Source organism: Schistocerca americana, chromosome 4 (genome assembly GCF_021461395.2).
Source record: "Schistocerca americana isolate TAMUIC-IGC-003095 chromosome 4, iqSchAmer2.1, whole genome shotgun sequence".
NCBI lineage: Eukaryota > Metazoa > Arthropoda > Insecta > Orthoptera > Acrididae > Schistocerca > Schistocerca americana.
Genome location: NC_060122.1, coordinates 709,946,616 through 710,520,978, shown reverse-complemented (window position 1 = coordinate 710,520,978; position 574,363 = coordinate 709,946,616). Strand labels below are relative to the sequence as shown.

The window sequence follows — 574,363 nt, the reverse complement described above, 5'->3', positions numbered from 1 at the left end:
GAAGGTAGCCATGTATGGAAGCGAAACACGGACGATAAACAGTTTAGACAAAGAGAGAATAGAAGCTTTCAAAATATGGTGCTACAGAAGAATGTGCAAGAATAGATGTGTGTATCACATAACTAATGAGGCACTGAATAGAATCGGAGAGACAAGAAATTTGTGGTACAACTTGATCAAAAGAAGGGATCGGCTGATGGGACACATTCTTAGGTATCGAGGGATCACCAGTTTACTACTGGAGGAAAATATGTGTGTGCAGGGGGGAGTGGGGTTAAATCATAGAGGGAGACCAAGTGATGAGTACAGTGGCAGGCACAGAAGAATGTACGTTGCAGTAGTTTGCAGTAGCTATTTGGATGTGAAGAGACTCGCACATGATAGAGAGTAGCATGGAGAGCTGCATCAAACCAGTCTTAACCCTGGATAGCTGATACCAGTAGGATCCAACCTTACTAATGTTGTGTAGGGCGACAACGCAGTGTGCAGCTCATGGTTTAGTGGCTAGCGTTGCTGTCTCTGGATGACAGGGTCCCGGGTTCGATTCCCAGCTGGGTTGGCGGGGAGGGGGGTGGGGGGGGGGGGGTGGGTTGGTGTTTGTGTTGTTCAAAAAATGGTTCAAATGGCTCTGAGCACTATGGGACTTAACATCTATGGTCATCAGTCCCCTAAACTTATAACTACTTAAACCTAACTAACCTAAAGACATCACACAACACCCTGTCATCTCACGAGGCACAGAAAATGCCTGACCCCGCCGGGAATCGAACCCGGGAACCCGGGCGCGGGAAGCGAGAACGCTACCGCACGACCACGAACTGCGGACCTTTGTGTTGTTCTCCTCATTTCATCATCATCCTCATCATTCGTGACAGTGGCTAGATTGGACTGTGAAACAAATTGGACTGTGAAAAAATTGGGACTTCGTATGGGCGCTGATGACCGCACAGTTGAGCAACCCATAAACCAAACCGTCACATCGTCGACAATGGACCATTTTTAAACTACGGAAACTTGGTGCCACGCACTCTGATTGGCCGCGGGATTGCCCTGTTGCCGTTCGTCTGTTGACGGGCAGCACTGTGGTTGTCGTTTCACACATAACAATCGTCCCTCGCCCCGTTGCTGCTCCAACGAGATACGCACGCGTGTCGAATAGGTGCGTAGTCGAGAGCATTCGGCAACAAGGCAATCCCGCAGCCAATCGGAGCGCTTGGCACCAAATTTCCGTAGCTTAAAAATTGTACGTTGTCGACCTATACAACATCAGTAATTTTGGTTCCTTCTGGCATCACCTATCCGGGATTAAAACTTCGTGACAAATTTTTTTCCATCCTGTATATACACCGGATGTTAGCGGTATGGGTCCAGATATCACTATCACTGGTACCTTAATATGTATATACTTCAGTGTGTTACTTATGTTTTGTCATTGTCTAATATCTTCCCTCAAACACGATATAATTTACTACCTGATGTTTTCTGTGTGGTCATAACTGCATAGTGAAGAGGACTGTACCTGCCGTTACTGATTATCCATTTTGCATCCACATGTCCACACTTCATTAACTGACCTGCTTCACAGGGAAAAATGAACATTAATGGCTTACTTTTGTCACTTGTACTTGAAGGTACTAACCAATTTAAAAATATGCTAACTACAACAGCTATAATTATTAGTCTGCAAATGAAGTAAATAAGATACTGATGTAACGTTTTTCACTACACTGTCCTCAGTCATTAATAGAAATATCTGTGGTTATACCCCTAACACCATACAACCATAGGTTAACTTGTGGAATATACTGTCCATTCTCTCACTAGATTCGAGTATAGATTTTGCTGCTGGAGTGTCACATACATGTTGACCTTTTCTTTCATTTTATAACCGTGGCCCTTTGATGTATGCATCACGTTTTATTGTACTACAATCTGAACTTTGTATATTACTTATTTTGATTCTTTTTAATTCATGGTACTGGTTGAACATTACCACAGAATTCCGTTCACCTTTTAAATCCCCATTAAGAAATTCATTTCGATTTGTACAAGCTCACACTTCTCTATTATTACATAGACTGTCCCGCTGTCCTAGGCAATTTAGGATATTATTAACATTATTAAAGTCTTCCCCTATCATTGTTCTCTCTGCCTGGATGGGCATGCGACTTTTCAACACTGTATTAAGAATTTTTTCACTAACTGGTCTATCCAAGAATTTCATTGATCGAGGCGCCATTTAAAATGTGTTCTGTATCTGCCTCAGCTTGTACTATAGGAGCTCTGGTTAACAGTTTTAAAGTAAATTTGTGCTGTTCACCTTCTGATCAATACTTGTCGAACGGCCAGCCGACGTCTAACCAATTTAGTAATTCTTTAGCTCGTGACACATTCTACTCTGTGGCTTCGTCTTCTAAATATTTTATTGGCTCAAATGGCTCTGAGCACTATGGGACTTAACATCTGAGGTCATCAGTCCCCTAGAACTTAGAACTACTTAAACCTAACTAACCTAAGGACAACACACACATCCATGCCCGAGGCAGGATTCGGACCTGCGACCGTAGCGGTCGCGCGGTTCCAGACTGAAGCGCCTAGAACCGCTCGGCCGCACCGGCCGGCTAAATATCTTATTTTTGTTCTTTTCTTGCAATCCGAAAAGGCAGGTAAAGCACCATTAAACGATGTTAAGAAAAAACTGCGTGTTCCGCACCCTTATGGTTGAATCATGGAAAACAATTGGATACGTGGATACCACTTTGAAGAGCTCGTCTCTTTTCATTTATTTATTATTAATAATCCAGATGGAAGGGAGTTGAGTTAGTTTAATGAATTTAACGAAATTATAGTGATTGTATGCTCTAATTTCATTTCTTATTTTTAAAATTCTGTAATATAACATGGTACTGGCTGTATGCAGCTCGCGGTCATGCGGTAGCGTTCTTGCTTCACGCACACGGGGTTCCGGGTTCGATTCCCGGCGGGGTCAGGGACGTTCCGTGCCTCGAGATAACTGGGTGTTGTTGTGTTATCCTCATCATCATCATTCATCCCCATTACGGTCAGAGGAAGGCAATGGCAAACCACCTCCACTAGGACCTTGCCTAGTCGGCGGTGCGGGTCTCCCCCGTCGTCCCCTACGCTCCTTGGAGTATGGGACCTCATCATCATCACTGGCTGTATAAATTTGCTTTCATGGGCAAGCTTTGGCAGTGAGCAGTGCTGTGGATATGAGACTTGTAGTGAGGCTCAGTGAAACGATCCCCAATGAGCCAAGGGTACACGAACTTTCATACTACTATAACGGAGGTGACCAATAGGTATATCCGCCTTTCCTTGTCGAGGAGGAAGTTGCTTCGTGAGTGGTGTTTTTGTGCTGTTTATTGCACGGGTCTGCTTAGGACGGCTGAGTTAAAAGCATTTGCAACTGAGGCTGACGTGTTACCTGTTCAATTATCACAGTTGCTGACAGGGCGGCACAATATTAAAAATTCTTAAAAGCATTCGTTCGGGAGGAAGGAACTCTGTCAGCGGGAGGTAGGCGCAAAGACCATGTTTAGAGAAATGCTTCAGCAGATAAACACCTCCTGGCTTTCCAAAACACGTGGAAAAGAAGCTCTGACGTACTAAAGTTTCTGAAGTTGCAGCAGTCTGCGACTTGCCTCATGGACAGTTTCTTAGCATTTCTCAGGACCTATAGTGTAAGGCTAGCTGGTGATTGAGAGAGAGCACCAACTGGTGTGCCCGAAATATCGTCAGGAGGCCGTAACACTTACCGGGAAGTTTTTTTTAGAAAAGAGTGGAGGAAATCCAGTTCATTGGCTTGCGGCGTTTTGCCATTTCTTGGCAGAATACTTTGTTAAAGGAACACTTACGCCATTGGTGGCCTGCAGTAACTTCAGAGAGAATTGGTTGTAGAGTTCCGTTGGTGGGAAGAAGAGACTCGAAAAGTGAGACTTCGCCATCGGGCATGGATCTCAACAAATCAGAGCTTTCAGGCTGTTCTCTCGTCTGGAGGAGCCGACGGAGATTCGGTGTTCAAGTCCTCAGCAGACCGATCGTAGCGTCGAACTTCATGGCAACAAGACATGGCGTCTCCACTCTGTTCTTATTGCGTCGAAGATTATTGCTAGCATAATTTTCAGATCTGGCAATTCAGGACAAGCAAAAGTTTGTAGTACAGACTCATGTTAGGTGTCACTGTCTTATGTTTATCAGTGCTTCCTCAGATTTTTTGGGATTCTTCGGTTCTTTATTCAGACAAAAAGTTATGTAATATTTATGTTGTCAGGTTGCAATACATTTGACAGAGTCAGATGTGAGATTATTAAGCAACTCCATCCCATAGAGTACCTTTGCCAACTGACAGTCTTAGTTCCTCAATTCTAATGGGAAAGTGAGTTAAAGTAACTTTGATAATTTCATAATTGTTTATAATTCCAGTGTTTTTTATAATAAAGTGCAGAGTGCACTTAAACCGAGATTTTTACTACATTTAATCCTTTTCAATGATAAATATTATGTCAATTTCCCATCTTAACATTCACTACTAGGGCCAAAATAATTTATAGCTTTAGTAAATTCGTTGCGTATATTGATTTCAGCAGTAGGTGTCAAGGGTTACCTGTTTCACGATTATTTCTGATTCAGTTGAACTCACTTGCAGACAAGGAGCTTTGCAGCTTTCCGTCCTGAATTCCTCCCACCAGTCTTTCGCAGCCGGGATCAGAATTCGTTCAGATTATTTTATACCATATCTAACCACAAGTTTTTTGCCGGTATTATATTTCGAATTTACTAAATTTTCAACTGTAGAATTGTAAGTGACTCCACTTGTACATTTAGATTGGTAGTATCTGTCTGTCTCTACTAACCAACCTTCAACTTTTTCGATTTGACTGGAGAGTTCTCCATTGCGAGTACCTGCCTCTATGACATACTGTGAAATATCGCGATTTCCTTGCTTTAATTCGGCTATAATTTTGGAATCGATTTCTACTTGCTTCTTAAGTGATTCTAGTTCCTCCTTTTCTTATTTCCTGTTGTAAAACATTATTCAAGTTTTTAATATAGGTCTACTTTGACTCTTTCAATAGTTTCGATAAATTCTTTTCTATCCAAATCTGTATTATCGTATATTTCTTTTATAATGTTTCCACTACTATTTTCAAGTTGTCTGAACGAATTTACCTTAAAACTGAATAAATCTTCACTTAGTTTTTTGAGTTCAATCACGAACGTGCGTCCTGAGTGGAGCGCCAGATCCTGTCATTTGGTCAGGTGCCTCTCGTCTTATAGCCTTATTATCGTTTTTTATTTGTTCAGTTTTCTGTAATATTAGTGCCTGATTATCCTTTTACTTTCTACATTTTTTTCAGTTACTTCTAATCTCATGGCCTGGCTATTATATTTTATTTTTATCCTTCCTTATTCATCTCACTTGGTCTTTTAATTCTGTAAGTGTTCTGTACTGTGTCACACACCACTTTTGTCTAACTATACGTCCTGAAAATCGTATTACTATATAATGCACTCTCCTCCACTTATTAAAATTCCCACAGTCAAATCACTGTCATTAATAATGACTCATAATTATTTGTCAACAATATTCCCTGCTACAACGTCCCTGTCGTTCTGAAGACAGTTTATGTTTTAATTTGGTGAGGATGTGATTTCGGTGTTAACGACAGCAACGGCTGCAGTTCCCTCTCGACTCAGCTGCTCCACTGACGTCTGATGGGTGGCGTCCGCCGTTGGTTGGTGATGGTGCAAGTTTGTCCATCGTCTGTTTTGATGTGCCCACAGATGCTGGAATGCCGACCTCGTACGTAGGCGGTAATTCTGCAACTATACAGAACTAAAACTGATGCGGCGTCCACGAACAAAATTTCAGCGTACTCAGCCTTCCTGCTATGTCCAATGCTTCATTCACTTGTGCCCAACTCTCTTCTTTTGGTGTTCTGTCACAATCGCCACTAAGCGGTATTACTATGAATTTTTTGGGCCAGAGGGAACAGATAAGATTATCTTGAATTAAAAACAATTAGATGGTTGACTGTGTGTCGTCACGTAGCGACACCACATTCGTGATAGTTTTCCCTGTTTCTTATCTCTCTTGATGTTTACCAGGGTTTAATTCTTAATCTTCCAATAAAATATAATTCAACAGAAAGCTCTTTTCCCTCAAGTACGAAAAGAATGGACACTAGTTTTTTAACTTCTAAAATGTTCAGCCAAAAATTACTGGTATTTGAGAAACAAACAATTTCATCTTCAATACCGATAACTTCCAAAGATGTTACTGTTCACGAACTTTCTTAATTATTTCTCGCGAAGTTCTCGATGCATTTAGCTTCAGTTATTACTTATAGCAGTCAAAATAGGATACGAAACTCACCCATAACAAACGAATGTATGAAAAAAATTTAAATTCAGAACATTTCCTTAGCCACTGATTAACTTTCCGTTCAGCATTTACTGGCGTTCATAGTTCACACAGACAGACATTCAGTAACCTCCATGGCAGCACCTAATCTTGACACAGGCTTAGTGTATACGTTCGAGCTCTCATAATGAAGTCTTACAATTTCAGCATACATTCACTTCGTTTTTACAGAGTAATATTTCAGAGAATTCCTCATTATGTCTTCCAGCATGTCTTCAGGGCGCTGAATGTTGGCTGGCCTCGTTTAGTGAGTGACCCTCACTGTCAGGTACTCGTGCGTTGCACAGGTGTAACACAGAAAAACACAGGGCTTTAACACAACGTTCGAAATACTACAAAATACTTAAAAATAAATAACATCAGTTTACCTGACATAGCTCAGACGGGAAATATGACGGTGTTTAAGTCAATAAAACTGAAACACTACAACACGCACCACACACACACACACACACACACACACACACACACAGAGAGAGAGAGAGAGAGAGAGAGAGAGAGAGAGAAGGAGATGATATACGTTTTAAATTTCTAGTGTCGACTACATGCAATGAGCACTGACAACTGAACCCCTGATCCTTGAATTTGTAATTTGTAGTTCTTGCACTTTTTTAATCAGCGAGCCACATTAATATAATCCTAAACTATGCAGCAACCAAACGGTAATCAACATTTGGCACACTCAGGATACAATCTTCACCGCAACTCGTTTAACCATTCCTCATTAACGACTACGTTCACTCATGTGCAGCATCCAAATTGAGTGTGAAATGTAGGTATGTGAGTTCACTGAGCAACTAAACATAACAGAAGCATGACGAGTGTGTGTGATCTAGCAAAAACAGATTAATGTGCTCTTAATATAATGCAACTGATGACGCACTTCACTTTACTTTACTGTGCGAATTACAATTGATTAGCATATAGATACACCCCAAACAAGTAAATGAAGGGACTAAGGCTACGAATGTACTCTCTGCTTTATAACGACTACTTCTTATACTGCGGGAGATACTTTTTAAGGCGTAACCTTTACCCAGTGAACTTTTCATAACACTGACATCTACTTTGGGAACCATAGCAGTGTTTTAGAGAAAAGAAACTCTCACAGGAGACACTTTTTTACATTTTGTTCAGTGTTTTCGCCAGAAGTTTTAGAGTCATGGGTTGGATTTGTGGGAGCTATAGCTTATGCATCCAGATCATCTTCACGTGTGGATATTGTGGCCATTTCAAGTATTTCATAATGTTCATGGCTACACAAGTAACTACAACCTAAAAAGAAATGACAAAGTGATTCTACAAAACTGTTAAGTATAGATATTTTACACTATTATGCCCCTTTCGTTAAGAAATAATGACAAATAACTTACTTTGTACGAAACAATAACGGAAACATCAAACAAGGAAAAATGATACAATGTAGGCTTGTAGCATAGTACATATGTCGACGTCCGGAGTTCTGACTTAAAAGCACTAATCAGTCCAAGGTAGCTGCTAACATATGGAAGGAATGTACAAAAAATCTAAATGTTGGAGAATAAGTACCCATCCACATAAAAAAGACGAGAATTATGCGACATAATGTCAAAGTGTTAGGCAGTTCAATACTGCAATTGATATTTTACAGATACTGGAAAAATGTAATTGTTGTTCCTAAAATATGTTCAGAATTATCCCACATAATACTGAACTTGTAGTGTGAACCGCATTCATCCCAGTTTTGTAAATAACTTTCATAGTTTAACAATTTTTTTGCCTACACTATGATCGGGAAATGCCAGATTGGAACATCTTTTTCCTAGAATTATGGATCACAAAACCATATGTTAGAGAGCACGAATAAACTTTCTCTTTAGCTTCAAAGTCTGCGTTTCACTTTAAACTGCATTAATACTAACTTTAAAAATTAGGTAGGGGAACTCGGGACAGAACGGATAGCGGGGCGCAATGAGAAATTGCTCTTTTCTAGACTGGACAGTGTTGCAACCTGTTGTATGGGCATGTAACTGTTTCTCCGAATGGAAGGGAAGTGAGGGCAGCCATTCTGATTTAGTCTGAAGTGCGACATCTAAGTGAATTGTTGTCCGTCACGTTACCGCTTGCGTTGTTCTAACGTTTGGTGAATTTCAACGCCAGGTAAGCTGTAAATTATTAATTGTATACCCTAAAATGACACATTCTCTTAAAGTGCATGGCATTTGTTATACTTTAGTAATTTAATGCGTTTAATACGTCAGTTATTACACTCCATAAAAGTTGTTAAACTCAAAAGTGCTCTTGGGGCGTAACGGGACGGGGCAGAATGGGATAGTGTCCCGTTCTGCCCCGTTATATTTTGATGCAAGTAGAAAGCAAACCCAGCCTGGATGTTCATGGATGCCAGACTCTCCCAACCAGCTATGTTCGCCGAACAACTGAGCTTTCCAGTTATCGCCCGAGGCTTTCATTCCAATCCCACTTATCTGCCAAAATACTCGGCGGACTACAAGACGACAAGGAAAAACCCTCGTATTAACAGATTGTCCTTATAAGAAGGAACTGCAGAATGCTGTCGCACGTAAAGTAGGCCTGCAGAAAGGAGGAGGGTGCACAAATATAAACAATGTCAGGACAGAGACGTCAGGTGCAATGCAACTTAAGGCAAAAATATCAAACTGTACACCCAAAAAAACCAAAAGAGAGGAAATCAAAGACCTTAAGAAAAATAAAAGGAAGAAGATGATGGACAAGAGAGAATCAGAGAGATGATGCTGTGTGTCTCTACTGTGGGGACTTCTACTCCGTTTCTAACGAGGGCTGGGTCGCATGCCAGAGTGGGCACACAATTCATGTGCTGGCATAGACAGTGAAGATGAAGAGGCTAGTAGCTAGTGGTTTGGCGGTTATTAAGCATTGTACATTTATCAGAATGACATTAAAATATTTTCTTATTTTGAAGAATGACTTTTTAATTGTTCAAATTACACATTCCTTAGTCTGAATTGCCTGTTACGCATTTTGTCATAGTTTAATACGATATTCGTAATTCAAATTCAACGTTTATGCAATAATTTAACAAAAAAATCCTTATCCCATTCTGCCCCGTGGGTGGGGCGGAACGGGAAATATACAAGACTTTCTCTGAAAAATTGTAAAAAATGCAAAATGTATTGTTTTAAGTAATTTTAAAATAAGGTACATTAGGTTACACTACAAGGTGTTTTTTATCACTTTACTGTTTCCTTGCGTTCCCTTATTTTATAGACATTGTTAAACATTAAGTATCCCGTCACGCCCCGAGTTCCCCTAAGAAGTTATTAAATTTATTTCTTCTTCAATAAAATTCTTCACTGAAAACATTCAACACATTTATTTCACTAAAATTCTGTATATGTATCGTTTTCATCTCTTTCTAAAAATATTACCACCAAAACAAAAAATTGTTTAATTTATCTTATCCTTTACTCAAAACACTGAAAATTTAGAGCACGAAACACGTACGTTAATAAGATACCCAGGCCCGAAGTTACTAAAATGTTGCCGACCCTTATGGCTGTAGATTTTACCGAGGAAGATACTAACTGATGGGTATTAACACATAACTCATGTAATACACCAGACCTCAGACTTATGACGTTGTTAATGTACAGTATTCAAAAAGGAAAAATTTAAAATGTACTGGACGAGAGATTTCTTCTGGACGACAGATTTGTTCAACGAATGGATGGACGTAAGTATTCCATATTCTAAAGGTGTCGCACTATTTCTTTAAATTTGTGTGTGACTGCCGTATGATAAACAAAGACTGAATAATAAAAATTAAATGTAATTAACGCTTACACGTAAGTTTAAATACCATGGATAAGTTATGTGACGACAATTTGAAATAGGAATTACCAAAGCATTTGGAAGTGCAGTAAATTAACTATACGTTGCTTTACACAATAACTGGGGAATATGCAAATGCAAATCAATAAATCTTGCTAATTTCATTATAAGTTTGGGATAATTTTTTGAACTGCTCCAATGCTCGTAAAAGAATTCATGTAACGATTCTTTTTTGTTTTGTGGTGTCTCAAGTAGATTCCACTCAACGCTTTAATCGGCAGCTGTCAGTAGCTGTTACATGAGTTCCCTCTAGTGCTGCCGAAGAGTATATGTTTCTTGATTAATGAGCTGAAATGCAGTCCCAATTTCACAACGGCGACGTATTTCTTTATTTCTACTTCATAATTGATATCTGAGAAGATTTGCTGCAGTGACAACCATTACATTGATACTTAACAACACGATGTACTATAAAGAGATATAATTTGCCAACAATATCGCATATACCTTTTCTTTAAAGAAAGAAGTTCTTTTTTCCTTCATAATAAGAGCTGCAATGTTGTGACATCTTCAGCACGTTTATGAAAGAAACCCTTTGGAATATAGCGAGATGATCTTAGAATCCATAATTTAACAGCGAAGCATAAATCTCGACAAAGCTGCGAGTTACTTAGCCATTACGGCACCCCCAGCACTTTGTTCCAGCATTCACATCGATAATTTTACCGCACATCTCAAGTAAGAGGCGATCTTCGACATAATAATGCATTACAGCTTTACTAAGCTACTTAACACCTGTAACCGACTGTGACGTGAGAAGAGTGGATTGCTTTTGACTGAAACAAAGTCTCATGCCTCTGCTGTACCTGTTGCTGCAATTAGGAGATGGGGAAATACAAATAACAGCCTGCACCTGAGGAGGTGGTGAAGCACAAATTAGTTGAGCATCTTGCAGAAAGTGTAATGGGGGCCACAAGCACACGAGACAAAATCCCTGTGTTTACTGGAGCCACAGGAGCACATTTTGTAGGTTAGAATCAGGTCACAGAGACACAGCCCTCAAAAAAATTAGAGCAGAACAAGACCATAATATTTGTACTTTCATCATTGCAGTACAGTCAGCAATCGTGATAATCTAATATATAAGAAACTATCAGCCTCGATTGCGGTAATGAAACCAACCTTTACCTAGGTTTCAGCCCAGATAATTGAGCCTTCTTCAGAAGATATAACTGAATCTATAATTTGTCTAAGAGGGCATCGTCTAGAAATAAAACTGAAACAGCCTAAATAGGCAGAGTCACATTTTAAAAATGCGGTAAGTCAACACCAAGACTTAAGCTCTGGCGTGCGCCTCGTCTCCATGGACGCCGTGCACTGGGCCTCGCGAGCTCATGTGACTACGCCTATTCAGGCTGTTTTAGTTTTATTTCTAGACCATGCCCTCTTAGACAAATTATAGATTCAGGTGTATCTTCTGTAGAAGGCTCGATTATTTGGCCTGAAACCTAGGTAAACGTTGGTTTCATTATCGCAGTCGAGGCTGATACTTTCTTATATATAAGGCCATAATAGATGTAAGGGTTTCCTGATGCTTAAAATTAATTTGTTTCCATCAAAGCATTAGGGGACTGGAAAACAAGATAAAATGAGCTTCTTGTATGTCTGGAAGACGTGCATAATTCTGAGGTGATACATGTTCTGTGGCTCTCTGAACACTGTGTAACCAATAGGTATGGAGAAATTAAATATCAGTTGTCATAGACTAGTATCATTTTCGTGTTGAGTTAACATGGAAAAAGGAGTTGCAACATATGTAAACGATCGACAGAAAGTCAATAATATTGAGACAAACGATTTTGGTGTAGATCAGATATTAGAGTCATGTATTTGTGAGCTGTTACTGCACAATTGTAACAGTTTACTGAATCACTCTATGAAATTTTCAGCTGTTTACGAGAAATCTAGCTGCATTATTGAGTTACCTGTCAGACAGAAATAAACACCAATTTGTGGAGATTTCAATGCAGATTTCGTAAAGGATACGGGCAGCAAAAATAAACTCACGTGCAGCGATATAGCAGTGACGACATTTTTAATAATCAGTGCGTAGGTTGAAAGAACTAATCTGTATCCTCATTGTTAATGGAAATTCTGTTAATGATACAAAATTAATGAAAATAACAATATAGCATCTTAAACCCTGAGGCAGGTTCTTACAGGCAGTGACTCTCATTAATGAAAATAGGATTAATAGTTTTAAAAGTGTAAGTGGAAAAAGATAGGTATGGGAAGAGGTATATACAGGAAGAGACTCTTATGTCACATTCAATTTATTCAATAGTAAATTTGTGTCAATATTTGAAAGTAAAAGTAATCCAGAAAAATCCATTAAAAAACAAGGATGCCATGCATAACTAAGAGAATTAATATCTCATGTAAGAGGAAGGGGGATGTTTATATAAAGCCAGAATAAGTGAAGATCTGACATTACATACATATTACAAAAAATACTGTATATTTTAAGGAAAGTCATTAAAATGTCCAGAAATACGCACATCCTGACAGAAATTAATCATGCAGACGATAAGGTTAAAACTATATTGGATATTTCGAAGTGGGAGACAGGACAGCTAGTCAGTGTACAAGATACCACAACAATTAAACTAAAAAAACGTGTGACTGATAATTCTGAAGCTGTACATTTTCTAAATGTAGCAGAAAAAATAGGATTAAATAGATCAGTTGAATAAGGAAGAGAATATACTAAAAATACCATTCCACAAACGTTTAAGCAGCTGGGAGTAGCACCAATACCTTTCTCTGAAAGTAACAGAATTATAAAAATTCTAAGAAACAAAAGCTCACATAGTGTTGATGGAATTTCGAACATAATTCTGAAAAGCTGTTATAGTTAAATAACTAATGTCTTCAGTGCTACCTTCATGTAATGCATCCCTAGCAAAAGGAATTTTTTCAGGCAGATTAAAATACGCAAGTCTTAAAAGTTTTCATAATAAAAGTGACAAGACACTGTCTCACACTTAAGAAGAAATATTTCATTAACATATGACACTTCGGAATCCAGAAGGGTTGCCCGACTGAGAATACTATTTATACATTTTTGACCCACAAAACATTACAAGCCTCAAATAATAGAATATTGCTAGTTGGTATTTTTTGTGTTCTTTCCAATGCGTTTGATAGTGTAGGTCATGCTATCCTCTTAGAAAAACTCAAGTTTTATGGAGTGGGTGGCCATTCACACAACTAGTTTGAAACATACTTAACAAACAGAATACAAAAGTTATGCTGAATACTTCAAACGAAGTTGGAAAGGTAGAAAATTCTAGTGACTGGGGAGAAATCACAAAGGGAGTTTCACAAGTTTTAATTATGGATCCACTCCTATTCCTTGTACATGTGAATATCCTATCGCTTAACATTCAACAAGCAGAATCGGTGCTTTTCGCATACGATATTAGTGTTGTAATGCATCCCATTAGAGCGAAACAGCAGAAGAGACTGTTAGTGATGTTTTTCAAAGAATTATTAAGTTGTTCTCTGAAGATGTGCTCTTCCTTGCGAAAACACACTACATTCAATCCTGTACAAGAAATACCAGCAATTAATGTAGAATATGAGCAGGAATCAATAAATAGGATATAATGTTCCAAATTTTTGGGAGTATGTATTGATGTAAACTTGAAATGCAAGAATAATATTACTGAGGTACTGAAACAGTTAAGTTGAACTACTTTTGCTCTTCATATTTGCGCTAGTCTTGAAAACAAACGAATCAATCTCTTCATATATTATGCATTTTTTTCACTCAATAATGTGTTTTATGGGGTGTATCACAAATAATGGCTTTAACACATACAGTTGAATGTGCTACCTACACGAAGACTACGTATGAACACCACTTATTATCCTTACTCCTCGTTTTGTGCAAACACTTTCTGATAAAATTGTTTACAGGTTGTATCATAAACGCATACAGCTGAAAGTACACGATACTGGAAGAAAAAAGCTTCCAGCAAAAAAAGTCTACTAAACATTGGCTCTAAACTGCATTCATTAAGAACTATGAGCACTTGTTCACCTACGATATTGTGAAACACATCTCTTCTACTGAACAAGTAATCATAGCTCTTAAGGTATGCGTTTTACAGCTCAAGTTTACTAGACATATTTGCTTCTAGTATCGTGTACTTCCAGCTGTATGTATTTATGATACAACCTGTAAATAATTCTCTCAGGATGTGTTTGCGTAAAAGTGAGGAGTAAGGATAATAGGTAGTGTTCATCCGTGGACTTCACGTAGGTACCTCGCCAAGGAGTTTGTATTTTAACTGCACCATCACAATACATATATTCGTTAATGAAATCCTCGTAAGTAATCCATAACAATCTGAGAAGAATAGTGATGTGCGTACCTACAACATTAGAGGAAAAAAATTAGCTTTATTGCCCAGTTATTACCCACCATTACACATTTAATAATGGGTAAAGAATAGAGTTCAAAATGCAGCATCAAAAGTATTTGATCCTTTGCCCAAATAAATAAAATGTCTGACAAATAACAAGCTAACCGAAAATAATTTCTCCTGGACAACTACTATGCCATGAACGAATTTATGTTTAAAAACTGGCAGCCTGTAAAAAAAGTACTGGTCTTTAAGTGTTGTTGCATAAGTACGATTAAAAGTAATGTGTTCACTAACGTTAACACTAATGATGTATACACGTTATGTAACCTCACTCGCTCGATACAAGACTCGTTCAAATGATCTATCGAATATGTAACTAACTAATCTCTAGCATCACAAAATTTCACCCTCTTCACCAGCATGTGCGGCACTGCGTCTGATGTGTGGTGAGTTACTGGGATAAACCAGTGCATTAGATACAATCCGTCCATTTGAACCAATGACAGAAATGCAACGCAACATGATTTCAAAATGGCGACCATGACTTCATAGTCACCTGTCCCCATGGCGCGTAAAGATACTTCAAGGAATAGTACAAATTCTTAACAACAAATATTAAGTCTACGTGACAACCACTGTAAGGGGAAGGGTTTGGGTGGGTAGAAAATACAGTCTCAAATAAAAATCACAAAAGCCCGAAAATATTAAGCTATACTTACCAAGAACAACAGTAAAACACGGTACGACATTTCATATCAAAAACGCAAAAAAAAAAAAAATTCAAAATATCGCGAATCAAATATAAATGTTATCGAAAACATCAATTGACGTGTGTATCTCAGTTGTAGATTTCGATACGAAAATACTTTATATCACTTACGCGTGAGATGGCACTCACTAAGGGGGACAGTGATTTACTTTAATCCACTGCTCTAGACTATGTTGTCCGCCCTCAGGTCAGGTAATTCTTATAAACCTCAGAACATTACTTGTGATTATTAATATTACTTTCCTTACCATTTACATCAAAGGATTCAGCCTTCATTTGCAATTAAATATCTGCAGAACTGCATATTTTGTCATCGTCAAAATTTCAATTTTTCTTATTTCTGTGATATTAATGTTATTACTCAGTGAATAGTATAAATCTCATTACGTTGCAAGTTCGCTCTCGTTTCAGAAAAAATAGGTGTCGAAAGGAAGATGCATTGATAAGAAATTTCAAATCACGCAAATTGTAATCATCGTTTACTCTCCTTACTATGACAACCAAAGATAGTGTTTACGCTCTGGCTAATTAGGAATGTAAGCTCGTTATCTTCTGTTCAGAACAAAGAGTAAATATCTCTGGAGTGAGCATTGCGTTCTGCGCATGTTGTCAACATGTCAGGATTGTCACGTGATCTCGGTACTTCGCTGTGCCTGTGTGCTTTCTGCAGCGTTTGAAGTTTATAATACAAAGAGTTTTTGTTGTGTTTCACCTTTTATTGATAGTGTAATAGCGATGGTTAATTACTTTGTTGCTACGGATGCAAAGAAAAATATGTGAAAGGAGGGATAGTAACTTTTCATGGGTACATTCCATATAGCTCTAATTATAGTTTTCATTTTAGTAAGAGACACTGTATACGTTTAAAAATTTCGACACGCATTATAATTAAGACTTGCTTCTGTAGACCTATTTTTCTACGATTTTATAACTATATAATAGATATTACGGCTCGTACAAAAGCTTACAAACAATCGCTTCCTCTCGTAAATTTGCTAGTGGAACAGGAAAGGGAAAGGTTAGTTGTTTCAGTAAATACTATCCTCCATGCATTTATTAGTGACTTGTCAATTATGTATATAGATTACACCGTCTATTATTTATTTAATGAACTGGGAGCAAGTACTAAAAATGCGTTAAATAAATACCTCAAAGTGCCACCAGTAAGAAAAATTGTGCTTTAGGTCGCAAAAACGAGAAAATAAATACGCAGGAATACAAGAAAAAAAGGACGGATTAGCAGGGATATAATCGCTAATGTGTGGTAAATTCGATGTTTTTCGGAAACTTGCGAAAGTACTAACGTACTGTCAAGTCGTTTTGCAGGACTATCACTGCAAAAATGTACTTAAGGCTCTGTAATACTATAAAGTGCGGTATCATACCTAAAACTACCAAAAATCGAGTGCATCTGAACTATGACACCTATGGCAAAGAAGCTGAATGTAATATTACTTGCCCTTAAAAGTTACGTAGCTGGTTTATTCCCGGTATCAAATGGATACTGTTAAAATGTCTGCGCAACATATATAAATAATCCACGACACGTACGAAAAGAATCCGTCTGTACTAGGGATGTAGTGACATTCTAAATATACAGGGCGCTATACGAACAAACACACGACGTCCCGAGATCACGTGACCAGGCCGGCAATGTATGTTGACAACACAAAATCTGTTCTGCGCATGTGAGTGCTCACTGCAGAGATATTTACTCTATGGTTCAGAATCATAAAAATGAAGTAAGAACTTCCATTTTATCTACATTTCTTAGACTTTGGGAAAGCGTTTGACTAAGTTGTTATAAAGCCTGACTAACACCCACCGGGAAACAAATTATTGATTCAATCTTTTCTTAGTACACTGAAAATGTATATCCCATTAGGGGTCCCACACACAAGTGACAGATTTCAGCTATCCGTCGCCAGACTGTGGGATCTGTCCGCAGATGGCACGTGTGTGGGTAAATCGCAGATCGCAGCGATCGATCGCTGATCGCAGGAAACTCACTCCCATTTAGCTTAATGAATCGCATGCGACGTTTGAGGATATGGCTGCTTGGCTACGACTCGTTTGTCCAATTACGTGGCAAACTGAGCTCGAAACTCTGTGTAAGTTCCTGCGTCTGTCCATGTGCCAACAATTTGTACCAAATAAAAATTACGTTATGTCTTCAGTGGGTCAAAAATAATCAAATAATCCTGAAAATTTGATTTGTTTGTGATACATGATGTTGACAGATGTGAAATACGAAACAAAGTCGTATGCAGAGAGACTGCACTGCCATTTAAATGCGGCACATTCTCAGATTTCCCCTCTTTCCCCCTTCCCAGGCTCAGATAACTGTGTAGACATGAAGAATAAAGATGTAAAATGTTAACGAAGCTTGTTTTATTTAGAAACTTTAAGTGTTTTTGCATAAAATATTGGGAAGCATTACTTTTCTGCAGCGCTCGTGCTGCACTAAGACATACCAGGTGATCACGTAAATATAATTACATTCAAAGATATCAAAGTATATTCCGTTGTCTTTGTCCGCTTTGCTTTGTATCTCGTATGTGGGGCGAAAGTCATCGTAGATTCGAAAACATTACAAACATCAAAGCAGGCGGTAACGTTAAGTTATGACTCCACACTTATATTAATACGAATAAAGAAGAAGACGTTCCAAAAGTAAATTTATTTTAACATGTCAGTCTCGCAGCACTGTCGAAAAAGATTATTCTCACGCTTTTCATTGCACTCTGGTCTTTTCTTATACCTATGGTATACAATCGCTCGTTGAAAATCCTTCAAAGGTGGCTTTAGCTGTAATTTGATTTATTGAGACGTTTTTGTTTTAGGTGATGTGAGAGGTCTAAAACTAGATGTTAACATAACATAATGAAGCGCGAAACACACTCCATCAATGTAATCTGAGATGTTTGCTGTTTTTCTGAAAGTAAATACTTGGTGGCGAATTTCTAGACTGTCTTCTTATTCTTCTACTTTTTCCTAGCGTTTATATTGTCTAGTATGGGGTCCGCTTTTTTCAGGATTTGCAAATTTAATTTTATTTCTAACCTTTTCGCTGTTTCTCCTCCTGTATATGCATTCGACACATTTACTGAACAGATCTCGTCCTCCCTCTGTCTGTCCACCTCGTCCTCTCACTTTATCAAAAATGGTTCAAATGGCTCTGAGCACTATGGGACTTAACATCTGAGGTCATCAGTCTCCTAGAACTTAGGACTACTTAAACCTAACTAACCTAAGGACATCACACACATCCATGCCCGAGGCAGGATTCGAACCTGCGACCGTAGCAGTCGTATGATTCCGGACAAGCGCCTACAACCGCTCGGCCACCGCCGCCGGCTCACTTTTATCTTTCTGTCTCCTTCTCCTCCCGTGATTGTCCATTTCTTCCCCCCCCCCCTCTCTGACGATATCATCCTCCCCCTTCCCAATTACCATATCTTCCTCCCCCTCTTTCATTCCAACTCTGCCTCCCCTTTTTCCTTTTCCAATTGCCCACCACACCTCTAAACCTTCCACCTGCCTCTTGCATCTTCCTCTCCACCCCCTCTCTCCATTCATTTCCTCCTTCCCCTCACTCTGTCCATCCCCCCCCTCTGCACATTTCAACCTGTCCCCAGCCGTGCTCACTGGCACATGTAGCACCTTGCAAAACAGTTCAACAAAACAGCCTGATACTACTCCCACAACATGCCTGTTATGCATGGCAGGCTAAACATAATGGGCTTGCAAATCATTTATTTGTTTATGATGTACAGGCCGTCATGCAAAGAGTCTCGATAAAGCAGGCTGATACTACTTCAGTACAGCTCATCTGTCATGCAAGTCCTTGTCCTTGGCCAGCCGGAGTGGCCGTGCGGTTCTAGGCACTTCAGTCTGGAGCCGAGCGACCGCTACGGTCGCAGGTTCGAGTCCTGCCTCGGGCATGGATGTGTGTGATGTCCTTAGGTTAGTAAGGTTTAATTAGTTCTAAGTTCTAGGCGACTCATGACCTCAGAAGTTAAGTCGCATAGTGCTCAGAGCCATTTCCTTGTCCTTGACATGAAGGCTGCCCTACAAAGCAAGTTCATTTGGCAGATGGATACTGTTGTCAATATATATATATATATATATATATATATATATATATATATATATATATATATATAGACAAAAAACGGAAGAAAAAGGAACACCATAAGCCTTAAGTTGTATGCGGTCCATAGCTGGCCAAATTCAGAAACTTGGTACAAAGCCAGTATTTACCTACATGACCACGGGAAACTGGAACTGGCTAAAAACCAACTGAGGCTGGTCATCTTACAAGGCCCGAGACATTAATTTGCCACGCAGACTCCATCAGGTCTGGCTCACTTACCCCTCTCGCAAGCTAGTCCCTGCTACCAAAACATTTCTCGTTTAATAGAAGAAAACATGGTCCATGGTAGGCTGTAGTATAGACTAGATGTATTTAAATTGTGCAGTTAGCTAATTTCGACAAATTGTTATTTTCAAGCACATGTGACATATTTGATATTACATGGCATAATTGTAAAATTATTTTTCATTTGACATTTATTTGACAAATAAAATAATTTTATAATTACGATATGTAATGTCTAACATTGCACATGTGCTCGAAAAGCTTGAAAGTCGTCGAAGTTGCAGTCTGTTAAAGACCATGTTTTCTTTTATTAAGCATTTAGAGGTTGTGGAGCCCCACAAACAAAAATTTTAATTTCTCGTTTGCCTTGAGTTCAGTGAGGATTCAATGCATCTGTTCCCTTGTGATGCCTTCAGTATGGACAGTCTAATAACACTATAGAATGAATAGTTCATCTGTGCAACGAAGCCCTAGGTGCGAAGCAGGCTGTAGGAAAGGCACAATAGTGGGGCAGACTCGGCCAAAGCACCGCCTTGTGTTTGGTGTACCCCTCCCTGTCTCCTCCTGTTGCAGTCGCGACTACCGACCATATCGGCAGCTGGTGCGATATAATAGCAGCGTGGGTCACCGCTGTGGCTGAGTCACGAGTGGGCCCAGAAGCCACGCCCGACGACGGCAAGTCCTTATGGCTGAAGCCACTGTCCTGTCACGGTCGCCAACTGTCTTGGCGGGCACAGACTGCTCACAAATGCAAGGTGCTTGGAAAATAGATTTCATACTTTTGAAATCTATACATATTATTCAAATAAAATTCCCTAATGTGGTTTCCTTCTCTTTTTTATTTTAATATTTATACAGTTCCTGACAGGGCCGCAAAATGTTGCAAATATTTCCTATCTGTATTTGAAAACTAATCTCAGGAACTACTGTAGCGATTTTGATACAATTTTCATTGGTAGGTATGTGTACATGACGAATTACTACTACGCCATATAAGTTCAAAAAATGGTTCAAATGGCTCTGAGCACTATGGGACTTAACTTCTAAGGTCATCAGTCCCCTAGAACTTAGAACTACTTAAACCTAACTAACCTAAGGACATCACACACATCCATGCCCGAGGCAGGATTCGAACCTGCGACCGTAGCAGTCACGCGGTTCCAGACTGTAGCGCCTTTAACCGCTTGGCCACACCGGCCGGCGCCATATAAGTCACCTGGCTGTAGGTAGGGCTGCCCGCGTGAAGCTTACTGCAGCTGGGGCTATTGTGTAAATTGTGCAACACAATTGAAGGGTCACTTCTTTGAAATCCCTTAATCGTCGAGACGTTGCTGTTTGAAGCGTCGCCGATCCAAAAGTGACCTCACCGGGCGCCAAGCTTTTGCACTATTGCTGAGGAAGGTTATAGGCGCGTTTGAGTCAAATTTCAAAACTTCTGCGTCACAGTGGAAGACAATTAATGGTTTTAAAAAACTGACCCTTTAATTGTGTTGGGCAGTGTAGTCAAACCTAGGTCTTCATGCATTTGACTTAAAAGCAGCCAATGCTGCTCCTGGGAGTGGAAAAAACATTCGTCTTCATGTGACGCAATGGGTGGTTGTGCCTCAGAGCGCGAACCCTGCAGGAAGTTGGGGACGGAGCTGGCAATTACACTGAACAGGCAACCACCGACCTATCGCTGCATGGAGGCGAGCAAGACCGACGAGAATTCTGTTGAATTCGTTCCTAAGTATCATAGTGCGCAGCCATAACGGCCGACTCAGTTGAGCTCTCAAAGACGAAATATTGCCCAAGTATACACATACGGCCAATAGTGATACGCAGTATCCAAACACAACATTCAATCGAAAACTTTGCGCTGCCGGTATGATATTGCAGTGCCTGTGTTTGGAAATGCAACGTTCCTTTGGACATACATGCGTGTCCGAAGGAGTAGGCACTGCGGTGACTACTGCGGTGGATAAATACATGAAATGTATTCGCCATTGCAAATACAGACAACCCTCAGCTGTGCAATGGAATGACGACAATGAAAATTGTAAAAATAATATTGCAACAATCGTTATTTTTATAGCTTTTTATTTAGGCTAGTAGTTTCGACTGTCATGAAACGACAAAAAGCACCCAGTCGTACATGTATATTTGCGCCTGATTTCCGTAGATGACTTCACGAGCAATGTATTCTCTTCACCACTATACGATACATATGCATGCATCTCCGAAGGAAAGTTGCATCGTTCTTCTTGCCAACACAGGCATTATAATATCGCATTTACCGGCCATTAAAAGACCAGCGACTTTCAATTAAAATATCTCCTCTGTGCGGGAATTATAATATGCAGGTTTTAGATACATGGCCGACGACATACGGCAATTTGCTCGGATAGGCGCAGCGGTTAGAGGGACCCCTCGCGTAAAGCGGGATATCCAGATTCGAGTCTCGGTCCGGCATGAAGTTTGTCTTCATTCCATTACACGGCTGAAGTCTGTCTTCATTCGCTACTGCGAGTAAATTTCGTGTAATTCATTACGGCAGTAGTCATTGCAGTGCCTATTCCTTCGGACACGCATGCATTGAAAGTTGGACGTTTATACACTTGAAACATGCCCTTAGAAAATTTAGTGAATTACTGTGCTGGTAAACCCCTTATGTTATTTGATTTTCAAACAGCTGATCAGAACTGAACGTACTCAGACATTTCTCTCTTTACTTATTCTGATCAACACTAAACTGACGCACAATATTTTTAGCGCAACGCAATCTGACTTTCAATAATCCCTACAAAAGAATGGCCCCGACTGACAATACCTATACCTTTCATGAATCACTTACCTCACAAATATCTTCGTTACTCGAACTATTGCAGTACAGCGAGCGCCAATACTGCCAGCTAAATAAAAGATTCTAACTACTGAAGGCTCTAACTACCGATAGGCATAGTTAGCAAATGAAAGATTTTGATAGAGAACAAACAATGTATTTACCTTAATAGTGTTCAAAAGTCATTATATATATATACATATCAGTTCATGATATCCAGTCTTACAAATTTACTCTCTCTGATGGACACACGTCCAGATCATCCGCTCTCAAAACTCTGCCATTTCTCTCCCCAAATCCACCACTGCAAACTTACACACTTTTATGGAAAGTTTGCTACTGATTTTGCTATTGCGTGCATACACGAACTCTGAGTCTGAGATATTATTCTCGCGAGTGGACGCAGAGTGGCACAGACAGAAGCAGCATAGGGGGAGGTCGGAGCCTTCTTTGACGGTGCTAGGAGCGACAGCGGAGATTTTGGTAATAATAGAGGATTTTTGGTAATTTACCTTTTTTGCTGCACGTAGTTGTTACTTGCTTGCGCACAGGAGGGATTTTGTCAGATTAGTGCGTGCATTCATTGAAAGTAATGTTCATATTTTTGTTGTAACCAGAACGTGATTATTGATTTTAGACATTTTGGATAATTAAAGTTTTTGCTAATCACACTGTCCAAGGAAAAGAAAGGTTTGAGTAAAGTTTGTGAGTGTTTGAATCTTCAATTTTCAGAACATAGTAAACTGAAAGTTTTTTTTTTGATTTCTTTCATTTTTTACACAGCTTAACGCTTGTTGACTAACCCACCGACTGATCATTTAATTTCTATATAAAAAATAAGCAAAGGAGTTGTCGCATCAATTGTTGTGACCTTGCATTGCACTCTGTATGGATCGCAGTATTTCTTTTGAATTATTTCTGCACATTGCTGAGAATATTTTTGCAGTTGCAGCGGCAAGACGAAGTAAGTTGTCTGCTGGGTGCAGGAGCATTGCAGTATAGTTGTTAGGAGACGCTAGAGAATATTTTAGAAAATCACAGTCCAATACTAGAGAGTAGATTTTTCGCGATTTTGTTCTCTATCAGAATACTGACATTTCTGATAGTAGGAGGTTTCAGAAAATGTTTGAATACTGACATGTCGGAACAAGGGTTTTTGTAATACATGTTGTACAGCTACATATCAAATTATATGATAACGACAATAAAGTTTCATTAGACTGCCTTGCAATTTTTAGAGAAAAAGTTGTTGTTGTTGTTGTTGTGGTCTTCAGTCCAGAGACTGATTTGATGCAGCTCTCCATGCTACTCTATCCTGTGCAAGCTTCTTCATCTCCCAGTACCTACTGCAACCTACATCCTTCTGAATCTGCTTAGTGCATTCATCTCTTGGTCTCCCTCTACGACTTTTACCCACTGGGCTGCCCTCCAATACTAAACTGGTGATCCCTTGATGCTTCAGAACATGTCCGACCAACTGATCGCTTCTGCTAGTCAAGTTGTGCCACAAATTTCTCTTCTCCCCGATTCTAGTTAATACCTCCTCATTAGTTATGTGATCTACCCATCTAATCGCCAGCATTCTTCTGTAGCACCACATTTCGAAAGCTTCTATTCTCTTCTTGTCTAAATTATTTATCGTCCATGTTTCACTTCCATACATGGCTACACTCCATACAAATACTTTCAGAAACGACTTCCTGACACTTAAATCTGTACTCACTGTTAACAAATTTCTCTTCTTCAGAAACGCTTTCCTTGCCACTGCCAGTCTACATTTTATATCCTCTCTACTTCGACCATCATCAGTTATTTTGGTCCCCAAATAGCAACACTCATTTACTACTTTAAGCGTCTCATTTCCTAATCTAATACCCTCAGCATCACCCGATTTAATTCGTCTACATTCCATTATCCTGGTTTTGCTTTTGTTAATGTTCATCTTATATCCTCCTTCCAAGACACTGTCCATTCCGTTCAGCTGCTCTTCCAGGTCCATTGCAGTCTCTGATAGAATTACAATGTCATCGCGAACCTCAAAGCTTTTACTTCTTCTCCATGGATTTTAATTCCTACTCCGAATTTTTGTTTTTGTTTCCTTTACTGCTTGCTCAATATACAGATTGAATAACATCGGGGAAATGCTACAACCCTGTCTCACTCCCTTCCCAACCACTGCTTCCCTTTCATACCCCTCGACTCTTATAACTGCCATCTGCTTTCTGTACAAATTGTAAATAGCCTTTCGCTCCCTGTATTTTACCCCTGCCACCTACAGAATTTGAAAGAGAGTATTCCAGTCAACATTGTCAAAAGCTTTATCTAAGTCTACAAATGCTAGAAACGTAGGTTTTCCTTTCCTTAATCTATTTTCTAAGATAAGTCGTAGGGTCAGTATTGCTTCACGTGTTCCAATATTTCTATGGAATCCAACCTGATCTTCCCCGAGGTCTGGTTCTACCAGTTTTTCCATTCGTCTGTAAAGAATTCGTGTTAGTATTTTGCAGCCGTGACTTATTAAACTGATAGTTCGGTAATTTTCACATCTGTCAACACCTGCTTTCTTTGGGATTGGAATTATTATATTCTTCTTGAAGTCTGAGGGTATTTCGCCTGCCTCAAACATCTTGCTCACAAGATGGAGGAGTGTGGTCATTGCCGGCTCTCCCAAGGCTATCAGTAGTTCTAATGGAATGTTGTCTACTCCGGGGGCCTTGTTTCGGCTTAGGTCTTTCAGTGCTCTGTCAAACTCTTCACGCAGTATCATACCTCCCATTCCATCTTCATCTACATCCTCTTCCATTTCCATAATATTGTCCTCAAGTACATCACCCTTGTACACACCCTCTATATACTCCTTCTACCTTTCTGCTTTCTCTTCTTTGCTTAGAACTGTGTTTCCATCTGAGGTCTTGATATTCATACAAGTGGTTCTCTTTTCTCCAAAAGTCTTTAATTTTCCTGTAGGCAGTATCTATGTTACCCCTAGTGAGATATGCCTCTACATCCTTACATTTCTCCTCTAGCCATCCCTGCTTAGCCATTTTGCACTTCCTGTCGATCTCATTTTTGAGACATTTATATTCCTTTCTGCCTGCTTCATTTACTGCATTTTTGTATTTTCTCCTTTCATCAATTAAATTCAAAAAATAGCTCTGAGCACTATGGGACTTAACATCTGAGGTCATCAGTCCCCTAGAACTTAGAACTACTTAAACCTAACTAACCTAAGGACAGCACACACATCCATGCTCGAGGCAGGATTCGAACCTGCGACCGTTGCGGTCACGCGGTTCCACACTGAAGCGCCTAGAACCGCTCGGCCACAACGACCTGCAATTAAATTCAATATATCTTCTGTTACCCAAGGATTTCTACTAGCCCTCGTCTTTTTACCTACTTGTCCTCTGCTGCCTTCACTATTTCATCTCTCAAAGCTATCCGTTCTTCTTCTACTGTATTTCTTTTCCCCATTCCTGTCAATTGTTCCCTAATTTTCTCCCTGAAACTCTCTACTACCTCTGGTTTAGTCAGTTTGTCCAGATCCTATCTTCTTAAATTTCCACCTTTTTGCAGTTTATTTAGTTTTAATCTACAATTCATAACCAATAGATTGTGGTCAGAGTCCACATCTGTCCCTGGAAATGTCTTACAATTTAAAACCTGGTTCCTAAATCTCTGTCTTGAGAAAAAGTATAGGTAACGATAATATCGTAAGAGATAGAGCTGTACCTATTTCCGGACATCTTTCACCAGGTTAATAATATTTACAATTTTTTGATAAAAAACCTATCATCATGTCCGAATGGACATTCCATTGTACTTGTCGCCAATACAGGCATTGCAGTATAGTACTAAGGCAATATGCTTCATTGAAATAAGGTCGAAGTATGACCAGAAATGACGTAGAATGACGCGTATTTTGATATACAGGTTGATTACAAATTTTCAGAGATGATGGAGATCCATAAACTTATCAGTTGGAGGTGACGTACCCCGGTACGGAAACAATGGAGTAGAAAGCTAAAAGGAAACTCGTTCTGATACCTCTGACAATGGACCTACACCAATCTCTTTGTTTTACATGTTGTGGGTGTAGGTAGAGTGGAGCAAAACAAGAACAAAAATGACAAATAAACATGGGCTCTAAAAGAGCGTACCTTAAGAGCTATGAGCCTTCTTCATCTTTGCTATTGTGAAACACATCTCTTCTACTGAATGAATGCCCATAGCCCTTAAGGTATGCACTTTGGAGCCCTGTATTTTGTTTTTGTCCATACCACCACCTCTGAAAGTTTTCTACCCTACAATATTAGGAATAACAATGCCGATACACGTACACTGTCGGAAAAAAATTACAACACGAAGAAGGAATTGTGCGACATGAAGTTGGTAGGCGTGCTTCTCCTCAGAAAGATGATGACTATTAAAATTTCGCGCCAGTCGCATAAGGGTGGCGCTAGTAGCGCCAGTAAGAGGATGCAAATCAGGTTTGTTTTAAATAGACGCTGTAGCGGTCGTGAGCATTAGGTACCTTTGAGATTGGTCGTGGTGAGATGATGTCAGTCATTATCAATACCTCACTGAGTTTGAACGAGGTCGTGTAATAGGGCAACGACAAGCTGGATGTTCCTTCTGTGATACTGCAGAATGACTTGGCAGGAACATAGCCACTGGAAGCGGTGGGAAGACCATCGTGCTGTGCGAATGGTTCTGGTGCATTGTACCGCAGCTGCGGCAGCAGTCTGAGTAGCAGTTGGCAACAAAGTGACACAACGAGTCGTTAACAAATCGGTTACTTCACGGACAACTCCGAACCAGACGCCCTGTATCATTCATTCCACTGACCGCCCTTTGAGACTTCAATGGTGCCAAGCGAGAGCTCATTGGAGGGCAGAGTATATGTCTGTTGTGTTTTCTGATGAAAGCTGGTTCTGCCTCGGTGCCACGGATGGCCCTGTGTTGGTTAGAAGGAGGACATTTGAGGGCCTGCCATCAATCCGTCTGCGGGCTAGACACACTGGACCTACACCTGGAGTTATCATCTGGGGTGCGATTTCGTATGACAGCAGGAGCATTCTCGTGCTTGTCCAACGCACCACGACTGCGAATTTGAACGTCAATCTGGTGATTCGCCCTGTCGTACTGTAATTCATGAACAGCATTCGAAGGTGTTTCCCAACAGGATAACGTTATCTTCGACGTAGTGTCATTTACAGAGGTAGTATCTTCAGCTGTGTCTCAGGGAAATGTTGGGACCCTTGCTATTCATGTTAATATATTAATACCTTGGCAGACAATATTAACAGTAATATCAGACGTTTTTCAAGTGATGTTGTCTATAACAAAGCACTGTCTAATAAATTGTTGCACAAAAAGCCAGTCAGATCTTAATAAGATTTTAGAGTGGTGTAAACTTGCTTTAAATGTTCTGATATGTGAAACAGTTTACTTCGCAAACCGCAAAACTATTACCCTATGGTTACAATGTCAGTGAGTCACAGCTAGAATTAGTCATCTCATATGCAACATTTTTTGGGAAAGTGAAACGATATGACCAGACAGCCCTAATCGTAAGTAAATCAAGTGGCAGACTTTGGTTCGCTATAGCATACTTGGAAACTGCGATCAGTATGCAAAGGACATTGCTTACAAAACATATGAGCGACCCATCCTAGAATATTGCTCAAATGTATGGAGCCCATACCAAATAGGCGTAACACGAGACGTTGATCGTATAAAAATAAGACAGCACTATGGTCACAGCGTCACGGAAATCCTGATTAAACGTGAACTGGCAGTCGCTTGAAGTCAGACGTGAACTATTCCTCCAAAGGCTGCTTACAAAGTTTCAAGAGGCATTATTGATTGAGGAATCTAGGAAGATGCTATAAGCCCCTACAATCGCTCCCACAGGAACCTCTAAGACATTATCATTCTGATTATAGCGCGCACAGATGCATTTCAGCAGCCATTTATTTCCCGCCGCATACGCGAATAGAACAATGTGTATACCGGCAAGTACCCTCTGTCATATACCATATACTTTATATGGAGAGTATCGATTAAGATGTGGAAATAGAATGGGAGGTGCTTAAGTTGAAGTCATGTTCGCTGTTGTGTGCTGCAAATCTCTCGGTAGAGATCCATAATTTTCTGCGGCCAGGCTGTAATGAAGTTGTCGCAGTTTGTAGCGTCTAATGATTAATAGAAAACACTACATTTAACTTGCTGTCGGGCTGTTTCGCGTGTACTCCGAACTTTGTGCTTCTCGCTGGTTACTAGGAAAGCTGTTACCTGCTGCAGAAAGCAGTTTCACATATTAATTACACTCTGAGGGAAGAACAGTAAGTCCAGTTCAGCGTATGTGACGAACATCGATAGTAAACTGATCGAAGGTTACAGCTTAAAATCAAGTATTTAGTAATTAGCTTAACGTTTCCACAACTTGAGGTTTCCGTCAAGTTTTCAAAGAGCACACACGTTGAATTCATGGGACTGTTGGTTGCGGTAGGCAAGCATCCTACCTAACTACAGGAGCAAGTACATTTGAAAATTAAAGCAGTATCAGTCTAGTATCACATACATCAGAATTACAAGGATACCATACCGACGAAAGGAAAGGAATTAGAGGAGGACCAATGTGATTTTAGAAGAAGTGCTCGAGAATAATGGTTAATAACAGAGGGCAGATTTAGCAACAAGGAAACAAAAATTTCATTCGTGGAAATTGAGAATAATTTTGATAATTAATGCAGAATAAAACATTTTCCATTGATAGGTTGTGTGGTATTAACTACTAACTGCATAGCATCTCTTGCAGCCGATACGTCCATTCTCGATTGCCCCTAACAGAGAGTGAGTAAAAATCGAGATTCGTTGAAGAGTTACATGTTGATATAGCTGAGTTGAAAAACAGGACGAAACAAAAAAGCTCGAATAGAATTTCACCGCACGTATCATGGCCGACACACGCAAAGTACCATCTTAAAGTAAGTGGTCGAAGAAAAGGTTTAAAATGACATGGACTTTTAGTTATCCGACTAAATTTCTGCCTGATTTTTCAGTTTTAAAGGTATCTTTTAAATAACCTATGCTGTATTGTGATTATGGTGTTTGTTGTCGTGAAACACTGTGTGATACAGTTGACCAACCCATCACCATGTGAAGTGGCCAGACCTATGAAATACTGTACTAACTGCAACTGAATTTAATAGCAAGATATAACGTGAAACCACAGTAAGCCTACATGAATATGATATGTCAAACTGTAGAAAATTGTTGCCATAGATGTGCTTAAGGATTATTTTAATTTTAAGGTTGAATAACAAGTACACTGTTTTTGTTCTGCTGATTTTTGTTTATTTCAGACCAGTTTTCAGCTTATTGGGCCATCTTCAGGAAACAACCGCCTAGCGCCTGAAAGTGACACTACTTCTTAGATAACCAAACAACATAAGCACAGACACAATTCGATTGCATGGAGTGTTGTGCATCAAATTTGTTTCTTGACGTTGAAATTACACTTCACACCATAGGCACCATTAAGCACAATAAATAAATAAACTACAAAAAATTAAAGGTTAAATGCTTATAATGCTAAAATTTGTAAGGTCTTGACATTGGCTGAGAAACTTAAATCGAGCACTCTTCATATATCTTGTGCAACAAACATGCTTTTTAGCACTGTAAATTAAACTTTAGGCAACAGACGATATTATACACAATAATTAAAATACGCAATCTTACAGTACTGTAGGTTATATGGTTATGATGCCATAGTTCGTGTCACGACCTCACAAACTATGGCATATTAACTATATAAGAGGAAACACAGCACTTTATATCAGAATGCACAAGACCAATGATAAAGTGAATATAGTCAATAAATAACACAGAAACTTCAAAATTTTTTCTCTGTATGTATTGATAAAGTGAGTACGTTACCATATTATATTTTTTCATCCAATAACATCCTATGCAGTTATATTCTGAGGAAACGCCTGTTATCAATTGTGGTACTCTCCTTTGTGTTCGTTCAGTATCCCCAACCAGTCGTACTTGGTATGGGTTCCACACACCAGGGCAACATTCTTGGATGCGGCAGACGAATGATTTATAGAGAGTTTACCTTGTAGATTGATTGCATGTTCCAAATATTAATCAACGACCCAAAGCGCTCTATCCGCTCTACGTACGATTGAGCCTACGAGAATGCTATTTACTCCAGTCTGTGTAATTTTTCCTCCTTTCTATATAATTCTACGTAATTCTGTAGCCCTCAATTCCTTCGAGCAATCAATCATTCACGATAGGAAACACAGTCATAGCTCAGTCACTCAAAATGATTCTGAAATTTTACTTGTTAGAATGAAATCAGGCGATGATTCTTCTTCTCTGCAGGCTCGTGCTTTGCGGCAGTCTGCTAATCTGTACATATAAAATGCCTCGTAATTTTGGGAGCGTTGTATAATCAGTCGGGAAACCTCATATCAAGCAGATATTTGGCTTTGATGAAGTTTAACCTTCCGAAGAAGTAATGGAGCTCTTGGATTATTAAATGCAGGTTCGTATCCAGTCTTTCGGAAGTTCCCTTCTGATTAACAACTACGCAATATATCGATAAATATCATTAATTCTCATATTTCCAATACACGCCTTTTATTTGAAGGAGCAATCTATATATATTTCCTCTTAATCGTACAGTTCGTATCAGTTATCTTCTGTGATAAATCTCAATAATCAGATTACAGTTCATCCAAACCAAGCTCAGGCTAATCGGCACGAAGACAATCTCCGAAGCTCCCTTTCTTTTTTTTTTTTTCTAACAACCACCAGAGAGAGTACTACATAGAATACTTATGCGCTCATGGCATAGCTATTGTATGAGCTACTTTTCGCATGGATTCTGCGAGTATGAAGATAGAAAATTAGTAAACGTCATTCAAGGGTAGAATTGTATCAGAATAATTCATCGAATATAAAGAGATATTACAATTGCCCCTCGCAGCGAGCAAAGTTAATGATAATACACTTTGCGAGCTAACAGAAAAAATTTGCTGGGTTGTTTATTCAAAAGAGGAATATTTTAAATTAGCAGAATTTTACTATAGAGAGTATGGGTAACATGTTAAGACAATTAGTTACGAGAATACCTAAGCTGTAGCTTTTACATGTACCGGGGTATACCCGCATCCCGAGTACATAACCAGGGAAGATGTAGATTGGTGTAATTACGAAAAAGGTCTACCCATTTGGGAACTGGCCTTCACAGGGAAACCCTGGAAAACCCGGAAGAATAGACCCCAGCTCAGGTATTAAAGAAGATAGGAGAGCCTAAATCCAGTAATTTTGAAATATATAGAAGCTCTATAGATTAGATCGAAAGAAAAGTGCCTCATAGCCAAAAAAAATTTTACAATATTGCTAAAAAAATTTTCAAAATTCTTCTTTCGACGATGTAGCTGGCGATCTCGTTGTGAAGTCGATGGAACAGGAACACTGGATACGGACACCGGGTAGGCGACGTACAACGTTTGGTGGACGCGGCACGGAGGACAGGCGATGGCTTATGGTACAGGATAGAAGCTGTTAACGTGCCGTAGAAACAGGAAGATGATCTCAGGAACAGATGGTCAGGGACGTGAACATGAAACAGGTTTAAAGTGGAGTAAGAAAAGGTTCTGATTGCATAAATCCCTGGAAGAGAGTGGATTAAGGCAACGAAGTCCATATTTCATCGTTGAACTCAAAATCGGAGTGGATTCTTATATTCTTCCATCTGTACTAGACTGGAATATCCATCAGTTCTGACAATCACGAATTTTTTTTGTAGTCCTCAATACCAAAGTTGTTTTGCATTACAACTGCTGATTGTCCAAAACATTGCCAAATAGACTGTGGGCAATTAAATTTTGTTTTAGCTCATATCGAATGTATTCCTCTCAAAAAAAATTTTTAATCTTATCTTCATTTTGTTACAGTGCAGGTGGAAGTAGAGCATTGAATCTGTCCGAGGTTTGCTTTCAATTACGAAATTATGGATAAAATTTAAGTTTACACCTGATGAAAAATTTTAAACATAGGCATATGACACTGACTCCACAAAAGGAATAATTTGAAAAATTTTCATTATTCTTATAATTAATTGATTTATAGATCCACTTGCAAATAAATATCATTAATGATGACGTATGTTCATTTAACAAATCATCCACTCGCAGAATCTTCTTCATCCTCTCATGAACATTTATGGAAATATATTTCAACAATTATGTCCATAATATGAAACACACAAACTGCTATTCTTAAAAAGTTAATTAAAAATCTTAAATTAATTCTACTGGTAAAGAAGGCATAATGAAAAATCTAAAAATTATAATAATTTTCTCTCGCGCAACCAGAGAGTTTCTTCAATTGTTTGCAACAGTGACATTATCGACTGTTGCTTCATTTCACAGTTCATTTGTTTTCTTGCGCGAACAGCGCACATCATACACACAGCGTATTTAGCTACATATCCCACATTGTTCAAGTTTCACACGCAATTCTCACATAAGTGCCGTGTCTTGAGAAAATGTAGATGTACTTTCATTGTATATCACTGTGGCTTCTGCTCATAGTCCACACTTACAAACACTAGTAATTAACAAATTCTTCTACCTGTCTTAAACTTTTTGTGCTGAAGTATCACAGGAGTAATCTCACTGTCTCTTAACCTATCACAGGAGTAATCTCACTGTCTCTTAACCTATCACAGGAGCAATCTCACTGTCTCTTAACCTCTAAACAACATAAACTTCTTGATATTTATATACACATTCGACTCATAGTCAAATTCCACTCTAAATTCTTCTCCATATTTGGTATCACAGATCTACGATCCTTCAAAAAATTTCTTAATATCATTATGCGGGAATAATCCCTTTATTCTTTTCGATTCGGGATATGCCAACAAGTATGATCCAGGATTTGGTATATTTACAATAACATATGGTCCGGTATAAATAAGATTCCATTTCTTTATGTTCTTCATCAGTTTCGAGGAATGGATGTGTTGCCTCAATAAAACCTTTTCTCCAAGATGAAACGTCTGAATCCGGTGAATCCGTTTATCATATGTCAATTTCCGTTGTATTGCCTTTTTAGTTAAATTGACAAGTGCGAGTCGAATCTTTTCCTCCCATTTAAAATTCTGGTCTTCATACTTTTCTTACATTGCCTCCAGGTTTTGGAACGACTTAGAGTGGAGAACAATATGGACTAGTTGATGGCTCAATCAAGTTCCATTCTAACATTATATTTATCTCCCTTTGAACGGATTGTTTTAAGCGCCAGGGGATCGGATAGTGCGTGTAACAGTAAGTCTGATGTGGCTTCACTTGTAGGTGACAAATATACCCTTTAATAATTCCTGATTTCTCATCAAAAATCTCTTCATATCCCTCTAACAAATAATGAAGCTGCTGCCTTTGTTCTCTGGTAAGCTGATTTGATTCACTAGCTTTTATCATTGTTGTTTGGTTAAAGTCTTCCTGTTGTATCAAATCCTTTGAAAGCTCCTTCCACCGACCGTCTGTAGTGTCAATTAATTGAATTATGGCACCGCGACAATATTTCTCACGCACCGTTTCCTTTCTATTTAAATCCAGTGCTATCTCTTCTCCATTTAATCTAAATTTAACTATTCCTTCCAAGAAATCAATCTGACAATCATACTCCTGCATACTCCCAATACCAAGAATACAGTCCACTAATCACTTCTCCACTACAAGGAACGTGCATTTTATCGCTACATTTCCCATTTTCATCTCTATTTGTGTTTGTATTTTGACATTGGGAGAGCGTGCTCCAACAGCTCCGATGATTTTGCAGTTCTGTACTGGCAAAATTGGTACCTTCTTCTTCCTAATAATTCTCCGAAAAAGAGCGCCTGAGATGACATTGGCGGAAGCGGCGGTGTCCAATATCACATTCGTTGGAACTTCCTCTATTTCAACACATACTTCCGATACCGGAACACTCGATCTGTCATTATGACACGTTATTAAATCCTTTGTTAACTCTTCAGTCAACAGCTCACCATCATTATATCTTAACAATTGTAATTTTACTGTTTCGCCCCTAACAGATCCCCTGACCGCTCCTCTGGGGCACGATGCGGTCACGTTTAGTTTGACTGACTGTTGGTCCGATTGGTATTTGTCTCTTCAGCTACTTCAGTGATTATCGGTTGTTGTGGTGAATTCGTTCTATATTGTCTTGCTCGATTCGTGTAATTATTGTTGTTGTTTTGCTGGTGTTGGTAGAACTGTTCTGTGTTGCCATACATTGGATTATATCGATTAAAATTCCTATTGTTCCTAAAATAGCCCCTCGCTGCACCGTTACTAAAGTTTACATTATGGTAATAATTATTGTTTGCATTTTGTCCATTGCTAAGTTTCCTCGGAGAGCGTAGTTGGTTATGATTATTGTTACTGCTATTCCCACTCGAGTTGCAGCTCGGATTCGCTTCTGTTGCTCTTCTTTGATATGACATTTCTCTTGCCCTTTTATTGTCCTCCTCAATTATATCAATACGATCAAGCGTAGTCATAAATGAGTCTATATCCTTATCATTTATATATAACAGCTGATTTCTTATACTGGTGGGTAGTCTGGACTTGAGTATTCTAAGTATATCCGGCAAAGGAATCGGTACATCCCAATACAAAGATTTATTAATGTATTTCTCAAAATATCTCTTTAGAGATCCTCTAGAAAACGAGAAAGGCTCAGGATATAATACTTCCTGCCTAAGTCTTTCTTGTATTCCAGCAGACCAATATTTTGCTAGAAAAGCCTGCTCAAATTCTTTGTAACATTTACAAGAAGATGTTTGTTCGGATGCCCACAGTGCTCCTGTTCCTTGTATATATCCAGATACAAAACTAATCTTTTGCCATTCTGTCCAAGATCGTGGAAATAGACCACTGAAACTTCGAATAAAGACTACAGGATGAACATTCTTTTTGTCAGGGTTAAAGATTTGAAATTGTCTCTGTTTAATCATCTTCTCCTCAACGCTACTACGATTCCAAAAATCATCCTGTTCGTACTTTTCCCTGTGGCTATCCGTTATATCGAATCTTACTTGTGACGTTCCAGTTCTGTCTACATCGGATCTTGACGTGGACGGAATGTCATGCACAGATTGAGAGTTTTGTTTCCTACTTCTCGGTGTTTCTAAATCCTCCTGCGAGAGATTTAGTGATCTTTCGATATTTTCTTTCCAACGCGAGAAATCTTCGCCAAGTTGTTCTCGAACTTCCTTTAACCCTTTGTTAAAAAAATTATCCTCGGAACTCTCTGAAATGGACTGTAAAGCTACTTTCACAGTTTCTTCTATGGTTTCCGAAGGAGAATTTTGCCGCTCTAATGTCATTTCTGAAAACTTTCCCGCAAGTACATTCATTCTATGTTCCACTGTCTCCTGTTTTTCCTTCACTTCGTCAAATTGCTTCTTTAGATTATCTTGGGATTCTGTTATTTCTGGTATCATAGCTACGGAACACTGTATGTCCTCTTGAGCTTGTATTACTTGAGGAAACAGTTCTACTTGTTTTTGTATCGTGTCAATTTTGACGGATACATATTCGGTTAGTTCCGCTTTTAATTTACTATTGTTTTCTTGGCATTGTTGGCGGACCTGCTCAATTCGAGCAATAAGATTCTGTTCGGTCCTTTCTGCCTGTTCCTTTATTTCCTGTGTCTGGGTATTTAATCTCTGATCTAATTCGGTAAAGGTTGCTCTTAACTGATTTTGTAATTCTGTTTGATTTTCGGCTAGTTGATTTTTGAATTCATTTTGTATAACGGATAAGTCTCGTTTCACCTCCGCTTGGCCTTCGGCTAATAGAGACAACTGTTGCATAGTATCAACTAATGTGTCAACAACAGTCTGATCAGCTGTTGTATGAATGTTTTCTGAACCAGCGGGATTATTTATATTGCTACCGCTAGCCACAACAGTCTCAGAATTACTATCCGTGGCCTCTGCTTCTGTGCAAACAGCTGAAGGCTGTTGCACGTCTCGTTGCTGATTCAATGACATTTTAAATGCCGCTCTAGTCAATACCATTAAATAACTGTCAATATCAGGTTCCAGTCACTAAATACAGTTTCAAATTTACTGTCGTAGACACACTTAACTTTCTAATTACTTCACAGATGGTATAAAGTTCACTGCTCAGATACGAAAATCACACAATATACAGTTCTACAATCTAACTACTATCTGGAAAAAAGTTCTTTCTAAATTGATTTCAAACTATTTTAACTACAGGATGAAAAAAAATTAGATTTCTCTGGCCTTGTTCTGTAGTCTCGGTGTTGTCCAATAGTTGAAATCGTTTCTTGGTATCAGCAATCTTTTACTATGGGCACCGAATCTCTCTTCAGATTAGTTACCTCTCGTTCTCGTTGGTTTTCATGAAACAAAAAAATACATATATTATATAACAATCCAAGAGAGTCCTGTCACACTGGCGCCACTGTAATTTTTCCTCCTTTCTATATAATTCTACGTAATTCTGTAGCCCTCAATTCCTTCGAGCAATCAATCATTCACGATAGGAAACACAGTCATAGCTCAGTCACTCAAAATGATTCTGAAATTTTACTTGTTAGAATGAAATCAGGCGATGATTCTTCTTCTCTGCAGGCTCGTGCTTTGCGGCAGTCTGCTAATCTGTACATATAAAATGCCTCGTAATTTTGGGAGCGTTGTATAATCAGTCGGGAAACCTCATATCAAGCAGGTATTTGGCTTTGATGAAGTTTAACCTTCCGAAGAAGTAATGGAGCTCTTGGATTATTAAATGCAGGTTCGTATCCAGTCTTTCGGAAGTTCCCTTCTGATTAACAACTACGCAATATATCGATAAATATCATTAATTCTCATATTTCCAATACACACCTTTTATTTGAAGGAGCAATCTATATATATTTCCTCTTAATCGTACAGTTCGTATCAGTTATCTTCTGTGATAAATCTCAATAATCAGATTACAGTTCATCCAAACCAAGCTCAGGCTAATCGGCACGAAGACAATCTCCGAAGCTCCCTTTCTTTTTTTTTCTTCTAACAACCACCAGAGAGAGTACTACATAGAATACTTATGCGCTCATGGCATAGCTATTGTATGAGCTACTTTTCGCATGGATTCTGCGAGTATGAAGATAGAAAATTAGTAAACGTCATTCAAGGGTAGAATTGTATCAGAATAATTCATCGAATATAAAGAGATATTACATCTGCTTCGCATAAAGAGAGTAAATTACACTTATATTCCTGTGGTTAATACGACATAAACTAAGAATGAAAAATATTTCATTCAGCATTACATGATCAAAATTATTCTCCAAATCCGCGATTGAAATTTAAGTTTCCTTTTTCCTAAATCCGCCGTCTATTCTTAAGCGTCTCTGTCGAGTATTTCTCCTAAAATCACGCCATTTCTCCACTAATGTACTTTGAGTTTTCCTTTCCCTTCGTCGGTAAGATACTCTTGTATTTATGATGCATGTGATACTAGACTGCTACTGCTGTAAGTTTCAAATGTATTTGCCCTTGTAGTTTTTAGAAACGTCTAAATTACGATCTTTTTCAAAATCTGATAGAACTTCTCCAGTTTCATAAATACCAACCAAGGGCTCGCATAATTCTTGTTCGAGCACTTTGCTTCACGTCCGTACGACATCCACTGGTATTTCGTCGATATTTTCTCTGTTTCCTCCTTGCAAACATTTACAAAACTTTTTAAAATTCAAAATTAAGTATTAAACTTGCAGTTTCTGCCGGTTTCACATCCTACCCCAATAAAAATACTCAGTTAATACTGGGTGGGATTATTTGTGACCGGAAGAATAAGAACTTTTCAGAAAATTTGCTCTGTTTATTGCCTGTTAGCTAATAACTCTCTTTTGTATGACATAAAATTAAATATAGGAAACAAAAAACCAATAAAGACAAGAGACAAGCAAGACAGTACACATTTCTTCAGTGCTTAGGTCCCAGCGTTTTTTCTCTCTAATCTTGCTACAGTTTTACAAGCCGAGCATTTCTTTCTGCGAAAGTGCCTCATCAAAGTTCGACAAATCAAAATGTCGTTGTCTAATACTGAAAGAGCTGTTAATATGAATAGTACCCAAGCCTGGTGTGATCTGATTATGTGTATTTTGTCACTGTCTGCTAGACAGCACGAAGTAAGCCTTTCTAATTTTGCAGCAATTGTAACACACTCCGAACAAGCGAGACTGTTTTGGCACAAATGGTCGTGTTTATCTATCTCATTTACAAAAATAACACGACAGGATACAATTCACGCAGTACCAAAAAAATCCTGTTAGGCCTACTACAAGCAAAAAGTTTTATGTTAGGAAAAAGTTTCACATTTCATTCATATGTTCCAGTTTCTCAAACATGAGATCGAAAAGTGGGAGTATTAGTACGAAATTCTTGCACAAATTTGGAATCGTCATATTCTTCATATAATTTGTGCGACGTCCCCGTTTCTTTTCCTTCCTCATTCTGACAAAGAATCTTGTCATCACTAATTCTGTAACTATACCCGTCATTGTCGAAACTTATTCTCCCGTTAACTTCACTAACCCTGCCAGAATCACCGGTTCAGTTATCCCGTGTTTATTCTTCAGTTAGACGTTATTACGTGTTTGTATAACGCGTTTTCCGCGTTATTCTGAGAATAATCTTAAGCGGTTGCTAACCTGGGACTGTAAAACTGACCTTGGTAGTGTAGCGATCTAGTAAAAATTTTCTGTATAGTTTCATTTTCTTACCTGTTAGTCCTGTTAGTCGTTTTTTTCCACTCTGGTAGTCTGAATCTAAGGATTTCGCTAATGATTATAATAAGGCTTATCATTCGCACACCCAGTCAACCACATAAAGAAACAGCGATTGGCATTCACCCATTCGGGTTTATTCGGCGCAGCTCTTATAGCAAGCAGTCCACGTTTGTCTGCGGGTACGTTCTTTGTTTCTAGATGCGACGAGGATTCCGCTGGCAGAGACATTAGGTGCACATTGCACGCATTCGAAAACCAACTTACGAACCGTTCAGAAATCAACTTAGAATGTGTTCAAAAATGTTCAAAAACCAACAGGGATGCTTTTCAAAATTACGTGAATAATCAACGGACCAACGTTCGCTGGATGCCAGGCGCTTTGCGAAACAAAGTTTTTTCTTCAACTATATGAATTTGGCGCCTCCTGAAATTGCCGTCCGGGCCAAATATCCAGGCTTGCCCCCTCCCCCCCCCTCCCCCCCTCCTAGATCCGGTCCTGGCCGGAGGAAGACAATGGCATACCGAGAGGACCGTGCCTAGTAATGCACTGCGGTGTTCAGATCAACCACCTAGTTATGGACAACTTTACATTCCTTCACTTTCGCTTGGATTGCGGAAACTGGTGTGCGTGTGGGAAAGGCCTGCCGGTGACTCACGCGTTGTCCCGTGGGGCCAAGCCGTGTTGGCTCCGAGAGCAGCAGCTGCCAGCACAGCTGGTGGTGGGCGAACAGGCCACGCTCCCGCCTACCTGCCCAGCTGGCCTTTTGCGACGCGTAAAACGCCAGCTCTTTAAAAGTCCACCCAGCTGCAAGTATTACCTCCGTCAGCGCACAACTCTCTGCAACTGCTGTGCAGAAATCGGACCAAATGAGACGAGAAACGTACCGAAGAGCATGAGCTCTTCGTTGTCATGAGAACGAAGTCTGTCGCTATGAAATTCTTATTTTAAAAAATTTGGATTTCTGGATGGGCAAAATCAGAGTAAAAAATATGAAGCTTTCAACAATAACCTCCATCGTCTTCAGCAGGAGCAACTGACCGTCGTGGATGCAATTTTTGTTTCGCAAAAGCGGTTTGTGACTGGCTGGCGTACGACATCATTACGTCATGCTGCCAGACATTATATCGATGTAGGTACGTGCTGCTGGTGCTACTACTCTCGTAGGTGAACATCTCTGTTTCTTCTCAGTGTGAAGAGCTCATTTTCACGCAGCACTAAAATTATATCCGCTATCCTTGTTGAAGTTGTTCTTGCTCATTCTCAATCCTAGTGCCTGTATTAATACTGTAGCATCGCAGTATGTAGAAGCGTGATATAATATTTCAATTTCTTCAAACATTATTTTGTTTTTATTTGTGAGACTGTGCTCAGCAACTGCTGATTTCTCAGATTCTCTATTTATAATGTGCCTCTGAAATCGGAAACGACAGGGATGGACTGACCGCCGTCGTTGCTCTCACACTCACAAGGAGTCATACATTCCAGGGACCCTGAATCCCAGACTATCCATAACCGGGTGCAGCACCTTCTGTAAATTTGTTAGAAGGTCGGAAAATAGGCTTTTTCCTGTTATTCCCAGGACGAGTTTTTCGATGTCTCCATTCCAATGTTCTGCATTACTCTTCAGTGACATGAGCATTGTGAGGCTTTGTGTTGTAGTACTGCAGTATGACTTGAGGTTGTTAATCGTGAAATGCACGTCACAGCTTCAAAAGTATGTGGATATGGAAGATGGTATATGTGGCCTCTCCAGATTCAAGATTCCCCCGACTGAGGTTCGAATCCTCCCTCGGGCATGGGTGTGTGTATCGTCATTAGCGTAAGTTAATTTAAGTTAGATTAAGTAGTGTGTAAGTTTAGGGACAGATAACTTCAGCTGTTTAGTCCCATAAGACATCACCACAAATTTCCAAATTTTTTTCCAGATTCAAGAAAACAAACGAAAATGCAAACTTCTGCGTCTCAGAAGAAGCTTCACAACTGATGGTATTGTCCTTGCTTTAATTTCTCATAGAGAATCCAAATTGTGTCATTCCATACTTTGTTGTTCACTTTCAGGCTCATAAGGATGGTACTAGCTTTCATATCTCATCGCTACACTCGTCAAAAAGTCGTCTCCTTCGTTTCGATTTTTCAAGAAGACTTCTGAGGTCTTTTCTAATTAATCGTCGGATCCAGTGGGCTCAAAATTTTTGATAACCCAAGTTTCGAAATATTTCTTGCACTACAGAATGCCTTTTTTAGTGTGTTGCACTTACGTACGCTTCGCAATTGCTAACCATGTATGGGAATTGGATGTACGTCCTAATCTCCTTCTTGCCCCTCCCTCTGTCCACCTCGTCCTTCCCCTCTCTCTTTCCACCTCCTGCTCCCCCCTCTCTGTATCCATTTCTCCCCATCTCTCCACCACCGCTTCCGCCGTCTCTTTGACCTTGAGCCTTGTTTATTGATATTTCGAAATAAACGTTACTGGAACTGAAGTCGCTTAAAATTAAAGGGTAAATCAATGGGATCGTTGGTATACGGGCTGTGGATGATACCTCTTCAACTTCTGGATATATGAGGATAGTAGCTTCAACGGCAATACTTCGCATACTTTTAATCTCCGAAAGCGTGAGGTAACTAATGTTGGACCGTTCAGGTTCCATACTACTATTCTGATCATAAACGATAAGCCATAAATATAACTTTCCTGTTTTCAATTAAACGCGACTGCGAGAAAGAAAACAATGCAGCACATTGCTGTGTATACGCTTTTTATTTAAAGTTATATACAGGGTGATCAAAAAGTCAGTATAAATTTGAAAACTTAATAAACCACGGAATAATGTAGATAGAGAGGTAAAAATTGACACACATGCTTGTAATGACATGGCGTTTTATTAGAACAAAAAAAAAAAAGTTCACAAAATGTCCGACAGATGGCGCTGGACAGCAAAACTTCTACCGTGACGGGTGGGAGGTACGGCGATATGTTACAGAATCGCATCATCCCCAGCCTGGCTAATAAACACCTGTTGGAACGTACGATGTTAATGCAGGATGGCGCTCCACCCCATATTACTAGACGCGTGAAAGATCTCTTGCGCGCGTCGTTTGGTGATGATCGTGTGCTCAGACGCCACTTTAGTCATGCTTGGCCTCCCAGGTCCCCAGACCTCAGTCCGTGCGATTATTCGCTTTGGGGTTACCTGAAGTCGCAAGTGTATCGTGATCGACCGACATCTCTAGGGATGCTGAAAGACAACATCCGACACCAATGCCTCACCGTAACTCCGGACATGCTTTACAGTGCTGTTCACAACATTATTCCTCGACTACAGCTATTGGTGACGAAAGATGGTGGACATATTGGGCATTTCCTGTAAAGAACATCATCTTTGCTTTGTCTTACTATGCTATGCTAATTATTGCTATTCTGATCAGATGAAGCGCCATCTGTCGGACATTTTTTGAACGTTTGTATTTTTTCGGTTCTAATAAAACCCCATGTCATTCTAAGCATGTGTGTCAATTTGTACCTCTCTATCTGCATTATTCCGTGATTTATTGCGTTTTCAAATTTATACTGACTTTTTGATCACCCGGTATAAGCAGAAAGGATATATATGGTCCAGTCACAGTAATGTGACCATCGCCTGTGTTCGAAGTCAACGTGCAATAACCACTCACAGACGGCAGGTGGCAGCACTAGCAGTGGAGGGTATATGAAGCGCGTTGCGGGGACGCGGAAACACTGCAGTCGTCTTTACACAGACACGGAGCAATTTATCTGACGCCCAAAAGTTGATGATCATTGCCTTTCGACCCAAGGCTGCAAGCATTTCCGAGCGGTTAAGTTCACGTGCCACTGTCTTTAAAGTATACCGTGCACGGCAAAATGAAGCAATCCAAAACTGGCGCCGAGGCAACGGTGTGCACCATGTGTCATAGACGACAGCGGCGAAGGGCGATTGCGGAGATTTGTACAAGCGAACAGGTGTGCAACTGTTGAACTGACTGCCCAGATGAACCAAGGGGCTACCGACGGCGTCTCCTCAACGAGCGTTCAGCGAACGCTGCTGCGTGTGGGCCTCCGCAGCAGGCACCTGGTCCATGCACCAGTGCTGACTGCTGTTCACCGGCGACGAAGGCTACCATTTACAGGCGGCCTTTTCGGATCAATCACGCTTTATACTCCATCGGACAGATGACCGCTGGCATGTAAGACGTAAAATGTCTGAAGGCAGATATCCTTCAACAGTCGTCGGAGCATTATGGCCTGGGGAATGTTTTCGTGGCGTTCTCAGGCTGGTCTCGTCATTCTGGAAGGCACAATTAATCAATACAAGTATACCTCTATCCTTGGGGACCATGTCCACTTCTGCATGCAGTTTGTATCTTATCGGTGCCATGGCGTCTACCAGCAGGACAGTGAACATGTCACACAGCTCACAGTGCACTTTCGTGATTCGAAGAGCAACACGATGAGTTTACCGCACTCCCCTGGTCACCTAACTCACGGGATTTAAGCCCAATGGAGAAATTGTGGGACCACGCGAGAGAAAATTTTTCGAAAGGTTTAAATGTCTTGATATCTTAGTTAAAACAGACTGTGGGAAAGAAAACGAAACTGCACATATTCACTCCACAACTCAGCGCTGCATTTTTTTCTCGTGGTCAGTTTTAATAGGAACCGTGTACGTTGTTGTTTTAAAAATATATATATCATATGTCCGTCCACATGTTTATTAGAGTATCGAGTAAAACTTTGAAGTAAATCGGCCAATAACTTTTCGAGATTTTTGGTAACAAATTGTTGTTCTTATACCAGATGTAGAAATATGAGACCGAAATTTGGTTGCAATAATTACACGTCTGTTGTTTGAAACTGCTAATATTTTATTCAAAATAATCTCCATTACTATTAATACATTTCACCCACCTCTCCGGCGGGATATGAATACCGCACCAAAAAAAACAGTTCTTCTTTTGAAGCGAACAAGTCACCGATCCATTTTCGTGCATTTTCATACGAATTGAAGCCTTGTTCAGCGACAGCGTGTCCCAGAGGTGCAAATAGATGATAATCTGACGGAGCGAAGTCTGCGGAATAAGCTGCATGCTCTAGTATTTCCCAACTGAACGCCTCGATCGTTTCCCTGACCTGTTTTGCTGTGTGAGAGGGAGCGTTATCATGGAGCAATATGGCTGTATTGCCTTTTTCCATATTCCGATAGTTCTTCACGTAATGCTCGATTTAAATCGATCCTTTGCTGTTGGCAGCGATCAGTGTTAACGGTTTCACCTGGTTTTAGCAGCTCATAATAGAAGATACCCTTCTGATCCCACCGAACACAGAATATGTCTTCCTTCCAAAGCGATTTGGTCTTGCAGTGGATGTCGACGGTTTGCCTGGATTCACCCATGATTTACGACACTTAGGATTCTCAGAATAGATCCATTTCTCATCGCCTGTCACCATTTGATGGAGAAACGACTTTCTTTTGTATCTGGAGAGTAGCATTTCACAAGTGGTCCTTCGATTTTTTTGCTGTCTTTCATTAATTTCATGCAGAATCCATTTTCCCACTTTCTGCACCTTTCCCATAGCTTTCAACCGAAGAGAAGCGGCTTTCTGCGTCAAATTCAATTGTTCCACGAGTTCCTGTTGAGTCTGAGGATCATCGTCATCCAATAAGGACTGCAATTCATTGTCTTCGAGCTTTTTCGGTGGTTTCCCACGCTCGTAGTTTCCCGCCTCAAAATCACCACTTTTGAATTTTTTGAACAACTCCAAACACTGTATTTTCCCAAGAGTATGTTCGCCGAAAGTTTCGACAAGCACTCGATGCAATTCTGCAGCAGTTCTCTTCAAATAATAACGGAAAACCAATGCTGTCGGCAAATCTTACTTCGTAGGCTCAAAACTCGACATATTTAAGGATTTGAGACAGATATCGATATATGGAACTTGGGTTACTGTGTGTTGACATTCGTCGTCAGCTGTCGCAGGAAGCAGCTGGCGCTGCAGACGGGGTCTCAGGGGCCACACACTGACGGCTAGCACCATCTATAGGGAAATTCCAGTTTCATACCTCTACACCTGGTATAGTGGTAAAGATTAAAGGTTAACAGGAAATTTTTTTGAAACCGTATGTTTTCTGTTCTTTCTATTATTCCTCTTGTTAGGAGTCGAAATGTCACTTTAAATACAACTTTTTGATTTCAAAATGACACAGCCTAAAGCCCAAAATGAATGTATTCAAATTGGTTCGAGCTTTGAAATCGTACGAACTTATAAGAGTTTTTCTGTTCTACAAGACCATCTCCGGCGGTACTCTGCAAGGATACCGCCCTTCGATTGTGCCATTCCAGCACTAATCGAAGTGCTAGGTCTTTCAGGTGCCAGCCAGCCAGCCAGCCAGCCAGCCAGCCAGCCGAGCAGCAGCAGCAGCAGCAGCAGCGGTCCCGGTCCCGGCTCCGGTCCCGGCCAGCAGCAGCGGTCCCGGCCAGCAGCAGCAGCCAGCCAGCCCTCCTGCAGCAGCAGCAGCAGCAGCGGCCCCGGCCCCGTCTGCGGCAGCAGCAGCAGCAGCAGCAGCAGCTGCGGCATTCCTGCCACCTGTCGTCGAGTCAGCGCCAGCGCCAGCAGTGTGGGACTCTGGTCTTCGTCCGTCTTCGTCTTCATCCGTCTTCGTCTTCATCCGTCTTCGTCTGTCCCCAGTTTTTGTCCTTTCTTTTTTGTTCTGTGCGTTTTTGTTTCTCCTTGTCGTCATGTCAGCCCCCACCACCACTACCACCTCTACCACCACAGCCATAGTTTATACTTCCCCCTCCGCCGCCACCACCACCATAAAATGGTGTGCCCAGTCACACCCCCCTCTTTCCATCCCGCCTCTTCTCACTCTCCCTTCACCCTCACTCTTTGTCGCCCTCTCTCCAGCTTCTTCCTCCTGCTCCTCTCCCTCTGATCCTTTCCCCCCACTCCCCCAGCCTGTCACTGCAGCTCCAGCTAGGGTGGTGGCCCGTCGGCCCACTGCCCATGCCCAACTCTCCCCATTGCCTTCGCCATCACCGCCGCCACCGTCGCCGTCGCCGTCGCCATCGCCTTCACCATCACCATCTCCGGCGCCGACTGCTGCGTCCACGCTGGGACCTGTCCCTTCCCATCACCTCCCTATAGCTCCCGTCCCTCATATCACCACCTGCCCTTCTACCGCCGTTAAACGCCCTAGTGGCACCACCACCTTCTCCGCTTCCAAAAAGGCCCCGCCCCGTCCTCCTTCCCCCCCCCCCCCCCCCCAGGGTGCCATGGATGTCTCCCCGCCTGGCCCTGCTCCCTCCGCCTCCTCCTCCTCCTCCTCGTCCTCCTCCTCTTCCTCCTCTTCCCCTCTTTATACAAATACCTCCTCTCCCATCCCGATCCTTCCCTTCTCGAGGCTCGGAATCTCTCCCTCCTCCTCCACCAACACTTCCCTGGTGCCCCCATCTCTCTCCTCACTCCCAGACGGGATTCCATTCTCATCTCCTCCCTCAGACCAACCCTCCATACTGACATCCTCTCCTGCCTCCCCATCACCCATTTTGGCCCCCATGCCTCCCTCACCCCGGCTCCTTCTCCATCTCCTACCCGCCAACCCCAACCCCCGCATCGCCCTCCGACCCTCACCGCCGTGATCACTCGGCTCAGTCTGTCGATCACGGAGGAGGAGGTGTTGGCGGAGCTCAAGGCGCATCCCATGCTGGAGGTGTGGGCAGTCCGCCGCATTTTAAACTCGGCCGGCGCACCCGCCTTATGCGGGTTTTCTCCGAGGGTGCCCCCTCCATTGACCGTCTCCTGAAGGAGGGTGCCCTCCTCTTCAACCAGCGCTATAAGGTCGACCCCTCCCGTTCCCCCCTCAATCCCTACGCTGCCAGAGGTGTCTGCACTATAACGCACACCCAACAGCCGAGTGCTGTGAGGCCCCCAGCTGCCCACATTGTAGGCAAGCACACTTCCTCCGGCAGTGCCCTAACCTTCAATCCCCTCCCTCCTGCAATACCTGCAATCTCTCCCATCCCATCTACTCCCAAAAGTGTAAAGCCCGACCCCCTCCAACCACTCCTGAACTCACCGTCCCTGTCCGTCCTCTGGACGCCCCCACCCCTCCCGGCAATTCCCTTCGCCCACCCCCTACCGCTGAGGACATCATCAGATTCCTCACCATCGTCCTTCAGAATGTTCATACTTTTCAGGGCCCCCACACCATCCAACAGATATCCCTCACTGACTGTTCCATTTTCCAACTCAAAATGTACGCTTGACACCCTCGTCTAAATCCCTGTCATGGCGCGACAGCACTGTATCCTTTTCAACAATATCCGCTCCCTTCCCGCCAACAAGAACCTCTTCCTGCACACCCCTGCCACCCACCACATGGATGCCTTCCTCCTCAATGAAACCTTCCTCCAACCCCACCACACCGTCCACACTTCGCCCAATCTCCTCCACCGCTCCGATAATCCCCTCCCAATTGCGCGTGGCGGAGTTGCCATTGGTCACCACTGCCAGATCCCCGTTCGGCTCCAACTTCTCCTTCCCGACCCCACCGAACACCTGATCCTTAGTCTCTTCTTCCTCAGCCTTACCGTTACCTGCGCCACCATCTATGTCCGCCCTAACGCCCCTATTCCCTTCGACTTCCTCTCCCACATTGACTGTACCTTCTCCTCCCGCGTGATTGCCGCCGACCTCAACATCCATAGTCGTTCCGCTGCCCAGTTACGGCGGTGGAATCGGTTCCTCTCCTCCCTTCAAGGCGACCTCATCCCCATCCCCCAGTACACCCGTCCTGAATCCAACTCCACTCCTGATGTTATCCTCTCCTCCCCCAACCTCCTTGGCCGCATAACGGTGGATGTCCTGGAACCTATTGGTAGCGACCATCTCCCTGTCCTCCTCACCATTTCAGACGGTCGTCGCCCCCGCCCCGCCCCGACCCTCGTAATGACTCTCCCCCTAAGTACGTCCATGACTATTCCCATGCCAACTGGAATGCCTACCGGGATACCCTCTCCACCTAGGTAGATAGCCACCCCTTCACCTACCACCACCCTGACGATGTCACCCATGCCGACTCCTTTCTCCAGCAGACCTTGTCTGAGGCCGTGGAGACCCACATCCCTACTGTCGCCATCCACCCCCACCGTCCTACCTTACCCCCACAGACAGTCCTCCTCCTCCGTGAATCCCGCCGTCTCTACCGTGCCTTCCTCCGCATGCGTGACCCCGACACACTACAACGCCACCGGCAACTCCAGCGACACATTCATAATTTGCTTGCAGCTAAGAAACGCCGGGACTGGCGACAGACATGCACCCGTTTAAATGCTACCCTACCTATCAACTCGTCCAAGTTCTGGTCAGCCTTCCGTCGCCTTACTGGAACTAAACCCTCCCCCTACTATCCTCTTCTCCATGATGATCACCCCTTCCCTGACACCCGTAGTAAGGCCAGTCACTTTGCCTCCTGCCTCTCCAATGTATTTTCCATCCCCGATGATCCCCAGATCGATTACTCCCTCTTCCCGGATGTCTGCGCTCGAACTGACACCTCTGTCCCTCCCCTCGCTCCTGGTCTCCAGTACTTGGACAACATTGCACACATGGAACTCAATGCCCCTATCACTACACAGGATCTCATTGCTACACTCCGCACAAAACGCAACACTGCTCCTAGTCATGATCGTGTCACCTACCGTCACATTCGTGAAGCTCCTGTCTCTTTCCTCTCCACCCTGGCCAGGCTCTATAATGTAGTCCTGTCCACCGGTTACTACCCTGACCTGTGGAAAACCTCCCGTATCCTGATGTTCCTTAAACCTGGCAAACCGCCGTCCGCCGTCTCCTCCTACCGTCCCATCAGCCTTACCTCGGTCTTCAGCAAGGTCCTGGAATCTACCCTCACCTGCCGCATCCACCAGCACCTCCGCCAGCACCGCCTCCTTCCCGTTACCCAGTGCAGCTTTCGGCCGTCCTTCTCTTCCGACAATCTTCTCCTTCACCTCACTCATCTCCTTTCCGACCAGCTTAATTCCCGTTGCTCCGCAATCTTCCTCTCCCTGGACCTCGAACGAGCTTATGACCGCGTATGGCATTCCGGTCTCCTCTTCAAGCTCCAAACCTTCCGCCTTCCCATTAACTACGTCCGTCTGATCGGCTCCTTTCTCTCCCACCGTCCATCCTACGTCACCATCCATAACACAGACTCCTACACCTTTTTCCCCTCCGCTGGTGTGCCCCAAGGCTCTGTCCTCTCCCCCCTTCTGTACCTTTTGTATACGGCGGACATGCCACCGCCGTCACCCCCCGTCCACCTTCTCCAGTTTGCCGATGACACCGTCTTCCTTGCCCTTGCCCCCACCCTGCAGCGCTCCCAACAGCTCCTCCAATCCCATGTTGACCGGTTCACCGCTTGGTGCAACCAGTGGTTGCTCAAGGTCAATCCCTCCAAAACCCAGGCGATCATTGTAGGCAAAACCACCCCTTCCTTCCGCCTCCTTGATTTCTATCTCACCGTCTATGGCCGTCCTATCGCCCTCACTCCCACCCTTAAGTACCTTGGCATCACCCTCGACCGTCGCCTCTCCTGGACTCCCCATGTCCAGACAATCCAAGCCAAGGCACGCTCCCAACTCCTTCTCCTCAATCTCCTTTCTGGCCGTACGTGGGGTCTGGACCCCTCCACCATCTTCCACACCTATAAATCCCTCATCCGCCCTATCCTTTGTTACGCCCATCTGGCCTGGATCTCCGCTCCCCCTACCTTTTATAAATCCCTAAAAATCCTTGAACGCCATGCTCTCCGCCTCACCTATTGCATCCGTCTCCCCTCCTTCACGCGTATCCTGTGTGATCTCATCCCCTTCCCCCACCTCCTCCTTTTCCTCCCGCAAACTCGATCCTCCTCATCCGCTTGTCTCACCCATCCTCTCCCACCCCCACCCGCTGCCGCGCCTGTATTCCCACGTCCCACCCGGTCTCCATCTCTCCACCCTCCTTACCCTCTCCCAAGGTGGCTTCCGCGAGGGCCCCCTCCCTGATGATGTCCTCCTCCCCTCCATCTACCCCTCCTATCAACTTTGATCCTCCCCCCCCCACTTCCTGTGTCCTTTCCTTTAGGCACCCTCCCTCCCTTCTCTCTCCTTTGCCCCCCATCCTCCTTCCTCCATCCCTCTTCCCCTGGGCTTCCCATCCCCCTTCCTCCCTTGCCCCTATCTCCTCTGCGCATGGCATCTCTGCTCTCCCCTCTCCCTCTTTCACTCCCCCCCCCTTCCTCCTCTCTTGGCAGGTCCCCGGACTCGCACATGCTACGCGGACTTTCGCGCGCCGGAGATCATCGCCATCAGTGTCTCGTGTGTGTCGTCGTGTTTAGTGTTCAGTGTTCAACGTCGCACTCCATCGTTCACCTGTGCCATCGCCATCATCGGTGTTTGTGCGTCGTATCAACAGTTTGCAGTGTGGATTATCGTCGAGTGTGAACGGCTCCGTGTTTGTCTTTATGTGTCTACTGTTTTATTGCCCACCGTTCTGTAACTTATGTGTATTCTTACTGTTTTTTCTCATTGTGTATTCTATGGCTGAAGAGCAGCCTAGAGTGCTGCTGACAGCCTGCCTGTTGTACAGGTTTTCAACTAACACAATTCTACAAGACAAACAGCTTTGAAGTACTTCACAACTGAGGAATAATGTCTACAAATGTTACTAAAATGTTTTAACCGTGCGAGGGCATGAGGTTGCAACTGCGCTAGCAGCGGTGGTCTGGTGAGTACAACCGGAGTGATAGTGCGTTTGCCGCCCCCTCTCCAGTTACGTCACACCACGTCGCGTCGTGTCGCACTCTGCGACCATCAGACACCGCGACGCGACGACGGCCACGCCCTCCGCCTGTGACATAGGCAGCCAGCAGTACGCGCCGCATCGCCGGGTAGCGGCTTTGCAGCTTCAGGGGAACTCCTGTTTCTACACCGCATTATAATGTTTGGGGAGAAGGTTGAAATTCAACGGGAAAAAGAGAAATGAGTGTGCGCTGAAATGGAATACTGAACATTCAAGAGAGAATAAGTTCAAGCGGAAATTCTCTGAGGCAGAGACAAGGACTGTTCTTCGTAACCCCACCCTTGTAACTGAATATCGCGACGTGCTAAGGAGGACACTCAACTAATTGGGAACAAAAAGAAATTTCCATTCACACGAGAGTCATAAAGGATCGAAAGGTTCAAGTCAGAAAACAGAAAAATAAATTGAAAAAAAAGTTGTCGTCAGTGAGTGTACTGAACCGGGCACCGAGAAACGACGTAGAGGCTTTGTCCTGCCATAGCCCTCAGTGGTTCACAGCCCCCCAACAGGCCACAGCAGTCCACCCACCTCACCGTAGCCCCACACTGAACCCAGGGTTATTGTGCGGTTCGTCCCCCAATAGTCGCCCCCCCCCCCCCCTCCGGGAACGCCTCCTACCAGACGAATATAACCCTAATGTTTGGGTGGGTGTACGCATACGTGGAGACAGTGATTGCGCAGCAATCGCCGCCATAGTCTAACTGAAGCGGAATGAGGGGAATCAATCTGCATTCTCCGAGGCAGATGGAAAACTGCCTTAAAAACCATCCCCAGGCTGGCCGGTACACCGGACCTCGATACTAATCTGCCGTACGAATTCGTTAGACAGCGCGTTAGGCCGAGCGGCTAGCCGGGCGGGCTGCCACCAGTAATAAGAACAGTAATAGGACAATCTAAATGCCACACACCCCTAACGAAATCAAAGTGAATGGTACCTTAATTTTTAAAAAAAGGCAACTGTTTCGGCACACTGAGGTCGTTACCTGATGCACCTAAATTAATAACAACGTTAGTGCTGTACTACGAAAGAGAATAAGCAAAGGCGCTGCTCAGTCAAGACGTGTTTAGATTCAAGAGAAGCAGAAACAAAAGAGAAACAATACTCTGTCATACTATAACCATGAAAAACAGAAACAGAAAAGAACATATGAAGGATTCGTTGTATGGAAGGATCAGTTGATTTTTAGAACAGTATGGTTAATTTCAGAGGCACAAAAACCCTTTGGACTCTGTGTACAGCAGGGGTCTTTTTGAGGTATGGATGGTGTTATTGTAACGTATCATTGACCTAACACTGTATTTTACTATTCAAGTCAAAGTCAGTTAGATAGTTGGGAAACGCTTTTCTCGACGTCAAGATAATGTAAACAGCAGAGTGCATGCTCATGCCATCTTGCGGTCGGTAGTAGGACCAGGAAGATCTAATTGATAACAGCGAAAACGTGAGAACTATTGCCTTCGACACGAGACCTGGAAGCTCAATTGTACTTTTAGTTCTTACCATAAATAAAACGAATCTGTGTGGCTGAAAATACAAGTATGTCAGTCGTAGTTCTGTAAGCGTTTGAACTTCTTAGGAATATGATCAAAATGTGTAAAAATAAATATTAAGCTTTGCGTTAAAAACCTGTAGGCAGAAGCCAAATGAGGAACAGTCATTAATAAAACATGATAATCTGGGACAGATAACTTAACATTGCCAAACCCTTTGCTTTCTGTTTTAACTTTTCCGCATTTTTCCGCCATTTTACACTTTAAGTCACCGTTTTATCGCCTGTTTTTCTTGTTTATTTTCTTCTTCCGTTTTTAAAAAAGTCTGTAGGCTGTAAAGCAGCGTACTAAGCTGTTGCCAGCCCGCCCCCTTCGTGGGGAATTGAAAATCAATAAAGGAAAAAAAAGATAGATAACTACAGACATATTAGTGTGATGGCGTATGATAGTAAGACTGAGGAGACTGAAATTATCAGGAACTTTACTATCCAAGGCACATACGCTCCTGAAGGAAGAAAGTAACATGTAAGTGGTCAATTCTGTGAACAGATACAACGAACGATTGATAAAATCAGCTTATTGTTTGAGGAGATCTTATTGCACAGGTAGGAGGTACTCCAATAAAAGACATGGTCTATAAATAATGCCAATGAACTCAGACAATTTTTCTGTGTGAGCCATTTAATAACAACAAACACCGTATTTAATAAAAGAAAATAACAAATAGACATGGAGTTCAAAAAAAAAAAAAATGGCTCTGAGCACTATGCCCCTTAACTTCTGAGGTCATCAGTCGCATAGGACTTAGAACTAATTGAACCTAACTAACCTAATGACATCACACACATCCATGCCCGAGGCAGGATTCGAACCTGCGACCGTAGCGGTCGCTCGGTTCCAGACAGGAGCGCCTAGAACCGCACGGCCACTCCGGCCGGCAGACATGGAGTGCAAGGTGCTACCGATCAATAATAGATTACTTTTTGCTAAACGAGAAACTAAGTCCTCGAATAACGGTACATTTGCTCAGTCCAGTAGCTGTTGATAATAAAATTGACACTCTGTAGAAAGCACAGAAACCATACACGCCAGAAAACCCGTCAAAAATTGTAGTTGTGATGATCAACATTAGCAAAAACGCTGAGCTAAGCGAGGTCATAAGAATTTTGACACATGTTGATGTAAATATTGCGCGTTTTCTCCTGCTTAATCTATTAAATAGTACATTATTCCGTCCCTGCCAGAAAAAATGCAGTTTCCACTTTGTCAGAATAGCCGCAGTTGTCTCCGCTTGATCTCAGCTAAGTCCTGATAAACATGGGAACCTGCACGATGGTTCCTGTCCTGACATCAAATTTAGTTTCCTACTGGTAGGGTGGAATTAACCCCAGCCTTTTTGCTCAACAACAGCTGACATAGTTAATGTCAGACTTAGAACTATAGCACACGACGATTGGACAATTGAAATCACATGCGAGTAAAAGCTTAGGGTAATGAAGCGAGTGTTGGAGGGATATAGTTAAGTAATGATACAAAACCAGCACAATGTTTGGGGTCGCTCAGTGGCGGCAAGGGTGATCTCGTGGATGGGCGACGGTAGTACATTTGCACTGGCATCATCGAATCAGACAACGAGTTGTCGTGTCTCACAAGGTAGCACTCCCAAAAATCAATAAAAATTCTTGGTGAAACTTGGCGGTTGTGCAGAGGGGCAAAATAGTGCAATACGTATTTTTCTGTTTGTGTTCAGTTTCACTCTGAATGGAAAAATATTCTCCAAAAGGTAATTTGTCATTTTAAAAATGGTTTAAATGGTTCTAAGCACTATGGCCTATGGGACTTAACATCTGAGGTCATCAGTCCCCTAGAACTTAGAACTACTTAAACCTAAACTAACCTAAGGACAGCCGGCAGGAGTGGCCGAGCGGTTCTAGGCGCTACAGTCAGGCACCGCGCTACCGCTACGGTCGCAGGTTCGAATCCTGCCTCGGGCATGGATGTGTGTGATGTCCTTAGGTTAGTTAGGTTTAAGAAGTTCTAAGTTCTAGAGGACTGATGACCTCAGATGTTATCAACTTTTGTAATAATCTGTAATTTTTCAAAATACCCGACTACCATTACATAATTCCGAAAATGAAAACTTTTGTGACAAGAAAAACTAAAGAAGATTTCAAGCCACGTAATTTCCTGTGTAATAAAGCTGGTTTCTGAAGTACCATTTCTGGAAAATAAGCTGTGCGCAGTGTGCCATCGGAATATTTCCAACGTACCTAATTAAAATATCTAAACATTCAACAGCATTCTAATTATTTATTTTACTTATGTCTGTTTTGTTTTAAACTGTTATTTTACGTTTTCAGTGCATGACTGTTCTTTAGTTATCGTTTCATGGACGTGTATTTCCTTAACTGGAAATTATAAGTAACTCACGATTTTGATACAAAATAATTACAGTAATGATAATCTGTAAGGACAACTTTATTTGCACAATCAATATAAAATGAACGAATTTTTTCGCTTAATATACACAACGAAGAACCCAATACAAAACAAAATTCAACAGGATTTCAAACTTTCACGGGTGATCCTCTAAATATCCAGATTTGTAGCGGGCATATTTCAGCACATTGGTAAGTCTTGGCGAAGAGAACTGATTATGTACTAGCGACTGCAGCTTGATTGTATTATTTCTCAAGTGGGGATTGACATCATAATCATTCAACAGAGCTAGAACTGAAAATCTTCTCATAAATTCTTCCAACATCAAAATACGTCGCACAGCTGTACCTGTGCCGTCGAGCCATTTGGGATCATCGGATGAACAAGTTCCTTGTCATCAGGGACGATGCGCTAAAGGGATCTTTCACTTTGACCACTGCAGGAACCTAACAATGATGGAGGTATTTCTCCTTCACTGGGAAAGAAACCATTTTTCAAATATCTTTTGACGTGCTCAGAAATTTATTTACAAAATTTCCATGCTCTCACAAGGACATGTGGGGCTCCAAAAAGATATTGAATTCTCGGTCCAAACTCACCACTAGTTTCTTTTTAGAACTATGAAGAGGCGTGTGGTTAGTGTAAAAAAAGTTTTGAGCGTCGTACCCGAGGACAAGAAACTTCTGGTGACCCCAAAGGGCTCGGTGGCGCAAGTACAGCCTCGGAACGTATATGGATCTCGATGTTGGAAGAACTTTGTGAGAAGGTTGTCAGATCTAGTTCTGCTGAATGACTATGATGTCAACCTCCACTTGAGAAATAATAAAATCAATCTGCAGCCGCTAGTACATAATCAATTCCCTTCGCAAAGATTTACCAAAGTACTGAAATATGCCTGATACAAATCAGAATATTTAAAGGATCATCCATAACAATTTGAAATCCTGCTGAATTTTGTTTGATATTAGCTTCTCCGTCATGTATATTAAGTGGAGAAATTTCGTTAATTGTACATGCATGATGTAAAAAAAGTTATGTCTTAAGCATTTCTTGATAGGTTGGTTATCATTATTGTAATTATTTTCTATCATAATAAGAAGTTAATTACTATTTTAAACTAACGAAATACACGTATAATAAACGGTAAAACAAAACAAAAAATCCATGAATGTAAAACGTAAAATAATAATCTAACATGTAGAACAAATATAAATAAAGTAATTAGAATTTAATCAATATTTCGTTATTTTAACTAGGTATGTTGAAAATACTCCGATAGCTCCTTGGTACATCTTATTTTCCAAAAATGGTATTTCAGAAACCAGCTCTATTACACAGCGATGTACGTGGCTTGCCAGCTTCTTTAATTTATGTTGTAACAAAAGTTTTTATTTTTCAGAATTGTTTAATGGTAGTGGGATATTTTGCAAAATTTCAAATTATTACAGAAGTTGATTATACAGTTTGAAGAACATTAACTACATATCAACATTTATATGAAAAGCATTTTTTTTGTATAGCATTGTTTCGAAGATATTCCCTCTAAACCTAAATGCCTAATTACCTTTCAGGTGTGTTTTTTCCCGTTCAGAATGAAACTGGCACAAATGAAACAAACTATTTCACCATTTTATCCCTTCTGCACACCCACCAAGTTTCATCAATGTTGTTCATTGACACTCGGGAAGTGAGTAGAGAAAGTGTGTGTGCTCAGACATCCAAATTCTTCTACGCGTGATAGTAGCTGTAGCCTCCCAGCATGTAACGTCGGAGATGATACAACGTTTTTTAAAAACTGGGATACATACTTGCTTATGTAATCTGCGGACTGCAGCTTGTTCCAATATAAAGTCGCAATTGCAGTTCTAGAAGCAAAAGGGTATTTCTCGTTAACCACAGATCTTAACTTCACTGCTCACTACATTACTGAACAGCTAATTCACCTTATTTATTTTCGGAGACAATTATTAATGACACAGTATCCTAGCGACTGATCTTTAGAGTATTCAATTTTTAAAGTATTTCGTTTCATTCCAGGTACGAAATGCGACGTACACGGCTTTTGTGCTCACCGTCGCCAAGCACCCACATTTCCCAACGCTCTACTGGACCATTTTGATCCCGGCGGCTACTTTCACAACGCCAAGGAAAATAAAACATTCTGATCTTCGCGAGACGACTGGCAGTCTACTCGCATAGCCGCAACCGCCGCCACTACACAAGACGAGCCAACTGTGCGCCTACGCGGCAGGTACAGGCAGCCTGCAGCGCAGCTAGGTTGTATTGGCAACCGGACCCCGGGGGCGGACTCGACCATTACTCACACACGAACGCGGGCTTATTAGCATGTCTTCCTCTGTAAAACAACATTTCAGATATTGAGATCTTCAATCCATATTTACATCTTTTCCCCAATTTTTCACAATAACATGATAGTGACTGGTCAGAATAGCACTAGCTATTTTCTCTTTAGCCGTCACGGTCTTGAAAACAAAGATCCGTTTGAAGCAATTCTCTGTGCAAAGCTGTCCTGTGCAAACTCCTTTATCTCTGCATAGCTACCTGAATCTGTTTTGTGTTCAAGCTTTCGCCTTTCTGTAAAATTTTTACGCACCACACTCCTCTCCATAACCAAACTAACTGTTCATTGAGGTCTCTTGTAGTATTCTATCAAACGATTCCATCTTGTGCTACAAATTTATTTACTCCCCGATTCGATTCAGTAATTGTTCGTTGATTATTCCAACTACCCATTTAATCTTCAGCATTCTTCTGTAGCACCACATTACAGAAGTTTCTATTCTATTCTTTTCCAGATTGCTTGTCGCCCACTTTTCACTCCCGTAAAAGGCTACATTCCAGATGAATACTTTAAAAAGAGACTTCCTGACAATTCAATTTATATTAGATGTTAAAATACTTCGTTTTCAAATAGTGTTTTTTGCAACTACTAATCTGCTCTCTTCTTCCTTTATTGTTAGCTGTTTTGTTGCTCAAATAGTAAAATTCATCTACTTTTAGAGGTTCATTTCCTAATACAATACTGCAAGCTCTGACTTAATTTTGGTATACTCCATTGCCATTGTTTTATTTTTGTTGTTGTTCTCTTATAATCTCTTTCATGCAGTAATCTAATGCCTTGAATTGATCATTCTGACCCATTGGCGTCTCTCACGGAATTACAATGCCATCGCCCAGCGTTACAGTTTTACTTCCTCTTCCTGAACTTAAGTTCCGTTTTGAAGTTTCTCTTTTCTTTCCCTCACTGCCTGTTCAAGATACAAATTGAATGACATGTGAGTTAGGATACAACCCTTTCTCATTCCCTTCTCATGTCATTCGTTTCTTATAACTGCTGTCAGGTTTCTACGCAAGTTATAGATAAACTTCCCCTTTCTGTATATTATTGCTGCTGCCCTTCAACAGTGACGGAAGCTTTCTCTGGAAACAAAAATGTTGTAAGTGTAGGTTTCTATAATTTTTCATCAAGTTTATATCCTTTGTACATCATTTACTAAAATAAGTCATAGGGTCAGTATCGCCTTATGTGTCCGTATATTTCTCCTGAACCCAAACAGATCTTTCCCAAGGATAGCTTCTACAAGTTTTTTCGTACTTTTGTAAATAATTCGTGTCAGAATTTTGCAATCAAGATTTATTAAACAGGTAGTTTGGTATATTCACATCTGTCAGCGTCTGAATTCTTTGTAACTGACGTTATTTTATTCCTATTCAAGTCTGAGGTATTTCGCCTGCCTCATGTCTCTTGCACACCAACTGGAATAATTTTGTCGTGGTTGACTTTCCCAAGAATCTCAATAATTCTGAGGGACTGTTGCCTAGGTACGGGGCCTTTGTTTCGGCTTAGATCTTTCTGTGCTCGTTCAAATTTTTCTAGCAGTATTATATCTCCCATCTATTTCTCTTCGGTTTCCATAATTTCTCATCAAGTTTACATCCTTTGTACAGCCTTTCTCTACATCCCTTCTAGCTTTCACCCTTCATTATTTGCTTTGTATCGGCTTGCCATCTGATTTCCTTTTATTCATAAAGATACTTCTCATTTCTCTAGAAGTTTATTTCATTTATTTGTATGTGGCATAATCTTGTCCATAGTCGTGCATGCTTCTACATCTTTGTCCTTTAACCATTCCTTGCTTTGCCATTTTGTACTTTATTTTAGTCTTAGTTGTGTGTATTCCATATTGCCTAAATCATTTTCTGCGTTTGATGTTTCCTCCATTCATTAATTAAATTCTACATCTTGTCTGTTTTCAAAGATTTTTACTAGGTCTTTCTTTTTACCTATTTGATCCATGGTTGCCTTCACTATCTCATTTGTCAAATCTATCCATTCATCTTTTATTCTGTCACTTACCCTGTTCCAGTCTAAAGTTGTCTAATGCTCCCTTTGAAACGCACAAGAACCTCTGGTTCTTTCCATTTAATTTGCTGTCATTCTGTAATTTCTTTACTTTTAATCTGCAGTTCATAACTCATAAATTACTGTCAGAGCCCATCTGCTCCTGTGGTTTAAATTAGAGTTTCTAAATCTTTGTCATAACATTATTTGAAATCTTCCAGAATCTCCGGTCTCTTCCACGTTTACTACCTTCTATCACGGTTCTTAAACCAATTGTTACCAATGATTAAAATGTTCTCTGAGCAAAATTTTACTGGCCGGCTTCACCTCTGACTCCTTTCCCACAGTCTGTTTTAGTTTTCCTGCTATCGAATTCCAGTCGCACGTCGCAATTAAAAGTGTATCTCTCTTAATCATCTGAATAATTTGTTTTATATTATCATACATTCTTTCAATCTCTTCTTCATCTGCGAAGCTAGTAGATAAACATGTAGTACAGTTGGCCGGCTGGTGTGGCCGAGCGGTTCTAGGCGCTACAGTATCCTGCCTCGGGCATGGATGTGTGTGATGTCCTTAGGTTAGTTAGGTTTAAGTAATTCTAAGTTCTAGGGGATTGATGACCTCAGAAGTTAAGTCCCATAGTGCTCAGAGCCATTTGACCCATTTGTAGTACAGTTGTGGGCCTTGACTTTGTGTTTGTATTGGCTACGATAATGCGTTCACTACGCTCTTCTTAGTGTTTACTCATATTCGTATGTTCCTATAAATCATTAGTCCTACTCCTGCATTACAGATATCAGATATGGTATTGACATTCCTGTACTCAGCTGACCAGAAATCCTATTTTTCCTGCCAGTGCACTTCACTAATTCCCCCCATACCTAACTTCAGCCTATCCATTTCCTTTTTAAATTCTCTAACGTATCTGCCCGATTAAGGGATCTATCGTAACATTGCAAGCTCCGACCCACAGAAAGGAAATTTTATTTCTACTGATGGTAACATCCTCCTGGGTAATCCCCGATCAGAATATCCGTTTTGGAGACTACTTTACTACCGGAATATTTGATCCAAGAGGAAACCTCACAATACAGCTGCATGTCCTAGGGGACTGTAACGCCTGTAGTTTCCCGTTGCTTTCAGACATTCGCAGTACCAACGTAGTAGGGTCATACTGGTTAATGTTACAAGGTCAGACCAGTCAGTCATATGAACTATTGCGTCTACAACAACTGATGAGATTGCTGCCCCTTTAAGCCGCCAATCAGTAGTAATTATTTATTTGTTTTTGATTATCATTTGCTATAGCCTGTCTGATTGGAAAATTAGGCATCGAACATTCATAAGTAGCCAGTTTTGGAGGGCGAACTTACTCCCAAGGTACATGCGCTAATAACTAAAGTTCTGGCCGTGAGCTTACGACGCATACGCTGTACATTCTCCCACACTGTTCTATAATTCGTTCCCTTTCAAAATATTCTACTAATAATGAAAAGGTTGTAATATAGGAACACTTTTGTATGACACAGTTAATTTAGTGAACTTTACATTCAAGTGTCACGTCCCTGCTTGTTCTGATCGTACTCTTACTATAATTACAGAATTGCAGTCACTCATCTTCACGAGCTTATATGAGTTTACCAGTGCTGATTCCTTACCGTACGATAGCCTTTTAATTATATAAAAGTTTCCACCTTATGAAATTAATCTGTGCTTCAAAATGATTATTTTAACCACGATCGCTTTTCTCACAGGCATACACGTCCTACTCAATTGATTTCTCTGGCGTGACAGACACAGTCCTTTGCGTCAAACGATCTCCAGGCACCAATGTGTCCCTTATACAACTAAGAGGCATGCAAGCCATGCCGCTGGGATGTAACAACGAAGCGTGGGGGTATATTCGATCCGTCAAGTACAAAATCGATATCAGTAGCCTTACACCTTCCTCAGGAACCACATTTCGGATGCTGTCTGGTTTTTAAACAGATACCTCGCCACGGTTGAATCTATGGTACGACTATATGCATTTTATTACGGACAAGTAGTTACAATGTCCAAATCGGTATAAACAGACTGCAAAAGCCGTAGCTATCCTGTATTACCATATTAAGAAAGTTGTGAAGTCTTGATATTTACAGTGGTGACACTAAAATTGCAACACCACGAGTGCGACGTGCAACGAATGTCAAACTGGGTTGAAGTGTACTGGGGTGTTGGATATTCAGACGATTAGCACTTCAGAACAACCCCAAAATAGGTACCAGGAACGCCAACTACATTTTGTCAAAGCGTTAAGTCAAGAAATCACCTTGGTTACAGTAGGGCAAGTATCCACTCGGAAAGTGCAACCACGTCTGGAGCACGACTCACTGCCAGCACGGAGACCACTGTTGCTTCTTCACTTGATCAACAGAGCGAGGTGTGGGGGCAGTGGTGCTCCCAATGGATTGGGTAGGCAGTAAGATCATGTCTGTTTCGCATAACCGGTAATTTACAGAGCAGCTGTCTCATTTCTGACGTCATAAGCCAGGTGGCTACGTCCTATCTTTAAGTTTCCGACGAAGATATTTTCAACACAAAAACGAAAGACCACATTATTGTCTGTGCTGTCCTGATCTAGGTGGATGCAGAAGGATTTCGACTGATTTCCTGGTCAGCACGTTCTTCGGGTCTCTCATCCGCTGAAAATGCTGTATCCTCGGCTGACGCCTACGCCACAGCCGCCGACCGCTTCGAGATGGCTCTGCCATCTGATCCTGCTGTACCTTTGGCTGTCGCCTACGGCCCAGCCACCAGCCACACTGTGGTGTAACGCGGGTTGCAGCACTTCCAGTATGCCAGAAACACAACAGTGGGTGATCACACGCTCAGCACCCGCCACAGTACAAGGTGGTACTACGTTCGCCATACGCAGCATTGATATTATTGGTATTTTCTCCCTTCCGTGAGTCATGTGCCATCACAAAGCCTTACCGGTATACTTCCGTTAGACAATTTTATAGGACGCCGCCCAGTCACATTCTGGACAGTCGACATCGACAGTCCACAGTTCACGGTTTCTGTGCCTGATGTCGACCACGCCAAGTGGTCGCTCAGTCAGTGTTCCATTCGCCGAACGCACTGTACCCTGTAGGGCTTAGACCGGCCATGCCATGACCCACAAGACATTGCCTGCCGCTTCGCACGCCGCGTCCAAACTGCCGAGCCATCGCAAGTGCGTCATCCACAGACTATGTCGACGCACCAACATTTGTCTGTGCTGTCCTGATCTAGGTGGATTCAGAAGGATTTCGACTGATTTCCTGGTCAGCACGTTCTTCGGGTCTCTCATCCGCTGAAAATGCTGTATCCTCGGCTGACGCCTACGCCACAGCCGCCGACCGCTTCGAGATGGCTCTGCGATCTGATCCTGCTGTACCTTTGGCGCTCGCCTACGACCCAGCCACCAGCCACACTGTGGTGTAGCGCGGGTTGCAGCACTTCCAGTATCCCAGCAACACAACAGTGGCGATATACTACAAGGACAGACCAGGCAACCTCAGATACTATGCCAGCATTAATTATACGGCTTTTACTTTATAAGGAACTGTTACTGTATGTGTTCAGAAGATTAATAATGTTCCACTGTTCATTAGTTGCGTGCATCACACGCTAAGGATACACCAGAAAACATCTGGTCATGGGAGACGAAAGACTAGCAAGCCACCACTGTCCATGTCCTACAGTTTGTGAACTCCGCATGGAGTTGAACCAGCGTGGATGCCATGCCGGCTTAGAGCCGTTGTTGCTGCCAGGTAGGGAGCTCTTTGCACAAAATCTCACACCCTGTATAGCCCCAAATCAGAAATGTAATCGTGTATTCTTCCTACTGCACTGCACATGCAAAATTTCGTTATTTGGCCTCCTTCTGATATTGCAATTTTAATTGTTAAAAGTGTAAATTATTAATAAATTGCGTTAATTAGTCTGTCTAATAAGATTACTGAGCTGATAACGGAATTTGTTTCCGATAATGTATTAGACTGGAGCCTTGTCTGACCGGTGTTTCTTGTGAACCCCGGCAGCAACTCAGGAAACAGCACTTCTTCAGCTCCTTTATCGCGTTTTTCGTAACTTTATTTTGTAACTTAAGTATTATTTTTTTTATTTTGCTATTCAGCATTATTTTCCTGCTAATATCATGCAACTTAAGCAAGTTCAAGAAGTTCTCTATGCTTTGCAACGCAACCATACTACCGATGGTACTGGTAAAACTCGACCTGGTAAGAAGATTACCGTCGCTTATCATGTCCTACAGCTCCTGCTAGTTACCGCTGGGATATTAATAATTTCTAGCGAGTGGGTTTAAGCAACCGGTAAAAATTTGGAGGCAACGGATAACGCAATCTTTAGAACCACTACAGAAGGCACCTATACAGGGTTTAATAGGCAGCATAGAGCTTTTATTTACTTTTCATTTGTCGACCCAGCATGCGACTGAGCTAGTGACCAACTATAGGTTTCACCTTTTCTTTATGATGAAGGGAGAAAATAATCAATCTAGGAAATAGATTAATTGACATTTATTTAATACCTGTAGCATTTCAACAACTAGCCATGTATCTGTTGGAATAGTTACTGCCAATTCTTAGGCAACAGCAGGGGCTCTCATATTATGCATTATCACAACTAGTCTCTCTAGTTAACATGATTTTCTTTCGCCACGTAATTATTGAAAGGGAGAGGGGAGCGCAGACATGGCTTCAGTGGAATTTTATGCAGGTACACAATTATACTTAAACCCATGCCTTCTATTGATATTACGTTTAATTAGCATAGGCCACGCAGAACAAGTTCAGCAAAGACGCTAACAAGCGAACTCGGTCAGGGCGGAAGAGTATCTTTCTAAATATTTCAATTTTACGAGTAACTACAACGTACGCTGAAGAGGGCGTAGCAAGTGGTGCACTTGACTATGACTGCCAATTTTGGTTTAATCCTGCGTTCTGAAACAACACCACGTTACTGAGTTGGGGGGGGGGGGGGGGGGCGAACATTTACTATCATATGGCGGAAAAATTTCGCAAGTCTTTATCGCATCAACGGGCATTAAAATCTGAACTTTTCCTAGATACAAGAGTTTAAACCGTATATTTTACGTAACGCACTTCATTGTAAGCAAATTAAATAGTTAAGGGGAGCACAAGTAACATTTACTAATTATCACCTTGATACTATTCCACATATGTGGCCAAGTTGTAGTAGCTAACAGAAATGCAAAAATAACGACACACAAGATTATTCCTTCCCTATCTTACACTCAAGCACTACCGTAGAGTTATTGACTAGTCTACTGTACATTCTCAGACCGAAACTGCACTTTACCAATGTGGCGGTTGCGCCAACCGACCACGTGACGGGAAACCAAGTACACAAAGAAAACATATGAGAAATAAAAAAATCCCCCAAAATATTACTGCGAAAGAAACACCACACTAAAATACATTAAATGAGTTAACTTCTGTTACACACAGAGCAGTGATACGACTGTGAGCTTAAGGCGTGGCCTGACCAAGGCACAAACGCAAAGTTCTCACTGAATTTTGACCAAATTACCAATATAAATACCTTTGTTAATATTACCATAAGTCGAGAGCTACGTCTCCATGTCTGTCCAGTGCGGCTACCCAGGAACAAGTGGACCAGCGGTCACATCGCCTAACCGTTGCTCGTTCAAAAAGGTTGTGGCGGGGGAGGTTCGCCAACCTAACAGAGGCAATACTCGTGCCTTCGCGACCTCTCTGACCTGGCTTGCACACTTTCTTTGCCAAGCCTGCTTGCGTTTAGGGGTTGGTACTATCCTACCACAGAACCACTCTACTCATGCAATGCTACAACCTCTGACTGAAGCTTTCTGCTACTTCACATAATTTCTCATTCATACAGCCCAGGTCGCACAAGGGGAATGATGCAGGGAAACGTGACACACACGAAACAAAAATCAATAAATAAATAATCACACTTTGGTCCATTCTCTCCTGCTTGTTACCCACTGAGTCATTTCTGCAGAGTAAAAACACTCTTGCTATTAATTCTTCTGTACCGGAATTTATTGAGAAAAATCATGAAACGATACAACAAATTCAGTTTCAGCTTAAGTAGCCCTGAAATCTGGTTTACCAGAAAACTATTACTATGGTAACAGTTTTTCACTGATATCTTTCGTCACCTGTTCCAACTACACTCATGCTCATAAATTAAGGATAACGCTGATACATGGTGAAACAACGCTCTGGTGGGCGGTCTGCGGGTTTAAATCACCTCGGGGTATGACCATGCGGTGCATTTGACCTGCGGTCGTCGCACGATGGTGCTGGCAGCAGTGCATATACGCAGAGGTATATTGGTGCATGTCAGAGTACGGTGCAGCGAGTAAGTGTGCAGACGTTTTCAGACGTGCTAATGGTGACTGTGTGTTGAAAATGACTCAGAGAACACATATTGATGACGTTATGAGGGGTATAATACTAGGGAGACTGGAGGCTGGTCAAACACAGCAGGTTGTAGCACGGGCCCTCCGTATGCCACAAAGTGTGATCTCAAGATTATGGCAACGATTCTATCAGACAGGAAACGTGTCCAGACGCTACAATATGGTACGTCCACAGCGTACAACACCACAAGAAGACCGATATCTCACCATCAGTGCCCGCAGACGGCCACGGGGTACTGCAGGTAGCCTTGCTCGGGACCTTACCGCAGCCACTGGAACAGTCGTCTCCAGACACACAGTCTACAGACGACTGAACAGACGCGCTTTATTTGCCTGGAGACCTTCAAGGTGCATTCTACTGAGCTCTGGTCTCAGGAGAGCCCGAAAAGCCTGGTGTCAAGAACACAGTACATGGTCATTGGAACAGTGATCCCAGGTTATGTTCACGGACGAGCCCAGGTGTAGTCTGAACAGTGATTCTCGCCGGGTTTTCATCTGGCATGAACCAGGAACCAGATACCACCCCCTTAATGTCCTTGAAAGGAACCTGTATGGAGGTCGTGGTTTGATGGTGTGGGGTGGGATTATGATTGGTGCACGTACACCCCTGATGTCTTTGACAGAGGAACTGTAACAGGTCAAGTGATCGGGACGTCATTTTTCACCAGTATGTCCGCCTTTACAGGGGTGCAGTGGGTCCCACGTTCCTCCTGATGGATGATAACGCACGGCCCCACCGAGATGCCATTGTGGAAGAGTACCTTGAAACAGAAGATATCAGGCGAATGGAGTGGCCTGCCTGTTCCCAGACTTAAACCCCATCGAGCACATGTGGAATGCTCTCGGTCGACGTATCGCTGCACGTCTTTAAACCCCTACGACAGCTCAGGAACTCCGACAGGCACTGGTGCAAGAATGGGAGGCTATACCCCGCTGCTAGACCACCTGATCCAGAGTATGCCAACCCGTTGTACGGCCTGTGTACGTGTGCATGGTGATCATATCCCATATTGATGCCGGGGTACATGCGCAGGAAACAGTGGCTTTTTGTAGCACATGTATTTCGGGACAGTTTTCTCAACTTATCATCAATACCGTGGACTTACAGATTTGTGTCGTGTGTGTTCCCTGTGTGCCTATGCTATTAGCGTCAGTTTTGTGTAGTGCTACGTTGTGTGACACCACATTCTGCAATTATCCTTAATTTATGAGCATGAGTGTAGATTTTTTTCATTTCTTGCTTTATCCTGTCACTTCTGTTTTAACACCCAGAATTAACCATATGGAATGTGTTGAGATGTGAATTCAACTGTCTAAGCCATTACGCTAATCACATAGAGTCAGGGCGGTTGTGGTGGTGGTGGGCGGGGGGGGGGGGGGGGGGAGGTTATTTATGCCTATGGAGGAGACTGACCCCTGACCCAAAACCAACCCAAAACCAATCGTGCAGAATGATGCGAGATCACAAACCAAAATGAAAGAAAGATGTACACATAGATGAGGCCAAATATGAATGAGGGAAGAATGTCATTGCTTTCATACACATCGGAATGCATCACAAATTTCCTAAAAGTATTTGGAAAGGAGAAATTCTTGTACAGAAAGAAAAATGAAAAACAAAAATTGGCCAGGCGCGAGTAGGACTGCACTCTGAGGGTTCCATACAAACTTAATTATGTATATAGACAGTTCATTCATCACAGGTATCGAGAAATTCGGCGATTTTTGCCTTTTATTGATGTTGATATTGATACTGACAAGATATCGGACGAGGAATTTGAAGACTTTCGACTTTATTTTAATTTTAAGTTTGAAGTCGGATAAAAAATATCAGAAGAAATATTTTATTCATTTGATGCAATAACAAATTAACAATTTTCTGATTTTTTCCTTTACTTGTTCTGTGAAAACTTGCTTCTTGCCAAATTTCATGTTTCTAGGTCAACGGGAAGTGCTGCGAGTATCAAAATATCTGACATAAATGGCTGTACCTTTTGTTTGCTTTGATCTATAACCCTAACGCTTTTACAACACCAGCGGACTGTAGACCTTAGTATGTGACATAATTTTGAACTTGACACGTCTCCCATTCCTGAGAAAAAAGGCTTCTTAACAGACGGCGGGACAGACATCCAGATAACAAACAGCAAAAAAATTCTTTTCGTGTAATATAATTACAAATCATTTAATTTCGGATTTTTCCCTTTATTTGTACTTATAAACATTGTTTCTTGCCAAATTTCATGATTCTCGGTCAGCGGGAAGCACTCTATAGGTTTGATGAGTGAGTTTGCGAGTATCAAAATACGAGGTGCGACAATAAAGTAACGAGACTGATTTTCTTTGCAAGATGTGGCAACCCTGCAGGCTTGCGTAGGCACAATATTTTTGACATGGGTCTATAAGCTGCTTTTAATCCAAGCGGCACATCCATGTAGCTGCTCTGTCGTGAGTTGCGCTGTAATAAGTTAACACATGTTTGTGTCTCTCGTCACGGAAATGGAACCGCATATTGCGCAACGGTATGCCATTTCTTTTTGCGTTAAATTGGGTGAAAACTTACAGTAAGCTTCAGAAGGCTTTTGGAGAGGAGGTTATGTCAAGAGCTCAAGTTTTTCGTTGGCATAAAATGTTTAGTGAATGTAGAACGAATGTTGAAGATGAAGACCGCAGTGGACGACCATCAACCTCACGGACGGATGTAACTTGGCGAGGATGTGTGAACTCGTACGATCTGATCGAAGATTATCCGTGAAAATGATTGCAGAAGAACCGAACATCAATCGAGAAGCGGTTCGTCTAATAATAACTGCAGATCTTGGTATGAGAAAGATTTGTGCAGAAATGGTCCCCAAAAATGTCACACGACAATAGTGAGAAACACGGGAAAATATGGCACCCGATCTGTTAGAGCAAACGAAAATCAGTCCGGAATTGTTGACCCGTGTTATCACTGGTGATGAAAGTCGTTTTTTTCAGTACGATCCAGAGACAGAACGCCAAAGTTCGCAATGGTGCTCAAAGGGATTACCCAGACCAAAAAAAGCTCTCATGTCAAAGTCAAAAGTGAAATGCATACTTGTGTGCTTATTTGATTCCAAGAGTATTGTTCATAAAGAGTGGGTGCCTCCTGGACAAACAGTTAACCAATATTACTACAAAGGAATTTTAGAAATACTTCGTAAAAGAGTTCTTCGTGTCCGTGCCAACATTGCTGATAATTGGATTCTGCATCAGGATAATGTGCCATCCCACACTGCTCTGTCAGTACAGCAATTTTTAACCTCAAAACAAATTTCAGTACTACCACAGCCACCTTATTCACCAGATATCGCTCCGTACGACTTTTTTCTATTTGCAAGAGTCAAATCGGCGGTCAAGGGACACCATTTTCAATCAACACAAGATGTCCAAAAAGCTGTGACGAGGGTCTTGGAGGATGTTACAGAAGATGAGTTCCAGAAATGTTACCATCAACGGCATAAGCGCCTAAAATAGTGTGTGCCATCAGAAGGGAACTACTTTGAAGGAGACAACACTAAACTTGACTAAAACGGTAAGCAACTTTATTTTCACATCACTCTCATTACTTTATTGTCGCATCTCGTATACGACATAAATGGCTGTACCTTTTGATTACACTGACTTAGAAGCTTTAATTTTTTACACCACCCAGGAATCATAGACCTTAATATGTGACATAAATTTCAACTTGGTACGACTATCCCCTCTTAAGGAAAGAGAGACAGACAGACAGACGGACGGACAGCTGAATGAGCCCTAGAAGGGTTCCGTTTTTATCAATTGAAGAGCGGACCCTAAAAAAAGGGAAGAATACACAAGATCTACAGCCGATGAATCCACGAGGAAAAGAAGTGCGAGCTAAAAGGAGGAATTGTGGGAGAAGCTTTAGTAAATTACTTCAAATAGATGATGATGATGAAGTCCCATACTCCGAGGAGCGTAGGGGACGGTGCAGGAGACCCGCACCGCCGAATAGGCAAGCTCCTGACGGAGGTGGTTTGCCATTGCCTTCATCTGACCGTAATGGGGATGAATGATGATGATGATGGTGAAGACGACAGAAAAACACCCAGTCATCTCTAGGCAGGGAAAATCCCTGTCCCCACCGGGAATCGAACCCAGGACTCCGTGTGTGGGAAGCGAGGCCACGATCTGCGGGCACTTCAAGGAGAAGTTTGGACCAAATAACCTGTCTGTTTGATTTGATAGAATATCCATCCCTGTCTTACTGTCAGTCAGGAGTTCCATGTCTTCGATATCCTTTCGTCTTAGTCACCGCTCTTCTGAACTATCTTTTTGCCTCCATTGTTCCTTCAAGCGCAGTAGTAGGGACGTTACGTGGCACCCTCGCTCGATGTCCACACATCACCGCGTCAGGTGAAGTTTCATCAAGCATCCTCCTTTCCTCGGAGTAGTGATGGTGTCGCAAGATAGTAAAAAAAGATAGGGCGTTCTGGATGACACACTTTTTTTGATATCAGTCTTGTGGTTCGTTTAAAGCGGCTTCCTACCCTGTGACACTCTCTTATCCTCAGACTTGCACTTACACCCAGCATTCCTTCCTACACTTGCTACGTTACATAGCGCTCCTGCTGGCTGGCAGGAAAGTCGCAGCCAGCTCGCGGCCTCGCCGCCTCGCCGCCTCGCCGCCGCCAGACACAGTTGGAGTTGCGCTCTGCGGAGCTGGGACTGGTTTTCCCACGCCGTCTGTCGCTGAGCGCCGACCACGCCGCGCCTGCCCACGGGTTCCGCCACAGGGCAGCTCCAAACAGCCGCGTAGCTCTTCGACATTGTCGCAGCGCGTCCTAAGCCACTAGCAAGGGACAGATTGTAATACCAACAAGTACAGTATACAAGGCAAAGAAAATGACACACCACGAAGGCATTATCCAGATGGGACGGAAGTCGGTAAATGTGATGTACACGTACAGACAAACAAATGATTACAATTTCAGAAAAAAATTGGATCATTAGCATTGATTGATAGATTGAGTTGTTGGATGTCCTTCTGAGGGATAGCGTGCAAAATTCCGTCTAACCGGAGCGGACTTTTTGGAGGGCCCTGCCCATAATTCTCCAAATGTTCTCAACTGGGGAGAGATCCGGCAACCTTGCTGGCCAAGGTAGGGTTTGGTAAGCACGAAGACAAACAGCAGAAATTCTCACCCTGAGCTGGCGGTCATTATCTTGCTGAAATTTAAGCCCAGGATGATTGCAATGAACGGCAACAAAACGGAGCGCAGAATATCTACGATGTACCACAATGCTGTGAGGGTACTGCTGGTCATCTGAGCTCACTTCGAAGCAGGACTCATCGCTGAAGACAATTCTGCTCCAGTCAGTGAGATTCCGGGCCGAAGACGCGTCTCGAGACGGCCTGGATAGCGCTGGGATACCAACCTCACTGTTGTCTGCCATACGCCCCGACAACATGGAATGATGGTCTGTAGTGCCATCTCATTTCATAGCATGCCCTTTGGTTGTCACCAGCGGCATCCCTACACCACAGCGGTATGTCGATGGTATCGACGGTATTCTACGTCCCGTTTTGATGCTCTTCAAGGCAAGCCATCCTGCGCTTACATTTCAGCAAGATAATGCCCGTCCGCATACGGCGGCACTTCTTGCCTTTGTGCCTATCAAACCCTACCTTGGCCGGGAAAGTCGCCTGATGTTGAGAGCGTTTGCAGTATTATGGGCGTGGCCCTCCAGCCAGCTCGGTGTTTTGATGATTTTGATGATCTAACGTCGTAATTGGATGGAATTTGGAACGACATCCCTCAGAAAGACATCCGACAGCTCTATCAATCAGGGCTAAGCCGAACAGCTGCTTGTGTTAGGCCCAGAGGCCGACCGGCGCTTTATGGATTTGCTCAATTTGTGAAGCTCTTTCTCTTGGATAAATCATCCAATTTTCCTGAAACTGTAATCATTTGTCTGTCTGTACCTGTACATCACACCTAACGATTTCCGTCCCGATGAGAATTCCTTACTGATGCGTTGTTATTTTTATTTATTTTTTGGCTACAAAAAATGGCTCTGAGCACTATGGGACTTAACATCTGTGGTCATCAGTCCCCTAGAACTTAGAACTACTTAAACCTAACTAACCTAAGGACATCACACACATCCATGCCCGAGGCAGGATTCGAACCTGCGACCGTAACAGTCGCGCGTTTCCGGACTGAGCACCTAGAACCGCTAGACTTTATTTATTTTTTGTCTTAGAGTATATTCGTCACCCCAGGAGGCGTCACGCTAATATCGTATAACTCAACTTGTTTTAAATGATCACAAATGTAAAACTCTGCACTTTACTAAACAGAAAAATCTAGCATCCTATGATTATAGTATCAACGAGTCACAGCTGGAATCGGTCAACTCTTACGAATATTTGGAAGTAACACGAAACGGATAGGTCACACAGGGTCAGTCGTAGGTAAACAGATGGCACACTTCGACTTACTAGGGAAATGCAATCAGTCAATGGTTCAAATGGCTCTGAGCACTATGGGACTCAACTGCTGAGGTCATAAGTCCCCTAGAACTTAGAACTACTTAAACCTAACTAACCTAAGGACAACACACACATCCATGCCCGAGGCAGGATTCGAACCTGCGACCGTAGCGGTCGCGCGGTTCCAGACTGTAGCGCCAGAACCGCTCGGCCACCAGCGGCCGGCTGCAATCAGTCCACAGAGGACATTGCTTTCATATCAAGCCCCTCCTCCCACATACCAAATTCATATTTTACCAGCAGAAGCTTTTATATTTTAAAGAACATCAGTTTTCAAGTTCCTCAGCTAACTTTCGAAGACTAAAGTAGCATGGAAACTGAGAGTCTCAAAAACAGCCGGCAACTGTAAAAAATTAAGAGCCATGTTTAACACAGGATACTTTTCAGTTGCTTGCTTGAGTATTAAACCATGTGGGTTGCTTTATGCCACCTGACCGCGGCCAGGAAACATTCCGATGAGGTGCCCATTCGCTTGCCGAGTGCACAAGCTGCCAGCGACAAATTGTTGTGAGTCAACATGCAGAACCGGGAAGCCAACAGAAGTTGAATAGCGCAACACAGATAGGGAAAGACCCTTCATTTGAGGAAAAAACTTGCAGAAAGTCTGACTTTCCCGAACACAAGCGGCAAATACTGAAAGAAATAGCATTATCCCATTTACAAGCTCTGATAGGCGTCCTCTTCAGACCTGTGTTGACAATCTTAGTGCCAAGTGAAATACTCGTAATTACGAGCACATACTTAGATTTTACATTGTGTAAATTATGCAGTTAAGAAAGATGTATGAGTCTGTTGCTAGCACTGATTTTAAACCAATTGCATGAGTACTTCTTCAGACGAATGTTGAAAATTAGTTGCACTGATAAGGTAAAAAAATAAGGAAGTTGTCCGCATAATCGGCGAGGAAAGGATTAAATGGAAAACACTGACAAGAAGGAAAGACAAGGGCTGGGTGATAGGACATCTGCTAAAATTTCAGGGAGTAACTTCCATGGTACCAGGGGGAGTTATAGAGGATACTAGAGGGTAAAAACCGTAGAGAAAGAAACTCGAATACCCCTATCAAGTAATTGAGGATGTAGGTTGCAAGTGCTACGCTGAGATGAAAAGGTTGCCGCAGGAGAGGAATTCGTGGCGGCCCGCACCAAACCAGTCAGAAGACTATATATTAAATCTTAGGCATCTGCGGCACTCTGAGAGTGGGAATGATCCAAATCATTAAGTAGTGGAAAGGAGAAGACAGTAACAAATTTTGCCCTCCCCCCTCCCCATAACCAGAACCCGGGCTCCTCCTGCATTCACGCCTGTTTGTCGTTTTGCTGTGCTACCTAAGCTCCCATTTATCGACAACTGCAGAAGATAACTGTGGCCACTAAGAAAACTGCTGTGATTTTTTTCCGTGTCTACTTTGTTTCACTGTACTTCTCTTTCTTTATTGTTGTTTTAGTCGACAAAATGTCTGAAGGTACCAGTGGACGAGACGTGACCAGAAAAGTGATTAATCAATTAAAACCCTGTAAAGCGAACTCCATACTGTTCGTTAGAGGGAAAGGTGTGAGCGGATTCAGTTCCGAATCGCACAAGTGTTGCTGCCGCAGCCATGTTGCAATCACGGGCAATGCTGAACGCTGAACCGACAACATCTTCCATGCTTAACTGTCAATTACTTTGTTACTTCGATCCTAATCCAATAATCTTCGAGGTTTGGAACGCTGTAGTAAGAGGACGAATAGAAGACAGCGTTAAAAAAGAGAGAGAGAGAGAGAGAGAGAGAGAGAGAGAGAGAGACAGTCCATTTGGTACGAATGAGAGAGTGGAAGGACTCCGTGAGATCTGCAATAAATTTCAGCTGATAATAGCAAAAACACTGTTGAAGAATAGAAAGAGAAGGAAATATACTTGCAAGAGATCTGTAGATAGAAAGATATCGGCAGGATTACGTCATCATGGTGCGACTGAAATTTTGAAATCAACTATCGGTTTGTACGGCGTACCAGGACTCACATTACAATTTAGTAATGATGAAGAATATGCTGAAGTGTAAGAGAACCATCAGGAAGAAAGTGTACAGAATTGGATACTGTAGTATTGATGAAGGGTAAGAAACTTTTGTAGTTCTCTAAGGCTATAGTAGGCATTTCAGGTGAAGACGAATTGACACTCCTAAAAAAAGGCAAGCATAGAAGCTGGAAGGACATATGTAGCTATAACGAAGAAAACTGCGAAGAAATTTTAGGTAACAGAAGAAAAACTTCAACACATCGACGAAAGCCGGATATACAAAAATATACAGGAAAAAGAAGGAATACAGCAAAATAAGTCATTTCGGAATAAAATTGATAGTAAGAGCAGAAAATCGAATGTAAAATGGCTCCAGGAAAAATGTAAATTGTTGTTTGGTCAAATTAAAAGCACAGGCGTCAGCAATAGGAGTGGAGAGGAATCTGACTTTTAAATGCGTAGGGAAGAGCGAAACAGCACATTGAAGGCTTCTACAGGGGCGGACGGCATGGTGGGGGTGGGAGGGGGGGAGTGGAGAGGGAAGACGAGGGAGGTACTGTCTGCTGACGGAAGAAGAAATGGATGTCGCTTTCGAATGCATAGGAGTTGCAATATTGGTGTCAGATTTTTAACAAAGCTTTGTAGACACTCTAGCAAAGAAGACAGAAGGCATAGGTAACACATATTCAGAGTTTAATAAAGTCTTAGAGGAAATGTGACAACCAAACGATTATTCAAGTTAGCATGTAAAATGTATGAGACTGGAAATATACCATCGGATTTTCAGAAGAATATGGTCCACACAATCAAGAAAATTTCAAAAGCGGATAAATGAGAGAACTATCGCACAATCAGCTTAACATCTGATGCATCCAAGTTACTGACGAGGATAATATACAGCAGAAGGAAAACTGATGGTCCGTTAGTTGATTAGTTTGGCTTTAAGAAAGGTCAGGGCACCGGAGTTGCAGTTCTAGCGTTCCACTTAATTACAAAGGCAAGACTTAAGAAAAATCAAGAAACGTGCATCTAATGCGTCGACCTATAAAAATCGTTCGACGACGTAAAATGGGTGAAGATGTTCGTAAATCTTAAGGAAATAGTTATAAGCTACGGGGAAAGACTGCTGATATGCAATATGTACAAGAACCAAGAGGAAACAATAATAATGGGAAGACAAGAGGAAAGTGCCCGGATTAGAAAGGGAGTGAGGTAAGAAAGCAGTCTTTCTACATCTACATCTAGTTCAGTACTCCGCAAGTCAGCTGGCGGTGTGTGGTGTTGGGAACGTCCGGTACCACTAACTGATCCCCCATTCGCTGTTTCACTCGCGAATAGTGCGTGGAAGAATGATTGTCCGTAAGCCTCTGTATTAGCTCTAGTTTCTCATTGCTCAGCCGTCACATAATTGAAATAATACAGCAAAAGGGAAGATCCAGGAGCGGGATAAAGATTTAGGGTGGAAAGATCTCAAAGCCAACATTCGCTGTTGACACTGGTATCGAACAGTGAAAGTGAGGAAGAATTACAAGACCCGTTACTCGGCGTCGTAACCTAGGTCGCTGACGCAAGCCTGTGCTCTGGTGCTAGACTCGGAACTAAGCTGATTCGAATCCTGGTGTTGGACGAAATTTTCATGTCCAGTATTTGACTGGTGAGAGGAGGAGAGGTGGTCGCGAAAAGCTCCTGATCCCCAGTCTTCCCTTCAAATTCCCGTATTAAACCTTTGAGCAGTACATCATGAAGTGAGAGCATGGGACACTGTTGATGGAGGTCTGTCCGTCGGATGGATACGTTAAGCATAAGAAACAACTGTCACATATCCGCAGTGAAACGGACTCATGCGCGGAGGAAGAACACACTATCGGACAAGGTTCTGAACCCAACTCATGGGAGAGAAACGGGCTCATATGTGCGGAGGAAGAACACACTATTGGACAAGGGTCTGAACCCAACCCGTGGGATAGAAACGGACTCATATGCGCGGAGGAAGAACACACTATCGGACAAGGATGTGAACCAAACCTGTGGGATAGAAACGGACTCATGTGCGAGGAGGAAGAACACACTTTCGGACAAGGGTCTGAACCAAACCTGTGGGATAGAAACGGACTCATATGCGCGGGGGAAGAACACACTATCGGACAAGGGTCTGAACCCAACCAGTGGAATATTCCAGTCAACAATGCCATACGACACTTACACAGCCGGCCACGGTGGCCGAGCGGTTCTAGGCGCTTCAGTACGGAACCGCGCGGCTGCTACGGTCGCAGGTTCGAATCCTGCCTCGGGCATGGATGTGTGTGATGTCCTTAGGTTAGTTAGGTTTAAGTAGTTTTAAGTTCTAGAGGACTGATGACCTCAGATGTTAAGTCCCATAGTGAAGAGAGCCATTTGAACCATTGGACACTTACACTTTACAAGGCCTGTTGAATGGAATAAACAGTCTAATAAGATATAATAGCGCCTGACAGTAAACTAAAGAAACCCAAAAGTAGTGAAGAGCAACAGAAATAAGATTATCGGGGCATGGTAGACTACGAGAACGCATTCTCATAACTTGAAAGTAAAATAACGCATGATAGACGAAGTCAGAACGATATAAGAAGCAGAATAGCACAGGAAAATAGAAATCTAGTAGTATCAACATAAACCTTAACTTGAAGAGGAGAACGTACGTCTGGAGCATAGAACTGTATGGAAGAAAATAACGAAATGTGGGAAAAATGGAGGAGAAAGTTGAGTTACTGCAGACAAATGCTGAAAATTGTGTAGACCTATTCGCCATAGAATGGACGAGGAAAGAAATATGTTCAAAACACTAACAAGCAGGGAAGTCAAGGCGGTAGAACACGAGACATCAAGGAATAACTTCCATGGTACTAAAGAAAGCGATAGAGAGCAAAAACTGTTTAGAAAGACATAGACTGGAATATGTCCTCAAATCTTCGAGGACATTGGGTGTAGATGCTACTCTGAGATGAATGCGTTGGCGTAGGAAAGGAAGCAGTGGCTGGTCGCTTCAAATCAGTATGAAGACTGAAAAAAATGACAGCTATAGCGTGCCTGCTTTCATACTTTGGGATATCGTATCGTTTGCTGCACCTTCAAAGAAAATTGTCTTACGTTAATGAAGCAGAGCTATATGATATATTTTTGGCTGTGCCGTGTTTCAGATGCGATTTTAAAGATATTGTTTCGTAAAAAAAAGAAGCGTCTTTCTCACATTATAGAGCAACATTCAGAACTTGTAACGCCGGAAATGCATATACTCCTATTTCCATCTATTGTACTATTATTTTTTTTCCTTGTTTTGTTACCTCAAGATATGACATTTCTGTCTCTTTATATATTGTAATTGTTTTACTGTTTGTATATATATATTTATGCACTTATGTCGATGTATAATTGGTTTGTTTCGTAAATATTATTTGTATTTTTACGCTGGGTCTTGCCTAGGGAAAACTGCTATCGAACGATTACATCGATAGGTCGTGTGAAGAATCAAAGTGTGTAGGATCTTTGGTAGTGTTAACTCTGCCGCGTGGAGCGCGGGCAGAAGAGTGGGAGTCTGGCGGGAGTAGCGAGTGGAGCAGGTGTTGTGTGACGCTCCCGCGAGTTGCCGCGCTTTCGGGGTTTGGCAGCATGTAATTGCGCTCGACTCGCGATGATAGTTTCTGACATGGTGTCGCGGACGGGAAGCATTAGCTGGCGCACATCAAGAGCCCATTTCGCCTGGTGACCGTGTCGAGAAGAAGGCGCGCCAACATCCAGCTTCTGCAACAGCGACGGCCGACTATGAGTGACTGTCGCCACCTCCTCGATCGACGGCTTCAAACCTTCAATCAACCAACAAGGAAGACTAAAAGCACGTAAAGTTTCAGAACTGTATGGCAGACCTCAGCTTTTCAAATTGTTCCATTTGCCTCGCAAAATTACAGCAACTTAGCATGAACCTTTGTTGCTCATTGTCCCAATTGCATTGCCAAGCAGGGTCCCTTCCTTTTCCGAAATGAACCCGAGTGTCGTTGAAATTCAAACGCCAGCATTAAAATAATATAATTAGATTTCACTGCTTTAATTTCAAAGCTCACTTAAAGTATTCATAACTGGCTACAATACTTAGATTACACAAGCACAAATTAAGAGTGCTAGTTTTGTTACCATATTTTAGCTTACCTGTGACTGCAGCTCAGCTTGGTATGTACTAAATTTTACTATTGTTAATTGTTCAGAATCATTTAATTCAAGTTCAAAGTTAAATCTCTTGTTTCTAAATTGCGTAGATTCAATTAGCTTTAGAAATGATTGTTGAGGTAGTCCAAGACTAACTGTATTTCGATGTGCTTCAGAAAGAAAGCTCACTATTAACTTCAGTCACTAAATTAACTTTCGATTTTCCGGTTTCATTAATTCTTTTGCTAAATTAAGTGTAGCGAAATTTATTACTTCTGACAAACTTTCAGTTTTCACACTACACGTGTCAACCTTCAGTTGCCACGCTTCTAGTGCTAATTATATGTGTAATAACCTTTCTTTTTCAGTTATTATAGTAATTGTCCATAGGACTGGCGACCGTAATTTCCCCCAAATCTCAAATATCTAATTACCGCTAGTTGATTGTTAACGTAACGGCCGCACATTTACTTTCTTTATTAACTTTATCCCTATTTCAAAATTAATTTCCACCAGTTTCACTTGCATTTTTCCTTTCATTAAGATGTAACCCTCTCCTCCCTCTTTACCGATAGATTAACTTCGGTGACGATTGCTTTTCCCAAATTTCCATTAGGTACACGCGGTTTAATTTTTCACTGTCTTTAAGGTCGATAAGTGAGGGGGGAGGTTACACGTGGCGACCTGGTGACAGGACAATCTTCAAATTTGAGGTTGTTCTGGACACGAATTTTGCATTGTGCAAATCTCGTAACAAAGTACTGGTTACGAAATGGTCGATACGTCAGCGAGAATATTCGTGTGAGGAATCCTAATTAGAGTTGAGATTTGGCAGTTATATTGAAAATTATTAAAATGAGTGAAGGCAACAATTGCCAAAATTTGGTAGACTTGGATACGGAACAATCGGTCGAACAGTGGGAAACGCGCACCGCGGTACCCATTGTTCAGGGGCAGGCGGCTAGCATGAAAGACGCGACCGGCGAAACGCAACAAAGAGCAGAAATGGAATTCCAAACTTTAGAAAATGTTTCGGAATCAGAAGTGAAAATCAAATCTGAATCCCTTGATGACGAATACGGGGGGACAATTAAAGAGGAAGCCGCTACGGAAGTAAAATCGGTAGTTTCCGGGAATTTGACTGATTTATTGAACGTTTTGATTAACGAAATCAAGAGTCAATCGGTCAAGCAAGAAGCTCAGTCTGAAAAATTTGAACGGATGCTAGACAATCAGAACAAAGCTATTAACGTTGTTAACAACAATGTTGGAGTTGTTAACACAAAAGTTGATAAAATCAAAGAAGATATTGTTGTAATAAATACCGAAATCGGTAATCTTAAACAGGAAATGATAGGCGTTCAGGCGGAAATTGCGAGCATAAATACTCGTTTTAATTCTGAAATTAGCAGAATCGAGAAAAGTGTAGGAGAATCAGTTGCTCCGATCATCGAGAATAAGGTGACGGAACAAATTCAATTAGTGAAAAAAGAGGATCAAAAGAAGGTGGAAACTTTAAAGGCTTTAGTATCCGAAGTAGATACCAAAGTGACGAAGCAGGCTAATACCTGCGAAGAGAAAAAGAGGGAAGTGGAAACGCTTGCGACAACCACTTGCCAAGTGATTACGAGGGTGTCGGAATTAGAAAGGAAACTTGACGAAAAACAGAGCTATGTGCCAATCTGTGCACATAGTTCGGAGTTGTTGACGAAAGAGGAGCGGTTCGACCCCTTGAAAAAAGGCGGTATACACCCGACGGATTTCATTAAAAATTGTGAAAGAGTTTTACCCAGATCATGGACTGATGAGAGAAAAATTAATGCGATTATTGATGTGTTGGCTGGTGATGCCAAGCGTTGGGGCTTAAACCTCAACATAACGAACCTGACTTTTGACGAATTTAAAAATTTATTTCTGGCTGAATACTGGTCAGAGCAAAAACAGCAAAGTGTCTGGCGCGAATTTGTCGTATCGAGGCCTTTCGATGCGAATTCGCGCGGTTCGATGAAGGAGTTTTGTGAGGGCTGGATCCGCAAGTTGGAATATTTGCGTGACCGCCGCTCGGAATCCGAAATAGTCTGGGAACTCTACAAGAAGCTTCCAGATGATACAAAACGATACGTAGGAAGCAATTACAGGACAATCAATGATTTCCTGGAAAGAGTGGAGGACGAGGACAATTGGCGCAATAATCGCGACAGTGGCAGAGGCCGTGGTAACAACAACGGGTACCACAGCAACCACAACAACGATAACCACGGGAATAATGCATACCGCATCCATGGCAGCAATAACAATAATGGTTCGGACCGTAATAACAATCGGTACAATGCAAATAATAACAGGAATGACGGAAACCAGTATCATACTAACGTGATACGGGCTTCACAGAATAGTAATAACGCCAGAGGGTGTGATCAGCCGCCTCAGCAGCATCCGGGGACTGTATCTGCTGGGACGAGACAGGGAAACCATTAGCCGCGCCGGTGAGGGGCCGACCGGGCGTGGAGAAATTTTGGCGGCCCAATAACAGTAGAAAACTCAGGTGTCGTCGTTATGAAAATTCCGTATGGAATAATCAACGGCGGGAGAGTGTGCCAGTGTTAAGAGAAAGGAGTGCGCCCACAAGTAGTAGATCAGCTGTATACACGGCAGTAGAAGGTACATTCACTGTCTGTGAGAACAATTTAAGTAGTGTTCCGGAAATCGATTATAAAGGGGCAGCTGTAATACCCACAGCGGAACTGGAGATTGAGTTTAAGAATGATTCGCAATTGTTGAGAGAAGTTCAGATGTCGGATACCACGTCCGTCGTTGAGCGAGGGGATGCAGAGAGGGATGAGGTCTGGTTAAGGCAGTTCGGTCGCTTATACGACGAACTAAGAGATTATAGGGGCCTGTACGGGAGAAGCATTTATGGAGAGCGCGGGCAGAATTTGCCGCGTCTCGTCCCACAGGAAGATAGTATTTGTGAAGTGATGGAAAGTTCTGGCCCTAACCGGCAGACTTTACCAGAAATAGTTGATGTTAATGGGGAGCACGAGCAAGATTCGTCGTGTTTCGTCCCGCAGGAGTTAGATGTTGAGTAGTAACGGAAAGTTCTGGCCCTAACCGGCAGACTTTACCGAAAGTTATAGTGATAGAAGTAGCCGACCCATCCGACGCAAACCTCCAGTTTAAACGTTGCGAGAGTATTAAGGAGAAAGATTACGAAAATTTTAGTGATAGCCGGACACGATTGGTAGAAAACCACGTAGATTACAGTGTGTATGAGGTTAGAGCTGACGTTATACGGTCAGACGATAGCAGTGTGGGTTGCGCAGATCCAGAGGAAGTAATTTCAGATGCTACTGGGCACATTTCTCCAGGTAGATTGGCAGATGAGATCAATCTGACTAAAGAGGAATCAACGAAGGTGACAATTAGTGAATTGATAGCAATGCAACACTCACTAGTTGACGAGTTACAGGAAAAGGTTTCGGTATTGGAGGCGAAGCTACAGACTAAGCCTCAGGACAGACGTGTTGAAATTAAAACTGTATGTGAACAGAGGCTGAAAAAGCCGCCAGATAAACCGGATTTTGGATCAAAGCCGAATGGTTTTTTCTGGAATGACCTGGATATAGACGAGGATTTACTGTGGGAAAATAAAGATACAGTCGAGGACAAGTGTAGACAGATAGTAGTGTCTTTTAATATGCACGACCTACAACTAAACGTGTTGATTGACACCGGTGCAGAATTGAGTGCTGTATCTGGGAAAATATTTGAGTTACTGAAAGACAGACCTGGCATCGTAGTTATGCCAGTAACAGGAGTGAAAATTATCGGTGCTACTGGGAAGGCCAGTAAACCGGTCACAAAACAGATTTTTGTCAACTTCGAGATATGTGGGGCACGATTTGAACAAGAGTTTGTCGTCGTGCCAGACTTAACTACGGAAGTTATTATTGGGTTAGATTGGCTATTAAAGTACCGTGCAGTGATTAATTGCGAAAGCAAAACTTTGACATGTACGTCACAAGATAAAACAATAGTAGTTAGTTTTGACGAGGCAGGAGACGGTGTGCATAGGCAATACCAGCCTATACACATTGTTAACTGGCCGGATGGTATTGATGTAGGTATGAATTTGAACTGCCGTAAAGTGAGGAATCTCGGCATTGACAAAAGTGTAGAAAATTTAGTGGAAGAGATAATCAAATTCCCTCCACGGATTAACATTAGTATTTGTGTGAAAAAAGATCGTTTGCGAGAAGTAATGAAGTTAAAAGCCGATGCTCGCATACGTCGTCATGACGCTAAAGCGCGTTTTGCTAAGTTTGCAATCGGAGACTTAGTACCTGTAAAAGCTCATGAGAAATCGAGCGAGTTAGACCATGAAATCTCTAAATTTAAGTTTGTTTATAATGGACCATATAAAGTCATTGGTATACCTCACACAAATGCTTATTGCTTAGAGTATCCAAGCTCTGGAAAACTATTAGGTATACGGAACATTGTGGACCTGAAATTGTACCAACCTAGGATTGATTAATACCACAGAATGGGTAATTTGTACAGTATGTAAAATAGAGTGTAAGATTTAACGATTTGCTAGATTGCCGTGCTTTTGACTGACCAAGGTCATTAAAGAAGTTGTAATTAATAAGTAATTAATTTTGATTAATCAATTTAATTTTAATCAATTTAATCATGATCTAATCAACTGAAAAATCCAAGCTGCTAGTTTAAGTTTTCAGCTGAGTCACAGTAGATTAAGGAATGTAAATATGATTTTGTAACTTGCTGTAAGATTTAATGAATGTGTGTTTTACTAGTCATGCCGATGTACTTAGACGCTGCTTTAAGTTTCAGGCTAGTACATGCGTGTGATGATGGACAGTGTTGAGTTATCCACTGTGATGGTGTTTATGGACTCCTTGAGATTACTCGGGAGTGAGTTTTACCGAAAGAATTCAGTGAAACGGACGTTCTGGAAATGCCGTTACAAGGGCGAGAGAGATCAAGCGTGCCGCACAGGCGGGCGCAACAATACTGGCGGGGCGGAACCGCTGTCGGCTCTTGTGCCGCTGTCGGCTCTTGTGCCGCTGTCGGCATTCTTTGTACTTGCGAGTACGGAAGGCGGAGTTGTTTTTCTTCCCTGACAGCTGATATGAAAGAATTCTGTTGTCAATATTTATGTTTTTGTCGATCTGCTGTATATTATTTTCTTGTTTAGCGTTAAGTGCACACTCATGACGAGAATATTAATTATGAAAAGTTTATATAAAATACGTATTCTATGTAATTAATTATTAATTTGTGTATTTTGATATACCTGTTTTCTATGACCATGTAATCTGATTAATTTTGTAAATAGTATTCCATTTCTTGATACTGCTAGGAATTTAGATTTTTAGAATAGCTAAACCATTTTCTATGTTTTCTACGAATTTTAATATGTTGTCAACCTGTTTTATTTTGATCAAGATGACAGAGTGGAATAAGATTAGGAGTGTCTCCACTCAATTATTATCGTCTAAAAATTTGTTTATGGTTAATTAGGCGAATGCTAAATTTTGTTGATGTTTTGAGCATATGCATTTCCGCTGTTTCTTTTTTTTGGACATTTTCTGAGTCTGTTTACGTTACACGAACATCCTCAGACAATGTGGGGCACGTGTAACGCCGGAAATGCATATACTCCTATTTCCATCTATTGTACTATTATTTTTTTCCTTGTTTTGTTACCTCAAGATATGACATTTCTGTCTCTTTATATATTGTAATTGTTTTACTGTTTGTATACATATATTTATGCACTTATGTCGATGTATAATTGGTTTGTTTCGTAAATATTATTTGTATTTTTACGCTGGGTCTTGCCTAGGGAAAACTGCTATCGAACGATTACATCGATAGGTCGTGTGAAGAATCAAAGTGTGTAGGATCTTTGGTAGTGTTAACTCTGCCGCGTGGAGCGCGGGCAGAAGAGTGGGAGTCTGGCGGGAGTAGCGAGTGGAGCAGGTGTTGTGTGACGCTCCCGCGAGTTGCCGCGCTTTCGGGGTTTGGCAGCATGTAATTGCGCTCGACTCGCGATGATAGTTTCTGACATGGTGTCGCGGACGGGAAGCATTAGCTGGCGCACATCAAGAGCCCATTTCGCCTGGTGACCGTGTCGAGAAGAAGGCGCGCCAACATCCAGCTTCTGCAACAGCGACGGCCGACTATGAGTGACTGTCGCCACCTCCTCGATCGACGGCTTCAAACCTTCAATCAACCAACAAGGAAGACTAAAAGCACGTAAAGTTTCAGAACTGTATGGCAGACCTCAGCTTTTCAAATTGTTCCATTTGCCTCGCAAAATTACAGCAACTTAGCATGAACCTTTGTTGCTCATTGTCCCAATTGCATTGCCAAGCAGGGTCCCTTCCTTTTCCGAAATGAACCCGAGTGTCGTTGAAATTCAAACGCCAGCATTAAAATAATATAATTAGATTTCACTGCTTTAATTTCAAAGCTCACTTAAAGTATTCATAACTGGCTACAATACTTAGATTACACAAGCACAAATTAAGAGTGCTAGTTTTGTTACCATATTTTAGCTTACCTGTGACTGCAGCTCAGCTTGGTATGTACTAAATTTTACTATTGTTAATTGTTCAGAATCATTTAATTCAAGTTCAAAGTTAAATCTCTTGTTTCTAAATTGCGTAGATTCAATTAGCTTTAGAAATGATTGTTGAGGTAGTCCAAGACTAACTGTATTTCGATGTGCTTCAGAAAGAAAGCTCACTATTAACTTCAGTCACTAAATTAACTTTCGATTTTCCGGTTTCATTAATTCTTTTGCTAAATTAAGTGTAGCGAAATTTATTACTTCTGACAAACTTTCAGTTTTCACACTACACGTGTCAACCTTCAGTTGCCACGCTTCTAGTGCTAATTATATGTGTAATAACCTTTCTTTTTCAGTTATTATAGTAATTGTCCATAGGACTGGCGACCGTAATTTCCCCCAAATCTCAAATATCTAATTACCGCTAGTTGATTGTTAACGTAACGGCCGCACATTTACTTTCTTTATTAACTTTATCCCTATTTCAAAATTAATTTCCACCAGTTTCACTTGCATTTTTCCTTTCATTAAGATGTAACCCTCTCCTCCCTCTTTACCGATAGATTAACTTCGGTGACGATTGCTTTTCCCAAATTTCCATTAGGTACACGCGGTTTAATTTTTCACTGTCTTTAAGGTCGATAAGTGAGGGGGGAGGTTACAAACTGACAATTTAACTCTACACTTAAATTCAAACTTAAGCAATGCCAATATATTGTACAGCACTTGTTCTCAAATTATTTTACTCTCTATTGAAATGAAATGGCTCTGAGCACTATGGGACTTAACATCTATGGTCATCAGTCACCTAGAACTTAGAACTACTGAACCCTAACTATCCTAAGGACATCACACAACACCCAGTCATCACGAGGCAGAGAAAACCCTGACCCCGCCGGGAATCGAACCCGGGAACCCGGGTGTGGGAAGCGAGAACGCTACCGCACGACCACGAGCTGCGAACTTACTCTCTATTGCTTACACAATCGTTTTTGAAAATTACTGTAACAACTCTTAGTGAAATTATACTGGGTCATCTAAATGCTAATATAAAGTACGGATGTTATAGCGGTGCTATTGCTTTTTTAATTACAACTGTCAACGTAAAGTTTCCTTCGTATAAGAAGAGAACAAGACGTGAAACCTATTGTCCGAAACACCATAGTATTTGTATTATAAGGAACCGGGGACCTAGAAACGACGGAGACGCTTCGCCCTCGCCGTAGCCCTCAGTGGTTCACAACCCCACAACAGGCTACAGCAGTCCACTCACCCCACCACCGCCCCACACCGAACCCAGGGTTTTTGTGCGGTTCGGACCACAGTGTACATCCCTGGGAACATCTCACACCAGACAAGTGTAACCCCTATGTTTGCTTGGTGGCGTAATTATGGAGTAAGCGTACGTGGAGAAAGTGTTTGCCAGCAATCGCCGACATAGTGTAACTGAGGCGGAATAAGGGGAACCAGCCCGCATTCGCCGAGGCAGATGGAAAACCGTCTTAAAAACCATCCACAGATTGGCCGGCACACCGGACCTCGACAATAACCCGTCGGGCGGATTCGTGCCGGGGACCGTCACGCCTTCCCGCCCGGATAGCAGTGCGTTAGAGCGCACGGATACTCGGGCGGGCAACACCGTAGTAGCAGGCAGCTGGAAACAAACGGACACAAATTCACGTCAGAGAGTCGAGAATTTTCACGAGAACTACCAACAGTGATTGTTCCTGTCTCGAACGACACCGACACAACCCGATCCACGACGTGAAACGGTAGGTTCAGCTCTCGGATTAGTTGTTCGAAAACTAATGCCCCTACAAACGCACCAGTTTATCTGCCAACCGACCGACCGATCAATTTCGTGGCGGCCTACAAACGTCTCGTACGACTGCACTCAGCGATTACAGCGCCACCATGTTGTCATGATATGTTTTCTTAAGTTCATTGAGCTTATGTTCTACGACGTAGCGCTTGGTTTCACAAAGAAACAAAAACGGGTGTTTGCCTTGGCTGTTTTGCAGGTGAGAAAGCAAAAAAAAAAAAAAAAAAAAAAAAAAAAAAAAAGTCGAGAGAAAGCTCTGGAAAAAGAAGTGCTTAATGCAAGGAAAGAAATTCACCCACGTTCTGTTACTTAAGCAGCTGGGATCTCAGTTTTTGAAGAATGGACGAAACATGCACTCCGGAGCTGCTGAACGTTGTCAAATCATTCTTAACGAAAAGACTGCAGTCATGAGGGGGGCTGTCGTCTGGGAGGAGAGGCTGTTGGTTTAGATTTCTAGCATCTGGTGGTGGTGGTTAGTGTTTAACGTCCCGTCGACAACGAGGTCATTAGAGACGGAGCGCAAGCTCGGGTTAGGGAAGGATTGGGAAGGAAAGCGGCCGTGCCCTTTCAAAGGAACCACCCCGGCATTTGCCTGAAACGATTTAGGGAAATCACGGAAAACCTAAATCAGGATGGCCGGAGACGGGATTGAACCGTCGTCCTCCCGAATGCGAGTCCAGTGTGTTAACCACTGCGCCACCTCGCTCGGTTCCTAGCATCTGACAGAAGTTAAGTCGACCTCAAATTCGGTGCTGTTGTAGACCCACAACTATTAACTAAAATGATCCCTGAAACCTGCAACGTTATTTATAGTTGACTGAGGCAATACAGCATGCTAAAGCAAAATAAATAAAACCAAATACATTAACGTAAACGTTATTAATTTATTTATATACATAGCATAAAAGATGACCTGCAAGTTTAAGAAACTCATTTCAAATTCGAACAAGAAAGCCTATGTACGGCGGCGGAGCACATCATCCAATATATACAACAAAAGATACATAAGAAATGAAGCACTTAGCAGCGGTTAGACCTGTGAAAAAAATCCCACACTTTGCTCTTATAGTGGAGGGCTTGGATGAAGTATGGACTTCTTTTAGCACGTATAGCAATGAAGCAAGTATATTTTAAGAATTAACATCCATTGAATCTCGATATATTGATTTTTACATTTCATTTCCGATAAGAATGTGAAATAAAACACAAAAACAGAAATATAGAAGATCTACAGACTTTTATTCTCTCCAAGTTCCACCGAAACCATTATCGATTCGTTTGAAAAATGAAAAAAGTGCTTCATTTCGTGCATTTATGTTGCTCTACTCCTCGTATGACGTGTCCCACAAACATCTGCAGCCTTTAAATTTCTCCAGAAACTCTTTACTTACAGTTGCTTCGGCCTCGCACCCTGTCTTTTATATTAGAACGACATTTAATCCCGCACGCAGTGACAAAAGACGTACTTTTGTCGGGAGCTTCGCTCGACAGCGCTACACACCGCACAGTTTGTTGGGTTTAGTGGGGAAGGGGGCTCGGCTGTCGGATGGTCCTACCCGCCCATCATCCCGACAAGGGTTGTTCGTCGGTCGCTCGCTCAAAACGCCTATACACACACCCAGTTTGTCGGTCGGTCGGTCGGTCGGTGCGTATGTAGGACCCTACCTCAGATCTCGAGGACTTATTGGATTAGAGAAGTTCTCACTTCTCAGACTGCCCGACTCTACGACAGTCGTAGCCATAAAGCCCTCTGGTGACAGTACCCGGTAGAATGAGGACAGGTGTAAATAGACATGTACGGGGTCAGTTTACTGGTTGCCCACGCGCAGACTCACACCTCCCAACTACCTATTTCCACGCTACCGCGGCCGGCAGTTGACACTATGAGTTCACAGTACTTATGGATCCTACACACCCACCAACCGACCGATCGACGGACCAACAAATTGGACGTACAAGGGTCACTCCAAAAGAAATGCACACTATTTTTGTAAAAATACTGTTTACATTCTGCATGTGTGAAAGTTTTACAGTGTGTAGATACATCCTTCCCGCTTGTTTTCAAACTTAGTTCAACCTGTTCCCGTGAGTGGCGCCGTCACAGCATGCCTTCAAGATGACTGCTACACTTGACTTTCGTCAGAAGCAACGTGCTGTCATAGAATTCCTGTGCTGTGAAAACGAGGCAGTGGGAAACATCCACAATAGGTTCAAAAAGGTGTATGGAGATGTTGCTGTCGATCTCAGTACAGTTAGTCGGTAGGCAAGCGGGTTAAAAAATGGTTCAAGTGGCTCTGAGCACTATGGGACTTAACATCTGAGGTCATCAGTCCCCTAGAACTTAGTACTACTTAAACCCAACTAACCTAAAGACATCACACACATCCATGCCCGAGGCAGGATTCGAACCTGCGGCCGTAGCGGTCGCGCGGTTCCAGACTGTAGCGCCTAGAACCGCTCGGCCACACCGGCCGGCTGCAAGCAGGTTACGTGATGATGAAAGTGGGCACGGCAATATTGAGGATTGTCCTCGCAGCGGCAGGCCACATACTGCACACACTCCAGACAATGTGCAGAGAGTTAACGAATTGGTGGCTGCTGACAGACGCAACACAGTGAACGAATTGTCACGCTACGTTGAGATAGGGGAAGGAAGTGTTTGCAGAATACTGGAAGTGTCGGCGCTACAAAAGATTTGTGCCAGGTGGGTTCCCAGGATGTTGACAGTGGCTCACAAAGAAACAAGAAAAACGGTATGCAGCGAACTTTTGGAACAGTACGAGAATGGTGGAGATGAGTTTCTTGGAAGAATTATGACAGGTGATGAAACATGGCTCCATCATTTTTCACCAGAGACGAAGAGGCAATCAATGGAGTGGCATCATGCAAATTCACCCAAGAAAAAAAAAATTCAAAACCACACCTTCTGCTGGAAAAATTATGGCTACGGTGTTTTTCGATTCTGAAGGACCCTTGCTTGTGGACATCATGCCAAGTGGAATCACCATAAATTCTGATGCATTGTGACGACACTGAAGAAACTTCAAGCTCGACTGAGTCGTGTTCGACCACATCGGCAAAAGCAGGATGTTTTGCTGTTGCACGACAATGCACGGCCACATGTCAGTCAAAAAACCATGGAAGCGATCACAAAACTCGGATGGACAACTCTGAAACACCCGCCTTACAGTCCTGATCTGGCTCCATTTGACTATCATCTCTCTGGGAAACTGAAAGGCTCTCTTCGCAGAACAAGGTTTGAAGATGATGACTCCCTTGTGCATGCTGCCAAACAGTGGCTCCAAGAGGTTGGTCCAGAATTTTACCGTGCAGATATACAGGTGCTGGTTCCATGATGGCGTAAGGCAGTTGAGAGGGATGGAAATTACGTGGAGAAATGAAAATATTGTTCCTAAAGGATGTATCTATACACTGAAAAACTTTAAAACTTGTAGAATAAAAATGGATTTAAAAAAATAGTGTGCATTTCTTTTGGAGTGACCCTCGTATATAGGCGTTTTGAACGACCGACGAATTTCGTTGTCAAGGTATCGGGCTGGTAGGACCACCCGACAGCCAATCCGCAACCCATCCATCCCATCCAACAACTTGTACCGTGTATAGCGCCGTCGCGCCAACCGCCCAACAAAAGTTCGTCCTTTGTCACTCAGCGCTGGATCAAATGTTGTTCTACAGAGCGCGAAGACGAAATTTTGACGGAGTTTCTGAAGAAATTTAAAGCTTGTAGACGTTTTCGTTGGAGGGTATAGTGATAGAGATGCAAGAAATGAAGCACTCGTTTCATTCTTTTAAACTTTCCGTAATGGTTTATGTGGCACATAGAATATTTTTTTTTTTTAGTAAATGTTCTTCGCCCTTCTGTATTTCGATTTTTAAGTTCAATTTCTGGTACCTATCGGAAATAAAATCTAAAAACCGAAATACTGAAAGATTAGATCTTAGATTTAATTTCATATACGTGTCGGAAGTAAAGCCTAAAAACCGAAATGTAGACAGTCAGTTGATGTTTATTCACAAAACATACTTGCTTCATTGTTTTAAGTATTATAAAAGTCCAGTGCATATCCAAGCCTTCTGTTACGAAGAGCAAAGTGTGGGACAGTAAGTTTGTCTGCGTGGCCATCATCCATGGCAAGTACTGAAATATTCGTTTTGTAAATAAAAACCTCCTTTTCTCGCTGCAATGTATTTTATTTCTTCCAGACGCGTTTCGCATTTTATTTTAAGGTATCTTCAGTGGAATATAGAGTGATATAGTTTTGTTTTGATATACTTGAGAAGACATGAACTGTTTTATAATCTACGAATATCGCATATCAAAACAAAACTGTATAATTCTAAAGTCCACTGAAGATGCCTTAAAGCAAAAGACGAAACGCACCGCGAAAAAGTAAAGTATATTGCAGCAATAAAAGGTTGTTTTGCTTACAAAACGAATGTTCAGATGGTTCAAATGGCTCTGAGCACTATGGGACTTAACAGCTATGGTCATCAGTCCCCTAGAACTTAGAACTACTTAAACCTAACTAACCTAAGGACATCACACACATCCATGTCCGATGCAGGATTCGAACCTGCGACCGTAGCAGTCGCGCGGTTCCGGACTGAGCGCCTAGAACCGCGAGACCACCGCGGCCGGCAAAACGAATGTTTTTACAGGCCAGTTACAGTTGCTAAATACTTCACTTCGTTTATGTCTGTTGTATTTATTAGATAATGTACGCCACCACCACCTCTAGGATTTCTTCTCCTCATTTGAAATGAGTTTACATGGACATGTTTTGTTTTATTTATTTTGCTTTACTAGGATGTATTTTCTCAAGCAACTATAAATCACACTGCAGGTTTCAGGAATGATTTTAGATAATAACAGTGGGGATGTAACAGCGAGGTCCACTTAACTGCCGGCCGGAGTGGCCGAGCGGTTCTAGGCGCTACAGTCTGGAACCGCGCGACCGCTACGGTCGCAGGCTCGAATCCTGCCTCGGGCATGGATGTGTGTGATGTCCTTAGGTTAGTTAGGTTTAAGTAGTTCTAAGTTCTAGGGGACTGATGACCTCAGAAGTTAAGTCCCATAGTTCTCAGAGCCATTTGAACCATTTTCCACTTAACTTCTGCTAGTGGCTAGCAGTTGTAATGTGGCTAGCAGCCTCTCCTTGCAGCTTACAGCCTCCCTCATTTCTGTATTCTTTCTCGTTAAGAATGTTTTGACGATTTTCAGAAGCTAAGAAATGCATGTTTCATCAATTCTTAGATAATTACGGATATAATCGGCTCCCGCCGGCCGCGGTGGCCGAGCGGTTCTAGGCGCTTCAGTCCGGAACCGCGCTGCTGCTGCGGTCGCAGGTTCGAATACTGCCTCGGGCATGGCTGTGTGTATGATGTCCTTAGGTTAGTTAGGTTTAAGTAGTTCTAAGTTATAGGGGACTGATGACTTCATATGTTAAGTCTCATAGTGCTCAGAGCCATTTGAACCATCAGCTCCCAGATCCTTAAGTAACAGAACGTGCGTAAATTTCTTTCCTTGCTTAGGCCATTGTTTGCTCACAGCTTTCTCTCGTCTCTGTTTGCTCTTGTTACCTCTAAAAACAGGCAAGGCAAACCCCGCGTTATTGTTTCTGTGTAAAACCAAACGGGATCTTTCTTTATTTCGCTGGTGCCATGTCCCGCACCGATGGAGGGCCGGCATTGTTAGGAACGGATTTGGCAAGGTGAGGATGAAGGGATGGCCGGATGCCCTTCCTGTCGCCATCCCAGCTGTCTGCGTCTAGTGTAATTCATGGAAGAGTGCGAACGTGTTCAGATGTCGGCGAGTCGTGTAACTGAGGCGGAACGTGGGGACCAGCCCGATACTCACCTAGCGGGGTGTGGAAAACCGCCTAAAAACCACATCCAGGCTGGTCGTTAATCCGCCGGGCGGATTCGAGCCGGGGCCGGCGCGCCTACCCGAGTCCAGGAAGCAGCGCGTTAGCGCTCTCGGCTATCCTGGCGGGTCTAAACCAAGCGGGATCTCGTAGAACATAAAACAGTGAAATTGAACACAGCAATCGCCGAGTGCAGTCGATCGGGACGTCTGAAGGCTTGCCACGAAATTGGTCGGTCAGTCGGCCAATAAGTTGGTGCGGTCAAGTACGCTTGCAGTGTAGAGAGCCTGTATATAGACTACAGAGCGGTGCAGCCGGCCGCGGTGCAGGTGGCTGCAGCGCGTGTGTGGAGTGTCGTGGTGGGGGAGCCGGCCCCCTCTGCCGCCCGCTGCCCGGCAACGCCAGTAGCCGCCCGCCTCCCGCGCAGCGCGCATCGACCACTCCGTATTGCAAGCCGCAGCTCCGCGCTCGTCCCGTCCACACAGCACCGCAAAGCTCGCAGCCCGCCCGGGCCCGGCATGCGCTTCTGAGACGCCCACGCAGCGCAGCGCTACACCCTACCGCACACCAGACAGGTAAGCGGTGCCTCCCCAAACAAACTTTGTTCGCCAAGGTTTGCTTTCAGGGATGCGAGTTTGTTTACGTTTATCCGTCATCAAACGGTAACGAGTATGGTAGAGAGCGCTCCGTCACTCACTAAATTTACTGAAGAGCAAAAATAAGCAGTTCAGCCACAAATTAAAATTGATATAAATAGTCGAGTCTGAACTGCACTGGGGGTACCGGCTCCTTAGTGTTCTGACTACATAGTAAATTAAGCAGCGCTTACTTTTGAATTCATGAGGAGCAATACAAAAAAGCAACAAGATTTGCAAATTAAATTGTTAATTACAGGTGCATGTTTAAACTTCATTCTAGCAGATTGTTGATAGGGGGCTGGAAGCTGTCTCCATTGAGTAAATACTGCCTTGTAAAGTGCATTGTACTAAGCGCATTACGCTGCTGGATTTTGCCAAAATATCGCCAAATCTATACATAAAGCCACCTGTCAGCATGTAAATACGTGGGCGGCATAAGAACTAAGCGCAGTGTTTATTCTGATGTGACCACTGTTCACCTCAAATGTGGCGTGTTTTTATCAGTACAAATTCGTGATTACAGCAGTTACTTTTAGTATCTATGCGGTGTAAGCTATTCCTGAAGAGTTATTTCGATAAAAATTAGCGACTTATTAGGTAGCTTGACATTTAGTGGCTGAGGCAGCTCATACTTTAGTAATGTGACATTGAACTTTTACTTGGAAATTGAAAATGTGGCTATCTGTTATTGATATCAGTCTACGGCAAGTGACACATAATAAAACCGTCTTAAAATGTGTCCGAAGGGACATTGCAGCGTACTTCTTCAAAACGCAGGCACTGCAACTTCGTATTTAACGGCCGATACCGGGTTTGTGACTTGCAAATAAAATATCTCCCCTGTACGGGAGTGACATTAACGGGATTTACGAGTACAGGTATGACACTTGGAAGACGACATCTGGAAATTTGGTTTTGATCGTGGGTCGTGCTTGGATAGCCAAAGCCGTTACGGCGACTGCTCTCCTAAAGAGGGAATTATGGGTTCTAGTCCCGGTCGGGCACAAATCTTCATTGTCGTCATTCCATTGTACAGCTGTAGGTGGTTCCTATTTGCAACTGCGAATACATTCCATATTTTAAAATAGAATTCTGCAACTTCCTGGCAGATTAAAACTGTGTGCCGGACCGAGACTCGAACTCGGGCAAGTGCTCTACCATCTGAGCTACCCAAGCACGACTCACGCCCCGTCCTCACAGCTTTAATTCCGCCAGTACCTCGTCTCCTACCTTCCAAACTTCACAGAAGCTCTCCTCCGAACCTTGTAGAACTAGCACTCCTGGAAGAAAGGATATTACGGGGTCGTGGCTTTGCCACAGCCTGTAGTTCACAGTATCTAAAACGGGCTTAGAAAAATATGTTGGAACAGATTACCTTTCATTTTAAGTACAGCACGCACCACAGTTAAAACTGTGACAATGGGAGAAAATATAGAGTTAGTTGGAGGTTGGCGCTCCATCGTAACCACCGTCACACATCGCATTGGAATCTACCTCTGCTTTTCACTTTGGCTATAAGTTGCCTATTATCTGATCTATGCCAAATATACAATTACTCAAACAGACATGACTCCAGTACGGAGATTATCACGCATCAGTTGTGCAAAATGTGTAACTCATTTAACGTAATGTGTTTCGGAACTACAGAGACATGGCTGTCTCCGAAACAATAGTTTTAATTCCCTAGAAGGGCCAGCTCCTTAGTCTTCCGACCAGATAACTAACGAGTACCTACTTTTGAGCTGAAGAGTATATTCGTTTAACTTTACGTTTATTGTCCACTAGAAATATGTAGACTTGAGCTTGAAAATGCCACTTTCTTTAATAAAGAAGTTGTAAGACAATTTCATAGAAATTGAGCGCTCTCGGGCTTGGCTACCACTCGGATGATTGACTTTCCGGCTCTGACGAGTGCTGTTGGCAAGCGAGGCGCACTCAGCCCTTGTGAGGTTGATAAGTTGCGGTTCCGGTCACGAAAACTGACAACAGCCGGGCGAGCTGATGCTCCGTATCCGCATCCAGTAACGTTCATCCGCTGATGACACGGCGGTCGGTCGATGGCACTAGGTCTCCCGAGGCCTGTTAGGAGTGGTGACGGCGTGTGTTGTGTACTTTGTATCGAGGACTGTTGGAGAACGATGAGACTCACACATGGTCCACATCGCTGGACTGCCCAGATGAGCAACAATGTGTCACATGCCTTCACCCATGGAGGCTTCCCAGAGAGGCCTGGAATTTAATCCGGGAAACTCGGGCACATTCTGATCAGGAAACGATACCACATCCTTTTCCTTCTTCACGGACCAAACGCTGACCGTGTTTCATTCTTCTAGATGACGTGCCATCTTTAAAATATTTTATTAAAAATAAGTAATCTACCAACATAATATACGTTCACATCAAGCAGCACAGTTTGTGAGGCGACGTATCTCTCAGCAATCTCTTCTGGTTTTTATCTGTTCACTGTGTAATGTTGAAGAACATGGGCCCTTGTCCTCATCCCAGATTCAATGGATAGCTGCTCTTAGTTATCGGTGGCACTGGGTTACGGAGAAGATACCTTAACTTAGGAAAGTGACCAGGCACCTCAGACGCTTCATTTGTTTTCCCGGGCAGCACATCGTTGTAGACACTGTATCCATTAGCTGGGGCAAGAACATCAAATTCGTTCGAGGAAACCACCACAGCAGCCAACCGGACAAAAACTGCAATAGCAGCATTCTGATTTCTATGTCTTCATCTTGTTCTTTTCTTCCACTTCACATTTACATTATTTCCAGCGCTGAGATATAGTTTTGCGTATATTTAGCATCTTTCTTTAGTACAAGTAACTGTGCCTGGGTTCAGTGTATACTTTATTGCCCGGATACGATCGCTCTATCTGTTCACTGGTTAAGTAATGCAGAGTATGTCCTGCCAGTCACCGCTAGGTATTTTTCTTGGTTGTGAGATGGTAGTTTTCGTCCTACTGTAGCAGCAATGTAAGTTTGAGCGGCTGTCCTGCACTTCAGCATATGAAAAGGAAAAGGTTTTCCGCAGTTTCTCTAAATAGTTCAAAGCAAATTTTGTAAATGTTTTAAGTGAAGCCAGCATACTACTTGCGGAAACTGATAGTGTTTTTCAGCTCTGATGAACCCGTAATCGAAGAGACATGAATTCTTAAGTCTCATGAATTCAGCACGCGAATGAGATCCATTGCTCATTCTCTAATGAATAATGGCATGATGATATCGCCCGAAACATAAAGAACATTTCGCAAAAATTAGACTGCCTTAGTTTAAAGCGGAAAGTATCTATGATATTTTTTATAAACATCTTATAAAGCCAGTAAACTTAAAAAAACAAGCAACATAAAGCAAAGTTACCAATAGTCTACAGTTATTTTATGTAACAGTAACATGGTCAGCTGATGTTTACTCGTGCATACACGTAGACTCGTTAACATTTCAACTTCCCCGTGTGGGTTACAGTTTGAGCTACACTCCTTCCCACTACAGGTACCTGCCTAGCCGCTGGAGCCAACCAAATGCTGATCGATTATTGAAGATAATTTCGGCGCTATACTGTGGCTCTTTCATCCTACCCTGTCGTGGCCTTATTCCTGTTATACTTCAGTATACACATTATTTTCTGAGCTTAGAGTAACAAAAATCAGTTCAAATGTTAATTTACTTCTTCATTATTCTGAAATCAGAAAAGTGACTGTCAGAAACCGACGCTTAATCCCTAAACAGTGCCGTCAAATCACGTACACAGAAAGGAGCCGTGATACCCATCAAATGAGCAGGGTGCAGTGAGTCAAAGGCAATGTCCGTATCCTGTTTCTGCAGCAAGAAGTGTAAAGAAGGACATTCTGCTACCATGTTGGTCCTCCTCCTGTGCGCAATACAGTCTCAGTTCACCGTGACATGCATTACAATATCCTTGGCGCATGGCCGGCAGTACGACACCAGATGTTCACGCACAGGTCGTGCAAATTTGTAGGCTACCATCAGCTGGATAGTGAACTCTGAGTTTTGCACCATGACGTGTCTGTTCCATGATGGTGACACCGGTGTCTATGAGATGTAATGAGCCGGCCAGCTTACATATGGGTTTTAGGCGGTTTCCCCGCATCTCACTGGCTAAATGCTGAACTAGTGTCTGTCCCACCTGAGAAACACTCTACGCAGACAGTCGGAGAACATTCTCAAACTTATACATGGTATTTATTCTAGACTCAGACACTGAAAATACAGATCCTGTCCTGGGGATGAATAAGAGGCTGATTACCATCGATTTTTTTCTCTTTTTAAACTCGTCGTAGTCATTATATCGTTATCATATAAAATAGCCTCGTATGGTCGTCGGCGCAACATCTGCCTTTAGGTACAACAGCAGGTACGTGTTGTGACAAAGCAGACAGTTCATATAGTCCAGTTGTCACTGTTTCTTCAGCCGGCCGCGGTGGTCTAGCGGTTCTGGCGCTGCAGTCCGGAACCGCGGGACTGCTACGGTCGCAGGTTCGAATCCTGCCTCGGGCATGGGTGTGTGTGATGTCCTTAGGTTAGTTAGGTTTAAGTAGTTCTAAGTTCTAGGGGACTTATGACCTAAGATGTTGAGTCCCATAGTGCTCAGAGCCATTTGAACCATTTTTTTTCACTGTTTCTTCTGTAACTGTCACTAGCCTTCCTCCCGACACCTTTAGACACAGTGTAATACTGGTTCCGGTGTTGCATGCTTTGGGGCATGTCCTCTACAGAGAGGGAGTATTCTGAGTCTGGAACCAATGTGACAAAACAACAAGCTTAATTTATTTACCAACAATTCATCTGCAGTTTTGTGCGATCCAGTCAAGATGTTTCCATGCCATTATCGATGTAACTGATATCCATGAGAAGCGACGGTGTATGGTGGCCCTGTTTGCTGTGGGGCGATATCGAAGCGATTTATGACGAACATTTCGCTTTGGAAGAAATATGCCTTCACCGGCGCAGTATCGTATTTCACTGATTTCGACTACAACGCAAACTTTGTATACAATAGTGGTAGGCTAATTATCGCGCAGCCTTCTTCAAATACAGGCTCCCTAAAGTTACCCGACAAAATTTCGCGAAAACTACGTCGTACATCTTCCAAGGATTGCCATTTAAGTTCCCCGAGTATGTATATTACACTTTCGTATCGGCTATACCTACGTGCTATGATACTAGCTGCCTACTCCACAAGGACTTCAAACATTGTAACAGCACTGCAGAAATGTTAGCACCAGATATTTGTACGCAATTTGCTTTACATGGGGTGTTCCGATATTATTCGTTCAAATACAGGAGGTAAAGAACATAAAGACAAATATATTCAATTATGGTACATATGGTTCCTGGTGGCAATTTCTGATGGTAGGGACAATTTACACAGAAGGAAGTTTAGCATGACAATTACAGCAGTGGCATTCACAGGAACTCCTCGAATGCGCGACCATTGTCTTCATGCACACGGTACATCGTCGGACCATTGATCGTCGTATCCGTTGGAAGATTCCTAACATGTCCACAGTGGTACGAGTACCGACGGCAGTTCTAGCGACGAGGTCTTCGTGCACCAGCTGCTTCATATGCCTCCAGAGGATGAAGTCCAGACGCGTGAGGTTAGGTGACCTGGGTGGCCAGACCACAGGGCCAGCTCGGCCGATCCATCGCTTCTCGAAGGTGGCTCTTCAGATGCGCTGGCACCCCATCGTGCTGGAAGTGCGTCCCTTGTCTAACATTTAGAAGTACAACCTCCTGCAGTTCTGACAACCCATTTTTTACGAAGTTGCGATGCCTCCGTCCGTTGGACGGAATAGATGAATGTATGGTCCAACTAACATATCAACGGTGTTGTCGCAAGGCCGTGGTGCTGTGAAGGAATCGGTTTATTTGTAAGCAGATCTCAGAGCCAACCATTTGTACAGAGAGCAGTCTTGAATTTCAGTAAACATTGCCAGTCAGTGACACTGACCCAACTCACGTTAGCACTGCTAACAATATGTTCGCTGTGATTGCAAGTCGACGTCAGACCATACGTTCCTTATCGAAATATTTGTTTTTGATGTTCTCTACCTCATGTACGGATCTGAGCGAACAGTTTAAAACCATGTAGATGGAGTGCACTGTCCCATAGACCTTCAAATTAATCCAGTAATCCACAAAGTGGATAGATGTCCGTAGACTGACGCACTCAGAGTTTCTAGAAAATTCTTACGGTTTGTAGGCAGTCCCATACTTTAAAATTGTGAACCAACGTTATGATCTTCATCATAATATGTAACTTTGAGGATCAAATTAAGAAAGTTTTCTGTTCCGTATGTCACAAACTGTCCATTTCTTCGTTATCATTCCATTGTTTCTTCAAAGAACTGCTAGATATACAGGATATTGCTTCTTAAGTGATGAGGTTTGATCGTTGAGATTGACTAAAAAAATTATTTACACTTTTATCTCCTTGTTTTCATATTCCGACTGAATTTCTCATGACAGCAATACTTTTTCAGAAAGTCGACTAACTCAAACGAAAGGGAAATAATGCAAATAAACTAGCCTACATCTGGTGATAGGTCCGAAATGACTCATGAAATGAAACACGAATTTTTTAAACCTAATGCAGTGGTTGGGTGGTGAGCCACTAGAATTGCTTTCGTGAAGACTTTTGTTAAATTCCTTGTCTGGCCATACAGTTTAATGTCTTATCACTTAAGGGGAACGCCAGGATGGCTCCTTCCTCAATCAGAGCTTGTGATAAATCTCCAATGACATCATTGCCGATGGGATGGTAAACCCTAATCTTTCATTTTTTCTTTACTAGCATTTGAAGGAAGATTTTTGTTGATTTCTTATTTAATTTTGTTTATATGTGCAGACATTACGGTTTAAAATATGTGTTCAGTGAGCAGAAGAAAACTGGACTGGAAAGTGTTTGCAGCATTTCGTCACAATAGTGGGTGTAAAGGGTATAAGTGCCGAAATTTTTGTATGTGGTACTTTAATATGTGCACACATCAGTGCGTTGGCTGTTTTTTCTATGTTGAACAGTCTCCTCAGAAGCACATCAGAAACCTTACGACCTGATGTTTCCTGCGCCACTATGTATACTTCTCCTGTCAGTATGGACTAACTGTATTGTGTCCACGCATCCACACTTCAACATCTGACCTGCTACACAGGGGAAAATAAGCATTAAGGACTTGCGATTTTCACCTACATCTGGAGATAATAACCAATCTAAAACATATGACTTGCAATAGCTATAATTATTAGTCTGTAAATGACTTAAATACTGTTGTAATGTGTTCTGATGCGGGTCGGCAACCGCTATGTTCCGAGCAGCCAAATGTTATGTCCTCGTTGGTAATGATGAATGGATGGAAGATAACCAAAGGGAACTATCGCTGTATGAGGCTGGACAGACAAGCAAAAGATTAGTTGACTTAAGTGCACTATAAATAAATGTAATTTACTGATATTGTGTGAAAGGACTGCTACACTGTTCACAACTTGCGGCAGTTGAGGCCAGCTATGAGCAGAGGCCTAACAAGGGCGTGTAAATACAGTGAATGTTTGCCCGTAAAGCTAACTATCAACGATGTGGTGTAAAGTTCGGTACGAACTAGCGACACGAAAGTAAGCTTGTACTAAAAGACTGGTGCCTAGGTGTCCGCCACTTGTAATGCAGTCCCACCAGTCTTCATTGGTCGGCGGCCTGGAAGTTCATCGGTGGCGATGTTCAAAGCCCTGCTCGCAGCGCCACAGGAAACTCCAAGGCACTGGCTCCAGCACTATCAATAATTTACAATACTACATAAGGTTATTCAGAACACCGTCCTCATCCAACAATATAAATATCTGCACTTAGATCCATTACAACCTTTGTAATGTAGATAACAAAGATCATCGAAAAATTACTGAAAATGTGTCCATACACCATGAAACACTGTTTAACTGAAAGATAGTGTTGTGGATTGGCAAGACAGCCAACCCACTATGAGAGGAAGCCGAAAGGCACGCCTTTTAGCTCACGCAGGCTGGCGTGAGGCCTGGAACAGGTCAAGGAAATGAGACTAACAAAAAACGTACGTAGCTGCTGGAATACTTAACTTTAATCCATAATTGGTGAACATCGCTCTTGACGGTACATGTTTTACAGCATCAATAGTAACTGGTAATGGCACCTTGCTAGGTCGTAGCAAATGACGTAGCTGAAGGCTATGCTAACTATCGTCTCGGCAAACGAGAGCGTATTTTATCAGTGAACCATCGCTAGCAAAGTCGGCTGTACAACTGGGGCGAGTGCTACGAAGTCTCTCTAGACCTGCCGTGTGCGGCGCTCGGTCTGCAATCACTGATAGTGGCGGCACGCGGGTCCGACGTATACTAACGGACCGCGGCCGATTTAAAGGCTACCACCTAGCAAGTGTGGTGTCTGGCGGTGACACCACAGATAGCATGCAGGAGAATTCTACCATCGCAACTTTGGTTAGCCGTGAAAGTAGAAATTAAAAGTTCGTCATGTCAGAACAATATTAACGAAAATCCTCGTACACCGAGGATTCCGTGCATCCTGGGAACCGAGAATTTCTACGATTTTTGCCTTTTATTGATATAGATACTGGAAAGATATTGCTCTTGGGTATTCAAAGACTTCTGAGAATGACAAAATAATATTTTTGTGTTATATAAATGCAAAGCAAACATTTTCGGAATTTTTAGTTTACTTGTACCGTGGAACCTTGCTTGCTGCCAGATTTCATGATTCTAGGTCAACAGGCAGTACCCTATACGTTTTGTTGAATGAGTTTGCGAGTGTCGAAATATTCGACATTTCGATTGCATTGACTTAGCTTACAAAAAAATGGTTCAAATGGCTCTGAGCTTAGAACTAATTAAACCTAACTAACCTAAGGACATCACACACATCCATGCCCGAGGCAGGATTCGAACCAGCGACCGTAGAGGTCGCTCGGTTCCAGACTGTAGCGCCTAGAACCGCACGGCCACTCAGGCCGGCTTTAGCTTACATTTACTGCAACGCCAAGGGACGGTAGACCTTACTATACATCCACCCGTTCCTGAGAAAAAGGCTTTTTAAAAGTCGGACGGGCGGACAGACAGACAGACAGACGGACGGACAGACAAAGTGATCCGGTTTTACCAGTTCAGGTTCTGCACCCTAAACAGAGCCTACAGTTTTACGTATACAGATTTTCTCTTGCTCGTGAGTGGAATCTTCCAGAGGAGTAACGTCGGAACATTCGGATGCTCACGGTGCCGTCTCTCAGAAGCCTGGTTCAGCCGGACCGGGCGCGTGTGAACTTAGACAACACACAGCCTTACTCGTCAGGAAATCCTCACCAGTACGTTGAATAGCCGTTGCATGACGTTAAGATTGTTTTGGTGCACAATTTAGCCGCCCAACAGGTATACTCAGAACTGTCACCTCTTTACTAAATCTCCAACCAACATCTTCATGTAAATAGGGAAAAATACTATGGTTTCGAACGTAGACAATACGATCCAGAAAGCTGGTTTTGCATCAGTGCAGTGCAGGAAACGGCCGGCAGTTTGCAGATCAGACGGGGCAGGCAGCGCCCCGAGCTAAACGTCTCTCTCTCTCTCTCTCTCTCTCTTTCTCCGTCTCTTGCCAGCGAGACCCTGGGTCCAGGCGCGAAGCAGACCAGTCGCGTCGCGTCGCCAGGTGAGAGCGCAGTTCGCTTCCTTTTTTGTGCCGTCCTCAACTCTGCCAAGGTCAGGGCGCGCACAGAGCAAGTGTTTCGTCACTTCTCACCCGTTCCCGTCCCTGCACTCGACTTAAGCGCCTGTCTATCGAAGAAAGAAAGCCAATTGTTGCACGAACCGCCGGGGGCAACGCGGACGCAGAAGATACAATGCAGGACTGTCTGAAACAATACTGCCATCTGTATCAAGTTACGGAAATTACGTAATGACAAAACAAGGTGACTGGATAGGGATTAAGAATTGCACTCATCACGAATAGGAATCTGGAGTCTTAACCATTGCACTGTCCAATATCTGAACAGGTTCTCCTGCTCACTTCGGACATGTCTGAAAGAACAGACACCACGTACCTATAATTAAGGCGAGGACGGACAATTATCTCTTCAGTGCGGATGCATACTGGACTCGAACTCTTACAGGAATCGGAGAAATGCCGCGAGTAATCAGAATAATGGGCAAGTGGCACAAAATTAGCAGTATGGAGATAAGTTGAGAATTCGGGTCTGACGGAAGGCGTGCTAGTGTAGTCTGTGCAGTTTCGATGACCACTGTGTCGGATGGCGCAGTGGTCAGCGCATCTGCCTAGTAAGCAGGATATCCGGGTTCGAATCCTCGTCCGGCACAAATTTTCGACTTTCCCCATTGATTTAAATCCATGCTCACGTTGCTCTTTCGATACTATTGCGTGAGCCGCGAGATCTTGACAAATGGAAGAATATAACGCAATTTTTGAGGGCTCTCGTTTGATAATGCTGAACTGGGAGCAATTTAAAATAATAAAATAGAAGCTTCAGCCAGGAAAATTACTTCTTTAAGAAGCCTCCGTTAAAAAAAATAAAACTCCGTCCGAGCAGGCCTTGGAAGACCCAACGTACCGACCGGCCGCCGTGTCATCCCCACCCACAGGCGGCACTAGATGCGGATATGGAGGGGCATGTGGTCAGTACACCGCTCTCCCGGCCGTATATCAGTTTCCGAGACCGGAGCCGCTACTTCTCAATCAACTAGCTCCTCAGTTTGCCTCACAAGGGCTGAGTGCACCTCGCTTGCTAATAGCGAAGACCGGATGGTCACCCATCCAAGTGCTAGCCCAGCCCGACAGTGCTTAACTACGGTGATCTGACGGGAACCGGTGTTACCACTGCGGCAAGGCCGTTGGCTTTGTCCACTCCACTGGTTTCAAGTAAATCTGGATGTTTACTTCCACGTGACCATAATACAAGACTGGTTTTTGTGAAACCAGTGGAGTTAAAGGCTGCAGTAAGACCGAGCTTCTGTCGATATCGCTAACAGTAGTGTAAAGAAGACTGGCACTGTGATTGATCAATAAAGTTTGATTGAAAATCAGCTCTGGCCTATCAATTCTATTTCTATTCATTAAAGATTTTCATACATTTCGCCATTACTGTAGAAATGCAACCTAGGATCTCCTCCCAGCTGTGCACTAATGCACTGTGCAGTAAATTGCAGTGGTTGTGCATTGTATATTGAGAAGCAGTTTGGATGATTAGACAAGACTAAAGTAAGAAACTCTGGTGCTCCTGAATGCGCCCTCTATAAAAAGTAATGTGTCGTGATCCGAATCGTCACGGTTTGGAAGTACCGCATCGAGCTCTCAATAACGTAACCCGAGACAAGCGGTGTCGTGTTCGGTATCGGTTGCGCAGTATCGTCGTCCATTGATCAGTCTGTCCGCATTTCACTTCTCAAGTTAACAGGCAAAACAGCTGCAGCAAATTGTGGAGGACAGAAGTCCTCTAAGTGACAGTTCAACAGGCAGGGGAACCAAGAGACGAAGTAAACTTCAGAATAACATTGCGTGAGGCTCTGAAGCTATTTCCCACTCTGTGTGAACTATGTTCAGCTTTTCTATGTTCAGACACAAAGGTTGCAAAGTAATGTGTCCCGTAATAACCAGTACATTTTTAAAGAAGACAAAGACGCACAGTCCAAGCGGAACTAGATTAGGAGGAATGTTAATGAAGTTAACCTATCGTCTACAATTAAATCCATATTTTATATGACCGCCGATCGAGGAAATATAGAAAACTTTAAAGATTGTCAGTAAATACTACGCTTCCGTCACGTCCATTAACATCAGGATTGCAAACCACACATATGAAAATGACGCTCTGATGTATTTATTAAACTCGTTCTTTTGCTTCCATTGCATTTGACAAAAATGTACGAGATACTCACTGGTTGGCTGCCGCAGGTGTGTCGAGCGCAGACTTATATTTCGCGCTGCTCGGACTCGTAACAAAACATGTGATCTAGACGTGCGGTACCTCCTAACTAGTCTAAGATGCATGTAGTTTCACGAAGGTTAGTACTCAGATGTCATCTTTTATATTAGTTACTTTTTCTATCACCGGCAGTGGTGTTCCGGGAAGTTCTTCGTAGTGAACTGAGAAGATTTTCAATGAGTTCTAAAGAAATCCAGTACCGGAACCCACACTTCACCGAAATTAAAAAACTCGCTATTTATTCATCAAATTTTAACTCATTTGTCTCGCAAGCTCGGAGCTGTTGCCACGCACTCCGCTTCGGCGTCATCTATAAATATATTCCGCAATCCAGTGAACAGAGAATGGCGGAGGGTATTATGTACAGACGCTAGTAGTTTCCTTTCCTTCCGCACTAGCAGTCTCTCTTATTTCGTCCTTACGGCCCTTAAGCGAGGTGAACGGTGCAGCAGCAGGATCGTTCTGCATTCTGTCGCAAATTATAGTTCTTTAAACGTGCCCAACAGCGCTTCGCGGAAATGTTATCCTCTAAGCATTTCCATCCAACATCACGGACAATTTCAGTAACTGTCATAGTGATCGAACAGGTCGGTAAAAAAATCTAGCAGCGCACCTCCGTACTGCTTCGAATCTTCCTTCAATTCGGCGTGACAGGGATCCCAAACACTCAAAAAGAACTCAAGAAAAGGTCGCACCAACGTCACGTATACGATTTCCTTTATACACACACCATAAAAAGTTTTGCGTCACCTCGGTTCCGAGAGTTCCGGAACCTGTACAGAAAATTGGAATACGGATCAACATAAACATTATTTCCACCCTTTTTATTGCTCATGAAAACCACACATTGCATGTTGTACCACCATACAGCGAGACCTTCAGAGGTGGAGCTCCAGATTTCTATACACACCAGTACCTCTAATACCCAGTAGCACTTCCTCTTGCATTGATGCATGCCTGTGTTCGTCGTGGCATACTATCCAAAAGTTCATCAAGGAACTGTTGGACCAGATTGTCCCACTCCTCAACTGTGGATTGGGCGTCGATCCCTCAGAGTGGTTGGTGGGTCACGTCGTCCATAAACAGCCCTTTTCAGTCTATCCCAGGCATGTTCGATGGGGTTCATGTCTGGAGAACATGCTGGCCACTCTAGTTGAGCGATGTCGTTATCCTGAAGCAAGTCATTCACAAGATGTGCACGATGAGAGCGGGAATTGTCGTTCGTGAAGACGAATGCCTCGCCAATATGCTGCCAATATGGTTGCACTATCGTTCAGAGGATGGCATTCACGTAGCGTACAGCCGTTACGGCGCCTTCCATGACCACCAGCGGCGTACGTCGGCCCCACATAATTCCATCCCAGAACAGCAGGGAACCTCCACCTTGCTGCACCCGCTGGACGGTGTGTCTAAGGCGTTCAGCCTACCCGGGTTGCCTCCAAACACGTCTCCGACGATTGGTTGGTTGTAGGAATATTCGACACTCATCGGTGAAGAGACCGTGATGCCAGTCCTGAGCAGTCCATTCGGCATGTTGTTGGGCCCATCTGTACCGCGCTGCATGTTGTCGTGGTTGCAAAGATGGACCTCTCGATGGACTTCAGGAGTGAAGTTGTGCACCATTCAGCCTATTGCGCACAGTTTGAGTCGTAACACGACGTCCTGTGGCTCCACGAAAAGCATTATTCAACATGGTGGCGTTGCTGTCAGGGTTCCTCCGAGCCATAATCCGTAGGCAGCAGTCATCCACTGCAGTAGTAGCCCTTGGGCGGCCTGAGCGAGGCATGTCATCAACAGTTCCTGTCTCTCTGTATCTCCTCCATGTACGAGAAACATCTGTTTGGTTCACTCCGAGATGCCTGGACACTTTCCTTGTTGAGAGCCCTTCCTGGCAGATAGTAACAACGCGGACGCGATCGAACCAGAGTATTGACCATCTAGGAAAGGTTGAACTACAGACAACACGAGCCGTGTACCTCCTTCCTGACGGAATGACTGGAACTGATCGGCTGTCGGACCCCCTCCGTCTAATAGGCGCTGCTCATGCATGGTTGTTTACATCTTTGGGCGAGTTTAGTGACATCTATGGACAGTCAAATGGACTGTCTGTGATACAATATCCACGGTCAACGTCTATCGTCAGCAGTTCTGGGAACCGGGGTAATGAAAAACTTTTTTTGATGCGCGTAGGTCCGCTACACTTTCGTAGAACTTTCCCAACATACCGTAGTCTGCCATTCGCCCTCCCAATGGCTAAGCTCTGTGCTCCTTCTATTTCATGTCGTTACGCCCATATATTTAATGGCAGCATACTATTAACACTGCATTCAAATTTAGAACGTTTCTCCTATCCATCCCAAATAAGTAACATTTTCGCACATTTAAAGCAAGCTGCCACTAATTGCACCAGAACTGAAGTCCGCATTCCCCACACAGTGTCAACAGATGAGGCAGAGCGTGGCGATAACTGATTTCTTAGGGTACCTGCATCGGGTGTATATTTTTGAACTATGCGCCCTTTTCTTAACATCAGCAGTGCTTGCTGTACGTTGGCTCGCCAACTGCTAAGGCTACAATATGGGCTCTTCTGTAAATTAAAAAAAAGTTATTGTATGCAGTAAAACTGAAGATATTTGTTGGAAGTGATTATCACAGTACATGTTACACCTCATAGAAAATGTTGTGCTATTTTGATACGGGTCTTAATGGTTCGAATAATTTGCGCTGAAAATGGTCACCCAAGGACCGAAATCGATCTGTAAATTAAACGATTCCAGTACTTACGACCGAGACTGCCATTTATCTAAAAATAAATATTGACAATAATACGGTCATGGTGCACACGGTTCCTTTTGGAATTACACATAGAGAAAATATTCTAGTTTCATTCCAGAGAAAAATCTACATTTGAAGCCTAATTTTTCGAGTATTCTGTGAAACGTCCCCTTTGAAAAATTATACATGCCTGTGTTTAAACTGACACACAATATTTTTAGCGCAACGCAATCTGACTTTCAAAAATCCCTACAAAAGAATGGCCCTGACTAACATTAACCTATACCTTTCACAAATCACTTACCTCACAAAAATCTTCGTTACTCGAACTACTGCAGTACAGCGAGCGCCACTACTGTCAGCTAAATAAAAGATTCAAACTACGGAAGGCACTAACTACTGATAGGCATAGTTGGCAAATGAAAGATTTTAATAGAGAACAAACAATGTATTTACCTTAATAGTGTTGAAAAATCATAATATACATAGCAGTTCATGACATCCAGTCTTACAAATTTCAAAACTCCGCCATTTCTCTCCCCGCATCCACCACTGCTGGCTGCTCACCTCCAATGCGCAACGCTACGCGCTGTTAACATCCAGCTGCCCAACACTACAATGGCAGACAACAACGCAAACTAGCCACAGACTGCACACAGCACAGCTAGTGATTTTCATACAGAGCGCTACGTGGCGTTAGCAATAAGAAAACCTAAACAGCCTACTTACATCTGGGAAAGCATCTTGAAAAAGTATTTGGAAATTAATAACTCCGCTGCAGTCTTCAAAATCTGGAGTCTGTCAGTGTCACCCAAACAGGATAGTGTGTTAATGTGGGGGCCAAGCTGAAATTATTTATCTACTATCCCTTTGTCTGGAGTCAGGGAGGCGACAAATTTTAGACTTAGGGACTGCCCTGGGTGAACTTTCGTGAAACGAGACAGCTTCCAATGACTCTCAGGAAACTAGCGCAAGGTCTAAATCGATTCTGATAGTGAATTAGTGTGATTTTCTTTAAAAAGATTAATGCGAAGATGGCGTCACAACAAACACGTTTGTATGAGTCCATACCTGATGGGTACTGAATATTATTGTGAAACCCATTAAAGTCACAAGACTCATGTTCGCTACAGACAGACAGTAAGTCATGTGCCACTAACACAATCTGTGATAACCAGAGAGTTACATATCACCTAGGTCACAGACACACATTACTAGACTGGCAATACCGTATACAATATCATTGGTGACACTGAAGCTAGCAGTTTAGAATAGCAATGTGGCGGCGAGCGTAAAGGACATGTAAACAGCTGTTTATTTTCTGATTAAATCCTCGTAAGAAATGGGAATAAACTGATATAACTACGTTACCTTTAGAGTTTTGACATAATGGGCAGTAAATACGTCGTGTTTGGCTGTAATTTTTAGTACAGCAGACGGATGATGCAAGGAAAGGAACATGTCTCAATACAAGCATAACTACAAACATCTTACATATTTTTACTTTTGTGCTTTATGTAAGCCCAAATAATCATATTAGTTTGTCTTACCCGAAATATTGGCACTACTTAAATAGTTTATGTATATTTTAGGGCGTTTAATAATCTAGTGTGCTTGTAACCAGTTCTGATCAACTTCGGGTTTTCTTTGAACGGTATACGCGTTATGAAAGTGCTCCTATAAGTAGGACGTTCTATTTGTCGTTGATAAAAAGTGTCTTTACTCATTTGAGTGTTCTCACGAAAACTATAGTCTGCTTTAAGTGTGTATGTACTTCATGCACTTCCCTTAACACGATTCTACATTGTATGTGTTAAACACACCTAGTACGCAAATATTTGCACAATTGCAGAAATTCTTCAAACCACGTCATAAAGCTTACCATTCATTTCTTTTTTGAAAATAGTATTAGTACTGCACACGAACTTCCTGACGCCGCCATCTTACCTCATCAAATGTCTGGCTTCAGGAAAAGCTTCGTCTTTGCCATTCTAGTAATGTATATCTGTGACCTAGGTGTTTAGATATCGAAAGACGCTCTATTTGGCAAATGTAACAAATAAAACTGCCGATTCTCATTATTTAGAAATCTTTCAGAATCATACTTTTATTCACGTTGAAAAAGAAAAAAATTTTAAAAGAAAGTGACGATACTACTCATACGTACGGTTTTGTTTAATTTTGGTATTTCGTGTTGAAATCACATTAATGAATAACTTAGCTGTAGATGGCCATCATGATGGAAAGATGCTCTTATCAGCTATTTCATCAGATCAACATGGAATGTGACTGTGATGTCATAAGACCTCGACTGACCTAGAAACTTAGACCAGGTTTAGAACACTTTACCTTCCAATGACAACATCCTACTAATGGAGCTATATGAGCATTCGCCGCTGGTAGCCTCAAAATTGGCGGCACCATCCCTGTGATAATCGAGAAAACTGCACGGAAGTTCTTCTGCATAAATTTCAATTCGAAAATGTCGAGGAGAAACCCATGAAGTAAAATGCAGTTCTAAAGAAGGTATCTTCCCTTACATTTTTAATATCTACTGCTTTATACACCCGGATTTAAAAGAAATCCATAACTGCGGAAACTGTGTTACTGGTCATTCTTTATTACCTAGCTGCAGAATGTGAGCCAAATACAGGATTTCTTATTTTTGTAGGGTAGATTACAGGCCCCAGGAGCTACCCTAGGCTTCCTTTGCAGGTTTCTTATTATCACTTTACGACAAAACATTCTACTTCGACAGCGCAGCTTTATTGTGGACTGAACGATAGATTCTCGAGTTACCCACGTAAAATGTCTCGAAGTGCACAATGCTCACTAGTGAGGCAGGCCCTGCGCTAGTCACCTTAGCAACCAGGGCTAACCCTTTTTTGTCACCGCCACCAACGTGTCACTCTTCTGGCAACACTGGTGAAATTGCCACTCTCTGCTTGCCGGCACGAGCGGTGTTCACGCTGCCAGGGACCTGTGCTTGGAGTATTTGGCGAGACAGTCCATAACCAGCTGGCAGCCACATGTGTACCTTAGTTTATGGCTTTTCGGCGAACGTACAAACGTCGTCCACTAGGAAGCAAAATAAGATGGAAAGCCTACTCAGCCTTCGCGTTGACTGTTTTGTACGTATTTTTCCCAAGGTCTGTTCTCTTGTAAGGAAACTTGCGACCCGGAACCACAGAGCCATTGTGATGTATGTTACGTAGTGAGAGGTTGGGCAATATTGTCAGCGTTCACCTTTTGACACACTTCGCCAACTAGAATCACGCTCGGCTGCAATAACAATGGTCATCAGAACACCAACTTAATACACAAGTGAGTCCATTAGATAGAAATAGCGAATGCGCTTCCCCAGAATTCCACAGGGATTATAGCTACAACGAAAGGCCTTGCAAGTGTGATTGAAACAGTACCTGTAATGCAGCCACACCTTGCAGGTCAGCTCATCTCCCTTTAGAAACTGTTATTCTGATTTTTAGTATCATCACATGAATTTAGATAAGGAAGAATGACTGGAAAAACTGCGGTAATATGAGTGTGAGGTGATTCAGTTTCGCCGGCCGGAGTGGCCGAGCGGTTCTAGGTGCTCCAGTTTGGAACCGCGTGACCGCTACGGTCGCAGGTTCGATTCCTGCCTTGGGCATGGATGTGTGTGATGTCCTTAGGTTAATTAGGTTTAAGTAGTTCTAAGTTCTAGGGGACTGATGACCTCAGAAGTTAAGTCCCGTAGTGCTCAGAGCCAGTTTTGTGATTCAGTTTTAATTTGAAGCAGCGCACGTTCACACGATGCGACGAGACAAAGGAATCCCAATAGAAGACGGAGTCATTCATCAGTTGGAAGCGGATGGCAAAGTGTTCTGAAGGCACTCGTCCGCACAAGGCAGAGCAGCTACATCGGATAGTTATCAGAAATATCTGAAGTGAATAAAATTTATTTTTTAATTTTATGTTCGTCTGTTGTTGTGGTCTTCAGTCCTGAGACTGGTTTGATGCAACTCTCCATGCTACTCTATCCTGTGCAAGCTTCTTCATCTCCCAGTACGTTCTGCAACCTACATCCTTCTGTATCTGTTTAGTGTATTTGATCTCTTGGTCTCCCTCTACGATTTTTACCCTCCACGCTACCCTCCAATACTAAATTTGTGATCCCTTGATGCCTCAGAACATGTCCTACCAGCCAATCCCTTCTTCTAGTCAAATTGTGCTACAAACTTCTCTTCTCCCCACTCCTATTCAATACCTCCTCATTAGTTATATGATCTACCCATCTAATCTTCAGCATTCTTCTGTAGCACCACATTTTGAAAGCTTCTATTCTCTTCGTGTCCAAACTAGTTATCGTCCATGTTTCACTTCCATACATGGCTACACTCCATACAAATACTTTCAGAAATGACTTCCTGACACTTAAATCTATACTCGATGTTTACAAATTTCTCTTCTTCAGAAACGCTTTCCTTACCATTGCCAGTCTACATTTTATATCCTCTCTACTTTGACCATCATCAGTTTTTTTGCTCCCCAAGTAGCAAAATCCTTTACTACTTTAATTGTCTCATTTCCTAATCTAATTCCCTCAGCATTACCCGACTTAATTCGACTACATTCCATTAACCTCGTTTTGCTTTTGTTGATGTTCATCTTATATCCTCCTTTCAAGACACTGTCCATTCCGTTCAACTCCTCTTCCAAGTCCTTTGCTGTCTCTGACAGGATTACAATGTCATCGGCGAACCTCAAAGTTTTTATTTCTTCTCCATGGATTTTAATACCTACTCCGAACTTTTCTTTTGTTTCCTTCACTGCTTGCTCAATATACAGATTGAATAACATCGGGGAGAGGCTACAACCCTGTCTTACTCCCTTCGCAACCACTGCTTCCCTTTCATGTCCCTCGACTCTTATAACTGCCACCTGGTTTCTGTACAAATTGTAAGTAGCCTTTCGCTCCCTGTATTTCACCCCTGCCACCTTCAGAATTTGAAAGAGAGTATTCCAGTCAACATTGTCAAAAGCTTTCTCTAAGTCTACAAATGCTAGAAACGTAGGTTTGCGTTTCCTTAATCTAGCTTCTAAGATAAGCCGTAGGGTCAGTATTGCCTCCCGTGTTCCAATATTTCTACGGAATCCAAACTGATCTTCCCCGAGGTCGGCTTCTACCAGTTTTTCCATTCGTCTGTAAAGAATTCGCGTTAGTATTTTGCATCCGTGACTTATTAAACTGATAGTTCGGTAATTTTCACATCTGTCAGCACCTGCTTTCTTTGGGATTGGAATTATTCGTCTAAAATATCGAAAACTATAGCATCTCACATGTAATCGTGATCCATTGCTGAACACATGCTCATGCTGGCAAGTGGTAAAGTGGTATGCGTTAGCGATACTGCTATGTCTACAATGTGGAAATCACTGAAACCCATGACAATGAGTACATAGCATTGCACCACATGTTATGGATTTTTCCCTTTTCATGCACGTTTGGAACGCGGGAAGAATGACTGCTTAAACGTATCTGTAGGCACTGTATCAATCTAATCTTGTCTATAGCTCTCTACGCGACCGATACGTATGGGGGCTGAAGTATATTCCTAGAGTCTTCACTTAATACTTTTTTTTTTCAAACTATGCGCGTAGGCTTTTTCTCGGGATAGTTGACGTCTATCTTAAGGCGTCTGCCAGTTCACAAACCAGGCATTTCCGTAACACACTTCCCTGCTTCAAGGAAACCTGCGACCACTAATACTTCTCTCCTTTGCTTACATTTAATATCCGCTGTTAGGTATAAGTCCCGTACACTTATAGGATAGGTGTCACGAGCGTTTTGGAAGCTGCCTCCTTTGTAGATTGACTGCATCTTCCCAGTTTCCTACCAATTAACCGAACTCTGCCATCTACTTTACCTATTACTGAGCCTACGATTTTACTCTGTTCAAAATCCACAAAATATATGTACGACTTGACTGAATCCCGTTGTCACGCATTGACACCTTACTCATATCACACTTTTGAATATTTAAAGCACGTTGAGAGTTTTTGCACCACTTCGAAATGTTATCAAGAATTGACTTGAACTTTGAGAAAATTTTTCAGGTGGTACATTACAGATAATTGCAGCATCTGCAGGAAATCTGAGTTTACTGCTAATATTGTCTGCTAGGTTATTTTGTATACAACGTGCACAACAAAGATTCGAACACAATGGGATACTCCTGCTTTTGTCAGTGACTCGCCAGCCAAGATAAAACACTTATAAGAAAACCATAATACAGACACAAATTTTGTTTGATATCTCGTATGATCGTACTTTTGTTAATAATCACTGGTTTGGTACGGAGTCATATGTTGTATGGAATCGCAGCTTGAATACTCGAGACTTCGTCTATGAACAGGCTGAAGGCATTTGAAAATTAGATGTAAATTCGGCTTGGATTTATTGTAAGATAACGCCGATAACTTGTTACAAACAAAAGAAATCTGTATCGAAATAACACAGTAGGAAGCAACTGCAAGATGATTTAATAATTTTCGTCACACATCCTTACAGCTGCAAATGCTAGAAAAATTGGCATGACACAATTTGTAGCTTAAAGAGAATACAAAGAAAAGACTGAACGTGTTTTGAGGAATAAAATCGAAAGACAACTTCATGAAATAGAATTCCTGGTGAATTTGTTTATAGGGGACACCTACATTTGTACAAGACTTCTAAATAACTTTTCAGCATTCCTTCGATTTCGAAAAGTTGCTGATGAAGAGCAAGTGGTATGTATATCTTTCATTCCTCTAACATCCACAGAGAGATTAAAGATGTGTGAATTTCATGGCTGGACAATCTTAGTAGCAGGGCAATGCAGGTTCTGGGCAGAGAAGTGTTGACATCAGTATCAGCAGTTTTTTTTGCCCAGTGTCATATTACCGCTGAGACAATTGTGCATATTATATTCTGCTGACAGTAGCATCAGCACTTCTTTATCGTTTTGGGAATCGTGCCAAGGAAAGGAGGGAAAGGAGGGGACACAGAATAATATCAGCATTCGTTTTATCTTATCTCCAAGGTCACTCCAGGAAACATGGAATCAAATGGTTCTGAGCACTATGGGACTCAACTGCTGTGGTCATCAGTCCCCTAGAACTTAGAACTACTTAAACCTTACTAACCTAAGGACATCACACACACCCATGCCCGAGGCAGGATTCGAACCTGCGACCGTAGCAGCAGCGCGGTTCCGGACTGGAGCGCCTAGAACCGCACGGCCACCGTGGCCGGCCCCCCACAATCCACACCACTCCATGTGCCTGCTCAGCAGCCAACTACAATAGAGCACCTGAACTGATAAAAATGTTACCAGCTATTTCTGCAATACCGACTTCAGTCTCTTTCCAGAATGTTGTTGGTAGAGCACTTGCCCATGAAAGGCAAAGGTCCTGCGTTCGATTCTCGGTCTGGCACACAGTTTTGATCTGCCAGGAAGTTTTATTTCAGTCTATTTGCTTGTGCGCTTGCCTGCTTAGAGTAATTATTAGCTAACGCACATTATAACCTTCGTCAGGCTAGTTTTATGAAAGTGAATTCTTAGACCAACTACTGAAATATCAACTGTTATTAGATGTGGAAAACTAGTGTTTGAGTTCATACTTCAAGTTTTGGGCAGAAACTGACGAATATACACCTTTGTGGAAATTAACTTGCAGATGAATTTGCAATATTGTGACATCACATCAATTGATTTGAGTAGTAAACCGTCTTTTTCATGTATTAACTTCAACTAGGTCCTGGATATTTGGTGTAACCAAAGCACTTACTGCATTGCCTATGTATTTTGCAGACATTTTAGAATTTTTCAGCCTTTTAGATGGTGAAAATAATTTGACTCTGTTGCGTTTTTTTAACAGTGGAGCCATCTGGGTTGACAGTGGGAACTACTATTCATACTTCAAATAACGAACCGTCCACGTTTCTAGTGTGTAGCTGCCTATTGGTGGCAGTAATAAACTCAAAGAAATCGTGGTACAAAGAGCGAACATTGCTCATTTTCTACATTGCAGCCATCTGCTGGTGATGGGAGCACTCATTTTCTTCAGTAGAGCATCTGCTGGTAACAGGAGCAATTGGGATGTGAAAAAAGACCTCATTTTATTTCGTATTTTTAGGGTTTGTCAACAGTATTGAAGGCAAAACTCATTTTCAACAATTAAGAATTCCTAATTCATTATTTCTATTTTACATGAAAATGTTGGTTTTTGATTATTGATAGAGAAATATGCTATCTACTTGTTCCAACATTTTCTCATGAATGATATATAGCTTTAAATGAAGTTTACAAATGTGACTGTTGAGCCAGTCCTTGAACGAATTTCTGGAAGTCAGTATGCAAACTTAACTGACAAAACTTTTGGCAATTCTGATACTTTGGTTACCCAGAAGGGACACTGGAGGGACATGGGGGCCTCCCCCTCCCCCTGGTATGTGGCTGTCTGTGCTGCAGCCAGTGTCATGGCTCCTGGAATGGCTCTGGAGATAAGACAGTGCTGATGCCGATATGACATGAGTCCAGATTCCAGATCCCATCCCCTCCCTCCTTCTCCTCCTCCTCCTCCTCCTCCTCCTTCTCTCCACCTCCCCCCCCCCCCCCCCCCCCCCCCACCAACTGGCCCTGGCAAGTTGTTCCTGGAACTGCTGATGCCGCTGTCAGCAGAATATAATATGTATAATTGTCTCATCTATACTAGAAAAAGACAGAAAGAAGTGCTGATGTCAGCACTTTTCTGCCGAGAACACAGAGTACCCTTCCACAAACCTTTCCATTCCTGAACAAATTCGCTGTGCTAGTAAAACTGTTTAAGCTGTAACTACCAGAGAAAACCTGTTTTGGTCTCATCTTTTGGAGAGAGAAAGTGCGGCTTCATGTAGCTATTATTGACGGAAAAGCAGAAGAGAAACATAAAAATGGCTGAGTAAGAGTTCCATGGTAGCAGAGTTTCCAATATTATTGGATTAATTAGAAAGGCTGACAATTTGGAAAAATATTCCACTATACTCACTAACTTTCTTGCAGGACACGGTACCCAGAGAAATAGAGCAATTTAGTTACGTATAAAGCCCACTGTACTTCCAAAAACATCAGTCTAGAAACGAAATAAAGCCTGTCGATTGCCTTAGCAAATGTGTGTGGAATCTGTTCATGGAATACGTTTCGTAGCAATGTGTCAAAACCCATACTATACGTTTTGATAAAGAGGGTCAATATGTTTATAGACAAGACCACGAGCACTTGTTGACAGTATCCTAGGCATCTCACCTGCCTGTTTTATTTGAACTGCAGACGAGGCATATCGCGGTGACCTCACGCAAAGATAAGTTGGAGCAAGGGAACCTTGGACGAGAAAGGCATGTTTTGCACTGTCTTATGTAGGTCGCGTATTGGCGACGGAGCAGGACATCGACAAGTGAATCATGTATGTGTGTTGCCAGTTCACCATGTCTCAGGGTGTAAAATATTGGCCCTCCTGAAGGCAAGTTAACTTCTAAACTGGTGGTATACTGCTGATAATGGCTGACTGTTGCAATAACAGTGGAATAATTATTAACTATAAAAATAACATACTAATATTTTAATAGTGGCAGTTTGTATCCAGTTAGGTCCTGCCAGGCATACACGAAGAGCTCGAATGTCACAGTTTTAATTATTAAACAACGAATTTCATTGACACAGTTAACAGATCTTGGCTGTATTGGAGCCTACACCGGACTTCCAACTCAAGCCCCTATTCAAACAGCAGGCTCGTCTCTGAAGGCTGCAGAAAGTGATACACAAAATAAAAGAGAAATTTACTTTACCCTCCTCAGTTGTTCCGGCCTCTCAGTTATACTTTAAGGATCTTTCCAACTTTACCAGTTCATCATTCTCCTGGAATATCCCGAACTTGCTCACCTATGTCTAAATTAACTTCTGTTTAGTTTGCTGTCTTTTATATTCTTAACTCAGGGAGATAAATTCTCTCTTTCTGAAACCATTTTGTCTCCCTTAAACTTTCGGAAAAGAGCTTGAATATCTCTTCGTTATTCTAGCGTAATCCATTCTTACCTAATGTTACAAAACTAATTTTCAATGTTCCACCAGTTCAGCCGCTCCTTTTGTCCTATTGGTGAAGTTCTCAGAAGTCTAAAGCTGCTGTTTTCACATTTCATGTTTGAAAGTAATGTCCTCTTTCTTGCCTAACGTCTTTACACCTCTCATTCCAGACACTTCTCTGTTTCAAATGTGTACACGCGCTCAGGTAACGCACACTGTTTGTTACACCCTTACAGAATCTATTTGCTACAGATGTCCTTAGGTAGCACCCTAAGAGCTTATAGTTACTTAATCTCTTTACTTTCCCCTCTCCTAACTCCATCTCTGGTGTTGATCATAAACCCTTATCGTACGAAATTTGTATACTGTGATTTTTCTATCGTTTGGCGCTGTTAAGATCTTTCCTTTGCTGTTTCAAAATCACTGGCGAACAACGTCACATTGTCTTCTTATACTATACTATCTGTCCTTGTAACATCCTTTCCTCCTCCAATCCGGGAAGATTCTTTATCCAGGATTCGCTCCCTCATTCTCTCATCAGCTCTTCCAGGCACCCAACTCGCATTTGGGAGGAATGAGGTTCGAATCTCCATCCGGCCGTGCAGATTTAAGACTTTCGTCGATTTCTGAAGTCACTTACGGTAAGTGCCATGATGATTTTTTTGGACAGAACGCGAACGATGTCTTCTGCTATCATTTTCCATTCTGAAGATGTGCTCCGTCTCTAGTGATCTCGCCGTGGACGGAAGTCCTAAAATGTACTTACCTTTTCCGGGACACAGGTGAACGGTATTGATGAGCCCACCTGCATGTCTCATCCTGGTTTTAATCTTAAAGGCAGCAGAGATCTCTTCCAAGAACATAACATTCGGCTAAATGTTTGTAAGAAACTAGTTGAGAAGATTTTTTTTAATCCGCTCCGGTCCATGTATTACTCCACTCAGAACCCTGGTATATACAAATAAAGTAAATATGAGACGAAATCTGATGATGAGGTGTATTAGTGTGACAAGTCTAAAACTGTATTGCATTCTTCCCCGGTAAGTTGACTACCGTGAGAATATACTGCGGAGATCAAAGCGGATTAAATCTCACATAACAGTTCGGTAGGACCATTTAAGCCACCAACTGATTGACAACATTCAAATAAATTTACTGGAAGAAGGTGCCATAACTAGTCCTCCAAGCAATGAAAAGATTCTTAAGGCTCTTTTGAGATTCATAAACGAGAGTTACATAAATTCATGCCTAGTAAGATGGCTGTAAGTAAGCAGAGTATGATGATTAGAGGTATTTAAGAACTAATCATCTGCGTGTTAACGGAAATTCATACTTATTTGAGCACCAGTAGCCACTGTCGTATGGAATGCAAACCAAAATTAGCTCTATTTGGCACTCAGGGTTTTCAAAATGCATAACGTTTCTGAAGTCATCGTATGGAACTCCGAAAACTCTTACGATTTTCGCCAAGGAAATTGCATCGCACGTTCTCTTCATGTGTTGTGCACTGATCGCAGGTGACCACTGCAGAGCGCCAATTGCAGTGGCGAAACCTGAGGGATCATACAAGTTCGGTGGTTCTCAGCTCTGTAGCCTGAGACCGGCGTGCTGTTAGCTAGTTACATTTTTCATGGATCATTTTGCACGATAGATCATAATGATGCGGCCATTTTACATTCACATCGCAAGTTAATTAGTACATACTGTTACATTCTGGACATTTATAAGGTGCTTTTTTCTTTACCAAATACATATACTGAAGCGCCAAAGAAACTGGTATAGGTATGCGTATTCAAATAAGCAGATACGTAAACAGGCAGAATGCGGCACTGTGGTTGGCAACGCCTATATAAGACAAGTGTCTGGTGGATTAGTTAGATCGGTAACTGCTGCTACAATGGCAGTTATCAAGATTAAAGTGAGTTTGAACGTGGTGCTACAGTCGGCGCACGAGCGAAGGGACACAGAATCTCAGAGGTAGCGATAGAGTCGAGATTTTCCTGTACGATCATCCCACGAGTGTACCGTGAATCTCAGGAATCCGATAAAACTTCAAATTTCCGACATCGCTGCGGTCAGGGCCAACGACGACTGAAGAGAATCGTTCTACTCGACGGAAGTGCAACCCTTCCGCAAATTGCTGCAGATTTAAATGGTGGACCATCATCAAGTGTCACCCTGCGAACCATTCAACGAAACATCATCGATTGGGCTTTCGGAGCCGAAGACCCACTCGTATACCCTCGATGACTGCACGACACAATGCTTTACGCCTCGCCTGGGCCGGTCAATACCGACGTTGGACTGTTGATGACTGGAAACATGTTACCTGGACGGAGGAGTCTCGTTTCAAATTGTATCGAGCGGATGGACGTGTACAGGTATGGAGACAACCTCATGAATCCGCCGACCCTGCATGTCAGCAGGGGACTGTTCAAGCTGGTGGAGGCTCTATAATGGTGTCGGACGTGCATCCCTGATACTTTTAAATACGAGTCTGACAGGTGACACGTACGTAAGCAACCTGCCTGATCACGTGCATCCATTCATGTCCATTGTACATTCCGATGGACTTGGTCATTTACAGTATGATAATGCGACACGCCACACGTCCAGAATTGCTACAGAGTGGCTCCAGGAACACTCTGCTGAATTTAAACACTTCTACTGGCACCCAAACTCCCCAGACATGAACATTATTGGGCATATCTAGGATGCCGTCAGTAATTCTTACCCCCCACCTTTACACATTACAGTAATAGAAATTCTACGGAATAGGAGTTTTCAGGGAGAAACTTTCTTACTTTATCAAATTTTACGTTGCTGTCTGCTAGACATTTGATATCACTAGGTAAATTATTAAAAATTTTTGTTGCAGCACTGTGCACTTCATGTGTGCTAAAGGGAACCTTAATATGGAGTAATGAATGTCATTTTCACCCTCGTTTAGTAATTATTTACCTCATTGTTTCTTTTGAACTGTAGAGGTTTATTAACTTCATGAGCAAATAAATATATTGTGAAACAGTAGTCAGAATGTCCAACTCCTTAAACAGATGCCTACAAGATGATCTTGGGTGAGCACCCCATATTATTCTTACAGCAACATTTCGCGCAATGAAGATTTTCTTTCTTAAAGATGATTCCATATTCCACAAGACTATATTGAATGAAAATATGCAAAATCTATTAACTGACATATTTATTTCTCCCCAAGATTTGCAAGTGTGGCTGAACTACATTGTTTTATTAGTTGAAAATGTGTTTTTTCCTATTTAAATTCTCGTCAATATGAACCCCTAAGAATTTGGAAGTTTCCACCATATTTATTTTTTCCTCACCTTCTGTTATACTTATCATTGGTGTAGCACCTCCAGATGTGCAGAACTGACTATGTTCTCTCTTTAAAATCGAGGTGAGACCATTCGCAGAAAACCAGTCAATGATACATTTAAGAACTTTGTTTACCATTTCTTCTGTTTCTGTATGTATGCTTCGATTGATTACAAAACTGCTGTCACCTGTAAAAAGAATAATTCTGCTTGTTTTATACTAGACGGAAGATCGTTTACGTATGTGAGGAGCAGCAGTGGACTTAAGATTGAACCTTGGAAACCTCATACTTGATTTCTCCCCAGTCAGAATTATTACCCTGGATTCTTTTGGTTACATATGGCGTCCATTGGTTGACTACGACCATCAATCCAGTTAAACGCCAATTTATCTGGGAGAATACTGTGATTCACACAGTCAAAATGCCTTAGGGAAGTTGCAGAAAATACCAGCTGCTGCTATTTTATTATTAAATGCTTGTAAAATCTGGTGAGTGAACGCGCAAATGGCATTCTCAGTAGAGCAACCTTTCTGAAGCCCGATCTGTGATTTGCTAAGGATGCTTTTGTTGCCAAAATGAGATACAATTTTAGAATACATCATCTTCTCAAAAACTTTGGAGAATTATTAGCAGTGAAACAGGTCCGTAGTTAAAGACATCTATATCGCCTTTCTTAAAGATGGGTTTAAAAATAACATATTTCAGTCTCTCTGGAAAAATGCCTCGATTTATTGATGCACTGTATATTTCAGATAAGACAGGGCTTATTACATTGCAACAAATGTTTAGTACTCCACCGGAAATACAATCAAAACCAGAAAAGCTTTTATTTTTGAGAGAATGTATAATTTTCTTAATTTCAGTATGAGAAGTTTGTGATACAGTCGTATGATTGAATTTTGTGAAAGTTACATTTTAAACATACTGCTGTGAGTTTGCTCTTGAATTGCTTGTCCCAATGCTATCTACTATAATTAATAAATGATTATTAAATGCATTTTCTACAGATGACTTTTAGTCCGTCCATTGAGTTCAATGATGACGTTGTCTTGTTCTATGGTTGGTTGTCCTGTCTCTCAATAATATGGAGGTTTCTTGGTCCTCTTTGTGCATCATCTCTATGGAGGGGCGTCGTTTCAGCATGGCCAGTTCAGAGCCCACATCTTGGTCAGGTTGTATTCAGTGTCTCTTTTATTCAGTAACCTCATTACCTGGTCTGGACAACAAAGTTACTGGTGCTTAAGTAGATAATACCACATAGTTGAAAGTTCACAGTCCTTTTAAAACTGCCCTCGAGTGTTTATAAATACGAATTATACCCTGCAATCCACCACCAGACAATGACTATGGCAGACTGATAACATGATCTAAATTTTGAACAACAATAGAAGATGACAGAGTTTACGCAAAGCGCAGCTAGAGGGAGGGATATGGAGGGGAGAGTTACTCAGAAGTAACAGATGTGAACATTGAACATATAAAGCACATAATACACACCTCAAAAATATCAGGAATAGTACCTTAGAGATCCAATTCGTGCATTTGTCAATAAAGTATTTTTGTCATCTGTTATTTACACTGCCTAGCAACTTGAAAACGTAAAGCTTGTATGGCGAATGTAATGATTTGCAATTTCGTCACCTTCGCCGCAGGATATCTCGGAGAACTGAATTGCTGAAAATTTCTTTCGAAAAATGTATAAAATAGGGACACGGGTGTGCTTCCTACTCAAAATGAACGTAAGAATATGGAACACGTTTACCATGAAACCAAACTTAAAGAGTCAATTATAGAAGCAATATACACGTGGTGAAAATGGTAGTTTAAGGAAAAAGTTATAATGGAATGAATATGTAAAGTCGAAATGTATAAGAAACTCAATGTAACAGACAAGCAGATTAGGTGTACAGGTTAGATATAGTGGCTATGAATGAACAAAGTCAGCGTACCTAACATCCCTTCGAAACATCATAGAAACAGATTTATAAAAAAAGGTGTACAAGTGGTTTAGAATCATAAAGCGAGTGAGAAAAACTGTTGGTAAGTCATTTCAGTTTACAGATCCCTAGCAGAGAGGTGAGTTCCGATAGGCACATGTTCTGACCAATTGAAAAAAAGGAACGAAGACCAGCATTCTGTATATGAAGTCCTCATGTAAAAGACAATGCGAAAAAGACACGATTTTATCTATCTTGAATATCATCATGGATCTTAATGATGAGGATAGGTGAAATGCTCGCTGCTTGCTTCAATCTCACCATCACACCAAAGGTTGCTGGTCCATATCAAACACAAGACAAACGTCTGAATACTGCTTGCTACTGCCAACTGACCATGACGAAGGGTGAACGAGAGTGGCTTTGTATTTCAAACGTAAGACGGAATTTAAAAAACACTGTGCTCCTAGCGATCTGATTGGCCAGTTCAGGTCCAAGCTTTGTTTTTGCAAGGATACGTCTCGCTCGCGGACAGGGGGGCCTCTTGACTGAATCAGCAAGCGACTTTCGCTGATCACAGTTCCGCGATTTATGACACGCGCTCGCCGCGAAAATGCTGCCTTTCACTGTCTCTCCAGACGATTCCCAGGAACTACTCCTCTCTCCTCCCCCTCGTCTTCCTCCGTATTACGAACTGCATTCTTATTGTAACAATTGTAATTATTTCATTTCATTTAGCTTTAGCTGTCTGTATCAAATGTACCAACGTATGGTTCAAATGGCTCTGAGCACAATGGGACTTAATATCTGAGGTCATCAGTCCCCTAGACTTAGAACTACTTAGACCTAACTAACATAACGACATCACACACACCCACGCCCGAGGCAGGATTCGATCCTGAGACCGTAGCAGCAGCGTGGTTCCGGACTGGAACGCCTAGAACCTCTCGGCCACAACGGCCGGCACCAACGTATGGTGAAATGTTGATCTACACTGTACGTCGACTATTTCGGATTGTCAGTGTGATGGATTTTCGGTGAATCCAGTCTTGAAAATTACAGTGCTTCATCAGAAGATATGTGTGTACATTACTGTTACGATCGTGACTGAATAACCAACAGTGTATTATTATAATGTACCAACAGTGTATACACTGCTGGTGCAACCAACACTGTACTGAAGCCTGGCTCATTAGTGAGCATAGTATGTTGTCATTATTTCTATTTGTATATTTCCGTAATACCTCAGTACTGTATATTTGTTCACATTGACGTGATAGGCATTTTCCATTTATTTACATAGATCCAAGATATACTATCGGACGATGACATTCTAGCGTTGTGTCTGCATTCTAGCCTGCTGTGTACGTAGACACAGTCTTTATCGTGAAATTATTCATGACTTTGAGATAGTGTTGAAGTCTACATAACCTAAGTCATGTTTCTGTTTCTTTTTACTTCTACAGATCTGAAGTAGGTTGTTTTGCAACTGCAGCTAGTATTTAGTTTTAATGTAACATTTTTACGATCAAGATAATTAAAAGCTTTTATAATATATTTTAAAAGTTAGACATACGATACTTAGATGTCTTATCGCCATCACCTGATAATACCAAATCTAATTATAGTTTCGACTCTCTCATTCACCTTCCGCACAATAAACTAAATTTTATTGGAGAGATTGTTTGCGTAGGAGGATATGAGGCGGGCAGTCGGCGTGGCTTGAGTAGACGCAGCCTGTTCCGCTTGCCGTTGGTCTCGTGCAGTGTAGCTGCTAGCTAGCCAGCAGCTCCTTCACACGCGGCTGCTGCAGGCCGCAGCGGCACTCCTCGCCTCGCCTTTTGAAGTTCACGCCTCGTTAATTGCAGCGAGGAAGCCAGAACTAATTCTGAGAGTTCAAATAACGGACACTTCCCGGCTCTGCTACAGCATGCTGGTGGTCACCATGGCGGAAGGTGCCTCGGACGCACTGATGTAACTGCCGCCGCGGGTGTGGGCCTCCTAGTGTACTTCCCACCTTCGTTGATTATCTCGTAAATCCCACGTAACGCTTTGCCATAGTCCTTTTCACAGGGAATCGGCACTTCGTGTAGGATCAGACAATTGACTGAACATAAACAATCCATCTTATTTTATTGCAAAAAATGGTTCAAATGGCTCTGAGCACTATGGGACTCAACTGCTGAGGTCATTAGTCCCCTAGAACTTAGAACTAGTTAAACCTAACTAACCTAAGGACATCACAAACATCCATGCCCGAGGCAGGATTCGAACCTGCGACCGTAGCGGTCTTGCGGTTCCAGACTGCAGCGCCTTTAACCGCACGGCCACTTCGGCCGGCTTATTGTATTGCACTATTACTCAGCAATCACTGGGAACAGTACCAATCGTTATATGTCTGTTACATTCAATTAGGTGTAAGAAAGGTGGATGCCAGAAGAATATTACTGAAGAGATGAAATCGAACCACGATGGAGGTCGCTTGCAAAACCTTCGTCTGGCCGTTCCTTGGACATTATTTTTCAATTAAGGATCGTTATCCGATCGGATTAACCGAGAAGGTGTAGGCAAGATACAAACAAGGACAATGTGAGTGGACAGGTGATAGTTTTGTAACCCCGAGAGCCTTGTAGAGAAGTTCATCACACACCACTGTTGGACGCTGGAAGCCAGGCACAGAACATCGTCGAGTTGTTTACTGTAAAAATTCTGAGACAGCACGTTTGAAGAAGAGTTCGCAAATGCATTGCCGAAAAAAAATTGTACACCTCTTGAGACGCAGATTTTGTTCCGATGACTGCATATACCACCTGGGGATAATAGATGTAATGATGATCGTTTCACCGTCGTCCAACAGATGGCGTAGTGGTATAGCTACCAGAGCGCCATCTGTGTCTACCCTGTTAACAGGGAATTCTCACAGCCAGAAACCTCAGCATAATGCAAACGTGTGAAGTAAACAGGAAACCGTGCCACAGAGCCACACTTGAGCTTCCTACTGCCGACTGAGAGAGTTTGAAAGAGGTCAGGTTGTGGTCTTCAGAGTGGAGGGATGGTCCTTTCGGAAAATTTTCCCAAAGTTGGACGTGCTGTGTCAGTTGTGCAACGATGATGGTATCAGTTGTTATGTGAACATTCTCACACATTCGTAGGCGAGGGTGTGGACGTCCACGCAACAGGGACGCCCGCCAGGATCTTCGTATTGTAGGGGCACGAGTGGCAGATCGTACAGCTGTCACAGGACAGTTCAGAGGGTTTGTGAGTCAAGACGTGTCAACACGAACTGTTGCGAACCGGTTATTAGTAATGGGACTACATCACGCACACCACTAACCCGTCTTTGACTCACCCCTCAGCATCGACGTGCACGGCTCGACTAGTGCCGTCAGAGGATTACTTGGAAGATGGAATGGCGCGCCGTCTTCAGCAATGAAAGCAGATTTTGTCTGCACGTAAGTGATGGTCTTTTGCATGCACGATGTAGTCCTGGTGAGCGCTGTCTCGCAGAGTGCTTTCGTCAAAGACGCACTGGCCGCACCTCAGGCAACGACTCTCGTTCACCTTGGGTGTTTCTAGAGAGGACGTTAACCAGCGCTCGGTACCTGCAGAATGTTGCTAAACGCTTTAGTTTGCCGTTCTCGGTGATGTGTTGTTCCAACTCGATAATGCTTGCCCGCAAACTGCCCGTGAAACTCAAGCTGCTCTGCAAGACGTAACAACTTTTCTGGACAACACGATCTCCAGACTTGGCTCCAATCGTGGCACATGTGGGATATTATGAGACGGGAAATGACTCGTGCGACCCATCAATCAGCAACTCTTACAGAACCACGTGAACAGTTCGAGAAGGCATTGAATAACGTATCCCGGGGCAGTATTCGCCATCTGTATGATCGAGTGGATGGCAGCAGAGTCGGCGCCTGCATTGCCGCCCGTGGAGGTTACACTACGTACCAATATGCGTGTTTCAGCATGGGTTGATACCTGGTACTTCAGAAGAGCTTGTGCTACTGACCTGTAAATGTAATCATTTCGTGAACTCCATATGCACTGTAGCAACAATAAATCTTCAGTGATCTGTGTGCTGAGCTACAGTCATGCAATACTTTCGGCAAGAATAAATCGTCATTTGACTGTCTATTAATGTATTTATCTTCTGTACTACAAAGATCATGGCTTTTATGCCATTATCGAGTGCAGTGCAAGAAGTTCTTAGAACATTGACACGTCTTGTTTATATGCTTTGGACTGTCTTAACAGATATGACGTGTTCATGGTATAAGAAATTTGAGCATTGCACTGGATAATGGCATAAAAGCCGAACTCTAGCTAGTGCAGAAGATAAATACAGTAATACACAGTCGAATGCCGGTTTATTCTTTAAAAAATCCCGAGTGAAATGGAAACTTCTAAAAGGGTGTACTTTTTTTACGGCAGTGTATATTACTTCCTTTAACATGTCTCACGAACTGATGTCGACGATAGAATCAAGGAAATGAGAGCTCATACGGGGTTTATCAATCGCCTCCCTCATGGCGTACCATTCGCGATTGAGACAGAAAAAGGGGGAAAGGAGAGTGACACGAGAAGTACGCTCCGCCGCACACCATAAAGGTGCTCGCTGACTACAGATGCGTCGCTGTGAGAAAAATAATGTTATGTTTATGATAAGGCTAGAGTAATGGAAAACTATCTCCCCTTATTTAGTTTTTTCACGTTCTTACTTGCAATCGTTTCGATTGAGATGACGTTGCGTTTACGGCGGTAAGTTTTTTCTCTTACGCACTATTAGTACATTTCACCTTAGACAAGCAGTGAAATAAATCCTACATCAGAAAACATTTCGCATATAGACTTTGTGCCTAATGTACTAAATTCAATAAAACATTTTGTAACTACACATTATGAACAGCATTTACACCTTGTTCTCAAACATTACCGAAACAAAATACTGAAGATTCAGAAACAATTTAGTGTCGATGTTCATAGAAGGAGCAGTGCAGCATTGTTTCGTGTTTGTAATCTAGAAACGTCGAGAACGCCAAGAGAGTCGTACATTTTCCTGCGTTATCTTTTTGAGTTTGAGTAACACTATCATCCACCTCGGCACTCGTCAGTATGTCAGCGAGTAAACTAACAGGTTACTGCCTAAATCCTAGTGGTGAAACTAAATTTCGTTCCCAGACAATGTCCCGAGATCTTCTAATAATTATTTGAAATGCAAGTAAACTTTTCTGAGTTTTGGATAGAAACTTTTTGAGGGGCTGGTAAACGTCATAAAAGTTCACCCTATAGGGGCCTGAACAATAATTTGCATATTTTAAATCTGAACCACATTTAATACTTTAGTATTATTATTGTGACATGTTTTCTACAATAGGCTTGTAGAAATTCTCCTTAACAACAACAAAATATTAGCATTAAATATGGTCACCACATCTGACCATCACTCCATTACAGTATAAAAGTTCGTAAGTTGGTGGTTCAGCTTTGGTATAATTTTCTTTTAATTTTCGTGGTATCTCTTGAAGCAGTTCTTGTTCGCTCTGGGATAGAAAGATACTTCGCAATTTCAACACGTTCACTCAGTTTGTACAAAGGTTTTTCTTGAACTGTAAATTGCACGTCTTCTAGATGATGAGTATAGGCTGATTTTTACTACTTTCGTGGCGAATACTTTCGTCTACGTAAGTTTTGTGTGCCTTGATCTGAGATGATAAATTATTTTTGTATACAGAGGATGAAGCAGCAGCCATTAAAACTATTTTTGGAGCCAACAAACTTTTTTACACCTCTCGATGAAAGTGAATGTTTGGTCATTTTTATCACTTTCATTACTGTAAACATTGTCACCAGCTGCAACTTCATCAAATAATACTTGGTAACATTCTTCCTCTATTCTCATTTTTTTAATTTTTTGCGATATATACTAGACAGGGAAGAAGGGCGGTGGTTAGTGCTACTAACCACACAGAAAATCGTCTCTGAAGTATAGATAATTTTATACGTATAAAAAGTTATATTACATGTAGATTTATGGAAGGTTAACACATAAATATGAACAATTACTATAAAAAAATAGCCGTATAAGAAAGAGCTGCAGAGAGAAATGCACAACACCTCCAGGAATAACACCGACGCATCAAATATCAGTTCATGTCGTAAGTAAAAGTACTGCACTATGATTCTCGTGCCATATAGTGAAACTTCAGTCAACGGTTAATTGATTAGTTGAGAGAACTACCGCCTGTGGTCGGTAAACTGAGGAAAATATGTGGTTAGCCACAGTCACCACCACACTTTCAAAGCATATATATATATGGTCGGTTACAATGATGCTCGCCCTTCAAAGAGTTAACAGACCTCACTCAATACCACATGCACAGCGTGTATAAAACTGACTATGACGGTCGTGTTAAGGAACAATTACGAGGGCGTGGTGAATAGTAAAGTATCCGAATTTTTTATTCTGTTCTCACTATCGGTTGAGGTACTACATGTCACGCATATTACTCGATCGGCTTTCCTGCAACGTTGACGCAATCTGCAGCTAGAGGGCTCCGAAATGTAGCATGTAACATGGCGATGTGTAACGCATCTATGTCAGTGCAAGGGAAACAGAGTGCTGTAATCGAGTTTCTAACCGCAGAAAACTTGCCTCCATTTGAAACCCATAGACGAATGAAAGCTGTGTACTGTGATGATTGATCGACATCAGTGGTCTGAGACGTTGGGTTTCTCGAGCTCGTAATTGAACGAAACGTTGATGCTAAACTCAACGTGTGTGACAGAGCTCGGAGTGTTTCCAAAGCTTAAAGAACACCTCCAAGGACTTCTTCTTGATAGTGATGAAGCCGTGCGGGCAGGGGTGTGGTTGTGACTCCGTCAACAGAGTCAAACATTCTACACTGACGGTATCAGCAAACTGGTTTCTCGTTGGGAGAAACGTGTTCGTCGACCGGGTAACTGTTAAGATATAAATATGTAAACATGAAGAATAAAGATGTAGAATATTAATAAGGTATGTTTCATTGAAAAAGCTTTTAAGAGTTTTGACATAAATTCGGAGGCATTATTTTTTAGCACGCCCTCGTAACTTAGATTAACTTCGACTGCGACGACCAATGCATGAAGATAACAATTTCAAATTGTAACAGAACCTGCCATTAGTATGCGTTGTATCCACACTCTGGTCAAAATTTCGACGTCGTCACGAAAGTATTATATAATAAACTTTGCTAACAATTGGAAACTTTCTCTTAGGTTGGGATTCGAGACACAGTGAAAGTATGTGTATGAGTCCCGGTATGGCAAGCAGTGAAGTCATAGGAAGGTTCATAGTTGGCTAATCTAAACGCTCAACGCAGGTTGATGATAAAAACGTGAGTAAATCGAGTTAGATACCATTGAAGCTTCTTTTAGCGGAACCTCATGGTGGTGGAAATGTGAAAGAAAAATTTTTTTATGAATCTGACTAAATTCCTTACAAAGATAAAAAAAATTGAATGTATGAAAATGTAGAACTGAGCCATATAGTGGCCTCGTTGAGTATTAAATTATGACAGGAGAAGTGCGACGCAAGCGGTTTACACCTAAGGATCGTTCAGGTATGACCAATGTTCGATTGGGCAACAGCTTTTCCGATGTTTGCGCTTGAGCTCGCCGCTAAGCGCAGAAAAGGCAATTTGTCCCACCAAGTTTGTGGCTTTCCCCTGCTGCCTGTAAGCGTCTCATTACTTCCACGGACATGGTCTTTCTCTTATTTCTTTCTATAGACTCTTCATTGCTTGCTGAAGTCTCTTCCCACTACTTCTAGCGCATCTCACTTTTAACACACACTGGCATATGCGCATGGCATCGTAATCTTAGGAGAAAATAAACAAGAAAGTAATTCACTCAGCACAGAAGAGTATTATGTAACAGCTTACGTGGAACAGATCTATAAACTAATACCAGCAAAACCACTGTATCACGGCGAACTAGAGCAGATCATACCTTCAGTATGGGCACAGAGAAAATCTAAACAGTAACTCGGTTCACTTATCTTGGAACATTGCTAACTAGAGACAGCAATATTAAAAAAAGAAATAAATATCAGAATACGAAACTCAAATAGATATTTTTCGCACTACTGGACACGTTAAAAAGACAACTAATTCTAAGAAATCAAAGATTCTGATACACAAAACCCCTGCCATATCTGTTCTAAAATATGCTTCTGGGACAATCACATTAACAAAATCAGAAGAAGAAAATCTTTGAAGGAAAATTTTAAGGAATAGAACAGCGGAATGGAGAATATTGACAAAGAAGTATATTATCTACATGAAGAACATCTTATCCAAAAATAAAGCTAGCAGACTTCTTTGGATTAAACACGCACTTAGAGCGCCAGAAGAAGGAAAAATATGTAAAGCATGTACAGAACATCAAGTAAGAAGACCTCGCTACTTCGATAACGTCAGAGAAAATACGAAAATTTTACATGTGGTGAACTGGGAAATTAAATGGCAAGATAGAATTGCCCTCTAAATATGGTGACGCCTGCAGCGAAGAGCTATCATAGCTTGTGAAGCTTGCTAATAATAATAATACATTTATAATATTTTGTTGATCGTGAAATTTGAATTACGAACGTTATGCTGCAGCCAAATGAGTAACATTAAAAAGTTCTACACGTAGGTATAACAGTCACACGGCTGTCTGTTCAGACGGTGACCTACGACTAATTCCTCTTTCGTCTGGAGTGCGAATCGAGCCTCTGTCACACGCCTTCCACTTTACGGTGACATGACTGTAAACAGAAGCCGCATCGAGAGGAGCTCAATGAAACGAAAACAAGACCGATGGAGAAAAAGGTATGTACTTGTTGTTTCAAAAGTAATCGCCGTAATTTTTAACACATTTATCCCACTGTGAGACAAGACGGTCAGTGCCTCCATGGAGAAATGTTCACGGTTAGCTAAGGAATCATGTTTGTACCCAGGCGTGCATCTTTTCGTCCGAAGCAAAGTGATAGCAACGAATGTTTTTCCTCAGGGCTCCAAAAAATAAGGGAGTCGCATGGGGAGAGACAGGGACTGTATGGAGGATGCGTAATAGCTTTCCAGAGAAATTCTGCAGCGTAGTCGAAACAACAGGCACGCCAGCTCCGACAAAGACATGACGACGTTTTTCTTTGACTTCGAGGCCCCCTGCTCTCGCACTTTCTGGAACACGGCGCCACAATTAACGTACAGCTGTACGCGGATGCTTAGCAAAGACTGAAGCACGCTATAAAGTCGAAACGCGCAGGAATGTTGATGGACTGCATTCTGTAGCAGGATAATGCCGGCCCACATGTTGCCAAGGTTTATTAGACTACACTGCAAAATTTTTGCTGGGAAAACTTTGCCCATACAGCCGTGATCTCTCCCCATGCGATTCCCATATATTTGGAGCCCTGAAGAGAGACATTTGTGACTGTCACTTGGCTTCGGACGAAAAGGTGCACACCTGGGTAAATCATGTTTCCGCAGGCAACGGAGGACATTTTTCCATGGAGGCATTGACCGTCTTGTCTCACAGTGGGATAAATGCATTAAAAGTTCTTGTGATTACTTTTAAAATAAGTGTACATAGTTTTTCCATCTGTCTCGTTTCCATTTGATTCCCTCTTATAGAATATGGACGACATAGCAACATATCAGCAAAAATATCGCAAAGGCGACGTAACAAACCGTATCTCTTTGTCGAGAAACGTGTTAGAAAAGTCTTGAAGATGTCAGCACCTCAAAAGAGAGGAACATAACTACAAAGCTCTTTGCGACGGAATTTGTTGTGGTAATTGTCTGGGTGCACTTGTCGAATCACTAAGAAGCCAGAGTTTTGGAAAAACATGATACACACAGAACAGTTTAGAATGACAGAAAATGGATTTAAATATTAATGAAACCTGAAATTTGTATTACATTTTATGTTTCCGGTTATAAAGACGTTTTCACACACAGTACGCATAAAACTGCGCTTCCCTTCCCTATACTTCCAAAAACTGAATCCTTATAGTTATTTAAATTGTTTGAACGTCCAACAGCAAATGGCGTGACGAATGGTGTGGAGATCGTCTTATTGCTACCGCCAATATACTAGAATAAGTCATTTATTGTCCTCATACTTCAATAAATGCCTGAAAGAACGTGCAACATGCTCAGTTCATTCTGCTGTTTCTCCATTTTACTGGTCCTGACAGCGGAGCACTGGAAGACTAACAGAAGGCCAGCACAGAACTGACAATACGTGAACGTGGACTGTTACCTCGTTGGTCAGAGCGCTGCAGCATCCATTAGGCTGATGCTTTCATGGCATTTCCAGCGGAGGCGGGCGTGGGTTCGCTGCCAGAGCGCATCGCTTCCTTTTCCCGAGCCAACCGTATTCTGCGCAGCCCTCCATTTGGGCTGAGTGGTAGCGTCTGTTCGCTTTCGACGTCCATACGTCCATACGTGGATCCCACAACCGGTTTCGTCTTCCAGCAGACGTATTCTGCAGTGCGCCTCGGAGCTAAGGGTATCCTGCTTATTTTACATCGAAGGCACGGAAGTAGGCGCGTCTCGCTCTAACCTTACAGGAATACTGCGCCTCAATCTCACTTGACACAGTATTAGTTTCCTCAATAGTTCTTAGAAAGTCGTCTTTTGCTGTCGGTGGGATACAGGGGACGGAAAAACAACGAACATGGTTAGAATAAGTTACACCAGTTTGACTTATTATCTTAGCTATTTTCTGTGTTTTAAAACATACGAGGTCTGTATTTTTTTTCCAACCTCTGATCGGCTGCGAAATGGAAAACAGCATGAAATCAAAAATGTTTTCTTTGGAATATTAGTTACGCCTTCCAGCTAATTCTCTACATAGTAGCTACTCCGATGTACACATTTGTCGTAGTGCGATATCAATTTTCTAAATATCCTCATGAAAGAAGATAATCGCCTTTGCTTACCGCCAATATCCTGTTCTGGTCTGCAGCTCTTTTTCTGCGCCAAACTGCCGTCTTCATACTCAGCGGTTCATCTGAACAAAGAGATTAAAATCAAACAGCCAAGTCCAGGGCGCATGGCGGGTATCAAACATTTCCTACTGACAACTCTAAAACAGCGTCTTCGTCGCACCTGCAGTGTGCGGCAGAGCCGAGCACTGTCGTAAAGAAAGGAACACATGACATTTACGTAATGTGGGCTGCATGAAAATAGCCTTAGGAGGCATTTCATACTTCGCGAGAGACACTATTGTTCTAAACATCTTTATGTGTTCTCTGTGCACAGAGAGCTGAAAAATGTGACATGACGCAATTGACGGTCGTACTACAGATGCTGCGCAATACGTCTGCGCAAAGCTTCAAGGGATTTCCACTGTTGTTTTAGTTTCGCGAACGATCGGAGATCGGAAAAGAAAAAGCCCTCGCGTGTATGACGTGTGTACATAAATGGTTGTCGAACTAGTACGAGCTAGACGGAAGTGTTACGTTATTCATGCGCAATTGCGCACACATACATCCCCCGAGAAAAGACCACTTTTAAGAATTTGCTCTACAGTTATCCGTTTAGCACTGTTGGCTGGAAGACTACACCGAGAATATTGTTTTCCTGTGGGGTTACCTTCGCGATGTGTGAGTGTTTAAAATCCACCTGTTGAGTGTAGGTGGCGGAGTTGAATGCTTTTACGAGTTGTTGTTTCATCTTTGAGACGACGACATTGTCTATCCATGAAAATTACTTTCAAAACCAGGATTTGAAGCATCTCCCTCCAGGGAGAGCACCGCGGTATAAGTGTGCGTTGTGTCTGCTGCAGAGGAGGATGCAGTAAGCACTTAAATGGGGTGACTGATGACCTTTGCTGTTTAGTCCCCCTTAAACATCCCAACAACCACCACCACCACCACTTAAATGAAAGAACTTCATATAACAGCTGCAGCTGAACTCGTACTTTACACTAGGTGGGATCGATGAAAGTACGTAAATCCTAAGAAACAAGGGTCGATAATTTCACAATATCAGATATATATTACGCAGATACATAAAACTGCAACCAGTTACTTTTTTGAATAGTTATTTATTATTCCATAAACCTGTTTTCGAACCTTTTCAGGATTGTCTTCAGATGGTTTTCTGGAAGTTACATCGCTATTTCTAGCACAATGCTGGGTGATGGGTTGCGACAGTATGAGCGGCTTTTTTCTGTTAGTGCCCATCTGTCTGCTTCCATTTTGAAGGCCAGTTGGTACATCACTTCACTCACTTTCACACAATCTGTGTGCATTGACACTGTCGTAGCATGTGCTACACAACTACTATTTATTACAAAGATTTTTGCTTCTTTTTTCCAAGGTTTTCGTAACAAACAAGTCATGCTGGATGCTGGCAAAGTTTCGCTATCACAGTGCCAATGCATACATATTGTGTAAAAGTGTGTGAAGTGATGTACCAGCTGGTCATCAAAATGGAAGCAGACAGATGGACACTAACAGAAAAAAGCCGCCCATATTGTCGCAAGCCAACACCCAGTATTGTGCAAGAAATAGTGATGTAACTTCCAGAAAACCATCTGTAGATCAACCTGAAAAGGTTCGAAAACCGGTTCATGGAATAATAAGTAACTATTCAAAAAAGTGACTGGTTACAGTTTCATGTAGGTCTATTCAATTAAGTTACGGGTTCTGAAATAACCGTAATGGATAAGCTTAATGAGATATATACTAGCTCTGGTCTGCATGCCAAAGAAACATCTACATTCATGCATCTACATTCATGTAACAGCAATATCCAGTGTTAATGCGTCAAACAAATCCTTTTTCCATGTAATGCTATAAAGCTCCCTATCTGTTTACACCTAAGGACCACGTCTTGGCTCACGGGAAAAGTACTTGAATGATACCACGGGAAGAATAACATGGTATGGAAGCACCGACATTAGATTTGCAATTTACCTCCTTATGAGTACAGTTTTCGACCGCTGCATCGTTTCACTCATTCGTATCATTAACCTAAAATGACCTCATAGGACCAGCTTCTTGCTTACTTCCTGTTAATGTAGTATCACATCATTCCAGGAATGATCACTAGTCCTGGCATAATTTGTCATTATAAGGGTATTTTTCACGACATTCCTCTCAAATGCTTGAAAATTTTCAATTATCAAGTAAGTTAAAATCTGTTTGGGAAAGGTAGAATATAATTTAGAATGAGTCGTATGGCTCGAAGGTCATTCAATAAGTAATGCCCCACTTTTTTTCTCAGAACGTATTTATTGTTAAGTCAGAATTTTGTGACAATATACATAAACATGTCTTGTCCATGTCCTATTTTTCTACGTGGTCTCCATCACGTTCTATAGCCGTGCGCCAACGTTGTGGAAGAGTATGTATTCCCTGTTGGTAAAAGCTCTTGTGCTGTAGGCGTAACTATGTTTTCACTGCATGACTGACTCTCTCTTCACCTTCAAAGTGTGTTCCCCGTAGAGGATCTGTAAGCGGCCCAAAGAGATGGAAGTCAAAGGGTGCCAGGTCTGGACTGTAGGGTGGGTGAGGCAATGATGTCCAGCCCAATTTGGCGATGTTTTCCCGGGTTCTCAGACTCGTGTGGGGGCAAGATTTCTGCTGGATTCTTGTCCGATCGAACATGTCTGAAATGTTCTTGAGTTTATCCAGAGTCTTCAGGTACACCTCTAAATTGATGGTTGACCCTCTTGGCATCACGAGACTGACGCCATCACAATCCCAGAAGACTGTCACCATGACTATTTCCGGCAGAAGGGGTTGTCTTGAATTTCTTCTTTTGTGGTGAATGAGGGTGATGTCACTCCATGGACAGCCCTTTTGTTTTCGTCGCAAAATGGTGCACCCAGCTTTCGTCCTCCATAACGATCCGTGACAGAAAGGCCTCTCCATCGATCTCAAAACGCTCCAACAATTCAGAAGAAATGGCCTTTCTCTGAATCTTGTGATCCGCTGTGAACATTCATGGAAGCTATCGTAAGCGCCTCTTTGAATATCTGAGAGTCTCGATCATTGGAGACGCACTTCCAATGCTGACCGACAACTGTAGAGCCAGTTGTTGAGTTATGATGCGCCGGCCGGCACGAATAATAGCATCCACACGATTCAGCTTGTTTGAAGCAGTGGTTGTGGTAAGACGCCGCGTGGCCGATCGTGGAGCTCTCTTTCTGCATTTCCTGAGGCTGTAACTTTCTTTACCCACCCCCCAAGTGTACTCCTATCAATTGCAGCATCGCCAAACACTGCATACAAACGTTTATGGATCTTCACCACGGTTCCTTTATCTGCGAACAAGAATTCCGTAACAGCACGCTGCTTGTAACTTAAGTTGTATGTAGACGCCATTATGACGCTGTACTACGGCTCTGCCATCTGCCAGAACGGTTCGAAACTTCACCGGCGCACAGAACAAACGTCAGATGTGAAGCACCAACAAGGACGTTTGTCTATGTATATTAATGACTTTTTTTTAAAAAAAAATGGGGTTATTACTTATTGAACGACCCTCGTACATTGCCGTCGTGCACAAAGAAAGACCACTCGCTAGTTAGTGCATCGTCGCTTCTCTCGTGACCACAGCGGCAGATGTTAGCTCATCGCGTGCTGGTAACGCCAACACGAGACCTGGGCTGTGAAAGTCGAGTCTCCATTTGCGTTTACGTGCCATCGAGGGCAAGGTCCTCACAGATAGATAATCTCTCTGATACCGTCGTTACGCAGGAAACAAGTTCCAGTACCATCTGTAAATGAAATGCATAATCTTTGTTGTCGCACTAGCTGTGTCAAGGGCGCCTTTAAAGCCGAGTTACCGCCGTAGACACGCTCACTGCGGTGAGTGGACCCACACGTATATTTCTTTCTGTTTCATAAATCACTGAACGAAGTGGCCTTTAGGTTTCCTTCAAGAAACGAACGTGAGAAGAGGTACGTGAAGTGCACCTTACGCAGAAACTGAATCAGGTTTCATGTTCGCTATCCACATCACAACTGCATTTGTGTGTTGTGCGCTGTAGCGTATACTTGCTCTACAAACGCATAGAGAAATACATAGATATAAGTAGTTGGCTACATAGTCCTCTTTCTCACGATTAGTGTGGATTTCTTCCGAAATTTTCCGCGAATGATCTGCTACACCTAGTCAACCCCCTACGCAAATAACAAAACAAAACAAAACCTATGGCATTCTGTCCTCCCTTTTCAAACTCTACTGGAATGCGCTTTCAGTCAATTACATCCACCTAACTGCCTACATCCACTTCCGTATTTCCCATCCATCTGCTGGCGTTCGCCAAGGATTCGTCTTGTCACCGCTCCTTTTTTTCCCTGTACACAGCTGATAACTCCTGTGCACCTACTCCAAGAAACTGACGATACGGACTTCCTTGCCATCCACCATGTCTTAGATTCATCCCAACGATCCCTCTAACACCATCTCAACAATTTGAACTGCTGGTGTAACCGTTGGTACCTCTCCATCAAGCCTGATAAGTCAGTCAATAGTTATAGGATAAACCACGGTTGCTTTTTTCCCAAACTTGCACCTAAAAATCTATAACCGTGCAATTCATCTAACCAAAACACCTAAATACCCAAGAAACACAATCGATAGAAAATTAGCTGGTACTTCCCACCTACTTACCATAAATAAAACCCATAAAATAATCTGTATTACTAAATGGGTAAATGGCCATCCGGCCCAGTTGCGGGTTGCCTATCTTGCAGCTCCCAGGGGCATGGAATTTGATTTTCAGTGTTCCATATAATTATTGATCGAATTTAAAGTGTGTCATAATATAATATTTAAGTGGTATAACTTAACAGAGCAAGTCACGCATTAAAGTAAGAAACTGTATATCGTGAGGCAACGTAATCACGTATCCAGTCTATATTCATCGATTTTCATCCGTTTAGAAAACAGACCTCTGGAGATCTTTTATTCATAAGAACTAGACTCTTCAAAGAAATTTTTTTTTGGGGGGGGGGGGGGGGGCCGTCGCATGAACATAATCCATAGATAAAAGACCTTTACAAATATAGCATGGACCTACACTTCTGCAAATTTCCGCTATCCCCAAAGCTTTGAACTTTGCCACGCTATCCGTTCAGACTACCTCGTCTCATCCGCACACTTCACAAACTTACAACATACGCTCATCTCCGCAAACACAAACGTCTTTGCATTTTCTCTGTTTCCCTTTGAGTCCTAATACCAAGGAAATTTTTTATTGTATTTTCCACCCTCAGGACACACAGAAAGTTTCACACTGGTCCTGACTTCTTAGCAAGTCGTCATATATTCTGTTTCAAAACGAATTAAAAGGGGGTATTGAAGTACTAGGAAAATAAATTATAAAATCCAATCTATACATAATTACCTACACTTGCAAAAATCGCGAAGTCAGAAATAGTTTGACTTCGTAATTTAGTCTCGTGGTTTTTTGCTATCTCTTTTCTGTTTTTAAAAAGAGATCTGATAACTTGCTTGAAAGGCGAGACCGACTAGGAAACCGTTCGTGTGGACTGAAGCCAAAATTTGTAATTAAAGTTTCCGTTGTATGTATGTTTCCACGAGATAATTGCGATAGTTGTCCTAAGATCTGCAACACTGATGTTACCCTTTACACAGCTCTACATAAACTGCTAGTTTCTTTTATTATAGCTCGATACGGATATCACAAAACATCGTATTTCGAGACTGATTGTACGTGAGTTTTATAACAAAATTTCTTCCGAATATGAGATGCCGCTTGCCATTAACCTACCTCATAAAATACGTTTACACATTTCTGAACCCAGATGGATGCTACACTTCATATCCCTACACATTGTTAATACCAGACTTTCATCTGAAGTGGCAGATACCAGTTTACAGTAATCCATTACTCAAATCTGCTACATTTCTACATTTGAATCTTTCGTTGAGTAGGATTCAGTTCAGCAGATTGCAGCTACGTGTCTCCTATATCCTTATATTAGGGCAGCCCTCAGTCTCGCTGGAGATCTGCCCACCATTCTCGCAGATACCGATTCCAGTGTTACATGGGTGGTGAAATTATATGAACTGTCAGGCCTCATCCCTAAATTGATAGGGAAGAGCGGCAGACTTTAATACATTATAAACTGCTGTGCATGTGGCGACAGCCTTCGTCCCCACATATGAGATCTGCATGCTGACTTTTCGTCAGGGCGCTGATGACCATGATGTCGAGCGCCCTCTCAACCCACCGACGTCCTCATCCCACTTAAGTCACACATTCCTGATACTTGCAAACTCGCGCATCAACAATTACAGGGTCCTTCCCGTAGACCTAGAATCATGGGGTTTGGCAAGAAGCAAGGTTTCGTAGTATAATCAAAGCAAAAATTCCGAAAATTGTTAATTTGTAATTATAGCACACGAAAAAATGTTTGTTATTGGACTCTCTGTCCGTCCCTTAAGACCCCTTTTTCTCAAGAACGTCTAGACGTATAAAGTTGAAATTAAAGTCACATACTAAGGTCCATGGTTCCTTGGCGGTATAATAAACGTTAACTTCTAACTCAGTGCCCTCGAAAGATACAGCCATTTATATGACATATGTGATACTCGCAAACTCACTCGTCCAAACCTATAGGGAAGGTACTTCCCTTTGGTCTAGAATAATGAAATTTGGAAAGAAGCATGGTTTCACAGTACAGGTAAAGGCAAAAAATCAAAAAATTCCAAATCTGCAATTAAATCACACTATGAAAATATTTCTTTTGCCATTTGTTATCTGACTTCAAATTTGAAATTAAAATATTCTCGAAAGATTTGGAATCCCTGGGACTGATATCTTGCGACTGTCAATGTAGATATCACGCAAATATCGCCGAGATTCTCGTTTTCCACAATGGACGATCAGTCTATATACGTAATTAATCTGTATGGATCCCTCAGTGCGCCAGTCCTACTCGTACCCGTCCTAATTTTATCACCACTCTTTGTCCGCAGATGTGGAGTTATCGTTAAAATAAAACTTCATTCATGCTCTCCCAGTTTTCGCAGTAATTAAAACTCGTGGCAGTCTTCTGTAGTGCAGTTTACTAATTTAACAGATTAATGGTGTTGCAGTTCTTCCAGCTTAGTTGGTTTAATTGATAATTCTCTGTAATCTCGTTTGTCACAGTGAAAAAGCAACGAGCACTTCTCTAACTTTGCTAATCTTTTGTATATCGCACATCGCTACAGAAAAATTGCCTCTAAGGATGGGTTGACTACTGACTTTAAATAATTCCTTTGAGTAACTGAACTATCAATTGCGATCTTCAACATGACATGCATTAGCAGAGGAGGCTGTGTTAAATGCACATATTATCAACCGCTCACCGCTTATTATGAACCATTTTGTGCCCATCGTACCACAAGGTGCATTTCCCTATCTTGATCAGTTGACGTCACTTCCCATCCTCTGATCTCATCAGTTTTTTGTGACACCTGACATCGTAGGGTGTGGGAGACAAAGCTGTCTTTATTATTTATTATAAATTTTAGTGATCTTGATCGCAGTAAAATGTAGTTACAATTTGTTGTTTACTGGTGTAGGTAGCCTATCGTATATCCTCAGGTTTTGCTTGGACCAGAATTGATATCTAAGTTCAATGTTGACCACTATAATATCGTTACTAAGTGTAGCTTGTTAGTATTAAAAGGTTGGTCAAAGAATGAGTGTTGGTGTATAAAACTAGCAGAAGATTACACTTCATCAGAATAAAATGCAATGAAGTCTCCTGCTTGCTTGCCTGCCATGTAGCAGTTGTCTGAATGACTGGTTTCGCCCACGCTAGTACACTGTTCATTCTACTCACATCCGTCCTTGTATGGCAGTCACACATCATACGATAAGTCTAATAAAAGATTTACATCTTTCGAAAGTTAATTTAGTTTTTCACAGAGCATATGGAAGGAGCGCTTTCTTACCTTTGTTAATGGTTTGTACATAGAACAGAAGTTCTTGTGGTTCAGACAATGCCTCGCAATGCGTTACGACGCTTACTCAGTTTCATACATCGCGTCCGATAGCGGGCCTTACTCTGCGCTCTTTCTCGAGTCTCGGTCCTGATGCAGCGGGCGCGTCCACACAGTCCTGTGGGACCTCGAAGCCAGAACCCTGGAGGCACTGAACATCGTAAAGTTCATTAGCCACTGGTGTTGGGGAGCAGACAGGGCACATTTGCTCCAATTTTGAAGGTTTTCGTGCCTTCGCGGCTAGACTACGGTTTACGGATCAGCGAGGCCTTCATATCTGAAGATCATTCACACTGCCCACCATGAAGGGATTAGGCTGCCCATGGATGTTAATAGCACCAGCCGCATACACATTTTCTGTGCGGAGGCTAGTGAACCTCCACTTCCGTTCCGACGGCAAGTACTCATAGTGCGTCAGCTCCGAATTCACCTGCATACCATATTGTTGCTCGTCCGCCTCTGAGACGCCTTTTTTACAATCGTCCATGAGCAACAAGGCCATTTGGGATCCGTGTGTAGCATGTGCTGGAGGAGCAGCCACCCCAAATCTGTAGTCCGGAACCGTGCGAGTGCTACGGTCGCAGGTTCGAATCCTGCCTCGGGCATGGATGTGTGTGATGTCCTTAGGTTAGTTAGGTATAAGTAGATCTAAGTTCTAGGGGACTGATGACCTCAGATGGTAAGTTCCATAGTGCTCAGAGCCATTTGAACCATTTGAACCACCCCAAATCCAGTGTCTTTACCGTCTGCCGCCCTGGTTACTGCAGAGGCCCAGGATAATTTTATATTTGATGCATTACAGGATAGATTGCACTCCAGCATATGTCTTTAACACATTATTTTATATTTTAAATGAGTACCACGACTCGACAGCTGTCTTTGCGGATGGGTCGAATCATGGGAACTGTTGGTTGCTCCATTGTTTTCCCAGATCGTGTCATCAAGGTAATGTTGCCTCCAGAATTCATTGTATTTGATGCCGAATTATCTGCAATCTTGAGAGAGCTGGAGCAGATGCGATGTGCCATGTATGCTGAATTCCTAGTCTGTTTAGACTCCCTGAGTGCCCTTGAATCTCTGCAAACCTTGCAACCAACTGATACAGAAGGTCAGGATATTCAGGATGCCCTCCTCCGGCTACAACAGCTGGGCTAGGTGGTATGCTGCTGGGTGTCGGGACACATGGGCATTGCAGGAAACGAAAGGACAGATGTAGTAGCCAAGGAGGCTTATCTTGATCCTCGGTTAGCTCAATGTGCCATTCCCGTGCATGCTCTCGTGTCGCTGTTGACGTACAGAATCATGCGTCAATAGGAAGACGAGTGGCTGGAAGTGACTGACGATAAGTTGTGTCTAGTAAAACCCACAACGCGGCCGTGGCTTACCTCCTTTCGGGCATGAACACTGGATGAGGTCCTGCTTACTCGTCTTCGCATAGGCCACAGCCCTAGGTCGCGTGGGTTCTTATTCCGGCGATAGGATTTTCAAATGCGTGGTGCCTGTGGCGTACAAATCAGTATGCACCACATTTTATTAGACTGTGTTTTATTTTCGGACCGGAGGGCAGCAGCAGATTTTCCGGCAGATCTGCCATCTCTTTTAAGCGACAGTGAAACGAGTGTGGTAAGAGTTTTAAGATTTTGTGATGTGTCCAACTTGTCTCCAAAAACTTTAGTGGGATACTCTTAATGTGTTAAGTAACTGGCTAACCCATGCTTTTTGTTAAGTGATCAGCCAGTCACATATCCCTGTCCTTTTCTTTTAGCTCTTCTGTGGTTTTACTTCTGTTTTAACCCCCAGACACAGAACCCTTCACCCTTCTGCGTTGTATTAAGGCCCGTGAGACAGTGATTGTGAGGATCAAAGTGAGTGGGATGGAAGTGAATGAATGTCCGTTCTTGTATATGTTTCATTTTCATTGTGTGACAGAAAATTTAGACGTTTTATCCACATTCATTTCTTGTAATATATGTAAGGGCTCCCTGATAACCTCGGCGTTGAGTGCCCGTACGCTCAAACAAAAACAGAAAACACACGCCTTCAAGAGCTTATTTTATATGATAGTGGGAAATAAATACGGGTTGTTAGATAGGACTGCGTATGATATACTTCTAAAGATGTCATTGACAAGAAGACACATCATAAAGCAAGAACCAGAAAGTGAAACTTTTAAGGGAAGTGACGTAATTATGAGTACTGGGAGAGAGAACTGACACGAAATTTACGAGATGAGACCGGACCGTTGCGATTATTTACTGATACGAAGAGAATACGCAGCTAGGCTACTTTAAAAAATCAAAATGCGTGGGAAGATGGATACGGGCCCATGCAATCTGAATCAGATATTGGATTTTTTTTAGACAAAATCCACAGCGCGTCCGCTGCAGGCATGCTCCACCCTCCGGCATTGGAATCACCAACGAGAATACTGGAAAGGCGCCCGGTCACACACGGCTCCCGCAGCCGTTAATTCAGGTTTTGGAACTGCATACGCTACTTGGCGTTAAAGAAGCTAAACTATTGCCACAAGGATAAGCGAGCTGCGTTTCCATCTTCCCACTGAAGCCAAAACTTGGCCCGAAGCGCGCACAGAGCATCGAACAGTGAGACACGGTACCCGCTCATGTACACTGCCTTTCACCGGTGACACCGAAGTCCAGCGTCAACAGCTGGCTTGGCTGGTGTTTCGGAGTATCGTATACACTACATAAGAGACCGCTTTTCGGCCACCCGCTGTCTGCCGTTAACGACATACCGCATGCGGGTGGCAGGCGGTTGTCAACTGTTGGCTGCTCCACGTCACCACAGCGTGACTCACTGACACGCCTCGTAATTAACTCACGCTTGCTGCATCTCTTTCGAATCACACTGCATGTTGTAGCTTTGCCAGGTGGTTTTGTCCGACCTGTATGGCAGGTGGATAATACGGGAGCGCAGCACACCAACAGATATTATCAGATCCCTTACAACGGGATGACTATTCAAGTTTTGGCAAACGTACTGTAGCTGGCACTGTTGAGATGTGACATTACTAATTTACAATTTGACATGTCTTACTCTTAAAGATAGCTCAAAATTTCGAGCGTTTTGGTTGCAGTGAGAGTTTTAAAGAATTTGCGAGTTTAAAAATGGAAATTTCATGAAGCATAACAAAAATAGTAACATAATTTCGCTCAGCTTTTAGTAATCAGTCACATACGAAAAACACTGTTTAATATTGATTTGCAGTATTTCTTCGTGGTTCTGTTCCTGTCAACTGTAAGTTTCTGAAAATGACCAAAATTGACGGTTATTCCAAAAAGCGTATATAGACTGCGCAACATAATTGAAGTGCATCCGCATGTAGTTTTCCGTCAGACTGGCTGCGTAAGGCGGACAGAACACTGCAGTACATTTAGATGTTCCGTGGACATTTAGCTATGGAAAAGATTTGGACCTGTCGGATTTCGCATAATTTGAAGGAAACTCAAAAACAGGATCTTACCGTTTGGTATGAGGAAATGCTCAAAGTTCTCCAGACAAAACACAATCCGTATACAACAGCATATTTGTACGAGCCAGAACTAAGCAAAAATCAAAACCAAAATAGTAGTTTTTTCGTGAAGAACATCCAAGAAAATAACTTGTTTCTATGACTATACTTGGTTTTTCAGTGTATAGCTTTAGAAGAGCGAAGTACATTTGATGCTGAATGATATCTAACACTTTATTTGTCAAAATTCATCTGTGAAATTAGGAAAAACATCCGAAAATGTAGCATAATTCCTGGTCAAAACAATGGTAGCTGTTACGCAGTAAAGCGGTCACCAGTACGAAGATTGATTTTAACACCACAGTGCATTACATACAAGGCATGATACTGTTGCAGGTGGTATGCTGTCGCCTTCCTCCGACCTTTGAACTGACTTACCCAAATAGTTATAGGGAGCAGCTAGACATTTTTCATATTAACGAACATTGTCACAGGTTAAAGAAGTGATAAGTGACAGATAAAAATCCTGGGACAGACCGGTAATCGCACCTGAGATCTTTGGATCTGTAGTTGGCGCTTTACCACTAACCAGCAGAGCCACACTCATTCCCCGTGTCCCGCCTTACTTACTGGCTAACGACATCTTTGTTTCCGTATGTCAAAAAAATAAAGAAATATGCGTGCACAACGATGGACAACGATTTTATGTAATGGAAAATGTTTCCAGAATTGGTTCGAACACATTCTAAAGTATATGAATTTTGCAGGTGTATGCTTGAGAAAAAGAAGTAAAGGATTTGTACCAAAGAAGTGTTTTTATTTTGTTGTATGCTTAACGAAGTGAAGATGGCCTCATAGACGCAGCGGTCAGCATGAGTAACAGTCTTACACCACTCTCTCTAAACACCATCTCGACAGAAGTGTAGTGATCAATGAAGCGCTCTAACGAAATTAGAGATGACTGACGGGTGATGAGGGATATGAGAGATACTCAATCTTACAAGAGTTGGACAAAATAACATGAACACTCTAGTGCAAATATGCAGCGTTTAATTGCTCCATTGTACTCTAAAATTTGAAATCCTGGCGACCATAGTAGTCAATGTACGAAGACTATCCAGAAAGTAACAGACGTTTTGAAATAAAAAATTGACAATATGGCAAAACCAAATTTTATTGCACAAATCTTAAAGGTACACTCCTAAGCTATTTTTCTTCATAACAGCCCTTCAAATTGAGGCACTTGTCATATTGTGGCACAAGTTTTTCAATACCGTCTCTGTAGAAATCTTTCGCTAAGATTGCAATCACTGGTTTATGCTGGTATGCAGTTGGGCGTCAGTAGCAAAGCATTGTGTAGTGAGCTATGTTTTGCTTTATTGGTAGATTTTGTATGTTCCCATTAAACCGACGGCCTTTTGTTTCACATCTGTCATGCTTCACCCAAGTCTCATCCCCAGTTAAGATACCATCTATAATTTTGTTACCGTTTTTCTTCTAATCTTCGAGGAAGGTCAGTGCTGCAGCCAGTCTGCTTTATATGGTCTTCCATTAGGATTTTGAGAAACCACCTGGCACGAAATTTGTGGTAACCGAGCTTCTTCGCCACAGTTTCATGCACTAAACTACATGAAATTTGGGAAAAATGTTGCAAAAGTTCCGTAATCGTGAAACGGCGATTTTCACGAATTTTGTCGCTGATTTTCGTCACCAGTTCGTCAGTCACTAGGACAGGCTGTCCTCATCGTGATTAGTACGACCATTCTTAAAATAAGTGTACCATTGCCTCATTCGGCTTTCACTCATTATTCCTTTCTCGTATTCCTATCAAAACCCGCTAAAAATTTCAACTGGTTTGCCATTTTTTTGCCAACAGAAACCTAATCACAAAATGCAACTCACAAATGGCAGGATTTTCTATGCAACGCAAATTTTAACACGGCACAGAATGCAAAGTAGCACAAAAATACCACACGCTACCACCGCTGGATGCGTACTGAGTGTAGGAACGTTATGACACCAAGATGACAGCTGTAGCCCCACCCACGGCCGCGATAGACCAAAACGTCTGTTACTTTCTGGATACCCCTTGTACTGAGGTTAGTGTCATGACCACATACTCGTACTGTGATAATGGGAGAATTATGTTTACTGTACATTATAGCAGCAAGAACACTAAACTTGGCGACAGAAGCCGGTGTAAGAGATTATCTCCATGGCTCGGTGATTTGCGTTGTTGACTATCGATTGTTGCGACGGCCCTGGGTGGTCATCCCCGAACCCCTTATTTTATCGGTGAAGTTCCGGAGTGTGATCTGCTCAACTTCATGAGAGCAAATGGGAAGTGACTCAAATAAATAACTCAGTGACAATGACGGGCTAGTCGCCAGAATTGGTTGATTAGAAAGACTGGCATCATTGTGGTAACTAAACGACAAGTAAACAGCTAACACCAACTAAGAAGAGCGCTTCCACAAATGATAAGTTTAAAACACATAAGCAGAAAACGGGAAAGTCGGGGCTGCGTGAATAAAACATAGTGAAACTGTTATAATCAAATGTCTTTTAATTCGCGCGAATTGAATAATTAAAATTGTGCTCTAGCTTCGTATAAGAAACAAAGAATCTGGAATACAGTCTTATGGAATCGTAATATCAGCCAGCAAGTCTTTGTTTTCTGTCGGACTTCAAACAATAAAACGTGGTGCAGTTTATGGAATGGTTCGGAAGGTCATACATCCAGATTACCAGTTACCTATATGGTCGTATTGAAAGAACGACTACTTTAAACTGTATAGGAAAAGAATTTAAGTGCCTATGTCCATTCAGTAGGAACTTAATTATTCCCAGCAGGAAGTCACATCTTCCAATGGGACATGTGCCGTAGGAAGTGCGAAGGCAAGGAGAGTCGAATTAAAGGCAAGACAAGCGGCAGATTTCCATTCGTTGGAACGATTAGGGATCTGCAGCAACTCCGCAAAAATGGTCTCATAAAATACACTGCTACCAGTTATTGCGTGCAGTTACAGCGCCATGGAACCTCGCCAAACCAATATTCTGTAGGCCAATCGAGGAAATTGAGATACTTGGCACGAATATCCTCGCTCTAACGCAGCTAATTATGTCAACTAGATATACAAATATCGCAAATATTAATCTCGCCGACAGAGACGGTAGTTTGTTAGATAAGTGCGGATGACCAGCATAGAGATAAAATGTCGAATTTTCCTTCTATATACACTTTTTCATTTATATATACTTCTTAGCTCTTTTTTGAATAAAATTCATGTGTAGTTTCGATGTTAACATATAACCTTATTTTCTGGAGGTGGTGCCCCACATATAATATATATTTGAAAAAAAAAAAGTCATGTTACCGCCTTGAGCTGTTGGTAAACTACTTTTTGTACAACCACTTTCAGTGGTTTATCTTTAGGTTCCTATACGCCAAATAAAATAACCAATATTACATTATAAAACTAAATGTACAATGTGCGTGCTGCTAAAATTCAGAAACGAGTCCCAGTACCATAAAGAGAGTTACATGGTGTGGTAGCCCTCTATCTCCCATCCATGAAGCAGGTTCCCCGTTTTTAACTGAAAGGCATGCATTGAAGATAAAAGGACTGGGAAGTTTCACCCACTAGAAATTTCTAGAACGTTCCAGAATCTTAGAGACTATTCGAGAATATTCCAGAACATTCGAGAGCATTCGACAGCATTCCAGAATGTTCCTAGATGTTCTGGAATGCTCGAGAATAGTCTGGAACGTTCGGGAAGATTCCAGAATGTTCGGCAACATCCCAGCACATCCCATGTCATTTTGGAACATTCCAGAACACTACTGAGTGGTCTGGAGTTCTGGAACATTGTGGACTATTCGAAGCCTTTTTGGTATGTTCTGGAATTCGCCAATGGTCTTGATTTTTGTATGCGAGCAAAACCAGGGGGAAGAAACTCATCCTAAATTTCTGGAACGATTTCAAATTTGGTACACACATCAATTTCAGTCCGGGAGAAAATAGTGTAAGGGTAAGAAATGCCAGCGGTCTTACTCGGGAGAGTGTGATAACTTGTAGAAAGAAGGGAGGACGAGGATTAATAATAAAGCAAGGGGGACGAAGGAGAAAGGTACAGATAGGAAGAGGAGGAGAGGAGGAGATAGACACAAATAAGGGAGGGGGAAAGAACAGAGAAAGGAAAGAGGAAGGCACAAAGAGAGAGAGAGAGAGAGAGAGAGAGAGAGAGAGAGGGAGAGAGAAAGGTGGGGGAGAGAGGGAGGGAGGAGATAACAAAGATGTAGGAGGAGAAGATGGACAGAGAGAGGGGCAGCAGGAGATGGGCAGACATTGGGGACTTATTAGGCAGACAAAGAAAGGAGGTGGTAGTGGTGGTGGTGGTGCAGATGGATAGAGAGGGGGCGGGGTGGAGGTGATAGACAGGGACAGGGGGGATGGATACAGAGAGGAGAGTTGAGAGGTGGGTAGAGAGAGGGGGGATTAGTAGAGAAGGGGCAGGAGAAGGTGGACAGAGGTTGGTTGGTTTGTGGGATTGAAGGGACCAGACTACAAGGGCCATCGGTCCCTAGGAGGTGGACAGAGAAACGGGATAGGAGGAGATGGATAGAGAGAGAGGAGGGAGGAAGAGATGGACTAATAGAAGACTGGAATAAATAAATACCCGGGGCACGCCGGGCTTCTCAGCTAGTACACAAATAACATTACAGGCTCAGACTGTCTCGAATCTGCTAACTGATGTACATGTTAACACCAAGACATACGCAATGGAATGTTACATACATAAAAGTATTCACAGCATCATGTTAGGCGAAATATAAAATACCTATCGTCAGGTGATAAAACCATGATCAAAACACTAAAAATTAAAGTACACCATTATACATTTATGTCATCTGATTCAGTTCGAAAACTACGTAATACACTGACGTAAATGGTTCACATTTGTACAGAGTTACCTGTCATCATATCGTGATATAAATTAAGTCGTCACTCTCAAAAACCTGCGTGCAGTTATAGTACCATGGAACCTCCCAAGCAACATTTATGTTAAAACTGTAATCTGTGGATGGATTCATAGTACGCAGAAACGACTCAACAGATGACCACTATTTACTGGTAGGCCGACCAGAGTGGCCGAGCGGTTCTGGGCGCTACAGTCTGGAACCGCGCGACCGCTACGGTCGCAGGTTTGAATCCTGCCACGGGCATGGATGTGTGTGATGTCCTTAGGTTAGTTAGGTTTAAGTCGTTCTATGTTCTAGGGGACTGATGACCTCAGAAGTTAAGTCCCATAGTGCTCAGCGCCATTTGAACCATTTTTTTACTGGTAGAGCCAAAGATGGTCATAGAGAGCTACATACGCTATGTGATCAAAAGTATCCGGACACCCCCAAAAACATACGTTTTTCATATTAGGTGCATTGTGATGATACTCCATATCAGCGACCTCAGTAGTCATTAGACATCGTGAGAGAGCAGAATGGGGCGCTCCGAGCAACTCACTGACTTCGAACGTGGTCAGGAGATTGGGTGTCACTTGTGTCATACGTTTGTACGCGAGATTTCCACACTCCCAGACATCACTAGGCCCACTGTTTCCGAAGTGATAGTGAAGTGGAAACGTGAAGGGACACGTACAGCACAAAAGCGTACAGGCCGACCACGTCTGTTGACTGACGGAGACCGCCGACAGTTGAAGAGGGTCGTAATGTGTAATAGGCAGACAACTATCCAGACCAGCACACATGAATTCCAAACTGCATCAGGATCCTCTGCAAGTACTATGACAGTTAGGCGGGAGGTGTGGGAACTTGACTTTGTGGTCGAGCGGCTGCTCATAAGCCATACATCACGCCAGTAAATGCCAAACGACGCCTAGCTTGGTCTAAGGAGCGTAAGCATTGGACGATTGAACAGTGGAGAAACGTGTGGAATGACGAATCACTGCACACAATGTGGCGATCCGATGGCGGGGTGTGGGTATGGCGAATGACGGATGAACGTCATCTTCCAGAGTGTATAGTGCCAATAGTAAAATTCGGTGGCGGTGGTGTTATGGTGTGGTCGTGCTTTTCATGGAGGGGCTTGCACCCCTTGTTGTTTTGTGTGGCACTATCACAGCACAGGCCTTCATTGATGTTTTAAGCACCTTCTTGCTTCCCACTGTTCAAAATCAATTCGGGGAGGGCGATTGCTTTGTTCAACACGATCGAGCACCTGTTCATAATGCACGGCCTGTGGCGGAGTAGTTACACGACAATTACATCCCTGTAATGGACTGACCTGCACAAAGTCCTGACCTGAATCCTATAGAATACCTTTGGGATCTTCTGGAACGCCGACTTCGTGCCAGGCGTCACCGACCGACATTAATACCTCTTCTCAATGCAGCACTCCGTGAAGAATGGGCTGCCAAGAAACCTTCCAGCACCTGATTGAACTTATGCCTCCGAGAGTGGAGTCTGTCATCAAGACTAAGGGTGGGCCAACACTATATTGAACTCCAGCATTACAGATGGAGGGCGCCACGAACTTGTAAGTCATTTTCAGCCATGTGCCCGGATACTTTTGATCACGTAGTTACTAGAATCTTAAGGTACTGTGTGTCGTCTGCGACGATAAGTACATATGACAGTTCTAACAGGTGTTCTATATGCTGGATCTAATAGTAACCTGCACTTGTTACAATCACAGTTGCAGTGGCAGAAAACAGTCCATAGAAGTAATGGGATGCACGTATCACAGCCACTATTGTGGAACGAGTTATAGTCACATTCATACGTTCACTGCTGCCACTGTACAATACTACTAGAAGAACGGGAAATTTGCACATATTTTTTTAGAAAGCCCTTGTACTATTTTAATTAAAAAGACTGGCCCAATAAATAGGAATTTCATCAAAATTTTACAGACCATGTTATTGTTCCAATAGAGATATCAATATGCTTGACCTTATTTATACAGGGTTATTACAAATGATTGAAGCGATTTCACAGCTCTACAATAACTTTATTATTTGAGATATTTTCACAATGCTTTGCACACACATACAAAAACTCAAAAAGTTTTTTTAGGCATTCACAAATGTTCGATATGTGCCCCTTTAGTGATTCGGCAGACATCAAGCCGATAATCAAGTTCCTCCCACACTCGGCGCAGCATGTCCCCATCAATGAGTTCGAAAGCATCGTTGATGCGAGCTCGCAGTTCTGGCACGCTTCTTGGTAGAGGAGGTTTAAACACTGAATCTTTCACACAACCCCACAGAAATAAATCGCATGGGGTTAAGTCGGGAGAGCGTGGAGGCCATTACATGAATTGCTGATCATGATCTCCACCACGTCCGATCCATCGGCTTTCCAATCTCCTGTTTAAGAAATGCCGAACATTATGATGGAAGTGCGGTGGAGCACCATCCTGTTGAAAGATGAAGTCGGCGCTGTCGGTCTCCAGTTGTGGCATGAGCCAATTTTCCAGCATGTCCAGATACACGTGTCCTGTAACTTTTTTTTCGCAGAAGAAAATGGGGCTGTAAACTTTAAACCGTGAGATTGCACAAAACACGTTAACTTTTGGTGAATTGCGAATTTGTTGCACGAATGCGTGAGGATTCTCTACCGCCCAGATTCGCACATTGTGTCTGTTCACTTCACCATTAAGAAAAAATGTTGCTTCATCACTGAAAACAAGTTTCGCACTGAACGCATCCTCTTCCATGAGCTGTTGCAACCGCGCCGAAAATTCAAAGCGTTTGACTTTGTCATCGGGTGTCAGGGCTTGTAGCAATTGTAAACGGTAAGGCTTCTGCTTTAGCCTTTTCCGTAAGATTTTCCAAACCGTCGGCTGTGGTACGTTTAGCTCCCTGCTTGCTTTAATCGTCGACTTCCGCGGGCTACGCGTGAAACTTGCCCGCACGCTTTCAACCTTTTCTTCGCTCACTGCAGGCCGACCCGTTGATTTCCCCTTACAGAGGCATCCAGAAGCTTTAAACTGCGCATACCATAGCCGAATGGAGTTAGCAGTTGGTGGATCTTTGTTGAACTTCGTCCTGAAGTGTCGTAGCACTGTTATGACTGACTGATGTGAGTGCATTTCAAGCACGACATATGCTTTCTCGGCTCCTGTCGCCATTTTGTCTCACTGCGCTCTCGAGCGCTCTGGCGGCAGAAACCTGAAGTGCGGCTTCACCCGAACAAAACTTTATGAGTTTTTCTACGTATCTGTAGTGTGTCGTGACCATATGTCAATGAATGGAGCTACAGTGAATTTATAAAATCGCTTCAATCATTTGTAATAGCCCTGTATATTAGTACCAAATTACTCAACTACACTCCTGGAAATGGAAAAAAGAACACATTGACACCGGTGTGTCAGAACCACCATACTTGCTCCGGACACTGCGAGAGGGCTGTACAAGCAATGATCACACGCACGGCACAGCGGACACACCAGGAACCGCGGTGTTGGCCGTCGAATGGCGCTAGCTGCGCAGCATTTGTGCACCGCCGCCGTCAGTGTCAGCCAGTTTGCCGTGGCATACGGAGCTCCATCGCAGTCTTTAACACTGGTAGCATGCCGCGACAGCGTGGACGCGAACCGTATGTGCAGTTGACGGAGTTTGAGCGAGGGCGTATAGTGGGCATGCGGGAGGCCGGGTGGACGTACCGCCGAATTGCTCAACACGTGGGGTGTGAGGTCTCCACAGTACATCGATGTTGTCGCCAGTGGTCGGCGGAAGGTGCACGTGCCCGTCGACCTGGGACCGGACCACAGCGACGCACGGATGCACGCCAAGACCGTAGGATCCTACGCAGTGCCGTAGGGGACCGCACCACCACTTCCCAGCAAATTAGGGACACTGTTGCTCCTGGGGTATCGGCGAGGACCATTCGCAACCGTCTCCATGAAGCTGGGCTACGGTCCCGCACACCGTTAGGCCGTCTTCCGCTCACGCCCCAACATCGTGCAGCCCGCCTCCAGTGGTGTCGCGACAGGCGTGAATGGAGGGACGAATGGAGACGTGTCGTCTTCAGCGATGAGAGTCGCTTCTGCCTTGGTGCCAATGATGGTCGTATGCGTGTTTGGCGCCGTGCAGGTGAGCGCCACAATCAGGACTGCATACGACCGAGGCACACAGGGCCAACACCCGGCATCATGGTGTGGGGAGCGATCTCCTACACTGGCCGTACACCACTGGTGATCGTCGAGGGGACACTGAATAGTGCACGGTCCATCCAAACCGTCATCGAACCCATCGTTCTACCATTCCTAGACCGGCAAGGGAGCTTGCTGTTCCAACAGGACAATGCACGTCCGCATGTATCCCGTGCCACCCAACGTGCTCTAGAAGGTGTAAGTCAACTACCTTGGCCAGCAAGATCTCCGGATCTGTCCCCCATTGAGCATGTTTGGGACTGGATGAAGCGTCGTCTCACGCGGTCTGCACGTCCAGCACGAACGCTGGTCCAACTGAGGCGCCAGGTGGAAATGGCATGGCAAGCCGTTCCACAGGACTACATCCAGCATCTCTACGATCGTCTCCATGGGAGAATAGCAGCCTGCATTGCTGCGAAAGGTGGATATACACTGTACTAGTGCCGACATTGTGCATGCTCTGTTGCCTGTGTCTATGTGCCTGTGGTTCTGTCAGTGTGATCATGTGATGTATCTGACCCCAGGAATGTGTCAATAAAGTTTCCCCTTCCTGGGACAATGAATTCATGGTGTTCTTATTTCAATTTCCAGGAGTGTATTTTTCCACGCGGTATGCTCAATGACCTGTTGTAAGAACAATAAGCAATATATCTTTGTTTTTACCTATGTTATAACGTTTGTAAAAAGCTGATGTCTGTTAAATAGCGGCAGTACTGTTATTTATTCTTTTTATACGTCTGTAAACGAAGCTGCTATATGTGTAACACTACGTTACCTCACTGCATACAAGTTAAACGTAGTTAGGCTTATATGCTTGTGTCTAACGTCCTGCTGACATTTCTGTCTACATAAGAGCTTACAAACTGAAGTGCCATAGAAACTGGTATGGGCATGTGTATTCAAATTCAGAGATATGTAAGCAGGCAGAACTCGGCACTGCGGTCAGCAATGCCTATATAAGAAACAAGTGTCTGGCGCAGTTGTTACATCAGTTACTGCTGCTACAATGGCAGGTTATCAAGATTTAAGTGAGTTATAGACGACGCATGAGCAGTGGCACACAGCATATCCGAGGTAGCGATGAAGTGGGGATTTTCCCGTACGATCATATTATGAGTGTACCGTGAAGACTGAAGAGAATAGTTCGACGTGACAGAAGTGCAACCCTCCCGCAGATTGCCGCAGATTTCAATGCTGGACCATCAAGTGTCAGCATGCAAACCATTCAACGAAACATTATCGATATGGGCTTTCGGAGCGGAATGCCCATTCGTGTACCATTGCTGACTGCACTACACAAAGCTTTACGCCTCGCCTGGGTCCATCAACACCGACATTAGACTCTTGATGATTGGAAAAATATCGCCTGGTCGGACGAGTCTCGTTTCAAATCCTATCGAGCTTATGGACGTGTACGGGTGTGAAAACAAACTCATGAATCCATGGACTCTGCATGTCAGCAGCGGACTGTTAAGGCTGGTGGAGGCTCTGTAATGGTGTGGAGAGTGTGCATTTGGAGTGATATGAGACTCCTGATACGCCTACATACGATTCTGACACGTGACGCGTACGTAAGCATCCAGTCTGATCACCTGCATCCATTCATGTCCATTGTGCATTCCGACGGACTTGGGCAATTCCAGCAGGACATGCGACACCCCACACGTCCAGAATTGCTACATAGTGGCTCCAGGAACACTCTCCTCCATTTAAACACTTCTGCTGGCCACCAAACTCCCCAGAAATGAACATTATTGATCATATCTGGGATGCCTTGCAACTTGCTATTCAGAAGAGTTCTCAACCCCCTCGTACTCTTACGGGCTTATGGGCAGCCCTACAGGTTTCATGGTGCCAGTTCCCTTCAGCACTACTTCGTACATTAGTCGAATCCATGCCACGTCGTGTTGCGGCACTTCAGCCCCTTCGCGGGGGCCCCATACGATGTCAGTCAGGTGTACCATTTTCTTTGGCTCTTCAGTGTATATGTTGTAATATGAAATATTACAATTAGTGAACTTATATCAGCTGAACACTTCATACAACAGATTTCAGTCCACATATGTCTCTGTAAAAATCTTCGATTGGCCATGCATTACACGCAACTGCCGCTTTAGTGTGTTATGTGAGATGCTGACATAACTATTTGTCCATGAAATCGAGCTTGTTACAATGTTATAATATATACATTTAGATAAGTCGGCTACGCGTAAGTTGTATGTATCTGTACGGCCTGGTCCATAAAAATTTCTGTACGATGAAAGTAACGCGCGTACGAATGTTTCACATTAGCGCCTATGAGTGCGTGCAAGCTATTACGTCTATGCATTTTGTTTTCTGTCACCGTAATTGTGATTGTAACAAGTGCAAGCTGCTATTAGATGCAACATATAGAACATCTGTTAGGACTATCGCATCTACTTATCGTAGCAGACGACACGCAGCTTAGTAATCGTAAAATTCCAGTCACTAAGGATGTGTGTAGAGCTCTCGTACCAAATTCGATCCAGTGATAAGCTGCTGAGTCGCCTCTGCGTAGTATGAATCTGTTCAGAGTTAACGCCGATTACAGTTCCAGTATAAATGTGTACACCCCATAACACAGTTTTTATAAATTGATGACTTAATTTGTATTACGATGTGACGATAGGTGACTGTGTACAAATGTGAATTATTTACGTCTTGATGATGTGTGGTTTTCGTAATGAATGTTATGGTATATTTCTATTTTCCGTGTATTGTTCATGGTTTTATCGCCTGACGATAACGATTTTATATTACGCTTTAAATATTTTTATGGACGAATGTGGAAGCCCATTACGTGTGTTGGTATTAAAATTTACATCAGTTATCAGATTCGTGACAGTCAGAGTCTGTAATGTTATTTATGTATTATATCATTTGGTATATGTGAACCTAATGATATCAGACGACTGAAAGTGGTTGTATAAATAAAGCATTTTGCCAGCAGCTCAAGGCGTTAAGACGATATTTCATCAATTCTTATGTATACGTCTCTTGAAAGATTTGTGATGACAAACGCGTCTCTACAACTTTAAACGCAGTCTTCAACATATTACTGAAACTATAACTGAAATCACATTTTGTTAGGTCACAAAATTATCTGTGGGTACTACTTCTTATTGTGTGATTTGCAGGCAAGGATCTACAATTTGTCTTTCATCAAATGACTGCTGCTGTTACGTTAGTTTCATGTTCATTCCGTAATTCCCACAGCGGACGCACAGCTTATAAAAGGAAGGGAGAAACAGTAGAATTTAACGTCTCGTTAACAGTGTCATTACAGATTAAACACAGGTTGCGATCGGGTGAAGGAAGAGAAAACGTCGGCAGCGATTCATCCCGGAACTAGGCTGAAGCCATTTAGGAAGACCTCAGAAAATCGGTATCTGGGTAGCCGGACGGGAAGTTGAACAGGAGTTCTTCCGAATGAGATTCCAATGTGCTAACCGCTGCGCCACCTCTCTGAGTCTTTTTTCTCTGCTGCTCTGCATCTGTGCTCCATGAAACTAAGCTGTTTCTATACCATAACTTCACAAGTATTAATCTTTCATTCCGCGTTAAATTAGAGACAAGCACTGACTCTCTAAAATAATTGCAGCCGAAGAAACCTGCAACAGATGAGTGCCATTTTTCGAAAAACCTTTTTCGCATCAAAAGAAGTACAATACGAGGGAATGGATCATAAGATCTTCGTCATTTTAAATAGTTCTCCAGTCAAAAACTGAACACACTGGGGTTCTGTCGCAGTGAGCTGGACGGTCGAAAAGAACTAAAAGAGCCGGACTTTCATCCACCTTACAGAAATCTAGTCTCTCATATTCGGTGTTCCTCAGTTTTTATATGACGGCCGCAGTGGCCGTGCGGTTCTAGGCGCTTCAGTCTGGAACCGCGTGACCGCTACGGTCGCAAGTTCGAATCCTGCCTCGGGCATGGATGTGTGTGATGTCCTTAGGTTAGTTAGGTTTAAGTAGTTCTAAGCTCTAGGGTACTGATGACCACAGATGTTAAGTCCCATAGTGCTGAGAGGCATTTGGACAATTTTTTTTTTTAGTTTTTACAGCACTATGAACTGGGGTCAACGCATACCTGTAGATATTGTATACCTGATAACATATAACGAAGTGGGTCGAAAACAAATGACACAGATCTTTATCAAGTACATTTTCAGTATTACTAATCTCGACTAACAATATCGATAATGTGCAGATCTTTATTGAAGACTATAACTCCGAATAAAGCCCTTCATGAAAAAACACAAATACAATTTTATGACGTCAACAAATATATTCGTCAAATAGACGATGTTTCTCTTTACTATGAAATATTAGTTTGGGATTTGACTCATTTATACTTTCTAGGTTGCAGTTTTTGTGAGGGATGCTGTCGAAATAACTTCAGTACACCCGTCCAGCAGTGTGAACATCCCACAGTAACAGGACCGCCCGTGAGAATCTTGGAAGTCCTGACGTCATCTGGGACAGCGTACAGTGGCACCTTGGCTGTCAGTGGTAGGCAGCTGTGCTGCGTCATATCCGTTACCGGTCCGGCAGCGAAAACTGAATTCCCTTGCTGCGTTCACGACGCCGTCGGGCTGTCGCTCTTGCTGACTACTATACTAGAGCGAAAGCAGCTACAGACTTTTATTTTGCGGTGACAGCTACAAAAATGGTTCAAATGGCTCTGAGCACTATGGGACTCAACATCTGTGGTCATCAGTCCCCTAGGACTTAGAACTACTTAAGCCTAACTAACCCTAAGGACATCACACACATCCATGCCCGAGGCAGGATTCGAACCTGCGACCGTAGCAGTCCCGCGGTTCCGGACTGAGCGCCTAGAACCGCTAGACCACCGCGGCCGGCAGGTGACAGCTACAAAGGAAGGTAGGTTAATGTCTGTCACTCCCTTAGACTGAGAGGTAGCTGGGGAGGGACCAAAACCTCTGATAGGACAAACTGGTTGAAAAAAAACTAGGCGAGGTGGAATGAGTTTCCAACAGCATTAGTTTCTGCTTCTCGTAGTATTTTGTGGTTTTGATGGTCTGTCGGGTAGAACCATAGACTGTGGCAGTTGAGGTCGTGGGTTCAATCCGGGTGGGGCCACGATTTTCCCTGTTTCTAGTTCCTCCAGGATGGCCACAGGTGAACTCAGCACGCTATAAAACTGAGTACCGGCGATCCTTATCGGGGGTAAATGGCGACAGGGGTATTGGTCTTGCCACCCTCCCCTCCTACCGCCGCGGTGAACCGAAGGCTGCACTCAACATGCAGGCAAGCCGGAAGCCCGTTCACGGGTTGAGCGTCGCAGACCTTACTCTCCGTCTCGTGGTATTTTGTTGTCTCATGTGTTTTCTGACAATATTTAAGTTTAATGCTTTGTGAATTACATTCGTGAGAATTTTCTGTCGCCGGCCGCGGTGGTCTCGCGGTTCTAGGCGCGCAGTCCGGAACCGTGCGACTGCTACGGTCGCAGGTTCGAATCCTGCCTCGGGCATGGATGTGTGTGATGTCCTTAGGTTAGTTAGGTTTAAGTAGTTCCAAGTTCTAGGGGACTGATGACCACAGCAGTTGAGTCGCATAGTGCTCAGAGCCATTTGAATTTTCTGTCTTCTCGCGTTGTGCTTTAATGGGATACTTCAAAGATAGGAGACTAACGGATGTTCAAATCGTGCGTCATTTTCGAAAGTCGTCATTATTGCTTTGGATTTGCTGTTTCATTTAAGCTTTGAATGTATTGTTGCAAATGTCAAGCGAGTCTTGTAATTTTTCTGGCTCTCTCATACTATGGTTTTTCAGCCATTAACAGATTTTTTATATATTTTCTTTAATGCATTCAGTAGCTGTTGTGAACGAAAGCGCTATCTTTGATTATTCTGATCGATAATTTTCTGTTTGAAAACAACTGTAGGATTCCTTTCATAGCATCTTAATTTCTGTCGATCACGTCTTGTGGTACGTATTGTCCTCTCTTAATTCTGAAATAATGCTTTTATTTGTTAGAGAATACTATTTCTAGATTGTTTTGATGATCTCAGTTTTCAGCTTTCTTTCTTTTTATGAATATAGCATAGTCGGTACACGATCCCTGCTAAAGCCATTATGTTCCTCTTCTTTTTGGGATAGAACTGTTTTCCTCAATCTCCTCTTTAAAACCATTTCCACCCAAAGGAAGTGATTTCCAAACTTCTGTCTACCCTCCCCCCATTTTTGAGAGAGAGAGAGAGAGAGAGAGAGAGAGAGAGAGAGAGATAGAGATAGAGATAGAGATAGAGAGAGAGATAGAGATAGAGATAGAGATAGAGATAGAGATAGAGATAGAGATAGAGATAGAGATAGAGATAGAGATAGAGATAGAGATAGAGATAGAGATAGAGATAGAGATAGAGATAGAGATAGAGATAGAGATAGAGATAGAGATAGAGATAGAGATAGAGATAGAGATAGAGATAGAGATAGAGATAGAGATAGAGATAGAGATAGAGATAGAGATAGAGATAGAGATAGGTTGGGGCTAAAACTATTTTTCTGATCATAAGATACCTAGCATCCATTTTGAATAACAGAAAGTACTCTGTGTAGCACGGTAATCTTAAATTTTCGTATAATCCCTTAACAGAGCTCGAGAACCAGTCTAAAAAAACACACACTTGCTACCTTAGTGTTATTGGCTCAGAAAGATGTTTTCAGTTCCTCACTCTTAAGGAACGACGATTCAGAAAAGTTTTTGGCAGCCAATCTTCTTAAATTTCATTGGGTTTCAGCTGCCAGAGAATGTCCACAGAGTAGTACTAATTTGCTGCTATGTGCGCTAAAATGTGTGTGTACATTGGTAAGGCACCAAAAGAGGTGGAGCTTAAAAGTGAAGAGAATTATATAGCTGGGTTAGACGACAGCAGTGCTAGACTCAGAGAGGCACGCTAGTAGCCGATCAGTCGTTGCTTCTCTGCAGCAGATATCAGGGGAGGACCTCTGAGTATGCTGGAGACGCAACCCGTCCGCCAGCGGCGCGTCGAAGGCTTGTCGCACTCCCCCTCGGCTACACTCCAGATTTCGGTGCGCCCGCACCCCACGGCTCTACCTATCTTCCCGCGGGTTCGGTAATCGTTAGGCTCAAGGAAACACTTCACACCTCGCGAACGCACGGCGGTCGATGCAGCTGACCTACATAAGCATACCACCACAAGCTGCGCCGATGGTTGCGCACTTGAACGATTAGGTCGTAACATACCGAGAATGTTCCAAGCTATTACTTTCGCAGCTGGCGTCCAAAGATGACCTTACACGATTATACTATTAAAATCTTAGCGTGATTTTAATATGTGTCTATTAATTTTACGTTTATAACGGGTACACTGGTGTTGCTGATATTGCCAAATCGCAATATCGCTTTCGTGCGCACAGAATACCGGTAATTTACCGGCTTAAACAGAAGTGATAAATGTGCGACTTGATTGCTCAATAATACAGCGAATACAAATAAATGAGATGTATTTTAGGTGGATGGCGTGTAGAGGAGCGGTACTGATTTTTGTGGTGTCCATTTTAGCATTTGTTGAGTTTGAGTCCAGTCGTTCACTACGGGAATAAAGACGTACTTTGTAGCAAAAGTGGTCATATTATCCACGGAAAACAAACCAGAAGAGCAGCTGTACACTTAAATCATCCTCAGCCCACTACTTTCCGATAAATATGTTTTAAGCGTCTCTGTCTTCATCCACATCGAATACTATATTCTCTCAATGACTAAAAAATTGGCCAGGTGCGAGTCCTACTCACTGAGGGCTCCGTGCAAACTTAATTGTTTATATGTGTAGTTCATACATCCTGGGAATCGAGGATCCGACCGATTTCTGCTCGTTTTCGATATAGATGCTGGCACGATATCGGTACGGGATGTTCCAAGACTGTATCAAAATCTCTGCAGTAGTTCCTCAGACTGGCCTGGACATAGAAAAAGAAGTCAGCAGAGGCATTCAGTTTGTATACGTAGATGTAGAAGATTTAATAAAATATTTTTATTTTTACTTACATTTTATGTTTGCAAGCAATTATGCTTTTGACGGGGGAAGAATTCAATGTACATTCTAATGACAAAGAAGATACTTTTATGTGGTATAACAATTGAGTTTTGTTTACTTTGCTTGTTCTGTGAAACGATGGTTTCTACCAAATTTCATCATTCTACTCAACGGGAAGTACCCTATGCGTTTTAATGAGCGAGTTTGCAAGTTTCAAAATATGTGACATAAACTTAACGTTCGGACGTACGGACAACAAAGGGATTCTGGCGAAAATTACTTTTCTCTACATCATATGTTATAATTTCAGACCCTTATATTCATGGGACCTGAAACAAAAAATAGTATCCCATCACTAAAATATCAGTGAGTCCCAGTTGCAGTCGGCCAGTTCAAAAATGTGAGTGTAAAATTCTGATCAAGTATGAAATGGAATTATCACGCAAGTTCAGTCGTAAGTAAAGCAGGCGACAGACTTCGGTTCTTTGTCAGAATACTAGTAAAAATGCAGTCAGTCTACAAAGGATTTGCTTATAAAATTCTCTACTTCAAGTTTTTGCTACCAGTGACTGGTAGCAGAAACTTTAAATAAATAACCATTCCACACAGTCACGGTTCACAAACATAGCCATTATGGCTGAAAATAATTATAAAATTCTCGTTCGACCCATCCTAGAACATTACTAAAGTGTGAGAAAGATCCGTACTAGATAAGACTGAGTGGATACTGAACGAATACAGAGAAGGGTAGCACAAACGGTGGTCACAGGTTTGTTTCACCAATGCAGAATATCACGATGATGATGACGAAGCTGAACTGGAAGATGCTTGAAGATGACGCAAACTGTCCTCAGAAAGCCGACTTACAAAGTTTCGACAACCAGTTCTAAATGATGAATCGAGGAATATACTACAACCCCTTACATATCACTGTGGGAGGGATCGCAAAAACAGTATTAGGCTAATTACAACGCGCACAGTCATTTAGCAGTCATCTTCTTGGTTACGTACACGAATACAACGGGAAGAAGCCCAAACACGCTGTTCAGTGGATGGTGTTCTGTCATGACGTTCTGTTGTTTGCAGAGGTTAGATACGCATGTAGGTTGAGCGTGGGAATTAATTTCCTATTATTATTTTTGTTATTATGACTGTTATTACTTGATACGCCTCTGGTATTAATCTATACGCAAGGGACTGCAGAATAATCATTTCTTCACTGAAAAGATTTTTAGAAGTTTCTAAGTGGACGTTATAATTAGAATACGATCGCGGAAGTCTACGGTAGTTGTTTTATATAAGTTCGACACAGTATTAAAACGGCGTTTGATATATTTTTAGACTGAGGCTTTTCTTTGTTTTACCTTTTTGTTGAAGAAATTATATTTTTACAACAACATCCCTCATGTTATAAATCAACAAATTCGAAGAAAATTGAATTAAACATTGACATTTTCAGTCTTGCTATAAATACTGTTTATTCTTAAGTAACAGAAAGGAAGCCCGCCCAACTAGCCGCGCGGTCTAAAGCGCTGCTTCCCGAGCGGGAAGGCGTGCCGGTCCCCGGCACGAATCCTCCCGGCGGATTAGTGTCGGGGTCCGGTGTGCCGGCCAGTCTGTGGATGGTTTTTAAGGCGGTTTTCCATCTGTCTCGGCGAATGGGGGCTGGTTCCCCTTATTCCACTTCAGTTACACTATGCCGGCGATGGTTGCGCAAACACTGTCTCCACGTACGGGTACACCATAATTACTCTACCACGCAAACGTCTGGGGTTACACTAGGCTGGTATGAGACGTTCTCGGGGAGGGGGGATACACTATGGTCCGTCAGAACCGCTGTGGGGTGGGTGGACTGCTGTGGCTTGTTGTGGGGTTGTGAACCACTGAGGGCTACGGCGGGATGAAGCCTCTCCGTAGTTCCTAGGTCCGCAGTTCAATACACACACAATACACGACAGGAAGATAACTATGTAGAAGAAAATGTTCCACAGGTTATCCAGCCGTTTACATAACCTCGCTCAGGTTCTAGACGGTTCACTGCTCCTGGAATCTAGTAATAGACTGATCACACACATAAGAAAGCGATAGTTAAGAGGTAACGCCCAATAGGCATGCAGCACACTCAATGTACAGGTAGCTCAGGTACAACCTTAACTGACCAAAGCTACTAGGAAAACTGCATGGTCTATATTTACTTACGGTAGTGTACGGTAGCCTACGGTAGTTTACAACTCCACTCAGTTCTAACCATCGACTTAAGATACTGCTACGCAGGTTTTCAACCTGGACCACAAGGTCAAAGACCCTTGAACTGATCGTTCTTCTCTTCGCGTTACAACACATTTTCCGTGAATTTCCAGTGGAACGAGGGACTAATAGCCAACATGCTTAGTCCCTAATATGCCATCATCCAGTCTCTTAGGACGTTCCGCTGGGCAAGAGATTCGCGGGAAATGCGACCTACGTATGGGACCAGTGTCGAAAAATGGAGTTCCGTCTGGACCTGGCGTCTTCTTTGTTTCCAGCTCTTTCAGCTGCTTTTCATAGCCAGGGATGCCTATTTCTATGTCCTCCATATGGGATTTTGTACGAAGGCTTCGACTCTACTAGCGATTTCACTAACGAGGAAAGCACAGAAAGTGCAATAGCCCGATTTCCCAGAAACTTCGTTCAGTGGACAAGCGGCCAGAATAGGCGAACGCATGTTCCGGCTTATCCCCACATGTTTGACCATTTTTGAGAAAACGACGGTCAACCTTTTCGGGTAATGTGTGCTTTTTAGTGAGCAGCTAGTTCAGCTGAAGCGGTCGCCCAGTGGCTAGCGTCGCAGCTTCACACTTTCGCGCCCCGTGTTCGAAACCCTATTACTATTATTATTATTTCTTTCCTTTCTCAGACGTTATGTCTGGCTAAAAATAGAAAGTGACGTGGACCTTGATCAAGCGTGACTTCCTTTTAACTGTACGGTATATGTTACATTGCATTTAGAAACTTTCGGGTACTTGAACATGTATCAATAATTACAGATTTGTGTAGTTGTATATATACGTTTGGATGTAACTGTATTGCGTTGATGTACTGCTGGATATTGTGTGGTATGACTCCTGTAGTTGATAGTATAATTGGTATAATGTCAACTTTATCCTGATGCCACATGTCCTTGACTTCCTCGACCATTATCATTATTATTATTATTATTATTATTATTATTATTATTATTATTCATTTATCTACCTATTTCCGTAGATTATTAAACAGATGTTTTCAAATGTATATTGAAATAACGTTTTCCTTATTCTTCTACTATCTGAGTGTCTTCTGAATGAATTAAAGAGAAGAAACAATAAATGAATGGAAAAATTATTTGAAGTTGTTTTTGGTGAAATTCCTTTAGTGTATCTTGAGTCATAATCAGTTGCAAACATCATCAGTTTTGGGAAAAGTGATCAGTTATGTGTGGTTTACATCGAAAATATTGCCAACACATGAAATCTTCAGCAGTGTTAACGACACTCTTTGCCGGGTGAGATTCATACGAAGAAATGCCACTGTGGCAAACATACCTTCGTGCGATGTTCGTAGTGTTCTGAATTTCTACGTTTCGAATGTTTCTATGGTTGGTATCATTGAAGGAGTTGCATCAAATCTTCATGAAGAATAAACATAAGAATAAAATATAAGAACTGATATGAGACTGAAACACAGGAATATGAGAATTTAAAAAGGATTGTAACCCCTGAAAATACCATACACACATATATCATATAACAAATGTATGACACTTATTGTGAAACCCAGCTGTAATTTTACAGTTAATATAACGGTCTTGTATCCCCTAACGATAAAAACATTCGTGTAGTAACCTTATAACGACATTGGAAGATAAATGAAAAACTTAAAAACAGTAGTACAGTTTCGCCACCATTTCAGCTGAGCAGGTGGCACGATAAAAGGCATCTAAATTACTTCTAAAACTTTGACGGTCGATCTCTCAGAAAGGGCCGAGTGTCTACGGATAAGCAGAAACACGTGTACGCTTATTATGGCTCCCCTTCCACTGAGGAAAGTTTCTGGAAAATCGGGTTATGGCACTTGCCGTGTTTTCCCCGTTAGTTGGAAACCATTTTGAGATTAAATTCTTTTATTATATTTTTCAATCCTTGGAACACAAACAACATTAAACGGTTTTGTACCTTTTTACTAGTCGTCGTCAGATGCTTTGAACAGATTGCAATGCTGTTTGTGATTCTCAAGATCGAAAAATACAATAAAATATTTTTTTACGTGACGGCGAGTGTTACCTTTACACATTATGTCTAGAGTGGGTATTTTTAAACGGTTTACTATAACACGATATTGCTGCATTTAGTCTGGTGAGCTGATGGCTGGCGAGGGGGTATAAATGGCCGAATAACAACGAACTGACGTGATGTGAACTGATCAGAATGCACGATGGGTGAACTCGATCTAGAAACTTGCCTACTAACTATTTTGAACAGAATGGCTTAACGACATGACTACAACAGCTACACTGGATAAACACATTGTTTATAACGGTCGGTGACACTGGTTAATGAGGCGGTACCGTATTTATGTGAAATGCTGTTACGAAGTAATTTACGTCGATAAACACTCTTAAATTTAACAAACTTCATTACGTTAGACTCCATAGACGCCACGAACGTTTTAAACCTTGAAACCACGGTTCCTCCGACTCTGCAAGCTTTTTGTTGAAAACCTGATATTTAGCGCCTTAGGGGCAATTTCAAACCGATACTAAGAAGCTAAAAGACACCTTGGAGAGAAAGGATAAAGAATGTGTCGGCATTCGTATCAGTACATACGAGGGTAAGTCAATTACTATTCGCAATTTAGTTATATTTTTGTTTATTTTGGTAGTACTGTCGTTTTACGTTGATGGCGCACGTTTTGTTTATTTGTTGTTACATCTTTGCAATTTTCAAGCTGTTAGGTTAGTTTCGTTATCGCTGCCGTGCTGTTAACGATGGCTGCTCCGCTGTCTATTTGCAGCAAAGAAGAGCAACGTTCAGTGATCCGTTTTTTGTGGTCAGAAGTTGTATCAGGGGCCGAAATTCTTCGAAGATTTTCGGTACAGTACGGGAACAGTGTTTTGCCACAACGCAGTCTCTACGAATGGATTAAAAAATTCGGAAATGGTCGCACAAGTGTTGTTAAGGAGCCAGACGACCGTTTACCGCCACAAATGAAGACACCATTGAGCGTTCAGGTGAAATGATTCTCTCAGACAGACGATTAACTGTTGACGAAGTGGCACATCGTCTGCAAATTAGTCACGGTTCTGCCTACGAAATCATCCACAACAGACTTGGGATTCATGAAGTTTGCGCAACATGGGTCGCAAAACAACCCACACAGTTGCATAAACAAACGCGCTTGGACATCTGCAAAAAACATTTGGATCGCTATGGTAACGAAGGGGACAACTTCTTAGACAGGATCATTACTGGTTACGAAACATGGATTCATCATTACGAGCCGGAGAGTAAACGGCAGAGTATGGAATGTTTGGATGTTTATCCAAATTCGCCGTGCAAGAAAAAGTTCGAGACTCAACCGCCCGCAAGAAAACTGATGCTTATGGTTTTTTGGGACGCACAAGATCCAGTACTGGAAGGTTATGGGGAAAGGGGCACAACAATAAACAGTGTATGTTACAGTAATAGGCTTGCTGCAATTCGAAGCAAACGCCGAGGATTGCTGTCAAAAAGTGTTGTGTTGTTGCACAACAATGCCCGTCCGCATACTGCTGCCCACACTGCTGAAACGCTTCAGAAACTCAAATTTGAAGTACTGGATCATCCTCCATATAGTCCCTACTTGCTCCTTCTGACTATCACTTGTTTGGTCCACTCAAACAGGGATAAAGAGGCCGTCGATTTGCCTCGGTCAAAGCAGTGAAAGAAGCGGTGCATTCCTCGCTCGCAGCTCAACAGGCAATCTTCTTTTATGGGGGCTTCAGGAAGCTTGTACAACGATGGGCCAAGTGCGTTGAAATACAAGGAGACTACGTCGAAAAATGATGTTCTTGTAAGTTTCCTATTTGATTACCATAAAATTTTATAACTACTTTGCGGATAATAGTTGACTTACCCTCGTATGTTGTAAAGAGGAGTTAAAATCTTTAGGAATGCAGCGAGTCCCAACAAAACTAAATTCAGGTATAAATAATGGAATCTGTTTTGAGCATTACGTTCAGCAGAGAGGACAGCAACAACAGAGGAGGGGAAAGGCAGCGCGGAACGTGACGCCGGTGTGCTGTTTGCGTCCAGCCGAGGTGCGGTCAGAGGAACGACCGAGGAGGCGGCAGCGAAAATGTCACCGCGACCTCATCTAACGCAATTAGAGCCGGCTACGCACCGCAGATTTTAATAACGATGCAGCTTCTGCGGGTGAAACCTCGCAGAACGGCTACTGGATGTCGTCAGCTTCGAGTGGGGCGTGAGTGATGCAGGGCTTACATACAACAGTCGTCGTAAACAGGGTTATTGTCGATGTCCAGCTGTCACGGATACTGTCGTAAATGCTTTCTCTCTGTGACTACTCTACGCAGTGGGACGACAAGCGCGTCTAACAGAAACAGAAAAAAATGTCTGCACGCGCTGCAAATTAGAGAAACTTGAGCGCAGCAAGAAACGTAACGGAAAATCGTTCTACCTGCCGCCGGAGGCGAGCGTGGGCTGAAAATGGTGTCAGTCCATAACCGCTTATTAATGCGACATTTTCCTGTCTCGTTCAACGTAGGTGTGACGTGGGCCGAGAACCTGCCCAAGGACTATCAGCTTGAGCTCTCACGGCCAACGGGGCAGCCACAGCGTTCTTCCCAAACGATGCTGTCTCTCTGTCCTGCTTCGTGCAGGCTTTGAAGTATTGTCATATTTTCTCCTGTTTAGTATTCAACTTCAGATATGCTCGGAGGAAACTGTGACAGTGAAAGCACTAAGACTTATTGCCCACATAACACTTGCGGCGCAGTAAATAGTTAAAAACAATAATGCTGTTTTCGTCTAAGACTAACAGTTGCTAAAGATTTTAAGTAAATACTGCGTTATAAATCGCAGATCCTTCTTTACGTTTCTTACTTCTGGTTCATTTACATACTTATGAACTCCTTATCTCACCTGACGATATTAATATAGACAAGATACGACACAGCTTACTAACTGAAAAAAAAAATGCTGTTAGAATAATACATTCCTAGCACCCTTTAGGGGCGTAGCACGTGAGTGATTAGAAGGTAAGTAAGAATAATCGAAAACTAGTAATATTAGCATCAAATCCATAGTGTTGAGGGGTGCTGTCCCGGTAAGTGACATTCCTGACGGCGTTTAAGCTTTAGGAGTAGGGTACCATTGGGCAGAGTTGATATAAAAAAGTTTAGAATATGTGTTTAACAGGTTCCAATAGGCTGTCTTTATTTTTGCTGTTCACATGTACTATATGTTCTCGGTTTTAGAATTATATTGAGAATGGCGTACCTCACGTTGTAAAGAAGACATATACCATCGCATAGTTAGCTGATATAGAGTTCATAGAAATTAAATGCGAAAAAAATTTTGTTTGTAGGATGCATGACACAATTAACACACAGTTAAACGGACCTGAAAGAGACAGAAATAAGGGTCAATACCTTTTGCACCAACTACTTCCGTTACAAAAATAAGAGTGTTCGACATTCGTTGGTCTCTCTTATATCTTTAAAAAGAGTGCTTGGCGACTGTACACAGCGGAAACTCGTCACACTGACGCAGATATTCTAGAAATATAGCTGATTATATTTATCATTTAAGGGTCTCCTAACCATAGGGAAGTTGTAGGACATTAGGGATCACAAAATGTAACTTATATCGAGAATGCAAAACTTTTATTTAATCTAATCTTGTGAACAACTGACAATGAATAATACAGAGAGATCTTCTAAAAACAGAAGCAAACAGAGATAAAATAACTCTAAACATCTTTGGACTCGTGTTTAACTGGAAGACTGCAAAATAAAAATAAGACTTCCACGTGTGAGCTGCTCGCAAAAACAAGATAAATGAAACAAATATTTATCTAGATAATTTAGTGTTAAAGATGTACAACCAAATGAATTAAATGTGAGCTGCACACAAAATGGTTTACGCTCTGCCGGAGCTGAACATACGTTAAACTACAGAGAGAAGACGCCAGTCTGTACTAGATTTTAGCTGGGAAGCGAATCCTCTCCACTCTTAAGTTCTCATTTCAATTCTCATAATCCCCAAGCTCCACTTGGAGGGGAGATTGATAGCTGCTGCCAGTCTGATGGACGAAAATGTTCCCTATTTTACGTAAAAACCAGGGAAAGCACCAGAAACTTCCCATTCAACCTTGCAAAAAGCTTCAAAGTGGTTCAATATGGTTGGTACTTGTTTCGAACAGTTTCTCTGCATTGGTTATCACTGCTCTCGCCGCGCCTAGTGGCAGGAGCGTTACTTCAGATCCAACAGTCTGCAATTTTGGAGGGAAGCAACGAGCTTCTTCACGTCAGGGAGGCACTGGTAGGCGACCTCGTCTTTGATATTCGGTGAGAGAAGCAAATTTCACCCTCAAGTGCCTTCAGGGGAAAACTGTGGCCACCGGCCGCGCCTTGACTGTGGCAAGCGAATTAGCGCCAGGGACTATTTACAATTAGCATTGCGGGAAACAGCACCAGTTTCCGGGAAAATTAGCTGTCTTCGAGGAGAAGCTGTTCCCTACTTTTAAGAGCTGTGAAAAGCCGTCTGCCGACGGTACAGGACTGCCGAGGCCTCAGGACCCGCTACCTTCAGACGAGAAATCTAATACTTTCCGCTCCCAGCAAAGTGTATGGAGCTCACACAATTAATTATCGCGTAATCGTAACATAGCTGAAACAAAACCTATAGCCCGCTTAAAATAGTTCTAAGCTTAATACTAAATATCTCTAAACATTCAGCACTAACCGTTAATATTTTTACGCATGTTATTGGGCACTAACCCGTTTATTCTAAGGCGGCACTAGTGTGCGATACTAATTTTACTTTCGTTAACGGTGGGGATTAGCTTCTCTCTTCCCACACCGACCTTAGTATGAGTAGAATAATTCTTGAAGTATAACCTTCATTGGAACTAGACACTAGTCAGCATACTAACGCAATTCGCTACTGGCAAACCATTTGTGCTGCAGTACCTGCTTCATAACATACAGTAGGAACTAACCACGGCAACTATTATATGCCATATGTAACACACCGTCGAGTACAGTTCGAAAAATTTTTTACTGAGAACGGACTAACTGCAGCAAACTAAGCAATCACATCCAGACAATAATAATTTTTTCCAGCCACAGGTGTATAGTTTCTTATGACAAATTAGATAAAACAAGTCGAAACAAGAAACCAAGCTACTTAAAACAGAATCTAACCCACCTCACGTTCCTCTCTCAGACAACAGGCAGGGACCACTTGCGCTGAAGAGCAACGGTTGTGTGACAACACCCGGAACGTTGTTAGTTTCTCAAAATAATAACAACCAACAGATCATGACGTTCCCCTTGCACAGCATGCAGGAGACCTCTTCACCGATAGACAGCCTCCACAGAACTCACAACTACCACAATAAAATATCATCGTTCTCTGACGCCAATGTCAATGATACATCATTATCAATTAATAGCGGAGGGTTCACACTGACAAATGCAACTAACGGACAACGCAACTAGCAACTGAGCTATCAGGCTGATTGCATGCGACACTAAATGTACAGCACCAAAACACAGCTCACGTAGTTGTGGAAATAACACACTCAAACAACTGGATTTCCGAAGACTTGATATCACTGTGCTCTGGAAAACGCATTCACACAGACATTGACCTGCATGCGGCCGTAAAGTACATACCCGAAACACCAAACCCACATAATAGTGTAAATCTCACTATGTAACCAATTCTATTTCGTAACACACGATAGCACCGTGCTCTCGGAAAACGTGCTCACGCTCATATTATGGTTAAGAGACGTGCACGTGTGTCCTATCAAAAACACTCATTTCTCCCACTGGTGCTGATCCTGCCCATCCTCAGGCATTCCACGATTTTAGGCACTGTGAAAGGGTGTGTTGTTCGACCTTTATCTGTATTGCCTGGCTAATGTAAAGGTATGTGTTAAAACTGCATTTTACTTGGTTGCAGCTACTTTTTTACCTACCATGATGTCGTGTTGCAGGACGAAAGGACGTGAGATGGCGCTGGTGCAGCCCGGTCTGCCAGGTGCCGCCACCACCACCGCCCCCGCCGCCCCCGTGTCGAGGCTGGCGCAGATGCAGGTGAGCAGCAACTCAAGCTTTAACGCTCTAGCCTTACCGCGCCCTACCAGCAGGGCAGAGAATGCAAGCTATCTTTATGCTTGCAACGTATGAACGTTAATGGCGTGCATTTCATAATTGTGAAAACTTGTTGTCCCGAACACATTCGACCATTATTGTAATAATTATGGTTAATTTTAGCAAAAAATGAAACACTCTTTGCATTCACATGGCTTCATAAATGAAACGAACTGTTTCGTAACGCTTCATCCACAATTGCGGAAGAAATCAACCGTTTTCAGCAGCTTCTGAACGATAATAACGAAGATCGAAGTCCAGTTCCTTGCTACGCCAGTGTATTCAAATATGTCTAAGAAGCTGTTGCCTAAAATATTATAAAAATCTCTACAACCTTAAGCCGTAGGTAAGTACTCCGCAAGTCACGATGTGGTGTTTGGCGGAGGTTTCATAGCGTACCTGACTCATCTCATTCCACTCAGATCATCTATACAGCTATTATCCTTCCACATAGGCCATAATTATGCTCATATCGTTATGGTAACTACGAGAGTTGTATTATGGAGGAGGTAGATGTTTCCTGAGTCATTCTGGAAAGTGGATTCTTGGGAGTATCTGAGTAAGCCTTCCTGCAATGCAAAATCCCTCTTATGTCGTCCTTCACTGCAGTTTGTCGAGCTTATCAATATAACAAACGGAAGTAAATATTCTAATTTTAATTTCTTATGGTTAAAAGCATCCAGGAAGCTTTCAAAGTACCAAATAAAAAATCTGGTTGCTGCTGTCTTGAGCAGAATAATTATCTCCACTCTCTCACACTGAGTGAAGCCTCTATACTTTGCTTATTTTTTCATGTCATTAATTCCTATGGTTGGAGGAAAAATACAACACAGGAAAAGCTTGCACGACTAGAGGGGCGGAGAAAATTAGGTGCCTTCGAAGCAAAGAGAATGTATATGAACATCACGAGCTTAGATGGCGAGCCAATAACAGCAAACGAGGCAACTCTGAAAAAGTATCTCGGGATTCCAGCTTAGTTATTGCTGTGTATATACTTCGTAATGGGATCTGTCTCTTATAACATAGGCTGATTAAAGTGGAACTGAAGAACTCTTGACGCTAAAACAGAATTTGGGAATTTGTGGTAAGGACTATGGGACCAAACTGCTGAAGTCATCGGTCCCTAGGCCTACAACCTACTTAATCTAGCTTAAACTAACTTACGCTACGACAACACACACACACTTATGCCCGAGGGAGGAATCGAACCTCCGAAGGGTGGAAGCCGCGCGGAGCGTGACAAGGCCCCCCAGACCGCGTGGCTACCGCGCGCGGCACTAAAAGAGAGAGAAAACATTTGCATGTGGATGATTTTCAATCGACTTCTGGAAGTTAGAAATTACTGGGAAAACCGGGATTTTTATATAGAAGTTGAGAAACACTCGGAGTGTGGAATGAGATTTTCACTCTGCAGCGGAGTGTGCGCTGATATGAAACTTCCTGGCAGATTAAAACTATGTGCCGGACCAAAACTCGAACTCGGGACTTTTGCCTTTCGCGAGCAAGTGCTCTACCAACTGAACTACCCAAGCACGACTCTCGCCCCGTCCTCACAGCTTTACTTCTGCCAGTACCTCGTCTCCTACCTTCCAAACTTTACAGAAGCTCTCCTGCAGTGTGTTCTTCACCATGGGTGTAGACTGAGGTGACAAAAGTCGTCGGATACTTCCTAATATCATGTCGACGTCCTTTTGCTCGGCGTTGTGCAGCAACTCGATGTAACGTGCACTCAACAATTTTTTGGAAATATTGAGCCATGCTGCCTCTATAACTATCCATAATTGCGGAAGTGTGACCGTTGCAGGATATTGTGCACGAACTGACCTCTCGATTATGTCCGATAGATGTTCGAAGGGATTCATGGCGGGCTATCTGGGTGACCAAATTATTCGCTCGAACTGTCCAGAATCTTCGGACATGGCATATTGTCATCCACAAAAATGTCGTAATTCTTCGGGAACAGCCGACCGCGGTGGCCGAGCGGTTCTAGGCGCTTCAGTCCAGAACCGCGCGACTGCTACGGTCGCAGATTCGCATCCTGCCTCGGGCACGGATGTGTGTGATGTCCTTAGGGTAGTTCGGTTTAAGTAGTTCTAAGTCTAGTGAGGGACTGATGACCGAAGATGTTAAGTTCCATAGTGCTCAGAGCCATTTTTTGTTCGGGAACATGAAGTCCATGAATGGCTGCTGATGGCCTCCAAGTAGACAAACAGCCATTTCCAGTCAATAACCAGTCCAGCGCCGCGCGGGATTAGCCGAGCGTTCTATGGCGCTGCAGTCATGGACTGTGCGGCTGGTCGCGGCGGAGGTTCGAGTCCTCCCTCGGGCATGGGTGTGTGTTTATTTGTCCTTAGGATAATTTAGGTTAAGTAGTGTGTAAGCTTAGGGACTGAAGACCTGAGCAGTTAAGTCTCATAAGATTTCACACACACTAACCAGTCCAGCTGGACGAGAGGACCCAGTCCTATCCATGTAAACATGGCCCACACCATTATGGAGTCACCACCAGCTTGCACAGTGCCTTGTTGACAACTTGGATTAATGGCGTCATGGTGTCTGCGTCACACTCGAACCCTAGTCAGCTCTTACCAAATGGAAACGGGATTCATTTGACCAGTTCCTGTTACCAAAGGCACTCCAGTGAATCGTCTGTTGCCATAGACTGTTAACGCCAAATTTCGTCGCATTATCCTTACGGATACGATCGCTGCACGATCCGTATTGATTTTTGCGGTTATGTCATGCAGTGTTGTTTGTCTGTTAGTACTGACGACACTATGCAAACGCTGCTGCTGTCGGTCTTTAAGTGAAGGTGTCCTTGGTGAGAGGTAATGTCAGTAATGCGATATTCTCGTCACACTCTTGACACTGTAGGTATCTGAATATTGAATTCCCTAACGATTTACGAAACGGAATGTCCCATGCGTCTAGCTCCGACTACCATTCCACTTTTAAAATCTCTTAGCTCTCGTCGTGCGGCCATAATCACGTAGGAAACCTTTCCACATGAATCACCTGAGTACAGCTGACAGTCCCACTAATACACTACCCTTTTATATGTTGTATACACGATACTGCCGCCATCTGTATACACTGAGCCAAATCATTACGACCACCTGCTTAACAGCTTGTTTGTCCGTCTTTGGGACGAAATACTGTACATCACTGATTCTGTGTATCAGCAATCCGACAGTTTGAAAATGAAATGGCTCTGAGCACTATGGGACTTAACTGTTGAGGTCGTCAGTCCCCTAGAACTTACAACTACTTAAACCTAACTAACCTAAGGACATCACACACATCCATGCCCGAGGCAGGATTCGAACCTGCGACCGTAGTGGTTGCGGGGTTCCAGACTGTAGCACCTAGAACCGCTAGGCCACTCCGGCCGGCTCCGACAGTTTGTTGATACGTTTGTGGTCGCATGTGGCATTAGATGTCTACCCACTGGTCATGTAATTCGGTAAACAACGGGCCGCTGATTTGCGTACGCGGTAATGGCACCCGATAGCGACCCAGATGGATTCCATAACATTCACATCAGGCGACTTTGGTCGCCGACATATCAACGTGAGTTCACTTTAGCGTGGTTCTGGCTGAGACTCATGGACAATTCTACTGCTGAAAGACATAAAGCATGAACGGATGCAAGTGTTTCGCAGCTGTCAGCGTGTCTTCGATTACTACCACAGGTCGCTTTCAAGTGCAGGAGAATGTCTCCCATAGCATAATACTGCTCTCATCAGCTGCTCGTTTCGAGTCGCCGTTCACTTCGATGGCGGCGTTTGTGGGGACGACCAGCGACCTCTTGTAACAAAAATGCCATTCACCCGAAGAGCCGGCACGTTTCCGTTGATCGACGGTCGAATCCTCGTGGTCCCGTGCCCATTATAATCGTATTGATGATGTCATTGGGCCAACATGTGAACATGTAGGGGTGGCCGGCTGCGGAGCTCCATGTTCAGAAATGTGCGATGAATGGTGTGCTCCGAAACACTTATGCGTGCACCAGCAATGCGCTCTTTGGGCAGAGATGCTACAGATCACTAACTATCCTATTTTACGGAGCAGACATGCCTCCGAACGCCATGTTCTGTGAAGAGTCGTAGACGTCCAACCATTTAGCGCCTAGTCGTCGTTTCACTGTTCGTCTGTCTTTCTGTAGCTGTTCTCGACAGTAGCGCGTGAAGATTCGAACAGCTGCTCCGTTTTTGACATACTTGTTTCAAACGTTCTGCCTTACAATAATCTGCCCTTTGTTAAAGTCGCTAATCGCGTTGGATTTCCCCATTTGCAGCTCATATCTTCCCCCGTCCGTGTGTGCAACGCTTACATACTTTTGTAGTGCGCGTCACGTGCCCACAACGCCACCAGGCAGCATGCAACGTCGCGATGGCCAGTGGTCATAATACTTCGACTGATCAGAGTGTGTGCGTGCATATCTCTATCCTATGACTTTCGTCACCTCAGTGTGTAACATCCGGTCGCTGGCTCCACTCAATACTGCAATAGATGTGAATCTCTGACAGTGTTACCCACTCTTGCTGGCGAGGCGTCAGAATATAGTACTGAAAAACCGATGGCTATAAGACAACACGTAAAGTGTTCTCCGATTTATACTTTTTTTGCATGTGTAGACTTCAGGCTTTAACTACACTTTAATCGTCAGTCGATTACAGCAAGGACCGAAATGGCAAACAAGTCCTTTTCGGCAGCTGTCTGTCTGCAGCCTTTGACACAAGAGCTTATATTTACACTACTGGCCATTAAAATTGCTACACCAAGAAGAAATGCAGATGATAAACGGGTATTCATTGGACAAATATATTATACTAGAACTGACATGTGATTACATTTTCATGCAATTTGGGTGCATAGATGCTGAGAAATCAGTACCCAGAACAACCACCTCTGGCCGTAATAACGGCCTTGATACGCCTGGACATCAGGTCAAACAGAGCTTGGATGGCGTGTACAGGTACAGCTGCCCATGCAGCTTCAACACGATACCACAGTTCATCAAGAGTAGTGACTGGCCTATTGTGACGAGCCAGTTGCTCGGTCGCCATTGACCAGACATTTTCAGTTGGTGACAGATCGGGAGAATGTGTTGACCAGGACAGTAGTCGAACATTTTCTGTATCCAGAAAGGCCCGTACAGGACCTGCAACATGCTGTCGTGCATTATCCTGCTGAAATGTAGGGTTTCGCAGGTATCGAATGAAGGGTAGAGCCACGGGTCGTAACACATCTGAAATGTAACGTCCACTGTTCAAAGTGCCGTCAATGTGAACAAGAGGTGACCGAGACGTGTAACCAGTGGCACCCCATACCATCACGCCGGGTGATTCGCCAGTATGGTGACGACGAATACACGCTTCCAATGTGCCTTCACCGCGATGTCGCCAAACACGGATGCGACCATCATGATGCTGTAAACAGAACCTGGATTCATCCGAAAAAATGACGTTTTGCCAGGCGTGCACCCAGGTTCGTCGTTGAGTACACCATGCAGGCGCTCCTGTCTGTGATGCAGCGTCAAGGGTAACCGCAGCCATGGTCTCCGAGCTGACAGTCCGTGCTGCTGCAAACGTCGTCGAACTGTTCGTGCAGATGGTTATTGTCTTGCAAATGTCCCCATCTGTTGACTCAGGGATCGAGACGTGGCTGCACAATCAGTTACAGCCATGCGGATAAGATGCCTGTCATCTCGACTGCTTGTGATACGAGGCCGTTGGGATCCAGCACGACGTTCCATATTACCCTCCTGAACCCACCGATTCCATATTCTGCTAACAATCATTGGATGTCGACTAATGCGAGCAGCAGTGTGGCGATACGATAAACCGCAATCGCGATAGGCTACAATCCGACCTTTATCAAAGTCGGAAACGTGATGGTACGCATTTCTCCTCCTTACACGAGGCACCACAACAACGTTTCGCCAGGCAACGCCGGTCAACTGCTGTTTGTGTATGTGAAATCGGTTGAAAACTTTCCTCATGTCAGCACGTTGTAGGTGTCGCATCGGCGCCAACCTTGTGTGAATGCTCTGAAAAGCTAATTATTTGCATATCACAGCATCTTCTTCCTGTCGGTTAAATTTCGCGTCTTTAGCACATTATCTTCGTGGTGTAGTAAATTTTAATGGCCAGCAGTGTATTTCTATTGTGAATTACCTTCATAATTATTCAGATCAACGAGTGCCCCTAAGATATCCCTATTTTCTTGCAAATACACGCTGCATATGAAGAGTGCTAGATCTGAATCTATTGTTCATCCGAGGGATGTTTATACCTTGAGAAAGGCTTCTTTCTGCTGAGTGGAGTGCACTTAAAGTGGTGGAGATGGTTGGCCGTGATAGCCGCTGACCGTCTGTCTGCCTCGTAACGGCCGACGCACATGTTGCCGGTTACACAGCGACCGGAAACAACTAGTAACAGATAAGAGAAAAGCTGTCTTACCTCAAATTGCATGTTTCCTTTCAGCTGTCAGGGAATTAAGAGACTGGTGTGTTTAGCACAACAAATCTTCTTCATTAAATATCGTAGTAACATTAAATGCAGTATTAAGACTGTCGTTGAAATTAACTTTAACTGCATTTACTTCAGGAGAAAAATAAACAATATTGGCTATCTCTGGTGGGTTTAAACTGTTTCACTCCGCGACCACAACCCGGATTCCTTCGTTTGAGGATCAGTGCTGTTTTAATCAGGACCCCGACAATCTGCCTTACATCTTATAATGTTTAGCTGGTTCGGCACTATTTTTCTTCTACAGCTTCTTCCAGTATCAAGTTTATCATTTCTGGCGTCACTGGCACATCTCCAACTATTGTGTCTGCGCCTAGTGTTTTCCAAGGGCTAGTTATCTATTCCTTCTAGTACGTCATTCCTATCTACTACACCGGTTCATCTGATGTCTCTCATTCTTAAAAATTGTACTGAAATATTTCAGACGCTATGCCCGCTTTAAATGGTCTGCTATATCGTTTAGCGTAGCAAGTATCACATTTAAGGTGCCGAACTGTGAAAATATGTGTAATTTTCCGATACTTGTCATGTGTTGAATAGATGAAAATCGTTATTGAGAGAAACATGGATTTTGTGCTACAGTGAAATCTTTGGCTTTTCAGAAAATTAGTTTTATAATGGATTAAGGCAAAACATTATCTGTAGTATTTTGTGTTTGCGTAAGTGATATTGTAATTCAATATACGAATTCACACAGGTGGACCTGGAAGGAATTTTGCTTGCACTAGCGTTAATATATCTCCTGTAATTTATTGGATTAGTATCTCGGATAGAAGTGAATACTGTAGACTACTGTCGAAATTGATATAGTATTCGATTTACTGTGGTTCGCATTAACGCTATAATTATTCACTGAAAATTATTCAGCCAAACCGAGGAGTTGTGCCTCTCTTCATACGTTAAGAATTTTCCAGTAGACAGCCATTCCTTCTTTCGAAGGCTGAAGTTCTTTCGTTCTCGCAAGCATTCGTTGGACGTATTAAAATGATGGGGCCCTTCCTACTTAGTCAGAGTCAGGTGTGACGATGTGTGGAGTGAGTAACTGTGATGAATAACTGAGCTGCGTAATGTTAAGATTGTGTGATCATTTTAGAATTGACATACAGCAGTCCTCGCTAGAATGTTTTCCTCGGGGTTCAGTAACCTACATCACGAATACTTTCTTTATTTGCAACCATCTGACTCTCATTTATTTCGAAGTGCGTGAGAAGAATCTTAAATTTAACTCGTCCAAATACGTCATGAGTGCATTTGGAGAGTAGTGCAGTGTAAAGAATAAGAAAGAGGCGGAGAGTGACGGAGAGTGTAATCGGGCGCTACTGCGCAGCCAACGGCATCGAGGGAATCTCCGAACTTGCCCCCTCCCCTAAAATTTCTTGTGACCCTCCACTACCCCCTTCCTGTTCCCTGAAAATGTTACTTGCGATCATCCACACTTTTTACTTGCCACAGATACTTCATTTTTTAATAGTAATAACAATAAAATATACGAACTATATTTTAATATGACAATAATAATCTGTTTATATCAGTACTCAATATTTCGGTTTGGCGCAACTTCCAAGAAACTGGAATTTAGAGAAATACTTGAAAAGCGTTCGTCCAAAAATGTGAAAACATGTCATGCAGTTAACTTAAAAACTGTATTGGTAACAAACTACTTGTTCACACTGCCTAACACACAGCACGCTAGCTTGCGGGTGACGAAGGGAACTCAGACCAAGATCGAATCAGTGCTACGGATTAACGACTGTGGCTGGTGCACCGCTCAATATGAATTTGGGATCTTAGCCGACTTCCCTCGCTCATTTAGACCAATGCTGCGCTGATCCACAATTTCTGGCTCAAAAAAGACGATATGCAAACAGTTAAAGTACTACCATACACTGAACAAAGTTTCCACGATTCACACAGGTGGCTTGCATAGATGGGCGTCTGCTTCCTTACGCTCGTTCCCTGAGCGTGGGACTACTTTGATTTTGAGAAACAGGTGGTGCGCACGACTTCGCTCCCTGTAGGTAACTGACGACTTGTCGACGGGAAGAGCATCCGGCCTCAACGGTCAATGAAATTTACCAAAACTCGAGTACAGCGGACCCCGTACTAAAAGCAGAATTAATACTCAATAAAAGAAGAAAATGATACTAACGAACTTTCAAAACTTCGACGTCATAATTTACACAGCACAAAAGAGAATTTTTGGCCCATTACTATCAGTATTTCACTTAGCACTACGAGTATAAACACACATTCTGCTTATTTGAACGTGTAATTGAAAGAAATACTGTTTCTTTCAGTCGTCTGGGAAGCCAGTATTTCCGTTACTTTTTTCCTTAGTAGAGGGTTTTCCCCTTCGTCTTTTCTTCCTCAACTTTCCGTCGTTTGCCCGTTCCACTTGTGGACCTACGAAAAGCCGGATTTGTTGTTGATAGCAGATGCGGTCAGCCTGTGAATATTCGCCTTTACCTGACTACAATGTTACGGATCACGCCGCAAGCCCATCCGTGTGAACAGGAGCTCACACAGCCAACTGAAGAGTGTACCGTGTTACGGGTAGCTTGTAGTTAATATAACTCTTTACCATTTTGATCCGATGACAGCATATGCCACCTGGGGTATGGTAGAAGTACTGATAATAGTTTCAATCTCGTTCGCCAACAGATAGCATTGTGACATAACTACCAGACCGCCATCCATGTCTAACCTTTAATAGGGAAAGCTCAGTGTGGTGCAAACGTGCGAAGCAAGCAGGCAACCATGCCACGGGGACGCACTCGTGCTTCCTTCAGCCAACTGAGCGAATTTGAAAGAGGTTTAACTGTGGCCTTCCCAGTGGCGGGATGGTCCTTTCGGAGGAATTGCCACGAAGTTGGACGTGCGGCGTCAGTTACACAACGATGCTGTTGTCGGTGGTCACATGAACATCCACACATCCGTAGACGGGTTCCGAACATACACGCAGCACAGAAGTTCTCCAGCATCGTCGTATTGTAAAGGCAGCAGTGGCAAATCGTACAGTTAGCATAGCACAGATAAGAGGATTTGTGAGTCCAGACTTGCCAACACGAACCGTTGCGAATCGGTTATTAGCAGTGGGACTACGGCCACGCACCCCTCTAGCCCGTCCTCCACTCACGCGACAGCATCGACATGCACGCATCGACTGGTCCCGCCAGAGAATCACTTGGAAGATGGAATGGCGTGCTGTGGTTTCCAGCAGTGAAAGCTGACTGCAAGCAAGTGATGGTCATTTTCGCGTCCAACTTAGGCCTAGTGAGCACTGTCTCTTAGTCCATTCATTCAAGACACAATGGCGCCACCCCAGATCTTATGGTCTGGTGTGCGACAAGCTGCAACACTCACTCACGTTCGGTGATTTTGGAAGGGACACTAACCAGCTCTCGGTACGCGCATAATGTTGTTAGACCCGTTCTTTTTCCGCTCTTGCAACGGGAAGGTGATGTGTTGTTCCAACAGGATAATGCTCGCCCACACACTGCCCGTGAAACTGAACGTGCTCTTGGAGACGTGCAGCAACTTCACTGGCCAGCACGATCTCCAGACCTGGCTCCAATCCAACACGTGTGGGATACGATGGGACGAAAAGTGACTCGTGCGACTCGTCAACCACCAAGTCCTAGAGAATTACTTGAACAGATCGCATAAGCATGGCAAACGTATCCCGGGACAGTACTCGCCATCCGCACGATCGACTGGGTGTCAGTGTCAGCTCCTGTATTGTCGGACATGGAGGCTACACCACGTACTAATATGGATATTTCAGCACGAGTCGACACCTGGTACTTCAGAATCGCTTGTGTTATTGATCTGTAAATGTGATGATTTCATGTACTGCATATGCACTGTTGCAGTAATAAGTCTTGTGTGAATTGGAAACCTCTAAAGGATATACTAATTTTTTCCGGTAGTGTATAGTCTATATATTACACTACTGGCCATTAAAACTGCTACACCAAGAAGAAATGCAGATGATAAACGGGTATCCATTGGACAAATATATTATACTAGAACTGATATGTGATTACATTTTTACGCAATTTGGGTGCATAGATCCTGAGACATCAGTACGCAGAACAACCTCCTCTGGCCATAATAACGGCCTTGATACGCCTGGTCATTGAGTCAAACAGAGCTTGGATGGCGTGTACAGGTACAGCTGCCCATGCAGCTTCAACACGATAGCAGAGTTTATCAAGAGTAGTGACTGGCCTATTGTGACGAGCCAGTTGCTCGGCCACCATTGACCAGACGTTTTCAGTTGGTGAGAGATCTGGAGAATGTGCTGGCCAGGACAGTAGTCGAACATTTTCTGTATCCAGAAAGGCCCGTAAAGGACCTGCAACATGCGGTCGTGCATTATCCTGATGAAATGTAGGGTTTCGCAGGGATCGAATGAACGGTAGATCCACGGGTCGTAACGCATATGAAATACGTTCACTGTTCAAAGTGCCGTCAGTGCGAACAAGAGGTGACCGAGACGTGTAACCAATGGCACCCCATACCATCACGCCGGGTGATACGCCAGTATGGCAATGACAAATACACGCTTCCAATGAGCGTTCACCGCGATGTCGCCAAACACGGATGCGACCATCATGATGCTGTTAACAGAACCTGGATTCATTCGTGCACCCAGGTTCGTCGTTGAGTACACCATCGCAGGCGCTCCTGTCTGTGATGCAGCGTCAAGGGTAACCGCAGCCATGGTCTCCGAGCTTATAATCCATGCTGCTGGAGACGTAGTCGAACTGTTCGTGCAGATGGTTGTTGTCTTGCAAACGTCCCCATCTGTTGACTCAGGGATCGAGACGTGGCTCCACGATCCGTTACAGCCATGCGGATAAGATGCCTTTCATCTCGACTGCTAGTGATACGAGGCCGTTGGGATCCAGCACGGAGTTCCGTATTACCCTCCTGAACCCACCAATTTCATATTCTGCTAACAGTCATTGGATCTCGACCAACGTGAGCAGCAATGTCGCGATACGATAAACCGCAATCGCGATAGGCTACAATCCGACCTTTAACAAAGTCGGAAACGTGATGGTACGCATTTCTCCTCCTTACACGAGGCATCACAACAACGTTTCACCAGGCAACGCCGGTCAACTGCTGTTTGTGTATGAGAAATTGGTTGGAAACTTTCCTCATGTCAGCACGTTGTAGGTGTCGCCACCGGCGCCAACCTGGTGTGAATGCTCTGAAAAGCCAGTCATTTGCATTTCACAGCATCTTCTTCGTGTCGGTTAAATTTCGCGTCTGTAGCACGTCATCTTCGTGGTGTAGCAATTTTAATGGCCAGCAGTGTATATGTTTGGTGGGAGGGATGGGGAGTAGGTATGGTACCACCACCTCTACCCCACCACCACAACTACGCGCGCGTGACACCAGACCGAATCCAGTCGGCAGGAACAGCGGTGTGTGAGAGCTTGGGCAACAGGCGCGGCTGCGGCCTGCGGATGCTTGCGGTCTCCGCTTGCGGCGGCGCTGTTCCCGGAAGCGATGCCGACACTGCAGCAGCTGCGTGGGGACGTGCCTCTGCGGCGGCGTGGCAGCCGGGCGTCGCCTCCGTGCCACACCAGAGGCGTGTCCGCCCACCGCTGGCCTGACCGCGCTGACGCGTCGATGGCGAGGCACGGGGCAGTGACACGGCGGGGGATCCCGGGCTCTGCTGTTGACCCCAGAGGGGCGTCAGAGTCTCTTAAATCAAACGGATGGCTGGGGGTTGAATCAAAAAGACACAATCACAAGAAATGACATAAGCGAAAGGAGGTCACAAGTGCTGAAACTGGAGTGAGATATACGTTACGACTGTTGAAAATTTGTGCCAGGCTGCGGCTCGAACCTGAAAACAATGACGAAGTTTGAGTCAACCCTGGAGACGTACTCAGCTCAATAGGAAACCGCTCGCGAAAAGCAGCTATTCTGGGTTCGCCCGTGGTCTGGCGCAACTTGTTATTATTCAGGACATATTCACTTATAAGGATACTAACACATCGAAATTTCTGTATCAGATTGTATACACATTTTTTTGAAATAGTACCACGTAATATTTGTCACAGTTTTGTCCACCGATATATGAGCAACAAACAGAAAACAATACGAGGTGTTAAAATAGTGTATCTATATTTTGAGGGGTGGTAGTATGGTCAGCGCCATTTTTTCCATTAGGCAGTACTAGGCAGACGACTAGGGTGGCAAAAAATTAGGGGCAGCATAGGGCAGAAAAAATTTATTTCAAATCGAACAGCAAAAAAAAAAAAAAAAAAAAAAAAAAAAAAAAAAAAAAAAAATCAAATGAGAAGTAAAAATGGCCGGCCGGTGTGGCCGAGCGGTTCTAGGCGCTTCAGTGTGGAACCGTGCGACCGCTACGGTCGCAGGTTCGGATCCTGCCTCGGGCATGGGTGTGTGTGATGTCCTTAGGTTAGTTAGGTTTTAGTAGTTCTAAGTTCTAGGGGACTGATGACCTCAGATGTTAACTCCCATAGTGCTCAGAGCCATTTAAACCATTTGAAGTAAAAATGAAAAAAAGAGGAAAAATTAAAACACCGAATTGTTTCCAAAAGCGTATCGAACAGTTACTTAACTGGCTTTGACGAAAGTGAACACATTGCCTCAGCCAACCTCAAAAATAAAGCAGGCGCTTCTAATTGTGAGTAGAAAATGGAAATAAACCAAATATGACTTTCATCCATCTGTACTAAGCTTTGGTGCGGTAGTGCTGCGCTGGCTTCTGGTCATGTTATGCATTGATACCATACCTCCCTCAGTCCCTCTTTTTTGTTTTTGTCTGTGCAGATCATTTGTCGTGTAATAGTTGAAATGAGGACTGTCCCCAGAAAATGAGGACGGTTGGTCACTTCAGTTTAATGATTAAAAGTGTAATAGATCTGTATTGCTCTGCCATTGGATGGTGGTGCTGGTGGTGGTGGTGGTGGTGGTGGTGGTGGAGGTCGACGTCATTTTTTCAATTTTCTCCTAGGGAATCAAAACACCTAGCAACGGCCCTGAGTATGATCCACAACAAGACGAAAACTCCCGTAAACAGGGTCTCTAAAATGTATTCCTTCAGAGCTGTGAGTTCTTCGATACTGTGGAACATTTCTTCTACTGCAAGCTGTTTCCGATTAAAAGCGAACTACAGAATGCGGTAAACAAATGAGTGTGCATTTCTCTGTTGCCCGTGGATAAAGCATGCAGTTACTGTAAACCGTGTTAACAAGTCTGAGTATATACAGCGTATACGTTGCTTCTAATGGAATCAGTCTGTGTTTTGATTACTTTTTCAAATACACTCCTGGAAATTGAAATAAGAACACCGTGAATTCATTGTCCCAGGAAGGGGAAACTTTATTGACACATTCCTGGGGTCAGATACATCACATGATCACACTGACAGAACCACAGGCACATAGACACAGGCAACAGAGCATGCACAATGTCGGCACTAGTACAGTGTATATCCGCCTTTCGCAGCAATGCAGGCTGCTATTCTCCCATGGAGACGATCGTAGAGATGCTGGATGTAGTCCTGTGGAATGGCTTGCCATGCCATTTCCACCTGGCGCCTCAGTTGGACCAGCGTTCGTGCTGGACGTGCAGACCGCGTGAGACGACGCTTCATCCAGTCCCAAACATGCTCAATGGGGGACAGATCCGGAGATCTTGCTGGCCAGGGTAGTTGACTTACACCTTCTAGAGCACGTTGGGTGGCACGGGATACATGCGGACGTGCATTGTCCTGTTGGAACAGCAATTTCCCTTGCCGGTCTAGGAATGGTAGAACGATGGGTTCGATGACGGTTTGGATGTACCGTGCACTATTCAGTGTCCCCTCGACGATCATCAGTGGTGTACGGCCAGTGTAGGAGATCGCTCCCCACACCATGATGCCGGGTGTTGGCCCTGTGTGCCTCGGTCGTATGCAGTCCTGATTGTGGCGCTCACCTGCACAGCGCCAAACACGCATACGACCATCATTGGCACCAAGGCAGAAGCGACTCTCATCGCTGAAGACGACACGTCTCCATTCGTCCCTCCATTCACGCCTGTCGCGACACCACTGGAGGCGGGCTGCACGATGTTGGGGCGTGAGCGGAAGACGGCCTAACGGTGTGTGGGACCGTAGCCCAGCTTCATGGAGACGGTTGCGAATGGTCCTCGCCGATACCCCAGGAGCAACAGTGTCCCTAATTTGCTGGGAAGTGACGGTGCGGTCCCCTACGGCACTGCGTAGGATCCTACGGTCTTGGCGTGCATCCGTGCGTCGCTGCGGTCCGGTCCCAGGTCGACGGGCACGTGCACCTTCCGCCGACCACTGGCGACAACATCGATGTACTGTGGAGACCTCACGCCCCACGTGTTGAGCAATTCGGCGGTACGTCCACCCGGCCTCCCGCATGCCCACTATACGCCCTCGACGGTTCACGTCCACGCTGTCGCGGCATGCTACCAGTGTTAAAGACTGCGATGGAGCTCCGTATGCCACGGCAAACTGGCTGACACTGACGGCGGCGGTGCACAAATGCTGCGCAGCTAGCGCCATTCGACGGCCAACACCGCGGTTCCTGGTGTGTCCGCTGTGCCGTGCGTGTGATCATTGCTTGTACAGCCCTCTCGCAGTGTCCGGAGCAAGTATGGTGGGTCTGACACACCGGTGTCAATGTGTTCTTTTTTCCATTTCCAGGAGTGTAGTTTCGCATTGTGGTCCTCTCTTTGTATTTCCCACCATAATGAATGCGTATTATTCCACACTGGAAATTGCAGTCATGATATTATACAAACACCGTCTGAACAGGCCATGAAGTCCCAATGGAACCTACCGGCCGCCATGTCATCCGCAGCCCTTACGCCTCTCCGGATGAGGATACGGCGGGGCATGTGGTCAGCACACGGCTTTCCCGGCAGCTGTCAGTTTTCGAGACCGGTGTCGCTACTTCTTAGTCAAGTAGCTCCTCAACTGACCTCACAAGAGCTGAGTACACCCCGCTTGCCAATAGCTTCCGGCAGACCCGGCCGGTGATTTATCCAAGTGTTATCTAAGCTCCACAGCACTTAACTTCGGTCACTTGACGGGAATCGGTGCTACCACTGCAGCGAGACCTTTGCCGATCTTATTTTGTAGTATGACAAACTGAAGCAGCTATCAATCCTATGTCCTGCATGCTGGAAAATAATAATACGTTTCCACTATGGTGGTAAGTGCATTTACCATATAATGCGCGACTCTGATGCGGGTATATAAGCAATGACATATAGGCAGGGGATCAGTGTGGCATTCGTGTCTTTCCGACATGCGTGCGGTAAATGCGGAAACGTGAACTAGGACGTCATTATTTCCAAATGTCCCCAAACAAGACCAATGTGCTGTTATTCTTTTCTTCGCTGCCGAAGGACGAACACCGGTAGACATATCTCGGACAATGAAGAATGTGTATGGGACGGAATGTCTATCAAAAACTTCATCAAGGGGTGCTGCTGCTTCATGATAACCCACGTCCCCAAATCGCAAATGTCATAACGCAAAAGTCACGCCAATTCAAGTGAGAGACAATCGAGCACCCGCCCTATAGCCCTGATCTCTCCCCACGCGACTATCACGCCTTCGGTCCCTTAAAAAAAGGCGTTGAAGGGTCGACCATTCCTGTGGGACGAGAATGAGCAGCAGGCAGTTACGGACCTCTTCCCGCGGTGTTCTATCGAACGGGTATCATCAGCCTGGTGCGTCGGTAGGATGACTGCCTCAATGCTCATGGCGATTTTGCGTGACTGGCATACAGATTCTGGACTGTACGGCTTTCGAACGGAAACTTTTTGATCGCCTCTTACAAGACTACGATGTAAAGTTATTTGACAAACCTATTATAGTACGGCCTGGTTCGATTAAAACTAACATATGCGCTGCACTTACGCGGATCTCCGAATATGGTTTAAAGTAACAACACTAACAGATGTTTACTGCATGCTGTATCCATGGACAGTAACAAAGGAATGTGTCCACATTTGTCTACTGCGTTCTGTAGATCGTTCGTAATAGCAAAGAGCTTGTGGTAGAAAAAAATGTTTCATAATAGTGAAGATGAGCAAGTGCTCATAGCTGTTAAGATACACGTTTTACAGCTCATTTGTACAGAAAATTTTTGTCTTGTTTTGGTCCACACTAACGCCTATCAAAATATGGAACACTTCTTTTAACACGCTGTCTAATACTGAGCTGACTTGACATTTGTGAATATTTATCATTTAATCCTTAGTATATCTGGGTGAAAGGACCCTTTTCAGAAACATGGAAGACCGTAAACAAGTGATGTGTTTGCAAAAACAGACATAATGTCTTATGGGATAACAGCAATCAGTGATTTTATAATGTTACTTTAAATCCGTCTTGATTGCAAATTTTTTATTTTTTTTATTATTCATATGACCGGTTTCGGTTCATTCAGAACCATCTTCAGATCTGATATTTAAGTTACAGGAGTAACCCGTCCAATTCAGCAACTTTCACATGCTACGTCACATCTCCAATTCAGCAACTTTCACATGCTACGTCACAGATGGTTCCGAATGAACCGAAACCGGTCATATGAATAATAAAAAAAAAAATTTGCAATCAAGTGATGTGTGTTAAATAATACAAGAGTGCAGCTGAGCTTGTGGCATTACTGGTTAGCGATTGTACCTGCCGCCACAGTAGAGGTCGAAAAAGTTAGTGTCTTTTAGAGTGAAGTCTTGTGACGGTGTCATGCTTGGGTTGAGATGAGAGTCGTGGACCATGTGGGACATTTTTTTTGTGTTTTGAAGCGGTTATCATTTGGGAAGTGTGGAATTGGTGATCCTTAGCTATCAGTTAGCTTGCTTTTTCGGTAAGGAAAGTCTACAGTGTGTTCCAATGCTTAGGAGTCGAATTCTGCTCAGGAACTACACTTTTTTGCTCGCCGAATGTCGCGGATTGCTGAACGTGTACTTGTTCGATAGAAATATGTCTCCGAGCAGAGCGTGGGGGTGTTAACTAGCTCGAGATGGTGTTGGAAAAAAAGCGACGAACTGGACTAAATTTAACAGAAACAAATAAAATTGTTTTCTTGCAAATTGGAGTGCGGTGTTTCGTGTGACCTTTGGCTACTGACTTTGGACGTATTCCTGGTTTGTAGTTGTGGTGATCGGCTGGAGTTGCTAGTGTATAGTTGGGGGCAGTGTTCTGAACTGTTCACTAGAACATCTTTCACTAGAGTGTTCGGATCTCCGAATCCCTCCTGAAAGTAGTTAGAAAACTACTGGGCCATTAAATGTCGACTTTGGAGTATTGAGACGTTAAACCCGGTCACGCCGGTCAAAACGGAGCTGAAGACCCTTATTTTGATTGGTTGGGCGTGTGTAGCAGTGCAGAGAATTAATTCAGGTCCACCAATAAACATTTCCCATTACATCTGCGGAGCAGGACGCTGCGTAATTTGTCTCGCGTGCGCCTGGCACCGTTAAGGCTCAATGCACACAAGCGATTTGTTGTCGCGAGCTTGCAGAGACTTTGTCGCGCGTTTTAGCATAGGGTGTGAACCAATGCAGCCGCGCACACTACAGCGGCGATGCTGAGCTACGAGAAGGCGGCGGAAGGATAGTGTTCGCCAGCCGACGCTGCATGGCAACGGTCTCGGCGATCGCTGTAAAGCAGCAGTCGTAGTAGGCTAAATGAATGGGTGAATACACACACGTTCGCAGCCCCAGCTGCAGCTGCCACCGTCAGCCTGCAATGGATTCAGCCGCTTTGGATGTGGAATTTTTCATTGAAGCGATGAAAAATACCATGAAATATAGGACACACCTTGAGAGCAGTATCAAGATAGGATTAAGAAGAGACCCGCATTTAAGCATCACTGTTGAACTATTTTCTTCTGTGTTCAAGAGATGGCATTGTTACTCGAGTTTGGCCATTTAAAACATGAAATAGCTGTAAGCAGCAAAAGCTTTGCTCCCTGGCGAGAGCCCTTTCGTCTCCAATTAACAATAACAATTTAAAGTAAATTCTGTTACTTCAGCCGCTTCCATGAAATCAATCCTTTATTGTATTGCAGCCACAAAATGAGTAGTTGTCCACATTTAAGCAGTGATATAAAATGAATAGTCTTTGAGTTTCGTGGTTAAATTAATTCAGTGTTCACGAAAAATATTACGGATTTGATTTAGATACATTTCTATTGCCGTGGTGCATTTCCAGCATTGTCTATAAAGAAATCAGGGATAACTTTTCCTCTACTGTTGCGTGAACTGTGTCTGTGGGTTATGGGATTTCATTGTCCAGATCACGTAGCATGCTTTTCAAATACCGTTGCAGTTTCAGCCACATTCCTTTTGTGAATTTTGTTATATGCAAGACCTCCCACACAGATTTACAAACACTACTATTTTACAGTGTTAAGTAGCCTATTCTGTATTGATGATACAGATTAGAGTGCAGCCACTTTCCAGATATCTGGAAAAGATGAAAACTTGAGGAAACAGCTGTCACTTTACTGTTAATTCATCAAACGACTGTACGTGCATTCGGAAAAAAGGAATTTATTTTCATCTCCTCTTAAACCTATAAACAGTGTCGCAAACGCTCCTTTCAGCAGCCATGAACTAACTACAGTTTGAATCGAAAACCTTCTGTTTCGTTTCTTAATATATTCATAAATGAAATAACCAAACACTGCGTGATTTCTTCCGCCCACGTGCCTACTCGTTGGCTTCCGACCCAGTGAAACGTCCCCTTAGAAAAATTATAAATGACTGTGCTTACACACAATATTTTTAGCGCAACGCAATCTGACTTTCAAAAATCCCTACAAAAGAATGGCCCTGACTAACAATAACCTATACCTTTCATGAATCACTCACCTCACAAAAATCTTCGTTACTCAAACTACTGCAATACAGCGAGAGCCAATACTGCCAGCTAAATAAAAGATTCTAACTTCTGAAGTCACTGATGGGCATGGTTAGCAAATGAAAGATTTTGATAAAGAACAAACAATGTATTTACCTTAATAGTGTTCAAAAGTCATAATATATATATCAGTTCATGACATCCAGTCTTACAAATTTACTGTCTCTGATGGACACACGTCCAGATCATCCGCTCTCAAAACTCGGCCATCTCTCGCCCCACATCCATCACTACTGGCGGCTCACCTCCAACTGCGCAACGCTACGCGCTGTTAACAGCCATCTGCCCAACACTACAATAGCGAACATTACAACAATGCCAACCAGCCACAGACTGCACACAGCACAGTCAGTGATTTTCATATAGAGCGCTACATGGCGTTACTAACATAAAAACCTAAACAGCCTACTTACACCACTACTGCTGCTCGCGATTGCCTTTGCGATGCCGCCGCTATCTCGCTGCGGCACGCGCGGCTGTTACTCGTTCTTGTGCATAGAGCCTAGAGCACCGTCGTTGCTCGATGCGATCCTCGCCAGGCGATGATATCAAGCTGAAACTTTCTGGCGGATTAAAACTGTGTGCCGGACCGAGACTCGAACTCGGGATCTCTGCAAAGGTCCCGAGTTCGAGTCTCGGTCCGGCACACAGTTTTAATCTGCCAGAAAGTTTCATATCAGCGCACACTCCGCTGCAGAGTGAAAATCTCATTCTGGATATCAAGCTGGTTTGCATTTCGCGCTTTAGTATTATTGCAGCGGCGCCGCGTTGGACTCTGCTAGCACTCTACTCGATACGTGAACGACTGCGGTGTAACTTCTCCCGGTAGGCAGCGTAAATGAACGAGGCACCCGGCAAACCGCAAGGTGCCATGTGCGAGCAGCGTGCATCGAGGTGTAGCATAAACGTTCACTAAAGTGGGTGTGGGTTCTAGCCGAGGCCGCGACTGTCATATCGCGCGACGCTACGGTAGCTTCCAGGTAGGGACGAAAGGAATGTTCCAGTACCATAGCGTAACCATATGCTCAGGCTAGAAACTCAACAAATTCAGTTCTCTGCATAAAGCACAAACGTTATCTTCACATTTCATCAGCCACAGATAATTGGACAAACAGCGTCCCATTTTTGTTTTTCCCAACATTGCCTCCGTTTCATAACAACTGAAATTTTGAGAAAACCGTCGTCGTTCCACCATTATTGTACACAATTACGTTATAATTCAGGGAGCACAAAGTAAGGAGTCTCAAAATGGAAAAAGAATGCGCTACGTTAGACAGGTTTTCCGTGGTTTCTTAAATCACTTAAGCTAAATGCTAAGTTGTTTCCTACGAAAGCGATGCGGGTAATTTTAATCTCCAATTCAGAGATCGATCGTATTCACTTATGACCTCGTCGTCGATGGCATGTTCAAAGGCATCCGGGTTAGACCAGCCAATGTCTGCATCATGTTCCCGAGATAAATCAAATATGGCCCAGCTGGAAGTACGGGGCACTGGATGTTGCTGGAACAGAGACAGCACTGCAGCAGTAGACGAGCGAGGAATGCTGAATGCGCGCTCAACGGCCCGCCTCGTGACGTCACAGGCGGACGGCGACTGCTGTGTGACTCACAATCAGTAACGGCCGGCCGCTCGTGGCGATTAAACAAAGCAGGCACGACGCGGCTGCTCTGGCGACCGTTTGAAAGTGAAACTCGCCTCCGACACTTTCTGTTGCCGGCCCCTCCGTGAGTAACCACATCATGGCGGGTTCTTCCATTAGCGCATCAACTTTACAAGTAGGTTATGGTTCACAAAGGTAAGAAAAGTCACAAATTGTCAGCGACTGACAAACTACATTATCTACAATCAGATATTTCGACAAGTATTCTACTTGTCATCTTCAGTTTCGAAAGGTCGCTTAAAGATAACACTGTACTCCACTGATACCTAGGAAATTTCAAGAGTGACGTTTACCGAAAAAAGAAAAAATTCTCATATACACAGATGTGACAAAACTTATGGGATACCTCATAATATCGTGTCGGAGCTCGACTCAACAAGTCTTCAGAAGACCCCTGCAGAAATACTGAATCGTGCTGCGTCTATAGCTGTCCATAATTTCGAAAGTGTTGCTAGCGCAGAATTTAGTGCACGAACTGACCTCTCGATTATGTGCCATAAATGTTCTATGGGATTCATGTGGGGCCAAATCATTCGCTTGAATTGTCCAGAATGTCCTGACATGGCGCATGTTTGGGAACATGAAGTCCGTGAAAGGCTGCAGGTCTGCAAGTAGCCGAACGTAACCATTTCCAGTCAGTGATCGGTTCAGTTGAAAAAGAGGACTTAATCCAGTCCATGTAAACACAGCACACACCATTATGGAGCCATCACCAGCTTGCACGGTGCCTTATTGACAATTAGGGCCCAGGGCTTCATGGGGGTCTGCGCCACACTCGATCCCTACCATCAGCTCTTATCAACTGAAATTGTAACTCGTCTGACCGGGCCATTGTTTTCCAGTCCTCTAGCGTCCAACCGATATGATCAGCAGCCCAGGAAAAGCACTGCAGTTGACGTCGTGCTGTTAGCAAAGGCATTCGCGTCGGTCATTTGTTGCCATAGGCAACGCCAGATTTCGCACAGTCCTAACGGATACGTCCCACATTGACTTCTGCGCTTATTTCGCGCAGTGTTGCTTATCTGTTAGCACTGACAACTCTATGCAAACGCCGCTGCTCTCGGTCGTTAAGTGAAGGCCGTCGGCCACTGCGTTGTCCGTTGTGAGAGGAAATGCCTGAAATTTGGTATTCCCGGCACGCTCTTAATACTGTGGATGTCGGAATATTGAATTCGGTAACGACTTCAGAAATGGAATGTCCAGTGCATTTAGCTCCAACTACCAATCCGCGGTCAAAGGCTGTTAAATCTCGTTTTGCGGTCGTAACCACGTCTGAAACATTTTCGCATGAATCACCTGAGTACTAATAACAGCTCCGCCAATGCACTGTCCTTTTATACCCTGAGTAGGCGATACTACCACCATCTGTAAATGGGCATAACGCTATTCCATGACTTTTGTCACTTGCATGCAATGGTACTCGTAGTATGAAAATTTGGAAATTTGTGGTAAGGTCTTACGGGACCAAACTGCTGACGTCATCGGTCCCTAAGCTTACGCTCTACTTAGTCTAACTTAAACTAACTTACGCTAAGGACAACACACACACACCCATGCCCGAGGGAGGACTCGAACCTCCGACGGAGACGGCCGCGCTGCTGCTACGGTCACAGGTTCGAATCCTGCCTCGGGCACGGATATGTGTGATGTCCTTAGCTTAGTCAGGTTTAAGTAGTTCTAAGTTCTAGGGCACTGATGTTAAGTCCCATAGTGCTTAGAGCCATTTGAACCAGTTTGGAGCCGCGTGGATCGTAGTATGAACCTGGCTATATCCTCTCGTTGCCACTAAGTGATAACTGTTTTACGTTACCACCAGCAAGCAGACTGGACTTGCGCTCCACTTCAGAAACAGGTAATAGTATTGTAACTTTTCCTGGGCCACCGCTGGAAGGCAAAGGAAAACTTAGTACTAGTTATTGACATTTCTTGAAAGAATTGCTCGCACCAAACCACCACGGATTAAGTGATAGAAACAACGCCCACTAGCCAACGCGTTCATTTTAGATGTAAAAATCTACTCAAGCTTTCATCAGTATTCTGATCATTGGTCCATAATCAGCGACTCCAGGCACATCCTCAATAATAAGTGAATGGACATGTAATTTGATACGATTTTTTTAAACTTCATTTCAAGAAATAGTAAGAAATAACGATCACAGATTGAAATAAAACTGTTTTATCGATGGACGTAGGTTTGTGTGGATTCACACTCACTGTGCTGTGTTTGACTGATACAAGCAAACCGAACAGGCGAGCCTGGGCTTACATTTCGGCGAGATAATGTCCACTCGCAAACGGCGACAGTTTCTTCCGCTTGTCTTCGTGCTTGCCATACCCTACCTTGGCCAACAAGGTCACCGGATTTCTAGCCAAATGAGATCGTTTGGGGCATAATGGGCAGTGCCCTCGACTCAGCTTGGGATTTTGACGATCTATCGCCCCAATTGGTTAGAATTTGGCACGCTATCCCTCAGGAGGACATCCAAGAACTATCAGGCAATGCGAAGCCGAATAACTGCTTGCACAAGGGCCAGATGCGGGCCAACATTTTATGGACTTGCTCAATTTGTGAATCTCTTTCTGTTGAATGAAACATACAATTTTGTTGAAATTGTAATTATTTATTTGTTTATGTACATCACATCTACTGATTCCCGTTACATTTGCACAATTCCTTGGTGGTGCGTTGTTTTTTTTTAATTTTTGCCTTAGAGTGTATAGCAAGTTTTATACATTCAAAAGAAGACTACAGATGCAGATGTCTTGGGTTCAGCCGCCTGTAGCACCTAGGATTTTTATACATTACTTATCATTTTCTCACACATGGAAATGTTTGTCAATGTGACGAATCGCACAAAGGTTCAATGTCAATCTTCAACCTCATCGGTTGCGTAAGTCACTTCAGAGGTCCGGAGGAGGCAACGGCGCACAACCTCCACGAGTACAATGCCTAGTAAATATTACTGACAGCGTTACCTATGATAGTACTGGGATATTTTTTCAAACACATTTCCTTCTCTGTCCAATGTACAGCTCAGTTCCTTTCAGGCAAATTCCTGGCTAGCCGGAAGTGGGTCACAGGGTTTCCTAAATGGCTCTGAGCACTATGGGACTCAACTTCTGAGGTCATTAGTCCCCTAGAACTTAGAACTACTTAAACCTAACTAACCTAAGGACATCACACACATCCATGCCCGAGGCAGGATTCGAACCTGCGACCGTAGCGGTCTAGCGGTTCCAGACTGCAGCGCCTAGAACCGCTCGGCCACTTCGGCCGGCCACGGTTTCCTAGTTGGGAATATTTAGGAAGGGATTTGCCTCACCACCAAGAGAAACTTCCGTGGCACATTGGTTGGAACCGGGCGACTAGAAACGTTTTTATTTCTGGGACAATGTGATCCAGACAAAAATATTAAGGCCCAGTACATATTTGGGTATGACTTTGTGGGTGTAAGACAACAAAGTCGTTTACTTCTTTCTGATTTGCTGCGTGCCTTTCCGCTCGTGGCTTTTGTATCTTCCTTAAGCCCGGATCTCGGTATCTAATTGCGGGTTACAGTTTCCGTATGGTCGACGCGAACGCCTAGGATGTTCGGAGGAACACTGCGCTCTGCCAGCCCCTGTCTTCCTCATGTCGACATTTGACAATCACGACCTACTCCCGCAGTTCACTGCACAAAGTGTGCGGTCGCGGGCCCTTTCGGTAGCGTACAGCTGCTGGACTCTGGTTGGCCTTTATTGGATTCGCTAGGCAACACTACGCTAGAGAGAGACTGCAGACGTGTTGGCGCTGTGCCCGCGAACCACTGTGGGCTGGGACAGGCTCTGTTATTTGAATTGAATGAGCGACGAAACTGTACAAGGAACCTCATGAATCTGACAGCATTCCTCCGCAGGGCTGCAATGAATATTAAATGAGCGCAGGTACATTTGCGGCGGTGGCGGCGGCAGCAACAATACCACTGCGTCGTTGGATTATGGTGTGTGGTATATTAATAACACTCCTCTTACAGGGCAGAAGACATCTAGTCCTGCTAGCTGAGTTCCCTTAATTGCAAATGATGAATACGTGTAGAGAAGTGGGTAGGCCGCTTCCAGTTTGTACATTCTCCGCCTACAATATGACTTGTCGGGAAAATTTAGTACCGCATGAATTCATAGAGCGGTCTTCCTGGTGCTTGTGCAACGATGCCGTATCTTGATTCAGAATTAATGGTACCTGTGAAACGTTCCTGTCTTCTCTATATCTCTTTTGTTACGCAACCTTCCCTTCTACAATAACCCATGAAACCTTCCCTTAGGATTTCTACCTCTTGCTTAACAATAACAAATGAAATCTTCCCTTTGAAATTAATTCTCTTTCTCAATAATGATAAGTGCAATCTTCGCATACAAATGTAAATGTTGCTTATTAAAAGTGATTTGCTGATTATTTCGACGAAACATAGAATGTGTCGTCGTCGTGGCCCTCAGTCGTTACCTGCAATAACCCAAAACCGTTCCTTACCTTTTTTACTGTTACTGGATCGTCATCTGACTGCTACATCGAACTGCGACATGAATATACTTACTCTGTTTTACTATACTCTATTAGCTGCTGGTGGACTGTCATAAGTGGCTGTATTTATTACCAAAGCTGACGTTATTCTTTAATTAATTTGACTGAAGTTACGTAATTCATGGTTAAACTTTTTCTTGACAACAATAAAATTTTGCAAAGTTTTACGTTGATGGTTTTTGGGATGGATTATAATCAGTAATGCAACATTGCTGGCAAAAATTAATTATATTCTGAAAACATTTCTTCAAATATTTAATGAAATGCTTTTACAAACGTTAAAATGGGACTTACTTTTTACAATAATCTTACAACTAGCATTGCGCAAACATACCTTCAGTAGTCTTGAGTTTCTCAACAAAAAAAATATAATTCAATAATATTAGTTCCTCTTATGATAATAGTTAGCTGATGTCTCTGTACATACTTTTATAATCTCTTGTAAATCATAGCTGGTGGCTGGCAGGCACACCACTCCTCTCAACCTCTCGCTTCAAATCTGCTACCGACTCGCTTCACATCTCGCTTACTATTGACTTCCTACGAACTCTAAAGTGCGGTCTCTCTCGCCAACAATGCTTTCTGGAGTAGACATCCCTGCTACCATTACAAAATGTATCAATGCGCAGTCTTTCCCGCTCGTTTCTTAAAATGTATCCATACGCGGTCTCTCCCGCCCTTTTTAAAATATCAATTTGTGCGGTCTCTCCCACCAACAATACTTTGGTGCAGACATTCCCTGCTACCACAATTATTTCCAAAATGACAAATATTAATTATTCCTGCTTAATCCTATTAATAAAATGTAAACATCTTTCATAAATTGTGGTTTGACAATAGAAATATACACGTCTTACACCTGGACAGACTCAGGGCACAGGAGAAATATGTCGTTATGGCTGTAGATAATTAAAATAGCTATAAATCAGTTATATACTGAGAAGCTGCGAGAGAAAGAACGGTCATCATTAATCACTTTTGTATAGGGCCTATATGTAATTGCGCGCACGAACGTTTGATGACGTACTAGGTACTCTAACATTACATAGTGAAGCCTTTTGCCAGGACGTATGGTTTCAGTCGTATTTTTGCGTGTATTTGAAGCTGGAATTGCAGGCTTTTCATACCAAACACTAGCCAAATCTCGACAACGATGTATCGATGGTTTATGTAGAGACAATTCTGGAGTAAAAAGGTAGCTTCCGAATTTCTGATCTAAAAAGTGAAACATCAACAGTTAACGGTTTGCACCATAAACGACATCCGTATTCTGACTAGCGTTAGAAATTAGTTATATTTACGCTATATCGATTAAACGATTAAAGTTATTAGAATAGTTAGCCACACGACATTTCAATCCATTTCAGTTAGTAAATCGAATAGACACACTAGTTCTAATGGGAAGATGCATCCTGAAATTGGGAAAAGAGTGGCAGCGGGAGTCTGCTTGATTGACGGAAATTGGTGAAACATAGTAACACTACATAGTAACGAGAGAAATTGAAAATATTATGTATATCTGCCTGTATCTCAAATCTGAGCCGTAGATGAGACTCCTATGAAGTAAGAAAAGAAAAAACCAAATTTAAGTATCAGAGATGACAAACCTCTCGGAATTAAATACATGGAGAGGACGGTCAACGGAACTGTCATTTGTGAACAAGAAGCGCAAAGTCTCTACAGAAGACGAAAGACCAGCAGCTGAAAGGACATGTCTGAAGTTCTCTTGCTGGGTTAAAGTGAGAAGGAAGTGACAAAGCTGAGGAAGTCGTGAGAAGATCGAAATGAAGTAACAGTAGCCGGAACTGTAAACAGGAATAGGTTGAAATACTTCACTCGCTCTGCACCATGAGGGATGTGTCCAGATTAAAGTGAAGTTCTGAAATGGATAGCTCTCACTACACTTACAATTAGTAATGTAGCCACTATAAAAACGGCTGATTTTCCGATACCATTATTTAGTTGCTGTTCACGTAGTAGTTTCAAGTTTCTGTATATATATATATGTGCCTGTTGCTACGTTTATGTGAGGTACATTAGCAGCTTATTTTACGGAGTACGTTTCTACATTGATTTCTAACGGACGCAATTCATATGTAGAACGCCATTTAACCTACAGAAGGAATGGTAGCAGAGGTTGTACTAGCCTATGATTAACGTACGACACATGTTTCTTACAAGTTCACGACCCAACAACCGTTGGCGGCTTGTTAATGACTTCTGCACAAAAATAAAGAATTCTGTTTGATCATTGTAGCAGTAGCAGATCATCTGGAAATGTCACAGCTGCACCCCCCACCCCCAATCCCTGAAACTGATATCATGGAAAGAAGATACACTGGTGAGCAAGCGTGAACAACAAATGAATATTGCTATTTAGCTGTCGAGTTGACCAAAGATTCTTGTTATTAATTTAGATATCGTAACTTTTCTATGCCTTTTTGGTTACCTTACGCTAGAGCGACTTCTCTTCCTCTGACATTTTCGTGCCAAAGAATACGCGTCTTTTGATTATATTTATGATGCATCTGCACCAAAACGGAATATTTACTTGCTATACACGATTACATACAAAAACTACCAATTACGGGACTTTTGTCCCACAAACATGTAAATCAATCGCGTAAAATATTTGTTATTGGATACAGCCAGTTTCAACAGTCTATGCTGTCACCTTCAGGTCTGTCAGAAAATGCATGTACGTGGGATATGTCTCGTAAGTTAAGATGCAACATTTGATACAAAGGTTTTATATTGACATTGTAAAAACCGAAAGTGGATCAGTACAGTTACATACCTTAAAATCTTTTGCTGTAAAACAAGTTTATTTTAGATCTTAAGTTATGTAAATGTACAGGTTCACTTCCGGTTTTTATAATGCCAATATAAAATGTTTGTATCAAACGTTGCATCTTAACTTACGAGATATATCCCACGTACATACACTTTCTTACAGACCTGATGGTGACAGCAAGGTTTGTTGAAACCGGTTGTCTTCAATAAAAAAAATATTTCATGCGATCTTGGCTTTTAAATGCTTTTTAACAATTAACCAGATCGCCCTTCGGTTCTATCAAAATGTGATTATAAAGCTAATTGGTTATAACGTGTAGTGTGCAAACGGTGTTTACATGTAAATTGCTTAATTTAATACATATGTGTATTTTGTGGAAGGAAGGTAAAGAAAAACAGGCAGAAATTAGTTATACAAGAGAAGAATAATACCTCCTATCTTGTAATTTCTTTGTTTGTGTTGTTACCTATTTATGAAGAATTTCATTTAGTTTTTACATTTGTATCAGTTACGACATACTTTTATTATAGTTAAATGTTATTCTGACTCCCTCATTGTCGTTATTGGCTTGAAATTTTGACAGAAGCTTCTTATACCAGTTGTAGTCAAGTAGGCTAGACTTGGCTTTATAATCAAACAAACTAGTTCCGAAGTACAATCATGAGGCATCTCTCCTACACACGGTACGTCATCTTACCTATCGTAGGAGGAGAGTTGGTAAAATAGTCTAGTTTAGCTACTGTTCACATTGTTTTTAAAGAAGCGATATTTTTTCCAAAGAGGAGAAATCTGTGGCAAATACTTATACTTTTACATATGCGCTTTTACCGGATTTAGATAGTGTTTTCGAAAAATGAGTCATCTCCCTTCTATTTACCCTATGAAGCCAAGGCGTTCCGGTAATGTTGATGTCTTAGTAGCGGCTAAAGGCATTTGAGGATACCGGGAGCCTTCTGTCGTAGTTACGGGACATGTGGTCATCACGTTAATAGTTTGTCCAACAAGACGCAGAGGTAAGCGCAGTATTGCTTTAGTTTGCATGGACGGGTTGTAGTCAGTCGGGATGCTCCGACGGGTGATAGTACCCTGGCTTTTGTCTCCGTTACAAACCAAGCGTCACTTCAGTGTCCAGGTGTTTACGCGATCGCTCGCGTCTTGAAGAGATCGGTGAACGAGCCAGTGAAAACAATAAAGAAGGTAGGCCCCAGCAGCGACCGTTGCGACACACAAACACCGAAGCTGCGGACTCAGGAGATCCCATGCTGGTCGCAAAAGTCGAATTTTGTGCGTGGATGAGTTATGACTGCTCCACGGTATCGAAATTGGTTTTTGGATATTGGTGACCATGTAGAAAAATGATAAAGAAGTAATCATTACAATTTTTTCCTGAAAGCGCTAATCTATGTTAGACCGCAGCTCGTTGCTTTCTGACGTGACCTGCAGAAACCGAGAGAACTTTCATAGATACGTACGTTTCTCGTCGAGATGTCTCATAAATCGCGCTCTGGCGAGTGTAAATAGAACGGGGAGAACCTTGCGCACGTCGACAACACGCCTTTCTCGGCAGCCAATGACGTCCGGTGTGCAGACGGCAGCCGGACCCTCGCCCTGAGCCACGGCCTTGCCTTATTGGGAGGCGGTCGGCCACTCGAGTCGCGGGCCGCTTGGCGACGCCCCAGCCACAGGGAGCCGCGTAGCGCTTCTTTGCAGCTGAAATACATTTCGTGATTCGACTCTGAACATTTACGTTACGTTAAGTTCGTGCAAAATCCTCGCGAGCCTGCGATCGGCAATAAGTCCCTCATGTATTCACAACTCTATCACACATTGTTTTCTGAAGCGCATTGCACTTCATTCCGCACGACTGACTCGATTACATTCTAATTTGGATTACTCAAGCAAAAACTACTAAAATAAGTCCAGATTATATATTTCGTATGCGGGGTGACAATTATTGAACCACATGAAATAAAATCGTTAAAACATCTGAACGGTTTGGGTTAGATGAATTTTATCCATAGTGGATGCTGTCGAAATCCGTCACTGTTCCTTTATGGCGTGTAGAAAAATATCCGCTACGTCACAATAAAAGGTTATTTATTTTCACACGACCAGTTTCGGGCTTGCGCCCATCTTCAGGTGTTTATACATTCATGTACATGTTTGCACTTATTGGAGATCACTGTATAAATACAAAAAATTATTTGCTGGTGACTATACAGATGCAAGTGGGACAATTGTAAGTGGCAAGGCAGCATTTGACGAAAATATGTCTGTACTTACATAAAGATGAAGCACCATTATTACATTTATGCTGTGGTGATAGTTTTGCCACTTAGTTAGGTTTGGGTTAGGACGCTCAAACTACAAGTTTGGCCGCAGGGCGTGATGGGAATTAGTATGGGCATGGTTTAGCGATGAAGCCCACTGTTATTCGGATGGGTTCGTAAATAAGCAAAATTAGCGCGTTGGGGGGACTGAGAATCCTCATTTCGCAATCGAGAAGTCTCTTCACCCTCAACAGGTGACTTTGTGGGGTGCAATGTCCAGTCACGGAATAATCGGTGCGATATTCCTTGGTGGCACGGTGACTACCGAACGCTACGCGAAGGTTTTGGAAGATGATTTCATCCCCATTATCCAAAGTGACCTTGATATCGACGAGGTGTGGTTCATGCAAGACGAAGCAGGAGAGTGTTTGATGTCCTGGAGGAGCACTCTGGGGACCGCATTCTGGCTCTGGGGTATCCAGAGGCCACTGGCATCGGCCTAGATTGGCCGCCATATTCCCCGGATCTGAACACATGCGACTAGTTTTGTGGGGTTATATTAAAGACAAGGTGTACAGCAATAACTCCAAAACCATTGAGAGCGAAAAACAGCGATTCAGGACATCGACAGCATCGATATTCCGGCACTTCAGCGGGGCAAGCAGAATTTCGCTATTCGTCTGAGCCATGTCATTGCCGATGATGGTAGGCATATCGAATATTTCATAACCTAAATCCGAATATCTATAACGACGTTTGCCGGCCGTTGTGGCCGTGCGGTTCTAGGGGCAGCAGTCCGGAACCGCGGGATGCTACGGTCGCAGGTTCGAATCCTCCATCGGGCATGGATGTGTGTGCTGTCCTTAGGTTAGTTAGGTTTAAGTAGTTCTAAGTTCTAAGAGACTGATGACCTAAGATGTTAAGTCCCATAGTGCTCAGAGCCATTTGAACCATTTTGTAGTGACGTTTACATGATGAATAAAGAGTGTGTACCCCATAATTTGTAACTAATTTACGTTTTTTTTCGTATAGCTCAATAATTGTCACCCCCATGATGAAAGAGAGGAATTTGATTTTAGAGCACTCGTCTACAGGGTCATTAATGCCCTTTCCTCCAACTTTCGCACTTTTGAGAGCAACCACTGAAACAAAAATAAATAAATAAATAAATAAAACAAAAAATAATAATAAATGTAGCATCACAATGGGGTGCAGGTCTCGATTGGAAACATTTAGGCAGTAGGCCAGTGGAGTATTACATGGCGCTTGCTGTTCATGATTTTCTTCTCCTCCTCCTCCCACCGTTTCTTACATGTGGCCAGCGTCATGTCAGAGGAGGCAATGTTAGTGTTGGTGGCCGGATGCTTTTTCTGACGCCACCATTCGCCGCGAAATATGATATCGTTTATCCCAAATGTCTGTGTCTAGAGTAAATCTGTGTGCAAGAGGGAGAACGTTTTCTGGACGTTAGCGTAGCGTGTGTCAGAGATGGGACGTGGGCGCCAGCCTGGTATCCACCTAGTCGGATGCCAGAAACCACCTCTAAGCCACATCCAAGCTGACCGGCTCACCAGCTCGCGTCGTCGATCCGCGGATTGGATTTGATCCTGGGCAGGCTCGTCTCCCTGTATCCCGGAAGCGGTGACTTAACGCACTCAGCTATCCTGATGGATTCCTTTCTGTTCAAGATATAGGCGTATATAAACTAACGGGTGGGCAACGTCGAAAACTTCACGAGGCTGTTCGCGGATGATACTGTTACATACGAGAAAGCGGAATCCAGGAAGAACGAGGTCTGATCGACATATAGTCCCGGAACTGGCAGTTGATCCTCAGTGTAAGTAAATGTGTAGTGATTTACGCATAAATAGGGAGAAAGACCCCCTTATTATTAAGTTCACATGAAACAGTAACAGTTGTAAAACATCTGGAAGTAACTGGCCGAAGCGACGTAAAGTGGAACGATCGCGCAAAAGAGGAAGAAATGTTTCAAATGGCTCTGCACACTATGGGACCTAACATTTGAGGCCATCAGTCCCCTAGAACTACTTAAACCTAACTAACCTAAAGACATCACACACACCCATACCTGAGGCAGGATTCGAACCTGCGACCGTAGCAGCAGCGCGGATCTGGACTGGAGCGCCTAGAACCGCTCGGCCACAACGACCGGCCAAAAAAGGAAGAGAAGATGCTGAGATTAGAAAGGAAATTCATTGGAAGAGTACTAAGAAAATACGTGTTCCAGTCACATTAACCTCATTACCGCCTATGTTCAACATCAACGTGAAGTAATCACTCACAGACGGCGGATGGTAACACTATCAGCGGAAGATATATAAGGCGTGTCGCGGAGGCGCGGAAAACAGTGCAGTCGTTGTCGCAAAGCGGAAATAGGGCGATTTATCTGACATCCATAAGAGCATGATCATTTGTTTTCGGGCCCAAGGGCGGGAGCATTTCCGAAACGGATAAGTCTATAAACCGTTAGTGTGCTGTCCAAACCCGGCGTCAAGGTAAAAGTATAGCAACACGGGCCATTGATAACAGGAGTGAAAGACGGCTGTGGAGATCTGAATGGGCGAACAAACGTGCAGCGGTGAGCAGCAGACTGTCCAGATGAACCAAGGGGCTACCAACAGTGTCCCTTCAATCAATGGCAGTTCAGCAGGCGCCTCGTTAATGCACCAGTGCTGACTCTCGTTCATCGGTGACGACGGGTGGAATTTGCAGGCCAGTACCGTAACTAGACGTCCACTGAGGGGCGACAGGTGGCCTTTTCAGATGAATTACGTTTTATCCTCTTTCGGAAAGATGGTCGTTTCCGAATACTACGTAAAAGGCCTTAAAACAAACACCTTACAACAATCGTCGGAAGGATCCAGACCGGAGGAGGAAGCCTTATGGCGTGGGGATCACTTTCGTCTTTCTAGAAGGCACAATGGATCTAAAGATGATGATGATGAAGTCCCATATTCCGTGACAGAGCGTAGGGGAACGATGCGAGAGACTCGCACCGCCGTACTAGGCAAGGTCCTAGTGGAGGTGGTTTGTCATTGCCTCCCTCCGACGGTAATGGGGGGGTGAATAATAGTGATGATGAAGACGACACAACACCACCCGGTCATTTCGAGGCAGGTGAAAATCCCTGACACCGCCGGGAATCGAACCCGGGACCCCGTGCGCGGGAAGCGAGAACGCTACGGCGGGATCTACAGAAGTAAGACTCTATCCTGGGGGACGCTGTACAACCCTACATGGATTTCGCCACAATGGCATCTAACATCAGGGCAATGAAACGTGTCGCACAGTTCGAAGTGTACGTGTGTGGTTCGAAGAGCAGCAGGATTTTACCTTACTCCCGCAGTCAAACTCTCCGGATTTACACCCAGTAGAGAATCTGTAGGACCACCTCGATCAGGATGTACGCGCCATGAATCCTCGACCGAGAAACTTAGAGCACTGGCTTCGGCATGGCTCCACATCCATGTGTGTACCTTCCAGAACCTCAATGGTTCTCTTCCCGCATATCACGCAGTGGCCCGCGGTGCAAAATATGTTTATTCAGGCTTTTGGCAGGTGATCACATTAATGTGACTGGACGAAAGAGGTAGCATACAAAATCCTTAGTCGGCAGATTGTTGAGTATTGCCCGTCAACCTACGACCCTCACCAAGTAAGATTACTAGAAAACGTCCAATGAAGGGCGGCGCGTTTCGTCGCTGATACATTTACTAGTCCAGTGACTGGTTGGTTGACCATCACAGAGAGGTTAACCGTTAAAATTTAGAGTGCGTACAATCCAAGAAGAGACATACTAAAATATTTCCTTCCACACACATCTCGAGAAAGGATCACAACGGGAAAATAAAAGATTAGAGTCCGTATCTACTTACTTTACTTTCTGTGTCCGGGCGAGAACGTCTAACCTTTCTTCTTCCATAACTCTGCAGCTTTAATGGTCTTGTCATTCTATAAAAGTACGAGTATACCTCCAGTGTGCAAACAAACTCCATCATTGGGCATAAAAGCATGTTCAATCGTTTTTCTCCGAATTCACGCTGGTCATTTTCAGAGTAACCCCACTTAACCACGTTCACTCTGCATTTTGTGACTCCTGTTCTTAATCTTCCTTGACTTAAGACGAGTTGAAACAGTTCGGCGATTATACGAGGGTTGGAACTTAAATAGTGGCAACTATTTATTCACATCCGATACAAAAGAGTTACATATTTGCACCTGTTACTGTCCTTCAAAGTAGTCGCCAGCGTTGGGTAGAACCCGTTGTCAGCAATGTGGAATGCGTATATCGTTAACAGAGCCTGTTCTGTTGATGGCGCGAGTGGAGAGGTCTACTGCCTGTGGAACAATTCTGAGGCGAATGCCACGAAGTGGTTCCTTCATCTTCGGAATCAAATCAAAGTAAGGGCTTAAGTCCGGGGAGTATGGTGGATGGTACAGTACTTCCCAGTCCCATCGACCGAACAGAGCAGCCACAGGTTGCGCTCTATGCGCCCGCGCATTGTCGTGCAAAATGATGGGTGGGTTGTGCAGAAAGTGTCGCCGCTTCTTTCGCTAAGCTGGTCGTACGTGATGCTCCAAATACGAGCAGTAATACTGTGCATTGACGGTCTGCTGTGGAGGAACGTAATGCGTTAGGATAACACCATCACAGTCATACACGATAATCACCATAACTTTCACCAAACTCGGGCTATGAAGCCAATCAGGCCGTCGCCCGCGCAAATTCAAGCAGCTTGCCAGAGACGGTGTCGCCAAACTTGTTCTCCGTTTGGTTTCCTCAGACAGAAAAAACGAAGCTTTTGCTAACCTAGCTTAAACCTATCACTTCCGAAAAAGGCACATTTTAACTGGTAACGAGCATTTCGACAAATGCTAACTCACAGACTCAGGTATGTCTGTGAATTACCGCAATTTAAAGCGTGCAAATACTTGAATTTTCGTGCACAACGATCTGATTGACTAACGCCATTGCTAAATAAGTCAGAAATGGCACAACGTATAGAATTTTTTCTTAGCGATTATTTCTCTGCACAGCCTCTCCTCCCACACCCTGAAAGCTTTTCAGACTGTTTCTGACCATCCTGTATAGGAGAGGAGAATATACGGTCAATTTTGCCAATCCGCAGAAACAAGCGCGACCTACAGATGCAGCTGGAGGCTGTGTTGACTTTCTGAGGTCATGAATTCGTGTGGTCAAGTCGAAGCCACTGCTGTTGCTGAACCCGAGCGAGGTTGCACAGTGTTCATACACAATGGACTCGCATTCCGGAGGACGACGGTTCAGATCCCTGCCTGGACATCCAGATTAAGGTTTTCCACCATTTTTCCAAACTATTTAACACAAATGCCAGGATAGTTCCTCTGAAAGGGCACCACCGATTTTCTTTACATTTCTTATCGAATCGGATTTTGTGCTCCGTCTCTGATGACCACATTGTTGATGGCACGTTAAAACCTAATCTTCCTTCCTTCCTTTCGTTTCTTTGGTGTTGCTAGATTTATTGTAAGGTAGGTGCGCCAAATAAGGCCACCTTATTTCTCAACGCCAAACTTCACAGCTAGTTAACTTGAAACTTCGCATGCCTTTTGAATAGCTCTCGAGCTAATAAGGAAAAAAAGTCTGGTTACTCAAGTCATTTGAGTATGTTCTAAACTGAAATTTCAAAAACGTTGTAAATGACCTATTTGGGGTATAAATTGGATGCCCAATAAGCCACCCCATGAACCGCAATAAGGCATGTTTAGGAAATGATTTATAGGAGACAGTAAAATTCTGAATAAACAGTCAAGAGAAAAGCGGTAAGAAAACTTCAGATTTTCGCATTGATACTTGAACAATACTATTTCACAGTAGGGGACACATATAATTCTTAACACTGTCTCTTTCGTCGACCCTTGTACAGAGCTCGTGAACGTATAGTTCACAGAGTGGACAAAGAATCGTATTCTCTGACAAATTCTCAGTGCCGATGAAACAATACCAAGTCGTAGATTCATCCGGTTTTGAGGTACTGGGCCATGCTTAAGAACTTTTCCTGGAAGTGGTCTTATTGGTCTGCACACAACGTTTCGTCCTTCCCGCGCAATTTGCCACTTCTAAAACTCATCTTAAAATAACTCGTCGGTTTTAAATCTACTACGAAAGTGCATCAAAAGAATCAGCAGTTCGTAAAGCAGCCACAAAAATTAATTGCTCCAGAGTTTAGGAAAAACCTACTTAGTAGCTTAGCTAAAACCATCCAAAACCAAAGACTCACGTCTGCAACTGAAAAACGTAGAACTTGGTGCCTCGACTTGTCTTTTGTAGCCAGGACGCCATTTCCGGTCGTGTAGGTGCTGCTACCTGACGGATTTGACAGGTCGTTTGTAAAGTAAAGGGGGCATGCCTTACTGGGGACTATGTCCTTGTTTGGCGCACATACCTAAATCTGCTGCTAAATCGCTAAGCAGATAAGTTGAGCAAATAATGTCGGTCGTCCCGAAAAAAGTAGGGTCCCACTGGACATTTTAATAATTGAACAGGCAGGACGGGGCAGCAGTTCATCAACGGCTTCTCGGTTTAGAAACTATCCACAGAAAATACGTTACGTAGCAGTTTTCGATCATAGCCAATCTTCTCATCCTGTTATTGTAACCGGATATGATGCCCCTTGCTCTGGCCGCAACAGGCTGTTCGCGACCAGCGGCCTCTCGTTCACACACTGCCATCCTTGTTTCGCGCCTCCCAATCACGGCTCTTCTCGCTCTCACTGTGCACCACCCCGCAGACTGTGTCTTCCGGTTCTTTCTGGCAGATAAGTTTGTTCTACGTATGAAAGGACGAAGGCTCAAAATTTTGTGCGCTGCCCACTGTTGAGATCATTTGTGTGTGGCATCTGGCAGCAGGGATGTTTCACTCGCTAGTATAGCCACGTGCGCGCGGTTTGTTTTCAGAGTCGACGATACTCAATCTGTTCGATGAACCGGAACAAACTATTTACTCGTGTGGAATGTTTGAACAAATGGCGCCTTATTGCCGCTCCGTAATCAACATCCTGTTTCTCGAAACTACAAGAACTTATCAGCAACAAATGTCAAACCGCTTTACTTCCTTATGAAAACTAATGTGCACACAGTCAGGCAAGGGGTGGCGTTGGTTGAACTGTCTGTATTCTCTTCATACATGTGGACAGTCTAATGAATACACATTAAGGGCCGAGAGAGAACCAAAGAAAGACTAAGGTAATTTCTAGCAGCAGAAAGCAGGTTAGCAAGAAATTTTACATGAAAATAAGGGACCAGGAAGCAGAGGAAGAGAATGAATTCTGCTGCTTTGAAAGCAAAATTACACATGGCCGAAGCAGCAGGCAAATAGGGCATTCCTGGCCAAAAGAAGTCTTGTCGTATCGAACATAGACTTTCATTGGAGGAAGATGTATTTGAGAGTCTAGGTTTGCAGAACAACACCGCACTGAAATGACTTGAGGGCTGTGGGAAAGCCGAAAAAGAAGAGGAGGAGATCAGTGTTTAACGCCGCGTCGACAACGAGGTCATAAAAGACGGAGCACAAGCTCGGAATAGGAAAGGACGGAGAAGGAAAGCGGCCGTGCTTTTTTCGAAAGAACCATCCCAGCATTTGCATCAAGCGACTTACGGAAATCACGGGAAACCTAAATCAGGATGGCTGAACGCGGGTTTGAACCGACGTCCTCCCGAATGCGAGCCCAGTGTGCCAATCACTGCGCTATCCGGCTCGGTGAAAAAGAAGAGAATATAACCGTTTGATATGGGGAGCTAAGAAAGAATCGGCGAAGAAAGGAACATATGGGAAACACTGACAAGAAGCGGCAGCGTGACAGGAAGTTTGTTCAAACATCAGGGAATAATTTCTATGGTATCTGAGGTAGCTGTAGAGGGTAAAACTTGTAAGGGAAGGCATTGGAATATAACAAGTAACTGAAGTAATTGAAGTGCAAATGCTACTGTGAGATAGAGAGATTGACACAGGAGAGGAATTCGCGGTGGGCGGCATCAAACAAGTCAGTGGACTGAGGACCGAAAAGAAAAGTATGCTCTGCATTTATTTCTGCAGTATTATAGTTTCTTAAACTTCTGACAAAGACTTGTAACTGTGAAAAGTGCAAAGTCGCTCCGCGGTTTGAAGTCATATAAGTATACATCTCTGTGTACTTGTAGGGCTTAAACCATTACTTGAAGAAGGCCCTCTCTTTTTATGTATAAAGTATTTCAAAGTAATGTGATTTCTTTTATTCAAGTAATATTTGATGTTGTCTGTAAAAACAGTATAAAAGGTACATGCACTGTAAATTTATCGGCCGGCGTCTGTGGCCGAGCGGTTCTAGGCGCTTCAGTCAGGAACCGCGCTGCTGCTACGGTCGCAGGTTCGAACCTCCTCGGGCATGGATGTGTGTGATGTCCTTAGGTTAGTTAGGTTTAAGTAGTTCTAAGTTCTAGGCAACTGATGACCACAGATGTTAAGTCCCATAGTGCTCAGAGCCATTTGAACCATTTGAAGATACAATATGCCGAATGCAGTTCGAGTCCAATCATTGTTTTCATTCTGCTACAAGTAAAGCGCCTCCCTGGGATTACTTGCAGATCATTTAACAGTGACATTTGAGCAAGCGCAAATTACATCTGTTCTGGCCATTCAAAAAATGGTTCAAATGGCTCTGAGCACTATGGGGCTTAACTTCTGATGTCATCAGTCCCCTAGAACTTAGACCTGCTTACACCTAACTAACCTAAGGACATCACACACACCCATGCCCGAGGCAGGATTCGAACCTGCAACCGTGGCGGTCGTTCTGGCCATTGTTTCCGAACTTTTAAACTGCTGCTCTCACTTCTGTCAGGAACAGGCACCATACAAGTGGTGGTGGTATTAAATTACCACGGCTCGTAAATAGTAAAAACTTCAGAAGTCAGTTTTATTCTGAAATCGTTGTACTTTCTTTAGATGCGAATGAGATGCAATACGAAGATTGCCCACACTATCAACAACGACCGTTGCTCCGTTGGTCAACGAGAAAGAAATTAAACTCATTTGACAAGTTGAGTTTTTACAAGTTTTGCTACTTTGTTCAAGTACCGGAACAAAACTAGCCAGGCCGTATTTCCCACGTCGTTACTCAGAACGGAGAGTGTGAGTAGATAAAGACGAACCACAATGTTGACAGCGTGTTTGCTGTTCCCCACTTGGGGAGTTGGATGCACTGTGAAGAAGACACGGCAAATGAGTCACAGCCCAAGCTCCGGCTGCTCTGACGTCACGCTCTAACTAACTGCTTTAGCGGGTGCCCGCCACATTCCCCAGCTGCTTAATGTTCCTCGCTTATCGCTGCCCGCGTCACCCTGAATATTCCCCAGCCTGGCGCTAAACAGCTGCAAGGACAGGTCCTGTATTAGCTTAATATCCACAAGTAACACCTCACACAACAACAGCAACTATTCATTCTCACCTCTCGTTTTGTAGACTACAGCGCGAAGTGGAACCATCTTGGATGAAGAGCGACAAAAGCGAACGTTACTATAGAGAAAGAATTGTTATAAATTGTTTCCGAACGCTACGCCGCTTAATTTTCACTTTTTTATCTAGCAGTCATGGCCCAAGAATCAAAACAAAAATTGTTCAAACTCTGATTCTAAGATTTTTCGAAGGTCTCCTTTCGTTGTAAGGCAAGTACCGGAACTGGTAACCTCTCCAAATTATTTCCAATTGGGGCCCTCTGCCACTATGCTCAGCGAGCTGACTGAAAATAGAAAAGCCATACAATGGCCCAGATATCTAAGAGCCTGGGTCTACATTTCAAAGTAGAGAATGAAAAAATAAAACAATAAAATAAATGAATAATTAAAGTGCTAGTCTCAAAGCTTGCTGCGAGGGTTTTCGTGCAATTTGAATGGAAAGACAACGAGCGACGCGGATGTTCACTCTTCGAAGTGAAATTAAAGCGATGGCCTCCACTGTTGAGCTCTCCAAGCCAAGTGTCCAGGTTCTAGAGATGTTACAGTAAACGATATTAATAATACAGACACAAAGGCGAACCCGCATATTTCAGACGAATAGTGGATCTTTCGTTATAGGTTGAGCATCTACAAGAAACCTGCGAGGCTAACAGAGTTCGCTGATGCACATCTCTGCGATAGCGCTTGATTCGGGCGCAGCAAACTCTACTCCTCATAATGGAAAATTTTTTTTCGCTACTCTACTCTCAATCATGATAGTTTAATGCAGGCGCGCGCTATTTATAAAGGAAAAGGTGACGTTTTACCCGAAGAAGAGCCTTTTCGATTAGGTGGCTTGACGATTTCTTTGTCAAGCGTCTCCCAACCATTATCGCTTTTTCTCACCAGAAAGTGCTACACCAAATTTCATTTCCTCTGTCTGTCTGCCCTCACGCCTCCAATATTTCTGCCACACCCTTCAGTAGTTGACGAGATAGGACTCCGTTTGTCCCAATATACAGTTAGGTAAACTGAAATGAAATGATTACGAGAGGAACTCCAATAGTGATTAGAATTTCTTTCCTGTGGGTAGACCGGTGTTATTGAGGCGTCTTTCTTGTAGTTGCCTTTCCAACTCGGTCTTGAAACAATTGGTCCCCTTACATTCATACCGTAGTGTTTGTTTTCGTGAAATGTGTTTCGCGGTTTCGACAGAGGTCCTGTATCATAAAACTGTTGTATTGTAGGTCTGGTCTCATTCAGCGCAACAGGCCTAATTCATACAAGGACCAGACAGAATGTATAGGGTGTTTGCAAAACCGTTGTTTTTTTTCCCAGAACCTTCTAAACACAACGTCGTGTAATCTGGTAGTGTTATCGTCGTGGAGTAGCCACTTTTTCGATCGCCACAGTACAAAATGTTTTTTTTTTTTTTTTTTTCACTGGCCCTTCCAAAATGATTTCAACTTTACAAGATAGCAATGTTGGATAACTGTGGTGCATTATGGAACAAATTCATAGCAATCGATCCACTTTATGTCAAATAAAATATTGTTTTAACGTCAGTTATAACCTGTTATGCTGTCTTCGGTAGGAACAACAGTTGGTAGCAGTTATTTGAGAAAAGCTTGAAGTTATCACATTATTGTATTATGCCAGCAACTGCAATATCGCCGAACAAGTAAAACAACGTTTACGAAAAAAGCATTTAGATCTATTTGACGCTTTGACGCGGATGATGATTGGTCAGTTCATTCAACAGTGTGAAGCAGTCACACCTGCCCACTACCCCCCCTTCACCACTCTCAGGCGAAGAATTCTATTTAAATTTCAGTTCCTGTGGTATTTTTTACGCCAACCTTACAGAAGAATATTTAATCATGCAACTTCCCCTGTTAAAGTCGACCCAAACAAGAAATTCGTTTACACTTACTTTGAACGCATAAGCTACGCAATACACCAATCACTGAAACGCGCGTGCTTTTCGTAACTGGCTAATTTTCATTGAACAACAGTTTCCTAAAAATTTGTCACGAATGAAAGTAAAACTACATATAAAATAGAGTGCTGATGAATTTCATTAATATTGCTCCACTCGTCACTGTGGACAGTGGAGAGAAACGCGTACGTAAGTGCGGGGATTTCGCCAACCGCTGCTGCATACGTCACCCGAGACCTTGACTCCACATGGAACCGCCCTCCACCTTGCAGACATTTATGGAACGGAAATCGATAGTGTGCGAGGTAGTTCCATACTTACCTCGTCCGTGAAAAGTCCAAAACAGATAAACGCAAGTTATCCCAAAGCTCTTAAGAAAATTACATCCCCACCAAATGCAAGTAGCTGACTATTTCTGTATGAGATAACCGAAATGTATGACATTACATAATAATAGCTTGTTGAAGCTACGAAACCTCCATCAGCATAATGGCATGCTTCTATTCTTAACGATGTTTTCGTGAGTGTACAGACGTTGTAATCGTATTGGTCACTATGCAGAATGAGATGCAGGAAACTTACGTCAGTGTGATACTGTAAGTTTTATTATTTGACAGACCACATGCACTGCCTGTCACGGCAAAAAACATCGCTTAAACTTGGTGAATCGGTTTATCATTCACAGTAGTCAAGTAAACCTGGAGTAAGACCTCAAAGCAAGCCTACACCAAACACACACACACACACACACACACACACACACACACACACACACACACTACTTTTGACTGAAGCTGTAAGCAGAGCAGCGAAATAAATATAAGCTGTTCCTCTTATGGGGCCATCTCTTCCACGAAATTTATATGTTGCTAACAAAAGTGGCCTTGCAGCTGATTGCATTGTCCTCCACGTAAAATTCAAATGTGAAGATAGAAACAATTTTACGGAAACAGTGTTCAGATTACTGCCACAGATGTTGAACATTTAATGGTTGATAGGGCACATGTCCTGCTAACGGTATACGCAATTTTGAGCGTTGGAACGTCTGTATCCCATATCTGCCTAACGTTACCATCCAATTGTCGGAACTTGAGAAAAACAGTACGGACCAAGGGGTGGACATACAGAAGGCTACGAGCGATCAAAATGGTATGTTTACAACTGGAACAGTGGACTCTTTCACGAAAATTGGATCATATCACCATCTTCTCCGTCCCAAGCATAACTGAAGTAAGTAACTATATTTTTCCATAAACATGTTTTTGAAACATTATTACACTCCTCCGTAATTCTGGTTGTATGTACATAATCTGTAAGTTCCCCATCAAACTCCATAGAATGTAGAAAATATAGGTATATGATACGTCGAAACTATTTTCAAATTTTATGTTGGAAATTTGTGAAATTTCATGTTTTTGCTGTCACAAAAATAAAAGTTTAGTACTGGCCTGTTAAAGTTTTTCGTACTTGCCGTCCTGATAAAATCACTCTAGGAACAAAGATCTAACGTTGAAAATCTAGATTCACATCATTATATGGAAACTGTTACAGTCATGGGACGCATGTGTCCCACCTCCCCGATTTTAAAAACCAGAAACTAAAAAAAATTTTCATTGCAGAACTGTATTGTTGGCCATAACGGAAGATAGTTTTCGACATTTTGTTTCCAAATGTATGTAAAATAAATTTTAACCACTAAAGCTTAATTCAAAGGATTACACGATTGCACAGTTTCATCATTTGAGTCGCTTCGTCCATTGAGTCTCCTTCTCAATTAAATTCGCCACATTTCTGACAGCACTTTCCCACTAGCTTATGCTTATATGTTACTGTCGGAAAGTATGTTTCATCAACTCCGTACACCAGCTACTAGTTTTCAAGGTTCTGGATTAAAAAAATAATTATTTCAGATCAGCGTAAGGGACGCCGGATGAAGAACAACTTGACACATAACAACGGGCCGGAAATAAGCCGTCAGGTAACGACAGATGAGTGCGCGGACGTCAATACTCGTGATAAGCTGTTCGCAAGCTTTTGCAGGATGCGACAGTCATCCGCCAAAAACCATGAACTTCCGAGAAAGTGAAGAACTTCCGAGAAAGTGAACTAATCATTTATTTGGGTATGTCAACTTCGTAGAGATCTTGTAGGCAGAAATTACGACCATTTACTGTAGAAAAATGGATACTTTACCTAAAAACAGTATTTAATCTAAATATTAGAATAAACAAACGATCGTTCACGCTCTCCATAAATCAGCAAAAATTAAACCACATTTTATTGTTAGGAATATTGCACTTAATGTAGAGCATGTCGATTGTCTTTCTGCAGCACTGTCTCTGTATTTCAGTTTATTAACTTAACGTATTAACGGGATTATGAAACTTCTAGCGCAACTGATTTAACAGGTAAGTTTAGTTTCTCGAAAGTTTCGGAGACTTCCAGGTTTAACAGCTTCTCTGTTACTTTCGGCGAATAAACCAGCGACCTTCCGCGGATCTCTTGTTTCTATACTGTCATTGCCCACTGCTATAACGACCTGATGTAGGTTCCAGACATCAGTATAATCTTGGTAAACATTTTTGGAAAGCAGTGATCAATTAATCGTTATATTTTGACTAAAGTTCAGTCTTGATCACATCATGTATGTTTTAATGATATAGGTAACCGGTTTCGGTTCTTTCTACAAAACCATCATCAGACCCATGGCTCCCTTAGGATGGTAGGCGGAGCTCTCCTCGCTGTTACGCAGTCATTAAAACATACATGATGTGATCAAGACTGAACTTTAGTCAAAATATATCAGTATAATCGTAGTTCCAGAAATCAGAAATATAATCGTCTTCAATATACAAATGTTTTGTGGACATGTTTTGTCTGCAGAATACTTTACCAATAAATAAAAAATTCGTTACACAACCGCGGCAATGTTGTCGTGGTCTTCTGTCCGACGACTGGTTTGATGTAGATTCCCCACGCAGTTCTGTCCTGCGCAAACCTTTTCGTCTCCGAATAACTACTGCAACTCATATCCATTTGAACCTGCTTACTGTACTCGTGTCTTGACCTGCCTCTGCAATTTTTACCTCCACTCTTCCCCCAATACTAAACTGACTATTCTCTGACATTCCAGAATGGGTGTTATCAATTGATCCCTTCTTTTAGTTAAGTTATGCCACAAATTTCTTCCCTCCCAAATTCTATTCAATACCTCCTCATTAGTTAAGTGATCTATCCGACTAATCTTTTCTGTTGCAACACATTTTAAAAGCTTCTGTTCTCGTCTTGTCTGAACTGTTGAACATCCATGTTTCACTTCCGTAAAAATCTCCACTCAAATTCATATTCAGTGTTAACAAATTTATCTTCTTCAGAAACGCTATTCTTGCCATTGCCATATTACATTTTATAACCTCTCTGCTTCTATAGTCCTCAGTTATTTTAATGCCCAATTAGTAAAACTCATTTAATACTTCGTGTGTCTCGTTTCCTGATCTAATTCTCTCAGCAACACCTGATTTAATGTGACAACATTCCATTATCCTTGTATCGCCTTTTTTGATGTTCATCTCATATCCTCCTTTCAAGACATCCATTCCATTAAACTCCTCTTCCATGTCATTTGCCGTCTCTTTCAGAATTACAATGTCTCGGCAAACCTCAAAGCTTTTGTTTTTTCTCCCTAAACTTGAAATAGTTCTTCGGCTTCCTTTACTTCTTGCTCATTGTACAGATTGAATAACATCGGGGGTAGGCAAATAACATTTCGGCTCCTGTACTTTACCCCTGCTACCTTTAGAAATGTAAAGAGTCTTTTCCAGGCAACATTGTCAAAACTATTCGCTGTATCCACAAATGCTGCCAGGGAAAAGGGCTGACATCTTCTGACACCAAGAAGGCACGTGTTCATGCAGCAACAGTTGGTCGTGCATTGTCTTGCTGAAAAATGGCATCTGAATTATTGTGCAGAAAAGGTATGGCTACGCGTCGCAGAATGTCGTCCACATAAGCCACGGTTGTCTCAGTGCCCTGGACATGCACCAACTGTGATTTGCGGTTGTACCAAATAACACCCTAAACCATACGGCATTGAGTTGAATGAAGTCACTGTGAAACCAGTCTCCCTGTCTGTGGCGAACCAAAGAGCGGCCGTCATTTTCTAACAGAATCTGGATTCATCTGAAAACACTATCTGATGCGATTCCTGTCCCCAGTGACGTCGTTCTATACACCATTGCCGTCTAGCATGTTTCTCCACATTCGTCAAAAGTAGACAAGTGGACGACGCGTACGTAGCCATTACGTAATAAACTGCGACGGACTGCCACTCCTGATACTACACTGCTGGCCATTAAAATTGCTACACCAAGAAGAAATGCAGATGATAACCGGGTATTCATTGGACAAATATATTATACTAGAACTGACATGTGATTACATTTTCACGCAATTTGGGTGCGTAGATCCTGAGAAATCAGTACCCAGAACAACCACCTCTGGCCGTAATAACGGCCTTGATACGCTCGGGCATTGAGTCAAACAGAGCTTGGATGGCGTGTACAGGTACAGCTGCCCATGCAGCTTCAACACGATACCACAGTTCATCAAGAGTAGTGACTGGCGTATTGTGACGAGCCAGTTGCTCGGCCACCATTGACCAGACGTTTTCAATTGGTGACAGATCTGGAGAATGTGCTGGCCATGGCAGCAGTCGAACATTTTCTGTACCCAGAAAGGCCCGTACAGGACCTGCAACAGGCGGTCGTGCATTATCCTGCTGAAATGTAATGTTTCGCAGGTTCAAAATGGCTCTGAGCACTATGAGACTCAACTGCTGTGGTCATAAGTCCCCTAGAACTTAGAACTACTTAAACCTAACTAACCTAAGGACATCACACACATCCATGCCCGAGGCAGGATTCGAACCTGCGACCGTAGCAGTCGCACGGTGTTTCGCAGGGATCGAATGAAGGGTAGAGCCAGGGTTCGCAACACATCTGAAATGTAACGTCCACTGTTCAAAGTGCCGTCAATGCGAACAAGAGGTGACCGAGACGTGTAACCAATGGCACCCCATACCATCACGCCGGGTGATACGCCAGTATGGCGATGACGAATACACGCTTCAAATGTGCGTTCACCGCGATGTCCCCAAACGCGGATGCGACCATCATGATGCTGTAAACAGAACCTGGATTCATCAGAAAAAATGCCGTTTTGCCATTCGTGCACCCAGGTTCGTCGTTGAGTACACCATCGCAGGCGTTCCTGTCTGTGATGCAGCGTCAAGGGTAACCGCAGCCATGGTCTCCGAGCTGATAGTCCATGCTGCTGCAAACGTCGTCGAACTGTTCGTGCATATGGTTGTTCTCTTGCAAAGGTCCTCATTTGTTGACTCAGGGATCGAGACGTGGCTGCACGATCCGTTACAGCCATGCAAGAGCTAGTGATACGAGGCTGTTGGGATCCAGCACGGGGTTCCGTATTACCCTCCTGAACCCACCGATTCCATATTCTGCTAACAGTCATTGGATCTCGACCAACACGAGCAGCAATGTCGCGATACTATAAAAAAAAAACCACCAGGCAACGCCCGTCAACTGCCGTTTGTGTACAAGAAATCGGTTGGAAGCTTTCCTCATGTCAGCACTTTGTAGGTGTCGCCACCGGCGCCAACCTTGTGTGGATGCTCTGAAAAGCTAATCATTTGCGTATAACAGCATCTTCTTCCTGTCGGTTAAATTTCGCGTCTGTAGCACGTCATCTTCGTAATCTTTAATGGCCAGTAGTGTATAAGATGTGTTACAGTGTTCCACTGTTGCGCCAGAGTCGAGGACGCAGATCTGTCCTGCAGTGCCATTCGGATGAGGTGTCGATCTCCTCGGTGCGGCCTCTTTCAAAGTTACGGATTTTATGACACGGTTCGCGCATACGTCTGCGAGGCATCCTGTACGTCTGCTCAAGTCACACTCATCCATTACGTTCGGTTTATAGCGACGACGAAAGCCGCAGGCACATTTTACTGATAGACGTTGTTGCGCCGCGATATCTATGTTGACCTTGAACCTGCGGACCGACATGGTTCAAATGCTAACAATTTCTGGAGTTTATAGTACTGTACATGTCCTGTGAATATGAAAGTCTTATTTCCAGTCGTTCTAGGTGTTCAGTTTTTTCTGAACATGAGTGCAGTTCAATTAAAAAGAATTACATCAGAGACGTTTCGCTTTGATTTATAAAGCATCTTCCGTGTTTATTCTGTAAATGACATACATAAATTTGTACATTTTTGTTTGTTTTGGGTTAAAAACAGCATTCTGCACACCGACTTTATAAACAAAACGCTGGTGGTATAGGTTTGTTGACTCATCCTGAGACATTAAGGAATAGTCGGGTTGGTAATGGGAGGAACTGTGTGTATAAAATTGTAGAGGGACACTGTAAGCAGATTAAAAAGGATGCAGGTTGCAGTTGTCATGCAGAGCTGGAGACTTGTACCGGAGAGAGTAGCGTGAAGAGTTCTATCAGACCAGTCTTCGGTCTGAACAGCACAAGGAGGAGGAATGTCAGACCTCAGAACTCGCCTGACGAGATGAGTGAGGGAGCTGCCTTTTTGCCTGAGGTTCCTTTCGTTTCCACGAGAGTTATCTAGGTTGCCCGCGATATAGCTGATAAAATGTTCTCATAGTCTTAGCGATCTCACTAACCCCTCTTGATGACTCAGTAACGTATGCTGCTGTTACACCCTTACTAGATAACACTCTACCAGAATCTACACACAAAACGTTGTCACACAGAAGGGTGAAATTATAAATATATTTAAGTAGTGGAAAAGACCTATGACTTGTGCAAAACAAAAAAAAAAAAACAAAAAAAATTGCCACGCTGCAGAGTTAGTTTGGGTTTCGTATATTTTCAAAAAAGCTTTGCGCGACTTTCCTAAGGGGTATGCCAGAATATCAAGTGGTCATCAGATATCGGGCATTGACTAATTTCACTAGATCGATATAGACGTGATAAGTCACATAGATACAGCTGATGGAATGTACGAGAGAACTTTCGAAAGTAAATTTCATCATCGTTTTTGAAAGAGAAGATGGTACACTAGATGTCGCAAAAAATGCCATGTGAATCCACACATGTTGCTGGTTCTACGACGAAAGGGACGTCAGCAGAGAAGGAATGACGGATGTGTCGAAGACGAGAGAGAGAGTAGCAACAGACCGGCGTGTCAGAGATTATTAGAGTACAAATAACGATGACGGACGGACGTGAACAGGCAACGTGGTCTCCAATGGAAGTGCGCGCTGTAATCTGATAAGAATGGGCGCTTGGGACTTGTGCGTCTGTCATCCATGAACGCCTACAGACCGTGTACGGTGAAGAGGTCATGTCTCGTCAAATGGTTGGTCGCTGGCTTTGCATATTTAGAGAAGGAAGGCAGAGTGCAGAGGATAAAGGTCGAAGTGGGCGTCTTTCCACATCCACGAATAAAAACATTGCTAGAGGACAGGACATTGTGTTAGTGGACAGGCGTAGCATATTGACTGTACTCAGGCCATGATGTGTTGGGCTACCGACAAGTGTCTGCAAGAGGAGTGCCGAGAAACCTGACCCCGGATCGCAAGAATGTAAGAAAGGAAATCAGCCTCGATCACTTGCTGTGGTACGCGTACGAAGGAAACAAATTCCTACAAGTTCATAACCATTACAGGCGATGAGATATAGGTGCATCCCAGATCAGCAGTGAGGAAAAAATTCAAGTATCACCTTCTGTAGGAAAGAGTATGGCCACACACGAAATGTGATTCTCTTTGATTTCCTCCAGCAAGGGACCATCAAAGCGGGGCGATACTGAGGCAGCCTCACCAAACTCAGGTCCACCAGGGCTCCTGAGTGAAGGTGGTGCTGCTAGACGACAGCGCAAAACCACACACAGCAAGGCTCTCACAGGATCAGATTCGTCGCTTCGGATGAGAGATTGGATCACGCGGCCTGCAGCCCGTATCCTGCCCCCATCGGGCTTTCAGCTGCATTGAAAGCCGCAGTCTCTGGATGTCACTTCCGAACGAATGTTGATGTGGAGCAGGATACGAGACAGCTCTTTGTGTCACAGTGCACAGTTTTACCAAAGAGGTTTCTTCAAACTCGTTGCACGCAACGACAAATGTCTGTGTCGGTGGTGACTACGCCGAAAAAGTAGTGCACGATGTATAGTTCCAGATGACATGGTGTATTTGTTTTTGGCTGTAAAGTTTATGTGTGAAAAACAATGACGGAACTTGCTTTCGCAAGTGTCTCATATACTCTGAAATCGATCACGTATGTGGCCTGAAAAACTAACATCAATAAATTACATCCACATCCACATCTACATCGATGCTGGCTTGTGTGGCCGAGCGGTTCTAGGCGCTTCAGTCTGAAAACGCGCGACCGCTACGGTCGCAGGCTCGAATCCTGCAGCGAGAATGGATGTATGTGATGTCCTAGGTTAGTTAGGTTTAAGTAGTTCTAAGTTCTAGGGGACTGATGACATCAGATGTTAAGTTCCATAGTGCTCAGAGCCATTTGAACCATTTTGTGTACATCGATACTTTGCAAGCCACCGTACGGTACGTGGCACACTGTACCACTAATTGTCATTTCCTTTCACGTTCCACTCGCAAATAGAGCGAGGTAAGAACGACTGTCTGTATGCCTCCGTATAAATCCAAATTTCTTATGTCGTATCTTCGTGGTACTCAAGCGCAGTGAATGTCGGTGGCAGTAGGATCATTCGGCAGCCAGATTCAAATGCCGGTTCTCTACATTTTCTCAAGTTCCCAAAGCATCTTCGTAACGCTTACGTGTTGATCTGACCTGCCGGCAACAAATCTGGCAGCGCGCCTCTGAATTGCCTCGATGTCCTCCTCCAATCCGGTCTAGTACGAATCCCAAACACTCGAGCAGTATCCAAGAATAGGTCACACTAGCGTCCTACAAGTGGTCTCCTTCACATGTGAACCACACTTTCGCAAAATTCTACCAATCAACCGAAGTCGACTATTCACCCTTCCCTACCACAGTCCTTACATGTTCGTTCCATTTCATATCGCTCTACAACGTTACCCCAGATATTTAAACTACGTGAATGTGTCAACCAGTGCACTACTGATGTATACGAACAATACAGGTTTGTTTCTCCTACTCATCCGCATTAAACTGAATTTTCCCACGTTGAGAGGTAGCTATCATTCATCGCATCAACTAGATATTTGTCTAAGTCATCTTGTATCTTTACAGTCACTGAACTTCGACACCTTTCCGTACACCAAAGCATGATCAGCAAACAACCGCAGATTTCTGCCCATCCTGTCCGCCAAGTCATTTACGTTTATAGAGAACAACAGCGGTCCCATCACACTTCCCTGGGGCACACCTGACGATACCCTTCTCTCTAATGAACACTCGCCGTCGAGGACAAGGTGCTAGATTCTGTTAGTTAAGAAGTCTTCGAGCCACTCACATATCTGCGAATGTATTCCATACGGTCGTACTTTCGTTGAAGTCTGCAGCTGGGCGTCGTGTCAGTTTCCGGCAATCTAGAAATATGGACTTTGCCTGTTGCCCTTAATCCATAGTTGGCAGTATATCATGTGAGAAAAGGGCAAGCTGAGTTTCGCACGAGCAATACTTTCTAAAACCATGCTGATTCGTGGACATAAGTTTCTCAGTCTCCAGCCTGAAGAAGTCTTTAACATCAACAAAAGTACGTGGGGGAGTTGGAAAATAGTTTCCCCTGTCGACTGTGGTCAGAGTTGTGTTTGAAAGGAAAAAAAGAAGAGAATGAGACATTAAAGATAAGACATACCTTCATTTTTCTACATAATTTGCAAGTACATTGAGACATTTGTCATACCGCTTTATAAGCTTCAAAAAGCCTTCCAGGAAAAAATCAGGGCGTTGCATACGGAAGAAGCGTTGAACGGCTTGTTTGACGTCAGCATAGCTGCCAAAGCGCCTTTCGCCGAGAGTCTTCTTCAAAGCAGGAAACAGATGGAAGTCGCTTGGTGCGAGATCCGGACTGTACGGCAGATCGTGTAGGCGCTCCCAACGTAGAGTTGAAATATGGTTTTGCGTTGCTGTCGCCGTGTGTGGTCTCGCATTGCCATTCAACAGCAGAACTCCAGATCTGTGAAGGCCAGGCCGCTTTTTCCGAATCACATCTTTCAATTTCGACAGAGTGGTACAGTACCGCGCAGCATTGCTGGTTGCATCCTCCAGAAAGTCCAGCAGCAAAACTCTTTTGGCGTCCCAGAAAACGGTGAGTAGCACTTTACCCGCAGACGGAGTGCTTTCAAACCTGTTTCGGGCAGGTGATGACGGTTGTTTCCACTCCAAGGATGAGGCCTTCGATTCGGGCATGTAACGGTGGACCCACGTTTCATCCCCCGTCACAATCCGAAACAGAAGGTCATTGCCAGATTCACGGTAACGCACGAGCTGTTCCAGGCAGAACGCCATGCGTAGTTCCACGTGTGTCTGGGTCAGTTGGCGGGGCACCCATCGTGCTGACACCTTCCTGTATCGAAGAATGTCGTGGATGATCTTGAGAGCTCGCTCATGTCCGATTCCAAGTTCTGCCGCTACTCCATCGACAGTGATACGCTTGTTCGCTTTAATCATGCCATCCACCTTCCTGACATTTGCATCTGTAGTGTCCGTGATCGTCCGTCCAGGTCTCGGTATGTCCTGCACTTGCTGACGTCCATCACTGAATTGCTGGCACCCATCTCCGCACCATGTGCCTCGACGTCACACCAGATCCATACACCTCAACAAGACGGTTATGATTTCTGTGCCTGATACTCCACGTGCCCATTCATAGGGGATAACAGCTCTCACTTCCGCCTTTGACCACGACTTCAAAATGCACCTTTTCTCCACAGCTCCGGGAAAAGACTGAGCGGCTGGCCTCCGCTTTGCTCAGGCACTGCGACAGCGCCCTCTGCTTGATCGCGGTCGACCTCTACCCAATGATGTATCGGTGTCTTGCACGTGCGCGTTCACCTGCCTTGTCGTCTTTCGCCCATATCACACTACTCTCCACACAACCGACAGGGGAAACTTATTTTCTAACTCCCCCTCGTAAAATACACTGCAGCTGCATGCCGCAGAGGAGCCAAAGGTAACAACAATGGCGAGATCAACATCTAAGAGGGTGGAGGGTGGCTAAAAGGCGACGTGTTGGCTGCGTTGAGGTGGTGGAACGGAGAGACTGCGCGCAGTACGTGAGTCAGTCAGTTTCCAGCACTGGCTGCGCGAGTTGCGGAATACTGACGCGGGCGTGGGCAGCGTTCTGGGCGCTGGGCGGCGGCCGGTTCTCGCTATCTGTCAAAACAAGCCTGGCTGGGCCGTGGGCCGCGGAGCACGTGGGCTGCGGCAGCCGCGGCCGCAGCAGCGAGTGGCTGGGCGGCGGCGCCCACGTGGCAGCGAGCCGGCCTTCCGCAACGCCACGCCGCGCACCTGGCGGGCCGTGCCGCCACCGCTGCTGCTGCTGCTCCTAGCAACAACGTCAGCCAGTGTTTTGGTCACTTGCTACTGAACCGAGGCATTTTTATACACTACCTTAGCGAAACAGTAACCACCTTGTAATTTTTTAATTTCATACTTCGGACGCAGGTCAGACAACGCTTTCGACTTATTGCCAAATCGTCATCAGATGATTTGTTTAAACAGGAACTAAAAAGAGATAATAAAATGTTGGGAAAGTACACTAGTGGCCATTAAAATTGCTACACCACGAAGATGACGTGCTACAGACGCGAAATTTAACCGACAGGAAGAAGATGCTGTGATACGCAAATGATTAGCTTTTCAGATCATTCACACAAGGTTGGCGCCGGTGGCGGCACCTACAACGTGCTGACACGAGGAAAGTTTCCAACCGATTTCTCATACACAAACCGCAGCTGACCGGCGGTGCCTGGTGAAAAGTTGTTGTGATGCCTCGTGTACGGAGGAGAAATATGTACCATCACGTTTCCGACTTTGATAAAGGTCGGATTGTAGCTTATCGCGATTGCGATTTATCGTGTCACGACATTGCTGCTCGCGTTGGTCGAGATCCAATGACTGTTAGCAGAATATGGAATCGGTGGGTTCAGGAGGGTAACACGGAACGTCGTGCTGGATCCCAACGGCCTCGTATCACTAGCAGTCGAGATGACAGGCATCTTATCCGCATGGTTGTAACGGATCGTGTAGCCACGTCTCGATCCCCGAGTCAACAGATAGGGACGTTTGCAAGACAACAACTATCTGCACGAACAGTTCGACGACGTTTGCAGCAGCATGGACTATCAGCTCGGAGACCATAGCTGCGGTTACCCTTGACGCTGCATCACAGACATGAACGCCTGCGATGGTGTACTCAACGACGAACCTGGGTGCACGAATGGCAAAACCTCATTTTTTCGGATGAATCCAGGTTCTGTTTACAGCATCATGGTGTTTGGCGACATTGCGGTGAACGCACATTGGAAGTGTGTATTCGTCATCGCCATACTGGCGTATCACCTGGAGTGATGGTATGGGGTGCCATTCGTTACATGTCTCGGTCACCTCTTGTTCGCATTGACGGCACTTTGAACAGTGGACGTTATATTGCAGATGTGTTACGACCCCTGGCTCTACCCTTCATTTGATCCCTGCGAAACCCTACATTTCTACAGGATAATGCACGACCGCATGTTGCTGGTCCTGTACGGGCGTTTCTGGATACAGAAAACGTTCGACTGCTGTCCTGGCCAGCACATTCTCCAGATCTCTCACCAATTGAAAACGTCTGGTCAATGGTGGCCGAGCAACTGGCTCGTCACAATACGCCAGTCACTACTCTTGATGAACTGTGGTATCGTGTTGAAGGTGCATGGGCAGCTGTACCTGTACACGCCATCCAAGTTCTGTTTGTCTCAATGCCCAGGCGTATCAAGGCCGTTATTACGGCCAGAGGTGGTTGTTCTGGGTACTGATTTCTCAGGATCTATGCACCGAAATTGCGTGAAAATGTGATCACATGTCAGTTCTAGTATAATATATTTGTCCAATGAATACCCGTTTATTATCTGCATTTCTTCTTTGTGTAGCAATTTTAATGGCCACTAGTGTAAATCAACAATATAATTGTGTTCCTATGAAATATCGTCTGACTTGTGTGACTGGATTAGTGATTCCCTGTCAGAAACGTCATAGTTCGTAGTAACTGATGGAATGTTATCTAGAAGAACTGAAGTTATAATTCGGTTTCCTCGAGGAAACATTAGAGCCCTTATCTGCTCTCAGTCTTCATAAATTAGTTAGGAGAGGATCTGAGCATTCCTCTGACATTATTTGCAGCTGGCGCGTTCTAGTGATAAAAAAAGGAAAACAGAAGATTAAAACGAAATGCAAAGTAAGACAAGATATTCATAAGGTGCGGAAGGTGGCAATTGACCCTATACAATGAAATGAGCGGGATACTCAATAAAAGTAAAACAAATTTCTTTAAATTTCGTTTGCACAATAAACGGCACAAATTTAAGGGTTGTAGATTCAACTAAATATCTAGGTATTACAATAACGAACGACTTCAACTGGAACCATCACTTAGGAGATCTCGAAGAAAGGTAACCAAAGGTAGCCATTTATTGCCGGAACACTTACAAGATGCAACAGGTCTAGTAAAGAGACTGTCTGCACTATGCTTGTCCGTCTTCTTTGAGTACTGCTGCGTGTTGTAGGATCCTTACTACATAGTAATGACGGAGAACATCAAGAGAGTTCAAAGAAAGGCAGCTCGTTGTGTATTGTCGCGAAATAGGGGAGAGTGTGTAGGTAGTGCGTGAGGCAGTAATCATTAAAAATGGGCGTTTTTCATATCGGCAAGATCTTTTCATGAAATTTCAGTTGCCACCTTTCTCCTCCGAATGCCGATATATTTTATTGGCTCCCACGTACATAGGGAGAAATGACCATGCTAATAAAATAAGATAAATAGGAACTCGCATGGAAAGATTTAAGTGTTCATTATTCCCAAGCGCTAATCCAGAGCGAAACTGTAGGGAAATAGTTTGTAAAGTGTTCTGTGACCATTGGCCAAAAACTTAAGAGTGAATTGCAGAGTAATCATGTGAATACAGATGTAGACACTAACTTCTGTCCGCAGCAATACGCACTTGAACAGAAGAGATCTGTGTAGGTGTCCACAACGTAAAAGCATCTGCGTTCTGATTGCCGGAACTGAATGCTACAGTAATCTGCGAGATAGCATAATTTTCCAACCCTTTAAATCTAAAATATAAGGTTAAGTATAGTTGCGACGTAAAACTTATACTGAGAGAAGCCTTTCTCAAAGTAAAAATTAGTTTTAAAAATGACTGTACCACTGGTGTAGTTCAACTAGACGTACATTATTATAGCGGGATAGATGATTCCCACCTGCAGACGCGACCGTCGAGCACAAAAAACCAATACATCTACATCTACATCTACATCTATACTCCGCGAGCCACCTTACGGTGTGTGGCGGAGGGTACTTATTGTACCACTATCTGATCCCCCCTTCCCTGTTCCATTCACGAATTGTGCGTGGGAAGACCGACTGCTTGTAAGTCTCCGTATTTGCTCTAATTTCTCGGATCTTTTCGTTGTGATCATTACGCGAGATATATGTGGGCGGTAGTAATATGTTGCCCATCTCTTCCCGGAATGTGCTCTCTCGTAATTTCGATAATAAACCTCTCCGTATTGCGTAACGCCTTTCTTGAAGTGTCCGCCACTGGAGCTTGTTCAGCATCTCCGTAACGCTCTCGCGCTGACTAAATGTCCCCATGACGAATCGCGCTGCTTTTCGCTGGATCATGTCTATCTCTTCTATTAATCCAACCTGGTAAGGGTCCCATATTGATGAGCAATACTCAAGAATCGGACGAACAAGCGTTTTGTAAGCTACTTCTTTCGTCGATGAGTCACATTTTCTTAGAATTCTTCCTATGAATCTCAACCTGGCGCCTGCTTTTCCCACTATTTGTTTTATGTGATCATTCCACTTCAGATCGCTCCGGATAGTAACTCCTAAGTATTTTACGGTCGTTACCGCTTCCAATGATTTACCACCTATGGCATAATCGTGCTGGAATGGATTTCTGCCCCTATGTATGCGCATTATATTACATTTATCTACGTTTAGGGAAAGCTGCCAGCTGTCGCACCATGCATTAATCCTCTGCAGGTCCTCCTGGAGTACGTACGAGTCTTCTGATGTTGCTACTTTCTTGTAGACAACCGTGTCATCTGCAAATAGCCTCACGGAGCTACCGATGTTGTCAACTAAGTCATTTATGTGTATTGTAAACAATAAAGGTCCTATCACGCTTCCCTGCGGTACTCCCGAAATTACCTCTACATCTGCAGATTTTGAACCGTTAAGAATGACATGTTGTGTTCTTTCTTCTAGGAAATCCTGAATCCAATCACAAACCTGGTCCGATATTCCGTAAGCTCGTATTTTTTTCACTAAACGTAAGTGCGGAACCGTATCAAATGCCTTCCTGAAGTCCAGGAATACGGCATCAATCTGCTCGCCAGTGTCTACGGCACTGTGAATAGCTGCTTGTCGAAAGTGCACAGAAAAAAAATCAAAATGAGAGAATTGATACGTGCGTGCCGACAAGTAAAAGGAACCCACACAAAGGGAAAGGACAAAAAATAGGGAAAAGAGACATCAATGATCAGAAAACACTACGAAAAAGGTGATTACGGACATCCTTCATTCATTTAACGTTTTTTAATCTGTAAAAATTTCAGGCTCTTAAAGTGTGTCCAAATGGCATTCTTTAGGTATATAATGACGGAAATCAAAGTGTTGATCGATGCTTATATCTGGTTTTTAAAGGGAACCAAAAGCTGTGTTTTTACAACCAAAGCTAGAATGTTCTGGTAAACGTACAACAAAATGTGGCACCTGCCTGAAATTTTACATAGACCACAGGAGCAGATGTTTTGATGCTCGCTCTAGGGAACATTCTATTTAAACAGATTTGATGAAGACTTGGTGAAAACCTGAAACCGATGATGATACCACTTGCGTAACTTCATGCCGAATTTGTAACTGATAAGTTTAATTCTTACTACCTTGTTTCCTTTGTCTTGTGAAACAGCTATGGTTTCCTTCAATTAATTAAAATTTGTTTCGTTACACGAGCTAAACCAATTCTTGCATACGAGTTTGTAAGCTGACGCATCTCAGTCGTTGCTAGATCACATACTTGTGTAGCTGCGAATTATCATACTGCTCGAATGTACTGAGTGATCTCGCATGTTTCTGGCATGCGGATACTTTATCTCCCGAGCCAAGCTGAAACTTCCGCTGCAGGGTACACTTCAGTATTTTACATTCGCCATAATGCGGCGGTAACAGTCTTCGAAACTGACAGGAAGATACGCAGCCGTCATATCAGTGCAAAAAATTGGCGAAATTAATTCTGGATACCTAAAGTTTCTATAATTTCCTTTATGCGAAACTTGGGGAAAAAAGTTCTAGTCATGGTGTTCCTATACGTGGTTAGCCTAGGCACCACCTAAAATATCATTCTGCTTATGTAGGATTATCTGATTAGCTGATGGGCACGTATATTCTGTTCAACATTCTGAACTGCTGGTTTCTAGAATCATTATGCACTGAACAGAAGTGAAAAATCTGTTATGGTGAGTTACTCAGATTGTTTCATCATTTTCATTCTGGTTATACATTTCCGAATATTTGCGTCGTTAAATTGGTTATACCCAGTGTACATATACCAGAAGCGTATCTTAGAGACTTAGCGCACTTGAGTTGAGTATTTACTCGTTTCATTAAAAACTGCCCCTGTACTCTGAAAACAGAACTGGATTGCATACATTTTTTTGGCAAATTCTAAACAATCCTCAAAAAGTCTGAATAATTCTGCATTAAAAATTCACAAATTAAAAATATCAGAACATGCGAAAAATCAGCAGTATTTCATATTTCCAAAACAGTCTCATATAAGTAAGAAAAATCACATTGCTGCCTTTGAAACTACTGTAGTTTAAACTAATTTCTAATTTTCGCTATTTCCCTGTATTTTACTCTTATTTTAACCATTTTAATGTTTTTCATTTCTACTACTTATTTCGTTATTCCACTAAATTTTTTGTTAAATAAGTGGAAGTTGCAGAAACAAGGAAACTGACAACTTTTAAGTATTCTGTAACAGAATTACTTGGAAATAAAATTAAACCAACAAAGGAAACATTTGGCTTGTCATTACCTACAAAAATTTAGAGTATATAATATTTTAACAAATCTTGAAAATATTTTGTTCCAAAAAATTCCAGTAGATTTTAGTTTGTTTTCAACAAACTCATTATTAGAAGACATTGCTTTTTGCTTATGACCTTTTAGATTATAGTTTGAAATTACGACCAAGTGAGATGAACATGACGTAGAAATTATGGACGATTTATTTTTTATCGGTTACATCGATGACTGTCTCCTTTGGACATGAGATATTCACGGCCGTCACTGTAAGCTGTGTCTCGATTGTTGGCCAGTAAAGCAGTACAGTGAAATTACTCCATAACTTGCTTCATGCGATATAGGGCCTGGAAGAGTTCTTGATATAGACGTTGGATCCTGACGCTCCGCTCTCTGTCTCGTGGAAGAGCGAAGCACTGGTGCTGTTTCTAGAATAGTTTGACAAGAATGCCGAAGTGTAATGCCGGAAAGCTTGTGATGGTAATGGTTACACTGCACGCCATTGCTGTCCATAATGTCGCTTAAGCTTCTGTGTGTTCAGAAGTGACACTCATAAATTCAGTAGCGAAGGTCAAAATTTAGCCTCGCTATATTAAAATCGCAGCAAAAACTGTCCCTGAAAGAGACTGCTAATAAAACTCGCGTGCTAACTGGCCATTAGTATTCTTTTGGCACAATCGATTTCAGCAAGACTGAATGGGCGGAGATTTGAGACTAGATTGTCCTGTCGGATGTAAAATGGTTTTTACAAGGCTAATCATCTACAAGGAATACCTTATAAGGGAAATATTATTTTCCATTCGGTGAAGGTCTAAATACTCCAGTGTCCACTGATATACAAATTAATTTTACGAATAATGTACTACAGCTTCAGAGTTTTCCCCGTAAGAGTGTTTATTCGGACTATCGTAGGGAAGTGGAGATAGCTTCTGTTTCACTGTATCCCATGAAGAAATGATGGGCGCGTGTTTAGGCGTTTTCATAGCGCTCATAAAGGCCTGTTGTTGTCTGTTATTAATGTTATGCCTTCTCTTCTTGGATCACATACACCCCTAAAACGAAATACTGTAAACGAAAAGTCTGCTTCATTGTAATGTTCTCTCTCTCTCTCTCTCTCTCTCTCTCTCTCTCTCTCTCTCTCTCTCTCTCTACCCCTGCCCTGATTCCAAAAACTGTGATGGAACGTGGCTTGAACAAATCACATTGTTGGCTATTCCGATTTAAAAAAAGCGAAGATGGAGACAGAAGCTACTAACTGAGCGTTGAGGCTTGCGCTGGCCGTGTTCGCTCCCATGAATGAAGTGGTGCTGCTGCAACCACGCCCTGTGTTCTATTTACGTCAGTCACTCAGTTTCATCTCGCACGAGAGATTCTTATCTGCGTATATTCTGCCTTGAGTCACGTACTTCATTCATGTGGCACGCATAGTCTCCCCTTAAAGCGGATGGCATGGTATTCTCTTACGGTAGCTTCGGTGTAATCGGACGTTTTACAGATGGTTAAGGATAAACAGCATACTTGACAAGGGGCGCTATTCAAAGGAACAAGTGAGTTTCTCCATAGGTAACTCGTAACTATTTCCTTTGCAGAGTTAGTGAGATTATTACATTGCAACCGAGGAAAATAATGTTCCGTAGCTGACAGCAGTCGAAAGCTGTTGAGAAGAGGAGCTTGTTAATCCTTGAAGCGTAAAGTTTTAAGAGAGAAGCCCTCCGAATCGTTAAGAGTGGAAACTGTATCTGCTATTCAGCAGTTACAGCCTTGTCGTCTGTTTACGTGCCAACGATAGAGAATCTGCGTTGCACATATGACCTTCAGCTTGACTATTCTCTCTGGAAGGCTTCGCGAGAATTGTCTCTAAAATTATCACAAGTGTCATCTCTATATTCGTATCTTAAAGCGTTATAGAACAGAGTGACAAATGGCGCCGGCCGAAGTGGCCGAGCGGTTCTAGGCGCTACAGTCTGGAACCGCGCGACCGCTACGGTGGCAGGTTCGAATCCTGCCTCGGGCATGGATGTATGAGATGTCCTTAGGTTAGTTGGGTTTAAGTAGTTGTAAGTTCTGAGCACTATGGGACTTAACTTCTAAGGTCATCAGACCCCTAGAACGTACAACTACTTAAACCCAACTAACCTAAGGGCGTCACACACATCCATGCCCGAGGCAGGATTCGAACCTGCGACCGTAGCGGTCGCGCGGTTCCAGACTGTAGCGCCCAGAACCGCTCGGCCACCCCGGCCGGCCTCACCTTTCTGTTCCCACGTCTCACAACCATTAGTCAAAACTGGCAATTATAAACTGTTTAGCTCACCAAAAGCTCTCTGGGTCAATTTTGCTCTTTTCTGTATTTCATTCCCTGCCTTCAGCTGCCTTAAATACAAAATAGCAACAGCTGATTCGGTGACGACATTTTATAGGTACAGTTTTTTAATTTGATGTGTTGACTATAAATTTTTAGTCTGACTGCAGTTGTTTTCAATCCTACTTTCAAACTTCCCCAATTAAGTTCTTCCATCAGTTGACGATACTACAAAAAAAGATTATGGTTTTGATCTTCCATTAATTAGTACTCCTTTTTTTTTAGTTTATAAATCTGAAATCTACTTCTGAGGCACCTGAGCATAGTTTGAGTGATAACTCATTACCTGATTTCTCTTTCAAATCTGAATTTCCCACTACCCTGTTGAAGGGTAATGGAACCTGCAGCAGCAATTTACGTATTATTTAGCATATTGATACAGAATTAATCAGTTTGCCTCTGAACGACTCTCTGCACTGATTTTGTTAAGATTGTGTCTAAAGCTTTCTGGAAATCGGAATTGTGGAACTTAATTCCAGCTCCGTTCTAAAATTTTGTTCAGGACTTAATAATTGTCAGTTGTGTTATACCAACTCCCAAAACCAGGTTAATCCTTTGTGTGATCTTTGCCGTATCCTGTGTTTTGAAACATCCTGGTAGCTAAAAGCAGTGTGCCGGACCACGCGAATCCACACCCTGACCCTTCGCAGACGGTGATCTCACCGACTGAGCTACATTTGCAGTGCACCTATTATACGTTCGTGAAACCAAAAATAGTTTTGTTCTCCTCAAAGTGAAAAATTTAATATACTCATGAAGGCAAAGTGAAAAATAGTTTTGGTAAGTACTCGTGCTTAAGAAGCAGTGCGGCTTTGGGAAAAAAATCATAAACTGAAATATCATTCTGTATTTAAAAGGATAATTAAATATCTCCGGAAACTTTGCTCATGTTTAGGACGCTTCTCTGAATAAAAATGCTCTTCATTGACATAGTCTAGGTAACCTTATATATTTGGATTTGGATTCGTAACTGCATAACAAAAACATTGTCCAATGAGCCAATTATATATACTACTATATAAATACAAGACGTTGTTCAACGCTGTTACCAAATATCACGAAAAGTTATTGACCGATTAACTTCAAATTGTTTGCACGGTGCTGTAATAAACATTGAGAAAGGCATCGAATGTATACTTTAATATATGTAATATATAAATTTACATATCAGTACAGCTCGGAACCGTTGTAACAAATATATATGAAAAGGCCGCTCGCAGAACTGCGGTTGGACGGAGGCCTCTTGGTGCTAGCTCCTATTTGAGCTAGGGTAAAAAGCTTTTCGTTTAGCCCGGATCAGTGGCCATTTGCATAGCATTCGATCATCTGTCTTACTGTGTGTTAAGCAAGATTTGAACGACATACCGGAGCTGGTTCACAGGCAAACTGTGCGCATCGATTAATACCTTTTGCAAAAGAGTTTAAGTGGGGTGAATTTAATGCACAGCTAACGGCACCAATTGCATGTGTACCTTTCGAATTTTACATGCAAAAATAGTTGCCCGTAAGTAACTCGGGAATGAAGCGAGGCTGATGCTTGAAATTTTGTCCACCGGCGGCGTATCGGACCTTGGTCAAAGATAAGTTTTAACGGTTTGAAAAAATCTTGCTTCCTCTAAATTTTAATTGCAAAATGCGTTTTCCTGGGAGGGTTCGAAGCGCTCCATTTCTATACTTTAAACTTGTACGAATCGGTTCAAACTTTGCACGAACGTGTAGGTAATGGATAAAGTCAAAACGAAATTTTTATCCAATAATCTTTATTCGTTGTCGAGGTACGATGGTTTAAAGTCGAACTAAATGTAACACGTAAAATTCGTTCTTATGTGAACTGAATGCGCGGAAACTGTTTAAACTGAATCAAATAAAAAATGCATTCTTACAAAAAAAACTGAAATCTCACTTTCAAAACTCAAGGGCACGAACCATCATGGGTTTAGTCGATACGAGCGGGTGACTGAAATGCTAAATTGCAGTGGACGGCGGTAGAACAGCGACGATTTGCATAGCGGAGAGCATTACTCAAAAGAGGCAAAAGTCGCACGTACTGCTTCCCTCCAGTATTGATCTCGCGTAAAGACCGCGATGTGGAAATTAGACAAATACAGAGGCGTACGACAGTCTTATCCGCAACTCCAACGGGAAAGGGCAAAGCAATAGTGGTACAGAATGAGTTTTCATTCTGCAGTGGAGAGTCCACTGAAATGAAACTTCCTGTCAGATTAAGTGTGTGTGTCATACAGGGACTCGAACCTGGGACCTTTGCCTTCCGCTGGCAAGTGCTCTAACCGAACGAGACTCATCACCCATCTTCACAGCTTTGCTTCTGTCAGTACCTGATCTCCTACCTTCCAAATCTTAGAAATTCTCATGTGCACCTTGCAGGACTAGGACTCCTGGAAGAAGGTATATTGCATTCTGGAAAAAATGCTCCGAGCTGTGACTAAGCGATGCCTCCACAATATACTTTCTTCCAAGAGCGCAAGGTATGCAGAATAACATCTGTGTAGTTTGGAAGGTGGGAGATGAGGTAGCGGAAGAAATAAAGCTGTGAGGGAGGGTCGTGACTCGTCGTTGGATAGCGTGGTCGGTGGAACACTTGCCCGCGGAACACTTGCCCGCGGAAGGTAAAGGTCCAGGGTTCCAGTCGCGATCCGGCACACAGTTTTAATCTGTCATGAGATATGTATACGGCACAGATTGCATCCTCCACCTCTAGAGCATATTCACACTTACGTATAAATGCGCCAATATAGGTACTGACACAAAATACGTTCATGAATACACAGGGTGGGACAAATAAAAGTGGACTGGTGAACAGAGTTCCAGGGTACAAAGAAACAAAGCTGAGGAAAGGAAATACAGTACTAACCTGAGTATACCAGATGTTGAAGGTAACCACCAATCATCACTCGGCACTTTTAGGCCTGATCAGTAAGTTGCTGAAGAAGAATGGAAGCTTAACTGCTGGAACTGCTGCAGACTCATCCGAAATATTCTGCTGCTGTTTTTGAAGACTGACCGTTGTTGCGATACACCTAGACTGTCAGACCAGGTGACCTGGGTGGCCAGCTGAGACCGCGACCAGACTGACCTCTGCTAACGGCTCTGTCAGGCGTAAAGATTGTGTAAATGTGCTCCAAGGTTCAGCCGGCTGTATGGGCAGTTGCTCCACCCTCTTGGAAATAACAGTAGGTGTTTCTCTCCCCCGTAAATGCTGCCACAAATGGTTTCAAAATGTCAATGTAATGCGCCGAAGTCAGCGTCTGATGAAAGAAGATTAGACCAATAATGCAACGTGCAGACACTGCATATAAAACCCCAACGTTATGATCATGCAATGGTTTTTCGTGGAAGTTACGCGGATTCTCCGCTGCCCAGAATCTGTGATTCTGTGAGTAGACGTAACCACTCAAGTGAAACCGAGCTTCATCAGACATAAAGAACAGATCCATGTCCAAGCCATTCATTGTTATCTTAGTCAACAGTGACGCTCAAAACTGGAGGCGATGAGGAGCGTCTGCTGGTTTTAACGCATGAGCAACAGACACTCGGTAGGGATGCATGTACAGGTCCAGGTGTGGTATTGGTCCGCATGGTCGACGCGATATGCCGGTCTCTTGCGACAGGCGTCGGGTTGCTCTGGCAGAGCTCTGAAGCTTTTTCTGGTGAACTGCAGCCGCATTTACTCGTATGCGGGCACGTTTCGGAAATTGACTTGCTAAAAACAGATCATGTCTGACGCTATTATCGGACTAAGTGTTGCATGACGCTCTCTGCTGGCACTTTGACACCATTAAACTTCTCAGCAAACAACTGACCACACTGTTTCCATGAGTTTGCTGGCACGTAACTTCCCACAACGAACACTCGCTGCTCCACTGTGAGTGCCATCCACCCCTTTACACTGCTGCACTCACACTCTCACTTACCCGGGTATACACAACTTCTTTATCCGCGATTTCGCGCATAAACGATTTAAGTTTTAAGTCCTGTCCTGCCGTCTGTTAATAGCAGGAGAAGCAGTAAAGCGTTAACGTATCACGACGTGCATCTTCTGTCATGTTTTCATGAATCGTCAGTTCACGTCAGTAGATTTGTGAACCTGCGCTTGACAGGGTTTGTGCTAAAATTGTCGGATAAAAGAAAAGAAACCAACGAAATTTTGGGATCACTATGAGAAAGCACTGTTAACATTCAGAGTGCTCTGAGACTTTGTGAATCCACCGTGAGAACTGCTCCTGACAATGCGGAAACACCATACTTAATTATATATCAATGCGGAATTAGTTCGAAAAACTGCTCAACCTTTAACAGTCTGAAGCAAGAATAGAGTGACTAAACGTCGCATGGATGCGATGGAAAGAATGGAATAAATTCTAAACCATAGGATTGAGTACCACAACCAACAGCACATGACTCTTTCTGGAGCTTCTATTCAACCTAAAGCCAAGAGCCTGCATGCAGATTTAAGGGAGGAAACCACATTAGGAGGCTGTTTGACATCGATTTTTTGAGATTTTTTTGAGTGGGAAGAATTAATGAGAATTTAATCAAATGTTGACATTTTGTTCATATTTCGAATAGTTTTTCTGGATTTTTTGAATAATTTCAACCAAAAATAACAAAGTTACACTATGATGTCCGTTGAAGGATGTGAATGTAGTTCTCCAATTGCGTGCAGTGTAGCCATTCAGATTTTCATCTGAAATCAAAAAGGTTTTGATTTTACGTTAACAACTTATTTTCTAAGAATATGAACGTCAATACAGGTGAAAATAATGAAAATAAAAAATTTTCAGGCGTTGGGACAATTTACTTCGATTTTCACGATTTTTTTTCTCTAATTACGCAAATAAAAATACTCTTAAAATCATATCATCTCACAAGTTGGTTCATACAATTCGCAACTTTATAAAGAATCATACTATCAATTTTCATAATGATCGGTTCTGTACATTTTGAATTAGACTGCACCCAAATGTGAAGAAAGTCATTTCGATATAAACGGGTCTGAAAAATAAATGCTCTGAAGAAATACATTGAAGGTAACAATAATGTAAAATGCTTACCGATTAATCTGCGATTCGAGCACCGTATAGTAATCCTCCTTCCTCATAGTCTTCATTTTGCGCTTGCAGCAGTGCCTTCCGACCTTTCTTCGATTCCAATGAACTACGTCGATTCTGCTTGCTCATGCACTGGTTATCCATTTGTTCGGCATAATTGAAGCTTTGCGTCTCTACTAAAATTCCTGCCTCGTTCATGACCATCAGAAGGGATGAATTTCCTTCATTGAATAAACCCGCTGCTAGATACGATGCTAATTCAACGACTTTTAGTCTGGAGGGCAAGGGTTTAGGAGCTAATCGCCAAATAGTGGAATTAAAACTTTCATTCGCATTTTGTGTGCGGCCACGTAAACATCTCTCCAGTAATTCATCCAATGATAAATCTTCATATATTGGAAGAATTTCCTTCTGTTCGTCGGGGTACAAGGGAGTAGGGTGCGGTTCATGTTCCATTCCTAGGGCTGTTCGTTGTTGCCACTCTCACCAGCTGTCTTCTCCCTCGGTAATATTCGTGTCGAGGGTTTTCATCCGTGGAAATCATATGATAGTATGTCACCATAATTGCTTTTTTCATATCTCTCACTAATGACTCTGTGAGTTTGCCTTTTCCACCAAGCTTTTTAGTTTTTCGAATGTTTCCCAGTCGAGTCACCCTTCTCTTCTGGACGTGACCTATGCATTCGCTTTTTAAAACTTGATGATCATCAACATAAGGATTCAAATCTATGCTCATAAGATCTAAACGAATGCGAATTTCGCTTTGAAATTTGGCAGGTTATTCTTGGATAGTTAAGCTAACGATTTATACAATTAAAAAATTGGATTTTTTGAACCTCCTAATGTGGTTTCCCCTCTTAACAGAAGATGACGACGAACCAACATGTTTCTCTGCCAGTTCAGATTGGTTTAATCGCTTCAAGCATCGTTGTGGCTTCGCAACATTAAAATGACAAGAGGAACAGCTGCGGTAGTTGAATTTGGAGCCGAGGAATTTAAGACGACGTTTAAAGAAATTGTGACAGAAAAAGGCTACACTGCAAACGGTATGGCTCTTCAACATGGTTCAAATAGCTCTGAACACTATGGGAATTAACATCTGTGGTCATCAGTCCCCTAGAACTTAGAACTACTTAAACCTAACTAACCTAAGGACGTCACACACATCCATGCCCGAGGCAGGATTCGAACCTGCGACCGCAGCGGTCACGCGGTTCCAGACTGAAGCGCCTAGAACCGCACGGCCACACCGGCCGGCTATGGCATTTCAAATTAATATCAAGCGCCTAACGAGAACACTTCACCTATAAAGGATTTTCTTGTAAGGAAATCAGTCACGGAAACTGAACTTACTATAACACCATCAGATTCTTCCGATTTAGATGATTGAGAGGCTATTTAGAATGTAGATGGACATACTGAAAATGATTTTGCTGTGTTATTGTGAGGTTGTTTTAAATTGCGTTTCAGAAAGAAAATAATGTCTATTTTTGATAAGGGCGCTAAGAAAGTCTGATATTTTAAACTTGATATGTAAATACTATTTATTGTTATTATTCGTATTTTTATGCTGAGACATCTTTCTAATCAATCAAAACGTGTAACAACTTTTTTAAAAAAATTGCGGCCAGTTACATATACACAGAGAGAGAGTAGGTCTGAAAGAGGCAATAAATAAATAAATAAATAAATAGTTCCACCAGACACCAATTGATGACTTGTGGAGTAAGAATGTCCATGTAGAGGCAGAGGAGCCTGATAGGCCTTGTAGAGCGTATTTCTCTTCGTGTGAAATAAACCAATAACAGCGTTGTTCCAGTTTTGAAGAACTGTTTTACTCATTAGACTTCCATTAAATAATTTAGCAACCTCCTTTTGTATTACTTTTCTGTGCTCACTTCCAGTGAAACAGCATCTCCAGAAAATTTTTCTCTCTTTACCTATTTGTTTGACTACTTACAGCACCAATTTCTAAAAAAGGGTGCTAAGTTCGAACATTGCGGATAAAAATGTGTTGCTAATGATATCCTGTGTCGTGAAACGCGTTGATCCAAGCTGATTTATTGCTTTTGGACTGGTTTCAGCAGTTTCCTTTGGTACCCCAGTCGTGTGTTACTACAGATTCTAAACAGTTCCGGTACCAGGAACCCGCCGCAGTCGTTCTGTACCGCTAGCGACGCAGAGGGCAGCATGTGCCGGAATTGTTCCTCCATCCCTCAGGTCTCTGTTGCACGATCACTTTTTACGAGGAGTTTCTCCAGAAAATTCTGTGTTTCAGAGAACGGTGGTTGCCGGCCGGTGCTTTGTATGGCGGCGGAGACTTGCATTGCGAGTGCGCTCGCTTTGTTTAGTTTATGGCCACTCTGTCAGAGCCGAAGCTTAAAGAAGTCCGCTTTTATTGCCGGCTTCTCCCTGGACTGCTGTGGAAGCCGGCCCCAACAGCGCGCACACCTGCGGCGGCGGACCAGCGTCGCCTGCGGGCGTGGCTTTTATTTCAAAAAGTTGGAGGCTCCGCCACACAGCAGCTGGCGGCGGACTGGAAAGCTTCAGGCCGTATGACAAGCAGATAGCGACGTTTTGGAACGCGCCTGTCGCTACTTTCACGTCACACGCGCGAAGTTTCAATTACATCAAAGTCAAAACGGAGCGAAAGCAATGTGCCACCACTAAATACCAACAAAAGTTTAAAGATATCCTCGTTAGCTTCTTGTACACTATACGGTCAAATCCTGACAGGGTTGCCAGGTGGAAAGTTACTGTCGTCCGTCCTCGGAGTTTACGTGGCATTGTGCGAAGTCCCAATAGCGCCCACTCTCAGTATTCACATACAGATTTTCTATGTCCTGAACGCTAGACAAATTATGTGACGTTTTGCTTCTCCGATTTATTCGGAAGCGGTTACTGGTGGACCCAGATTAATTCTGCGCACTTCTACACTCTTATATCACTCCAAATAAGCGTCATCAGCCTCGCTTTGACCCCTGTGACAGAATTAACCCTCTCCCGGTTATAAAATCAGTCGTTAAAAGTCTGTAGCAATCTAACTACTTTCGGAAAGATTCTAAGACCCAACTGGCCAGTGGCCTGAAAACGCACAACGTTATAGTTCGTACGTTACCACCATGAAGCTCCTAACAACATATGCCAGTAATCTCCATAACAACAAAAATAGAAATACGCAACGGTACCCAACGCTTACTGCTGAGTAGTTGCACTCCCCAAAGAGCATCCCGTATGAGCAAACCATTTGCGACTTTGTCTGATATTGCTCGTGCTTTAGGTACTTGGGCTATTCATGGCTCTCTTTGAAAAGAATAGTTTGGTGTAGTCGTAGGGTCAGTTTGCTTTCATGCCCTGCAGCTAATTCGCTGCAAATATTAACTTGTACCTGTGATCCAGCAGTCACATCATCTATACAGTGGCTAGAATTGTGAGTTAATAAAATACACAGAAATTTGAAATGGAACTTAAATGAATAATTTAGTAACAAGAGCTCTATTCTAATGCCTTTAATTGATGCAGACGACAGAGAATTATGGTGAATAATGTTTATTCAAGAAAGGACAGCTCAAATAAACGAAAAGTGGTACTAAGACATCCAGTTAAAATACAGACAGAAAATACCCATATCAAATGCAGTGAAGTTACGTCGAGAGCGTTAAGAGAATAGTAGCAAAATCCCCAAACTAAATAGTCATCGAAGATGCGCGAAAATTAAGTCTATTTCGTAATCACAGTACACACAATAATCACCAGCTCAAAAAAGTTCAGAGTTTAACATGATGATTCACAAATTAACACACGCAATGCACAGAATAGTAACTCATACTATACTCTCAGTTCTTTAATACAAGCGAAAATAGTTAGCCCTGTTCTGAAACACATTCGGACCTCTCGAAATGTAAAGTCCCTTCAAAAGTTAAAGTATGGTAGAAGCCATTAACAGCCTAGAATCAACCACTTAGACGGCGGATTCGCGCCTTTTACTCTAGACAGGTCTGCCTTTTACAAGGAACACACATAAAAGTGTCCGAAAGTTTCTCTCATAGCGACCGTTCATCACCCAGAATTTATTAGCTAAACGACCGAATAAAGCACTGTACCACAGCCAGGTCTGCCTTCTTCAAGTACTAACGTAAAAGTCCAAAATGAGGCCTTGAGCTCGTCACTCGTAAAGTCCCAGTCTCCACTTGACTCTCGTAGTGTTCTACTAATGTCTGCTTCTCCAATGGTTGCAGGCCCCCCACCAAAAATACATCATCCTTACGCTCTACAGACATGATTTGATTCAAGTTGACCACTTTCCGGACTAAACTAATATATTACAACAATATTCAAATAAAAAAAGGCCGTAAATATTCAGTCGCTCTCAGATCACACACAATAAAATTACAAGTAAATTATTATTCATAAATAAATATGTTAGTGTTTTGCGCATGTGCGCTCGCGTTAAATGACGACGATTTGTCGTTAAATATCATTGAAACAATTATTTACGCCTTCTTGACATAAGCTTCTTTTGGTTCTCTTTTTAGTAGTGGTGACCGCTAACACATGCGACTGACCACTTAGCATAGTTTTTAACAGCACTTGCAAGCAACACTTCAATAAAGTTGCTAGCAAAATAATAAATTGTTCATTCAACAAATACACAAGTATGACAAAATACGAGATATTGATGTTGTGTTCATTTACTGTTTAAATGTGGATAATATGATGTTCTGACAACCATTTGCGTAAAAAAAATCATAAGACATCATAAATCAAGAAATAAAATAGATACAGATACGTAGCTTTCAGAGATGATAGCTATAGTGCAATGCTATCGTCTGAGATTCCGTTTGTTGAAATCGCACGAGTTGTTAAAAGCTTTTCATTCAGAGGTTCATTGAGTAAATGTTTATTCATTGTGAAATATTAACTTCTGTAGTTTTAAAGTTACTGAGATATTGTTTAAATGTGGATAATTTTTCCTTGAGAGACCGGTTTCACAGAAGAGAGAAAGCAGTGAACTGTTAATGAACTTGCAAATATTCTGCCGTGAGCAAAACACTGTTTTCTTCTTGCCCAAGCATGTTTCTGTGAAGTTTCGCTTTCATCAGCAGGTTCCCTTTATTTTTTCTGTCGAAGAAGAAGGAAAAATTACTCGAGAATACATACAGTTTTGAAGCGCTATTCTATTCAAAGCGTTTTAACAAAAAAGTACTTTAATAGAACATTGTACTGTTAATCTCATTTTTTGACAATAAAAGTAAGGACAACCTGTTTATGATGGCGAAGCTTCGCACAAATATGTATAAGTGAAAAAATATGAAACTGTGTTTCGATAAAAGCAGAATCTTTCTGAGTTCACGAACAGTTCCTGTTTTTATTATCGACTATGAAACTGGTCTTACCCCCATCAACCATGGACCTTGCCGTTGGTGGGGAGGCTTGCGTGCCTCAGCGATACAGATGGCCGTACAGTAGGTGCAACCACAACGGGGGGGTATCTATTTAGAGGCCAGACAAACGTGTGGTTCCTGAAGAGGGGCAGCAGCCTTTTCAGTAGTTGCAGGGGCAACAGTCTGGATGATTGACTGATCTGGCCTTGCAACACTAACCAAAACGGACTTGCTGTGCTGGTACTGCGAACGGCTGAAAGCAAGGGGAAACTACAGCCGTAATTTTTCCCGAGGGCATGCAGATTTACTGTATGGTTAAATGATAATGGCGTCCTCTTGGGTAAAATATTCCGGAGGTAAAATAGTCCCCCATTCGGATCTCCGGGCGGGGACTACTCAAAAGGACGTCGTTATCAGGAGAAAGAAAACTGGCATTCTACGAATCGGAGCGTGGAATGTCAGATCTCTTAATCGGGCAGGTAGGTTAGAAAATTTAAAAAGGGAAATGGATAGGTTGAAGTTAGATATAGTGGGAATTAGTGAAGTTCGGTGGCAGGAGGAACAAGACTTCTGGTCAGGTGAATACAGGGTTATAAATACAAAATCAAATAGGGGCAATGCAGGAGTAGGTTTAATAATGAATAAAAAAATAGGAGTGCGGGTAAGCTACTACCAACAGCATAGTGAACGCATTATTGTGGCCAAGATAGACACGAAGCCCATGCGTACTACAGTAGTACAAGTTTATATACCAACTAGCTCTGCAGATGATGAAGAAATTGATGAAATGTATGACGAGATAAAAGAAATTATTCAGGTAGTGAAGGGAGACGAAAATTTAATAGTCATGGGTGACTGGAATTCGAGAGTAGGAAAAGGGGGAGAAGGAAACATGGTGGGTGAATATGGATTGGGGGAGAGAAATGAAAGAGGAAGCCGTCTGGTAGAATTTTGCACAGAGCATAACTTAATCATAGCTAACACTTGGTTCAAGAATCATAAAAGAAGGTTGTATACATGGAAGAACCCTGGAGATTCTAGAAGGTATCAGATAGATTATATAATGGTAAGACAGAGATTTAGGAACCAGGTTTTAAATTGTAACACAGTTCCAGGGGCAGATGTGGACTCTGACCACAATCTATTGGTTACGAACTGTAGATTAAAACTGAAGAAACTGCAAAAATGTGGGAATTTAAGGAAATGGGACCTGGATAAACTAATAGAACCAGAGGTTGTACAGAGTTTCAGGGAGAGCATAAGGGAACAATTGACAGGAATGGGGGAAAGAAATACAGTAGAAGAAGAATGGGTAGCTCTGAGGGATGAAGTAGTGAAGGCAGCAGAGGATCAAGTAGGTAAAAAGACGAGGGCTAGTAGAAATCCTTGGGTAACAGAAGAAATATTGAATTTAATTGATGAAAGGAGAAAATATAAAAACACAGTAAATGAAGCAGGCAAAAAGGAATACAAACGTCGCAAAAATGAGATCGACAGGAAGTGTAAAATGGCTAAGCAGGGATGGCTAGAGGATAAATGTAAGGATGTAGAGGCTTATCTCACTAGAGGTAAGATAGATACTGCCTACAGGAAAATCAAAGAGACCTTTGGAGAAAAGAGAACCACATGTATGAATATCAAGAGCTCAGATGGAAACCCAGTTATAAGCAAAGAAGGGAAAGCAGAAAGGTGGAAGGAGTATATAGAGGGTCTATACAAGGGCGATGTACTTGAGGACAATATTATGGAAATGGAAGAGGATGTAGATGAAGATGAAATGGGAGATACGATACTGCTTGAAGACTTTGGCAGAGCACTGAAAGACCTGAGTCGAAACAAGGCCTCCGGAGTACACAACATTCCATTAGAACTACTGACTGCCTTGGGAGAGCCAGTCCTGACAAAAGTGTACCATCTGGTGAGCAAGATGTATGAGACAGGCGAAATACCCTCAGACTTCAAGCAGAATATAATTATTCCAATCCCAAAGAAAGCAGGTGTTGACGGATGTGAAAATTACCGAACTGTCAGTTTAATAAGTCACAGCTGCAAAATACTAACGCGAATACTTGACAGACGAATGGAAAAACTGGTAGAAGCCGACCTCGGGGAAGATCAGTTTGGATTCCGTAGAAATGTTGGAACACGTGAGGCAATACTGACCCTACGACTTATCTTAGAAGCTAGATTAAGGAAAGGCAAACCTACATTTCTGGCATTTGTAGACTTAGAGAAAGCTTTTGACAATGTTCAATGGAATACTCTCTTTCAAATTCTAAAGGTGGCAGGGGTAAAATACAAGGAGCGAAAAGCTATTTACAATTTGTACAGAAACCAGATGGCAGTTATAAGAGTCGAGGGGCATGAAAGGGAAGCAGTGGTTGGGAAGGGAGTGAGACAGGGTTGTAGCCTCTCCCCGATGTTATTCAATCTGTATATTGAGCAAGCAGTAAAGGAAACAACGGAAAAATTCGGAGTAGGTATTAAAGTCCACGGAGAAGAAATAAAAACGTTGAGGTTCGCCGATGACAATGTAATTCTGTCAGAGACAGCAAAGGACTTGGAAGAGCAGTTGAACGGAATGGACAGTGTCTTGAAAGGAGGATATAAGATGAACATCAACAAAAGCAAAACGAGGATAATTGAATGTAGTCGAATTAAGTCGGGTGATGCTGAGACAATTAGATTAGGAAATGAGACACTTAAAGTAGTAAAGGAGTTTTGCTATTTGGGGAGCAAAATAACTGATGATGGTCGAAGTAGAGAGGATATAAAATGCAGACTGGCAATGGCAAGGAAAGCGTTTCTGAAGAACAGAAATTTGTTAATATCGGGTATAGTTTTAAGTGTGAGGAAGTCGTTTCTGAAAGTATTTGTATGGAGTGTAGCCATGTATGGAAGTGAAACATGGACGATAAATAGTTTGGACAAGAAGAGAATAGAAGCTTTCGAAATGTGGTGCTACAGAAGAATGCTGAAAATTAGATGGGTAGATCACATAACTAATGAGCAGGTACTGAATGGATTTGGGGAGAAGAGGAGTTTGTGGCACAACTTGACAAGAAGAAGGGACCGGTTGGTAGGAAATGTTCTGAGGCATCAAGGGATCACAAATTTAGCATTGGAGGGCAGCGTGGAGGGTAAAAATCGTAGAGGGAGACCAAGAGATGAATACACTATGCAGATTCAGAAGGATGTAGGTTGCAGTAAGTACTGGGAGATGAAGAAGCTTGCACAGGATATAGTAGCATGGAGAGCTGCATCATACCAGTCTCAAGACTGAAGACAACAACAACAACAACAACAACAACAACAACGAGATATTGTTGTCATTGGATGCGCCTTATTTTTCTGAGATCGCAGATGTACTCAAATTTGCATTGATATTGATGTGAGTTATTGTCGAATGTCAAAGAGCTGTAACTTCACGATCTTTAAGATTGTCTGACATCTCCCCATTTCTTGGAGCATTGTCTCCTCCACAAAGGCCATGCGAGCGACAGCCGTCGAAATTCCCAGCGTCGGGGCGGTCTTTTCAGACGGACCTGCCGCGGCCTGCCCTGAGCCGCTGGACACACTCGTGTTCAGGTGTACAACAAATTCATCTTATCACGTACCATTACTCGGCGGCCAGTTAGCTCGCCTATATATGAGTAACGTATCAAATACTGTTCAGCCTATTGGAGAAAAGACAAACAAAAACACAACACACGAATTTTCACGGAAACAAATGGGGTTTGCAATATTACTTACATTCCGCCTTGATTGCAAAAATGTTTATTCACATGACAGGTTTCGGTTCCTCTAGAACCATCTTCAGATCTGTAACGATAATGATACTAATTTACTATTTCACAAATGTAAACCTTTTTCATCCTATCCAATCAACACCAAATGTACCAGAACATACCTGCAATTTCGGTTACAGGAGTAACCCGTCCACAAACAGCAACCTTCACAACAGCGTCACATAAAAATGGTTGGCAGAATGCACGTCATTCATATTAAGTATAAAACTATTACCGACAGGTGGCGTCTGGTACATTCGTTAATGACATATCCACATACTGTATTAAGTAGATTTTTGTAATTTACTTTTATCTCTAAAAATACTTAAATAAAGACTGCAGATGTCAAGGTTAAAATCTGTACTTGTCAAAATTAAAATACACAGTAAAATTATCATTTTTATATGTTCTAAAAACAAAGGGCAATTTCTGTATCCATGGCGCTGGTGTGCACTTGTTTTCCTCCGAAATGGCGGGAACCACGGAAGCAGACCTTGGAGGAACTTTATAAAGAACTAGCAATCCGGTCCAGCTTCGCACGGATATCTACCCCAGACGACTTGTGTCGCGTAGCGTATTTTGTTTGTGGGCCACTATTTCCGATTCCGAATAAATTCCAGAGAACGACGTTAAGCAAGTAAATATAATCATTTTCGTATAACGTAAGAGATGTCGGTGCGCACGGCAGGAAAGTCGCCCGGAGACATGAATGTTGTTGCTGACTCACGTGGCAATGATTGGAGCGCATCGTGACGTAAGTAACATGTTTACTATCGATGTAAATACCGTATGCGAATCGTAGGTGTTTGTATGTGTGAGTGATTCAGTGTGTATCAGAGACCGGCCGAGGGGGCATAAATAAAACAAAAATAAGGAAAAAACACGCATGACGTACATGTTTAGGTCGTGTTACTGCACGCTTCTTGTGAAGCTCAGTACGCCTTGTGATGCGTTGTTGGGACTCAACGCCGCAATTCTTTGTCGCGTGGTCTCTTTATGGCAGACTTCGCGATGACACGCAAAGAAGCGTGTCCACATCTAGGTTTCATTTAAAGAAGGCAAAAAGCTGAGAGTTGAGTCATCTGCCGTACCACTGAAAGAACATATTGTATGTAAACGAAACAAAGCAGTTTTTCGGAAAACGTGGGGAAACAATTGGCTGAAAATATTTGATTGTGAGGCTCACATCATAGCCTGATGATGTGGTTATCTTTTCGTTAGCGGATAAATTTATTACTATAATTCAAAGTTGTATAACTCAGTGCTTGTTGTTTAAAAGATTTCTAGTGAATTAACACTGCGATTTGTGATCGATAATTTGACGGAAGCAGACATTGTCAGTCTGAAATCATCGTCATATATCCAAATCATTGATGGGTGCATGCTAGGTAAATAGGCAGTGTGAAATAAAGTGTCCCAGCGACGAATCGGTCCCACAGTCTTCCAGTTTACAGCCACACCTCTATCGCTAGGTTGGTATATTAGATGCGAATCAGGTCCTGCTTACTACATTCTCCGGCCACTGCTGCTCTCTCGTGTCACGGCAGTTGTTCGCTTGGTGACAGTGGCATCGTTTTCACAACTTAACTTTAATTCTTCATAATTCAGACAGTCTAAGAAATATTTATAAAGTAGCTCATCGCCCGCTGCTTCGGTCGCGTAGATTGTACGGCCTGCAAAGATTTTTGTTTTATTTTTATTTAATCGAATTTTTATGTTCTTCAGAAATTGAAACACCTTCAAGTATTTAACGCTAATTAGAGCCTTATAGGCGTGGTCTTTTCCGAATGTACTTCTGACCATAAAGCGATTCTGATAGCTGGACTCAAAACTTTTTATTATACATGCCTTTTGCGATCTTGTGGAGATATTTCCATAGCAACTTTCACCCCTAACAAATATTTCTTTATACACTATGTGATCAAAAGTATCCGGACACCTGGCTGAAAATGACTTAAAAGTTCATGGCGCCCTCCATCGCTAATGCTGGAATTAAATGTGGTGCTGGCCCACTCTTAGCCTTGATGACGGCTTCCACTCTTGCAGGCATACGTTCAATGAGGTGCTGGAACGTTTCTTGGGGAAAGGCAGTCCATTCTTCAAGAGTGCTGCACTGAAGAGAGGTATCGATGTCGGTCGGTGAGGCCTGGCAAGAAGTAGGAGTTACAAAACATCCCAAAGGTATTCTGTAGGATTCAGGTAAGGACTCTGTGCAGGTCAGACCATTACAGGGATGTTATTGTCGTGTAATCACTCCACCACAGGCCGTGCATTACGAATAGGTGCTCGATCATGTTGAAAGATGCAATCGTTATCCCCGAAATTATCTTCAACAATGGGAACCAAAAAAGTGCTTAAAAAATCATTGTAGGCCTGTACTGTGATAGTGCCACGCAAAACAACAAGGGATGCACACCATAACACCACCGCCTCCGACTTTTACTGTTGGCACTACACACGCTGCCATGTGACGTTCACCGGGCATTCGCCATACCCACACCCTGCTGCCATTGGATCGCCACATTGTGTACCGTGATTCGTCACTCCACACAACGTTTTTCCACTGTTCAATCGTCCAATGTTTACACTCCTTACACCAAGCGAGGCGTCGTTTGGCAGTTACCGGCGTGATATGTGGCTTATGAGCAGCCGCTCGACCATGAAATCCAAGTTTTCTCACCTCTCGCCTATCTGTCATAGTACTTGCAGAGGATCCTGATGCAGTTTGGAATTCATGTGTGATGGTCTGGATAGATGTCTGCCTATTACACATTATGACCCTCTTCAACTGTGGACGGTCTCTGTCAGTCAACAGACGCTTTTGTGCTGTACGTGTACCTTCATGTTTCCACTTCACTATCAAATCGGAAACAGTGGACCTGGGGATGTTTAGGCACGTGGAAATCTCGCGTACAGACGCATAACACAAGTGACACCCAATCACCTGACCACGTTCCAAGTCCGTGAGTTCCGCAGAGCGCCCCATTCTGCTCTCTCACAATGTCTAATGACTACTGAGGTCGCTGATATGGAGTACCTGGCAGTAGGTGGCTGCACAATACACCTACTATAAAAAACGTATGTTTTTGGTGGTGTCTGGATACTTTTGATCACATAGTGTGTCTAACAGAGGAGTGAAATACCAATTTTCATAAATTTAGCTTTAACTTTCTTAAATGTCACCCCTATTGCATTCCCTTAGGGGTCGAATTTCCAGAAACACGTTTTTTTCTTTTTTTTATTTCTAACCGAGAAGCCGAATGCCAGTTGTCATAGATGTAGCCTTAAAAATCCTTTAGTAGTTTTTCAGTAATTATTTATTTTCAAAAAACTTTCACGCTTTTTTTTGCCCCCTTAGTAGCTGAATTTCCGAAAATTATGAAACATGTATTTTTTAATTTTCTGGCTGAGAAACCAAATACCAGTTTTCATAGTTCTAGCTTCAAAATTCCCTTAGTAGCGACATACCTTCAAAAAGCCTTTCATCCCCTATTTCACCTCCCTTCTTAAACGATGTTTGTAGCATAAGATCCACACCGTCTCCAAATTTCAATTTCTACCCTTAGCGTTTTGAGCTAGGCGAAGATGAGTCAGTCAGTCAGAGCACTGACTTTCAGATACAGATATTAAGATTATTACATACGAATAACTTCCTTATCAATCAGTGTGTATTGCTGTGTAATTACTGCCTAGATTTATATCAGTCTCTAACGTGTGGTAGATATCACTTACGTTGCATGTCTAGAATCTCGTGGAAGCTTGCCTGTCTGCTTGATCTGAAGTGCGGTATAACCCTATGAATATCACAGTTGTGCTGTCGTAACTCAGGGTCGAACGCGCCCAAATATTTGAAGAGACGCTTGCTGTTGTCAGCTGACGATGACCTCGAGAATTTCGTGCTCCCGTCGTCGAAGCCATAACTTCTCCGGAGGCCGTCGCCGGGTTAAACTTTTACCCACGTACTCTGTACGGACGGCCTCCAGCAGCGACGATGGGCGTGTCCCCATAATGTCACGGTCGTCGATCAATACTTGCACGACTCTGTTGCACAAAGAACGGCCGCTGATTAGATGGCTCCTGACTCACTCAGACGCCCCTCTGTCCACACACAGTCCTGCCGCTGTCATCATTGGGCAGCCCATGTATAGGGGCTCCAAAAGAGAACGACTACCTCTTCAGTAGAAAGCTGAGGAATATGCAGGGTTTTGGTGTCGGACATCATTAAATTGATATCGGTACCATGTTGTTACCCATGAGCGGTGTCATTGCCACTGACAATCTGCTAATGTTTTCTACAAGTAAATCGGAATATGACTTAAATTTAGCTAAACTTATATTTTCGTATCAGTCCAGTCTGCGATCAGAGAAATGAATAGTTGGACAGCACCAACACAAAGACATGGTTTCGCACGTTTAAGGGAAATCTGTACTGTCGAGAATACGTAATCGGTCTGAACCAAGAGGATGTCATGCATTTAGAATCCAAATGAATCCACTACCCTCAGTTTCCAGCGTGAAATCAACAGCTTTAATGTTATGCGAAAGAGACTGTAATTACGCGAAATCAATTTCGGCTGTGTGACGGAATCAGAGAAACTGACCGCATCAATCGAACCGAATTTGAGAATTATGTTATGGAAGATGGATGATCCGTTTTCAAAGAGTTAATAGCTTTAATGTTATTATATGAGTAAATCGCTACATTTGGAGTTTAGACCAAACAAATGAGGTATCTCAGTTCCCCCGTAATTGCCGGCCGGAGTGGCCGAGCGGTTCTAGGCGCTACAGTCTGGAACCGCGCGACCGCTGCGCTCGCAGGTTCGAATCCTGCCTCGGGCATGGATGTGTGTGATGTCCTTAGGTTAGTTAGGTTTAAGTAGTTCTAAGTTCTAGGGGACTGATGACCTCAGAAGTTAAGTTCCATAGTACTCAGAGCCATTTTGAACCACCGTAATTCCCTTAAAAGATAAAGTATTTTTCAAAAATCTTAGTTATTTTTACCTGTAGAAAACATAATTGTAACTACTTGCACACAGAACAGTTGGCTTTTCCAAAAATGCGAGAGGTAATTGTTAACAGAATCCCTCGTTCCTCTCTTCCAGTTTCTATTTCGTTAACAAATTCTTTATATTCGTGGAGAAGCGCCTATACTGCGCCAATGGTCCCAGTTGTTAGTGGCTTACTTTTTCTGTGAACCTATAAAGAACAGTGTTCTTCCTGAAGGTTCTGTATTGTGCGGTATAAGCGAAAAGGTAATGGAAGTTGTCGATTATGTCCGAAATTGTCCGAATAAGGAAAATGAATGTCTCTCGCTAGTAGAGTTCAAATCTCCATTTGGCCACCTTGAACGGTGGTCCCGGCAGTTTTTGGAAACCACTTCATGGAAACTCCGGTTTGGGTTTTCTACAAACCACAGCGATTCCTTCAGACTCCAAATGAGATAGCGCACCGTCTTTAATGACTGGACTGTTAACGAGGCGAAAAACTCTGTCTTCCCTTTTTTTTCATGCTACCAACGTTGCTCACGTTTTCAAGTCGACCATGTTTTACTCTCTCCTTCATGTTTTCCTATTTTGTGGTAATCTTCTCATCTGTAAGCAACTACCACATCCAACATCCTCTATAATCTGTTTAGCATATTTTAATCCTCGTTTGACGTGCCCCCCCCCCTCCCCTTCCTCCTCTCCCTTCAGTGTACAGTAGGCCTACTACTCTTTCCAATGTCAGGTTAACTCTTTATTACTGGATGTCACAGCAGTTGGCCCACTAACCTTTACGTTCTTCTGGCAAGGGTGTCCCATGGGCTTCGCTCAACTGTTCTTTTCAGGAGTTCTTAATTTCGCGATTTATGTGCTAGATTCTTTCAGTTTCTACTTCCCAGGATTTCTTTCACTCAGTATTGTGCTAGTGACGTATATTTCCAGCAACTTCATCATTTCCATATCAATATCCGGTAACTGTGAAGTTCATTTACTGAAGAAAGCTTTGTTGCAACTCTCCCAGTCTATTTTTGATAATTTCCTTGCTTCGCGCATTCTGCGTAAACTTGATTCCTAAACATATTTCTTCCACTACTCTGCCATTACCATACCTGACATTAAGTAACTTCTTATTATCCCTTCTACTACTATTCACCACTGTCGTCTTTGCTTTGATTATTTTTAAGCCATATTCTTTGCAAACCATGTTGCCCATTCCCTTCAACAAATCGTTTAAATCTTGATTGCGTCCGATCATACCGACGTTTATTTGCAATTATGCAAAACATACTTGCATTATATCAATACTTGCACAATAATAAACATCACCAAATGACTAGTAATAAAATTATTAATGCACCAGTTGCGCCGGTCGCGCAGGATTTTTTGATCTGTACAGTCTGTACAGAGTGGGAGATTCGCTCTGGATTTGCCTTTAATGCTGTGAGGATCACACTGTCAATTATAGATGAGGTTGGTCTGTATATGTTTGAGCAGACTGTTATGTTCCTTCAAAGAAAGTGTGCTATTTAGTTTTCGGCTTCAAGAATAAGCTGGCTTCATTGCTGATTTTTTTTTTCTTTTTTTCGTACAGAGCAGCACATTTTCGCTTCATCGCGAAGCCTACACAACTATTTCGCCATCGAGTGCGTATAAACCTGGGAGAAAAACCTGAGGAAAAATGCTTCTCTTTTTACAGAGGCGTTGACGCAGAGTGACCGAAAGTGTGACTATTATAAAAGACGTTAGTAGCGACGAGGTGACAGACTGAGTTAACTGGTAAAAAAGTATAGTTTTGCAAAAGTGGATATATTGTTGAACTTCTAAATGTGTAGTGCTATCGAACAGCGAAAGTATGAGTGCCAGTGACAAAAGCAGTGCAAAAACTTAAGCTGAGACAACTATACAGGGAGTTCATTTTAAGTGAAGACATGGAAATATCTCGAAAACTACACGTCGGGTCAAATGAAGTTGTAATTCCGATTTGTTTGTCTCGGAGGGGGACATCCAATAATACTAATCCCCGACCCGCCATCCCACTCCATCCGTTTGTAGGGGGGGGGGGGGGGGGGGGGGAGTAACATTGAAGTCTTCAAGGTGAACCCCAGTTTTTTATTGCTGATTACGATTCTACGGTAAAACCTACAAACGTTTTGTCTGAAGCGTTTTCTTCGTTTCGCTACAGAAGACGCTGTAATCGGAGGAATAGGATGAGTACACAATCGTAATTTGACATGATACTCAATGGCTCTTGAATATCCAATGGTACAGGGCAGTATTTCAAAACTTCTGACTGGAAACTCCATTCGCAACACTGTATTCCTCCGACATATCGAACAGGAGACCGTGGCGAACTACGACGTACCATAACAGGCAGTACACTGCGAACGGAGCTCGCGTATCGTGCAGACGTAAAACAGACAGCAGCTCTAAACATTATAATATTTGCACACTGCTTATTGTCTGCACATCTACCTATCAGTTGGAGAACAGACGTGCAACTGGACTATCAGTGATGCAACCATAAAAGAAACAATTTAAACGATCCTGATTTTACGGAGAATGTAGGAGAAACATTGAGGCTGCTGTTACCTTGTAGGCCTAGCGTTTTCCAGAGAAAACTAGTTCTTGTTCGTTCTCTTACAAGGTTGTGAACGCCTTTGTGTCTAATGGCAGCCTACAATCGCTAAAAGGAAACAAAGCAAACAAGCTACAGGAGAAGCTAAAGCAACAGCTGTGGTACTGACAGTGCACTACAGCCCAAAGATAAGCGCCCGGCAATTACACCGTGATTCCAATATGTTCGTAGGTTCTATTGATACAATACCGCATCGTCGTAAGTATCGTTCATACCACGTGGGACACTGGATGAAGAACTTCATGGTGCCGATTTCCATAACCGGGTAGTGTTTTGTGAATGGGCATGTCAACAAGTGCAAACGATATCCACATTCTTTGCCGAGGTACTGTTTCCCAATGAGTCTTCATCCACAAACCATGATAGTGTTAACCGGCATAACATACATTATTGGAGTGTAGACAACCTCCTCCCATGGTTACGGCAGTTACTCCATCAACGCCCTTGGTAGCCGGCCGAAGTGGCCGTGCGGTTAAAGGCACTGCAGTCTGGAACCGCAAGACCGCTACGGTCGCAGGTTCGAATCCTGCCTCGGGCATGGATGTTTGTGATGTCCTTAGGTTAGTTAGGTTTAACTAGTTCTAAGTTCTAGGGGACTAATGACATCAGCAGTTGAGTCCCATAGTGATCAGAGCCATTTGAACCATTTTTGAACGCCCTTGGTCGATTAACGTATGGTGTGGCATCATAGAGAACAAACCCATTGGTCCGTATTTTATCGACGGCACGTTAAATGGACGCAATTAGCAAACGTATTTGGAACAGGAACTGCCGGCACTACTGCAGGATGTTGCCCTGCACGTTCGATAACGTATATGGTTTCAGCGTGACTGTTACCCAGCGCCTTAAGCAACTGAAACATGGGAGGTATTAGACCGTTTCTACACCGGTCGGTGGATCGGCAGGGGTCCCCCTGTTAACTGGCCCGCTAGGTTACCGGATTTGATATCGCTGGGTTTATTTATGTGGGATTTTTAAAAGATAAGGTGTACCAACAAGTGCGAACAGGTCGTGAAGACATGGTCGTCCGCATGATAAACACCTTTGCTGACATTCCCGCAGATATGCTTCTGTCCTGTGTACGGTCGTTTGAAATGCGTCTCATTGTTTATAGAAATTGGCGGTACTGCGTTTGAACACGTACTTTAATTAGAAAAGTAGGGTTCGCTTCGAGCCACGGCCACAGTGGCGCTTAAAGTAGTCCCATATTCGACGTGTCGGAGGAATACAACGTTGCGAATGGGGTTTCCAGTTAGATGTTATTAAACACTGGCCTGCCCTATCCTCGCAGCATGGAGGTTGGGTTCCACGGCCATTGAGTAGCATGTCGTCAACGAAGATTGTGTACCCGCTTCTATTCCTCAGATTATAGCGCCATCTATGGCGAAACAAAGGAAACGCTTCAGACAAAACGTATGTAAAACTTGCGTAGAATCGTAATTTGCAATAAAAAATGGGGATTCCCATTGAAGATTTCAAAATTGCCCCCGCCATCCACGCATGGGATGGAGTGGGGGTCGAGTGTGGTATCATTGCAAGTACCCCTTCGAGACAAACAAATTGGAATCGTAACTTTTTTTGATCTGATGTGCAGTTTAGAGCTATTTCAATGTCTTTAGTTAAAATGAACACCCTGTATAGATGTTTCCTTGTGAGAGAACTACACTGCCCAACAGAAGGCAAAAGTTTTCGAATTCCTGATATTTCCACCCAATTTGGCTCAAAGGGGCGTAAAACCTTCCCCTGTAATGGGCAAAAGCGTGGCTCCCTGAGACGTACCCCCTCAGGGTCGGTGACGCTTCAATCAGCAAGTTATCGACACATGCGAGAGAAAGGCCACACCTCAGAAGTTCATGTGACTCGTAAAGTGTGTTAATGAAGTCATACCGGCACCAAATTGCACCAAAGTTCTTCACAATACAGGCTCGGACGTGTCACAGGATCGGAAGTCGTCACGCTTCCTCTTAACCCCATTTCACCCCTTCTTTTGAGGCCTCTGCGATGTAGGTCAGAATCGCTACGCTCATTGTTGGACTCACGCAGTTTTCTTATGAGTGACAAAGGGAAACATTCCAGATCCACCGCCGCTCACAATCGGCACAAAAAGACGACAGGAGGTGGCGTAAAGGGCGTCAATGAAACCACCCCTTTCCCAGCGGCGTTGATTCCCACACATTTCGCAGTCGAAAACGATAGTTTCTTCACAACAGCTGACACTGCTGACACCCTCGGCCGTTTCAACTCTTCTCTAAGGACATTGTGGGGCTGCAGCCCCACTGAACGTGATCGCACACGTTTGGAGCGCGGAATGACCGCCGCTTTTGCAGTCGTGTACAGGTTGGAACCACTAGGGACCATTCAAAACCATTCGACGAAGTTTGAACGTGTTCCTAAGCAGCTAAGGGTACTTACGCTTTGGCGGCGCCCCCATTGTCTGACTTCCTGTGGCGTGGTCACAGGGGGAGGGGGTGGTGATGTGACATTCGGCTAAACCGTCGGTGCCACCCATCTGCATTTGTTGAGCACCTTAAGATTATACTTGTAAGAGCATGATGATGATGAGGTCACATACTCCGAGGAGCGTAGGGAACGATGCAGGAGACCCGCACCGCTATACTAGGCAGGGTCCTAGTGGAGGTGGTTTGCCATTGCCTTCCTCCGACCGTAATGGGGATGAATGATGATGACGAAGAAGAAGACGACACAACAACACCCAGTCATCACGAGGCAGGAAAAATCCCTGACCCCGCCGGGAATCGAACCCGGGACCCCATGCGCGGGAAGCGAGAGCGCTACCGCAAGACCACGAGCTGCCGACTTTACAAGCATAACTGTAGCGAAAGTACCAGGCACGTGCAGGTAGGCTAAACTGCTATTCTTGCGTCTGATAGTAGTCCATCCGCAATCGGAGTACGTCGAAAGGGTTGCCGCCCTGCAGGCGCCCCGCCCTTCAAAATTCTCAATAAAGGTGGACGAGTGGCAACGAGGGTTTTGCCAGACTGGGCGATCTTAGAGAGTTGCCTTTTCATGGATGTATCAATGTCTCATACCCCCCCCCCCCTCTCACCCCCTCCCGTGATCATGCAACATGACGACAAAAAATAGGAGCGCTGAAGAAGCGTAAGTACCCTTAGCTGCTTCGGATCACGTTCAAATTTCGTCGAATGGTCTTGTACGGTCTGTAGTGGTTGCTCCCTGTACACAAGAGCAAAAGTTGCCGTCGCACTTGCTACAAACAGATACGATGACGTTCGACGGGGATGCAGACCCACTATGTTTTTACAAAAAAGGTTGAAACGTCAGAGGGTGTTAGCAGCGTCAAAGACTGTCAAGAACGTCTTCCTGCTGCTCTTATCGCATTGTGAACTGTCGTTTTCGACCGCAAAATGTGCGAGAATCAACGTCCCAGGAAAAGGGATGGCTTCATTGAGGTCCTGGTGGCTTTTTCGAGTCAATTTGAGCGGCGGTGTGTCTGGAATGTTTTCTTCAGCCATTTATAAGAAAGCTGCGTGATTTCAACACTGGGCGTCGGTGCTCTGATCTCCATCACTGAGGTGACAAAGGATGTGTGACACATCTACGGTGGCGTTGAGCTCAACAGTGGTGAAGTTCATTGCCAACGTGACATCATTAACCCACCCTTACACATCATATGAATTTCCGAGCTCTGTGTGTGTGTGTGTGTGTGTGTGTGTGTGTGTGTGTGTGTGTGTGTTTTATTTTTTCCCCTTCCATATGTCGACGCCTGGTTGTTTGAAGCTCCGTCGAGCCCGACGGTGAAGTCGCAGGACGCCACGCTTTTGCTCTGTTACAGAGGAAAGATGTACGCGCCTTTGATCCAAATTTCAAACTTAAGCGTCGCAACATGTGTAAATTACCGAATTTCGAAAAGTGATCCTCTGTGTTGCACGTTGTTAAGTATTGAAAATAAGGTCCCTAACGAGTTCTAGTAACTTGGACGGTTTCAGACAGATGAATTAATGAACAAAGATGGTGGATTTATTATTCGTCTCGGAGCAAATTAGAATACTGAACGTTGTTTACCGCGAGTCTGTTAGATGGATCTACTGGTGAATGCAGGTGAGATTTGAAGCCCTACTGGCCAAGTGCCGGTATTTGCCATCGGACAGCCCAGCACAGAGTTCTGGCATTTCGTAAATAAGTGGGTTCCTGGAAACGGGGAAGAGGGATAATGGTGTCCTGCGGAAGACGTATTGGCTTTGCCTCGCAGCGAGGTGAGTGAGTGGCGTCGCGTGACGGGCCGAGGCCAGTCTGCACGCCAAGTTCAAGGACGCTGCACAGCCACGGCCGTGCGCCGGCTCGGCGTCGCCAGGCGATGCACACGCGCTGCGTTGCTGGGTGAGCGCCACCAGCAAGTGGTCCGCTTTCGCTGGTGCTAAGGGCGTGCTCCTGTGGCCTCGTCGTATACGACACCATTAGTTCACGCAGCCTCCAGCAAAGGTTTTGTACAACGCACCCCGGCCCTGATACGCACTTTTCATAGCTTAAGGAAGTAGGTAGCTCCCTTTGAAATCATGAAAAATATCTGATTTTCGTGTTTTTTTTTTTCGAGTAAAATAGAAAGTAATGCTACATCTGATGATAAGTTTTATTCCTTTAACTTCTGTCTTCAATAAATACTTTGTCCAGATCGGACTACCTCTGCAACTGAAACATTGGTCATTGGTGAAAATTCCCGATGCCCTCCTATCGGACGTGTAACAAAATAATTTTGTAAAAGCCTTTTCCAATATATGTTCTATCAGCATACATACTGTATTTGAAAAATATTAAGTTCTAACAAAATGGTAACGTTTTGAAACAAAAGTAATTTTCTTCGCTCTCAGAATCGAGGCAAAAGCGTGCACCAAAAAGAAACTTTTGCAGATATCTCAAAATAGCTACGTACGCGCAAAGAGTATTCAATTTAGTATTCAGATCAAAAGCTTATGTACCGTTGGCAAGTTATGTTTCCCACCAATTTTAAAAATATGGTTTCGAGAAAAACGCTTTTAAACTTTTGGGTTTTATTATCTTTAGTTGAGTTAAACATACCTCTAGTCAGCGATCCCTGAACCATACGGCAATCCTTGCAGATCCCAAAGGAGGTCCTTCTCCATCTTCTTCGTGGTCATGTTTGTCCTGTGGGCCTCTGTGGCAGCTTCTGTCATCTGCTGCTCTGTTAGCTCGATAGGCTTTTCGTTCGCTTTTGTGCAGAAGTTTAACAGGCTGGCCTGATCTCAAACTCGAGCACATTCATAATTTTCGCAATGCCTGTTACGTTGTCGCCGAAATTATGCGCTTCAACATTGGCCGCGATGTCGAGTTTTTTTTCTTTTTGCGCTGTGAATTGTTTACGGAGACACTTTTTCACAAATAGCCTTGTAACTCGGTAAGTGAATTTCTCGCGAACTTGGGATGAACTGTACAATAGATTAGATTTTAAGCCAAAAAAGTTTTCAAAAATGACTACGCGTTAATCGTCTTTATGGCAGTGGAATTTGATAGCCCCCAGGTGGGCACCATTTATTGTAGCGATGGATTTCATTAGCCTCACATTGTTAAGATAACTAATGTTGATTCCAGCTATCGATTATTACACGACAGCAGTTGAATCTCCATTTTTGTAGTACGCTTGATTATTGTTACGTACACACAACCATCCGAAACTACCAGATCGGTCCTCCTTTGGTATGTTGTTCAACTTGTCCGACACATTGTCACTTGTTCGGTCTAGGCGGTAAAACAGAGACCCATTCTGCACTGCGACGTTTTGTGGCAGGTTCGTATTGATAACACACCGTCTCATCACCTGTTCTCGTTCGACAGTCAAGGTATGAGGGAAAAACTTGGCACAACACGTTTCTCTTCTTCAAAAATTTCTAAAGAATTTCTTGAACCCTTGCTTTAGAGATGTTGCTTCGTTGTAATTTGTGACACAACGGTCTTACACTACTGTCACACGTACACTGCCTGTTCACAAGAGTCTGGTCAAGTGCACATGTTTGTTAGTTCAAGCTATCGCCATAGTTACTGCGCTGACGTCACTTGTATACCAGAAAAAAAATAATTTACGGAACTTTTTGGACATATAGTATATCAATACTCTAAACACACAGGTATCCCAGAGGAGGGGCCCGTTTTCAGAGATGTGACAGGACCGATAGGTCGAATCAAAAAGTCTAGTAAACTCGGGCCCTAAACTGCATGCCTTGGGAGCTATGAGCAATTGTTCATCTTCGCTACTGTGAAGCATATAGTCAACTAAAAGAGTGCTCATAACTCTTAAGGTATGCATTTTATGTCCCAAGTTTCCAGATTTTTTTCTTTTTTTAGTCCATACTACCTCCTCCCAAAACATCGAAAGCAAAGACCTCGTAACGAAATAGATTTGTTTCGCAGTGTCGAAGATAATTACACGATGCAATTTCCTTTTTCATTACCAATAGCGGAAACATGGATATAACACTAGGATCAAAAACGACCTCTACAATGACTTCAAGGAATTAACGTTCGTACAAAAAGGAGACAGATACAGTACTTCGGTACACATGTATTCAGCAACTTACCAGAGCACACTAAATGCCACGTAAATAACGTACTAGAGTTTAAGACTGAGTTAATGCACTTTATTATGCTCAATTTCTGTTACTCCACTGAGAGGAGTATCTTCACACAAACTCTGAAACTTAATTTTTCCGTTTATGACGTTTACTTTTTAATTATAATTATCACTGGAATAGAACAAGGTAAAATCATTACACTTAAATTAAGTGAAATTTACGTGTTTAAGTTGTTTCCCATTCCAGAGATCATTCTCTGTGGTACCCGTGGAATAAGACTAATGTAAGGTAAAGAGTGCGGCATTTGTAATTATTTTAATAAACAGCTTGCAGCAACGTAAATATATTACTATTGTTTCATTTTCATAAAACATCCTAGTCAGACCATGGCTAACTACTTCCAGTTATCCAACTCAAACGCCGGCCGGTGTGGCCGTGTGATTCTAGGCGCTTCAGTCTGGAATCGCGTGACCGCTACGGTCGCAGGCTCGAATACTGCCTCGCAATGTCTCCCATGAGAGCTCGCACTGAAGTCTCGTCTTAGTGTTGTGTAAAGTTTTCTGTGAATGTTTCCATACATCTGATTGACCATCTCGGGTTCTTTGTTTCGCCACCAGAATTATTTGAAAAAAGCTTTGTTCTATAACACCTTCTACCCGAAGACTAAATAGCATGCACATGGACAGGCCTCCATTCCATGAAATTTCATTTCTGAAATCATTTTTCAGCATCGCGATTTAGGTTCTATTTCTCCTGTAGCTACAAACTTCGTGCTGCGTGTCCGTTTGTCAGCCCTGTTCGACCAGCAAGTATTCTTCAGATGTGTGCACCCATGTAGACAGCTGAAATACGTGCTGAATGCGCAGCTTCCTCATCCATTCCGACAGTAGCACTTGAAGCCACTCCTGTGGCGGCTTCCTCATTCACCAGGTGCACCATGTCCCGGCAGCTATGGGCTTGACCGGCATTTTACAATCTTAGAGTAAGATAAACGCATCGGCTCAACAGAATACAAGGCTTCTACAGGTAATGCGTTAATCTGCTTTTGAGACACTGGAGCTCTGATGCGTGTGACAAGGCACCTCAACGTGCCTTGTCGCACGTGTCAAAGTTACAGTGTCTCAACACTCCCTCTCTTCTAAACTCTACAAAGTGGCTCTCCACGTCTACATTGTAGCTTTGGAACCTTACAGATAGTTCCTCATATCTTGGTGGAATGCGACCTCCTCCTGCCCCGCCATTCTAAGCATGACCTTCTGAATTCTTAGCCTCAAACGTTGGCAGGCGATTCATGGACGTTTGAACTGGTTCTTCATTTTCTCCATGGAGGTCCTGCCTCGGGCATGGATGTGTGTGATGTCCTTAGATTAGTTAGGTTTAAGTAGTTCTACGTTCTAGGGGACTGATGGCCTCTGATGTTAAGTCCCATAGTGCTCAGAGCCATTTCAACCATTTTTCTCCATGAAGGGTTTTTTTTTATTTTCAGATATAAGGTGTTATCTTTGTGGCAGTGGTGAGATGTTCTCTCGCCAATGAACGAGCCCTGCGAGACCCCTTGTCTGCTCTGACCTACGTACCAGCCTGATAGAGACTCCTCTCCGTAAATGTTTTCTCAGTTCTGGCATCAGTATTGCCTTCAGTGGCTAGGTGTTACCACTCCTAAGTACTTCCATCATCAGACAATGTACTTTGCGGACATCACTTACTTTGGACGAACTACCCCTAAATCGAGGGACTGATAATCTTGTGCTTTATTCCCTTAAGCCCCAATCAGCAAACCTATTTACAGTGGTTGTCTTGGTTAGCTTGCATCCCTGAGAGCAAATATATGGCTGAGCATGGTTTATTTATGGAGCATATGTTGATTACAGATTAATTTTCTGCTCTGCTATGATGTGTACATTGCACTAAGACTTCGACAGATTAAGACCTTTTTTGGACTGGATCACTGTCTTGGACTGTTACCTATCGGTTGCAGCAGCTCATATCGACTGACCTATCCAGGCACATCTTAAGGTCTTCCATATAACTGGTGCGCCATTCCCTCTCCTGCTTTCCCAACTAAAGGCTCTGCAGGAATCCATGTTCGCTCTAAACCTCGTGGAAGACACTATTATGCAGAGAAGAACTAAGCAGAATCATCAGATGTTTCCAGGCAATGGTGCACAAGGGTTTGGTTTATAGTTCAAATCTGGCTAGCTGTCAGGAAATCTCATCTCATGTAGAACTTAACTTACTAGTGGAAGATGCACTCCAGAGATCAAAAATGTTCAAATGTGTGTGAAATCTTATGGGACTTCACTGCTAAGGTCATCAGTACCTAAGCTTACACACTACGTAACCTAAATTATCCTAAGGACAAACACAGACACCCATGCCCGAGGGAGGACTCGAACCTCCGCCGGGATCAGCAGCACAGTCCATGACTGCAGCGCCTCAGACCGCTCGGCTAATCCCACGCGGCTCTCCAGAGATCAGTCGGCTTCGATTTTAAATAGCTGATAACGAAAGCGCACTGTCAGAAAGTCAACAAAGCAGAGTCACGGAGCTTTGCCTTCCCATTTTTGGAGAGAGGGAGGCGGAGAGGTTAACAGCGGACGGTACGATGGCGACGCAGTGGGAGGGGAGGCGCGCTGTGGGCAAGCGCGTGTCAGTTGGCGAGGGTCCTGGGCTGGACTGGACTGGAGCTGGAGGTGGAACTGGAGGCGGCTGGTGAGTCAGCGCGGAGGAGGCTGCGGCCCCGCCGTGAGTCAGCCTGCAGCGCAGCGCGGCGCCCGGCGCCCAACAAGGCCGGCGGTGGCGGCGGCGCGGCCCACCTGGCCAGGCTGGCTGCTCGCTGCTGGCTGGCCTTCAGCCGACCTCTGCGCGCTCACTCACCTAGCCGCAGACACTCTCCTGTTATAAAAAGATCTCTCTCCGTGCTGTGAAAGTTCTCCCGATCACCAATGCTGTTTTCTTCCAAAGACGGCCTACCCGTTCCAGTGACGGCTAATCGATGAAGGTGAATGTCTAAGACCGATTTCCCTCTCCCATATTGTCTGTCTGAACTTGAACTCCATCTCCATTGACCTCTCCATCGATGGGACATTGGTGCCAGCTGTTGTGACCGAGCGGTTCTAGGCGCTTCAGTCTGGAACAGCGCGGCTGCTACGGTCGCAGGATCGAATCCTGCCTCGGGCATGGATGTGTGTGATGTCCCTGGTTAGTTAGGTTTAAGTACAGATGGCGGTAGTGTCGCGTACGCAAGTTGCAAAAGGGCAATGCATTGGCGGAGCTGTCATTTCTATTCGGGTGATTCATGTGAAAAGGTTTTCGACTTATTTCTGACCTCACGGCGGGAATTAACAGGCTTTAAAGACGGAATGGGAGTTAGACACATGGGACATTCCATTTCGGAAATCGTTAGGGAATTCAGTATTCCGAGACGCACGGTGTCAAGAGTGTGACGAGAATACTAAAATTCAGTCATTACGTCTCACCACGGACAACGCAGTGGCCGACGGCCTTCACTTAACGACCGAGAGCAGCGGCGTTTGCGTGCAGCTGTGAGTGCTAACAGACAAGCAGTACTGTGCGAAACAACCGCAGAAATCTATATGGGACGTACGATGGAACGTCTCCTTCAGGACAGTTCAGAGAAATTATGCGTTAATGGGCGACGGCCGAAAACGACCGACGCGACTGCCTTTGCTGACACTATGGCATTTCCCGCACCGCCTCTCTTGTGCTCGTGAATATAACTGTTCGATCCTAGACGACTGGAATACCGTGGCCTGGTCAGATAAGTCCCGATTTCCTTAGTAGGAGCTGATGGTAGAGCTAGTGTAGTGCAGACCCTACGAAGCCATGGACCCAGATTGTCAACAAGACACTGTGCAAGCTGGTGGTCAATCCATAATGGTGTGGGCTGTGTCCTCTGGTTGAACTAAACCAATCATTGACTGGAAGTGGTCATGTTCTGTTGCTTGGAGATCGTTTGCAGCCATTCATGTACTTCATATTCCCGAACAACGATGGAATTTTTATGGATGACAATGCGTCATGACACCGTACAACAATTGTTAGCGATTGGTTCGAAGGACATTGTAGACAAATGGAGTGAATTATTTGGCTGTTCAGATCGCCTGACATGAATCCCATCGAACGTTTATGGGACATAATCGAGAGGCCAGTTCGTCCGCAAAATCCTGCACTGGCAACACTTAGGCAGTTATGGGCGGCTATAGCAGCAGCATAGCTCCATATTTCTGCAGGGGACTTTGAACAACTTGTTAAGTCCATGCCACACCGAACTGCTGCACTACGCCGGGCAAAAGGTGTTCTGACACAATATTAGGAGGCATCCCATGACCATTGTCACCTCAGTGTAAACCGTTCGCACTGTTTCTGTCACAATCCTGGCATATGAAGCCAAATAAGACGTTTGCGTTTTATCGCTCCTGGCATGGGAAGCCAGACGTCATGTCAGGTACTTCATTAAACTGTTCGTGGACTTTTTCTTTAAATGCTTATTTGTGCAACAGATTTTTACATTTGTTCGTATGATGTAATCCGTTGCGCAGTATTACGAAAATAATCTCCTGCTTGCATACTTTTAATTCTTTCCACTGAAATTCCCGAGTCAGTATCTTTGAAGGGCTACTCAGCTACAAGCACGTATAAACTTTGTATTACCTTTAAGATGATGGTGAGCTCAGATTGTGTCGATTTTGTCTTGAAGGTGGTTTGTAGGCGGGTGATTACGTAAAATATAGACCTACATTTATACCTTTCGAGCTATGACATTTTATTTCCAGTTTGTTTCTTGGTATCAGTTTTTTTCGTACATCCTTACCATTGGTTGCACCATATTATTTCATTCTGTTCCTCACTTCGTAAAAACAAAATTTGCCCTACAATTTTCTTACTCAATACTCCTCCGATCTTATGCGCTGAGTATTATCTCTAAAACCGTCAGATGTGTCAGTACAGCTACAGCAACCCCGTATGTTTCACTGTCGTCACTCTTTCGCTCGCCGTGCTTCGCCCCTCTGTTCCTCGCCTGCTACCGACGTTGCCCTGGCGTCCCCTGCCCAGCGATTTATCTTCCTTATGTCCGTCGTTCTGCTTTCCGTCGATTGCACCACCGGGCTTCGTATGATGTACCGATGAGTACAAAAAATATGGTTCAAATGGCTCTGAGCACTATGGGACTTAACATCTGAGGTCATCAGTCCCCTAGAACTTAGAACTACTTAAACCTAACTACATCACACACATTCATGCCCGAGGCAGGTTTCGAACCTGCGACCGTAGCGGTCGCGCGATTCCAGACTGAAGCGTCTAGAACCGCTCGGCCACACCGGCCAGCGTACCGATGAGTACAACATACTTCTAAACAATTTCCTTTTCTTACAGTGCTTTATCTTATCAAACTGCTACAGAAAATGGCGTTGAGTGTGTGCTTTTGACGTATACAGCAGTTTATTTTGCGATTAATAAAAATGTGAATGAAATGGTGACTTCCGAATATGTGGTCATCTCACAATGCGCTGTAAGAACCATGCTATTGCATTAAACAGGCACAAGGCTCTCGTTTAAAAATAAATCCGTAAATATACCCTAAGTACAGGGACTATGTACACTAGCTGATTGCAAGTCAACATGAGATATAAAGTCGGTTAATTGGGCTCACACACAAGCCCAAACTCTCAAATTCAAATAATCAGTGGGTCGTAGGTTAGTTTTCTTTTTTCTGGTGTTTCAGAGATATCACTCTTGCGCTTCTGTCTTTCACTAAGTAATGACTCCTATCGACATGGAATGTCAAATAGATTCCAAATTTTTATGTTTCCAGAAGGCTTTTGACACCGTTCCTTACAAGCTTCTTCTAATTAAATTGCGTACCTATGGAGTATCGCTTCAGCTGTATGGCTGGATTCGTGAGTTTCTGCCAGAAAAGACACAGTTTGTAGTAATTCACGGAAAGTCATCGAGTAAAACAGAAGTAACACCTGTCGTTCCCCAAGGAAGTTTTGTTCGCCCTCTGTTGTTCCTGTTCCACATAAGCGACATAGGAAACAATCTGAGAAGCTCTCATTTACTGCTTTGTAATCGGTTTTGATCATCTGATAACTTTACTAAATGATTTATACACGATATCTATATGGCGCGAAAAGTGGCAGTTCACTCTAAAACAATGAAAAGTGCGAAGTCATTCACATGAGTACTAAAAAAAGTCCACTAATTTCTGTTACCCGATAAATCACACAAATCTAAAGTTACAAACAACTTAAACGGCAATGATGACGTTGATAATGTTGTAGGGAAAGCAAACCAAAGACTGCCATTTATTGGCAAAACACACAGACAGTGCAATAGTTCTACTGGGGAGACTGTTTTCACTACGCTTATCGCCCTCTTCTGGAGTATTGCTGTGCGATGTGGGATCGGCATTGGATGGAACTGACAGAGGACATCGAGAAAGTTCAAAGAAGACCAGCTCTTTTTGTATTATCGCGAAATGGGGGGAAGAGTGCCACGGACATGCTGCGTGAATTGGTGTGGCAATCATGAAAACAAAGGCGTTCTTCGTTGCCGCAGGATCTTCTCGTGAAATTTCAATCACCTACTTCCTCCTCTGAGTAAGAATAGTTCTATTCGCGCCCACCTACATAGGCAGAAATGACCAGCACGATAAAATAAGAGAAAGCGGAGCTTGCACAGTAAGATTTAAGCGCTGGTTTTTCCCACGCTACGTTAGAGAGTGGAACAGTGTAGAAATAGCTTGAAGGAAGTACCGTGAACCCTCTGCGAGGAACTTAATTCTGAATTACAGAGTAATCGTGTAGATGTAGGTGTAAGTCTGAAAAATTCCGAGAAGCGCTGTGGGTTAGATCACATGTCAAATAGCAACCCAACTTACTAAATGCCTTACTTGCTTCTAAGCGCAAAGGAAGACAAAAGCATATCTCCTCTAGTATGATAACGCGGGGCGTAAGGGATTCGACTGGTGTTGTGGAGGGCTGGGATTCAAATAAATGACTGCAATAGAATCCCAGGATGGGTGGTTAAATTTCGTCAAACAAGTTAACGGCCGAGTTTCTTTCTATCGTTATCCGAATGAGCCAGTGCTGCAGCTCTGATGACCTGATGTAACTGAAACATTATACAGGATCATTTCTTCCATGTTTTCTTCAGAGTAATCCTCCAGCTCTTCTCCTGCATTTTGGGAAAATATTTTTATCACTCCGTTCTTTGCTTTCAAATCCCCTTCTGTACATCCAGCTTTAAGTTTTACGTGGTTTCCATAAATCTCGTAAATCAAATAATGGAATGGTTTCCTGAAAGAAGCACCGGCCGATTTTTTTTTTACACGTCTGTTGGTCAGAAGGCACAACCTAGCTTGCATTGAAATGTGCATGGAGAAAGCTTATGACACCCATCTTGTCAACATTTAAGGCGAGGGTGCATCAGGTTAACACACACTTTCATGAAAATTTTATCAAAGTAAATAAAGAACATAGCCCTGTTCTGAAATTGTCAGTTCTTAAGCAGCTTGTCGAAGTAATAAAACTCAGATCCTCTGCTTCGTTACATCGACTGCTTCTTTGCTGGACGCTGGTGGTGGTCGCCGCGTGATTACTTGTGGCGACCAAACTTACCATGATGGAAATATGTGGAACCTGCTACACTCGACGTTCAGAGCAAAACGGAGAATTTATGTGAATAACAAGCAGCTGGTTGGCACAGCTCCGCGTTTTCCTCGCTTGCTTGCTTGTTTTGCTACTACGATTCTCGTTGCATTAAGTGACAGCAAGACGCAGGTGACACTGTCTGTGTCCTAGCGTGTCTGTATAATCCTGTGACCTAGACGATTTTGTTCCTGAGTAATGAAGCGTGTAAAGTTACCTCGTTTGCATTTAGCTGCAGTCGAAATCGTCGTAGATAGTGGCTTATGCTGTCATGCGCACACAGTTAATAACTAGCGAGTTTGTTGAAGGGACTGTTAGCTATAGTTCGGCACGGCGTACTACAGCGCAGATTTTCTCGGAAACGTTTGGTGGTGGGCCCGGCTTAATCTCCCGCTCTGCTACACCTGCAAAATAAGCCTAAACAACGGTCGCCAGTCTCGCTTTGACCGGCTAGGCAGGGTTAATACTGTCACTAACCCCGTACCACTAAAACGCCCTGCAGCATCCTACTTTCAAAAAGATACCGAGTTCCAAACACTGCACTGGAAAATGCAGGAAAACATACACCGTGTAGTGTTAAATATTGTCTCTCTGTACGTTTGTCTTGTGTGGTATGCAAGTCGACCGGGATTCAGCAATCGATCGCGCAAGCTGCATGCCACAGTTGCGAACTCAACACACAAATGACTAAACAAGCAACTATATGCTTTGGTAGTATACAAAACAATCGTATATTCCCCCTCGCGTGGTCTGTTGGATTGGTTCATTTTTTATCTCTCTGTGCCTTTCTTGCTAGTCCTCTCTCGTCAATTTCTGAGTGAGGTACCTCTGATAAGTGGAGGAGGCTGTGGGATGTACTGGAATGTCCTCTCGTTGTACTCTGCTTTTGGGGGCTCCGGCTGCTCCCTAGATAGGGCACCTTGCCTGCCTCTCTCTCTCTCTCTCTCTCTCTCTCTCTCTCTCTCTCCTTTTCGTCCATTATCTCGCCTTCGTTGACCTTTCGTAGACCTTGGGGTTTTCTTCCCTTGGGTTTTGCGCGGTAGGCTCTCTCTTATCCACAGTCATGTAGACCTGTCTGTTCGAGGAAAAAGAGACTATTGACCTAGTAGTTCGGTCCTTTTTAATCCTCCATCCAACCAACCAATAGTCGTACACCTCTTGCAATGATAATTATTCACGCTGCTAAGTGCTGATGCAGCTCAAGTTTCATAATCAACAAAACAAATTTAATTAAATTTTTGTAATAGAAAAGAAAACAGCTAATTTTCTAGATTAAAAGCAAAGAACGTTTCTCATAATGGCACCTGTATTCCATTGGCAACACCGTCACAGTGAGACAACAATTCAGTGTGGTAGAAGCCTCTGTAACTTTTTTTGGAATAAGTGTGGCGTATGGAACTTACGTTGCCTTTGCAGTGCATACCTCACAATTTGCAAGTCTACTTGGCAACTTGTGACCGCTTTTTCTCAATAGTCCTCTATCAAACTGGGAGCAAGAGTCGATGCTATCCAGTGTATGCGCCTTTTGCGCGTTTTCAGACTTTGGAACGGGGCTTTCATCTCAGTTTACAGTCTTCCAGAGAGTATTCAGGTGCCTTCTGCACAGATACAGTGTTTCTCAATTCGAGCAGTATCACGCTGGCGATTCAAAAGAAATCTTGTTGCGCATACTAATATTTACCTTTTCGATGAAAGTAATTATAAATTAGTCAAACCTCAACTTGAACAGTAATGACTGAGGGCAAATAAATTAGTATTTTGAAGATAAATTTTTCTTACTCCGTCATTTCCTCACAAAACATCCTGATGAGGCGACCCTTTCTATAATAATAATTACCGTCAGAGGCTTCGGGACCGCTGCACCAACCGCTGCCTGGAAACTACGATAATATAAATAGATCGTGCCTTGTCCGACCGGGGCCAAAAATATTATTTTTATTTTTCTAAGCGCTTCGCCATCTGGAGATCCCACTTGCCACTTTCACTTCTGGCCAAACCCTCATATACCATAAACTTGTACGTAATGGGTGGCGAATAGTAGGCGCGGTCCCCTTGAAGGAATAGAAGGCCGTTTTGCGGTTAGCGAAATGTATGTGAGATGCCACGCAAAAAGCTCCCTTACTACTTGATCCGCACGCGCACTCTGCTATATAAGCGAGGAAGGTTGCTGCAGCTGGTGACTCACGGAGCACACGGCTCGAGTCCCGAGGAGGGAGTGGAGTGTATGTAGGCACTGGGCAGAGGCAGCTTCCGCGCCGCCAGGGAAAGCCAGAAAGCCAGCCTAGCTTGTCCTCGCCTCGGCTCTTGGCACACATGCCCATACGCGGAGCGGTCACGGGCAGACCGCTGCGATGCCGCCCCACAGTTGTGTGCGGGATCTCTAACCTGTGTACTAGCCGCTGTGTTCGTCACTGCCATCCCCACCGACACTATCGCATACGAGACAGTGAGCAGCAGGTTCAACGCTCCACTGATGTGGGCAGTGTCCTACTCTTTTCTTTTATCTTATTTTGTCGGACTTCGTCAGTGACAGATCACTACCCGGAGGCCATCAAGTGTCAGCGTGCAAACCACTCAACGAAACATCATCGATATGGGCTTTCGGAGCCGAAGGACCAAGGACCACTCGTGTACCCTTGATGACTGCACGACACTGTTTTACGCCACGCCTGGGCCTGTCAACACCGACATTGGACTGTCGATGACTTGAAACATGATGCCTCGTTTCAAATTGTATCGAGTGGATGAACATATACGGGTATGGAGACAACCTCATGAATCCATGGACCCTTCATGTCAGCAGGGGACTGTCCAAGCTGGTGGAGGCTCTGTAATGGTGTGTGGCGTATGCAGTTGCAGTGATGTGGACCCCCGAGACGTCTAGATAAGACTCTGGCAGGTGACACATATGTAAGCATCTTCTCTGATCACCTGCATCCATTCATGCCCATTGTGCTTTCCGACGGTCTTGGGCAATTCCAGCAGGACAATGCGATACCACATACGTCCAGAATTGCTACAGAATGGCTGCAGGAACACTCTTCTGAGTTTAAGCACTTCCACTGGCCACCAGACTCTCCAGATATGATCATTGAGCATATCTGGTATGCCTTGCAACGTGCTGTTCAGAAGAGATCTCCACCCCCTCGTACTCTTACGGCTTTATGGACAGTCCATCAGGATTCATAGTATAAATTCCCTCCAGCACTACTTCAGACGTTAGTCGAGTCCGTCACGTCGTGTTGCAGCACTTTCGCATGCTCACGGGGGCCCTACACGATATTAGGCAGGTGTACCAGTTTCTTTGGCTCTTCAGTGTAGAAGTGCTTTACTAACACGGCTCTATTGGAGGCGATATGTCCTTCGCTTTCTGTAGCCCTTATATTGACTTACCCAGCTAGTTACAAGAGTGAGTGCAGTTTAACATAGACTCCAAATCAATTTGTACCATCTCATTTCTTACATTCCCAAATCACTGTCCGCTGTTACGAAACTTTGTATGTGAGTTGTTTGTGCCTCTGTCCCACATACTCCTCCTAGAGCCGTCACCCATCCCTGTAACGCAACGGATTGAGACAGAAACCAGTCCTTGAAAATTAAACGCGATAGCACTCGGCAACTGTAAAGTGTCGCCACCATACTCTGTGTGGACACATTATTATCCGATGTCAACCAGATGATAATCCCTATCAAAGAAGTAGACGGAAAAGTAAGATTTCAAAATTGCGGCTTTCTCCCGTCGGTCTGATGGGTCGACCTCCGTTACTCAAAAAATGGTTCAAATGGCTCTGAGCACTATGCGCCTTAACTTCTGAGGTCATCAGTCGCCTAGAACTTAGAACTAATTAAACCTAACTATCCTAAGGACATCACACACATCCATGCCCGAGGTAGGATTCGAACCTGCGACCGTAGCGGTCGCTCGGCTCCAGACTGTAGCGCCTAGAACCGCACGGCCACTCCGGACGGCTCCGTTACTCAAGCATATAGGGCTATAACCAAGCGTAACTAGTGTAAGTCTACAGAGCATTAACGAAATAATAAACTGCTGCTCTAGTAAACTAGAGCAGCATTGAGCTAGTAACCAGTTTATATTCTACAACAATCCTGACCCACATATTGCCAGAAGCTATGACTACTACTTCCTATGAGGTTGTTCCCTCGGCCAGTTCTTCACGAAGTGAACGAGCTTCAGACGAAATGATCTTTCCTCGTTCTTATACAAAGTAAAGCTGCTCTGGTCACCGGCCAACTTAGTTCTGTGGCTCCCAGTCGATCTCCGACAACAGTGGAAGCCGATTCGCACCGAAATCAAGCGCAGCGCAGAACATGCCTGAAGTCCTGTTACGCAATACTTCCTTGTGTTGGCAACGCATTGAAATGGTTAAATACTTTGCACTTTTTCATACAGTAATGAGGAGTCTTACTCCTACAGTGCAATTAACTAAGTATTTGGACACTCAACACCCTCTTGCTTGTAGTGGACTGTTGGCGCGTTTTACGACTCATCCACGCTCCACGGGTCCACACTCCACTCTTTAGTTGTGAGAATTGATTTGACCCAGTAGACGTTCTCAAATGGCTGGCTCTGAGCACTATGGGACTTAACAGCTATGGTCATCAGTCCTCTAGAACTTAGAACTACTTAAACCTAACTAACCGAAGGACAGCACACAACACCCAGTCATCACGAGGGAATCGAACCCGGGAACCCAGGCCTGTGAAGCGAGAACGCTACCGCACGACCACGAGCTGCGGACAGTAGACGTTCTCTCTAAACTGGCAGAAGCGAATGAATCAGTAACTGACACAAAAAAGAGCTTGAAAATGGCTGAGGATTGAACACCAGACATAGGTATTTATAGTCTCAGATGTAGACACTAAGCTGTACATCTAGAAATTCCGGAACTATAAAGAAAGAAGGGAAGTAATGTCGACGACGATAATGGTTACGATGTAAGCCTTTGCTTCATTTTACAAGGCCTAATAACGGGCCACAAAAAGTCTGTCTCGTCACATCAGTTTTTATTTTCATTTATAACATTTCCTTTTTGGCATCTTCATTCATACCATTCTAATTTTTCAGTTTAATCTAACCTGCACTCATATTTACAAATTACCAGAAAGAGCTGTCACATAACAAGAAACCTTGAGTATTATTATGGAAAAAAGATCGTTGACTCTGGCAAATTATCTTGGTCTAGACCAGTAATCAACCGCCCGCGATTCTCTAAAGACTCTGTGTAAAACAACTTCAAACATCTGATTACTTTACAGATGAGTTAGTGTGTTAAATATACCGGGTGATCAAAAAGTCAGTATAAATTTGAAAACTGAATAAATCACAGAATAATGTAGATAGAGAGGTACAAATTGACACACATGCTTGGAATGACATGGGGTTTTATTAGAACCAAGAAATACAAACGTTCAAAAAATGTCCGACAGATGGCGCTTCATCTGATGAGAACAGCAATAATTAGCATAACAAAGTAAGACAAAGCAAAGATGATGTTCTTTACAGGAAATGCTCAATATATCCACCATCGTTCCTCAACAATAGCTGTAGTCGAGGAATAACGTTGTGAACAGCACTGTAAAGCATGTCCGGAGTTATAGTGAGGCATTGGCGTCGGATGTTGTCTTTCAGCATCCCTAGAGATGTCGGTCGATCGCGATACGCTTGCTACTTCAGGTACCCCCAAAGCCAATAATCGCACGGACTGAGGTCTGGGGCCCTGGAAGGCCAAACATGACGAAAGTGGCGGCTGAGCACACGATCATCACCAAACGACGCGCGCAAGAGATCTTTCACGCGTCTAGCAATTTTTTTTTGTTCTAATAAAACCCCAAGTCATTCCAAGCATGTGTGTCAATTTTTACCTCTCTATCTACATTATTCTCTGGTTTATTAAGCTTTTCAAATTTATACTGACTTTTTGATCACCGGTATAATAATGTCGTGTGGCGATGGCCTCCCGTCGGGTAGACCGCTCGCCTGGTGCAAGTCTTTCGATTTGACGCCACTTCGGCGACTTGCTCGTCGATGGGGATGAAATTATGATGATTAGGACAACACAACACCCAGTCCCTGACGGGGAAAAATCTCCGACCCAGCGGGGAATCGAACCCGGGCCTGAGGATTGACAGTCTGTGGCGCTGACCACTTTTTTTTTTTTTTCATTAAGAAAATTTTATTTACAGTGGTTCAAATGCATGTTGTTACAAATCTTCCAATCTAAACAATGCCTCAAAAGCAGTATCACAGACAACAGTAGCTTTACGTAAACTTTGGTTTGCATCTGTGACTTCGAAATGTAGAATGGCACAATAAGAATGCTATATAGACGGTAGACGTAATTTATTATTAAGTTTTCGTTTCAGTATGCTTAGAATAACCGCTATGGCTACCATGTTGCGTGATTCAGGGGCGTTTACAACCGGGCTTACTCTCTTGATTAAGCTGAATCGAACCAAATCGTTATTATTATGAAGATAAGTGGAAAACGTCTCTTCAAATATCCGGACACACCGAGGAACATCTGATGACGTTGCTGTCTACAATATGGTCAGATACTAGTAAGTAGACATGCAACCAGTAAACCCCGATTCTGTAAAGAATCTGACTCCAATGTATAAAACATCTTCAGACATCTGATTACTTTAAAGAACAATGTCTTAAATATTAGCCGTTAATTTTGTTTGAAAACGCTAAGTGCTCTCATTATCAAACACTGTGTAAGTAAAGTCCGGACAATTCGCACTCCGTTTTAAGCAAAAGCTAGCTTTTAACGCTTCATAATGTTTATGACGTCATATTTCCAGAACTATATGTTGTAGAATCTTGCAGGTACATTCAGTGATGTGTGTGGATAGTGTCTGCAAAATATAATGCTAATAGATTTAATGCTAAAGAAGGAAAAAATTATAAAGTCGTGCCTGATGGCAAAGTTTTACTGCATGAACATCGAAAAGGTAGTGAACGGACCACTCAGCTACTGGGGCGGACTGTTAAATATATGATGTTACATTATTTACATATTTTCAGGGTGAAGACATATCCAATTTACATTGGTTTTATTAGATTAGGATTACCCCTAATGAAAAAGTGGAAACCAAAACTTTCATTTTTTGTGGGACTGTAATCGAGAAGAAATTTCGTAAAGATTTGAAAATGTATGTAAAGTTTGTTGGTAGTAGCTAAGTGCTCTGATTGTCAAATACTGAATGAATATAGTCTGGATAATTTGCGCAGCGTGAGTCACGCTGCTTCATGACACATCCGGAGTTTCTTGCACCTGTTAAGAGTAGATTATGGCAGAATATTAAACTTTTAAATTCGTGAAATAATGATATGAAATACTGAAAATCAAATTATTGTAGCTCTTGGAAGCAATTAGATAGGCAGCCTGCAACTAGTCCCCTTATGAAGGGCTACTCTTTTCATCTCTTTAGTAATATAGATACACGGGTCAGATAAAAATATGGAAACAACGCGAGAAATGCAAGCTCGAACATAAACGCAGATGCTGCCTAAGCTTGCAGGTGGTTTTACTGCTAACGATTATGTGACCATTTTGGCAAATCAGGTCCATATAGCGTACAATGTTTCTTTACCAATGCTGATGATGTATTCCTAGGTGAGAGGACGCCTTTCGCACAGCTCGCATTTTCCAGGAGTGGTTTTGAGAACATGAGGATTAATTTCCACATCTCCCCTGGCTACCTTACTCACCAGATCTCTATATTACTGAGCCTTTGTGGTCTGCTTTGGAGGGAATGGTGCGTGGTCGCTACCCATCTCCGTCATCGTTACCTGAACGTTCCACTACTTTTGAGGAAGAATGGAATAAGAAACCCATTAAATCCATACAGAACTTGCATTTAGCCATTTCTAGGCGACTTGATGCCAACGTTTTATACACTATTGGCCATTAAAATTGCTACACCTACAAGAAATGCAGATGATAAACGGGTATACATTGGACAAATATATTATACTAGAACTGACATGTGATTACATTTTCACGCAATTGGGTACATAGATCCTGAGAAATCAGTACCCAGAACAACCACCTCTGGCCGTAATAACGACCTTGATACGCCTGGGTATTGAGTCAAACAGAGCTTGGATGACGTGTAAAGGTACAGCTGCCCATGCAGCTTCAACACGATACCACAGTTCATCAAGAGTAGTGACTGGCGTATTGTGACGAGCCAGTTGCTCGGCCACCATTGACCAGACGTTTTCGATTGGTGAGAGATCTAGAGAATGTGCTGGCCAGGGCAGCAGTCGAACATTTTCTGTATCCAGAAAGGCCCGTACAGGACCTGCAACATGCCGTCGTGAATTATGCTGCTGAAAGTAGGGTTTCGCAGTAGGGTTTCACAGGGATCGAATGAAGGGTAGAGTCACGGGTCGTAACACATCTGAAATGTAACGATCACTGTTCAAAGTGCCATCAATGTGAACAAGAGGTGACCGAAACGTGTAACCAATGGCACCCCATACCATCACGCCGGGTGATACGCCAGTACGGCGATGACGAATACACGCTTCCAATGTGCGTTCACCGCGATGTCGCCAAACAAGGAAGCGACCATTATCATGCTGTAAACAGAACCTGGATTCATCCGAAAATATGACGTTTTGCCATTCGTGCACCCAGGTTCGTCGTTGAGTACACCATCGCAGGCGCTCCTGTCTGTGATGCAGCGTCAATGGTAAGCGCAGCCGTGGTCTCCGAGCTGATAGTCCATGCTGCTGCAAACGTCGTCGAACTGTTGGTGCAGATTGTTGTTGTCTTACAAACGTCCCCATCTGTTGACTCGGGGATCGAGACGTGGCTGCACGATCCGTTACATCCATGCGGATAAGATGCCTGTCATCTCGACTGCTAGTGATACGAGGCCGTTGGGATCCAGAACGGCGTTCCGTGTTACCCTCCTGAACCCACCGATTCCATATTCTGCTAACAGTCATTGGATCTCGACCAACGTGAGCAGAAATGTCGCGATACTATAAAAAAAAACACCAGGCAAAGCCCGTCAACTGCCGTTTGTGTACGAGAAATCGGTTGGAAGCTTTCCTCATGTCAGCACTTTGTAGGTGTCGCCACCGGCGCCAACCTTGTGTGGATGCTCTGAAAAGCTAATCATTTGCGTATCACGGTATCTTCTTCCGGTCGGTTAAATTTCGCGTCTGTAGCACGTCATCTTCGTGGTGTAGCAATTTTAATGGCCAGTAGTGTATGTACGGCATTAGGCATGGTAATGCATTATGTATTTCGTGTTACCATATTTTTGTCCACTCCATGTAGATAGGGATGTTACATGTTGAACATGTCGAGACATGTCACGCGTACATTTCAGATGTTACCTCTCCTGTAGTAGTATACTTATTTATTGAAGTTGAGTTGTATGACACTTTCCTACCACTCTTCCAGTTGTGTTAGCTGCAGTGGCGTTGGGGCGCAGCTTTTTCTGTTCTTGGCGGCAGTCATCTAGTTCTCGTTATGTCTCATGTGTTTTGGAGAACCGTTCTTGAGGCATAACCCTGTTCACATCGTCTTCTGGCCGTAACGCTTGGCTTCAGGTTACTACGTAAGACAATCCTTGGAAGAAAGGCGACAGATCTCGCAAAAACTGTTTCGTAAATTTACAAAAACAGTTTCGGTGCTGACTGCGTGTCCTTTACTCTGTCAACAATTCGCGTTGGGATCATAAGGAAAGTATGAGTGAGATTAGGGCATGTATGGAGGAATTCAGAGAGTCGTTCTTCAGTTTCTCAATAAGCCAATAGAATAGGAAATAAAACTGATAAATTGGCGCCAGGTGCCCTCCGCCATGCGCTACACAGTATCTTGTACAATATTTACGTAGATGCAGACACGTCTCGATCGATGTCTTGCTGTACCAGTAGGGGTTACTGGATGTGCCACAGACATTTACCTAGCGTTTCATTTGTTTCCTTTTTACGTTAGATCTGTATGATACAAATTGTATTTTTCTTCTTGGATTGTTTGGATTTTCATCAGTGAAACCATGTCTGGTATTCGGCTAGAATACAGGCAAGGAAGGAACATTAGGAGTTTAAGTATCAACTTACTGCTTTACTGTTGGCACTCTTGAATCGGCTCTTTGTTCCCTTGTAGGATAAAGTGAGGGATAGAGCAAAGACTTGGTTTTGAAATACGCCTGGCTTTGTTTATTCAAAAGATATAACTTACACAGTCTGGAGCCGCGCGGCCGCATCGGTCGCAGGTTCGAATCCTGCCCCGGGCATGGATGTGTGTGATGTCCTTAGGTTAGTTAGGTTTAAGTAGTTCTAAGTTCTAGGGGACTGATAACCTCAGAAGTTAAGTCCCGTAGTGCTCAGAGCCATATAACTTACATATGTACAATGAATGAAATAAAACCGATACGAGTCGGCGAACATTTTTCTGGTCGATTTCCTTCTAGAGTATCCCCTTTAACTTAATACCCGCCACATGACATATTTATCAAATACGTATTGAAAGAGTGCTCATTACATTCTCTCAAGTGAAGACGTTGCTATAATTGTCACAAATGAGTCTCAAGCTAAACTAGAGCACTGTCTTCAGTTTGTATCTCATTATGAATATGGATCGAAACGTGATAGTCGCTAATTAAAATAGAGTACGTACGTACAGAAACAGAAGGTAAGTGTCAGCAATTAAACACAGGAAGGAAAAAAAAGAAAGAAAGGTCCGTATGACGTGACTGTATACGGCTTGGGAAGACCATTGCTCCGTCCGACCTATTTTACTTCTGAAAAACTTGGATTCCAGACGCCATATTTGTTTACAAATATGACAGTACACATGTGATGTGCTACGACAGCGAAAGGAACCTGTGACCACTGGAGACAGTGCCACAAGTTCCTCCAAAAAACTCGTAACACAACACACACACAAATGTCATACTAACTAATTTAAATCCACCCGATGATGGAGGTTTAAACCTTTGAAACGCGTCGTGGAAATAAATAAAACGGTGACTGGTAACAGTAAACTACTTTTTTCATTTAACACGACACTTCAATGAAATTTCTGTTTCAAGTAAACAGTTATGCGCGTCAAAAGGGGAAGGCGTTGCGAAGTGATAGAATAAATCAGATCCACCTATTAAAATATCAGCGAGAAGTTACGGTGTACCTGGGCTGTGCTCACACATATTCGTTCAAGATTCCGAATTCCAGTCCCCGGAGCACTAGCAGACTGAAACGAAAATCGACTTTTTCCCCTATCTGATACAGACAGGAGAGCTACAGCGGTTCGCCTTCCATCTCGTTTGAAATAGGAGGGGGGATCGTTTAACCCGCCGCAGCGAAATGAAGCGCTAACAGGCGAGGGCAGCGGCAGTAAAGCGGAGATTGCGACGGTGGGGAAGTACTTGCCGGTTCTCGAGTGGCGGTCGCGAGGGGTCACTAATTACTGCTGACGAGGGCCGCGCCTCTGCTCCTCTCTGCTTTCTGGCTTTGCTTTGGTGAAGGGGGTGGGGAATGCGGGGTGGGTGCAGGTGGCAAGGGGGCGGGGATGCTGCAGGCCGGTCGATGCTGCAGCCTGCAGCCTGCAGCTGCCGCTTCTCATGGAAATGCAGCAGCCACGGAGGGATCGCCTATGTGACTTAACGTACCCTGATCAACCAGCAAATAAATTTTATACAATAAATAATACCTGAGACCACACTACCACTCTGAAGGTGATATGATGCCCATAACTAACTACCCAAAAAGGCGGAAGTTGCTATGAAGAGAATTTTAAAATACATTATATACTGAATCGTTACGCTCAACTGAGGGATGTTGTTGTTACCTTCAGTCCGGAGAAATTCAATGCGGTTCTTTCCTACAGTCCATTTGCTGCAAGGCTGTTCATCTTTGCTTAACAATTGCCTCCTACACCTATTCGAAGATGCTAGCTATTTTCAAGCCTTGTTGTTTCCCTCTACACTTTGTACCCCAACTCCCCCCCCCCCCCCTTCCCCTCCAAACTGACGACTCCCTGATGCCTCAGGACGTGGCCAGTTAACAAATCCGTTACTTCCGTGTCAAAAATTTCTCATTTCTCCCAATTCGATTCAGTACCATCACATTAGCTACTCGATCTACCTATCTAATTTTCAACATTCTTCTGTAGCACCTAATTTGAAAGTTGCTATTTCCTTCTGGTGTCTGCTGTATATCGTCTACTTTTTCACTTTCGTACAAGGATACCCCACAGACAAATACTTTCACAAAAAAGACTTCCTAGCGGTTAAATTTCTAATAGACCTTAACAAGTTTCTATTTCATAAATGTTTTCCTTGTTGTTGCCACTATGCATTTTATATCCTCATTAATACAGTCATCTACAGTTATTTTGCTACTCAAATAACAACTCATTGATTACTTCTACCTTCTCAATTCCTAATTGTCCGCCGCCGGTAACTGAGTGGTCAGCGCGACAGAATGTCAATCTTAAGGGCCCGGGTTCGATTACCGGTAGAAGATTTTCTCCGCTCAGGGACTTGGTGTTGTGTTGCCCTAATCATTATCATTTCATCCCCATCGACGCGCAAGTCGCCGAAGTGGGGTCAAATCGAAAGACTTGCACCCGGCGAACGGTCTACCCGACGGGAGGCCCTAGTCACAAGACATTTAATTCCTAATCTAATTCCTGCAGCATTGACCGATTTAATTCTAAAATATTGCCTTACCCTTGTTTTACTTTTGTTGGCACGGCTATCGAACTCGTTTACCTGTCAAGTTAGTTTTCTCCATCTATGAAAATCCCATGCTATTGCCGAAGTTTCTCTTCCGTTCTTCCGTCGAAATCCTGTTGGTTCCAGTTCTCGGATTGTCTGCAAATTTATAATTCTCAAGAAATGCTTTGAATGTAAGTCCATCCTGCACCGTGTCGTTTGTGATCCCAATTTCCTTAAGATGTTTCATTTCAAGCATCCAGTTATTCTTAATTTTTATGAAATGAGATAAATGTTGTTTGGTCAACCCCCTCTCGTACGTTCTGACACTATAAAAATAAAAGTTTAATCTTCCGAAAGTGTAAGATTTTCTTAATATGCCAATACAGCTCCTGAAATTTCCTTTTCATTCAAATTCAAGTATGCGAATTGAGGCATCAGCTTTTCCCTAGAATTTTTATTTCGTGTCTCTCTAACTCTTAAATTAGACCTACGACCAATTACAAAGGGTTACGATGCACAATATGTTTGCAGTTTAAATACCGAGTTTGTGTGTCCCTGGACCCTGATTTTTTGTTATCTGTTCGCGGTCACTCTATAATCTTTTTTTAATTAAGAGATTATCTCTGTTTTTTTCACAATTTAATACTGAGGACTGGATGATTTCTCCTGTTTATCTGAATTAGGTACTTGAGATTTTGCCGAACTGAGTTGCAATAAATTGTTCCTTACATGTATTGAGTTTTTACTATATATTATTTGATAAAATCTAAATAAAGTTAACCTCTCCAAGAACTAACATCACTTATTATAGTTCGGCTTGGACGAGAGATGCTGGCCTTACTGAATTTAAGAACTGCTTCAAACCCGGATGCAGATTTTTTAACTGGTGCATTTTCCACATTTAAAAAATTTGTAAAATATATAAACAATAGTTACTTTATAAAGCATTTATGCAGTCAAATAAAATATGATGCCATATTATAACGCAGCTGTCTAGTTACCTGATAATCCCCTATTATAATTTGCAAATAATTCTAAACCCCAGTTTTTCATAAAACCTACTAATATATCACATAGATTTTTTACTTTTCCAAAACTTGTTAGTAGCACATCTAGAAATAACCTTTGAGGCAGAAAATAAGTAATTTTCAATCGATATAGAAAATTATTGTCAAAAATAAAGCAAGAGGTTGTAATAAATGGCTGTGAAGCTAATGTTATCGAGAACGTGGTTTCATCGATAAAATTACAGCGTAATTACAATGTTAAGTTTTGTACATAGTGATAAGATTAATTTGATCGGAAATCATAACTTCAAAGGATATATACTTTAATCTACGTATACATAGATAACTACACTTCTTATTGTCAACAAAGTACGTTAGCAACATATAACTGGGTTTAGCCTACTGTATGAAATGAACTTTCTAATCAAGCCAGTTATATCACACTAGTCTGTGGCAAAGATAGGTAGCTCTGATAAATGTAGACTGGTTACCGGTCACTGTGTGATCTTTTTAGTCTATTTTTTCTGCAGCAGTGGTTATTAAGACAACATATCGTTGCCATCTCCATGAAAGAAAGAAAACTGGACATATTAATATGGTGCTATTAGTAATAGCAAACCACTATTGCACATTCTGTCGCCTCTTTCTTTTAGTGAGATTTAAATATTTACTCTTATATCAGTATTCTCATATCGATTAAAATACTAACATTCAACAAAAGCTAGGAGTGGATCAATGACAGTGGGATAGAAAGAAACTGAAAACAAGTTAATTCAAATTTTCATTTTTATACTCAGTAGGGTACGGAAAAGCTGATTTGATTCACCAGGTTTATGAGCAGTTAAGTGTTAAATTCTTTTGCGGCTATCACGTCTCCACTGCAACATAATTTGGCTGCCCTTCCGTTGCGCTTCAAAATGCAGCTCTCAGCAGACTGGTACAGCGTCGAGAGCATGGGTAGACACGTACATTGCGGCTGTGATGCCGTGAAATGAACAATTTCCATTGGACAGATATACACATTCTGTGAAATTCTCTTTTGAAAAGAAATGCGTGTCATACTCACTTATTGGTTTTTCAGTAAATTAAACGTGTAACTATAGCACATAATTATTTCTCGCAAACCTTAATTTAATTTGCATTAAATTATCACATATTTCATTTTTCAAAATCATTAACCTCACACCGTTAACGTTACTGCCACGACTGCTTTATAACGAAGTAGACACAGGTGTACGAGATTTCTCACTGGCGTAAATGGTAGACGAGCATGAGCAAGCTGCATTCGCCGGAGTCCGGCAAGCGTTCCACTGGTTGTCGATCTATTAGGCAAGCGAGCCACCCACGCTTCAGTGCTAGCACTACAGAATGCTTTGGTTTGCTGTCTGTCTTGAATGTGTGGAAGTCTTCATTCCGAGCCTCTCGTAGGGAATCAGTTGTCCTCTGCCGTCTCCGCATTGGCCACGCTTGGGCGATCCACGGTTACCTCGTGCGCCGTGAAGACCCACCTCTCAGTGTCGGTGGGGCGCCCGGTTGACAGTGGCCCATATTCTGGCGCACTGTCCCACTCTGACTGCCCAGCGACGAAATCTTGGGTTACCGGACTCGTTGCCGCTCATTTTATCTGACACACCTCATTGGCCCACTTACTTTTACGTTTTATTCGTGAGGGAGGGTTTTATCATTTGTTCTAAGTTTTAGCGCATGTCCTTTGTCCCTCTGTGTCCTCCACCCTAGTGCTTTTAGGGTGGAGGTTTTTAATGTGTTGCACAGTGGCTGGATCTTCCTTTTTATTCTCGTGGTCGGCCAGCCACTGTAACCTGCTTTCTTGTGTTACTCTCTTTTGTTTCTAGCGTCTCTCTGTAGTTTTTTTGTCATCTTTTGTTCCTCTTAGTGTTCGTTGCCTTTCCTTCGTTCTTGTGGTTTTTCCTTTCTTTCCGTTTTGTGTTATTGCTCTCGTCTGTTTTATTCTCACACCTTCGGCCTTGTTTTATTAGGAGAAGGAGCGGTGACCTCGTAATTTGGTCCCTTCCCCCCTCTTGTCAACCAACCAGCCAATCTGCTGTCTTGTCTACTTTGTTATTGACATGAAATGTGTAGGCAATAAAGTGGTATGAAGAGAGTTGAGAGTGGTAGACTGCTGACAGAAGAATGTAGGTGCTTCTGGGATCCAAGAGATTCACTGCACAAATTCCAAAGGAAAAGATATATGACTGGTAGAAATTCGCTGAAGCATTCAAAGGTCCAACTGGGAACGTGAGAAAGATGATAAATTCATTAGTTGCTTGCATCAGACAGGTAACATGGTAGATAAGCACAAGCCTTGTATTTCTTTTTGCCACAAAGTAAAAACTCGTTAAAATATCTTGAATGTAAACAAGTGCAATTATGTATGTACTCTGCTGACTGAAATTAAAAATAGTGTGTAAAAAACTTGATAATTCTCGTAGCTTACGTTCATGGTAGCTGTATAACATGGCTGATGTATCACTGTTGTGTTAAAGATTTTTGATGAAATTTAAAAGTGTTTTGCTGACGATCGCGATATCTGACCTCTAACAAACTACATGGCAGATTTTATCAAATAGCATTCAGCTGGTTGCTAATAACCAGAGTATAAATGTCAGCCTTTTTTCAGTTATGCTATCATCGGTAATCAGTGTTCTGACTTTACTCGTAATTTTTTCCTCAATTGTAATGAAAATCCAGCCAAAATCATCATCTGACATAGGTTCAAAATTTTGGAATAATGTTAAGAAAAGCTGGAGTTGCAATTTAGTGTTAAGTGCAACACTTCCATACACTTCAGGCTTGCTTACAAATTCTGGCACCTATATTCTTGTTTTCCTACACTATTTTGCCTACTTGTCAAAAATAGTGTGTGCTCTATGTAAAATAATCCTTTCTGAATATATATGAAAGTTTTGCGTTGTGGCTGTTTAGTACTGTACCCTGTATGCCGATTAGTAGCGCTAAAAATCAGTAACGTAGTAATCACAGGCTATACTCGTTATCTCGTGTCTTGTGTTCTTCCCTTTCCTCTGCAGTAAACACGTTCATAGATAGAAGCAAAATGTAGTGAATCTCATGAAATTGTCAGATTGTATTTGCTTCCATTCGCATTGGATAAACTAGATTTCACAAGGTTTTCTGCAATAAAAAGAAAAGCGCACTTGTCCACTGTATCTTCAGCTGTTCGTAGATTACCAACTCTCCCTGTTTCTTAATGACTGATATAGCATGCTGTGTTCCCCAACGTAGATGAATAATTTTCTCATGAGCTATTATTACTAGATATTTCTTAACTCACCTTTTTATTTCTTCTTGACCGTAAATACTAAAAAGCTCGGACATCACCTCCAGATTCCCCAGTAGTCGCTGGAAGTATACAGTTTAGCATAATACGCAATATCGTAAATACGACACTTCTTCAGTTAATGTGACACGTATTCTTGCTCTCAAATATAGTAAACTTCATATTAATATTTCCTCAGAAGGAAGATTGCAGTAGTCGCTTAACTCTAGATTTTTGTCGGCAGTGACGTAATCATAATGATCATTGTCACAGCGCACCCTTTATTCGGTGATGCATTCTGCTTCTCAAAGCCGAGACGTCAAAGCGTGGAACAAACGCCATGCGCAAAAGCAAAAGCACTCGTGGTAAATCGTAATCACGCTGCCCCCCCCCCCCCCCCACCCCCCTGAAGACGCACTTCATTCAGCAGTATCCGTTCACATGCGCAATCTGTCACAAAAATCTATAAACTGTTAGCAGTTCTAAACTATTTAACTAATAAAAGTGTGTCGCACAGGTGGGATCATCATTCGTCGGTTAAGTAGACGTTGGGTAACGCATCACTTTAACGAAGTTATGTGCTACACCACAAGCGCCACCCTCAAACTTATTCATACCGCCTTCGAACTTGCGTCACAGGATATACAAACTGATAAAAGTTTTCTACATATCCCTCGAACCGGAACAACATTGTCTCTGTGGGTATTCGAGCTCTCACGAGTTACAATTGTTGAGGAAAGTCGCCATATTCTTACGAAACTATCTGCTATTTTCCCACTAAATGATACCCATTCACATGCAAACTTCGACCCTTCGAACTGTACACTTTGATGCAGTGGTAACATCCATACATTGAAGTGGAACTTTGTGTTATGGTAGAGGAATGCTTTGTTGTAACAGAATGTGGCAAGTTAAAGTTGTGCGCTGAACCAGGAATGGAATCTTAAATATTGCGGTCCAGTAAGGTACATACCATTTCATAAATATCGAAGATGTTGCGCATCAAGCGAACTTCATAATGTACATCTGCTGGTTTCGTTTGAAGCATAGCAATCAAATACAGATGCTTTCTCTGTCATATTGTTACAGAATCGCTCTTGCCGATAAAAAACTGGGTATTTTGGACCAGAGACGTTTCTCTGAATGTCCTACATTAATTTCAAGAAGACCATTCTTAGACGGTACTTGCTCCTTATTGCCTATCCCAGGAAAATGTAGGCCAGCTCGGGAGAAGAATAATGTAGTCTCGCCGCTCCCCGACCAGGAGAGGTTGTAGACAAGGAGCTCCTTTCGTTGTGGAGTGTGAATGGGCCTTCTTGCACACAATGAGCCCCTGTGTAGGCGGTGTTAAGCTGAGAGCACACAGTACGGAAATCTCCCAGTCTTCTTCTGGCCGTCCTGCACGGTGATTACAGTCTCTACAACATCCTACGTCTTCCTTGAAACCGTCGCCATAATCTTTTAGCATATACACTACTGGCCATTAAAATTGCTACACCAAGAAGAAATGCAGATGATAAACGGGTATACATTGGACAAATATATTACACTAGAACTGAAATGTGATTACATTTTCACGCAATTTGGGTGCATAGATCCTGAGAAATCAGTACCCAGAACAACTACCTCTGGCCGTAGTAACGGCCTTGATACGCCTGGGCATTGAGTCAAACAGAGCTTGGATGGCGTGTACAGGTACAGCTCCCCATGCAGCTCCAACACGATACCACAGTTCACCAAGAGTAGTGACTGGCGTATTGTGACGAGCCAGTTGCTCGGCCACCATTGACAAGACGTTTCCAATTGGTGAGAGATCTGGAGAATGTGCCGGCCAGGGCAGCAGTCTAACATTTTCCGTATCCAGAAAGGACAGTACAGGACCTGCAACATGCGGTAGTGCATTATCCTGCAGAAAAAAGGGTTTCTGCCATTCGTGCACCCAGGTTCGTCGTTGAGTACACCATCGCAGGCGCTCCTGTCAGTGATGCAGCGTCAATGGTAACCGCAGCCATGGTCTCCGAGCTGATAGTCCACGCTGCTGCAAACGTCGTCGAACTGTTCGTGCAGATGGTCGTTGTCTTGCAAACGTCTCCATCTGTTGACTCAGGGATCGAGACGTGGCTGCACGATCCGTTACATCCATGCGGATAAGATGCCTGTCATCTCGACTGCTAGTGATACGAGACCGTTGGGATCTAGCACGGCGTTCCGTATTACCCTCCTGAACCCACCGATTTCATATTCTGCTAACAGTCATTGTATCTCGACCAACGCGAGCAGCAATGTCGCGATACGATAAACCGCAATAGCGATAGGCTACAATCCGACCTTTATCAATGTCGAAAACGTGGTGGTACGCATTTCTTCTCCTTACACGAGGCATCACAACAAGGTTTCACCAGGCAACGCCGGTCAACTGCTGTTTGTGTATGAGCAATCAGTTGGAAACTTTCCTCATGTCAGCACGTAGTAGGTGTTGCCACCGGCGCCAACCTTGTGTGAATACTCTGAAAAGCTAATCATTTGCATATCACAGCATCTTCTTCCTGTCTGTTAAATTTCGCGTCTGTAGCACGTCATCTTCGTGGTGTAGCAATTTTAATGGCCAGTAGTGTACTTCTCGTCGTTCTATTTAAGTAACTGAACTGTAGTAGCTACAAATAGTCTACACCACTGAACTCTAGTTTCTATGTTTGTCTTACCAATTGGCTCGAGGAACACGGCGACAGTGATTAAAATGTTGTCTGAGTTGTATGGAAATCGCAACAAGTGGCAACTTGTACCTCCCAGCGCCTGGCTGCACCAGGTACAAAATACACATTGAAGTGAGACAGGTTACGCGATAGCGATACGCACATATACAGATGGCGGTAGCATAAAAGGGCAGTGTATTGTCGGAGCTGTCAGTTGTACTCAGGTGATTCATATGAAAAGGTTTCCGACATGATTATGGCCGCACGTCGGGAATTAAGAATTGTAGTCGGAGCTAGACGCATGCCACATTCCATCTCTGAAATCGTTAGAGAATTCAATACTCCGGGACCCACAGTGTCGAGAGCGTGCCGGGAATACCAGATTTTAGGCATTGCCGCTCCCCACGGCAACGCAGTGGCCGATGGCCTTCACTTAAAGACCTAGAGTAGTGGCGTTTGTGTAGAGTTGTCAGTGCTAAGAGACAAGCAACACCGCGTGAAATAACCACAGATATCGATGTGGGATGTACGACGAACGTATCAGTTAGGAGAGTGCTTCGAAATTTGGCTTTAACGAGATGTGGCAGCAGACGAGCGACGCGAGTGTCCTTGCTAACAGCATGACATCCCCTGCAGCGTCTCTTCTGCGCCCGTTGATCATACCCGTTGGACCCCAGACGTCTGGAAAACAGTGGCCTGGTCAGACGAGTCCCGATTTAATATCTGATGGAGGGTTAGTACGTGGTGCAGATCCAACAAAGCCATGAACCTGTACAGGATGGCAGCCAGTCAAGGAATATTTTAGGGAATTAGTTTAAAAAATTGGTTTCAGAGGCCCAGTGTAATCTCTACAAGTTTTCTCCAAGTGTAATTCACACCGTGTCTACGTGACATAAGTAGCTTTTCTTTCAAAACCGAGGCGGTTCTGTCCAGTTAAAGCTGCTGACAGGAGACGCCCTGAGCCCTGCTAGCGAATTCACGCCATTGGTTTTAGCCAATAGCGTGCGCGGGATACCGATCACGTATGTGGACGCTGGAGTGTTCCGCGGTGCAGAACACACTTGCTTCTCTCTCTTGGAATCCAGACTTCGAGGAGCACAGACGTCTTCTTGGAAGGCAGAGCCTCTGGCTTTGCTCTTCGCGACCAGCCACCAATGTAAGTCAACATGAACCGCTTGCCCTTCCGTTGCCCATCTCATTTAATTGTTCGACCTCCTAGACTGGCCTAAACCTGCTAACTTCCGACCCTAGGTACGCCCTTTGTACTCCGTATATTGAAATATATCCTCTTTATTGTACTTAATTTCTTTTTTTTTGTCATTTAACGGCAGCCCTGGATGCCCACTCTCTTATCCTGACCGCTCGACCTCCTGCACCCTGTCGTCGCGAGGCACATGTAACAACCGCCCTTTGTACTCCGTATATTGAAATACATCCTCTTTATTGTACTTAATTTCTTGTTTTGTCATTTAACGGCAGCCCTGGATGCCCACTCTCCCATCCTGACCGCTCGACCTCCTGCACCCTGTCGTCGCGAGGCACATGTAACAACCGCCTCCCCCCTTTCCCAAACCTTGTATACATTTACAATTGGTGTCAGAAGCGCCCGTATATTTTACAAACCGAAGTTGTTAACAAGGCACTGTACAAGCTGGTCGTGGCTCCATAATGGTGTGGACTGTGTTTACATGGAATGAACTGGGTCCTCTAGTACAACAGAACGGATCATCGATTGGAAATGGTTATGTTCGGCTATCTGGAGAACAGTTGCAGCCATTCATGGACTTCATGTTCCGAAACAACGATGAAATTCTTACGGATGAAAGTATCTGTAAATACTCATCAACTGGTATGATGAGCCTGCGGTGACTCGAAAGTTGGTCAGCAGGCAAGTAAATGTTTTAAAACCTAAACTAATGTTACTTTTTTTGTTTATTTACGCCAGAGAACAATTACAGTATAAAACGTCGGGTCGCAATATCCATATAAATTATGTATCATTGCTATAAGGTCGAAGCGTCTACGAGGATAGTATTTTACATTTTCATTGCAAATCAATCGACGGGTATTACGACGTGCGCAAAGAGTGAGTAGTACTTTTTAACTATCAGCAAACTGTCTTTTCTTCCAGCAGAATTCTATAAATACACAACATTCATTGATTTCATCTCATGAGACACCCTAATGAGGTAGCCTCATGCAGTTTTGAGTACAGAATAACTTTTAGCCACCAGTAGATATCGAATCAGCAGTGATACTTCCTTGTTTGTCAACATTTATGCTCGTAACGTAGCACTACAAGTGAGAATCAAGACAGCCAGGAAAACCTGAATGATGTTAAAGTGGTGACACATCGCGAAGTGACATCTGAACAGTCGGCCGCTGTGGCCGAGCGGTTGTAGGAGCTTCAGTCCGGAACTGCGGTGCTGCCGCGGTCGCAAATTCGAATCCTGCCTCGGGCACGAATGTGTGTGATTCCTTAGGTTAGTTAGATTTAAGTAGTTCTAAGTCTAGGAAACTGATGACTTCAGATGTTAAGTCCCATAGTGCTTACAGCCATTTGAACCATTTTTGACATCTGAACATTAGGTTAGTGCAGAACCTGGCAAAACAAATCTGTTCTGAATGAGAAAAGGATAGCATTGTGGTCTGACTTTCGTAAGAAGATAATTCGCCACCGCTGGCGTAACACTGAAGACAAGAAGCCTTTCCTACTAATAGCTCTAACCTAGTATCAACATTTTGGTTTAGGTTTCTTATATTTTCCCCTAAACAACGTCAGATGCCCAAGTGTGAATAAATAGAGATGGAGCACTAGCTCGGACTGGAGAACTGTCTCGGCATTCGCCTTAAGCATTTTCTCTAAATTACGGAATTTCTGAATCTGGGTGGACGGACAAGTGCCGCGCGGGATTAGCCGAGCGGTCTAAGGCGCTGCAGTCACGGGCTGTGCGGCTGGTCCCGGCGGAGGTTCGAATCCTCCCTCGGGCATGGGTGTGTGTGTGTTTGTCCTTAGGATAATTTGAACATTTTTGACGGAAAAGTATTTAAAGCGCCGTCATTTCGAATAACAGTCCAGTACTGTACCACTGCTATACCTCGCACAACTTTATGTACGCTATATGATCAAAAGTAGCAGGGCACCCCTATGCAATGCTGAATTGACTACTAGATGTCACGAGAGGCGGACCTGCAGCTAGAAATGGAGGCGGGGAGTAGTGTGTTAGCGGAGAGGCAGCAACAGCGGTCAGCAGAGCTTAGTGATTTCGAACGTGGACTAGTCATTAAACGTCAATTGAGTAACAAGTCAATCAGGGACATATAAACACGTTTAAAGTAGTCAGATTTACTGTTGATGGTGTGACTGTGAAATGGGAGGACGCGAAATCGCGTGATATCAGCGTAAGGAATCACTCGTGAGTTCCAAAGTGCTACCAGCTGCCCAGCTAGCACAGTGATGGAGCGTAGCAAGTTAAAAATACTGAGGTATGTTGCTCGAGCAGCTCCTCATAAGCCACGCATTTTTGTAGTCAGTGCTAAGCGACGCTTATGGCGATGTAAACAGTGACGCCACTGGTCAGTGGATGACTGGAAACGAGTGATCTGGAGTGGAATCACACTACACCCTGTCAGAATTAGATGGAAGGGTTTGGCTTTGGCGAATGCCTCGAGAGCGTTACCTGCCGTCATACGAAGTGTCAAAAGCGAAGTATGGAGGAGGTGATGTTATATTATAGGGATGGTTCAAATGGGTCTGAGCACTATGGGACTTAACATCTGTGGTCATCAGTCCCCTAGAACTTAGAACTACTTAAACCTAACCAACCTAAGGACATCACACACATCCATGCCCGAGGCAGGATTCGAACCTGCGACCGTAGCAGTCGCGCGGTTCCGGACTGAGAACCTAGGGATGTTCTTCGTGGTTAGGATGTAGCCCACTTATTTCACTTAAAAAGACACTAAATGCGCAAGGATATAAATACATTTTACAGCTCTGTGTACTACGTGCATAGAGGAACAGATCGGAGATAATGTTCGTATCAGCACGAAGCATTTTGTCATAAAGAAGCGTGTTTGAGGCAATGGTCTGTGGACAATAACATTCCTGAAATGTACTGCTCTGCCCAGAGTCCCGCCGTAAAACCAATAGAACACCTCTGGAATGGCTTAAATCGTCGACTTCATTCCAGGCCGCAGTGTCCAACATTATTACTTGCCTGGTTTCAGCACGCGAGGAGGAACGAACTGCCGTTCCTCCAGCCGTTCGGACACACAAATGAAAGCGTCTGCAGCAGAGTTAAAGCTGTCATAAAGGCGAAGTGTGAACCACTAATTGGTGTCCTGATACTTTCGATCAGATAGCGTGTGTGTTTCGAAACGGATTTACATGATGGTGTACAGTGTTTTATTGACCACAATAACAGCACGAGACGAGTGCCTAAAAGGTCGCCTTCTACTACCCAGCTATCAGCAAAAAGTGTAGGTGGAACATCATTCACGAGAGTTTAGAAGTGTCACTTCCAAAACACGGCTGCCTCGAACTCCACGTGCGGCACCTGTTTATATTCTACTCTAAAAAGACATTAGCCAAATTTCGTTTTTCAGTAACAAAATTGGCTAATAATTTGCAAGTACTCATTGTGGCAACTGTTAAACAAATTTTGTTAATTTTAGAAGAATTTAGTTAAGATTGCGCCCAGCTGTCTAAATATGCATAAATTAAATAAACCATATTTAATTTATTCTTGTAATTTTAATATTGTTAGTCAAGCGAATCTGTGACAGTTTTAAAACTGCCTTTCTTGAACATTGTGACCAAGCGTATTCAAAATGCAGCCTCAGTAAACTGAATTATTATGTATTAAATGTATAAAATTGTAAATTTTTGATTTATGTGTTGTGAATCAATTTAATCTCAGTGTTAATTACATTTTAGCATTGTCTGTTTCAGCTGCAGGGCATACATGATTGTAAACCATTGCTTTAAGTTGTATTCAGTACAATTAGAAATACTTTTCAGTGTATTCCAGTTCCCAGTTAAGAGGGCTATCTTTTGTTAGGTAGGCCTACATACGATCAATCAGCTCAAAGAAAAAAATAAACCCCTGCAGTTTACGCTTAAAGGAAATATGTTAAAAGAAGTAATAAAAAATAAAGTACTGCGTGTTCCTTGGTATGGTATTATTTACAGATCTGGTTCAAATGTGTGTGAAATCTTATGGGACTTAACTGCTAAGGTCATCAGTCCCTAAGCTTACACACTACTTAACCTAAATTATCCTAAGGATAAACACACACACCCATGCCCGAGGGAGGACTCGAACCTCCGCCGGGACCAGCCGCACAGTCCGTGACTGCAGCGCCTCAGACCGCTCGGCTAATCGCGCGCGGCAGATCTGGTTTGAATGTTTCTTTTCAAGTTTTTCTTTACATGAAACTCTACTGCATGGTTCATTTGTTGTTGGAAACACCAATATCAGTAATGCTTAACGTGCCCCACTCCAGTAACAATAAGCCCTGACAAAAGTAATGTTTTTGTAGGAGGTAGTGCGTGTCCCTGCCACCTATCCTATTTTTAATGTCTCTTTCCTATTGTTTCAGGTAAGCCGCCGTTGACGCTAACTGCAGTGATCTATTTCCTCTATAAATCCGTGGGTAATACGGTAAAGTAAACAGTTCATTTTAAAAACTTCCATTATGCTAAAAACAGATTAGGGTGCTTTGTCAGTTTTGAGTTACGGTAATGAGACATGGACATTCAATGAAAAGGCTTTTAAGAATCGCTCGTCTAGCAATTGGGAAATAACAGGAATTACTAAGGAAAAAATAAAACAAATTAATGGCTCAGGTAGCAAACTGGATTGGTTTAATGATCGTGAAAAGGAGGTGAACGAGACACGTAGCCAGGCGAATAGACTGAACAAATCAGGGCTCAGGAATAGAAATAGAGCGGCATGACGACTTAACAGAAGTAGATGACAGGAAAACGCAGGAGAACTGATGAAAGCATTTCGGTTCTAGGCGCGCAGTCCGGAACCGCGCGGCTGCTACGGTCGCAGGTTCGAATCCTGCCTCGGGCATGGATATGTGTGATGTCCTTGGGTTAGTTAGGTTTAAGTAGTTCTAAGTTCTAGGGGACTGATGACCACAGATGTTAAGTCCCATAGTGCTCAGAGCCATTTGAACCATTTTTGAAAGCATTTCTGTAACTAATGAACTGACCAAAATAACACATCATGGCGCACACAGGTCTGTCAAATACATTTGTATCAACACTAATAATTTAATTACAACGATTTTGAAACATTAGTTCTCTCTTGATCCAACGGTTCTAGTTAAATTTTTGTGGCGATGATCTAAAAAGTTTCTGTGGGGATTATCTGCAATGTTTCCATTAATTAGCTAAGTAAACTGACGAAAAAACTCGCAGTACCAAAAAAGAATTAATGTAGGTTAATGGAATTTTTGGGATACATTTGTCTAAGTAACATATTTAAGTGATTAACATTGGAAGATGACAGGTTAAAGTAAGCGCGAGATAAGCCAATGCAAATGTGAAATGCTGGTGCACTAACAACCGGTGTAACCGCCAGAGTGTTGAATGCAAACATCCAAACGGGCATGCATTGTTTTATACAGGTGACGGATGTTAGTTTGCTGGATGGAGTTCCATGCTTGTTCCACTTGGTCTGCAAATACAGAGACAGTTAATGCTGGTTGTGGATGACTCCGAAATTGTCGTCCGATGATATCTCATATGTGCTCGACTGGAGACAGATCTGGTGATCGAGGAGGCGAAGACAACATGTCGACACTCTGTAGAGCTTGTTGGGTTACAACAGCGGTATGTGAGCGAACGTAATCTTGTTGGAAAACACCACCTTGAATGATGCTCATGAATGGCAGCACAACAGATGGTATTACCAGATTGACGTACACATTGGCAGTCAGCAAGTGTAGGATAATCGCGAGGGTGCTCCTGTTATATGAAATCGCACAGCAGTCTCTAACTCCAAGTGTAGGTCCAGATGTCTAGCACGGAGACAGGTTGGTTGTAGGCGCTCACCTGATCTCCTCCTAAGAAACACAGGGCCATCAGTGGCACCGAGGCAGAACTGGTTTCCATCAGGAAAAAAAATGTTCAAATGTGTGTGAAATCTTATGGGACTTAACTGCTAAGGTCATCAGTCCCGAAGCTTACGCACTACTTAACCTAAATTATCCTAAGGACAAACACACACACCCAAGCCTGAGGGAGGACTCGAACCTCCGCCGAGAAGAGCCGCACAGTCCATGACTGCAGCGCCTAAGACCGCTCGGCTAATCCCGCGCGGCTTCATCAGGAAACACAACAGACCTCCATTTCGCCTTCCATAGAGATCTCTCTTGACACCGCTGCTGTAGCAAACGGCGGTGGTTTGAGGTCAGTGAAATGCACTCTACAGGGTGTCTGTGGCTTGGAGCTATCCTTGGAGTGATAAATTTGTAACAGTTCGTTGTATCACAGTGTTGGCAACTGCTGTTCAGATTACTGTTGCAAATTCAGTACTATGCGACAGAGATGGAGGCGGAATGTAAATTGTCTTCCCGCTTGGTATTGCCGCGTGACCGTCCGGAGCCCGGTCTTCTTGCAATCATCCATTCTGGTGATCATCGCTGTCAGCAGTCACGTACAGTGGCTATACGTCTGCCAAGTCTCTCTGCAATATTGCAGAAGAAACATGCAGTTTCTTGTTGCCCTATTACACGACCTCATTCAAATTCGCTGACCAGGCCTCATTGTTGCCTTAAAGACGTTGACTAACATCGACTCACTACGTCCAGTCGGAAAGACAACTAACTCACGACCGTTACAGCGTGTATTTAAATCCAACTTGATTGCATCCTCTACTAGCACCATCCTCATGCGAATGGCGCGAAATCTGAGTATACATCATCTTTCAGATGTAGAAACACGAGTACCAACTTTTGTTTACGTCGCACAATTCCTTCTTGGCTTTGCAATTTTTTTCTGTCGCTGTATTGCGAAACCCAACTGTTTCATTTCGAACTGGGACCAATGCGCAGTCGCTTGAGAGGAAAAATTAGAGATCTTACCCGGTGTGTCAATAGTATTACGGGTTGTCATGAAACAAAGGTAGATCAGTTGAATCAAATGGGTATCAAATTACGTGAATTTCCGTATTCCGCCATTGTAGATCATCGGAACTATAAAAGAAGAAAGAACATTTATTTCACTTTGACAACTTAACTCATATGGTACAACATAAAGTGAAAGGCATGCGCATAATAAGAGTAGTATTGGAGCATATGTACTTCTTGCAACCCTAGATTTATACAGTCTGACAAAACGTTACTTGGCAACTATCTGATGGTGCTTTGAATCGGTATGAAAAGTAATTTCCGTCCTACTTTTTCATGTTGTCCCGTATTCGTAAGTTTGACAAAGTAAAATAGTTATTCTTTTCATTTTAAAGTTCTGATGGTTGTCCATACTGATGAACAATATAAAATATTTTCTGTGATGGAGCTAAACAAAGTTTTACGTGTACAATATAAATGTCAGTTACTATCTCGACTACAAAATGGCATTTTTCCAGATTTTATTTCGCTAGTGCTTGCCCTTTCGGAGCTACAGCATATAGTACATTAGCTTTTGGCTGACCTTTGTAAAATCAGATTAAGTTTGAGTCCACTAGCTTGCCACTTGTAAATGAGCGGAAGAATCGATACACAGCTCAATTCTATTGCTCTCTAAATCACTAACATAATAATATCCCGTATGTGGAGAAATAATTCTTAGGAACTGAGGAATATGCATAAAACTTGGGCATTGCGGCGGAGCTATGCGATGGACAAATTAGTTTCACGAAAGACAAACTAAAAACTGGACTGTGGAGTTGAGGTGTGAAGACCAGGGAGCGTGAAGAGCAGGCGTAGACTACAGCCAGCGGCCTTCCACTGTGGAACTTCCGAAGCGCGCTGCAGACCGGAAAGGCAGAGGCTATCCAGCCAGCCTAGTGGCAATGGACGCTGCCTGGCGGCAGAAGAGCGAACTACGGCTGCTAGGAGCTGATTATCGAGAAATTCCTCGGCTCTGGAGAGTCGAGTGTGGCGCTAGGTCGCAGAAGAGTCTCGCAAAGAACATCAAGGAAACTGTCAAGGTTATTTAAGCATGATACGTCATTTGTCGGTTGCTCGATGACTACACAACTTTCGATGTTTAGGAATCACTTTCCTGTCGGTCTGAGGATTTGTTTCAGACTGTCAATTTAACTCAGTCATGCTTTTGTGTATTTGAAAAATGCAGATCTAGTTACACACTGCCTGAAAAAAGATTTTAAACTGTAGGCTATCCTTTTAAGTGGCAGAAAGGCATCCTCCATAGGACCATGACTAGTAATGCACTGCAGTGTTCAGAATGCCTTTGGGGCTGAAACTGCAATTCCAACTGACAACGTCATTGTTCTCTGCAATCTTCCGCACAAATTGTTGAAGACTGTCTGCAATTTGTTAGAGATATCCGATATTCCTTTGAACATACAACTTTCCAACTTAAGTTACTTTCTTATATTTTTTGTGCAAAATTTGCCTTCACGACATGTTTCGGTTCCATGCTGCCTTCTTCAGCAACAAAGAAATAACTGCACTATATTACCATATTTTGTACACGTTCTTTCCAGAAGCAATATTTTTTCTGGTTATGTCAGTTAGGCTAGGTGGCGAAATGTCATCTATGATCGGGTAATTTAACAGAAATGAAATTACATCAATTTTTTGGCTTACATAATTTATAAACTATATGACAAAAACTGAAAAGTACATATCGTATATTTGGTGTATCTCTGGCGGACTGGGCATAGCATATTTTCCAAAATAGTTTAAATAATTGGTTCTAATGTGACATTTGATGTTCAGATGTGTGTGAAATCTTATGGGACTTAACTGCTAAGGTCATCATTCCCTAAGCTTAACACTACTTAACCTAAATTACCCTAAGGACAAACATGCACACCCATGCCCGAGGGAGGACTCGAACCTCCGCTGGGATCAGCCGCACAGTCCATGACTGCAGCGCCGTAGACCGCTCGGCTAATCACACGCGGCGTGACATTTGAAAGTTCATGTGTAACACCTATACTCATAGTAACTTTATCAGCATTATAACACCAGAGCAGCTTTAGTCACGCCAGCGTAAGCGTCAGTGTACATATTTCGAAGTCAATTTCTATCAAATTTTCCAATCACAGGTGGTCGGAAACCTAACTGTAATACCCAGTAAGAATATTACATCTGGAAGGAATATTTACGACACGAGATAAGAGCGCCGAGCTTGATACCGAGTTCTTTCACTTCCGGAAGACATTCGCTACAATTTTGCTCTGTCGCTAGGTCAGCATAATAACAGCCTAGCATGTAACAGCCCAGATATGTGGCTGGACGACACGTTCTTATTGGGATGAAATCGACAGATGTAAACGTAATTTCTGGAGTTCAAATGGCTCTAAGCACTATGGGACTTAACAGCTGAGGTCATCAGTCCCCTAGAACTTAGAGCTACTTAAACCTAACTAGCCTAAGGACATCACACACATCCATGCCCGAGGCAGGATTCGATCCTGTGACCGTAGCAGCTGCGTATAGCCTGGGCCCTTAACTGTGTAATTTTCACATGTTTAGTGACCAGAAGAAAGACGACGATGGACTTAGGTTTCCGTCGGACGAGGCAGAGCAAGAATGGTGTGGTTGTGGATCCGTCAGCGGCCGACTGCGCTCTACAAAACAGGAACTGACCGTCTCGTCTGTCCCAGTGGGCTGAATGTCTTAACGCGTGTAGTGATTACTTTTGAATGGAAAAATTCTATGCTCCTGTTATGTTGGGTATCCGGTTTTCATTTGACTGCCTCTTCTATAATCGTAAGTGTATTGAACTCCGTTGCGCGAAAAATTAATGCTATAGTAACTAATAGTGTTTATATTGAGAGTGATGCCGTGATGATGATAAAAACTTTCAGGGATGATGGAGAAACGTAAATGTACCAATTTGAGAGAAGGGGCCCTGGCCCACAAACGACAGATTCGAAAGTTATCGTTCTGATACCTCTTACAGTACTGGTACTGTTCTCACTAATATAGTAAGGTAGGCAACTTTGAGAGATGTTACGATGAATCAAAATAAGAAAAAAAATGTTGCTCATAGCTCTCAAGTTATGCATGTTACAGCCAGTATTCACCAGACTTTTTTTCTTGTTTTGGTCCATAGTACCACATTTCGAACTTACCTACTCTACAAAGTTAGCAACAACAGCACTAGCACCATCAAAGGTACCAGAACGATTTTCGCTTATAACTTTCCACTTAGTCGTTTTAGGACCAGGGTCCCTTACCGTAAATTAATACATTTTCCCTTCTCTAACATCCCTGAAAGTTTGTAATATCATCACAGAACCACTCTGTATAAGTAGTTTACATTGAGTTAGCCGGCCGGTGTGGCCGAGCGGTTCTAGGCGCTTCAGTCTGGAACCGCGCGACCGCTATAGTCCCAGGTTCGGAACCTGCCTCGGGCATGGATGTATGTGATGTCCTTCGGTTAGTTAGGTTTGAGTAGTTCTAAGTTCTAGAGGACTGATGACCTCAGATGTTAAGTCCCATAGTGCTCAGAGTCATTTGAACCACCGAGCGAGGTGGCGCAGTGGTTAGACACTGGACTCGCATTCGGGAGGACGACGGTTCAATCCCACGTCCGGCCATCCTGATTTAGATTTTCCGTGATTTCCCTAAATCGCTCCAGGCAAATGCCGGGATGGTTCCTTTCAAAGGGCACAACCGACTTCCTTCCCCGTCCTTCCCTAATCCGATGAGACCGATGACCTCGCTGTCTGGTCTCCTTCCCCCAAAGCCAACCAACCAACCAACTATTTGAACCATTTTACATTGAGTTGATTGGGTTACAGCGATTTACTAAAATGAGCTGTTGTGTAGGAAAAGTAGTTCTTGTAACGACGATTCGGGTATGATTACGTTATCCAGTCATTACGATGTGGAGCTTCAGAAATCATTTGATGTGAATGGCAGGATTGGTCGCGCTTAGTTTTGCCTTTCCTTGGCCATTATTAAGCCTTACAGAAGAAGAGAAATTTTAATGTTGTCTACATAGGGATATGATGGTACTACTCGGAGTAAAGATATTGGCAGGTGAGAAGACATCATGGTGGATTGCATTAGACCAGCCAAAAGGCTCGTGATGACACTGGTTTGTGTCATGTCACTAAGAGACAAAATATATAACCATTGTATGTTACAATCTCGCAAACTTTCTGAATGTAACGTTCCTCCCAATATTGGAATGGCGAGACGCACCACCTGCAAGTTCTTGGCCGTGGGTAAACAATGGCAGCAACTCAGGTGGTTTTCCACCAGGAGCTCCCAATGGCAGTTGTGCGAGTAAGCCGCTTTGGGTGCATCTTAACTACAGTACTTCAGAAGCGCTCTTCAGAGCAGTGCGAATCATGTGAACTACCAAGGGATGTCAAAAAAAGCCCACAGGTTGTCGAAACAGCAGAAGCAGAGAACACAGCCACTGCTACGTTTCTGTAAACAGCACGGGAAGGAAGCCGCATTCACACGCCCAGGCATCGTTCTAACAACATAGGCGAGGGCCAGTACACTGCCAGATTTCTGTCTGACAGAGCAAACTCTGGAAGTTTTCCCTACGTGCAGAAAGAGAGAGGGAAATTTTCAGTTGTCTCTGTGGCAGACCTTTTGATTTCGTCTCCTCCTACGGTAATTGTAGTGTGTCAGGATAGGCAGCCAGCAGTCGATTTTGAGATGGGCACACGGTGGCGGTTCATGTCATATTTTTGGAGAGTCTCTCTTCGGTACCCTGCAATGCATAACACACAGTTTCCGAGTCTGTTTCACAACTTGGGACTGCTTTTTATCATTAGCTCTCTACTATACTGGGATCAACAGTCGATGCTACCAAGTATATGTCCCTTTTGTAAGTTTCCAGACTTTGGAAAGTGATTTGCATCTAAATTTACGGTCCTTTAGAGAGCATTTTGATGCCTTCTGCACAGATACATTGTTTATAAGTCTGGATATTATCACGTTGGTAATTCAGAAAAATCTTAACATTGTGCATATATTGCTATTTACACTTTTTGATGAAACTAATTGTAAATCAATGCAACTTTAACAATGTTGACTGAGAGCAAACAAATTAGTATTTTTGAGATCATTTTTTCTCATTCCGTCATTTCCTCCCACAACGTTCTGATGAGGTGGCCCTTTCCACGAAAAATAAGTATCATCAGAGAATTCTTGCCCACTGAACTGCAGACTCCCTGTGACAGTGTTTCCATTGTAATATGGGCGCCCTTACGAGAAACATATTCTTTTATTTTAATCTGGAAAGTTAGCTGCATTCTTTTTAATTACGTGGATTGAATGAACAATTCTGTAGATAAGGAAACCCCTGCTGCATTAGCACTTAGCAGCGTGAATACTTATCAGTTTCGGTCTCAGGCGCTGCAGTCATGGACTGTGCGGCTGGTCCCGGCGGAGGTTCGAGTCCTCCCTCGGGCATGGGTGTGTGTGTTTATCCTTAGGATAATTTAGGTTAAGTAGTGTGTAAGCTTAGGGACTGATGACCTTAGCAGTTAAGTCCCATAAGATTTCACACACATTTTGAACTTATCAATTTAACATTTGTACGATTGTGTTAGATTCTATCTGACGAGCATTAAATCGCCTGTTTAGTTATTTGCGTGCTGAGTTCGTGAGTGTGGCAGGCAGCTTGCACAACTGACCGCTGAACGCCAGTCAGCTCACGCTCAGTACAACGAGAACCACAAGAGACGTAAAAACTTCAGGCTGTTGACGAAAAAATAATTTTGTTTTACTTTGTTGTTTCATAATATAGCAGAGATATTTATTATTATGGTATAACAGCATGCAGTTTTCTACAATAGTGTCAAGTTAACAAAAGCTTGATAAAACAAACATAAAAAAGGGTAAAAATTTTGTGTGGTTAGAGTTATATGAACTCTTCTATTTGAAGTGACTCTCACACACGTACGAAACGATCGCCGATAAGCGCCGTAGTTGTTCTTAGGTACTGCTTACAACCGGAACCTTTTCGGTAACCACCACATTGGTGACTGTTCCGTTGTGGCCGCGAGAGCGCAGCCCTATCTCCCAGGCCGCTGAGGGTGGGGTTAAGATGTCGTTCCCGTGAGTCAGTCCCCTGCTACGCAAAAACCGATGCCCAACGACTGTGCTTTTTGTGCACCACTCGACTGTTTCATCAGCAGCAGCGGCAGCGGTGCCCACGGTAATTAAAACTCTGCTGCGGCTTCACTGCAGCGGAACGACGAACGCACTCAGCTTCCATGTGCCATCTCCATCTCTCGTACAAAGTAGCGCGCAGAGTTCTAAACAGTGAATACTCTCACGAAGGAGAGAGAGCGATCTGTTAAGGAACACATTTTCCTTTGCGTTTAGCAAGTTCTCTAAAGTTGAAATGAACGTCATGCTTTCATGCATTCGCTGTAACGTCCGCAACATTTATTGGGTCTTCGCATTTTTCCTTTTTTATAATATATCGTGAATACAAAACTGGCCGTTTCACCTATTTCCCTGTTTCGTGTCTCTCATTCATGTTCGGCCCGACAGAAAATGAACAATTGTGTGGAGCTACTTGCCTAGCTTCCAGACAAGCACCCCTAAGTGACGCTAGAACAAGATCTAGATATCCAAATCCCACTTACTTATCACTGCATTAATCGCTAATGTCAGAAGTTAAATCCCGATCGTGGCCACAGAATTTTGTGAAAGAGCAGGAGATACTTTCTCTAGGGTCTGCACCTGTTAAGCAATTTACTTTTTTTTTTTTTTAGAGAGAGAGAGAGAGAGATGTAGGACACGTCGTTCCTTTGTTTACTACAATCGTACACGAAAGCAAAGTCGTAACACTATACATTACCTAGTTACCGACATTGCAAAGTTATAAATGGTATAAACTGAGAAAACTAAATCTCGTAAAAGTGCCATGCTCATGGGGCAAAAAAATGTTGTCGAGGAAGAACTGTTAGCTCTCTATGCTGGTCCATCCTGTACAAGCCTCTTCATCTCTGAATAATTATTGCAGTCTACACCCATATGAACATCCTTTTATGTTTTCATTCCTAAGTCTCCCTCAGTAGTGGGACAGAGAGGGTTCTGGTCCAATGATTTATGCCCTGTCCATTGGTATGACGTGCAACACTTTCGTGTCCTTTTAGCTTTTATTTGATTTGTGAGACCACTATATTGGGCCTTCTTGTTACTGTAGGTAGTTCGAAAATTTTGTTGGATATGGCGATGCCTATATGAAGGTGATTTGTTCAGATTTCTTGCCCATTTTTATTTCACATTTACAGCCACGGATCCATTTGTCAATCACTTTCTTGCAGTTTCAGTAAGTTATACATTTGTGATTTTCTGTTATATACATACCAAGAAGGGAAAACGTTTGCCCTAACTCCCAGTCATTATAATTTTTACTGTATACTATTATTGTATATTATATTGTCCTTAATATCGTTGTATAACTTTGTTTATCAGGAAACATTAGTTTTGAATATGCAGCAAAAAGAGCTAAGAATGATAAGTTTCAGAATTCTCAGTGCAACTGTCTTCAGTGAATGACCTCTATGGTAGGTGGTTGAACTGGTCTGCTAGTTGTCAGGACAGCCTGCAACTCATCATGCTAGGTGCTGTGGCACTGGTGTGGCAGGTGGTTACTGGGTGGCTGTCCAGAATTTCATCATGGAAACAGCAATTTCATTGACTCAAAAATGATTCAAAAGGCTCTAAGCACTATGGGACTTAACATCTGAGGTCATCAGTCCCCTAGACTTAGAACTACTTAAACCTGACTAACCTAAGGACATCACACACATCCATGCCCGAGGCAGAATTTGAACCTGTGTCCGTGGCATAATAAACTCATTTTATTAGGCTGTTGGGTAAGTGAGCTGTAGCGGCAGCGTCTCCCGTCAGCAAAGAGGACGACGATTTGGTGGTCTCCTTCCTCAAGGCGTGTAGAGTCGAAATGCGGACCTCGGCATGGACGGCGCCGTCAGCGTCTTGTGGCGTTGAAGTGTGCCCATATAGGCGTTGATGGAAGGCAGCGACGTTAGCCCTCACAGGAGAAGGCAAGCAGCAGCAATATAGCCTAGGTGTGAACCGTGTACCTCCGGAATCAGTCTCCAACATAAATGAAAGTTAACCAGCGGGTGGCCCATCGGTTTTCATCTGCCAAGTGGGCAGTATTTAGGCTTAGCGCAGACAGCTGCCCTGCTGCCAACGGAGGTAGGGTCCGACTGTGGCAGCTTACTGACACATTTCGAATCATAGACCAGCCTGGAACTCACCTCGTAGCTGGATGTAGTGACTGTATGATGCTTGTCTGGAACTGACAGTATATATGCGAGACTGGCCTGCTGTTGTTTTTGAAAGGATAGCGGTTTCGCCCTCTAATTCACAAAAAAAAAAAATCGATGCCCAAAGTGCGACTGCTGAGCATCCGTGACACCATTGGCCCCAGCTTTCCCGTCCTGTCAGCAACGTTACAGCCTTGGCAGTACTGTGAAAGTTGGACGTAAATACTTTTTTGCAGAGTTGACCAAAGATTCTGCTGTGGTGTGCATACACAAACTCAGACTGTGAGGTATTATTATCGCGAGTAGTACGAGCGAACGGTTGTTGAGGGAAGTTGGAAGTGGGCGGACGCAGACTGCGGTGGAAAGAAGCCGCACGACATGAGAGGTCACAGCCTGTCGCGATCTTGCTGGTAGCGCCGGAGGAGACTTGGGTATTATTTGAGGATTTTTGGTAATTTGCCATCTTGTTGCACGTAGTTGTTGCTTGCTTGCTTGCTTGCACAATGGGGGGATTTTGTCAGATTTGTGTGTGCATACATTGAGAGTAATATTCGTATCTTTGTCGTGACCAGAGACTTGTTTATTGAGTATAGATACTGTGGAATAATTAAGGTCTGCGTGAGGTTTGCCAGTTTTTAAATCTATTTTGTAAATATAGTTAATTAAAGTCTTTATTTGTTTCTTTCATTTTCTTTACGCCGTTTAAGGGTAGCTGAGCGAGCCCCTCCTGATCATTCAATTTCTGTTAAAAATATATATGTGGCAGTAGTTATTGCAATTATTATGACCATGCATTGCACTCTCTGTGGATCGCGGTATTGCTTTTGAAATATTTTTAGCGTGTTGCTGATCATGCAGTTGTAGCGGCAAGACAAGGTAATTGTCCATTGCGTACAGGGGCATTGCAGAACAGTTGTTAGGAATTGTAAGAGAATATTTTAAAATTCGCAGTCAGATACTTGAGAACTGATTTCTTTATAATTTGTAGGAAGAGTAATTAATTTGTTTCTTTTTGATCTCAATCTGTATTCCATTATTCTCAGAGATGCAAAGTCACAAGTTTCCATGCGGATTTTAAATAATTACGGATGGTTTCAACGGTAATGGTATCGCACCTTCTTTCAGTAGCTTCGGCCAGAGACTTTCGTAATGTCAGTGTGCTGAATACGTCTCCTTGTGAAAGGACACCTAAATGTTAAGGCGTCCAGTCTCACTCGTTCTACGACCTCTTCTCGCTCAGCCAGTAGAGTCTGCTGTTTCGCCAAACGAGAACATAGCACAACAGTGGGTATTTCAGCAGACAGACACCTGAACAGTACAGCCGTATTTTTCTGACTTTCGCAAATTCAAGTAACTGACAAACAAAAACTCTCTCATCTAAGCCTTTTGTACGACACGCAGCCTAACCTAACTCTTGCAGAAGGAATAACTTCTCATCAGATTTACAGTCCACTCTTTTACATCAAACTGCAACCAGTGACTGTTTCCTTTCTAGGTTTTAGGTATACAGCGTGCTTCTTCCGATTTCACGAGACAAAATCTTCCATTTGAAAGAAGATTGGAAGTGTTGTCTAGACAAGACAGCCTAGACACAATGAGAGGAAGCCGAAAGGCACGCGCTTAAACTCACGCAGGCTGGCGTGAGGTCTGAAACAGGATACGTAATGAATGCTATAAAGAAAAGTACGTAGCTGCTGGAATACTTAACTTTAATCCACAGTTGGTGAACATTGGTCTTGTTGATACAGTATTATCATCTCAATATAACTTGGTGATGGCGCCTTGCTAGGTCGTAGCAATTGACTTAGCTGAAGGCTATGCTATCATCTCGGCAAATGAGAGCGTATTTGTCAGTGTGGCGTCGCTAGCAAAGTTGGCTGTACAACTGGGGCGAGTGCTAGTACGTCTCTCTAGACCTGCCGTGTGGTGGCGCTCCGTCTATCACTGACAGTGGCGACACGCGGGTCCGACGTATACTAATGGACCGCGGCCGATTTAAAGGCTACCACCTAGCAAGTGTGGTGTCTGGCGGTGACACCACAGGAACTATGGTAAATTTTAACCAAAATTATTGTTGTCATAACAATAATTCCAGTTTACAAGGATATATCTTTCAGATGTATGCACATATAACGTAGGGGTACTTATTACAATTACATTTAAGATCGAAGTTTTATCATTCAGAAATGTTCACTGTCCTCACGTATCTCATATCCTCCGTGTCGTGAGTCATGTGCGGATAGCTCAGTCGGTAGAGCACTTGCCCACAAGAAGCAAAGTTCCCGAGTTCGAGTCTAGGTCCGGCACGGAGTTTTAATCTGAGGAAGTTTCATCCAGTCAATAGTCCAAACTCGCCCCACATATTTACGAGCATGTTGCGACGTCATAGTTAACGGAGCAGGAAACACATTTACGGAGTCTTTCACAGACCAACACAAAAAAAGTTACGTACCATGAGATCAGGTGATCTTGGAGTTGAGTGGTCCAGTGCGAGATTCATGCGCCCTTTCGCTGTGGGACACACAGTTCCGTATTCTCGGAGAAAACCACGACGCAGAGTTGCAACTGAATTGCAGTTGTTGAAACGGAGAACGCGAAACGCACTTTTTTGCTGTGTTGTTACCATGTCGATTCGCTGCGCATTTGGTAATGAGAGAGCGAGCAACCACTCGAACCTTCACCTTAAAACTGAGGCCAAGGTAAACCTTTAGTCTCCATACGTTAAAATTCATCCCAAGTTTTTATTTTCATTTATTTAGAAGACAAACTTTTGTGATATCATTTTCATGTTCTTGAAATACTCAGAATATTAATTCACCAGACGGCAGTTATGATAGTTGAAGGACATGAAAGGGAAGCAATGATTCATAAGGGAGTGAGACAGAGTTGCAGCCAATTCCCGATTTTCTTCAATCCATACATTGAGAAAGCATTAAAGGAAACCAAAGAAATATCTGGAGAAAGAACTAAAGTTCAGGGAGAAGAAATAAAAACTTTAAGGTTTGACGATGTCATTGTAATTCTGTCAGAGACAGCAAAGGACTTGGAAGAGCAACTGAACTGAATCGACAGTGTCTTGAATGGAGTATATAAGGTGAACATCAACAAAAGCAAAACAAGGATAATGAAATGTAGTCAAATCAGGCAATGGCTAGGGAATTAGATTAGGAAACGAGACACTTTAAGTAGTAAATGAGTTTTGCTATTTGGGCAGCAAAATAACTAATGATGGCCGAAGTAGAGAGGATATAAAACATAGACTGGCAATGAGAAGAGAGGTGTTTCTAAAGGAGAGACAGTTGTTAACTTCGATTATAGATTTGTCAGGATGTCTTCTAAAATATGTATAGCAGTGTAGCCATGTATACAGGGTGTTACAAAACGGTACGGCCAAACTTTCAGGAAACATTCCTCACACACAAATAAAGAAAAGATGTTGTGTGGACATGTGTCCGGAAACGCTTAATTTCCATGTTAGAGCTCATTTTAGTTTCGTCAGTATGTACTGTACTTCCTCGATTCACCACCAGTTGGCCCAATTGAAGGAAGGTAATGTTGACTTCGGTGCTTGTGTTGACATGCGACTCATTGCTCTACAGTACTAGCATCAAGCACATCATTACGTAGCATCAACAGGTTAGTGTTCATCACGAACGTGGTTTTGCATTCAGTGCAATGTTTACAAATGCGGAGTTGGCAGATGCCCATTTGATGTATGGATTTGCACGGGGCAATAGCCGTGGCGCGGTACGTTTGTATCGAGACAGATTTCCAGAACGAAGGTGTCCCGACAGAAAGACGTTCGAAGCAATTGATCGGCGTCTTAGGGAGCACGGAACATTCCAGCCTATGACTCGCGACTGGGGAAGACCTAGAACGACGAGGACACCTGCAATGGACGAGGCAATTCTTCGTGCAGTTGACGATAACCCTAATGTCAGCGTCAGAGAAGTTGCTGCTGTACAAGGTAACGTTGACCACGTCACTGTATGGAGAGTGCTACGGGAGAACCAGTTGTTTCCGTACCATGTACAGCGTGTGCAGGCACCATCAGCAGCTGATTGGCCTCCACGGGTACACTTCTGCGAATGGTTCATCCAACAATGTGTCAATCCTCATTTCAGCGCAAATGTTCTCTTTACGGATGTGGCTTCATTCCAACGTGATCAAATTGTAAATGTTCACAGTCAACATGTGTGGGCTGACGAGAATCCGCACGCAATTGTGCAATCACGTCATCAACACAGATTTTCTGTGAACGTTTGGGCACGCATTGTTGGTGATGTCTTGATTGGGCCCCATGTTCTTCCACCTACGCTCAATGGAGCACGTTATCATGATTTCGTACGGGGTACTCTACCTGTGCTGCTAGAACATGTGCCTTTACACGTACGACACAATATGTGGTTCATGCACGATGGAGCTCCTGCACATTTCAGTCGAAGTGTTCATACGCTTCTCAGCAACAGATTCGGTGACTGATGGATTGGTGGAGGCGGACCAATTCCATGGCCTCCACGCTCTCCTGACTTCAACCCTCTTGACTTTCATTTATTGGGGCATTTGAAAGCTCTTGTCTACGCAACCCCGTTACCAAATGTAGAGACTCTTCGTGCTCGTATTGTGGACGGCTGTGATACAATACGCCATTCTCCAGGGCTGCATCAGCGCATCAGGGATTCCATGCGACGGAGGGTGGATGCATGTATCCTCACTAACGGAGGACATTTTGAACATTTCCTGTAACAAAGTGTTTGAAGTCACGCTGGTACGTTCTGTTGCTGTGTGTTTCCATTCCATGATTAATGTGATTTGAAGAGAAGTAATAAAATGAGCTCTAACATGGAAAGTAAGCGTTTTCGGACACATGTACACATAACATATTTTCTTTCTTTGTGTGTGAGGAATGTTTCCTGAAAGTTTGGCCGTACCTTTTTGTAACACCCTGTAGAAGTGAAACATGGACGATAAAGAGATTAGACAAGAAGAGAATAGGAGCTTTTTAAATGTGGTGCTACAGAAGAATGCTGAAGATTAGATAGGTAGATCACATAACAAATGGGGAGGTACTGAATAGAATTGGGGAGAGAAGAATTTGTGACACACCCCGACTGGAAGAAGAATTCGTTGATAAGACACATTCAAAGAAATCAAGTATGGAGTCAAGTATGGGGGGGGGGGGGGGGTAAAAGTCGTAGGAGGAGACCCAGAGATGAACAGAGTAAACAGATTCAGAAGTGTGTAAGTTGGAGTATTTACACGGAGATGAAGAGGGCTTGCACAGCATAGACTGGCATGGAGAGCTGCATCAAATCAGTCTTTGGACTGAAAACGACAGCAAGAACATTAATTCGCTGGTGTGTAAAACTTAAGGACGAAAGTATTCGTAACTTTCGCATGACGTGTCACTACCGATAACATCGCTCGATGGAACTTGCACCATATATAGGAAGAGACGCTACAGTATGGTACAGAAAGTAACCGAAAGAAATACGCAATGAGGTGAACAGAAATGACACTTTTATTCAAAGATGGTGCTTACGCTGAAGTCAGCATGATTCATATGGTCCGATTCATGAGAGCCCCCTGCTTATAACAGACGGACATACTTTTTAATAGGATGTGTGATCACCACAGACAGCAATGCATGCTCTGCCACGTGCTCTGCTGCTGGACACAAGCTTGGCAAAGAATTCTTGTGGTAGTACTTCCCATTCCTTCACCAGCGCGGCTGAGAACTGCCGGATGGTCGTTAGTGCATGAGGACGTGCTGCAACACACCCCTTCCCCCCCCCCCCCCTCCCCAACACATCCCACACGTTCTCGAACAACGAGTATACTCTCGTTCCTAGCGTTCCTCCACCTGCGCTTTAAGGACGGTCGCGCACTGTAATCCATAAAAAAGAAGTCGGGGTCGAATGCATCCCTGAAAAGATGTACATGGAGATGACCACAGTGCCACAATAACGTTGACTGCTGAGCGTACTGTATTCAAAGATCTAGGATTCAGTACGCCCTTGCAACATGATGCCTCGTAACACATGAACCCCAAAAACAATCACATTTGAAGATCTTCCTAAATGCATTACTTGTTGCCACCTCTCGCCATTTGAGAGTATGTGTGCCTGCCGGTGTGGACGAGTGGTTCTAGGCGCTTCAGTCTGTCCCATAGAGTTCAGAGCCATTTGAGAGTACGTGTAGCATTGTCGAGCATAATCATTTAGGTGATTTAGGTGTTACGGTGTGTGGAGGAGTGCGGTGTGTGGAGGCATAATGTTGCATGGGCGCAGTAACCTCCAAATCTTTGAATACGGACACTCACTCGTCAAAATCGTGACGTTGTGTTCCTTGTCCATGTACGTGTTTTCACGGGCGCATTCAGTCCTCACTTAATTTTTGTGGATGACAGTGTCCGACCACATGGAACAGTCCAGGTGGAGCAGCACTTGCAACTGGAGGATATACGGCAAATGGACTGGCCTGCCCATTCCCCGTGACTTAAATGCCACCGAGCGCGAGTGGGATTCGTTGGGGAGACGTACTGCAGCATGACCACATGCACCAGCGACAATTCAGCAGTTGTCAACCTCACTGCTGGAGGAATGCAACACTTTAGCACGAGAACTACTTAGCAAACTTGAGCTAGCATGAGAGTATGTGCAGAGCATGAACTACTGCCCGTGACTATAGCTGTGAGGTAATGGGCGAATTGTGGCGCCCTGAAAATATGCTAAGTTCGGAGTTGGCGTGGCCACGCGGGCCGCTGGGCGGGGGCGGGCCTCTCGGCAGGCAGACCACGTGGTGCCAGACATTGGCCGAAGCAAGAAGGGTCCAGCCCGATCGCATGGCTGGTAGTTCCATGTTGACGCTGAGATAAGGACGGTGTTTAGTGTCGATGAAGGAGACATCTATGCCGGGAGTGCCAAAGATGGCGGACTTTGTGAAACCATAATAGCAGTGATTTCACAGTTCGTATAGACATTAATAGTAGCCAGATGAATGATACCTCAAAAAGAAACGTGTACATTACCATTATTTGCACGACGATTCTGATGGTGTAATCAGCTTTTCAATATCTTTATTAGTTTAAAGTTTAGTATCTGGCTGTAAATTATGCAAGTAACACCCAGCAACGAATTTCCAAAATCTAAACGCTTCATCCGATTTTCTCGATCGTCGTGTCTTTAGAAAGCTATTAGTGTAAAACTAAATTGGTATAAATTACAGGCATTTAACTTGAATAGTACATGAATTATTGGAGGTCAAAGTGGCCGATTACTATCGATCGCGTCAGGCCGTAAGTACTCCACAATTACACGAAAAAACTGTAGCAGCATGATTATAAATATATTTATTCGTCTATGTCTTTGTTTATATCCGATTTATACTATTCATGAAGAAATTGGTCAAATATTTACTGTGTTTTAGAAAGCACAGAGACATTAGGCTACTGGCCTACTTTTGCTTGCTATTCCTTTGATACGTTTATTTAGTTTGTTTATGTATTTAATAATATATGTTAGAGCGTGTTTATGGTCCAGCAGTAGGAATATTTATTCGTATTTCGAAAGTGTTTTATGTTTGTAAGTGTGCATTGGCTTGAAGACATGGCGGAAGCGCTCTAGCCAATCACAGCGCTCGTGAATGGGGAGACTCGATGGAAGTTCGGAACGGAGCGGCGCGAGGGACAGTCGCTCAGGACACGGGGAAGCTGGACGTGCCGGCGCGACGGACGTTCAGTCGCTGGAAAGACTTGCACAGTGGAGCAATTTGCACGTGTTCGCGGAAGATAGAAATATTTCGCAGTGCCGACTTGTGCTCTTGTGTGATTTCCGTGGCTTCTGCAGTAAAGACGTAGTGTGCGTTTAGAAGTGAGTATCTCGCGAATTATATTGTTGTTCATAACTAATTACGTGCAGTAGGAATCTATTGTTTCCCTGTTATTCAACTTATATTTTATTTAACTGCTGGACCATCGACACCAATAAGTGTTTTGCAGAAATATACGGCATTCTCAAAAGTACTTCTGCTATCGTACTCATCATTTAAAGTCGTTAAAATAGTACCAGCAGATTTTATTTAATTGCAACCTTTCGTTTATAAATTTCTATATTAACTCGCAATTGCCGAGTGATAGGAACCTGCGACTATTCGATTCATATGTGTATTCATATTGTATACTGTAGACTGGGTTTGTAATGCGGCAACTACGTATCCCAGCTCCTAGACAACGAAACCAGCCAAAACTTTTACTATTTCAACTCTGAGTCAGAGGGTACGTAGTTGAGGCCCACCACACCAACACCTCATTTCATCATTTATTAGAAAGCCTGCAAAATACACCCTAGTAACAACCGTCTCCCCCTTTTGTAATGTCCTGCAGAATATCACGAATGGCGGTAGCTTCAGTTTAATTATTGTCGTTGAATGAACGTGTAATTTCTGTTGGTCTCACTGCGTATATCTTTTTTACTTTCTTCACTACGAGGGTTACTCAATTATTATCCGCAAAGTAGTTATAAAATTTTATTGTAACCAAATAGGAAACTTACAAGAACATCATTTTTCGACGTAGTCTCCTTGTATTTCAACGCACTTGGCCCATCGTTGTACAAGCTTCCTGATGCCCTCATAAAAGAAGATTCCCTGCTGAGCTGCGAGCCAGGAATGCACCGCTTCTTTCCCTGCTTTGTCCGAGGCAAATCGACGGTTCCTTAATGCCTGTTCGAGTGGACCAAACAAGTGATAGTCACAAGGGGGAAAGATCGGGACTATATGAAGGATGATCCAGTACTTCAAATTTGGGTTTCCGGAGCGTTTCAGCAACGTGGGCAGCAACAACACGACACCTTTCGACAACAATCCTCGGCTTTTGTTTCGAATTGCAGGCTTTAGCCTGGCAGTAAGTATCTCACTGCAACGTACACTGTTTATTGTTGTACCCTATACCCCATGATGTTCCAGTGCTGGACCTTGTGCGTCCCAAAAAACCGTAAGCATCAGTTTTCCTGCAGACGGTTGGGTCTTGAACTTTTTATTGCACGGCGAATTTGGATGTTTCCATTCCATTCTCTGCCGTTTTCTCTCCGGCTCGTAATGATTGATCCACGTTTCGTCACCAGTAATGATCCTGTCTAAGAAGTTGTCCCCTTTGTTACCATAGCGATCCAAATGTTTTTTGCAGATGTCCAAACGCGTTTGTTTATGCAACTGTTTATGAGTTGTTTCGGGACCCACCTTGCACAAACTTTATGAAACCCAAGTCTGTTGTGGATGATTTCGTAGGCAGATCCGTGACTAATATGCAGACGATATGCCACTTCGTCAATAGTTAATCGTCTGTCTAAGAGAATCATTTCACCTGAACGCTCAATTGTTTCTTCATTTGTGGCGGTAAACGGTCGTCCGGCTCCTTAACCGTGCGTAACACTTGTGCGACCATTTCGGCATTTTTCAATCCACTCGTAGACACTCCGTTGTGGCAAACCACTGTTCCCGTACTGTACCGAAAGTCTTCGATGAATTTCAGCCCTTGATACGCCTTCCGACCACAAAAAATGGATCTCTGAACGTTGCTCGTCTATGGTGCAAATAGACAGCCGAGCAGCCATGATTAACAGAACGGCAGCGATAACGAAACTAACCTAGCAGCTTGAAAATTGCAATGATACAATAACAAAGCATGTGTCGTCAACGTAAAACGACAGTACTACCAAAATAAACAAAAATATAACTAAATCGCTGATAATAATTGTCTTACCCTCGTATATACTGCAGCAGTTCTTTCTGTGTATGGTCTTTCGTCGAGCTACGTTACTTGGAAATGACACAGCATGCAAAAGTTACTTCCGCTCTTAAATTTTGCACATCAGTTCATATGATCGCACAACTTTCTACTTACTGGTCGTTATCACAGAGAAGACCATTTACAGATGTTAAAAACACGGATAATGATCCATGAAGATAAGTAAGTGCAATTTTAAATTTTTTCAGTTATGAATGTACACGTCTAGTGGCGAAAATGAGCTAGAGATTTCGTTGAGTATGTCTGATATGATTTTGTCCTACATGATAGATGAGTTGACAAATCAAAAAAAGTGAGATTACACTCAGAGACGTTCTTAAATATGGGTCGCAGACACAAAGGAGAGGCCTCTGGAGAAGACAAAGGAGCCACCTCCAACCTGTGTCAGGCTGTGAGAAACTCTTTCCGGGGCCAGCCACAGTCATGACACGCACCTGTCGGACCATTATCCGCTCCAGCGGCCACGTAAACAGCAGTCTGTCCGTCTCTGGTGTCTGCCTGCGAGGGCGTTGAGGGGGCGTGGCTGACGGAGGCACAGGTAGGCGCACCCACCGTATTCCCCGGGACCCGAGTCGCCGCCATTGTCTGTCGCACTCCCTTTAAATTAAACGCCGCAGTCCGAGCGCGTTTCTGTAATTACTTGCTACCGTAACAGTCGCTTCGCTGCCTTCTCGCTATGGCCTTCCGCCGATTGTGTACCGTAGACGGACACCAGGCTGGAGGGCGACTGGAGGGGCAGGTTTCGCTCATTCGTAGCAGTTTTTCAGGCGCCTATATCATCTGTAAACTTCAGTGGCACACACGAACGTAAATAGCATTCTTTTAATTTTTCGTCTTACCTTCGTACTCACTAATGGGGTTCACGTAGAGATTTCAGTTCGTATTTTGTTTTTTCACTTTTTTCGGTAATCCCTTCAACTTCTCACCGCTCAATCCTTTTCTTCGTCTGCCCTTGTCGTTATGTCTTTCCTTTGCGTTTTTCCCGTATTGGCAGCTTCCGACATTGAGGATCTTAGTTGTAAAAGCGAACGAAGGAGAGCGATCTTTCTAGGAAAACGCTCGCCATACCAGACAACAGCAACCTCAACATTTCTCCTACATTCTCCGTAAATCAGGATCATTTAAAATTTTTCTTCTGTGGTTGCAACATCCATCGTCCACTTGCACGTCTAGTCCCAAAATGATATATAGGGGTGCAGTCAATAAACACTGCGCAAATATTGTAGTGTTTAGAGCCGCTGTCTGTTCTACGTCTGCATGATACGTGAACTCCGGTCGCAGTGTAGTGCCGGTTACGGTAGTTCGTAGTTCGCTACATGGCCACGGTGGCGCGTCGAGAAGTCCCCTGTTCGACATGTCGGGGGAATACAATTCCAATCAAAAGTTATGAAATGCTGGCGTTTCCTATCCTCGCAACGTATAGGTGGGGTCCCACGTGCCATTGGATATTAAAGGGCCATTGAGTAGATGCCGTAAATTACGATTGTGTACCCATTTCTGTTCCTCCGATTACAGCGCCGTCTGTGGCGAAACGAAAAAAATGCTTGAGACAAAACGTATGTTTGTAGATTTTTTCGTGGAATCGCTACCTGCAGTCAAAAACGGGGATTCTCATTGAAAATTTCAATGTTGCCCCCAGCCACCCCACCCGCTTACCAAAGATGGGGTGTTGGGTCAAGTATGGTATCGTTGGATGTCTCCCTCCGAGACAAACAAACTGGAATTATAACGTTTTAGATCCTATGTGTAGTTTTCGAGATATTTTTATGTTCTCAGTGCAAATGAACACCGTGTATTAAAAAACCGTTACTGGCCAGTTCCGTTACAGGCTGCAAAGCGAAAAATCAGTATCATTGACAGCACCCCCCCCCCCCCCTTGCCACACACACCCTCCCCAACTGCACATATGGGGCTACTGGTTTGAAACAACAACAACAACAACAACAACAACAACGAAATCTACCTGTCCACGTCTGTAATTCGGTCATTTCTGGCTCAGTCTTCGGAACACTGGAACGAATGCCGTAGTTTCGCTTTTCGTGGATGTCCGCTGTCGGTAAGTGGGCTGTGAGGCTGCTCCCAGCCTTGCTCCTCTTTCGTGGGCCAGTTACCGCGCCCAGCCAATTACGAGACAGCCGCCACAGATTCCGGGTCTCCAGGCACCGCTAAACTGCCTTTCAGCGTTCACTCGTCACCTGACCCATCCTGGTGTTATTAAAAAGGCCAAAGAAACTTTTAACAAGGAGTTTGTAGTGGAACAAATGGACGCCTGTCTTTTGTTTAGTACATAACGCAAACAAACAGATACTTTTTTCCGATTTCTTGGAGGCAGACAAAAATGAATTAAGTCTTCCTTGTGTGCCTATTCTGAGATCTGACAAATCTCAATCATGTTGGTTTACTGGAAGACAGTTGTGTCAGCCAGTCAATGAGGTACACGATAATTTTGTACATCACAGTATTAAATTACCTGAGTGACACATTGCGTCGTGATCACGCTCTAGGTGTGTGTTCGCTCATGTGAAAAGACTGGAAATAAGTTTTCTCGTTTTGCATTGACTGTTCAAAGCACGTACTTGGAAAGAAGCGTTGCCTTTTCTGACGTCGGATTTGCTAGTTTTTGAAATCAGAGACTCCAGAACAAAGGGGTGGCGTTAGTCAGAGGGAGCATACGCATGGAGAAAGACATACGTAGTGCAAGTGTGTGTTTTATTCTGTGCGTGTCATTATTTTCAAAGTGCTTGAGATTACGAGTGGTCCACATTCCGCAAGGATAATTCTTAGGACAAGTAAAAAGTATCGTGGCATCCCTAAATAATCATTTAAACACAAATTGTCTGTAGCCGAGCATTCCTTGAAACTTCTAGCGATCCTCTTTACTGTCAAGGTGAGTGCCGTCATCGCACTTAAGACCTTGCGATATCTTCTGCCTAAGGGATACAACTTATGAAGATACAAGGTGAGCTGAAAGAACACACATACATGAAGCACACTTGTTCACGTGTAACACCCATGTGAAATATTTGACTGTGACGACCAGCCCACGGCATCACCTTTCAGGTAGTAATGACGCATGGAGTTGTACTAAGTTCTCACTTAAAGCTTCGTCCTCGACCTCCTCTAGTCGCCACGAGCTATAAGTTGTCAGTTAAATATGTAACTGGAACGTCAAAGTCTCCTATGTAAAACTTTTGCTCACTCTTCTGAATTCTCGTATATAGTTCAATGCGAAAGCACCAATGCCTTCTTCGTTTCCCTCGTTACTATAACGTCAAGGATTCCCGTAAAATTATCTCCAAATTGTGCAATAAAGAAAAGTTTACCGCTGCCTTCATGTTTAGAATTATTTGCTACATGCAAGGAAAAGTAACGTGAACTTATTTCATCAGAATGTTAGAGGAGTGAATAACAAGGTAGAACAGCTTGTTGTCTGTTTAGAAAATTTAGAGTTCTATGAAAAGATAGTCATCCTGTGCTTTCCTGATCACCAAATAACTACATGATTAGAGAAGTAAAGTATAAAAAGTTACCCTCTAGCACTTACTCGTGTATAACTAACCTGGGAAAAGGAGTTATTACATATACAGGGTTATTCAAAATGATAGAGATACTTTCAAAAGACTGTAAAAATGTTTGTATTCGGGTAAGATATTACATAAGATTACGTGTATAGAAACAGCAATTCAAGAAAATTTTTGTGTCGCGTTCACAAATATTCAATGTATGAATCTTTAGTCGCACTGTACACGTCCAGTATATCGTTCAGGTCGGCTCATTGTTGCCCCAAGCTATCGGCATCGATGTTAGTCACAGCTGCCCTGACGTCCGCCTTTACAAAAACTTCCTGTGCCCTTAAGCTTCTGTACTCATTCGCAAATGGAATGTCTGGTATGTGGAATCTTGTTAGATGTGGTCCTGAATTTCCAATGCAGTGGACTTACGGACTCGCCTTTTCCGTTGGTCTGTAACCAAAAAACTTCTTGAGTTCATACATATAATACCTTACCTCATACAAACATTTTTTACAATCACCTGAATGCTCCTCGATCATTTTCAATAATCCTAAATTAAGATAGAACATAGGTTCTAAAATGTTGAGACAAGTGGATTTTGTAGCAATCACCACACAAAAGTGTGTGCTTGTGAATTAATACTCAAAAATAATTCGTTTTTAATTGTAACGACATATAAATCCCCACTGGGACATTTTGAACAGTTTATGAGAAATTTGGATTCCTGACTACGCTATCTGTCAGACAGCAGCTACCAGTTAATAGTATGATGTGATTTCAATGTAGATTTACAGTAACTTTCCAACACGGGCCGATAAAGACAGTAGGACCGTAACAGATAATATTTTGTTTGATGAATCTAAGCAAGCAAATAACCATATATTCAGTAACAAATGCTCTTTGACCATGATACACAATTAGGATAAATGAGATAGTGGAAATCAGTTGGAATAATTGACTGCAGAATAAATGTTTTTAAGAATAATTTAGAAGAGACGGCCTGCAATTAAATTTATAATGTACCACACACTGACATAAAATTTAATCTGTACCATAATAAATTCATATCATTATTTGAAAATAGCATTCCTCTTAAACTAATCGGAAAGGACGTCAAATGGCCATGTAAAAAACTGTGGATCAGTAGAGGGATTAAAGTATCTTGTGAATGGAAAAGGGGATTGTATCTGTTGGCAATAACAAGTAAGGATTCTGCAGTAGGTACATACCACAAAAACTAATCAGAATTACTAGGAAAAGTTGTTAAACAAAAGGATACGCACATTATGTCACTATTCGGTAATTCCGACAAAAGACTTAAGGCTGTATGGAACGCAGTGAAATAAGACAGAGCAAGCAGCCAAAGAACAGAATAACATCACTATTGCCTTTAATGGAAGGTTTATAAATGATGACTCACAGGTAGCAAATGCGTTTACTATTATTTGTTGAATATAGTAGAAAACATAGCAGCAAAGCAGAGCAGTTTGCTGAAAAAGCAATTTTCATAAAATCCTGTCATATGAAAATATCACCAACTTCTCCCTCGGAAATTAAGAAAAAAAATAAATAAAAGCTCACGTGGGATTGATTGTGTTTCTAACAAAGTACTAAGGATTTGTTCCGGTATAATAATCCATGTCTTATCTGAAGTACGTAGTGCACCACTTACTCAAGGCATTTTTTCAGAGAGACCGAAATACGCCACTGTTACACCACTCTATAAGAAAGGTGATAAGGGAGATGTCAGTAACTATCGACCTGTTCCACTACTGACATTTTCAAAAGTTTTTGAGAAGCTGATGTATCCGAATAGGATCCCAACTCAGCAACATCATCATCTTTCGTAAATATCCCTATATATCTGACGTTTTGTGACATTGATGGTATAGCCAACCGAAGGATGTCATAGCTAACCAGAAGAATACTGTTTAGTCATCCAACCACTGTAATCAGGGGAGTTGTGCCGAGTCGGTTAGTACAGCACACACGGGTTGTTCAGGCCATCGAGCATTATCCGCGCTGGCTAAGAACCAGGTTTGAGAAACAGTGTTAATCTGCTAGGAAGATTCAATTCAGCTCTTTAACTGCTGTAAATTTCGAACTTGCAGTTCTTTTCTAGGGCTTTACAATAAACTCAAATTTTTTCACATTAACTCCAAAATTTGTAATCCAAAAATCTGGCACGTTTCAGATTTATTTCCAAATGAACTCAGTCTTGTTTAGTTTTAGTCGTTGTCATCGCTACCTTCTTCAGCCTGCTGTTCCCTGTTTCGTGCACATGGTGACAACAGATAGCGCTGAGCTTAGGTACAGAGCTGCTCACATGCAATGTCTTTCTTTTTCATCGGCGGTCTGGCTCCTGAACGCATCATAAAGCAGCAGAGATGGTGCCTCTAGGCGGCCGAGGTTTCGTGCGGTTTCCTGACGCTCACATAATTGCCGGTTTGCCTGTCCCTCCGGCAGGGAGCGGAGACACGACAGCAGCAGTTGGCGGCTGTTATCCTCATTCCAGTAACTGCTGGCCTGCTAATAGTCCATCTGACACGGAAGAAAGAGCTCTCTAACAATGCGCGGACAATCCCGAGGCTCATTTCCCCAAGGTATCGGGTGGATTGATTTCCTTTGTCACCGGCTGGCCTTTGGTGGTCTTCCGGCTGACAACGTAAAGACGCCTATATACTGGGTCCTGCAATAATTATACCTACTGAATTTGTTTGACGGTGGTCATCGAAGAACTGCCTGTCCAAGATTGTAATGACTAGGAAAAAGAAAAAAAATTACAGTTAGTCGCAATTTCGTTGAATGAACTATTTATTTAAAAACTTTGAATGCATGATGATCTGTAGGTTGTAAATATTTGTTGAAGGACGGCTTCTGAACAGCATGAGGTGCACTTACATATGTCAAATACTGTATACGGACAGTCTGTATCTAAACGTAGAATATACCAAAGAAACTGGTATAGACAAGCGTATTCATATTTAGCGATATGTAAACAGGCAGAACAGGACACTGCGGACGGAAACGCCTATATAAGACAAGTGTCGCGCAGTTGTTTGATCGGTTACTGCTGCTACAATGGCAGGTTATCAAGATTTAAGTGAGTTTGAACGTGGTGTTATAGTCGGTGCACTAGCGATGGGACACAGCATCTCCGAGGTAGCGATGAAGTGGGGATTTTTCCATACGACCATTTCACGAGTGTACTATGAATATTGGGAATCCGATAAAACATCAAATCTATGAAATCGCTGCGGCCGGAAAAAGATCCTGCAAGAGCAGGACCAACGACGACTGCACAGAATCGTTCAACGTGACAGAAGTGCAACCCTTCCGAAAATTGCTGCAGATTTCAATGCTAGGCCATCAACAAGTGTCAGCGTGCGAACCATTCAACGAAACATCATCTATATGGGCTTTCGGACCCGAAGGCCTTCTCGTGTACCCTTGATGACGGCACGACGCAAAGCTTTACGCCTCCCCGGGCCTGTCAACAGCAACACTGGACAGTTGATGACTGGAAACATGTTGCCTGGTCGGACGAGTTCCATTTCAAATTGTATCAAGTAGTTGGACGTGTACGGGTATGGAGATAACCTTATGAATCCATGGACCCTGCATGTCAGCAGAGTACGAGGTGCATTCAAGTTCTAAGGCCTCTGATTTTTTTTCTAATTAACTACTCACCCGAAATCGATGAAACTGGCGTTACTTCTCGACGTAATCACCCTGCAGATGTACACATTTTTCACAACGCTGACGCCATGATTCCATGGGAGCGGCGAAGGCTTCTTTAGTAGTCTGTTTTGACCACTGGAAAATCGCTGAGGCAATAGCAGCACGGCTGGTGAATGTGCGGCCACGGAGAGTGTCTTTCATTGTTGGAAAAAGCCAAAAGTCAGTAGGAGCCACGTCAGGTGAGTAGGGAGCATGAGGAATCACTTCAAAGTTGTTATCACGAAGAAACTGTTGCATAACGTTAGCTCGATGTGCGGGTGCATTGTCTTGGTGAAACAGCACACGCACAGCCCTTCCTGGACGTTTCTGTTGCAGTGCAGGAAGGAATTTGTTCTTCAAAACATTTTCGTAGGATGCACCTGTTACCGTAGTGCCCTTTGGAACGCAATGGGTAAGGATTACACCCTCGCCGTCCCAGAACATGGACACCATCATTTTTTCAGCACTGGCGGTTACCCGAAATTTTTTTGGTGGCGGTGAATCTGTGTGCTTCCATTGAGCTGACTGGTGCTTTGTTTCTGGATTGAAAAATGGCATCCACGTCTCATCCATTGTCACAACCGACGAAAAGAAAGTCCCATTCATGCTGTTGTTGCGCGTCAACATTGCTTGGCAACATGCCACACGGGCAGCCATGTGGTCGTCAGTCAGCATTCGTGGCACCGACCTGGATGACACTTTTCGCATTTTCAGGTCGTCATGCAGGATTGCGTGCGTACAGAACCCACAGAAATGCCAACTCTGGAGGCGATCTGTTCAACAGTCATTCGGCGATCCCCCAAAACAATTCTCTCCACTTTCTCGATCATGTCGCCAGACCGGCTTGTGTGAGCCCGAGGTTGTTACGGTTTGTTGTCACACGATGTTCTGCCTTCATTAAACTGTCGCACCCACGAACGCACTTTCGACACATCCATAACTCCATCACCACATGTCTCCTTCAACTTTCGATGAATTTCAATTGGTTTCACACCACGCAAATTCAGAAAACGAATGATTGCACGCTGTTCAAGTAAGGAAAACGTCGCCATTTTAAGTATTTAAAACAGTTCTCATTCTCGCCGCTGGCGGTAAAATTCCATCTGCCATACGGTGCTGCCATCTCTGGGAAGTATTGACAATGAAAGCGGCCTCATTTTAAAACAATGCGCATGTTTCTATCTCTTTCCAGTCCGGAGAAAAAAAATCGGAGGCCTTACAACTTGAATGCACCTCGTACTATTCAAGCTGGTGGAGGCTCTGTGCAGTTGGAGCGATCCTGGACCCCTGATACCTCTAGATACCACTCCGACAGGTGACACATACGTAAACATCCTGTCTGATCACCTGCAACCATTCATGTCCACCGTGCATTCCGACGGACTTGGCAATTTCAGTAGGACAATACGACACCCCACTCGTCCAGAACTGATACAGAGCGGCTCCAGAAACAATCTCCTGAGCTTAAACACTTCCACTGGCTACCAGACTCTCCAGATATGAACATTGAGCATATCTGCGATGCCTTGCAACGTGCTTTTCAGAAGAGATCTCCACCCCCTTGAACTCTTACGGATTTATGGACAGATCTGCAGGATTCATAGCGTTAATTCCCTCCAGCACTACTTCAGACATTAGTCGAGTCCATGCCACTTCGTGTTGCGACACTTCTGCATGCTAGCGAGGGCCCTACACGACATATGGCAAGTGTACCAGTTTCTCTGGCTCTTGAGTGAACATATAAAAACAGAACTGATGTTAATTGTCACGAACTACACGTTGAGTAAGCTGCCCTTAATGGAAAATCTGTGTCTGGCGTATAACATGGGTTGCCAGTTCGGACTTGGATTCAATGATGATCCAACATATCATGTTAAAATAGACAATTTTTCATTCACGAGATGGAGACACTCCAAACCGAACTTATTCTTTTGAAACAATGTTAAAGTTCCCAGAATGAGATTTTTACTCTGCAGCGCAGTGTGCGATGTTATGAAACTTCCTGGCAGATTAAAACTGTGTGCCGGACCGAGACTCGAAATCGGGACCTTTGCCTTACGCGGGCAAGTGCTCTACCAACTGAGCTACCCGAGCACGATTCACTCCCCCTCAAAACAGCTTTGCTTCTACCAGTACCTCGTCTCCTACCTTCCAAACTTCACAGAAGCTCTCCTACGAACCTTGTAGAACTAACACGCCTGGAAGAAAGAATATTGTGGAGACATGGCTTAACCACAGCCTGGGGAATGTTTCCAGAATGCAACAGGTTCTGTGAAGTCTGGAAGGTAGGAGATGAGGAATTGGCAGAAGTAAAGCTGTGATGGCGGGGCGAGAGTCGTGCTTGGGTAGCTCAGATGGTAGATTACTTGCCCGCGAAAGGCAAAGATCCCGAGTTAGAGTCTCGGTCCAGTACACAGTTTTAATCTGCCAAGAAGTTTCAATGTTGAAGTTAGTATAGGCATCTCACTTCGTAATTATTTTCGTTCACTAAGTCTGTTGTCATGGTGTTCCGTCAAATTACAGTGCGTCGCAATTTCTTGTAGAACTTTTAATAATTTTCCCTTCTGTGCTTTATGAAGAATGGCGATTTGTTTATTAATGCCATTATCAGAATGGTTATATTGTCTTGTAAGGGGTCCCCGATCTCTTACCCTACAATAAATACATTTTTGCCTCACACAGGTCGACGGTAGGCAAAATAGATTGTCAAACGCCGCTATCTCTACGTGAATGAATTGGTTAGTCAGTCCATAGCGTCTGGAATCAGTCGAGTGCGGGGAGAGCCGTGGCCCACGTGCCGTGTCATACCGACTGAGTGACCGACTCTCAGCAAAACGTTGCAAATTCGTGGCAAATTATATTGTGACAAGTTTCTTAAATGCTTACAGTGGGCCGAATATCCGTATTAGCGTCAGCCGCAAATTGAATTGCAGCGAGGATTGTGTGTATTCTCCATTGTTGTAACGTGTGACGCAGTACCAAAAATATTGAGCTGTGATAAGATTAAACGTAATTAGAAATGTCAGATGAAAGTAGTTTCTGCCTCATGTTTTGTTTAATCAGACTGTCTCACTCAAAGAGTGTAAAAACATTTTGGTATTGCACACCCTTTATCATTGTGAGAACATTATTGAGCAGCCGCACCCTGATTGTAAAAGACGCCCGAAGCAGCTGAATCCGACTAACATTTGTCTATTAGGCCATGCTCACATCAAAACTGAAGCTAGTCTGCTGCTTCGATTAATAACAGTCGACAGCATATTAATTGGGAGTGTTTCACACTGAATGCTGAGGGATTGGCTTCACTAACTTTAATATGTTCTCTAAATCTCCTTCCGAAGTTTCTCCCTGTTTATCCAACATTAAAATTATCACATTCACCGTGTTATTTTATATACCCGGAAATGTTATATGCTTGGCTCTTATCTGTGTTGCGTTTATGTTACAATGTTTTCTGTTCCGAAGCCAATTTTCAGCCTAGTTTTTCGAAACGGACGTCTTATTTTATCGGAAATGTGATCCCAATATGGTATACTTTTATAATTTTGTATGTTCTGCACTTAGATACCCGCATGGATAGCCGTGCGCGAAAAAACAGTTTCCGGGACGGGGAGGTGCGCCGGCACCGGATCGAATGTGCCCAGAGGATTAACGACGACGATGCCAGACAGTCTGGATGTGGTTTCTAGGCAGTTTCCCACATTCCACAAGGTGAATACCGCGTTGAAATTTGATTCCCACACCGTTATGCAATTCCCCAACGTTTAGAAAATTTTCGTTCACTTTCACACGAATAACATTGAACACAGACAGTGTGTGTGTGTGTGTGTGTGTGTGTGTGTGTGTGTGTGTGTGAAATCTTGTGGGACTTAATTGCTAAGGTCATCAGTCTCTAAGCTTACACACTACTTAACCTAAATTATCGTAAGGACAAACACACACCCATGCCCAAGGGAGGACTCGAACCTCCGCCGGGATCAGCCGCACAGTCCATGACTGCAGCGCCTCAGACCGCTCGGTTAAGAATGCAGGCGGTTGGGATATACATCCATCCCAGGGGTAATAGGACGACCACAGGAAGGTCATCTGTCACCCTTTAAGTTAACCATACCAAATCTCTCAATAACCATGCCGACCCTGTTGAATCTTGCCAAGTCATCAACTATTGGGAGTCTAGGAAACCTGCTTTCTCGGATTGCTAGACAACATTCAAACAAATCGTAATAATGAGTTTTTATTACAATAAGATAAATGGCAGTACTTAACTGTGAGAAGTACATAGATGTGTTGCAAACAAAGTGCGACAGGCAAAATAAGAAATCTCTTCAGTATATACAACTCTTAATATAAGTGAAATAATATGGTTGCCACTTCAATTCAGGTCGCTAATCTTGAGGCTTCTGCTGAACTGGGCCACGACCATTCAGCGCGGCGCTTATGTACTCTTCACATAGAGACCACTACCATTGCGTTGTCGTCCTGGAGAGTGATTGGTCAGCATGCAATTGGCTGACCTGTTCTTCACAGCCCTCTCTGCTCCCTCGCTTCCGCCCGGTGTGCCGGCACTTGACTTTACGCCATAACAGACCCTACACCAATGCAGGACAAATGAACAAGAAGAAGAAGAAGAAATTCTACAATTACATACTAATTGTCCAAATATTGTACTTGAAACATATGTATTTTGGAGATGCATATCAATTTGATCTCAGAAATAGCAATGGACACATACCCTTCGGCCTTTCTGTCAGCTCTGTGTTTACACACTTTGACAGTTACGTCAAATTTGGCCAAGAAATGTTGCTCCTTAAGAACTGACAGCAGTAGCATAAACGACAACCTGTGTAGTTTGAGGTAGGACAGATTTCATATCCTAACATATTAACATAGACGTGGTTGTAATTGGGTTCTAGTTGTCCACATGGTTGTTTGCTTTCTAAATGAACCTGAAGTTGAACATCGCAAAAAATTTATAAGTTACATGCATGTTATTGACATGGAGGTACATAATGTAAGCAGATTTACGTTCCTCCTGTTCTGTACAAAACTATTATGTTGTAGATATCGACGTTCATTAAATTGTTTGTTGCCCTCTACATCAGTTGCTACTGACGATGGGTTATACACCCAAATACCGCTTTGGCTATGAATCATTTTATGTGCAGCTCATGGTGTTTGGGTGATATAGTTTAAGAAACAATTCATTAACCCAGTTATGGGACAAAGACTATCTTCAAATGGCGCCAAAGATTTCTCGAATAAATTATATATTTTTCTCGTCGTGACGAAGCTAGCTTTTAAAAAGAAGCTTCACAACTCTTCTTGCACACCACATCTGTCTGAAAAGTAAAAAGATATTCTTAACTTCATCTCTATTACAATAGTGGAAAATGAAAAATCAGCCTTAGATGTCAGTTATTTCACATGAAGGGTCTCAGACAGGACGTAGGTTGAACAAGTTACTTGCCACAGGATCATATACCTACAGACAGTAGTTGAAAGGGCTACAGTCTGGATGATTGACAGATCTGGCTTTGCCGTGTTGGTTCTGCGAAGGACTGAAAGTCAAAGGAAACTACAGCTGTTACAAATCTAAAACGCAGTAGTTACGGGCTCGGCTTAGCTTTTTCATGCTAAGGATGCCTTCCCTGTCCACAACACGGCGCGTAAAAATCCCACACCTTCACCGCCCGTTTATCAGATCCCCATTCAAGTATGTTGTCTGTCTGTCTTTAGGGGCTGACACTTTGCGTTCCTCCAGCATACATTATATGACGAACTTGCCCACATGTAGGTTTCGCTAAGTGTCGGTATAGAGGCGAGCAGACACCAGACAGACAGATTTCTGGGCCGCTGCGTGGTGTCCGCAATCTGCCCTTTACGAGAAACCTGTTGCTGTCTGATGGGATGAAGAGCTAGCGTTCTCTCTCTCTCTCTCTCTCTCTCTCTCTCTACCCCCCCCCCCCCCCTCTCTCTCTCTCTCTCTCTCTCTCTCTCTCTCTCTCGGTCACGAATGAATTCCAGCGTGACACTTTTATTGTGACAGCAGTTTGAGCAGCAGTTGGTACCATAGTGACACAACGAACTATTACAAACCGGTTACTCCGAGCCAGACACCCTGTAGCGTGCATACCACTGACCCCAAACCACCACCATTTGCAACTTCAGTTGTGTCAAGTGAGAGCTCATTGTAGGACATGGTGGCGGTCTGTAGGTGTTTTCTATGAGAGCTGTTTCTGCCTCGATGCCAGTGATGGACGTGTGTTGGGTAGGAGGGGGCCAGTTAAGGCCTGCAGCCAACCTGTCTGCGTGTTAGACGCACTGGTCCTAGAACTGAAGCTTATGGTCTGGGATGAGATTTCGTAGGACGGCAGGGGCAGTTTCGTGGTTATCCCACGTACCGTGACTGCAAATTTATACGTGAATCTAGTGATGCGACCTATGTGAAACTCAGCTCGCCCTATTTGCCCAAGAAATTCACAGTGCCGTAGACACTGGCGAGCAGATTGATGCCGTATTCCTGGACTTCAGGAAGGCATTTGATACGGTTCCGCACTTACGTTTAGTGAAAAAAATACGAGCTTACGGAATATCGGACCAGGTTTGTGATTGGATTCAGGATTTCCTAGAAGAAAGAACACAACATGTCATTCTTAACGGTTCAAAATCTGCAGATGTAGAGGTAATTTCGGGAGTACCGCAGGGAAGCGTGATAGGACCTTTATTGTTTACAATATACATAAATGACTTAGTTGACAACATCGGTAGCTCCGTGAGGCTATTTGCAGATGACACGGTTGTCTACAAGAAAGTAGCAACATCAGAAGACTCGTACGTACTCCAGGAGGACCTGCAGAGGATTAATGCATGGTGCGACAGCTGGCAGCTTTCCCTAAACGTAGATAAATGTAATATAATGCGCATACATAGGGGCAGAAATCCATTCCAGTACGATTATGCCATAGGTGGTAAATCATTGGAAGCGGTAACGACCGTAAAATACTTAGGAGTTACTATCCGGAGCGATCTGAAGTGGAATGATCACATAAAACAAATAGTGGGAAAAGCAGGCGCCAGGTTGAGATTCATAGGAAGAATTCTAAGAAAATGTGACTCATCGACGAAAGAAGTAGCTTACAAAACGCTTGTTCGTCCGATTCTTGAGTATTGCTCATCAGTATGGGACCCTTACCAGGTTGGATTAATAGAAGAGATAGACATGATCCAGCGAAAAGCAGCGCGATTCGTCATGGGGACATTTAGTCAGCGCGAGAGCGTTACGGAGATGCTGAACAAGCTCCAGTGGCGGACACTTCAAGAAAGGCGTTACGCAATACGGAGAGGTTTATTATCGAAATTACGAGAGAGCACATTCCGGGAAGAGATGGGCAACATATTACTACCGCCCACATATATCTCGCGTAATGATCACAACGAAAAGATCCGAGAAATTAGAGCAAATACGGAGACTTACAAGCAGTCGTTCTTTCCACGCACAATTCGTGAATGGAACAGGGAAGGGGGGATCAGATAGTGGTACAATAAGTACCCTCCGCCACACACCGTAAGGTGGCTCGCGGAGTATAGATGTAGATGTAGATCTAGATTGCCCTGTGATTCATGAACAGCCCCCCAAGGGGGTTTTCCAACAGGATAAGCTCGCCCACACACCGCTGTTGTATTCCAACATACTCTACCGAGTGTCGACATGTTGCCTTGGCCTGCTCGATCGCCAGATGTGTTTCCAATCGAGCTCACATGGAACATCATCGGACGAGAACTCCAGCGTCATCCACAAACAGCATTAGCTATCCCTGTACTGGCCGATCAAATGCAACAGGCATGGAACTCCATATCATACGAACTGACATCCGGTACCTTACAACACAATGCATGCACGTTTGCGGGCTCATTCGACATTCTGGCGGCTACACAGGTTACTAATGTACCAGCATGCTCCATTTGCTATAGCTTATCTCGCGCTTACATGAACCTGTGATCTTGCAATGTTAATCACTTAAATATGTTTCCTAGACAAATGTACTTCCCAAATTTTATTACTCTACATTGTTTTTTAGTGTTGCGATTTTTTTCATCAGTGTAGTAGACGAATAAGGAGAACGTTATTCCAATATACACTCGAAAACGTTCGTGTAGCAATCTTCTCGGACATGGGTAGATAAATGAAAATCAAAAATAAAAATAATGATCGGGTTTCGAACATGAGGCACATGAAATTACTCTAAAAGTTTGAGCGTCGTTTTCTCAGAAACGGTGGAGTATCGACGGGTAAGCCGAGGCACTTGTTCGCTTGAAACTTGTTCGCTTATTTTGACCCCTCTTGCTCTGAGTGTAGTTGCTCGGAAGTCAGGTTATGGCACTTGTCATGTTCTCCTCGTAAGTCAAAATTTATGCATATACTTGTCTTTTAAAATCCGCTGTTGAAATATTATCACTATAACAAACGAAGCCAAAGTAATAAATGGAAAAAAAATGTGGCTGCCTGATGACTCACGAGACATAAGCTTTCCCGAAGTAATCCGTCATTATACACGTGTCAGACTGGCGCTGCATGTGTACGTGGCTAGATTACACTAGGGGTAATCTACGCGTCTGGAGAGAGCCTGTAGACGAGGGCCGACTCTGCCGTGACATCTCCGTCTCGTTTACAAGTTATGCGAGCCCTTCCCCCTGAGTATCTCAGTACATCGTGTACATACCGAGAACTCAACAACCATCCTGTATATTTCTCCATAGTTATCAATCCAGACACACTGTCCAGGCGATAAGAATACACCGCACCGACCTTATATCCACACACCTCCCATGTCCTCTTCCAAAGTAACTTCAACAACCTTCCACTCCAAAACCATGAAATCCGCCCTGGCATGTACCATCCCTATCAAGTCTCACACATTCCTTCCTATACTTCACCAAATCAGGGTTTCTCTCGTCCTTCGCATATTGTCTTTCCTTACCACTCATTATCCTGAATTTCATCGTAATTACGCCTCTCCCACACACCTTCCGCCACCCAATATTCTACGCCAGATATTCTCACGTGCCAAGCCAACAACTCCGTTATCACCCCACTTTTCACAGCACCACTCAACCGTCTTATTCCTGACTTATCGCCGGCCGTTGTGGCCGAGCGGTTCTACAGTCTGGAACCGCGCTGCTGCTACGGTCGCAGGTTCGAATCCTGCCTCGGGCATGGATGTGTGTGATGTCCTTAGGTTAGTTAGGTTTAAGTAGCTCTAAGTCTAGGGGACTGATGACCTCAGATGTTAAGTCCCATAGGCCATAGTGCTTAGAGCCATTTGAACCATTTGAACCTGACTTATCGTCTCTCGGTGCATATCCTACAGCTTTTAGTGCGGTACAGTGCCTCATACTGAGCATAAGGACTTCCATCAGAATTTTACTATCAATGTCTAATCATCCCTTTTTAATAAAAGACAACGTGTAAATATTTAATCATTACAAACAATCTGACGCCTAGTGTGAGCACCAATGTGCCGCTGTTTGCTGATGACACTCTGGAGTGCCGGAAAGTGTCGTGACTGTAGGATGATGCAAGATGACTGGGACAGAATTTCTATTTGGTGTGATTAATGGCAGCTAGCACTAAAAAGGGATGGAGATAAGCAGGAAAAATCTTGTAGTGTTTGAATACAGCACTCGTGGCGTGGTAATTGACACAGCCACGTATTTGAATATCTAGGTCCAACGTTACAAAGAGAGAGCGCGGGATCAGCCGAGCGGTCTGAAGCGCTGCAGTCATGGACTGTGCGGCTGGTCCCGGCGGAGGTTCGAGTCCTCCCTCGGGCATGGGTGTGCGTGTTTGTCCTTAGGATTATTTGGGTTAGGTAGTGTGTAAGTTTAGGGACTGATGACTTTAGCAGTTAAGTCCCATAAGATTTAACACACATTTGAACAAAGAGAGACGAAATGAAACGAACATGTACCCTCGTGTAAGGCTGAATTGCAGACAACGGTTTACTGAGAGAATTTTAGGAAAGCGCAGCTGATCTGTAAAGGAGACCGGATAGAAAATTATTGTCGGACCTATTATTGAGTGCTGCCAGAATGTTTGGTATTCCCAAAAGTCCGGATTAAAGGAAGACATCGAAGCAATTCAGAGGTGTGTTGCTAGATTTGTTACAGGTAGGTTCGATCAAAACGTGAGTTTACGAAGTTGATTCGTGAACTCAAATGGTAATGTCTAGAGAAATGAAGACTTTTTTTACGCGAAATTGAGAAAACTCAGAGTACCGGCATTTGCGACAGACTGCAGAACTACCCTCCTTCCAACATCATACAGCTCGCTAAGGACCGCAATTACAAGGTAAGCGAAATCAGGGCGCGTATGGAAGCAAGTGGACTGTCGTGTTTCCTTCGCTACATTCGTGTGTTGAACAAGAGAGGGAATAATTAGAAGTGGTAGAAGGTACTCTCCGCCCTATGCCGTATGGTGTCTTGCAGAATATGTTGTTGTAAATGCAGAGGTAAAAAGTTAGGAGTGAGTATTTTAATATGTTCTTCGTGCCAGCCTACCTTCGCCCACTGGAACGAGCAAACGCCGCGCGGTTTGAGGCGCCATGTCACGGATTGCGCGGCCGTTCCCGCCGGAGGTTCGAGTCGTCCGTCGGGCATGGATGTGTGTGTGTGTGTGTGTGTGTGTGTGTGTGTGTGTGTGTGTGTTGTTCTTAGTATAAGTTAGTTTAAGTAGTGTGTACGTCTATGGACCGATGACCTCAGCAGTTTGGTCTCATAGGAGTTCACACACATTTGAACATTTGAACGAGGAAATGAAATTATGATTGGGAAAACAACTGTGTGGCATTAGTTCACTGCCACAAAGCGTAATGTAGAGGGTGTTTATAAATTAGTTATAGAAAAGTAACCCTAAATTGTTAAAAAGGGATATAATTCAGAGAAATATTTCATACAGCACTGAATGCAGCACATCTCCAAGTATTATTTACAAATATTCACTGCGGGTACCTTTCGTAACACGACAAATGTCCCATCTGTAATCAGTTTCCTTCCAAATTCTATCAAGTAAATCTTGATGTATGGCGGCAACTGCTTGTGTTATCCGTTGTCACAGCTCTTCTACGTTTCCCGAAAGCGGCTGGAGAAACACTGCGCGTATAGGACGATTGTACGACCTATTTGTTGAACACTTCTCGAGTGTTTGGGATGCGTACAGGTCAAATTAAAGGAAGAAATCGAAGAAGCTCGGAGGCGACCTCCTAGATTTGTTAATAGTAGGTTCGAACAAGACGCAAGTGTTACGGACATGCTTTGGGAACGCGAATGGGAATCCCTGGTCGGAAGGCGACATTCTTTTCGAGGAACACTATTGAGAAAATTTAGAGAACCGGCATCTGAAACTGACTGCAAAACGACTCTGTTGCCTCCAACATATATTGCACGTAAGGACTACGAAGATAACATACGAGAAATTAGGGCTCATACGGAGGCATACAGACTGTCGTTTTACCCTTGCTCAGTTTGCAAGTGGACAGGAAAGGATATGACTAGTAGTGGTACGGGGTAGCCTCCGCGACTCGCCGTACACTGGATTGCGGAGTATCACTGTAGATGTCCTTGAAGTAACCGCATACACAGAAGTCCACTGGGGTTAAAACAGGTGATTATGATGGCCAGGACATTGTTCCACAACATCCAATCCAGGACGGCACATTCCCAAGGAGAACTTCATGATGATAATGTGGTTGCGCGCCATCTTGCTTGAAAATAAATTCTTTCACCATATCCTATTATAACTGAAGCATTAGATAATGTTCAGGCATGTCCAGGTGTAACATGCCAGGTATAATATGACTCGGTAAAAAAGAAAGGACTGTAAATCTTGTTAAAAAAAAACATTCACCTTACGCAAGTGTTGTACATGTTCGATTACGTTACGTGGTTTCTGCTCACTCCGTATCCGAGCATTATGCCGATTCACTTTACTGAAGGTATGGAAGGTGGATTCGTCACTGAACACAATTTTACTAAGAAAATCATCTTCATTCTGCAGTTTGTTAAACATTTCTACACAACACAGCTCGTTTTTCATTATCACTTTATCTTAAAGCTTCCTACAGTTACAGTTTGTAGGGTCTGAACGATCCGCGTTTCTGTAAAACCTCCCACTTTGCAACACTAAGCATGTCAATTCTGGGCTGGCACGTCTCGTTGATTTACCCGGACTACGAATATAAGACTGCCGAACTTGTTCAATTGCTGCGCGAGGGACGGCTGGTCGTCCATATGTGGTACACAGCCAGTTTCGGTGAAACGGTTGTAGCAATTACAACAGTTTGTCTTTGAGGTGATGGCTTAATACACCGGGTGATCAAAAAGTCCGTATAAATTTGAAAAACATAATAAACCACGGAATAATGTACATAGAGAGGTAAAAATTGACACACATGCTTGGAATGACATGGGGTTTAATTAGAACAAATGAAAACACCCCATATTGCTAGACGCGTGAAAGATCTCTTGCGCGCGTCGTTTGGTGAGATCGTGTGCTTAGCCGCCACTTTCGTCATGCTTGGCCTCCCAGGTCCCCAGACCTCAAAAAATGGCTCTGAGCACTATGGGACTCAACATCTGTGGTCATCAGTCCCCTAGAACTTAGAACTACTTAAACCTAACTAACCTAAGGACATCACACACATCCATGTCCGAGGCAGGATTCGAACCTGCGACCTTAGCCCCAGACCTCAGTCCGTGCGATTATTTGCTTTGGGGTTATCTGAAGTCGCAAGTGTATCGTGATCGACCGACATCTCTAGGGATGCTGAAAGACAATATCTGACGCCAATGCCTCACCATAACTTCGGACATGCTTTACAGTGCTGTTCACGACATTATTCCTCGACTACAGCTATTGCTGAGGAATGATGGTGGGCATATTGAGCATTTCCTGTAAATAACATCATCTTTGCTTTGTCTTACTTTGTTATGCTAATTATTGCTATTCTGATCAGATGAAGCGCCATCTGTCGGACATTTTTTGAACTTTTGTCTTTTTTTTTGTTCTAATAAAACCCCATATCATTCCAAGCATGTGTGTCAATTTGTACCTCTCTATCTACATTATTCCGTGATTTATTCAGTTTTCAAATTTATACTGACTTTTTGATCACCCGGTAGTTCTAAGTTCTAGGGGACTGATGACCTCAGATGTTAAGTCCCATAGCGCTCAGAGTCATTTGAACCATTTGAATAACTCATTCGTGACGCCACCTAGAAGGAGCGTCGGAAACTACAAAAGTGGGAATAAGACATGAAGATACACTGTATTCAGTGCTGTATGAAACATTTCTGTAAGTTATTTTCCATTTATTTTCCAGTTATTTTCCATTTTCACAATTAAAGATTGCTTTTGTATAATCAGTTTACAATAAAAACTTATTTGAGAGAGACGACCAAGCAGACCGCTGAAATATAATGTTTAGCCGGATGCAGCAAGCAGCCAGACTACGCGCTGTTAACGCAGTCCCCCTCTTCGAGCCTCGGACCAACCGTCCCTCCCGCTGCGGCTCGGTGCTGTGCCGACGTCCGTTGGGACAAGACGGTGGTGAAAGATGGCTCCGGGCGGTGTCTGTGTCTGTGGCTGTGGCGGATGTAGGCAAGGCGGACACGGGCGGCGTCTGCTGCGACGCGTCGCCAAGGCCGCAGGAAGCCGTAATTACTTTCTTTTGTGTCCTGGCCGCTCTGGCACCTGCCAGCCAGCGAAGCGACGCCGTCTGCGGCTGTACACACATTACTGGCACGCCAGCTGCCGTGAAGAAGGGAAGAACGCATCACTACCTACGATTTCCAGCTGCCGATCGATCGGAAAGAATCTCAGCAAGTAGTTTTCGTAACGCTGCCAGCAGTTACTACGCTAATGGAAACGTACAAGGCTTCCAATTAATTTCTTAATGTGTTTGCAGGTACATATCTGCTGTCCTTGTACATGCTGAAATCTCCTAACCACAATAGCGCGCCGTTACTGGGCAAAAACAAATTTGTGCAGCCCATCGACAGAGTGGAGATGGGCTGCTCCATTTTATTATGTCTCACCTAAGGGAAGCGAAAATTTCAAAAACACTCCATGCATCCTGGGTGGTTATAGTTAGAGTGCAATTACTCACGGAGGTCCAGTGTGCGCTGTAATTATCGTATGGCAGCGAAACTTGCTAATGAGCTAAAGCGGAACTTATATACGCTCGATAAAAAAAAGTTCCAATTTTGGCCACCAGGTGCAAATCTGGCGCTGTATAGCAACTCCTCGACGTCTCTGGTGCTCATATTGATTTGAACAAACTGTGTAAGCTCAGTTACTAATAAAATAGTTACGCATTTCTCGTTTGACTTTTTGTGCCCACTTTCAGTTCCTAAATCATTACATGTGGAAAATTTGGCCGGCCGGTGTGGCCGAGGGGTTCAAGGCGCTACAGTCTGGAGCCGCGCGACCCCTACGTCGCAGATTCGAATCCTACCTCGGGCATGGATGTGTGTGATATCCTTAGGTTAGTTAGGTTTAAGTAGTTCTAAGTTCTAGGGGACTCATGGCCTCAGATGTTAAGTCCCATAGTGCTCAGAGCCATTTGAACCATTTGGAAACATTTCCATACATCTATCTTGCACCTGGTGGCCAAATTGGCTATAATTTTTTCCAGTGTAAATTGGTTCCTCAGTAATGTAAGTTTCACTGCCGTACGATAACAATAGCCCACACTGGACTTCTGTTGAATACCTGCACTTTAATTATAACCAGCCGGTGTAAGTAAACTAAAATTTCATTATGTACGTTTAGCTTTTCGTGGTGATAATTTACTCCTCGTTTGTTGCAGCAGTTGTTTTACAGCATCATTGGCCCTCTACCAAAACACGCAAAACTAGTCTCCATACCTCTTTATGTGTGCAAGTATCTTCTACCAGCTGTATGACCGCTGCAATTCCTGCCCTCCAGTCCTTGCTAGATCTTTTTATTCCGCCGTCTTGAAGGTTTCCACGCCCTTACTTCCTGGGGTATCCTTATTACTAACATAAGTCTCTTGTGGCCACACCGTAGTGCTTCCTTTCCAACCACTTTACTAATGTTGATCCGTGATTCGCCTGATGTCTTCATTTTTTACCCTATCCATTAGTATGGTTTTCGAGCAGCTTCTCCGTCGCATCATTTTCGTCAAGTCGAGCCAATTCTTTCATTTTCTTAATCAGTGTCCTTACTTCTGCCCCATATGATACTGTCTTGTACGGTCGCTTTTTTGTTAAAGAAGAAATAAATGGAAACAATGAACGTGTTTAATGTCGCATTCAGCAGTGTTATGGATGGTCTGCAACTCCTGAATTGGTTTCGAAGGAAGTACGAGTATTTACTTTTTTGTTTTTGTTTTTTACACCACTCAGTAGTTCATTCCGTTTGCCAGTGTCCATATCATCATACACTGAATACGTTATTATAAAATCATAAAGTATCTCATAATGAGTCGAATTTATTTGTGTGTCGCAGTTTTTCCGTTTTATTTTGTTGGTATCTGACGTACATACCACGCGGCCAGCTCTACATATAGTACATTAGAAGTAGTGATTGAAGAAAAAAACGGTTAATACGTGCAGATTATGCAGTAGCTCATAATTACATGCGTGATTACAGTCACTTAAATATTCCGTGGTTGTTCGTATTTTCTGGACCTAGGAAATGGTTAATATTAGCGGTTAACCAGTGTTTCAGTTCGTTTAGTCTCGTACATAAAACTACTTGCTGATTGCTATACCACTCGCATGGACAGAATATTATTTATATCACTTTCTGATTCTGAATCGTTAGGAAAAGTTTGCGAATCTCTGTTGCGCATCATGCGCCATTGACGAAGGAAATTATTATTAATGGCGGTCGAGTTCGCCTGTTGCATGTCCACCCCGTAAGCCAACATCTTCTGTAAAGGGAAGTGCAAGAGGGACAGGAGATTGCGCGTTATAGTACTGACGTCGAAACACAGTCGTCAGAAATACGGCATTGTTTACTGGAAAATAATAATCTGTTCAGGAATAACATTAGTGAGCTTGGACGACTCATCAGAACCATCGTATTTTCGTGTCATATTTTACCAGCAGCATCTACATCCCTTCTTACTGAGCGATGTAACAAGGTCGTTGAAGCACTGGAATTGTATTTGGAAACCATTTGTTTAAATCCTATCCTACCGTCGTGATTTAGGTTTTCTTGGTTTCCCCTATATCACGTCAGGTAAATGTTGCTTTGGCCGATATTACGCTATCATATTTACTTCGACAAAGTTTATCAAAGAAATTGTTCGTCTTCAGTTTACTTCATGGAGAAATGTCACCGCTTGGAGCGCTAGCATCGCTACAGCTATCTGATAATTACTGTTATCAACATGGCTTCGAAATTTATATGGTGTGTCGCATCTACAACGAAATTGGTAGAAATGTACGTACCAGATGAAGCACTGTATAACTTGTGGCATCTCGAATACAAAAATAGACTAAGAAGCAGCGAGAGCTATTTAAAGAAAATGCAGAAGCCATTAGCCATGAAGTAGGGCCAGGACGTACCCCAGAGCATGTAAAGGAGAATATCTACAACTCTTGTAGAAATAAAAAAAATTCTTAATGACTATGGTATGTACTAGACAGTTATTTGCTGCAGATTTTCCTCTTTCTGTGCTTTATAAAGAGCTTCAAACGTTTCTGGTATTATTTTCGCCAATGTGTAGTGCGGTATTTGGGTGCTCCACAGTAAACTAGAGCAGCGGTAGCTTTCCCCTATTGCAAGAAATTGCATTGTTATGGCAAGTCTGTCTTTTGCGGATATACACTGCTGGCCACCGTAAATGCAACACCAAGAAAGACAAGAGGTAGCACAACAAAATTTATTTTGTAGATTACATGTTGACCAAGTATCAAATAATTACGTTTACAGACGTCTGTGACATGTGGTTCCTGCCAGAATCAGTAGCCAGAGTAGCCGCCATTGTTGGAGATCACCGCTGCCACACGTCTCGGCATTGAGTCAAAGAGACGTTGGATGTGTTCCTGGGGTACAGCAGCCCAAGCAGCTTCCACACGTTGCCAAAGATCATCTGGTGTGGCAGCTGGGGATGTAATCTGGGTCACTCGTTGAGCAACCATGGACCACATGTTTTCTATCGGCGAAAGATCCGGAGAGCGAGCCGGCCAGGGAAGCAATTCAATCTGGTTATTGACGAAGAACCTTTGGACAATGCGTGACACGTGTGGTCGCGCATTATCCTGTTGAAATATGGCTGTGGCCGAGCCCTGAAGGTAAGGGAGGACAACTGGCTCCAGCACCTCGGATATGTAGCGCCAGCTATTTAAAGTACCGGCAATGCGTACTAGAGGCGTGCGAGAGTAATATCCAATACCGCCCCATACCATAATACCCGGTGCAAGACCAGTGTGGCGGTGCATAATGCAGCTGTCCAGCATCCTCTCTCCACGGTGTCTCCACACTCGAATCCGACCATCGTGGTGCTGCAGACAGAAGCGTGCCCCGTCAGTAAAGACAACGTCATTCCATTCTGCCGTCCACATCCGTCTGTCATCACACCATTGGCGACGGAGACGTCTGTGGTTCTGCGTCAATGGTAGACGAAGCAATGGACGTCTTGCGGACAGACCACTCTGCTGTAAACGGCGTCGAATGGTACGCGCAGACACTGGATGATGCGTTACAGACGCAATGTGCTGTGCTATGGTTCGGGATGTCACTGAGCGATCCGTCACTGCCATTCGCACAATTTGCCTATCAGCACGTGCAGTGGTGCACCGAGGTGAATGCGATTGACCACGTCGGTCCGTCGTACCCTCCTGCATCCAACGGTCACATATCCGCATTACAGTTGTTTGGTTTCGTCCAACACGACTAGCGATTTCTCTGTATGATAATCCACAATCTCGGTAAGCCACTATCCTTCCTCTGTCGAACTCGGATACTTGATCAAAAGATGTTCGCTGTTGTCTACGAGGCATAACTGATCGTCTTGTGAAACAACCACAAGGTAAACACACGTGCCGAACGTACACTCGTCGAAATCGCCAAGCCTTAAATGGCGCTATGAGGTGGCGCCACAGGCGCGCGTGATGTGCGCCTGCGCTGAAATTCTAATCAGTTGCATATCTCATCGCTGCAAACTCATGGTGTAAATTTCACTTGATTCGGATGCTTCCATCAGGGTGTTGCATTTACGGTGGCCAGCAGTGTAATATTTCTGAGGTGAGTGTTAAGATTCGTAAGATGAGCAGCCACTTTACAGAGCACATATCTCGTCCATTCGCAAGTAATTTTGTACAACTCTACGTCCGCGACTTTGCAGCTACCATAACAGGTTTTGTTGGATCCTTTCAGCATCTCGCCGTGGAAGCCACGGCTTCAACCAAGTAATTTTTTTCTTCTGCTGCTCTTTCAAATTTAAACGCAATGCAATTGTGGTACACACAACTGCAGAGTGCAGTAATAAGTCTTCGTCGGGCACTCTGAAGAAACTGTGACGGCAAAGATCTTTATCAAAGAAAATGTGATGACAATGTAATAACCAGACTTAACATGCGGGGAAATTAATTTTACACTCGACGCAATGGCTGATGGGGGCGACTATGAATGGGAAATGCCTTTATGGTCGCACCCACCAACCACCGTGCCGAATGTCAACCTAAGTCTTCGCGTATAGTAAATTACTAAACTGGCAAAGTAGCCAGACGTTTGGAGAAGCAAGACGGAGTCGTTAGAAAATTTGTGTGTGGTATATTACGATTTTCTCAAACTAAATAACGCTGTAAGCTTCACGAGGTGGTTCAACCAAGTCCTTGTTGAGTAAATATTTGCATACTAGTTGATGTTTAACACATACATTGTAGAACAGTGTTATGCCATCATTAAGCTACGTCTGTTAACACTCTATTTATTAAACCACTTTAAATGTACATAAACTAGTTAAACACTGCCGGTATTTCAGATAAGACAATCTGCAATGTAATTATTTGGGTAAACATACAGTACGAAAGCAAAAATACGTTTCTAGGCATGCTTGCGTTGAGGCTTGTTCCTTTCCTTGCTGTACGGAAAATTGTAGAAAACGACACATTATGACAAAACTTGAAACGTAACGTAGTTACATCAGTTTATTTCCGTTTATTATGACTGGTTTATAAGTAAGTAAACAGCTGTTTATAATACGTCATTTGCGCTCGCCGCCGTATTGCTACTCTAAAGTGCCACCAATGATATTGTATATGGCATTACCAGTTTAGGAATGTATGTCTGTGGTAATACCCCTATTTGCGCCACGTCAAATATCTTTGCTAAGGAAAATATGATGAATAAACTCTAACCTTCCTAACGCGTTTCTGGTAACGATAAGAGTTTTGGATATCCCATCAATCGATTCGTGTTTGGTCATTTGAACTGGAGTCTGATAGTAACTGAGTAAGCAAGTTCTCATACATTACTGCTGAGGAACGTTCTATATTTTAATGTTAGGACATGCAGTCATTGCAAGTACTTTGCATGCTGTCACCTTCCTGTTTACACCTCACACTGATAAATATTTTTTTGTTTCAGTTCATATTTCAGCTGTGATGCAAAGCAAACATAGTTAAGTCGTGCAAGTATGGAGTACACAGACACTAACGGCGTATTTGAAGTTGGCATACATGACAGAAACGAGTTTAACCCCGAGTTGGGTTCAGATTGAGACTCCTAAAGATCCAAATAGTAGTAGTAGTAGTAGTAGTAGTAGTTGTTGTTGTTGTTGTTGTTTTTATTTACCTGTGGATGACTCTCAAGAGGCCACTGGCCACTGGACATGTCATCGTATTAGAGTTTAAGAACAAAAAGCATGACATGTCCATTCTCCAGATTTCAAGGCCAGGCTGCGCAAATCAGCATAACTACATTCGGTTTATCCCTAGTATAAATTACTGTTTTGCGATGAAATAGTTTAATAATGTGAAGAGCTAAGGCTATTCTGTTCATTAATTTCTAGGTTCAGATCACAACACACACTGTACATACATTATTTCATAATACAACACTACACACACCATTAGCTGGAATCAGGACCACGGCGACGATATCAGGCTTCAGGACTTTGGAATGCAATTTTCCAGTTGCTAGCCTGAAACAAAAGTTCAGCATCCCGCCACAATGAGTAAGATTTTGATCTCAGAAAGAGGATTAGATGTTATTATCTATCGCAGAACTTCGAAGAAAGATTTTTCGGGAAAGAAAAAGAAACTTTATAGTACGAATATCTGCTGTAAAATGACGGACGTTTTATTATTACTGTTTTTTATTTGTTACATTTTTTACCAAACCGCTGCTCTTTGATACCTAAGTAATACTTCACCTATAGACTGTATTAGTTAACAGATACTATTAACTGTTTATTTAAATAGATTCGTTTTATTAATCTTTTATGTCCTTAGGGAATTTATCCTAAAACTATCATACAAGCCAATCTGACTAACTTCATTCATTACAATAATAAACGACAGCTGCAGAATATGGCGGATCGGCGTTGGCAGCTCACCAACGTTCTGTCTTAAGTGTACCACTTGAAATGCACTCTTTACCAGCTGTTTGAATACAGAAAGTTTAAATCGATGTTCATCATGCACTTCCTCAGTATAGCAACTAAGATCTTGTGCCATCTATTGACATGGCCAAGTGTACCATTCCAACGCAGAAAATAAAATATTCATCTCATTACAATATTTTTGTGACAGTCGTTGTTCATCGTGATTCACGAGGTCCTCAAGTGATACTGGCAGCAAATAACAAAACTATCATGTGATTATTTTCAGAATTATTCAGACGTGCAAATGAAAACGTCGTCACAACAGTATTACTCCCGCCATTTTCCATAACACCTTTTCCAAAGCACTTCCTCAGCTTTCCAAGAGCGTATAGAAGGTAACAAAACAGTTTAACAGACCCTTTCATTCGGATGAATACATAGTACAACAGAGATCTGCATAACGACTGTCAAAGATTAGGACTGACTCTTTGGAGCCAAGTGCGAGTCTATATAATAAATTGCTTTGTTGTAGAATATTCTCGAATAATGTTATCAAATTAATTTACGTATTTAATATCCATTAATTACAAACAGTGAAAATAAAGGAACAAAATACACTATTTGTTCTTAAAAAGTCTGTAAATCATATTTGTGATAGTAAAAAGTTTACATAACACCAGAATACCAATGAATGTTCACGATATTTGACTCAAATTTTGGTTAAATTTTGAAATAGTACATTTTTTGTATGACAAAATTTTTAGTGAAGTTACGGACGTTTTTACAATCAGGTGATCTCATCTGAACTATCGAATTACTGGAAACATTACGGAACAGATTTTGAAATCCATAAGCACACGTGTTTTCTTTGAACCTAAATATTATTATCTTAAAAGTAAATTAGTTGTTTTGTCATGCTAATGTTCCATAGACTGTTTCAGTGTACAATTAATAGGATGGATATTATCTGTTGACTTTACGTTTGGTTGTCAAATATCATACACAAACCTGAAATTTACGTAGTTTGACATTTTAGCTTCGTGGATCGGGTTCGTTATTAGAAATATAAGATCGGTATAATACGCTTCATTATCTCAGATCCCCTGGCCATGGTCTGTTACACATTAATATGCTAATCGTCTCTGCATCGGTTAGGGGGATGTATATAAAGACGATATAGAAAACCGAAGATATCTTAAGCCAAGAACAACAGGAGCGGGTGCCGTGAAGATGAAGTAAATGTATAAAAAAATGAGTGAAATGCGAACATTACATTAGTGGTCTATATTTTCAATTGCGAAATGATACAAGTTTTCTGAAAGAAAGCATTTTTTGACTGACTGGCACTACAGGACGCGTTCCTGATTATTTAGTGCGTTGCCTTCGTCCCAAGTCTGTTCCGTTGCTACGGTTTGTATACGTCGCGGAGAGTGCGCGTTATCTGTCACCGGCGCCACGAATGCGTTGTGCGGTCTACGAGGCATGCTGGACACGTCCAAGCGAGGAAAGGGCTGATATTCCTTATACGGTGCACGAGACTTGGCAGCACAAGTCGATGGGTTCGCGGAACGCACAGTCGCCGCAGTAGGTGAGTCACAACCTCCGCTACAGGCGTGGGCGTACGTCTGCACACCAGGGACAAGCGAAGCGTTCACACACTGCTGGGTGGAATGTGGACAGATGCAGTACACGAACTTGGCAGCTGCACGGAGCTAGACCGAAAGACACAAAGATGTCTACAAACATGATCTCATCAGACTGTTCTGCCCCTAAAGTCCTGTGGATTACTGAAGAATGGGATTCAACCCTTCGGCGTTGACCAATGATGTCAGAAGATACCACAGATGATGTATTGCACAGATTTAAGAGCAAAGACGAAATGTTGAGAAACAAAGGAATGCAGGATAGAGAAAACAGATGGTAGACATAAATCACGTACATTCATATTTCGAACTTAACGCTAAGTGTATCGCTTCTCTAAGTCCAAAAATAAAGGACTGAAGTAGTAATATTAGCATGGAATACCTCAGTTAACATATGAGCTGTATCCCGATCTTTAGCTGATCTGTATAGATTGACTGCAATATGGGATACAAATTTAACGTAGTCGACTTTTTCGCCTTCGTCAGCACTAGTATCCTATTCTTCAGTTGATCTATGTCGATCAACTGAAGTACGAGATACAAATTTTACAGGTGTTACTTTTTTCACCTTCGCTACTACTAGCATCCTATTCTTGAACTGATACTGGTATTGGTGAAGACGAAAAGACCTACGTACGTAAAATTTGTATCCCATACTTCAGTTGACCTAAATAGGTCAACTGAAGAATAGAATACATGCGCTAGCGAAGTCGAAAAATAGCGACAACTGTAAAATTTGTATTCCGTACTGCAGTTGACGAACTCTGCTTCAACTCTTCCATATTCATAGGAATGAATAAATCCATACCTACAAATGAAAATCAAAAAGTAAAAATTGTCCAGAATGAAAACCAGTTCTTCCAAAATACCTCAAAGTCACAAAGAACGAAAATAAGTACCGAATGAATTGGAACGAACTAATGATTTAAATTACTACAAGCGACAAAAATCGTACGCAATGCCTAGCCCTGTCCTTTAAAAAAACATTTATTTGCTCCAATTTACAATGATGACTTCTCGCCACAGAAGACAACCGATGTATTACCTAAGGCTCGAAAATAAAGACATTAATATCTCTGAATAAACGATGATGTCATTGGTCAAAGGCGATGGGTTGTGTCCCACTCTTCAGTTGACCCAAGTTCTTAGCTATGGCATTCTTTTCTGGGGAACAAGTGGAAAAAATACGAACATAGTTTTCACACTGCAGAAAATGCCTTAAGAATAATAACAAAAAATAGTAGTCGATCTGATTGTAAAGATCCGTTCCAAACGATGGGAATTTTAACTGTACCATGTGAATACTTGTGCATTTATCGGTCAGTTGTACACATTAAAAAAAGCATTGATAATTACTGCACAAACAGCGCTGTACAGATCATGGAATAGACTCTATATTGAACTTATATCTACCAAGAACGAATAAACATAACTCGTTTTCTATCAAGGAATAAACTTCACGATATATCGTACAACGAGATGAAAGAAATTGTCAGAACTCACTCACTTAAAAAGGCAGTTAAAAAATACCTTTTAAGCAATATATTCTGTAAAGTGTAACATTACTTAGATAATACAGAATAGCGATTTGGTAAAAAATGTAATACAAATAACAGTAACGATAATGAAACATCTAATATTCCACGTAACACTTCAACAGTATATTTTTTCCTTCTTTTTTTTTTCTTTTCTGGAAAAACTTACTCCAAAAGCTATGCGGTGTATAACACCAACAACTCACTCTCTAAGTTCTAACATTTCACTCAGTATAGACGGATGAAGACTCACTTTTCAGGCTAGCTAATGGAAAGTTTCGGTGCGGTGCACAAAATGTTCCTGACATCAACTGATAGTGTGTATAGTGTGGCGAAACAATGTGTGTATGGGGTGCGTTGTGACTGGGAGTGAGGAATGGATAGTCAGTGTAGCATTAGGAAATAACTTATCTGTAAACCAAATACACTAAGATAACACGGTTTTAAACAGAGTGGCTTTGTTTTCGGGAGGGTGGAGGCTCTAGTCTTCGTCAGGCCATTCTGATTTACGTTTTCCGTGGTTTCCCTAAATTACGTCAGGTAAATGCCCGGATGGCTCATATTACGAGTATAGGGCCACGGTCGACTACCTGTCCCACTTTTGTCATATTAGACCTCTAAGTATGTAAATGTATATTTGAATTATTTTATTTTTCTTGTTCTTAAATTGTGATATCATGACATGTCCAATATCCTTGTAAAAGATATGGTATGTAGAGTCGTTTAGCAGATCGGGAACTTCTACGTAATCTTTCGTTGGTGTGTTTAGTGTCGAAAGAGACCAATGAGCCGGCCGGGGTGGCCGTGCGGTTCTAGGCGCTACAGTCTGGAGCCGAGCGACCACTACGGTCGCAGGTTCGAATCCTGCCTCGGGCATGGATGTGTGTGATGTCCTTAGGTTAGTTAGGTTTAATTAGTTCTAAGTTCTAGGCGACTGATGACCTCAGAAGTTAAGTCGCATAGTGGTCAGAGCCATTTGAACCATCTGAGACCAAAGAGAAAATCGAAACCTTAGATTCTGTATTCAAAACATGCAAGCTGAAAGATTGAATTGTACAACCTCATTTTGACCCATATCTCACACAAATACCGAACTGAATCGTGGATATTTTGACAGGTTTTCCACTGGACGCGCTGCAGAATCAAGCCTTTTCGTAGTTGAAATTTATATCTAGTTTCTCGCACAGCTATTCTCTGTCCATTTTCATGCTGGGTCTCTACCTCAATTCGGTCAAGGTCTCGATCTGCCATTGCTAATCTTATTTTCTGTTTTAAAAGCAATTCACGCGCCCTACTTCGAGTCAACATGCGCTCATACGGTCTCACGCGTTTCATAAACTTTTTGCACACACGACTTGACAATCAGTTCACTTACTTGTTGGGTCAGAACCAACTTGTCAACGATGTATCCGCCACCTGTGCGTTTACATTGGAGAGAAAACTTAATTCTAACAATATTAAAATTCGTAACTTAATTATGCTATTATCTCTGCCAGAATGTCTCACTTTTATTGAATACTTTCTTACTATCTATCGCTGCAGCTACTGTTTTCGACTATTTATAATGTTCAAAAAAAATTTTTTTTTTATTACGAAAATTTTTCAACAGGATATTTTTCTGACCTAGTTAGGCATGTGGTCGACCTTCAATCATGGTATTTTACCATCCTGGCAGGGTCGCCATTTTCTAACATTCTGCATGGTGTCTGTTTGTTCTGCATCGTGTCTCCCTACCACTTTCGCGCAACGACGCTCTGAGCGTGTTTTTTAGGGAATTGACTAGTTTGAACCTGGGACCTGTTGCTGGTAAGAAGACGCCAGACCACACGACATGTAGAATTCAGAAGAGTTCAGTGAGACTAGCGATGATATAACCAAATACGTAATGATTTCAGCGTCAGCTCCACTGCACTCCCTGTAAAAGAATCTTAATACTAACTAAATTTTTAGTTAGCTGGTAAAATAATGTCGAAAAAGCAGTTAAGTTTACCATTGGAAATTTTATTCTACTCACAAGACATTGTTTATAAATTGCACTATTGATAAAAAGGAAATGTTTTAATACAGGATGGTAAAAACCAACTGCGTTCAACAAAAAATGTGAACGAATATTCCCTGAATGGGTTTCCAAGTTCTACAATGGATCGAAGAATGACCTATGCCATATCACATCTATAATCTAGGTTTAAATTAAGTTTCACAAAAGAGAAAACTATCAAAATGGTCTACAGTGACCCTCAATTATCTTTAATTACTTATCTAACTTGTCGTAAATTGCAGTGGCTGAAGTGGCCTCTCATTAACTATATAACAGAAAAATCATCGCGTTTCAGATTTTTACTTCAAGTGGCAAATGTGAACACCATGAGGTTTAATTGACGATCGACACAAGTATTACGCAAAAAGGGAGTGTAACAGATGAGACTTCTGCAGTTCTGAGTGAAGCTTTATGCGCTGTTATGCGCCATCGCGCGCGTTCATTACCTTGTCAGTGTTCGTCAGGGGGCGGCGGACAGCACAGCCCCGCTCACCTCGCCGTCTCGGAAGCAACTCTCTCCTCACTTCTCCTTACTACAATTTACCGAAGTTGGTTTAAAAAAAATTATCTGGCTGTTTTTCATCCGACCAATCATGGTCTCAAGGTTAACCTTGAGCTCCGCCTACAAAAATTCTGTCTATACAATGAGAAACGTTATACTTTTCGTGGTGGGGCAATGTTTTTAAAGTTTGCAATGTAACAGAGACGCGAAAAAGTGTCACGCTAAAACTTGCAGCTGGTGTGGTCCTTTAGTGTTATCGTAAGATCTATACTGTTCTTCTGGTGGGCTCTAGCTTTTAACATGGGCTGGGGGGTGGTCCTAATATAACAGAGACGCGAAAAAGTCTCACGCTAAAACTTGCGGCTGGGGGTTGGCCCTTTTTGTGTTATCGTAAGATCTATACTGTTCTTCTGGAGGGCTCTAGCTTTTGACATGGGCTGGGGGGTGGTCCTGACGTAACAGAGACGCGAAAAAGTCTCACGCTAAGGCTCTAGCTTTTAACATGGGCTGGGGGTGGTCCTAACGGTTAGCTGGCGACGTGGGTGTCCGTCCCTTATCGTAGGGCCTTCTAACTTAACACGGTTCTGGTCTCGGCTTCTGTTCTCGTTTCTCCCCTCGGAACTGCGTCTGTGTCACGGTGGGAAGGTATGACATGCATTTAGGCATTCTTGTGCTAGTCTGTGGTATTCCATTTGCTCACCCGTTACTCGTATTACTTTGGTTAATTTAATGTCACGATTTATTCGGAGCTATGTGACATACTACTGGATTTGCGTATCATGTCAGGGTCTTCATGGAAAGTGTTGGATTTGCCTGACACCTTACACAATGAAGACCAGGTGGGGGCATATCTTGCATGCTACACGTACACGCGTATCTTAAGTCAAGACTCATGGCCACGGAGACGTTACTGTCTCAGCAATGCTATAACAATTCTAATGCCATGTGTTTGTTGCTCATTTCTGTTGACATCGTTGCTGAACTGACATTTGATGGTTTGAGAGACGACATCACAGTTACAGGTAGTCTGCGTAAACCAGTTATGTTGGCCGCTGATGCATCGTATATATGGATCGTGATAATCCCTTTAGCATCAACTAGTGCCTCAAGATAGTGCACTAAAGCGCCGAAGCTGGTAGCTACACAATAAATGACATCGTAAGAATGGCTGTAGGTGTTTCATTTTCTTATAGTAATTTTGTCGATATTTATAGTAGCTTCATAACATGCATGTAATTAAGCAAACGAGCTCATTATTTTAAAGTATAAGGAATGGAGATGGCGGAATTTCTTCCTGTCGGCAATGAGGTCACAACCGACAGAACAAAAGTTAGTATTGGATGAGGATGTAGTGGGTAACCGGTAGTACACTCCTAAAACGAACAGTCCCAGCATTCATCTAAATGGATATAAGAATCAAAGATCTGTTGACTGGGAGGAGTTTTGAATACAGTTAAGCGGTCATGACCCCCAAGTACAGTTCCCGAGCCTTAACTTATGCAGTACGCTGCTCAGTAATCTGTCACAAATTGCCACGGAGTTATTGCAGCTGTCCCTGTGTGTCCTGTCTACATTTCTTAAAAGTTTTGCTATTTCGTACTGAGACGCCAGACGTAGAGCCAAATGGGACACACACAAGATGATGATTCCAATCACAATTTTATTTCAGCGCTCTGCTCTCACTGCACGTACAGTATCACTAACGAGTGAAGATTGTAGTAAAATGAGGAACCTACTGTCCAAGGAGGAGAGGTCCAGAGCCGTAGGTCATTCTAATTGATATTTTCTGTAGCTCCCGTAAATATTAAAACGAATGAAGGCTTAAGTTCGTCAGCAATCTCGTGCTTCTTTCAACACGCATCATTTCGAAATGTTGTACGTCTGGCTCGGGTAATCACACTGTTAGTGGTACCTTGAAACCAAAAATAGTCAATCTGATACTAAAATTAAACCCTTAAAAACGTAATTTAAAAGATGTTTAGGGCACAGGACCTGAGAAAATAAATTTGCTATCAAAGAAAGGTTTAAGAATCTATTAGTAATATATCGTTACAAAATTGGCTCGTATATCAATTAAGTGCCTACTTGAATCTGTAAAACAGCTGCTTTGAGGTGTCGCTGTGCCGACAAGATTATCTTTTCCTGTAAGTGTTGCGATAGCGTAATGGGAAGTATCGATTGACACTGCGTAGGTAACGTTCGTTGCTGTTCAAACGCTGTCGCCAAGTTCCATTATCAGTAAGGTGGCCATTGTGATTTGAGCAAGCCTAGAGTACTTAAGCTGTCAGACTGGCAGCGAGATATCTAACTGGTTCTTCACAGCAATTAGTCCTATCCCTGCAGCGCTGCGCTTCTTATGGATCGTCCTACTGATTGTTATCCTCGCCCGAGGTATTCCGTGCCTGCGTCGCCTTTCTTACTCTCACGACACGCAAGTTGTACCGCGATAATAAATAAATACGAAAATTCTTTGGCCAATATGGCGTTTGCCATCGTTTTATAACAAATCGTACCAGTAACACTTCGTTCTCGAGGTATTCAAACAAACACGTTATGGTGCTTGCTTTTTGTGGGCCTCAACTTTTCTGCTTGTGACGTAGACAACTTTCTTGCCTCTTATTGTTTCTACTAACTGTGACACGTCGCCGAGATATAGCAGAACTTGTCTCGCGTGACGAAATGGCTCCTCAAAGTGAAACTCGTAGAAGGCCATGTTACGGTTAGCAGACTTGTCCCGTGTGCCGACGATTTAAGGCAGAGAAAGGATAGAATAGGAAATCCGCCAGGATCCATCCTGGTATTTGCCTTAAGCGGTTTTTGGGAAATCGTGGAAAACCCAAATCTGGGTCCGCAGGTCATGGTCGTGCGGTATCGTTCTCGCTTCCCGCGCCCGGGTTCGATTCCCGGCGGGGTCAGGGATTTTCTCTGCCTCGTGATGACTGGGTGTTGTGTGCTGTCCTTAGGTTAGTTAGGTTTAAGTAGTTCTAAGTTCTAGGGGACTGATGACCATAGATGTTAAGTCCCATAGTGCTCAGAACAATTTTTTAATTTTTTGAACCAAATCCGGATAGTCAGTCGGGGACTTGAAACGCCACACTCCCGAATGAGAGTCCAGTGTTTTGCCACTGTGCTCTGTAGCTACTGGGAGGTCCCGCATTCAGAGATACCAGGGTGGATAAGACTGCAATGGCTTATACGCAGGACATCCTTCAATCTCACCGATCGGACTGCGCAGACCTAATTGTACTAGCCGAACTGCATTTTCGTAGTATGAAATACTTTATTTTGTCAATGTAGACAACGTAAGCATTAGTAGTGGCTGCACCTTTCGTGATGCAGACCCAAAGATACTTCTCTGTATGTTTGATGAGTCTCCTTTTAGAACAACGCCCTGCTGTGCCTCTTAATGGTTTCTGAGAACAGGAGTGTCTGCTTAGAAGAGGTGTATAATTTCGGCAGCGCTAGCTCGCCGCTTGGATGTTCTAGCGCTGGAGGTGCGTGTTTTCGCAGGCCCCCCCCACTCGGTGCGTGCTGACACTTCCAGGTTTCCGGGAAAGGCGCTGTCGTCGGCGCGCCGAGAATGGAAACGCAGTGGCGACAGCCGCGTGAAGCGGTGCCTTACAAAACTGCTGGAAGCTCTGACCGACTTCCGAAGACAAGCGCGAGGTAAACAGTCGAACGCCTCGGTCAATCAGTATGTAACGTCCCCTTTGGGAAATTTTATGAATCACTGTGCTGGAAAACCTCTTACGATATTTGATTTTCAAACAGCTGAGCAACACTCAACGTACTCAAACAGTTTTCTCTTTACTTATTCTGATCATCACTAAACTAACACACAATATTTTTAGCGCAACGTAATCTGACTTTCAATAATCCCTACAAAAGAATGGCCCTGAATAACAATAACCTATACCTTTCACGAATCACTTACCTCACAAAAATCTTCGTTACTCGAACTACTGCAATACAGCGAGCGCCAATGCTGCTAGCTAAATAAAAGGCACGAACTACTGATAGGCATAGTTAGCAAATGAAAGATTTTGATAGAGAACAAACAATGTATTTACCTTAATAGTGTTCAAAAGTCATTATATATTGAAGTTAGTTATGGATGTCTACAAAAGAAGGCAAAAACAACTAGTCATAACCTTTGTAGATTTCAAAAAGGCGTATGATTGCATCCATAGATCTTCAATGATGAAAATATTAAGGAATTTTGGACTTCATCCTAAATTAATAAAAATGATACAGTTAACCTTAACAAACACCAAATCCAAAGTAAAATTTAGAGGAGAAATATCTGAACCATTTACGATTAAAACAGGGTTGAGACAGGGAGATTGTTTATTACCATTGCTATTCAATTGTGCTCTTGAATATGTAATGAGAGAATGGTACAACGAAAATCCTATGAATATTAAAATTGGAACTAAGAAAGATAAAATAAAACTAAATTGCTTGGGATTTGCTGATGACCTAGCATTACAAGCTAATAATATTCAGGAAGCCACGAAACAAATAACAAGCTTACAAAATATAGCACAAAAATTAGGACTCCAGATATCATTTGAAAAGACTGAAATAATGGTAACGGATCCACTTGTAATAGATCACATCACAGTGAACAATAGGGAAATTAAAATAGTGAAACAATTTAAATACCTGGGTGAAATTATAACACGTAAATTGGACGAGAAACCTGCATGGCGAGCAAGAACTAATAAAATGATAAAAGCTCAAAAACTAACATGGTCTACGTACAATAAAAAATGTCTATCAATTAAAACAAAATTAAAACATTACAAGACGGTGGTTCAACCAGAGGTTACATACGGAAGTGAAACTCTTTTTAAAGTCACCCAGAAAAACAGAATTGACAAAATTTTAGAAGTAGAGAGAAGAATTGCTAGAACATGCATAAATAAGAAATATCAAAAAGCTGGGCAATGGCGGATAGTTCCAAATGAAGTGGTATACAGAGAACTGGAGCCCATCACTGATACTATACGAAAGAAAAGGATCTCTCTTTGTGGTCACATTCTGAGGACACCAGAAACCAGATTATCAAGGAAAATTATTGAGAAACTCTGGAATTTGAAACAACAAGGAGGATGGTTTAAGGAAATAAGAGAGGATATGGAAGAACTGGAAATAACTCTGGATGATTTGCAGAACAAAACGCCAAATTTAAAGAAGTTGAGGGACACAGAAATAAGATTTAAACCAAAAATTGACAAACGACATACAATGAAAAGGGTATTTACAGATAAGGAACGACGAAAAGCATCGGAACGAATGAAGAGATACTGGGCCACTCGGAAGGGGAAAATACCAAAGAAGAGGACCAGAAATGATTGACTGAAGTGGTCCAATGAGGCCGCAAAAGCAGAAGAAGAAGAAGAAGAATATATACCACTGCTGGCGCCTCACCTCCAACTGCGCAACGCTACGCGCTGTTCACATCCAACCGGCCAACACTACAATAGCGAATATTCCAACAATGCCAACCAGCCACAGACTGCACACAGCACAGCCAGTGATTTTCATACAGAGCGCTACGTGGCGTTACCAACATAAAAACCTAAACAGCCTACTTACAAGTATCTTGATCCTTGCAGCTCGAGAACTGTTTTGTAGCAAGTATTAAACATGAAATATGTGCCTTCGGATGCCTAGTGGCTGCAAAATGTTTCAACAAACACAACTAAATGCCAGCCTGAGTGGCCGAGCGGTTCTAGGCGCTACAGTCTGGAGCCGCGCGACCGCTACGGTCGCAGGTTCGAATCCTGCCGCGGGCATGGATGTGTGTGATGTCCTTAGGTTAGTTAGGTTTAAGTAGTTCTAAGTCTAGGGGACTGATGACTTCAGAAGTTAAGTCTCATAGCGCTCAGAGCCATTTGAACCATTTGCAACTAAATTTTTATCGAAAGCTTGTATTTTTCTGCCCTGAATTGCTATTAGGTCCTTAAGTGACGTTTTCATGTCATTAATTGCTCAGAAAAATGTTTTGCACCATCTTCGTGAGTCGCATGGCTATAGGTAGACTTTGTTATATGCGGATTCGTTATTTGCGTTTTCGTATATACGCGATTTTAGCTTTAAGCCTATTGCTACCATCTCTTAGCAGCAAGCGGAAGCAGTAATGCTTCTTTAACGCATCGCAAAGCACATCTTCTGTCGTGTTTGTTGAGACGTGATTTGTCAGTTCTGTTTAGTAGGGCTGTGAAGTCGCGCTTGACAGGATGTAGGGTAGAAGGAAAGTAAGTGTGCACGTCGAGGAAGAGAAGCATGTTCGATGGTCGTATTTATTAGAAACAGGATAGAGAACTTTCCATTTCAATGCAGTATTGACATTTAGCGTTGTGTGGGTGTTAGTGAAAGCACTGTGACAACTGCACGTGTAAATGCGGAATCATTTCGAAAAATTGCTCATTGTTCAGCTAACTTAGGTTTGAGTTAGTGGCCAGATGAAATGTATGAACAAAATGCTAAGCCACTGGACTGAGCACCACAGCCAACAGAACATACCTCCCTCTAAAACTGCTACTCTAGTTTAAGCCAAAATCACGCCTGGATCCTGATGCAGTTTAGAATTTCTGTGTGATGGTCTCGATAGATGTCTGCCTATTACACAATCGACCCTTTTCAACTGTCGGCGGTCTCTATCAGTCAACAGACGAGGTCGGCCTTTACGGTATTGTGCTGTACGTGTCCCTTCACGTCTCCACTATCACATCTGAAACAATGGACCTACGGATGTTTAGGAGTGTGGAAATCTCACGTACAGACGTATGACACAAGTGACACCCAATCACCTGATCACGCTGAAAGTCCGTGAGGTTCTGCGGAGCACCTCACTGTGCTCTCTCCCAATGTCTAATCACTGTTCAGCTCGCTGATATGGAGTACCTGGCAGTAGGTGGCAGCACAATGCATGTAATACGAAAAACGTATGTTTTTGGACGTGTCCGGATAGTTTTGATCACTCAGTGTATATGTTCCCCTAGTACTGAAGTATACACTGTTTTGACCGGATTGCCTATTACCTTTAAAAATCTACATCGCGCCCACCTATTACACTACCGGACATTAAAATTGCTACACCACGACAATGACATGCTACAGACGCGAAATTTAACCGACAGGAAGAAGATGGTGTGATTTGCAAATGATTAGCTTTTCAGAGCATTCACACAAGGTTGGCGCCGGTGACGACACCTACAACGTGCTGACATGAGGAAGGTTTCCAACCGATTTCTCATACATAAACAGCAGTTGACCGGCATTGCCCGGTTAAACGTTGTTGTGATGCCTCGTGTAAGGAGGAGAAATGCGTACCATCACGTTTCCGACTTTGATAAAGGTCGGATTGTAGCCTATCGCGATTGCGGTTTATCGTATTGCGACATTGCTGCTCGCGTTGGTAGAGATCCAATGACTGTTAGCAGAATATGGAATCGGTGGGTTCAGGAGGGTAATACGGAACGCCGTGCTGGATCCCAACGGACTCGTATCACTAGCAGTCGAGATGACAGGCATCTTATCCGCACGGCTGTAACGGATCGTGTAGCCACGTCTCGATCCCCGAGTCAACAGATGGGGACGTTTGCAAGACAACAACTGTCTGCACGTACAGTTCGACGACGTTTGCAGCAGCATGGACTAACAGCTCGGAGACCATGGCTGCGGTTACCCTTGACGCTGCATCACAGACAGGAGCGCCTGCGATGGTGTACTCAACGACGAACCTGTGTGCACGAATGGCAAAACGTCATTTTTTTCGGATAAATCCATGTTCTGTTTACAGCATGATGATGGTCGCATCCGTGTTTGGCGACATCGCGGTGAACGCACATTGAAAGCGTGTATTCGTCATCGCCACACTGGCGTATCACCCGGCGTGATGGTATGGGGTGCCATTGGTTACACGTCTCGGTCACCTCTTGTTCGCATTGACGGCACTTTGAACAGTGGACGTTACATTTCAGATGTGTTACAAGCCGTGGCTCTACCCTTCATTCGATCCCTGCAAAAGCCGGCCGCGGTGGCCGTGCGGTTCTGGCGCTGCAGTCCGGAACCGCGAGGCTGCTACGGTCGCAGGTTCGAATCCTGCCTCGGGCATGGGTGTGTGTGATGACCTTAGGTTAGTTAGGTTTAAGTAGTTCTAAGTTCTAGGGGACTTATGACCTAAGATGTTGAGTCCCATAGTGCTCAGAGCCATTTGAACCATTTGATCCCTGCAAAACCCTACATTTTAGCAGGATAATGCACGACCGCATGTTGCAGGTCCTGTACGGGCCTTTCTGGATACAGAAAATGTTCGACTGCTGCCCTGTCAGCATATTCTGCAGATCTCTCACCAATTGAAAACGTCTGGTCAATGGTGGCCGAGCAACTGGCTCGTCACAATACGCCAGTCACTACTGTTGATGAACTGTGGTATCGCGTTGAAGCTACATGGGCAGCTGTACCTGTACACGCCATCCAAGCTCTGTTTGACTCAGTGCCCAGGCGTATCAAGGCAGTTATTACGGCCAGAGGTGGTTGTTCTGGGTACTGATTTCTCAGGATCTATGCACGCAAATTGCATGAAAATGTAATCACATGCCAGTTCTAGTATAATACATTTGTCCAATGAATACCCGTTTATCATCTGCATTTCTTCTTGGTTGCAATTTTAATGGCCAGTAGTGTAAGTCCTGACCCCTCGACCTCCAGCATGGTTGTTCAAACTTCAGTCCTGTTTTGTTTATTTTCCCACTTCTCAAACATCAGCCAAGCTGTGCAACATGCTCTTCTCCTTCTGTAACAACATGCAAAGGTGGAGGTATTTTGCTGGGTACCTTGGTGTTTATGAATAACTGGAAACGAGCTGGCTGCTGGAGAGACCAAGGAGGCCTGTATGGGTGTCAGAGCTGAACAATGCGCCACTTCCCTTAACGTTATTGGGCTACGAATTCATGTGTCAATGGGTGGAGTGGACGGACGCCTCAACTGCGGGCTGTGGAACAGGGACCTGGTATGTTTCATTCATGTCAAAGATTTTATGGGTTTCTTTTAAATAGACTAGTCCCTGAAATATTTTCGTAAGGGCGCTAAAGACAGATTTCATGCAGCCGACAACATTCATCGTCATCATCATCATCATCATCCACAACAACAACATATAAATAGATGAAGGCAAATTCCGGAATTTTTTTTAGAAAGGCACGTTTTCCGTTTTCGACCAATCATTTTTTACTCAGTCACTTACGACCTCATTTTCGTTCCTTTCTTCCTCTGACTAGAGGTCGCTTATCCATTCACTAGCCAACGGCTACAATGGAGGACAGTCATGACGGTGCGCCGACTCCTGCAAACTCGGCGGAAAAATCTCCTTACCCACTAGTCGCTGTCTTCCGGGCGGTAAATACCCATTTCCCGGTTACGGAGGCCTCAAGGCACCATATGTAATGCAGCGGGTGGTTACAATTAAAGTGCAGCTATTCGCAGAGGTCCAGTGTGACCTGTAATTATCGTATGGCGGCAAAACTTGGTAGATATTCTAATGCTTTAATTCCGAACCGATTTACGCTGGGAAAAACCAGTTCCAATTTGGCCACCAGGTGGAAATATGGCGCTGTGATTGCAAGATACACGTATAGAAATGTTTCCACATTTAATGGATTAGGAACCGTACGTGGGCAGAATAGGCCAAACAAGGGAGGAAGGCGTAGAGTTCATTTTATTATTAACTGCCACTTACACAGTTTGTTCAATATGAGCACCGGAGACGTCGACGAGATGCTGCATCTGTAAAACTACGTAAACATCAACTGCTAGCAGCATTTCAGTTGGAATCTGAGCAACGTGTCCTGATACGAGTCTTCTGATCACGTGGATACCGAATGTATCCCTGGGAAACGCTTTCTACATCTACACCTACATCTACATGGATACTCTGCAAATCACATTTAAGTGCCTGGGAGAGGGTTCATCGAACCACCTTCACAATTCTCTATTATTCCAATCTCGTATAGCGCGCGGAAAGAATGAACACCTATATCTTTCCGTACGAGCTCTTATTTCCCTTATTTTTTCGTGGTGATCGTTCCTCCCTATGTAGGCCGGTGTCAACAAAATATTTTCGCATTCGGAGAAGAAAGTTGGTGATTGGAATTTCGTGAGAAGATTCCGTCGCAAAAAAAGGCCTTTCTTTTAACCATTTCCAGCCCAAATGCTGTATCCCTTCTGTGACATTCTCTCCCATATTTCGCGATAATACAAAACGTACTGCCTTTCTTTGAACTTTTTCGATGTACTCCGTCAGTCCTATCTGGTAAGGTTCCCACACCGCACAGCAGTATTCTAAAAGAGGACCGACAAGCATAATGTAGGCAATCTCCTTAGTAGGTCTGTTACATTTTCTAAGTGTCCTGCCAATAAAACGCAGTCTTTGGTTAGCCTTCCCCACAACATTTTCTACGTGTTCCTTCCAATTTAAGTTGTTCGTAATTGTAATACCTAGGTATTTAGTTGAATTTACGGCTTTTAGATTAGACTGATTTATCATGTAACCGAAGTTTAATGAGTTCCTTTTAGCACTCATGTGGATGAGCTCACACTTTTCGTTATTCAGGGTCAACTGCCACTTTTCGCACCATTCAGATATTTTTTCTAAATCTTTTTGCAGTTTGTTTTGATCTTCTGATGACTTTATTAGTCGATAAACGACAGCGTCATCTACAAACAACCGAAGACGGCTGCTCAGATTGTCTCTCAAATCGTTTATATAGATAAGGAACAGCAAAGGGCCTATAACACTACCTTGGGGAACGCCAGAAATCACATCTGTTTTACAAGATGACTTTCCGTCAATTACTACGAACTGTGAACTCTCTGACAGGAAATCACAAAATCAGTCACATAACTGAGACGATATTCCATAAGCACACAATTTCAATACGAGCCGCTTGTGTGGTACAGTGTCAAAAGGCTTCCGGAAACCCAGAAATACGAAATCGATCTGAGATCCCTTGGCCGGCCGGGGTGGCCGAGAGGTCCTAGGCGCTACAGTGTGGCACCGCGCGACCGCTACGGTCGCAGGTTCGAATCCTGCCTCGGGCATGGATGTGTGTGATGTCCTTAGGTTAGTTAGGTTTAAGTAGTTCTAAGTCCTAGGGGACTGATGACCTCAGATGTTAAGTCCCATAGTGCTGAGAGCCATTTGAACCATTTTTTTGAAATCCCTTGTCAATAACACTCAACACTTCATGTGGATAAAGAGTTAGTTGTGTTTCACAGGAACGATGTTTTCTAAACCCATGTTGACTGTGTGTCAATAGACCGTTTCCTTCGAGGTAATTCACAATGTTCGAACATAATATATGTTCCAAAATCCTGCTACATATCGACGTTTACGATATGGGTCTGTAATTTAGTGGATTACTCATACTACCTTTCTTGAATATTTGTGTGACCAGTGCGTTTTAACTATCCCCAAAGCCAAAAGTCGAATGGCTTCAGATCAGGTGATCTTGCATCTGGAAAACCTCTAGAGACAACACCTTCGTGGAAGGTTACATTAAGCATATATCTCACTGGGCGAGCGACATGAAATGTTGCCCCATCTTCTAAGAACACAGTTTCCACACAGTTGCGCTCTTCCAAAGCAGGAATCCTGCACAAAGAGATCTCGATAGCGCGACAACGTCACGGTACACATGACAGGCCCTCTGGGTGTATTCTTCAAAGAGGAACGTACCGAGAATAAAGGTACTTGTGAATTCACACCACAGTCTCTCATGCGGCGAGTGCAATAGCTCTTCGTGCACAATACACGGTTTGACAGTGCCATGAATTCGGCGGTTCTGTTTATTCACTGGACTCTGTAGTATAAAATGTGCCTCGTCACTCCATAGAATGTTGTCCAGCCACATGTCATCAACTTCAGCCTGTGACAGAAACCAAAAAGCAAATTCATAACATTGCTGCAGATCACGAGGTTTCAGTTGCTGCACCGTCTGGGTCTTGAATCGGTAACATTGTGAAATAGACTGCAAAACTTTCCATACTGTTCACCATAGGATGGAAAATTCTCGTGACATTCCACGAGCACTAGCTGTAGCCGGGGCACGTGCTGCATGGTCAGTTACAGCAACAGCAACGTCGCCAGTAACTTCCACTGGGACAGGACGTCTTCCTCCCCTAGGTCCCACACCAAGCATACCTGTTTTCAAATTTCACTATCATCTTCTTTAAACCATTCAGTGACATCAGGCCTCTTCTCAGACATTTCCCGCAGATCGTGGTCTCACGGTCGCGTTCTCGCTTCCCGAGCTCGGGGTCCGGGTTCGATTTCCGGCGGGGTCAGGAATTTTCACCTGCCTCGAGATGACTGGGTGTTTGTGTTGTCCTCACCATTTCATCCTCATTCATGAAAGTGGCGACATTGGGCTGAGAAAAGGTTGGGAATTTCTACGGGCGCTGATAACCGCGCAGTTGAACGCCCCCCAAACCAATCATCATCATCATCATCATCATCAGACCCTTCAGTCGGCGGTACTCAGTTAATGCAGCACTGTAATTGCTGCCGTTCACATAAAAGTTTCACCAACAGAGCATGGTTTCTGCCCACTAGCAATACAGTTCACTTGTAAGTAGGCTGTTTAGGTTTTTTATTGGTAACGCCACCTCTGTATGAAAATCACTGGCTGTGCTGTGTGCAGTCTGTGGCTGCTTTGCATTGTTGTAATACTCGCCATTGTAGTGTTAGGCAGCTGGCTGTGAACAGCGCGTAGCGTTGCGCAGTTGGAGGTGGGCCGCCAGCAGTGGTGGATGTGGGGAGAGAGATGGCGGAGTTTTGAAATTTGTCATGAACTGCTATATTTATATATGATGATATCAAGGTAAATACATTGTTTGTTCTCTATTAATATCTTTCATTTGCTAACTATCCCTATCAGTAGTTAGTGCCTTCAGTAGTTTGAATCTTTTATTTAGCTGGCAGTAGTGGCGCTCGCTGTATTGCAGTAGTTCGAGTAACCAAGATTTTTGGTGAGGTGAGCGATTTGTGAAAGGTACAGGTTAATGTTAGTCAGGGCCATTCTTTTGTAGGGTTATTGAAAGTCAGATTGCGTTGCGCTAAAAATATTGTGTGTCAGGTTAAGCACAGTCCTGTATAATTTTTCTAAGGGGACGTTACACACTCACTTTATAGCTTGTCAAATGACAGCGTGGATGTCATACCATCATACAAACATGGTATAGCACCAGAGTTGCACCTGGTGGTCAAAATTTGAACTAATTTTTTCCCGGCATAAATGGGTTCCACATTAACGCATTAGCATACTTACCAAATTTCGCTGCCTCGCGATAATTACATCCCACACTGAACCAACATCAGTAGCTGCACTTTAATTTTAATCAACTGGTATGTAAAAATCACTGCTTAGTTTAAAAGAAGCAACTCGATAATTTATTACTGTGAAGTCTGTGTCCACAGTAGTCTGCACAGAATACCATGGCCGGTAGATGGGCAGATGGCAGGGCATGCGTGGTGGGGATTGCAGGAAGGCTTTTCAGGGGAAATGCCGACCACTAGAGGGGAAGTGCAGTTCTAAACTAAAGCCTACACTTACTTTTTTTGTAAATATTAAGTTGGGCTCTTCAACGCACAGGTTTGCACGGTGACCACTCAAAAAAGATTTGTCACCTCTGCTTTGGTTAGTATCCAAAAAGAATTCCGTCGAAAATGCAGCGATTTATTTTCGCCTGATTTGTTAACGATTTTTAACTTTCAGAGAATCATCATGAATGACCGATTTTGAGTGACGTCTACACATTTCTGTTATGTTACAATCTGCTCCTTTTGCCAAAATGCAGCGGAGTTTACACAATCTCACATCACTAAAAGGTTGTGCAGATGCAGTTGCGAGAGAATTCTAAGACAGTGGTTTATTAAGTGAGGAACCGAGGAAAAGTAAGGTCAGTATTTTATTAAAAAGCACATCCTCGGTACTGAATAAGTGATGCGGTGTCATCACTTACGTTGTTCCAAAACTTACAGTATTTCTCGTTTCACAAGCTATCGATGACCCTTAAACATTACATTCTTTCATCAAAAAAGTCTGTAGTTAGTGGGTGACATGTTAGATAATGAAGTTTTTCATAATAACCATGCGGAAAAACACTCTCCTCTTTGCTTGCTATCATTTGCCAAAATCTTGTTTTGATATCTCAATCTGTTTGTGAAACATGAGGAATGTTGTGGTGTATCATTCTGGCTTTCTCGATGGAGTGACGCAATCGCAGATAAGTGTGCTATGTCAGATCAATTTTCTCGAGGTTGGTGACAGATAGAGACTTCGACCCAAGCCTAAAGAAAACTTCAATATATTGGCTAAATTTCATACACAGCAACATATTGTGTGATATGCACCAAACGCAAAATCGTAGCGACCCCCTATTTTTCATTGAAAACTTTTTCGAATTTCTCACAGTGTTTTACATCCACGTAAATATGACAATAACTATGATCATTAACGAAATGAAGGACACAACATCATGAACATGGCATATAAAATTACAAATAAAGCGAAAACGAAATTTTTTACTGCATAGTTGTTGTAAAACCGTTTGAGAAAGATCGCAGGGCTTGCGCCTCGATTCTGTCACCGCCGACCGGCCGAATGGTGGCAGATGGTCGATCTTTTCTTCCGAACAAACGAATAAACTCGCCCAGCGCTTTGGACGAACATTGGTCACTGCGCATCGGCTCTAACTCCAAAATACACAAACAGAAAAAAGAACGCAATACCAAAAAATAATTACAGTAATGAAGTTTCGTGTGGGTAACATATTTAAATGATTAACGTTGCAAGATCGCAGGTTAATGTAAGCGCGAGATAAGCCTTTACAAATTTGAACTGCTGCTAAATTAATAACCTTTGTAACCGCCAGAATGTTACATGCAAGCACGCAAACGTGCATGCATTGTGTCGTACAGTCGCTGGATGTCAGTTTGTGGGTTGAAGTTCTACGCCTGTAGCACTTGGTCGGTCAATACAGGCACGGTTAATGCTGCTTGTGGATGAAGCTGGGGTTGTCGTCCGATGATGTCCCATAAGTGCTCGATTGGAGATAGGCTTGGCAACCGAGTAGGCCAAGGGAACATCTTAGTAGAGCATGTTGGGCTACAACAGCGCTATGTGGGTTAGGATTGTCCTGTTGGAAGAAAAACTCTCTTCATGAATGGCAGCACAAGAGGTTGAATGACCAGACTGACAAATTTGCAGTCAGGGTGTGTGGGGTAACCACGAGAGTGCTCCTGCTGTCACATGAAATCGCACCCCAGACCATAACTCCAGGTGTAGATCCAGCGTGTCTAGCACGCAGACAAGCTGGTTGCAGGCGCTCACCTGGCCTCCTATCCCAACACATGGCCATCGCTGGCACCGACATATAACCAGCTTTCGTCAGAAAACGCAAGGCTCCACCCTGCCCTCCAATGAGCTCTCGCTTGACACCGCTGAAATTGCAAACGACTCTGGTTTTCGACCAGTGTAATGTACACTACACGACGTCTGACTCTCAGCTGTGCTTGAAGTAACCGATTTGTAACAGTTTGTTGTGTCACTATGGTACCAACAGCTCAAATTGCTGCTGCAGGCGCGGTACGATGCACCAGAGCCATACTCCGAACACGATGGTCTTTCCTCTCGATAGTGGGTCCTGAGTCCGGTCTTCTTGGGACCACACATACTCGTGGCCACCGCTGTCAGCCATCGTATACAGTAACTACATTCCTGCCAAGTCTTTCTGCAATATCACAGAAGGAACACCCAGCTTGTCATAGCCCTATTACACCACCTTAACTCAGTGACGTCTGCTAATGGCTTCTTCGTCGACTTTCAGACCATTTGACTAACGTCAGTTCACCACGTCCAGACGGATGCCATATTCCTTGACTTCCGGAAAGCGTTTGACTCGGTGCCCCACTGCAGACTCCTAACTAAGGTACGAGCATATGGGATTGGTTCCCAAGTATGTGAGTGGCTCGAAGACTTCGTAAGTAATAGAACCCAGTACGTCGTCCTCGATGGTGAGTGTTCATCGGAGGTGAGGGTATCATCTGGAGTGCCCCAAGGAAGTGCGGTAGGTCCACTGTTGTTTTCTATCTACATAAATAATCTTTTGGATAGGGTGGATAGCAATGTGCGGCTGTTTGCTGATGATGCTGTGGTGTAAGGGAAGGTGTCGTCGTTGAGTGACTGTAGGAGGATACAAGATGACTTGGACAGGATTTGGGATTGGTGTAAAGAATGGCAGCTAACTCTAAATATTGATAAATTTAATTTAATGTAGATGAGTAGGAAAAAGAATCCTTTAATGTTTGAATACTCCATTAGTGTAGCGCTTGACACAGTCACGTCGATTAAATATTTGGGCGTAACATTGCAGAGCGATATGAAGTGGGACAAGCTAGTAACGGCAGTTGTGGGGAAGGCGGATAGCCGTCTTCGGTTCATTGGTAGAATTTTGAGAAGATGTGGTTCATCTGTAAAGGAGACCGCTTATCAAACACTAATACGACATATTCTTGAGTACTGCTCGAGCGTTTGGGATCCCTATCAGGTCGGATTGAGGGAGGACATAGAAGCAATTCAAAGGCGGGCTGCTAGATTTGATCATCACGCGATTGTTACGGAAATGCTTCAGGAACTCGGGTGGGAGTCTCTAGAGGAAAGGAGGCGTTGTTTTCGTGAATCGCTACTGAGAAAATTTAGAGAACCAGCATTTGAGGCTGACTGCAGTACAATTTTACTGCCACCAAGTTACATTTCGCGGAAAGACCACAAAGATAAGAGAGATTAGGGCTCGTACAGAGGCATATAGGCAGTCATTTTTCACTCGTTCTGTTTGGGAGTGGAACAGGGAGAGAAGATGCTAGTTGTGGTACGAGGTACCCTCCGCCACGCACCGTATGGTGGATTGCGGAGTATGTATGTGTACGCAGATGTAGATGTAGTGTGACTTCCAATTTCAAGGGTAACTAACGCTCACGAGCATTATAGCGTTTATTTAAAGCAAAGCTACTAGCGGCACTCTTATGCGACTGGTGCGAAATTTAAACAGACATCACCTTCCAGATGTAGAAATACGCCTACCAACTTTCGTTTACGTCGCACGACTCCTCCTTGGTGTTACGGTTTTTTTCTGTCAGTGTAAGTCACACGGAATATATGGTAGACTTTCATAAGATGTAGAGTTCAGTCAGAATTACGGCTCCTCCACAGCGTCCCAAAGGGACTCGCCGAGATACTGTTCCCCCGTGACCTCTGATTTCCCGAGCGTGACTCGTGTGTTCCCGGGGAGTCTGGGTCTGACCCGGAGGCTGCCTGCAGTTCCCGCTGATCGGCGGATGCACCGCGAGACCGCGCGCTGAATCACCGGCCCAACCTGTTTGCTCCTCACGGAAACGGCGGCCGGGTCGTTCAACCCGGCGTACTCCGCACTCACTTGGCTCTCCATTGTGCCGCTCAGCCGTGACGACACCTCGTGCAGAAAAGCTGACCAACGGAGAAGCCGGACACACCACCAGCGACTGTCTGGGTACAACTAGATGGTCTCCCTCAAGTGATAACGGCTCTGTCTCAAAGCATTGTCTCCCAGACTAACATTGAAAACCTTCGTTCGCTGGGAGTCTGTTCGCCATAACAGGCAGCCGAGGAGAAAATTTCACGTCGTGTTGGCAACTGTTGGCTGAGAGAGAACGAGGTGTTATTCAGACGCTTGATTGGAAAACTGTTGATATTTCTTGCGCATTAGCACCTTTTTCCCGCGAGCAGTGAGGGTCATGTTCTAACTGTAGCTGCTTAATGTAACAACTTAATGTAGTGTCGGACGTCCTTTCAAAAATGGTTCAAATGGCTCTGAGCACCATGGGACTTAACATCTGAGGTCATCAGTCCCCTAGAACTTAGAACTACTTAAACCTAAATAACCTAAGGACATCACACACATCCATGCCCGAGGCAGGATTCGAACCTGCGACCGTAGCGTTTGCGTGGTCCAAGATTGAAGCGCCTAGAACCGATCGGCCACACCGGCCGGCGGACGTCCTTTCACCAGCCATAGTGCAGCAGCTCGACGCCCCATGCACACAAGTCTTTGGAAGTCCTCTGCAGAGATACTGAATCACGTTGCCTCTCTGGCTGTCCACAATTGCGAAAGTGTTGGCAGTGCAGGATGTTGCGCACGAACTGACACCTCGCTCTATTGGACTCAAGTCGGGCTGTTTGAGTGGCCAAATCATTTGCTCGAATTGTCCAAAATTTTCTTCAAACCAGTCACGAAGAACTGTGGCCCGGTGACATGATGCATTGTCATCCAAAAAATTCCATCATTGTTTGGGAATAAGTAGCCAAATATAACCATTTCCAGTCAATTATCGGTTCAGTTTAACCAGAGGACACAGTCCATTCCATGTAAACAGCCCACACCATTATGGAGCCACCACCAGCTTGTTGATAAGTTCGGTTCATTGCTTCATGGGTCTGCGTCACATTCGAACCCTACCATTAGCTCTTATCAATTGAAATCGGTACTGATCTGACCAGCCACGGTTTTCCAGTGTATCGTCCAACCGATATCGTCACGAACCCAGGAGAGGCGTTACAGGCGATGTCGTGCTGTTAGCAAAGGCACTCGAGTCGGTCTCTGCTGTCGCTGTCCATTAACGCCGTATTTCATCGTACTGTCTTAACGGATGCATTCTTCCTACGTCCTACACAGATTTCTGCGGTTATTTCACTCAGTGCTGCTTGTCTGTTAGCACCGATAATTCTAGGCAAACATTGCTGCTCACAATCGTTAAGTGAACGCCGTAGGCAGTTACATTGGCCATGACGAGAGGTAATGCCTGAAATTCGGTACTCTCGGCACGCTCTTGACGCTGTGCATCGGGAATATTGAATTCCCTAACAATTTCCGAAATGGAATGCCTCATGGGTCTAGCTCCAACTACCATTCCGCATTCAAAGTCTGTTAATTCCCTTCGTGCGGCCATAATGGCGTAGGAAACGTTTTCAGGTGGATTACCTGAGCACAAGTGACAGCTGTATATGTCTGTTTCTCTTTCGCGCAACTTTTGTCACCTCAATGTACTATCATTGCCACAACGCGTTTTATATGTGGCCTTCTTTGCGTTGATGGTGAGTTAGTGAAAGGTAGTTGAAAGTCTGTTCTGTCATATAGCCCCTCCTCGAACAACAAAAATAGGGCCGCGGAAACTGCAGTCCTAAGGCAAACGTATCACCATCAGTAATCATTTATAATAAACTCATGGCTCGAACAACAAAGACACTGTTTAGAAATTCTGAAAGCACCTATGATGCTGGAACAAAATCAGAAGACGTAAAACTGTACTCCCCTCCAGCCTTTGATGGTGGTGATTCGCTCCGCGTCCAGGGCTCGAACCGGTTACCTCCGGTTCGGCCGAGCAACGGTGGCCTCGGCTACGGCGGGGGTGGTTGTTTTTGTTGTCGTGGGCTTCGATCCGAAGACTGGTTTGATGCAACTCCCGACGCGCGCCTGTGCTGTGCAAGCCTCTTCATCCCCGAGTAACTGCTGCCGCCTACATCTGTTAGTTTCATCTTCCATGGATCGTTTTGCACGGTAAATCATAATGATGTGGAACGATTCATTTTGTATTCACATTGCGAATTAATTCGTAAATATGACTACATTCTTTTTAGGATTCCGTACCTCAGTTGGTAAAAACGGAACCCTTAAAGGATCACTTTGTTGGCTGGCTGCCTATCAGTCCGACTCTTAGAAACCGTTTTTATCAGGAACGAGTGGACATATCAAGTTGAAATTTATGTCACGCACTAAGGCCTACAGTCCCTTGGCAGCGTAAGAAATTGAAGCTCTATGTATGTGCAATGAAACGATACGGCCCTTTGTGTAACACATTTTCAGACTCGCTAGCTCACTCCTCAAAACATACAGGATACTTGTCCTTGTTCCACAATCATGAAAATTTGCAATAACAAGCTTTTACATTACAACCAAAGGAAAAAATGCCAAAATTTTTAATTTGCAATTATATCACACGAACAAATATCTTTTGTCATTTGCTATCAGACGTCAAATTTGAAATTAAAACGTTCTCGTAAATCGTGGAATCCATGGGAACGGTATCCTGTCAGCATGAATGCCGATAACAGACAAAAATGGCCGAGACTCTCTGTTCCTGTAACAGATGAATAGCCTATGTATACAATTAAGTTTGTACGGAACCTTAATGCTCAAGTTCTGTTCGCAGCTTGCCGATTTTATTTTAATACACAGATGAGAGTTAGTAATTTTATACCCACCACTTTTTATACATTATTTCTTCTGCGGAAGAGAATGACTTATCAGGGAGAGGTTTTTTCAGTTTTTTTTTTCAAATTATGCTTTGCTGTCAGTGACTAAAAATTTTTGTTGCAACATTGTGCACCCCTTTTTGTGTTTAAGACAACCTTAATGTGCTGTAATGAATGTCATTTTTCCTTTTGATATTGTAATTATGTACATCCTTGTTCCTCTTGCGCTTCAGTGGGCTATTAACAACAAACTTGATGAGAGAAAAAAATATATTGTGAAGCAGAAATCACACTGTCCAATTCGTTAAACAGGTGTCTACAAGTGATCGTGGGTGAGCACCACACATTATTCTTACAGCTCGTAAAACGTGAAAACTTTGTTCCTACAAGATGAGTTACCCAGAACATTATTCCATATCACATTATTGAATAAAAATATACTAAATACACATTAACACAAAAAAGACGCACCACGAATGAATTATCAGAGTGGTACGAAATCGGTAAATGTGATATACGTGTACAAACACACAAATCATTACAATTTCAGAGGAATTGGCTGATTTACTTAGAAGAAAGAGCTTCACAAATTTAGCAAGTGAACAACGCGTTGGTCCACCTCTGGCCCTTATACAAGCATTTATTCGGCTTGGAATTGATAGTTGTGGGCTGTCCTCCTGGCGGATATAGTGCCAAATTCTGTCCAATTGGCGCATTAGATCGTTAAAATCCCGCGCTGGTTGGAGGGCCTTGCCCGTAATGCTCCAGAAATTCTCATTTCGAAGAGATACGGCGACTTCGCTGGCCAAAGTACGGTTTGGCGAGAACGGAGACAAGCAGTGCGGGCGGGCATTATCTTGCTGAAAGGTAAGCCCAGGATGGCTTCCCGTGAAGGGCAACAAATCGGGGTGTTGAATACCGTCGACGTATCACTTTGCTGTAAGGATGCCGCAGATGACAACCGGAGGAGTCCTCCTATGAGAAGAAATGCCATCCCAGACCATCACTCGTTGTCAGGTCGTATGGTGGGCCACACTTAGGTTGGTATCCCACCGCTGTCTGGGGCGTCTCTAGACGCTCTTCGCTGATCATAGTGGCGCATTCGAAGCGGGATTCATCACTGAAAACAGTTCTATTCCTGTCAATGAGATTCCAGGCCGAATGTGGCCGACACCACTGCAAACGGAATTAGTGACGTACAGAGGGCAATGGCCATGGGCTCCGTGCACTCGGCCTCCTTTCTGTGAGACGCCTATTAATGGCCCTTGCACTCACTGAAGCAACAGTTGCACGTCGGATCGATGACGATGCCGATGACGACGATGATGCAGATGACAACGAAGACGACGACGATGCTGAATGCAGGGCTCTGAGAGCTGTCCTCTCTGCAGGCCGACCGCTTCCTTCCTGATGCTGTGTTTGGCCGTGGTTCATCCACTGCTGCCAACATCGTCCAATAGTGGCATCACTCCTATTCAAATGTCGAGTGATTCGAAGATTACTTGAACAGGCTTCTATGAGCCCAACTACACGTCCCCTCTCGAATGCGGACATCTGCTTATACTGTTCACCCGCCTATTTTCGACGCATAGTTACTGTCCAACTGAGTATACAGAACGAAATACCCAAAGACTTCATGTCCCGGTATTGACATACCCCTATACATACTATTCTTGCCAGCTGCGCGATGAAATTGCGTTGCAGCGTTCATCGGCCACAAAGTTTACAGTTTTGCATTTTCCATCGATACCTGTATGAATATCAATTTGTGACCAATTTGCATAACTCAGTGGTGCGTCGTTTATTTTGTTTTAGAGCGTATGTCAACTTACTGATTCGTCTCTCCCCAAGCCCTGCAATGATTCCAAGAGAAAATGTCACTGAACTAAGTTGTTTTAGTCCCAACATGTGCTGCTTCCACTTTAAATTCTCATCAGTATGGAACTTCAAGAATTTTGAGGTTTCCATCCATTTATTATATCCCCGCCATATGTTACACTTATCCGTTTGAACCTGATTACTGTATTCATCCTTCGGTCTCCATCGACTACTCTACACCCACATAACCTTCCCATCTATACCAGATTGACAATTCCTTGATGCCTTAGAGTGGGTCATACCTATCAATTCCTTCATTTAGTTAAGTTGTGCCATGAATTTCTTTTTTCACAATCCGCTTCAGTATCTCCTGATTTGTTATTCGATATACTCATTTAATCCTCCGTATTTTTCTATAGCCCACATTTCAGAAGCTTTTATTATTTTCTGGGCGCAACTGCTTGTCATCCACTTTTCACTAGCGTATAACATAATACTTGAGACAAATACCTTCAGAAAAGACTTTCTAACATTTAAAAGTCCTCTTTTTCAAAAATTCTTTTCTCGTTATTGCCAGTCTACATTTTGTATCGTCTTTACGTCGCCCATCATAAGTTTTTTGCTACGTGAATAGCAAAACTCGTCTACTTTTAGCATATCATTTCGTAATCTAATTGCCACAGTGTCTCCTGATTTAATCTGATTAAAACTTTTTTTTTTTTTTTTTTTTTTTTTTTTTGCTGTTACTCGTTGTATCCTCCTTTCAAGACACTGACCGTTCTGTTCAGCTGCTCTTCAAAGTCCTTTGCTGTCTCTGGCAGAATTAAGATGTCAGTGGCAAATCTCCAAGTTTTTATTTCTTATTCCTCAACTGTAATTCCTTCTCTATATTTTTCTTTGATTTCCTTTACTGCTTGCTCAACGTAGAGATGGAATAACGTAGGAGATAGGCTACAACTCTGTCTCACTCCCTTCCCAACTACTTCAACTCCTTCTTCTCTTTTGTGGCCTTAGCGCCTTGTAACTGCGGTCTGATTTCTGTACAAGCTATTATAACCCTTCGCTCACTGTATTTTACCCCTACAACGTTCGGAATTTCGAACAGTAACAGGGGTAACAAAGACAAAATGCGGATCCGCGCTCTTCACTTCTGGTCTTCAGTAGTGGCTTCCCACTAAAGCCAGTGTAGTATATTTATTTGATGAAATGAATTCCTCTTCAGGCACACGAGTATTTATAATATAGCGTATCATTCCTGTCCATGCAGTAGCGTCATACACTTGACAGTTGAGATCCCCAGAGCCAAATATCGGCATCCAGTAATGGAGCGGCAGGTGGGAGGGGGGGGGGGGCTTTGACCAGGTTGGAAATGAAGATCTGGACTTCTAGAGTGGTTTGTGCTCGGAACCCGCTTCGCTGGCTTAAGAGCTGGTGCGTTTGCCCTGAAGGTAGGTGCTTTCCAACTCCTGTTCAGAATAATATAGGCATTAAACAACACAATGCAGAGGACAGCTTTTATTGGCGGCAGGAAATGGCCAGTGAAAAGTCTCCATCCTGCTGCTGATTTACTGGAAGGGCTGAATGATAGACAAGTTAATGCGGCGGCTGGGAGCTCGCTAGGTTGAGTCAGCTGGCAGCCCTCGCTAGTGTAGGAGGCGAGTCCTGTACGTCCAGGGCAGAGCGGATTTTTTGAAGGCTCTGACGTCCCACGAATAGGGAATTAGTGACCGTTACTAACAGGCAACGTAGAATTGTGCAAATCAGGTTCCCGTTTTCCACATGAGTGTCGGTGAGATTTGGTGAACGTGCACACGCTGGGTGGCAAGGAGCCTCATATCAGAGCGAGCAATCTATACCTAGCAGGTCGGTGGAGTTTAAAGAACGAGACGACTTTTTTTGGTCCGAATGAAGCCAATAAGTCACATTTGTTTCCGTGGATACTAGCAATAATTGGGAAAATTCACCTGGCCGCCTTACGAGGGCTTTGCAAGTATAGTTCGAGAGTGGGGCTGTCACTTAGCGGCCTTCCAACCTGCTTCATTTTCTTTTAAGGGTGTACTCCCCTAGGGAGGCTCGCCTCCCTCCGTGTATGAGTCCTCCCTACACACTACTCGTAAATGGAGACGATACCAAAAGAGACATGGGAAAGAGAGGCTTATCATAGAAGAAAAGGGCTAGTAGGCCGTTGTGGGACACACTTAGTACGTTTCCTCCCCTTCGGCCTTTCCGGCTTGGGTGACCCTTCTGGCAGCGAAGATACCGTCAGCATAGCCCTCCAGATCCAGAGCACGCAAAAGCTCGTCCCCCATAGGGACAGCGCTCCGTAACGGCGGTGTCCACTTTGTGGGGACGATGACTTACAATGGGGACGATGACTTACAATGGGGACGATGACTTACAATGGGGACGATGACTTACAATGGGGACGATGACTTACAATGGGGACGAAGACTTACAATGGGGACGATGACTTACAATGGGGACGATGACTTACAATGGGGACGATGACTTACAATGGGGACGATGACTTACAATGGGGACGATGACTTACAATGGGAACGATGACTTACAATGGGAACGATGACTTAGAAATGGTGAAGAGTACCATTTGTAGATTTCAGAAAAGAAGACAAAATCATTGTCTTTCAAAGGGAAATATCCCGTACAGACAAAAATTGTTCAACAATAGAACAGGTTTGAAAACAGTTGCGACGTTACAAACGAGTATGACGCAGACAGAAGGAAGAAATCAGCAAATTTTAGGAATATATGTGGAACAATTAAGATGTCTAAAAAATAAAACGAGGAAAGAAACAAGGCTGGGATTTTACAACACACTGGCATTTCAACTAAACGATAAGAACCTCGCATGTAAGCAATGCAGGTGAGATTTCTAAGAGCAGTAAAGAGACGCACAAGGGCCGAAAGATCTAGAAATTCGAATATTAGGGAAGAGCTCAATATATGTAACATCCTCAATAAGCTTCAAGAAAAAAGAAGAAACTGGAGTGAACATCTTCAAAGAATGAGTGGAGAAAGATTACCTCTCCAGGTAAGATTTAAGCCAGTTGGGAGAAGTAGTCAGGCAAGACTGAGGAAGCAATAGGTACCGTAACAGGCAAAACAAAAAATGGCCTCATGGCCTGAAGTGGTGGTGGTGTTGGTCGCTTCCGTTGAAACTTGGAGTGCAGTATTTTTGTGTTTCTCTTTTTTAATCTGTTGACTTCGATCCGGTTTTTTAAATTGTTGGCCGAATCTGCTAGAAGCCAGCTGGAGACAATGTATGAACTGGTAGTTCATGCACTCGAGTGGTCTCGGAATCTTTCTTAAATAACTGAAGGGCTTCAGTTATTGACTTCGGAGTAGTGAGAAGCTCAATACAGTCTCGCAAGTCAAGGCGAGACCGGCGACCCTTATTTAGAGTGGCTTTAATAGTATGGCAGTGTAGATAATTAACCTGGGTCAGGCAACAAATGTTCCCGGTAAATCACAAACCAGTAAGTCGATTAATTTTCCTCGCCAATAGTGCATGGCTTCCCCCGCTGCCCAAGCCCCTAGTATCACGGTTTCATTTATTATTTATTTACACGTCAAGTCCCGTAGGACCAAATTGAGGAGCAAATCTTCAAGGTCATGGAACATGTCAGTACGTGAAATTACAACATAAAAGTAATAACAGATAAAAATAAAATGTTTATGAACCCAAAAAGTCAATCCATAAGTTCAAGAAAACTCAATCAACAATACAACAAGAATCAGCTTAATTCTTCAAGGAACTCCTCGACACAATAGGAGTGACCCCATGAGGAAACTATTCAGTTTCGATTTGAAAGCGCGTGGATTACTGCTAAGATATTTGAATTCGAGTGGTAGCTTATTGAAAATGGATGCAGCAGTATACTGCACACCTTTCTGCACAAGAGTCAAGGAAGTGCGATGCAAATGCAGATTAGATTACTGCCTAGTATTAACTGAGTGAAAAATGCTTGTTCTTGGGAATAAGCTAATATTGTTAACAAGAAATGACAGTAAGGATTATATACAGGGTGGTCCATTGATCGTGACCATGCCAAATATCTCACGAAATAAGCGTCAAACGAAAAAACTACAAAGAACGAAACCTGTCTAGCTTGAAGGGGGAAACCAGATGGCGCTATAGTTGGTCCGCTAGATGGCGCTGCCATAGGTCAAACGAATATCAATTGCGTTTTTTTAAATAGGAACCCCCATTTTTTATTACATACTCGTGTAGTACGTAAAGAAATACGAATGTTTTAGTTGAACCACTTTCTTCGCTTTGTGATAGACGGCGCTGTAATAGTCACAAGCATATGACTCACAATTTTAGACGAACGGTTGATAACAGGTAGGTTTTTTAAATTAAAATACAGAACGTAGGTACGTTTGAACCTTTTTATTTCGGTTGTTTCAATGTGATACATGTACCTTTGTGAACTTATTTCTGAGAACGCATGCTGTTACAGCGTGATTACCTGTAAATACCACATTAATGCAATAAATTCTCAAAATGATGTCCGTCAACCTCAGTGCATTTGGCAATACGTGTAACGACATTCCTCTCAACAGCGAGTAGTTCGCCTTCCGTAATCTTCGCACATGCATTGACAATGCGCTGACGCATGTTGTCAGGCGTTGTCGGTGGATCACGACAGCAAATATCCTTCAACTTTCCCCACAGAAAGAAATCCGGGGACGTCAGATCCGGTGAACGTGCGGGCCATTGTATGGTGCTTCGACGAACAATCCACCTCTCATGAAATATGCTATTCAATACCGCTTCAACCGCACGCGAGCTATGTGCCGGACATCCATCATGTTGGTAGTACATCGCCATTCTGTCATGCAGTGAAACATCTTGTAGTAACATCGGTAGAACATTGCGTAGGAGATCAGCACACATTACACCATTTAGATTGCCATCGATAAAATGGGGGTCAATTATCCTTCCTCCCATAATGCCGCACCATACATTAACCCGTCAAGGTCGCTGATGTTCCTCTTGTCGCAGCCATCGTGGATTTTCCGTTGCCCAATAGTGCATATTAGTTCGGTTTACGTTACCGCTGTTGGTGAATGACGCTTCGTCGCTAAATATAACGCGCGCAAAAAAATCTGTCATCGTCCCGTAATTTCTCTTGTGCCCAGTGGCACAACTGTACACGACATTCAAAGTCGTCGCCATGCAATTCCTGGTGCATAGAAATATGTACGGGTGCAATCGATATTGATGTAGCATTCTCAACACCGACGTTTTTGAGATTCCCGATTGTCGCGCAATTTTTCTGCTACTGATGTGCCGATTAGCCGCGACAGCAGCTAAAAAACCTACTTGGGCATCATAATTTGTTGCAGGTCGTGGTTGACGTTTCACATGTGGCTGAACACATCCTGTTTCCTTAAATAACGTACCTATCCGGCGAACGGTCCCGACACTTGTATGATGTCGTCCAGGATACCGAGCAGCATACATAGCACACGCCCGTTGGGCATTTTGATCACAATAGCCATACATCAATACTTTATCGACCTTTTCCGCAATTGGTAAATGGTCCATTTTAACGCGGGTAATGTATCACGAAGCAAATACCGTCCGCACTGGAGGAATGTTGCGTGATACCACGTACTTACATGTTTGTGACTATTACAGTGCCTTCTATCACAAAGCGAAAAAAGTGGTCCAACTAAAACATTCATATTTCTTTACGTACTACACGAATATGTAATAAAAAATAGGGGTTCCTATTTTTTTAAAAACGCAGTTGATATCCGTTTGACCTATGGCACAGCCATCTAGCGGGCCAACCATAGCGCCATCTGATTTCCCCCTTCAAGCTAAACGAGTTTCGTTCTTTTTTCGTTTGATGCTTATTTCGTGAGATATTTGGCCTGGTCACTGTCAATGGACCACCCTGCGTATTGAGAGGCCACTCTCAAAATACCAAGACTCGTGAACAGGGGTCGACAAGAGGTTCGTTAACTAACACTACTTATTGCCCGAACCGCCTGTTTCTGGGCCAAAGATATCCTTTTATAATGGGAAGAGTTACCCCAAAATATAATACCGTACGACATAAGCGAATGAAAATAAGCTAAGTAGAATAATTTTCGTGTCGAATGATCGCTCACTTCAGATACCGTTCGAATAGTAAAAATGGCAGAATTAAGTCTTTGAACAAGATCCTGAACGTGGGCTTTTCACGACAGTGTACTATCTATCTGAACACCTAGACATTTGAACTGTTCAGTTTCACTAATCATAAGCCCATTCTGTGAAATTAAACCGTCAGCTTTTGTTGAATTGTGTGTTAGAAACTGTAAAAACTAGTCTTACTGCGATTTAGCGTCAGTTTATTTTGTACAATCCAAGCCAATGTTGCACACAACATCCCTTACTACATCATCAGCAAACAGAAATATTTTAGAGTCACCCGTAATACTAGAAGGCATATCATTTATATAAATAAGGAACAAGAGTGGCCCCAACACTGATCCCTGGGGCACCCCCTACTTGACTGTACCCCACTCAGACACTACATCACAGACATTCTCAACATTGTGAATAATGACCTTTTGCTGTCTGTTGCTAAAGTAAGAGGTGAATCAATTGTGAGCTAGTCCCCATATTCCGTAATGGTCCAACTTCTAGAGCAGTATTTTGTGATCAACACAACCAAATGCCTTAGTTAAATCAAAAAATATGCCTATCATTCAAAACTTTTTGTTTAACCCATCCAGTACCTCACAGAGAAATGAGAATATACCATTTTCAATTGTTAAATGATTTCTAGAACCGAACTGTGTATTTGACAGCAAATCGCGTGATATAAAATGATCAATTATCATTACATACACAGCCTTTTCAGTAACTTCTGAAAACACTGATGGCATAGAAATAGGTCTAAAATTGTCTACATTACCCTTTTATCCCTTTTTATAAAGCGGCTTTACTACTGAGTGCTTTAATTGTTCGGGAAACTGACCAATCCTAAAGGAAAAATTACAAATATGGCTAAATACAAGGCTAACATGTGGAGCACAGTACTTTAATATTCTGCTAGGCACTCCATCATATCCATGAGAGTCCTTAGTCCTCAGTGATTTAGCTACTGACTCAATCTCCCCTCATATCTACCCTCCTGGAAATGGAAAAAAGAACACATTGACACCGGTGTGTCAGACCCACTATACTTGCTCCGGACACTGCGAGAGGGCTGTACAAGCAATGATCACAAGCACGGCACAGCGGACACACCAGAAACCGCGGTGTTGGCCGTCGAATGGCGCTAGCTGCGCAGCATTTGTGCACCGCCGCCGTCAGTGTCAGCCAGTTTGCCGTGGCATACGGAGCTCCATCGCAGTCTTTAACACTGGTAGCATGCCGCGACAGCGTGGACGCGAACCGTATGTGCAGTTGACGGACTTTGAGCGAGGGCGTATAGTCGGCATGCGGGAGGCCGGGTGGACGTACCGCCGAATTGCTCAACACGTGGGGCGTGAGGTCTCCACAGTACATCGATGTTGTCGCCAGTGGTCGGCGGAAGGTGCACGTGCCCGTCGACCTGGGACCGGACCGCACCGACGCACGGATGCACGCCAAGACCGTAGGATCCCACGCAGTGCCTTAGGGGACCGCACCGCCACTTCCCAGCAAATTAGGGACACTGTTGCTCCTGGTGTATCGGCGAGGACCATTCGCAACCGTCTCCATGAAGCTGGGCTACGGTCCCGCACACAGTTAGGCCGTCTTCCGCTCACGCCCCAACATCGTGCAGCCCGCCTCCAGTGGTGTCGCGACAGGCGTGAATGGAGGGACGAATGGAGACGTGTCGTCTTCAGCGATGAGAGTCGCTTCTGCCTTGGTGCCAATGATGGTCGTATGCGTGTTTGGCGCCGTGCAGGTGAGCGCCACAATCAGGACTGCAAACGACCGAGGCACACAGGGCCAACACCCGGCATCATGGTGTGGGGAGCGATCTCCTACACTGGCCGTACACCACTGGTGATCGTCGAGGGGACACTGAATAGTGCACGGTACATCCAAACCGTCATCGAACCCATCGTTCTACCATTCCTAGACCGGCAAGGGAACTTGCTGTTCCAACAGGACAATGCACGTCCGCATGTATCCCGTGCCACCCAACGTGCTCTAGAAGGTGTAAGTCAACTACCCTGGCCAGCAAGATCTCCGGATCTGTCCCCCATTGAGCATGTTTGGGACTGGATGAAGCGTCGCCTCACGCGGTTTGCACGTCCAGCACGAACGCTGGTCCAACTGAGGCGCCAGGTGGAAATGGCATGGCAAGCCGTTCCACAGGACTACATCCAGCATCTCTACGATCGTCTCCATGGGAGAATAGCAGCCTGCATTGCTGCGAAAGGTGGATATACACTGTACTAGTGCCGACATTGTGCATGCTCTGTTGCCTGTGTCTTTGTGCCTGTGGTTCTGTCAGTGTGATCATGTGATGTATCTGACCCCAGGAATGTGTCAATAAAGTTTCCCCTTCCTGGGACAATGAATTCACGGTGTTCTTATTTCAATTTCCAGGAGTGTATATCACAGAGGAGTATTTCAGACATCAATCTTGGAAAGGCATTTGCCAAGAAAGTTATGATTTCCTGTAGAAGCTAAATTTTTATTTAATTCATCAGCAATGCTCAGAAAATGATTGTTGAATACTGTACATATATCTGATTTATCAGTAACAGAATTATTTTTACTACGAACTGACTTTATATCGTCGACCTTGTGCTGCTTACCAAACAATTCCTTCACAACTGAGCATATGGTTTTAATTTTATCGTGTTGATTAGCTATTCTATTTGCATACCACATACTCTTTGCCTTCCTAATAACATTTTTAAGCACTGTTTGTATTGGGCTACTGTAGCCTGATTGTGACTACTTCTAACATAGTCCATTAAATTTCGGGCATGTAGCGGCGCAAATAAAATTTCCTCCACTGATATTTCGGCCGCGTATTGTCCGGCCATCCTCAGAGTGAGTCACAAGACTGACAAGATGCCAAGCGCGGCCTTATATGCCTCACCGCGGCGGTACTGCGCATACGGGTGACAGATGCTGCAAAAAAATGCGCTTACACATGCGCTGCCTGTGGCGAAGGCGTACAGACATTAGATTCGCTTATCGATGTGAGATCGGCGGCGGCGGCGGTGACACCATGACGACTTCTCTGCAGTTTAATTACACTAAGAGCCGGATTCCATGCTTTGTCGAAATTAAAACCATTATCTCTATTTATTAAGTTATTAGCTAATCTAATCTCTATAGCTTCCTTGAAGACAGATTCCCAAAAGGAAGATGTGGATGTTAAAATCTTCACATCACGGTAATTCATGGAATGCCCTGTATCAATACAATGTTCGGCCACAGCTGACTTGGCTGGCTGTAAAAGCGTGTGTAACTTCGATGCTCTACACATCTCTCATGAACGGTGCGTGTGGTTTGACATAGGTCAATCCTTTTTCTTGCACCATCATATACAAAATTTATATTGAAGTCACCACATACAATTAATTTCTGGTGCGTCCTACAAAGTGAATCAGGAACCCTCTCCAGCTCGAGCAGAAATGCTCTGAAGTCAGAGTTAGGGGACCTATAAACAACAACAATTAGAAATTCAGTTTCACTAAATTCAACTGCCCCTGCACAACATCCAAATGTCAGTGCAGTCTCGTGATATGTCTATGGACTCAAATGGAAAACTGTTTTCTAGTACATAGCCACTCCCCCACCCTGCAAGGCACTCCTTGAGAAACAGCCACCTAATCTGTATCCTGTTAAAGGAAGTCTCTGAATTGTCAAATTATTTAACCGGTGGTCCGATATACCAATAATTTCAGAGTCAACATCTATAAGCATGTTCCGGTATCTGATGCCACCTTAGATGCACAAATTGAAAGAGCACGATCTGCTGAAACGAAGTATCCTAGTGCGCTCCAGAACTTTAAAATATCGTGAAAGATCTTCGTAGCGATCACTCTGCAAAAGCTGCGCCAATCGTCTCAATGGCGTACTGGAAAATGCTTGACAGTGTACCTCGCATTACGGACTGCACTCGTCCCATTCACTGGTTGATAATTCGAAGACTGACTGCTTAGGAGAATTGCAAACAGACTGAGGCCGTATATCGATGCTTTTAATAAAGAAGACCGCTGCGACTGTTAAATTCTCTATTGGAGAACACGACCGGTTTCGCAAATAAAATTTGTATCTTCAGGTGCTTCAAGTCAGAAGATTAAAGATTCTACCTAAACCGGATAAAGCCATTCACAACATTTATATCCAGGTATTTAAAACTTATGACTCACGAATGTGGGAGCGCCCATGACAAAAGGTATTGGTCGCTAAGGCCATCCTCAACCTCTATTGTTGACAGCCTGGTGAGGAAGCCCTGCTGTTACCGGCGCCAACTAATCGCTGATAGCGGTTTTACCATAGAAGCTCGCACATTCGTGAGTCATAAATTTTATATACCTGGATATAAATGTTGGGTATGGTTTTGTCCGGTTTAAACAGAATCTTTAATCTTTCTATTGAAGAACCCCAAGATGCAAATTTAATATGCGAAACCGGTCGTGTTTACTAATAAAGAATTCTAACAGTCGCAGCGGCCTTGTTTATTCAAATCGTGGAACATTCCGGCTGTGGTTGCCCTACATATAAAGTGGTGTGTATATCGGACCCTACTCGACTCCAGCCCCTGGCCATTACAGCCTGAGCTGTGCAGCCATGACTAACCACCGCCGTACAGCTTCAGTTCCGTCACTGCTGCCCCTACTTTCCCGATTGCACGTAAGAAACCTTGCAGGGCTGCCACTCGCGGAAGAAAGGAACCGTGCAGAATAGTTTAGCCACAGTCTACAGGTACATTTGTCCCAGACTCCTAGTCCAGAGAGGTACGCAGGAGAGTTCCTGTGAAGATGGAAAGCAGGAAACAGGCACTGTGCAGAATCGAAGCTGTGACGGTGGCTTATTTCTCGACGGCTCATGCGACAAGAGCGCCCCCCTCGAAATGAAATGGTCCGGATTCGATCCCACAGTTGTGTCTCAGGAAGATTTCACATACTCTTCTGCAGAGTAGAAATGCAACCTGGAAAAGATTGCCGATACAAATCTTTAAACGTGTTTTTACCTTCCTGATCTCCACCGGAGAAATACGCGAGAAGCTGAAGAATTTTTGTGGTCCTCTCCGAAATTTGTAATTCACTCAGTTAAAGGCGGAGGTTAGAGTCCTCCTTCGGGCATGGATAGTTTAGGTTAAGTACGAGTAGTTTGTAAGCTTAGGGACTGATGACCTTAGCAGTTAAGTCTCATAAGATTTCACACACATTTGAATTTTTTTTTATTTTTTTTAAAGTTAATGGCGTCTATCGTCACCTGGCGTCAGAAATTCTGCTTTTACCGAATGTCTACGTTCCTCCCACTTCCCCCTTCCCGCGAGTTACATTACACTCTCGCGTTGACAGTGCTGTTTGTAGACGCAAGCCAGACATCGTTGCAATGTAAAAGAACTTCCAGTACTGGCCGAACAAGTGTGTTATGGGCCGTATCTTTGTTCGGGGTACTGCAGCTTTCTAGATTCGAACGAATTAATAAACACTTCCCATTTCTTTACTTAGAACGAAGTGTATGTGGTTGTTCTCAATACTATGCCATGGCTGCCTCTGTTTGTGGCTGATTAACTGTAGAGTCAAAGCCTATAACACTTTCGCGTTTCATCAAGTACACAGCTTTACACGCGTCTCCATTAAGATTTAGTAATTGCTAGTCCTTGCACTGGGCTCACGTAAAGGTCGGTCAAAAAATAACACACAGTCCATTGCAACACTGTAATGGCAAGCTCTAGGGAAAGGAAATTTTATTTGTAGACACATTGGTTTTGTGTCTCCGAGCTACATCTAATTTTTGTTTCCTGTTGTTTCAGGTAAACCACCGTGGATGATCATCCCGACGTCCTCCTACGCCAACATGCAGTGCTGGAATTCCACCGAAATATCAATTTATAGTAAAGTGCTTCAAGTCTGTAGGTACAGCAAAGTGAATCAAATAATTTTTCGTTGGGTTCAGATACTCACAAGGGAACCTCCCCATCGCACCCCCCTCAGATTTAGTTGTAAGTTGGCACAGTGGATAGGCCTTGAAAAACTGAACACAGATCAATTGAGAAAACAGGAAGAAGTTGTGTGGGACTATGAAAAAATAAGCAAAATATACAAACTGAGTAGTTCATGGGAAGATAGACAACGTAAAGTACACAGGGAACGCCGGAGCGCCGTGGTCTCGTGGTAACGTGAGCAGCTGCGGAACGAAAGGTCCTTGGTTCAAATCTTCCATCGAGTCAAAAATTTAATTTTTTATTTTCAGTTTATGTGACAAACTCTTATGTTTTCATCACTTTTTTGGGAGTGATTATCACATCCACAAGAAAACCTAAATCGGGCAAGGTAGAAGAATCTTTTTACCCATTCGCCAAGTGTACAAGTTAGGTGGGTCGACAACATATTCCTGTCATGTGACGCACATGCCGTCACCAGTGTCGTATAGAATATATCAGATGTGTTTTCCTGTGGAGGAATCGGTTGACCTATGACCTTGCGATCAAATGTTTTCGGATCCCATTGGAGGGCACGTCCTTTCGTCTACAAATCGCACGGTTTTGCGATGCGGTCGCAAAACACAGACACTAAACTTATTACAGTGAACAGAGACGTCAATGAACGAACGGACAGATAATAATATGCAAAAATAAAGAAAGTAAAATTTTCACTCGAGGGAAGACTTGAACCAAAGACCGCTCATTCTGCAGCTGCTCACGCTACCACGGGACCACGGCGCTCCTCACCTTATTTTGTCTATGATGTTACCTATATGGCCCATGGACTACTCAGTTTGTATATTTTGCTTATTTTTTCACAGTTCCACACAACTTCTTCCTGTTTTCTCAATTGATCTGTGTTCAGTTTGTCAACGCCTATCCACTGTGCCAACTTATAACTAAATCTGAGGGGGGTGCGATGGGGAGGTTCCCTTGTCAGGCATGGCGACCACAGCTTCTAGGTCTAGTCACGAACAGTGAAAAAGCATCAGGCGCTCATTGAGTCGTCAAAAATGACACTTAAATCACTGAGACCAATCGTTCAGCACCCAAGTAAGATAAAATGAGCCGTGTTGACGTTACTCGAACGGCTGGGTCACGCAATGTTTTGTGTTCGCTGAGTTCCGTGCGTTTTTACAAAGCATAGGGTACAAATTGGAAAGAGTAGTTTGGGATAATATCCTGCGAAATTTATCAAGTTGTTATCCACAATGCTACACTGGTTATCGAATATGATGAAAACTGGCTGTTTCGTTTCAATCCTGAAAGCAAAAGGCAGTCAATGAAAGTAAATAAAAACATACGGAATCTCAGCTTCCTAAGATGCTTCGACTTTCTGTGCCACACGAGAAATTGATGGCAGCATTCTTTTGCAGTCACAGGTAGGTGTGGTCCTTGTGGACTTTCTAGAACATGGAACGATCATTATAAAAGGAGGATTTTGTCAGCTCTCGAAAAAAGCCGAACAAACCTAGAAACCAGAGCTAGAAGAGGCAGACATAAAGTTGTACAAGCTACTGCAAGAACACATACTACATACTTGAGTTACCACAAACAGCACAGTTTCCCGACGTATAATCTGTTTGGACGATTGATGAATCATTTGCAGTGGAAAGTATAAACTGAGTTGGTAACAAGGGTGTTGCATACGAGGAAAAATTGTATGATAACCAAATGATCAGTATTTAGTTCATGGGAACAAACGTGGCTGCAGTGCATAAATCGTATGCGTCATGCATTGACTTTTCCAAAGGATCGAAGCGAGTGAGCTGACGTAGCTATAAGAAAAATGGTTCAAATGACTCTAAGCTCTATGGGACTCAACATCTGAGGTCATCAGTCCCTTAGAATTAGCCCTACTTAAACCTAACTAACCTAAGGATATCACACACATCCATGCCCGGGGCAGGATTCGAACCTGCGACCGTAACAGGCGCGCGGTTCTGGACTGAAGCGCCTACAACCGCTCGTTCACAGCGACCGGCGTAGCGATAAGACACTGCACTCGCATTCAGGACGACAGCTCTCAAATTCCCATCAACCCAATCAGCTACAGATTTTCCGTGGTTTCCACAAATTGTTGAATGTGAATACCGGGATGATTCCTTTGAAAAGGAGGTGGCTGGCCGACTTCCTTCCTCATCCGCTCCCATCCTTCCCGGGAGCTTGCACGACTTCTCCAACGATGTCGTCGGCGGAATATTAAACCCTAGCCTTTTTTCGAAGGGACCAGTGTTTCTACCTTGAAAATTTCACCTCCCTAATTCTACGGAACTGCAATGGAGTGATAGTTACCATTTAATCGTTTGAGCTACCTCTCTATTCCGTCGAGAGATGGCTGGATATTAGAGCAATCTTTATCGAGTAACGCAACACAGGCAACTGCAGAATCCGCGAAAAATGTGAGAGTCGTGGCTGTACCACAGGTTTATGGAAAGATGTGAAAGTCATTTATGTGTTGGTCGACAGTTGTCTGCCTTTTAGAAACTTATCAATTCATATTTCCTTTACATTCTGACATACGCGTATGTTCTCTATCGAATGGCTGCTAATGTCGTCCACAACGGGTGGCGCAAATAAAAGTATCCCGTGTACATATATAGGAAATGCTGCGAAATTACAGAAATGGAGCTGAAAGGGACTTACCTTTTGTTTACAATGAAAAATACAGTGAAAAATACATCTACAGATGATGTTGAAAATGGCTCCCCTGCTACATCAATACACGGCAGTGTACGTCTAAGGACCTTCAGAGGCGCCCGCCGTAAAGGTCGGGCATCGATGGTAGTAGCTTCACGGCTGATGTTGTCTCTCAGTTCCTGTATTTTGTGTGGATGTGTTTTATAGGCCTCGTTCTTCCAGTGTTCCGACAGGGAAAAAATCACATGCTGTTAGATCCGGCGAACTTGGTGGCCAAAAATGTTTGCTCACAGTTCATTCCTCAGTGAAGACATCATGGACTCGTTCCAGGGATACCTCAGACGTGTGATACGTTGCCCATCTTGCTGGAAGAAGCAGTACTGTCTTCCATATTCAGTAGGCTGAACACAAAAAATAGCAAAAATTTCCATTTATGCAACAGTGTTGAGGGTAGCGTCAAAAAATATCGGTCCAATGGCGCGCATCACTGTTACATCGCATCAAAAGCTTATTTTTTCATCATGGAGTGGTTCTTGACACACAATGTTAGGAATCCACGTTGCCCAGTACCTCGTATTCTGTGAATTCACTTGACCGGAAAGATGAAACCATGCTTAATCGCTCATGACGTCATGAAAGGATCTAACAAATTATCGTTGATGTTGTTCAAAAGCCACGTGCAGTAATCCACATACTTCTGAATGTCATCCTCCCGTAACTACTGCACAACCGTCAAACTATATGGCTTCACATTAAGACTTTCCAGTATCTGCTGGCAGCTCCTCCTACTTACATGCGCCTGTAGGGTCAATTTATTTGTAGACTTCTTTGGGCTCGGAATAATCCTTCGGCGAATGTCTGCAATAGCTTCTGGTGTGCGAACTGAAGGACTTTTTTTGTCGTTTTACATTTTGCACAGATCCGTAGGTGCGCCAGTTTTTATACAGAATCTGTATTGCTCTCTTCGCTGGTAGCCCTCTCTCCGGATATTTGACTCCGAAAATTTCGCGAATTTCCTAAATGGAATCTATTTTCACATATCCTTCCACAATTTCAATTCCTCTATCGAAAAAAATCTTTTATAGACCACAAAAATAAACATCTAACGTCACTGATGAAATTCTGAAATTCTGACAGAATAATGCTAACAATCGATTACTGCATAAAACTGCCCATTGCTGTAGCTGTTTACTCGGTTTCGGAAGACGAAATATTATTTTCGCATTCAAAGGGGAGGCGGGCTACTTTTAACTGCGGCAACAAAATTCAAATTCAAATTTGTGTGAAATCTTATGGGACTTTACTGCTAAGGTCATCAGTCCCTAAGCGTACACATTACTTAACCTAAATTATCCTAAGAACAAACACACACACCCCTGTCCGAGGGAGAACTCGAACCTTCGCCGGGATTAGCTGCGACAACCTGTAGACACCATTCCACAGTTATAGGCTAATAATCAACATCAGTAAAATAGGCAGTTTGATCGCCTACTGGCTTTAGTTGAACTTCGTAACAGAACTGATGCTACTTCTTCCTCAGTTTCCGTACCTCACACGTATCACAATGATGTGCTCCATATTTTTGTACGATAGTCATTGCTTCATTTGCAAAAACTAGTATTAATACATTGCTGCTTCTACTACTATTACTACTACTACTGCGGGAACTCGGGGCAGAACAGGATACTTGATGTTTAACAATTTTTGTAAAGTAAAGGGAAACAAGAAAACGTTTCTTGTATTAAAAAATCATCTTGTAGTATAAGTACGTTACTTGAAAATCACTTAAAATTGTACGTTACGTATATTTTTACTTTTTTCAAAAAAAAAATGCTTGTATATTTCCCGCTGGGATAAGGCTATTTTTCCTAAAATTATTGCATAAACGTCGAAAGTATTGGGAATTTCATCTGAAAACTAAGACATAAAGTTGTTTAATGAACAGTTTAGACTAAAGAATATGGTATCTTCAAAAAATCACTAACGATAAGAAAATACTGTAATGTCATTTTGAAAAATACTATTACTTTTAATGCTTAATACCAAGTTACTGCTACTTCATTGAATCTCATCGCTCGTGCAGCAAATGTATTTTCTGCCTTTCGAATAGACAACGTAGGATCGTAGTATTAAATCCTATAACACAGTCATGCCCAGCTATACAAGTTTCTTTGTCAAATCTGAGTGATAAACACTTTCCTCCTGCTAGTTGACAGGTTAATGATCTGACAATAAGATGTTTCACCGTTGTACTAAAGAGTCTGCTCTTCACTGACTACAGGTATACTGCCAGCCTGTTTTCTTGTTCTGCAGCACACTTTTAAACTAGCCATCCGATTTGTGAGCCCTGTCTTTGGGATTATTCTTATCTTTACAAACATTTCTTTCCAGCGTTGACTTGTTAATTTGAACTCCTTAGATGCTTCTAAAAATCCTATTTCAGAAGATAAAACGACTGAAACTCCCATTCCCATACGATCTGATATCCGATTGCTGTCTGTCTTTCTAGCGTGAGTTCACACCATCCGGAAAAGCAAGGGAAAAAAAGAAATATATAGCCTGAAATCTAGTCGCATCAAAAACTGACTGGGCTACCTCATTCTGCCCCGGCCCGTTCTGCACGAAGATCACGTTTCAGCTTCATAACTTTTACGGAGCAAAAGAACTGTCGCATTCAAACATATTATATAACTAGCATACAGTCAGTGGCATTCATTTAAGATTACATGTCACTTAAGGACGTAGAATTAATAGTTAACGGCTTATCTTTAGTTAAAATTCACCAAAAATTATAAAAACTCCAACAGTAAACGTGAAAGACAACCGCTCCTTACAAGTCGTACTCCAAACGACGTCATAACGGCTGTCGCACCTTTCCTTCTATTCAGAGGCATCGTTACGCGTCACTACAGTAGGTTGCAGCCCTCTCCAGTTTAGAAAACAGGACAATCCCCCTGTCCTTCGCTATCTCGTTCTGCCCTGAGTTCCTTCACTACCACCACCACTACCACCACCACCGTTTTATCTATTACGTAACAGATTTTCGTACACTACTGGCCATTAAAATTGCTACACCACGAAGATGACGTGCTACAGACGCGAAATTTAACCGACAGGAAGAAGATGCTGTGATATACAAATGATTAGCTTTTCAGAGCATTCACACAAGGTTGGCGCCGGTGGCGACACCTACAACGTGGTGACATGAGGAAAGTTTCCAACCGATTTCTCATTCTCAAACAGCAGTTGACCGGCGTTGCCTGGTGAAACGTTGTTGTGATGCCTCGTGTAAGGAGGATAAATGCGTACCATCGCGTTTCCGACTTTGATAAAGGTCGGATTGTAGCCTATCGCGATTGCGGTTTATCGTATTGCGACATTATTGCTCGCGTTGATCGAGATCCAATGACTGTTAGCAGAATATGGAATCGGTGGGTTCAGGAGGGTAATACGGAACGCCGTGCTGAATCCCGACGGTCTCGTATCACTAGCAGTCGAGATGGCAGGCATCTTATCCGCATGGCTATAACGGATCGTGCAGCCACGTCTCGATCCCTGAGTCAACACATGGGGACGTTTGCAAGACAACATAACCATCTGCACGAACAGTTCGACGATGTTTACAGCAGCATGGACTAACAGCTCGGAGACTATAGCTGCGGTTACCCTCGATGCTGCATCATAGACAGGAGCGCCTGCGATGGTGTACTCAACGACGAACCTGGGTGCACGAATGGCAAAACGTCATTTTTTCGGATGAATCCAGATTCTGTTTACAGCATCATGATGGTCGCATACGTGTTTGGCGACATCGCGGTGAACGCACATCGGAAGCGTTTATTCGTCATCGCCATACTGGCGTATCACTCGGCGTGATGGTATGGGGTGCCACTGGTTACACGTCTCGGCCACCTCTTGTTCGCATTGATGGCACTTTGAACAGTGGACGTCACATTTCAGATGTGTTACGACCCGTGGGTCTCCCCCCCCCCCATTCGATCCCTGTGAAACCCTACAGTTCAGGAGGATAATGCACGACTGCATGTTGCAGGTCCTGTACGGGTCTTTCTGGACACAGGAAATGTTCGATTGCTGCCCTGGCCAGCACATTCTCCAGATCTCTCACCAACTGAAAACGTCTGGTCAATGGTGGCCGAGCAACTGGCTCGTCACAATACGCCAGTCACTACTCTTGATGAACTGTGGTATCATGTTGAAGCTGCATGGGCAGCTGTACCTGTACACGCTATCCAAGCTCTGTTTGACTCAATGCCCAGGCGTATCAAGGCCGTTATTACGGCCAGAGGTGATTGTTCTGGGTACTGATTTTTCAGGATCTATGCACCCAAATTGCGTGAAGATGTAATCACATGTCAGTTGTAGTATAGTATATTTGTCCAATGAATACCCGTTTATCATCTGCATTTCTTCTTGGTGTAGCAATTTTAATGGCCAGTAGTGTATTACTACCACTTCTGTTACTACCACAATTTAGAGATCTAAGACAATCTTCCATTAATTCTGCACTTTGACGAGACTGCTGCCCCTATAAACAATTTAATAGCGTGCTGCTTTTATCGATACTCGAAGCGTTCTGAAATCACCACAATCAGCAACTATCGTCCCCTGGCTCTCTCGACTTTTAGCAGTGTTCTTATTGGTGAGTTCGGTATTACGGTCAAGTATACTATCACCGGTCCACGTCGCTGGAAACGCCAGCATCAAGTGCGGCATTTCTTGTAGTTCCCTTTAATGACGCGTCAAGCAGAAACGGCAGTGCTGGTGGCAGGCTGGTACCGCGGAGTCGGCAACGCCGCGCGGTCCGCCACGCGGAACCCAGCAGACACCAGAGGGTCTGCACGCCAAAGCCCGCCGCCTCCACTTCTACCGCGAGCACTTCTCGCAGTCTCGCTCTATTAATCGGGGGCACGTCGCACACAACCTGCGCCCCAGTGTTGCATAGCGTGGCGCCCTCGGGACCCGCGTACACTGCAACACTCCACAGCTCTAGACGCCTGTCCCTCCACCAATCATCCTCTCCCCCCGCGCCGTCAACCACAACCAAACTTCTTACTCCCAAGACGACAACAAAGTGCATCAGACAGTGAAAGCTCGTATCGCACAGCGTATGAACTAGTGAGATAGTATGCGTGCATTCACTCGTAGCGTAATACACTGTGGGTTCGTACAGTTCACCAATTACTTACTACGCTGTGTTTGGAGATTCGCCTAGCTGTATCATCTACACCTACATCTACGTACATACTCCGCAAGCCACTGTACGGTGCGTGGCGGAGGATACTCTGTACCACTACCAGTCATTACCTTTTCAGTTCTACGCTCCAATGTAGTTGTTGTTATGGTCTTCAGTCCAGAGACTGGTTTGATGCAGCTCTCCATGCTACTCTATCCTGTGCAAACGTCATCTCCCAGTACCTACTGCAACCTACATCCTTCTGAATCTGTTTAGCGTATCCATCTCTTGGTCTCCTTCTACGATTTTTACCCTCCGCGCTGCCCTCCAATACTAAATTGGGGATCCCTTGATGCCTCAGAACATGTCCTACCAACCGATCCCTTCTTCTAGCCAAGTTGTGCCACAAACTCCTCTTCTCGCCAATTATATTCAATACCTCATAATTAATTATGTGATCTACCCATCTAATCTTCAGAATTCTTCTGTAGCACCACATTTCGAAAGCTTCTATTCTCTTCTTGTCCAAACTATTTATCGTCCTCGTTTCACTTCCATACCTGGCTACACTCCATACAAATACTTTCAGAAACGACTTCCTCACACTTAAATCTATACTCGAAGTTAACAAATTTCTCTTCTTCAGAAACGCTTTCCTTGCCATTGCCAGTCTACATTGTATATCCTCTCTACTTCGAACATCATCAGTTATTTTGCTCCCCAAATAGCAAAACTCCTTTACTACTTTAAGTGTCTCATTTGCTAATCTAATTCTCACATCGTCACCCGACGTAATTCCACTACATTCCATTATCCTCGTTTTGCTTTTGTTGATGTTCAGTAGAGAGAGGGAAAAGCGACTATCTCTATGCCTCCGTATGATCTCTAATTTCTCGTATCTTATCTTCATCGTCCTTACATGGAATGTATGTTGGCGGCAGCAGAATCATGTGGCAGTCAGCTTCAAATGCCGATTCTCTGAATTTTTCAATAGTGTTTCTCGGAAAGAATGTCGCCTTCCCTCCAGGGATCCCCACTGGAATTCCGGAAGCATCCCCATAACACTTACGTATTGTTCGAACCTATCGGTAACAATTCTAGCAGCCCACCTCTGAATTGCTTCGATGTCTTCCTTCAATCTGACCTAGTACGGCTCCCAAACACTTGAGCAGAATTCAAGAAAAGATCGTACCAGCGTCCTATATGCGGTCTCCTGTACCGGTGAACCTCTCCTTCCCAAAATTCTGCCGGCCGGCGTGGCCGAGCGGTTCTAGGCGCTACAGTCTGGAACCGCGCGACCGCTACGGTCGCAGGTTCGAATCCTGCGTCGGGCATGGATGTGTGTGATGTCCTTGGGTTAGTTAGGTTTAAGTAGTTCTGAGTTCTAGGGGACTGATGACCTCAGAAGTTAAGTCCCTTAGTGCTCAGAGCCATTTGAACAAAAAATTCTCCCAATGAACCGAAGTCGACAATTCGTCTTCCCTACCACAGTTCTGACATGCTCGTTCCATTTCATATCGCTTTGCAACGTTACCCTCAGATACTTAAATGACTTGACTGTGTCAAGCAGGGCACTAGTAATACTGTATCCGAACATTACAGGTTCGTTCCACCTACTCATCCTCGTTAACTTAAGTTTTTCCACATTTAAAGCTATCTGCCATTCATTATAGCAACTAGAAATTTTGTCTACGTCGTCTTGTATCTTCCTACAGTCACTCAACTTCAGCACGTTACCGTACATCTCAGCATCATCAGCAAACACACGCAGATAGCTACCCACCCTGTCCACCAAATCATTTATATATACAGAGAACAACAGCGGTCCTATCACACTTACCTGGGGCACTCCTGACAATACCCCTGTCTCTGAAGATATCCCTGTCTCTGACGATACACCTGCCGTCGAGGAAAACCTACTGAGTTCTATTACTTAAGTAGTCTTCGAGCCACTCACGTATCTGGGACCTTATTCCATATGCTCGTATCTTCATTAACAGCCTGCAATGGGGCACAGTGTCAAATTCTTTCCGGAAATCTAGAAATGTGGAATCTGCCTGTTACCCCTAATCCACAGTTCGCAGTATATCATGTGAGAAAAGGGTAAGCTGAGTTTAGCACGAGCAATGCTTTCTAAAATCATGCTGCTTTGTGGACGAACACTTCTCTGTCTCAAGAAAGTTTAATATATTCGAACAGAGATTATGTTCAAGGATTCTGCAGCAAACCGAAGTTAGGGATATTGGTTTGTAATTTTGCAAGTCCGCTCTTTTACCCTTCTCCTTTACTGGGGTCACCTCCGCTTTTTTGCAGTCATTGGGCCTCTGTGCTGAGCGAGAGATTCAAGTAAATGCAGGCTAGAGAAGGGGCCAATGTACTCTTTGTAAAACCAAATTTGGATTTCATCCGGACATGGTGATTTATTTTCTTTCAAATCATGGGAAAGTATGGAAGTCTAAGGAATAAGTTTGGCCTCAGAGTACCCCTTGTCAGAGCTACTGGCTAATACAGCCCTGAACGATGGAATAATTTAGATTTTCGTGGGCATCAGTGAAAAGTAAAAACACATGATCGTTTCACAAAAATTACAACGCAAGTAACTTCTACCATTAATGTATATATGTGTATTTATAGGCAAGATGCCACTTGCTACGTAGAGATCGCTTAAGTTTCCTAAAAGACCTATGGTACTGAAACGGTTTTCGACAGCTAATAGCACACCAATAGCCTGCTGTTCTACTGTACCTTCAACACTTAAAATCTCTTCAGCTATTGAGAAATTGAGGAAACTGCGAATTCTGCTCTTGTAATGGCTTTCTAAAGTTTTTGCAAATTGTGATACTGTGATCTAACACTTCATAATGTTTTCGGTAATACCTTTCCGGAAAAAAGACACCGTATATGCTAATGTCAACTTTTTGTCATGATAACATGGTTTAATGGAACGGAAGCTTAATCGTTAGCCTTGGTCTCATTATTTCCTGCTTCCTTAGTGATGAGTTTTATTGCAGAAATTATGAAGCATTAACGCATTATAGTCCTTTTAAGAGCTCTCAAATGACATGAGAGAAGAGGGCAACATTCCGTTTCTAAAGTAGCTTTAATGTCCATGGAGATAAAAAGAAGTTAAGAGTAGTAATCAAATAACCCTTTGATTATAACCATTTATCGAAAACTTTTGGACATCTTGAACCATTGGTGCGTTATTAGTAGCGTCGAAGCGCTATTCCTGTGAAGAGGTATAGTCTTGCTAAAACTCTCTCTCCTGATATTCGACGAGACGAAGGGAAGACCGAATCATTAACATTTTAGGTCCATCATCTGTTTGGCTATCAGCTAGCATGCCCTTGATCGAAATCGAGATGGAGCAGTCATCTGCACGAAGATTAATATACACTCAGCGATTTTTATTAAATTCTGAGGAACTGAAAGACGAGAGAGCCCTTACAGTAAAACAAATCTGAAACACGTCTATCAGCTAGAAGTAGATTTAACATTTAGTTTGAAACAAACAAAGGCAATTCTCTCCACAGGACTTAAAACCTGCTGGAACGAAGGAAAGTAGTGAAAATCGAAAAAACCGATGTAGCTCAATGTTTTTCACAACGTTCATACAACAAAATAGACTTTCAAAATGGAGTTACAGTGCACTGTCACTTTCGATTTTTATTACCTAACTTGTTGTTCCTCGCAGGGTATCAAGGCTTACGAAATACTACTTCCAGCGATGTCATGCGATGATGCTCAACCACGTGATCATGTGACGAAGTGGGTAACACACTGGACCCGCTTTCACGCCACTGACAATAAGTTTCCTGCGTTTAGCTAGAAGCAGTAGGAAAAATTCCAAAATGGTTCCAGTGAAAAGAACACGGTTAATTTTCTTCCGGGTCCTTGCTCTATAGGAGCTTGTGCTCCCTGTGCAGTGGGCTCGTCGTCCACCAAACTGAGAACCTAAAAACTAAACGAAACTCCGCGATCAGGCCCTGAAGACCGCGTGGTGACGACCGGCAGCCGTGTCGTCCTCTGCTATGCAGCGTTATGCAGATGCGGTATGGACGGGCACAGGTACAGTGCACCGCTCTCCCGGCCGTTCATCGAGAAGGTTCTGTCGCATATCGTCTAGTAAAGTCATCAGGAGACCAAAACAAATAGCAAAACGATTTAGAAAAGGTATCTGAATGGTGCGAAAATTGACAGTTTACCTCCAAATAATAAATAGTGTGAGATCATCCACGTGAATGCTAAAAGGAATCCGTTAAGCTTCGATTACACGATAAATCAGTCAACACTAAAGGTCGTAAATTCAACTAAATACCTAGGAATTACGAATACGAATAACTTAAATTGGAAAGAACGCATCAAAAATATTCTGGGGAAAGCGTTTTATTGGCAGAATTCTTAGAAGATTCAACAGATGTACTCAAGTGACTGGCCTACATTACCCAAGTCCGTCCTCTTATGGAGTACTGCTGCGCGGTGTGGAATCCTTATCAAATAGGATTAACGGAGTATATCTAGCAAGTTTAAAGAAGAGCAGCACGTTTTGTATTATCGAGAAATAGGGAAGGGAGTGTCGCAGACATGATACAGGACTTGGGGTGAAGATTATTAGAACAAAGGCATTTTTCGTTGCAGCGGAATCTTCTCACGTAATTTCAGTCACTAGCTTTCTCTTTCGAATGCGGAAATATGTTGACGCCGACCTACGCAGGGAGAAACGATCATCATTATAAAATAAGAGAAATCAGACCTGGCACGAAAAGATACAGGTTTCCGTTTTTTTCCGTGCGCTGTTCGTGATAGGAATAAAAGTGCTATTGTGAAGGTGATTCAGTGAGTCCTCTGCCAGGCACTTAAGTATGATTTGCAAAGTAGCCATTTAGATGTAGAGCCCTCTACTTTCAGACGTTGTAGCCACTACTTCTCATACAAGTAACTCCCCAACTGACATCTCGAGTTTGGATGCATCCCGTTCCAATCCTCACGCCAAGAAAAAATCCATGGCAGTGCCAGGGATTCAACTCGGGGCGCGCAATGAGTCGGACGCGCTGACCATTCTGCAGCAGAGATGAAAGACTCTGAACCTAGTCTTCCGTTAAACAGTCTGGGCTTTCGAAAGCTGAGAACCATTTAAGCGCCAAATCTATTTAGCGTCTACACAACAGGTACTCTGCAAGCCACCTAATTCCCGGCCACTGCCTTTTTAGCCATCGTCATTAGTTAAGTGGTGCCCCCCCACCATTTTGTGCAAATTGCGACCAGCTTTTAACTATCCGCCATTTCCAGATGAAATGCTCCTTTTTTAACCGTTCGCGTTCCCGTTTGTGTTTGTCGTCTGAGTTATCGGCCTTTTTGGCGAACGACGCGCGGGCTGTCAACTGCATTTCACTTTTATTCGTCGTAGCAGTATGGTGAAGGCCATTTAATTTTTAGTTCTGGACCTCCGTTCCTCTACGGCGTATTTTATAGACCTTTCTCCTTTTTTAGCTGTCTTATCTTCCGTCGTTTGGGACTGGTGTATAGTCGTTTTTAACTCCTCTTTGTCTTCGTGTTCACAATTTTGCCGAGGGCGCGTATGGCCCTAGTTGTTTTAGCGCCCTAAAAGAAAAGAAACCTAATTCTCGTAAACTCTGGGGATGGGGGCGATGAGCTCTGATGTCACGTTCACTCACATCCCAGATGTGTTCGATCGGGTTCAGATCTGGTGAGTTGAGAGGCCAGCACATCAACTGCATGCCACTGTCCTCCTCGAACCACTCTATCACAGTCTTGCTCCTGTGACATGGCGCATTATCTTGTTGAGAAATGCCACTGCTGTCGGGAAACATGAACGTCATGAAGGGGTGTGTGTGGGCTGCAACCAGTGTCAGATACTCCTCGGCCGTCGTGGTGCCTTGCACGAGCGCCACTGGACCAATGGATGCCCACGTGAATCTTCCCCAGAGCATAATGGAGTCGCTGCCACCCTGTCTCCGTATCGCAGTACAGGTGTCAAGGAGCCGTTCCTCCTGGATGACGACGGATTCGCGCCCTCCCATCGGGATGATGAAGGTATCAGGATTGGTCAGACCATACAACGCTCAGCCATTGCGCCAGCGTTCAGTGCTGATGATCATGTGCCCATTTCATTCGTAGTTGCCGATGTCGTGGTGTTAACGTTGGCACATGCATGAATCGTCGGTTGTGGAGGCCCGTTGTTAGGAGTGTTCGGTGCACCGTGTGTTCAGATACACTTGCACTCTGCCCAGCATTAAAGTTTGATGTTAGTTACGCCACAATCTAGTTTTACCAGTCCGCCCAACTCCACGACGTCTGGACGTGGGTTCACTTGGTTTTCGCCACGTGTTGAAGACGCTCACCACAGCTTTCCTCGAACAGCCGACAAGTCGTGCAGTTTCCGAAATGCTCGTGCCGAGCCTCCGGGCCATCAGAGTCTGCCCTTGGTCAAACTCGCTTAGACTGCGCAACTTCCTCATTCTACACACGGACAGCACACTCACTGTTTCTACATGCACCGTGCTTGTGTCTGACTAGCAGTCATTCATCGCCAGGTGACGCAGCTATCTCCTGCACGGGTTTATTTCGATATTAGGTCGGGGGCCATATGTTATGGCTGATAAGTGTATACCCACCGAATAATGTTATGATGAATTCACACGACGCGCTGTGTTTCAGTAGCGATGTTAGAAAGTCGCAACGAAAACAAAAAGTATTTCATCATAGATTTAAGAAAGCTCAAAGCTTGTTGGCTAACAAATGCAGAACGAAGCCAAAATGAGCGTAATGAGCAATGCGAGAAGCGTTCTATGAATACCTCCGGAACACTTCTTGGAAGTACCACACTCGAGTTACATGTCATGAACTTAGTTTAAAAGACTGTAATGCAACCACGATTTCTCAGGCTGGCGACTGCTTTTCTTTAGTATCTGGAAAATGTGTTCAGTATCGCATCAATAACAATACTGAACTGTACACAACACAGTTCCGAAGCAACTTGTGACTTGGCAAGACAGCCAAGCCACTAGGAGAGGAAGCCGAAAGGCACGCGTTTAAGCTCACGCAGGCTGGCGTGAGCTCTGGAACTGGACAAGGTAATTAATATAGCCAATAACTTACGTAGCAGTTGGAATACTTAACTTTAATCCATAATTGGTGAACATCGGTCTGACGGTACATGCGTCACAAGATAAATAGCAAATGATAATGGCGCCTTGCTAGGTCGTAGCAAATGACGTAGCTGAAGGCTATGCTAACTATCGTCTCGGCAAATGAGAGCGCAATTTGTCAGTGAACCATCGCTAGCAAAGTCGGCTGTACAACTGGGGCGAGTGCTAGGAAGTCTCTCTAGACCTGCCGTGTGGCGGCGCTCGGTCTGCAATCACTGACAGTGGCGACACGCGGGTCCGACATACACCAACGGACCGCGGACGATTTAAAGGCTATCACCTAGCAAGTGTGGTGTCTGGCGGTGACACCACACAACTGTTATTGGCGGGAGCACGCAGACCAAAGTAAGGGACGTTAACTACGATTCTTTGTCTGTTGCTAAAGTAGGGATGGAAAATGTCTTCTCATGTCATCAGTGCCATTGACAAGAAATACTTGTAATATTTGAAACGTCCCCTTTGAACAATTTATACATGACTGTGCTTAAACTGACACACAATATTTTGTTAGCGCAACGCAATCTGACTTTCAAAAATCCCTACAAAAGAATGGCCCTGACTAACATTAAGCTATACCTTTCACAAATCACTTACCTCACAAAAATCTTCGCTGCTCAAGCTACTGCAATACAGCGAGCGCCACTACTGCCAGCTAAATAAAAGATTCAAACTATGGAAGGCACTAACTACTGATAGGGATAGTTAGCAAATGAAAGATATTAGTAGAGAACAAACAATGTATTTACCTTGATATCATCATATATAAATATAGCAGTTCATGACAAATTTCAAAACTCCGCCATCTCTCTCCCCACATCCACCACTGCTGGCGGCTCACCTCCAACTGCGCAACGCTACGCGCTGTTCACATCCAGCTGCCGCTGCCCAACACTACAATGGCGAGTATTACAACAATGCAAAGCAGCCACAGACTGCACACAGCACAGCCAGTGATTTTCATACAGAGGTGGCGTTACCAATAAAAAAACCTAAACAGCCTACTTACATAGCCCCCATGCTCCCCACAAAAAATTTTACAAATTTTTTTGGGCATTGGCCAATACATATTTGTTAAAAATTTTTTTCACAATTACAATAACAAAGATATCAAATGCACACACTCATTGATACAATGTTGGTCAAAAGCTAAAAATTTCTCACAGTCCATAAAGACAGTCCAGATTGTTCATCACAGTAAAAATGCAGAGTTTTTCTCAAAGTCTGCGCAGTAAAAGAAAATGCACACAGAAGTAGTGGATTTCCATGCTGTCTTGAAGAAGTAGTGTTGTCCTTCCAACGGAAAGATATTTATATATGATGATATCAAGCTGGCAGTAGTGGCGCTCGCTGTATTGCAGTAGCTTGAGCAGCGAAGATTTTTGTGAGGTAAGTGATTTGTGAAAGGTAATAGTTTAATGTTAGTCAGGGCCATTCTTTTGTAGGGAATTTAGAAAGTCAGATTGCGCTGCGCTAACTAAATATTGTGTGTCAGTTTAAGCACAGTCATGTATAATTGTTGAAAGGGGACGTTTCATATGTCGACCCAGCTAAATAAAAGATTCAAACTATGGAAGGCACTAACTACTGATAGGGATAGTTAGCAAATGAAAGATATTAGTAGAGAACAAACAATGTATTTACCTTGATATCATCATATATAAATATAGCAGTTCATGACAAATTTCAAAACTCCGCCATCTCTCTCCCCACATCCACCACTGCTGGCGGCTCACCTCCAACTGCGCAACGCTACGCGCTGTTCACATCCAGCTGCCGCTGCCCAACACTACAATGGCGAGTATTACAACAATGCAAAGCAGCCACAGACTGCACACAGCACAGCCAGTGATTTTCATACAGAGGTGGCGTTACCAAAAAAAAAAAACCTAAACAGCCTACTTACATATTATTGCAGTATGCGTTGATGGTCTAAAACACTGACATTGCCCATAACGAAATTGAGTGGTCCATACTGCCTCCGCAGGCATACAACGCGATAAGGAAAATAAAGGGGCGTTTAGCAAGTTTTTTTCTCTGCCAGTTTCGCTTGAAAAAAAAAAAGCAGAATTTGTTGTGGAGCACCGTGGATAATTTCCGTTTTAGCCCCTCTAGTTTCATGAAGATCCGATAGATGGCTGCACTATACGTAGCCTTCAGGATATCATCTATTACGGAGATGCGTTCCAAGCAGAGAGCTGTCATTCAGTTTCTTTTGCCGGAAAACAAGAGAATCACAGCTGTGGGCGCTAGAAAGTGGAGTGCCAAGTGAAGAAATCGGAACATTTCTGACATATTCTATTGTTTGAGGTTAGTAGAGAGGTGACAGCATCGGAGGGAGCCAGTAACATTTGCGGCTTGCATGAAGATAATGCCACTGGACAGAGCACGACAGCAAAATGGTTTCCTCATTTAAGGATGATCGTTTTGACGGTAGTGACTCTACACGTTAAGGAAGACCTACAGGTTTTGATGAAGGTGATCTAAACGCATTGATTCACAACATTCCACGTCAGTGTAGTCGAGAACAGGCAATGTGATCACTCCATCATCTTGTGACATTTTCATGCAATTGGGGAAGGCCCAAAAATCGGGTGTTTGGCTGCCGCATGCTCTAGCCAAAATCAAAAAAATCTGCGGGTGGTATCTCTGCTTGCTCTTCATCGGCTGACTCGTGAACAACACCGTCCATTCCAACCTCGTGTCGTTAATGGTGTCGTTGATGGTGTCGATAAATGGTGTCATCAAGTTAACATAAGGAAAAAGAAAGGAATGGTTGAATCCAAATAAAGCAGCAACAGCCCGTTCAAGACCTGCGCACATCCACAAAAAATATTATACATCTGGTGGAATAGCGACGGTTTAGTGTACTATGAATTACTTCCTAGAGCTGTAACCATCATTCCTGATATTTATTGACAACAACTGAGACGTCCTACAGACTCAATCCGAGAACTCCGAGCAGGAAAGGTGCGTCAAGTTATGATACTCCACGGTAACGACCGTTCGCATTCTGCTAGACTGACAAAAACATTATACAGGAATTAGGTTGAAATCGTTCCGCATCCACCTTATTTAACTCATCTTGCGCCTTCAAATTTTCACCTTCAAGATACTTCCATTCTGGATTAAAATGCATTCCGAACATGGTTGGAAGAGTTCTTCGCCTGAAAACCACCTAATTTCTATTCTCGCTGAATCGAAAAGTTAGCCTAGCATTGGCAGACTGTTATAAACAGCGGAGGAGAATATATTATTGGTGACTAAAGTGTTTGTTATGTGTATCTGCTGTCTTTATTAAACTTTTGGAGAAACGCTAGAACTTATGCACCAATCCAATTCAATTAACGTGAACAGCAGACGAAGAAACGAAGTGGATATTACCTCGTGTTAGATTTTCCTTATCTTCGTCTGCAGTATGACCATAGCACATGGTAAAAAATACAGCTTCAGCGTCTATGTATGATTTAGCAAAATGTTTTTGTATTTCCATTTTAGTCTGGAGATTATTTATTTATCTAATCGTGTCCAAGCCATAGACAACCCACATATTACATATACACACAAATACAAATACAATACACATATGTATAAATAAAACTAACCCAAAATGGGGAGTCACATTACAATATAAAGACAAACATAGTATATATATATCACGTCCCGCCAAAATTCAGCGCATTTAACTGCCACTGCCGTAGCGCTTGCCAGATCTTCTTTCCTGCACACTTCCACCATGTTGCTGCATTCCAGGAGGTGGTCCATTGTTTGGGTCTGTCCGCACTGGCACGTGTCCGTCCCGTCTCGGTATCCCCATTTACACATGTTTACGTTGCATCTGTCCACCCCAGTTCGTAGGCGGTTGAGGGTTCTCCATAATGGCCACTTTAGTTCATTTCCAGAGGCCAAATGTTCGTTGGGTGAGATTAGATGTGCCTGGTCTCCCGTAGGCAGTGTTGCTTGCCATATTGACAATATGGCCTTTTGTTTTGAGGTTTCGAGCGGTTGAACTGAGGTGAGGAAACTCCGTCTTGATTTTAGACGTGTGTGTGGAGGGTTTTGTCCGAAGAGAGGATGGCGCTGGTCGCGCAGCTGCTTGGGGCGCTCTGCTTCGCTTGCTATAGCTCGTCTGATGTTGGGTGGAGCTATGCCACTAAGCAAATAAAGTTGGCTAACTGGGGTGGGTCTTAGGCATCCCGTGATTACGCGACAGGCATCGTTCAGCAGAGGATCCACTCGTTTCGCATACGCTGATCTTTCCCAAACTGGGGCAGCGTATTCAGCAACCGAGTAGCAGAGCGCAAGTGCCGACGTACGTAAAGTATGTGGGTCGGCACCCCATTTTGTGGAGGTGAGCTTACTCAGGAGGTTGTTTCTTGTTGATAGTTTGCCCCTGACCTTGTCTACATGATGTCTGTAAGTAAGTGTGCGATGAAGGGTGACGCCTAAATAACAAGGAGTGCTGCTGAACGCGATCCGTTGGTTGTTCCACTTGATGTTTAGGGTATGTTTGGCGTCTCGGTTTCGAAGATGGAATAGGCAGGATAATGTTTATGCTGCGTTTGGGCGTAGGCAGTTGGCTTCGTAGTATGGCGCTAGATCGTTGAGGGCATTCGTAAGGCTAATTTCTATGTCGTTAAAGTTCCGACCCTGCACGGCTATTGCAAGATCGTCCGCGTAAGCAAAGCTCCTAGTCCCTGGTGCAACTGGTTGATCATTCACATGTATGTTGAAAAGAGTGGGTGCGAGGACACTGCCTTGGGGTAGTCCATTTTTCTGGATACGCCATCGGATTCGCTTCCCTCCTAGGTTTACTATGAACCGTCCGTTGCTGAGAAGAGTTGATATAATTTGTATCACCCCGAAATCATTAGTCATAGCGTATATTTTAGTGAGCAGCAGTTTGTGATTTACAGTGTCGAATGCGGATGAGAGGTCGACAAGTACGGCTCCAGTAATTAGACGGTTCGCGTACCCATGCTCTATGAATTGGGTAAGATTCAAGACCTGTCCAGTGCAAGTTTTCCCAGGGCGAAACCCCGCCTGTTCCGGAATTATCTGATGATCAATATTAGGCACAAGTCGATTCAGCAGCATGCGCTCGAACACCTTGTACAAGCAGCAAAGTAATGTTACCGGTCTGAAATTTTTTGGCTCGTCCAATGGTTTGCCGGGTTTTGGAATGGCTATGACCTTGCCCTTCCTCCAGGTTTTCGGGATGTTGTTTAGCCGGATACAGGTATTGAAAAGTAGGAGCAGCCAGTTTTTCGTGTACTCGCCAAATTTAAGGATCTGTTCATTCCTAAGGTCGTCTAGCCCTGCTGCTTTGCCAGGTTTCAGAGATTTAAGTGCTGACTCTAGCTCTTCGATGGTAAATGGACGGCTGTAATAGTTCGTGTCACTTTCGCCACTTCTTATTGGGATGGTTTTTGCTGGAGTCTTCGTTTTCCCAATGAACGAGTTGGTACGCTATTTGGTTGGCTGTTACTCTTGGTGCTTCCGTTTGCTGCTTAGGGTCATTATTTAGTTCGTTATTGTCTTCCAGGCAATCCGGCTAGAATGTTTCATGTCTTCACTTTCAATTAGATGGTGCCATTCTTCTCGGCGCTTCTCGATTAGCTGGTCGGTAAGTGCATTTGCAAGTTCAAGAGTTTCTTCAGAGAATGGGTTCTCCTCATACTTTTCCTTATATGCATCGTATAGTTGCCGGCTGTCTTTCGTTGGGCCCGGTACAAACTCCGTTCTGCAGCCGCTAGGGATAGACTTTCTTGATACATTCTGGACGATTTCTATGAACTTATCGTAGCTGCTGGGTGTTGGTTCTAGAGTTTGCAGCTTTTCGTCGATTCCAATTGCGAAACCTTCCCAGTTTGCCATCTTGAAATTAAATCTTCGTCGAAATGGAATCCGCACTGGCACCACTGCTGAAGTAACTGTGAGTTTCATGGGTCTATGTTGGGAGAGTGGAATAGGACCCAGGACATCTTTCACGCACTCAGTTACTAAGTTCTGGCTGACGAACACGAGGTCAGGGTTGTATCCCCTTTGCCACCTGCCGCTGTTAAAAGATGGGGGGAGTTCGGCGTCGTGTATGAGACAGAGTGATTCAGCATCTGCCCATGTCTCCACCTTCAGTCCGTCTTCATTAGATTCATTGTATCCCCAGCGTGTATGCTGACAATTGAAGTCACCCATTACAATACTGCCCGTGGGAAGGGGATTATTGCGCGGCAGGTCATATTCGAATGGCGTATTTGGAGGCTTATATATTGATGTTATTGTCATATGATTAGTCTCAACTCTGAGAAGTTCAATGTTGTTTATGTCTGAAAGTTGAAACCCGTCGTAGGCTATTCCCTCTCGTATGAAAACTGCACTTCCGTATTGATCGTCAGGCCGTTCGATTGCCAGTTTCATGCCCGCAATTTTAGGTCTATTGCTGTTTGGCCCTCGGTGCGTTTCCTGTAGGCGTAGGACGTGACATTCGTTCGATCTGCACAAATCAGCCAGTATATCCTGTTCGGCAGGTGATAATCCCTCCACATTTATGGAGATGATAGTCAAACGTGGTCTTAAGAAGGACCGATTATGAGAGTCGTCATGCATTTTGTTCTTTCTTGTAATGGCTTGGTGGTAGCAGAATCAGCAGGACTACAAGTAGTCCTCCCAGGGGCGCGACGTGGACGCTTCTGCTGTGGCCCCATTTTAGTCTGGAGATGAGGCTTGTATCTCAAAACGTGTTGCTTCGTTAAATAATTTAAATAAGTCAACAAATTTTGTGACTAGAAACAGTCTCTGGAAAACCCTTCTACACTAGCATTAGTTCCTTCATACTATGCAAAAACCGAACTGTTGAGAGTCCTGCCTACTGCCTCCTTAGGGAAGTCCAATGAGCGCAACTAATAAATGTCAGGATAAAAAGGATGCTTTCCGTCCCTCGTCAGCGGCGTTCTGAACCAGCGTGCGCAGTGTTCGCTTTCAGGAGGTACAGCAGTTGCAGCCGGCCTCCAGCACGGAGTTATCTGGCCTCCGCGTCCCCCACCACGGCGCCTGTTCCGCCAGCGCTTAGCTCTGCTCCTTCATTTTTATCGGTCACTGACCTGGCGCCAGCACCGGCTGGACCTTCTCTCCGTAGCGGAGCCGATGCGGCGGAAGCCATCCGTCTTTCCAACGGGATAGCGGCGCCCGCGTTGCGGATCGCCGTTTCCAGTTCCCTGCAGGCTCTCCTGAAATATACCAATGCGCGAAGAGGGACTTCAGAAGAAATTTCGTTTCTGCTCTCTACTGGGACCTTAGGAGGAACGATCTCTCTTGATACCCTGTAGCCTACTTTATTATTTACAACTCAAGTTCTTCCTTCTTCGTTTTACCGGAGCGATGAACGTGCCAGGTGATCTGATGGTTTATACCTACATCTACATTCATACTCCGCAAACCACTGTACGGTGCATGGCAGAGGGTACCCTGTACCACTACTAGTCATTTCTTTTGCTGTTCCATTCGCAAATAGAGTGAGGGAAAAGCGGCGCTCTATATGCCTCCGTACGTGCCCCAATCTCTCCCACCTTATCTTCATTGTTCTTACGTGAAATGTTCGTTGGTGGCGGTGGAATTGTTCTGCAGTCGGCCTCAGATGCCAGTTCTCTAAATTTATACAATAGTGCCTTGCGGAAAGAGCATTGTCTTGCCCCTATGGATTCCCATCTTAGTTCACGGAGCATCTGCGTAATACTTGCGTGCTGATCGAACCTACCGGTACCAGATCTAGAGCCTGCCTCTTAACAGGGTCGTTGTCTTCCCGTACTCCGATCTGGTGTGGATCCCAAACACTCGAACAGCACTCGAGATTGCGTCATACTAGCGTTCTATACGCCCTCTTCTTTATCGATGAGCTTCATCTTCTCTAAATTCTCCCAATAAAATTGAAGTCGAAAGCTGTTACCAATGTGACGTGCTCATTCTGTTTCATGTCGCTGTGCAACGCTACGCCTACATATTTAATCGAAGTGACTGTGTCAAACTGCACCCTACTAAGGCCGTACTCCAACGTTCCAGGACCGTGTTTCCTACTCATCCGTACTAACTTAGTTTTCTACATTTAGAAAAGAACTTTTGTCTAAGTCACCCATCGAAGACACCTGCCTGTACATCACAGCGTCATCAGCAAACAGCATATCCTTCTAAAATCTTTGTAAACTCACTTATTTCTTATCCTCTTGCAAATGTTCCTTGTAAGTATTCTTCCTATGTCGTTCTGTGAATATGGTATTGATGATAATTTTCCAAAGGTCGTATTATCTCTTACAAACTCTTCTGTGATGTTCATTGCTTGTAAATCCTCATTAGTTTTTTGTAAGTAATTGCTTTTATTATTTTTTTGAAACTCATTACCTTAAACGGCCTTTTCGTGAGCGTCTCATCCATTGCGTAGATAAGCACATAGAAATTAATTTTATCCACGACAACTAAAATCTTTGCAGTAAACTACGGCATTATGCTGTTCTCGTACTGAACCGAATTCCTTTTTTTTTCAGAAAGTCTTCACTGTGCCGCAGAAGATAAATCGTCTGTTTTACAGCTTTGTCAACATTACACAGTCTATATCACATTTTTTTAAAACTGTAGTAACTGGTTTCGGTCAAGTTTATACCAACTTCAGATCTAATATACGGTTGTTACGGCAGCAGTTAGCTGATGCGCGTCATTAGAACTCACATTTTGAATATGGCTTAACTAGACCAAAACCGGTGATTGCAATTAATAAAGTGACCTGTACTGTGTTTCGCTCATAGTCCATTTTTTCGGTCAGGGTATGTATTTTCCTGCGAAATTTCAGTTCTTAATTCCCAGTTTCTAGAAATTTCCACTGATTTCGAAGGGATATAGTTTCTCACACTATAAAGCTTCAGGTACAATAACTGCTTCATTAAAATAGCTGATAAACCTCATTTTGGTAGTAATTCCATGCTACTCTGCATACTTTTCTATGAATTGGGGGGGGGGGCTTTCTATGTAGAGCCCCTTGTGCAATCCAGATAACAGAATGACCGCTCCAAAGTGTGTTTGGAGGAGGATCCTTGTGAAGTTACCCTGTATTACATCTTTAGCTGAGCTTAATAACTATACTGTCGTAAGTTTCCCATATATTTTCGTCTACGACGTGTGCAAGCCAGCCTTAGGCACTATTTGTTGGAGGTTTTCTTTTATCTTCAGAGAGTAAAAATAAAATGGCACTGCAACCCGTGATGCGCGCACACATTTAACGGCGCCGAGTGACATGGGACAGTGGTATCACACTTGACTCCTATTCTGAAGGACAGCGGTTTAAATCTCTGTTCGGTCATCCAGATACCGACTTTCTAAAATTGCTTGAGGTGAATATCAGATTGGTTCTTGTAAAATGACATGACCGATTTCTTACCACACCTTTCGTCAATCCGATCTTGTGCTCCACCTCTTAAACTCGTCGTCAACGGGACGTTAAACCCCAATCTTGATTTTTCAGCATCAATGTCGACTCGTCATTGAACAAACCGCCATTCCGTACTAAGTAGACAGTTTCACGGTGTTCCTACTCACGAATACAAAGACAGTAGATCACATATTGCGTCATTCCAGAGGCAATTTTGAAACCATAAGTTTAAAATTTGGATAACCATACCCTATCGGTTTTAGGGCCGTTCTTTGTCACTACTCACATTGCACTCTCACGGACTGAATATGTCAGTTTATAAAGCGAGGGAGAGAAAGTACATACCCTCCAATAGGATCACGCCTAAAAGCAAGGCAGTGTAAAGGGGCTCCGGACAGGTTTGAGAATCCACATATTAAACAATGTAAAACTTAGTCATATAAAACCTACCTTTTGTCAAAAACTATTTGGAATAAAAATTAGAACAAATATATGACTTGTAGGTTGCCCATTCCTAACCACTTTTAACGGAAGGATGTTGATTAGTTTAAAGATAATAATTATTTTTGTAAAAAAATTGCCATAAAAATAAAGTGTCTACTCTTTTCTTTAAGATTTACAAAATAAGAAAAATCCTGTGTTAAAATATGCACAATACTCCAAAGAGTATACCCTATAAGTTTGAGCTAATTCCGGCACGTAGATGCTGAGAAAAAGTAAACTCTATTCTTAAAATATACAGCTTGCGAAAAACAGCCTTTTAATTTATCAGTGCTAGCTCCATATGATGTGTTGTCTGCATCCATCTCATCTTGCAATTTCCTTTTTCCTGCTCATCTGCACTGTCTTGCCCTTGTTTTAAGGTCTTTAAGCACTCTATCTGATGCCCTAAATCTTACTTTATCTAAATTTAACTTTTTTTTCTGTGAGACGACCAACAGTTTGTAGCAGCCTTTTCAGGATTTCACATCTTGCAAAATTTCCTGCATTGAAAGTTGCCACCGTTTTGGGAACTCTGGCCGAGATTCCGCTGTTGATGGACTCGTTAGGATTCTGGGTGCGGCCGTGAAGATATTTCTTCAATAGTCTTACATCCGACAAATATTTGAAAGTTTCTTTTAAGACCTCCACAATGGCAAACGGTATAGCTGATTTGTGAAAATATTCCTCGCCGTTTTGCTGTGCTTTGTTGTATTTGCACCATGAATCTCTTTCTGGAGGCCATAGGTTAACAATGGGTTTATCGTCTGTTTAAGAGAAACGAAACAAAACTGCCCATACAGTTTCCCTCATATCTTCTACGCTGTCAACATTATGCCTGATAGCCATGCGCAGAGAGGAGCACATGTTCGACAAATCGAGACAAGCTTACAGAACACAGATATCATATATAAAATTTTGTGTTGATCGCAAATATGTACAAAGGTGACCGATTTTGATTGATCAGACAACTATTTAGATATTATGAACTTCTGTGTACCTCTTCAACAATGATTTGAAGGCGAGAACTTTCACTGTTATGCATGTTTTCATTTATTCTTATCTAAGTCTTAGTGACAGAGGTGTCGTGGTTGATAGATATTGATTTCGTACTTGGTAAGAATGGCGGTTCAGTTCACCGTCCAATCACCCTAATCTAGGTTTATCTTGGTTTCGTTAAACTGTTTAACACTGGGATCATTTTAATTCCTTTGTCAAAAGGTACTCATCTTCACTATCTCTAACGAAAACGTCGTCGACGGGACGCTATATCCTTATCTTCCTCATTTTTTCCCTTGTAGCTAGGGAGTAGGAAATGCGTTGAGGTTTGGATGCACAGGGAATGGTGAATAGTCGTGGATATGACAGGAAAGATCATTCGAAGCAAAAAAAGTCTAGTAAACACGATCTCTAAAACGCATACCTTAACAGCTGTGAGCACTTGGTCATCTTCGCTCTTGTAAAACTCATCTCTTCTACTCAACAAGTGCTCTCAGCTCATGTGATATGCATTTTAAGGCCCATGTTTACTAGATTTCTTTGCTTTGAATGATCGTTCCTGTCACATTCCTGAATATTGACCATTCCTCCTGGGACACCCTGTATACCGAAGTACCTAAGGTCTTGGCTGACGATAATTCTTCACCCGATGTGTATCCACCTTGAAGTGCTAAATGGTGGTAAGAAAGTTGGGATGTATTCATGTTATGCACAAAGTCTTTTATTTCTGATGGAAGGCCCCAACAAGATCTACACTGCTGTTTTTCCGCTCAAGCACTTCACAGCTCAGGCTATAATAGTGCCAGCGTACAGCAATACTTAATAAGGCACGCCCCAGACACTGTTGTTGGATGGAGCAGCAGTTTCTTTATTCTGACAGACGCAGAAAATGCATTCACATTAATTGCAACCTTCACCATGTTGGTAAGTATTCTCTAAGGGTTTCGAATGGTCTCAAGTTATTCGACAGAAAACCCTTAATTCTGTCTTTCGGTTTAGGTGATATAATGGAACATCCGTAGGTCAGAGAAAAGGCAGCTACTGCACAAATTGCAGGATTTTTACCGTTGCAGCAGATGAACCCTTGAAGACGTCATGAAAACCCATCTTACCTAGTACCACTTAACGAGACTTCGATATCTGTGATCTACGAACAGTTTTATACCGTGTGAAGCACTGAAGGAATATATTTGCCAGCATTGGCATTGCCTGACGAACTCTACGCATGTACGAACGTGTTTGTCACAAACAAGGTCCATAGATATTCACACGTCTCGCTTATCAGTGTCTATCTGGCTGGTTCTGAGCACTATGGGACTTAACATCTTAGGTCATCAGTCCCCTAGAACTTAGAACTACTTAAACCTAACTAACCTAAGGACATCACACACATCCATGCCCGAGGCAGGATTCGAACCTGCGACCGTAGCAGCAGAGCGGTTCCGGACTGTAGCGCCTAGAAGCGCACGGCCACCGCGGCCGGCCAGTGTCTATCTCTTCTGCGATCGAATAACTACTTTCTGAAATTGTTCCTATGTCTAATACCATACCACGTTTTTTAGAACAAAATTAGTAACAAAGCTCACCAGTAACGAAGAACTGTCGCCTGCAGATATGTACGCTCAAGCGGTAACGAGAGAGAGCCATGCAAACTACGTTTACATGAGACTTTACATGCGGAGCATCAACATCGCATCTCGAAAGCCCGTTTTCACTGTGTTTAGATGTTCTAACTGAATCGATTTTGCTAGCAACATCAAATATCTGTTGTAATACTGTAGGTTCTTCGTTCGAATGATGTCTGTAAATCAGCTTTCATTTCTTTGCCGTGAGGAAGTGATGTTCCCAGGTTTTCATAACATTTGTAGTAAAGAGAGAAAGATTTCCTTGTAGATGTCTGTAAACTGATAGAATGATATTTTTCAAGAAGAGACGTTTAAAAATTTTGTCCAAGCCAATTAATGCGTGCGAAACTGTTTTATTACAACCATCTAGATCACTTGCGTTGCGGAAAAAAGGTGCAAGTGATCGCTGATCAATATTGTACTCAAACATTCTCAGAAGTGGAATGGCGAAATACCTTGTGGATGAGTGAAGACGTCCATATGGACCCCAGCTCATGTAGGACAGGTCTGCAATGACAAGGCAGATCAGTTGGCGATGTAGGCCAGCATTTCTGGTCGTGTGATGAACGTCCGTCTGTCATCCTCCGGTTTCAAGTTCTGAATGCGGCAAATGGCACAGGAAGAATGGGCAAGGTATAGGCGCCTTTGTCTCCTGTAAAGATCAGTACTACGCTGCGATCCAACCAGTAACCACAGTCACTCTCTGGTTTCAAATTTCAGGTGAACAGGAAGCTGATAACCACTTTTGTACGAGAGCGTACAAAGCACGGTTCAATTTCTTTCCACTTGTATCGCATCGATATTAAGGATATTTCCTTCTATCTCTATAAGAAGAAAGACGAACGTTATGTCACCCTCTTGCTGTTTTCCTACAGTTTCTTCGAAGTAGAGCAAAATAGTTCACCGCAAAACATTGTGAAATTGAAAGTGTCCGTTACAGCAAGTGCTCCTGTTTTGTTATGTCGTGAAGATCCTCAAATATACAAACCCCACTTTTGTGTTCTACGAGACTGTAATGTGTGTGCCCGAAATTTGGGGTTCTATCCATGGTGGCATTAATATTATAAGCTCTAGGTGTACGCTTCCACAGCGCTGTCAGATTCTTTTTAATTTCGATTTTGTCTCTGTTAGTAAGTTGAGTTTCCTTAGCTATAAGTATTCTCCCTATGTAGAGTTAAATAAGTTGAAATCTTTGTTTGAACTTTTTATGTTGTGATTTCCCTGTACAAATGTTCTGTGTTTGTATCGAGTTACTGGCTCTATGATTCAATAATAAACTCGGTAATAACTAAATAATAGCAAAACTAAAAAAGATATTCATACCACTGAGTACAGAATTAGCGAATGTTTTCCCATCAGCCGCTCATAGTGCCGTGCGTGAGTGTAGCATTTTATACATCAGGCAGCTACGCAGGGTATGGGGGGTTATTGTCCAGCAGAGTTTCCTCAAACAGGAAATAAGTACGACTACAGAATACTGGAAACCCCTTTATGAGTTCTGTCGCTTCGAGGTGCTATAGAGGGTGACCCAGGAGGAATGGTTCTTGTGAAACATAACTAGCTCTTTACTCACACGAAGGGTTGAATGCTATTGACAAGGGATTTCAAATTGATTCCGTATTTATAGATTTCCAGAAGGCTTTCCGCACTGAACCTCAAAAGCGGCTCGTAATCAAATTTCGTGCTTATGGAATATCGTCCCAGTTACGACTGGATTCGAATTTCTTGTCTGAGACGTCACAGTTCGTAGTAATTAACGAAAAGTAATTGAGTAAAATAGAAGTGATTTCTGGCGTACACCAAGATAGTGTTATAGGCTCTCTGCTGTTCCTTATCTATATAAAGGATTCAGGAGACAATCTGAGCAGCCGTCTTAGGTTGTATGCAGATGATGCTGCCGTTTATCGTGTAATTAAGTCATCCGAAGACAAAAAAATGCAGAGAGATTCAGAAAAGATATCAGTATCGTGCAAAAATTGGCAATTGACCCTAAATAATGAAAAGTGTGAAGTCATCCACAAGAGTGCTAAAAGGAATCAGTTTAAACTTCGATTACATGATAAATTAATCAAATCCGAAGGCCGTAAATTCAATAAATATCTAGGAATTAAAATTGCGAATAACATAAATTGGAAAGAACACATAGAAAATGCTGTGGGGAAGGCGAACCAAAGATTGGGTTTTATTGGCAGAACACTTAGAAGATGCAACAGATCTGGTAAAGAGACTGCTTACACTACGTCCGTCCGTCCTCTTTTGGAGTATTGCTGCGCGGTGTGGAATCCTTACCAGGTACGATTAATGGAGTACATCGAGAAAGTTCAGAGAAGAGCAGCATGTTTTTTATTATCGAGAAATAGGGGAGAGAGTGTCACTGACATGATAAAGGACTTGGAAACAAAGGCTTATCTCGTTGCGGCGGGATCTTGTCACGAAATTTCAATCACCAGATTTTTCCTTAAGTGCGAAAATATTTTGTTGACGCCGACCTACATAATCAAAACGACCATCATAATAAAGTAAGGGAAATTGGAGCTCGGAAGGAAAGATATAGGTGTTAGTTTTTTCCACGCGCTGTTCGAGAGCGCAATAATAGAGGATTATCGTGGAGGAAGGCGGTTCGATGAACCCTCTGGCAGACACTTAAGTGTGATTTTGCAGAGTAGCCATGTAGATTTAGGTGGTCAATATTCAGGGACATGATAGGAGCAACCATTCGCAGCAGAAAGTGTAGTAATTATGGGCTTTGAAATGCCTACCTCTTAAGGTAAGGCCACGAGCGTATCATCTTCGACACTGTGAAACAAATCTCTTCTCGTCCATGCTCTTTGCTTTCCGTATTTTGATATATGGTAGTACGGACCAAAACAAGAAAAAAAGTCAGGTAAACATGGGCTCTGTAGTGCATACCTCAAGAGTTATGAGCACTGGTACATCTTCGCTTATGTGAAACACATCTCTTCCACTGAACAAGAGTTCATACCTCTTGTGGTATTCATTTTAGAGATCATCTTTACTAGACTTCAGCTTCGAATGATTGTTCCTACCATACACCTGAATATAGAGCATTCCTCCTGCGACGCCCTGTATATAACACACTATGGCCTCACACCGCCGATGTACGTCATGGCAGTGAAGCAGTGTGTATGTGGCAGTCTGTTGTGGGGAATCACTGCATTAAGATTGATAGACGGAAGATGTGACATTATGGCTGTCGATTTTGAATATGCCCATGACAACACTGTTGAATGAAATTGCTCCATTTGAGAGTGTATCAACGCGGACACTCTAATCAACGCGGAGTCTCTAATCAACGCGGACAGCCTAACGTGTCAACAAGAAGTGGTGCGCCATTCGCAACCATTTAACAAAGCGTAATATGAGTAGTCGCAGCAATGACGTAAGCGACTGGGACCAGAGACGAGTTCCATACCCTGTCAGTGATGATCAGTTTCAAATCCCACGTAAATTGTCGGTGGCAGTGAATGGAGATCTATCGCAGTAGTTTCCAAGCAAACATGGGGACGGAAACAGTACAGAATGAACATTTGTAATTTAGCTCACAGAAGACTATTGCTCACAGCGGCATGTGAAGTGCCGCTTCCTGAACAGATCAAAATACAGAAACTTGTTAGTAGAAGGTTGGAGGCGTGTAGTGTGCCCTGATGAGATGTAATTTCGCGTTTTTTCAAGTGACGAAAGACGATGAGTACACAGACGGCCCAATGAGAAGCTAAGCTCGCAAAGTGCGGAGGATTTAGTTCAGGCTGGAGGTGTTTCTGTAATGTTTTGGAGTGTTTTAATCGTAACATTACTTAGGCGCGCACATTCAGGTTACTGTTAGCACCTGTGACGATGTTTATTTCGACATTTTCGGCGTCCAAATGCTCTTCATCTTCTTGACGAATATGTGGTGGGCACACTTGTTGCGCCGGCCGGTGTGGCCGAGCGGTTCTAGGCGCTTCAGTCTGGAACCGCGCGACCGCTACAGTCGCAGGTTCGACTCCTGCCTCGGGCATGGATGTGTGTGATATCCTTAGGTTAGATAGGTTTAAGTAGTTCTAAATTTTATGGGACTGATGACCTCAGATGTTAAGTCTCATAGTGCTCAGAACCATTTGAACACTTGTTGCAAGATAATTATCTTCACAGTGCTGCATTAAAACGCTGCTACTTTGACAAACACCCAGACACCCTGTCGAACCTCGACTGGTCAGCTAAATCACCTATTTTCAATGCTATTTGGGACTGCTGAGGAAACGTAGCCATCAACATCTGCTCAGTCTACGGGATAGCAGTTTATCCGCTTTCGTAGCCGAGGTCGCCTGCACGGTTGCATTCTACTTAGAAGTTTGCCGTTTCGAATCCCGGTGATGGATGTATTTATAACTGTTAGTTCTGTCCGGCAAAGGGACGAGAGATGGTAACGTAAGGACATCACCAGCCTTTGCCCCGATGTTCCGGAGTACATTCGAAGCCCCTCCGCAGTATCTCATGAACTGGTTGCACGTGACGCTATTTATGGTGATCTGCCCGTGGTGGGGACATTAAGCTTGGAGGCCCACTTGGTGCTGTTCGGGAGTAATAGACTATACGCCGGCATCGGACTTACAGTGTACACGCATCCTTTACACTCAACTGCTCTCTACAAATACAGGTACGATACAACGCTCTCATATTCACAAGGAGATGAGTCAATGTGCGCGGACGAAGAACACACTTCCTGCTAGGCGACTGAACCCACGCTGTGAAATCTCTTAGCCAACAATGCCATACGATATTTCCATTTACACTTCTTGCCGATAGCATGGCTCCACGTGGACATCGCATACCTAGAAAACTGTCATCCAACTGGTCCCGAACTGAGAATATTATCAATGTTAAATGCGGTGTGACACGCTGTTACCTTCATGTCTTCTGAGGATGACTAATTTTTTTTATTACGTGTGGGCATCCCGCTGCCGATCCCAGGCGATGTGACGGACGGCGACCCGAGGTAAGAGTCAAATGCGCCGGGCACTGTGAAGCCGAGCAATTCACGAGCAGTCTTTGTCAATGGGAGTCGTTCGGCACCTCTGCAGAGTTCCGATCGAACGTACGGGTGGCAGTGAACTTGTAGCGGGCGCGGCGCGGCGCGACGCGTGCGCAGAGCGGCCACAACAAGGTGGACGTGCGACGTGCGAGTGGCGCGCAGTGCGGACACAGTGGCCGGTGGCTGGTGCGGGCGGTGCGTCGCGTCAGCGCGTCTTGTCGGCGTGGCGCTGCGCAGGGGGCATGCGGAGGAACCGCGGGCCGCCGCTCACCTCGAGCATGAGCGTCAGCGTGCCCATAGCAGTGCCCCCCGTCCACGTGCCTGCCCACGGCCTGGCCTCCACGTGGGCCGCCGGCTGCTACGGGCAGCGCGACCGCGACTACCTCAACGAGTCGCTGCAGGAGCGACACGCCTGGGTGCGTACCGGGGGTGGCCTGCCCTAAACTACAGGGTGGCGCACGAAATGTGTATCCATTTTGTTTTTGAATATAAACTTTATTGTCAACACAATCTGAGAGGAACATATACTACAATGAACAGCCGTCCATCGAGATTTGTTCTAACTCAGCACATGCTCAATACGTCCACCATTTCGTTTCCTAACTTCCTTCAAACGAACACTGAAGTTAGTGATTACCCTACGGCACATGTTTTCCGTAATTTCACTGCGAGCTCGAATAATAAGTCTTCTGAGCTCCATTAAATGACGTGGACGTTTCGGGAAAATTTTTTCCTTTAGGTGCCCCCAAAGAAAAAAGTCACACGGATTGAGGTCTGGACTATTGGGGGGCTAATTTTGTCCGTCATTGAAGCGATCTAGTAACCTGAGTGAAATGATCCGCATGTCGAAATGCTCGTGTGGAAACTCCAACACAGTGTTAGCAGTATGTGGCCTTGCTCCATCTTTTTTCTTTTTTTAAAAAAAAAATTCTTTATTAACAAACCATTATAATTATACAAAGTTAACCCACTTCCTTATTTCATTAGTGGGTCATAATACTTGTGGTGGTGGTGGTGGTTAGTGTTTAACGTCCCGTAGACAACGAGGTCATTAGAGACGGAGCGCAAGCTCGGGTTAGGGAAGGATTGGGAAGGAAATCGGCCGTGCCCTTTCAAAGGAACCATCCCGGCATTTGCCTGAAACGATTTAGGGAAATCACGGAAAACCTAAATCAGGATGGCTGGAGACGGGATTGAACCGTCGTCCTCCCGAATGCGAGTCCAGTGTGCTAACCACTGCGCCACCTCGCTCGGTATAATACTTGTACATTTATACTTAGTTCGCAGCTATTTCAGTTTTTGAGTGAGCTACAGTTGATTTTAACATACAATGGGCATCTAATTTCTGATATCTGCAGTTTATATCTAATTCCTATAACTAATTTCTATATTCTGCAGCGTTACTTGTGTGCCAGTGAAAGATATAAACCTACTTTTAAACTTCCTTGCTCTTCGAGCTAATCCCGAAGAGCGTGCCCCTGGCACTGGGCAGGTCTCGATGTTAATTCACTGCAGTTCCCAACGTAGTTACCTAAAAACCAAGTCCTACAAACTAACTTATCCTACGTCATTTCAGGTGCGTGTCATTATCGGTGGTGTTGACCCCTACTCCCCCTAATCCTGCGCGTGCCGGATTCCAACTAAGACGAAAAGTCGGCCAGTCCACACACAGGCAGCATGGGAATAGGGATCTGGACGCAGTCAGTGGTTGTTGTCGTGGTTATTTAGTTTATCTCTCTTAAGTATTCAGTCAAAACTTTTCGCGATACCTCGTTAGCCAATGTGTTTAAGGTCTGAAAAGTTTCCTCTCGTCTAAGTAGTTGATATGTGTCATAGTTTGGTAGTCTGTTTCGTAGTGTGTTCGCAACATCATTGAAGTGGGGGCATTCGTAAACTACATGTTCGGGTGTACCCTCCGGATCGCCACAGTCACACGCTGGTGTAGCCCAATTCCCAAATCGACATAAGTGTGTCGGATAGGGTCCATGGCCAGTGAGAAAATGGGTCAGTCCTCGTGTGGGCTCAAAGTATTTCAATTCCAAGTGTTCCCTTACATTAGATATGAACTGGAAAGTTCTGCGTCCAGCCTCTTCTACCTCCCAAGACTCCTTGCTCCATCTTGCATGAACCACTACATGTTGAAGGGCAAGGCAGTAGCAAGAAGCTGTGGAATGAAGCTATTGCGAACCATGCTCAAATAACGCTCTCTGTTCACAGTTTCTTCAAAGAAAAAGGGTCCAATAAGTCCGTGACTGGAAATTGCTGCCCACGCTGTAATCCTCGGAGCATAATGTTGTCGTTCATGAAGCACTTGTGGGTTTTCAGTGACCCAAAAGCGTAAATTTTGTTTGTTAACCACACCGTCTAAGTGAAAATGTGCCTCGTCTGAAAACCAAACGTTGTTGAGAGTTTCTTCCCTATCCTCCGCCCACTGAACAAACAGTAGTCTGTGCTGCTTGTGTTCTTCAGTGAGCTTCTGTGCACAGGTCATCTTGTATGGGTACATATGCAGGTCGCTTTTAAGAATGCGTTGAACGGAGCGTCTGGATATTCCCAGTTGCACTGCTGCCTTTCTACACGATTTCCCGGGGCTTCTCTGTACAGCAATTCGTACCGCTTCAATATTTTCCGGCGAACAAACAGGCTTAGGCCGAGGTCGCTTCGCTTCCAATACTGTTCCTTCCTGTACAAATTTATCGTACAACCTGTGAATGGTCTTCTTGCAAGGGACCCATCGTGTGTTAAACTCTTGTCGAAAATGCCTCTGAGTCACAACAAGGCTTTTCGTTTCATGAAAAAGTAACACAATTGCCGATCGTTGCTGTGTCGTCAGTCTTCCATTGTCAACCATTGCTGCTTACTTGTCTCCTAGTGGTATTATCGTGATTTACACGTCATTTTGAAACGTCCCCTTAGAACAATTATATACGTGACTGGGCTTAAACTGACACACAATGTTTTTTAGCGCAACGCAATCTGACTTTCAAAAATCCCTACAAAAGAATGGCCCTGACTAACATTAACCTATACCTTTCACAAATCACTTACCTCACCAAAAATCTTCGTTACTCGAACTACTGCAATACAGCGAGCGCCACTACTGCCAGCTAAATAAAAGATTCAAACTACTGAAGGCACTAACTACTAATAGGCATAGTTAGCAAATGAAAGATTTTGATAGAGAACAAACAATGTATTTACCTCAATAGTGTTCAAAAGTCATAATGTATATAGCAGTTCATGACATCCAGTCTTACAAATTTCAACATTCCGACATCTCTCTCCCCATATCCACCGCTGCTGGCGGCTCACCTCCAACTGCGCAACGCTACGCGCTGTTCACATCCAGCTGCCCAACACTACAATGGCAGACAACAATGCAAACTGGCCACAGACTGCACACAGCACAGCCAGTGATTTTCATACAGAGCTCTACATAACGTTGCCAATAAGAAAACATAAACAGCCTACTTACAATTTCGTAACTCATTTGTTTTTCCAAGCTCTGCTGGTACTGTTGTAGAGATCCCAGCGGGATATCTATTGTGCGTCGTACATTCTGAAAGAAAAAATTGGTAACACATTTCGTGCGCCACCCTGTATTAAATACCAGTATTCAGTTGACGAAGTTCCAGTACCAAAGTTCCATGTCGGCCGTGACAACACTGGAATAAACGAAACTCTCTGGGAATTCATAAACTAGTCGTTGAATACCGTCATTTCATATTCAGGGTATTCGGAAATTCCAGTTACAGACTTCTAGGATTTATAGAGGAGAGTGTGTAAATATTATTTTGAATAGGAACCCACGTCTGGAAGCTTAACGTTCCCGTGCTACAACATGTTTGCTAGGTAGGTACGCAACAGGGTAGTCATGATGGGGGATAGCTACGTCGGATCAGCTGATGTCATTTGACGTCTGCCCTACCTCTCTGACCTGGTCCGAACCTCATTCAAGCCGGCCGGGGTGGCCGAGCGGTTCTAGGCGCTACAGTCTAGAACCGCGCGACTGATATGGTCGCAGGTTCGAATCCTGCCTCTGGCATGGATGTGTGTGATCTCCTTAGGTTAATTAGGTTTAATTAGGTCTAAGTTCTAGGGGACTGATGACCTCAGAAGTTAAGTCCCATAGTGCTCAGAGCCATTTGAACCTTTTTTTTTTTAACCTCATTCAAATGCCTGTGAGTGTGAAACGTCCCATTTGCAAAATTATTAAATTACTGTGCTGGTAAACCTCTCACGTTATTTGATTTTCAAACAGCTGAGCAAAACTCAGCGTACTCAGACAGTTCTCTCTTTACTTATTCTGATCATCACTAAACTGACACACAATATTTTTTTAGCACAATGTAGTCTGACTTTGAATAATCCCTACAAAAGAATGGCCCTGACTAACAATGACCTATACCTTCAAGAATCACGTACCTCACAAAAATCTTCGTTACTCGAACTACTGCAATACAGCGAGCGCCAATACTGCCAGCTAAATAAAAGGCTCTAATTACTGAAGGCACTAACTACTGATAGGCATAGTTAGCAAATGAAAAATTTTGTTAAAGAACAAACAATGTGTTTACCTTAATAATATTCAAAAGTCGTCCTATATATATCAATTCATGACATCCATCTTTACAAATTTCCTTTTTCTGGCGGACACACGTCCAGATCGTCCGCTTATAGTAACCTCTCAAAACCCTGGCATCTCTCTCTCTCTCCACATCCACCACTGCTGGCGGCTCACCTCCAACTGCCCAACGCTACGCGCTGTTCATATCCAACTGCCCAACGCTACACCAGCGAATATACCAATAATGAGTCCAACCAGCCACAGACTGCACACAGTGCTGTCAGTGATTTTCATACAGAGCGCTACGTGGCGTTACCAACATAAAAACCTAAACAGCCTACTTACAAGTGTTACTGCGACATGGTGTCGTGTCCTGAAGTAGGATAGAGGGAAGACAGGCGATTTAAGGTCAGTCTGCAATTTGCACAGCTCTAGTGTTACTTTTTATCTCTGATAACCTAAATGCTACCACTTTTTCCTCCTGTCGGCATTGTGTCTCTGGAGCGCCCTTGATGGCCCCAAACAGCCTGAAGCGCAACAACGCACAAATTCTTATGTCGTCAGTATATGACAATGATTAAATAAACGTTTGCAGAATACACAGACACGATCTTTCTGTCTGACGAAGTTCACGGTAACGGAAGAGCTACTCGTCGCCTTTGCAAAGATCATTCCCCACACCGTCCGACGCCATCATTTGCCCTTTTCGTCACAATTACGCAACGACTTCGAGAAACGGTATCTTCACCGTCAGCAGTCGTGACTGTGGTGCCACAAGAAGACGCCAAACTCCAGTATTGCAAGAGGCCGCACTGCAACACGTTGAAGAGAGCCCGTCAACGAGAAAAAGAGCAATATCCTTGGCTATTAATGAGTGGAATTGTACTGGGTCACGCCTAACTTGAGAAAGTGGCTGCGTTACCAACATGTTTTCAAATGGTTGTAGCACGGGAAAGGAACGTTTCCAGATATGAACTCCAGTTCAAAGTATAATCTACTCACTCCGCTCTACAAGTCTTAGAAGTCTGTAACGAGAATTTCTGAACACTCCGTATTTTCTCAGGTTACCCACAATCGTTTTGGAACTTAATATTCGATCAAAAATATCGCACGTTGTTATTATGTTACTTGTGTCTCTAACCCAAAAATATCCCCACAGATAACTACATTTTTATTCATTGTTGACAACTACATGCAGCTACGCACAGGAATGAAAAATGTTGATACGTAACTTTCACACAGCGTGTCATACTTGGATAATGCAAATAGGGGACTGCGATCAAGACACAAGGAGCTGTAAACCTGATTCAGTTTCCGCGACGGAATGCTGGCACTGCTTGTGTAATGTGACGAGTCGGCGTTCGGCAGTCCACTGTTACATAACAGCTATCAAACAAATGAATACGCCCCAGCCGCACGTAACACACTGATCGCACGGTGCTATCTGTCTGATCGAAAGTATCTGAACGCCTATTAGTGGACATTAATGTGCGGTGTCTCCACCCATCTCCTTAATGTCGGTTTGAAATCTGCTGTGAACACTTTCAGTAGGTGTCTGAATGTCTGTGGAGGAGTGGCAAACTATTCTTCCTCAAGGCCCAAAACCAGAGCAATTAGTAATGTTGGACTCGGGGTCAGGAGCGAAGTCAAAGTTCCAACTCGTCCCATCGAATCACAAAAACATCCATGCCTCGGGCATGGATGTTTGTGTGATGTCCTTAAGTTAGTTAGGTTTAAGTAGTTCTTATGACCTCAGAACTTAAGTCCCATAGTGCTCAGAGCCATTTGAACCATTTCTTCTTAGTCAATTAGCGCAGCAGATGCAGAATACTTGTACATATGATTCCACGGGCATTGTCATTGTTTCAGACCCTTATATAGCTAACAGCACCAAATTCGTAACGACATTCAACGAATGGACAGGAACGTTGTGTGGGTTTACCGGAAACCATGCAGTGAAAGTATTCCCCAATGCCACATGTAACCTCATATTTGGGAAATATCTTCCCGTCGCCGGAGTCTGATGACCTCGCCGTTTAGCCCCTAAACAACTGATCATCATTGTCCTAAGGCTGCCGACAAAGTATTTCTGCTTTCTTGCGTTTCGGAACGATTTTCTCAAATGCCGCCGAGATACGATCACGTATCAACTACAGCGGTTGACGCACCGCAGTTAAAGCACGTAAAATTATTCCCGGGGCTGAAATCTGGATCGAATAATTAATTACCTTTCCAACAACCCATTCCCATGATGACGCAAAATTTCCGTCACGAAGTATTCACCCTTGAATTTCATAAGCGCTTGTATATGTGAAAAAGGTATTTTGGTTTTCGATAGGAAGCGAAGAGATGAATATTTCATTTGTGGTTAATATTCGTAACTTCTCTAGTAACCGTTTTCATGAACCAAAATGTTGACGGAGATGAGATGCCAGAAGGAATTAAAACTAGAAGAGCGGCAGCACAAGTCTGTTGTCTTTCACCTAATCTGTTTGTAATTCTTTGCGTAATTTATATAAAAATTCTTCCAACAAAAGAGTGGTGTAATAGACGGAAAGACTATCTCATGTATGAGATACGCTGATGATATGTAATTAAAATGTGAAAATGAAAAGATAATTAATAAAATGTTAAAGAAACTGAACACCAACTGAGTGAAGATAAGTTTGAGAAAGACTAAGGCGATGGTTCTTGCAAGGCAGTCAAGGCAGATAAAAGCGAAACTTTGTGATAAATCAGTGGATCAAGTTCTAAACTCTAGATACCCCGGCTGCAAAATAACCAGTAACATCAAATGTAATCAAGAAATAATAACTATGAGAGCTGCTGCAAAATAAATGTTACAAAAGGAAGACTATGTCCTGTGGTCCATTAAATAAAAAATAAACTGAAAAGACTAGTGAAGTGTTTTTATATGGTGTGTTGCCCTGTATGGTGCCGAAACAGGGACACTGAGGCAGAGAGACGGATAACGCTTAGAGGTTTTTCAGATGTGACTTCGAGAAGAGTCGAAGATGTGAAATGGACTGAGAAATTTTGGAATGAGGTTGTGTTACAGAGGGCGAATGACAAAAGAAAAATACTTCAAACAACTGAAAACAGGAAAAGAAGTTGGCTAGAACAATGGGTGAGAAGAGACTCCATGACAAAGGATGTACTAAAAGGGATGGTGACTGGGAAGAGGGTCAGAGGTAGGAGTAACACCAGTTAACCGACGACATAAAAATGAAAGCATCACACTGTACTACGAAAAGTATGGCGGGAAAACAGCAAGGCTGGGAATGGTGAACTTGCAGTGACGGACCCAGCTTATGAACAGAAGATACGATCAAGAGCGTCAAGTTAATCCAATTTTAAGGTTTATAATGGAAAAAATGTAGTTAATTTAAAGGCCTTCCACAGCTTCCGAAGCGAGAAATGTAGTGATCTGTCTATTTTAATGCTTGCAGTTAAACATATCGCAGATACAGCAGGGATCAATGCAAATTATCACGCTAAAGTCTGTAGGTACGACGTGTACATCGACAAACAAATATTGCGTAACGGGCAGAACCTGTCTTTTTCCCCTGAGGCTTCGTTCCACATTTAGCTAGCTTCCTGCCTGTTTTTTGCGAAATGTTTAACAGATTTCGCTGACAATCAGTATACTACATACTGTTTATAGGGTCTGTCTAATTCTGTTGTTGTTGTTGTTGTTGTTGTTGTTATGGTCTTCAGTCCTGAGACTGGTTTGATGCAGTTCTCCATGCTACTCTATCCTGTGCAAGCCTCTTCATCTCCTAGTACCTACTGCAGCCTACATCCTTCTGAATCTGTTTAGTGTATTCATCTCTTGGTCTCCCTCTACGATTTTTACCCTCCACGCTGCCCTCCAGTACTAAATTGGTGATCCCTTGATGCCTCAGAACATGTCCTATCGACTGATCCTTTCTTCTAGTCAAGTTATGCCACAAACACCTCCCCAATTCTATTCAATACCCCCTCATTAGTTATGTGATCTACCCATCTAATCTTCGGCATTCTTCTGTAGCACCACATTTCGAAAGCTTCTATTCTCTTCTTGTCTAAACTATTTATCGTCCATGTTTTACTTCCATAATTCTGTTAAAAAGACAAATCGTTCAATAAGAAATGAAAAACGCTGTTTCCAGAATTAGTCTTTTACTCTGTGGTGGAGACTGCGCTGCTTTCAAACTTCCTGGCGGATTAAAAGTGCGTGCCGGGCTGGGACTCGAACCTCAAACCTGCCATTTGTGGGCAATTTTCTTTCCGTCTGAGCTATCCAGACACGTTTCTTGGTTCGTTTTCAGCTCTAGTATTGTCTCCCCCCCTCTCTCTCTCCCTCTCCCTCTCCCTCCCCCCTCTCTCTCCCTCTCTCTCTGCCTGCCTCTCTCTCTCTCTCTCTCTCTCTCTCTCTCTCTCTTCAAGTTCGAAAGTTACTGTGCTAGCAGTGTTGAAATGAAGGACGTCGTAGAGAAATAGTTCAGCTATAGCCTAGTGATTGTTTCCTATGTGTCTCGTTCACTTGGAAAGTAGGTAAAAAAAATACGCCGACAGAACTGGAGCTATGACGACAGGCCGTGAGTCACGGTTGGGTATCTTAATCGGTAAGGGCATCGCCCGCGAAATGCGAAGTGCATCATCTTGGAGTTCCTGGTTCAGCACTCAATTCTATCTTGCAGAAAGTTTGAAATATTCAGTTATACAATTTATTTCGTTATTTCGAGGCGTTTTTATTGTATTACTTATGCAACATGGTACACCTACTGTTAAACGTATTTCTCTTGATCCGTAGATCACCATACAGTAACAATGTGTGTAATTTCTGTACAAGGAAAAACACATTAAAAATCATTGTACGGAAATTGACATTAGTGCTGATATTTGACTCTGCAGTAAGAGATATTTATGCAAAGTTGCTGGCGATAGCTGCCACTCCATCAGATAAGAGTGGCTACTAGCATGCTCTTTACACAACGCCCACAATACCCAATGGAAGTTTCTAATTGAGGCATATGACCTTGTCTTGTTAGCCAACAATATAGAGGAAGCCACTCACCAAGTACAGAGCCTCTGCAGCACAGCATTTAAGATCGTTTTGAGGACCAGTATACAAAACACTGAGTTTGTTATGGACATATAGTGAAGCCCATCTGCATTTCCACTAGAAGGCAAAATCATTCGTTACGTTGCAGTCAAGTATTTAAGAGAGTGGATTTCAGCAAATGAGAGTGAGAACTTGACAGTAGACACCATGTACATAAAAGTTGGTGAGGGTCTACCATTCCTGCAAGAACATTTACATCTCCAATTCCCTTTCCAAGAACCTTAAACATTCAGTGATAAGGGATTCCGTATTCTGCGGCTGTCGAGTAACAGGAGGGGACCACTCAGGAGTCAAGGGCTCAAGGAATGGAAAATCCTAAGGAAAATACTAGGACCAAACAGAAGACGAAGGCGCCAACAGGATCAGACACAACAGTGAGCCGCACCATCTCCAAGAAGGCATAATCGCATCTACGACGTAAAGCTGAGTGGTTCTATGTACACTTGCAGACTCACGAACAGGATCATCCCCACGACATGCGGAAGGAAAGACTTCAAGAACAAAAGGATCACCACAGTGAAATCAGACCCGGCGTAACTTGAAACTGTACTAGAAGCCCTGCAAAACCGGTTCAAATACCTACAGATCACTATGGAATTCCCACTGTCCCTTACCAGCAAAAAAGACAGAAGAACCAACAGACCGAAGTGGACAGAAAAAAGGAAGCTTCCCCATGTTAGAAAATAAAAGCTTTCTTGCCTAAGAAGAAATAGGCAGGAGACCCGTGTGAAGCGTCAAAACGAGCCCCGTGGTCTTCTGTAGGCCCAAATGAGGAGGAGGAGGAGGAGGAGAATGATCTTGCTCATCATTGCACTGATTCCACTGTCAACCGTCTTACAGAAAAGGAATGTGGGCAGTCAAACAGAGAGAAATTCTCAGAAAATATCCTACCTGCCGTACATGGATTACCGGAAGCTCTACGGAAAATCTGAAATTGAAATCCAGATTCTTACGAATAGTCAAAATCTTCAGCAATGACATGATCGTGGAATTCGACTTAGACAAATGCGCTCTATGCACTAAAGAAGGGCAAAACCTCAGAAAGTGAAGGTATCAAAACGCCAAATAGACAAACCAGAAGTGTCATCAGCCCGAAACCTACAAATACCTAGGGCTTTTACAGTTGAACAGGGTGGACATGTAAAAAATTTGGCTAGCAAAGAGTACACCCAGAGGACCAGAAAAATTTTGAAAAGCAAACTGAAATGTGGCAATAACTGAAAAGGCACTCAATGCAAGGGCCATACTCGTCAATATCTACACTGTAGGCATTGTGAACTGGACGCAAATAAATTGAATAATGTGGACATGAAAACAAGAAAACTCGCGACAATTCACCAAACAGTCCACCTGTGCAGTGACGTCGACAGTCTGTACTTGCCCACAAGAACAAACGGTAAAGGACTCTTAAAAGTGAGGCAGATACTGGAAGAACAGAAATATGCATAGGCAGGATGTGTGAAAAGTAGCCAAGAATCTGTCATTTAAATTAAAAATCTTTTCAGAGTACAGTAAACCAAGAATCAATATCAAAAAGCTATGAAAAGTAGCCAAGAATCTGTCATTTAAGTTAAAAAAATTTTCAGAGTACAGTAAACCAAGAATCAATATCAAAAAGCTATACCTTAATGCCAAACTGGCATAATAATAATAATAAGAAGAAGGAGAACAATAGTAAATTAGAATCGTACTTTGAAGATGAGACAACTAATGTGGTACTTACTAATTAGAATTCTCTCTTGCAATTTTAAATTGCCGTCTCATTCAACCAAACACTCGTCGGGTTTTAAAGCATATGCCGTTTGAGGTTGAAACCAGTCGAAATCGATGCATAGCGCAACACGTTTTACCCGCAATGCAGTTTACCCGAGCAGATGTGCCAGTAGACGCAAATATAATATTTGTTGCGTTTGTTGTGAGTATTTGTCAACTAGGGCCGTGAAAAATGCCGCTCTTCAACAAAAAACACTATCCATTTCTAGCTACAGCCTGCTCTTGGGCTAAAGAAAAATCTTTAACCAAATGTTCTATCAGGAACTGACATAATCTAAAACCTGAACTACGTGTCAAAACAAATATCAGACACTCTGGTCTAATCGCACGAAATTAGTTAACACGACATTAAGTACAATGCATAATAAAGTAAGTTGAACAGAAGCTAGATAAGAAAATTTTACTGGATATCTAAATAGGGGCTCCAAACAAGGCTTAAATTCGTTCATTCTTCCTCTGACAGATCAAAATAATCTTTTACAAGAAAACAAAGGAAAACAACCAAAATACAACATGGATATCTGGAACTTACGACTCCTGTTAACCGATTTTCGCGGCGGAGTTGGGACTCTTGGACCGCTTTCCTTGTCACGTAAGTATTGTTACAGCCAAAGAGATACGTAATTTCATCAGTCGCCATAAGGGGATGCTACTGTTATATGATGAATATCGCCTCGAAAGACTCCTAGGTCATTGTATCCTTCATTGTTCCCAGTCAGTGGATGGCCGCGTTGTTGTAATCCTTGCTGGTGCCTTACTTCCATCTCCCTTGTTTACAGCTATCAAGTTTAAGTCTTTTTTGGGAAATTCTACTATTATTACAGTGCCTTGATTTGTGCTTTTCGCTCTGGGTGTGCTTCAATAAGTATCCTCTCTCTTGCTTGTCCCTTCTCACTTCGTCGATTCGGGTTCCCTCAGTTTTCATAACCAGAAAGGAACTAAAAGTTCTGTTGCAGTTCTTCATCCTTAGTTTCTAATTCAGTGATGTTTAACTGGCAGATAAGAAATACTGTACTGAGTTTATAGTGCTTGACAAAAAGTTGATACTTGCGAGCAACTCCGTCGCCATATATTTATACCATGTTACGATTTAACGAAAACGAATACTGGGAATTGTTTGTGCATATTACGAACAACTTAAATTGGAAGGAACACATAGAAAATGTTGTGGGGAAGGCTAACCAAAGACTGCGTTTTGTGGGCAGGACACTTAGAAAATGTAACAGACCTACTAAGGAGACTGCCCACACTACACTTGTCCTCCTCTTTAGGATACTGCTGCGCGGTGTGGGATCCTTACCAGATAGGACTGATGGAGTACGACGAAAAAGTTCAAAGAAAAGCATCACGTTTCGTATTGTTGCGAAATATGGGAAAGAGTGTCACAGAAATGATACAGGATTTGGGCTGGAAATCATTAAAAGAAAGGCGTTTTTCGTTCCGAAGGAATCTTCTCACGAAATTCCAATCACCAACTTTCTCCTCCGAATGCGAAAATATTTTGTTGACACCGACCTACTTAGGGCAGAACGATCACCACGATAAAATAAGGGAGATCAGAGCTCGTACGGAAAGAAATAGGTGTTCATTCTTTCCGCGCGCTATACGAGATTGGAATAATAGAGAAGTGTGAAGGTGGTTCGATGAACCCTCTGCCAGCATTTAAATGTTATTTTCAGAGTATCCACGTAGATGTAGATATATGTGAATTTTTGCGTGACGGGGAGGCACAACTCCTGTAAGCAGAAAACAAAAAAATACTATCCAAAAATATCAGCATCTAAACGCAAAGATCTGTTATTCGAATGCAGTAAAAACATAAAAAAAGTCGCTGCATGATAAGAGAGGTTGAACAAAACACACGCAGACATTACATCCAACACTATTGTTTCCTATCACAGAATTTTAACTGGGAACATTTCTTGAAAATTCGTAGGTGGTGAAATACTTTATTACATAAATCGTTAATAGTAGTTGCGTTTAGAGCAACTGCTATCTGCAGAATCGCATAGAAGTCCATTGTTCATGAGAAATCGTTGTCAGAACCACATAATAAATACTGGGACAGGAAATAAATCTTTACTATGCGAACCATGTAGGACAAGCTGTTGATAGGCAGTTCTCCGCAGCGTTATTCATCACGTTCACAGCGCCCTCGATTTGCTGTACGTGAAAGGCACATAAGAAACAAAGGAGCGATGCCGCTACAAAGAAATGTTAGCAGAAGGCTTCCACAATTGAAGCAAGCGTGGTGGGGTCGATACACTCCAGTGAATTTCAAGGCCAGCCGTAAACTTGGCCGTAACTCCGTTCCGTGTTCCGTGATCGCGAACTTCGACACGTGATACTTTCAAAAACTTTTGAACATGTCATTCCCTAGCCGTTATCCACCATAAAACAAGGAGAGAGGAGGAGAGGACGGGGGGGGGGGGGGGATATATTTTGAGGAATTAAATGTGAAAGAACACGGGTGAAGTAAAGGAGGATTAGCACCTAACGTCACATTAACGATGACGTCATTAGAGACTGGGCACATACTTGGGTTGGAGAAAGGTGGAGAAGGAAATGGATAGTGTCCTTCACAAAAGAATCATATCTTAATCAATGTAGGGTAACAATTGGAGATCTAAAGCTGGGTGGCAAGATGTGGTTTTTTGAAACCTGCTCCAAATGCAAATCAGGATTCTTGACCACTGCACCACAACACTGGTTTAGAACAAAGAGCTCTTGTGCAGTTTCAAAATGGAAGAAGACTAGAATGTCATTTTAATAGCTATGCCTACAGCAGGTATCGATAGCGATGCAGAGATGCTACTATTCACTACGACAATCCCTGCCTGTGGCTACAGGGGGCGGTGCCGGAGTGTCACTTGGCCCGCGCATCTCGCCCAGGGCTAGGGCAACCTGTCGGCCAACATTCTGCTGTTTTGCTGTACTGTCTGAAGTACTCGGTCTATCCTAATATTGCTGCGACTACAACAACCCTTCTTAGTTACTGGACTGTCTTGCTTTTGCTATTGGTATACTTATGGTGACTATTTCTCTGTTTGTGGCTTCCGCCTTCGCATCGGACTTGGACAGAAAAGTCGTCAGATTGTAATCACTTCAGAATGATCATTTCTAACATTATAGGGCGTGGAGAAGTGCTGTCTTTTCAATAGAGTATTTCATTCGCCGGAGTTTCATTTTGAAGCGCAGGTTCATTTTCAGGCCCTTTGTAGACTATCAGATTTCTTCGTTGTAGTGTCAACACCATAGAAACTGGGTTGCTTTCAGCACCAAAATTCTAAGATGAAAGTTCCTGTAGCATTGACATTACAAAGTAGGTCTTTCACTATTGAAAAGACAGCAGACGGGCTTTATTAATAAGGTTTAAATTCTTTTCAGTATCTGTTATGCCTAAATTAGTCACTAAAGCTAATAACATTAACTTGTAAAGGAGGATTAAAAGGAAGAGCAGATTTCATTTTTTTATTGTTTTAAAAAATATTGTAGTACCACACGCAACACTTGTTTGTGACTGACAATTCGCAATTTTTCACAAACAGAACTTTTATTGATGTAAGTTCACAAGGTTGATGACTGAACATACAAACGAGAAAGGTAACAATAACGAAAAAGTCTCCTAATTGAGGCAAACAAACGTTCACTTCTAATTTCCCACAAAGGTTCGTGGTAACACTCTCACACACTAGTAACTGTCCAGTTCCGAGAAGAAGACGTAATATTCCACAGTCGCAGTACACAAGGCCGGCATCCGGCGTGAACTGAACTTTGGGCCTGATTCTAGCCCCTAAATAGCTGTCTCCAGCCAATCAGGTTTTGGCGTAGTGAGACTTCCCGCAGGCTGTGGCTCGAGCTCCCCCTGCAGGAAGTAGTGCTCGCAACGTCTGTTTCCATTACCTTAAATGTAAATAGCCGGTGTTTACCATGGTGCTTTTGGGTACGCCCTGGGGCTTAGACAACCTCGTCCTCTGTGGTGTTATATGGGTTGCCGGTCCTCAAGGGCTACCTTGGCTCCGGTATGACAACTTGTTTAGTGTACCTTCAAAAGCTGCATCATACTTTGTAAATGTTCGGATAGTTGCCGCTTAACTCCAGTGTGTGTTCGGTTTACAGCACTGGTCCATTTGGGACGGTGACGGGAAAAGGAATGATCGCATATTACGTCACAATTGCTTTCCATCTATCAGTTAAGATTAGTCAACATGATGTAATGGAGCGAGGCACGTATAACTGTGGTTAAGACCCTGGACTTTCATTCGGGAGGAGTTGGGTTCAAATCCCTGTTTGACGCTCCGGATTAAGGTTTCCTGTGGTTTCCCTAAATCGATTAAGGTCATTATCGGGATGGATTCTTGGCAAGGGACACGTCTATATTCTTCCCAATACTTGTTTCTTCCTGTTTGTTCCCCGTCTCCAATCGTCATCGATGAAAGTTAAACTGTAATCTTCCTCTCTTGCAACATAACATAAAAGCGTGGAAGAGCGAACATCGTGGCGTAGTCAAAAAAAAACATTACTTTTTTCTCTTTTTTGCCATTTATTTCCGCAGATTTCATGGCTTTTGGCTTTCGTGCATCAAATAAATACACAATAGGCTCAAATTTCTTCTGCAGATGTTGAGTGTTTAACTTTGTTCACAATAAAATTTTAAAATCTCCAAATTATTTTTTAAAATGACGTTATATCAGGTGCGACATGACCGGTGTGTTCGGTGACCTTCTGGACCGTCGTTCTGGCTATGGTATATGGTGTCTGCGTTTTGGCTGGAAAATAAACTTGACGAGATAGGAGCGGCTCTGGAAAGAACTCCTGAGATACTCGTTTCGCCATTTAGCGCTCCAGTCTAGTGTATCAGGAGTATCTATTCACGGATCTGTGTACAAACATTACAAAGTAACCGTGGTGCACTGACCGAGTGCACTGATTGACCAATTCAGACACTGTTGGCTACTGCATCTGTACATGATTGAGATTGACCCCAATTTTTTTCCTTGTGAAGCATGGCTTCATCTATCAGAATACGTGGAGTCGAAGATAAGTTAGCGCTGAAGGTTTGAAAATCCTCGTCAATTGCATCAAGAGCCTCTGTACCACGTGAAAACAGGAGTGTGATGTGCAGTTAGTGCAACAGGAATTATTGTTCCTAGCTTTTCCCACCAAAGCAAGACTCTAGCCAAATGACTTACAGGATATTGCAAGAACACACACTGCCGATGCATCTATTATAGTACTAACGAGGGAAACTCCGTATGGGACCCCTCTCAGATTTAGTGGTAAGATGGCCTAGTGGATAGCCCATCAAAATTCAAAACAGACCAAGCATTAAAACAGGAAGAAAGTGCATCGAACCGTGAAAAAAGAAGCAAAACAGATCGGTGAACGGTCCAATCTCAAAATGTGCCACAGAGAGCGTTTGTCAATAGCGGCGTCGTGGTTATGTTGTCCCGGTGTTGGACTGCGAAGGGGGAGATCCATGTTCAACTCTCCCTCGTGCCCTAATTTTTTCCCCACACAATTAAGAACTGTCCGTCTGGTCATTGATGCGTCTGTTTGCTGTATTCAAATTTGTGTCCGTGTCGTGGTATAATGTCCTTTTGCAACAGCGAAGTAAGGAAGGGAAATCCAGACGTGCGTACCTCATATTTATTGTAAGCTCCACATGTTATGATTTATTTATTTAATCGTATGGCTAGGGCCCCCCGTCGGGCAGGCCGTTCGCCAGGTACCGGTCTTTCAATTTGACGCCACTTCGGCGACCTGCAGTCGATGAGGATGATGATGATGATGATGATGATGATGATGATGATGACAGCACAACACCCAGTCCCTGGATGGAGAAAATTGCCCGACCCAGCCGGGAATCGAACCCGGACCCAGAGGATTGACAATCCATCACGCTGACCATTCAGCTACCGAGGGCGGACGCCACATGTTATGATACCACATGTTATGACTCTTGAGTTCCGTTTCGGAAGTTTTGAGTCTTGAATTCTTTTGTTTCAACAAAGTTCACACCTGTATATTTGTTTTCATTTCTGTGAGAGGTCTATGCGTCATCTCGCCTGTTCTCAGTACTGATCACATTTACTTGCGACGGTAATATATTCTTACCACTTGATTCATATTCCATAATCAATGTATAGTATCACAATTGCTATGCCTACAGGGGGAGATCAGACACGTCAATGAACAGATAGAAAGTTAATAATTTTATGAAAAAATGGGGCACGAGGGAGATTTGAACAGGAATCTCCTGCTTTGCAGTCCAACACCGTGGTCACATAACCACGACGCCGCCGTTCTTTCCTTTCGCTCGATGTTGCACATCTAGAGCTTGGACCGTTCACTGTTTCTAGTTTGCTTCTTTTTTCACAGCTTGAGCTTTTTCCTGTTCCCATGCCTGAGCTGTGTTCAGTTTTTGATGGGCTGTCCAATGGACCATTTTACCACTAAATCTGATGGAGGTACGATGGGGAGCTCCCCCTTGTAAGAGGTGTAGGGGGTTACGGTAGATCCTCTTTCCAAGGCTGCTCCTAACTCGTATACTTCGTCTTCTGACGAAATTGGTAACCCACCTGGTACAGTCCGAATAATGAGCAGGAGAGTCACGCGATCGGAGCTTTGCTACGGCAGATCTGGTTCATGCGCTGCCGTACGGGAAACACTATACGCCGTACGCTAATCATGGTCCAGAGCTTCACACTGGTGACTTAGAATGTAGAATGTGTTCGAATAGTGTAGTTCTGCTGTATGCTGTGCACTGAAGCACGCCGCCATTTCCCATTGCGGCTGATGCTGGTCCGCAGTACACCTCCGCGTAGCGTGGCGCAGCCGAGCAGTATGCGAGGTCACGGCGGGGAGGAGAGGGCGCCTCTGACCTCGGCTGCAGGGCACGGCTTGAGCCTCTACTGAGCAGGGCAACGCAGGCAGTCTCCGGAAAGGCGGGCAGGCCTGCAACGACAACGGCGAGCAATTACGGCGGGCCTCTGCCGAGATAATGAGCGAGGGACCTGGCGACTTGCGCCAAGGGTGCAGTTTATAGCCAGCGCGGGATTTTCCTTTGCGCTTCTTAAGAACGGTGAGGGCACGCTAACGATACCAGTCGAACTTCAGAGACCAGTTTTATGGCTCTGTCGAAGGAGTTGATAATACCCCCCCTTTTTAGTCCTTAACAAAATAGGGTAATATTTTTTGCCTCTTAAAGTACGAGGGTGAGTCAAATGAAATTTCGCACCGTTATCCTGTAAGTTGGCATGCGTGCTACAAACAGCTTGTAGAATGATCAAAATATCCACGGGTATGCTGCCGGTCTATAGTGTCCAACGGGCACAATATTTCGACGATCATACATGTCGCCATCATCAGGTGAACTGACGGACTGAGCTCCTGTGAACGTGCCGGCACGGAGATCCGTACGCTATGGCTGCTCAGAGGGAACTGGGTTCGGTCGCGGCGGCGGCCGATTTAAACACCCTCCGCCCGCGGCGCGCTCCCTCCGCCGTCCGCGCCCCGCGCCACGGTCGCGCGGTGGAACAGATTGCGACGGCGTCTGAGATGACGTCGGTGTGATGGCTCTGTCCGCCGTGGTCGTCACAACTATACGTTTGCTCGATTTACTCTTGATTAACCGGATCGCTGGTTCCCAAGCCTTGCTAAGATTATAGCCACAGTCACGGTTTATGAGGTCGCCATTGGTGCGAATTTCGATGGCCTCTCTAACAACGCCGTCCCAGTATCTCGACGTCTGTACCAGAATCCTCGTGCGGTCATACTCCATGGCGTGATTTTCCGACAAACAATGTTCAGCGACCGCCGACTTGCTCGGATACTTCAATCGAGTGTGTCTCTGGTGTTCACGGCATCGATCCTCGACGGTACGCATCGTCTGACCAATATACGACTTGCCACATTGACACGGAATCTGGTACACGCCGGCCTTCCTCAAACCGAGGTCATATTTGGCGCTCCCCACCAGTGCACGAGTTTTATTTGGAGTACAAAACACAGTTCCGACCCGGTGTTTCTTCAGAATGCGGGCGATTTTCCCCGAGAGTGCGCCTGTGTATGGAATAAATGCAGTGCCTACCTCCTCCCTCGTGACTTCATCCATCTCAACAGGTTGTGCTGCAGTGGTTGGGCGGAGAGCACGTTGAATCTGCCACTCTGAGTACCCATTTTTTCGAAATACAGTTCTCAGACTTTTTAGGCATGTCTTGACTTCCACGTATTTTCTTTTTAATGGAGAATACTACGAACAAACGGCCGGCGCAGTATCAGTATAAAGATGGCCGCCCCACTTGCGACTTGCACCAGGGAAGAACAGCGTTCTGTTATTCGGTTTTTGCGTAGTGAAGGTGTCAAACCTATTGAAATCATCGTTTAGTATGGTGATGCATGTTTGCCACAGCAGGAAGTCTACGAATGGAGTTGGAAGTTGGCAAATGGTGTGACTTCAGTGGAAGATGCTCCTCGTCCAGGTCAGGTAAAACGAGTTGTGACTCTACAGAACATTGCAGCAGTTGAAGCCATAATGAAGGAAAACCGCCGAGTGACACTGAATTACATTGCAGCATGTTTACAGATTACTCACGGGTCAGCACACCACAATGTGCATGATGTACTCTAGTTTCACAAAGCGTCTGCAAGATGGGTGCCACGGCAGCTGACTCCTGAAATGAGAGAACGACGTTTTGATGCTTGTGAAGAACTTCATCGGCGCTTTGAACGAGAAGGTGATGGCTTCCTTGCAAGAATCTTTACTGGAGACGAAACCTCGGTTCACTTCCACCAACCGGAAACGAAGAGAGCGAGCAAGGAATGTCACCATTCCTCATAGCCAAAACCAAAGAAGTTTCGAACAGAACCGTCAGCGGGGAAGGTTATGCTGACTCTCTTTTGGGATGAAAAACGCGTCATTTTGGAGCGTTACATGCTACAGAGACCACTGTCACCAGTGCATCATATACAGATTTCCTAAAAAATCGTCTGCGGCCTGCAATCAAATCAAAGCGACGTGGATTGCTGTCAGCAGGTGTCCTTTTGCAACATGACAATGCAAGGCCCCACACTGCCCGTACAACAGTTGCAACAATCACAGACCTGCATTTTGAGTGTCTTCCTCATCCACCATACTCACCAGACCTTGCCCCAAGTGATTTCCATATGTTTGGACCATTCAAAGACGCAATGGGAGGAAAGAAGTTCCGTTCTGATGAAGAGGTACGCCACGTGGTGCATGAGTGGTTGCGCGGACTACCAAAAGAACTTTTTCCTAAACAAACGTATACATTTTGTAAGAGCTGGAGGACTTGCATTGAGCGTGGGGAAGATTATGTTGAAAAATGATACAGCTTCGTACCACTTCTGCAAAATAAATAATACTTAAAAAAAATATTAAAGGTTTTCATTTGACTCACCCTCGTAGCAACATTACCCACGATCTTCTCACCTGAGAAACAGCCTTTTCAACCCCCCCCCCCCCTTTTTCTACATGTACATGCATACTCCGCCAACCAGCGCACAGTGTATGGGTGAGCGTATCCTATACCGCTACTAGTCATTTTCTTCCCCGTTCCACCCGCAAACAGAGCGAGGGAAAATTACTGCTTACACTGATCAGCCACAGCATAATGACCTCCGACCCACTATCGATATAAACCCGTTCAGGCGATAGCAGCGTCACCTGGCGAGGAATGACAGTCAGGTATACACGCGGTGCGTGTAGTGTCAGTGAGCGTCCTGTACGTGTGTAGAATGGGAAAGGCGCACGATCTATCTAAGTTTGACCAAGAGCAGACTGTGATGGCTCAGAGGTTCGGCGCGAGCATTTTGGAAACTGCACGACTTGCGTGCGAGGAGTGCTGTGGTGAGTCTCTGCAACATGTGGCGGAACAGAGATGAAACCACGTCCAGACATCATTGGGTTGGGCGGTCACCGCTCACTACAGATGTCTGACGACGTAGGCTGGGCAGACTGGTAACACAGAACAGTCGGCAAACTTTGGCGGAACTAACATCAGATTTTAATGCTGGGCAGAGTAAAAGTGTGTCTGAACACACAGTGCACCGAACACTCCTAACGATGGGCCTCAGCAGCCGAAAACCCATGTATGTGTCATTGTTGACAACACGACATCGGCAACTACGACTGTAATGGGCACGTGACCATCGGCACTGAACGTTGGCGCAGTGTCAGAGCTTTGCATGGTCTAATGAATCCCGACATCATCTTCATCATGCCGATGGGAGGGCTGGAATACGTATACATCAAGGGGGACATTTCGTTGACACCTGTAATGCGGGATGGAGACAAGCTGGCGGTGGTTCCATTATGCTCTGAAGAACATATACGTCGGCGTCCATGGGTCCAAAACAAATTGCTCTGAGCACTATGGGACTCAACTGCTGAGGTCGTTAGTCCCCTAGAACTTAGAACTAGTTAAACCTAACTAACCTAAGGACATCACACACATCCATGCCCGAGGCAGGATTCGAACCTGCGACCGTAGCGGTCTCGCGGTTCCAGACTGCAGCGCCAGAACCGCGCGGCCACTTCGGCCGGCTCCATGGGTCCAGTGGAGCTCGTGCAAGGCATCGTAACGGCCATGGAGTATCGTATACTGGTTGCAGACCACCTACATCACTTCATGACGGTCATGTTCACCGATGGCAGTGGCTTCATACGCTTCATCAACAAGATAGTGCGCCATGTCTCAAGGTGGGAGTGTGATTGAGTGGTTCGAGGAACAGAGAACTGTACATTCTTTCATACGCTGCGGTAAGATGTGACTCATGATCCTTATTTCTACGAAAGAAAGCGTTTTTTCAGCCAGCTGACCGCTGTTTATTATTTCAAGGAGTACATGTATGTCTGCAAACCAGTCTTCAGTGATCTCACGGGCCTAGGTGAAAACGACTCTGCTCTATCCATTACGGACCAGAGTGGTGCGTCAGGTGCCGTCTTATATCAGCAGTAAAATGCGCCTCTGTCGTGTCATATACGAAGTATATTCCCCAACCCTGCGCAATGGGAATATCAGACCGTCCTGGAAGATCCTGCTGCAGAATGCGAAGATACCTACGTCCATGTGATTTACTTGGAAAAATATATGGCCCAATGAGACGAGCACCCGTGTAGCCACTCAGTCAATAAGAAACTTTGTTCGTGTGATAACTCATGAACAGCATGAGCGTTTACATTAGATTTTATACGGTTTCAAATACATTTGTACTAACTAGTACAGTATTTGATGACATCTCGCAATCACAAAATCACAATTACGTCGAAAACGGTACATTTGCGGACCCTAACTTACTGGAACGTTTTTGCTTCTGTTACCATGTACTTTCACCTGTTTCAGTTCTCTCTCTAAACTGATAAAACTTTTTATATAAAAATTGAAACAGCTGGTGTTTCTGTAGGACACGTTACTGTAACTACGAATCCGAAGATGGCCGACAGTGCTGGAAGCCAGTGAGTGTGAAATCATAGTGTGATCGGCAAACTGAACAAAGTGTTTTTTTTCATAAATTTTGATAACTAGACGACCCGTTGTTCTGTTTGTTTGAATACAGTAAAGTGAAATTTGCAGATTGAATCACAAAACAAAAGCGCAAAGTACACTCCTGGAAATGGAAAAAAGAACACATTGACACCGGTGTGTCACACCCACCATACTTGCTCCGGACACTGCGAGAGGGCTGTACAAGCAATGATGACACGCACCGCACAGCGGACACACCAGGAACCGCGGTGTTGGCCGTCGAATGGCGCTAGCTGCGCAGCATTTGTGCACCGCCGCCGTCAGTGTCAGCCAGTTTGCCGTGGCATACGGAGCTCCATCGCAGTCTTTAACACTGGTAGCATGCCGCGACAGCGTGGACGTGAACCGTATGTGCAGTTGACGGACTTTGAGCGAGGGCGTATGGTGGGCATGCGGGAGGCCGGGTGGACGTACCGCCGAATTGCTCAACACGTGGGGCGTGAGGTCTCCACAGTACATCGATGTTGTCGCCAGTGGTCGGCGGAAGGTGCACGTGCCCGTCGACCTGGGACCGGACCGCAGCGACGCACGGATGCACGCCAAGACCGTAGGATCCTACGCAGTGCCGTAGGGGACCGCACCGCCACCTTCCCAGCAAATTAGGGACACTGTTGCTCCTGGGGTATCGGCGAGGACCACTCGCAACCGTCTCCATGAAGCTGGGCTACGGTCCCGCACACCGTTAGGCCGTCACCCGCTCACGCCCCAACATGGTGCAGCCCGCCTCCAGTGGTGTCGCGACAGGCGTGAATGGAGGGACGAATGGAGACGTGTCGTCTTCAGCGATGAGAGTCGCTTCTGCCTTGGTGCCAATGATGGTCGTATGCGTGTTTGGCGCCGTGCAGGTGAGCGCCACAATCAGGACTGCATACGACCGAGGCACACAGGGCCAACACCCGGCATCATGGTGTGGGGAGCGATCTCCTACACTAGCCGTACACCACTGGTGATCGTCGAGGGGACACTGAATAGTGCACGGTATATCCAAACCGTCATCGAACCCATCGTTCTACCACTCCTAGACCGGCAAGGGAACTTGCTGTTCCAACAGGACAATGCACGTCCGCATGTATCCCGTGCCACCCAACGTGCTCTAGAAGGTGTAAGTCAACTACCCTGGCCAGCAAGACCTCCGGATCTGTCCCCCATTGAGCATGTTTGGGACTGGAAGAAGCGTCGTCTTACGCGGTCTGCACGTCCAGCACGAACGCTGGTCCAACTGAGGCGCCAGGTGGAAATGGCATGGCAAGCCGTTCCACAGGACTACATCCAGCATCTCTACGATCGTCTCCATGGGAGAATAGCAGCCTGCATTGCTGCGAAAGGTGGATATACACTGTACTAGTGCCAACATTGTGCATGCTCTGTTGCCTGTGTCTATGTGCCTGTGGTTCTGTCAGTGTGATCATGTGATGTATCTGACCCCAGGAATGTGTCAATAAAGTTTCCCCTTCCTGGGACAATGAATTCACGGTGTTCTTATTTCAATTTCCAGGAGTGTATATCAAATATTTTGGAATCGCTGCATTTTCGTTGTTGTTGTTGTGGTCTTCAGTCCTGATACTGGTTTGATGCAGCTCTCCATGGCACTCTATCCTGTGCAAGCTTCTTCATCTCCCAGCCTACATCCTTCAGAATCTGCTTAGTGTATTCATCCCTTGGTCTCCCTCTACGATTTTTTCCCTCCACGCTGCCCTCCAGTACTAAATTGGTGATCACTTGACGCCTCAGAACATGTCCTACCAACCGATCCCTTCTGGTAGTCAAGTTGCGCCACAAACTCCTCTTCTCCCCAATTCTATTCAATACCTCCTCATTAGTTATGCGATCTATCCATCTAATCTTCAGCATTCTTCTATAACTCAACATTTCGAAAGCTTCTATTGTCTTCTTGTCTAAACTGTTTATCGTCCATGTTTCACTTCCATACATTGCTACACTTCATACAAATACTTTCAGAAACGACTTCCTGACACTTAAATCTATACTCGATGTTAACAAATTTCTCTTCTTCAGAAACGCCTTCCTTGCCATTGCTAGTCTACATTTTATATCCTCTCTACTTCGACCATCATCAGTTATTTTGCTCCCCAAATAGCAAAACTCCTTTACTACTTTAAGTGTCTCATTTCCTAATCTAATTCCCTCAGCATCACCCGACTTAATTCGTCTACATTCCATTCTCCCCATTTAGCTTTTGTTGACGTTCATCTTATACCCTCCTTTCAAGACACTGTCCATTCCGTTCAATTGCTCTTCCAAGTCCTTTGCTATCTCTGACAGAATTACAATGTCATCGGCGAACCTCAAAGTTTTTATTTCTTCTCCATGGATTTTAATACCTACTCCGAACTTTTCTTTTGTTTCCTTTACTGCTTGCTCAATATACAGATTGAATAGCAACGGGGATAGGCTACAACCCTGTCTCACTCCCTTCCCAACCACTGCCTCTCTTTCATGTCCCTCGACTCTTATAACTGCCATCTGCTTTCTGTAAAAACTGTAAATAGCCTTTCGCTCCCTGTATTTTACCCCTGCCACCTTCAGAATTTGAAAGAGAGTATTCCAGTCAACATTGTCAAAAGCTTTCTCTAAGTCTACAAATGCTAGAAACGTAGGTTTGCCTTTCCTTAATCTTTCTTCTAAGATAAGTCGTAGGGTCAGTATTGCCTCACGTGTTCCAACATTTTTGCGGAATCCAAACTGACCTTCCCCGAGGTCGGCTTCTGCCAGTTTTTGCATTCGTCTGTAAAGAATTCGTGTTAGTATTTTGTAGCTGTGACTTATTAAACTGATAGTTCGGTTGCATTTTCCAATTAACTTCATTTAGTCTGAGGAAATCCTGTTAGTTATCTTTTTCACATAAACATCGCCGCTTTGGTAGAAACTTTTTTAGTCCGACGTCACAGAAGTCTTCTGGCTAGTGTATCAACAGCCTAGAGTGAGGCATGCTTTGCAAGATGCCTGTTTTGAAGGGTACGGGTCGGCGGCTTGAGCACTCCAATCTAACGGACAGCGGTGACGACTCGGAGATACGGGAATGGTGCCGGTTGTAGCCATAGTGATGCGGGCAGCAGACACACACAAAGCGCTATCGACGACCCACTTAGGTCCTGGCTGGGCTGGCACGCAACGCGTGGTGCAGTTCGCGACAGCGGGCTCCGATATCCGGACGTGTGTCCCCGCTGCACGTTGCTGCTGTATCGAACCGGCGACAGTGTGTTTTAGCGGCAGTGCTGGAGGATGACGTCATGCGGTCGCCAGTGGCGTGATTACCAACTCTTCGTTTGACCACCTACTCTGTCGCTAATTACCTTTTCAGAAATTCTTCTTTGTGAAGTCCGTCCTCTCCGACTTCACAGTCGATCTGGTGTCCCTGAGCTACGGAGATGTGTTGGCTATCGTCCTAAAGCCACACGATACTACGGATCGTATACTCCGTGATTCGTATCTCGAATGTAGCGTCTCCATCACGCAGCTACATATCGATATTAAACTTCACCTTTCACTACTTATTTATTTATTTATTTATCGCATGGCTTTATGACATACTGAAAAATATATAGATTATAGAGGCCAATAAAATAACTTTACAAACATCTAGGTTATTTATGTAATCGATCGACTTTATAGTCGAGAAATTAAATACCTGCTATGCTGGATTCTAATTCTGTTTAGCATTGACACGTCCAGTCATTCTCGTTGTGTTATTTAGCTTGACGTCTATTTTTTGTGCTTATGGCCTGCCAAGCCAAAAGGGGACGAAATATTCAGCGGTTGAGAAGGCAAGTCCCTGAGCAAAAGAGCGCAGGGTACGTCCCGATGCTCCCCAGGCTGTACGACACAGCTATTGGAAGATCTTTTACAGTAAGGGTTGTGTTTTCAAAATGTGTGTTTACTCATCTTCCAGTGAGTCTATTGCTTAGGGTGAACCGGGAAATATTTGTTTTGCTGGTGTTTGGTTGAAGTTTCCACTTGTGAACGTACTTCCGCACTGCATACGCGTCTAGCGTTAGCATTTCTTCTGATAGTTCAGTTGAGCTACACCTTGTTGCTAATCCCCAGTCGTCGGCATAACAAAAGTTCATAAATTTTGCTTTTAGCGTCTGCAATGTACAAGCTGAAGAGAAGTGGAGAAACAACTGATCCCTGTGGTAGACCGCTCTTTAATGTTCTTGAGAAACGATTTAGGATCCCATGACAACTTGGAACAGTCGGACGCAAATAATTATGCGAAGAAGCTTGTCTGTTACGCCTTTTTCCAGACACTATCGAAGGCCGCTGATAGCTCAATGAATGTGGCTGCGGTTTTAAGTTTTCTTTGAAATCCTGCCTTGATATTCGTGGTGAATGACAGAAGCTGATCTGTGCAACTTCATTTTGGCCGGAAGCCAACTTGCTCGACCAGGACTGCTTCAAACTACTAAAACTTTCGTTGACAGCATCAAAGGAAGCCTCACACGCTATATACAAGTATTCATTCCTGCTATCTATCCCGAACATTTACGTTCTCTCTTCGTCAACTTGCCACGGAAATCGACAAAGTTAAGGCGCCATTTCGTTTCGGAGCTCAATGCCTCGAGCTGCAGCCAGACAGGGACAGCAAACATCAGACAACCGTCTTACCCGCCAGTATAATGTGGGAACCATAAAACGCTATCACTGACAAGGTCCTGATGGAGGGCATTTGCATTTGCCTTACCCAGAGCTGTTTTGAAGTGTCAAGTGTGCATCCCAACTCTTTGTCACCACTAAGGCTTTTCCTGTGCGGCCGGACGGTGTGGCCGAGCGGTTCTAGGCGCTTCAGTCCGGAACCGCGCGACCGCTACGGTCGCAGGTTCGAATCCTGCCTCGGGCATGGATGTGTGTGATGTCCTTAGGTTAGTTAGGTTTAAGTAGTTCTAAGTTCTAGGGGACTGATGACCTCAGAAGTTAAGTCCCATAGTGTTGAGAGCCATTTCACCCATTTTTCCCTGTGCAGCACATAACCGGAGGGAACTATCGAGTTCGTCACCAACCTATGGACTGATAACATTGCAGCCTCACATGTTATTACTCAATGAGAAGCAATGGGTAGGTATGTAATCTAATCGAAGGCGTTAGAGCACCGTCTGGCGAAGCTGTCTTTTTCTCTTGCCGTCAAATAATTGTAACAAGAGTTTCTTCCATTACCGGATTCGTACTGGGTACCTCTGCACCAGACGCCACTTCAGTTGTAAAACAAGACGACTGACTTCAACCCCAAACCACGTAATACCAGCACTCCAATTCATGCCGTCCTCGGCGCACGTTTCTTTCAAATTTGAATGTTTTTCACAACTACTACATAGATTTGAGTAATTAATTACTTCGACGTATGGCACAACAAAATTTGTAACCATTCAGGTTATCAAGAGTATCACAGCGAGATTCGTTACAGTTAAATTGGACGGTGCACGTGTTACAGTGGAAAAAAGAATCGGTAATGGATAGTCACAATCTCAATATACTAACATATTTAGTTACTTGTCTTACATCTTAATAAGCACAACACAAAGTAAAAATAGGACAACACCGTTCAGCCGGCCGCGGTGGTCTCGCGGTTAAGGCGCTCAGTCCGGAACCGCGCGACTGCTACGGTCGCAGGTTCGAATCCTGCCTCGGGCATGGATGTGTGTGATGTCCTTAGGTTAGTTAGGTTTAAGTAGTTCTAAGTTCTAGGGGACTGATGACCACAGAAGTTAAGTCCCATAGTGCTCAGAGCCATTTGAACCATTTGAACCAACACCGTTCATAGCACCGCTCATTAAATATCAACTAGAATATACATGAAAACAATAAACTGAAACGAAGTGACAATCACATTGGCAGTCGTATCAGCACATACATTCGATCGTTCATATGATGTACAACACGAGAGTGAAAACAAGCCTACATTTCTTCCACTCCTGTTCCTAGTAGCCACTGATTTGCAATGTGACGATCTTTTCAGCGACAAACCTAACTGCAGTAAAATAAACCAGTACCAAAATCACTAACACAGTTGTTAGCATCTGCAGTATGAGCAATTATCGTAAATATCTTCACAGTAAAAAATTCACGTTGCGACTAATATGTTGTTCTCGTATTACAAATTCGCAGTGCATTGTTGTTGTTAATTCCTTATAAAAATCAGATTTCGACCATGTTCACCACTGTCATCGTCAGCTGCCACAGAAGTAATGGAATTTCACAGGTGTAAATGATGTAGCAGTGCAGGTTATCTATAGATTTGCGACTGGATTCAAGACTTCTTTGCAGACAGATCTCAACATGGTGCTCTTAACGGAATAGAATCGACAACTATAAACGTAATTTCCGGAGTACTCCAAGGGAGTTTAATAGGACCGGTACTGTTTACAATGTATATGAATGATGTAGTAGAAAAGGTCGGAAGCTGTTGAAGACTGTTCGCAGATGATTGGATTGTCTGTAAGAAATTAACAACACCAGAAGACAGAGAATGACTTGCGGAGGTTTGATGAACGGTGCAGGTTCTAGCAGTTGACTCTGTACGTCAATAAACGTATCATATTGCGCACACATAGGAAAAGAAATCCACTACTGCACAGTTACACTATCGATTACAAATTGTTGGACACCCTATCTACTGTTAAATATCTAAGAGTAGCTATCCAGAGCGACCTCAAGTGCCGGCCGGAGTGGCCGAGCGGTTAAAGGCGCTACAGTCTGGAACCGCACGACCGCTACGGTCGCAGGTTCGAATCCTGCCTCGGGCATGGATGTGTGTGATGTCCTTAGGTTAGTTAAGTTAAGTAGTTCTAAGTTCTAGGGGACTTATGACCACAGCAGTTGAGTCCCATAGTGCTCAGAGCCATTTGAACCATTTTCGACCTCAAGTGGTATGACCATATAAAACAAATGGTAGGAAAAGCAGAAGTCAGACTGAGATTCATAGGAAGAGTCTTAAAGAAATGTAACTCATCCACGAAGGAACTGGCATACAAGGCGCATGTTCCACTGATACTTGAGTATTAATCATTTATCTGGGATCCTTACCAAGTGGGATTGATAGAGAAGATATGGAGATCATACGAAGGGTGGCACATTTCATCATGGGATCGTTTAATTGGCGCGAAAGGCTTATGGATATGCTTAACAAACTCCAACGGCAGACTTTACAAGAGAGGTGTTGTGCATCACGCAATGTATTGAAATTTCGAGAGATCTTTCTGGGAAAAGTCAGACAACACATTACTTCCTCCCACATACCTCTCACTAAAAGACCACGACGAGAAAATATGAGAATTAGAGCTAATACAGAGGCTTATCGACAACCTTCTCCCCATGCGTCATTCGCGATTGGTATAGGGAAAGGGAGGGGAGTCAGTAAGTAGTACCAAAAGCACCCTCCGCCACACACCATTAAGTATTCAGGTATTGATGAAAATGTCTACTCAAACAAGTCAGTATTCGGATGATGTTCGGAACAGCGCTGGGAAACTGTTCAAATAGTGTCCACGGCCTTCGGTCAGCTAAGAAAATTAGTGATATTGCATCCTCTGAAGAATAGTTGCGGTCTCAGTTCCAGGTATTTCGAAAATACCACGTAATGTGGCAACAGCTACGTGGAACAATCTGTTCCAACCATAGTTGCGAGGAACGTCGTCGTCGTTGTCGTAAATTGATTCCTAGGCGATTTGCTGCGATAGCATTTATTTATTTATTGAAGATTAGGACCATCAGTATCTCCCTTACATCTAACCAGCCATTCCAAATACACTGACGGAAAAAAAATCGCAAATCGGAACACAAAGAAGGAGTTTTGCGAGAGAAACGAAAGTTGTTGCGCTTGTTTCTACATTTGAAAAGCGTCTATTAAAATTTCTCGCCAGTCGCAAAAGAGTGGTGCTAATAGCGCTTGCCTTAAGTACACGATGTAACGGTCATGATCGTTAGTTACCTAAGACTGGTGAGTTGATGTTAGTCAATAATGCCTTTAAGGTGACAAAAACGGCATTATCAACACCTCACTGTGTTTGAAGAAGGTCGTGTAATAGGGCTTTGAGAAGCTGGATGTTCTTTTTGCGATAATGCAAGAGACTTGGCCACTGTACATCATGCTGGCAGCGGTGGTCACGCGAACGTACGGCCATGTGGCACCACCGAGAGGGAAGACCATCGCATTTTGTGTGTTTTCTGAAGAAAGCTGCTACTAGCTTGGTGCCAGTGATGGCCGCAGTTTGGTTAGCAGTTGAGGGCCTGCAGAAAACCTGTCTGCGTGCTGGACACACTGGACCTACACCTGGAGTTATAGTCTGGAGTGCGATTTCGTATGTCAGCAGGAGCACTCTCGTGGTTATCCCACGCACCATGACTGCAAATTTGTTCGTCAGACCGGTGATTCGACCTGCTGTGCCGCCATTCATGAACAGCATTCTAGGATCGCGCTCTCCCACATAGCGCTGTCGTAATGGAAAATGCTATACAGAGTGTCGACATACTGCACTTGGCCTGCTCGATCACCAGATCTGTCTCCATTCAACCATATATGGAACAATGTCGGACTAAAACCCCAGCATTATCCTCATACAGCATTAACCATCCCTGTGTTAACCGACCAAGTGCAACAGTCATGGAACTCCACACCACAAACTGATATCCGGCACCTGTGCAACAGAATTCATGCGCGTTTGCATTCTTGCATTCAGCACCGGTTATTAATGCACCAGTATTTCACATTTGGGATGGCTTATCTCTCGCTTACATTAACCTGTGATCTTGCAAAGTTAATTACTTTCATATAAAAAAATGGTTCAAATGGCTCTGAGCACTATGGGACTTAACAGCTGAGGTCATCAGTCCCCTAGAACTTAGAACCACTTAAACCTAACTAACCTAAGGTCATCACACACATCCATGCCCGAAGCAGGATTCGAACCTGCGACTGTAGCAGTCGCGCGGTTCCGGACTGAAGCGCCTAGAACCGCTCGGCCACCGTGGCCGGAACTTACATATATTTTCTAGAGAAATGTATTCATGCAACTTCATCACTCTACATTAATTACTTTCTGGTGTTTCGATTTTCTTTCGTCATTGAATTTTACATCGTATACATTGCGATAAGCATGTTATAAGTTATATCTAAAGTACAATACAACATTTAGAAATTACTATAGTACGGGAAGAGACACAGCTTACATTCATTTATGAGTGGTAAAGCAATAAACATAAATCACAGGAAGACAGATTTAAACTATGAGAGCTAGCAGCAGTGGATATGTGAGAAATGGTAAAGAGCGAGAGAATGCGGAAGTGATAAAGCACAATTAATGAGGAAAGAAGAAAAGAAAGGGACGTGAGTGATTGAGAAATGAAGAGAGAAGGTGACGTAACTAGAGAGCATTTGTTTTACTGTTCGGAAGAGGGGATAGCGTGTTATAGAAGGTAGTTTTTGATGTAACTTTACGAGAGTGACAGAAGGAGGTGCTTCAGTTTCTTGTAGCTGGGATACTAGGTAGCTGAGACCTTGTATTTGATTTATGGTGAAATGATGGGTACATAACTCGCATGCGAGGGACTGGGTGCATGCGCACTAAGGAGCCGCTGAAGTACACGTGGCGCGTGTTACTCACGTAACGTGTCTGGCCACAACCAACCTAACTAGGCGCGTGAAGCTCTGACATGGACAAATAAACGGATGTTCCAGAAGTAATACACACAAGTATTCATGGTTCTACTCACGTAGAAAGTTGTATTAGCATGTCTGCCATATCGTCGTAGCTTCTGCAGACCGTGTAACATGTGTGCATAAAAGTTGCTTGTCATATCAACATTTCCTGAAAACACAGCGACTGAATGCCCCGCCAGGATCTTCTATTGCTTGCCAGAAACTAAACTGCGATCTTTTATCGCGTCCTCTAAAGGTTTCCTTAACCATAGTTTGGAAATATTTTATTGGATGCTGCCTTTGATACAAGCGATGAAATGTCCTTTGCCGTAACCTCAGAAATCCGAACAAAGCTTTGCGCTGTTCTGCATAAACCATCTACAGCACTACGATGGTGACGTAGAGGAAGTACGAAAATTTAATGTACACCGCGATATATGTTCAAAGCAGTTCAAAGATTACACTTAAAGGAAATTTTTATCAATTCGTTGAATCCAAAGACTTTAATTGTAGACGTCTTATATACTTCGTATATGTATTGGATGTCCACATCAGTGACAGCTTATGCCTATCACAAAAGTGACAGAAATCATGCCATGTTCATACCACCTCTGTGTAAACGTGTGAGCATTAAGTCACGGTATTCGTTAACTTTTGTGTCGGAGGTGTGCTGAATATATCAAGGATCCGACGATGATTATTTTCCGCTACCTTTCTTGGTCCGTAACACATGTTTAATATTTCGTGTCGTAAAAATTAATCTCACTTGGAACCCAATACACAGTCAACTTATTTTGCACGTAACTGAAACTTTTCCTTTATTTCATGATTGTATCACTGATTTTCAGATAAAACAGTCCCTGTTGCACAACCGCTTATGTAATGAAGATTATTTCGTCTGAACACTGTAATATCGCGTATGTTTCCCGCCGTTTATCGTCGGTAGAAAATCAGTGAGTAACAACTACCTGATATTAAGTAAAGCTACGGGTAAAGATCAAATGTCCATCTCTGGTTACCTTAAGTTTCCCTTTTCTAGGTAATGACGATGTGGATTTATTTTTTGACAGGGAGTTAGATTCCGCCGCTAAAGAGAAGCACATTCAAATGGTCTATAGTCGCCACTGCATCGAACTGCCGAATTAAACTGGTTAAATTTATGATAAGAGATTAGACGTTGCTTACTCAAAACTTTGTGGTGCTAGTCTTGGAAATAATAAAAATATAGTACTTTTCTGTTATTATTACTTTGTAAATCACACTAGCCCGTTTAAAGTTGTTCCAAGATCCCGTTTCAACTCCGCAAGTCTAAATCGTTTTTTAAAATCTGCCCCACACTTAATTGCTTTTTTCTGGAGCGCACAGAATGTAAATTGTAGTTCAGAAAAAGGAGGGGCGGATCTTACAACAACTGAATGATACAACCATGAAATTAAAAAAATTAGCAACTGCTAAACGCCGACCACAAAAATTATTAAAATTATAAAAATACATTATCGCAACTCGAATTATTTCCTAAAATATCAGCATCCAGCAGGTTTCATCAATGTGATTTCGTGGTTGTTTGCAAACCTCAGTAGGCGCTGTCATTGGTTCGTGAAGAACAAAACCGTAAAGCTACGCATTAAACGTAAGCTATCAAAATTCAAAACAGACCTCCGATGTAAAGCACAGTCTGATTTTCATTTTCTTGTATGGCCACCCCTAAGTGCCTCGCCCGCATCTCGTGGTCGTGCGGTAGCGTTCTCGCTTCCCACGCCCGGGTTCCCGGGTTCGATTCCCGGCGGGGTCAGGGATTTTCTCTGCCTCGTGATGGCTGGGTGTTGTGTGATGTCCTTAGGTTAGTTAGGTTTAAGTAGTTCTAAGTTCTAGGGGATTGATGACCATAGATGTTACGTCCCATAGTGCTCAGAGCCATTTGAACCATTTTGAACCTAAGTGCCTCGACTGTTACGTGATGGCCTCTTAACGTTCGGACATAAAGCTGCGGTTGCTAACCAATATATTGTCGTCTTCAGTCCGAATACTGGCTCATACAACTCGCCAAGCTAGACCGTAAAAGTCTCTTCATTTCTACGTATCTACTGGAGCCCACACCCACTGAATCCTCCTTATGGTAGTCAAGCCTTCGCCTTCATCTGTTTTTATCCCCTACAGCTAGCTATCCCTTCTTTCAGTCAAATTGTGACATTTTTTTCGCAGTTTCGATGCAGTATTTCTTTATAAGCTTTCTGATCAATCCGTCCATCTAAAATTCACCATTCTTCTGTAGCACCATATTGCAACAGCTTCAATTTTCTTCTAATCTTTACTGTTTATCGTCCACATTTCACTTACATATAAGACTACAATCCAGACAAGTACTTTCAGAAAAAAATTCTTAATACTAATATTGTATTTCGATGTTAGAACAGTTCTCTTTTTCAGAAAGGCTTTTCTTGGTTTTGCCAGTCAGCATTTTATATCCTGTTTATTTTTGTCACTAGTTGTTTTCCTGTCCAAATAACAGCAGTTGTCTGCAACTTTCTGTATATCATACCAACTCTAGACAACTTTCCCTTACCATTGTTTTATTCTTATCAAATGAAACTGTATGGTTCCTGAAGTCTTTCCAAGTCTCAAACGTCAGTGTTGTATGCATGAAGACTGAACCAACTAATGGAAAATTTGTACCAAGGCTGGGACTCGAACACGGTCTCCTGGTCACTAGGCGGATTCACTAAACACTGCACCTCTCTGGCACAGGGGCTTTGCACAACTGCAGTACAAACCCCGTTCACGCCTCAGACCACTCGATATTCACCCTAAAATCCAAAAGTGGGCATAGGTGTGAATGGGAATTTGGACTGCGGAGGGAGGCATTCTAGAATAGTCCGTGCAGTTGTGCAAATCCACTGTGCCACGGTGGCGTAGTAGTTAGCGCATCTCTGCCTAGTGAGCAGGAGACCTGAGTTCGAATTCTGCCCTTTGTACAAAATTTCAGATTATATATATGGCCATAAAAATTGGTACACCAAGAAGAAATATTGATGATAAACCGGTATTCATTGGACAAATATATTATACTAGAACTGACATTTGATTACATTTTCACGCAATCTGGGTGCATAGATCCTGAGAAATCAGTATCCAGAACAACTACCTCTGGCCGTAATAACGGCCTTGATACGCCTGGGCATTGAGTCAAACAGAACTCGGATGGCGTGTACAGGTACAGCTGCCCATGCAGCTTCAACACGACACCACAGTTCATCAAGAGTAGTGACTGGCGTGTTGTGACGAGCCAGTTGCTCGGCCACCATTGACCAGACGTTTTCAGTTGGTGAGAAACATGGAGAATGTGCTGGCCAGGGCAGCAGTCGAACATTTTCTGTATCCAGATAGGCCCGTACAGGACCTGCAACATGCGGTCGTGCATTATCCTGCTGAAATGTAGGGTTTCACAGGGATCAAATGAAGGGTAGAGACACGGGTCGTAACACATCTGAAATGTGACGTCCACTGTTCGAAGTGCCGTCAATGCGAACAAGAGGTGACCGAGACGTGTAACCAATGGCACCCCATACCATCACGCCGGGTGATACGCCAGTATGGCGATGACGAATACACGTTTCCAAAGTGCGTTCACCGCGATGCCGCCAAACACGGATGCGACCATCATGATGCTGTAAACAGAACCTGGATTCATCCGAAAAAATGACGTTTTGCCATTCGTGCACCCAGGTTCGTCGTTGAGTACACCATCGCAGGTGCTCCTGTCTGTGATGCAGCGTCAAGGGTAACCGCAGCCGTGGTCTCCGAGCTGATAGTCCATGCTGCTGCAAACGTCGTCGAACTGTTCGCACAGATTGTTGTTGTCTTGCAAACGTCCCCATCTGTTCACTCAGGGATCGAGACGTGGCTACACGATCCGATACAACCATGCGGATAAGACGCCTGTCATCTCGACTGCTAGTGATACGAGGCCGTTGGGATCCAACACGGCGTTCCGTATTAACCTTCTGAACCCTCCGATGCCATATTCTGCTAACAGTCATTGGATCTCGAACAACGCGAGCAGCAGTGTCGCGATACGATAAACCGCAATCGCGATAGGCTACAATCCGACCTTTATCAAAGTCGGAAACGTGATGGTACGCATTTTTCCTCCTTGCACGAGGCATCACAACAACGTTTCACCAGGAAACGCCGGTCAACTGCTGTTTGTGTATGAGAAATCGTTTGGAAAATTTCCTCATGTCAGCTTCTTGTTGGTGTCGCCCTTGTATAAACGCTCTGAAAAGCGAATCGTTTGCATATCACAGCATCTTCTTCCTGTCGGTTAAATTTCGCGTCTGTAGCACGTCATCTTCGTGGTGTAGCAGTTTTAATGGCCAGTAGTATAAAAAAATGGCTCTGAGCACTATGGGACTTAACTTCTAAGGTCATCAGTCCCCTAGAACTTAGAACTACTTAAACCTAACTAACCTAAGGACATCACACACATCCATGCCCGGGGCAGGATTCGAACCTGCGACCGTAGCGGTCGCGCGGTTCCAGACTGTAGCGCCTTTAACCGCTTGGTCACCCCGGCCGGCGCCAGTAGTATACACGTTGTACACAAAGAGGTAGAAAGTACAGCAATATGTTATCTTTACCTACTTCATATTTCGTAAGTGAGTAAAACGTTTCGTTTCATTAACAGTCTTTCAGAACTTTCAATAAACCACGGTAAATTTCCAAATTAAACTGCTCAGGCTGCGTAGTTTATTTTTACTCTTCACCAGTAAAATTTTAGTTGCACACCTACAGCAATACAGCGTAACAATCGATAAAATTGTTGCTATCGTGATCAATGTTAAATAGTCTTCCGTATGTTACCAGAGACAAAATCTGTCAGTACCAAATACAACCTAAAGACTGAACCTTACAAGTTTAAATAATTCCGTTTAAATGGAATGTTGCCTCGTCACTAAACACTAAACGTGGGAGAAAACTGTCATCCTGCATCTTGCCAAGAATGAAATTGGAGAACTCAACGCGTTGTTGTTTGTCACTTTCACGAAGAGGTTGCAGTTACTGAATTTTGTATGTTTCACGTGTAAACGGCGACGCAACACACGCCAGACGGATATCGGGAGCATGTTAACTGTAGAGCCGCACTGCGAACGGATTTCTGCGGACTCCTTGTGAAACTATAGCGGAAGCGTTCGACGTCTGTGTCAGACACTGGGGGACCGACCGGCAATTTGCCTTTATACGAAAAACCTGTTTCTCCGATTTGTTCATGCCGTCGTCTAATGCTCTGTGCTGTAGGAGGATCCACACCATACCTAGTCACGCTGAACGGTTATTACTGACCCGCACTGCGCAAAACGTAGGACACAAAACGCTTTCTGTTGTCCTGACATCATTTTCACCAGATATGTATATACAGGGTGTTTCAAAAATGACCGGTATATTTGAAACGGCAATAAAAACTAAACGAGCAGCGATAGAAATACACCGTTTGTTGCAATATGCTTGGGACAACAGTACATTTTCAGGCAGACAAACTTTCGAAATTACAGTAGTTACAATTTTCAACAACAGATGGCGCTGCGGTCTGGGAAAATCTATAGTACGATATTTTCCACATATCCACCATGCGTAGAATAATATGGCGTAGTCTCTGAATGAAATTACCCGAAACCTTTGACAACGTGTCTGGCGGAATGGCTTCACATGCAGATGAGATGTACTGCTTCAGCTGTTCAATTGTTTCTGGATTCTGGCGGTACACCTGGTCTTTCAAGTGTCCCCACAGAAAGAAGTCACAGGGGTTCATGTCTGGCGAATAGGGAGGCCAATCCACGCCGCCTCCTGTATGTTTCGGATAGCCCAAAGCAATCACACGATCATCGAAACATTCATTCAGGAAATTAAAGACGTCGGCCGTGCGATGTGGCCGGGCACCATCTTGCATAAACCACGAGGTGTTCGCAGTGTCGTCTAAGGCAGTTTGTACCGCCACAAATTCACGAAGAATGTCCAGATAGCGTGATGCAGTAATCGTTTCGGATCTGAAAAATGGGCCAATGATTCCTTTGGAAGAAATGGCGGCCCAGACCAGTACTTTTTGAGGATGCAGGGACGATGGGACTGCAACATGGGGCTTTTCGGTTCCCCACATGCGCCAGTTCTGTTTATTGACGAAGCCGTCCAGGTAAAAATAAGCTTCGTCAGTAAACCAAATGCTGCCCACATGCATATCGCCGTCATCAATCCTGTGCACTATATCGTTAGCGAATGTCTCTCGTGCAGCAATGGTAGCGGCGCTGAGGGGTTGCCGCGTTTGAATTTTGTATGGATAGAGGTGTAAACTCTGGCGCATGAGACGATACGTGGACGTTGGCGTCATTTGGACCGCAGCTGCAACACGGCAAACGCCACCCGAGGCCGCTGTTGGATCACCTCCTGCACTAGCTGCGCGTTGCCCTCTGTGGTTGCCGTACGCGGTCGCCCTACCTTTCCAGCACGTTCATCCATCACGTTCCCAGTCCGTTGAAATTTTTCAAACAGATCCTTTATTGTATTGATTTTCGGTCCTTTTGTTGCATTAAACCTCCTTTGAAAACTTCGTCTTGTTGCAACAACACTGTGTTCTAGGCGGTGGAATTCCAACACCAGAAAAATCCTCTGTTCTAAGGAATAAACCATGTTGTCTACAGCACACTTGCACGTTGTGAACAGCACACGCTTACAGCAGAAAGACGACGTACAGAATGGCGCACCCACAGACTGCGTTGTCTTCTATATCTTTCACATCACTTGCAGCGCCATCTGTTGTTGAAAATTGTAACTACTGTAATTTCGAATGTTTGTCTGCCTGAAAATGTACTGTTGTCCCAAGCATATTGCAACAAACGGTGTATTTCTATCGCTGCTCGTTTAGTTTTTATTGCCGTTTCAAATATACCGGTCATTTTTGAAACACCCTGTATATATATAGTGAGGTGAAGTGGATGCACACTGCTGCTACCTAGCGGGAAAACTGTAAAACTCGATAGTTTGCTGTTTCCAACACTACGTTGTTCACGCACATGTGTCAAATAACACAATAGTTGTGATTTTCTTTTTTAATCGGATGGGTCTTTTTCATATAAGATGTATATATTCCGAGGCGGAGGGCAGAAAACTGCAGCGTCCAGTACTCACCTCGGGCGCTGGGAAGCTATCCGCAGGATACGCTGATATATTCTGCAGCACACAGCATACCACAGGCCTTGTCACGGCAGCTGTTCATTATCGAAGGAAATTCAGCGAACCCTGGCGTATAATATCACGCGCCGTTCCCACAAAATTAGAGGCTCGATAACTGGCACTTGATAGAGAGAACCTGCTTTGACAGCGCGGAATCAAATGAAATGTTTCCTTCGCGCCCTCTTTAACTCATTGGGGCGTTAACCTCTACATAATTTATCATCCTGGCGAATAAGCTCAAAATGAGGTCGACTCTCCGCAGACGCGGTTTCTACCTGAATCGAAGCCAGTTCTACGCCATGACATTTTTCCAGGGGAAATACTTTCGACTAATTAAAAATAGATGTAGTGATGAGAATTATAGACGTAATGCAGGGTGTAAATAAAGTCCGGGTACACTTTCAATTATTTACTACACAAGAGCCAAACATTGTACAGATATACATATGCCATTTTGAAGAGAAATCCTGAAAGTTTTTTTTTTTTTTCATTTATGCCACTCAGCGTACTTTGGTAATTTTTCGATAGTTAACGCTAGTCGCAATCAAGGCGAGTTCAGGTGCGGAGCGAGCTTTCTGAGTTCGACAAAAACAAGTGTGCTACAGCTGTTCAACGGAGCCGGCAGGAGTGGCCGAGCGGTTCTAGGCGCTACAGTCTGGAACCGCGCGACCACTACGGTCGCAAGTTCGAATCCTGCCTCGGGCATGGATGTGTGTGATGTCCTTAGGTTACTTAGGTTTAAGTAGTTCTAAGTTCTAGGGGACTGATGACCTCAGGAGTTAAGTCCCATAGTGCTCAGAGCCATTTGAACCATTTTGTTCAACGGATGTTTAGAACCAAGTATGGTAAGAAGCCACCAACAAGGAAGGCCATTCACCACTGGCACCACAAATTTGTTGCGGCGGGTTGCTTGTGCGCAACAAAGAGAAGCGGACGTCCCAGTGTGAGTGAAGTGAATCTGGAGCGCGTACGAGACACATTCATAAGAAGTCAAAAGAAATCTATGCATCGTGCATCTCGTGAACTCGAAAAGGCTCCAATGACTGTGTAGAAAGTCCTGCTACGGAAGCTGTCTATGAAACCATTCAAATTGGAGCTAGTGCAGAAGCTCAATGACGACGACAAAGAGAAGCGTTTTGAGTTTTGTTCGCAGTTACAACATCTGAATGAGGACGGGGATGTCATTGTTGATCGCTTAATTTTTAGCGACGAAGCCACTTTTCACACTAATGGGAAAGTGAACAGGCATAATTGTCGAGTCTTGGGCACAAAGCATCCACACGAATGCACTGAATTTGAGCGTGATTCCTCAAAGGTAAATGTTTTTTGTACCTTGTCACGTCGAAAACTGTTCGGGCCAATCTTCGTCGCCGAGAGAACTGTCAATGGATATTCCTACTTGGACATGTTGCAGCTATGGCTTATACCTGAAATGCAATCGGACTCTCCGTTCATCTCTCAGCAGGATGGGGCTCTACCCCATTTTCATCGCGAAGTTCGTGGGTACCTGAACACGGAGCTGCCGCATCGATGGATCGGCCATGCTACAGAGGTGGACAGTTGTTTCATGAAATGGCTTCTCCGATCACCAGATCTCACTCCATGTGACTTTTTTCTGTGGGGACACCTTAAAGATCTGGTGTATGTACCGCCTCTATCACGTGATGTAGCAGAGCTCCGTGAGAGAATACGGGAAGCGACTGCCACAGTCGACGATGCCATACTGGGACGTGTATGGCAAGAATTCGATTACCGTATTGACGTCTGCCGGGTCACTCCTGGGTCGCGTATCGAATTTTTTTTTTAAAGAGTTTCTCTTCAAAATGCTATATGTATGACATCTGTACAAGGTTTAGTTATTGTGCAATAAATAATTAAAAGTGTTTACGGACTTTATGTACACCCTGTATCATTATATGTGTATTTGCAAGACTAAAGATGTGTCTGAAAAAACTTCGCTTGTAATAAGGCAACAATGTAATCTTAATCCCCCTTTGATATCTTGTTAGGATCACGCACCAACGTCGGTTCTTCACATTCTGTTAACTCGCATTCTTTCACGTCCATTATTCTTTCATCGTTTAATATTTTCCCTTCTCACCCCGGTCCACATTGAATCTGATGGTTCTTTTCCTTTTTTCCTTTCTTCCTTGAGAGGAGCTAGTTGCCATTCATTACACCAACTAGAAATTTTGTCTAAGCCAAACTGTATCCCACTACCGTCACTCAGCGACATTGCGTTGCAGTTCTTTATTTTAAGGTGACAGATACTTGTGTGGTAAGTATTACTCCGTGATATCAGACTTTTTCCATCTTGCTTGTCCTTTCCCCCGCAGTATAGTTTTCTTTAAATTTGCTTCAGTTATTTATCTCAAATATTTGAGGTTTTCCACTTTTTTCCGTTTGACCAATATCTATTATTAAAGGTGTTGGAGATTTTATGTTCACATTTTTTTTCTGTAGAATTTGTTAAACCTGTTCTTTAGGTACTTCCTTCATGGTCTACATTTACGTCGCTCCCATGTTAGACTTGCAGACTGTAGAGCAAAATCATCAGCAAATTCCAGGCAAAAGTGTTATTATTATTGGTGACGAAAAGTTTGCTCTGTGTTTGTAACTTAATTTCTACTCATCATAATGAATAGAGATGTATAACTTTGTTATTAATTGGTCTTCCGTCGCCTTCGCTTCATATCTGTCATCTTCATTCGATTGACATCGATCTGAGCATATTGTGTGATCAACACATTGTTGAACGTCCGAAAGAAAAACACAAAAAAATCACCGATCTGTGTCATGCTTCTGTCATAAGCAGCTGAAATTTAAGACATTCCTAGTTATAGTTTAGAAAAAGGAATGTTATGATGTTTTCCCCCCATGAACCATGGACCTTGCCGTTGGTGGGGAGGCTTGCGTGCCTCAGCGATACAGATAGCCGTACCGTAGGTGCAACCACAACGGAGGGGTATCTGTTGAGAGGCCAGACAAACGTGTGGTTCCTGAAGAGGGGCAGCAGCCTTTTCAGTAGTTGCAAGGGCAACAGTCTGGATGATTGACTGATCTGGCCTTGTAACAATAACCAAAACGGCCTTGCTGTGCTGGTACTGCGAACGGCTGAAAGCAAGGGGAAACTACAGCCGTAATTTTTCCCGAGGGCATGCAGCTTTACTGTATGATTACATGATGATGGCGTCCTCTTGGGTAAAATATTCCGGAGGTAAAATAGTCCCCCATTCGGATCTCCGGGCGGGGGCTACTCAAGAGGATGTCGTTATCAGTTTAAAGAGCAGTAGGTACTGGGAGATGAAAAAGCTTGCACAGGATAGAGTAGCATGGAGAGCTGCATCAAACCAGTCTCAGGACTGAAGACCACAACAACATGATGTTTTATGTGTCATAATGTTATTATATTTTATTATATCATTATATAATATATACAGTACATAATATGCAATATTATGTTGTTATAATAACTTCTATACAGGACTAGTTTGTTCCTTTAAGGTTTTAAAACACCGCATGTACACTCAGTGCGTTTTAGAACCTGTACGCATCTGTATTCTGCAGATAACTGTAAGATGTATGATGGGGGGGGGGGGGGGGGGGTACTGTTTTGTACAGTTTATTACAGTTACTTTAAGTTCCTTTCATGGATGAAAAGTTCGAAGAATTACTGTTTACATATCTCCAATCGAAAAAGAGCAAACATTAAATCCAGGAAAGGAGGAAAATTCTTACGTAAAATCGTCTTTACTGATACAGCACTGAATATTTTCCCTTTAAAGTAGTGTGTGTGTGTGTGTGTGTGTGTGTGTGTGTGTGTGTGTGTGTGTGAATTACGCTTCCAAAATTTTTGAATTACGTGTTCTTGAAGATTTGTTGAAAGGAAACCAAAGAAATCTGTCCAGTGAGTGATTATTTTCTCATTTTTAGTTACTATACAGAAATATAATTTGTATTTACACTTGTGCATGTGAAGTAACGCAACAAATAATGCATGCAACTGTTAAAATAATATCAGTTATGAAAACTAAAAACATGTTAGCGACATGACTCAAAAGCTTTATTTCTTTGCAATTATTTTTCTTTTTGTACATCTTGGTTTCTCGGATGGAACAATTGATTAGAGCAATGCACATGATGAAAAAAAAAGCCAGATACAAAGTTTTAGAGTGTTAAGAGGAGGTAAAAGGAAACACCTTTTTCCTGTGACAAGCGTTATAGGTGCACCATTTCTCCACCGTTTGTCTGTGAAGGTTTTGACGCCGGTGAGGTTCAGAGACGGTGTTCAAACTGTCTTGCGATTAATATAGTTTTAAATATGTTGCTTAAAATTCGTCTATTTACATTAATGCACACCCTGCATCTGCATGCTAATGGTGTCTAATATGGCCGAAACAATCAGGTGTTCCACGAATAATGATTTAGGTGTTCCACGAATAATAACTTCAGAGTCAGTCAAAGGGGCAAGCAGATTTTCTGGAATGTCTATCGATGTTTCGTACACCAAACACTTCATTTACGCCTACCCTTCCCCTTCTCCTTCTCCTTCCCCAGTAAAAAGAAATTCTTGGGAGTATGGTCGGAAGAATGTGGTGGTCGCGGTATTGGCCCACCTCTCCCATTCGAGCAGTTGGGGAACACATTGTCTATATGTTTTGACATCAAGTATTGCAGAGCCCCGTCAGGCTGCAACCACGATCGTTGTCCAACTGCTAGAGGAACATCCTTGAACGTTTCCGTTAATACTTCACGGAGAAACATACGGTTATTTCCTCCAATGAGCTTGTTTAGCGGAAGATACGATCAGGTCGTCGTGAACAATGCGAGCTGACACAAAATTTACCCTTCCTAGCAGTAAGATGTAATTGTGTTATATATCACACTCTAATGTGAACCTGTTGTGTACGAAGCAGCGAAACCAACTGCGAAAGTTGGCCCAAGGGAAGTGCAGAATAAAATTCTTCAAGGAGCCCTATTAGGGAAGCGATGCACCTGTGACATTCGTATCAGATAAAATATTTTTTTATCTCCTCTAAACAATCTAAAATTTAATACACGTAGTTGTTGGTTACACCCTGTACATATATACTCCATAAGCCACCTCATGGGGAGGACGAGCACTGCTGTACATGGCATTGGATATCCTATTGTGCGATTATACCTTACGGTTATAATTAAACAGACGGTGTTCTGAGTGTTGCAGTGCGGGCTGTATACTAACACGCTGCTGAAACATCATAGGTGTGTTCATTAACTGGTGCGCTCGCGGAGTGTGCTGAAGAAAGCAGTGGTTCCACATTCTGCTACCAGGCGAAAATATGGTGCTTGTATAAGTACATGATGAAAGGCCCCCCGGATGCCGTAAAATTAAGTGTTATTAAAAAACAAAAAATTGAACCACCGAGTAACCAGAGACGTTAATTATGAATGCGCGGTAAGGCGCAGACAAGCGAAAACATTTTCTTATTCAATTTGTTGTACAGTTTTTTGTTTTAGACACAGTCAAACCCTCTCGTATGTAGAAGGACGATGAGGATGCGCGATTTTAGAGATGAAGTATTGAAATTTCGATGTATTGGAGTAAGTGAAGAGGAAAATTACAGGAAGAGAATTTTCGTGATTACGACAAGCGCCGGTGTCCCTGAGTCCGCCGCCTACAGCTTCAACAAAAAATGTAAGGAAATGCGATGCCCAAAAGAATACCATAACGCACAAACATTTTAACAACGCAACCATATTCCTACTCATGGAATTCTCTCTCCCCTGGCAACAAATCAAAAGATTTTGCTCAGCATTTTACATTGGTATACCTAAAAGACTCAGAATGTGCAACAAATGAAGCCTGAAGGGGTATGCACCAACCCCTTGACTTTGCTCTTAGTCTTTCGACACGCACAGAAATAGATAACATATGGCCCGGAAATATTCTTTGGATGAACAAGGCACACCTTTCTGTATGCGGTGGCGTGAATGCGCAGAACTGATTATGCGCAGAAACATCCAACCCCCTCAGCTTACGTGACTGTATGATGTGGTTTCACAAGCCCCTTCATTCTCGGTCCTTTTTTCTTCGAGGAGATGATACCTCGTGGTCCTGTTAGGTGTGCACTGACATCTGCACGTTATAAGGACCTCCCTGGTTAACATGTGATTGCAGCTTTGCAAGAATGCAACGTGTCCACAAATGGTTCAAATGGCTCTGAGCACTATGGGACTTAACATCTGAGGTCATCAGTCCCCTAGAACTTAGAACTACTTAAACCTAACTTACCTAAGGACATCACACACATCCATGCCCGAGGCAGGATTCGAACCTGCGACCGTAGCGGTCGCGCGGTTCCAGACTGAAGCGCCTAGAACCGCTCGGCCACTCCGGCCGGCAACGTGTCCACAGCAGTATTTTCATGCAAGGTGGTGCGACACTACATGTCGCTTCCCAGGTGAAAGATTTGCTTCAAGAAACCTTCGGTGACGACCGCATCATCTGTAGGCGGTTTCAAAATGTGTGGCCTTCCACATCCCCCGACCTAAATCCATGTAACTTCTGGTTGCGGAAATATCTGGAAAATCGTGTCGATCCTCGATGTAACCGGTCTCTTCCTCATCTGAAGGATAGCATACAATTCCATCAGTCTGATTACTCCGAATGTGCTGCAAGGAACTTTCGACCATGTCGTGTTCGGATGCAGCATGTTGCTGGGTCGGGGGTCTATATTGAACTCGTGTTGTAACTTAGGACCATATCCTAATAAACGAGCCAGAACCACAGTTTAATGTTTCTGATCATTCCTTCCCTTTTCCTGCATCCACGCCACGTTCTGACTGCTTAAAGTGTCATATTTTCACCTTTTGGCAGAATGTGGAACTAGTAATTTTTTCAGCATATTGCACTACCGCACCGATTAATGAAAATATCCGCGATGTACCAGCGTCCTGCGCTGTGCAGTACTCAGAACCCCGTCAGTTTAATTACAACCACCGGGTACCTACGTGTGTTTGTGTTCGCTTTGTTGCGACTTCAAAGGAAAAGAGAGTTTTAATGGAAATATGTAATTGACTGTGGAAAAATCATTTATAAGATAGTTGACAGCAACATATCACAGCCACAAAGTGTATTTCACTGTACATTTGCCCTGGTTCACAGCCGCTTATACCAGAATAGTTGCCACAACCCACAGTAGTCTGGTCAGTAATAAGATAAAATACACCTTTCTCTTCAACATCATCTTAATATTGGAACTGCAATGGCATTGGCTAGAAATAAAGCTAAGTCTGTATTAACCGATGGGGTCAGACAAGATTGCGTACGTTTTCCCGTAAGGTTCTGTCGGAACAGAAGCTTGTGATTGCTTTACTTCTTGACTGCTTTCCCGCTGTCCCACTTACTCACCCACAATCTATAGACGTGTTCAGAGAGATTTAGACAAATACTGAGGGATTAATATTTGTTCTTGTGTGCGTGTGCGCGCGCGAAATTAAGAGAATTTCTTCTTAAAACTAAGCAGTCTTGTAGTTCCCTGAAATTTTAATATGAATTAAGAATCATCAATATCCAAACAAAGCTTTCAGCCTCTAAATTTATTTCAGTTAGCGACAAACGTAAATATCGTGCACCACAGCCACGAAATCGTTTAATAAACTGGCCTTGTCTCTGAACACTTAACACATCCTTCAAGACCATTATCGTGAAGGAATGTCGTAAATACACTTTACAGAGGCCTAACACAAACAGAAAAGCACGATTCGTGGTGCTTCGAAATATTGAGTTATACTTCTGGGACGTGTCGGCAGGTCTGAATAAATGATCAACCACCGACGGTGAGGAAAGCCTTGGCGTGTCTCTAGGTCAGCGTGACGCAACACGCATTATAACGTCAATACCGCGGTCCGATACCATGACAGCTGTCAGAGACCTTTATATTGTCCATGTATTGTGTTCATGTACTGTTTCTCTGCCTCTTCAACAACTTTTTTTTATACGTAGTGAGTTACGCATTTCTGTCAAAATAATCGAAACGAATGAGCAAAGATTGTCACGCGCTGGAGTGCCTCGACCCTGTCACCCATCTGCCATTTGCATTGAAACGGGACAGTACAACTTTTGAATTGGCATTAGTTCTGTCAGCAATGATAGTGGAGGATTCCCTGTTATAAAAACGAACACAGCTCTTCAAGAATGTGGAAGTCGAGAGGTTGGACGTGCTAAGAAATCTGTTGTACGTGGGTGCTACGAATGATTAATAAGTTTTTAGAATTCCGCATTTTCCACATTACTACAGATACAAATGTGATTGGAGCATGAATAGAACCGTAAACTCGACGAGTTTGCGTTGTGTCCACCAGCTGGCGTTACGAATGCAGTGCCTAGACAAAATGGCGCCAAAGCAAGAGTTTTTGTGTGTCGGAGTATGCGAGATGTTTACCTGCTACTACAGTGCAGCGTGCATTCAAGAAGGAATTATGAAAATAATCCTCCGTGTAAACGGAGCATTGTGCGTTGGTATCGACAACTTTGAGACACCGGTCATCTCTGTAAGCACATAAGTACCTGTCGACCAAGTTTTTAGATGCCACAGCGAAGAGGGTGAGGGAAAGATTCGTACGCTGCCCAAAAAATCAACGGTCCGCGCAAGCCACGAAAATTGAATACCGGGGCAAACTCTGTGGAAGATTTTGCGACGGCTGTTCCATTTCGAATTGTACCGCCTGCAGCTCGTGCAACAATTAAAACCGGGAGATTATGGCCGGCGCCTTGAATTTTGCATCACGATACAGAAAACACTTGAGGGATGAACGTTTCGTCTCGAGGCTGATATTCAGCCACGAAGCAACCTTACATTTAAATGGAAAGGTTAATCGCCACACTGAGAGTGTGGAGCCCTGAAAATTCCCCAAAAATTGTGGCCCGTGAATGAGATTCACCGAAGTTTAATGTTTTCTGTACAGTGTCACAGACGAAGCTGTACGTGCATTTTTCTTCTGAGAAGACTGTGACGAATAGCACTTAGTTTGATATGTTATACTTGTGGTCGTTTCCACAACTGACTGACTGGTTATTCCGACAATTTCATCTTCCAACAACAGGGCATCCACTCACTGGAGCACCGATGTGCGTCACTAACTAAACGATGAACTTATGCGTTGCTGGATTGAGCGCAGTGGTGAAGATATGGCGCTGTTCCCTTGTCCCTCCAAGTCATCTGACATAGCGACTTGAGATTCTTTCCATTGGGGGAGGGTAGGGGGCGGTACATTAATGATGTTGTTTACGTACTCTCACTGCCAAGAACAACGGAACAGTTCAGAGAATGCATCATTGTTGTGGTGACTACTGACAGGATGTTGCTACATAAGGTATGGAACTAAGATGACTATCGTGTGTCGTATGGTCAGAGGGGCATTCATAGAACATTTATGAAGTGAAAATTCCAAATTTGACGATTTTACGGCTCTATTCACGCATGTCATATTTGTACATGTAGTACTTTGGAAAATGTAAAGCTCTGAAAACGAATGAATCATTTTTAATAGCCATGTATTTCATCTGCACTTTGACCCGCGCCTAAACAGAGCTATCTAAAGTGAGGTGTTTCTACGCTGAAAAACGGCAAATGTGCCTGTATGGTATACGAGGGTGCTCCGAATTAAAACCTTAAAAGTACAATAAAATTCTTAAAAGTTGTGGTATCGATTTGGTAGATGATAAGAATTATCCTTACACTTCTACAAACGACAAACAGTTCCAGCCTTTTCTTGCACTACAGAAATGGAAGCAGTGTCCGCGTAAAGATGACAGTGTCACTGTCGACTTGCGCTGCTTTGGACCTGGTATTTGTGATACCGTTTTTGAATGGTGAAGCTGTTAAAACTGTGAAAATTCATCGCAGGATGAAATCACAGTACGGTGATTCGTGTGCGTCTCTGCAGCAAGAGTAGGAGTGGTTCAGCACACAACATTTTCCACGATCAGCTGCAATTCAATTAACTGTCCGCAACATTGGTGTCACGTGAGCTGACTGCGAAATTGAGATACCATGCCTTTGAGGAACTTCTGGATGCTCTATCACCAACCTAAAACGAAAAAATCGGTCAAGGACTAGCGTCATAGCTCTTCGCCAAAACAAAAAACAATCGACTGTCAAATATTGGCAGGAAAAAGCCATGTTCACTCTTGTTTGGGATCCAAATGCGGGAAGTTAGGAGCATTAAATGTAAATGGGCTTACTATTGACAAGTAATTCATACGTCTGCTACAAAATCACCTACGCGCTGCAATCAGAAATAAAAGACGAGTACTTCTGACTAGTCGACCCCACACTGCCCGCTCATCTATAGTTACAATGCAGGATATGCAACTGGAATGTCACGAACACACACATTACTCACCAGACCTCTCCTCGAGTGACTTTCATGTGTTCGGAAGACTCAAAAAAGTGCTGGGAGACAAATAGTATAGAAGCAATAGAGGGGGAAAACCGCGGTACTAGAGAGGCTGCATTCACAACTAAAAAAATTCTTGACTCGCGGTATCTCTGCGCTTCCGAAACGGTGGAATCCGTGCATTACACGTCATGAGGACTATGTCGAAAAATGAAGCACCTGTAATTTTTCCGTACTACCTTATTTGCATGGTGCTGGTGGTGGTGGTTGTGGTGGTGGTGGTTGTGGTGGTGGTGGTTGTGGTGGTGGTGGTTTTAGTTCGAATCACCCTCGTACTTAAACTGGAGTGTCCACGTTGTCCTTGGCCATAATTCATCTTCGGAGATCAGTAACAGGAGCAATGGATTTCGTGAATCTGTGGCATACGCTGTAACAGAAGCGCTGCATTTTTGACGATAGAATGTTAGTTAGTCCTATACATAAGCCGCTTTTGGTATCACAGTCTGGCCGTTTGTTGGAGACAGGCTGAGCTTTCACCCATCGGACTACATTACCCTACGTCAATCGCAGCTGGTCGATTTTGCGAGTTTCTACACCGTTTCTTGCAGCTTATTTGTAACGCTGCACTCTAGACAGTTGTATGATATACCATGACTGATTAATCATTTTTGTACTGATTTAATTCAGACTGATTGTTTAGTCTTTGCTACGAATAAAACTGGTTTCCTTCCTGATTTAAAATGCTTTTTAATTGCTTTTCATCTTAAACAGATAACAGACAGATAAAGCATTATTTAATTAATGTGTTGGCAGACGATGTAATTTACTTCATGATATTAATTTCAGTTTTTCAATTCATTATTTTGATTAAAATAGCAGTTATCCGTTAAAACGAAGTCTGTATGTCATCCCAGTTGGGCACAATCACACTCTTTGCCCTGTCGCCTGTTAGTGGCAAGGAAATACAGGGGTGGCAACTTTTTACTATTTTCCGCTTGGAAAAGGAGAGAACTCAGCAAGGGCGACGTTTCTCGGGTAGATAGCAGTTATGTTTGTAACACGAAATGGTATATTTGGATTGTCTGTCTGCTGTTTACTTTCACTGTGAGGCTCATGTGAGTGACGGGCGCGGTGTACTCACCTTTATTCTGCTTCTTCGTCCTGTGTTACTAGCTCTGTGATGGATCCAGTTGAGTTCAGTGCAGACCTTAAGTAACAAATACGTTGCTGTCACTGGTCATCGTGATTAGCCACCTAAGGCTTGAATTCATAAGAAGCTAAGTTTATTTTGAAAAAAAAAAAGCTCTATGGTTTCGTGTAGTTAATCGTTGATTCGAGGGAGGAGAAGATCCCGTCGTTGAACACAGATAAACAGGCACAACACCAAATATGGGCAGATAAGAAAACACTAGTTGCGCATATTGCAGTTGCCCAGTGTAATTTCTCTCTCGCTCTCCCCTGATAAAAATCCATAGACTGTTAGGGTAAAAGTATTTTGAATTTTTTTCCATTTACGACCAAGTGGTATCATCACATGCAATGTCTTCATCGCGTTTGTTTGATATTTTCATTTTTCTTACACGTTCTATTGTTTTTTGGCAAATAAAGCACGTGTAAGGAATACTAATCATGGTTATCGTAGTAGATTAAGTGACTGTTGTGCCGTCGACTATGTTCTTAACACTGCGCTTTGTTCTCTCTATATCTTCGAAGAACCACTATACCAAAGATTTCTAATGCACATTTTTTTCAAAAGAATTCATTTTGCTATTATACCTGTACCATTTCAGGCATATCTTGACTTCTGTGTCGACAACACGATCATCAAATGAAGGTGAAATTACCCGTGTTATAAGGCTACTAGGTGTGCTTCTAGGACCGATAGTCAGCGGCCCGAGTTTAGCAGATATTTTTCTACTTTCTGGAACAAGTGGCTAGTCCACCTCCGACCTCTACAACAAATTGTCGACGAGCTATCACACGGAAAAAGACAGGCAATCAGATGTTTCAAGATTGTAGCCTGCGAGGGCATGTTGAGTTAAGGCAGTTTGTCTGTCTGTGGTTACTCGTCAGATTGTGACCGAGGATGAGTGAACTCTGACATCAGTATTCAACTGGCCACATGGTTCAACGGAAAAATTCTCGTAAGTTAGTAAATTCTCCTGCTTGCTCTACCACTTAGCACTGACGTTATTTTGAACGCTGTCACCGTTTCCGCTACCGCTGTGGGCTTGATAGACGCAACTAGGAGGCAGTTGCCCCATGTAAAACCCCTTCAGTGAGTCAGTTCAGCATACCACCGCACGCCAACCACGTCTGGGTCATTGCATACATATACACATACGTAGCACGCCACCTTATGCCCCAAAATGTATTTCCAATCAATGCAATACGAAAATAGCAGACCACTAATATTCAGTGATGTTACCTTATAAGAACGTGTGTGGAGGCAGTTCTTTTTTTTTTAAGGGGGGGGGGGGGGAGGGGGCGAGTAGAGGAATCAGTTTGTTAGATCCACCCCGTCCTCCCCCGCCTACTCTACAAACTGAACTTGCCGGGACCCCACCCGCTCTCGCTTGACCAATAAAATCTTCCACGTCATCAGCGGAATGCGAGAACCCAAAACACGTTGCCTGATAGACACCCAAAGTGACGTCACAAATATCTGTGTTGCCCACTGGCGACAACGCGGACTACCTACCGGCAGAAAATCGGTATACATAACTTCATACCCAAGAACCCAACAAGAAGGAATCTGAAGCTTGAAGACGCGTGGACGCACGCCCAAAGTGAAAGGATGAGGAATTTTGGGAAGATAAGAACAACAGGAAAGCTGGTGCTTACGAATTTTTCCACATTCTCCTTAGAGGGCGAAACGAAATGTAGATATATATTGTTTACACCAGTTCTTAGAATATCGCTTTAATTTTGAAAGTCGCTCGAAATTGTCTGGAATACCTTACAATTTGCGAGACTCTTAAACTTCGTGTTACTTCGCACTTCTAAATTTAGCTGTCACTATCGAAACATACAAGTAAAAACCACACACACTTTTACTAAAATGTGTGTTGTTTTTGGGGGGCGTAGGTCATAGCCCTCTTTCGATCCATGCCTAGTCTACATGAAAAATAAATGATTCTTTGACGACGAAAACCAGGCTGAGAATTTTTCTACTTGCGCTGGAAGGCAGCACATCGGGGATACAATAAAAATTACGAGAATTAAAGGTATGTGCTGCTGCAAGTAAGAGATGCGAAGCTGGTGAACAGAAATGGGAAAATTTCTTAAAGTAGCTAAGCAGTAGTGTTCTCTAAATCACGAGTTTACTGCTGGGATATACAAATTCCATAGATGGCGCTTACCTTGTTCGGTGACGATGCGGAACTGTTGGCAAAGACTGGGCTGCAGTGCTGAGTTGGGGGCGTGTCGCCCCGTGACCCAGAAGTCGGGAAAGCAGGAGGGGCCGTGGGTGGGCCCGACTCCATTAGCATAAGGCTGGCCAGCGGAGCCCATAATTCTGTCGATGGCCGACCCGAGGCTAATACCCGCATTGGGGGCGCCACGCGGCTATTTGTGGTCAGCCGCGCCACAGCCACCGGGGCCTCCGCACACCGGCAAGGTCGGCTCGCTTCTTCCCCGAAAGCTCCCTGCACGGCAGGGGTCCGCTCTTAATCGCCGTCTGACGTTTCCAAAGTAATGAATCAGCCGCGTCGGGGAAGCCGCCTTTTACTGCTGCCTGTGAATTCTCCAGAAACCAGACTGCAGTTCTGAGAGCCGGCAAGGCATGAAAGGGAGGTGACAATTAAAGGGGTGAGAAGGGGTTGTAGCCTGTGCCTTCATGTATTCAATCTGTACATAGTGCAAGCATTAAGGGACGCTAAGGAGAAATTTGCAAAGTGAATTAAAATTCAGCGAGTAGTAGTTAAAATCTGAGGTTTGCCGATGACATTGTAACTATCGGAAGTGATAAGACTCGGAGGAGCGGTTGAACGAAATGGACAGTGTCTTGCAAAGAAGTTATGACACGAATGTAAACGATAGTACAACAAGGGTAATGGAATGTAGTCGGATTAAATCAGGTGAAGCTGATGGAATTAGATACCAAATGAGACACTAAAAGCAGTAGACGAGAGAAATATGTTTACGTCGAATATAAACTTAAAGGGGGGTTTACTCTTTTTGGCCCGAAAAATCATGATCTTTGAGAATTTGTTTTTCTCTGGATGTATTATAGATATTAATGTCAAATTTGGTCAAAATGTTTAATGATATTTCCTCTACAAACTGGACATTTTTTCGACCGGAAGTGTCGAAGAGGAAAGGCGGAAGTGCCGTCGGAACGAAACAAAATTTCGAATGGTTCAAATGGCTCTGAGCACTATTTGACTTAACTTTTGAGGTCATCAGTCCCCTAGAACTTAGAACTAATTAAACCTAACTAACCTAAGGACATCACACACATCCATGTCCGAGGCAGGATTCGAACCTGCGACGGTAGCGATTGCGCGGTTCCAGACTGTAGCGCCTATAACCGCTCGGCCACCCTGGCTGGCCAAAATTTCGATGTAGACATCCACGTGCGGTATGCCACAGGTCAGCCGGCTCGTCTCAAATCAAACTTGAGTTGACGTTAGTGCAGTATATAAGATTCTTTAGGAGTTGTAACTCGCCTAAGTTATTTGGACCATAGGAAACAAAATGGCGGCCATTTGAAAAAAAATAGGGGTTCTCATCAATTTTTCGATTCGTCGGGCAAGTAAAAATATTTATAATTGATGAATCGGAATAAAAGTGGTAAAACACCTAGACAATTTAATTAGCTTCGTCGGAAACAAAGAATAATGCCAATCGGTTCAGTAGATTTGAAGTTACCATACTGCGCGAAAAAAAAATCATGTCGAGGAAAACGCGTTTGAAATTTTGACTACATATAAATGCAATATTATGCAACTTACGTTCAATCTGCTATTCCAGGTCGACAAACTAGCCCTTCCTCTTCCTCATAGAGGGCGTTCTGCTCGATCTGGGCCATCCTGCGCTGCTCCAGAGCCGCTCGTACGGCCGGTGACAAGCGGTTTTCGGCCGCTTGAATCCGGTAGTTGTCCGAATGCTTGGCGAACTGCGTCTAATAGAGTCCTAGGGTGACGTCCATCGTTGTTATGGTCTTCAGAATTGCTGAATACTCTTCGTTGAAGCTGCTCACTGCCAGGAAAGTCCCAATCTCCACAGTCTTCGCACCAGAATGCAAATGCTTGGGGGCTAACTTCCAAACACAAGCATTCAAACGTTCATTTGAATTTTGTGTGTTTCCTCCCAAGCACCGGTACAATAACTCGTCCTCCGAAAGAAAAAAAAAAAAACTGGTGCGTGAAAAATGCCGATTTCAGGCAGGTGCATTTTTTTGTTCAACCGCGAATAGCAAACATTTCGTTCCGTAGAATGAAATTTTCACTCTACAGCGGATTGTGCGCTGATATGAAACTTTCTGACAGATTAAAACTGTGTGCCGGACCGCGACTCGAACTCGGGACCTTTGCCTTTTGCGGGCAAGTGTTCTACCAACTGAGCTACCCAAGCACGACTCACACCCCGTCCTCACAGCTTTAATTCCGCCAGTACCTCGTCTCCTACTTTCCAAACTTCACAGAAGCTCTCCTCTCATATCAGCGCACTCTCCGCTGTAGAGTGAAAATGTCATTCTAGAAACATGCCCCAGGCTGTGGCTAAGCCATGTCTCCGCAATATCCTTTCTTCCAGGCGTGCTAGTTCTGCAAGGTTTCGCGGGAGAACTTCTGCGAAGTTGGGGAGGTAGGAGACGAGGTACAGGCGGAATTAAAGCTGTGGGGACGGGGTGTGAGTCGTGCTGGGGTAGCTCAGTTGGTAGAGCACTTGCCCGCGAAAGGCGAAGGTCCCAAGCACGAGTCTCGGTCCGGCACACAGTTTTAATCTTCCAGAAAGTTTCATTTCGTTGCGTATTCGGAAGAACCGTTTCAGGGGTGGATTCTAAACACTTTTATGGATCCAAAAATGCAATTTAAAAAAATCAATTTTTTGAACCAAAAGATAGTAAACCTCCCCTTAAGTGTAAAGGATTCGTTTCTAAGAGACTTGGCATCGGCGTTGTCTTACACGGAAGTGAAACGTTGGTGATGAACGGTACGCATATGAAGAGAATGGAAATTTTTTCAGTATGACATAGAAGACTGCTGAAGATTAGGTGGGGGGACGAAATAGACATAAAGATAAAATCGAAAGAACTCCAAGGGATTGTTACAGGCCCGTTACTACTTGTACACTGTCTAGTCACATTAATGCGACCATGTGTCGAAAGCCTGAATAACCACCTTTCGTGGCGCTGATCGCTTAGAAACGTGCTGTTACTGTCAGAGTTTCTGGAAGGCGTCGAGAGGGATGTGGAGCTATGCAGACCCCGGAGCCGTGACCATGTTTCTCGGTTGAGAATACATTAGGCGAACATCCCGCTGGTCCCACAGATTCTCCGTTGGGTTTAAATCCGGGATGTTTTGTGTCCAGGTGCGTACGGCAAACTCATGCTGGTACTCTTAGAACCACGCACGCACACTGCGAGCTCTGTGACACCTTACATTCGCTTGCTGGTAGGTGCCATCGTGCCGAGGAAAAATAAACTGCGTGTAGTGGTGGACATGGTCCCCAAGGATAGGTGCATATTTGTGTTGATCCGTGGTGTCTTCCAGAATGAAGAGATCGACCAGGGAATTTCAGCAAAATATTCCCCAGACCATAACAAAGGCCATCTGTCGGCAATCTGTGGATGTCCAATAGCTGTCATTGCAGATGAACAGCAGTCACCATGGGTTCATAAACCAGGCATTTGTTGTAGACGCGTATAAGCAGCAACGTTCGCTGAACGGTCGGTGAGACAGTGTTGGTAGTCCCCTTAGTTCATCTGGGAGGTCAGTTGCTTGAAGAGTTGCACGTCCTATTTGCCGGGACTCATCTCCTAACTGTCATTCACCCCTGTCTTATACGGCCCGTGGTGCGCCGCAGGTACGTCGGCGCCGGGTTTGGATGGAGCCCATTTTGTCATGCACGGTATGCAGGGTGATTCTAAAGTCACTGTACATTTTGTACTTCAACAAATTTTATTAACCAACATGTAATGGCACTGTAACTTATGTTACAATAGGACATAATTTCAGTACATTTCAGTGCGACCACCTTGCATGGCTAGGCACAACCCCCTGCGCTCCACTGTAGACCGAAAAACATTCCCGAGCATATCCGCTGTGTTAAGTGTTCAGTGCTGCGGATCTTCAACTGGTCCAATCCATCTGCCGGGAAATGCTTGATTCAGATAATCCCGAACAACGAGGACAAAATGGGGTGATGCATCATCCTGTTGAAAATCCATATTTCCATCAGATATCAACTGGAGCTCGAAAAACTGTTCCAACATATCTAGGTATGTGGTTCCAGTAACTGTTTGTTCTGCGACGAAGAAGGGCCCGTACACTGCTGACCTCGTTATTCCTAACCACACAATTACTTTTGCTGTGTCCCGTTGCTACTCCAGCAGCACACTTGGTTGTTCGTCTTCCCAGATCCTGCAGTTGTGTCTGTTCACATGTCCACAGATATGAAATGTAGCTTCATCAGTGAACAAGACATTTTGCATCAAATTATCATTTTCCACAGCTTGTAGCAGGTCATGACACATAGCTTGTCTGGCTGCGTAGTCCTACGCTTCAAGCTTATGTACGACCTGGATATGGTACGCACGTTTGTGCAGCTTGTTACGAAGAACTCTCCATACAGTGGTTTGAGGAATACGAAGCTCCCTACTAAGTCCCCTGGTAGATGTAGAAGGGCTAAGTGTGATCTCACCCTACACACTTTGCACGGTGTCTGGCGTTATGGCCGGCCTCCCTAGAAGTTCTTCATCTGCAACACTACCAGTACGCTGGAATTTATTGACTAGGGTCTTGATAGCAAACCTGATGGGGCCTGTTTTCCGGAATCGACGGGCAAAGTCAGTCCGCGCCTGTTCATACATCATTCCACGAAGACGAGCAGAAAAAACAGCGATTCCTTCTTCTCTGATTAGCATTCTGTCGTAGTACCTGCAAGAAACAAATGTTCCCTTACTATATCACTGAAATGTGTAGCGACTTTAGAATCACCTTGTACTTTAACCACGGCACCATGCGAACGGTTTACAAACATATCCGTCTCGGAAATGCTCCCGCACTTGGCGCAAATGCCTTTTGGACGCCTGTTCCTGTATTACGACAATGACTGCGCTGTTTTCCTCATCCCCTCGACACGCTTTATGTACCCTCAGCAGCTAGTGCTGCCACCTGCATCCTGTGAGTGGTTATTGTACGTTGAAGGTGATCACATTAATCTGGCTGGACCGTGTAACATACGTAACTGCTCTAGTGGATAACGTCGGAATCTGCATGAGGTTGTTAACAGGCAATGCTACTGTCTATGCAAAGCATGCAATAGCGGAAGACCGTAGCGAAATGCAGGAACATATGTGGAGGATTGATCATTGGAGCAGGGACTGAGAGTTGAGAGTGGACTTCAATAAATGTGGTCTACTGAGCGTGAGAGAAGAGTGCATTGTTGCTTGGTTACGCTATTGGCGAGAACTCATTGGAAACCGTAACAACCGTAAAATACTTAGGAGTAGCTCTCGGGAGCGGCCAAAAGTGGAATTAACTATATTAAACTAATAGTAAAAAAAGCAGATACCAGCCTGAAACTCATTGCAAGAATCTTGCGGAAGTGCAATTCATCCAGGATAGGAGTGGCTGACAACATACTTGTGAGCCGATTCTCGAGCGCTTCTCATCAGTCTAGGGCTCCCACCAAATTGTATTAATGGAAGAGATATGAGATAAAATAAAGAGCAGTACGTCTCGTCAGTGGATCGTTTAGTAAACGCAAGAGCGTCAAGGAGATGCTCAAAAAACTCCTTCGGCGATTTAGTAATGAAAATTCGATTGTGTACAATCGAAGAAGAGTCTGGCAGCATATTACTTCCTCCATATACGTCCCGCGCACATGATGATGGCAACGTGGTCGATTGCCGAAATGTTGTGTCCTATGCACACTCATACCAGGCTGTTCACCCGAGATTTATTTCGTCATAAAATACGCCTGGAGAAATTGAAGAATCACAATGTAGACGTAGATCGCTCAGATGATCACGAAATATTAACTCTAAATATGGAGAAAAGAATCTTATGAACCAAACTGATTAAAAGAAAGGATCCGTTGGTAGGACACGTCCTGCGTCATCAAGTAATAGTGTGATAATGGTGGGAAGTATTGTGCGGTAAATATTGTATAGGGGAACCAATGCCCGAATTCAGCATCCGTGCTCAGATGGATGGTATTGCTGTAGGTATGCATATGGTATCAGGAATTTCTCTGAACAGACAGTCCAGTCTGGATTAGAGCTGTTGGTTAAGTGCTCCACTAATCCAAAGTAACACTTTCTGCGTGAGCCAGTTCTTTCTTAACATTACTGGCGCTTTCCATGTAAGTAGCAAAATGGCGTCCTGTGGTCTACATATAAGTGCTTTACATGGAATAAAATGTGAACAGGGCGTAGTCATCCACAATCATTTGACATTCACTGTTGTGTAGAGCGACCTTCAACACATGTGCGAGTATTATTTACCCCATTTTTGGTTAAAACTGCGAATGATATGCGGGGAGAAAGACTTCAAAATGGTTCAAATGACTCTGAGCACTATGGGACTTAACATCTGTGGTCATCAGTCCCCTAGAACTTAGAACTACTTAAACCTAACTAACCTAAGGACATCACACACATCCATGCCCGAGGCAGGATTCGAACCTGCGACCGTAGCAGTTGCGCGGCTCCGGACTGAGCGCCTAGAACAGCGAGACCACCGCGGCCGGCGAAGAAAGACTACCTCTCTGTATGAACTCGAATTTCTAAGATTTTCACTGCATGGTTATTCCGCGGAGAAATGCATCAAAGAAACTAATACGTCATCTGACTTGTCTGTTCTCGAAATTTCAAAAGTAAACCTTCACGTGTCTAACTCTTTAGTCCGTCGAGTGACTCTCTCGTGCGTGCTGAGTAACCCTTGACGAAACGCGCCGTCCTCCTCCGAATCTTCTCCATATCTGCTACAAATCCTACCAGATACGTGTTCCAGACTGACAAGAAATCACTGAACAGTAATTGGACTGCAGTTAGGAGAGTCGAGGGATATGGATGAGAGACAGGAATAGATAAGAGAATGAGGCAGGCTTATAGCGTATCCCTCTATACGCTGAGCAACCAGTAATGGAAATTTAGGGGAAATTTGCAACGGTAATTGAAGTTCCGGGAGATAAAATAAATACTTTAACTTTGGAAGTTTTGCCGATGGCATTGTACGAAGGCGTGTTGAAAAGTAATGCCTCCGAACTTTTTATGTGAAAACTCTTAAAGCTTCGTAAATAAAACGAACGATATTCATATTTTACATCTTTATTCTTCATGTACTGGAGGGCAAAATCGTAGAGTGAGACCAAGAGATGAATGCATTAAGCATATTCAGAAGGATGTAGGTTGCAGTAGGTACTGGGAGATGAAGAAGCTTGCACAGCGTAGAGTAGCATGGAGAGCTGCATCAAACCAGTCTCCTGACTGAAGACCACAACAACAACATTCTTCATGTGTAAATATTTATTTCTCACCTTAGTCACCTTCTAACATTTCTCCTAACGATACCGCCAGTGTAAAATGTTTAACCTCCAGAATGAGATTTTCACTTTGCAGCGGAATGTGCGCTGATATAAAACTTCCTGGAAGAATAAAACTGTGTGCCGGACCGAGACTCGAACTCTGGACCATTGCCTTTCGCGGGCAAGTGCTCTACCAACTGAGCTATCCAAGCACGACTCACGCCCCGTCCTCACAGCTTTACTTCTGCCAGTACCTTGTCTCCTACCTTCCAAACTTTACAGAAGCTCTCCTGCGAACCTTGCAGAACTAGCACTCCTGAAAGAAAGGATATTGCGGAGACATGGCTTAGCCACAGCCTGGGGGATGTTTCCTTTCTTTCAGGAGTGCTAGTTCTGCAAGGTTCGCAGGAGAGCTTCTGTAAAGTTTGGAAGGTAGGAGACAAGGTACTGGCAGAAGTAAAGCTGTGAGGACGGGCCGTGAGTCGTGCTTGGATAGCTCAGTTGGTAGAGCACTTGCCCGCGAAAGGCAATGGTCCAGAGTTCGAGTCTCGGTCCGGCGCACAGTTTTAATCTGCCAGGAAGTTTCATGTTTAACCTCGTTGGCGGAACCATAACCATCCCCTTGCTTGCACCGTTTCATCACTATCAAAATGAAGTGCTCGAAGGTGTTATTTAATTTTGTGAAACAAATGAAAATAGGATGGAGCCAAGCCGGTACTGTATGGATGATGATGGATGACAGTGAACTCAAGGCGTTGGATTGTTGCAGAAGCCGAAGCGCTCGTGTGTGATCTGGCATTGTCATGCTGGAGGTGACAGTGCTCCAAGTGTGAAAAAACTCTTCTAATTCGGAACTCGATTACAGATCGCTGTTTCTCACGCACCACATAGTTACTTTACACACCGCCATGCAATACGCTACAATTCGGAGCCTTGTACCGGCAGAGGATTGCAAATATGTAGACATGAAGAATAAAGACGTAGAATGTTTGTAATGTTTGTTTTATTTAAAAAGCCATAAGAGTTTTCGCATAAATTCGGGGGCATACTTTTAACAGGTCCTCGTAATTCTGCCAGAAATTACAAATGACTTGCAATGGATAGGAATGAACAATGACTTTAAAAGAGCCCGTAAAATGTAAATAAGCTTAATGGTATGTAATCGAAATGTATCAGGTGATGCTGAGGGAGTTAAATCAGGAAGTGACTCTGAAAGTACTACGAGAGGACTTCAAAAATTAAGTTATACATGTTGTTCTAGCTCAAGACCACTGCGCAATATGAATGGTGTATTGCATGGAGAGAGTACCTCTTTTGAGTTTTCTGCAGACACAGCCTTGCTGGCCCGCATCTCGTGGTCGTGCGGTAGCGTTCTCGCTTCCCACGCCCGGGTTCCCGGGTTCGATTCCCGGCGGGGTCAGGGATTTTCTCTGCCTCGTGATGGCTGGGTGTTGTGTGACGTCCTTAGGTTAGTTAGGTTTAAGTAGTTCTAAGTTCTAGGGGACTGATGACCATAGCTGTTAAGTCCCATAGTGCTCAGAGCCATTTGAACCATTTTTGAACCACAGCCTTGCTGCGTTACTGATAATAATTTGATCACGGCGTGGGAGTGAAATGACGCGTGTAAATGTAATATACTGCATAGTTGAAGTCTGTGGGACAGTACGAAGCATGTTATTTTTTATTCATTTACACGTAAAGTTCCATAGGACCAAATTGAGGAGCAAATCTCCAAGGTCAGTAGCTTACATGAAATTACAACATAAAAGTAATAACAGATCAAAATAAAATGTTTGTGAACCCAACAAAAGTCAAGCTACAGTTTAAGTAAACGCAAACAACAGTATAGGAATCAGCTTAATATTTCAGGGAACTCCTCAAGAGAATAAGAGGAAACTCTTCAGTTTCGATTTGAAAGCGCGTGGATTATGCTAAGATTTTTGAATTCTAGTGATAGCTTGGGGAAAATGGATGCAGCAGTATAGTGCACACCTTTCTGCACAACAGTTAAGGAAGTCCGATCCAAATGCAGATTGGATTTCAGTCGAGTACGTGACCAAGGAGCGGATTTCTATCGTCGAGGAATTGCACAAGTTATAGAACTTTCCGACTTCTATTCAGAGAGACTTCGTGGTTATGTTGACAAATAGTGTCATATATCTGTCACTATAAAACCTAGTGCAGCGCTCAACAAATTTTAATTGGCTTGCCATAGTAATCCATAACTTCCTTTCTGAAGTTCCTTCGTAGACGAGTTTGGCTATTTGGGCGGATAACTAGGGGATGAGAAAAAATAAAATGTAGACTGGCAACAGCATAAAAACTTTTGAGAAAAGTACTTTACCATTTAATTTAAATTTCACTGCTTGGAAGTATTTTTTTGACTTATTAGTCATGTAGCCTTATAAGGAAGTGAAATGTAAATGATTTATTTATTTAATCGTATGGTGATTTTATACAATATACAGTTGATACAAGGCAATGTAAATGATAAACAGTACATAAAAGACAAGAGTGGATCTGAAATGTGGTGCTATAAAACAGTGCTGCTGATAAGATGAGATAACGGAACAAGAAGAACTGAATACATCTGGGGAATTTCATTGCAGAACTTGTCTAAAAGAATTGTGTAATTGACGGCGTGTGTTTGTGTTTGGGTGGAGGGGTGGGGGGGTGGGGAGGGGGGTAGAGACGCTTGCTTACAGCAAGCAGTTCCAAGTGGACCTAGTTTGCAGTAGTTATCAGAGATGGAAACTTACACGGGTTAGACTAGTGTGTGGAGCTGCATCTTAGTGTACGGCAACAACTCAGTCGCTGACAGATTCGGTAGAAGGCAGACGCTCCATATCGGGTAATGGGAAATTTGCCATTCACGAGGCAAGCAGTTCCTTGACGTCCTAAGTGGGCCACGATCTAGGTAGCAATGAGGGACGTGACAGGAGGGGCTGGGGACCAGAGGAGCGCCTAGAAAGCCGGAGACACAGCCGCAGGCGAAACGGGGGCCGGGTCAGCTTCCGCCCGAGGCGTTACGCCACATCCGGTGCCGCCAACAGAGTTCAACACTCGGCGCCTCCAGAAGGCGAACAAAGAAAGAGTGCCTGCCGATGGATGGCAGCGCCCTACACAGAGACGCCCTACGCAACGTTCGTCACGCCTCGTGCCCTGCTTGCGCTAAGGCGCTCAGGAGCTATTCGGCTACGACTAGTTCTGAGATACCCCGAAGACAAATAGAACACAGGACACGTATGAGCTCTTCCTGCCAGAGGGTCGGGGAAAATTCGGGCTTGAGTAATCAACTTAATAGGCGAACGGCCGCGATCTCTTAAAAGTGATCGTGGCACTGATAGACTCTAGACATAACTTGGATCTCCCAAAGTAAAGATAGCTTCCTACTGATGGATGACAGATCATGGAGATGAAATCTGGAGTGAGAAAAATGGTAGATTTTCCCGTTCAGTTCTGTCATCAATTGAATTCACTTACAGCGTGATTCAAAAAGAAAGAGCAGCTTTCAATTATTTATCGCAGACAAATAATGAAAGATGGAATCACATGACGGCATATCACTGCATAGAGGAAGGTTCAGAGTTTTTTGTTCACACAGGCGTTAAAACACACACTCAACATTAGCACCAATCGTTGCTCGAGAGACACTGAAACGTTAGTCCTTTTCATTCCAAACACGAATCGACAAGTCCCTGTTTATTGAACCGACAGCTTCATCCATTTCATTTCTCAGCTCTTGAATAGTAGCTGCAGTAGGTGGGACAAAGATTTTTATGTACTCCCCACAGAAAAAAATTGCAAGGTGTGAGGCCTGTTGACTTGGGAGGCCAAAAGCAACGAACAGGATCTTGTCCACGTCTTCCAAATCCAACGTTGTGCAATGGTGTTGTTGAGATAACGCCGCACCTCAAGTTGAAAGTGAGCAGTGCTCTTCACTTTGCATATGCAATCAACTTCCAATAATTTTGTATGCCAGTCATAATTCTGCTTGCTGAGCCGATGGCGGGATGCACGCTCTATTTGAACAACACAGTGACTTCGCCCAAATTCCAACACAAAATGATTTCTCTTGTGGTGCAGTCCCCATGTTGCTACATCGCAGCTGTGTCAATACTTCAAACCTCCCTCTATCCAGTGACATGCGCAAAGTCTTTCTAACTTTTATAGTTTGTAATCAACGCTTGTAATCTGGTCTTTCTTTTTTAATCACCCGGTACAGTGTCTTTAGAAAGAAAGTGATTACAAGAATGAGTTAACAAAGCTGCTATTTGTTCTCTCGTGCTTAAAGCATTGGAAATTTGCAGCTGCGAGATTATTCTTTGCTAGTATAGTAAACCATATACCACCGAAGTTCATACATCGTGCTTCACCGCTTCACTTACTCGAAATTTTCTTGAATGCATAAGGATAGTAGTTTTCCGTTTTGGGCATCACAAGCATATTGCTTACTACAGAATTGATAACAAAATCACCACAAAAGAACTACTATTGTCTACACCATTTCGTTAAATGTATCTGCCAGCACTCTTATAACAGCGTACTCTCCTCTGCAGAGTGAAAAATTTATTCTGGGAAATCGTATTATCACTTTCGGACACTGTTTTAATATATTTAATAGTTCCGAAAATTTTTAAGGTTAGTATTCAAAAATTAACCACTGTCCGTATAACAAATAAAACTGGACTGACATATTTCCGACATAGCGCATTAACACCATCTTCGAGGAATTGCAATTTATAATGGTGTCGGAAGGCACGTGAAAGTCCCATCGGGAAGTTATCCCCGTTACTACGTGCTCTTTTTTCATTGTCCCGCTGCAAGTTCAAAAAAATGGTTCAAATGGCTCTGAGCACTATGGGACTCAACTGCTGAGGTCATTAGTCCCCTAGAACTTAGAACTAGTTAAACCTAACTAACCTAAGGACATCACAAACATCCACGCCCGAGGCAGGATTCGAACCTGCGACCGTAGCGGTCTTGCGGTTCCAGACTGCAGCGCCTTTAACCGCACGGCCACTTCGGCCGGCCCGCTGCAAGTTCCTCGAGGCCAAGTATCTACTGACTATGCAAAGTAATGCACCGAAACATTGTTTTCACCTTGGAAATTGACACTTACGAAATCCACGATCATACGGCGTGGTCAGAAACAGTGGGAAAAGCTTGAAAGGGTGTTGCTGGGTAGATTGTGCTGAGAAATAACTATTACGAGAAAAATTAGATGTGTTGCACCGTTTCCGAGTTAATTAACATTGAAGTTAGCCAGTCAGTCCGTTGCGCGCGTAAATTCAAGCGGCACGCCAGAAACGGTGTCGCCAAACGTCTTCTTGTTTGATTTCCTAAAACCGAACGAGTGACCGATACAAACGTTGGGCGTGGGATGTTAGTAAGGACTGAACCCGAGCCAAAGGTGAACAGTCCATTGCACTATCATCTACACTGAGACTGTTTCTGGCAAGCCGCTTAAATTTGCGTGCCACATAACTTCATTGCTAAATAATTCGGAAACAGCAAAACGTATGGAATTTATTTCGTAACAATTATTTCTCAGCACATGTTTACCCCGCAACAATCTTACAAGCTTTTCAGACTTTGTGATCACCCTGTGTTTAGCCCTCCAGTTAACATCAATAAGGAGAACAATCACATGGCATATTTAGGGCTATCAGTATCGAGGCGCTCATTCCGCTGCCAGGCCTTTCAATGGGCTACATTCAGTGCGCTTTTACTGCAGCAGGTTTCATTGCTAAGAAATGCGGCGGTTCAGATACCCCGCAGCCTTCTCTCTAGCAAAACACACATACTTGATTTTGACGATGGCCACAGCTTAACATGTGTTAGAGATCTAAAGCAAAAACATCGGTAGTTAAAAGGTGTAAGCGAGGTAAGTGGGGGTCTGAAGGATTTGGAAAGGAGTGGGGAGCAGTAGCCGGTGTTCCGTGAGCTGCTGGGAATGAGAACGGAGGATCCAGAGCTGGTTCGGTGACAATGAAACCAAAACTGTGCGCCCCGCGTGACGTAAGGAGGCGACGCGGAAAACCGCAGGCGAGTTTGTGGAGCCGGATCCTGCGGTCGCGCCGCCCCACTCCACACCACAGCAGTGCACAGCGACGTGGACAAGGAGCGGTCGAGCAACACCACGAAGGCAGCGCCGTCTCATGACCCAGCACCGAAACTGATACGCTGTACCCATGTAAACAACTCGTAGCGAGCATGTTCTGCGGAAAGCGCTGTACTGAGCGAGGTTACCAGCTTGACGCCATTTTTCTCCTGCACCAGGGCTCTACTCACTTCTGCTTATGGTGATAACTGTACTTCGGAGTATACATTTATCAAAAAAATGGTTCAAATGGCTCTGAGCACTATGGGACTTAACATCTGAGGTCATCGGTCCCCTAGAACTTAGAACTGCTTAAACCTAACTAACCTAAGGACATCACACACATCCACGCACGAGGCAGGATTCGAACCTGCGACCGTAGCAGTCGCTCGGTTCCGAGCTGAAGCGCCTCGAACCGCTCGGCCACCACGGCCGGTATACATTCATCAGCCGATAGCAACGTCGCCTGGTGAGACAGACGCACGGTGCATGTAGTATCAGTGAGCGTGCTGTCCGCATGTAGAATGGGAAAGAAGCGTGATCTATCTGCGTTTGACTGAGAGCAGATTGTGATGGTCCGGAGGCTCGGCACCACCAATTCGGAAACTGCTCGACTTACTGGGTATTCGAGGAGTGTTGTGGTGAGTGACTTCAACACGTGGCGAAACCAAGGTGAAACGACGTTGGGCTGTCATCGAATTGGGCGGTAATCCTCATTACAGATGTCTGATGTTAATTTCGCCACAGTTCAAATGGTTCAAATGGCTCTGAGCACTATGGGACTCAACTGCTGTGGTCATCAGTCCCCTAGAACTTAGAACTACTTAAACCTAACTAACCTAAGGACATCACACACATCCATGCCCGAGGCAGGATTCGAACCTGCGACCGTAGCAGTCGCACGGTTCCTGACTGCGCGCCTAGAACCGCGAGACCACCGCGGCCGGCTTCGCCACAGTTATCGCCTGTCCTGTTTCACCAGTCTGCCCAGCCTATGACGTCAGAATTTAATTCTGCGCAGAGTAAAAATGTGTGCCGACCGGGGTGGCCGAGCGGTTCTAGGCGTTACAGTCGGGAACCGCGCGACCGCTACGGTCGCAGGTTCGAATCGTGCATCGGGCATGGATGTGTGTGATGTCCTTAGGTTAGTTAGGTTTAAGTAATTCTAAGTTCTAGGGGACTGATGACCTTAGACGTTAAGTCCCATAGTGCTCAGAGCCATTGGAACCAATTGAACCACAAAAGTGTATCTGAACACACAAGGCAACAAATATTCATAACGATGGGAATGTTAACACCACGACATCGGCAGCTATGACTCAAGTGGGCGCGTGACCATGGACACTGGACGTTGGCGTAGTGAAAGAGCGTTGCACGGTTTGGTGAGTTCCTATGTCTTCATCATGCTGATGGAAGGGCAGAACTGCATCGTCTTCCAAGAGAGCTCCTTGACACCTGTTTTGTAGGATGGAGACAAGCTAGCGGCGGCTCCATTATGCTCTGGAAACATTCACGTGGGCATCCATGGATCCAGTAGAGCTCTGCAAGGCACCACGACAGTCAAGGTCCGAGTCCTCCCTCGGGCACGGGTGTGTGTGTTTGTCCTTAGGATAATTTACGTTAAGTAGTGTGTAAGCTTAGGGACTGATGACCTCAGCAGTTAAGTCCCATAAGAGTTCACACACATTTGAACACATTTGGCAACTCTTCATGACGATCATGTTTCCCGACGGCAGTGGCATTTTTCAACACGATAATGCGCCATGTCACAAAGCCAGAGGTGCAATGGAGCTGTTCGAGGAACACAGTGGTGAGGTCCAATTGTAGTGCTGGTCCCCCGGCTCGGCAGCCATGAACCGCATCGAACACATTTAGAAGTGACTGAACATGGCATCAGAGCCCGTCGGCCTTCCTCCTCGAAATTTACGGGAATTAGGTGACTTCGGTGTGCAGATGTGGTGCCAGCTTCCACCAGTGACCTACGTAGGCCTCATCGCTTCCATGCCACGACGCGTCGCCGTTGTTATCCGTGCCAAAGGTGGACGTACCGTCTATTAAGTAGGTGGTCATAATACTTTGGCTGATCGATGTACGTCTTTACTTCAACCACACAGTTTTAATCTCTCTGAATATTTCGTACATTTTGTCGACTGCGTGCCCCAATTACTATGGCTAGTGGATACGCCACCAAGATTATGTTTCAGCGAGATGGTCCTAATATACTCGAATCATACCGTAAGTCTTGAGCAAGTCAACGTCGATATTAATTTTTATCTTGTGTGAAAACCTTGTGCACCAACTACCGACTTTTCTGTCACTCTTTTTAACACAGCCTTCACTTATATCCACACATTTTCCCCATCGTTCCATTCTGCCTGATATATAAAAAGAAAGACAAGCACCCAGAGGATATGACAACTTCGTACACGCACGCACCGTCGATGGGTATGTAACTGATTAAATTTCCAATTCTCTGTGACAAGTAGAACGGCCACCAGAGTGCATTAGTGTTGTCAGCGTTTGATGTTGTTACCAGGCCTGCTAGAACATGTAATGTGCGTGGACAGCGTTAGATGTTGAGTGGAAACTGTTGAAATATATGGAGATGCCGCATATTTTTGTGAGACAGCTTTTATCAGCACCGCCGGCCGGTGGGGCCGAGCGGTTCTAGACGCTTCAGTCTGGAACCGCGCGACCGCTACGGTCGCAGGTTCGAATTCTGCCTCGGGCATGGATGTATGTGATGTCCTTAGGTTAGTTAGGTTTAAGTAGTTCTAAGTTCTAGGGGACTGATGCCCTCAGATGTTAAGTCCCATAATGCTCAGAGCCATTTGAACCATTTTTTTTTTTTTATCAGCGCCGAACGGTGTTTTAACGGGGCCTCATTGTGAGTCGCCATTTGGCCGGCTGGTCGATTATCCAGATTTGTGGGTCATTTGGATGAGATAGTAGTTCAATGTTGGACTGCGTGGGAGATATATTGGTCGTCATGGTTCCGGTCTACCACATCTCACAACACAGGGCGTATTGTGCACCAAGCACACTGTAAATCTTTCACACCTGCTCTTGCCATCCGAGGCACGTTATGGACTTCCTGCAACTTTGTGTGGCATCCAGCACTATTGGACGGAGACTAGGAGCAGCCGGACTAGAGTATTACCATACCATGACTAGGCTGCCAATAACATCGCAACACACACGGCTGCATTCGGAGTGTTGCCGCAGCCGAGAAGCCTGTCGCGTTTCCTTAAACGATAACTCGTTGTTCTGCACTGTCCCCGATGACCATCGTCGACTAGTGTGGTCGGGACTTCTTCCAATATTCTGTATAGGCACATATGAGCCATAGCATGGAGAACCACCAGGTATGACTTCAGATCTTGGCAGTTAGTGACCTAGGGAATTGTGACGGCGCAACGGTAGGCCACGGGAATCCTAGGTCCTGATGTGTTACCTCTCGTGTGATAGTATTCTTATGCCAGTTTCCAACAGAATAATGTTCGTCTATACAGGCCGCAAGTTTCTATCAACTGTCTGGGTGATACTGAGGTGCCTCAGAGTCCAGCCAGATTCCCAGATCTGCCTCCGATGGAACAGATGTGGGACCAGATCGCACATAAGGTCCACCCCAGTGGTAGTGTCCAGGATATCAAGGACCACTTAAAACAGTGGCCTCAGGAGAGGATGCAATAGCAACGTCATCCTGATAAGTCGACTGATACTGCCAAGTTTTCCATATTTTGACCGCATGTTGTAATCACTGAAATAACATCACATGTTGTCTGAACACACGAAGTTCCGTTTCATTTCCTCCCCCCTCCCCTTGGGTGCGTCACTTTTTTGTTAGGCTGTGTATAAGTCTAAATTCACTTTGTGGGTGTGTAAGTAGCGTGGATAAATGGACGCTATGTGCAAGAAGCATGAAGCGTCCTTTGAATGTATCCTGATAGCTAAAAGAGCCACGCGCACTTTGAATAAGAAAATGCTACTTGACACTGAAATCAATATAAAAGATAGGGTCGCCACCAACTCTAGCCACACGATAAAGAAGAGGTAGCACTGAGTCGGAAAATTACTTAATTTATTAATAAGAAAAACTCACAAAAGAACATTCATTGTAAAGTCATTGATAAAGAATGGGATGTAGTTATTAATATGATCCAGGCATTCTTCCCGTAAATCAAATATTGAGTAAAGTAAAGAGGGCGTGAACACCATGCGTAAGTACAGCCTGCAGCAAGATTCGTGAAAACACGATCTATTCCAGAGCATTTGTTTCAGATAAAAAAAGGGACACTAATCACTACACCTGTGCACATGGAAACGCTATAGGTGGGCCAACAAGGAAAACTACAATGTAAATGGCGAAGGTAACGGCGACGTAACATCGGTACACAAGATAAGATTGAAGGCAAAATTATTTATTCCTTAAAACATTGATGTAGTGCATCTATAGACTGCTGTTGCATGCTAACTATGTACAACTGCTTGTGAAATACTACACGTTTCATAACAGACTCGCGTGCCCACTCGGTCCGCGGAGACAATTTCTATGGGCCGTGGCCAAATTTTAATCACATGAGACAAAGAAAATTCACAAATACACAAAAATTACCAAGATCCGGAAAAGATTAGAAGCATACACACACAGTTGTAGGCACATAAACACTCACACTGAACCGAGGGCACTTCAACATATGCAACTCCCTTGTGCTGCGTTCCTCTCACGGATCAAAGTCAAGACTGCATTGGGAATCAAACTGAAAGTCTACAAAAGCCTTGCATTCCCTGCTGCAACCCAGCAAGTAAATCTTTATAAGACGAAATTCGAGACCATAAGCTAAAAGCTCCCCTCTCTATGTGACAACGCGCCACGCGGTCAGTCCAACTCACCCTTCTTCAACTGGAGCACAGCTGTGTACGCTTCCCGTACCGGCGGCAGACTGCCTCCCGCTTCTCCAGCCTCTTCCACGCTCCACGTGGACCGGAAAACCCCAGGATGCCATCTCCGCCACCAACCTACCGCAGGTGGATTTCTCCCAAGTAACGGAAACCTCTATGCCGACTTGACCACTACGAGAGTTGGCAATGAAAGGTGGCTACAGGACCCTTTCAGATGTAGTCTGTTTTTACTGGCCGAAGACACTGACGCACCACTGTTTCTATTTCGTTCAGCATTCCGTAGAGATGGACTCACAATAAATCTTTCACCTACCAGAAAATACTGTTGTCATTGCATGCCAAGTCAGAGCAACAAGAAATATGCGGAAGGCTTTTCCATCCAAAAGTACAAATTTTCTCCACATTTACTTGAGCTGTATGAGTCCGCTCGTTATCGTACAGTGGGATATTCTTCTCAAGGCGTTTACTGTGCAAATCACGACAGAGCTACCCAATATTTGGAAGTAGTGAACAGCAGTGTGCAGGTTAAAGAAAATCTCCAGAATTCAACTTTCATTACCAGAAAATGCTGGTCATAAATTTCCCAGAAGATATCTCACCTTGCCTGCCGGTGTAGCCGAGTGATTCTAGGTGCTTCAGTTTGGAACCGCGCGACCGCTACGGTCGCAGATTCGAATCCTGCCTCGGGCATGGATGAGTGTGATGTCCTTAGGTTATTTAGGTTTAAGTAGTTCTAAGTTCTAGGGGACTGATGACCTCAGATGTTGAGTCCCATAGTGCTCGGAGCCATTTGAATTATATGTCTCCTTGACTTATTTTTTGGTGGCGAATCCAAATTGAGCCATTCTGTACTCTAGCGTTTTATTTCCGACTTATAATGATGAACCAGGCTTTCATTGCCAGTCACATTAAACAACAAACATCGTCTCCAGAAATCTCTGAACAAGGTTTTGCATGATGGCACTTCACTGAACATAACGGTCTTGATCAATAAATATAGGATACATTGAGCAGAAGATTTGGAATATAGCAAGGTTTGAATCATAGCCTGCACTGTACTACGTCCTATAGTAAATTTGATACGATTTCATTTACTATGAAAAATCTGTCGTCTCTAATGAACTCATCAACTCTTTGTTTGTCGCTTAACGTAGGGGTAATTCCAGGGCGACTCATCTTGGTTATTCGCACCCCCTTGTTTGAAATGCCTCACCTATCTCTTGACATTTAAGGTCCTCATGCATACTTCTCCACTTGTCTTCAAAGTCCGAGAAGAATTACAGCAGCAAATTTTCCTCTTTGACAAGGAATTCAATTCAACGACTCCGCGCTGGCGAAACGGAACATCACTCACTTTGTATTATAAATATAAATTGTGGTCATTAATGGTGTCACGATTTCTAAACTGACATTGCAGTATCTGCAGATAACAATAATGCAGCGTTTTTTTATAAGACTGGCGTATTTTCGGTTGTAACCAAGGACTGCAATGACTTTCAGTACGACACTAGTAGTGATCACGCTGTATTGAGTTAGCGAGATGACTTTGACAGCAGCTCGGTGACGAACGTGTTGAGATGTGGTCTCCACATGGGCACGTGGATGGCGGAGTTCGGGATATCAGATGAAGGTGGCGCAAAGTCGCGCTAAAAAGCTCTAATTACGCGGTCCTCATCGATTGCGCCACGGCGTGTGGCGTGCCAGGCACTGCGTGGGCGTATCCCGTGCGTGGCGCAGCTGGGAGTCACACAGTCAAGTGACCGTCGCGTCGGCTCACTTTCCCACAGATGCCCAGCATTGACAGCTTCATGTAGTACCACCACCATGTGCCAACGGCTTATCTTCACTGCTGCATTTTGTTCTCCGTGATTTTCTCCGTGCCGGCCGCGGTAGTCTAGCGGTTCTGGCGCTGCAGTCCGGAACCGCGGGACTGCTCCGGTCGCAGGTTCGAATCCTGCCTCGGGCATGGGTGTGTGTGATGTCCTTAGGTTAGTTAGGTTTGAGTAGTTCTAAGTTCTAGGGGACTTATGACCTAAGATGTTGAGTCCCATAGTGCTCAGAGCCATTTGAACCATTTGATTTTCTCCGTAGCCTGTTTAACATGTTGCTACAGATACAAAGACAATCTAAACGCACTAAGGTTTAAAATTCTGAGTAGGTCAACTTTTGCTTTTCACTTAGCTGACGGTGACCATTCCGTAACACATACTAAGCATACCATGGTTCAGTGTTGCGTTTACTATGCGCTCGTCGTACAGGAATGATGTTCACTCACCTTGCGATCATATCTTCTTCTGCAGTCCGGTCCACACGCCTCGCCTATTAAAAACGAATGATGATCCACTACCGAAAAATCTGTACTAGAACCAGTCTCGTCGTACGAATCCAACGGTTGCAACAAGTGTTTTTTTCAGAATCAGATTAACGGAGCGATTGATTGACAGTCAATTTGTGAGCGAAAAGTTTGATATTTTGGCACTTGTTTGATACAAAAACGTTGCTAATCCAAGTTCTAGCGTCAGTACTCACATGCAGACACAGTCACTCACCATAGCCAGCTTATGGTAATAAACCGAATCCATTACCAGAAGGATTACCAAACAGATTATCTGAGACAAAGTGCTCGCTCAAATGTTACACAATTTGACCACTACGAATGTTCCGTTTATGGTCACAGCTTGTATAACACGCCACGCGAATTTTGGTTATTCAGAAACACATATTAAAAATGGAATTTCACGTGTTCTTTATTCAAAAATATATATTTAAATTGGAATTACACGTTCGTATCTACTGTGCAGCACTCCACGGTCAAGTTTTAATCATTATTTTGCAAAATTATCACATCTGTTTAGAGCTCGTTATATCCGCATCTGAACACAATGATGGCTGAAGTCATAACAGACTTCACAAAACAAACCTGTAGCCACAAAATATGCTCGAACGTACTGTCCTCTGATTGGCTGATACACATCACAGCCAAGCCGATATTACTACTAAACCGCGTAATCCCGCGTCTTTTACATTTGACCAATCGCACTTTAATACCTTTCATGAACAGTTTACTAAATGAACAAATAGCGAAATAACTCTACCTTTTAATAACAGAGTTATCGTAAAATGCTTATTGTATTGCCTATCCTGTAAACTGGCTAATTGTACATTCCAAAATTCCCCTGAGAGTATAATCTACTTTCTCTGTACAGTCACACAATAACTACAGTTTTGTTTCCAGAATATCTTTCAACTACTTGATAATTTCATAGTCCGTTAGAAGCAAACACCCTTCGGCCACAGTAATAACACTTGCAGCTAGCTACTGGGATCATAGCGCGTCTGTCATGCGATAACCATGACTCGTAAGTGCTATATCTCAATGGAAGAATCTGGGTGAGTCGTGTAATCATTTTCGGCAATGTAATTAATTGTCATTCGTGTTACAAAGCTGAACCACTTTTCAGAAAAAGCTTACAAACTTCCTGACTGCCCGCAGAAGAGTCTGCCTACCGATTTTCACAGATCAACACTGAAATCTTGTCGTTCTGAGATAATGGCACTCCGCGCTGTCCATAACCAGCAGCAAATAAGAAGTCGTTTAAAGCACACTGTTCATTAGACATCATACGCTTTACTACACCATATGCTTTACTACAGTTTACGTACACTCGTAAAGTCGGCACAGTCCAAGCATTTTTCCGAAGTAAAATTCCAGACGCAAATAACTTTATGGTCACCAAAAAGTTCAACGTCAGTCACGAATTTTCGCGTATATTTGTCACATTAGTTCATTACTTCCCGATCATGTTTTTGTACTTATTAATCAGCCGTTACTGCACATATACATCACTACTTCAACATCAATAATGAGTAATAATTAGGGGGATGGCCGCTCAAAAAAGTATAACTTCGTTAACCTATTTAGACCTCTATATAATAATATAAGAGTTAAAGGTTATACCATTTGTAAACTTTAGATTCCATCTGTAGACTTTCTGCGGTGATGACCATTCGTAACCCTAAAGGATCTTAACTCCGAATGAGCAACAGAGTTAAAAAAAGCTGTCAGGTACAGTAAGTTTTTATTTTTAAATTTTTATCGACATGACTTAGATCATCATTTTTAATCAGTTAACTACATTCCTTTAAAATTATGACAATCATAATATCAACTTCTTCATTTGCTCTCACTTTTTCTTCCTAGCATTCTCTCTCCACTTAAAGTCTTTGTTTATGGATTTTTAATTCGTTTTTCGATTCAATTTCTTTTATTACCCTGATTTTTCTTCCACATTATTGCGTTCATTATATCTATTTCTCATAATGTTTGAATTTTCATCTGCGTTATTTTTTCCATGGTGCAATAGGTATTTAAGTTATGTTTTAAATGTTTGTTTGACGATTACCGAGCAAAAAGTTGCACATCAGGTAACAAAAATACATTTTTCACACCACTGTACAAATATAAATAGATTTTTGTCTTTTGTTTGTTAGCTGATAGGAGTTTTCAAATAATTGAATATTATAATTGGTAAATATAATTAAATTCATATTCACAAAAATTCCATTTGGAAAAAGAATGATATGAAGACAAATGAAACAATGAAAAAGTTCATATGATAATTAAAATGTAATAAAGGAACAGAAATAAATAAAATTACATTTAAACCAATTAACTGAATAAAAATAACGACCAAAGTAATTTTGATAAAGATTTAAAAATTAAAAGAAGAATTTTATGCTCCTGTTAAGATTCGAACTCGTAACCTCCTGCATGTGAAACTGTTATCCTATTCATTACACCAGGCAACGATACCACATAACGCAACTATTTTAACAGTACTAACTGTCAGACAGAATTCTGAACCTTTTTTGTTTCTTACGTCAGTCACTCGCAAACGAGGGCCCACCAAGGTGACCGGTTACAGTGTGTGATACCTGGTATTTTAATCTACGTCACCGTATAGATAATGTCAAAAAGTCGATCGCACCGCTATGGACCTCTCCTTGTAAGCAATACGTGAATAACAACCGTACATCCGTCTCTAATGAAAGTTGCTTAGCGGGGCGACCATCTTCACGCAGTTCCTGTGCTGGTGTTCGTGCATCTGTACGATTTGCCACACTGTTAGGGGCGTGTTTACTGATTTACAAGGTGTTGACACACACATACACACACAAATGAACGCGAAATTACCGGTTACTGAGTTACGCAGAGAGCAAAAGCTTCAGCAAACATGTTTACATTATTTTTACTTTAAAGATCCACCACCTCTCACAGGCCATACCAGAGCGTAAGTTGTAATTTACTTCTCGAGTGTTTTCACTTTTTCTGAAATGCCAACACTTAGATGGAGCTGTTCAGTCTAGTCTATCCGAGACAAGCCTCCTCATGTCTAGATCTACTGCGATCTACGTCCATTTGAAGCTGCTTACTATACGTCGATACTTGATCTCACTGTATAATTTTTTACTCCCTACACTTCTTTCCATTACCAGATTGATTGTCTACATCTACACAGATACTCCTCAAGCCACCATACGTCGCGTGGCGGTGGGTTCACTGTACCACTACTTGCCACTTCTTTTCCTGTTCCACTCGCAAATAAAACGAGGGAAAAACGACTGTCTATGTGCCTCCTTATCGGCCATGCTGTCTTGTAACTCATTTCCTTGTTACTTACGCGCAATGTATGTCAGCGTTAGGAGAATTGCGCTGCAGTCGGCTTCAAATACTTGTTCTCTAAATTCTATCGACAGTGTTCCTCGAAAGAACGTCGCCTTTCCTCCAGGTATTCCGTTTGCATCTCCGTAACACTTGGGTGTTGTTCGAACCTAACTGTAACACATCTAGCAGCCCGCCTCTTCCTTTAATCAGACCTGGTACGGATCCCAAACAGTCGGTGTCTCCCTTTAATCCGACCTGGTACGGATCCCAAACACTCGAGTAGTACTCAAGAATCGGTCGCATTAGTGTCCTGTATGAGGCCTTCTCTACCGATGAACCACACTTTCCTATAATCCTCCCAGTAAAACTAAGTCGACCATTCGTCTTCCCTACTACAGTGCTCACATGCCCGTTCCATTTCATAGTTTGATAATATTCTGCTACAGAAGCCATTGAAGACTATTCTGAGTATTTAGCCTGCAGCCAACACAGACACATGCGGCACATCTAGATGATCCACAGTTGTGTGACTCTGCCTTGCCATGAAGACACAGCTATAATTTTTAATGTTGTTCTCTCTTTTTATTATGAGCCCGTTACGATGGTACGAAACCAAACGTGCGGTTTAGCGCACAGCTTGATTTCGTAACGTATACACTGTGGATCTGAAGATGGCAGCTTGGTCCTGTCGAAACTAGTAATCCAGTGTACACACATGCGAGCAAGGCAATAAAAAAATCTTCATTTCGGAAGCTTTCTTGATATTAAAGCGGATTATGTTTTTGTTGCTTCAAATGAAAGGAATACTGTTTTGTAGCTTAATATACTGCCCAAATATCAGCGTAAAGTTTCGATACTCATCGCAAATATGTTTGTCACTGCTTTTGGAAAACACGCATAGCTTTCCTAAACTGTCAGACTAAACCAGTGCTACAAGAAATGTAGTTGTAGCCTTCACTAATTACCCATGGCCAAACCACTAGTTTCTTACTATGGCTTCGGTCTGGTAATCCTTACTTGGAAGTGTTTAGTAATTACCATCGGTTTTGCCAAAAGGTTGTTATAATTGCTAAAGTATTGGTTAAATGTATAATTATACGTAATTAGGGACGCGATTTTCTACTGGGCCCTTTGATTATAAATCTCTCTAACTTTTTCATGACACTCAGGAATTATTTGAACGTTCAGCTGCAGTAATCTGTCTAAATCTACATGGATATTCTGTAAACAATCTTAAGTGCCTGGCTGAGGATAGTCATTCCTTTTATTGCCATCATAAAATTTAAACCAAGAAACCACATCAAGTCCATTCACGATTGTATTAGTTCCAAGTGAGAGTAGCAATTTGGAAATTGCGCCATCATATTCCGGCTGCATATCTACGTATCTTGTCGCGCATCACTCCCCCCTCCCCTCCCTCCCTCCCACCCCATGTTTTTTTTCTGGTTGGGTGCGGCCCGTCAAGATTCCCTCTCATGTACCAACCTCTTCATCTCCCACGAACGCCCAATGTCCTTAAGTATTTTTTTTATCTACCTCTATTATTATTATTATTATTATTATTATTATTTTCCTACACCTCTCTCTACATCATGGCAGTTATTCCCCGGTGTTTTAATACGGCCGGCCGCGGTGGCCGAGCGGTTCTAGGCCCTTCAGTCCGGAAACGCGCGACTGCTACGGTCGCAGGTTCGAATCCTGCCTTGGGCATGGATGTGTTTGATGTCCTTGCGTTAGTTAGGTTTAAGTAGTTCTAAGTTCTAGGGGACTGATGACCTCCGATGTTAAGTCCCATAGTGCTAAGAGCCATTTGAACCATTTGTTTTAATACGTCTCTTATCCTCTTATCACTCCTTCTAGTTCGTGTTTCCACACATCCCTTACCTCGCCAGTTCTGTCGAGAATCTCCTCATTTCTTATCTTAACCTTCTCTAACACCACATCCTAAACGTTTCAGTTCTTTTTTATTTTCTAATTGTTCATGAATCACTTCCATACAATGCTGTACTCCAGAAGTACATTCTCAAAAACTTCTTTCCCAAATTAATTTGATACTAGGTGACTTCCTTTAGCGACAAATGCTCCTGCTACCAATGCTAGTCCTCTTTTTTTAATCCGCCCATATTTAGTCATGCAATATTTTGCTTCGTAATTAGCAGAATTGCTTCATCTACTTCGCTACCACTAAGTAACGATCAGTATAAGCTGTATCAGCAGACTTTACACATACGACACAGTTGTCTATGAGTAGAATTATCTCTTGAAAACTCTAGTAATACCGAGTTAGATTTTGACACAGAATCATCCGATGGCAAGACTGGTAACTAACACTTAATGTATACACCTTGTAAGCTGTAATGACATTGTATAATATTGCAATCTTGTTACGAAAATACACGCTTTTAAACAGTTTACAAGGTGACAATGTTAAGACAGTTGTCAAAATGACGCATCGCATCCTCTGAAAGTGAACTAATCATAAACACAACAGTATTAAATTTAAACTCTCAGAAAGTTAAATAATCCTAAACACAACATATTAAATTTTAACTATAAGTTTGGTACATATAGTCTGCGCCCGCGAGCTCGGCTCCAGTTCACCACCGGCAATGAAGGGTGAAGCTTTGACAATGCCAGCCACTCGTGCTGGCGAAACGTCAGAAAAATCATTAGGTGAACGTCGGCCGAAGAACCCGAGACAGAAGCCAATAGGCAGTTTGTCAACAAGTGCCCACGAAAGCCTCAACAATTTTTTACAAAATTATTCTTACGATTACATTATGATGTTGGCCAGTACAACGATAAATCATCAGATTCCGGTTCAAAGTTTGGCACTATTTTTAGAATGACAATTAAGTCTACAGAGTATGGTTAGTTTTGTGACCAGTTCAGCAAAAGATTAAGCAAGGTCACTCGGGTCTACCGTGAACGCAAGCTGGTGAGTCAACAAGTTTACACTTCTGCACGCGGTATTTACCTTTGCTGTGATGAGCTGTCGTCTGTCTGGCTCCTCTCGCCCTCTGAAATTTATATAAAACTAATTAAACCTTTTCTGAATTTTCCAGCAGAAACTCTCCCTATGTTTCTCGATATGCAAGAAAACATGAACTCATCCCTAGTGTCAGACTATGGCGATATACACGCGCATGGCTGGAGCAGCGTGCGTATTGTAATGCCCTCTCAGTTCTCTCAAGAACAATTAACTAACTGGCTGGTTCGTTTCTCCACAGTTGGAGCTCAACGATTGTACAGCTAATTTCTAGCTGGATGTCAGCTGCTGCGAATGCAGTGTTCACACAAATTTCTCCTCCGTGTCATACGGAGCGTTATGCGTCTCATTCTGCCCTAGACGCCCGTTCAGAGAAGAGACCCTGAAAATTTCCATCTTGTCTTTCTCGTAGACGAACTGTCTCCCCACCTGGGTTCTTTCGTTCTCCACATCACGGATTTTTTGACCAATAGGAGCATTCCTCTTATTTTGTGGAAACTCTCTCTACCAATTGCAAGGGTACTACCATCAAACTGCCTCGAAATCTTGGCACTTTACTCTTTTCCAGTGCGTTTCGGCCAATCGGACGTTTTGTGCCTGCTGCTGACACCTAAAAAGTTACATGTGTCTATCACTTGTGTACCACTCACAGTCCATGTGATTGAATGCGTCACCGGTTTCGTTGGTATCCATTTGGAATTCTGAAACACAGTTTTCTAAAGCTTTTTCTGTCCTCTGCGTGGTGGCCCGGCCTGTTACTCTCTCTCCCATCTGAGTCACCTGGTCCGTCGGTGATTGACTCCTGCCTGGGACGCCCCTTAAGTGGTTTCCATGGTACCCCCTGTGGTGCAGCATTCGCCTCAGCTCACCCTTGCTTCCAAACCAAAATGTTTCCTCTCGTTGCTTGTTCACCTTCTGCTCAAAGACATGCATTGTATTGGATCGGTGTGTTAATACCGTTGATTGAGTGTTATGTCATCCCTTTCTGCATTACATACTGATAAGTAAATTTGCTCATTACCGCCGAATTAAGTTAGATGTCATATTCACCTTCCCGTTTCGATGTACAAAGTTCTTATGTAAGGTGCGAAACTGACCTTCATTTATTCTGCCACTTTACAACATGTGAAATTTGCATTGCACAAAATGTAAAAGTGTAGTAACCTTTGAGTAAATGAATCGCCCACAATCATAGTCAATAATGTCAAATATCTGGAAATGAAAGTGTCTGAAGACATGGAGTGGATTTATCATCACCACATAGACCCATTCTTAGGTAAAGTTAACTATTACTAGTACCCGATTAATGCAGCTCTCTACTCTACAAAAGACATCGCTATGTAAACACTGTCTCAGTCCACCCTGGGCTATTGCTGAGGCATGGGATATCTTTATCGGAATATTTATCAGATCAGACTAACTAAAGGTATAGAGTGTACTACAATAGGTGGTGTGAATAATCAGAGGCTTGTTTAGCTGACGAGAGTGAACAGAAATGGCATTAGAAGACTTGAGTACATTAGAAAATTTCAAGAATCGTTTTTCACGGCGGTATCTGCGAATATCCTTAAACCTAGTACGTATGTATCACTTTAGCAAATATCATTAAGGTAAAATAAAGAAAATCGCCACTCGGAAAGAAGCGTGCGTGGGATCATTCTTCCCACAGCAAGAAACTTTAGCATACAGTAAAATAAACATTACCCTCTGTCGTGCACTTAATAATGGTTTGCGTAGTGTAAAGGTGTTGAAATCGCTATGAATCGAAAAACTCAATCAAATGTAAGCATCGGGAATTTTTCGGCTACTTAACTTGAGGTCAAAAACAAAATAAATTTGCGATTGTGTCACGCTGATGAAATTTCGAGGGGTATTCATTATCACTCTTTCGCAGGGCGTTAAAAAGAGTTTTTCACGATTTATCGAGTGATATAGCTTTTAAATTCTTTTGTGGGGAAGTCTAGGCCAATGAATAATAATAAAAGATAGTTATGTTGCAACACATAAGATCAGCGGAAAATGAAGCCTTAAGCTGCAACACTGCAGTCTCGCGCAATAAGTTACTTGCGGATAACAGTACTGAAGGAGCAACATTGAAGAAAAGAGAAGGAAACATTTGTTTTAATCTGTTCTGATGAAGGGTTCAGGAGGGGGGCGGGGGTGCTGACAGCGTTTTTCTCCTTTCTCCCAAGAAATGATAATCCCCCGAGCCTTGGCGACTGTGCTGCGTGAAGAGGCACGGAACAGATTAAAGAACCGCTGCAGCTTCCACGCCATAGAATAGACCGATCTCACAGCGTACCAGTTTTTTGCTGTGTCGTCTCCTCACATTTAACGTGGCAGAGATGTCTAAGATTTTGATATAAGTAACGATTAAATATATAAAATGTTAATAAAATGTTAACATATAATCCTAAAATCTTGTTTACATAGTTGTTAATACAGTGCCCTTTTTTATGGGGAGGAGATAGTGACCACATAGCACTGCTCCCCCCTGTCACCACTTCTGTACAAGCGCCTGCTGCCGCGTTGTGTATGACGACTCGTCTCTCCACAATAATTTCTACAAATGAACCACATCGTTGTTCGTAGCACTAAAGGACTTCGTACATTCCTTCGGTGGCAGCACGACCGTGACGACAGCCCTATAGCTTGTCGAGGTATGGGCCCATTACCGACTTCTCAAATGGCTCTGAGCACTATGCACGCCCGGGTTTCCGGGTTCGATTCCCGGCGGGGTCAGGGATTTTCTCTGCCTCGTGATGACTGGGTGTTGTGTGATGTCCTTAGGTTAGTTAGGTTTAAGTAGTTCTAAGTTCTAGGGGACTGATGAACATAGACGTTAAGTCCCATAGTGCTCAGAGCCATTTGAACCATCTAAGGACTATGGGACTTAACATCTGAGATCATCAGTCCCCTAGACTTAGAACTATTTAAACCTCACTGACCTAAGGACATCTCACACATCCATGCCCAAGGCAGGATTCCAACCTGCGACCGTAGCAGCAGCGCGGTTCCGGACTGAAGCGCATAGAACCGCTCGACCACAACGGCCGGATTACTGACTTCTCTCCAAAGGTTATTACACTTGCGAAGAATGTTCATCGATGATTGGTTCGTAGAGGTAGAGTACACTTTAGAGCCAAGCGGTTTTATCTGTTAATTTGTTAGTCCTGTCAAAGTCATTGCTCGGTTTTCTTCTTTCTTGTTATCTCCAGTTCACAATAAAATCGCTAACGGTGGACCAGGAGACATGTACCTCTTGTCTCTCCGGCGTCCTTCGCTATCAGAAAACATGTCTCTGATGTAGATAGAATGCACCCATACTTGCTGCATTACCTTCTGATATGCAATCTGACATTAGACAAGTCGCTTTTAGTAAGATGCCCGTAGAACACTTAGTATAATTCAGGACACACACATTGCCAACCACAGCTAATCTCAGGGAAAGGTCGGCTCGTTGCATCGTCAATTAAAGACTTGCTGAAGCGTCCTCAGATGGTAGCGATGATTTAAGTGGCGCATTGGTATTCAAAGCAGCACACCGTGACATCAATATCTTACAATTGCCCTCTTGGACGGGACATAATACATTCCAGATAAAACACAGTCGTTCCATATCCCGAAAATCTGAGCAAAACATCGAAGAATGTATAACTCGTCGCAAATGTTTGTACAAATCGCTATTTGGTGTAAATTGTAAGACTCAAGTCAACTTTCAGAGAAATAACCTTTTGAAACTGGTTGACGGAATTATTAAGTCGTGTAAAGTAACTAAAATTCAGAAAATGTTGAAAGTTTCTCACACGTAACAAACGAGAAACAGCTGTTTTGTAAACGAAGCCATTATACCCTACAAATTAAACACAAAGAATTTTTTGTAATGTTGTGGAATTAGGTGTGTTGCGTGACTAGGCGTGTAGGAGTAGTATATAGTAAGTAGTGGTGGTGGTGGTGACGTAATTTCTTGTTTACGGTACAACTGGAGACACAGTGAGAGTGGGGGAGGGGAAGGCGACACATCTATAACAATTTCACGTGCTGGCTCTGACATTAATGCATAGAATGCTGTAAGACTTCGAGCTAATGTTTAGCTTTAATTTGCAATACTTATTTCCCGGCCTGACCAGAACTGTGGAATTGATTCAGGGCGGACTTACATTGGGAGCAACATTACGCATCCTTGGGGTTACCCAAAAAGCAATGTCGAGGACATATGGGAAAGGTATAGTGAGAACACTTATGTGACAGACCATCCGAAGAGAGGTCGACCGATGGGGAAACACCACGTCAAGGCTGAGGTATCCCTGTAACAGTGCAGAGACGACTAGCTTCGACTGTAGCTAATTAAGAGATGACCCTCGAGGGCTGTAAGCAGTCGGCTGCGTGGTGCCCAGTTGCCCTTCGCGACCGATGCGACCTGTGCCACTAGTGAGGGGCAGGAGAAAGACCATCAAACATTTAAATCAGGGGTTTGGACTAATAGTGTAATCGCAAGTTCGCAGGTGAAACGTGAATATCTATTAGGCCAGATACACTCAGAAACAGGGGGTGGCAACGGACACCGCGAGAACTGTAAGCATGTTAGAGAGCTGCATACATTTCCAAATTTTGCTCTCTTTTTTTTGGGGGGGGGGGGGGGGAGAGGTTGCGGCTCAAATTACGGGTGACCATCGTACACATTCATTACCAATTCAAGGTACACCTTCTCAAGGGAACGCATCAACCTTGCTGGTGCCTAAGCAGTGAGGGAAATGGTAGTTACCATTGGCTGCAGTGCTTCCTGAAGAACAGCTGGCGGACACTCCGTGCCATCCATGTGATCTACTCTCAATGCAGAAACAACTTTGAACTTCACTTCCTCTTAACGTTGCACACTCAATAGAATTGCATGGAAGAGGTAAACGTATGGTGGTGATGCACGCTTGAAATTACTTTGATACTAACATAGCCGGCCGGAGTGGCCGAGCGGTTCTAGGCGCTACAGTCTGGAACCGCGCGTCCGCTACGTCGCAGGTTCGAATCCTGACTCGGGCATGAATGTGTGTGATGTCCTTAGGTTAGTTAGGTTTAAGTAGTTCTGAGTTCTAGGGGACTGATGACCTCAGAAGTTAAGTCCCATAGTGCTCAGAGCCATTTGAACCATTTTGATACTAACATAAACTTATCATGTTTCCTTGGGGAAACCGTCTTTTGATTTTTTTAATTATATATTTCTACCTCAGATCATACAAATAGTGCAGTTATCGGTTTAGACGTATTACCAGTTTCTCAGATGTTTTGAATACGTTGCATGGGAGCTCAACTGAAGAAGACGGGAGTTACGCCAACATGGTCTCTCATATTCTGGATACATCCCGGAAGATGGTGTCTCCTGTCCGTAATAAGGAAACTGAGTTTTTTGCTTTATATGCGGAGCATTTCCAAATGACGTCGTTAAAAGTTGTTACATGGTGCATACTGTCCCATGCTTCATACTGCAGTTCGTTTATCAAATTAACAGTAATTCAACAGAATATTAAATCACGTTAACGCTCTACACTTCTTAGTATAATAAGAGTTACAGTGTGAACTTAGAAATATGTTTAAGAGAAAATGTTGATTCACTGATTTTATGTGGTACGTTATTTATGTCGCATGTGAAACACAAACGTGAGTCAGATCACGGATGGGAGAGTCCAAATAATACAATATTCTAGAATAGCCTTCATGCTCCTTCGTGGCAGCGCTCGGTAATTATGTAAGGTGACAACTGTTGATGGACTCGAAATAGGATGTACGTGATACTGTGTAGGAAAGAAAAAAGACGGGAAGGCCATCTTTAGTACTTTCAGATATCAGCTACAACTCTGACCTTGCAGAAACACAGTGCATTCCAGCCAAGGAAGTGGCACATTCGACCACGAATGGGTAATAACAGTGATTTAAAACAATGACTACCATTCTCGATCGTATATAATATTAAAAGACGAAAATCGTAATACTGACGCTATCATTTAACTTTCAACCACAAAGTAATTAACTGCTTTTTCTGATATATGTAGATATACCCCCGGATATCCACATCATTGTTACTGTGGATGATATCCACAGATTTGCAAACGTCTACCTACGCCTCACTACCAGCTTGCCCGCCATTTGGTTAAAACGTTCGTGACTCTTCGGTAGGTAGTTATTCGAACAGCTCGCTGTACCTAGAGAATGAAAAAGTAAACTCTTTGCGGCGACGAGGTGCAGCCCGTATTCAGGCTTTGAACACTTTGCGTAACAAGCTGTGAACCATTGTAAAATGCAGCAAATGAAAAGTCTAATGAAGATTTTCTTCAAATCCCATACTAAACGTGACTTCCTTGCAGCTAGGGTTCTAACTGTTTCTGACCTACAGAGCTTAACTACTATTTTCAGTAAACATATAAACGTCTCGTGACTCACAGCCATACTCAGTACTTAATGGGATGGGCATATATTATTTGCAGTTTCAAGGGTTTCCGACCGTGGGATAGCTATCTAGAAGTCAGTACTATCCGATTAAAAATTACAGTGATATCGAATCACATCGTGATAGAAAATTCTCACTCCGGAACCACACTAGAGTCCAGATTCAAAGGGAGGGTCGTTCAATGAAATAAAAAGCTTAGAACTGAAAGGACGTTTATCAATGATACGAAAATACGTCCAGAACAGAGCGGACCTCCTGCACGGAGGATGAAGCTATTTATAGAAGCATCAGATATTCCAGAATGCTGTTACTTATAGAAGCACCTATTATTTCAGACTATACAAGGGTTGCCCAGAAAGTAATGCACCGCATTTTTTCCTTCAATTCTTTATTGAACATAATGCGAATTACACACACGAAAGAATGTTTTATCCACACACACTATGTGTCCACGTAATCTCCATCCCGTTCTATGGCCTTCCTCCAGCGCAAAACAAGGGCGTGTATGCCCTGTCGGTACCAATCCTTGTCCTGGTGGCGGAGCCAGTGCTTCAATGCTTTAGTCACCTCTTGGTCGTCCTCAAAATGCCTTCCACGAATGGCATCCTTCAGTGGCCCAAACAAGTGGAAGTCCGAGGGGGCTATGTCAGGGCTGTAGGGTGGAAGGACTAACACTGTCCAACCTTGGTTTGCGACATGTTGAGCAGTCCTCAGACTTGCTTGGGGCCGAGCGTTATCGTGTTGCAGCAAGACATCTGCCGGGTTGCTGTGGCGCCGAAGTCGCCGGAAGCGCGTCTTGAGTTCATGTGTTGAAATATGCTTCTGAATTAATGGTACCGCCTCTTGGCATCACATCAATGAGACTCACACCTTCACAGTCCCAGAACATGGTGATCATTACATTAGCGGCGGAAGCAGTTGCTTTCAATTTTTTCTTCTGTGGGGAGTGGGAATGGCGTCATTTCATCCACTGTCGTTTCGTTTCGGGCTCAAACTGGTGAACCCAGGTTTCATCGCCCGTCACAATCCGGGACAAGACGGCCCCTCCCCCTCAACTTCAAAAGGTTGCAACAAATCAAGACAAATACTTATTTTGTGCGATTTGTGATCCACCGTTAGACACCGCGGGATCCATCTTGCACACACTTTTGAATATCCAAGAGTGCCGGTAACTGCATCCACATTTCCTTTGTTTATTGACAGGTGCAGCGCCGACTGCCGAGTCGTAATGCATCTGTCCTCCCGAATGACATCAGCTCGCTGCAACGTGTCAGGTGTGACAGCCGTGGATGGTCTCTCCGACCGCTACAAATCGTGAAGCTTCACCGAACCGCCTTCTGATGACCTCGCCCTAAGTACCCAGCGACTAGCTGTTCTTCTGTCGACAGCAGATGCTCCATAGACTTTGCACAAGCGTTCGTGAATGTTCCCCACAGTTTCTTTCTCTGAAATGAGAAATTCAATGACGGGTCGTTGCTTGTGGCGTACATCACCTACGGAAGCCATTTTGAAACTGTCCTGCAGCTACGCTATCTGTCGGAAGTGACGGAAACTTGGCGCGCTGACTCAGGAGACTTCAGATAATACATACGTAACGTTTCACATTCGTAGCATTGTTTTCGGCCGACAAACAAAATGCAATGCATTATTTTCTGGGCAACCCTCGTACAAACATTGCAAACATAAGGTATTTCAAGAATCTTCCAGAAATATTTAATGCTAAATAACAAACAATTGTTGGTGATCGGATTTGAACTGGAGGCCCACACACGTCAGCTAGCGCCTCTAACCAACACCAACTAGGTGGCGTTGCCCTAATCACTATACCACACTGCATGCATTACAGCTTGCGGCAGTATCAGCTTGGTGCAAGATTTTCGAATAGGTGGTAATCAGTACAATTTTAAAGATGTGTATTTCACGATACGTAAAAATGTAACGCGAGGGGAGCCCCAGCAAAGTGTGGTAGGACCGTACCTGTTCGCTTATAAAAATAACATTAAAAAAAAGACGGCGTACAGATTCTTTGTGCGGCCCAGCACTGAGCGCTACACTATAGTTTGGATCGCTACTAGGTCGGAGTGAAGGAGTAAATCGAAGAAAATCAACAGTTAGATTTGTTACCAGTCGGCTGGACTGGTAAAAAGTGTTACGGAAATGCATCTTGAGCTTGGATGGGAACAGAGAGGGCAAAAGATAATCTTTTCACGAAACACTATTGAAGTTTAGAGTACCACAGTTTCCGACAGACTGCTGAAAGATATTATTTGCTCCAGAGTTAGTTTCGCTTAAGAACTGCGATTAGCAAACAAGGCGGATTAGGACTTGCACAAAGGCACACACGCGATTGTTTTTACGATTCTTCATTTGTTTGTGCAACTAGAAACGGAATGATTTACAGTGGTACAAAATACCCTTCGGCATGCACTGTGCAGTTGCTTATGCAGTTTGTAGATAGATTTACCAGCTTCTGCTACAAGATTAACAAGTTACAACTGCAATCACACATGTTTGACATGTACTCGCGAATAACAGTTCGTAGGGCCGAGGGCGGTAGGATGTGAAGTGGAACGTTCACGAAGGCACAAGTTATCGTAGACTGCACCTAGAGCATGTACGATACATATCATCTTGTTATAAGGGTGAACGTAATGCGTGTACGAAGATGGATAGTGCAAATGACTAGACAGATTTGACTCGAGGGCGTGTAGCGAAAGATTGTGGAAAATCCGAACCGGCGGACACTTTAAGAACAATGTCTTATATCTCGAGAAAGTTCGCACAGAGAACTCCTAAAACGGTTGTCTGAATTAAATATACTTATGTTATTAAGACTCTCACATGTATGCGCTATGTAGAACACGAAGTCTAATAGCAAGTAGTACAGATTCATGCAAGCAATCACCTTTTCCCAGTCCATATGCGAATGAAAATAGAGGAAACATTATCCTGTGGTACGATAAAAATCATCCTTTTTGAGACAGTTTTCAGTGACTTACAGATTGTTGATTATAATAAAATTTGGCACACATAGTAGAATCAAATGCTAGAACAGCTGTGCGCACAGCGTCATTTCCGACTTCCTTCCTAATCGAATATGATAGGAGTTCTGTCTCTGATCTTGTTCTTTATGGAAAGAAAACGTTGAAAAATCTCTTTGTCGTAAGACGGAAATTGTCTCGACGTAACTGAAGAGCGTCTCATAAATAGTAGTAAATAAATAAATAATAATCTAATTTTGGAGGTCTCTTCGTTCAGTTTTGACTTGCTAATGGATGCTAATGAATCAGTTTCTTTCGTGACTTGCAGTTTCGTTTAATCGTAAGAGAAACAGCAGACCACCATTCGGGCAGTCCGGAGTTTTATTTAGAATTTGTACGTCGGGCCTTGCCCTACATGGAAAGTGGGTCACAGTTTTGTGAAGCGATTCGCGGCTGCGAGACCCCCCTGACAGCAATAAAGCAATATAGACGGGCGTTCCAGGAGCGCTTCGGACTCCGCATTTCGGGGAGCCGTCGATTCAAGGTGATGCTTCCGTCCCACGTCCTGGTGTTGCCCACGCTGCCTGCTTCGTCTGGGGCCAAACCCGATACGGTTGCGAGAACCCTATTGGCGCAGGTCTCAGGTGTGGGACGACCGTGGGACGCAAGGAGACACAAACCAAACTACTCGTTATAGGTCAAGCGCAGCGGCAGCACCAGGAATACGGCTGTGGACACGCGGGCAGATTCGGTATCTGTAATCGCAAAAAAATAGTCGAGATCGTTTTCGTGCTGTGGCAAGGTGGTGAGATTTTCTGCTGCAGTAGAAAACCAGTGCAAAAATAGTAGATAAAAATGCGGACTGGAAACAGCAAGAAAAGCTGTCATGAAACAAAAAAGAAATACGTCAACAGTGAACATGAATTTAAGTGCTATTTTGTGGCGAGCCGATAGCTGTGTAAAGATATGGGTTAATTATTACATGTAAAAACAAGCAACGACCCGCTGTAATAATGCTATTTATTACAAACAAATAACACCGTTAACGGTTTCGAACAGACGTCTTAATCATCAGAGGACTATTCTGTTTCATTTTCCATTATCTTCTCCATTTTTTTATGTGTAGGTCTGTGACTGACAAAGTATGTATTTTTATTCTATTCATTTTCATTCTCTTCATTCTGCGTGATCCAATTACTCAAACAATATTCACAGATTTACTTGACCGGTTCCGCACAAGCATACCACCATTACATTCTTGTAATTAATGTTAAGCCTAGACATACGATGTATTCCGCGATTTTTAGAGTTGTATAAAATAGATGTCCATGGGCATTTCTGCTCTGAACAACAAATGCGGGCCAGCCTGAGTGGCCGAGTAGTTCTAGGCGCTACAGTCTGGAACCGCGCGACCGCTACGATCGCAGGTTCAAATCCTGCCTCGGGCATGGATGTGTGTGTCGTCCTTAGGTTGGTTAGGTTTAAGTAGTTCTAAGTTCTAGAGGACTGATGACCTCGGAAGTTAAGTCCTATAGTGCTCAGAGCCATTTGAACCATTTGAACAAATGCGGCCCACTACGAATTCCCCTCCTGTGCCAACCTCTTCGTCTCAGAGTAACACTTGCAACCTACGTCCTCAATTATTTGCTGGATGCATTCCAATCTGCCGGCCTAAGTGGCCGAGCGGTTAAAGGCGCTACAGTCTGGAACCGCACGACCGCTCCGGTCGCAGGTTCGAATCCTGCCTCGGGCATGGATGTGTGTGATGTCCTTAGGTTAGTTAGGTTTAAGTAGTTCTAAGTTCTAGGGGACTTATGACCACAGCAGTTGAGTCCCATAGTGCTCATAGCCATTTGAACCATTTGAACCATTCCAATCTCTGTCTTCCTCTACGGTTTATTCCCTCTACTGCACCCTCTACTACCATGGAAGTTATTTCGTAAGGTCTTGGTTCAAATGGCTCTGAGCACTATGGGACTTAATTGCTAAGGTCATCATCCCCTAGAACATACAACTACTTAAACCTAACTAACCTAAGGACATCACATACATCCATCCCGAGGCAGGATTCGAACCTGCGACCGTAGCGGTCGTTCGGTTCCGGACTGTAGCGCCTAGAACCACTCGGCCACTCCGGCCGTAATGTTTTACCCGATGTCCTCCCATCCTGTCTCTTCTTCTTGTTATCGTTTTCCATATGTCCTTTCCTCACTGATTCTCCGGAGAATCTCCTCATTCGTTACCTTATCAGTCCGCCTAATTTTCAGTATTCTTCTGTAGCATAACATCTCGAAGGCTTCGATTCTCTTCTGTTCCGGTTTTCCCGCACTCCTTGTTTCACTACCATACAACGCTGTACTCCGAACGTACATTCTCAGAAATTTCTCCCTCAGATTAAGACCTATGTTTGATATGAGCAGACTTCTCTTGATCAGGAATGCCCCTTTTTGTTTGTACTTGTCTGCGTTTTATGTCCTCCTTGTTCCGTCCTTCATGGGTTATTTTGCCGTCTAGTTAGCGGAATTCCTTTACTTAGTCCACTTTGCAATCTCCAGTTCTGATGCTAAGTTTCTCGCTGTTCTCATTTTGCTGCTTCTCACTACTTTCGTCTTTCTTTAATTTTAGTCCGTACTCTATACTCATTATACGATTCATATCATTCAGCGGATCCCGTAATTCTTCTTCACTTTCATTGAGGATAATAACGTCATCATCGAATCTTACCATTGATATCCTTTCACCCTAAATTCTAATCCCACTCTTGAACATTTCTTTTGTATTTTACATAAATGAGTAGCCTATAACGCTGTTATAATTTATCAAACTTTGTATCTTTATGCTCAAACTGTTCTGTATTTTATGGGGTTGTTCAGAATGGAGCTGCTACCCGAAACTAGGAGCAAAGAAACGGACGTAAATAAGAATAGAAAATAATGTAACTGTAAAACTACTTCGAGAATTTTAATTTGTTACACCCAATGTATCGACGGTTTCTAGTTGTGCCGAAAGTTTCTTGGGAAAATGAAGGAAGGAAGACTGGGTTTACTGTCCCGTCGACATAGAACTCATTAGAGACGGAGTACAAGCTAGGATTGTGTCGAGGATGGGGAAGGAAATCGGCTGTGTCTTTTGAAAGGAGCCATCCCGGCATTTGCCTGGAGCTGTTTAGCGAAAACACGGAAAATCTAAATTTGGATGAGCGGACGCGGGTTCGAATCGTCGTCGTCCAGTGTGCTAACCACTGCACCACCTTGCTAGGTAAGTTTGCTGGGGTGGTGGTGGTGGGGCGGGGGGGGGGGGGGGGCAGGACTTTCAGTGGAACCACCACCCCTAATAAATTCGGAAAGCGATGACATCTTTCGTGCAGCATACGATAAAGGAAAAAATAAACGGCCTACTGTTCATACACCTCGAAAGCAGTACGAGGTGCATTCAAGTTCTAAGGCCTCCGACTTTTTTTTCTCCGGACTGGAAAGAGATAGAAACATGCGCATTGTTTTAAAATGAGGCCGCGTTCATTGTCAATACGTCCCAGAGATGGCAGCACCGTATGGCAGATGGAATTTTACCGCCAGCGGCGAGAATGAGAACTGTTTTAAATACTTAAAATGGCGACGTTTTCCTCACTTGAACAGCGTGCAATCATTCGTTTTCTGAATTTGCGTGGTGTGAAACCAATTGAAATTCGTCGACAGTTGAAGGAGACATGTGGTGATGGAGTTATGGATGTGTCGAAAGTGCGTTCGTGGGTGCGACAGTTTAATGAAGGCAGAACATCGTGTGACAACAAACTGAAACAACCTCGGGCTCGCACAAGCCGGTCTGACGACATGATCGAGAAAGTGGAGAGAATTGTTTTGGGGGATCGCCGAACGACTGTTGAACAGATCGCCTCCAGAGTTGGCATTTCTGTGGGTTCTGTGCACACAATCCTGCATGACGACCTGAAAATGCGAAAAGTGTCATCCAGGTGGGTGCCACGAATGCTGACGGACGACCACATGGCTTCCCATGTGGCATGTTGCCAAGGAATGTCGACGCGCAACGACAGCATGAATGGGACTTTCTTTTCGTCAGTTGTGACAATGGATGAGACATGGATGCCATTTTTCAATCCAGAAACAAATCGCCAGTCAACTCAATGGAAGCACACAGATTCACAGCCACCAAAAAAATTTCGGGTAACCGCCAGTGCTAAAAAAAATGATGGTGTCCATGTTCTGGGACAGCGAGGGCGTAATCCTTACCCATTGCGTTCCAAAGGGCATTACGGTAACAGTTGCATCCTACGAAAATGTTTTGAAGAACAAATTCCTTCCTGCACTGCAACAAAAACGTCCGGGAAGGGCTGCGCGTGTGCTGTTTCACCAAGACAACGCACCTGCACATCGAGCTAACGTTACGCAACAGTTTCTTCGTGATAACAACTTTGAAGTGATTCCTCATGCTCCCTACTCACCTGACGTGGCTCCTACTGACTTTTGGCTTTTTCCAACACTGAAAGACACTCTCCGTGGCCGCACATTCACCAGCCGTGCTGCTATTGCCTCAGCGATTTTCCAGTGGTCAAAACAGACTCCTAAAGAAGCCTTCGCCGTTGCCATGGAATCATGACGTCAGCGTTGTGAAAAATATGTACGTCTGCAGGGCGATTACGTCGAGAAGTAACGCCAGTTTCATCGATTTCGGGTGGTAGTTAATTAGAAAAAAAATCGGAGGCCTTAGAACTTGAATGCTCCTCGTAAAGCGCTATTTTTTCTGACTATATTGTGTATGTTATGCTTACATATTACGCTTACTTATTAAGAGTGATAGGGTGTTGTACTTTCTATAGAGGATTAACTTGTATAAATTTTAGTGTAAGGAAGCCTCGTCTGAAAGTATGTGTTTGCTGTGTAGCCTTACATGGAAATGAAACGTGGACGATGAACAGTATAATACAGATAAGGAGCTTGCGAAATGGGGTGCTACAGAAAAATGCTGAAAATTATTTGGGTAGATAGAGTTCCTAATGAAGAGACTGATACTTTCGTCGCTACTACTTCATATTCAGAAATGAAAAACACAAAATTGTGGATGTTCTACAGTATCAATTTATTTCGTTATCGGTTTTCAGCTTATAGTGCCATCGTCAGACTTAAATTGACAACCGTAATCAAAGAGGATATACATACATCAGAAAAAAGTTTTATATCATCCCGGTTCCCAGAACTCCTGAAGACAGACGTTGACTGTGGATATTGTATCACAGACACAGTCCCTTTGACTGTTCAGAGATGTCACTAAATCCGCCAAAAGATGTAAACAACCATACACGAGCAGCGCCTATAAGACAGAGGAGGTCAGACAGCCGATCAGTTCCAGTCATTCCACCAGAAAGGAGGTACACGGCTCGTGTTGTCTATAGCTCAACCATGCCTAGACGGTCAATATCGCGGTTCGATCGTGCCCGCATTTTTACTTTGTGCCAGGAAGGGCTCATAACAAAGGAAGTGTCCAGGCGTCTCGGAGAGAACCAAAGCGATGTTGTTAGGACATGGAGGAGACACAGAGACAGGGACTGTCGATGACATGCCTCGCTCAAGCCGCCTAAGGGCTACTACTGCAATGGATGACTGTTACCTACGGATTATGGCTCGGAGGAACCCTGACAGCAACGTCACCATATTGAATAATGCTTTTCGTGCAGCCACAGGATGGGCCCAACAACGTGCCGAATGGACCACTCACGACTGGCATCACGTTCTCTTCACCGATGAATGTCGTATATGCCAACAACCAGACAGTCGTCGGAGACGTGTTTGGAGGCAACTTGGTCAGGCTGAACGCCTTAGACACACAGTCCAGCGACTGCAGCAAGGTGGAGGTTCCCTGCTGTTTTGGGGTGGCATTATGTGGGGCCGACGTACGCCGCTGGTGGTCATTGAAGGCGCCATACCAACTGTACGATACGTGAATGCCATCCTCCGACCGATAGTGCAACCATATCTGCGGCATATTGGCGAGGCATTCGTCTTCATGTACGACAATTCGCGCTCCCATGGTGCACATCTTGTGAATGACTTTCTTCAGGATAACGACATCGCTCGACTAGAGTGGCGAGCGTGTTCTGCAGACATGAACCCTATCGAACATGACTAGGTTAGATTGAAAAGGGCTGTTTATGGACGAAGTGTCCCAGCAACCACTCTGAAGGATCTACGCCGAATCGCCGTTGAGGAGTGGGACAATCTGGACCAACAGTGTCTTGACGTGCTACTGGGTTTTAGAGGTACCGATGTGTACAGCAATCTGGACCGCCACCTCTGAAGCTCGCGGGCTGCGTCTGGCCCGGAATTGGTTGCGATCGTTTGTTGACGTGAATTAGGAAAGGATTGCCATTCATATCAGTGCGCTACCCCATCAACATTAAAGCCACAGACGCTACAGTTTTGACTTTATCGCTAAGAGTGTTCCTGTCGCATCGTGATCAGGTGGTCAGCAAGCTTAAGTAAGTATGTGAATCAGGCCTCAGGTCACCAAGGTTGTCCGTGCCTGGTCTAGTGGATGAAATAACTCTTCTGGCTGACACTGTATTTTATATGTGTACCTTCCTGAAGAGTTCTATTAGTGAGAGCTAATGAAATGCCTGCATTTCCAGCCAGTTATTGGGGTACTTAAAAGTTAAATGTAATCATCGTCATTTATTGCACATAACAGGCCATAAAGGCCCATGACAGAAAGCAAAAGAAATATTACAAACCAGAATAACACACTATACAAAGATCAATAACACAATCAGTGACACAGGAAGGAGCATTGTCCTGATCACAGTTGCAGGTATTTCCAGCAGATGTTGTTCCACTTTCTTCTGTCCATTGCATCTTCCAGGGATGCTGTTGGTTCTGCTTTCTGCAACGTCCTCATCACCCTGTCTTTCCACCTAGTCCTTCGACGACCTCTTGGGCGTCTTCCAATCAGCTGGGATTGAACACTCGGTTGGAGATAGATTTTCCAGCTCATAAAGACATGTCCCAACCACTGGAGTCGTCGTCCTATGATGGCCGTACAAACGCCAGATTTCCCAAAGCGTTGGTACAAGTCCTTTTTTTGCCTCCTTTCCCATTTTCCATTTTCTCTGTTGAATGTAGGCCCATAGATCTTCCTGAGCACTTTCATTTCAAATGCGCAAATGCGCTCTTAAATTGTTTGTGAAGTCACACATGTCTCGCAGCCGTATAACAGAACCGGTTTTACCAGTGCCATGTAAGGTTTGATCTTGCTGTTTTGTGAGACCAAGCGTGACATGAATAAGTTATTGAGACTAAAGAAGGGATGATTGGCATTAATTAGTCTCTGTTGAATCTCTTTCTCAACTTCGCTTTTATTAGATAGAATCGATCCCAGGTACTTAAATTTCTCTACTCGTTAGATTAGATTAGATTAGTACTTGTTCCATAGATCATGAATACGACACTTCGTAATGATGTGGAACGTGTCAGGTTAATAATAGGTGTCTACACAAGATATTACATTTCACAAAATATTACATGACACTTAATATTATTAATTTTTTTTTTTCGTGGGGGTTGGGGAAATTACCCACTTACTATATCCAACAATTCATCTAATGAGTAGAAGGAGTTGCCATTAAGTAATTCTTTTAATTTCCTTTTAAATGTTATATGGCTATCTGTCAGACTTTTGATGCTATTAGGTAAGTGATCAAAGACTTTTGTGACAGCATAATATACCCCCTTCTGAGCCAAAGTTAGATTTAGCCTTGAGTAGTGAAGACCATCCTTTCTCCTAGTGTTGTAGCCATATAACTGCTATTACTTTTGAATCCTTTCGGATTTTTAATAACAAATGTCATAAGTGAATATGTATATATATTGTGAGGCTACAGTGAATATCCCTAGCTCTTTAAATAAGTGTCTGCAGGATGACTTGGATGAGCTCCAGCAATTACTCTGATTAGACGCTTTTGGGCAATGAATACTCTTTTACTGAATGATGAGTTACCCCAGAATATAATGCCATACGAAAGCAGAGAATGAAAATAGGCGTGGTAAGCTAATTTCCTCAGATGTATATTACCAAAATTTGCAAGAACCCTAATAGCATAAGTAGCTGAACTCAAACGTTTCAGCAGATCCTCAGTGTGTTTTTTCCAGTTCAACCCCTCATCAATGCATACACCTAGAAATTTTGAATACTCTACCTTAGCTACCGATTTCTGATCGAAGTCTATATTTATTAATGGTGTCATTCCAATACTGTGTGGAACTGTACGTACTGTATTTTGTCAAAGTTTAATGAGAGCCAATTTGCGGAGAACCACTTAATGATTTTCTGAAAAACATCCTTTACAATTTCACCAGTTAATGCTTGTCTGTTGGGTGTGATAGCTATACTTGTATCATCGGCAAAGTACCAGCTTTGCATCTTCGTGAATATAGAATGGCAAGTCATTAATATATATTAAGAACAGCAGAGGACCCAAGACCGAACCTTGCGGCTCCCCATTCTTGATTGTTCCCCAGTTTGAGAAATCACCAGTTTTTTGCATATTATGTGAACTGTTTATTTCAACTTTCTGCACTCTTCCAGTTAGGTATGATTTAAACCATTTGAGCACTGTCCCATTCATACCACAGTACTTGAGGTTATCTAGAAGTATTCCATGATTTACACAATCAAAAGCCATTGATAGATCACAAAAAAAATCCCAACGGGTGACTTCCGGTTACTGAGAGCATTTAATATTTCATTAGTGAAAGTATACACAGGGTGTTACAAAAAGGTACGGCCAAACTTTCAGGAAACATTCCTCACACACAAAGAAAGAAAATTTGTTATGTGGACATGTGTCCGGAAACGCTTACTTTCCATGTTAGATCTCATTTTATTACTTCTCTTCAAATCACATTAATCATGGAATAGAAACACACAGCAACAGAACGTACCAGCGTGACTTCAAACACTTTGTTACAGGAAATGTTCAAAATGTCCTCCGTTAGCGAGGATACATGCATCCACCCCCCGTCGCATGGAATCCCTGATGCGCTGTGTTGCCCTGGAGAATGGCGTATTGTATCACAGCCGCCACAATACGAGCACGAAGAGTCCCTACATTTGGTACCGGGGTTGCGTAGACAAGAGCTTTCAAATGCCCCCATAAATGAAAGTCAAGAGGGTTCAGGTCAGGAGAGCGTGGAGGCCATGGAATTGGTCCGCCTCTACCAATACATCGGTCGCCGAATCTGTTGTTGAGAAGCGTACGAACACTTCGACTGAAATGTGCAGGAGCTCCATCGTGCATGAACCACATGTTGTGTCGTACTTGTGAAGGCACATGTTCTAGCAGCACAGGTAGAGTATCCCATATGAAATCATGATAACGTGCTCCATTGAGCGTAGGTGGAAGAACATGGGGCCCAATCAAGACATCACCAACAATGCCTGCCCAAACGTTCACAGAAAATCTGTGTTGATGACGTGATTGCACAACTGAAGTGATATCAGGTGCTCCCCAGGGAAGCGTCCTGGGACCTCTGCTGTTCCTGATCTATATAAATGACCTGGGTGACAATCTGAGCAGTTCTCTTAGGTTGTTCGCAGATGATGCTGTAATTTACCGTCTAGTAGGGTCATCCGAAGACCAGTATCAGTTGCAAAGCGATTTAGAAAAGATTGCTGTATGGTGTGGCAGGTGGCAGTTGACGCTAAATAACGAAAAGTCTAAGGTGATCCACATGAGTTCCAAAAGAAATCCGTTGGAATTCGATTACTAGATAAATAGTACAATTCTCAAGGCTGTCAATTCAACTAAGTACCTGGGTGTTAAAATAACGAACAACTTCAGTTGGAAAGACCACATAGATAATATTGTGGGGAAGGCGAGCCAAAGGTTGCGTTTCATTGGCAGGACACTTAGAAGATGCAACAAATCCACTAAAGAGACAGCTTACGCTACACTCGTTCGTCCTCTGTTAGAATATTGCTGCGCGGTGTGGGATCCTTACCAGGTGGGATTGACGGAGGACATCGAAAGGGTGCAGAAAAGGGCAGCTCGTTTTGTATTATCACGTAATAGGGGAGAGAGTGTGGCAGATATGATACGCGAGTTGGGATGGAAGTCATTAAAGCAAAGACGTTTTTCGTCGCGGCGAGATCTATTTACGAAATTTCAGTCACTAACTTTCTCTTCCGAATGCGAAAATATTTTGTTGAGCCCAACCTGCATAGGTAGGAATGATCATCAAAATAAAATACGAGAAATCAGAGCTCTAACAGAAAGGTTTAGGTGTTCGTTTTTCCCGCGCGCTGTTCGGGAGTGGCCGGCCAGAGTGACCGTGCGGTTCTGGGCGGTACAGTCTGGAGCCGAGCGACCGCTACGGTCGCAGGTTCGAATCCTGCCTCGGGCATGGATGTGTGTGATGTCCTTAGGTTAGTTAGGTTTAATTAGTTCTAAGTTCTAGGCGACTGATGACCTCAGAAGTTAAGTCGCATAGTGCTCAGAGCCATTTGAGCCATTTGTTCGGGAGTGGAATGGCAGAGAGATAGTATGATTTTGGTTCGATGAACCCTCTGCCAAGCACTTAAATGTGAATTGCAGAGTAATCATGTAGATGTAGATGTAGATTGCGTGCGGATTCTCGTCTGCCCACACATGTTGATTGTGAAAATTTACAATTTGATCACGTTGGAATGAAGCCTCATCCGTAAAGAGAACATTTGCACTGAAATGAGGATTGACACATTGTTGGATGAACCATTCGCAGAAGTGTACCCGTGGAGGCCAATCAGCTGCTGATAGTGCCTGCACACGCTGTACATGGTACGGAAACAACTGGTTCTCCCGTAGCACTCTCCATACAGTGACGTGGTCAACTTTACCTTGTACAGCAGCAACTTCTCTGACGCTTACATTTGGGTTATCGTCAACTGCACGAAGAATTGCCTCGTCCATTGCAGGTGTCCTCGTCGTTCTAGGTCTTCCCCAGTCGCGAGTCATAGGCTGGAATGTTCCGTGCTCCCTAAGACGACGATCTATTGCTTCGAACGTCTTCCTGTCGCGACACCTTCGTTCTGGAAATCTGTCTCGATACAAACGCACCGCGCCACGGCTATTGGCCCAAGCTAATCCGTACATCAAATGGGCATCTGCCAACTCCGCATTTGTAAAAATTGCACTGACTGCAAAACCACGTTCGTGATAAACACTAACCTGTTGATGCTACGTACTGATGTTCTTGATGCTAGTACTGTAGAGCAATGAGTCGCATGTCAACACAAGCACCGAAGTCAACATTACCTTCCTTCAATTGGGCCAACTGGCGGTGAATCGAGGAAGTGCAGTAAATACTGACGAAACTAAAATGAGCTCTAACATGGAAATTAAGCGTTTCCGGACACATGTCCACATAACATATTTTCTTTATTTGTGTGCGAGGAATGTTTCCTGAAAGTTTGGCCATACCTTTTTGTAACACCCTGTATAGCACTTTCCGTTGAAAAACTCTTCTGGAAACCAAACTGACATTTTGTTAAAACTGTGTCCATGTGTATTGATAGTGGTAGGGAAATCATGTCGGTGTGAGATGATCATATATTTGGTTCTCTCGTCGTCGGCAACTAATCCCACTTAAATGTAAGAAATATAAAACGCTTAGAGCCGTGGTGTGTTTGTGAGGATTCTTATTACGCTGTACGACGGCTGCCCTGTGTCCGCAGGCTCGCATCCAGCAGCGGCAGCTGCAGGAGAAGGAGCAGAAGCTGCTGCAGCTGTACGAGAGCCAGCAGCAGCGCGCCCTCGACCGCGTCGTCACGCGCTCCACCTCGCTCAGCTCCAGCCTCAGCACCGCCGCCTTCAGCACACTCACCACCACCAACAACAACAGCGTACGCACCAGCCTCAGCAACGGCATCAACAACAATAACGGCGCCGTTGGCGGCGGCCGCGTGCGCCAGATGTTCGACGAGCGCCGCAAGCCGAACAACTCGGCGCCCGCCGCTCCCGGCTGGGACCGCAGCTACCCGCTGGAACCCATCAACAAGTACGTCTCAAAAGTCCTATCATTTGTAGATATTCTGTATCTACAAGACATAATGAGGGTCACCATTTTTATAGGATCCGTCATCCAATCGATCCATCATCATTCAACCATATCATTCTTCATTTAATATATCCGTCCAGCATCAATCGATTAAAATATTCATCCATCCAGCGTCAATCGGTCAATACAAACATTCATCCATTCTTCCATTCTTTTCTTTCTTTTCTTTCTTTCCTTCCCTCTTCCAATCCTTCCTTCTCCATTCTTTCCTTCCTTCTTCAATTTTTTCCTTCTTTCTTCCATTCTTTCGTTCTTTCTTCCATTTTTTCCTTCTTTCTTCCGTTCTTTCCTTCTTTCTTCCATTCTTTTCGTCTTTCTTTCGTTCTTTTCTTCTTTCCTCCATAGTTTCCTTCTTTCTTCCATTCTTTCCTTTTTTCTTCCATTCTTTCCTTTTTTCTTCCATTCTTTCCTTCTTTCTTCCATTCTTTCCTTCTTTCTTCCGTTCTTTCCTTCTTTGTTCTGTTCTTTTTGTCTTTCTTCCATTCTTTTCTTCTTTCCTCCATTCTTTCCTTTTTTCTTCCATTCATTCCTTTTTTCTTGCATTCTTTCCTTCTTGTTCCATTGTTTCTTTTTTCTTCCATTCTTTCCTTTTTTGTTCCATTCTTTTCTTTTTTGTTCAATTCTTTTCTTTTTTGTTCCATTCTTTTCTTTTTTGTTCCATTCTTTTCTTTTTTCTTCCATTCTTTCCTTCTTCCTTCCATTCTTTCCGTCCTTCTTCCATTCGTTCCTTCTTCCATTCTTTCCTTCCTTCTTCCATTTTTTCCTTCTTTCTTCCATTCTTTCCTTCTTTCTTCCATTCTTTCCTTCTTTCTTCTGTTCTTTCCTTCTTTTTTCTGTTCTTTTCGTCTTTCTTCCATTCTTTTCGTCTTTCTTCCATTCTTTTCTTCTTTCCTCCATTCTTTCCTTCTTTCTTCCATTCTTTCCTTTTTCTTCCATTCTTTCCTTTTTCTTCCATTCTTTCCTTCTTGTTCCATTATTTTCTTTTTTCTTCCATTCTTTCCATCTTTCTCCCATTCTTCCTTTCCTCCTTCATTCCTTCCTGCTGCACGCCCTGCCATCCTAACTTTCATTTTCACTGCAGTCGTTTTGTTCTCTGATCCATTTACATGTTTTCCTGCCAGTTTTAGTAATTCTCAGCATGTGTTTATCGGCAACCCTAATTTTTGTAATGGTTTTCCCATTGAAAGTTCATGTCTGACTCTCATGAGTCATAATTAGTAATGTCCACTGTAAACCTTGCGAGGTGCCAGGGCTAGCAGTGTATTTAACACTAAATTCTTCTCGAATCTTCATATGGAAATGATGCTCTAAGCCCCCCCTTTTCTAACTCCTACTTTTGCTGTTCCACATGGATTAAGAAGAAATGTGAACTGACTGTAATCGACCCTGCAAGTGGAGTAGAAAAGCGTTTGGCACCTACAATAATTTAATTTGATAGACATTAATTAAATAAAGGAAAGTTTCAGTAACGTAGTGAGAAATGAAAGGGTTGTTCTACCGATTAACAGAATGAAAGTTCTGTCCAAAATAACAATTTGATTTATTATGACTAAACTCAAAATCATCAACAAAAAACATGAAACATTTACAATACATCAAAATGGATCAAATTGGATACTCAAATAAATGCTGTGAAGGTGAAGTTGTCCATAAACTAGATTGTGACATTTATGACGAAGTGATATGTGGAGCCAATCCCTTGCAACTCAAATCTTAAGAGAAACGCACAACCAACCCAACATTAATTGCTGCTACAGTAGTGAGAACTCAGACAATGAACACCCAAGACAGAACAAAGTTAGAAAAAGACGAACAGGCGCGCTCTGCTGAGCTCTGATTATCACAGTGCAAATTTCCTAATCTGCCGGTGCTGCGGACATACATTACCAAGCTGTCTTCTTAACTGCAAGGACACGATCTGGCGTACCGGAAGCGATGGCTGGTTGCTTCGACGTCCCGTCGCGGTGATGATAATGTCGCGAGTATAGCCCGAAACGAATTGTCCTGGTCTGGTTGTTCCAGACTAAAGACTTCCTATCACCACAAATGCGCCTCTGAGGGAGACGAAGAAGACTCGCCACACAATCACTAACGGTACAGTGACTGATTTTAACAAGCAAAGTCACACAGTAACTCTGATAAAGTCAACTTTAGCCAAAACTGCCCAAGACAGAGAACATAGGCCGCTTGTCCACAGAACGCTCAATTGCCAACTGTATTCGGAAAGTTACGTTGAAGTCGAAACTTCAGCAATTTCGTTAAACAGTTACATTCAAATAAAAGTATATTAGACAGCCAACGGAAGGCAGGCTGTCCAGAGCAGCGAGAGCTCAGTCTTGTAACCTACTCTGACCGAAAGGCGAGAGCCGACCCCCACAAGAGCACCCGTACAAACCGAACACAGAACATTCCCGCCCCCACGCAGTGGCTGTGGTTAAACGTTCCAATCAGAAACTCGAAAACCGGAGGAAAATTCCACTCTATTGCCGAAGCACTACCATTCCACCAATGGAGATTCTTGGCGCCTATTTCTGCGCCGATTTTGCTACGTCACGGAGCTATGCCCTGAGCAAGCCAATCACAGTTATGATTTTGCAGAAAATGCGGGAACTGCCTGGGAACACAAGTCATTCCCACGCCTCGCTGGTAACCCGCCATAAAGCGTTTTCGCTAAGTTTCTGCGAAGTAACGGAATCTCTAGCCCAGCCGCTCCTTCAGGCCTCTGCAGGCGTGTCTTTTGACAATGTCGGCGTCTGGAAAGAATTCACTCGACTCCCTCACACCCGTCGGCTTAACCCTTTCAAGATCGGCAGAGCCCGCCTGTCACCGGACCACCCGGGTGACGAGAGACGCTGCGTGGGAAGTCCGCGTGTGAAGGAATAGCGACTTTTCACCGCGTGCAAGTAGAGAGGAAGATCGAATTACTCAGACTAAGTTAGAAATATGAGACGGGGCTTTTGCCACCTCTCAACCTTCCTTTTCAGATCCTATTAGAAGCTGACTCTCCACAACGCAATTAAATTTAACAAAAGCACTCTTTTTTTAATGACATTATTTTCGCCACTGTCTGTAGAAACGATTTTCACAAATGCAATTTCGGCCTTAGAGGCATTATCAAGTGGTCTGCTACAAACGAATGTGCTTCATCACATGTCAAAGGATGTTTGTGGTAAGGTCTTATGGGATCAAACTGCTGAGGTCATCGGGTCATAAGCCTACACACTACTTAATCTAACTTAAACTAAGTTACGCTATCGACAACACACACACCCAGGCCCGAGGGAGCACTCGAACCTCCGACATGAGGAGCGGCACGGACCGTGACAAGGCGCCCTGGACCGCGCGGCTACGTCTAAGTTTAACAACTTTCCGAGGCACACGTCATCATCGTATCTGAATCTGGTAACAATGCTGCAGTTTCATCGTATAAGATCAAATAGCTAAGGATAAGAGAGCCAGGACTTGTGTACATGTCGGTGCATTTTTATTAAAGTTTGACGTGTTCTGAAGCACAGTCATCTGCAGCGGACCACCTGATAATGGCATCAAGGCGGAAATTGCAATCTACAGTCAGTGCAGAAAATGTCTTTAAAAAAAGTTCTACACAGTTGTGAACACGAGCCATAAGAAAGTAATCAAAAGCATCCAGTGTCATCATTACTTCTCTGCTTATTGATTTTGCTGCTCTACATACAATAATAGTCAATTTATTCTATGACTTCATTTTTAATTTATATCGCTTTCATCTCTACTAGTCACTTATACTCTAGTCTCACAATAACTGATTTTTGTGCCCACATTCAAACTTGCTCTATTTCGTTCTTCTACACGTTAGCAGCAAAACGAAAGTGATCCAGGTGTACGTTCCATTCATATCTATACACCTTCTTTTCTAGTTTGGGAATCTGAAAACTGCTTTTAGAGCTGTTGAGAATAGTTTTGGTTATATGTAATCTCCTTGTATGACTCCTCACTCCGTAATTACTCACAACCCTGACGAAATCTGATAAAAAAATTGCTTTTGGCCGCGCGGGATTAGCCGAGCGGTCTGTTGCGCTGCAGTCATGGACAGTGCGGCTGGTCCCGGCGGAGGTTCGAGTCCTCCCTCGGGCGTGGGTGTGTATGTTTGTCATTCGGATGATTTAGGTTAAATAGTGTGTAAACTTAAAGACTGATGACCTTAGCAGTTAAGTCCCATAAGATTTCACACACATTTGAACAATTGCTTTTGACAAATACACAGCCTGACAGAAAATGTGAAGCACCGAGAATACATGGACAGATGTCAACGTTAACTTCGTAAATGTTCACGCCATCAGCGAGTATGTAAATGATTAGAGTTGCAGTTCTCTGTGACAAGTAGAACGGCATTATTGCTGTTAGAGTTTACTGTCGTTACCAGGCCTGATAACGGCCAGCGTCAGATGACTGTGACGGCGTGGAATGCCGCGTACTGAGACGAGACGTTATCAGCAGCTGACATTTTTAATGGGTCCTCATTGTGGTTCCCAGTTTCGCCGGCTGGTCGAATTGTGCAATATCCAAATTTGTGGGGTACTCGTGTGCGACTGTGGCCCAACTTTGGATCGCATGGGAACGTAAGGGCGGGCATTCTCGTCGGCAAGGTTCCAGTCGACCTCGTCTGACCATCACAACGGAGGATCACCGTGTTGTGCACCAGGCTCATCGTAACCCCTTCCCATCTGTCTCTGCCATATGAGAAACATTAATGGACTTCCCGCTACATTTTTTGCCATCTGGTCGGAGATCAGTAGCAGCCAGACCAGTGAATTACTGTGCCATGCGTAGGCAGCAGATGACACAACAACGCCAACGGCTGCGGTTGAAGTGGTACTGTGACTGGAGAGCGTGGGCTGGTGATGAATGGCGTCACATTGTGTTCAGATGAATCGTGGTTCTGCACGACCCTGGATGACCATCGTCGACGAGTACGGAGCAGACGTGCTGACGGGTGCCATACTTCCAAAATTTAGAAGGGGCACAGCCGTTTTCCACCTGGCATCATGGTGTGGAGAGCAGTTGGGTATGACTTCAGCTCACAGCGGGTTGTGTTCGAGGGAACTCTGACATCACTAACATCCTGCTTCTCCGTGTTTTACCTCTCATACAACAGTACTGTGATGCCATTTTTCAACATAACAATGCTCACATCACGATTCTGTGAGAACTATCTTCATGATGTTGAAGGCCAGCAAGGCACTGAAATTTGTCCCCGATTAAACGTGTGTGAGACCAGGTCGGACGTCAAATCTTTCTAGCTGTCATATGTATGTAATGAAGGACTAGATAACATGATACTTCCTTTCTGCCGTGAAGTTTGGTTTCGTTTTCTCTTCGCCTTCTGGATCGTTCACTTTCTTTGTCAGGCAACAAACATTTTCACTATGTTTACGTAAGCTGAATCAGGGCCTTGTTTCACTAAGCCTGTTACAACGCATGTTGTTGCAGATTAGTTAAAAGCTTCCTAGAACTCTTTGAATGCCAGACAAAGCGGCAATCGACACTCATTTCTCGCTTCTATAATGTCTTTCACAATTTACAAGTGATCCATTGTGCTACCTGTACTTTTAAAGTCACTTTGTTCCTTCGCATGATTAAGTCAATACATCTTTTATAGAATTTTATGATAATTTTATTGACTATCTTGTAAATCACGGGAAGAAGGCTGCAGTATCTACTTTTTCTCCTCTTTTCTGTCTTCTTGTTTGTCAGGTTGGACAAGCTTTCTTCTAGGTTAAGGGAACTGAGTATTACAGTACGGTAAGGTGCGGAAATAGACGTTATCGTCAAATTGCGCGCCTTGAAGAGGGATAGCTAGTTAGTTAATTAGTTAAATATTCCATAGACATTTGAACGATTCTGTTATAGAAATGATGAGGAAAGAGTCCGTTTACATGATATGTATACATTGTTAGTGCTGCTGGATACCAATTTCTAAGTAGAAATTGGTCAATGGAATAGAAGGGGTTGTCCACGAGAAATGATTTTAAATTGGGCTTAAGACTTGATTCGCTGTCAAACATTTTGTGTTATGTAACAAAGAAATTCACCAGACAATCGAGCAAACTGAGAAATTATTTTATTTTCGCTATCAGTTTCGGTAATTTAATATGCCATCTTCAGGCCCCATATGCACTTCTCAAAAATTATCAATATTGTCATACTGGGACCATCTGTTTCTGATGTCGTGAACTCTCAAGTGTTTCCTTCGAAGATTTGATTCAGTCTTGTACATGTTGTACAATGTGGTGCCTTGAGTCAGTCTTTGAGTCAAGTTTTCGAATAAAGCACTTGAGAATTCACATCATCTAGAAACAGATGGCGCCAGTATGCCAATATCTATAATTTTTGAGAGCTGCATATGGGGCGTGAAGATGGCCTATTGAACTGCGGAAACTGGTAGCGAAAATACACTCCTGGAAATGGAAAAAAGAACACATTGACACCGGTGTGTCAGACCCACCATACTTGCTCCGGACACTGCGAGAGGGGTGTACAAGCAATGATCACACGCACGGCACAGCGGACACACCAGGAACCGCGGTGTTGGCCGTCGAATGGCGCTACCTGCGCAGCATTTGTGCACCGCTGCCGTCAGTGTCAGCCAGTTTGCCGTGACATACGGAGCTCCATCGCAGACTTTAACACTGGTAGCATGCCGCGACAGCGTGGACGTGAACCGTATGTGCAGTTGACGAACTTTGAGCGAGGGCGTATAGTGGGCATGCGGGAGGCCGGGTGGACGTACCGCCGAATTGCTCAACACGTGGGGCGTGAGGTCTCCACAGTACATCGATGTTGTCGCCAGTGGTCGGCGGAAGGTGCACGTGCCCGTCGACCTGGGACCGGAACGCAGCGACGCACGGATGCACGCCAAGACCGTAGGATCCTACGCAGTGCCGTAGGGGACCGCACCGCCACTTCCCAGCAAATTAGGGACACTGTTGCTCCTGGGGTATCGGCGAGGACCATTCGCAACCGTCTCCATGAAGCTGGGCTACGGTCCCGCACACCGTTAGGCCGTCTTCCGCTCACGCCCCAACATCGTGCAGCCCGCCTCCAGTGGTGTCGCGACAGGCGTGAATGGAGGGACGAATGGAGACGTGTCGTCTTCAGCGATGAGAGTCGCTTCTGCCTTGGTGCCAATGATGGTCGTATGCGTGTTTGGCGCCGTGCGGGTGAGCGCCACAATCAGGACTGCATACGACCGAGGCACACAGGGCCAACACCCGGCATCATGGTGTGGGGAGCGATCTCCTACACTGGCCGTACACCACTGGTGATCGTCGAGGGGACACTGAATAGTGCACGGTACATCCAAACCGTCATCGAACCCATCGTTCTACCATTCCTAGACCGGCAAGGGAACTTGCTGTTCCAACAGGACAATGCACGTCCGCATGTATCCCGTGCCACTCAACGTGCTCTTGAAGGTGTAAGTCAACTACCCTGGCCAGCAAGATCTCCGGATCTGTCCCCCATTGAGCATGTTTGGGACTGGATGAAGCGTCGTCTCACGCGGTCTGCACGTCCAGCACGAACGCTGGTCCAACTGAGGCGCCAGGTGGAAACGGCATGGCAAGCCGTTCCACAGGACTACATCCAGCATCTCTACGATCGTCTCCATGGGAGAATAGCAGCCTGCATTGCTGCGAAAGGTGGATATACACTGTACTAGTGCCGACATTGTGCATGCTCTGTTGCCTGTGTCTATGTGCCTGTGGTTCTGTCAGTGTGATCATGTGATGTATCTGACCCCAGGAATGTGTCAATAAAGTTTCCCCTTCCTGGGACAATGAACTCACGGTGTTCTTATTTCAATTTCCAGGAGTGTACAATAAAATAACTTCTCAGTTTGCACGGCTGTTTGACGAATTTATTTGTTAAATATTTGACCAACCGCTGTCCCACGTCCACAATGGATGAGTAAGTCTCAAATCGTGATGGTTATTTTTGACGGATTTAATTAGCGAAAATATGTATTGTGACGGCGCAGTTAAAATGTTGAGCTTCTTGGAGAGACATGCTGTCCGTGAGTGAACACGCTTTTCTGCAATTATTACTTTCTGTCTAAGTGACAAGCTACCACACACAATTTTTCTGTAACAGGAGTACGTAAGAACTTTCCAGATCGTCGTCTAAGATGCCAGCCCTCGTATTAATCGTATACTACAGGTGGCACCTTACCAGTATTGTGCCGTAAGGATTATCATCTGCCCACATACCCCAGTTGTGGAAATTTTGTATTCTATTTCTCCTGAATGCTGACACATCTGTAAACAATACTGAAGATATAAATAGCAGATATGCAACCAACAATAAGCTACAGTTCTCCCACTGTCGATGGTGGGCGGGCAAAACAACCTGTAGACTTTGAAGATAATACGGATGCATGAAAGGCCTTAAAGTACTTTCCATGCGCTACTATGAGATGTACATGTTACGCTTGTAATGACAAAGGACAAAATGTGTTCTTCCTGTCCTAGGTTACAAGCGAATCGTTGTCTACCTCGATCCATCGTGCGTGGTGCTACAGATATCACGATATACAACAAAGATTGCGTGAGTCGAGTGTCTCCTGCCTGGATACTGGTTTTGATAGTCGTACAGCGTCCCACCAATTACCATTTACGCGGCTGTGTATAAAGATTGTATCTGTTGTTCAAGAAATGAATGTTCTCTCACGCTAACTCACAATTACTCCACGCACGCAACGGTACGCTAACGTCAAGCGTTCACAAATGTCAAACTAAATATGTCTCTACAGAAAAAACTTCGCCATCGACGATATAATGAATGAATCAGCAGACGCCAGACATCACTCGATAGTTTAACAGAAAGAAAAGTAGTTATAGGTTACAAACTTAAGCTGACGAATTTTACGTACACACGCACCCGCCTTGGAGAGAGAGGTCACTAACGCTCACCTACGACTACGTGGAAGTCAGTTCAAATCCTGGCGATGGACGAAATTTCCATCGTTGCTAACTGGCCGTTAGAGAATAAAGTTATTAGAGCCAGAGTGTGACGGTCACAGGCTGTACACCATGTCCTGGGTTAAAATACAAACTCCTGTACGCTGCCTCACGGAGTGAATGATGTGGCAATGTTAATGGTGATCCATCTGAGAGGAATGTAAAGCTCTGACGAACGCTTAGTGTCCCCTCCTCCTCCCCAAGTGTCATCCTTTTGCCTTCTCTCTTTGTCATACTTCACAGAGATTGCACCACGGTATATATACACACACACACTTTTAACACCTACACTCAACAGACGCACTTACTGCGCAACACTCATTTTTCGAAGGAAACGTTCCAGCGAGTACTAAGGAAGACAACGTTTCCATTTGGGCGGCTGAACCGAACCTTCAGGATATCCCAATGCGGCGTTGCGGTCCAGCTACGAAGTTCCAAGTTTTAAGATATTTGAATTTTCAATTAATCAGTTCGACCATGTTCGGATTTCTTTCAGCCAGGACTAAATGTTGCTTTCTCGTTAAATTCTCTCTTTGTTCAATTAGTAGATTCTTAATATCAGAAAGACACTGGATTGGGAAAAGTATCCTTCAGTTGTTCTTCTAAAATTTCACAACAAGCGGCAACGGATTATGTATCTCCCTGAAGTTTGTTTACATTAAGATAAAAAATTTTATCTCCATGTTTGTTTTATATTTTGTTTTACATTTTGTATATGTTATCGACCTCAAAGCAACTCAGAAATTGAAATAATTCTCCCGCTAATATTATAAAATTTCTTTGTCTTAACAGGTAAACTTTCTCTTGACGAATTATTAACACTTTATACTTCTTGTGTAAGCACGCTTAGAAGTACAGTTAACTTAACAACTATTTTATGTTCGTCGTATAAGAACATACAGATGTCAACGGACAGACATCAAGTGACAGATGTCAGAAGACAGGCTGACATAATATACCAATACGTTTATTTGCGAGTATATCTTGTCCCTTTTTTATTCAATTAGAATGGGCTCAGTTAACACTTGACAATATTCAGAGGGCGGCAACAGTCGGCGGCTGGATCTTCTTGAAAACGCTCGCCTTTCCCTTCCGTTGTGGCAGTGGTCACTGCAGCATCTTTGGCAGTCGCAGCGAAGATACCACCTTATGTATACTGCGTCGTCATAGATCTCAACGTGTAACAAAAGAAAACAAACGTTCATGTAATATACGATCACAATTATTTAAAACAAATTATAAACTACTTTTGAATCAAACACTTACTTACAATTTGTCTCTTGTCACCTACATACGCTTGGTCGGTATTGTGACAGCTCACGTATTCTGTTACGCCGCAACGGTTAATCATGCCATAAGCCTAAATTTTACTTGTACCCATGCACGCACGGTAAATACACTTTCGTTAATATCTGTTTTGTCGATTTTGATGTGAGAAATTCCTTCCATAAACTTTTGAAAAATACACTGATAGCCATGAAATCGGTACACTATGACGGTAGCGTGCAACGAATTAGCAAGAACTGTACTATATATTTGGATAAACAATTGATTAGCAATCAAGCTCAGCCACACAATATAGATAAGAATTGTGTCATCTGCATTCTGTGTATGAGGAAAGATAATGCAGCGGGTCCTCATTCAAAACTTCATTCGAATATTTGTTGTTACTGAGAATATCGTTTTATGCCTCGTGTAAGAAGAGGAACGTTTATTAGCACATGTTTCGGGAAATGAACGAGCTGACCAGTTGGCAAAGCTGGCCACTCGGATGCCGATTCTGGAAATGGGGTCCCAGAACCGGACCTTCGGTTGTTTATACGCAGTAGATTGCTGGAAGTCTGGAACACAGAATGGTCTGCTCTGATCTCCCCAAACAAACTGAGGACAATTGAGGAGACCACGACCGCTTCGCAGTCTTCTCTGAGTGCTTCTCGCAGGAAATCCACCATCCTCCGTTGACTCCGCATTTGCCACACTTGGCTGACCCATGGCCACGTTCTCCGACGTGAGGATCCCCCTTGCTGCCGATGCGGAGCCCGCCTGACGGTGGTCCACCGACTCATAGACTAATCCAATTGCTGCTTTGAGGCGGCATCTTGATCTACCGGACACGCCACCTCTGGTGCTATCGGACGACGCCGCCTCGGCTGACCTGGGGTTACGTTTTGTTCACGAAGGTGGTTTCTGTTCACCACTGTAAGGTAGCGCTTTTTGTCCTCATTGACTGACCGCCTGAGGGGTTGATGGGGCACCCCCCCTCTTGCTTCCCCCGCCTCCCCCCCCCCCCCCCGCTCCACCCAGAGATCCCTTGTCGGCCTTTCCATTTCTTGGTTTTAGTGCCTTGTTTTGACTGATCTTTTGACGACTTGGCTACATGGTCTTTTTTATGGGTATTTATCTCTGTTTTGTATTGTGTTAGGTTTCCCAGGATTTGCCTTTCACTTCCTTCCTTTGATAACCATTCCTGGATTGCCACTTAACAGATGAAGGGACTGACGACCTTGCACTTTAGTCCCTTTCACTCCAAACCAACCAACTACTAGTACATATCAAAATCCGATAGCGTAAATATCGTGGCCCTTCGAGACTGTTTATCGCTCTGCTGTGTTGCTATTAGCATCAGTCGGGATCCCACGATTGTAATCGAACATCAGATCGATGGGTTCATGGGTGGGGGGGGGGGGGGGGGGGGGGTTGGGGGCGAGCATTATCAACATTATACAGGGTCTCAACAGTTCCACGTGAGTAGCGCCCAGAAGAACAGACATACTGTCTGCTTGAAAATGCAGGATCGACAGTCAAGTCACGTACATTGTGTCAGTAAATGGACAAGTTCTCAGCAAGACGAGTATCCTTAACGCGACTGCGACAGCGTCTGAAGCACCACGGACTATCAGCCTGGCAACAATTGCAGCAGCTTCCCTTCAGGCAGTGGAAAGGCGAAGTGGGAGGACAATGTTGCGCCTAACGACAACAATGGACACAGGACAGGCATCACAATGTCTTCTTAGATAGGACTCGATTCTTCGTACAAGGTCGCAACAGATATAGTCGTGTCTGGAGACTCGGAGGGGAAGAAACGTTGCCAAATGGCATTAGCCATTGTCATCAAGGTCCAGCACCATGCTTAATTGTGTGTGGTACCATTGGGTACACAGCACGATCACATTTGTTCACATAACCAGGAATCTAGACAGCAACTGTTAAATTTGTGATGTGTCAAGGTCAGTGTCTGCACCCTGTCTTAGAGGTATTTCAGCAAGAAAAGGCGAGACTGGACGTTACCTTTGCTGTCCCCATCCACTTCGATACAAAGGGTGTTAAAGTGTCGCACTGGCCAGCACATCCTTCAGATCATTCACCCACTGAAAGCATCTGGTCATGCGTTGTCTAGAGACTAGCACACCACCACCACCACACCACCACCACCACCACCACCATCCGCCACCCAACAAGTTCATGAACTAGGGGAAAGACCCAAAGTAGCATAGAATAACGTATGCACTCCTGCCACCAAAGCTCAATAGAATTGTTGCTCCCAGGAATGGCAGCTCTGCGTACTGTACTTCGCACTTTATACAGCGTGATCCAGGAGGAATGGTCAGTACTGGGGGATATGACGGGAACGCTCATCTGAAGCAAATACACTTCATATGGACATGTGCCTTACTCCGAATAGTTTCAGCGATAGAATGTTTTATGTACATACGTATGTGTCTTACCCACCTAATCTCTGACGTTTTTAGCCCAACCTACCTCGTTGTTTTCAACCTCTTTGGTCGGGATGTCTTTGGGCCATTAACCTAGCCCGTTGAACACGCAACTGTCAATGGTGTTTTGTAAGAGTAGTAGTTCGAGGGATTGACAGTGTATCAGAGAGAAGCATCGGCTAGCAGTCTACATTCGCTAGCTAAAATATCACACATGCACACTAATGAAGAAAATGCAGATATGGTGTATGAATACTCCTTCTGCGATGGTAGTGCTCCTTCTGCTGTCGAAGAATACTGTCGGTGCTTTCCGATACGTAGAATTCCCGATCGTTGAGTTTTTACCAGACTTTACAGCACATTGCCTGAAACAGGTATTCTTTCAAGTTCCCAAATTTTTCTGAACGTGCAGTTCAGCAACCTGTATAGCGCTCCATGAAGTTTCGGGATTGCAGCCCGATTAAGTTGACTCTTTGCCACGATGTTTCGGCTGACAGCCATTCAGCCATATCCAGCTGAGTCTTTTGCACTGGACATTGCTAGTCCACATCGCTAACTGTATACCAAACATTGACTCGGAGACGCATGCGCGAAGGCAGCCGCTACATAAACGACCTCCATCGAGTTTCGCGCCCTCTTCGAATATGGCAATGGTGATATTCGCAGAGTTAAGATTCAGATGTCAAAATAGATCAAAGTGACTCACTAGACGTGTCATTAGTCACAAGTTGAGTTGAGTTGTTTTGGGGAAGAGACCAAACTGCGAGGTCATCGGTCTCATCGGATTAGGGAAGGACGGGGAAGGAAGTCGGCCGTGCCCTTTCAAAGGAACCATCCCGGCCTGGAGCGATTTAGGGAATCACGGAAAACCTAAATCAGGATGGCCGGACGCGGGGTTGAACCGTCGTCCTCCCGAATGCGAGTCCAGTGTGCTAGCCACTGCGCCACCTCGCTCGCTCATTAGTCACAAAAATGTTTGCTTTCTGAAGGAATTAAAGAAATCACCGGATTCCAAGCCTTATCCAGTTGAAAGCCAGCATCACGATTAGTAAGATCTTCCGCCAAATGTATTTGCAACGATTCCTTGATAACTGAATCCCAGAAGGACCTCGTGGAGACCAAGATTTAGGGGGCAGAATAATCCATGGAATGTCCTGTGCAGATAAAATGCACGGTTACGGCTGACTTACTGGGCGGTGAAATGAGTGTGTGGCGACCACGTTAAAAAAAAAATGGCTCTGAGCACCATGAGACTTAAATTCTGAGGTCATCAGTCCCCTAGAACTTAGAACTATTTAAACCTAACTAACCTAAGGACATCACATACATCCATGCCCGAGGCAGGATTCGAACCTGCGACAGTAGCGGTGGCGCGGTTCCAGACTGTAGCGCCTAAAACAGCTCGGCCACTCCGGCCGGCCGATCACGTTCAATGCAGCTTTCACGCACTGCGCGCGTCGCCTGATCGATGTAGGCTTTGTCAAACTGGCAAGGTATTCTGTAGATTCCAGCCCTCCGAAATTACAGACCGTCCTTTGCCGAACCGAGAAGAGCACAAGTCTTTGTATGTGGGAGGAAGATTACTTTGGCATGATATTTCCTTAAGATTCTGCCTAATTTTGATGAAATATTCCCAACGTATGGGAGAAACGCTCTGGACTTGAACGACTCACTGTTTCTCTTGTTGATCTTGTGAGTCGTTACATTTCTTCTCCGTTAAAGCTGTGCTGATCTGATATGGCATGGAGTGCTCTTTACACCGAGAAATTCGAGAGTTAACCTTGGGTAGCAACAGCAACTCATTGTTGAAACGATGTAGCGTAGTCCTTCTACCACGAACACGTGTATGGCGAACATTACGCGCGAAGGGCTTGTACCCATTTGATACAGCGTGTCCACAAGCTTAACATTGGTACCAATGCCATAGGACTTAAATTTTGTCACTACTTCTATGACAAGCGCCATTTCGTCCCATTAATAATATTCACTGATGAAGCCACGTTCACACGTTATGGAATCAACAACACACCTAACAATTAGCGATGATCGAAGGGAAATCAGTTTCCAAGTTGGTTTTTCGATCACTATTTGGTGCGGCATCATTGGTAACATGTTGATAGGTCGAGTGATTTTAGAAGAACGAATGACGGGAGAGAATTACTCACTTTTTTGCAAAATTCGCTAGTTCAACACCTTAACGACGTTCCTTTGACCATGCGGACTGCAGTGTACTTCCTACATAACGGAGACCCTCCACATTTTCCCGGACGTGTGATGGGAACATCTTGACCACACTGATATAATGGCTGAATTTGTCGAGGTAATACAATTTACTGGCCGCAAAGATCACCAGACCTTACACCATTAGGTTTTTGTTTATGGGTTTGGATGAAGATTGAGGTGTACGAACGAAAGGTGAGTGCTCGAGATGAACTACTTGGTCGCATCACGGACGTTGTTGCCCTTTTTAGGAAGCGTTAAGAGGGACTCAGTTTTCCCTAGGGCTCACAAATACAGTGAAGTTGACGGTAGAATATTCGAACACTTATATTGAACTGTAAAACAGCTGTAATAAGATACGTACGATAATCTTAGAGCTGAAGCTGTTGAAAGTACGTGTTTTTCAATTGATGCTTTGTAAAAATCCCTTTGTAATGTTTACTGTTGTACATGTGTAAAGCTGACACTGTACTGAATAATACAGAAAATAAATAACAATGTTTATTAAATGTCTTGTATATTGGAAACCAGTCTGAATAGGGCATATGTCCATACTAAATTTTTTTGCTTCAAATGATCGTTCCTGTCATATTTCTGAATATTGACCACTGCTCCTGGGGCAGCCTGTATATTCTAAAGCAGCGATCATCAAATTTTTTGGGTCAGGAGGCAGTACCGAAAATGTCGGGCAGGCCCTCGGACCGCATACGTACCGATCTTATTGTTGTTGTTGTTGTGGTCTTCAGTCCAGAGACTGGTTTGATGCAGCTCTCCATGCTACTCTATCCTGTGTTAGCTTCTTCATCTCCCTGTACCTACTGCAACCTACATCCTTCTAAATCTGTTTAGTGTATTCATCTCTTGGTTTCCCTCTACGATTTTTACCCTCCATGGTGCCTTCCAGTACTAAATTGGTGATCCCTTGATGCCTCAGAACATATCCTACCAACCGATCCCTTCTTCTAGTCAAGTTGTGCCACAAATTGCCCTTCTCCCCAATTCTGTTCAATACCTCCTCATTAGTTATGTGATCTACCCACCTAATTTTCAGCATTCTTCTGTAGCACCACCTTTCGAAAGCTTCTATTCTCTTCTTGTCTAAACTATTTATCGTCCACGTTTCACTTCCATACATGGCTATACTCCATACAAATACTTTCAGAAACGACTTCCTGACACTTAAATCTATACTCGATGTTAAAACGATCTTATTATTGATTGGTAATCTACATAAAGTAGTATGTTATGAGCCCACAATAGATTAGCTGTCGCAAGGACGCGAAAAGTTGGCCACCAGCCCCCAAGGACTGATCGTTAAAAGTCGATATCATTCGGAACACTTCGTGTCGAGTGTTCTCTGTTTCGTATTGCTGCCACTCTCAACGTTCCCAAAGACGTGACACTGTAACTGGCGGATAAAGTGCTGCTGTTGTTGTTGATTGTGTGAGCGGATGATTAATAGCAGTAACTGTACATATATTCAAATAGGTTACTCAAAATGAGACACGATCATAAATGTTTTGAATGTCATTTTTCTTCTACTCTGTGCGTTGTGTTACAACAGCCTTAATTTAATGTAATTTCATGTTGCATATTGCATAATGCTGCAAGTATGTACCGCATTTGAGGAAGACGTCTGTATAATGACCATTCACGAATCCATGCTGCTTCTGTCAAAACTTACACCATAGGGACAGATTTGTAAGCGTCGCGCACGCCCGAGTTGTCAGTACTGGAGGTCAAACGTTAAGACATTCCGCCTTGTCTAACCTCGCTATGGCCGCGCTACCTATCTCTCAGCAGGTGAAGTGAGCGGCCAACTATACGTAGGTCACGGTCGAATTCGCTAGCACCAATTAAAAATTAAGCACATCTTAAAATATTAGTCTCTTTCAGTATTTTTGTTTGTTAATGAGCAGGAAAACTACACACGTAAAAGAAACTCGTAGTGTTGGTTGATGTTTTTGGATTCGGCTGTCAGTTGCTAGATGAATGTTTTGTATAAAATACAGCTGAGAGCAGCGGATCGCAAGAATATTCGATTCGGGCCACATGCGGCTCGCGGGCCGCACTTTGACGACCACTGCTCTTAAGTCACCTGAAAAGATTCAAAAATGGTTCAAATGGCTCTGAGCACTATGGGACTCAACTGCTGAGGTCATTAGTCCCCTAGAACTTAGAACTAGTTAAACCTAACTAACCTAAGGACATCACAAACATCCATGCCCGAGGCAGGATTCGAACCTGCGACCGTAGAGGTCTTGCGGTTCCAGACTGCAGCGCCTTTAACCGCACGGCCACTTCGGCCGGCCCTGAAAAGATTATGGCCTATTGTTCCTACTATACTGTGTACGCACAACACAGGGTGATTCCTCCTGAATCTCCCATAATTTGTGAAGTGAGTCTACATGTAAAAATAAACCAAAAAAGTCCTATGAATATGTGTCAAATTTTCAACCACTATGAAACTAGAGCAGGTTGAAGATTGCACACGACCATGAATGATTATGAAGATAAGTGTGAATATTACTTACGGAAATGCTGTATAGGTGCTGTGGTGGGCCGGCTGGGGTGGCCGAGCGGTTCTAGGCGCTACAATCTGGAACCGCGCGACTGCTACGGTCGCAGGTTCGAATCCTGCCTCGGGCATGGATGTGTGTGATCTCCTTAGGTTCGTTAGGTTTAAGTAGTTCTAAGTTCTAGGGGACTGATGACCTCAGAAGTTAAGTCCCATAGTGCTCAGAGACATTTGAACCATTTTGCTGTGGTGGACAGAATAATGCGGAGACAGATGACTGATCCATCCCGCAAGAGGTGTGGGGGTTCTCCAACAGATGGCAGCGCTGTGAGATCGCACCGAGGTAACAGCGGCAAGCGCATCCATTGTACGTACAATTATGGGTTGGAGCAGTCGTGAGTCGTGCGCGTGTCGTGCTAGAGTGTTGTTTAATTGAACGAGTCCATTGTGTCTGTGAATAAGAATACGTTCATCCATGCAGAATACGCAGACATGTTTGTGGCTGGGTATTGTAATGGCAGTGCTTGCGGGGCTGTGATCGGAGTGGTTTCCCTGATTGTCGAATCCTCTATGCCAGGGTATTTCCCAGGCTTTTTCAGACATTACCTAAATCTAGGAAGTTACCCAGTGAACACGTAACATCAGAATGTGAGGCCGTCCAGTCAGTTGAGCAAAGGAGAGGCATTATTACAAAAATACAATGGGGTCCCACAGCAGTGCACGGCGCACTGGCAGTCAGCTCTATATCCACAAACGCGAATGTGGCTACTTTACATTCCGATGGCTTGTACGCATGCCATGTGCAGCCTGTGTAACATCTGCATCCAGGTACTCAGTAAGCAGGCAACAATTTTGTGAATGGTTGGCTGTACACAGACGTCGTGCGGTACAATTTTTTTTATAGGTGAGGCTACATTTACATGCAATGCCATTATGAACACCCGCAGTTATCATACATGAGTGATGGAGACCCCACATGACACTAAGGAAACAAGATTCCACGTTAGGTTCTCAGTGAACGTCTGGTGTGATATGATTGATGACTTGGTGCTAGGGCCTGTGCTCGTCCCAAATCGCATGACAGTTGCAACATACGCACATTTCCTCATAGAAGGCCTACACGCACTTACGCAAGACGTGACATTAGAGCAACGACGGAAAATTTGTCAGCAACATGATAGATCACCGATCCACTGTACCAGCAAGTATCCCAGAATCTGAATAACATATTCCCTCAACAGTGGATTGGCCGTTGCGGACCCATTAACTGGCCTGTCAGATGACCCGACGTAACGCCACAAGACTTCTGGTCGTGGGACTGGTTAAAGGAGGATGTGTACGCTACGAAGGTGGTTGCACATGAAGAACTTGTCGCTCGCATCCCGACACTGTTTCCCGCATTAATGGCGAGCCGCCGAAACGATGATCGATGTGCAACACAACACACCAGCCAACGCGTTGACAAGTGCATTGAGTTGGGAGGGGGACATTTTGAATACCTCTTGCAGGATGGGTCAGTCATCTGTTCTACCATCATTCTGTCCACCATAGCGCCTACGCAGCATTTCGGTAAGTAATATTAACATTTGGTTTCATAATCATTCATGGATGTGTGTAGTCTTCAGTCTGCTCCAGTTCCTTAACGATCGAAAATCGGACACATGTTCATAGGACTTTTTCGGTTTATTTTTGCTTGAAGTGTAACCTCACAAATTACACTGGTGTCCTAAATTAAAGCAACAAACCGCTGTTTCCCCGTTCCGTGTCTAATTCACGATATAATCATACAGACTCTCAACAGACGTCAGTACGGTCGTTTTCTGTCCGGAAGATTGCGTTCTGGTCAATGGAGAACCATGCCAACGATGACATCAGGGCACCTGTCAGACAGGGTAACGTTTGCCAGGTAGTCCCACATCGGGAACCGCTGTGTATACCGTCACAGACTGTGCAGTATGGCACAGAGAAGACTGCTACCAGACACACTGCGGTGGAAGGCCATAGGGAGAATGGAAACAGGACAGTCGCAAACTGGTGTCCGATGGTTTAATGTGAATCGTGCAGTTGTTTCTCAGATGTGGCGACATTTTATAGCGACCGAAGCTGTATCCCGAAGACCAGGGCAGGGTCGACCACGTGTAACGTCAGAAAGAGAGAACCGTCTTTGGCCGTAAGAGCACGACGGTACCGCCGTAGTACTGCAAGGCAACTGACATCTGATTGCAGCATTCACTGGATGTGTTGCATCGAGGCAAATAGTTACAGAAGGCTTCGGCAGAGTGGCCTTTATTGTTGGAGACGTACTGCATGTGTACCTCTGACGCGTCTTCACAGAAGGGGAACGTCTAAGAGTGGAGTCGTCAATATGCCACCTGGACGGTCGAACAGTGGACCAATGTTTTTTTCACAGCTGAGTCCCGATTTCGTCTGGAGAGTGATTCTCGACGGATTAACATCCGAAGGAACCCGATTTTGGGACCCAAACATTGTGGAAGACACCAATATCGAGAAGAATCCCTAATGTTGTGGGCTGGGCCGGCCGCGGTGGCCGAGCGGTTCTAGGCGCTTCAGTCCGAAACCGCGCTGCTGCTACGGTCGCAGGTTCGGATCGTGCCTCGGGCATGGTTGTGTGTGATGTCCTTAGATTGTTACGTTTAAGTAGTTCTAAGTCTAGAGGTCTGATGACCTCAGATGTTAAGTCCCATAGTGCTTGGAGGCATTTGAATTTTTGTTGTGGGATTGTGTTGACAGGTCGATCACATCTTCGTGAAATTGTACCAGTTGGCAAGGTTTAACTGCTGTCAGGTATTGTGACGAGATCTTCGGACATGATGTGCAGTTGTCACGAGGTGCTGTGGACCCGGACTTCGTACTGATGAGCGATAATGCTCGACATTATGAGCACGGTTGGTTGATGTTTTCTTGAAAGTGGAAGATGCTGCACGCATGGCGTGGCCTGCTCGCTCTCCCAATTTGAATCCCATAGAGCATGTCTGCGATGCAGTACGGAGACAGGTTCCATCACGTCATCACTCAGCAACCATTCTCTGAGAGTTGCGAGCAGTTCTGCAGGAAGGACGGGCGTTATTGCCTCAACATGAGGTTTATGACATCATTGACAGTATGCCCCGTCGTCTTCAGGTCTCCATTGCTGCCAGAGGTGGTCACAACCCATAATGAGTACACAAACCAGTTGTCAGAATTTGTGTACAAATCCGTTAAGTTGGTGGTAGTGGTGGCGGTGGTGAGTTCCTGTGGAACCAGACTGCTGAGGTCATTGGTCCCTAGGTTTACACACTGCTTAACCTAACTTAAGCTAAGGACAATACACATACCCATGCCCGAGGGAGGACTTGAACTTGCGACGGGGGAGCCGCGCGAACCGTGGCAAGGCGCCTTGAAGCCCGCGGCTATCCCGCGCGGCCGCTAAGTTGGAGAAAAACAAAGAACGTTTCTGTCTACCGTTATGCATGTTGCAGTTTCCAGAATGAGATTTTCACCCTGCAGCGGAGTGCGCGTTGATATGAAACTTCCTGGCAGATTAAAACTGTGTGCCGGACCGAGACTCGAACTCGGGACCTTTGCCTTTCGCGGACAAGTGCTCTACCAATTTTGTTTTTTAAATTCTTTGTTGATCTCATTTTGTTTTATTTTGTTCGTTGTATATATTCGGGGAGGACGTCTCATGACACCCGTTCAGGTTGTTCTTTTATCCGTTCACTCAGTTTTTTTTTTATTACAGAGGGTAGCTAAAAGCTCAATCCACTGCACCAACTGTAACACACACCAACTGAGCTACCCAAGCACGACTCACGCCCCGTCCTCGCAGCTTTACTTCTGCCAGTATCTCGTCTCCTACCTTCCAAACTTTACAGAAGCTCTCCTGCGAACCTTGCAGAACTAGCACTCCTGAAAGAAAGGATATTGCGGAGACATGGCTTAGCCACAGCCTGGGGTATGTTTCCAGAATGAGATTTTGACTCTGCAGCGGAGTGTGCACGGATATGAAACTTCCTGGCAGATTAAAACTGTGTGCCGGACCGAGACTCGAACTCTGCCTTTCGCGGGCAAGTGCTCTACCAACTGAGATACCCAAGCATGACTCACGCCCCGTCCTCACAGCTTTACTTCTGCCAGTACCTCGTCTCCTGCCTTGCTTGGGTAGCTCAGTTGGTAGAGGACTTGCCCGCGACAGGCAAAGATCTCTAGTTCGAGTCTCGGTACGGCACACAGTTTTAATTAGCCAGGGAGTTTCATGTTGCAGTTGCTTACATCTGTGTTCTTCACATTGTTTCTACATTACTATCACATGTTTATACTGTTTTGTGCCAAAATAAAAGCAACCTTGAAAAATTCCCGTCTGTCGCTTTAATTTTGGACACCAGTGTGTGTGATGTTCCTCCTGAATTAAACTGGATGTAAATTTTCATTATTTGCGGTGCTTCATCATTGCAGTGCAACACTATATTTCTGACACACGGTGTATTTCTCTTTTTGTTTGACAGTAATATTAAAGTGTACGAGGTGTTCCTAATAGGAGGTTTTCATTATTATTACTGCGTGGCAGGAACGCAGCAGCACACAAGACGGTGTCCAAGTCTCGCGGCGCGGTGAGCCTGGACCGCAACGGCGCCGGCGCCGGATTGGGCCACAGAGCCGCGGCGCCGCCCCCGCAGGCGCACCAGCCGCTGCGCAGGGCCAAGAGCCAGGCGCGGCCGCCCCCGCCGCCGCCGCAGGCGCCCAGCCCCCCTCCAGAGCCAGAGCCAGAACCGGAGCCGGAGCCACAGGCCGCAGACACAGCGGAGGCGCAGGACGCCGAGCTGCAGCGCTACCTGGACGACTTCTCGCCGCCGGCGACGCCTCCGCCCTTCGACGACGAGCCGGACGAGGGAGAGCCCGAGGCCGGGGCGGAGCTGGACGCCGCCGTGGACGCCAGCACGTCGTTCGTGTTTCAGAAGCTGCCCAACGTGGGCGGCCCGGCGCGCGCGCCGGTGCAGCTCGCCGAGGAGCGGCCCGACCGCTTCAAGACGTACGCCGCGGGCAAGCCGGGGGCGGCGCCGGGGGCCAGGCCCAAGGGGGCGGCTGCAGCGGCTCCGGCGGCGCGCAGGCCGCAGCCGGCCAAGACCACCGTCCGCAGGTCCGAGGTCGGTATGCACCACGCACTCTGTCGCTTCGCGGCTCTCACTGTACCAAAGCACTGACTACTGCTCGCTTTCCACTGTTCGCAATACATAGAAAGAAGGATCCTTTATTATATGATTATACACTCCTGGCCATTAAAATTGCTACACAAAGAAGAAATGCAGATGGTAAACGGGTACTCATTGGACAAATATATTATACTAGAACTGACATGTGATTATATTTTCACGCAATTTGGGTGCATAGATCCTCAGAAATCAGTACCCAGAACAACCACCTCTGACCGTAATAACGGCCTTGATACGCATGGGCATTGAGTCAAACAGAGCTTGGATGGCGTGTACAGGTACAGCTTCAACACGATACCACAGTTCATCAAGAGTAGTGACTCGCGTATTGTGACGAGCCAGTTGCTCGGCCAGACGTTTTCAATTCGTGAGAGATCTGGAGAACGTGCTGGCCAGGGCAGCAATCGAACATTTTCTGTATCCAGAAAGGCCCGTACAAGTCCTGCAACATGCGGTCGTGCATTATCCTGCTGAAATGTAGGGTTTCGCATGTATCGAATGAAGGGTAGAGCCACGGGTCGTAACACATCTGAAATGTAACGTCCACTGTTCAAAGTGCCGTCAATGCGAACAGGAGGTGACCGAGACGTGTAACCAATGGCACCCCATACCGTCACGCCGGGTCATACGACACTATGGCGATGACGAATACATGCTTCCAATGTGCGTTCACCGCGATGTCGCCAAACACGGATGCGACCATCCTGATGCTGTAAGCAGAACCTGGATTCGTCCGAAAAAATGACGTTTTGACATTCGTGAGTACACCATCGCAGGAGCTCCTGTCTATGATGCAGCGTCAAGGGTAACCGCAGCCGTGGTCTCCGAGCTGATAGTCCATGCTGCTGCAAACGTCGTCGAACTGTTCGTGCAGGTGGTTGTTGCCTTGCAAACGTCTCCATCTGTTGGCTCAGGGATCGAGACGTGGCTGCACGATCCGTTGCAGCCATGCGGATAAGATGCCTGTCATTTCGACTACTAGTGATACGAGGCCGTTGGGATCCGGCACGGCGTTCCGTATTACCCTCCTGAACCCACCGATTCCATATCCTGCTAACAGTCATTGAATCTCGACCAACGCGAGCAGCAATGTCGCGATACGATAAACCGCAATCGCGATAGGCTACAATCCGACCTTTACCAAAGTCGGAAACGTGATGGTGCGCATTTCTCCTCCTTAGACGAGGCATCACAACAACGTTTCACCAGGCAACGCCGGTCAACTGGTGTTTGTGTATGAGAAATCGGTTGGAAACTTTCCTCATATCAGCACATTGTAGGTGTCGCCACCGGCGCCAACCTTGTTTGAATGCTCTGAAAAGCTAATCATTTGCATATCACAGCATCGTCTTCTTGTCGGTTAAATTTCGCGCCTATAGCACGTCATCTTCGTGGTGTAGCATTTTTAATGGCCAGTAGTGTATGATAGCGGAACGAACACTGGTAGCAGTTACTTCTGTAAAATATCTGGAAGTATGCGTACGGAACGATTTGAAGTGGAATGACCATATAAAATTAATTGTTGGTAAGGCGGGTGCCAGGTTGAGATTCATTGGGAGAGTCCTTAGAAAATGAAGTCCATCAACAAAGGAGGTGGCTTACAATACACCCGTTCGACCTATACTTGAGTATTGCTCATCAATGTAGGATCCGTACTAGGTCGGGTTGACACAGGAGATAGAGAAGATCCAAAGAAGAGCGGCGCGTTTCGTCACAGGGTTATTTGGTTAGCGTGATAGCGTTACGGAAATGGTTAGCAAACTCAAGTGGCAGACTCTGCAAGATAGGTGCTCTGCATCGCGGTGTAGCTTGCTGTCCAGGTTTCGAGAGGGTGCGTTTCTGGATGAGGTATCGAATATATTGCTTCCCCCTACTTATACCTCCCGAGGAGATCACGAATGTAAAATTAGAGAGATTCGAGAGCGCACAGAGCCTTTCCGGCAGTCGTTCTTCCCGCGAACCATACGCGACTGGACCAGGAAAGGAAGGTAATGACAGTGGCACGTAAAGTGCCCTCCGCCACTCACCGTTGGGTGGCTTGCGGAGTATAAATGTAGATGTACGAGCCAAAGAAACTGGTACATCTACCTAATATCGCGTAGGGCCCCTGCGAGCATGTAGAAGAGCCGCATCACGACATGGCATGGACTCGACTAATGTCTGAAGTAGTGCTGGAGGGAACTGACACCATGAGTCGTGCAGGGGTGTCCATAAATCAGTAAGAGTACGAGCGGGTGGAGATCTCTTCTGAACAGCACGTTGCAAGGCATCCCAGATGTGCTCAAAAATTTTTATGTCTGGGAAATTCGGTGGCCAGCGGAAGTGTTTACTCAGAAGCCACTCTGTTGCAATTCTGAACATGTGGCTTGTCGCATTGCGCTGCTGGAATTGCCCAAGTTCATTGGAATGCACAACGGACATTAATGGATACAGCTGATAAGACAGGATGCTTACGTACGTGTCATCTGTCAGAGTCGTATCTACACGTATCAGAGGTCCCATATCATTCAAACTGCTCACGGCCCACACCATTACAGAGCCTCCACCAGGTTGAACAGACCCCTGCTGACATGGAGGGTTCATGGGTTCATGAGGTTGTCTCCATACCCATACACGTCCATCCGCACCACACAATTTGAAACGAGACTCGTCCGACCAGACAACATGTATCCAGTCATCAACAGTCCAATGTCGGTGTTGACGGACCCACGCGAGGCGTAAAGCTTTGTGTCATGCAGTCATCAAGTACTTTGCCTCCGAAAGTCCATATCGATGATGTTTCGTTGAATGGTTCGCACGATGACACTTTTTGATGGCCCATCATTCAAATCCGCAGCAATTTACGGAAGGTTTGCACTTCGTCACGTTGAACGATTCTCTTCAGTCGTCGTTGGTCCCGTTCTTGCAGGATCTTTATCCGGCCGCATCGATGTTGGGGGTTTGATGTTTTGCCTGATTCTTGATATTCACGGCACACTCGGGAAATGGTCGTATGGGAAAATCCCCACTTCATCGCTACCTAGAAGCTGCTTTGTTCAAAATGGTTCAAATGGCTCTGAGCACTATGGGACTTAACATCTCAGGGCATCAGTCCCCTAGAACTTAGAACTACTTAAACCTAACTAACCTAAGGACATCACACACATCCATGCCCGAGGCAGGATTCGAACCTGCGACCGTAGCGGTCGCGCGGTTCCACACTGAAGCGTCTAGAACCGCTCGGCCACACCGGCCGGCGAAGATGCTTTGTCCCATCGCTCGTGCGCCGACAATAACACATTGACTTGGAGGCTTAAAATGTCTGTACTGCCAAGGGACCATGGACCTTAATACGTGACATAAATCTGAACTTGATACCTATACCAATTCCTGAGAAGAAGGGTTCTTAACAGCTGGACAGACAGAGACAGACAGATAAACAGATGGACAACAAAGCGATGCTAGAAGACTTCTGTTTTTCACAGATTGAGGCACGGAACCCTAATTAGTAACAGAACTTTACTTTTTTTCTACGCGATAGTTACAATTTGGATTATGTCTCTTAGCTGTCTAATATGTTGCAAAAGCCGGCCGGTGTGGCCGTGCGGTTAAAGGCGCTTCAGTCTGGAACCGCGTGACCGCTACGGTCGCAGGTTCGAATCCTGCCTCGGGCATGGATGTGTGTGATGTCCTTAGGTTAGTTAGGTTTAATTAGTTCTAAGTTCTAGGCGACAGATGACCTCAGAAGTTAAGTCGCATAGTGCTCAGAGCCATTTGAACCATGTTGCAAAAAATATACACTCACAGTAAAGTACTGAACAAAATCCAAAACAATCCATTGACGGCCGGAGCAAACAAAAATTTCGCGTGAAGAGCTGAGTAGTTACCTAAAATTCAACGGAAATGGATGTCCAGGAAAATTTATTGCGAAATACACCCAACAACATCAGTGAAAGCTAGTACTATATAACGACGAAATTTGCATGGTAACATCAAAGAATACAGCACAATGATGCTTAAAATTTTTGTTAATTGCGTTGCATCATAAAGGAAATGCCTAGACGTACAGTGGAAAGTCAGTGATACGCTACACTAAAACTTATCTTAATAATAGTCTACAAATATGTACAACGCATAACTGAATCATGCTGTTGATGAGGATATGACCTCTTAAATAGGACCACGGGATAGAAAACATACGGCTTAAGTGTTCTGACAAAATTATCTGCGAGAGATAATGACAGTCATGGTCAAAACCGGTTGGAGAAGACTTTTCTACAAAAGCAACTTATCATTTGGCGGCGCTCCCCCCTCCCCTCCACCTCCCGCCCCCACCATTTTCTTCGAACATTTTCATCGTCCTCAGTTTGCGCTAGTAATTGTGATATGTACTGCATTTAAGTCCCCAAGCGGCCGGTACTATTAAACTATTTGATAACGTCCTGCATAGAAATCTTACAGTTATGGCGTCTCTGGCGCCCCGCTCAGCTTGGTGCCTGAAGCGACGACTTGTGCTGCTTGAGCCTTACACCAGCCCTACCTATGTTAATAATTCAAGGGAGCAATTAAATGCTAATAATCCCATGATAAAGTACAAAACACTCATATTCTCTCTCTCTCTCTCTCTCTCTCTCTCTCTCTCTCTCTCTCGTGTCATCCAACGTTATACACGTACCAATAACAGAAAGCCAGACTCCAATCGCCACCTATGTTCCGGGTCGTTTCTCGGACTGTGTTGAATGTCTATCGGTTTCAGATCTAGAAGAGTTAGTCATAGTTCTTCCTCACTGCTTCAGTTAAGTCCTCGGTAACTGTCGTAAACAACTACTACTACTTTGTGGTCTGCTTTAATCGCAGTGGATCTGAAAATTGCTTCTATGACCCAATGCCCTTCCTCGGCACAACGTATTTTATTCTAAGGTGCACGCTGTCAGTCTGGCCATCTGTTCTTTCTTTTGTGTACCAACCGTTTGTGTGCTGGGGTCGGGAATGACCCGCTAGTCACCTATATGAGTGTGAAAAGTAGCCTACAAACCAAGCCCTAGTTCGCCTGTATATAAGAGTAACGATAGTTCGATCAGAAAGTGGACTCGTTCCAGCGGATTACACTACATGATAAGCTGAAAGAAAATTTCAGCAAACATGCAATAAACTGACACTATAGGAGTAACAAAATATAAGTGTCTGTGTACCGACACATTCATTGTGTTTTTTATAAAATGAAAAGGCGATAAGCTCATTATGATGGAAAAAACTCGCAGACCTGTGTTATTGGCCCCCATTAACTCTTGCGCATATTGATTCCGTTCTCACTAGTGCTGCATATTCGTGTCGCTTCGATACGAAAACTGAATATTACACACAGAGCCTAAGGAAAGCAAAAATCTTCATTATCGAACACTATTCTACACACATCAAAAAAAGTTTTGCATCGCCTCGGTTAGAGTTCCGGAACCTGTATTGAAAATTGGAATACAGATTAACATAAACATCATTTCCGCCCATTTTATTGTTCATGAAAACCACACATTGCATGTTGTACCACCATACAGCGAGACCTTCAGAGGTGGTGGTCCAGATTGCTGTACACACCGCTACCTCTAATACCTAGAAGCACGTCCTCTTGCATTATGCGTGTCTATATTCGTCGTGGCATACTATCCACAAGTTCATCAAGGCACTAACGGTCCAGATTGTCCCACTCCTCAACGGCCGTTCGGCGTAGATCCCTCAGAGTGGTTGGCGGGTCACGTCGTCCATAAATAGCCCTTTTCAGTCTATCCCAGGCTTGTTCGATAAAGTTCATGTCTGGAAAACATGCTGGCCACTTTAGTCGAGCTTTGTCGTCATCCTGAAGGAAGTAATTCACAAGATGTGCACGATGGAGGCGCGAATTATCGTCCATGAAGACGAATGCCTCGCCAATACGTTGCCGATATGGTTGCACTATCGGTCGGAGGATGGCATTCACCTATCATACAGCCGTTACGGCGCATTCCATGACCACCAGCAGCGTACGTCGGCCCCACACAATGCCACCCCAAAACATCAGGGAACCTCCACCTTGCTGCACTTGCTGGACAGTGTGTCTAAGGCGTTCAGTCTGGCCGGGTTGCCTCCAAACACGTCTCCGACGATTGTCTGGTGGAAAACATATGCGACACTTACCGGTGAGGAGAACGTGATGACAGTCCTGAGCGGTCCATTCGGCATGTTGTTGGCCCCATCTGTACCGCGCTGCATGGTGTCATGGTTACAAAGATGGACCTCGCCATGGACGTCGGGAGAGAAGTTGCGCATCATGCAGCCTATTGCGCACAGTTTTAGTCGTAACGCGACGTCCTGTGGCTGCACGAAAAGCATTATTCAACATGGTAGCGTTGCTGTCAGGGTTCCTCCGAGCCGTAATCCGTAGGTAGCTGTCATCCACTGCAGTAGTAGCCGTTGGGCGGCCTGAGCGAGGCATGTCATCGACAGTTCCTGTCTCTCTGTATCTCCTCCACCTCCGAACAACATCGTTTTGGTTCTCTACGAGACGCCTGGACACTTCCCTTGTTGAGAGCCTTTCCTGGCACAAAGTAACAACGCTGACGCGATCGAACCGCTGTATTGACCATCTAGGCATGGTTGAACTACGGTCAACACGAACCGTGTGCCTCCTTCCTGGTGGAATGACTGGAACTGATGGGCTGTCGGACCCCCTCCGTCTAATAGGCGCTGCTTGTGCATGATTGTTTACATCTTCGGGCAGGTTTAGTTACATCTCTGAACAATCAAAGGGACTGTGTCACAGTCAACGACTATCTTCAGGAGTTCTGGGAACTGGGGTAATGAAAAACTTTTGTTGATGTGTGTATGTTAAGTGACGCCCTTTGGTTAAAATTTTGATGCTGCTTCATTATAAATTATTTCAAAATTAAGTATCTAGAAAACTAAGATCGATAGACGAGTGCAACGAAAGGTATGTGTATTGTGAAAACTGTAAGAATTTTACACATAAATTATACAGAAGTTTCGAAATAGTTCGAAAAACTGCTAACAGATGGTGCTCTAAGCTGTGCAGCTCGTACTGTATCCGCGTGCATAATTCATCCTCTGCAAGCAGTTTTTTCAATCACAACACAATCTTTTTGAAATGTCCGACACTGGCAGTACGGAGATGGAACAAACGAGCAGTGAAGTTTTCCATCACATCCTATAGTGTCTCAACGGACATGGGTCAGATACCATACAAATCGCCAATTCCAGTTTGTCAACCGTGGTGGGAGGGGGGGGATGGGTCCGGTAGATGTTTCTATCTATGTGCCCCATAAAAAGAAGTCACAAGGTGTCACGTCGCGCAAATATGAAGGCCAGTCCATCCCTGCGCCATTTAATTTGCAATAATCCAACGCAGATACTCTGCCCCCGATGTATTTATCTAGAATGCCCAGCACCTGTTTTCTGCGATGTGATCTGGCCCCATCTTGCATGAACAACTCGTTGCCTTGTCGATCCTCCAACGCTAACTGTGTGACGACAAATTGTTCCAAAATTGCAACTTAACATTCACTAGTGATCGTTTCTCGCATGAAAAAAGGACCAATAAGTGCCTACGCTGCATACTACAGCCCAAACAGCAACTCTTCGTTTCACACAAAATGGGCTTTTCGGAACCCCAAAACAGCCAGTTTTGTTTATTCGCGATTCCATTCAGGTGGAAATGTGCTTCATCTGTGAACCAGATCCATTCAGGTGGAAATGTGCTTCATCTGTGAACCAGATGAAGCCAACCTCAAATCTTGTCGGCAAAGTCAGAACTCTGTCGCACAGTTCGTACAGGTGTGGCCTGGTGGCTTTACATTTTGAATGGAAACGTGTAGGCTCTCATTAGCATTTTCTGCGTTCTAGAACGCTTCAAATCAGTCTCTGCTGCAATTCTTCGGACGGATTTCCTTGGATTTTGCTGAGTAATTCCAGAAACCGTGGCGACACTTTGAGGAGTAACTACCGTTTGCCTGGAGCCAACACTCCCCGCTAGATCGTACGCGACGCTACCTTTCTGCTGATATTTGGCAAAGAGCTTGCGAATGGTTTTCGCATCGATTCCTTTTAGAACGTTAAATCGTGTTTGAAAACTGCTCCTTGTTGCCGTGGGATTGTGTTCTGACCTGTGGTATTCCAGACAAGAAAAACATGTTGTTCAATGGAATACGTGATTTCAACCTCTTTCTTTTTCAGTACTCTAACCTCCCTTCACGTTTCAACGGTAGAATTGATCGCTCTAAGACGAACCGAGCCGCGTTGTGAAGGGCGCTAGAACTAGTTTGTCAAAGGACCGGAACAATAACGTCTGAGGCTGGGGTTTCGAAGCGAGCAAGTTAGGCACCGGGGAGTGTTTGTCTTTGAAATAAGGGGATCGTAAGAAGTCGAAATGAGCGAGCATTAGAAGTCGAATTGTCGGTCCAGTATCATCCTGGGAAAATTTGAATGAAGTATCGGTGGGGGGGAGGGGATTTGACCTAATGAGCGAATGAGAAGAGAGGGCGGAGAATGAGTTTTATCATAAAATTTTTGGACTTGGTGTTGAATAATGTTACGTGTTTTTGGAATTTGAAGGCATACATGAATGACTGAGTTTGATGGAGAACGGGGCGCGTTAATTGCTGTTCAGAGAAATTTGTTCCGGATGATTTGTATTTTCTTGAAGTTAGTGTTTGCTGCCAGGGACCAGATTTCGGAGGCGTAAGTGATTTTGGGGAGTAGTAAAACTACGTATATACAAATTTTAGTCCTGATGGTGAGAGAATGACTTTTGATATGCGGATACGTCTGGTGAAGCAGGAGGGTGGCATTCTTGCAAATGTGATCGATGTACTGATAGCCCTGAGCTGCGGCGCACTATTTATAGGCAATACGTATTGCGATTACAGCGCTATCTGTTAACATCTTTTCGAACTATTTCGAAACTTCTGTATAAATTTTTTTTTACAGCTTTCGCAATAGACATACGGTTAGTTGCACTCGTCTCTCGATCTTAGTTTTTGAGGTACTTAATTTTGAAGTAAGACACTCTTTCACCGGGCACTCTGTACTTACGAAGTAGTAGGTGTCGACTAAGCAGAAAGCGATAAAACTGTCATTTGTTCTTATTTTACTTTATGGCGACACTTTGTGCGGATTGCGATAGTTGTTTGTTCATATTTACCTTCACGAACAATTATCCTGTGGGAAAGGCTAGTTTTGTTGGGTTTACAGATGGATCCTAAAATTAAACTGACTTAATATTTCAACGATCCAGCAGACAGCTAAGTTCAGGTGAGGTTGTTGAGCCGATCAATTTGGCAAAGATGGCGGCCAACTGAACCGCTGAAATAATATATCAGTTAGCTTCGAGTTCCAACAGAACATCCGGCAAAGTTATCAAGCTGGGAAAGCAGTTACAGTTTTTTCTGTATAGTAAGTTAAGAGCGACGTCTTGGATCACACACCAGTAAGGAATATGGCACAGTAGGCAATAGAATATATTTAATGTGGGCTAACAATGTTGGGCGCATTACAGCGCTTTCAAACGAAGATAAATCAATAAGAGCGCATGCGGAATCTTTGCCTCTGCAGATTACGGCTTAGCCTTAATTCTGGCTTAAGTGTCTTCAAACGTGTGAAACTGTCCAAGGAAGAGCTAAACGTTAGTCAGAAACTGATACAGAGTTATAATTTAACACAGATAAACTAATCATCTTTTTGATGATATCTTTCCCTTACCTTATTCAAAACATTTACCTGTAACAGTTTTTTGAAGTAGTCACTTTTAATTATATTTTTTAACAGAACGAACCATCACCGTAGGATGAATGTGCTCTAAACTAATTGCAATATTTTTATTTCTGATAGCTTCGTATTTAGTGGTAGCCTATGGAATCTTGAAATTTCATTTGTTAGTGAAAGTTAACCAGCTGACCCATCGCCACCTCAGCAGTCCAAATAAAATTAGTTTTTTGTCCATTCTCAGTTACATTCGTGCTGTCAGATACAGACGCATGATATTTTTCTGATTTTTTGAGTAGATGCAATCAGTATCCAAACCTTTGCCAGAAATAAAACACAAATGAATTGTATTACATCATAAAATTGTTAATATATATAAATAAAAGGAAATCAACGATGTCGGGTGAAAGATCCGCATAAATGTAAATTTCTTTCATTTTATTCGTGTTATATTAATGCTCTTTGATCAAAATCTCAACGCCAGAGGCAGTAGTCTATTTTTGTTTAAAATTTTGAGTCACTAAAATTAGGTTGTTACTGATTTTCAAGATTGTGGAAGATTATGAATAAACCTCAAGCAAAATTACATATTGAGTCAAAGGTAATGCAGACAGTGATCTCAGATGCAGAATTCTGCAATATGACTGAAATGGCAAAGAAAGGAAGGATCGTGCAGCTGTAGCAATAACATTTGCGTGCAAAGGCAAGCCCGAATGCTTACAGTGATGTAGTTATTGTAAACTGTGATAGTCGGGTGAGTAAAAAACTTTCTGTTGTCAACACATGATGATTGCTCTGCTGCATAAACTGTCTTTATCGTGTGTTGTTTTGTTATGTCGGTAACAATTCCGCAAACATAGAGGCAGTATCCGTCCTTAAATTTCAGAAATGATGTTTGATTCTAATTATAAGTACTTCACAGGCGATACGCATTTTCACAAAGGGTACTGCGCACAAAACTGGCATCAATACAGGGCTGCAGACTGGGTGCATGTGGCAATGTGCACTTTTGCAGACACACATTGGGATTTTGAAAGACTACAATACATTTAACCACCTCGCGAACGTCTTCTGCAGAAACACTTCGAAGAATATAGCTTTAGTTTTCATCATCGTGAGTGCCCCCCAGACTTATGAAACATCAGTCCCATTGAACATCGGACCTTCACGTACGTAACGGCAGATCATACTGACCACAGTGTGATCAGCAGTACCACAAAACTGTTACATACATCTCATTATAACAGTGGCACGTCTGATAGTTCCTGTATATATATGAAACTGAAAATGTTTATTTGATAATTTCTTCGATTTTGTAGGAAATATCACTTCCTTCCACGTGATCGACAAAGAGCACTTGTTGCCACAGTCTCCACTATCTAGACGATGACCAGTGTGCACATTTTTCGTCAGCCTCCCGTTAACCTGCAGCTCTGATTTTTGCGCTGTTATTGTGTGACTGCACCCAAACACTGTAATGTGACTATTAGACAGGGAGTTAAATGCCTCTTCTCGACTTCAGATAACTGCTAACTGACTTCAGTCAACGACCTTGAATGTTTGGATTGTGAAGTCTCAAGATAATCTTCAGGAACAAGAGAGCCCACAATCACATGAACAGAAGTACATTAATTTTCGAAAAACCATCTCACAGTTTATTGTAATTTCAGTTAAAGCTAGCTGACTCCATTCCTTAGGCTAAAACTCTCAACTAGCTGTTACTTGTACCAAAGCTACCTACTTCTAGAGGCTGGGCTACCGCCAAAAGTGGCGGCCGAGCTCGCACGTGTGAAATTGTACGTCAGTCTTCCAGCCAGACGCCACTAAGAATTTATATCAGTAGTCTTTTGTATTCATGCGCCCAAAACTGCTGTGAATTCTTTTCTTGAGGGCAATTATTTTCCTGCGTAAGGCTGCTTTTATTTTGAAATAATGACATTATTTCAGGATTAACTTTTAGCTCATTTCGTTTCCTTTCATCTTTTTCAAACTACCTCCGTGACTTGCATCACAGGACGAATTTAGCTAATAGCTAAATCGTGAAATGAAGTGATTATTCAAAACAGAAACAGATTACGCAGGAAAATGAGTTCTCTCGCGGAATTACACAAATTGCGACAAAATGTCTCGCAACGTGCGATGATAAAACGTTTTGTGGACGTTCCCTGAAAGAGGCGGCTGTGCACAGGTGAAGGCGAGTCCGCCGGCAGCCGCGTCCAACGCTTCGACGGGCTCGAAGCGTTCCTCGACGTCGCGGGCCAGCGGCGGCAGCGTCACCAGCCCCCAGCACCAGACCACCGCCACCCGCACCGCCTCCAACGCCTCCACCGCCAGCAAGACTACGCCCGCAGCCAAGGTGAGCTTCCACCGCCACGGCCGGTTCGAGAATATCTTCCACAATGGCGGCATTGCATTTGGTGCCCCCGCCCCCCTCGATTCAAAAATGGTTCAAATGGCTCTGAGCACTATGGGACTCAACTGCTGTGGTCATCAGTCCCCTAGAACTTAGAACTACTTAAACCTAACTAACCTAAGGACATCACACACACCCATGCCCGAGGCAGGATTCGAACCTGCGACCGTAGCAGCAGCGCGGCTCCGGACTGGAGCGCCTAGAACCGCACGGCCACCACGGCCGGCCCCTCGCTTCCCTCGGACATTAGTTCCCTTGCCTCCGACTCTTGCCCTGTTGCCAAGAATCTTAAAATTAAATCTAGTGATCGTGAAAATGAGTTTTTTTCTTTTAATGTAAGTACTGCATAAACATTCCTTTAGCAGGCCATCAAAATTGGCTCAAATTTCACCCAAGTGCTTCCTTATCACATGCGACGTTGGGGAACGGGGGGCATGCATGATGAGGCACTGTCAAGTTCTGCTGCTGGTATAAGACGACACTCATCGAAGGCGATGACATGTATACATGTCGGAAGATTTTAAGTCTGACATTTGCTGGAGCAAAAACTATCGCTATTGCTTGATTACACCGAAAGTGTGGAATAAATAATTTCTACAGGCAACGGTGAATACGATGGCCTTAAAAATAACTTTGCTATTGTGTTAGCGAGTCCTTTCGGTCTCAATTTCGGGCTATCTCCCTCTTCCTTCTTAATGCTGCTGTATGTGCTGCCTTACGGCACATCGTCAAGGATCTGATATATCATTCGTCAAGGATCTGATATATCATTCTTCCTCGTCTCCTCTTCCCTTCCGCAAACCCCTCTAACACGTTTTATCAGCCCCTCCATCTTCCTTAATTTGTCCCATCCAGTTTCATTTCCTTCTTAATATTTCACTCTTTGTCTCTGCTTTCCTAATTTTTCACGCCATCCATTCGACTTATATTCTCACCGAAACTACTCACTCATACACGTTAGGAGACTTGCGCCACTGTTGAGTAAAAAAATGGTTCAAATGGCTCTGAGCACCATGGGACTTAACATCTGAGGTCATCAGTCCCCTAGAACTTAGAACGACTTAAACCTAAATAACCTAAGCACATCACACGCATCCATGCCCGAAGCAGAATTCGAACCTGCGACCGTAGCAGTCGCACGGTTCCAGACTGAAGTGCCTAGAACCGCTCGGCCACCACGGCCGGAACTGTTGAGTAAGTCGCTAGAATAACTGGTTACTTGCTATACAAAAATTCTTATTTATTGATGCGTTTCAGTCACAGCCCATTGTGAGAGCATCATAAAGGTCTTAGTTCAGATCATATTTATATGTATCAGCCTTCAATATCAGAAATCAAGTTGAGAAACGCGTCAATAAATAAGCCTTCAATATCAGAAATCAAGTTGAGAAACGCGTCAATAAATAAGAATTTTTGAAAAGCAGGTGACTAGTTATTCCAGTGACCTATTCAACAGCGGCATAAGTCTCTTCAAGTTCATGTCATGGTCGCAGGCCCGTGCGCGACTTCATATCGCACTTTAAGGACTCCAATTTTGCCCTAGTGTCTTCTGAGACAACTACCAGAACGTCGCCAGCATCGCTGCGACAGTGTCTACATGGGGAGTAGTCAACCTTTTTAATCTGCTGCTCGTTTTAGTATCTCCGTTAGCAGTAAAATTTTCTAACCGGTCAATCCTTTCCAAAAAGGGGAAATCCGCATTGCACCCTCTCAGATTTAATGGTAAGATGGCCCAGTGGATAGCCTGTCAGAAACTGAACATAGATCAAACATGGAAACGAGGAGGTGGTGCACTGAACTGTGAAAAAAGAAGCAAATAAAAACAATGAACCGTCAAGCTCAAGATGTACAACATCGAACGAAAATGAGTACGCCTGGCCTCGTGGTTATATGATTACGCTATTGGACTGCAAAGTGGGAGTTCCGCGCACAAATCTCCTTCGTGACTCATGTCACAACACAGGATAGTACAAAGCGATGCAGGCAGACTTCGAGCGCCTGTACGCGCCTGCCGATAGGTCACGACGCATAATTTTTTGCACTAACGGACTGAGTACTGACCTCCTAGCGATAGGCCTGATGCCACTCAGGATATTGGATGGACTGGAACGCATCCTCGCCTGTAACGACGACACTGCTTGCCGTCCATCAATGTACAAGCTCAGACATGTCTTGTACGGGTTCCCAGTAGCTGTGCGGCGTCATTGGGCAACGTTTCTGAACATGGGTTCCTGTCTTCAATTTGTTCAAGATGTCCTCTACAATTACTCGAAGATTGTCGGTATCATTTTCGTTACACTCTGTACAAAATATGTTGGACGAAAGACCTTGCCCTACTTGAGTCGTCCACTTCTAGCCCTTTACCTGTCCCATCACAACTCTCACTTGCCAACCAGGCTGCGTCTTTGCGTAAAGTGTTTGTCCCGATCACTTAATACCACTCCAGCCTTCTAGCAATAATTCCACGCTCGAGTACTCACAGTAACACTGCGTGTGACTTGCTCAACTGTGTACAAATGCTACCAAATGGTTACTTGTTCTACCTCCATCAGAACACGGAAACTCGAAACGTGTTCTTCTGTTCTGCGATCAATAGGGCCAGTTTAAGGCCGCGTGGGGCCCATAGCCGTTATTTTAGCAATATTTACTGAGGTTTTAAATATGTTGTAATTGCACGTAAGATTTTAAATATATTATAATTTCTTGTAATATGTGAAGATAATGTCCCAATTTTTTTAAAAATCTAACCAGTGTGCCCTTGCTAGCCGTAATGGATAGGAAGGATGATGCAGATCAGTGGTATTCAGCCTGGTCACTACCGCCCACTAATGCGCGTTCTAGCTTTCATGGTGGGCGGCAAACGGTAGGATTTTTAAAACATTTCCACTGAGTTTTCATAAAATTTGACTTTAAGTATGTGGTAACTAATTATTATTATAAGCTTTAATTTGCTGCAACTCTGCTTCATAAATTTCGAAAGGTAAAGTTACTTCCCTACTTTACTAAATCACCTTTACTTGCAAGGGAAATTCCCCCATCGCCCCCCCCCCCCCCCCCACACACACACACCCCGCAAATTTAATGGTAAGTGGATAGTACGACAAAAACTGAACACAGATCAAGAATGAAAACTGGAAGAAGGTGTAATGAATTATTATATTTTTTTATTTCTACAAATTATCCTGGCAATAGTAGTCTTTACAGTTGTCATACTATATATTCGTTATAGAATGAGTCAAGTCGTAAGAGTGTATTATCGTCGCAAGTAAATGTGATGAATAGTGAGAGCAGGCGAGATGCGAACAACAAATAAACGGGTGTGAACTATATTACAACAAAGCAATTCAAGAGTCAAAACTTTCAAAACGGAACGTTAAGTGTCATAACATGGGGTACTTGTGTAGTACAAATAGGAGGTACGTACGCATGGAGGTCCCTTCGATACACGTCGCTGTTGCAAACGGACGTTACACCACGACACAAAATTGGACATAGCGAACAGATAAGTCAATAACCGGACGGACAGTTAATAATGTTGTGAATATATATATGGTTCACGAAGGAGATCGGAACCTGGATCTCCCACTTTGCAGTCCAATAGCCTAATCACATAACCACGGCGCCATGGCTACTCATTTTCGTTCGATGTTGCACATCTTGAGCTTGACGGTTCATTGTTTCTGTTTGCTTTTTTTTTCACAGTTCAGTACACCGCCTCCTTGTTTCCATGCTTGATCTATGTTCAGTTTCTGACGGGATATCCACCGGGCCATCTTACCATTAAATCTGATGGGGTGCAACGGGGATTTCCCCTTATTAGAAAGGATTGAGCGGTTAGAAAATTTTACTGCTAACGGAGAAGCTAAAACGAGCTGCAGGTAAAAAAAGGTTGACTACTTCTCATGTAGATAGTGTCGTAGCGATGCGGACGACGTTCTAGTAGTTGGGCAAAACCGGAGGCAAAATCAAGAGTTCTATCACGGTTGCAGCTATGGTGCGTTAACGAAGAACTCAAAACAGCTGCCCACAAGAAAGCTTTTTTGCTGCTACTCTCAAATTAGCAGCAAATTATATCCACAGAACTCATGTGTTTTAGGATCGAACCTAGACGGAAAAACGAAATTTCTCAGCTCATCTCAGTAAAGTCATCGAGAAAGACTGCAAAACCGTGCACGAGCTGACCCGGCTTGGGGCTGTGGCTTAGTAATTATCTTTCTCAGCAATGAAACTGTATCATATTGTCATCTTTGTGGCATTGTTGGGTGTGGGCCCAGCAGCTGCGCTACGCTATCATCGTTTGAAACCAAACCTAAGACGTATGCAGGAAAGCATGCAACCAAGACTTACGGGAGCCCTTGGTATAACACCAATAGTAGCACTTTTAGTAATTTTGCGAACATATTTTGCAAAAATAATCATCAGCTACAGAGCTACGTGCTACTGGTTGCGGAAAGTGGACCTTGACAAGTAAGGCAGATCACTGGGGAATCCAACTACTTAGGACCTGCAGAACCAATACATGGCAGAGGACCTGGGACAAGGCACTGACGTCGTATGTATCAATTGTTCGATGACATTCGAGAAAGGAAGAAACTGCATTGTATGAGCCCAAGTAGAGGCATTATCCATCTCATAATTGGATGTGGACCATACCCCGGCTGGCTGCATAGAATAGGCAAACCTCAATCAGATGCGAATGTAGAAATCTGTTCACCTGATATTGTACTACATAGTTTTCTAAACAGTGATAGCGGGGGCAACATCGCTGTAGATGGACTTGTATCAAGAAACCCTGATTCCTGGGCAACTAGAAATATTCTAAACAAAAATACGACAGGGAACTTCCAAGGTTCTGGGCATAAGAATGCATACAGCTAAAGCGTCAAGCACCTCAAAAGTTACTGTAGTCACATTTTCAGATAACAGTAAGAACAACTATTATTGCCTAATATATTAAGAACATACGCTGAGCAGGCTTTTATATCTTATATTACGTTTTTTAGTTCGTATAGATGTTGTTTATTTTTACTGTAGAGAGACTTAAAAGACGCAATAAGTCCTATTTACTTCATAAATTTCGTTCATGCTGTAGACCATATAACTAAATAACTGGTAACCAACATGCGAGGCGGTGTCTCGAGTCCTACGGAGTCCCACAAAAGCATAGGACTTCACGTGGAAATTGAAATTGTTATCACGCACAGAGCGTGCTGTGGCTAGAGTTTTACTGAGACCCGAACGGATCTGACGTATAATACGGTTAGAGTTAGAATTCTATTGAGAAATGATAAAGATGTGTGTATACCGCGTGTCCCTCCTAAGCGTCGTCAAGCGCATGTTCTCTTATATTTCGGCAACTTTGTTTTTGCAGTGAGTGGTTGGAATCAGTCCAAACAAATCCTGCTCATCAAATCTTTCACGCGACACCCAGATTCAACGTAAAGCATCGTTTTGTTTCCTATTACAAAAAGATTTTTTTTAAACGAAATTTTAAGTGTCCATTCGATTGAGCAGACCCAGTTTAGTCTAGTGCAATATTCGTTTTATCGATGTGTATGAACAGCGACAGTAAAATACCAACAATAACCAGTAGTCCAGCAGCCACTGAGCAGCGCTGCTGCATGGCGGTGCTGTCGCTAACAGAGTACTGGTTATTCTTCGTGTTTCACTGTCCCCGTTAATACATAACATAAAACGAATATAACACTAGACTAATCTGGGACCGCTTTATTGACACTTAAAATTCCGGTTTTTAAACATCTTTTTGCAAAGGGAAACAAACAAGACGCTTTCCGTTGACACAGTGCGTCGCACGAAAGACATGATGAGCAGTATTTGTTTGGACTGATTCCAACCACTCACTGCAAAAACAAAGTTGTAAATATTTGCCGAAATATGGGAGAAAATGCGCCTAACGCTTCTTAGGAGGTACACACAGTATACTTGTACTTTATATTTGCGTATAATTGCTGGAATTTCTTATCTTTTCTTCCAGTCATTATACCTTTTTCATGTATTATTATTATTATTATTATTATTATTATTATTAGTAGTAGTAGTAGTATAGTATAGTATAGTATACAAAGCTGAAATGTCATAAATTTCTAAACATAGTGCCGGCCGGAGTGGCCGTGAGGTTCTAGGCGCTGCAGTCTGGAACCGAGCGACCGCTACGGTCGTAGGTTCGAATACTGCCTCGGGCATGGATGTGTGTGATGTCCTTAGGTTAGTTAGGTTTAATTAGTTCTAAGTTCTAGGCGACTGATGACCTAAGAAGTTAAGTCGCATATTGCTCAGAGCCATTTGAACCATCTAAACATAGTATCACAAATACTTATGTAATATCATTATAACGTGTTTAAGAAACCTGTTGCAGATAACCAGGGAACATGTCACGTGAACTGATAGTGTGTATGAATGAATGGATAGCCTAACGACATTTTATTTTACTAAATTCAGCAGTAACAGATTTTATGCACAATCAATTTTGAACCGTTCTCTGAGCAATATGATCAACACAGAAGACACTAAAAGTACACGTCACATTGACTCTTATTACTTTCTTACATATAAGAAAACTCGCCGTTTACCTGTAATAAGTCTCACCAACAAAGTCACCGTAAAGACACTCGGTCTGAACTCAGAATTTATGAAAAGGACATGAAACAGGACCACAAAAACAGTACAGCGTGAGCAATATTATCATCTGTAATTGAAACGAAAATCTGACAGACTTCGACAGTATGTTGGCTGTGAGACTGTTTCACTGAGTGGCAGTATGGCGCGAGGACATATCAAGAAACATTTTGAGACTAAGTCCATTAACAGTGTAACGCAAAAAATCTGTAATGGCAATATTTTGGCACAAGTTCGTAATAATGCACAGCAGATTATGGTGGAACAGAATATGTAAATAAACTCTAGAGTCAGTTTGTAATATGTGAAATGTGGTTTGATACAATAAAATTGTTCCGAATGCATTCTTTAAACGCTCGAAAATATGCAAGTTCATGTGAGTGGCTATTGTTTCCAGTGCTTCAAAGATCACTGCACAATTGTGCGCACATATTGTATACAAATTAAAACTGCTTAGGTTTAATGTTCCCCCAGAAAAAATAGGCAGTACCATGCAAGGCTCCTGGCAACACGAGACCCGTAGCAAGCATGTGCTATGGGTGAACTGCCTCTGGTAAACATTGGTATAAGTGTTTTGAATGCGACTAAGCTGCAGCGACTTCATGCAGCCTTCCTGGTCGTTGTTCTTGGACTGGGTCTGCAAGACGTCTCAGTTTTTGAGAATAAATGTCAGCAATGATGGCTACATCTCGGGGAAGCACCATACCGTCGCTGTGCCACCAGATACATAATATATTTTTTTGTAGATGCGCACAGGTATTTGTATGGGGGGTTGCTGCTTTGTTTGGGCTCAGCCATTCTTTTCTTTTCCTCAAGTTAGCATAAAGACTCCATTTCTCGTCATGAGTAACGATATGGTATAGGAATGGTCAGTGTTTTCCACGAGCCAATTGATGACGAGCAGTCTGAGATGCGCATTTGGCCACTCGGAGATTTTTGTGATTTTGGCTTGGAGCTTGCGGTACCCATATACTTGATTTTTTTAATCTTGCCCACTGCATGCAAATGTCGCACGATGGTGGAATGATCACAGTTCATCACATTTGCCAGCTCTCGAGTACAATGGCGTTGATCATTGTGGATTAATACATGTAAAGGATCTTCATCAATCCCAGTAGATCTTCCTGAACGTGGAGAGTCCTTAAAACGAGAAAACCATTCTGCTGTCGTGCTCTGTCGAATGGCATTATTGCTACACACTGCACAAATCTTTCCGGCTGTCTCCGCTGCTGTCACCCCTCTACTGGACTCAAACAGAAGAATATGTCGGAAATGTTCCGATTTCTCCATTTGGCACTCCATTTTCTAGCTCAACTCACTATCTCTAAGAGACAATATGCAAATTCAAATAGCAACTATGAAGTACAAAAAAGGACAATCGATAAATAAGCCCATAGCAACATGCAGTACAAAATCGCTGCGAACTTATGCGCCAACCTAATACTAACGAAGTGACCACCGTGCAAACACACGTTTATAGATGTCAGTTTCCAGAAAATTCCGACTTTGCTCGAACAATAAAGCCTGCGCGAATGACTAGTGGCCTGTTCGTCGTGCCGGCAGAAGCCTCCGACGCCGACGCCGTCGGCCGCCTCGTCGTCGTCGGGCAGCGGCCGCCAGCGCGGCGGCGGGTCCCTCCGCGCCGTGGCGTCGGCGCCGCCGCGGGACGACCTGGTCGCGTGCTCTAACTGCGGCCGCCACTTCGCCACGGACCGTGTCGCCAAGCACGAGGAGATTTGCCGGCGCACCACCACCAAGAAGCGCAAGGTGTTCGACCCGGTCAAGCAGCGCGTCAAGGGCACCGAGGCAGAGACTTTCGTCAGGAAGATGCTGCTCAAGGGCCCGCCAGCAAAGAAGGTAACTAACGTTTTTCTGAATCAGACTTCTAAGTGGGTGGATTTCCCTAATTTTCAGATGTCGAATTCAGAGAGGCTACGAGATTTTCTCTACCACGTCGCATTTCTGAGATACAAAACAATAATAAACTCTTACTGATTTTATTTTCAATATGTAGTGAATATCAATAAAACCGAAACATCCTAACATCGTGTCTGACCTCATTTTCCGCGACACGGTGCTGCAACTCGACGGGGCCCAGACTCGACAAGTCGTCAGAAGTGCCTGCAGAAATGTCGAGCCGTGCCGCCTCTGCAGCCATTCGTAATTGCGAAAGTGTTGCACGTCTGAGATTTTGAGCACAAACTGACCTCTCAATTATGTCCCCGCAAATGTTCGACGGGATTCGTGTCAGGTGATTTGGTTGTTCACTCGAACTGTCTGGAATGTTCTTCAAACCGATCAAGATAATTGTAGCCCGGTGACATAACATTGTAGTTTGGGAATGTGTACTCCACGAATCCCTGTAAATAGTCTCCAGGTAGCTGAAGGTAACCCCTTCCAGCCAACAATTGGCTCAGTTTGATTAGAGGACTTGGTCCATTTCATGTAAAGAACATTAAGGAGCCACCACTAGTTTGCTCAGTACCCTCTTCACAACTTGAGTCTACGGTTTTTGTGAGGTCTGCACCACTCTCAAACCCTACTATTAGCTCTTACCAACTGAAATCGGGACTCATCTGACTGGGCCACGGTTTTCCAGTCATCTAGAGCCCAATCGATATGTCAAGAGTCTAGGAGAGGCACTGCAGGCAATGTCGTGCCCTTGGCAAAGCACTTGCATCAGCCGTCTGCTGCCGTAACCCGTTAATGCCAAATTTCATTGCACTATGCTAGCAGAAGGTTTGTCATATGCCCCACACTCTAAGAAAACGCCGGTTCTCTCGGTCATTAAGTGGAGGACATCAGCCAGTGCATTGTCTGTGGTGAGAGGTAATGCCTGAAATTTGGTGTTCACAGCACACTCACCAGTGGATCTCAAAATATTGAATTCCCTAACAATTTCCAAACTAGAATGTCTTATGTGTCTAGCTCCAACTACCATTCCTTAATTTTCATCATGCGGCCATAGTCACGTTGAAAAACTCACCTCAGTACAAATGACAGCTCCACTAATGCACTGCCCATTTATACATTGAGCATGCAGTACTACTGCCTGTCCTGTGGAAGTGCCTATAACTGTCTCATGAGTTTTCTCACCTCACTGTAACATTAATCAAACATTTGCTTCAAATATCAAAATAATCATATTACTTTTTCATCAAAACAATAATCATAAAAGAAATGATACCACATTACAAAATTGATTCATTTTGATTAAAAAATCTCGGTTAAATTGTTGCAACACATTAACTGAGAACTTTTTATCCGAGTACTACATTGAAAAATATTTAAAATCCATTTTCATGTCACTTTATTTGCTGAAATGGTATGAGGATGCTTTTCTTTCGTAAGGTATCTCATCAGTCTCTCTAAACAAGAAATTCTAATGTTCCACAGTAAGAATGTTTGCTTGAAGCTTTAACTCAGTTGATTGCTAACAGCTACAAAGGTTTGCACGAAAAAAATCTGTGTGCAAATGTAGAAAGTTTATTTTACAGAAATTCTACACCCCATTTACATTATGGTGACAGAAGTCCTGCAACAGCTATATGCATATATATAGTTGGTGGTAGCACCATTTACACAAAGAGTAAGAGGGTAGTGCAGTGGTGGAGCTGTTATTTGTCTTCAGGTGATACATGTGAAAAGGTTACCGAAGTGATTATGACTGCACAACTGGAATTAAGACTTCGAATGCGGAATGGTAGTTGGAGGCAGGTGTATGAGACATTCCATTTCTGAAATCATTATGGAATTCGTATTCAGAGATCCACGGTGTCAAGAGGGTGCATTTAAGGCATTACTTCTCACCACATACTATGCAGTAGGCAACAGTCTTCACTAAACAACTGAGATCAGTGGCATTTGCAGAGAGTTGTAAGTGCCAACAGACAAACAACACTGCATGAAGTAACCACAGAAATAACTGTGGGGCTTAAGACTAATGTATCCATTAGGCCAGTGTGGAGAAATTTGGTGTTAATAGGCTATGGCAGCAGGCAACCATCTCGGGTGCCTTTGCTAACAGCATGACATCGCCTGCAGCACCTCTCCTGGGCTCGTGACCTTATAGGTCGGACACTTGACGACTGGTAAACCGTGCCCTGGTCAGATGAATCCTTATTTCAGTTGGTACAAGCTGATGGTATGGATGAAGTGTGGTGCAGACCCCCATGAAGACAAGGACCCAAGTTGTCAACAAGGCACTGTGCAAGCTGGTGGTGGTTCCATAATGGTGTGGGCTTGTTTACATGGAATGGGCCTGGGCTTGACCTTCTGGTCCAACTGAACCAACCTTTGACTGGAAATGAATATGTTCAGCTACCTGGAGACAATTTGCAGTCACTCAAGGACTTCATGTTCCCAAACAACGATGGAATTTTTATGAGTGACAGTACACTATGTCACCAGGCTGAAATTGTTCATGACTAGTTTGAAGAACAGCCTGGGCAATTAAAGTGAATGACTTGGCCACCCAGATCACCTGCCAAGAATCCCATTGAACTTTTATGAGACATAATAGAGGGGTCATTTCATGCACAAAATCCTGCACCGGCAACACTTTAGTGATTATGGATGGCTGTGAAGGCAGTGGGGGCTTCCAATGACTTGTTGAGTCCATGCCACATCAGCTGCACTACCAACAGATCAGTCTCTGTAGAAACATAGTCTTGCCCAGAAAGCAATGAACAGAGGCTCTGAAATAAGTTCAAACATATAACTCAACATCCATGAGTTTAGCATTGAAGGTCTCACCTCTCAAAAGTTTTTCTGATTTGTGGTCTAGTAAGCACATCTTCTTTCAACATGTCCTAGCTGATTTTGGGAAAAGCTTCTTTGAAAATGTTATATTAATGATTTTTAGATTAGAACTCTCAGCTGAATAAAGGCAATTTATTTGTGTATTTATTTTGCTAGACACATTCCATCTCATTTTTTAAGGCTTTATCAGTGATCGTGTGAGAGATATTATTCTATATGTGCTCTTGCTGTACTAGCGATAAAACTGTTTTTCTACCTTTAGCATTACACACATTTTTCAGCATAGGACACAAACTTCACCATGTTAATGGAACAAGGATTGCCTTTATTCAGTTGGGTACAGTTGGTCCTAACCTAACAATCATTACTATTATGTTAACAACAACTCAGGTTTTACAAAACAACAACATTAAACATGTTCTTCGAAATATTTGAAAACTTCAGTCTTTTTTTAACTTTGTCGGGTCTTACTTAATATGAAGTGGAGGCAGTATGACTCCATTTTCTCATATGCTATATCTTGGCATTAAAACTGATTTTGATGTATCACCTGTCCAGCAAGCATAGAAAACAATAGGATTTTGTGAAACTAGCCTGTAAACCTGTATGTAACATAACAGCTTTTATATCACAGCAAATCTTTAAATGTCATGGCCTCCAGTACCAAAAACACGCTTTCACATTTTTCTTTCTTAGCCACTGAATTCAGCTTTCAATACAAAATGCCATTGTTGCTTCAGAATGCTCTGGCGAAAGAATTCAATTTTCACCTAAGGACTCTTTTTAAAACTGACACTTCATAATGCAACAAACACTTTCTAGTGACAGTTTTTATACTTTACATAAATAAAAAATAGAATTACAGAATTTACTTAAGGGTTAAAATGAAATGGAATTTTAAATATCTCAAGCTTTACATGATACCACATTTCTAAGTTTCAATTTTGATTCTACAACCAAAAATATATAGGAATTGATATGTCATACACCAAACTTCTGTGAATAATGTGAATGAGCAGAGAAACTTATCTGAATAATGAATCGAATGATCTTATCACACAATGCTTAGTTTACCTCATTCCTTTCAGGCAAACACTTTCAGACAACCCATCTTGCATGTCAATATGCTTTCTTAAATTTCTTGACACTGCAGATCATTTTGTTTTTGGGGTGTAAAAGAAGCTCATTCATGAAAATCCAACTGAGAACAATGTTGAGTCTGGTACAATAACTATTAAATTATAGTGAACTTTTTGTCAATGTCGTGCACAAAGTACTGGTGTCTTCTATACTTGACCCAACACACCAGAGAAAAAAGGTTACTTTTGACACGCATCTTTCTTTCAGATCTCTAATTTAAATAAAATTGTATGCAAAATTGGTTAAATATTATAGGACGCACTTCATACAAGTTTTATGGAAGTGGGCAGGATTAACATTTCGGAGACCAGCCGATTAGAAGACTAATGAACCCAGGAAATCAGCCATTTATCCTGTTCTTTAAATAATTATTGGGACATATGTAATGGATGTATCTTCAAGAGACATACATAATAAAAAGGACAAATCTTCAAGATTTATTTTTCATATTTACTTTAGTGCTTTGATAGATTACAAATTTTAAAATAATAACAGAAAGTATAATTATTTTCCCAAGATAAAAGTGCAATATCAGCTGTCGAGCAGTTTCCTACTCTTGAGCTTCCTGACTTTCTTTCTTGCTCAACCAAATGTGATGCATTTGGAGCAGAATTACAGTAAACTGAAAAACCAAGTACACACATGAAATCCAATGATATTGGCTCAGCCATTCGCAACAGCAGCTGTTACATTCACTAATGTTTCTTTCAAAATAGCTGTAGAAATTGACAACAGATGGCAGCATCAGTCAAGAGACAGGTAGCAAGATGTCCCTACATCATTCTCATATGAAATTAGTCCAGTTTTCGAGCATTAGGTAACCCGTGCGTCAAGACAACATAGCTCGACCTTTACTCCAACACGGTCTCTTTAACACAGAGTTGTGGTCTGAGCTATGCTCAGTCTTGGTCTCCAGAGCGTTGAGGATTCAAAGTAGAATTTCTTGCAAAATAAAATATCTTTGAACTACTGAAAAAATCAATTTGTCGTTTTTATAGTTTTCATTCCAAAGAATAGCCTTCCACTGCAATTTATCCTTCGCAGACCTCTTAACACGTACAAGACTAAATTGCAACCTAAATCCATTTCTGCTTGCTTACTGCAGTCAGGCCTTGATCTCCCTCTACAATTTGTACTCCCCACAATTCCTGTCATTATCCAACACAATTCCTTGATGCCTCAGGATATACCCTGTCAACCAATTTCTTCTTTTAGAAAAGCTGTGCCATAAATTTCTTTTCTCTCAAATTCAGTTCAGTATATCATCATTAGTTATTCAGTCTAATCATTTGATCTTCACCATTCTTCCATAGCACCACATTTCTAAAGATTCTCTTCTTGTCTGAGCTTCTTATTGTCATGGTTTACTTTTGTATATTCTAAAACTCCAAATGTTTACCTTGTTGTGCAACACTTCGTTGATGGCCTGAATACTTAAAAGGGAAACTCCCCATTGCACCCCCTCAGATTTAGTGGTGAAAGGCCCAGCAGATAGCCCTGAAAAACTGAACACAGATCAAGCATGAAAACATGAAGAATGTGTACTGAATGATGAAAAAAGAAGAAAAATACAGTGAATGGTCCAAGCTCAAGATATGCAACATTGAGAGAATAGCAAGAACCATGTCATCATGGTTGTGTGGTCATGGTGTTGGACTGCAAACTGGGAGATCCGTGTTCAAATCCAATTCATGCCTCCCCCCCCCCCCCCCCCTCCCCACCCCCTTTCCTCACAAATTTATGAATTGTCCACTCAGTCATTGACATATCTGCTCTCCTTCTGTAATCTTGGCAATAGTCAATTGATTATAGAATATGAGTCATATGGTAAGAATATATTAGCACTGCACGTAAATGTAATGAAAAGTGAGAGCAGGCAAGACCTCTCACAGAAATGAAAACAACACATAAACGGGTGTGAACTACGTTACAACAAAGGGATTTAAGAGTCAAAACATCCAAAACAGAACACATGAGTCGTAACATGTGGTACCTGTGTAGAACAAATATGAGGTAAATACTTTTGGAGGTCCCTTTGTTACACCTTGGTGTTCCAAATGGACATTACATCATTACTCACACAAATTTGAACACAGTGAACAGATATGTCAATGATCACATGGAAAAGGGGGGCATGAAGGAGATTCATGTTCAGATCTCCGGCTTTGTAGTTCAACACAGTGACCACACAACCACAATGCCCTAGTTCTTGTTATTCCCTTAAGGTTGCATATCTTGAGCGTGGACCATTCTCTGTTTCTATTTTGCTTCTTCTTCACAGTTCAGCACACATTCTTCCTGTTTTAATGCTTGATCTCGGTTCAGTTTTTTAAGGGCTATCTACTGGGCAATCTCACTACTAAATATGAGGGGGTGTGATGGGGGGTTTCCCTTTTTTGTGTCAGTGAAAAGTCTTGTATCAGTTTTCACAGTGCTTTGGGAGTTCACAAGTGAGGGTTTCTTGTCACAATTCTTATCTTCTGCTCCCTCCACACCATCCCATCTCCAAATAGTGTTCTCTTACTACACTTTCTTTATTGTTGACGTTCTGAATTTTGTAAACCACTCCTACATTTTAACCATCCTCTTCTGCCCATGTGTTGCACTACATTGCTTCTTGCTACCCTGTATATATGCTAATTTTTTTTTAAATTTTCTTTTTTGTTACCTTATAACCATCCCTCCTCCAAATGTTTTGCAAACAGGATGGACTTTTAATGCATTCTTCTTGTGCCACTGTCTTACCTGCTCCCATTAGATGAACTTTTAGTATGACTAACCCCTTCAATATAGCCCGGTCCACACGCAACGATCTGTCTGCGCAGACATCGGCGCAGATGTCTGTACATGCGAAAGATCGCTGCAAATGTGGTGTGTTCACACCACACAAACCCCAATCTACTACTCGCCCGCCATCTGTTGGTGTAGAAAAGAAATATCAGTGGCAAGCGACTACGCTCCCTGAAAACGTCAAAATTTAATTCAGTTATTTTGAAAAATAGAAATGGAGGAAGTTCTGTTGTGGTCTGTGTTCGCAACTTGTGTTGCAAAAAACATTCAGACCAACCGCAGGAAACAGAGAAAGCGGTCAAAATGGTGCAGACAGTGGCTGCTAAAGCGAAAGCAGTTTTGTCACGTAAATTTACTGCGAGAGTTGCAGGGCGAACCTGTTTTGTTTTACATAATCTCGTGTTCCATTTCCTCGCACATTGGCACTCCAATTTCATCTTCAATTGTACTCCTGCTTGGTCTTGGCGTTTCTTGATCACTAAGAAAGCCAAATGGATCAAAATACCATAACGTTGGCTGGTATACTTGATCTGCTCCTACACCAGATCTTCTAGATTTCTGAACTTTGGATAACTCTTTTCGGTAAACAGTTCGCTGACAGACTAATTTACTTGACTTGCCTTCATGAACTCATCTTTCAGGAAAGCGTAAATAGCTTCACATGTGTTGGGTATTATTTCACTCAATGCTTGTTTCGATATTGCAGACGAAAATTCCAAATCATTGTAGCTCCTTCCTGTTGCTAGGAATCTTAATGTTACTGCCAGGCGTTCATGAGGAGAAATTTCCCTTCTCATACAAGTATTTTTCTCATAATATGAGGGGTTACATGCTTTAAGAGATAATTATAAGTTTCGACATCCATCCGCAAATAATTTCGCCAGTTCGCAACGAAATTATTTTTTTATTACCGTTTCTCTGTTTGCCGAGGCGCCAACTGCCCGCAATTTTTCAATTAGAGCATTGTATGCTGCTGTCTTTTTGTCTCGGTCACTATATTCTTTACTTTTAATCTTCCACAAACATGGGTGGTTTCTGTATATTTCAATGAATTCACTTACAAACTCTCGAGAACACTGACGAGTATCAGCCATTTTAATGCCCTGTGCACACAAATACAAACACTAGACTGAGCAAACAGCTGTTTCGCGCCAGATTTGCGACGATCTCCTGTCCACACGCTCCAACTTGTCTGCGCAGATGTGGTTTGAACCGACAGATTTGAGAGGTTTCGCTCAAACCTCCAACTCCAACTTCCAGGTTTGCACACACCTCAGGTTGGTGCAAATCTTCTGTTCACACGCAACGATCTGTCTGCGCAGATGTGATGTGCGCAGACATTTGCGCAGACAAATCGTTGCGTGTGGACGGGCCTTATGACTTAACTGAACATTTGCTATGGTTGCTCTTTTCTTTCTATTTACTTTTAAGTGTGGTTCATTCAGATAAATGATAAATTACTTAGACTACAACAACTTGGAAATGCCTCTCTTTCAGGAAACTCAAGCAAAAAAGCCAGACTGGAGAAAAAAGCATGAGGAATTCATTGCAACAATTCGTGCAGCAAAGGAGATGAAGGCACATTTGGCAGCTGGAGGGAAGCTGTCAGATTTGCCTCCACCACCACCACTTGACACATCTGACTACATCCAGTGCCCTCACTGCCAGCGGCGGTTTAATGAGGCTGCTGCTGAACGGCACATCCCCCGATGTGCCAACATGCAGCATAATAAGAAACCTGCACCTGCTGCTAGAACCAGTGCAGGGAAGGTCGGGGCACGGCGTCGATAAATGTCATTAAAAGCTCATGTAAACTTATCTGTACTAAAATATTAAAAGGCTGCAATTCAATAACAAGTACATCTGTAAAACATAATTTATTCTTTTGTTAATAATTAGCTAAAAATTTTGATTAGGTGTATGAAAATACTTTTTTTTTGACCAGACATGTCAAAATTGTTGCAGGAATTCTTATTAGATTAAAACTGAATGTTTCACACACTCAAGCAACAGAATTCAGAAATATCTACAGGTAAATCCATTAACTAAAACAAATGACAAATACAAGCTCTGCAAAATTACATCAGTATAAGATTCATACTGATATAGCTCCTACATAATAATTACCTCCAATAATGTAAAATCATATTTTCATTAAAATGTTTGATTATAGGCCCATAGTTTTGTAGCTACATTTAATATAAAGGACTGTGAACTTAGACTCTTCAAACTGTCATATTTTCTTGTCATTTTCTGGTCTAACATGTCATATTTATATGAGATAATGTCCTTTTTGTAAAAATTCATGCAGTTATTCATACTGTGGTTAAATTATGTTCAGATCTACAGGTGGTAATTGACATGTTAAATATGTAGTTAGGAACCTTAGACTGCAGACTAGACCTTGGCAGGGGTGCAACCATTACTAAGCAGCCACAATAAATGTGCTAGATGACTCTTGTTCCATAGTCAGAGTATGACTGTGATTTAGGACCATAATCTAAACACACACCAACCAAATAGTTGCTTTGTCTTCGATATGTAAAAAATTTTCTTGTCTATTCAGTAGCCACTGTCCTCACTCTGTACTTTATTGCAGTTTAATCTAAAATGTGGTCAATTACTTAATTATTTTTTCTTCACTATATGTAGAGTGAAAGAATGATTTCAGAAATAATTTACTGTATCACACCTGATATTCATCGAAAGCAACTGTGGCAATACCAGTAATAAAATGAAAATCCTTGTTCTATACCCTCACCAAAATACACCTGAGACAAGTGTAATAGTAGCTTAAAGCTTGAATGTGATTGTGAAATTAACATGTGTGTGCCATAATGATTATTTCGACCATGAAAACTAGCTTCGACAAAATTCTCACAATGATTTCAAAGTATTGCCAACTTTGAATTACGAAGTCATTTTATTTTTTTAAATGATCTCAGCTACTTTTAGAAAGAGTTTTGAGGTGATGTATTTCATGAGTATATGTTTATAAGAACCACAGTGAATATTACTGTAATTTTAAATAAGTTATCTGATTAATTTAATATTCACAGAGAAAGATAAATATGTATGGTAAATATGGAGGTTAACGAATAATATACTTGCACAAAATTGTGCTTAGTGTATGGATGTGAAGAACTAATACCAATTCTGATCATGCCAGTAAACTTAAAAGCTAATATGGTATGCAAAACATAAAAGTCAAAAAGTATTGGAATCAGATAAAAATGAAAATCACAAAAGCTAATGTTATGAGGAGATGAAATATGCATAACCATGAAGATGATTCATATATATTCTTAATCAGTTTTTTAAAGTCTTGATTATTTCTTATTGTGAGGCAAATTTTTCATTAATTAAAGACTATTTCTGCAAAATTTTGTCATTTGAGAGTATTAGTTTATTGTAGCTTACAACTACAGAAAAGAGCCATTTAGAGCCAGATGTTTACAAAAACCATGTAAATTTGACTCAATGTTTGTTTCTGTTACTACAAAGAAGTAGAACTCCTATATAAAATCTGTAACCGAATTTATTGTAAAATGTCTGAAATAATAATCATTTAAATCACTATTGAAATACTGAAACATGAGAAGGGTTCTTAACAGTAACTGAAAATAGAGGAAAGATGTCAAAGACTTACCTGCATCTTTGCAGACAGTGTAAACAAATTATATATATACTGGTGTTGGTATACATATTGTAGTTCAATAACTTTTACTTTAGACAGAAACAGTCTTGTTCCTAATTGTAGCATAAAAATGTGTATGAAGTAAACAAAAAAAAAACTACATTATTATGTGAACAACTTTTATATTCAAGCTTGTATTTTAAACAGAAAAA

The 574,363-nt window shown here is 43.4% G+C and overlaps 1 protein-coding gene across 2 annotated transcripts; it reads left to right on the top strand.

Moving 5' to 3' along the window:
• Window positions 1-93,576: 93,576 nt before the first annotated feature.
• On the top strand, window positions 93,577-572,447 carry LOC124612755 (serine/arginine repetitive matrix protein 1-like). Of its 2 annotated transcripts, none has more exons than XM_047141148.1 (7): window positions 93,577-93,734; window positions 173,865-173,964; window positions 520,009-520,331; window positions 542,406-542,982; window positions 554,963-555,130; window positions 563,390-563,680; window positions 572,012-572,447. In XM_047141148.1, exons 2-7 carry the CDS (start codon window positions 173,881-173,883, stop codon window positions 572,303-572,305), a joined length of 1,737 nt encoding a protein of 578 aa, XP_046997104.1. In that variant the 5' UTR covers window positions 93,577-93,734; window positions 173,865-173,880; the 3' UTR covers window positions 572,306-572,447. The 2 variants fall into 2 exon arrangements, with proteins under 2 accessions (XP_046997104.1, XP_046997103.1); XM_047141147.1 differs by having other exon boundaries at window positions 563,387-563,680.
• The last annotated feature ends 1,916 nt before the right edge of the window (window positions 572,448-574,363 follow it).

What these genes read in the sequence shown, in the direction of transcription:
- LOC124612755 (XM_047141147.1), top strand. Translation starts at nt 173,881, where the DNA reads ATGGCGCTGGTGCAGCCCGGTCTGCCAGGTGCCGCCACCACCACCGCC. An exon ending in CCGCTGGAACCCATCAACAA is followed by an intron (nt 520,332 to 542,405) that starts GTACGTCTCAAA and finishes ACTGCGTGGCAG; the next exon opens with GAACGCAGCAGCACACAAGA. An exon ending in AGACTACGCCCGCAGCCAAG is followed by an intron (nt 555,131 to 563,386) that starts GTGAGCTTCCAC and finishes TCGTGCCGGCAG; the next exon opens with AAGCCTCCGACGCCGACGCC.